The sequence below is a fragment of the Pezoporus wallicus genome, unplaced genomic scaffold (assembly GCF_028554395.1).
Source record: "Pezoporus wallicus isolate ANWC-B61680 ecotype Strahan unplaced genomic scaffold, APGP_CSIRO_Pwel_v1 contig_5767, whole genome shotgun sequence".
NCBI classification, from domain to species: domain Eukaryota; kingdom Metazoa; phylum Chordata; class Aves; order Psittaciformes; family Psittacidae; genus Pezoporus; species Pezoporus wallicus.
In genome coordinates this window covers 4,417,659-4,994,374 of record NW_026640599.1, presented here as the reverse complement: position 1 = coordinate 4,994,374, position 576,716 = coordinate 4,417,659, and the positions used below count along the sequence as shown (strand labels likewise).

At 40.1% G+C, this 576,716-nt stretch overlaps 4 protein-coding genes, 3 long non-coding RNA genes and 1 other non-coding gene across 21 annotated transcripts; 3 read left to right on the top strand and 5 right to left on the bottom strand.

Annotated features, from left to right (window-relative positions):
- Positions 1–117,658: 117,658 nt before the first annotated feature.
- TMSB4X (thymosin beta 4 X-linked) lies at positions 117,659–119,204 on the bottom strand. Its single transcript, XM_057419574.1, has 3 exons — positions 119,118–119,204; positions 118,431–118,544; positions 117,659–118,125 (listed from the first exon to the last, which is right to left on the bottom strand). The coding sequence occupies exons 2-3, from the start codon at positions 118,528–118,530 to the stop codon at positions 118,091–118,093; spliced, it is 135 nt and encodes a 44-aa protein (XP_057275557.1). The 5' UTR covers positions 118,531–118,544; positions 119,118–119,204; the 3' UTR covers positions 117,659–118,090.
- Positions 119,205–177,231: 58,027 nt separating this feature from the next.
- On the bottom strand, positions 177,232–184,963 carry LOC130604754 (toll-like receptor 7). Of its 4 annotated transcripts, none has more exons than XM_057419567.1 (3): positions 184,662–184,963; positions 181,392–181,438; positions 177,232–180,845 (listed from the first exon to the last, which is right to left on the bottom strand). In XM_057419567.1, exon 3 carries the CDS (start codon positions 180,828–180,830, stop codon positions 177,705–177,707), a length of 3,126 nt encoding a protein of 1,041 aa, XP_057275550.1. In that variant the 5' UTR covers positions 180,831–180,845; positions 181,392–181,438; positions 184,662–184,963; the 3' UTR covers positions 177,232–177,704. The 4 variants fall into 4 exon arrangements, with proteins under 4 accessions (XP_057275550.1, XP_057275551.1, XP_057275549.1 ...); XM_057419568.1 differs by lacking the exon at positions 184,662–184,963 and adding an exon at positions 182,388–182,441; XM_057419566.1 differs by lacking the exon at positions 181,392–181,438.
- A 5,978-nt stretch (positions 184,964–190,941) lies between these two features.
- On the bottom strand, positions 190,942–213,912 carry PRPS2 (phosphoribosyl pyrophosphate synthetase 2). Of its 4 annotated transcripts, none has more exons than XM_057419695.1 (8): positions 213,751–213,912; positions 203,831–204,014; positions 201,115–201,135; positions 197,366–197,464; positions 196,765–196,889; positions 193,903–194,076; positions 192,687–192,846; positions 190,942–191,643 (listed from the first exon to the last, which is right to left on the bottom strand). In XM_057419695.1, exons 1-8 carry the CDS (start codon positions 213,870–213,872, stop codon positions 191,551–191,553), a joined length of 978 nt encoding a protein of 325 aa, XP_057275678.1. In that variant the 5' UTR covers positions 213,873–213,912; the 3' UTR covers positions 190,942–191,550. The 4 variants fall into 4 exon arrangements, with proteins under 4 accessions (XP_057275678.1, XP_057275675.1, XP_057275679.1 ...); XM_057419692.1 differs by lacking the exon at positions 213,751–213,912 and adding an exon at positions 204,913–204,971; XM_057419696.1 differs by lacking the exon at positions 201,115–201,135.
- A 13,701-nt stretch (positions 213,913–227,613) lies between these two features.
- Positions 227,614–233,176, top strand: LOC130604800 (uncharacterized). The gene is made up of 3 exons (XR_008973529.1): positions 227,614–227,677; positions 231,365–231,446; positions 232,868–233,176. It is a non-coding gene; the product is annotated as an uncharacterized LOC130604800 (long non-coding RNA).
- Positions 233,177–235,172: 1,996 nt separating this feature from the next.
- Positions 235,173–240,681, top strand: LOC130604801 (uncharacterized). Of its 2 annotated transcripts, none has more exons than XR_008973530.1 (3): positions 235,173–235,286; positions 236,704–236,862; positions 240,384–240,681. It is a non-coding gene; the product is annotated as an uncharacterized LOC130604801 (long non-coding RNA). The 2 variants fall into 2 exon arrangements; XR_008973531.1 differs by lacking the exon at positions 240,384–240,681 and adding an exon at positions 239,977–240,136.
- Positions 240,682–246,832: 6,151 nt separating this feature from the next.
- LOC130604802 (uncharacterized) lies at positions 246,833–259,415 on the top strand. The gene is made up of 3 exons (XR_008973532.1): positions 246,833–246,971; positions 253,368–253,449; positions 259,306–259,415. It is a non-coding gene; the product is annotated as an uncharacterized LOC130604802 (long non-coding RNA).
- On the bottom strand, positions 247,721–554,241 carry FRMPD4 (FERM and PDZ domain containing 4). Of its 7 annotated transcripts, none has more exons than XM_057419685.1 (17): positions 553,971–554,240; positions 370,582–370,698; positions 326,139–326,299; positions 323,903–324,005; positions 285,593–285,638; positions 276,542–276,646; positions 275,212–275,319; positions 271,965–272,096; positions 262,804–262,923; positions 262,005–262,141; positions 260,695–260,821; positions 258,268–258,357; positions 257,479–257,661; positions 254,081–254,219; positions 252,452–253,513; positions 250,843–252,114; positions 247,721–249,633 (listed from the first exon to the last, which is right to left on the bottom strand). In XM_057419685.1, the coding sequence occupies exons 1-17, from the start codon at positions 554,009–554,011 to the stop codon at positions 248,282–248,284; spliced, it is 5,295 nt and encodes a 1,764-aa protein (XP_057275668.1). In that variant the 5' UTR covers positions 554,012–554,240; the 3' UTR covers positions 247,721–248,281. The 7 variants fall into 7 exon arrangements, with proteins under 7 accessions (XP_057275668.1, XP_057275669.1, XP_057275670.1 ...); XM_057419686.1 differs by having other exon boundaries at positions 257,479–257,658; XM_057419687.1 differs by lacking the exon at positions 553,971–554,240 and adding an exon at positions 521,178–521,310.
- On the bottom strand, positions 450,912–451,018 carry LOC130604814 (U6 spliceosomal RNA). The gene has a single exon (XR_008973538.1). It is a non-coding gene; the product is annotated as a U6 spliceosomal RNA (small nuclear RNA).
- Positions 554,242–576,716: the final 22,475 nt, after the last annotated feature.

The window sequence follows — 576,716 nt, the reverse complement described above, 5'->3', positions numbered from 1 at the left end:
GACATGGGCTCTGATGATTCTGTGGAAATAAACGATGAAAATGGGTGGGTTTTAATTTATTTTCCTGCTACACCTTTACAAACACTTTGGGTCTTGGGTATAACGCCTAGGAGTTTTCTGAGTCCTTTATTAAAATTTTCTCTCTTCAGCAAGGTGTAAAAGTGTTAATTTTTGCTTCCTGAAAAGCCATTAAAGTCTGCAGCTCTGTCCAGATACACAATAAACACTTCAAAGTTTCTACTTGTCAGAGCTAACTGATAAACTGAATATGCTGCTGCTCAGGTAGTGTACTATTCAAATTATATATTTCAAAGGAATTCAGACTGGGACATCATGCCTTTGAAGCTATGGAAAGACCCCAGCTTACGGTTACCATTTCAAAGAGATTTTTGCAACGACTTTTAGATGCATCAATGTCAGGTGGTGGCCAGTGAACTGATTTGCAAACTGGCTAGACTGAATAAGCAAGGACCGGCTTAGCTGAAACAGCACATTAGGTGTTATGCAAAAGGCACTGTAAGACACCCTTGGACAGGTGTTTTTAACTGGAAGGATGAGGCAGAATATCACTCAGTTCTCAGCTTGTGTATTTGCTCTGGTTATCTTGAAGCTGTTCTGAGACCAGCTCAGAAAGAAAGATGCATCAGGAAAACTTACAAAGACAAAAACCCAAGGAAAAGCAGAATTGGTTACTTCTGCCTGGGTGCCATTAGAACTCACAGTTAGGTGTATCTCTCCTCTTGAACCCTCTCAGTCACATTATGAACCTCAGCCTGATCACTGCAAAGCAGGACTGCTAAGCCTTCGGAATTCATGAATCAGATATCCAGAATATGAGGTAATTAAACTTAAAACCTCAAGACTTAAAAATATTACTGCATTTGGTTTTAGTCTTAATTTATTTACAAATTTGAACCTTTAAGGTTTACACTTTGAAACTTTTCTCATATAGGCTAGCATTTTTTTTAATTGTATTGTAGCACCAAAAATCATAGACTAGGGTTCTTTTTTCATTGGTGCTGTATTAATGCAAAGCAAAATTAAAGTCTCATTTCCAAAGGCTCTTAAAGCCTCAAATCATAAAAACATGTCATGGCTTGAGTGATTTTGACAACTGAGTCCCATTTTCATCATTTCTTGGGCATTTCATCTCCTGTATCCCACTGAAAGCTACTTAGTCTTGCAATGCTAAATGGAAAACAGTCTAATTAGCTTTAAAAATCTGAGCCTTGACATCTGAGGTCACCTGACATCAAGACTGTCATCTATAGGGGAAAAAAAAAAAAAAAAGTAAGTCAAGGGAGTTAAGTAAATTATAAAGAATAAAACCAAGAAACTATCTCTAAGGAGATCCCAACAGCTACTTTCACTACCTACCAACACTGTCCAAGTGAACTTAAACTTACAAGGAGAATTTAAAGCAGATAGGAGAAAACATTGAATCTAACTTGCATCCCAGGATCTATCCCTTTACTCCATAAGCCCTTCAACCCTATTTGCTCAGTTTAGTTGTTCCATACTTAGGGTGACAAAAATAAGCTTTTAAGGACACATTGTCCTACAGTGCTATTCTTAATCTTTTCTAATAGAAAACCGAAATGAACTTACCTTCCCTCTTGAGGCTACTGTTGAGTTTTGTTTGAATATGTCATGCCTGCATTTTAATATATTATCAAATAACTTCATACATGAGACTGATCTTTAGCCTGCTGAATTGAATTTTGTCATTTCCTTTAACCATTTTATGTAAGATAAGACTACATTATTACAGTTGCAGGCTTGGTCAGTTATTTGTCCAACTCCAGATATAGAGGGGCTGAACTGGTGTAGGTCAGGTATAGCTCCCATTAGTCAGGCCCTATTGAATGAAAGCCTCATGGGAGTGCCCTGGGTGCAAAAGGGATTTGGTTGTAATGTTATAAAATGCATGCTTACTCTCTTCATCAGATCGTGCGGATGCAGATCAAAGAAGGAAATGGATGTTTTTTTCTGGCTTGATGGTGTGGCATGCTTCAGTCTAAGATCAAAGGAGACTAATGAAAGGTAGAGGTTGCAGCAGGCACCCTCTTAGAAATGCTGGTAAAATTATACTGACATGTGGCTTCATCAGTCAGAATGAAAACCCAAGCATAGAGAAAAATGAAAGGTCAGCAGGTAACCTCCCTAGCATTAATTGGAACCCTCTGGGCAAAGACTGACAGGGGCACAGCCAGCATACTGCTTTCTGCATTTAATGGATGCAGGTTGTTTCCTACCCACTAAGCAGAGCTACTCATGATGAAGATCTCAGTTCAAATGTATTTCAGAGGAGGGAGACTGCCTTCCAAGAAAGGTGAACCAGCGTATAAGTGTATACTGAGAGGGTGACTTCTAAAGGTGTGAATGGCTACAAAACACCATGTCAGTCAACTCTTCTTTGACTTAATGTGGAGTATTGTGGCTTGGTTTTGTTTCTTTTTTTTCTTAATTTTAAGTAGCATGGTAGAAAATAATAGAAAATAAGGCATCCTTAGACCGGGGTCTAAGCCCTTTCTCATGGATTTGTACAAACAGAAAGCCATTACAAACAGAAAGACACTTTAAGAACAACACATCACCTACACAAGCTTTTAGGCCCAATTTTCACACAGTTATAAACTAGCATAAACGTGGTCCTGAGGGAATGTTGGGTTTTATGAGAGGACTTGGCTTGCAGTGATCCAACTCTGAACACAGCTGCACATGCAGTGACTGCTATGGCATACTGGAAGCAGCTTAGTGATGACCCCAGGACTTGGTACTTAGCCTACACATTTTCTCTGGTAGGCAGCAGCCCTTGGCCTTGTCGAGACTGATCACCAGTCCCAGCTGCTTCAGAGGCAGGAGAGCCCAGAGGGGTGGTAGCTATCTGTTCTGCCTGCTGCTAACATTGCAAGGCTAGCCTGGCTAAACAGGAGGCTCTACAAAACACAGATCTGCCAGTGCTGCAGATGGATAAATGCACTTCCATGGATGTTCTGAACCCCAAGGACACAATAATTTTTCATTGGAAACCAGAGCTTATGTGGTACTGGCCTGAAGTGTGCTGCTACAGACAGGCAATGTGGTATTTGTTGACTACTGGACTTAGAGGCTATGCAAAAAACCAAATCCAATCACATCAGTTTTAAGTTGCCTAACTTGCATAGATTAATGCAATTTTTTTTAATAAGCAAATGAAAAAAATGCAGTAATCTCTAAATGAATACCAGTATAAATTATAAATAATACCAGTATAACTAGATAACCCTATCCCCAGTATGGTGGTTGCACCATATAAAACCTCCTAATAAAATTAGAGCAGCACCCACTTTTACCTACTGTCAAAGTCCAAGAAGTCCTTTCAGTAGGCAAAAGGAGTTGGAGCTGGTTAGATTTTGGAATTCTTTTAAGCAGGAAATTTCAATCAGTGGTTATTTCACATAAAATGTTCACTGTGACTAATTGTTCTAATACTTGCTGTTTGTTATTCATGGAAGGGGAGTGTCAGGCTGTCTACTCCAGGGGCTTATTTTTCCCAGAGTTCATCTACATTGACTTCCCTGGAAGTTAAAGCCAATGTAACAGCAGGGGAAATCTGTTCTCAGATTGTATGACTAGAATTTCTATAAATAGGACTGACTTATGTAGAGCTATGAAAATAATTGATTTTTCAGTGTGGTGGCTGAACCAAAAAATTGAGGGGAAAAATAATTTAGTCCATCTTAGCTCAATTTGTTGGGCTTTTCTTTTTTTCTTTTTCTTTTTTTGGTGTGTGGGCTGAGTAAAACATTTCATTCAACTTTAGACAAAGCCATTCATTTCCCAACCAGGTTATTCCTGATGAAAAGCGGGCTGTTGGAACAGAGAGACCAGATTTAATCATCATCTACTGTGCAGATGAAGAAATGCAAAGATACTTCCTACAAAAGGGCCTGCAAGGCAGGGCACCCTTCTGGGAGACTAGGCTGCAGAGCCCTTCTCTGCCTACAGTGATTCATCTCTGCAGCAGCAGGTTCCTCATCCACCAAGTGCTGAAGAAGCAAGTGGTCCCCCACAGATACTGTCCTGGGTTTAGCAGTAGCAGTCATTTTTTTCTGCTTCTTAGTAGCTGGCACAGTGCTGCAGTTTTGACTTTCAGCCTGGGATGTTTTTAGTTACTGCTCAAATGTTTGGTCTGGCCAAGGACTTTCTGAGTCTCATGCTCTGCCAGGGAGGGGAGGAAGCCGGGAGGAAGCAGAGACAGGACACCTGACCCAAACTGACCAAAGAGGTCTTCCATACCACAACACATCATACCCAGGATGTAACTGAGAGTTACCCGGAAGCACGAGTGGACTGTGGGGTTGGACTAAGTATTGGTTGGTGCTCGTTTGGGCAGGGTAGGGTGAGTTATTGGTCAGCAGGTGGTGAGGTGTTGTATTCTCTTCCCTTGTTATTTCCTTTATCATTATTATTATTATCCTATATCATTAATATTATCATTATTATCATTGGTGGTAGCAGCAGTGGTTTATGTTATACCTTAGTTACTGGACTGTTCTTATCTCAACCCGTGGGAGTTACCTTCTTTTGATTCTCCTCTCCATCCTTCCAGGAGGAGGGGGAGGGCAAGAAGGAGGGTGGGGTGTGAGTGGGCAGTGAGAGAGAGAGACAACTGCGTGGCTGACTTGCCGACAGGGTTTAAACCATGACAGATACATAGGAGCGTAACAACCATCCTGACTCATTGTCAAACCCAGCTGCCTTGACTGGTAGGGAGTGCTTTTTCCAGGGTGGCTCCTTTTTCAGGGCCTTGCTCTGGAGTTACACTTTGGCTTCCCAGGAATATGCCTTGGCATACAATTTCAGCATAACTTATTCCATAAATTTGAGGAGAACATTGGGAAAGACAGAATGTAATTTTTCACCAAGAGACCACAAGCCACTTTTTACAGCAGCCCTTTGCTAGGACAGATACTTTTCCATGGATGATAATGTGAATGACCCTGTATACATTTCTGTAGATAAATCAATGATAAAGGACAAAGGCAGCATCAGACCACTGCATGTAAACAATTTCTCACAGCTTCTGAGTGTGGTTGGTTTGTTTCTTTTTTCTTTTTTTCTCCTGGCAAAATAGAGAACTGTCATGGTTATCTCTGTTTAATTAGATTGAGAACTGAGGCTGTCATGACTAATGTATCTGAGCCAGTTTAAGATCTGATTGCTGCTGAAGTGGGGGAAAGTCTCACTTCCCCTCCTTCACAGTCCCATCTTCTTTGACCACACAACCTAGCCATCTCTTGAGCTGACTGAGATAGGTGAGCTGACAGGTGAGCTCACATGAGCTGATTTAACATATTCACCTGCAGAAAAATGGCCACCTTTTCTGCTGGGATGATTTTGAACTGAGTTAAAGAATGAAACAGTTCCTGGAATGGCCCAGACAAGCACATCTACCCATGCCTGTTTGGCAGGGCAAGTGCTGGGGTTGCTCAATGCTGAGGATGCTATGTCAAGACTCCTGTTTGCTTTCCAGACTCAGTCACTGGTTGAATTTTGCTATGTTGCATTCGGTTTTAGCATCTTGGTAACTGATTCCAGCTCTTAAACCATTGCTCAAGTTGGTGAGGTTCTTTGCAGGCACTTTCATGGAGCTAGATAAGCTTCCTAAAGGTCGGTTTTCCATATTGCTCTGCCTGTGAGTCATGCTGTGCTTAATGTGCAGTCATGCTGGTTTTGACAAAACAAGAGGTAATTCACTGCTAGATAGGTCTTCAAAATGAATGTGAGTAGTCTTGTGATACTCTATATTATATATGATTATAGACATGGCTGTACTTGTTCAGGAAAGGAATTTATCTTGAAAGAGACAGATGCATAGGAAAATTTCTTTCTATTTTCCTGCCCTACATTTTGTTTAATAATAAGGGCTGAATAGAGTTTAATAGAAGGAATGGAAGCAGCTGTGTTGTAATTAGAAGGCATAATTAGTATTTGCCCAGAAGTTTGAGCATATGACTACTGGGTATAGGGATGGCTTAAATGATTAAAAATGGCTGGTTGTGTGGTTGGTGCTTCAGAAATCTGGGTCCTCCTGTGCAGTTAATGTTCAGCTAGTACAGTACACTGAAAATATAATCCCTTGCAAATCACTTTCTGGATCTGAAAGTAATCAATTATCTGTGACTGATTACTGTCTTAGGGCCAGAAATCTACCAGACACCTGCTATTTCCATTCAAGCCACTGAGAATAGTCAGTGCTCATCTTACTGTTAGATCATTCATGCTCTCAGCATATTCAAATTTGCTATTGTAGTGTTTTGTTAGTTAAAAAGAGGGCAAGCACTGACTTCCCAGCAACTACTGGCCCTAATGATGTCCTTATTCTAGGTTTGAGATAAGAGCGGTTCAAATACCCTTCTGTTTGACTGCCAGTTTTACACAGTTTCCTAATTTAGCATGAGACCAAGGGCAATGCAGTTTTATTTACTATTGTGCTTTAAAATTACATCTCAAAAATCTTCACTGATTTAATTAGCATTTTTGAGAGTGTGCAAAGAAAGAATGAGAAGATTAAAATGGTAACTGACTGACAGGCTGCAATGCAAAGAGGTTTTCAGATCAGATCTGAAAAGAGATGGAAAAATTTGAGAGGGCTGTTGGTGCAAGAAACCTCAGAGGAGTCAATAGGAGCAGGATTCTGGGACCGCTAACAATGCCGGGCTCTCACTCTTCACAGAAATGTGTTTGCTTCCTGCTGCTGATAAACTCATGTGACTTCTGTTACTAAGCCAGGAGAGTGTCAACACGCTAACTGTCAGCTGGAAAAATTAAGTAACCTTTTTTGTAATTTGGTTAGTAAGGAAACACTTTAAGGCTATGCTAATCAGATAGTAAGGGAAGATTATAAAATAAAAGCATCACAATTGCTTTCTGGATATATTAAATAATTGCCATAGCTATTAGCAGTGAAGTCACTGGAGAGTTTCAGAATAGGGAAAATTTGGTCCACAGATGTATTTTCTTCAAGCCTGAAAACAATGGCAGGATGGGATATGGGTGCAGACATGAATTAATTTCATTTAAGGAGAAGAGAACATGGTATGTCTGAACAGAAATCAAAACATGGGAAGGGCAGGCTGGTTAATAAATGGATGTAGAAAGGAATTGAAGAACTTTGATATTCAAGTGGTGTGAATGCTCTTTGCTGCAATACCTCAATGCATTTGCCTTAGGACAACAGCATGCAATGAAAGAGCTTCATGGCCTTAACTGAATTTATAGAATAAAATGGTAGAGCTTTCTTTCTGTAGTTTTGACACTGGTATGAAGGTGGGTGAACATATGTGGGAAGTCTCTATGGAAAGATTAAGTATGACAGAAACCTGTAGTGAAGGTAGGGTCTCTGCTGTAAATCTAGTCAATGCCAGTACAGAATCCCTCACTTGTCCACAACTCCTCCTAGACCTTCAACACTTCCCAAAACCCAGCAGAAAACATCTTCATAAAACTATTTTTTACCATTAAAAAAAAAAAAAAGAGAATGTAACCGTTTCATAGAATATCAGTAAGCACATTCATATGCAAGACCTTTCTTTTTAGGTGATTCTTTCATTTGTACTTGAGCTGGATGTTTCCTATCTAGGAAAATTGAGTGAAATGTCTTCTTTTGCCAAAACTTTAATAAGATTAGGGAAAACCATTTCCATCTCTTAGACTACTCAGATGAGACAGTCCTCAGAACAGTTCATCTGGAAAATCTTAATTATGTTTTGTTTCACATGTCTTCATGTCCTTGTCAACTTTTCCCATTGTCTTCAACCTCAGAGGGATGAGAACAGGTATTTCCTTCTTCCCTTTCAAAGCATATTTTGCTACAGCAGAATAATGACCAAAAGGCTCCATCATCACAAGGCAGATACCATAATTTCCTTGGAGATCCGTTCTGATGTTCATCCCCAAGTGGTCAGGTAAGAATTTTGAATCCTTTCTTTCCCTACAGCTGTCAAGAGCAGAATGCACTTTGTTCCCTTGTTATTATTGCATGGTTAGTAGATGTTAGCAGGCACCTGCCTTCTCTCTGTTATGAACTACTGTAAATGCACTGAAGTTTCTAACCAATTTGACTTAAGAAAATGATTAAGAGAGTGGGAACTGTTCCTTTAATTCTCTTTGCCCTCTGTACAGAATGGTTCTGGCAATGCCCTCAAGAACAGACTGCCCTGCGCATAAGTAGCAAATTTAAAGCCATATTGTATAGCCGTATGGCAAATTTAAACCCTTGTATGACCAGGACATACTGTCTGGGGCATGCTGCCTGGATCTTTATGCAGACTAGCACAGCCCGGGCAGACCTCCATAGGCTGTCCTCAAAGTGCTTCTTGCAACCATTCCTGGTCAATCAACAAGAGGCAGGACAATTTAATAGAATAAGTAAGTGTTGAATACTATTTCCTTTTCCTGTTGTCTTCATACATAACCTGCTTGTCAGATGTCCAGTCTACTCCACCCAGTCTCCTTACTTGTTGATGAACAAAACAGTGGGTATATAGAGTGAGAATAACACATGACACCCACTGTGGCCATTGTTCTGCAATGCACTTGCTGCTGACAGCATTTCTCAGTTGCAGCTGAGTTTATTGAGGCACAGAATTTTTCTCTCTCCCTTCAGAGTGATCAGACAAATGCATTCTAAACAAAAAAGAAAAAATCCAGTGATGAAAAGCTGAGCCATCACATAAGGAGACATTTTACTCCATCAGGAAACACGTGACAAGCTCTGCTAACATCTGCTTTCTTATAATATCCATAGAGGTGAAGAAATACAGATGTGGAAACTTACACAAGATATTCTAAATAAGCTGAAATAAAGCAGTATTTATGGAGACAGGACCACATCTTGCTATCTCTTTAATTCCTGAGAGGAGGAAAGCTGCCTAGGATGATCTTATTTACAAGCAACATTTATTCTCAATGGCTACTGATTACATCTTCTATTCTTGCAGAGCTCCTCAAAACACTAGGATTTCCATTAAATCACAGAACCAAATCTAGTTATATTGAACTGGCATTTTTCAGGAAAGAATAAAAAGCCAAACACATTGACTCTTTTGACTCTTTTAAACACCAGCAGGTAAAAATATCTTGCATCAGACTCATTTAGAGATTAAAGTTAGACAAATGTGTAGTGAAGTCAAGGGAGAAGTTTTGTCAGAAAGAAGAAGTACAAAACTGAAGAGTTAGAATAAAATTGTTGGTAGAATGCAAACAATAAAGCAAGATCAAAAGTGTCAAAATCTGACAAGCTGCATGCTGAGAAAAAGCTGTCAGGAAATATCAGATATTTTCCAACGCAGCTTATTGCTAGATGGCTTAAAGGTCTTGCCCTTTGAAGAGAAGTCCTTTCAGAGGTGCCTGAGGAGTGTGATCTCCTTGGCCACTGTGGCCACTCTTTCATAGTGGGCCATGATACTCTTGCAGCACTCCCATCCCTCAAGCCCTAGGGAGGCTTCACAGAGACAAGCAAGGACCAGCTAACAGAGAGGACAGGAGAGGGTGTCTGAAGCTGGGACACAGGACTGGTAAAGGAGCTGCTGTGGGAGGACGAATCAGGGATTTCTCCTGCCTGTGTTACACTCCCTTGCAGTATTAGCACAGCTCTTCCAGAGCAGGAGCTGCTATATTCCTGTGTGCAGTGCATATGGTGGAGCATAACTGATTTACCCTGATGGCATCTCTCAATTCTGCTCTGAATAAGAACAATCAGAAATGGTCCTGCAAAGAAGGAGCAATGGGCACTGGCCATGCTGGGCTTGGCAAAGTCTTGCGCAGTGCAATAACTGTATCAAATGATGCCCTGAGCAGAAGTTTTACAGCCTCATGGTCTGGAGTTTATTTCTCTCAACAGTCAAAGTTTCTCCATGTCAATTCCCCCACATCCTCTGTCCCAGCCTTTGCTATTACTTTTTTCTTCCTTTGTTCTTTCTGTTTTCTTTCTCTAAGTGAAGTAACTGACAAAGAGAAGCCTCTACCTGCAGTCACAATTGCTCCTGAGCCCTAGCTATTCCCTCTGTATCCCTTCCACACACAATTTTCCTTGGAAGCATTGTGTAGGGAGTGTCATTTGTCTTTCTCCATCTTCTCTGCTCTTGAGAAAAAGATTCCGTGCTGGGAGTAACATGGACTCATTACAGCTGTGATGGCCTAAGGGCACATGCAGTGAAAAGTATGTTAGGAATGGCAATATGTTTTCTTGAGCTAACCAATGCAGGTGGCAGAAATGAGAAGCCTTTAGGTTCAGAGGGCCTTTTCCTGGGAGACTCTATACAGGACAGTCAGCAGTTACAAAGGGGACATCTCTCCCTTGCTGCCCCTGCGCTGTGTTACCTGATACATTAGTAATCACCATGCTAGCTTTGGACTTTCTTGTCACCTTTTGGTTTTGGTTCTTAGGAACATTCAGGTGCCACCAGACCATCACAACAAGCCTGTCTAGGTAAGGATCAGACATTTCACCCTATCTATAAATGCAGCTTCTCTATAGGTGGACACAAAACCAGCAGTATGGAAACACCAGAGACTTGGTAACGTTCAGATTAGGCTGAGTAGACACAGAACACTGTGAGAGCATAAACAAAATACAAAAAGGTGACACCTCAACAGCGTTATGGTACGTAAGAGATATCTGAGGTCCTCTGTATCTGAGGCCTGGTTCCCTAGCAGGTGCTCATTTCAAAAGGCCTTAGATGTCTATAAAAAAGCTGAGCTAACCACCCTGGGTTCCCCCTGCAGCGGGGGAGAGAAGCACATCTCAAGGGTGTGATTAATCTCACCCATAATAGGTCAGTGTAATAGTAGGTCAGATGAATCCTTCCCTGGAAATATTTGTTCCTCTCTCCTACAAAGAGGAGTCAGAGTGACTAATGCAGATACCAGTGCCTGCTTTGTAAATGTCTACAGTTAGATAGAGGAATCCTGCCCTGCCTGCCCATCTTGGCCCATAGCTAAAACACACTTAAATTCCTGCCTAAACTTTAAAGTATATTTGAGGTTACTCTTGAATTTGTATTGAGGGTTACGTGTTTTCACTGATGCTGGGAGTCAGAAAGAAGGAAAGAAGAGTGCGTTTGTTTTTTTTCTCCTATTCACAGGCAGAATAAAGTCCTGAGAAACAGGGAGACAAAAAAACAAGCACCAGCATTGCCTGGACCAGGACTGATCATGTGGGCTTGGAAAAGTAAAACTGGGAGTACTTATAGCTAAGGGCTGGTAGAAGGAGGTCTGAAGAGATCTTTGTAAATAGGTGTGATTGCATCAGAGGACATCTGACTTGTCCAGAGATTCTTCTTCCTCACAGAAGCAACCATCCAGACCAGTCAGCATGAGCATCTGGCACACATCTCTCCACACTGCTCAACTTCACCTCACAGAACTTCCTGCTGTCATTCCCATCTACCCCTGACCAGTCCAGGACTCACCATTTTTAATTACACTGGTGGGTTTTGTTTCAGTGACTCTCCAGAGTAAAAATCTCTCCAAGCTGCAGTCTGCTTTCTCCTCCATGCCAAAATGAAAAAAGTCTGGATTTGCCATGCAGTAGCTGCCCCTGGCTATCCTGCTGTCAAAGCCCACCGGTGCCAGGAGCTGCAAGGTAATATGAATGCAAGGTAAGAGAGGCAAAAGGTCACAGGCTTATGGTTTTGGTTAACATGATGAACCTAGTGTGAGTAGTCCACAGGACCTCTGAACAGAAGAGCTAACTTGTACTTAGCTTCATTACACAAGCAAAACCACCTTAGCTATTGAGAAGAACTGATCTTGGTGTAATGCCATGCTGGGCTGCGGATGGATGATCCTGTCTGCATTTGCAAGCAGGCTAATTCCACTGGGTACTCAACGCCATGCTGCTGATAACTTAACAGCCCCTCAGGGCTGCCCTGAGGGAGTGCTCCTCTGGGGAGTTGTGAAGATCTAGTGACAGACAGGATCTGTCCCTTCGTCTAGCGGCCTCTGCTTTTGAGGTCCACAGGAAGGGCTGTTGGCATGATGAGTAGGTTGAGCAAGGTCTACAGGGAGGAAGGTGGCTCTGCCACCCTGGTGCCACATAGGAGTTTTTTCAGTGGTGGTGGACCACTTGGTTTAGCTATACACTGGACAGCTGTAATTCTCCTTTTACATGTGACTTGGAGAGAAAACCCCCCTCATTCTGTTTCTTCAGGTCTGCATCTGACTATGAGCCACTGCCACGCTCCCTTAGAGGATTAAGAAAGAGAACAGTGTGCACCCTTGGATCATGAGGTAAACTAGAAAAAGCCACCCATCCTTGCTAAACATGCTTGTTCTGCATCAAAACTGGGTGATTTGACAGATGGAAAAAAGTGAACAAACTGATCAAGTTGTGACAATTCTGCAGCCAACACCTTTTAAAGATCAACAGCAGATAAACCACTGCCCCTCCCATCATGCTGTCCCTTTGGTAGAGATTACATGAGCTGTACTCTCAGTTTGCCTTGTTTTGAGCAAATTTCCAGGTTGTGTTTCAGCCTTATCTGTTGGTAAGTGCAGTTTCATTCACAGGCCAGTCCCAGCCGCCTCAGAGGGACGGGTGTGTTTTGCCACCTGGGAATAGAGCGCTGTTCTTCAGGTTCAGTTTTTCACATGAACAAATCTGTCTTTCAAATACGACTTTTGTAGCAAGGAGAATAGGGGAAAGAAAGAAAATAAAAAAGCCCAAGGAAACACATAGATAACTGAGCACTGTGAGTTATTTGTATCATCTGGCTTGTCATATAAAGCCATTGCTAACTTTCTGTAATTTCCCCACAGGGTTAAAAGAATGCTATGCAACAGCATCTGTGTGAGGACAGGTGCCAGGACTGAGGCACGATGTGTATTAACACCACATAAATCTATACACTGTTTGAGTCTGAGTCACAGTACCGTGAAAGTGCTGATACGTGGCTTCACAAGAAAGATGTAAAGGTATTTGACTCTGCTCCACTCAGGAGGAAAGTCACAAAAGGCATCCTCCCTTTTATTTGAGGTGTTAGGAATGATTTGCTCAGTAAAAACACCCATCCACTTTGTTTATATGTGGAGTAAATGGAAAGGGAGAGAGATGTTATCTAACCAGAAACTGGAGCAGGAAAAGAGGTAGAAAAGAAAACAGCAGTCACCAAAGCCGAGCAGGCTGATAGTCTGCGTGACACCCAGATTTTTAGAATGAATGCTTGCAAATAGATAGTTTTAGGAAAACGACAAGGCATTATCTGCTTTCTTCCAGCATTGTCCTCCGGCACTGGGAGAGAAAGAGAAAGGTGCAGAATAATCTGTTGCCGCCTAGGAAAAAGTAGGAAGCTATTTTCACATGAGACCAGTGGAATCAGGCTAAATTGCATGATATCTGTATGGAAATAATTTTACATGTCAAATCATTGGTAGGCCAATATTCTTCTTTAAAGCAGGAGAAATGCATGTTTCTTCTGGGATCTATGCCTACTACATGCTACATTGAGTACTCTGGCAGCTTTATTGATGTAACATGTGAGGTACTGAAAAGGATAAATGCTTTAAGAAAAATGATCAGCCTGGGGACAGATAGCATTATTACTAATTGCACTTTGCTAATTCTGCCTACTCAAAGGAAAGGAGGTAATCTGGAACAAAGTATGTGGCTACTGCCGGATGAAGAAATTCTGCTTGAAATTGCAGCTTGCAGTGAGTGACTCACATCGCACAACAGTCGAGGTGTGGGTAGCACTAGCAGACTATTGCCTGTAATGACTACTGTGTGCAACCTAATGAATGAAGCACCGACTGAAGAGCTCTCTACAAGCTGCAGCTATGTGAATGACAAGCCTTTTATTTTAAGCTAGAGCCCAGTACCACAAATATTAGGTTTGATAAGCACATTTTTAAGATGCTTAAATCTACCTATAAATGGGGTAGAGAACTGAGACAGTGGATATTGCATCCGATTTCTAGAATTTCAGTCTGTCTGTAGCATTTGAGACTCAAAATGTACTTCTATAAAGGCAAACAGTAATTTCTGAAAAGTACGTTCCGTTTTGGGTTTAATGCCATGCATGGAAAGGATGCAGCTATTATTTTTATTCTAGTCCAAGCCTGTATCTTCAGGTATTCCCTGTATATATTCCTGTTTGTAAGCATTCTGCCATTACCCACCTGCAGTAGCACTGCACAGATCGCAAATGAAAAAGCTTGCACAGAAGAATTGGGAGTGGATGGTAGGTTCTGCTGGCCTTTAGCCATGACTGCTGTCATAGCTTGATTAAAATGGGATAGAATGGGGAAGAAAAGCAAGCCTATAGGACCTGTTGAAAAAAAAAATCTAAATTAGAAAGGTTAGGGGTCTAAAGGTACCAACTTAAGGGCTAAAGAAATAGATGATTTCACTTACTACTCTGTCCAATTTGAAACATCTTGGAGAACTTTACAGAGGTTTACTTGCATAGCTACTATAGACTTCATCCAAATTGATTCCTTCCATGAATTTGAAGTCAACTTTTTCCACACCAGGTCATTTGGCTCTCAAAAGACTGAAGGCACTTAAACTTCAAGCATCTAATAGAGTACAGGTCCAGATCTCCCCTGTATTTCAGATTCAAATTGCTTTTTCTTTTTTGCCTTAGCTTTGAATACAGTTTGCTTGACATAGGATCAGATTTGACCAGTTGCAGTACCAATGACAGAAGAATAAAACGAAAGAGAGGTAGAAAAGTACCAATGACAGAAGAATAAAATGAAAGAGAGGTAGAAAAGCATTTTTTGTGAAAAGCTAGCCCTACACTTCATTTTAAAATTTCATGACTCAAAGAACGTCAAATGGATTGAGCTCCCCATGGCTCCTCAGTGGCCCACACAGATGCTTCCTGCCTTGATTTCAGTGTGTTTGTAGCCTTTTGTAGGTTACTTGCATCCTGCACAGACGTCCCTTTACCAATATCCTGTGAACCCCTAGCTGTGTTTCCTTGTGAGTGCTTGGCTTCCCACAGCAGAAGGATGGGTTTGTGTGAGGCTGCTTTGCTGTAGCCAAGCACGCAGGGAGCTTGGCTCCCTGTACAATGATGCAAACTGTGGTAGATGAACCATCTCTGTTTGACCCAGGCAAATATATCTCCTGTAAATATGGTAACATTTCTCTTTGATTTTTAGTGTTAGACTTTGTGTTTCAGTATACAGAGAAGGCAAGTGGCTTAGGCATGTAGAGCAACAGCAAGACTGAGTGTCCACTGGCACCATTCACACATGGTTTATACAGACTTATTCTAGCCTCTATCCTGCAAGTGCATGACTTGTCCCTGATAACAGTATTAACAGTGATTCACTGCTTAAGCATGTGATCGGCCACCAGTCACCTGTCTTTGGAACAGCCCAATCCCAAACCAAATAAGCTTTCTAACTAGTAGTCATATGCCAGCACACCTGGTGCACTTCCTTGCAAATAGCTCCCTATATTTGTATGACATGAATCTTAACATAAACTTTATAGGAATTTTTCAGCCAAATGTAACTGATTCTGAATTCCCTTCCCTCCTTTCCTCTCCAAATATTCTTGAACTCCTCAGCTGGGAGCAATCCTTGGCCATTAAACCATAATGTTCAGCTATTGAGTTAGAAATAGGCTTGGCACAAGGGGTTACCTAAAGCTCACACAAACCAGTTTTTCTAGATTGTGTGTGAGGAGTGTGGCTTAAAAGAATGGAAAATTACCAGAAGCAGCACAAAGACAGGTGTTAGTGGATAATCAGAAGGAAGGTTCGCAGAAACAACAGGGAAGCCTAATCCAAGAGGATGGGAAAGACAAGCCTGCATTTAGAGGGGGGAGTTATAACAGGGTTCCTTTGTAAAGAGTGCAAAACATGAGTTACAAAGGCAAATCTGAGCTCCCTGTAAGCCGTTTTGTCCTGTCCAAGCGTAGTGAAGAAACTGAGGCAGAGAAATGTGCACAACATATATTATTTATATTTAAAAGCTATATATTTTTCATGCCACTACATAAGACTTTGGTCTTGGCTTTCTGTGTGGGGCATGTGCATGCAATGATATATGTGTAGTGTGGGTATGTGCATTGCATGTGCACGTGCATCACCTCATGTAAGTCCTCTGCCATTGAAGAGATACGTGGTGAAATGGAAGGCTTTGCTTTCTGTCCTAAGGGAGGCGTTCAAAGCATGGGAGAGCTAGAGGCTAGCACCAGTGTTGTGGGTAGGGAGGCAGATCATCATCTCTCAAGACAGCCCATTAGATAATGATCAGTACAGATAAAAATTCATGAAGAGTTTACCCACACTAACTGGGGTAACATATGGTCTCTTGGACTTCTGACTATGCCAAATAGGCTCTTTACCTTCTCCTAACCTTGTCCAGCAGGACTGCACCAGTGCTTCTGTGAGCAGGGCTGCTGGTGGTTGCAGGGGATGTTGCACAGAGGTAATCCCATGAGGATTTATTTCCAGTGTCTTGTGAGTTGTTAGGGGATGAGGTGAATCCCATTGTATAACTGTACCCCACTGATGGCATTAACTGGTTTTCTGCTGGCTGTGGCATAGCTCAGGCTTAGATGTCTACACTGCAGTTGGCCACGTTCAGCGAGGTGATTCCCTTCACCTGGGAAGTTTTTTATGACTTTACATAAATGAGGCTACAGAAGTGCAAGATGTCATTAGCTGTAGTGGTGTCTTTCTATATAAAAAATGATCTCTTGAGGAAGCTGCTGAGCTAGGAGACAGGACTCTATTCACAAGACTGAGGACATCCCAACTGGTTTAGAGATTACTTATACACAGGAGAATGTATCAGCAGTGGTGATGGCTCAACAGGGAGGCAGCCACCGTTTGCCATCACACCAGAGTTACCCTGTCTCCTGGGTGCTGCGGGGCAGAGGAAGGATGTCTGGCAGGGCACAGGCAGCCGCTCAGGAAGGGGAGGGCAGGCTGGGGAGAAGGGGAACAAAAGGAAATCCATTGATGGAAAGCAGAAGGGGCTATGGTCTTGTTTTTATTTTTAACACTGGGCAGCTGTGAATTTTTACGCAGGATTATTTTAGATCTTGGGCCAGGCTGTTTCATGCTTCACTGATGCCTGAGTTTTCCCTCCAGTTGTCTGAATCCAAGTGATATTATTTGCAATTACTTCAAGAAAGCAGAAGCTCAAGAGGGAGTGTCCCTGGTTAATGGCTGTAATTTCTGTGCTGTGACTGCCCAAAAGCTATTAAGGCTCTGCTATCTCTGGCTGCGGGCCAGTGGGAAAGATTCCTTCCAGAATTAATTGCATTTCCCACCTTATAAGTATTCCAGGGAGCAGGGAACAGGTTCACAACAGTTATATCACCTTGCAAGTAAATAGCAACGTCTTCTCATGTGTGTGGTAGAAGGGCAACACAAGCAAGAAGACAGACGTGCCACTGATTTTCAGGCCTCTGTCCATAACCAAAATTAGTAAAGACAGGTGAAAAAGAGAAAATAGCTCCAGTCTTAGTCTCATTCTTTTTTCCAGTATGGAAGAAGTGGGGGCTGCTTCTAAAAGCATTATTCATAGTGATGTGCAGAAACTGACAGCTCTTTGCTTTGCTGCACAAAAGGAAGATATGCAAGAAAACTGTAAACTCAGGGTCTTTGTCTTCATTTTATTTAAATGTTATTTTTATAGAGCTACCTTGACTGCTTCTATATTGTATGGTGAGTAGGTGCACAGATTTGAACTTGCCCCTTACCTACATGTTTGGGTGCAGCCTTTGAGCAAGGCTAGCTGAGCTCAGACTGTCTCCAGCACAGGTCCCTTGCTTGCAGGAGAACTATGTAATTCCCTGCCTGGTCCACTCCCATGTGTCACATGTGTTTCGTCACAGCAGCCACTGATGGGAGTGCCATCTGCGGCAGGATGCCAGGCCACACATCACAAGGGCAGATGGGAATTTTCAGGCAGTTGTAGCACATCCCACCAATGCAATACGAGGGGTGCACTGCACAGAGCTTGTGGCCACTTCTGGTGACCAGTGTGGCCCTGGAGCAAAGAGCACAACAAGCCCCAGCCCCTGGCCTGGCACCAAAAGGCACTATCTAGATTAGGCAGATTTGTGAGGTCTGTTCATGAAAAACAGCCTGTAAAGCTAAATGGCATGATGGCTGTCCCTTATCATGCTGTTGAGTCAAGGAGCTGTGCCAGCCACCCCCTGGCATAGGCTTTATCCATGTGGATGTCCCAGGTCCATGCAGAGCAGCTGCTCCTTCCCCCTTTGCAGGGAGGGAAGGAGGCATTGCCTGAGAAAGCTTCCTCCCTCCATTCCTCCCTCTCTGTATAATGCGCTTACAGGGTGGATTGCAATCTGGCCCTATAGGTTTCTGCTTGGTAAATTTGGTATTTTTATGAGCGGGCACATTAAGACATTATGCATTAATAACATTTTAATTAGATGCATTCAACAGACCTGAAATGGTGGCTAGATAGCAAGAACCAGGCAAAAGGGAAGAAAGTATAAAGAGGAAAGAAGAAAAAAGGCCCAAACCAACAAAATCCCTTTTCTTTTCCTCTTTCTTTTAACACCGAAGTGCCAAATAGCTCAATGCTGAGACCTTTTGTAAGCTGCCATGAAAATTTTCATGCTAAAAAAGATACCAATTTGTTAAAGCACTGGGCTCATTTTATCAGCTGTCTCTTGATCTCTTCCTTTACAAGGGAACAAATACAAATAGAAAATGAACTATTTGTGTTACATAAATGGCAGCAGGAAATTCTGCTACTGCATGGTTCTATGTAGCCAGCTACTGTCCTCTGGTTCAGATCTATTCAATTTTGCTCTATTGCACCAAGACAGATGTATAATATTATTGATAATATTTGTACATGACAGGTTGGGTAAATGAGCTTAATGATATTTGAGAAGGAGCCACATTCCTCTTTCTTCACCTGTCAATCAAAAAGTAATTCATTCAACACCCCTAATGAGCTTGGGTGACGACTCATGGTACAGGGCCCATGCTGAAAACATGCACTGGACTCAGCATCTGATCAGTGTTATGAGTCATGGGCCAGATCCCCAGAGAGATCCAGATGTCTGACTGATGTCTTACATCCCCACATTGCTGCTCGGTTGCATATAACCACAGAATAAAGTCAGTTCTTTCAGGGTCTGTGTTTCTGTCTCTGAAATCACTGAAGTACCTACTCTGCCATCTCTACACATGTGTATGCTCATCCTTGCCAACATCTTGTGCTTGATAACAAGAGGGAATCACAGACTTTGGCTGCTTCACCTCCATAACCCAGCACAGAAACTTATGGTGGGATAAAAGGAATGAGATGCCACCTTAAAGCCAGCAGCTGTGGGGAAGCCCACACATGCAGTGTGGACACTCTTCCCATACCTTCCCCACAGAGAAGCAGGGATGGGACTGTCCACCACAAGGGGCTCATTCAACTCATGAGGTGTAGAGCCCTGGTAGACAGGCACACTATTGCGATCTCTCCTAGCTAAACTGTTCTGCTTGGCATAAATAATTAAATGCTATTAGGTCACACAAGAAGAAAGTGAGATTAGCTTGGGAAGGCACTCACTTGGGAGACAGAATAGTTAGATTGAAATCCCTGTTTGGGTATTTAATTATTTATACTAAATGGGACATTTTTGACAGAAGAGATTAAGAGACACCCACCTAATCTAGTAGCCTGCTTATCACCAAATTTAGCAGCAGTCAGGCAGAACATTAACGTGCCTACTAGTATATATCTGCTGGTATACATGTACCTGGTTTTTTGTTTACCGTTCTCAAGTTGGTAAAAAAGGCACAATGTTTGCTTTGTCACAGCTCTAGCATCAGTAATGCAAACAGCGTTGTTATAACAGAACATTAGTAATTCTCTAGTAAGAAATCATCTGACTTCCAGTCATAGCCACTGAATTAGTAAGATTATGCAGATAGATACACAGAAATGATTGAGTGCTTTGCAGACAAATGAAATTTTAAATTAATATTTTCTCCTGTGGGATGCAGTGAAAGAGGCAGTTTACAACGTGAGAGAGGTCATCCATACCAAAAAAGAAATCACAGATTTGATGATTTTGTTAGAGAGGATTTAAATTTGAGCTACATAAACAAAAGGATCCCATTTGTGTGATAGAAAATGTTTATTTAAAATTCAGAGTTTGCTTCCTTTATGTAACTTTGACCATTGACCTTGGTGTTAAAATATTAGTGGAAAATATGATTTAGCTGGTGAGTGCTGCAAGTGGAAATAGCTATTGTTGGCTGTTTGCATGACAATGGAGAGCTGATGTGACAGCTGACTTGGTTGAACATGACATAGCTGTATTAACCCACAGTAGCAAAGTGTGGTGAAGTCCAGGCTGTGATCACTGGAAAAGCATTGTAAAGATGGAGAGCTGGGATCCCGTACATGGGCAGACAACTTGCACTGCTCACTAAAGCAAGAGTGAGCAGTGATTTTTTGAGAATACTTCTGGAGTGGTACAGCTTACTGAAACCAGGGTTTTTCAGTAGGCTTGGAGTATAACAGTAACACTTATTTATCACTGTGCACAATCCTGCTGAGGTTTCTGGGCAGCCAAGGGGCATGGATGGCCAAGGGAGCACTCCAAGACAAGAGGGTACAGCTGTGTCTTTCACATCTGCCCTGCTCTGATTCCCACAGTTGCATAGCTCTATCAAACCCCACAGCTGATCTCACATACCAGCTGTCTGAAGCCAGCACATTGCCACTGCTGTCACAGTTGCTGTCACAACCATGCAGGCTCCAGGCTCTCAAGACCTTCATTTTTCTCCAGGTCAAGAGCACTGCTTGTATTTTCAGGTGTGGCTAGAGCTTGAGAGGGACCACAGAGCAGAACTGCACATAGTGACTGCTCTTTTATGTTATGAACTGCACTTGAAATGTTGTTAAAATGGGAAGAAATAGCACTGTTGCTGTTAAGCAGAAGGTACACTGCCCATGTCAGGAAAGCCGTTTATCTCGATGTTTTCAAACTCCGAGATAATCTGGAAACTGCTTAAAACAGACACATATTCTGCTCATGTAATTTATTTTGCCTATAAGGCTCTCTGATTTCACTCCTTCAGTGCTATTAGCACTTCTCATGAACTATTTTCTTGTTAAAGCACCAGTGAGAGAGCTTTTATGTGCTTGCTATTGCTAAGAAGACTTCTTTGCATATCCATCACATATGATTTCCCTTATCTGTGTTTTTCAGACTATATCTTGGCAGTAATATACCACAGGTCAGTATTAGTGTTCCTAGTTCCTGATTAAGGCACTAGCCACATCAGTGTGCAAACCTTCAATAACACCTTGCCACATTTTATGCTTACATTAGACAAACAAGCTGTTTGAGGTTGCTTCCTAAAGGAGAAAATGACAAAGCTGGGGATGAGGGTCACTGTACAAGTTTGGAGCTCATTCACCACAAAAAAAGGGTCAGAAGTTTGTAAAAGGATCCTAATATTCTCTGATTTTAATAGTAGAAAGCAGAAACATGAGAATGTTCTGAGCACTACTCTTGTAGACAGGACTCAAAGTGAGCAAAAATGGCTCTACGTGACAAAAACTTCCAGGTGTCCCTTCGAATTCTGGTTTGCACAGCCTAAAGGTAGGGTGCAGGATCACATTTATTAGTATTTAGTTTCCTTACATCTGCTGCTGCTCTTTAGAGCTACTTATGCTTTCTTGCACCTGCAAACTGGGGCTGAAGAAAGGTGGAAACAAAGGTCAAAGCAGAAGGAAATCTTCCTTCTAGGAGCTTCTGTGCTTTGCTGTAATAGCCTCTTCTGCTCCCTCCTCAACACGAAGGTTATATAAAGTTCTCTCAGCTTCGTGGCAGTCTGAAAATGGGATGAGGACAATTGCAGTGTAAAATTGGCTTGCATGTGCACGGCAGACTGGATGGTGATGTGAAAGGAAGGTTGTGAGGGCTAATTTGATTAAAAGGCTGTGAAAGCAGCTCCTGAATGGGTATGTCTGGAATGAAAGGGCGTCTGGGGGGACCATTTTGCTGCAGGGTGGGGCTTTGGGCATTTGTCTTAGCATATGCTAGCTACAGAAATGCTAGGATTTAGGAGAACACATATGTCTTTACATCTGGGACAAGCCATATTTTCAGGGGTGTGCATGGGTACATCAGTAATTTCAAATTTTTTTTGTTTTATTTTGTGAAGGTAAGGGAAATTTTGGTTTTCCTTTTAGAGGCACAGTGATATTTTAGGAGTTCTGTACAAGACCTTTTCAGTATCAGTATATAGCATCTACCTACAACAGGCCTTCTTTATCATATTATCATTTAATAAAATATTTGCTATTATAATAAAGACAGCCCAGAACACAGAAAATTCATGAAGCTTACAGGATCATGCGAACACATTTCATATTCAGACATTATGATGGGCTCCAACCCGTGGGACTCTCAGATGTGGTCACAGTACAAACTGGTACGCTGACAGAAGCACTGTGCACTGGCAGCATGCTGCCAGCAGGTGCTTATGGTTAAAGACGTGACCCAGATTTGACATATTGCCACAGATATCTAAAGAAGGGAAACCGAAGCACATGTTGATTCATAAAATGCATAAAATTTTTCTTTTCTGCGTAATCTCTAATCAACTTGAAATTGTCTTTCTAAGGAGTTATTTGCTACCACAAACTCCAATGCTTTATTCATGAACATTGTTGAGTTGCCTGGGCAAAACCAGTCATAAGTCATTACTCACATAGCTGAAATTTTTGTCAACATCTTTCATTTCCAATTTGTATCAGGACAGGGCTTGCACTCAGAGTGACAGGTTGAAACCTGAGCAGGGCTTAAAGTGATTTCCGCGCACAAGAGAGCTCCTCTCCTTTGGTGGGAAGTACATGTGTGTGATACTCAGCAAATATTCACAATATTTATTGAGCATAAAGTTGCCTTCATTAGATGAATTTGTATCAGCAGAGTTATTATTCATATGCGAGAGACATAAATAATAGAGCCAGAAGAGCCCAGTGTGCTGCAGTATAAAAGCCACATGATATATAGGGATTTGTGTGGGGAGAATTAGTGCTATGCAGTGATTTGTTAATGAAAATGTGTAATTTAAGGAACAATCTTTTCTAAGAACGGATAAAAGGGCCTTTAAGTAGGAATCTTGTATCAAGTGGAAGTGGTACAGACTGACTTTAAGAGTCTAATTTATATTTAATGAGAAAGCAGGAGTGCAAAAACAAGCCTTTCAAAAGCGAGGAAAAGCAAGCCTGTCCCTCACCCAAACCTCAGGAAACAGGGTCAGGCTCCAGGGGAAAGAAAAGGAATTTATGTAAATAGACAAAATCCAGCCGGAGGTTTAGTTGAAATATTTGATCCTCTAAAATCTGAAACAAAAACCTTCCGCAGAGCTGACTGCCTAGGTTCTGGGGCTTGGTAGAGTAGTATGTTCCCTTGTGTTTTTATTCATGTCACCATAATGAAAGCAGACTTGCTTTTTTAATAATATATACTTCATATAATTTATCACATAGTAAGAGGAACTGAAATGAAATGAACATCATTTGCAGCAGGTTTATTTAAAGGGAGCCTCATACTAAAGAGAGTGTCCATTAGAGCTGTAAGGGTTTTTCAACACAAGGAATGGAAAAATTAGCAGAAAGTACATTTTCATTGTAAGCAAAATACCTTTAAAAAGCCCTGTAAACAGATGGAGGCCTTGCACTGGCAAAGTACATGCTAGCCTTGGGATGTCGCATTTCCAAAACCCAGGAGCTGGAAACCATGAGTCTTTTTATGACAAATCATATCTGTGAGCAAAACAGACTTTGCTTTGGCATTTCCCTGAGCAATGTCTGGGTGTAAAAGGAACAAGATTTGGGGTTTGCCTTGTCACACCATCCCTGCCATAGAGATATTGGAGGAGCTGTCAGCCCATTTGACACCTCTTTCAGCAGCTCATGCAAAGGACAGCCATTAGTTGCTGCTGGCAAGCAGAAGTCAATTTATCCCCATAACAAAAGGCTACAGACTGCAGTTGGATCTGGAGAATAAGTAAGTGGAAACAATTCAGGAGTAGAGGGAGTCAAACTGTAGAAATGTCCCTGATAAAATGTTACTTGTCATATAAACTTTTGGGATGGATTTTCTTCCATCATCTTGTTCTAAGACTGATTCAAATGATCACAGCAACCATTTGCTGCTGACTACTTTTACGTCTTGTACAACAAAACACCCAACAGAGTGTCAGACACCAGCTGATCAGGGCAGGAAGCATTTGCCCTGGATATTAAAGCAGATTGCTGCCCTGCACTTCTGTTAAAACATGAGAAAGTCACAAAATATTTAAATACATATCTTCCTCTCTTCTTGCTTGTCCTACTTAATATGGCCCCTTTGCAGTATGCACAGGACATGTCATTGCAGTAGAAAGCAAATAATTTAGGATTAGGCTGCCCTTCCACACATGCCTCTTCCACAGATTGCTTGGTTACAGACCTCTACTTAGCAAAGCTAAGTGACAAGGGACACCACAACAAGTAGCAGTGTATTTTTCATGCCTCAACTATTGTTAAGTCCTTCTGCTATGGGCTGCTTATGTTCCAGCTGTCCAAATGAATGTAAGCGCAGAATTCAGCTTCCTGATTTACAAGTGCAAGGAAGCCTTAATCATGTTTACCCCATTATTAACTTCGCATTGTTTGCATTGCCTTTCCATCCCTATCTGAGTGCAATGGAAGAGCACAGTCCTCCACTAACTTTTGTTTATGGTTCTTAATGTTATTTTGGTGAATGGAAAAAGAAAAGGAAAATGACAGAGTATATAACATCTAACAGCAAATATTATCAACATTTTTTTGTAGTAGAAATAGGTCCCTGACATAAGGAGGAGTTCTGTGAAGCTTGGAAATACAAAGGATGAAATCCATATACCTTCATGCCATCCTGGTGTCACAGCAGAAGCAAGCTTTTTTTTAGGCACCTACATTTCCCTTGATGGTGGGAAATGCAGCCTTAAAAAGCGGAGAGTTCTATGAAATGGATAAGGAAAGGTGGGCCGACTTTGACAGATTATTGTTATACTAGAAGAAAACTCATTCCAGAAGATGAATGCCAGCAGCCATATGAGCATGCAGCTGGACAAAACATCTGTGTTTCAAAAACACAGTGGGAAGTGACCATATGCACAAGGAATCCTAATTCCTTTGTTTAAAGCTAAACATGAAACTAACAGGAAGCCTTCCTAGGGATTAAAACCAGAGCTTCACTGCAATACCTGATAACCAAACAGGTACAAGCTGTTTAGACATGGTTAAAGTTTGCATAACAGAAGATCATGATACCTAAATTTTTTTTTCTGGAAGTCAAAAAGTTTTTATTTTTAGAAGTGTGCACAAGCCAGAAGGAAGCATTCCATTTGAGAGACAAACCAAGGACAGAGTTGTCCATTGCTCCAGAAGCAGGTGTAAGACTGGGACAGTAGACATCCTCATGGTTTTATGGGACTCTGTGAGATTAGGGACCCCTGTGACCAGCTGAGCTGCAATTTCAGCTGCAGATCTTTGTAGCCCAGAACATTTTTTTTTTTTTTTTTTAATTGAGAAACATGAACTGGGACCTAGTAGTAATTAGCTGGAGCTCTAACAGTCAAACTACACAGCAATGTTCAGACATGGACTTGATTCTGCTGGTAAAACACCCTCATGCCAATGCTTTCAAATAAAGCAGAGCACAAAGTATTTTCCTGGGTCTGTACAGTTCTCTGCCAAGAAGGATCTGACTTTCTTAAGAACTGTAAATTGTCACAGTACCTTCTAAGTTAATTAACTGTGCAATGGACCAGGTGTTACTCCATGATTAGTTTGTGCACAGGATCTTTAACTAGCACAGTGAAGAGAGACAAAGCCCTCCACTCCTACTTGTGTGCCTATAAGGAATCTGAGCAGGATTCAGACCTCAGCACTAACTGCAATAATACCTGTAGCTTTGAGGGAAGGATTCAGTTTACCTAATTCAAGTTGCTTGGCAGGTAGGTGCCCAGCCTAAGATAGTTGTGTGGGTTCTTTCTGTAGTTAGTGGAGAGGTGGTGGGGAAGGAATAGGAAAGAGAATGGGGAAACCATTTAATGTCATACAGTTTTTGCAGAAAGTATTAATGCTGAGAAACAAGTGCACTTTAAGGTAGTCTTCCCACCCCTTCTTCTGTCTGGTGACCTCTGTCTCCCTGCTGTGCCTCAAGATTGTTCCCCACAGTGATGTGACCTTGATAAAGTGAAGTGAGCAGCGCACACACTCTTACCACACAGAAGAAGCTAGGAGGAAACAAGGACTGTGGAAGAGTTGAAAAGTAAGCTCTGTGAGAAGGGATAGTTGCAAAACTGTACAGGGAGATAATACACAATTTGCTTGAAGTACTGAACACATCTCTTGTCTGACTGGTGCCCCAGTGTCTCAACAATAACTCAAGAAAAGCAATGTTCTCGCTTCAAAAAGCAAATAATTGCCATGAAGGAATTTCCTTTGTTAGTTTTTATCTTCATGTCTTAAATCTAATTAAGTTTCACTATGATTAGCAGTCGCAGACCTTAATTCAGGCACTTAACTGTTTAATCTACTCCTAAACTCAGATTTTAGAGGTAAGATAATAAAATCTCGACCTCTGATGAGAAAAAACACAAACACAAAAAGAAAAATCAAAACCCTTATGTTCCACCCACTCCCTGGGCAAAAGCAGCATTTTGACTGAGAGAATTCTGCCTCCTGATTTTCTGCTGCTAAACTTTGGCCACCATCAATCATATTAGTACCTCACTCCATTTCAGAGGAACTGTGGGCCAAGTGCAAGGTCCTACACCTGGGTTGGAGCAATCCCAGGCACAGCTACAGGTTGGGCAGAGAAGAGATTCAGAGCAGCCCTGCAGAGAAGGACTTGGGGGTGTTGGTTGATGAGAAAATGAACATGAGCTGGCTTCAGTGTGCGCTCGCAGCCCAGAAAGCCAACCGTATCCTGGGCTGCATCAAAAGGAGCGTGACCAGCAGGTCCAAGAAGGTGATCCTGCCCCTCTACTCTGCTCTTGTGAGACCTCACTTGGAGTATTGTGTGCAGTTCTGGTGTCCTCAACATAACAAGGACATGGAACTGTTGGAACAAGTCCAGAGGAGGGCCACGAGGATGATCAGGAGACTGGAGCACCTCCCGTATGAAGACAGGCTGAGGAAGTTGGGGCTGTTCAGCCTGGAGAAGAGAAGGCTGCATGGAGACCTCATAGCAGCCTTCCAGTATCTGAAGGGGGCCTATAGGGATGCTCGAGAGGGACTCTTCATTAGGGACTGTAGTGACAGGACAATGGGTAACGGGTTAAAACTTAAACAGGGGAAGTTTAGATTGGATATAAGGAGGAAATTCTTTCCTGTTAGGGTGGTGAGGCACTGGAATGGGTAGCCCAGGGAGGTTGTGAATGCTCCGTCCCTGGCGGTGTTCAAGACTGGGTTGGACGGGGCCTTGGGTGATATGATTTAGCATAAGGTGTCCCTGCCCATGGCAGGGAGGTTAGAACTAGATGATCTTAAGGTCCTTTCCAACCCTAACGATTCTATGATTCTATGATTCTATAAGATAAGCCTCAGCAAGGACAAGTGAGAAAGAACTTGAGCCTTCAGTGGCTGCATGTGGAGGGGGAAAGAAAGAAGTTACTCTTTTAGTAATTCAGCTTAGATTTTTCTCTCATCTATTTATTACCATTTGAGCCCCACAAAGGTTTTACTAACCCTAATCCACTTATTAAACAAGATCCTGCAGTCACGCATGTGCGTGAAACTCTACAGTAGTTCCACTAGAGCTCCCGCTGCTGCTTTATTCACTTGACCAGGCAATTTTTACTCACATGAACACATCTAGAACACGTTACTTGCATGAATAGCTCCAGATTTTTCTTCTAGGCTGGCAGCCTCAGTGCCAGGTTCAGACACCTGCATCCACTTGACTACAGTGTAGGCACTGTGAGCCTGGTGTACAAGCTCCTGCTGTAGGCAGTGGAGAGCTGGGTCTTGATTAATTGCTTTCATTATCTGACAGGGCCAAAGACATATTTGATTACTTCTGGAATGCCTAATGGCACAGAGCACTTAAATTCAAGCAACAGACTCACAGACCTGAGCCTTGATCAGTTCAGCCAAGGGGGCTTAAAGGGGGCTTCATGGCACAAGCAAGGTGCTCAGCTGAGGGTGAAGTCAAAGGGGACTCTAGACGCCTTGAACTGTGTACTGGCTGGACCTTCACTACCATGGGCCCGTAGCATGTCCGAGTCATTTTACTGAGTTGGGCTATTGCTGTGCAAGTGAATGCTGCTCCCAGAAACATGCAGTTCGAGTTGAATTTAATTTTACTTTTCTAGTGAATGCATCTTTGTCATTCCTGCCTCATCAGGCAGGGAAGCCCCTGCCCTGCTGCAGAGAGCAGGCCCTGATGGTTCTGTAGGTTGAGAAGCACTTAGCGCCTGGCAGAAAACTGGAATCACTGGCAACCAGTTGAGGAGTTTAGGATTTTTGGAGACATTCCCTTAATGAGGCATCAAGTGTCTTTCTTGGGCAGGGACTAGGTCTGGAATAGCTCAGAGCTACTTTGCCTTGATTGAAATTACTGCCCATACCTGGACAAAGAGGTCCCAAACAACCTTGAGCAAACCACATAGTGCACCTACCCGTTATTGCTTATATGGGCTAAGAAATGTGCTTGAAAACTGTGATCACAGGCCCTGAAGACTGTTTTGCAATCTAGTTCCATTTCCTAGAACACTAGGATACATTTTTATCAGCTTTCCATGTACAATTGTCTTCTCCATTCCATTATTTTATTGGTGGACTGCTATGGCATAGTTATATTAAGTTGCTCTTGCTGTATACATGTGTTGTTGCAGAAAGAGGTTCTGGCATACCTCTGTGCTCTCAGGGGGGCACAGGGCTGCTTTTCAGTACCTGGAGAGCTGGGATATCTTCAGAACAAGAGATGCAGAGAGATACAGGCCATTTTTGGAAGTGCCTATCAGCTGCCTGCAGGGCTGCAGTCGTCCCACAGAGAAAGGAGCATGTCGTACACCTGGGTTTGAAATAAAGCTGGGTCTGACTCATGGCCTCACATAGTTTTCTGTGCTGTGTGAGGCAGGACATGAAGTGAGGTAGCCAAGAGACAACTCTGGGCTAGAACCCATGCAGCTACGTTAGTGCACTTCTGTGTTTGAACTAATAGATCCTGCTTTACAGCATGCTCCTTTGCTAGTGTTTAAGTTCAAAAAGATTTTGGGGCTGGTGGATGTCTGGTACCTGAGGATCTTGAAGATGGATGAGCAAGCTTGTGTTTGCAGCCACTTGAATAGGTAGAAGGGTCTGTCCCTTACTTCATAGCTGTCTTAAAGTACTTTTCTGCTCCCAAGGAAATGGATCTATTTAACCCTGTGAAGACCTCAGTTATTGCAGCTGTAGGGAGTTGCATCAGAGGGGCAGGTGTACTGGGAAGATAAAAAGGATGCTGGAGCCCCTTCTCCATACCCCCAGGCACTATGGCAATTCATGGTCATGATGGGCCCGCACAGCTGCCATCCTGGAGCTCTGAGATGGATGCCTACACCAAGATAAAAAGACATATAATATATACAGAGCAGGTACAGAGGAACTACAGAGCAGTGACTTTCCATGTATAACAGGACACTCTAATGTTCCCAGTTTACACTGCTTTAAGCCTCAGAGCACTTTTGGTCAGAGCATATCTTCTCTAGTTTGAAGACCAGAGGGAGAATCCACCATTCTTTTTCATTTGTTCCACTGTCTGATCTACTTTGCTATTAAAAAATAGGACTTGCCTTAAAAAATAGAAAATTTATAAGTTGGAGACAGTTAAATCAGACCTAAGTAAAATTCAAGAGTGCGTGAACTGTGTCCATTCCAAGATCCTGTTATTGCCCACAACTTATCAAGTATTATTGCTTCTGGCAGTGTCTGTCCCTGAAATAAAAGGACCTCAATTTAAAGAATCACTTAGTTTCTCACATAAAAAAATGATGAAATATTAAAACATATATGAGAAATGAAGACTCCACCTGCCTTGTAAAAATAAGTCCTGGTAGGACTGTCTTCCTGATGGGAAATCCCTTGTTCGTCTGGGCAGGATCACTTCTCATCTCTAGAGATGGGAAAGAAAGTCTATCCTGACACCTCTCCCAGTCTGGCCCACTGGGTAGAACAGCTTCATAGTAATAGGGATCCCAGCAATCACAATTTATAGAATCATAGAATCATAGAATAGTTAGGGTTGGAAAGGACCTTAAGATCATCTAGTTCCAACCCCCCTGCCATGGGCAAGGACACCTCACACTAAACCATCTCACCCAAGGCCTCGTCCAACCTGGCCTTGAGCACTGCCAGGGATGGAGCATTCGCAACCTCCCTGGGCAACCTATTCCAGTGCCTCACCACCCTAACAGGAAAGAACTTCCTCCTTATAACCAGTCTACACTTCCCCTGTGTAAGATTTAACCCATTACCCCTTGTCCTATTACTACAGTCCGTGAATAAGAGTCCCTCTCGAGCATCCCTATAGGCCCCCTTCAGATACTGGAAGGCTGCTATGAGGTCTCCACGCAGCCTTCTCTTCTCCAGGCTGAACAGCCCCAACTTTCTCAGCCTGTCTTCATAACAGGAGGTGCTCCAGTCCCCTGATCATCCTCGTGGCCCTTCTCTGGACTTGTTCCAACAGCTCCATGTCCTTGTTATGTTGAGGACCCCAGAACTGCACACAATACTCCAGGGGAGGTCTCACAAGAGCAGAGTAGAGGGGCAGAATCACCTCCTTTGAATTGCTGGTCACACTCCTTTTGATGCAGCCCAGGATACGGTTGGCTTTCGGGGCTGCAAGTACACACTGAAGCCGGCTCATGTTCATTTTCTCATCAACCAGGACCCCCAAGTCCTTCTCCACAGGGCTGCTCTGAATCTCTTCTCTGCCCAACCTGTAGCTGTGCCTGGGATTGCTCCGACCCAGGTGTAGGACCTTGCACTTGGCATGGTTAAACTTCATGAGGTTGGCATCAGCTCATGTCACAAGTGTGCCAAGGTCCCTCTGGATGGCATTCCTTCCCTCCAGGGTATCAACCGAACCACACAGCTTGGTGTCATCGGCAAACTTGCTGAGGGCACACTCAATCCCACTGTCCATGTCACCAACAAAGACGTTGGACAGGACCGGTCCCAACACTGATCCCTGACGGACACCACTCGTTACTGGTCTCCAGCTGGACATTGAGCCATTGACCACAACTCTTTGCATGCAGCTATCCAGCCAGTTCTTTATCCACCGAGTGGTCCACCCATCAAATTGATATCGCTCCAATTTAGAGACAAGGATGTCATGTGAGACAGTGTCGAACGCTTTGCACAAGTCCAGGTAGATGACATCAACTGCTCTATCCCTGTCCATCAGTTCTGTAGCCCCATCATAGAAGGCCACCAAATTGGTCAGGCAGGATTTCCCCTTAGTGAAGCCATGCTGGCAGTCACCAAGCACCTTGTTGTTTTTCATGTGCCTTAGCAAGCCTTCCAGGAGAATCTGCTCCAAGATTTTGCCAGGCACAGAGGTGAGACTGACTGGTGTGTAATTCCCCAGGTCATCTGTTTTCCCCTTCTTGAAAATGGGGGTTATATTTCCCTTTTTCCAGTCATCGGGAACTTCACCTGACTGCTATGATTTCTCAAATATGATGGCCAGTGTCTTAGCAACTTCATTTGCCAGCTCCTTCAGGACCCATGGATGGATCTCATCAGGACCCATGGACTTGTGCATGTTCAGATTCTTAAGATGGTCTCGAACCAGTTCCTCTCCTACAGTGGGCCTAAGCTCTTCATTCTCACAGTCCCTGCGTCTGCCTTCCAAGAGTTGGGTGGTGCAGTCAGAGGCTTTGCTAGTGAAGACAGAGGCAAAGAAGTCATTCAGAACCTCAGCCTTCTCCAAATCCAGGGTAACCAGCTCTCCTGATAGCTTCCGGAGGGAGCCTACATTGTCCCTAGTCTCTTTTTTATTTGATACATACCTGTAGAATCCCTTCCTGTTATCCTTAACATGCCTAGCCAAGTTTAATTCTAACTGGGCCTTAGCTTTCCTAACCTGGTCCCTAGCTTCCCGGACAACATCCCTGTATTCTTCCCAGGCCACCTGTCCTTGCTTCCACCTTTTATAAGCCTCTTTTTTCATTTGAATTTTCCTCAGCAGCTCCTTATCCATCCAAGGAGGTCTCCTGGCCCTCCTGCTGCACTTCCTTCTAGTTGGAATGCAACACTCCTGAGCTTGTAGCAGGTGATCCCTGAATATCATGCAACAGTGTTGGGCCCACCTGCCCTCTAGGGCTGTATCCTATGGAACCTTCCAAAGCAGGTTCCTGAAGAAGCCAAAGTCTGCTCTCTTGACGCCCAGGGCAGTGAGCTTGCTGCGCGCTCTTCTCACTGTCCTGAGGATCTCGAATTTGACCATCTTGTGATCGCTGCAACCAAGGGTGCCCTGGAATGTCACATTTCTAACGAGCCCTTCCCTGTTGGTGAGCACGAGGTCAAGCATGGCACCTCTCCTTGTCTGCTCCCCTATTACTTGCAGAAGGAAGTTGTCTTCCACACAATCGAGGAACCTCCTGGATTGCTTGTGCCGGGCCGTACTGTCCTTCCAACAGATGTCAGGGTGGTTGAAGTCCCCCATGAGAACAAGGGCCTGCGAGCGTGAGGCTGTTTCTATCTGTCTATAGAGTGCTTCGTCTGCAGAGTCTGCTTGGTCAGGTGGTCTGTAACAGATTCCCACAGTAATGGCCTCCATAGCTGTTCTCCCTTTAACCCTGACCCACAAACTCTCTGTTAACTGCTCACCTGTCCCCAGACAGAGTTCCATACTCTCCAGCCTATCTCTAACATAAAGGGCAACTCCCCCTCCCTGCCTGCCAGGCCTGTTTTTCCTAAAGAGCCTGTAACCTTCCATTCCAACACTCCAGTCACAGGAGCCATCCCACCACGTTTCTGTGATACCTATTATATCACACCACCATAGACATGCCCACATCTCTAATTCCTCTTGTTTGTTCCCCATGCTACGCGTGTTTGTACAGAGGCATCTGAGCCGAGCTCCAAATGAAGCTGACTCATTGGCTGGAGTGGCTGGGATATCTCTACATTGCTCTGAGCATTTATTATAGGTTCTGGCAACTGACTGGGTGTGTTGGGATGGAATGATGCCCCCCTCCCCCAAGGTCTAGTTTAAAGCCTCCTTGACCAGTCTGGCAAGCCTCCTACCAAAACTGCTCTCGTAGAGCAGCTCCACCAGCCCCCACTAGACCTGGCCTACAAACTTGGGTCCCATGTTCAAGACACGCAAACCCCTGACTATGACACCACCCTTTTAACCAGTTATTAACCTGGCTAATCCTCCTAGCCTTTTTGGGGTTCTCCCCTGTATCCTGTAGAATTATTGAAAAGACAATCTGAGCTCCAGAGCCCCTAACCACCTCTCCCAGGGCTCTGTAGTCCTTCTTTATGTTCTCCAGGCTACTGTTACCTATATCCCTAGCACCCACATAGATCACTAGAAGTGGGTGATAGTCAGTGGGGCTTCCTGGAGCAGGCAGCCTCTCTGCAACATCCCTGATCTGTGCCCCTGGCAGGCAACACACCTCCCTTGAGATGGGGGACCCCATAACATTATTTTATTGTACTGCTGACCTTGTGGCAGAGCACAACACCATGCATAAGGCTACAATCCCCTCGGCTTTGAAGCACAGGTAATGCCATAGAAAAGGCTGGGCACTGAGATTTTCAGTGAGGAATCTGTGCTCCATCAGTAAACTGCCATTTTGCATGTGTGTTCTTCACTCCCCCTTCTCCTGTATAGCTGACATGCAATCTTTCTGGCACTATTCCCTTATGTGTTTTTTCAGCGCATAATGGAGCAAGGCCTGCTATACAAATAATTACATGCTGTTAAATATAGATGTTGGCTTCTGTGATGCCATCAACCACCAAGAAAGTGTACCTCACTGTTTTGAAACTACAATATGGTATTAGAGGGACTAAACAGTTAAATTCTGATAGAATCAGAATCAGAAATTTTGCTTCAACACTTCCCCTTCCCTTTGTTTCTAACCTTGGTTTCCTGTCATATGGTATCCTGTCCCCACCCCATGCTTCACTGCTGGCTGCTGACCTAGTAGTACTTATATGTGCGTGGAAGCATGGCAGCTAGCCTCCAGGAGCATCACTGCTCTCCACAGCAAGGCTTGGTGATGCTGAGGCATTTCGATGTCACTCGTGCTGTCTTCCTGGAAAGGAGGGTGGTTTTCAGGCTCAACATCCTTGTCCCAGAACCTGAAAATCGGTCCCTGAACTTCCCACTGCTGTGGCCTGGCAGATCTCCTCCACAATGGCAGGAAGGAGCTGGCTGCAGTCCTCCTGTTCTCATGTAGCCAGCACGTCTGCGGGCACTTGTTTCTAGCCCGTGTGCCTGCAGACAGCATGTTAGGAGAAACATCAGGAATACATCCAGCCAGCATTTATTGAACTGTAAATAACAGAGAGAACAAATTGCTAGTAGCAGGCAGGTTCTCTCCCTGGGCAGGTATAATGCCAGAGCAAAAGGGGAACAGAGAGCAGTGTGGGGCATGCAGGTATGATAGGAAACTTCGGCAGAGGCCACAGTGAGACCAGGGATCAAGCCGGTGGGATGCATATTTTGGAATTGTTTGGTGGGAGAGTATTAGTGCTGGTGTGGGGCTGCTGGACTTAATGCTGCCCGAAGTGTGGAGGGAGAGTGGGGACTTGAGCAGGAGGAATTATATGAATCATTTCAGGAAGAAAACAAGGACTGAAGCAGGTTCCCTGTTGGGGATGCCAAATAATAAAGCACTGAGGTAGTTTAAAAAATAAATGGCTGTTGCTCATTAGTTTCCTGTTTGTCATTTGCTGGATGAAATCAAATGGAGATTATGGGAAATGAAGGGGATTTTCTTTCAAATTCTGAGAACTGGGAGGACATGAAAAGGGGGACAGGGTCAGGGAAAGGGGAAAAGGGAAAGGTTCACAGCAATGGCTTCCCCAAAAATGTCAGATGCAGGCATGTGCCAGTGTCCTGGAAGGTAGGCTCCGTTGCAGAGGGGCAAAAGACTTGTGTGAGAACAGAGGAGTGGGGTGGAGGATCAGACCCCACCGTTCAGGTGCAGAACAACACCCATAACTGTATGGTGTGCTACAGCGGCATGCGGCTCAGGTCAAAATCAGGAAGTGGTCAAGGGAAAGAGCTGCCTAAATTTTCGTGACCCATATCATCAACTCCTCCTGGAATAAACAATGGTTTTCTTTTGTAGCAGATCTGTTTAGAAAGCTGCCCAGGAGAATTTAGTATCACAGAAAACATTTGAGCACAGTAACAGCCACTAACATAATGTGCTCAAGATCTTTTGTTGCTCTTGTGACCAGACTCAGGGCAAATTGCAAGTTTCAAGCTTGCCCTGAAATAGCAGGGGTGTATTTAATATAAAGTATCTATCCAGTTAAATCAGACTGGGCAAAAATATCTGCCCATATTTGGCAGCAGAATTAATTCATTCCTCAAGCGTAGTAGCAACCTGACTAATCAACTTGCCTGTTCTTAGCTACAGGCTCTCACTTGCTTTTAAAGACAGCCTTATCTCTGTAAACTGCCCGATTCTTTGAAGTTCTGTATCTAGGAAGAAGAAAATGAGCAAGAAAGGATTTATTCCTTTATTGGCTTTGCTTACTTACTACATATCAGACTCTAGATATCTTTTTCTTTCTTTATTTATTTCTTTCTGGTAGCGTCTTCTTTTCTTCAGAATGATTTTCATTAAAACATAGATGTATCTGTCTGTGTAAATATAGACAGATTGCTTGCAGGACAATAGCTTAACAATGCTGATAAACAGCAAAACCAGACCCATGGTTTTATGCTTTCTCCTTCAATTCTCTTCAACAATTTATATACAGGCATTTACTTGCCAGTTACCTTGCCCATTTTCATAGCTGGGACTTATTTTAATGTAAATAATACAATTTCTGTGGAACAGGATTGCATGCATTGCTTTTCGCATCTAGGATGAAAGATGTTTGTTTAGGAAGGTGAGGAATTAGGTGAAGGAATGACTCAGACAAAAAGCTGAAATTCCCAGCTGGCTCTCCCTTTCTCTTTTCAAGCATGGGAATCAGCAAAGATGATGCTATTTCCTTTAATGAAAAAAGGGACTTAACGTTCAAACAACAAGTATGCCTGTGATTAGTCTACGTGATTTAAGGTTTCTGGAATGAAGCAAGTTTGATGCCAAATATGGGGAGTTCCTTCCTAAATTGCATCATTGTTGCTCAGAGAGGTTACTTGCAGTTAGAATAAAAGGGTTAGGTGTTAACTTGAGAGCATCTTAAGCTATGAAGGCTGAGCTCTGTCAGTTTTAAGCCAGGAGGTTTGATCTCTTGGTCTCATTGAGCTGCAGTCTGGTAGCCCAAGAAGGAAGATGTGAAGCACTGCTTATGAACTGCCGATCCGTAGATTCCCTTTCTGATTCTGATGTATGGAGCAATGTGGGTGACAAATATGACACTTCACTCACTCTCTCTGACTATCTGGGTTTTATAATTTTTCTCTTGGTACCCAACTTTCTGGGAATTATAGGAATAAAAAAGTGCCATCTGAGGAAAACAGAAGGGTTCCATGGTAGTGGTGGGGAAGTACTGCCTGAAAACAGAATTCAGAGAAGATGAGTAAGTCTTGAGTGTGCTGGTGCAATATGAATGAATGTGTCAAAGATGTGTCAGTTGCCATCATGTTCTTGCATGCATTCAAAAGGAGGCCTTGGCAATATTTTCTCATTTAAGAGTACACCCCTCTACTTTCCTGCCACTGGAGATTTATTTTGGTTGAATTAGGTCTTGCAGAACTGGGAAAACAGTTTTCCAGGAGTGAGGGAGGAGGCACCTACCTAGCGAACTCTACGAGGCAGAGAACTGGTTTCTGCTTGGGAATAGAGTCAAGGCAGGGTTTCCTACCAAACAGAAAATTCTGTTTTAAACTGTTTTAGCAGTTACAGAATGTGAGGACACCGCTGGGGGAGAAGGGGCTGCTCAGGATTCTGTTATTTTGTTCCTACCTTCCCATAGCTTTCCTCAGAAGCCAGGCAACCTTCTGCAGCTGGAGGCTTTCATTACCTGTGCTTGTACAGCTTTACAGAGATGCGCAGAGCATTGTGTACCGGGGGAAGCTGTGCCAAACAAATAGGAGTTCTCCATCCTTGAGAGTAAAGATGAATGCAGAGACATACAAACCCAGAGAGCCTGATGGGCTCATGGTTTGAAAGCAAGAGCAGAAATCATTTGGCAACATTTTACAGGAGTAGTCTGACATCCATCTGTGCCCTCTCCGGTCTTCCCTGTGCTTGTGTAACTTCTACAGACATGAATGGGAGTTTTATTGGAGTGTTTGAAAGACACTGATGTCAGAAGGAATTCTTTCTATTGACTTTGATGAGCTTTAAATCAGGCACCATTATAGCCAGGATTTGCCAAAGTGATTAGTGACTTCGGATTACCCTTAGCATTTGGGAACTCTATTTCAGGGCTCATGTCAGACACAGTTAAGTTTGAAATATATCTAAATCAAACACATATGCACAAAGTGTGCTTATCAGTGTTAAGAAATCAATTTATATGCACTGAAGAGATGAATCCACTATTTGCAAAGGAAATTCTGGTGTGGTTCAAAATAAATTCCGACTACTAAAATGGCATTTGGTAAAAAAAGTAGCCTGGACTTTTCTGCAGAGAGCAGAATGGTGCAGCCAGGAAACACAGTGCATGGACAGTGTACTTTCTTCATTATCGCTGTATTTGGCTGGGTTTACCAGGGACATCCCAGGAAGCAAGCCACCTTATCCAAAATCTGCTGATAGAAGCTCTATTTTGCCTCAGATTTTCTTCTGGATGCAGTATTTTTTTGTCCTCTCTCTTAAGTTGCATCCCTTGGATTTAGGCCTTTGTCTTCTGCACCTCTGTGCAGCTCTGCAGGGGGACAGGGGCCCCAGCCCTGGCTGTACCTCCAGCTCTTGTGGAACCCACTGAAGGGTCTGGTTTCTACCCTGTAAGAAATGTGCCAGACACATACCTCCATGCCTGTTTAAAAAAAAACAAGCTGATTACTCTCCTCTGCAGAGCATCACATGCTGATTGGTTCATGGAAGTGTATATCAGCCACTCCATCTATCCAAAAACGAACTGTCTGCCTACTGAGAAACATCTCCTGCTGTAGTGACTTGAGAACCCTGGGACATTAGCCGAGATCTTGAAGTGAGCTCACATGAAAAGCTGAAGATCATGATAAGTGATCACTGAGCCAACAGCCCTGGAAATTTAAAATATGCCTGCCCTGATAGCAAAGATTACTTTCCCACAGCAGGGTTGGCAGTAGGACCCATGTACCTGAGCTTCATCTGCTGCATTCCATTATCTGGTCCCTTGAGGATGTGGGTTTGCGATATACCTCATCTAGTAGGACACCTTTCCAAATGGTTCTGCTGCTTGGCCTTTCCCTCTGCCTTGAACTAGACCTGGTAGCTGTCAGGCTAGAGGATGAGAGGATGTATCAACTGAGATAATGAAAATTATTCTTTTCTTTCCCCTGCCCCCTGTTTTGCATGGCTGATTTTGCCCTCACAAGGAGGAAAAAGAAATATCTGGGAAAAGCAGGCAGAAGTTAGCCCTGAACACAGGAGGGCATCACACGAAGTTATTACAAACAGAAGTTGTAGCTGCTGTGTAAGTGTTCTAAATGAATGAAGCATTTTATTTCTGTAAGGATCCTGCTGGTGTGCATTAGGCATGTCCAAGGCAAACCTGCCTGGCCTGGGTTTCTCAGAGGAGGAGAGAGGAGGAACACTTTGGGCTTGACTATAAGATGGGCTTAGGGACCAGGTAGATGTCCTGTTGCTCAACCTGATCATAACTAGTATACTTCTGGACATAGAAGGAGCTATGACTTGAGGAACTTGGAGAATTTCATAGTGATAAATCAAGGTACCTGTGAAAATTAACATCTTCTAACGTAGGGGGCAGCTGAGCAAGAGTTTCTGAATTTTGCTTTAAAGATGTAAACACTTAAAAGGCACAGTGATGTGCATGCGCGCTTTCATTATTCCATGAAGGATGCTGTAGGTGAAATCTAGTAGCAAAAGCCCAAAGGAAACTCTAGGTCCTACTTGAGGATTTTGTGCTATAGAGGCTAAAACAACAATCAGACTTTCTACATACCAATACTTCACAGTGGTATTTTAGTGAACGTGGTTGCCCTCCACCTGAGCAAAGGTGAAAATTTCAGCCTTCTATTAGTAATGCTGGCTTCATTTGGTAATGAGTCCAAGCAATACTTCTGCTTTTAGGTTCAGGGTCTCCAGGATTTGGACTAGAAAAAACAGACGAGTAAGTGCCGTTCTCCTGTTAGCTGACATAGGCAATGCGTCACACAAGGGCTCACTCTAACTTCCCTTATGCCAGCAGTTCAGGATATGTTCACTATCGCGCTCTGGAAACTGGTATGGTTTTTGCCTGGTGCAGTGCTGCCTTTCTGTCTCATGGTGGAAGATAGCAAAGAAGCTTGTGTCAACAAAAATTTTGAGTGATCCAGTCACAGCCTTGCTTGTTGCTTTCTGAGTGGGAAGGTGCTGCCTGTGGTGTAACCTCATCAAGTGACAGCCACCTGCTTCAGCTCCTCAGAACAATAGTGCCAGCTCTTGCCTACCTTTTCTGAAAGGTGCTTGATCTCTCAGCTGAAGAGAGATACTGAAATGGTAGATGCAAGCACAGGCTCCTTGCCCTATTTGAAGCACTGAGAAGCACAAACCTCAAACCCACAGTAACAACATCCCCAGTGGGACCTCATGCAAGGGGTGATGAGGTGATTCTTATCTCCATGTCAATTTACATCACCAAAACTTCCTTGACTTCAGCTCTGGGTATGAGCTTATGTAGATGAGCATCAGAGCTAGCTGTAGTGCAGGTCCCCATGCAGGTGAATATGTCTGTGCACGTCCCCATCTGTGCAGGCTGTTTGGGCTGTCCCCAGCCCACAATGTCCCTGCACTGCTATAGCTGCTCCCCCATGGTAGCGTGCTTAGTGTCTGCTCCCATACATCCATACATACGATATATCCGCACGCATAATACATCCATGCACAGGGCAGGCAGGGTGACCACTGCCACAATGACACAGACTGACTCATGCCTGCTTCTCCTTTGCATCCCTGAGATGCCTCTTGTTTCCAGGGGAGCAAGCTAAAGAGAAGCCACTAGCAGAGGATAGTGGAGGGGATGCAATCCACTGCAGTGGAGAGATTACTATGCTGTAACGTTATTCTTTTTTCCTACAGATCTTTTGTTTAAAAAAAAAAATAACCCATAACAAGACACACTGACTTGACAGTGTGAGCAAGTTTTTCCCCAGCTTCTGTCAGCTAGTTACCAGCCTTTGCTCCTATCTGAAGCATAGTCGTGTTCGTAACTTTCCTGAGGCTGCAAACCAACCTGTGTTGGTTTATGAGCCACACTAACAGATACCCATAACTTGGGCTTTTTTTTTTTAGGAGGCGGGATGATGCTTTGTATCAAAACATCCCACAGATGAGCACATTTCAGCTTCTGGCAGAATAGCCATTTGTGCCAAATGACTTTAATTACTTTGAGAAGTTATAAACTGCTTGAAATTGAGTTAATTCACCCTAGTCATGCTAGAAATCAACTTCTGTAAAGAGCTGAGCTCATGCTGCATGCAACCTTTATCTTGAACCATAAGAAACAGGAAACCTATGTGGGTTTTCTTGCAACAACCCGCCATTTATAGTTGATTTTAGAGCAGCAGCTACTGAAATTATGCAGCCATGCACCACAGCTCTCAAAGGGAAAATCTGTCAGAGAGGCTCCTGTCTGTCCAGCTTTGGTATGCATCTGAAAGAAAGCCACTTCAATTTGCAAATGGCTCTTTGTTTACCTGCTTTTCTTCCCAGTGGTTTGTCTGTTTTCATCTCCACTGGGGTGCTAGGCAAACCAGGATAAACCCTGCAGTCTAGAAACTGGAGTCAGCTCCAGCGAGCAGCAGGAAACCTCTTTAGGTGTGCCAGAGACCTGAGTTTTCCAGCCCACACATTCATGACTTGCCAGTTCTTTCCTCACAGTTACAATAGCATCCCAAAGAAACAAAATCCACCTTTCCTCCCATTCCCTATAGGCCAAAGAAAGGACTAAGGATTCTGAATATTCCTTCTTACCTCTTGCCCTCTGCTGCCAGCCAATAGTCCGTACCATAATTGCTGTAATCCCTCTAAACTGGGGAACTGCTGGCTGGGGATGAGCACTTTCAAAAGGGCCTTTCTTAATGCATTACATTCTAATTGTTATGCTTGGCTGCTTGCTGAGGCTTAAAAAATGAGTCTTGATAGTGGAGATTACAGTGGCCCTGAGGAGATGGTTTGGGGAGCCTATAGTTTTACTTTTTTATTTCTTTTTTTTCTTTTTTTTTTCTTTCTTTCTTTTGTTTTTTTAAAGATGTGGAACAATACTCATCAGGGAAAGAAAAGTAATGAAAAGATTGGAACAGCATGTAATATTTTTTACATGTTGCTATGTATGCTTTTTAGCACAGACATGTATTTAGTGCTCACACCAAATTTTTACTTGAAAAACCATTGGTGTTCTTGTTGAAAACCAATTTGCGTTTTGGGGTTTTCTGACAAACATAAAAATATATGAAAAGCTGGTGTTCCTCCTGGAAACCACCATTTTGAAGACGAAGTGATGTATTTTGTTGAAAAGGGACTTTCAAATGTTTTCCAAACTAGTATTTGAAACTCTTTCTCTGTTAGAGGTTTTTTTTTCTTACAGTGCCCAGTGCTATCACATATTTTCAAATAGGCTCTTCTTCCATCATCACACCAGAGCAAGTGTCTAGGAATATAATAAAGCTGAGGGCGCACGGGATTTGGCACTTTTGGAGATCTGGCTACAGTTGCTCCACTTGAAAGTGTAGAACCCCTGTAAATCCTTCTCAAAGGCTAGTGTCTTTTCAAAAGTAGTTTTACATCTTAACTTCAGCTCATTCAACTTCTGAATTGCATACTTAGGACCTAAACAGCCAATAAGATGAATGCATGGGCTCACATGTCTGCCACTTGGTTATATTTTCAGTAGAATCACTCATTGCATACCTCCCAACCAAACCTAGAGATTCATCTGCCTTCGCATGTTGCAAAGACATCTTTGTTTCCACCATGACAGATACAAGAACTGAAGCTGAAAAATAATGAACCCAAAACTGAAATAACAAAAGAGAATTATTTTTATCTTAATTGTGCTGCTTTTTATTTTGCCTTAGAAGTACTGAAGATAAAAAAAAAGGCTTGACACAAGAAGACCTCTAGGTCTGTAACTGATGCTAAGACACAAGATATCAGGTCCAGTTTTTCAGAAGGAACAGTTTGATTGTCTAAATGTTATATTGTTTGAGTGGTGTAAAAAGCTGTACAGACACAGAGGCCAGCAGGTGCCCTAAATATATTTATGTACTGAAGAAAGGCAAGTAGGAGCAGGGGCAATATACTGAGGGGTAGCTGACCCATCTCAGAGTCTGTACTAGCTGAGCTCCTGCTGCAGCCTGGGGCAGCAGCTAAGGGTGGGTAAGTGCCTCTCCAGTTTCAGATCTGCACAGGAAACACCCAATGCTCTTTTCTAATTTCCAAATGACTTGTGCAAGCTCTGTGCAAACAGCCTGTGGCATGCCACTGAGAGGGACCTACTGCCTGGTTGCAAGGACGATTTGGACACCAAAACTCCTTCTGTAGTCTTTGCTTTTTTCCCCCTGTTTTAGTTTTCACCACAGTAAAGCCAAGCCCCAGGGTCCACACAGTAGAGGCAGTAAAGCAGCTTTTTGTCAAATACTTAACAAAATTTCAAAAACATTCACAGGAGGTAAGCAGTAACCCTAAAAGCATGATTAATAACAACTTGAGGCAAAAAAAAAGAAAGGACAGAAAGAAGGGTAAACTTTTGGAAAAGCTGAGGAGCTAATAAATTGTCATCAGCATAAACAACCATTGGAATAGAAACCTGTAAGATGTTCACAGAATCACAGTATCATAAGGGTTGGAAGGGACCTCTGGAGACCACATAGTCTAATCCCCCTGCCAAGGCAGGGCCACCTAGAGCAGGTTACACAGGAACCGTGTCCAGGTGGGTTTTGAATATCTGTGAAGAGGGAGACTTCACAACCTCCCTGGGCAGCCTGTTTCAGTGCTCTGCCACCCTCAATGTAAAGAAGTTCTCCCTCATGTTGAGGTAAAACTTCTTGTGTTTTAGCTTATGGCAGTTGTTCCTTGTCCTGTTGATGGGCACCACTGAAAAGAGTCTGGCACCATCCTCCTGGCACCCACTTTTGAGATATTTATATGCATTAATGAGATTCCCTCTCAGTTTCTTCAGCTTTAGACTAAACAGGCCCAGCTCCCGCAATCTCTCCTCCAAAGAGAGGTATTCCAAACCATCTTTGTGGCCCTTCATTGGACCCTCTCCAGTTGCTCCTTGTCTTTCTTGTACTGAGGAGCCCAGCACTGGACACAGATATGGCCTCATTAGGGCCGAGTGAGGGGGAGGATCACCTCCCTCAGTCTGCTCACCACACTCTTGATGCATCCCAGGATACTATTACCATCCTGGACACAAGGACACACTGCCAGCTCATAGTTATCTTCAAAGCCAGGATGAGGTGTAGATCCAGAGCATTGGGTGACCATGCATAATGGCTAATGTCTTCCCTGCAAGGCTAGCTTCATGGAAACCTGCCCACTGGGATGCATAGCCTTCTCTCTTTTTTCTGCCAGTGTCCAGGGGAAGCGTGGACAGGAGGGAACAGCAGTGCTTTTCAGGAAACAAGATCCCAGTCTGGCTTCTTGGGGAGGTGGAACTGTGAGGCACAGCACTGAGCACAAGTTCAGACACAGCCTGGAGAACACCCACTTGCCCACAAGGGTATTGCCACCTTTTTCCCAGCCAGCTTCAGTCTGGGTCACATCAACCTTCCCTAACAGTGAAGATGTTTTCAGTGCACCTGCATTGTCACAGATAACTGTAACAAGGCTTTAAGTAGAGCACAACTGATGAATATCAGAGCAGCTAAGCTTTGAATGCATTGGTGCATCCAAAGAATAAATTGGCTCCTAATTCAGCCAAGCTGGAACATAAAACTGAAAGCACAATGCTATCAGACTTGCAGTATCAGGCTCTTCCCCAGGCTGCAGTTCGCAAGACCCTTCCAGCATGCTGCAGGCTTTTCATCCCTGGTTGGAGAGAAGAAAACAAAAGTGGCTTTTCAGACAGCAGTACCCTGTTGACCTGTGGGGGGCAACAGGACCCTTGAGTGCTGATGGCAATATTTTCCCATGTTTTCTCAGTCTTGTCCTTCGTGTTCTCCAAAATATGCGGAGACTGTTGAATTTTATGTGTAAATATTTGGAATGCCAAGTCGGTTTACATTATGAATAATAACTCATCAACTTTTCACCAGAGGAAAAAAAATACAATTAAAACAGACTGTAAAAATTATTTATATATTTTGCAATACCACAGGAATGGAGTGGCTTATTATGTCAGGTGTGTCAGGATAGGATTATTCCTGTACATGTCAAATCCCAGGTTCCTGCACAGCCATGGCAAATTAACTGCAAGAACAAAACCAAATGTGCCTGCTGCTTAAAACTGAGCTAATTTTACAGAAAAAGCTCAATCGACTGCCTCCCTGTGTGTACTTTGATTTTTTCCCTAGCCAGGCCTTCTTCCCTCTCAAGGATGATTTCAAAAGAAGTAAAAGCTCTAACAACCCCAAAAACAGAAATGAAAAATTATCTTGTGACCCATTTCTGTTCCCTGTGAGGTCTGAGAGCTTGATCAAAAATCCATCTACAGGAGGCACCAACCCCAGAAAGGGGGAAAGGGTATGCAAAGGGGGACCTGCAGCAGCCAGGACACAAAGGGTTTGCTCCCATCACTTCCACCAGTTCAGTATTTGGGTGCTTTAGAAAAGTATGATTGAGATTTCATGACCCACCCTGAGGCAATATGTGAGGCTCTTTTTTTATTGTTTGCTTTATATTTTTAAAGGAAAGAAAGACTTAGAGCCTAAACCTTTTTTAAAATGGGGGAGGTGCTTTTAAAATGACCACTTTGCCTTGGTTACCCCAAACTGAGCAAAAGTCAGAGTGACTGCGCTAACAGTATTATAGCAGATGACCGACATGTTCCTAAAGTTGAAGTTATTTGAGCTGCTAATACAGAGTTGAATCTCAATAAAGCTCTCCATTCCTCTCTTTCTAGAGTAGGAATAAGTAGTTTTGACTGTAAGAATTATGTGATGTACAAGTGGCGGAATAAGTAAAAAGAGCTACTGGTGGCTCAGTGTGGTTTCAGTTAAATTCATTGGGAAATTCCAGTAGAATTAATTGGAAATGTAATCACCAGATATGCTACACATTTTTGATCTGTTACAGCATCATAGAATCGTAGAATAGTTATGGTTGGAAAGGACCTGCCATGGGTAGGAAGGCCTCACACTAGACTATGTTGCCCAAGGCTCTGTCCGGCTTGGACAATTCTTTTTAAAATAAAGCTATCCAATCACAATTTTCTCATAATCAAATACACACATGTAGCATACCTGAAGTTTGCCAGTTTTTGTTGGGTTTTTGTTGTTTTGAAAAGCACTGAGGACAGAATACTTTTTATTTTTCTTAGTATTTTCTACCTGAAGAAATCACCAGACCTGTTAAATTCTAGGAATAGTTCCTATCTTCCCATAAACCGTAATTTTTATGAATAATAAATACATCTTTCACCAAAATACCTGAACGTCACCTGGTTTACAGAAAATGTTGAGTGCTCTTTTTCCTGCAAAGCTGTTACTTCTTGGTTTAATCAAAAAGCTACCAGAAAAATGGGAACTCTGGACATCATTCAAGACAAAGCTCTGTGGGCTCACTATGGTGCTGTGGTAGGTGCACAGTTCTGTAGTTTCTAAATACAGAATAATGGCGCTTTAGATAAAAATCTTTCAATGGGGGACAAAGTGAGAACATTGAATGGCGGATTTACGATTCAGAAAACATTCCATGGCACCAACCAAAAACAACAGAAAAAGGAAAATAGAAAGATATGGAACATCAAGCAAATACAGCACCAAGGTATGCAGCAACTGCTCAGTACTGAGCAGGAAAAAACAGCACAGTAAAATCACTTGGTAAGCTGACGTGCATTGGGCTTTGCTTCGCTTGGGTACATGGAGTCGATGCCCACCCAGCAGGAGCTTTGGTGGAGATCACATGTGGCCGATGGTGCATGGCGGTGCAGGTATCCTGCTGCGGTCTTGTCCATGCCCCTGCACGACAGTGCTGGAATGACTCCTGGAGAAGTCAGACAGCCGTGGCATTCAGGCCCTGCTCCAACCCAGAGCAGCACCCTCCAAACTAGTGAAAAAGGTCACTGCATCCCTGAGACACAAGGCCCTCAGGAGAGGAGTACACCAGGCTTTGCTTAGCGTGCAGCTGGAGTGCTCCCTCATCCAGACAGCTCAGGGAGAGCGGAAAGGGCAGAGGACAGTGCAGTGAGGAGGCAGGGGTCGTGGGCTTGCTCCATCCTCTGCCAGCCTCTGTGGGTGGTAAGGCTGCTGCTGTGCTCAGTACACAGGCCAGACACCTAGGGCTGGATTCATCTCTCCTTTGTTTGGCACTAAACTCCAGACCCCACTCTGCAAGAGCTATCCTCCTCCATCTCTACAGGAGGGCCCTGGTGATTCTTCTAATTGCAGCACTTGAGATAAAATTTTGCTGGGATAGCTCTGGACCCAAACATTAAATTAATAAGATCTGAAAACTCAGCATCTCTATTACATCTCCCATTTCTGTGCATAGTTCATTTCAGCTGCAAGCTCTTTATAGCAGCATCTGTCTTTGATTACATGATTGCATGGTATCTGGGACTGTGAAGCACTTAGGCATAAAAGCACAAATGAGAAATGTATTTAATTTAATTAACTTACATGTAACTTCATTGTGCTGAATGATGGTAGGGAAGTATGACCTCCAAATAAATAGTCTGCTATTTATTCATGCTGATTTTATTCATGTCTGGTGTACTGTGGCAGTTTCTTTTTGAAGCAAAAGCATATCTTTACCATATGAAAATCCCAATGACCTGAAAAGAGGAATTTGCCAATTGCTGTGTTCTTGTGCTGTGCAGTCTCTCCAAAAGCTTTGCAAGCACCTTTCCTATTGTCTGGGAGGGCATTTCATGTGTTGATGGGTGAATAGTTCCTAAAAGAAGGATGCATTCTCACTCTCAGGCTGTGGATCTGGCACACATTTTCTTTGAAAAACATCACGGCTACCTAAATAAAAGCTACTTCAAAGTTGCCTTTGCTAGTGTGTTCAGCTCTATCAATAAATGAACAATGGATTTTCACTAAAAGTGCCTTAAATTATATTTTATTTTGCCTACCACCTAGAGAGTAATTAAAAAGTCATTTAAATCGAAAATAAATTATATGGAAAACATAAATTGAATTTTTGTGCATCAAGATAGTTCAATACCATAATCATACATAAAGGTCATTGTAGAGAGCTCTCCTTTGCTTCTTCATGGGATTTGTGAGGTAAATTGCCCCCCAGACTCTAATGAACTGCATATACATATATTTTCCCATAAAAAACCTCTATTTAGTCATCTGTCAGGTATGGCTATTCTTGTGTTTGTATGCTCTGCTTATGTAAATGTCTTTCTGGTGCTGCTGCTGAAAAAACGAACACAGTTGCAGTCAAGATCAGCTCTGGAGGTAGCTATGTAAATGATGCTAGAGATTGCACCTCCTCTTTCAGGTAGGAGGCACGTTTCTCATCATTAGTTTTTCAGCCCTCTGCTCAGCTACATGGGAACAGTGGTGGTTATTCACAGCAGAGCCAGCAGGTCACTCCCACACACAGCAGGCTGAGGCAGGTAATAACTTCTGCAGAAAAGACAGAAAATATTATCATTAATAAGCCTGTTTGCCTCATTTAGTTGTTTGGTTAACAGAAAAAAAATGTGATATGAGCAGAACAAACAGAAATCAGGAGCACAGCATCCTTTGCAGAGGTTAGCATAGCACTGGACTGAAAGCAAATCCCTCAGTGTCAGCTACCTGGGAGATTTTGCAGAGAATCAGAAACTTGTGATTTGCTCTGTTCCTAGCATGCCTGCTGGGGAGGCAAGCAGCGCGGAGTGAATGGAGGACTTGCACTTGGACCAGCCAAGTCCCTTTGATTTTCCTCCATTTCCTTGTGTGGCAATGACAGAGCCATTGGGATCTGCTGGGTAAAGTCTCCATGAGGACTGAGTGAAGCTGGGCCACCAATACCAGTGGTGTTCTGCGTGAGTAGTTCATCCTTAGCCAGAGAGAGGGAAGAGATACTTATGAATGGCTGAAAGCAGGAGAGCTGAGCTGGCAAACCAGAGGGACTTTCTCAGTCACTGCCAGGAGACCCAATTGACACTGAGGGCTGCATCAGAACACTGAGACCTCAGGAAGACCTTGAGTTTCCTCCTGAGCAGGCAGTGAGAGTATGCCAAGCAGGGATGTTACCCTGTAAAGGATGGACGCTGCTCACCCTGCAGGCTAAAAGATTGCAACACTATGAGTGAAGGGACATAAAGCAGAAAGGTCTGAGGATCACCCAAGCCAGAGTCTACCAGGAAAAGCTGAATGTGCTGCAAGAGACATCAGCCAAGCCAGCACTTGGGGGAAGCTGCAGAAAGTGAATTTCCTGATGAAGTTTTGCAAGTATTTGCTGACACCCACAGAGTATGTGTATCATGGGGGCAAAGACAGCAGTGTCTTCCCTGCTAAGGGGTTCTGCCTGGGAACCATGGATTACATTGCAGCAAAAGATGCCTGGGTTATCAGTGTAAAACCAATTCCATTTCTTCATCCTTTTGAGCTGGATGTTGCTTCACGATAATGTCATTCCCGTGACAGTGACATTGAAAGAAAAGCCACAGATGGCTGGATATAAACAAGTAACTTTCAGGACAGTGTCGCTTTCTGTCCTCACTAAGGCGTTATGTGAGATCCGCATTACTGAAGCAGCAACAGTTGCTGTATTTGGAACCTCAGTGCTGATGGATTTTTTTTGTGAGTTTGCATTCATTTGATGGATGTGGGGTCAAAACAGAAGAGGAAGCATTTGAAGAGTTTGAGCTTAAGGACCACAGTGCAGCAATATATGCCCCTCACACAGGGGCTGAGAGAGAAGTTGTGCAGTCTCATCAACTTGCCATCTGCAGCAGAAGAGCCTGGGATGGCCACTCCAGAGAGAACAGCAGATCTTCTCACTAGATAGACCCCAAAGAATAAAGGAAGTCAAAAAAGCAAACACTTTGCACCAAACAAAGCAAGAGATATTTCAGCAAATGACTGGTGCTAAGTATATCCCTAAATATATCCTAGTGCTGGAGGCATCAGCAGGGCTCTGGCAGGAGCCTTTGGATAAACATTTCACAGCATTGTGGCTGTGTAGCTCTATCCCGGGAACCCTTTTGTTTCTTCACAGGAAAATAAGAGTTTAGATGGAGTTATGCTCTATAGCACAACATATCCCTGGGTCCCCAGCATCTTTGGAAACAGCAGTAGTGGCAGCTTGTGCATCGCTGCTTTAGCAAAGAGTAGGCATTGACCAGCAATGCCAGAGAGGGCAATTTCAGCCTTAGTCCCTTATGCAAAAAATGCTTTATCTTTGATTATGAAAAGGCATTGTTAAATGAACCTGGTCATAAATTGTTTCTTGCCTCTGGTGATCGGAAGTGATTTTCAGTCTGAAAGTATGAATTTCTAATCAAAAAGAAGGCTAGTTGGCAAGTGTTTCCAGCACACTCTCTGGAGGTTTTGATGAAAGTACTGTGGAGTAAAATGCAGAGTTGGAGATTGTTATGAAGTGCTGTGTCTTAAAAAAAACCTAGCAACATAAACAAGCAAAATCCTGTCAAAATCACAGAGGAAAAAAATATTTATTATCGGAATAGAAAAGGATGCTGTATAAGATAATTGAGACTGTTAACACAGGGTAGCTGACATTGCATGTTCCCCACCTCTTTTCACAAGTGAAGGGCATGTTCTTGGTGGTCTGCTAACAGGCACCCAGCTGGGTAATTTTCAGATATGCTGCGTAAGTATGCATGGTTTAGGAATGGAAATATTTAACAGAAGGAGAAGGGGTGTTTTCTATTAGATTCACAGGAACACTAATATTGAAGAAGTTCATCTGGCAAAATGCACGACTGGCAAGTAGAGGTACTGGGCATGGTATCATTGGGAATTTTTTTCAACCCTTTGTTTTTTTTTTTCCTTAGGGAAAAGTAGACTTAACTTGTTTAGGGGAAAGGGCATTAATAACCAAAATAGAACTGATAACTTTTATAGCAGTCAGGGTACATCTGAAATAGTAATGCCTGACTACACAGTATGGTTGGCAAGGATTTAATATGTGACATAATATTACTACCGATATATCAACACTCATCCCATCATTCCTGTGTTACTGTTAAGTAAGGAAGGTATCAAAATAATACATCTCATAAAAATAGCATGGAACTGAACAAAGCTTCACTAGTGAAGCACGGATTATCACCTACTGATACTTGGTTCACACAGATAAAGATACAGTTATGACACTTTTTTCTAAATGGAAGTTTTGCATAGTGTCCTCACTAGCAAAATGGTGCAGTATAATCTGTATTGCTAATATAGCATGTATGTCATTATACATGGTGTCTACATATGGTGAGTATTGAAAATACAGGGTACCACGGTATCTGAAGCTGCAGAGGTGCATTGGATTTGGTCCAAATGCTCCAAAGAGCCTGATTAAGCTCTGGGAGTCTGAAATGAGTGAATGAAATGAGCCAGCTATAAGTTAAACCAAAAAGAGGCAGTAATGGCTCTCCTCCAGGCAAGTGAGGGCAAGAGTGGCTCCAAATTGGAGCATGTTCACTGTGCGGTATTGGCAGGTTTTGGGAAACGTCGTGTCACAGAAGATTGTGGCTGGAGGGCGGACTTACCCTGCATGGAAGGAGGCCCCTGGAAGCACAAAGGAAGTAAAAGGAAGAGACACTGCATGTGAGTACAGGAGGGAAAGAGAGAGTTCAGGGTCTTGGTAGGCCCCCAAAAGAGAGTTTAATTATAATTAATATCGGGAACAAACAGGAGGAACTGCTCTGTGTTCGGTCTGAAAGTCATGACACCACAGGAAAAACTGAAACAGGGTGAGACAACTTACGTGACTGGAGGATCACAATGGATGGCTATAGGCTATTTTGTAAAGATGGGCAGGGAAGAAGAGGAGGAGTCATGCTCTGTATTAAGGAGAGCCTTGAATGTATAGAAGTCAACTATGGCAATTGTGGAAACCCTACTGAATGCTTCTGGGTCAAGATCCAAGGAGGATCTTTCAATAGGCATTTTCTACTAATCTCCAATCCAAAGATGATACAGTCAACAAAGTAAAATTAAGCAATCTTTGGGTCAACAGAATCTGGTTCTTACGGGTGACTTCAACTACCCAGATATTTGTGAGAACAACAGTACTACAGCTCTCATATCATCTATCAAGTTCCTGTAATGCATATAGGACTGCTTCCCTCAGACAAATGTTAGATGTGCCAACCAGGAATGAGGCACTGCTGGACTTGCTACTCATAAACCAAGAAACCTGCTTTGTAATATCTCAGTTAGTGATTGCCTTGGCTGCAGTGATCACAACATTCTGAGTTCGGGATCTGTCTGAGCATGATGAAGCTTAGTACTAAGACAAAGGCTTCAGATTTTCGAAGAGCAAACTTCAGCTTGCTCTGAGCTCAGTTGGGAAGGATTCCATGGGAAGCTTCCATGGAGAGTAAAGGAACTAGTGAGTGCTGGGCGATTTTCAAGAACACTCTCCTGGAAGCACAAAACCAGTTAATCTTTTTTCAAACTTCTGACATATCACAAGTGGGGTCCCCAGTGATCAACATCGGACCCGAAGCTGTTTAATGTTTTCATAAGTCATCTTGTCTAGACCATGCTTTTGCCAAGACACGTTGGACCAGATAACCCTTAAGGTCCCTTCCAACCTGGCATTTTATGATTCTATGAATATCATCTATGTATCCAGTCCTATTTTGCTTGTAGGCCTCTGTCAAGTTGAACGTATGAAACAATACTTATTTCCATCATAGCCATTGGGCTTGAGTTGTTTGATTTTCCATTAGAACAGCATCACGCTGCATGCCTTTTATTCAGATTTGACATAGAGGATTCAAATATTCACACAGTGAAAACAGGAAGGCTTGTAAAATGCACTTTGAGACAATTTCTTCTTTTGTCTGGTTTGCAAGGGAAATAACACTTGTGCAACCACATTGTCTGTATGTATCTGTCTGCCTCTCTGCCCGTCTGTTTAAGATCTGAGCCCATTCACAGGTGCCAACAAAATCTGGGATAGGTGCAGAGGCACCAAAAAACATGTTTCATGAAAACCAGTAGTTAGGAGAAGAAGGCTTTATGTCAGTGGAGGAGAAAGGTTTTAACCATGGTCTAGCACAGTGAAATGCTCCAGACTCAGTTTACGAAGCCAGGCGCTACCACAGCAGAGTGAATACACAGGACAGGACACTGTGAAAAGGTCACTGAAAGCCAATGTTCTAATCAGAGCTTGAACCTCACTAGATGTAAATCAGACAGAGGACAAAAGTCCATAGGAAACAGATTTTTATAAAACTACCTGAATAATACAAGGCTGACATATACTGGGTAACAAGGCATCAGCTGTGTCTTTGTTTTCATTTGGTTCAAAATTTTATTCAAGCTGTTTGTTCACAAAGAGATTAGGCATTAGCACAACCTATCACAAGCTTTCTTCATTTAGGTTATGTAGGAATGTGCATGAGATCTTGGTTACAGCAGCTGCTTGTGCCTTTTTTTCTTCTGTGTTTGTAGCAGGAGGAACCAACTCTCTGGGGACCTAGGCTGACCTCACAAAACTGGTTTTAGTTTTGGTTTTGAGCCAAAATTCTGGTTTCCAGCACTGGAGGAACTTGGTAGTATTCCCTGCTCAATTTTCTAATAAGGGGAGTAAAAATAACATTTCCATGTTGTCAGCAGGAAGCTGAAAGCACCTGAGGAGTTAGGGAAGAGCTGAAGGACCACTTCGCCACAGGAGCAGTCAGTTTTCTGTATACAAATCACGCAGGATGGGGAAGGACATGAGATAGGATTGAATTTTAGCATGTGTGTAGCTGATGAAAAAAATCTGTGAATGAAATGCAGTACTCAGGGCCAAGAATACAAGTAGATGTCTTTGCCCTGGACTCCTCTACAATTTTGTCCAGTTGAAAGTTTAAATTCATTGTCAGAGGGGAAGCTAGAAATTGCTACATACAGCTCCTGTTTCTGTTTCTATCTATCCCATCAAGCCAGAAGAGAACACTGAGGATAACGTCAATGTACAACTGTGAAGTTGCACAACTGAAATTGCACTTGTTGCTTTTCCTTAAGTAGGGTTTTCCTTTCAGATGTTTAAACATATCTGGACTTGGTCATGACTGAATAAGCTGGAGCTAAGTCAGGTAACTGTGTTGTATTTTACATCTCTTTTTCTAAGACACTTGCCCTTTTTTTTAGGTGTCATCTTGTGCTTTGTCTGCTCATTATATGATGCTTCAGATCATGTGCCTCTGGGCAGCTCTGGGTTGTAAGTTAAACATTTTCCTCTTCTTCACCCCACTCCCAAATATTTTGCCAGCAGCCACTACAAAGTTAAGCTTTTTGACAATACCCAGTTATGCCATGTGAATGAGAAAAATGTAGCTTGGGCTCTAAAGTTCTACCACCCACAGGCATTGTACCACCCACAGATGTGTTGCTATAACCTTCTCCTCCTCCCTTTATTTTCCTTCCCTCTTTCAGTATGCACTAAGACCATCAGCCCTCCATGAGAGGGGCTCCCCACTATCCTCTCTGTCCTGCAGTCCTCCCCGCTTGGTTGTCCCCACTGGATGACTGTGGGAAAGTGTTATGCCCCTGCCCAGCTACTTTCCATGGGAGGCAAGGCACACAGAGCATGACTGGGACCAAGATCATGTTTATCTGGGTCACAACCTAAAACTGAGTTGGGACCTGATAGATACATTCATCTGACCTGGCAACTGGGAAGTGCACCTGGGGCCTACTGCTTCAAGATAGCCCAAAATGCTGTCAAGAGGATATTTGAAGAAACTCTGAAATAAATTTAATGGTGTATGGAAGCATTTAACAGTTGCTCTCCTCTCACAATTCAAATAACAATTGGTATGGTACGTAACATACCTTTGCACACAGCTTTAAATGCTTCCCTAAGAAAAATATTCAGATAAAATGGAGGAAATTCTGAAAATAAGAAACCAAAACCCAAGAAGTGGAGTGAAGGGCATGTGTAGAAAACTTGAGAGCACAAAATATGTGCTAATATTACAGCTGGTGAAACAATGACCAAGGCAAATCCTGGTAATTGTCCACAGCAGTATGAGAGGGTAAACAGTCAAGGGAGAGAGAGACAGGGAAAAATTTATTTAGCCTGGCAGTCAACAATGATTTGGGGTTGTGGTACCACAAAAAAATAAAGCAGTGCCAAAACCCCAGCAGTGTGTACATGCTCAGTCACGCAGAAATTGCCTCTCTGGGTCAACTGCTCAGAGGAGAGATCTCCTGTTGTGCTGGGACAGCTGCTGCACCAGTACAAGTCTGATGCAGGAGCCACAACCACTAAAGCTCTCCACTGCTTTTTTGCCTCCCAGACAGGATTGGGAAAGTGGAGCCCATTGTTCCCGGGTCTTTAGACATTGCTTTCCTCTGACACTTCATTTCCATAACGTTCTCTGGCCTCCCAGTAGCCCAAATTGATTTGATGAATATAGTTTTGTGTGGCTTAGGATTCATTACACCCCATGTCCCACACTCTCAGTTTTGTATTAGGTAATCTTGGTCCCTGTGCAGAAAGATCATGCTGGAGCCTTAATTAAAAACTATGGGCACAAAATAAAAGTATTTTCCTTTACTCCTCTGTGTGCCATCCGCATACTGCTGTCTGTTCTTGTGTTCCATCTGAAAATGAACCAGAAGGAAGAAGACATCACAGCCTGTAGCTTTGGGATAGGCAATAGCATGACTTGGGAGGATGGGGGAGGAGACTCCTTTGTTTCTAGAAAAACTGGACTCATTAAAATAAGAAATTAGAGTGAAGAGGGTAAGAGAGAGTGAACAAGTTCTTCCTTCTCCATCCTCCCATCCCTAGACATGTCTATATTTCTCTGTATTATCACTGCATCTGGAATGCTTGATGCAGAAGGGTTACTAACCTCTTCAGAAGCTCCCTGGTGCACTTACTAAGTGGTTACCTAGATATTTTTCAAAGGCTGGACTCAGCCTTCATTTTGTAGGCTCTTGATAGTCAGGGAAGGGTGAGGAATCACAGAGAGGAGCCACAAGGAAAGGTATAGTATTTTCTGGGAACTTTAACTTTGTTGAAGCTGAGGTACTATATGCCTATATGAGGTAATTTTGATTTTAAAATGACATAGCAAAGATGTGGAATCAGAAAAGTGTTAGAGGATATTATAAAATAACAGGTGGTTTTCACCATCTTCCTGCCAGCAGCACAGGCCAGCTCAGCCAATAGTCCTTCTAGTTGTTTTATTTACCTCAAAGATGGGAATTCCTCTTCACCTGGTCACTCTTCATAGATTGTGCCCTTTAGAATATTTTTTTCTGTCATTAAAATTCTGTGGTTTTTTCTCTTCCTCACCATCCCTTATCCCAGAATTGTAATTCCTTTCCTCTGTTCAAGTCTGGCAGCACTATCATCATTCACCCATACCAATGTGGTGATCCAGAAGATATTTTGTCAACTTCAGTGATGCTCTTTGGTAGGTTCAACCTTTGCTCAGCAGTACGTCGTATTTAAGACCACATGGTCTCCCATTTAAATATTTGCAGGTGCTCCTTCAGGGTCAGCAAGAATGATATATTTGCTTCCTCCTAAGAAGTCACTTTCTATATCTCAGTAATCACTGTTATTACCCTTTCAATGCATTCGGTGAAAGTAGCAATATGATATTTGTGTACTTCTGGAAATAAGACAGCTCATTAATTGAAGCAGTGTCTAAAACCACTTTTATTTTGCTGTTCATTAACAAATCCACAAGTAGGATTTTGCACACAAGAATCTTTGCAGAATTCAGCTGAACTGTAAATATCTATATAAATAAGTAATAATTTTCAAAATAACATTATGAATGAGAGGTCATATTTGCACAAAAGATTTGTCTGACTGATGTGGTTTTTTTGTATCTATCTATTTAATCTATTCAATAAATATGTTAAAAAATCTTCTCTAGGGTTATTAGCCTTGCTGTTTCCACAGAAGCCATATGTATGAACTATTTTTTCAAGCAAGTAAAGTAAAATGTGTGTATCCAAATTCTTTTTGCAACAATTTCAAGTGATGCATAAATTCACAACAATCATAATTAAAAAATGCAAATGAGGTCACTAGTGCTTTAGATAGAAAGGTCACATTACTAATTTTATTAACTTGTTTTTCAGTTCTTCTGTGTAAAAGTTTATTTATTCCGGGTGACTTCTCCTCTATACAGATATAGAAGAAATTCTGTCCCTTCCCTACTCAGGAATGTTTTGTCTCAGTTGGTGGCCATAAATGTGCATTCATAATTGAGTACAGAAACCGCCTACTAAAATTTGTCCCTTCTGTTCGGTATTTGACACTAATGCTTCGCTGAATTATTCTTTCACACGTACAATGTGATCTTGACCCTTTTTTGTGTAAACCATCCTCAGGCAGACCATAAGCATCACCCATCACCTCATTTTAACTTTCCTCCCACGGGTTAGTTTCAGTCTTGATGAATCAGAGGTGGATTTATTAGAAAGGGTGACGAGATACTTGTAGGATCCTGCCCCTCTTCCCCTGTTAAAATGTCAACACATATTGTATTTTAGTGCAAACTACAATACTTGGGAACTGGGAAACAGCAGGTTGCGGGGAAAGAGAGCCTCCTATAATACTTGCTTGTGGTGAGTCCCAGCAACCCAAGTAGTTTCAGGTTTTCAACACTAGTCCTCACATCACACTCAACCTGAGACCTTACCAGTGCTTCACTCTGGCTTTTGGGGGAATGTTTCAGCTACCCATGTCCAAATAGCTCCATGCCAGTCCTGGCTGTACCAGAGACCCTAGCTGTTTAATGGGTCTCATGCTGAAAAATCTGGGCTACAGATGCTTTGTTTCGTTTCCCTTCATTCACCTTGAGTCTGCACCAGCTCCAGATGTATTGCAGAGGAACGTCACTGAAAAAAGGTAGTACTTTGACCTCATGATGGTAGGTTCAGATCTTTGTATGCTAACATAGCTTCTTTCATCCATCGGTGCTTCTTCAGTCACCATGCCATTGCTTTCTGGGAAATATTCTGTGGCATAAATATACTCCTCAGTGCGTGTTGGTATCACTGAATCAGCTCTGCTACACAGGTAAAACAACAACAGAAAGAAAGAGAAGAGAAATAAGATTATGGTTAATAAGTTTCAGCAAATGACAGGAAAGCTGCAACCTTAACTTAGGCTCGAAGATCTGAAAGGACTATTTCAGCAGTGGCAGCATCTTCTGTATTCTGTGTACAACACAGGATCATAGGATAATTTAGGTTAGAAAATAATTTAAGATCATAGAGTTCAGGCATTAAGCCAGCACTGCCAATTCCACCACTAAACCATGTCCCTAAGCACTACATCTACACATCTCTTAAATACCTCCAGGGATGGTGACTCAACTACTTCACTGGACACACTGTTCCTGTTCAGAGCTCTGCTTTGTTGCACCTATGTAGATGTACTTCTCTTCTGTACCACAGATTATATGGTACTTAAAAAGATTATGGGGAGGAGAAAAAAAACCAAAACACCAGCCTGCAACACAGAGTTGTTCTTTTCAGTTGATGTTAATGTGTGTACAGGAAAAGTGAATTCAGAGTTCTGACCTCAATGGACACATTTATGTAGTAAAGACATAATGCTAAAAACCAAACACATTTTTGAGACACAGTCTCTAACTCTCACTTCCTCCTTACCCCATAGAAACCAGGCATTCGCAGTGGTGATGAGGAAGTGAATTTCTGCGTAGGAAAGTATGTATGTAGGTTAAACTGATGCTCAGATGGTGGCTCTTCTGCTCTGAGTGCCCACTGCACCTCCTTTCTCCCTCTGTGCTGTAGCAGACAGGAGGCAACACTGTGCTACACACTTTGGAGGAGCAACTCACACAGCTCTGGTGACATTGACTAATCTTCGTTATGCTGCATCCATCAACCTCCATAGGAAGGAAAGCTGGCCATAGAGCCATATTCCCTGTCTCTTGGCCAGTTTTCCAACAATTTCTCTACACCTGTGAGCAGTGTGGTTTTTTGTGGAAACATCCCACAGCATCCCCTGTTCCCTCTAGAACATACTGTGGCACTGGATTGGTTTGCTTTAATTCATCTGAGTGTGCTAATGGCAGGTATTCATAGAATCATAGAATAGTTAGGGTTGGAAAGGACCTTAAGATCATGTAGTTCCAACCCCCCTGCCATGGGCAGGGATACCTCCCACTAAACCATCTCACCCAAGGCTCTGTCCAACCTGGCCTTGAACACACTGCCAGGGATGGAGCATTCACAACTTCCCTGGGCAACCCATTCCAGTGCCTCACCACCCTTACAGTATAAAGAACTTCTTCTTTATATCCAATCTAAACTTCCCTTGTTTAGGTTTGAACCTGTTAGCCCTTGTCCTGTCACTACAGTCCCTAACGAAGAGTCTCCACACAGCCTCTTCTTCTCCAGGCTGAACAGCCCCAACTTTCTCAGCCTGTCTTCATACGGGAGGTGCTCCAGTCCCCTGATCATCCTCGTGGCCCTCCTCTGGACTTGTTCCAACAGTTCCATGTCCTTTTTATGTTGAGGACACCAGAACTGCACACAATACTCCAGGTGAGGTCTCATGAGAGCAGAGTAGAGGGGCAGGATCACCTCCTTCGACCTGCTGGTCATGCTCCTTTTGATGCAGCCCAGGATACAGTTGGCTTTCTGGGCTGCGAGCCCACACTGAGGCTGGCTCATGTTCATTTTCTCATCAACCAGGACCCCCAAGTCCTTCTCCTCAGGGCTGCTCTGAATCTCTTCTTTGAGGCAGAATAGCATTAACATACATTTAGCAGTAGAGCCTACACTGGAAACAATAACTTTTATCTAGGAAAGGCAACATCTATGAAACTGGGCATGGAAAACCTGTTTCCTTGGTCTAAAATATTTTTTCTGATTGCATGTATGCTGAGTTGTCTCTTAAAAGTCAAGTGCAGATCATTTAAATCCCATGCTAACCTGCATTGGTATTCCATTCAAAACGTTTCTATACACCAGGTGATACTCCATGGTTGCTATAGATATCTTAAATGCTTCTTAGAGGGAGGAAATGTTCTTTCAGATACCACTGTAGTAATTATTAGGAAATGTTCACTGGCAAAAGGTAATTAGCAAGTAATTATTAGGAAAGAGGTAATCAGGCCCTGCAAAAATTCCTCCACTGGGAGAAGTGACTGGAAAAAGGAGATGCAGAAAATCACTTTTAGAGAAGCTTAAAAATATCAGAGTTGATTCACATAGAAAAATGATTCAGCACAGCAAACTGAGGCAGCAGATATCTTTGAGGGATGCTGCAGCCCCAGCAGCAACCTCCTTCAATCTTAAGGTGTCTAGGGAAGGTTATGATTAGCAGGTTTAGAAGAGCGATCAGTTGACAGGGAAGAAAGCAGGCAGGAGCATACATAAGTAACCACTGCTGCTTCCACACAATTATAAATACAAGGCACTGAGGGATATCAGGATTCTCATGTACTACTCACAAAAACTGGAGGGAGATGACAAGAATGCAATCACAAAATTAATAGCTCTTTCAGAAAGGCCATGGCAATTTAACTTTTCATGGCTGAAAGGCTGGACTTTCAATGTGGAGGATATCTTACTAAGTCAGTATATATTCATTCATCCTCAGGGCAGCATAAACAAGGAACTCCTGTTTCCGACACAGCCCTGTGTCACATGCAGAGCAGCTGATGGAACAAAGAACCACATTTGTACATGATCAGAGTAACACCCTTGAATACACATTGCTGCTGGAGCTTGGTGCTGCCGGAGAGGTACTGCTCTATGTCCACAGGAAAAATCACCCTCTCATCACACCCTGTGGTGCATCCAGCCTCAACATTAATATTTTGGTTTAGAAGAGTATACCAGATTGCAAGGATGCAAATGGAAAGTAAATATATTGCATGTGAAGTTAATGGATTGCTTCATACTTTACTCAACATTAAAAGGTTGATTGTTCTTTTTTCAGTCAAGTACAAGATCTCTTACGTTACCACTTACTATTCTACTTTCACCCATGCCAGGTACAGTTTCTGATGCCCAATCACCCCATTCCCTCTTGGGATACTTGGGGCTGGTTTACTTTTTATGAAACAGAGAAGTTAACTCTGTGTTGGGACAGCTGGGACATAGCTGTCAGTTCCTTTTCATTATCAGCAGCACCCAGCTGGATGCCTGGAATTCACAGACACTGGGGGAGAATCATGTTTGCTTGAATTCTAAAAGAAGGTTGCTTGCTGGGAATGAATACTCTGCAACAGTTGCTCAACTTTTTCTCTCTGAAAGCAAAAGTAATCCCAGAGGCTGCTAAAAGCAGAAGAGAAATCAAGCTGCTCCTTGCTCATCAATTCAGAATCTGGATGTGCTTGGAGTTTTGCTGCAAAATAATCTGCACATTAAATATTTTTAAAAATAATTAATATCCATAACAAAATGAAAGCTAAGGAGAAAGCCCAAATTCTCATTTCTTGAAAATCCGCACCCATGGCCACTAGTACCTTGTGAAGTAAATAATTATGCAGCTCTAGCAGCTTTAGGATTTACATTAACTTTGGATGAGAATCTAGTGCTGAGCACTTTAAAGTTAGATCATAAATGGTGTTCTGTTTGCCATATGTCAAATGAGCAACCCTTGCTTAATCCAAAATCCAAATATTGGGATTCATGAAGTGGCACTGCTGCCTGGAACAAGAAAATTTGCTGAATTTCTCTTAGTGGGGGCTTGCAGCTGGTGTCAATGACAAGAGTTAAGTATTTCCCTCCTTAATCCAAATTACCAAATGACTTGGAGAAGTCCTTTACTCACTGGACTCTTAACTCCCCTTTGCTAAACTAAGCTTCTGTGACAGATGAAGACATTACCCTTCTGGGACTTCAGGCTGCTCTTAACACAGGGCTCAACTTCATTTCAACCTCACTTTGAAATAAGCCCGTTTTCTGTATTGCCCATACAGGAACAGTGTGTCAGGCATCCTGGTGGAGACCTCCTCAGACATCTTACTTTTTTCTTTATTTTAGGTTGTATTTGTTTGCTTTGTTTAATTTTGCTTTATTCTTAGACCACAAAAAATAGCTTAGGCTTGCTAGGTGGTCATTTCACTCCCATTTCTTAGAAGTCTGAGCTGTTTTCCTCCTACCTAAAGTCATGACCATGCTTCAGTTGTTAAACCTGGGCTATGTCTTTCTCATAATGACTGAGAAATCTCTGCCTGTTCAATATTTCTTGTGCAGTGAGTTTTAATAATATGCTGAGCTAGCTATCACTCAAAAGGATAACCAAACTGTGAGCTTAAATAGGTAGTTCTAAATGCTTGAAAAAAAAAATGTTTTGTAAAAGAACATTTACATATAAACTAACTCACAAACCAAGAAAATTACTTTTATGCATAAAAGTAAATAAGAGTCTTGTGATAAAATATCTAAGAATATGAAAAAGGAGGACACAAACCAGAAATGCAGGCCTCCTGTAGTGGGTTGGTTTTGTAAAGTTTTAGCATGAAAATATGCAATCTTATATTTGGAACAGGTTCTAAATGTGCAGAAACTGTTCTGAGCTCTAGTCCTTCTGAGTTTGAAGACTGTCCTGGGTTCAGCAGTAGCAGTCATGTTTTTTTCCTTTGTGTTAACTGGTGCAGTGCTGTGTTTTGACTTCTAGTTTGAGAGCAGCGTTGGTGAAGCCGATGTTTTCGGTTGTTGCTAAGTGATGTTTACCCTGACCAAGGACTCTGTGAGGCTCATGCTCTGCCAGGGAGGAGGGGAAGCTGTGAGGAGGCAGAGACGGGGCGCCTGACCCGGGCTAGCCGGGGAGGTATTCCATACCACAGCACGTCATGCCCGGGGTGGGGGGTAACTGGGAGTTACCCGGAAGGACAGGAGCTTCCGGGTGGAACTCGTTTTCTTGGCCGGTGGTATCGTATTCTCTTCCCTTGTTATTTTCCCTTATCATTGTTTTAGCTGATAGTAGCGGTGGTGATTTGTTGCTGGACTGTTCTTGTCTCAACCCGTAGGAGTTGCACTCTCTCGATCCTCCTCCCCGTTCCTCCGGGAGCGGGGAAGGGGAGAGCCCCGGTGCAGGGGGGGGGGGGAGACGGACACGGACCTTGATTGTTGTCAGCTCGGCACCACTCACTGGGAGTGAGTGAACAAGTTACCTGACTGGGTTTAAACCACGACAGTTCTTTTTGGCGCCCAACGTGGGGCACGAGGGGTTGAGATAAGAACAGATCTGACTGGATTGATAGTCACTCGTCACAATGCTGATTTATTGGCTCTCAAGGTTTTTCCTCTTGATCTCACAGTTTCAGTATACCATATCTTACGTCCATCCGGTATTGGCTGTATTAGTGTTTTTCAAGTGTGGGGCTTGGGCTAAGGTTTTTATCCCATTGTACTTTATGGTAATGACTTGTAATACAATAGAATCATTGATCATGAAACTGATCTGGTTTATGTTCCCAGTGTGGTCACCACCTTTATACTTTGGGAGGTATATGATGGAGGTGCTTAGCAATTACACATCTTTTTTCTCCTTCTCAGGTGCTCAACCTGTGAAGGAGACATCCTTTTACCCTCCTAGTCGTCCCCCCAGACCATTTACATTTGAGAGTTTTGAATTTTTTAAATGGCCTTTTAATGCTGTTGAGACTTGTTTACTGATGGTGATGGGAATCACCATGCTAACACGCATACAGAGTGTGTTTTGCCCACTACTGATTTCAAGAGTTAAGCAGATTCAGGTTTGGGTCTTGTCTGGGGTCAAAAGACGATGTAGGAGGACCGAGAGATTTTCCCAGAGGCTGGACAGCCATGAGTGGCAGGGTGTGTGGGATAGTATGGGCAAGTATCTAGGTCAGTGGGCCCCTCCAGTATTTTGGAATTTCACTACCGAACAACTGCAAAATCCAGAAGAATTAGTAAAACACTTAAATGAGGTGTGTGGTCATTCTGGCCATACCAGAGATGGACAAATCACGGCAACGTGCTGGGGCTTGGCCTATGCTTACAGGGCCTTGTTCAACACTATCCAGCACCTTCAAAAGGAAAAGAATATCGGCGGATTTGAGGGCAAAGCGACAGTCGCTACTCAAACTTTGGCTGCAATGAACTGCGCAGCTACCCCAGTGGCAAGTACAGCAGCTGCTCAAACTTCAACTGCAACAGACAGCGCGGTTACCCCAGCTCCAAGCACGGTAGCTACACCACCCCCAGCAACAAGTACAGTCGCTACTCAAACCACAGTGATAATCACTGCAGCCAAACCAGAGGACCAATTCGTACCAATATCAGTTGCCCCTGTACGCAAGAGAACAAGCAAAAAGGAGGCAAAAAGGGTGAAGCGAGATGAAGAACCAATGAATTCACCACCCGGTCCAGAATCTGATCAGGAGTCATCATCACATGACGAAGAAGAAGAAGAAGAGGTAACTTCTCGACCTCGAACCTCAACCGAGCTGCGGAATATGCGAAAAGATTTTACCCGTCAACCAGGGGAGCACATCATCACCTGGTTACTCCGATGCTGGGACAATGGGGCCGATGGTCACGAACTAGAAGGTACAGAAGCCAAGCAGCTGGGATCACTTGCTAGAGAAGGGGGAATTGACAAAGCAATTGCAAGAGAGAAAAAGTCCCTCAGCCTTTGGAGGAGGCTCTTGGCAGCTGTGAAAGAAAGGTTTCCGTACAAGGACGATGTTACGAGTCGTTCGGCCAAGTGGACTACTATAGACAAAGGCATCCAGTCTCTGAGGGAATCGGCCATCGTAGAGATGATCTATCACATCAAGCCGAATAACGGGGATACACCTATAGATCCAGATGAAGTTGAATGTACACGACCCATGTGGCGAAAACTTACACGGAATGCACCGTCATCATATGCCCATTCATTGGCAACAGTGACCTGGAATGACATAGTACCACTAACAGTGGATGAAATGGTTCATAAACTCCGAGAGTTCGAAGACAATCTCACTCCTTCCATCATCTCAGCTGTGAAAAAACTGTCCCAGGACCTCGACAAATTGAGGGACGATGTATCTGATTTATCCAGCTCCTCACGTGTACCAACACACGTCTCAGCTATTAACAAAAGACGTCCTATTATTCAAGAGAGGAGATACAGAAGGTATACGCCACGGGGTACCCTATGGTTTTACCTGCTGGATCACGGAGAAGACATGACAAAGTGGGATGGAAAACCTACTTCAGCTTTGGAGGAACGGGTGAGTGAACTGAAGAGGGGAGCAAGGGCCAAGACTGATCGTCCCATGAGAGCTACGGCTTCAGTCTCTGGTGAGCAGTTTCCCAGATGGAGTGGAAGAGCTGATTTTACTCCAGCTCCTGTGATAACGAAGAATAATCCCTTTCAACACGACTTAAGTGTCCAATGCTGTGACGACCATTAGAGGGGCCCTGCCTCCAGCCAGGTGGAGGTAGGGGACAATCGGATTTACTGGACTGTGTGGATCAGATGGCCTGGCACATCAGTCCCACAGAAGTATAAGGCTCTAGTAGATACCGGTGCACAGTGTACCCTGATGCCATCAAGCTGTCAAGGGGTGGAACCCATCTATATTTCTGGAGTAACAGGAGGATCCCAAGAGTTGACTGTGCTGGAGGCTGAAATCAGCCTGACTGGGAGGGAGTGGCAAAAGCACCCTATTGTGACTGGTCCAGAGGCTCCATGCATCCTCGGCATAGACTACCTCAAGAGAGGGTACTTCAAAGACCCAAAAGGGTACCGGTGGGCTTTTGGTATTGCTGCTTTGGAGACTGAGGAAATTGAGCAGCTGTCCACCTTGCCTGGTCTCTCAGAAGATCCCTCTGCTGTGGGGTTGCTGAAAGTTGAAGAACAACAAGTGCCAATTGCGACCACAACAGTGCACCGGCGGCAATATCGCACCAACCGAGACTCCCTGATTCCCATCCATCAGCTGATCCGTAGACTGGAGAGTCAGGGGGTGATCAGCAGGACCCGCTCACCCTTCAATAGCCCCATATGGCCAGTGCGAAAGTCTAATGGAGAATGGAGACTAACAGTAGACTATCGTGGCCTGAATGAAGTCACACCACCATTGAGTGCTGCCGTACCGGACATGCTAGAACTTCAGTATGAACTAGAGTCAAAGGCAGCCAAGTGGTATGCCACGATTGATATTGCCAATGCATTTTTCTCCATTCCTTTGGCAGCAGAGTGCAGGCCACAGTTTGCTTTTACTTGGAGGGGTGTCCAGTTCACTTGGAACCGACTGCCCCAGGGGTGGAAACACAGCCCTACCATTTGCCATGGACTGATCCAGACTGCACTGGAACAGGGGCAAGCTCCAGAACACCTGCAATACATTGATGACATTATTGTGTGGGGCGATACAGCGGAAGAAGTCTTTGAGAAAGGGAGGAAAATAATCCAAATCCTGCTGAAAGCCGGTTTTGCCATAAAACGGAGTAAGGTCAAGGGACCTGCACAGGAGATTCAGTTTTTGGGAATAAAATGGCAAGATGGACGTAGACAGATCCCCACAGATGTGATCAACAAGATAACAGCAATGTCTCCACCAACTAATAAGAAAGAAACGCAAGCTTTCTTGGGTGCAGTGGGGTTCTGGAGAATGCACATCCCAAATTACAGTTCGATTGTAAGCCCTCTCTATCATGTGACCCGGAAGAAGAATGATTTTAAATGGGGCCCTGAGCAGCAACAAGCCTTTGAGCAAATTAAACGCGAGATAGTTCATGCAGTAGCCCTTGGACCAGTCCGGACCGGGCCAGATGTAAAAAATGTGCTGTACACTGCAGCTGGGGAGAACGGTCCTACCTGGAGCCTCTGGCAGAAAGCTCCAGGGGAGACTCGAGGTCGACCCCTCGGCTTTTGGAGTCGGGGATACAAAGGATCTGAGGCCAGCTATACCCCAACTGAGAAAGAGATACTGGCAGCGTATGAAGGGGTTCGAGCTGCTTCGGAAGTGATTGGCACTGAAGCACAGCTCCTCCTGGCACCCCGGCTGCCCGTGCTGGGCTGGATGTTCAAAGGCAGGGTCTCCTCTACACATCATGCAACTGATGCTACATGGAGTAAATGGGCTGCACTAATTACACAACGAACTCGAATAGGAAATCCCAGTCGTCCAGGCATTCTAGAAGTCATCATGGACTGGCCAGAGGGCAAAGATTTCGGAATGTCACCAGAGGAGGAGGTGGTGCGTGCTGAAGAGGCCCCACCATATAATAAACTGTCAGAAAGTGAAAAGCAGTATGCCTTGTTTACTGATGGCTCTTGCCGTATTGTGGGAAAGCATCGGAGATGGAAGGCAGCTGTATGGAGTCCTGGACGACAAGTTGCAGAAACTGCTGAAGGAGAGGGTGAATCGAGTCAATTTGCCGAGGTGAAAGCCATCCAGCTGGCCCTGGACATTGCTGAACGAGAAAAGTGGCCAGTACTTTATCTCTATACTGACTCATGGATGGTGGCAAATGCCCTGTGGGGGTGGTTGAAGCAATGGAAGCAGAACAACTGGCAACGCAGAGGTAAACCCATCTGGGCTGCTGCACTGTGGAAAGATATTGCTGCCCGGGTGCAGAACCTGGTGGTGAAGGTACGTCATGTAGATGCCCATGTACCCAAGAGTCGGGCCACTGAGGAACACCAGAACAACCAACAAGTGGATAAAGCGGCTAAGATTGAAGTGGCTCAGATGGACTTAGATTGGCAACATAAAGGTGAATTATTTCTGGCCCGGTGGGCCCATGACACTTCAGGCCATCAGGGCAGAGATGCAACATACAGATGGGCCCGTGACCGAGGGGTGGACTTAACAATGGACACTATTGCCCAGGTTATTCATGAGTGTGAAACATGTGCTGCAATTAAACAAGCCAAGCGGTTAAAGCCTCTTTGGTATGGAGGACGATGGTTGAAGTATAAATATGGGGAGGCCTGGCAGATTGACTATATCACACTGCCACCAACCCGCCAAGGCAAGCGCCATGTGCTTACCATGGTGGAAGCAACCACCGGGTGGCTGGAAACATACGCTGTGCCCCATGCCACTGCCCGGAACACTATCCTGGGCCTTGAGAAACAGATTTTGTGGCGACACGGCACCCCAGAGAGAATTGAATCAGACAATGGGACTCATTTCCGGAATAACCTTATAGATATTTGGGCCAAAGAGCATGGCATTGAGTGGGTATATCACATCCCCTACCATGCACCAGCCTCTGGGAAAATCGAACGGTACAATGGGCTGTTAAAAACTACACTGAGAGCGATGGGTGGGGGAACTTTCAAGCATTGGGATACACATTTACCAAAGGCCACCTGGTTGGTCAACACCAGAGGATCTGCCAACAGGGCTGGCCCAGCCCAGTCAGAACTTTTACATATTGTAGAGGGGGACAAAGTTCCCGTGGTGCATATGAAGAATTTGCTGGGGAAGACAGTCTGGGTTATTCCTGCTTCAGGTAAAGGCAAACCCACTCGTGGGATTGCTTTTGCTCAGGGACCTGGATATACTTGGTGGGTAATGCGGGAAGATGGGGAAGTCCGATGTATACCTCAAGGGGATTTGATTTTAGGGGAAAACAGCCAGTGAACTCAATTGTATACTGTTGCCTGCTGTGTAATGCTTTTATAGCCCATCAACTAGATGTCTCCAGGTCACCAGCGACTGGCCCTGACTTCCCTCCAGCCATCATCCCAACAGAGAATGAACTTGGAACATCATGGACCGAATGGACTCGGCAGCATTATAGGGATTGGTCCATGCACTAAGAAAATGATTTTTTTTCCTCTTGGTCTGTATGTATATGGATGTATATATGTGGGAGAGCGATGGTGTATTGAAAATGTGGGATCTGAGCACGACGTGAATGGTATGGAATAAGGGGTGGATAATGTCCTGGGTTCAGCAGTAGCAGTCATGTTTTTTCCTTTGTGTTAACTGGTGCAGTGCTGTGTTTTGACTTCTAGTTTGAGAGCAGCGTTGGTGAAGCCGATGTTTTCGGTTGTTGCTAAGTGATGTTTACCCTGACCAAGGACTCTGTGGGGCTCATGCTCTGCCAGGGAGGAGGGGAAGCTGTGAGGAGGCAGAGACGGCAAATTACCTACTTACTTGTACAACAAATACCCTGAAAAAAAAGATTCAAGGTGACTCTGAATTTATCTTCCTTTTCCAAGAACAGAGACGTGTAGGAGGAAGCTGATAAAGAACTGTTTGCGTCACATTATATAGCACAGTTGAAATCAAGAGGAAGGATCACTAAATCCTCTGTAACACCTGGCATATAAAATCTTACCTCCCTCAAAATCCACTCATGGAGCTTACCTGTAGAGCCTGATTAAACCAAGCAGGCTGACTCAGTGTTTTCTAGCTACACGAATTCTGTGCTACTGTGTTATTTTCCACAGCAGTGGTACAAAACAAAAGCAAAGCTTGCTTTGTCAAGGAGCTAATCCAAGGCATCCAAGCAGGATGCTTTTTGCATCCAGCATTTTGGAGTCCATATCAAAGTATTGCAATGCTTCTGCCACAATGTGCTTGTCCCAGGAAATGACACATCATTCAGTGGCAGCCCATCAGCTTGGTTATGGATCCATTTCTGTGGTGCCATGTCCCTGTGAGGTTGTGCACTCTCTTGCAACTGTGGGGGCACTTCATGGTATTGACGGTGCTTCACATGTTTGAGTCACCCTGAGCCCTGAGGATACAAGCCGGGAATGTTCTTCATATGGGAAAATACTACAGGAAGAAACACTTCTACAGCTTCTGATGAAGAACACGTCCCATGGTGAATGCCTCATTTTGAAATAGATGATTTTATTATAACTGTTCTTATAGATTATGAATAGTTACTCTGCTCCAACCAGAACCAGGTCACAGTGAATGAAAACCAACCTATTCCAAAGACAGGTGTCAACTCAGTTTCATGACTACCCTTCTATTTGAAACACATAGTACAGATTAATTCCCCAGGAGACACAAGCCTGGACTTTACAAGACAGCCTGTTGTGGAAAAGGCCCCATCTCTGGTGCTCCTGGGGCAATGAAGCAAACCAGATGTTTGCCACAAGGACAGCTTGTGGCCAGATGGAAAAGGAGCTGATGATACACCAGTATGCTGTTGCCCCTTCCAATCTTCAGTATGATGGTTTCTGGACTGGATAACTAGGAAAACACTCAGCCCATTGCATCCTCCTGCTTTGCTCATCCCAGCACAGCCAAGGTGATCCTTGGTGGCAAAAAGGTGATTCAGACCCTTCTATCCAACTGAGTTAAGACGATTCATACCAAACACAAAAGCACATAATGACATTGGTGAAAAGCGATCAGTGGGTACTTATTTCAGAACACAAAAAGCATGTCACGCCTTAGGCGAAGTGTCATTTGAGAAGAAATAAATCCGTGAGATTTCACTTTCTGTCGTAACATGAGTGGCAGCTATGTAATGTGCAGCCAGCTTTCCCATGTACTTAGAAATAACATCTTCTTATGGCAAGTAGTACCAAATGTAGGCAACTCTTATACTAAATTGTGCCTGCCTGAAAACGAGAGTTATTATGGTGCAGCACAAAAGATTTATTACATGGTGGCTTTTTTTCCTGAAATTAACAGCTGTCTTTTGTTGTAATCATTGTGTATATAAGGAAAATAAAGTCACAAGACACTGAGCACTTCTAACTCTTAAGGACACTTCGTGTTGCCAAGGAGAAAACCTAAACTTTGCACAACAGCTAAAAACAGAGCGGCCTTAATTTTGTAAGCATGTAGTAATTTCACTGAGGCTGAAAACAAAAGGAAGCCTCCCCTCAGTTCCAACAGAAATCATTTTTTTGTGTGACTTTTTGGCACATAAATGCAAGGAGAAATAGTAACGTACTTTTCAGCTAGCATGCCTCCACTTCCTTCTCTGAGGTAGCAATAATAATTGTTGAAATCCATCTTTAAAAACAGGAAGCTTTATCATTATGGCTTTCTAGCAACCTCGCCCTCTCTTGTGAACCCGACCCTGGCTAGAAATCATCTGCTTTGATTCAAGCACAACTATTATAAGACTGAAGCACGGGTATTTCCTATTTTGCTTTAAAGCACATACAGCCTGTGCTTTGAAACAGCCCTGCTCAGGGTGATTCATCCAGTCCCAAGCAGGAGCACTGCCCAATAGAGATTTACACAGGAGACATGTGTGTTTATATCATGCTTTTGTTTATGTTTTATTTATGGAACAGAGGGAATGAAGAGAGATCTCTTGTGCTCAGAAAGTATCTAAGAGGAAAGAGCAGGAAAATGCAGGGACCACAGCACAGAGGATAGTTTTTGATATAAGCAGCAAGTAAACACCTCTCCTGGCAGTACTTGGGCAAAGGCCTCTCTACATAGAAGCATAGCAGACTCATCACTGCAGTGATGCTTTCAGATTTCAATCCCTTTGCAAATGGATCCTTGACAGCCCATTCAGAGTTGGACACGTGCATGCTTGTTGGTGCCAGCCGTTTCCTCCCCAGGAGAGGAGCTGCTGGCCAAGACTGCTGCCCACCCAGCACCACTCTGCAGTGTGGCAGGCCTGAGCTCACTGGGGAGAGCCACCAAAACTGCCAGCCCTACTCTGTGTTTCTGCAGCAGAAACATCCTCTGCACTGCCCCAGGCACTGTGCCACCCTCATGAGAGAAAACCCCTGCAGCTCCCCACTCCCCAGGCACACTGGTGCCCAGCTGCTGAACCCCTGGGCCATGTCAGCCTGGGAGACCCCTGTCATCACCTTTGCCTCAGGCTTTTGGCTTTTGCTGGCTGTGAAGCAATCCTAGGGTGATGATGATAGAGAAAGGGACATTGGCTTCGATGCAAAACACGCTAAGGCTGCTTTATCCCCAGAAGAGCTTGCTGAATGCCTCTCTAAACCAACCCAGGGACAGGACATTTAAATGGCTAACAAAAAGATCCATGACAAAATATTTTAGAGAAGACAGTACACCAGGTCGTTATAGTTTTGCAGTCATCACTAGTTCCGGTACAGAACAGTATATCTGACACTACTTCTTGCAGGGGTTTTACTGCTTTCCTCAAGCAGGTGGGAGACAAGTAATGGAGCATGGTCTGAAAATTTAGTTTCCATGTTGCCTTGTACCACCTGGACAATCCTAAACCTCTGGTTTATCTTTCCCTTTTGTGTCTCCCACCCCTAGCATAGTGGTCATTCAGAGGAGCATTGTGCAGGGATACAAGGGTCCAAGTGCACCAGCTCCATGCAAGGTACATGCATTCACTGGGTTATATTGAGGACAATGTGCATAAAGATTAGGAGCCCCGGTTTCCCATTTCGTCACTGGTGGCACCCTCTTTATGTCACTGCCTGCTCTGTATCATTGTGTCTTTGTGGCATGTCCACCCTGCACAGACATCAGCTGAACTAGTTGCAGAGTCAGATGCCAGAGCTGTGCTGGAAGTAACTGGTCTACCATAGTAAAAATTGCTGTTGAAAATCACAGCCAGTTCCTGAAACAGCTGGTAAGACATCCTCCATGAAGCTCCACTCACTGGCATTGCTGCTGCTGTCTCCTGGGGCAGCTGTCTGCCTCTTCCCATTCCACTGCTGTAGCCCTTGTGCCCCTGCCCTTGGCTAGAGTGCCTGGAGAAGTCCCAGCAGCATCTCCAGTGAAGCACGTGTCCTAACTGTCCAGGCTTCCTGATCATCTCCACAGAGCCCTGCACGGGATGGCCTTGCTCATGTCCCTTGTGCCCCTCAGTGTATCCAGAAGTGTCTGGGGAGCTGCTAAGGAAGTGACAGGGCTGGCTGCAAATATAGTCTGTGTCCTGGCAGTGAACTTGATGGTCAGGAACTGCAAAAGACTTCTGTGGTCTAAAGCAGCATTTTCAGTACCTTTTATTCTCTGGGGTTTGTTTTGCTTTGGACAAACCAGAGATCACTGATAATAAATGAGAAAAGGGGTGAGGAGGATTTCTCACTTGCAAACAACACTGCTTCTGCCAGAGGAGATTTTGCAAATCCTCCACAAGCAGAAGCTCACCATGGAAAATGCATCAGGCTTTACACCCACAGTACCTGCGTGGTGATGCCCAGCCAGCTGACAGGAATGGGCTCTCTGGAAGTTTGTTTCTGCTTACTGTCACCAGGAGGTTTTGAACATGTTCATGTCACACCCCAGGAAGATGTGCAACTGTGTGACATGGGACAGAAAGTATTTTGGAAGGGAAAGGAAGAAAACAGCTCTACAGACTGTGAAAGAAACATCAGAAACAAGCAAGCTGGGCCAGGAGTCTAAACCCCAAATGCCTTCCCAGACTGTGACCTCTCATTGTTTGATTATCATTAGAGAACTATGAAGAGTGTACTCACTGATTCTTGAACAAATGTTAACCTGTAAGATAGGCCATATTTGTACACTTTACACAACTGTGAAGAGCCAGAACAGCCGAGACATTGCTTATTGCAACAGATCAGTCAAGACAGTGCAGGTTAAATGTTGCTTGTTACTGCTATTTTTTTTCAACATTCCTGCTATTTTTTTTCAATATTCCTGCTTATTATAGATTTAGTGGATGTAGTGCCCAGCAATCTCATCTGTAGTTTCTGCTAGGCATGGCTCTAACCAGAGAGCTTACTAAAGGCTTTTCCTGGTCATATTAAGAAGCAGCTATGCAGAAGATGAACATGGCTGATCACATAAGACAGCAAATGGGGCAACACTTACCAGCACAGCAAGCTGAAAGTATCACTTCCTTGTTGCAGTTCAGGGTTTTGTAGACAACATGGCAAAGGCCATGTTTTAAGGGCACATTTGAAGAGCTGCTTTAGCAGTAGCCTGTTTCTAGAAAGCAGTAGGCTCTGTGAATGCACCCCAACTCTGAAAGGGAGTTTGGCAGGCTGGTGGGCCTAGGATAGACCAGATGGGGCTCTGCTGTCAAAGATGTGCATCACTTGTTTATGTAGTCACACCAGGATGCAAGTAGTGGGATGTAAACAAAACAGTGGGTCAGGAAGAAATCATCCCATGGTAAAATCTGATAAGAGAGGAGGAAGAAGGGGCTGCAGGGGTTATGCCCCTAAAGCAGAAGGGTAGGGCAGCAGGTGACAGTTTGGGAGGGAGAAGCAACAAGGGATAAACAGCCTCTTTCCTCCCCAGCTCTTGCGGTATACAGTGATGATTAAGATCTGAAGTGATTTATATTGACTGCAGCTATTGCTGTCTCACTTATCCCAGCTCTTCACAATGTAACCCCCTACTCACACCCTAGCCATCACTCTGCTCTCATTGATCATGATTCTGCATAAGGAACAGGCTGACTTTCCTTCCCACCCACACATACTTGTCAGGCTTTTTGTGTACAATAGTGATTCTTATATACTTGGGCACTGAATTTCTTGCTCTGAAATCTTCCAAATCACTCTTGATGTTATTCTTTCTTCCTAGCCTGCAAAGCACTGAGGAAAGTCACATGTAAAGCTAGCTTTATTGTAGCTAGTGCAGAAATTTGAGCTTTTCATGTAGTATGAATCTTATGTCTCAGCCAAGTTTTCCATGTCCTCATGCATCAGGGATGGGCATGCACAAATCCTGGCTTTAGACATTAGATGTTACTCATGTGGCAGTCAGGTGCATGCAAAATTGCAATTCTGTCTGAGAAGCAGGATTCAAACAAGCAGTGCTGGTGGCAATTCCTTGCACTGCTGTTCTCACGTGTCCTTGGCCACCTGAGTCCCTGAGAACTGTCCTGCTCCTAATACCATATGTCTTTTATATAAGAAGAAAACACTCTTCCCTTTCTTTTCCTGAGGCCAAGACCCAGGCTGCATGGATTTCAATTCAGGAAACCCAAGAAGGATATGATTTTTTTAAGCAGAATTAACAACAAGTAGTGTGTATGCAATTAAATCATTACCACAGTGTTTAAGCCAGGTTAGTGGGTTGCATAAAGGCAGTAGGCAAGAAAGAGGTAAAAAAGATACTGTTCCTTTCATTTTTTGAACTAGCCTAGAACTGTATTGCAAGCTCTTTAGGCAAACTGAGTAGTTACTGACTGTATGAGGACACCTGAAACTAAATAATGCTTTCAAATTCTGCCTGTAACACAGCCTATGTGGACCCAAGAAGAGAAGTTGTTCATGATGAGAGTGCCATTTTTGATGTGGATAGAGTTTTGAACCCAGCTGACCTGGTCCACACATGCTACTGCTGAGAATAGCAGTCTCCCTGCACCCTCCAGGTGCCTTGCTTCCCCGTGGAACAAAACAAATAAAATATTCACCAAACCAAAGGAAGGGGCTAGTTTAGCAGTACTCTACAGTCAGAGTGCTCACACAAAGAAGGGAAGAAAATGAGGAAGACTGAATCCCCTTTTTCAGCATCGACAGGCTGTAACATGGATTTGCACCCTGCAGTCTTGCCCACGCCTGCTTCTTTGTTTCCTTCAGATTGTACAATCTATTTAAACCGATTAACTAATGGGATACAAATTCACAATGTACCCACGTAACAATCAAGCCTGTATTAAAGAAAAGCATTTTAAACTCCTCCTGTCAACAGCTTTGGCAAAGTGAGCTTGGCTCCAGCTGAACCAGGAGCTCTGGCCCCCTGTGCCAGGCATCCCTGCTGCTGGGAGGAGGACTCTGCACTCCCACCCAGCCCCACCAGCTCCCCCCTCCCCTGCGCACAGTCCCTGCGGGGATGCTACTGCAGTTGAGGGTTGATGCCACTTTTGTAACCCCAACCTCAGCTTGCCGTGCCATTGCTCTTGGAAGGCAAGCTTATACAAAGCCTGAGCTTCCTTCATGTTCTCTTTCCTACAGCCATCAAAAAGGAAAGGGGTTCCAAAGACGGGGGGAGAAAGAATGGAATACAAATAATGGATTTTCCCTGGAAGATCTCAGATATATTCTACATTCTTCTTTTGGGGAAGAACTGGTCTACCTTATATTCCCTCAGCACTCTGACTAGGCTTTTGGTTTTGATTAAAAATAACCACAACCTAGAAGAAATTGAGATAATGTCTAGATTTTTCTCTTTCCATTTGAGAAGCCAAAATAGACAAAATGAAGACAATGTCAGTAATTTTCCCAGATGAGTTTTATTTGATGTCCTGGTGCAGTCTATATTTATTAATGATATTTATTTAATATCATTAATTATATTAATGATATATTTATTAATAATATTTTAATGATCTTTATTTCCTGTTCTCAGTTTAGTGGCATTTTTTCTGTGGGTTTTTTGGGTTTTGTTGGTTTTTGTTTTTTTTTTTAGCTTATACAAGCATGATGTAGGGATGCTAGCGTTAGAGTTCCATTTCAGTCATCCCAGTTATCCTGGAAAAGTTTCTGGCAGGCTGGATAGGAAGGAAATAGAAGGTTTAATGACATCAAAGCATGACCTCTCAATTTATGTCAATAGGTGAAAGATGTGCTTCTTCTTTAGAAGGAGAAGCATTTCTTGTTCTGAATGGTGAGGGAGGATGCAAGTGCATGTTGTTTCTTTCAGAAAAGCCTTTACTCTCACATTATCAACAGGAGATATGGAACTTCAGCAGAATCACTTTTAAGCACTGAAGAAATAACCAAGTTTCAGAGTATTGGCATCTTGTTTTGAACTAAAAATTGTGTGATATTTTTATTCCTCCAAACGTTTTTTAGCATCCAAATTTGCTTTACATGGTTTCCCCAGGCAATCATGTAAAGAAAGAAACCCAGTACTACTCGTTTATCTTTATTTTGCTTCATGCTGTGGCTGATGACAGAGTGCTGCTCTTCATGCTTTCTCACAAAAAAAGAGAACACAGAATTCTTCACTGGACAGTGCAGTTCTGCAGTTGTGTTTGGTTTTGCACATTAAAATCCTAGTTTAGCACAGTGTTAGTTTTGGACCTAGCAGCTAGTGATAGCATGGTGTAGGTTTGGCTGCTACATTTCCTCAGGTAAAGCACAGCTGGCAAGCCTTAGATCTTCATACCCAAAACATCCTTTTCTATAGTATGACAACCAGAAAAAAGTTCAGGGATTAAGTTAATCCACCAGGTTTGTCGCAGTGGTTATGCTCATAACATTGCTCAGTGCTCAAGAACGGTGAAGATCCCTGAGTGCTGGTAGTGGAGGGTGGCAACAGCAATTTTTGAAGAAGAGCAGAGGGGAAGCACACAATGAATGTGAAGAAAAAACAAGTGGAAGAAAGACATGAGAGTGAGGAAAGGAAAGGAGAAGCAGACAGAGCAAGACAGAGAAATAACCAAAACACAGTGATGCGCTGGAGCAGTGAAAGCAGAAATGGAAGTGAAACAGGGGGTGTTTCAGAAGGATACCAGCACCAGCCCAGTCAAGGTGGGCCAGTGCATTACTCAGGCCCTGTGTGATTCTCTGCCACAAGCCTGGAGGAGCAGCCTCTCTCCTGACTGCTCCTTAGGGACAACACTGTGCCAACCAGCCACCAAAACACTCCTGGAGAGCTTTCTTCAGTGAGGCACAGCAGTACTAAATAAAGCCCTCTGGAAAGGCAGGTTACCACAAAATAAGGTGGGAAACACCTTCTGGCTCAGTGAAATAGCTGGAAGTCAAAACATGCAAAGTCTCAAAGCTTCCCTTCACTGCTCTTATTCAGATTACTCCTGACTGATTTTTATGCTTAGGTAGCTTCTTGTATGGCTGCCCCAGTTGACTGAAGCTAAAAAAAAACTGAAACAAAGGCTAGCACTTCCCCGCCGTCAGTAGCTTCCCAGTAAGCAGTCAGTTTATGGGGAGAGAGGACCCTTGTGAAGTCATGGTCATCTGTTATTTTCATTCTGCTGTATCAGCCTTTCTGGTGTCTGTGTTGAAGAGAAAAGTCATCTCCTGAAACACGCTCCAGCTGATCTGAAGTCTGAACTAGCCCTACCAAAGCCCTAACAACTCATTCCCATATCTTCCCTGTTTGTGGACTAGTCAAGAAAAGTTCCCTTTGTCAAATTTTCAGAATTTTCAGTCCTTGTGCTGAAAATTTGGAGGGACTTTTTTTGTGGATGCTTTCACTTGCTCTTTTTATTTTGTTCCTGTTTCATTCTCATGGTTGCATAGCATGGCTAGGTGGCATGAACAGGACTGTGCTCCCTTGGCCCATGCATATTTTCACGTTAGGCAGAGGTAACTTGGAAGGGCAAAACCCTCTTCTGGAGCCCAGGCAACATGTCCTACTATTCAGTTCTCTTACACCTGTAGAAGTTGTTAGGGGGGCCAGTGCTGCTTATTCTGAAGTATTTGTCAAGTTGTGTTGCACCAATTCAAAGGAACAGCTGGTCTTAATTTCCCTAGAAATGGTTCTCTCTGAGCAGATTCAACTCATTTCTTTAATTTCCGCTTTGGTTTTGGTCTGCCTGGTCTCCATGCCACCACACTGCTGGGACAGATGCACTTACAACAGCTCTAGTTTAAAAGATGTTAGTGATTCATAGGATCCTACCACGACTCTCTGCAGCCCTCCAAACAACTGCTTCACTTGCAGAACAAAACCCAAAACAGAAATAGGAAGTTCATTGCCCAGGTTGCTGGTGGTGTGGAACTGAAGTAATACATTAGCAAATTAATCATGCAGACGGCTTACACTCATTTTGTCCTCTCAAAAGGTTTGCAATGCTGCTCTTGTTAGGCTATTCAATTCTCTTACATGGCTTCAAAGGCTGGTAGCTTCACCTGTCAATGAAGGTATAGAGCAGGATGAGGCATCAATGGCAAACACTAAGCTTTTAGCTCAATAACTCATTTAATGGCAAGAGTTTGCCATAGTTTAAAAAAAACCTCTTTATGACAGAATCACAGTCTTGATTCTTACAGGCCCAGATTTTAACCAGGCTGCTGCTTTCTCCACTACCTATTCATTTGTGTTCATTGTAGGCTATATATTTATAACCTATGTCAGAGTAGTGTCTAAGCCTACCACAAAAATTCATCCCAACCCTTCTTTTTGCAGTGTCCTTTCCATGCAGATGCTCCGCAGAGAGGCTGGTCCCCAGTGAACCCGACAGGGATGAGACAGGAAATGAAATGCTGAGAATCTCAGGCTTGAGCTGGAAGGCAGCCAGGGCACACTCCAAAAGCAGGCAGCAAGGCTTCTGCCTTGAATGTAGGTCACTGCTCACTTATGGAAATTCACTGCTCATGTGAAGAGTGCCATGAAACAGTGCTTTAGGGAGAGGAGGCAAACGTGTAATGCTTTCCATGCAGTAATTACAGCGATGTGAGGGGGAAGGCTCCCGATTCCTTTGCCTTTCTCTACTCCATTTTTACAACCTCTGTAGAAGCAAGGCATATGAGTGTCTGACATCACTGGAGAGATTCCTCAAGGGCACATCTCACTTGAAAGTGTAGTTTTAATACAGAATTTTTTGACATAAATGAGGCATCTGTCTTTTGTCTCTTTAAACAGATTATGCTCAAGAAGTCGCTCCGGGCTGAGCTCTATTGTCAAAGTTAAGGAGCTGCCTGAGAGTTAATCTTCCCGTGGCCTGCAGATCCCTGCCCACAAGTCTGCCCACAGCAATTAATGGGCATCTTTCCTCAGTTGTGGAATACAAACAAATACACATGGGTACACATGGTGGAGATCTGACTTTTGATGGGCTCTACTGAAGCCAACTGCAGAGCATGCTTACAGTTTGCATGTAACCACACAATTAAATATGCTGGGTATTGTACTCTGAAAACAAGGAAGAAAGAACTAGTTTGGTTAAAATTAGAGCTGACAAAGCTTTCATTTTCATTTCACTGAGTCATCATACTCATCTGGAAAACATCTCTTTTGTGTCTCATTTAACCCCAGGGCAGTAACGTCCAGTTCTCTGCCACTTCTCCATCCCTTGTTTTGGTTCTCTAACACCAGGCACTTAATTCCCTGCTCTGCTGGCCACTGTCATCACACAGTGCTGCCTTCCTGCACCTTCAAAATGCCTTAATGTATCTGAGGCATGATGATGCCAACAAAAATGTAAGTATTAAAATAGAGGTCTCAAGAGAGATCATGCTTAAAGACTTGCATTGGTGCTTCAGTTTTGCAGACGAAGCAACCAAAGTCTTTCATACTGGTTATCTTCTCTGAAAAGACAGCATCTCCTACTACTAATGATCCTGTTCCAGCCATATTTGCACCATATATACTGTCTCTGTGCATTTATGTTGCATGTTTTTCTTAGTCCCTGCATACATTTCTCTCTCTTACACTAAACCTTATAATAAAAACGTCTTTTCTGTCCACCATGCCACTAACAGTTGCACTTTCCAGAAATTCACTCCTGACAAATAATGCAGTTTGTCTGTGTGATGCACACCAGCACTAAGATTACCTCTTCACTGTAGCTTTGGGCTTGAATCAGAACTTGTCCCATGTCTTTGACACTAGTTACTATGAAAAAAGAGCCTCCTTTCTGCCAGCAGAACTGGGGCTGTAAAAGGAAGGGATGCTGCTTGGCAGACTATACTAAGACGTCAGACCTCAATCTCACACTGTCTCAGTTCTGGCTTGGTGTGATGATTATTTCATCTTGCTGGGAAATACTACATCTAGAGAGATGGTGCATCTCAGTTCAGTTGTTCTGAGCTAGGAAGAGAAACTCACATAAGTGTGTTTCAGATCTCAAATCTGATACATATTTAATAAATTTTTTAACACAACCGTCAGGACAAAACACTTTACTGGCCAATTACCAGCTCTGAAGAAATGCATCTAAGATTAAGGGAGGATGTAGGCATCCACATCCAAAATTACACTGCCAAAAAAAGCACTGGCCCTGACTCTTACGTATTTTTTTTTCCTAATACTTTACTGTTTTAAATTTTTCCATCCCGCGAGGTGCACCTCTGAGCAAGCCTAGAAATGCCTTGCTGTTAACCTGGTTGAACAGGTTGCCATCTGAGCCTAATCGGGATTCACAGACTGGAATACAAATTCTCCATTCAATCTGTTAGCAACCAGCCAGACAAATTTTCCAGTTCCTCTTTAGTCTAATACAGCTTGTTATGGTGGTCCTGAAAATGGCCAGCTTCTCACTGCAGAAGCTAGACACAGCCACAGCTCTTTCTATAAGATAACAAATACTGAATGGCAATTCTGCTTCTGGAAGGCAGTGTCACTTGTGCTCCAAAAAACACCCCAGCTCTAGTCAAAGTCTGGGCTCCAGCACTCTGTTCTGCAGTGACTTAGTAAAGCACTTTAACCTCCCTATATGCCAGGTTGCTGAGCTGTAGGACAGGAATGCTACGAACTCATCAAATGTTGAGAAACTTCACTCAGAGTTCATGCAATAACGTATACAATGAACCATCAGTGGGACTTATCTACAAAGCCTCTAGCTCCAAAAAACAAGCCTCCACCTATTAAGTACAGGAATAGCTCCATTAGATGATAATATCAGGAAGTAATTGTACTTTATTCAGACAATTATAGGAGAAGAGTATGATAATATATGGCTATTGTGCAAAATTAATAAAATGCCCCAAGATCCTTAGTGGAAAGAACTGATAGAGCTCGAGTTCTCAGAGGGTAAATTATTTATGATCCTCTCATCTGAATTATTTATCCTCCGTTAATGTCTATGCCCTAGAGAGAGATTTCTGATATGCATATCTAGTCATCTAAAAGTTGGATATCTAGTCAAAGTTGATTGTCTATGGTCACTCAATAGTGGAAATGTAGGTAACTTGAGAGCAAGAGTCACCCCTCTTGCCTTAGACACCTCTCTTAGACTCTCCACATTGACCATAGAAGTTGAGATTCCTAGGTAAGACTAGCCAGCAGCATGCCCAGGTGGCCAAGAAGACCAAGAGCATCCTCGCTTGTGTTAGAACTAGTGTGGCCAGCAGCACTAGGGAAGTGATCATCCCCTGTACTTGGTGCTGGTGAGGCCAAACCTCAAATCCTGTGCTCGGTTTTGGGCTCTTCACTGCAAGAAAGACATTGAGGTGCTGGAGTCAGTCCAGAGAAGGGCAACAGAGCTGGTGAAGGGCCTGGAGCACAAATCTTATGAGGAAAGGCTGAGGAAGCTAGAGCTGTTTAGCCTGGAGAAAAGGAGCCTCAGGAGAGACCTTATTGGTCTCTACAACTACTTGATATGTAGTTATAGTGAGGTGGATGTTGGTCTCTTCTCCTCAGTCACAAGAGATAGGACAAGAGGAAATGGACTCAAGTGGACCAGGGGAGGTTTATATTTTATATATTAGGAAAAATTTCTTCACTAAAAGTGTTGTCAGGCATTGGAACAGGCTGCCCAGGGAAGCAGTTGAGTCACCATCCCTAGAGGTACTTAAAAGATGTGTAGAAGTGACACTTAGGGGCATGGTTTAGTGATGGACTTGGCAGTGTTTGGTTAACAGTTGAACTCAATGATCTTCAATGTCTTTTCCAACCTAAATGATTCTATGATGGGATGGGTGCATGACCAAACAGAACCCCCAAAGCAGGGCAGGCGCACTCCTCTCTTCTGCCTGGTGATGCCCTGCTTCATATCACTCTGCCCTACTCCAAGAGGCTTACTTAATGAATCACATTGACAGACAGGCATTGTAAATCACCTCCCATCACTCAGCTTTCACACTTTCATCCTTGTACATGCTCATTTGTTACCAGGGGTGGGCATGTCAGAAATACAGCTGCCAAAGCCAAGCTGCTGGAATGAGGAGAGGCATTGCTGCCCCACCAGGAGCCCAGAACACACCGCTCCCCATGCTCAGAGAACAGCCTTCATGAGGCACTTACGGGAAGGACAGGAAGATAACCAGCCCTTAGATTTCCTGAATATGCAGATTTATATTTGGAGGCTATTACAAATAAAAATTCTTTTAAAGGAATCACATTAATCAGGACCTTTTTATGCATTTGCTGCAATGAGACACAAATCAAAAGAGTCACAAGTGCATACTGAACATAAAGGTTAATCAAAGGCAGCTTCCTTTGGCAGCTACATCCTTCTGCTGGTCTTTGCCAGGAAACATTCACTTCATTCTTTGTGTCTCGTTTTCTTTTTCTTTTTTTTTTTTTTACTGTGTATGTCTAACCCCCACTCTCAGGTTTTCTAAAAATTAATAGAATTATATCACACCCATTTTAACTACCTGGAGAAGAAAATGGTGAACCTGTAACATTTCAAAGCTACTTTGACAAACTGTTTTTCAGCTTCAGTAGTTTTAACTAAGACTTTTCTATATGTATTATAAAGGGTGCTGACTGATCCTTTGTTGCAGGCACTGAAGGTAATCCTCCTAAGAAAATTACCTTAGCTAGCAGGATACCTCAGAGTAGTCTCAGCCCATCAAGAAGCTGTACAACAAGCCTGTTGATATATCTGTTCTGGGACATTGCTTTTTACATACAGCCCAGCTGGGAAGCATTTAGACATAGCTTATGGACTGATTCAGCATTAAATGGTGGGCTGACTGCAGACAGCAGTGTAAAATAGTAGCACCTAAGCCAGCTTTTAATAAGCCCATGCCAATTTAAGATGATGTTTACCTGGTAGCATTCACTTGGGGAAACACAGATGTTGCCTGCACACTCCTTATTCACCCAAGCAGATCACCTCACAGACCTTCAATCACAGCTAAGCTGTTACAGAGGCCCTGATGGCAGATGTTGCAAGAGAAGCATTAAATCAAAGCACCACAATTCGGTTGGACAATGTCCCCTTTTCTCAGAACACTCCTCCAGTTGGAGGTGGAATGGATCTGTCTGTGCAGGGCTTCCCAGTGGGGCAAGGTTTGTAGAGTTTCCCAGACCCTCCTGCTGCTGTAAGCCAGTGTTGGGACAAATCCAGGTGGTGATGCTTAGTCCTTTGGTAGAGTAGCAGTACTGAACTTGGCTCCATTCTCTGCCATAAGCAGCATATTTCCCATAAGTCATTAATTTTTAACTTTATTCAGTCTGTGCCAGGAACCGAATTGTTGTAAAATTTCATTCAAAAAAGAGGCTGAGATAAACCAAGAAATCACCATTTGTCTTTAAAAGGATTTTACTCTCCAAGACCTAGTAGGTATAGCAGGACTGTTTTCACATCGCAGTCTTGGTTCTTTCTTTCTAGATCCATTATTTTTCTCATCTCAGAAAGTCTCTAGTAATTTCATTTTTCATATTCTTATGCCACTTTCAAATTTAACTCTCTGAATTTTCAGAGTTTTGATTTCTCTTCCTCTACTTTTTCTGCTACTAGAAAGGTATACAGGCTAAATGAAGTGAATGAGACTAATTAGAAAATGTAGATGTACTTTCTCAGTGAGGCCCTGGTTCACAGCCTCAAAACTCTTCCATTCAATCTTCCCCTTCAGACTTACAGTAGAAGCAATTAACATGCTCAAAGTTCTCCTAGAAAAAGGCAGATTTCTGAATTTCTTTCTGGTGAGGTAAAAGCTCAGTTTTGGCTTTGCTGTCGAGATATATCAATTGATCATGCTGTCTGCTCCCAAATCTTCACCTGAAATGAAAGTGAGTTTTAATCTTGGTTTGTCATCCATGTTCAGACTATTTCTTTTAAAATTTCTAATTCATCTAATAAATTTACACAGAAGGTATGGATGAGATCAAAAGCCTACTTTTGGTGTTCTGCTTTATCCACGCAAAGCAGTAGATTTTATAAACTCATTGTGTTTCCTTCTTACGTACTGTGGCTTTAAAGCCAGTAGATACCATTGAAGTACGTTATCTACATCTTAGAGGCATATCTTACATATATAGGCATTACTCATGCTGCCCAAACACTCAAGGGAACAGAAATAAGATCTGTGTCATTAAGACGGCTGCAGCACAGCAGAAGGAGGTAAGGTCTTCTGCATCTAAGCGTAGTCATGAGGCCAATCTATCTGTTCTTGTTCCACAGGGCTCTGTCCTTCTGACTACCTGTGATCCATCCATAGTTGCCAGGAAGGGATAAAATACTACTTCTGACACAGGATGGAAAGATTTCCTACCGTGTCATGCCAAAACCCATAACCTAGAAGGGTCTGGCAATTTTGCTGGGAGTCTTGATAGTGGCAGCTTGTCCACCCAGGTCAGAAAAAGGTAGGTGGGTGAAGTAGCCCTGGAAAGCCTGTATAAGACATGTTTTTAATAACCCTCTCAGTGGATGGTTTTCATCTTTCAGGTAGTTCAATAATTACTTTTCACAGCACTTATGCTGGAGAAGATCAGGATTTCTTCTGATGAAATTATGTTAGTAGTCCAGAATAGCTTTGATCAGGAAAGTCCTGTTAGACGTAGAGGGGGAAATCTCATCATGACTTTGGTTTAGTGATGGAATGAAATTCACATTTCCTAGTACAAATAAATTCAAAAAAAAAAAAAAGAGAAGAAAGGGGAAACAGAAGCAAGAGAAAAAGGAGAGAAAGGAAGGGCAAGGATCTAATAAACGGAGACCATGGCCTATTCCATTTGAAATTACTGTGCTGTGAAAATCAAAGTTTGTTCTGCTCTGCTTAGGAATTTAGATTCATAAGACAAACGTCATTGCTCTATTCAAATACAACTTTTTAATGGAGAAAATAAGTTGGTAAACATCACAAGCAGTACCTTTTTTTTTTCTTATTCTGCCAAATTCTCATCGGTTTCCTTGGGCATCCCCTATCATGTCTCTAGCTAACAGCTTTGCTATGTAAACTGTTTGTTTCATTGGTGTTATAGGACAAAGGGCGTCCATCCAAGATGTATCTCCACCGACATGATGATTCAAAGCTACTGGTATGACCTGTGTGCTGCCTGTCCCCACATGATTTTGCTTCACGGCTGCATTTCCAGATTTTATCTTATTGCCACTTACCCCAGTATTTGTTGTGTGGGTGTATTGCTAGTGAACAAAGCTTAAATAGATTTACTTTACAAATGCTGTGAGCTTAAACTGCAGTAGCCATTCTGGAAGCTGTTATACCTTATCATTGTGTAAATACTGTGTTCCCCATGCCCCTTGTGCAGCTGCAGGTCTGCAGACTGGCTTTGGCAGTGCTCTAGGCTGTAGTCCACTTCTCTTGCTCAGCTAGCACAAAGGCCTGGGCAGAGAATTAGGCATCACTATACGTCTGAGAAGCTGAATCAACGTGTCCAAAAGGAATTTTGCCAATATTCTGAGTATGTGTATGCATACACAACCATGGTGTATACCAGCAAAGATCTATCTTTATATCTTTATCCAAAAAAAACCTTCTTTTTCTTCTCCATCCCTTCCCCACCTCTGCCAGCCACAGCTCAAGGGTACAGTAAAGGTCACCTATAGCACATTGGAGGAGCTGGAGACAGGGCTACAGCATATTGCAGTCCCTATGCTTTGCTCTGTCAGGAGGAGCTGGTACAAGATGACACCAGTCCTCGGGATGGTTCAGAGCTACCTTCCCATCGACAGCCTCCCATCCTGTGCTTGCTTTTCTGTTCTGCCAGTCAGCCCGGCTGTGCAGATGACTTTTAACAAAGCTCTTTCAAAATTAGCATGGCCATTTCCATTCAGGAACCACGTGAGCATTACTCATGACATACACTAAGGTACAGGAGACCGAGCTCTGGGAACACAAACATGGTTATTTTCTTCAGCTACTGGGGAATTTCGCTTTTTTTTGCTGTTCAGTTCCTATTGCAATTTCTGTCATCACCAGACAAAAGAGACCTTGAATTCTGGCAAATAGCACAGAGGAACTAGGAATCCTTGTTCCTCATTGCAGCGTTAGACTTAGCAGTCCCCAGGGTGTTATGAAACTCTGCAGAAGGGTCACAACAGGAAGTACAGCCACCAGCAGCAAGTAAAATAAAGGCGTTCCTTCCTATTGTAAGATTTCAGAACTTCCTTATCCTCCAGCTTGAAATCCTCTTACAGCCGTTTCTTTTATTTAAAGGAATCCTTTTTTGTTCTTATTTCTGCCTGAGCCACGATAAGGACCCTCCACCTGCTTGCTCCTACAGCATGCCTAATTTGAGTGAGAAACAGGCAGAAGGAAGCAAAACCATGAAGCTAATCAGTCCTCAGAGGAGACTTTGAAGCCTCTGGTCAAAGGTCTGCAGACTGCATTAGGTACTCACTTCCCTAGCTCCTGAAGCAGCTCGGTGTCTTGCTCCTCCAGCCTCATTCCTCTTTTTCTAATTAGACATGGTGCTGCCATACAGAATGGAAAGTAATCTCACAGACTATTTAATATGTACCTGTTGACTCCAGCACAATGATTTAATCAGAATTTTACAGGATTTGGAAGCAAATTGTCTGTTTAGAGGCTGAACAAATAAAAGTTGCTGGAGAAGCTGCTCTCAAAACCCAGAAGGGGGGTTATTTCCAACTACGTGCAAAGGCTGGGTCAGATCCTATTCATTTGGTTTGTATGAGAAGTCAAGTTATTAATGGAATGACATGACAGCACTAGGTAAGCAGGTTCCAACCTATTATTTTCAGCTCCCTGAATACCCCCAGTCCTCATTCATTGAGAGTCCCAAGGACCTTTTCACCACAATCAGACAACACAAGCACCAAGTTTAAGCACAGGATACTCTAAGCAGTTAAAGTCAGGCATATGCTTAAATGCTTGCTTGTTAAGGTTCAGAGCAGCTCTTGGGATTGGACTTCCCTGCTCCTATTTGTGAACATGGAGGAAAGCCTTTGTGGCTGCTTCTAGCTTTCACACAGATTAATACGGTACAGTCCACAACTCTTCTGTCAGATGGGGAGATTACTGTGTGTGGGAATTTCTCAGGCTACACAAACAGAACAAAAAGCAGTGACCCCCACAAGCTGTATTTCTTTTCTCTCCTTTATGACTGACTGTCTGCATGCGCAGAGATGCAAGACAGCTATTGCATAAATCCTATGATGTGGATGGATAGGAAACCAGGCTCCTGGGTATATAGTGACCAAGTACCACTTCTGTTGGCAGCAAAAGTGATGGCTGAAGCACCTGCCCAGGGCTGTAGGCAGGAGAAGGAGCCTGGCAGCCCAGCAGCCTCCATGCGTGGTGCCAGAGCAGCATGCCTACCTTCATTCACACATCATCGGGCTTGGCCTCCTGTCATAGCAGGCAGGTACAGCATTGTTTGATCATTTGAAGAAAAAAGATGGGGAAACCACAATGTCTGAGCCAGGCTGAAGCAGATGCCCTTCTTCCATTATCCTTGGCACTCTGAGGTAATTAGTACTTGAGCCCATTTCACAGACAGCTGGCAGGTTGCAAGCAACCTCCCTGTACCCACCATATACATCCATGGTACTCAGCTTTTGCTTCAGGGTCCCATAGCTGCTCCAGATGGAACAGCCCTCAGGGCCTCCCAGTCTGCAGCACCAGGATTATCTGGCACTGTCAGGGCTCAAGGATTGTTGTTTTTTTTTGCTTTACCAGACTTGTCAGGCAGGATGCAAAACAAAGCAAGGGGAAGGACAGTGGGATATAGGGTAAAGGTTACTGCTTTGGCTGCCTGTCCCTGCCCCAGAGTGAAGATCACTCCCTGTGCTCCATAACATACATAGTAAGAGGGTTCATGTAAGCTCCTCCTCATCCTCTTCAGAAAAAATACACTGGGTTAGTTCACCCTGCCCAGAAAGATGCTGATTTACAGGACAGTTTTTGCACATTATCACCACTTGTATCTAGTTATGAAGGTTAGGAAGACTTCCCTCTCCCAGCAGATTTGAAGAAACAATACCTGACATGTAGAGTCCAGTGACCAAATTTACACTGAAAAACATCAGGTCATTGAGATTCTCACAGTGTTCCATGTTAATACGCAGCTTCTTTGAATGCACCATGTAAAACAAGAGTAGCAAACTTCACACAGAGTAGTAGCACTACAAAATGCAGTTGGATTAAAAAATAATGGATCTTTCTTGAGATGGGAGTTTGCCTGCAAAATTTCAACCAAACGGTAAGCTTTGTGGATAAATTCATTTTTTAGCAGATATAAGCATCTGAATATAAAAACTTTAAATAATAACAGACACAATTTGCGCATCCAGAAGATGTATATACCTACCCACAGAAATTCAGACACTGCTTTTAGCAAGTCACTCCAAAATGCCCTTTTTCTGCATTTATCATTGTTTGTTTTTTTTTTTTATTCTTGGCACTCATGAATATCCTTTAATATTCCTATAAGCTTGTTTGCTTGCTATTCTGATGAAAAAAATAATTTTTTCAATCTAAGCTGAAATAGAATGAATTAAGCCCAAGCCACATTGACATTAGCATGTAAATGATGCCCGTGGAGTCAGTGCAATACTTAAACGGTTGCTGCAATACAGCATAATATTTTGCAGGTTCAGAAAAGGCTAAGTTTTTACTGCAAAATACCATTTTTGTTACATGGGTACTTACTGTCCAGTAGTGCTGAGTGCATTTATCAAAAATATCTATGAAGCATTATTTTTTCCGTTTTTTTCTAGCCAATATCACTTCCATACAAGGGTACATTTTAAAAGGAGTCTGCAATTATTCCTAATAATATCTTGCAGCCACCTAGCTATTCAGCTAGACATATGTACGATAGAACACACTTCAGAGAGGTATAAACTATGTTTCTAGATGTTTTTTTTTCTTTATGAAATCTCCTGTCTGGAGACACACTGAACTGGTTTTGAACTCCTGAAAGAAGAGAGTGAACAACATGGTTGTTGGTAATCAGGTGGTTAACAGCAATCCAGGGCAACAGTTCATGTGTCACCTCCTAAGGTATGTTGGTTTGCAGCTCATTTGTATAATCAATAGCTCTTCCAGCTGGAAATTACTCTCATCACCTCTTTGTGTTTACAGCAAATAAAAAAAGGTAGGTTTTTTTCCCAGTCTGTTAATGCTGATTATCAAACCTCTCTCTCCAGTCTGTGTCCGAAGTGTAGATGCCCCGAAAAGGGCTCACACCTTGAGTACTTCTCCTTGTGGGCTTCATTGCATGTAAATTGGCAACTAGCAGGTGTGAGCTCATCTTATCTCAGAAGCTACACAGGACCAGGCCAGTTCAGTTCTTGTATGATATCTTGGAAGAAAGCCTAAGAGCACTAGAAAGTATAAGTCATTGTTTGTTATGGGACTGCCCTCTATTTGAATGATTTAATTGCCTGCAGACAAGCAGGCAGACTGAATCACTACCGTAGCCTGGTACACCCTGCCCCAGCTCCCCCTGGGGCAATGTGCAGGCTTTTCAGCATTCCACAAAACCCAAGCACAAGGTATCCCAACTGTGGTAACTCTTCCAGAGCACCAGGCACTAGGACCTCAGGATAAATCCAGCACCGCCCATAGTCACAGGTAGTCACAGGTAAAGAGACGTGTAATCCAGCCCAATCCACAGGTCATTGGCTTCCCCACAAGCCACACAAACCTTTAGAAGCATCCTAATTCAAATGCAAGAGCCAGTCTTACAGATTACAGAGAAAATGAGAAATCATGTGTGAGTATTACATGCTACCTTTGTTAACAGTGAATTTATAAAATGCCAGTAGTGATTTCTCCTTTTTGCTTGCACAAAGTTTGTATTTTTCCTCTCACAGTGATGAGGAAAATCAGTTAATGGCCCTAATTTACATAATTAGTTTAACCCTGAGGAAATCAGCAAGACATGCCAATGTAGCCGCCAGCAGCCAGCAGCGCCCACCCAACTTCTTATCTCTAACTGTGGGCAGCCTCTCAAGCTAAAGGAAAAGGTAGAAATCCCTTCATACATCTTCCCAGAACTGGCTGTCACAAGCTCAGTTTTTAAATTCAGGTCTGCCTGAAATCCTTATCCTCTAATTTCAGTCATGTGTCTTCCTCTTTGGTAGGCACTCTTTTGAGTAATGCATTTAGGAAAAGTAATCCTACTCTTTCCTAACTTTCTTTTGCTAAGATAAATAAGCTAAAATGCAGTAATCTCATTTTATCAGTTAGTCTCAGTTCCCATATCACCTGATAGCTTTTCTTTGTGACCATTTCAGTTTAATTTCTTTTCCTTTTTTTTTTCTTAATGTAAAGCAACTCTAATATTCTCCAAGTATTCATACACATGCCCTGCACAGTTCTATTAAAGCTTCCTTTTTTCTACAGAACATGCTTGGAGCAATGCATCATAGAGATAGAGCAACATAGGATTGGAAAAGGACCACCTGGGACTACACCAGACATTCAGTTTTGCTCCTCACAGTGCTTAGAGATCGAATCCCAGGAGTATCACACTGATGGTTCCCAGATTTTAAGCCACTGATCCACATTCCCCCTGTCTTCCCTGCTGCCTCTGACAGAGGGACCCTCTTCTTATGAGTACGTCGATGGTTTTGCACTTTGTGCTTCTATAATTCAGCCTGTTTCTGTTGCTGTAGTTTACAGTGTCCTCCAGTCCTCCTGAATGATATTCCTGTCCTCTTCAGTATTAGTGACCTTGTGCCACTTCATTTTACTGAGAAATGCCTTAAGCTTAGACCAGGCTCTTGCACCAAGGTTGATAATGAAAGAATTGGATTGCACTGGTTTCCAAGCATGTCCCAGAAGAACGCCACTGGTAACCTCGTTCATCCTGGCTCCCCTTGACATGCTCAATTACTTCCCACTCTAATTCCTGCACAAAACCCACTCACCTCGTTGCATAAATGGTTGCAATTGCAATTTCATCAATGCTCAAGGCCCATGAACTTATTCACAGAAAGCATAGGAAACAAGTGTTCAGTAAAATAGATCTCCTCTTGCAATCTAGAGCAAGGCTGATGTAGAAAGTTTTATTATTTTAGTTCTTTGAAATTCAAAGTCAGAAGACCAAAATGAGAACTTATGAAGTATAAATAAAATTGAAAATTTGGTTTGTTTTCTGGTGCACTCTAAAATTACAAAACCCAAGCTATCTCTACTCAATGTAAATAATATTAAGAATAAGAAGAATATTGCAGTCTCAAATGCATTAATAAAAATAGTAAATAATACGCAAATTATGAGAAGAAAAAACTGGAGTAAAAATATTAAATTACGTAAAAAACTTTAAAAAGTTTAACTTTAGTAAAAGATTGTTCTGCTATTGTGTAGCTGCTGAATATGACTTAAAAGGAAAGTCAAGTACTTTAATAACACTTTGGAAATTGTCGTATAGCAGATATTTATTGCAATTCCTTCTATCCTCCTCTATTTCTCACTCTCTAAGACCTGGAAATAAATTGGTTTTGTAAACTGTGAGAATTCTGAAACTTCTAATCTTCACAGGATATTACAGTTGCAAATTACCTTTAAAAAAGTTGGGGCAGGAATCTGGTATAGGAATCAATGCATTATTTAGTTATGAGAAGTTACCTCCAGAAGCTGTTATTAATGGCATCAAAAAGCATTAGTCAATGAGTCCTTCTGATACTGTATTATTAATACTCAAACTGCAAATTGTTTGAGATGAATTTGCAGAAAAGAAAGATATCTGATTCGTGCCAGCCATGATATGAAAAGAAATAATATTTTGCATGTAGCACTATCATATATGTGGAAATTGCTGCCAAATTGCTACTGCAAGCATCAAGTCTTCCTTTTGTTCAGCTTTATATTTATTTACTAAACCAATTACGGAGGTCTACAATCAACAGTCTTTTCTTAAATTATCTAAAAATACCATTCAGTGAAATTCTCAGATCATTTCCTATTAAAACACAAAAAGGTCAGAAAGCCATAGATCTATAGTTGCATATGAAGTTTGCAGCTCTGAGCATGGAATAGAAATAGGGAGCTGACTTCTGTGGGTATTCCTTCTGTTTTCCCTAAAGATATCTTTCCCTATCTTTCAAAAACACTGCTTAGTGCTCTTTCCTGACAGTCAGGAGGCTCTGAGCAGAGCCCACCTGAAATTTAGGGCTTGAATCAGCAGACTGCATCCTTTCTCCTGTCAAGCGGTCACAGGTTTCCCCCATCAGTCTTTTTCTCTTTAAGTTCTTTATTATTTGTACATTGTGCTGGTTCAGAGAGTGCTTTGTCAAGCAAAACAAAGTCTACTGCCTCTAATATTTTCTATCCTCCCCTGCCTTTACAGCCCCCTTCTCTGTTATTGGCACAAGATCACGCCTTCAATGACTCGATGAAGGGAGGTCTTTATCTTAACATGCTTACGTCTGAAGAAACCTCTTGCCTCAGAGCTGAAGTTTTGCCTTCCCCACTTCAGTGGTAGTTGGCATCTATTTAAGTTAGTTGAGATTTTAATGTAGGCCAGTACTAGGAGCATGTCTCTCCAGTTGCCTTTGCAAGTTTAGTGCCACTTTCCTGGGTCCGTGAGTGTGCTTGCAGCTGTCCAAGAGCCAGACCTGTCCTATCTGCTGTGCTTGTGAATGGCTGTGGCTCCACAGCCCTCGCTCTGTTCAGGGCAGATTTCACCACAGTGAAAATAAGTGAATGCGAAGCTTTTCACACCGTGCAGTACAAATATACACCATTCAGTTATTTCACAGTGGGGAGGATATGGTTCACAGATTAACACCCTTGAAGTTAGTGATTCAGAGGGCCAAATTCAGAGACACAGGGCTCACTGAAGGGGTGTTGGACTAGATGACCTTTAAAGGTCCCTTCCAACCCAAACTATTCTATGATTCTATGAAGTGTGGCGAAGGCAGCTGTGGGTAGCACCCCACTGTCTGCACTGCTAGGGAATTGGCCAGCCAGCAGGAGTTGCAGGCAGGAGGAAGGAAAAAGCCACGTAAGCACATGAGCCACCCTTCTCCTCCCCATACTGCTCTCAGGTCTCTGTGTAGAACACCCCAGCACACACAGGAGTGGTAGGGTGCTGTGATTCAGTTCCCCTGGTGAAAGGCTGTTTTTGGGTAGATGGTGCAGCCTTAGTGTAAAGGGGTCAGAGCAGCTGCTGAGCCACAGGTGAGAAATGGGGATGGATGTGGCTCTATGCAAATTTTTGGTGCCATGTTTCTGTAATCAGGAGTGGAGGGAAAGCCTAGAATATAACTAGTGGGAGGTGTCCCTGCCCATGGCAGGGGTGTTGGAACTAGATGATCTTTAAGGTCCCTTCCAGCTTAAACCATTCTGTAATTCTATGACTCTAAGACAGCAAAGTGTTGCACCAGCCTCAGGCATTTTGGATCCCAAATCTGGCACAGCCCCTTCCCTTGCTCTGGGCTCCTCTGTATGGAAATCCTAAACTTGATTGCATTTTTATTTTCATATTTTGGGTAAATGAAGCCCAAGTCAGTGATTTGCCCATATCTTTGAACAAGTCACTTCTAATCACTTCCTCCTTTATTTGATACAAATACTGATACGCAGATTGCTGGCTTTTTCTGAACTTGAGCTAGTAGCAGTAAAGACGAGCAGAGCAGCCGTCTCTCACTTCCTCTGGCTGCTGAAAGGAGTTATTTGCAAGTGTGTGCTGTGGGGAACAGAGTCACTTCCTTACCATGTTTGGCAAGAGAGATTGCACTAAACCCGGAAGCGCTCATCATTATGCAGTTCAGGAAAATATTTTAAACATCCCTTTTGCTTTCCTGCCTTTTTTTTTTTTTAACTTTTTGGCAAAGGAAGATGCATGAACTTCTACGTTATATTGTTTGGAAACAAAAAGCTGAGCAGCCTCAGACTTGTCTACAGTTTTATTTGACAAAGTAGGACTCTGCGGTTGAGCTGAATCTGGCTAAAATGAAGTGCAAGCTCCAGCAAACACTCTCAGGGCACTCACTGAGCAAAGGGGTGGAAGGACCAAAGCACCTCACGTGTCCCCATTTAAGTGAGGTTATACTACAGTTGATTAAAAAAAACCTGAGGATATTAAAGGAATTAAGCATTAAGCATGAAAGTAGTAAACACTGAGTGAAAGTCTGCTTTAAAAAAACTGTAGTTTTAGCACTCTCTATATGAAATTGAAATTAAAATGCAGTCATTTTTCATTTTCAAGCGGGCTGTGCTGGATGTGTATTGCTAGCTGGAAATGAGTTTTCAATGCTATCAAAGCTGCTACTTATGGCGTTTTTTTCCTGTCTCATAAAAGGTCAGTGTCTTCAAGAATTCAAATTAGACTCACACCATGGGAGCAGAGTGCCTGTTGATGACTTTCTTGGTGTAAGAAGCACACACAGTTGCATACAAACACCTAGTGGTCTGAGGCCCATCACTGAGAGATGAGTGCTTGTTTGGCACGGAAAGCTGGTGTGAGCCTCTGCACCCCATCCATCTTTAGGCACCTCAGTGTGAAAGGGCTCAGCAACGGCTCAGTCAGTGCAATCAGAGCTGAAACCCTTGTGCTCTGGGTTTGGCTGGCACCATAAACGAGTGGTGTAAGCCACATTAGGCCTCAGACTAAACTGTAGGGATCTAAGTAAGGCTGAAGGGTGCCAAGTGGGGCTGTAGGGAATGTCCTGCAGGCTGCTCAGGGAGGCATGTCCCTCTTGTCCCAGCTTGGAATCTGCATGCCTCCTGCCACCCATGCATGCTTCCTGTCTCACAAGCAATGCTTCCAGCAAAGCATGATGCCAGCAAGACGGGATCTTCAGGAAATCAGTGGGTTTGCTTTCAATGCACTTTTTCCTAGCAGAAAAAAAAGAAAAGAACAACCTGATAGCAATGTGCAGCTACCAGGTGTGTGCCCGAGACACACAGCAGTTCTGTTCTGCTGCACTGGGCTGTGCAGTGCCTCCCTTTGCACAACCCTACAATTGCAGCAGGAAGGAAATCCATCCCTTTCCCAAGGACAGCCCCACATGTTTTTTCCTCCCACAGGACCAAGGCTTGGGAGGGTGTGCCTGCTGTGGTACTCATTCGAAAATACTGGACTAAATAAATCCTCCTCTATAGGTCTGGTTATGCTCTTGTCCTCCTCTGTAGGCTGGTGGTGATCCCCTGCTGGTGTGAGCAACCCTGGGGAGCAGGATACCTGGAAAGCAGTTATCCCTCCACTGCTGGTCACAGGCAGGGATTCCATGCTTTACACTACCCTGACATGACACAGCACTGGGGGTCATAAAATTCCCTCTCTCTGGGAAATAAGTTTATCCAGCTTCTAGCAAGGAAACATTTCAAATGCAATTATTGAGAAGAAAGAGTGATTCTTTATTAGTAGTAAGATTAGTAACAGCAACAACAGTAGCTGTTTGATAGTAAGTAGTAGTTAATACTAGTATTATTAGTAGTAGCTAGTAGTAGTAAGATTAGTAGCAGCAACAACAATGGATTGTATTCATCATTCTCTGCACTGAAAAGCTTTTAGCGTTGTCTGCCTGAGTTTTTACATGAACAGCTTCTGGAAAATTAGAGCTTATTTATATCCCTGGGATTCACCGCATTCCGTGGGATTCAGCATGGGCTTAGGAACATCATTGCTCCATGTCTGCACTTTATTCACAGAGCAAGTTTGGTGGTTCCCCATCTCTGCATATGCTCTGGTCCTCCTCAGAGGCCATATGCAAATGTGCAGAGCCTCAGAGTCCTGCTTGAGCTGTAGCTAGAAAGCAAACATGTGCCTCTGGAAGGGACAGGACAGCCCAACTACTGCCTGTATTTACTCTCTGCATCTCACTTGACATCACATGCCACCTCACCTCTTCCACCCCTATGCTGTCTGGTCTTTAGCCTCATCCACTGCAACCTCTGCCTCTTAAATTCACACCCAGTTTCCCCTCCAGTTCCTGGTTTTGCACATATTTTCTCCGCACTTCCTGTCATACTTCAGTGCTCCCCATGCTTGAGAGCAAAACCCCTGATAAACATCACTGGCATTTACTACCTTGAGCACAAGACAGCTGAGGTTAACCATCAACCTTTGTTTGCATTCCATATGCACCTAAAAGATGAGCAGTAGCATTTTCAGGGATGAAAGGTTAAAAGCAAAGACTTTGCAGAGCTGGAGGTGGCACCACCCAGTCCCACTATCACCTATGGGGTGGCTCAAAGACTGCTCCTTACCACCACACCCATGGAGGTTTTCTGGAGTTAGAGAGCAGGGAGATCCAGGAGCAGCAGGTACAGCCATGTGTTAATTGTGTTGGCTTTTGCCTTCAGTTTATCATATCAAATATTACTCAGCTTATTGCCTGGTGGATTGATGGTTGCTCTGCGTGGCAGGTGGTGACTCTATGGCAGTGCCCTGCACAGGGCAGTGCCATGGTGGCTCCCCCACCTAGAGGCCCATGGGTTTGGGGACTGAAGCAAACTGAGGGGACCATGAGAGGGAAAACCCTGCCTGGGGGAAGCTGAGACATCCACTGAGCACCTATCTGTGGCCTCTGAGTCATCTTTAAAGCTGCACCAGTGGACCCCACCATGCTCACAAGGCTGTTTGCCCAGCCAGACATCATCACCACAGAATAGCCACGGGCCAAAGACACCTTCCTAGCCCCAAGCAACAAACGGTGAAACAGAGGTGCTTCCAGAGAAGTGCAGCCAGACTAATGTCATTAAATATAGCCAGTGGGGTGTGTTTCTCCCTTGTCTGCTTGTTTCCTGTGCAGCAGAACTCTTAACCAGTTGGCTGAAGCAGGGGGGAGTGTTTAAGGTGTTGCTCACTGAGGTGCCTGGAGAAACTGGCAGAAACCACTCCAGGTCCCTTAAATTACCCGTGACTCATTTGTCTGTGAAGCTGTGCCCCTTTCATGTTTATCATTTTTATTGTTTTTCATACTGTCTGATATTGTATCAGTTCTTGTGTTTTATTAGACTTCCAGGTCAAGGGTTTTGAATTTGTTATTGTCCTGTTGTGAGATAAAATTATGTATGCCAGCTTGACAGCACACAATCATAGAAACATAAAGGATTTCAATATTCCCTGCACTACATGTAGTTACTTCTCCAGGTGTCTGAATGCTTATAGAGTCAGTAGTGATTTTCTGTGTTTATAAAGAACAGGCTATATGCGTTGTCCTCCTAGCATGTCCAAAGTTCCCTGTTCACAGCCTCTGACCTCATCATTTCATGACCTCCTCATGTGTGAATCCCTAAATCTAATCCTTGAACATTAGCCTGGCTAAACTGGTATCTTTGTTTTATATTTTACTCTGTGTAACTCTGGAAAATAGGAATGGAAGGAGCTTTGAGAGATTGTGAGGTAGAGTGAACACCAGCCAAATATCTCTTAAACTAAGATCAAATATTAAGTGACTCTACAAGCTCACAGCATCCTGGGACAAGCATATCTGAAGACAGAATAGAAGTCAAGGACATTTGCTGATACAGGTACAGGCAATTGGGTTTGAGGCCTCAGGCAGGAGAAGGTACTATTAGCTTCTCAGGTATGTGAGATCTGTGGTGGATCTCCTACACTCCAAACATCAGTCAAAAGAATGTCCCTGCCACTTGCAGCTAATTGATGGTCATTGTGGGACTGCACAGATAAAAAATGATACTAATGCGTCAGGTGAGAATATTGAAATGCAAGTAACACGTGTCCACCTTAACACTTTCACAGTCTCCTAAATGCTGAAAGTTGAAGAACTGCACAGTTGTCTTTGAGCCTGGTGTACCCATAGTCACCGCAGGAGGGTAAAGTCACACATAAAAAGATAGCAACAAAACTGAAGTTGCTGCCCAGTGTAAATAAAGTGAGTAGTCACCACGTTGCCAATACTCATCTCACTCTTTGGACAAAAGGAATGACTGCAACTGTAGCCAAGCATGTATTACAAGAAGCACTGCATCACTGATCAGGTAGGATAGCTCTAGTGTAGAAACACACCTGGTAAAAGAGCAGGGAAATAGTTAATGACATGCTGTTCGTATGGTAGAAGTTGCTTATGGCTTCTGCTGCTCAGTGCTCATGCTATCATGCTCATGCTGGTAAGCAGCATAACTAGCAGCCGCTAGTTTCCTGCCCTCATGCCATGTGCTAAATTATCATGGAATCACAGAACAGTTTCACTTGCAAAGAGCTATGCAGGTTATTTTCTCCAACAGCTTATTCAAAAGCAGGCCACGCTTGCACTTAAAACAGGATGCTTTGAAGATCTCCTTTAATGAAAGTTCCCCAACCTCTCCATTTCCAGTGTTTGGCTATCCTAATTGTCATAAGCTTTTTTCTAATATCTAACCAGTTGCAACTTTTAGGTGGAAAGACTGGCTCCATCTTCTCTACAGCATACTACTAAGGCTGGGTTAGCTCCAGGCTGGGGAAACCCAGCTGCTCTCACCATCTTTCCTCTTATATCATGTGTTCCAGTCCCTAACTGTTCTCCACTGGACTTGTTCCAGTATGTCAATGACCTTATTGTACTCAGGAGCCCCCCAAAACATTTTCCCAGCTGCAGTTTCCAACCCTCCATTGTTTTCAAATTTGTAAGAAGATTGAGAATGGTTCATCTATTTATTTAAAGGAAATAAAAGAAAAAGTCATATAAGGGGACAATCCCTGGGTTGTCTCTGCATTTAGCATTAGACAGATGGCTCAGATTCCACCTGTGTCTCTGGAGGCAGATGCAGCCCAGATCTAAATAAGGAGCTGCTCAGCTGCGGCCATGTCAAATGCTGACCATATGTCACGACTGCTGGTGTCAAGGGGAAGAGCGGAAAACAGAGCTTTTTAATCCTGACCAAGTGCCCTGGAAATCAAAACCAGAGCCTCTTGTAGCATCCTCTATTTTCTGTAGATCTCAAGAGCACATGGAAGTTTTCCATGGTCATCTGTCAGGTAAGTAATTTCCAGCAAAGGATAAAAGTTACCATAGAATCATAGAATCATCTAGGTTGGGAAAGACCTCTAAGATCATCATGTCTAACTGTTACCCGAGGACTGCAAAGTCCACCACTAAACCATGTCACTGTTGGCTTCATCTACATGGTTTTTGAATACTTCTGGGAATGGTGATTTTACCACATTCTTGGGCAGCCTGTTCCAATGCCTGACAACCCTTTAAGTGAAGACATTTTTCCTAATACCTAACCAAATCTCCCCTGGTGCAGCTTGAGGCTTGTCCTATTGCTTGTTACTTGGGAGAAGAGACCAGAGAATTCCTTGCTTCATCCTTCTTTCGGGTAGTTGTAGAGAGGGATAAGGTACCCCCTGAGCCCTCTCTTCTTCGGAGAAGAATACATAGCATCTCCTAATGGCTTGTTCTAGAGTAAAATCATCTCCATGAGAAACCACAGAGGCAGAGAAATGGCACCAGCCACTTGTGAGACAGAAAAGTTCACGGGGTGGTAAGGATGTAAGCAGTAGTCCACACAAAGGTGAGTACAGGAGGACTGGAGAGAGTGCAGCAGTTATATATATGCCTGGAATAATGGGAAAGCAGGCTGGTCTTTAGAGGGAAATATTTCTCACTGTTGGCTGAATGGAGAGTCTCAGAACTGTACTCACACGCCATTCTGCCTAAGAATTAGACAGCTGACCTCAGCTATTTTAAGTGCTGGAATCTCACCCTTAGCCCTTCCAATAGTGTCTCTCAAGATGCATAGAAGGGTCCCATTTCTAGTAATACTACACAGCCAACACATACTAACACAATCAGTACACAACAATAATGCACAATCATTACCACATGAATATTGATGAGCTTCATACCAGCTTACTCCTTGAATACCACCCTGAGAAAAGTGAATGTTTGCAAAGTATACAGTCATGGACAACAAAATCTATGAAATATGCCCAGGTGTCTGGACAGAAGTACTGAAAAAATGTGCTTTTGGAGTATCCCACTGACTTCTCAGATGGTTATTTTTGACAGAAAAGCTTTTTGGTGCTTATCTAGGTTCAGACTCCTTTAATGTACCTCGAGTTGGGCACTCAGCCATGTAGCATTGTCTTACTAGACAGTAAGAAAATTTTATGTTGAGCTGTGAAAACATCTATAAATAAGAAAGCAATGGGCTAAACACACTGCTACATACTGCTGCCACAAGTAGTTGCCAGCCGTTGTACCACAGACATAGTCATTATATCAGTGATGTCCTGGTGGTCTGAAAATAATTGTAGGCATGACTCAAGAAAAACAAGTTGCTTTTGTAGCTGGAGAAAGCCAAGGGGCACTGCATCCATCTGCTTGCCTTATGGCAGGCTCATCTTGCTATTTCTCATGAGTTGCATAGTTTTGACTTCTACCTTCTGTAACTCGCACCTCTCTTTTTGCCCCTTGGCAGGGAGCTGACTATTCTGAGTCCTGTGGTTCCCATTCAAGCATCCACAGATTACATGTCAGCAAGTCTTGCTGAGTACGTGGGAGTAGGAATCAAGGAGAATCCACTTCTCAAAGGGTGCAAATTACATGCTTAGCGGGCCAGAGAAGGTGCAAAGCACACCCGACTGTGATGTTGTGGATTCAGCTACACTCCTTCCCGAAGGCTGCTGCCTCTCCTTCCCTGTGGAATGGAGCCCTGCATCGTGGGAAGGGAGTGGCATGGCAAATCCAGGAAGGAACAGTCTAAAGCCAAGGGAACAAATAGCTGCTGAAACTGGCATTAGCATCTTGGTGGGAGGTTCGGAATAAATCTGTCATACTTAGCCTCTCTTTCAGCTATTTCAGAGAAGGATGTTAGATTTAACAATGAACCCAGCAGGTAGTATATAGGAACAACATGGGCCGAAGTGGCAGCAACTCTCTTTTCTGACACTGATTATAAGTACATTTACACAAGCGTAATTATTTATCAAAGATTAGAGTCCCCAGATTCTTCAGTGTTACAGTAATGACAGAGTGCTAGCTGACTGTTTAGCACTTTCAGAGAACAAAATAAGGAGGAAAGTGGAAACTCCCATTCGACAAATGTGGAAAGCTGCAGTAGCACTGCAGGTTCATTGCCTTCACTGGGCTTCTAGCCTTGGTTACTGCTGCAGGGTCCTAGTCCTCCTTCCTGGTACATGTCTTCATGGAACTGCCCAGAGAGCTGGAGCAGGGAAATGCTCTTGCCAGAAAAGAAAATGGTTTTGAGTGGCAGTTTTTCATCTCAGCTGGGGTCACTCTGTGCCCACACCAACAGCTCTGCCAGCTCAGTAGATGAAATAGCACTACAATGAATGTAATTCAGAAGGGCTTGGGAGTAAGAAGAAGGAGAAAGCAAGACTACTTAAACTTGTCACTAAATGTGAAAGCGTGTCACAGAATGGATGAAACCTGCTTGCCAAGCTGCTCCCAGGGACCAGAGCTGTAGCTGGTCTTCCTCTAGCATCACACCAGCTTCTGCTGGCATGCTCCAGTTCCAGTATTGGCATGCTTCTTACATGCTGCTGCTCCACCAGGGATACTTGCCGCAGAGGGAGACTTTTGAAAGAAGGCGGTGACTTCTGAATACTTTTCAATTTGCACAGCCCTGAACCTTTTCAGCAGAGCCACAAAGACCCACATAGCAGATTTGAGTGTTTGGTTTTCTAAAGCACCGTTTTAGCCAGGATTCCAGGTAGAAAACTGGCTCTGAGATGCCAACCACAAGAACAAATTCTTGTTAAGGAACTTTTGTCTGTCAGCTTGAAGCTCTTGGCTGCATTTCCTCTTTTGCTTCATTAAGTTTGTGCACAAATACTTCCCAGTATGCTAACTTGAGGCATTATGAAAGCCTGATGGCTAATGATTCATAAAAATGTGTGATAAGGCTGCCTTATCAACACAACTACCCAATCAAACAGAATGACTTTCTAACTACTTTGGAGATACCTATCCATAGGTTCAGCTAATGACAATAAAACTATTAGGGAAGTTTGAGGTAAAAACTCATCTAAAATGGGACTACAGGACTAGTTTTTGTCAGAAGTAACATAATAATGTCATAGATTAACTGGGAATTTTGTTAACTGTGAACAAGGAGACAGAGAAATGGATCCAAGAATGTCCTGTCATATACAAATGAGCTGAGTGTCTAATGAATTGACCCGGGTACACAATGAATAAAGCCTATACAGAGTTACCTACTGGACAAGCTGAGTTGACGCTCATTTCCCAAGCCATCATAATACCTACAGAGCCTGTAACACCTGGTAGACTCCATAGGGTCTCCTTTTTCAAATTTGTCCTGATCCCAACTTTTAAATGCCCAGTTCTGTAAGGAAGCTTTTGCAGAACAACTAGAACTCCTACTGAAAGCCAGGGTTTCAATGCATGCAGGTGTCCAAATGAGCTGGATACTTTTGTAGCTCTGTCCCTCTCTGTGCAAGTTAACCGATTTCTGAGAGCCTATGTAAACATAATGGAAAAGATAGTCCAGGCACTCAAGGCAGTTAGCAGTCTAAACGAGAGACGTGGCAATGTAATTAAAATTAAAATATAGTTGTTGATACTGTTAACAATCTGAACATACTTTTTAATTCTGACATATGTACTAGTCTCCCTTCCCTTAATCCACCTCTGTGGATGCTCTGGGATCCCTTGCTTTCACAGGAGCTCTAGGGACTGTGCTTACAGACCAATACAAAGAAGCAGAGCACGAAGCACTGTAAATCAGGAAACATATGGAAATAAACTCAAGAACTGAAAGACAAAGAAGGAGGAGAACCATATTCATAGTGGCAGTAGTGCTAGGCAAATGCTAAATGGGGTATTTAAGGGTATATGTTGCCCTATAAATGCTTCACATAACTATGAAGGTTTATACTTTGAAATTTTAAATGTAACAAACTATGAGGTTTACACACACGTACTCCTAAATGCAGCATTCACCCAACACACAGACCTATATGAAATACCTTCACTAAAAAATTGCACATGAACTAGAAAAAACAAGACCATCAGTTAGATCTTTCTTCAAGGGAGATCAGCCATGAACACATTTTAATGTTCTTTTAAGTTACTGGGAGAAAATCAGGACAGCAAGAAGTTAGTTACAGTAACGACCCTTGATATTTGGTTCATTTGATGGGGGATTTATGAGATACATGTTTTATAATGCCTTTACTAATACTGTTTCCCTAAGGTAGACTAAGTTTTTATGCTTTCACCCTGAAGCTGTAGGTTTTAAACAACCAAATAACATCCATACTTTTCAGTTTTCACAAGAGTAAACAACAAGGCATTGTTCTGTGCCAAATTTTATGTTCTAATGATGGAAATTCTAGCTAATAGTGGTACCTGCTGAAATAATATCAAGATTATAAATAAAAAAAAAAAAAATCCAAAACAAACAAAACTGTACTTTTGCATCATACAAGCTCTACTGCTGCTCTAAAATGACTGAATGCTTACCGTTTAGATAAACTAACCAGAGGACCAAGTAAAGGATAGGTGATAAAAGTGAAAGGTAAAATGAAATGGTAAAAAGGCAGTTATTCCTTTCCAGTCCTATTATTTTGCTGCTGAGATGTGACTTCCTCTGTGAAACAAAATCACTGGTCACAACAGAAAAAAGTATTATAAAGATGACAATAATAAAACTACTGCCTATTCAAAACTTAACCCTTTGTCTCTAAATTGGAGAGACATCAATTTGATGGATGGACCACTCGGTGGATAAAGAACTGGCTGGATGCCTGTACACAAAGAGTTGTGGTCAATGGCTCAATGTCCAGCTGGAGACCAGTAGCGAGTGGTGTCCCTTAGGGATCGGTGTTGGGACCGGTCTTGTTCAACATCTTTGTCGCTGACATGGACACTGGGATTGAGTGCGCCCTCAGCAAGTTTGCCGATGACACCAAGCTGTGTGGTTCAGTTGATACGCTGGAGGGAAGGAATGCCATCCAGAGGGACCTTGACACGCTTGTGAGGTGGGCTGATGCCAACCTCATGAAGTTTAACCATGCCAAGTACAAGGTCCTACACCTGGGTTGGAGCAATCCCAGGCACAGCTACAGGTTGGGCAGAGAAGAGATTCAGAGCAGCCCTGTGGAGAAGGACTTGGGGGTGCTGGTCAATGAGAAAATGAACATGAGCTGGCAGTGTGTGCTTGCAGCCCAGAAAGCCAACCGTACCCTGGGCTGCATCAAAAGGAGTGTGACCAGCAGGTCGAAGGAGGTGATCCTGCCCCTCTACTCTGCTCTTGTGAGACCTCACCTGGAGTATTGTGTGCAGTTCTGGTGTCCTCAACATAAAAAGGACATGGAGCTGTTGGAACAAGTCCAGAGGAGGGCCATGAGGATGATCAGGGGACTGGAGCAGCTCCCGTATGAAGAGAGGCTGGGAAAGTTGGGGCTGTTCAGCCTGGAGAAGAGCAGGCTGCGTGGAGACCTCATAGCAGCCTTCCAGTATCTGAAGGGTGCCTATAGGGATGCTGGGGAGGGACTCTTCATTAGGGACTGTAGTGATAGGACAAGGGGTAACAGGTTAAAACTTAAAGAGGGGAAGTTTACATTGGATATGAGGAGGAAGTTCTTTCCTGTTTGGGTGGTGAGGCGCTGGAATAGGTTGCCCAGGGAGGTTGTGAATGCTCCATTCCTGGCAGTGTTCAAGACCAGGTTGGACGATGCCTTGGGTGAGATGGTTTAGTGTGAGGTGTCCCTGTCCATGGCAGGGGGGGTGGAACTAGATGATCTTAAGGTTCTTTCCAACCCTAACTATTCTATGATTCTATGATATTCATGCCTGCTTTCTGAAGGTGGCAAAGTATGTATATTCTTGTAAATTAAACTAATGACTGAGTTGAAAGTGTTTTTTTTTTTTCAGAAGTCATCATTACCTTAAGGGATAATGCATATATAGTTGTTGATACTGTTTGAATGATTGAAAATCAAATACTGATTGAATGTTTGAAAATCAAAGAACAAGCACAGTAGGACCTAGAGGAAATAAAAGGTGGCACCTTATGTGTCTAAGTGTTGAGTTTGTAACTTTTGTCTAGCTCCAGACAAACCTTAAGCTAGAAATTAAACTTTTCTCTAAGCAATGAAAGTGCAGCCTCAGGCTGCCTTCTTATTCTGGGGAGTGTGCTGCCAGTTGCTGCCAGATGAGGAAAGGAAGGACTGCTCTTTAGCAGGGACCAGCCACCTCACCTGTGAGAGACAGGGACAGTGATGGGGGGGGGGGGGGGGGGCATCACGCCCATAGAAGGAACATTCCTTTCCCTATGCTTGTGAAAATACCTATCTGTGACAGCACTTTTCTTTTCCTAACCAAGCCTGGTAATATCAGGCAGTAAATGATGTGTCAAGACTCAGGGTGGATATAAATTTCCACAGTTCTTTCAAGCTCCATTCATGGAGCCATCCACCCCCTGCTAGTTTAGTCAAGTGCTTGAAACATAACCCACAAAAGAAAGGCTGCAATAACAGGTTCTTGTTATAAGGGTATGTGCACCATCTATTTTAGGCCGGCTTGGTGATCTAACTTCTGTGCAATTTGAAAGACCAAAATCAACAGACAAGTTCCCTTTTAAAGTCAATAGAGATGTCTGCAGTAGCTAGATGAACATTTCCTTGTCTGTTGAGATAAAACCACTGCGTAGTTTAACATCGAAAATATTTGTCAGCTTGGTCAAATATGTAGTAATTCTTAAAATATTACCAAGAATGATATATACAAATTAACAGCCAGTTTTTGTCTTCTGTGTATATCATTTGCCTTAAGCATCACAGTATACACTCTAATAAATCAGATAAGGCAAAATTACAATGGAGATATTTTTTCATCTATCAAGTAGTGTAATGTTTGAATGTTCATAAGGGCTTGAGTATGTTTCTCTACTTCACTGGAAATACTGTTTTGCGTATAAGGAAGGAAGGTCTGCCTGTGATATGTTCCTTCTATGTAAGCCATAAGCTCTGGAAAAATTGCACAGAATTTGCAATAATAGCCTCACTATTGTCAAAAACAAGAGTAGTGGCTGAAGGCATTGGACAGTCCATTACCAGACTGAAAAACTACACCCTGCCTCTATAGAAGCAGCAAACTGTAAGAACCCACTAACATGAAGACATAAAACAAAGGATAATTTCTCAGACTTCGTTAAATCTATTGAAAGAATTCAGTGTATACGGCTGAAACACAGCGTGGTGGTCTAAATAATTCACATTTGCAAAGACGAAAACACAGGACTTAATCACAGAATAATTTGAATTTTCTGAGCAGAGAAGAACTGGGGACTTAATCCTGTCAAATCTTTGTTTAGCAGTGTAGCATTTACTCATGTGATTAGTTCCTCCAGTTTCTGCCACCTTTACTCAGCCTGGAGCACTCCTGTACATAAATAGCCCTCCACACAGGAAGCTGTTAATGATTTCTTCATAATCATAAGCTTTTACTAGCTTGTTCTTTCTAGCGGGCCATTTTTTTTTACCACCAATAACATTTTAGAAGCATTCCATGCCTGAAGACACATGTGATTAAGATGCCCACAATACAGCATTGATGTAAGCTATATTACTTCTGCATAAAAATCAATAAAAGAGAATTTTGAAACAGACATTAAGTACACCATGGTTCTCCAGTTTCCTATCTGTCTTTTAATGCTGCATGCTCCTTTGGATATAGCTTTGTGCGAAGGATGATAGACGAGATGCTCCATCCCAGAAGAACCAGTGCTCCAGATAGTTCCCTCCTTACAGTCTCTGGGCCAGAGCAAATAACACAAGCCAGCAAGTAACACAGATGATCTGCTGCTCTAGATGACTTGCCAGAGGTGGGAATAAGCAAACGGCCCTTTTTCCCTGCCCTCCTTTGTGGGGCTGCACAGAAGTGAGTTGCCAAAGGCAAGACTGTAACTGGAGCTTGCTGCTTCCAAGAATGTATCCAGCTGAAGTCATGGTCACCCTTCCCATTACCTCTGGTTCCACTTTGTCACCTGTACTGGGGTGGACTCCCACAAAGTCTTGCAGAAACAACAGTGGTCTTGTCCACTGAGCAAGGCAGTGCTCAGGGCAGAAAACACGAGACCAGCCAGTGCAAGCCTTATTCCCTTGGCGTTTAAAAGCACACTCCATTTGGAAACTGCATCTTGTGTGTGTTATAAACTAAAGAATCTCACATTAATTCAGGCCACTTTTGCATCCAGTCAAATCCTGACCAACAAGAACGCTGTCTTCTGTCCCTGCTGACTCTAATAAGAAGTGGCAAGGACACTCAACACACTTGTGAGGTGAGCTGATGCCAACCTCAGGAAGTTTAACCATGCCAAGTGCAAGGTCCTACACCTGGGTTGGATCAATCCCAGGCACAGCTGCAGGTTGGACAGAGAAAAGATTCAGAGCAGCCCTGTGGAGAAGGACTTGGGGGTGTTGGTGATGAGAAAATGAACATGAGCCAGCTTCAGTGTACGCTCGCAGCCCAGAAAGCCAACTGTATCCTGGGCTGCATCAAAAGGAGCGTGACCAGCAGGTCAAAGGAGGTGATCCTGCCCCTCTACTCTGCTCTCGTGAGACCTCACTTGGAGTCTTGTGTGCAGTTCTGGTGTCCTCAACATAAAAAGGACATGGAGCTGTTGGAACAAGTCCAGAGAAGGGCCACGAGGATGATCAGGGGACTGGAGCACCTCCCATAGAAGACAGGCTGAGAAAGTTGGGGCTGTTCAGCCTGGAGAAGAGAAAGCTGCGTGGAGACCTCAGAGCAGCCTTCCAGTATCCGAAGGGGGCCTATAGGGATGCTGGAGAGGAGCATTTCATCAGGGACTGTAGTGACAGGACAAGAGATAATGAGTTAAAACCTAAACAGGGGAAGTTTAGATTGGATATAAGGAGGAAGTTCTTTACTGTAAGGGTGGTGAGGCACTGGAATGGGTTGCCCAGGGAAGTTGTGAATGCTCCATCCCTGGCAGTGTTCAAGGCCAGGTTGGACAGAGCCTTGGGTGAGATGGTTTAGTGTGAGGTGTCCCTGTCCATGGCAGGGGGGGTGGAACTAGATGATCTTAAGGTCCTTTCCAACCCTAACTATTCTATGATTCTATGATTCACTGGACTCTGCATGGAAATTTCATGTGTGTTTGCCTTAGCATATATGACAGTCCCACTACATACAGTCTGTTAGCTTATGGCACTGCTGACAAGAAAGATGCACAGCACCTCCACATCCCTGCTGTGCAAGATAAGCATACAGAACTGATATAAAATGTAATTGATTTTACTGGTAGAGCCTGACCTGCAGCTCACAGGAGGCATACTGAAATAATTTAAAGAGATCAATAATCTGCTGTTAGATTGGAACTATTTATGCATGATATTGCTTTTTCTAAACCCCAGTGAACGATTTGCAATGGCTTCCTTTCTTTCTCTGTAACTTCATCCTCCTCCTTTCTTTCTCCTTCCATATATATCCCTCATATATACTTGTCTGAGCACTTCTGGAGGATGACACGCATGAAAAAAAGATATACTGAGGCATAATTACACTGGTATAGCGAACAGAAAAGGCCTAGATGTTTCAAATGTCAGTAGATCTGAAGATGTGTGGGCAGGATTTACAACACTAGTATGTTGCCACTGGTAACTGACTGCATTTTTAACCTTCCCACTGCTGGCTAGCAGCATGAAAGAGGATGAGTCTAGGGAGTTAGCACTAGAAATAAACAAGCTCGCCAAAAAAAGCTAAAACTTATTGTTGTGAAGCTGAGACAAACAAGGGGAAGGACTGCATAAAGGTTAGATAAGAGTACTTTCTTCCTGATGGGCAGCTTACACAGCACCTAACCCTTCCAGTCTGCTGACATTCTGCTGCTGGGACAGGTTTTGGTCATTCCAGAAAGAGGCGAAAGGAAAGAGTGAAGCTTTTGCTGGTGGTATTTTAAAGGCACAGGCATCCCAGGCAGAAGATATTTGATGGAGTTCCACTGTCAAAAAGTTGGCAGCAGCCTCCTGCTGAGAGTGAGCAATTTGGAGACACCAAGCAATCTGACAGACTCTTAGACTGTAAAATGGAGTCAGACAATCTGAAGTAGGGAGTAGTTGCTGGCAGGGGTGGTACACCCACAATTTGGGTATAACAAGCAAGGACTGAGAACACCATAATTCCTGGGCACACAATAGTGGTATTATTGGGGTGCTAATCCAGAGGGAAGGGAACAAATTTAGGAAAGGAAGCAGGATTCAGTGAAAAATAAGCATACGTATGTGGAAGGACAGTGAGAAGAGAAAACCTTGAGATATGCAATTGCACTTCATATGTCCTGCAAAGAGGGGGGATACTCCCATTCCTTCTGAGAAGTGTTTATTGCAACAGAGTCCTAAGAGGCCCTGTGAAAGCTAATATAAACTGGGGGTATTTGCAAGGGACTAAAACTATGCTATTACCCTTAATTAAGCGCTCAAATGAAAAATTGCCTGACACACAAGTGACCTAAACATCTAGAAAACTCACTGAAACCACACCAGCTCAACACCTTGGAGTTTCATAGTGCCTTCACTTCAGCAAAGAGGGAAATTTCATGGGAAGCTGTGAGCATCCAGCTGCTCCGTTAGCATAATCCCTAAATATGCATTTAGGAGTCTTTCAGGCTACCAAAATGAAAACTCTGTCAAACCATTCCCAGTTTCAAAACATTATGTGCTGTTTTGTTTTTGGTTTTCAGAGAGCACAAGCTGTAGATAGATAGCCACAGCACAGCCTGTGCTGAAAACAAACTCTATGCCTATCAGTTCACAAGGTCCAGATGAAAAGGATATAGAAGAGAACGGTGCTCGTGCTCACTGCATGTGATTAAACAGCTCTGTTCCATTTAAAGACCTTTCAGAGAATGCCAGACTGTTCCTAGTTTTAACCTTTAAAATGCAGCAAGGACTTTGAGAGCTACTCTGGCATTTCTCAGTGTAACCCACACCTCCCACACGCAGCAGAGATGTCTTTAACAAGCAGAACACCAGGGAAGCAGCAGTACGTGGGTATGTACAGCCCATGGGCCCCTATAAAATGGTGCATCACTCCCCGAAAGGTTTTTCACCTGTATTCCTCTTGGCATTGCACTAACTCTTCGTGCTGAGAAGTGGTGTCACCTATTATAGCTCCACTCATTTTCAGAGCTTCCCCTTCCCCCCTCCACTTAGTGCTGGCAAGCCAAGTACCAAGAACAAAGCAGACAGCAGATTTCTGTGTGTCTCCCAGAGTGGCAATTAAAGTTGCTCAAAAAGAAAAAAAAAAAAAAAAGGAGATTAGAGAAACGTGAAGTTCTTCCTGGAAGTGATGCTCTCTGCATGATCCAAGCAAGCATCATCTGCTTTTGTAGTCACAAGCTATGGAGACAAGACTGTCTGGGATCCATCTATCCTCTCCTAACATGCCAGAGTGGTAGAGTATAGCTCAGCCGCTAGCAGATTTCTTATTCCTAATTCCTGCTGAAACAATATGGTGGGACCAAAATAATGGATGCCTTCATCAACACACTTCATTTCTTCTAATGCTTTGTTTGTTACTGCTAGGGAATGGGAATGTTTGCATAAAGCTCATAGTGCATTGCTTTCTCATGGAAGTAATTTTAATATGCTGTCTGTGATAACTCTTCACAAGACCTTCTAGCCTTTGACCTAATCTAAGGACAAGATTTTATGAAGGCCTAGGCATCACGCCCCCTAACAAGAAAAGCCTTCATATTTTGTGAAATGTCCTTAATCTAGTAACTTGGTTTTTTAAGTAATGAATTTACATATGAGCTGGTTTGCCCCATTCCTGGGATGCAAAGCAGCCCTAAAGCCATCACTGAGCCTGGACTGGTAAGGTTCTGGCTAGTCTCTATTCCTGCATAGTACTGGTAGGGTTTAATCATTTTACATTGCTTTCCTCTATGGCTGAAACTTCGTAACTGAGGTGGTGGGAAAGCTGAGTGGAAATGTTGAAATAAAAAAGGTTCAGCTGCCCTGACTGCCCTGGGGCTGCTCCTAGGAGCCCACCCAGTGACACTGCCAGTGGTGCACACCACGGGGTGACACAGTGGGTGACCTCCTCACAAGAACCCAAAATGGTGCAAATAAACCCACTGAAGGGTGCTCAGCATGCTGAAGATGGCTTCCACTTGGCAACACAGATGTTTCCACTTTGACAACTTAGATGTTCAGGGCCACATCCACTTTTCTGCCTGGGGATGTGACTGTGAAACGACCTCATTTTCCTCACCACTGGTTGTTCTCACACATTAAGAAAAAGACTGCAAAGAATGAACTTTTCTTGGGCAATTGTCTCTTGGTATTCCTCTCTGGTCTTTCTTTTCTTTAGTGGGGGCTCAGCTGCCTATGTCGAACCTAGAAACTAAACATAAGTTTTAGTAATAAATCAAACGGTGAGGATATGCTGAATCACAGGGGAAACGCATACATGCAAAGGCACAGCTGCATATAGGAAGTCTGGCAGCGTCAGTCATCTGGTGAGAAGGGGGACCAGAAGGTCACATTTTGAAGGCAGACCATAGTCTGTTGCAGCCTTGGGTCTACTTCAGGTACAACTCTGAAATGCTTGCTGTAGGCAGTCCCCATTCAGACTTCTGATTTTTCCAAATGTGTGCCCAGGAGTCAGCTCTGTTCCCGCAGGAACAGATTTTTTCACTACACACGTCTTCATATCCCTAGTTTTATGTCAGGCACCAAGATGCTACTGTAATACCTTAAAAAAAAATAATAGTGATAAATTCCAAGCAGGTATTCCTTTATAGAATCATAGAATATTTAGGGTTGGAAAGGACCTTAAGACCATCTAGTTCCAACCCCCCTGCCATGGGCAGGGACACCTCACACTAAACCATCACACCCAAGGCTCTGTCCAACCCAGCCTTGAACACCACCAGGGATGGAACATTCACAGCTTCTTTGGGCAGCCCATTCCAGTGCCTCACCACCCTTACAGTAAAGAGCTTCCTTATATCTAACCTTAACTTCCCCTGTATAAGTTTGAACCCGTTACCCCTTGTCCTATCACTACAGTCCCTAATGAAGAGTTCCTCCCCAGCATCCCTATAGGCCCCCTTCAGATACTGGAAGGCTGCTCTGAGGTCTCCACGCAACCTTCTCTTCTCCAGGCTGAACAGTCCCAATTTTTTCAGCCTACCTTCATACAGGAGGAGCTCCAGTTCCCTGATCATCTTTGTGGCCCTCCTCTGCACTTGTTCCAACAGTTCCATGCCCTTTTTATGTTGAGGACACCAGAACCTTTACTGGACACCAGGGTCTAAACTAGTGTCCTATTTTTATTTTCTGAATTTTATATGACCAGATCCTTTGTAAGTGATGAAGTAACACATCATCCTTGAAAAGACTTAGAGATGGTTTTTTTCTATTTTTCTACTTGGTTTACACCTTGATTTTGTTTATAAATATAGAGTCTCAGAGAGGACCGCAAAAGCCTCTAAGCTTGACCTAAAATAAGTTTTCATCTGTAGTGGTGTCCAACCAAATTAGGACCCTTCAGAGTGGTAAGCAAATCTTACGAGCCCTTTGCCAAAAGCTGAAATTTCCATCCTTCAGAAAATAACATACCACATCAGACCTTGTGACATATTAATACTGACTGCTATTCCCCCTGCACAGTGGGTCAGTGGTATTTCAAACGGTGCCCAGTCTAGAAGGAAGGATGAAGGATATCCCTCTGTTGGCTCAATTTTCTTACACAGGCCAGATGACATAGAGCAGGTGAGGTGAACCAAGATGCATGAAAAATTAACCCAGCCAGTGTTTTTTCAGATTATTATGTAGCTCCAAAATTATCTTACATTAGAATCTAGCTGTGCAGAGGGCTTTAAAGAAAATAGCTGCAAGTGATGGTTTGAAGAAATATTCTCCATTTCAAAACATTTTCAAATGCTACAGCTGAGTGAAATAAACCATATCACATATAGTTGTATGTGAGATGGAAAGGAAGAACCATTATAGGAAATAAAACATAAAGTTACTATAAATGAAAATTTGTAAAATACATTAGGTGATATCTGAACCATCTGAAAGCTTGAATTTCATCCTTTTTGTCTAGAAAGAAATAGATTTCAGCTAGTTCATCTGTCTTAATTTAGACACCTGAATGTTTCTGCTGCAGCTTCATACCACTAGAAGATCCTAGGGATAACTAAATTATTCATGGCAAATGTTAAAATGTTACAGAGCATGCAAATGCATTCTCTCTTTTTTTTTCTGTTGTTTTTTTTTTTTTGTGTTAGGTTGTTTGGGGTTTTTTTGCTTGTTTTTTTTTTTTGTTGTTTTTTTTTTTCCATTTTCAAACACATCTCTAGTCAGTTTGTAAGTGTACTCGATATTAATCCACATTATGCAAACAGAAGTCACTGCAAATGTCTCTTCATGGAATATGTGATGTCTGCAGAGTCATAGCAGATTGTTTCCAGGCCCAAATTTCAAGCCCTGGACCACAAGCTAAAGATAAAATTATTAGAATAACAATAGTGGAGAAAAGTTTCTTCATCACCAAGAAGCCTTTGGCTAGTGGAATGATGAACTTCTTTTTTTCAAGACAATGTTTTAATTGGACCTTTTGCAAACATTTGGGGACTATTCAAATGCCAGAAATATATATAAATTACAGCAAATCCCCTGGCTCATTTGCAAAATATTGGTGAAATAAAAATCTATGTTAGGTAAAATACAAATCCAGAGCCATAAAAAATCAGAGTACGTAGGAATTCTGAATAAAGAGAGACATTTACTCTTTACAGTCTCATTCTTCTATTCTTTGCATATCAGGGCCTGAAACTGATGCTGTAGATTGGACTCCGCTTTGCCGTCAGTATTCTCTTAGTGCTAGGGAGCAGCGGTTGGAGAATCCCCCAGTTGCCAATTTTCATTACATTGTATGAATCTCATCATGCCTGGCAGTTTTCATAAAGCCCAAGCTCCAGGAGACTGAAAAATCTCCTGAGAACTCCAGCTTTTGATTACAAGTTAAAAGAGAAAGTTGTAGTCCTCATGATTGCAGAAACAAGAGGAAAAAAATTACCTTTGCTGTGCTCCCAATATGCTGAAGGCTCATTAACCCAGAGGCAAAATCAAACATTTCTCAAAATCCACCATGTTTGAGGGTTGTTTTTTTTTTTTTTTCCAAAGCAGGGAGAAAGTCAGAGAGAGGTCCGACATTTTCAAAACCTGGTAAAAGCAATACTGGAATTCAGGTCGTTAACTTCAGCTGAAAACGGGGAAAAGGGCTCGTTCTTGTCACAGAATTTTGAAACAGGTGAATGGTAAAGAGCAAAGCTTTTTTAAAAAAAATCATCAATTCACAGGGACAATAGCAAATTAATCTGTCAGACAGTGTACAAATACCGGATAAATGTTGTCTGGAATTGCCTTTCTCCAAATGAACAAAATAGCCCATTTTATTTACAGTTTGGCTGCCTTGCCTGTTGAATTGAAAATGCTCAAAGCTGGCACATCAGATGATCTCAGGGAAGGCAGCTCTGCCAAGACTGCCATAGGTTGCTTTGCACAGTCATCCTACTGTATATCGACGAATAAGCATGAGCTGCATTCTTTATTTCTTCACACCCCTTTTAGTATCAGCCCCATGGAATTATTGCACTGAACACTGCATTATCTGCTCATTGTATTTTATATTATGCTTAGATTAGCCCACGGTTCCCTATTAATAAAACTGTGTTGTGCAGCAGCTGTACGTGGCAGCCATATATGATTACAATACACAATAGGAACTGCTCATTTCTACACTGTTTCTAGGGAAGTAAAGGGTTACTAGGGGAAGTGGTGTTTTATCACACATTCAGCATTGCACAAAAATAGCCTAGAAGACCAAAATGCTTGCATTAATGTCTCCACATCGCTGTAATTAATTTTAATACCACAAAGATCTATTTTGGATATTGTTTCACATATGCTTTCCGTCCAATGTATACATAGTTAACGATATCTGGGGAGGTGCATGAGAGAAAATCTTTTATTATATACTGAGAAAGGAAGAATTTTGTTCAGTACTAGAGGGCAGAACTACTCACCATGTAGCCCCAGTGGAGCTGCCTCTCTGCTGGGGGTGGGGAGGCAGCACACCAGACATCACCATAGAGCCTTCATCTCATAGGGCTGGGATAATGTGGCTGCACGGTGTGTGAGATCAAAACCCGTATGTGCCTGTTTCTGATGACCCTTTTTAAAGACCAGGTTTTGCACTGTGGTTTGGGTTGCTTTTTTTTTTTTTCCTTTTTTTCTAGTCAGTTTGCTCTGCTGAAAGTTTGACGGTGAAGAGACTGGTCTCGCCTATTAGCCGCAGCCAACAGCTAGCAGAGGCAGCCCCAAACATTACAATTGATCCATCTGCGCCTTCATGTTTAAAGCCATTAATTGCATTGCTGTAAAGTAGGTATCGGATATGACCACCTCAATATTGCCTATGCAAAACATGAAGATCTGCCACAGTTTTCTCTGACTATACACAACCAACCAACCAAGGAGCAAAGTAGGAGCTGACAGGCTCCAGCAATTCCCAAATTTAACTGGGAAGGTTTACTTTCCAGATGATTTAATATTTTATTCAGTCCTTAATGCCAGAAACAGAGCTCCTATCAGTAGCAGTAGTAGCTTATTGTTGTATCTCTTGATCTGAACCTCACCATCACCCACCATGTGCCTGAGACCACCAGGCACACCACAGATGGTGGTACCTGTTTGGCCAGCATGGTCTTCCAATCACTTCAGATTTGCCGTTCCAGTCAGAATCCTCATATTTTGTTACAGTTTTGATGAACCATGCTGGCTTACAGCATGCATATTCATTGACTTACACTGAGCTATGTGTATCTCATGCTTTGCCTCTCTCAGAAATACATTGTTTTGATTTTCTTCCCATAGATGAATCCACCGTAAACCAGCACTTGCTTCCACTCATTTGCGCACGTACAGTTCAGACTGTATGCTTCTGAATTTAGTCATGCTACATCCTGTGTTACCTGATTAAGATCAGTAGCTGGGAGTTGATTGTTTAATTGACTTTTCAGAAACTCAACTAAAATTTTCCTATGTCTTTCCCATTACTTACGGGGAATAAAATGAAAACTTGAAACATTTACAAGCGTAAGAAATAGTTCATTTCATTCTGGAACTCATCAGCTTAAATTACTGTGGAGGTCCTTATGCCATCAGGACTTCCCAAATTTTCCCATGGACTGCACCAGAACATCTCAGGCCTGAACCATAAGGTCTCATCAAACATGTATTCTGCAAGTTTTCCACTGCTGGGGGGCTGGTGACTGTGCCCACAAACATGTGGTACTCAGGGGCTCCCTCTTTCAGCAGTATGGACCTCCACCAAGCCTCCAAGCAGAGGAGCCCCACTGCCCTCACTAGTGTAAGCTCAAGGACAGAGCTTGTTGCAGCAGTCAGACGCTGCTACGGAAAGGCGGTAGGACAAAACCCCAAATCTACGTGACCCTGCCAAGTCAGCAGCCTCAGCAAAACCCAGGCTTCCCCAGAGGGACTAATTTTACTTTATAGCAACCGGCTGAAATGAACACAGGCTCAAACCCTAAAGATAAAAACTAAGGAACTGCAGAAACATATTCACCACCCTCCTATAGGCTGACAGCATTTTCTTCTAGAATGTTATTTACTTCAAAATGGAGTAATGGACAAAACCTACAAATACTAACATCAGCTCCCACTGATCTCCCTGGATCACAGGCTTTATACACAGTCATTGAGGAAAAATAACCAAAAAATGCCCCAGGCCTGAATATCCACTGTAAACCAGTGTAGTGTTACTATATGCGTATAGGATTTATTATCATCTTCATTTTGTAAATTACCATGACATTTTTGCCCCCACATGGCCAGTTTTCAATTAGTAAAGAAACCATAGCTTTTTACTCTCTGATGTCAATTCTTAGTATCAAGTAGCTGTTGAGATTATACAACTTTTCAAAACATGAGTAACATTTTAGTAAAATGATACTTATTTGCATGGGACATCAACCACTAAAATAGCTTTAGGATACTAAAAAGCTTATGTTCAATCTTGGACTTAAAAATCAAGTAACATCTTCCTTTAAATACTGTACCAGCAGAATGAGATTTAATTATTAATTAAACCAATTACAGATTTATACAACCGAGGTTGAATCTGCAGCAGCACAGAATGGTTATTACTACAGCACTATGCTATGGGCGGGGCAAAGCAACAAACGTAGCCCAATTTTTTGCGTTCATCCATCTCTATATGAAACATTACAGAATAAATATTTGAAGTGATATACTCACATGGTAACAAATTATAAGGCATGCACTGTTTAACGGAAATAGTCTAAAAGCTAGCTTCGAGGATCACAGATTTATCTACTGGTGAGAGCACGTACTGAAAAAATGAGACTGGTGATTGAGGTTTGAGTCATCTCCAAAGGTCTTATAGTATCCTGTGTCTCAGTATTGGCTCTTATGCTTCATATCCTTTGATACAGTTCTCCAAATAGAGCACATAAATACCATCCAGGTTTTAAAACATTTTATTTGCATATTAAAAAAATTGTGCATTCCAATAATTAAAATCATTTGAACAAAAAAAAAAAAAAAAAAATGGCACTCGATTAACTGCATTTTACAGCTCGCAGGACCTTGGTACAGCTTTGCATTTATTCGTGTGTTACTCTAGTTTACTGTAGTCCCACCCAAGTTCTTCTTTCATCAACATGCAAGCTCTTTCATGCCACCAGGACCAAAGCCAGACAGGCAGAGGGAAAGGCAGCGCCTTCATTCAGTGTCAGTAGTTCTCTCTATTCTTTTGATGTGAAAGGGGCAGTACAGTCATTTTAAACTTTATCCAACCTCTTTGCATCTTACAAAGTTAAACAGCTAAAAGAAGTAAAATAAGAAGGCAATGCTTGTGGAATGTACAGTGCATAATTTGGAAGGGCAGATCTCATTACGATTCCCCGGCTTGCTTCTCTTGTTCAATTGCTAAAAAAAGGAAAAAAAAAAAAAAAGAAAAAGGAAATGAAGATCCAGAACCTGAAATGCATTCACATGACAATTCCTATCATTTGTAAAAATACCTGTATGTATCTATGTATCAAATTAAGACAAAAATAATTGTAAATTAAGCGCTACTAGGGGGTGGGTTCAGGGTTTCGCTGTCTGGTACATTAACAGCCATGCATCTTCCCCCCACGTCCCACCCCGGCCCCCCGCCTGCCTCCCTTCTTTGTCTCCTCCCGCCTCCCAGCCTCCCATCCTGCCCTACCCCGCAGCCTGCCCGCACTCACTTTCTTTTGAAGGCAGCGGGTTTTTCTCTTGCGTCTCTGTCTTCTTCAATTTGGACTTGTCAAACTTCTCGATCTCGGCCATGTCTGGTTTGTCGGACATGTTGGCAGGTGACTCTGCGTACATGGGGGGGGAACAGCCCGTTACCCCCGGCGAGGACTCCCCGGTGCCCCCCCTCCCCGGTCCCCCCGGTGCCGCGCCCAAGGCGGAGAGCCGAGAGCTCAACGCACACCGAAAAGGTCACGCTCGTTCCCCGGCATATTCAGAAATAACAGTAGTAATTTTAAAGAGCAAGCATTTAATCCACCATCGGAGGCGGTGCAGCTGCCCGCCAGCCGCCGACGGCACCACCCCGTATTTGCGCGCTGCCGAGTACAATAGAGGGGCAGCGCCCGGCGCTGGCCGCGGGCTTAACTCCTTAAGGCACAATTAATTACAGAATAAAGCTCAGCGACGGCAAGAAAAAAAGCGGCTACCGACTACTCCTGCCGCCCCAGACAACAGCTTTTCTTCCCCCCCCCCCCCCCCCAATAGCCCCCACGCCCTGCCCTGCGCGCGGTCCCCCACTTCAGGGATACCAGGCAGGGCACCATCCTGGCCGCGCTGGAGGTTTGGGGGGGGTAACGGGGTGGAAGTGGGGGCTGGGAAGGGGGAAGGTGGGAAGGGGGGGGGGGAGCGGCAGGACCCACCGGTGTCTCCGTGCGGTGATGCTCAGCCCCACCACTCGCTGCTGCCGCCGCTCCGCACGCCGCTATAAACCTCGCTGGCGGGGCGGTTTTATGCCCGCGCCTATGCAAATGGTGGTGATGTCACCCGCTAACCATTTTGCCGCTTTCCGCCTTTTTCTCTCTCTCTCCAACCCCCTCCTCCCCGTCTTGCTTCCTTCCCCTCCCTCTACCCCCCAGTCCTCTTCCCCCCGGCTCACACGCACGCTTAGCTACAAGCACACACCGGCGCATACGCCCGTAAAGCCGACAATCGCCGCGGTGACGGATCAGGCTCCTGCTCTGGTCCCAGCCCCGGCCCGCGGGAGGCACCCCCGGGACAGTCCGGTGGCGGGGAGGGGGTGCCGAAAGGGACCTGGCGCTGCCACTCGCTTGCCGGTCCTCGCGGCTCCTGGGCCGGTGGGAGGGCAGGGGGACAGGGGCAGCCCCCTTCAGCTTCCGCAGCGGCGGCGGAGGGGTGTGCTCGGCGGGAGCAGTGCGGTAGTTTTTGCTTCAGCGTGCCTCTCCCGGTTGAGCGGTATCTGCTCTCTGATGCTGTTACTCAGATTTCCGCATCTAGACGGAAAAGACGAAACCTTCGTCCCCTCAGAGATCCGGGATCTGCTCGTCTGCCTCCCGTCCTCCCTCCCCTTTCCTCGCTGCTTTTGCAGCCGTGCTGCAGGGAAGGAAAAAATCCCATTGCCGTCCTTCCAGCCCCGCTGCAAGGAGAGGATAAAACCCCATTGCTATCCGTGCAACCCTCCTGCAGAGGAAAGTGGGACCTCCCCCCCCCACCACCATTGTACTCCCCCTAGCCCCGGGCCGGGCCGTGCCTTGGTGCCGGCCCAGCAGACAGAGAGACAGACAATGGCCCCTCCGTCCGCCTACCGCCCGGCCCCGCTCCCCAGCGGCGGGTCCACCCCGGCGAGTCACCTCCCGCCCTGCCCCGGCTGCTTGTGGCGGGAGAAAGGAGGGACGGGGCTGGGGCCGGGGGTTCCGGGCAGGGCCAGACCGGCCTCACCCCGCATCGCCGGGCTCCGGATGTCCCCAGCAGCCCTTTCGGAGAGCTCGAATGGGAGCACCGTGCAACAGTCGGTCCTAAAAGCAGTACATTTTGTGTAGATGGGCATTTGTTGTTGGGTAGGGAGGCCAGAAAAGGGGCTATGGCACGGGGGACTCCTGTGAGTGCGTTTATAGCATTGGGTAGTAAGCTGAATTATTCACGTGAGCGAAGTGAAAGACGGGGGGGGCTGTATCTGTGCGTGTGGCTGAATGAGAAGGAGTTTGGGAAATCTCTGCGCCTTTGTCTGGCAGCAGCTCTGGGGAGGAACGGAGGCATGCGTGCTTCCAAGGTGTGGGGTGGACAGGAGCCGGAGCATGAGAATCTCGGCTGCTTTCTGGGACATCTGTAAGGAAACCATGCAGTGTGCTGCCCCTTGTTTCCTGCCTTCCGGCGGGGTATCCGCTGCGAGGGTGATTGCTGATGAATTAAAAACCCGGAGTCAAACGGTATTAATACATGCAAGGAGAACTGTAAATACATTTCACTAAATCCCTGGGGATGCTGCTTCCTTTGCTTCATGGCTGTCCTCTCCCCGTTTGCTGGCCATTTTTCACAGCACTTCCAGAGATGTAATTTCAAAAGGATAAAATCTCTTCCCCATGGCAATCCCTATAATACACGTTGTAGTGAACCAGGATTTCCAGTCAACCCAGAGTCTTTCTAAAGCTGAGACCCTTCGTGTTCAGAGGTGTGGTGTGCAAAGTCTGGCTTTCTCCTCTAGTCCACAAGCACCTCCAAAATGGAGATGAACAGAGTATTAATCACTGAGACTGATGGTGTGCACTAAAAAGTATAACCGTGAACTGTGTGAGACTTGAAGGGCAAAGGAATCCTTGGGGAAGAAATGGCAAGGAATATGCAATATTGTTTCATAATGTTTACAAATTTACATCATAATGGCATTAGAAGCATTTGCAAGGGATTTTCTATGCTGCATACCAGCTAACTCTGTTAGCTTTTGAGGAATTCTGTAAAATGGGTTTATGGCCTTGTACGGATTTGATGCTCCTAAACATTGAACCTCATGACTAGTAATTGTGAAGTTTCTCTGATGATCGGTTCATCAGTGTCCCCAATTACATTAAAGCCTTGAAGTTTTCAGTTTTGACAAAGATTTTTTTGCCTTTTAAGTTAACGCAAATTTAATACAAATATTCTGTAGTATTGTTCTCTGTGGCTGCTGTAGTTGCTCACCTGTGTGTCTGAGCAGATCAGTATTCCCTTGACCTCAGTGCAGGAAATGCATTTCTGAAGTTAAAAAACAGTGAATGCTTGTGAGACTGGGGTCTGATTTTTCTGAAGGCGCTTATTCAGTAGCAGTACTGCCGCCTTTTGCTTCTGCTCATTCTGGGATAGAGCAACAGATCCCTTAAATCAGCATGGCACACAGCCTTAGATGGAGCTTTGCCACTATGCAAACCAGGCTCTTCTGCTGAGTTTAGATTCAGTTACAGTTTTGAGAGACAGAGACAAAGAAAAGATATACAGTTTGCTGCTTCTCTGCCTTTCTGTATCTCCTTTCTGGTGAATTAATATCAAGGTAGTCACAGTCTCTTAGAAATGTCATATGTACTTTGCTGCATATATGAAGACAGTGTTGTTCTGCTGAAGCAAAATGAAGGTGTTGCATTTTGGTGGCAGGACATAGGCTAATTTCTGTAAAAGTAAATCCACTTTATAGCATTTTGTATTAGTGGCATAGCTACAGAAATTGCTTATCTCCCTGTCCTTTTATGTTCATTTCTGTTTGTTGCTATTTGGAGAATGCAATAAAGGTACATGTTAGTACAAGACTGCCCCATGTCAAATAACCTCTGGGGCTAACTAGAGAGTTAGGGTTAGATTAGATACAGGGAAGAAGTTCTTTATTGTGAGGGTGGTGAGGCACTGGCACGCGTTGCCCAGAGAAACGGTGGCTGTCCCATCCCTGGCAGTGTTCGTGGATGGGCTGGACAGGGCTTTGAGCAACCTGTTCTTGTGGAAGGTGTCCCTGCCCATGGCAGAAGGGTTGGAACTGAATGATCTTTAAGGTCCCTTCCAACACAAACCATTCTGTGATGCTATGATTGTATAGCAAATTCCAAAGCACACTTGGATAGGGCAGAGCTGGCATCCTCAGTAAATGCCCTAGGTCACATGGTGTGTGTCAATAGCTAGCTTAGGAATTCTTATTTTGGATATTGATGAGGTGCTCCTTCTTTTTCTTTTTTCTTTTTTTTTTCGTTTTATTGCTTTAATGGGTTTTGTGTCAGCAGTTTCTTATTGTGATTAGTTTTAAAAAAAATCGGTCTACGAATATTTAGTGGTGTAGTACCGCTAGACATGCACTCTCTCAGCCATTTGCATGTTAAAGAACACTTTTCAGCACATTGCTGATCCCATTTGCAAGAAGGAAATTGGCCTCTCTTTGCAGCTAACACCTTTGAGAGTTTGAATTAGAGTAAGGCTTCAAGTTCTTTCTTGCCTTCTAGGAAATTCACATAGTAGGAAAGGTAGTAAATGGTAAACCATGGTTCTTGCATCTCATTTGTATGTCCATGTTTCAAGCCTTGTAAAAAACACAAACACTCCTTTTCCAGGTAAGTATGTACTGCTCCTGTTTGTGAAAATGTGGCAATAGAAGACTTGCTCAAGGCCATGCAACAAGGGCTTCATCAGGTATTAACAGATGTCAGGCAAAATGTCTGTATCTCAAATTGACTTCAGTGGGCTTTTCCTTGAACTCTGATGAATGTTTTGAAACATGATCAGGAGCAAAAATCTTGTAACCTTATGCTAATTCTGCCACAGAGTCTATGCATCAATTATAAAAAAAAAAAACAAACACAAAAAAACAACCAAACAATTAGGGGAACATTAAATGTCTGTGTGATAAAACACCCAGGATTAATTCCCATCTCAGCTTATTATTCATAATGGGATCCCAGGCACATCAGATGACTAGCAAGATAAAAATAAACTCTGTATGTAAATTTCTCCATCATATGGAAAATAAAGGGAGAGAAGCCAAGTGATTGTTTTCCAGGTCTCAGTTTCACATGTGAAATCTTTTTTTCACATGCTTGACTGTGAGAGAGAATGCTTTCTCTCACTCTGTGTACTGCTAGAGGAAACAAGAGCTGGCAGTGATCCTGAGGAGATAATCCCTTTGGGTAGCTCCTTGCTGTACTGCCTCCTTGCCAGCAGCAGAAGGGTGTGATGGTGACATCAGGGTTTGGGTGTTCTGTTATTGAAACTCCAGAGCACAATATTTGTGGTGTGTCACATTCCACTGAATGCTATCGACAATTAAAAAAAGAAAGGGCAGTTAATTAATGGAAGAACAGGTTTAAGAAGAGAGCCTTCCCGTTTCCCCTCTGCTTAATATCAGAAGAGGATTGCAAAATGCCTGTCTTAGCTGGACAAATACTGGCACTAATTGGCTTTACAAGTAACAGCACTTCCTTTTCAACTGTGCTTGACAAACGGAACTTTGCAGCAGGTCATGACTTAGAACGTAGTGCTTGTGGGAGAGTTGGGAGCCAGGTTGGGAAGCTCAGATTGCTGTACAGGAAGCTAAATACCCTCGAGTAGCAGATACTTCTTTCCCACAGCAGTCTGTCTGACTCTGCTTTCCCTGCCTTCCCCATACCTGTAAACAATAAAGAGTGCTGAGCCTTTTTTTTCAATGTATGCAGAAAGCTGTGGCAAAGCAACAGTCTGGAAGCCAGGCTATTTGGTACTCCCAAGTGGAAGGCTGCCTGCTTACAGTCAGTAACAAAGCAAACAAGATGAGAAGACCTTCAGCCGTAGTTTCCAGCTTTTGAGGAATGCTAAGAATTTATAGTCATTATGTTCTGAATTTTTTAATAAATGGAGAAGAAGCAAGATAAGTATGTTTCTAACTGTAAGAAAGATTTCTTTACCTTTTCAGGGAACCACCAAGCTTCTAGTTATTTGTCTTGTGTGTTTCATGCAGGGGATATTTCACAAAACGAACTGGAAAATGAACTGTAAATGCCTGAATTACCTGTTTTGGCTGGAGATCCTTGCTGCCAAATACATGTGCAAACACTATGTTTAAAAGTTAACTCTAGAAACGGTGGTTAATATGCAGAGTACCATGAGAGAGTCAAAAAGAATACCCTAGCACATGTCCTGCCTGAAGAAGGCATCTCTCTGCCAAATTTTACAATTGCTGTCATCACCTTCTGACTTTTGTTTATGTGATCAAAAACTAACTTTGAAAGTGTGTAAGTGACATCAACATAATGCATCACAAATGCATGATGAAACATTTTTCCTACTGCAACTCAGCAACCTCTTGATCCTCCGATATTAGACTTCTCCTAAGTAAAACTGATAATTATATGGCAGCAGAGGCTACAAACAGAAATCTCAAGCAAATGGAGCGGCTGGATTTTTATGTCACCATTGGATTTGAGTTTCTTTCAATGCAAAGACAAAGTGAGATATACATTCAAAACACTTTGGTCGCTATTCAACATACAAACAAGTTCATATGTACAAAAGACAAGGCAACTATTCTTATCAGAATTCCATTGAAAAAGGGATGATCAAAGTAAACATGCAGAATGAAACAAAGACTAATAGCATCAAACTGCCTAGGCTATTGTATGGGCTTTGGCAGTCCCTTTGGGGATTGCTAATCCACTTGATTATAAGTGAGATCACAGACAGAGTGAAATACCCATCAGAGTACACCCCATGATGCCCATACTGCACACTGTACTCATGGATGAGTTGCAAAGCAACAAAATGTACCTGGTGCCATTAACTAGGTACATTATGTCATTCCAACGGGGTGGATCCTTCCCTCCAAAGCTGACATGACATAACTTGACACAATGCAGAAGAGTAGCATAAGTCAGTATACATGAGTATACAGCAGGATTAATTTATTTAGCTTGGAAAATAGCACTACCCTTGGGACCACACCTCTGCTATGTGCTCTGTAAATTGCTGTCTTTGAGCTAGCTTTGAACTAGTGGCAACTGAGAACTCACCCCAGGTTTATTGCTTTGTGTTAATTTTCTTGGGTGGATTTTACCATTTGTGCTGCTAGCCCTATCTGAGGCATTCACCCTAAAACCGTCTTAGGCGTATTTAGCTATCAAGTTCCTTTGTATTTTCGGCTCCCAAAGCCCATACAAGTGCAACAGTCTTTTGTCTCTTGTAAGATTGTAGGCAGGCAAGATTTTTCAGTTTATGTGTGGGTTATCTGTCTATTCTAGCTATTCATTTTTTCCACTACTCTCTTCTAAATTCAATTTATTTTTAGGGGAAAAGAAAACTAACCAACCAACCAAAAAAAAAAAATAAAAAAAGGAAAATAAAAAGGAAACTAAGCCTGTCACCCAAGCAGATATGGAAAGGGCTAGGAGGTTTGCTCAAAATCTGACTCACTTCCTTCATATTCAAGCTTTCAGAAGGGTAAGGAGTGATGGAGTGGTGGGGGTAAAGAAAGCCAGTCATTTAAACTTTACTGACTCGATGCTTTCTTCCAGTTTGGGGTTTGTTGCCAGTTTGTAAAGAGCAAGGGAAAAGAGGTGTTTCTTGTGACTGCCACAGCCATGGATGTTAGCTGCCTCTGGTGTGTGGTGGCAGGGACTAGGAGTGTGTGTGTGTCAGAGAGGGGTTGCCTTCTTGAGGATGAAAGGCATAGTTGAAGTCTGGAGGCTTCATTGCCCTACAAGCATGTGTAACGGAAAAAGTTGCCCTGGCACCCAAACAGCTCCGGAAACTTCCAAGTCTTTTGCCCTCACATTTTTCTTTCAAGAAGAGGAGAATTACAATATCTGAATGCAAACAGAGGTGGGGACTGGGAGGGACATCTGCTGAAACAAGGTCACATGCACAGGACATGTGGGTTAAAGGGGACCCTGTGCTTCATAGGCATTTTCGATTTTCCCAGGCTTGTCTGTGTCTCACTTTTGCAAACAGTCTCACCTTGAGTAGTATTACAATTGGGGCAATTAAGGCATTAGGTGGGCAGGGGGCTCGGAAAAGCATCACTTTGCCCATTGAAGCGTTCAGGTTATTGCATGCAGAAGGGTGTGAACCAGTGCTGGAAGTGAAAGATTAATAAAGCTTGTGGGTTTTGTGTTTAGAGTATCAGGCTTAGAGAAACTCACCCACAGTGTTGCTGTCAGTAAAAAACAGCGGAGCAGAGTAAGTTTTCCCTCATAGGAAGAGAAGCCCTCAGAGTTACTCATCGTTTCTGGTGGTAGCAGGGTCTGTGGCATCTGCTCACTTAAGCATCACCTCTGTTATTCATTGTCACTAGGTACAAGTTTGTTTATGTCTAGCAGAAACAAAAGCATTCCCTGGCATGTTTTAAGATTGGTAGGAAGTTACTGCACACGTGCACAGGAAAAACAACAACAGTAACACTAATGCATGTTGACGTAGTGGGATTATTGCCAACCACTGCAGTCAGAGGTGTACAGCTACTTTGCACCTGAATGCAGACCGTCACACAGGAGAAAGAGCAAAACCATGTAAGCTCCAATTTTTGAGTCCATGTGTGTTTTGCTGCTGATACTAATACAGATGGGATTGAGTCCAACTTCCACTTATTGCAGTTATTTAGTGTGCCTTAAACAGAATGGATATGAAACTGGGGATGGTTTCAAACTTCCCAAAGGGAACACATTTGTACTTAAATGCATAGCCTCTTCTGCTGGTTAGTGTCCTACACTTGTAATTTTATTTCACACCTGCCATCTTGTTAAAATCAGAATTATGGGATGAGAAAGAGAAGCAGCCCTGTAGGTTGAACTAGATGAGAAAGTTAATTGTGTCTGCCCGTAAATCACGTAGGGGTGCAGACCCCATGCTGTTCAAGCAGACCTGTCCTCTAGTAACGAACTGCTGCCACCAGTGGGCGGCGGTTTGTATCGACACACACTTCTAGTGTTATACATCTGCAATGCTTGTAATAGCCGCCAAAATATTCCAAAACTCCCGGTCTAAAATGAAGGCACTCCTGCACAGGACAGTTGGAGGGAGCCATGTACTAGATAAAGTATTCATGTCTGTCTGCAATACACGCTGAGTGTAGATGCTACTCTTCATTTAGAAACACAAATTCAGTAAGGAGTGATTTTCTCCCAATAAACTTCACATCTGCTACTGTTAGTCTTTCCACACTGGTTTATTTGGCAGAAATATGAGTGTATATGTGTAAACTGTAGGAATCAAATTTTTACTGGTGATTGCCATGGTTTTGCACAGATCGGACATCAGTATTTAAGGAAACACAAGCTTCAGTAGAAAAGGTACGTACATGTTCTGAAACAGACACATAAGCCGCAGCATCTTTGAGCACCCAGGGTCTACTCTTGACTAAGTTGACCAAAGATCTAGAAATTAAATCACTCCAGAATCCCTTAGTGCCTGGTCAGACCTAGTTATCTAGTTAGATTAGAAGTTAGCCTAGTGTGGCTAACACACACCAGGAAGGCTGACTCCTCAAAAATGTGATTGTTTCCACCATTTATATAAAAACGTGGCCAGAGATTGTGGTGATAATAATCCTCACATAAATGTATATGTGCTTGCAACATACATGCATGTGAATACATAAATATATAAAATCTAAATATACAACATATAATACATGACATCTAACATAATACATAATATACTATACATTATATATTTTACATATTATATATTATATAGTATATATTATATTGTATTTACTACTATATATTATATATTATATAGGCATGTTACATGTTATATGTTATATATTGCATAGTTTATAATTTATAATGCATAAACTAGGATATACAATATATATGATATATATATCATATATCATATATCATACAATACGTTACATGTACACTACATATTATATACTACATATTGTACGTAAACATAGTGTGTAATCTGTAATGTATAATATATACATATTATGTAATATATATGGTATACAACATAAACATGCAGCATAAGGTTACATTTTATAATTAATATAATGTTATAACACTATAGTGTATATAATACTGTATTACCCTAGTTATATTGACCTCAGGGTTTTACTTATATTTCTTTGGCTGAAACTGATTCAGAATAACAACTTTTACCCTGCAATAAAATATCCTACCCAGGCAGTAATAGTTAATGTAGCATATCCAGTTTACACACCACTAAAAAGAAAACAAAGCAGCAGAGCAGTGGCAAATTGTTCCTGTTTGGACAGATTACTGACATGGGCAAAATTATTTAAGAGGAAAAATTCAGGCTCCTCAGCCAAAGTGGATTGCCTGACAAGATTCATCATCCTGCACTACATCCCTCCTGAGCACTGAGAGCTGTGGTATGTGCTTCCATTTGCATGATAGAGGTGAAGTCCCCGGTCTGCTCAGTTCTCCTGTCTGCATCCCAGGAGCATGCACCCTGCCACAGATTTGCACCCATGAAATGATGATACTGAACTGAAACATAGACCACACAGTGCATTCATGCATAAACTTAATGTTCACATACAGTTTAATACTATTGACATCTTTGCTACAAAGCTGAAAAATCTCAAATGTACTTCAAATTCTTCAAGACAGTAAGGGACTAGGACTCTGTAAATGTGGAGTGTTCTTCTTGTTGAATGAATAATACTTTACACTGGTGTAAAGAGACTTCTGCTGATGCTTGGGCAGAGTCCTGGCAAGAGATTCATTTATCACTTTCTGGTGAGCAAAACAGCTGCTCCAATTGCTCCAGTGAGTCTAAACCCATCACTTTGTTCTGTGTTTCCAACTCCAACACAATGCCATGAGGAAGCCTCTGAGCATTAAGGGAGTACTGCTAATAGCTGGGTAGTATGCTCCTTTTCTGAAATTCATGAATATGGAGAATCTGAAATTATATATCCTCTGCCAGAGTAATATGAAGTTATCAGAAACATAAGAGTGCAAGTCCGTTAATAGCAGCATGAGGATATTCTGGTGGCTGTCTGAATGAATCCATAGAACATTTCAACAAGAAATAAATGCTTTGGTTGGTGTTTGGTAAAATGTCTTTCTTCAGCCCATACTACTGGGCACAGTTGCTTCACAGTTGCTATACCATCTATACTGTATGTGCTCCTAAATAACTTTCTTTGGAGTTGCTTACTTTGCTGACAGCTGCTGTTCAGAGATACTTGGAAAATAAGATAACTTATTTTGAAGGTGAAACAACTATTTTGAAAGCTAGTTTTGTCCATTTTAAAAAATAAAACCCAACAAATCCAAAGACAAACCCCTCTTTTTTTTTTTCCCCTACCTATTGAGAGAGAGAGAGAGAGCAAGGATTGTGATATGAATCAGTCAAAGGGAAATGCTGAGGCTTTCCAGTTTCCTGTTCTTGGTGAGAATTAGGGACTCTACAGTGGAGAACCTGCAGTCAGAGGAAGGGCACTCGTTATCAATTTAATTTGCAATATTTCAAGTCAGCAAGCCATCCCAAAAGCTTTGAAGAAGCAGATCTGCTAGGAATCCACATAATCTCATTACAGTCGACTGCTGGGCCAGTACGTTGGTGGGTAGACAGCACTACATGCATTTTATTTAATTGAAGGTTTGTATGTGTTCATTAGCTGAATTATAACTGGAGTTTTAACATATGCTCAAAAAATATTCTATGATGTGTTAGTATTGCTTCTGAAAAATATTAAGATGTTTCTTTCTAACACTTTAGAATATGAGGGCTGGTAGAGGAGAGGATAAAAGAGAATCAGTAACTATTTAAAAAATAACTGTGGGAGACTCTGAACTCAAACAGTGAGGCAAAAATAGTGCCATAGATTAGAAACAGTAGAAAAAACAGGTAGGAGGTAAATATTTGGGTCTGAGTACAGTAAGTGATCAATGTGGGAGAATTGCAAGGATTCATACAAAGACTGCTGTATGAATGCTTCCACATCTATTATTGATGTGGGAACCCCAGTGTCCTTTGGAGTGAAGTATGAGGTTTCACATTCCTTCAGGAGAACAGAAGAACATAACTAGATTTGCTTCATAACCTTTTTTTTTGTGAATCTCACTAAGCTTTTCTCCTTGATACCTTGTGACAAAAACTCCTGAAGTGAATTTTTGTGTGTGTAAGAAATCTTTTTGCCAGCCGCAGATGGTGTTCCACTCTCATGGGAGATGCACTTTCATTGCATGAGGGCAAGTTATAAACAGATATCCCCAGTTACTCTTTTTCCCTTCTGTATCATTCATTTCCTTTATCACATCTTCACTAGGATGCTTTTTCTTATCCTCTTCTGAGAGCAACCGTGTGCATCCTAGTCAGTTTCCCTTCAGCCAAATATGTGTTGTGGCTTTCAAGACTGCCTCTCTTTCTGTATGGTTGTCGTATCTTCTAGTCAGAGAAGGAGGAGACCTTATCGTGGCCTTTCAGTACTTAAAATAGGCCTATAAGAAAGATTGGGAGAGCCTTTTTATCACAGCCTGTTGTGATAGGATGAGGTGTAATGGTTTTAAACTAAAAGAGGGCAGATTCAGGACATTCAAGGCAGGCTGGATGTGGTTCTGGGCAACCTGTTTTAGTTGAAGTTGTCCCTGGTGGTTGCAGGATGCTTGGACTAGATGACCTTTGAAGATCCCTTCCAACCCAAACCATTATAAGATTCTAAGGGAGTGAAGCATGGTGACCACTCTTCACTCACACCTGCATTGTCATCCAGGACTTCCTCGTGTAGTCAGAGTGATATTATTGCTATTGAATGCTTAGGCAGTTGTCCGAGATGAGAGTAAACCAGTCATTCATTTAATGGCATGATGAAGTTTTCAGATTTATTGCTTGCTATTGTATTGTTCATAGGCTCCCGTGTATTGTTTTCCTTTTCTGAGCAGAGCTCCTGAATGAGATGGGAAAAGGCAGCAAGTGGTCTTTTGTGGCTGCAGACTGTCAAAACCCCCATGTCTCCTTGCCTCACCTCACCTCACCTCTCCTATCTTCCACTACTGAAGTGGAGGAACAGTTGAAACCAGTCCTCCCTCATTGCATGCATTTGCTTTTTACCTACCCTAAAATCATGCTTTTAGTGGTAATGACTAGCAAACAAAATGCCATTAGGGTGAAAAGAAATACCATGAAATAGAGAGTGAGTAAGTGGGTATTTGCAGGGGTTACCATTTTGCTTTTTTTTTTGAGCTCAGCAGTTTGATTAGCCTTTTCCTTTTATATCTGGAACTAGACACAGACAAAGAAGTCACGTGTGACTGCTGATTTTATTTCAGGCACTGAATCTGTGAGTCTTCTTTCTGACATCCAAAGCTTCTTTTGAAAGATAACATGAAAAGTCAGCCAGCATAAGAGGTCATTTATTCTTATTAATGTGGGTAATTGCCCATCTACACCCAGCATCCATACTAGTTCACCTTGAATTTCATACTGTAAAAGTATCCATTATTTCTTTTGCATAAGTGAAGTTATACTATGGATAATATCTAAATTAGTATTCCATTAGCATTCACCTTTGTCCTGTATTTTGGTGCCCGAAAAGGTCAATTTTGTGGCTATGTTCCTATTACAGACTATAAGGAGGGCTGAGAGGGGTTTGATATCACTTGAAATGGGGGGATCAGACACTACTTTTGATACTTCTAGTCAAAACTGTCTTGGGGAAAGAAAGATACTGTATGTTTTCAACTAATGGACAAAAGAAAGAAGGTAAAGGAGGTGCTGGTAATGGAGAGAGAATGAAGTATAAAGAGAGACACATCAGCCTGCCTCAGAGAATGGATTAATTATTTTCTGACACAGATTTTTGGCCCAAGCCTTTTTTCGGGCAAGAATTCAAGAGACACCGTAAAATAACTTGGTATAAATGGGAATTTGGCATATTTTTTCTTTCAGTATTTTAACAATTTATATAAATCTGCCACTTTTCAAATTATGTATTAAAGTACTCTTGTGGTTGCTTAATATCAGTATTCCTCTGAGATTTTACAAATACACCAGCAGCATTAGATGGATGAAATCCAGCCTGCTGTAATTCAGATGCCCAACATAGGCAATGCTTCACTGAGCATTTGAGTCTGCAGCCCGGGGAGCAGGGTTAAAAAACAAGTTTGCTTTGATGTCACTGCCACACTTGTACTGTCACTGCCTGTGATGGGCAGCTCAGGAAGCCTGCAGGGGAAGATGCAATCTGCTTGTAATCGTTTTTCCTGGTTTTGACTATGGAGGGACCTGAGACATTTCCCATAGGTGGTACCTTCCCTACCCCTTCCACTGGTGCTCAGGGGGATGCTCAGCACCCCTGTCCCCAACTTGCTGTGTCCCCTGGCCCTTTACAGAGCAGAGATGCAGTATGTGGTCTTTGCACTGTGGTTTCCAAAGATGTAGCAACCTCTTTGGAATGGATGGTGGATGGACTTATTCAGCCCCTGTGGGGTTAAAACTTTACTGTAGACTCCCAGTAGCATCTTAAACCTGATGTACACCCCTCACCCACACCATGGTGGGATGGAAACATTGCGCAAATAAGCGTTAGGACAAGGGGCAAGAAGGGGCCCGGCTTGAAACCACAGGATCTCCCATTTCCCAGGTAATTGCTGTACCTCCCATGATATTTTCTCATGAGGTTGTTGGTCTTATTCCCTGCCACTCATTCACTTAGTTGGTGAGGCCTGTCTGCCTTGATATGGGGTGTGACAGAGCCACGTAATAAGTACCCACATTCATGAAACAAAAACTTCTGAGCAAATGTGAGTGGTGAAGACTTAAGCCCCTCTTAAGAAATTTTAAGTTAAATAAGAAAACACCTTATGCCTTTGGGTGCCAAAAGGTAAACTGCGCCAAAGATTTAATCGCATTAATTTAGACCGATGAAGATAGGAGTGGAGTTCAAGCTAAGGGAAGATTGTATTCAAGCTGAATCATTCATATGAAATTTGACTTAAAGTATTTATGGAGCAAATCAAAATAATAACTTAGGCATAGGGGTTTCTTCAAAGAAATGTGGAAAAGATGAGAGAGGTCCCTGAAAAGCAGTAAAGTTCAAAGACCATACCCCCTTTTAAATGGTGGAATACAAAAAAAATGCTGGATTGTAGACTTGACAGCCTCAAACCTCAGAAGAATTGAATACCCAAAAGATAATGTTATGATAAATAACTGCCAATACTGATTCAAGTCAAGCCAAGCCAATTTCTTCTTTTGGATAAGGGGGAAGCAAAAGATGTGAAGTATCCTGACTTCAGCAGGGGCCCTGAGATCACTCCTGTGGCATGTTCTCATAGGAAAACTGAGGAAATACAGCCAGGATGGGAAACCCATATGAAATATGTCCACTAAAAGAAAGAATCAGCGATTTCTCTACTGAGGTGAGAGGTGTTTTAAGAGGCGGACTTTCATTGGCAGCTTGGAGGACACAGTCTTTGTCAAAAAAAAAAAGGAGTGGCTTGGAAACCTTAGTCTTGCTTGCAGAAATAATGGACGGTCCTTGATTTCCCTAACTGCTGCAGGTGTGAGTCATCCCACCTAAAGTCTATCTGCAGCTGTAGGCCAGGCTTTTCTCAAGATCAGTGCAAAGATTTGGGTGATTCAACAGAGGTTGAGGATAAGGGAAGTGAATCACTTCCTCTCCTTGCCATCCCATTGATTGTAGAATAGTATAAAAAGACTACCTCACAGTAGCTGCTTACCTTTCAAATAGCTAATATTAGGTGGCATGAACCCCATCTTTAGTAGCCACTTAATTACCTAATTCTCAGAGATATTTTTGTACTTAATTCCCTTTAAAGTAGCCACTAAGCAGATCTGATAATTTGACCTGGGGTCTGTTGACTGGGTGAGGCAACTCCTACATAGAATACAGGGATTTTAACACTCTTGCCTGTTCCTGCATCTTGCAGGTAAACACTGGGCTCACTGAGGACTCTGGATATGGTAGGGAGGCAGGATCGTGTTATCATCTGATAGTTTTAGTTATTAGACTGTCGTAAAGAAGTATGAAACTTAGGGTGTTAATCTGGGTCACAGTCTGTGCAGTATTAGAGTGGAAAAAGAGTACATGTTGCACAAATAAATCAATGGAGCTGATGCTATTTCCTACCCCGAACATCCTCTTCCCATGTAGGCCACAATGGAAGCCTTGCTTGTGAAATGAAGAGCCTGAAGTTGTATCTTAATGGAAACAATACTTGAGTTGAGTAGAAATACTTCTTAATGCCTTAGACCTGGTCCTTTGCAGACATTCAGGAGGGATAGTGGCTATACTGATAATGCTGCCATTGAAGAATTATAAAGATACTTCTCCTTTTAGAATGAAAAGAAGAGGAAGTGCAGACCTTTCTGCATTAAGAGCCAGGAGAGACCTGTGCTACCCCACAGGATTTTTCTTGCAGCCTTTCAGTGCAAGCTCTCTTCCATTTTTTAAGTTTTTTTTTTTTTAAATAAAACAACAAAACAACAACTTTTCTGTCACATCTCATCTCTGAGGCCAATCTAGCCTAAACCTGCAGTACTCACAGAAGTGGAGCTGGATCTTGTGTTCATTTTCTATGGCTTTGAAATAAATATAGCTTTTGGCCCCTTGCTATGGGACAGACATTGAGGTGATAGAGCGTGTACAAAGAAGGGCGATAAAGCTGGTGAAGGGTCTAGATCACAAGTCCCATGAGGAACAGCTGAAGGATCTGGCATTGTCTAGTCTGGAGAAGAGAAGGTGCAGGGGGGACCTTATCGCTCTATACAACTACCTGAAATGAGGTCGTAGAGAGGTAGTTTTTCTCTTCTCCTGAGGAACAAGTTATAGGGCAAGAGGAAATGGCCTCAAGTTTCACCAGGGAGGTTTAAATTGGATATTAGGAAAAATTTCTTCACTGAAAAGGATGTCAAGCACTGGAACAGGTTGCCCAGGGAAGTGGTTGTGTCACCATCCCTGTGGTTATTTAAAAGACACCTAGATGTGATGCTTAGGGACATGGTTTAGTGGTGGGCTTTGCAGATTGGATTTGATGATTTTAAAGATCTTTTCCAGCCTAAATGATTCTATGATTCCATGATTCTATTACTCCTGATGGTTGGCAGCACAGCTTAGCCCAGTGCACAGCCGTACCCCCCACCTGCTCTTGACTCTTTGAGCCCTTGCACCACTGTGACCACAGCCATCAGTCACTCCTCAGTCCACTCACAGCAGCTTGCCATAGGAAGGGGCTTGTGCCCGACTGCAATGTCATCCTGAGACCAGCAGGTCTTTCAGCAAAAAACAAAGGACAGATCTTAGTACTGATAGCAATGACTGTGATTTTAGGCATAAGCAGCTCTCTGAGTTGGGTCAAAGGATTGCCTTCTCCTCTCTGTTTGGATGGAGACTAAAATCACAGTGTGTGTCAAGGATCACCAAGACCAGGAATTGCAACATCGATGTCCAAAGGTGGGACGAAATTTCTTCCCTCTTTTTGCAAGGGAAAACTCTCTGTGGTGTTTGTCATGGCTCTGCTCCTCAGCTGAGGCACCAAACCCCCCTGAGCGAGGCAGCACAGAGGTGTCTGCCATCACCATGCAGCAACCACAGGGCACTGAAAAACCACAGGAGCAGCTGCTGCTGAGAGACTGGCTCAAAATGCTCCAGCCTATAAACCTGTTTACTTTGTATTGTACTCATCATGTGTATAAGGCAACAATCAAAAATGTATACAGTCTGAATAAGCATCTTATTAACAATAGTTAAGGCAGACGAAGCAACAGATATTTGCTTACATCTTTTCTTTCTTAATCTATGTTTTAAAGCTTGCTCACAGCCTCTCAGAGGACAATAGACTGTCCCCTGTGTATTTGGCAGCATGGGGAATGAGGTGTTTGAAAGAAAGAGGAAACGAGTCTTTCCATTACAAAACACTTAACCCCCCTGTGCTGGTAGAATATGAAGGTAAATGCCTAAACATATTCCTGTATTTTTTCTATGCAGCTGTAGGGGGAAATCACTCTCTCAGGCAGACAGCCTGCTGCCGGTGAGATCCTTGAACAGCTCCACTTCCTGATGAAAGTTGCAGTTAAAATTAGCACACCTGCACCGCGGTGTAATCCAGGCAGTTCCTGCTGCAGGAAAAACCACTACAGATTAATATGTTGGAAAATGGTATTTAATTCCTACCAGGGAAAATGTCAGCTTGATTCCCAGGGCAGGGTATGGAGCACATCATCTTACCCCAGTCCACTCACTCCTGTTTGGATATTAGGTGATGCTTTGTAAGGCACTGTGAACTTCAGAACTTTTTTTTAAGCAGAATGCTGTGTTCATTCCTGTTTTGTACAATTATTTTAGGATCAACAGATATTTACTTCTCTTGAAAGGACCTTCTTTACATCTCATCCTTCCATGAGATAAAACTGAATCCTGCATTTACTTTAGAGGTCCCAATATATCTTTTCAAGGCCAAGAAAAGCCGAAAGTTTCAGTATAGCATACTACCACCATACCGTGCAGCTTTATCAGTGTATGTATGTGTGTTCATGTACGTATATATGTGTGTGTTTTGTGCAAAATAAAACAAAACAGAGTTTATCTTTTTCATGGATGCCACTCCTTGCCTGATCCCCGTTCTCCTCCAGGCCTTCTCACACATTCCTAACTGTCCCATTTTTCTGCATACCTGTCAGATTCTTTCTCTGCCCACAGAAAAATCTCTGGCATGTCTGTCACTCTGTTTATATAGTTGCCAGCGCAGCTGTTCTCACTTGCTTCTTAGTTTTATAACAATAATACCAGACTGGATTTGAAAGTAAAGCGATGCTTAAAAACAGTAACAAACTTAAAAATACCAAGGTATGAAATACCAAACACAAATACTTTCATTTTTTTCAATTTCTAAGCAAAAAGTGTTGCTTCCCTCTATTTCCTCTGCTTGCATGCCCCCTTCAGAATCGCAGTAGCCAGCAGCACTCCACTGAATTGTTAGTACATTCATTCACCACCTCTGCATGACCTTGTGACACTGAGCTTTGAGCAAGGCTGGGTGAGCTGCCATTTACCACTCCCCACATCCGTTTTGAGAAAGAAACTGAAAGGGAAATAGAGAGCATAGAACTCCCCCAGTTCCCATTTAAGAATGTCATACATACTGAGCCAGATAGTCCCTGAAATAAAAGCCGTTAAAGATAGGGTTGGGATTTATTTTCTTTAAGCCAGTTGTTTAAACAGTCATCTAAAGTTAGTCACTCCAGGGTCCCTCTATGCAGCCATAAAGGGAAATATGCACCTCCAAAGGCCAAAGACCTTAAGATTAAGGTAACTGTCTACAGCTGCTCAGATAAATCCTCTGTGGAAGTATCTTTCTCACTGGTTACTATAATTGGAACCCAATTTATTCATTGAAATTAAGGGAGGAGCATCCCTCACTTGATATACAAGGGAAAGGATTGCTTTTTCCGAGCTCAAGATCGGAGCATCCCGACATGTAGGAAGTCAAGGAAGAGGGCCAGGAGACCTGCGTGGCTAAATAGGGAATTGCTGGGTATGCTCAAGCGGAAGAGGAGAGTTTACAGGTCATGGAAGGAGGGGCTGGCCACTTGGGAGGAATATAAGGCTGCTGCTAGAGGATGTAGGAAGGCAGCTAGGAGGACTAAGGCATCCTTAGAATTAAACCTGGCGAGAAGGGTCAAGGACAGCAGAAAGAGCTTTTTCAAATACCTGGCAGATAAAACTAACACCAGAGGCAATGTAGGCCCACTGATGAACGGGATGGGTGCCCTGGTGACAGAAGATACAGAGATGGCAGAGTTACTGAATGCCTTCTTTGTCTCTGTCTACTCTGCTGCAGGCAGTCCTGAAGAGCCCTGTACCCCTGAGACCTTAGATGAAGTCAGGTCAACGAGCGGTTTGCCTTAGTCGATGAGGAATGGGTTAGAGATCAGCTGAGCAATCTGGACATCCATAAATCCATGGGTCCAGATGGGATGCACCCGCGGGTGCTGAGGGAACTGGCGGAAGTCATTGCTGGACCACTCTCCATCATCTTTACCAAGTCTTGGGAAACGGGAGAGGTGCCTGAGGACTGGAGGAAAGCAAATGTCACTCCAGTCTTCAAAAAGGGCAAGAAGGAGGACCCGGGTAACTATAGACCAGTCAGCCTCACCTCCATCCCTGGGAAAGTGATGAAACACCTTATCCTTGGTGCCATCTTAAGGCATATCAAGGAAAAGAGGGTTAGGAGGGGCAGTCAGCATGGCTTCACCAAGGGGAGATCATGCTTGACCAATCTCTTAGCCTTTTATGAGGAAATAACATGGTGGATGGATGATGGCAGAGCGGTGGATGTGGTCTACCTTGACTTCAGCAAAGCATTTGACACAGTCTCCCACAGCATCCTCACAGCTAAATTGAGGAAGTGTGGTCTGGATGATCAGGTAGTGAGGTGGACTGCGAACTGGCTGAAGGAGAGAAGCCAGAGAGTTGTAGTCTATGGGGTGGAGTCTAGTTGGAGGCCTGTAACTAGTGGAGTGCCTCAAGGGTCAGTACTGGGACCGGTATTATTTAATGTATTCATCAACGATTTAGATGAGGGAATTGAGTGTACTATCAGCAAGTTTGCTGATGACACTAAGCTGGGAGGAGTGGCTGACACGCCAGAAGGCTGTGCTGCCATCCAGCGAGACCTGGACAGGCTGGAGAGTTGGGCAGGGAATAACTTGATGAAATATAACAAGGGAAAGTGTAGAGTCCTGCATCTGGGCAGGAACAACCCCAGGTTCCAGTATAGGTTGGGGAACGACCTGTTAGAGAGCAGTGTAAGGGAGAGGGACCTGGGGGTCCTAGTGGATGACAGGATGACCATGAGCCAACACTGTACCCTTTGTGGCCAAGAAGGCCAATGGCATCCTGGGGTGTATTAGAAGGGGGGTGGTTAGTAGGTCGAGAGAGGTTCTCCTTCCCCTCTACTCTGCCCTGGTGAGACTGCATCTGGAATATTGTGTCCAGTTCTGGGCCCCTCAGTTCAAGAAGGACAGGGACCTGCTGGAGAGAGTCCAGCGCAGGGCAACTAAGATGATTAAGGGAGTGGAGCATCTCCCTTAGGAGGAAAGACTGAGGGAGCTGGGTCTCTATAATTTGGAGAAGAGGAGACTGAGGGGTGACCTTGTTAGTGTATATAAATATATAAAGGGGGAGTGTCACGTGGATGGAGCCAGGCTCTACTCAGTGGCAAACAATGATAGGACAAGGGGTAATGGGTACAAACTGGAACACAAGAGGTTCCACTTAAACTTGAGACGAAACTTCTCAGTGAGGGTGACGGAACACTGGAACAGGCTGCCCAGGGAGGTTGTGGAGTCTCCTTCCCTGGAGACATTCAAAACCCGCCTGGACACATTCCTGTGTAACATTATCTAGGTGTTCCTGCTCCGGCAGGGGGATTGGACTAGATGACCTTTCGAGGTCCCTTCCAATCTCTAGCATACTGTGACACTGTGATACTGTGAAAAATGTAGTCCCTCTCTAATGCAGACGAGGGGCTACCAGAAATAAAATGGTTGATCTTTTGGCCAGTGTGGCCAATGTTCTCTGTGCCTCAATTTCTTAAGCAGAGCCCTATATGTGCATTTGCTAGGTGCAAAAGTACAAATGTGGTCCAAGCGGAATTCTTACTAAATTACATCATGACAGGTTAAGTGGATGTGGAATCACTGCCAATGGTGTTTTGCTTCCCTTTGCTTGACTGTATTTACTCATTCAATTTGCCTGAAAGATTGGTCCCAGGGCTTTTAGGCTGCATATTTGAACTATATACTGTGTTTGTTGAACAGATGCCATAATAGTCAAAAGAAAATCTTTTGTTTTTTCTTCCCCTCCAACTGAAAAAAAAAAAAAAGAAAAAAAGGATTAATTTCAGCATTAGATTTCTGAGAAACCTATAGCAGCAGCAATCTCGAGGTTAACCAGTGAAATAAAACTTCTCCAGGGAAGCAGACACATATTTCAAAATTGTTAGGTTTTGGAATTTATTTTTTTTAAGAATATATTTATTTTATTTTTTTTTTTATTTTTTTTTTAGGAAATAATCCTGGCAGTAATTTGGATATTAAGTATGACAGTGATCTGTAAAATTTGCTTGACTTTCAGTACATGATTAGTCTGTCTATTCACATGCTAAATATAATAATTAAGCACTTTGTTAAACATAGATATGCTGCCAGAAAGTGTCACTGTAATTAGATTGTTACAGCAATGCATATATGAAACTTGGAGCATAATTTCCCTGATTAGCATGATCCATTATTAAGGGCATCTTCTTTCAGAGAGTACAATTGTTTTTTACAGGCTATCTTTAGTAAAAAAACAGCTTTTGCATAGAAAGAGAGAGTGCCTTTTACAGGGTTGATGATTACTTAGGCTACTATATTTTTAGGGAAACACTGCACTCTGCAGGTGAAAACTCTTCCCCAATCTCGTAACACCCTGCAAAGGTTTTAGGAAAGAAATAGATTCTGCGTGGTGAGCACTTAATGCTGTTTAACCAAGGAAGTGCATTATCTGCAGCATCCTTATAAACAGGAAAAAGTTCCTTTCCTTTCCCTTTCCTCCTCTCCCCTCCTTTCCCCTTTCCTTTCCCCTTTCCTTTCCCCTTTCCTCTCCTCCCCTCCCCTCCCCCTCCCCCTTTCCTTTCCTCCCCTCTCCCCACCCCTCCCCTCTCCCCTCCCTTCCTCCCCTCTCCTTCCATCTCCACTTCTTACTTTCCAGAGAATAACCAAAGGTACGTAGATGTTCTGCAACATTTCCTGCAGTAAAGACTATGAAACTATGCAATAAGCACAGGCTGGCTATTCACATAAGCTGCAGAACTAAACAGAAATTCCATGTCAAATCTAAACGCCCTTTGCTATTTCCGGGTGTTAATCCCACAGACTGACTTTCCGGTTAGAAACAGTCAGTATGGCTCAGCTCCAAGTCTTCACTTCTAAAGTGAGACCCTTGTCTTTCCACGCTCCCTCATCACTGCCTTGCAATCATGTCATCTCTCTCTAGTCTCCCTTTTCTGATTTCTGGCCATTAGATGGCAATCGTGACCATCATCTGCTTTCTGTGTTCATTTCCTCTCAAGGCCAACATGCTTGTGTGCCCGGGGTCCTAAGGGAAGCTTTTCTTCTCTGCCTTTCTCATTTATAGCAGCAGTAGTTATGCAGACGCTGGTTATTAATCCTTGCAGTGATTAACATGGGAGAAAGGAATCGTTTCTGCCAACCCAGCTGCTGAGCCCCAATGTACAGGTGGCAGCGGGAGGGCAGGATAACCCCTACTGGGGAATGTGTAACCCACCAGTCATGGGAATACCTGTCATTTAAAAGCAGAGCCTCTGGGGCCTGTCCTGTAGATGGCATTTGCAGGTGTTAAAATCTATCAGCGATCAGCTCACAGCCCTTTCCAGGAACACATCATCATGAAGAGGAGCACGCTTATACTTTTACAGCCATAGAATCATTTGGATTGGAAAAGGCCTGTAAGATCAAGTCCAGCTGTAAACTGGACACTGCCAAGTCCACCACAGCATCATCCATGCTCTGTCAGAAACACCAGTGGCTCCAGAGGGTTAAGTCTGGCTACACATTCTCCTTAGGGGGCCCCAAAGCAGGCTGAATAGCTTTTTGTCAGGTATGTATGTTCCTTGTGGCAACAAGCTGAAAAGCAGTTTTATAACCCCATCATAAATATCTATTACCTTTGCTTCTCAAGCTTCCTGTCCAGCTGAATCTTAAGTGTCCATTTTGGAGAATCCACCACTTCCCTGAGGAGATTCTTGCAATGGCTGATTGTTCTTGTGAAAAATCTCCCACTTGTGTCCAGTTAGATTCTCTACAGGAGTAAGTTGTGCCCATAAGTGTCTTGCTCTTGTGGCCCCAACATGGCATGACTAGTTGTCTATAATGCAGGGTCACTCATCTCAAAAAAAAAAGCTTTTTGCTCTGTTATTTTGCCTGAACTGAGAATTACTGATAGCGTTTCACCGTCTCCTAGCTTTGTTGCCTGGATTTCAATACTGGTGTGGTTCCAATATGTACCTTTCTCCTTCTCATGAAGGAAGGCTGGAGCCGCATGGTGTAACCTGCCCACTAAAGGGTTGAGCTACATGGTTTAGATGAGGCTGGGGTGGGAAAGTAATCTGTTCCTGGAAGGGGTGATGGTGTTTGGTGAAATGCGATGTTTGAGGCATGGAAGGGCGATGGTGTGTTGTGGCTTAGCAGCAATGTCACCAGGCACAAGGAGCAAAGCTGCAACCGCAAGGTCATTTCTAATTTTGGCATTTTCAAAATCTTGAAGGCTTAACCTCTACCTTCTAATTTTGTTTCTTTGTCATACTTTTAGGTGTGTATTTTTAGGCCCATACCATGAGGAGATGAGTCAGCTTTTATACTATTTCTAGAGGGAATTTCCCCTGACTGACTTTATGATTTCTTCCTATGGGAGTTTGTCACGTTAAAACATGAGTAAAATTAATGTTATTTGATCAGGTGTTAGTATATTTGAGGGAAATCACTATTATAAGATATTCATGTATTTTGCATACTTCTGGTTTTGCCATTGATAGAGGATATATGTTGCAATCTGAAAACTTGGCAGTCTTGCTGTTGTGGAGTACTTCTGGATTAGGGTGGTCCTTAATATGACAACCTTTTCTTCTACTGAGTGTCTGAGGGAGTGACCGTAACTCACAGAGCAGATAGATAGATAGTCAAAGAAGTCCTTCAAAGAGGGCAAAGCTCTAATTTTGGGGCAAGTAAAGCACAAGGCAGGCAAGTCAGAAGTAGTGATGTTTGCTAAACTGGCATTTTACTTTCTTTTCTTAGATGTGAAGCTGTTTCTTTTAAATTGCCTGGACCGAGAGTGATGTCCCTGTGAATCTCACTGTCTTTAAAAGCATGGGAAGACAGTAAATACAGCTTAGAAACAAGACATTTATTTACATGGCAATAGAAATATATTATCATTAAGGCACAGAAATCATGAATTTACAGTTTTGTGCATGAGAACTCCTGCAGGTTTCAAACTTACACTTTTTCCCAGGTTATTCATAAAAAGTATGTTAAAATACAAAATCAAAATTCCATTTGCCTTTTTAACAGAAATGCTTATAAGAAAACTGCAAGTTATGACACAGTACCAGTAGAGGGTACTGAAGAATATGCAGCAGACCTTGGGGTTTCTTAGGGCTAACATGACAGTACTGGTGTGTCCAGAAAATGGCTTTCTCTGCATAGAACTTTCCATTACCTCTTTCATTACCTGGTTGCTATCAGTGATGCTTATAGAAATAGATTTTACATTTTTTAGCGTCACAGGATGACATTAAGTAGCATGCATTATTGAACTGCCCTATAACTATAATTAAAAGGAAGACATGAAAGAATCCATCATAAGAAGAACTTTCTGCCAGTCACAGGAGTGTGGATTTTGTGACAGAAGCCTGTAGAAATATCTTGCTCCAGAAAGTCTCCCAGGGGGACAACATCTCCACTGAAAAGGGAATGAACTACTTTGAAGTAAACATATTACCAATGTGTAAGCTACTGTAGCTAATGGCATCACAGAGAAAATCCTGTTCAAGGATCCCCAATCCAATGGTCCATTCTGGCCAATAGTTAAGCAAAGTATTAACACAGTATGTTAATTTTAACTCATTTGGCTGCAAACATAAAAACACTGAAGAAAATAAAAATGGGATCTCTTTGCAGATTGCAAATGTAGTGATAACTGCTGGGGAATTTTCTCTTTCTACCAGGTACCACTAGTGAAACTTCACAGCAAACTTTAGTCAGAAAGTTTCTGATTTCTCAAGCTTTCATTAAGCATCACCAGAGCTAAAGATAGAGTATGTAAATAATTATATTACCGATTTTTACCACCTCTTTAATAGCAAGGAAATGAAAATGAAATTTTCATGAAATTACTTGTGCAGACTCCCTGAATCTGGAAGAGTTAATTGCATTGTTGAAACAGGATTTTTATTAAACGTTAATGGATGGTGAAAATAGGTAGTGACAATGCTGTAGTTTTGACAAATCCTTCTACCGAAAATGTTTACAAAAAAGTCTCGATGTTGTAGATGTGACACATGAAATTTTAAAAACTAAATTATCTCACATTCTTGCATCAAACTGAAATTTTATTTTAAAATCATTCCTCAATTTTGTTGCTAAAAGTTTTGTAAAGGTTGGATATCTAATTAAGCAGTTAAATAATAAATTATTTCATTAAAATTTGTGTTTTTCCCCCACGTATTCAATTTATAAAAAAAATTCAAGATTTGACAATTTTTCTGTATTTGTTCAGGAATAATTGCTTAATGAGTCAGGTTGGTTTTTTTGTTTGTTTGTTTTTTTTTGGGGGGGGTTTTTTTTGTTTTTTTTTTGTTTGTTTCCAAAGTAGAAGCCTGTTTCCACACTGCTCAAGCTACAAGGAGCAAAACTGCAGTGAAACCACTTTTTATTAACTCTTTTAACAAATTTTCAGGTATTGAATAAATGTAAGTCCCAGTTGCATGACTTTAATTATACATGGCTGAGAGAAGTGTGGATTTAGTGCCTTATTTCGTCACTCTTAAAATACTTTCAAAATTATTGTTTTTTTTCTAATCTCAATTTAATTTTCTTGGTGCAATCTGGTTCAGATTTTCCAGGAAGCTTTTCTTTTTTTGGGAGGTAGGAAACTTCAAAAATCTCTTTCCTTTTGAATAGTTTGGGAATGAACCACAGATGATGGAAATGGAATGAGAACACCCTATGTTATATAGGGATCTGAAGCAGGCAGCGTAGTAGCAGCAGGAATATTCACACTCACTGGTTTTAAGATCAAGGGTAGCTGACCAAATTCTCAGGCTCCCCTTTTAGTCAATAGAGACGGTCATGTTCCCAAACATCAGGGTCTAACCCTTGTCTCTTTCTGACTGCAACCTTTGCCAATGTAGCCAACGTTGCACTGTTTATGTTTTTAAGCATTTACAGTGCCATGTGAGAACATTTTCTGCTTGTGAAACAGATATTAATGAGCTAATTATTCTAATTAGCACAAAACTAAAGCACCCCTTGAAGTGTAATAGTTTAGCAGCAGTCTGTGTTATATGGATTATTTTCTTCCAGTAGTTTCTGAAAGCAGATACCCATAACTTTATCTCAGCTAATCTAGTTGTGCCGCTGCTTTGCACTAAGTTCAAAGAAGACAAGCACAAAGAAGGTGATTTTATATGGAAATTATTTTTTCTTTTCTTAAATTCAGCTTTGAAGTCCATAACGTTATTGTCAAGAAAGGAGAAAAAGAAAGATTATTTTAAGGAATATTAATTACTTCTTTGGGGAAGATAGAAATGTCTCCCTTATGAGAGAAATGTATTCCTCTAACACAATTAACATTCTAAGGAGCAAACCCATGTCTGTTGATGAAGCCCCTAAGTGCTTCCTTGTGTTTCTTGTCTATTATTAAATAGCTCTATTTCAATCACTTTAAATAAATGATACATAGCTGATAATATGAGGCATGAAAAGTCTAGACTTCAACCACTGCTCTTGTGCCTTCAGGGAATTAAATAGAAGAAAATACAAATCCAGTTTCCATTAGACAGGAAAACATACTGAAGGACAAGCAGGTGGTAGAGTACTTTGTTGGACAGGGAAATATTTGATATAAAATTATCACACTTCTCATAAAAATCAGGCCAAAGCTTTCTAGTTTCTGACTCTTCCAAGCTTCTGCAGTCTTTTCAATACAAAAACTACTTTCCAGTGAAATTGCAGCTACTTTCACTGATTCAGGTAATTTCTGCATGCTAATAAAGCAGTTTCTAAGGAGAAGGTTGATTTTCCTCTTCCATCACTAAATGAAGTCTGTATAAAATATGCTTCTATTTTCTGTGAGCCCTGCTGTTACTAGACTTTGCCAGAAAAGGTCCTTTGCCTCACCCACCTCCCAGGCCCTTTCCACCAGGCACAGCAGGGCACCTTTTCTTCCGGGCTAAAGTGAAGCTCAGTGCTTTCCATGTTGGTCACCTCTGGCTCTTGGTGTCCTATGCAGTGTGTATGATGTAGGGAGTGTTTTGTGTGGCCATGAATGCAGAACGAGAGTCTGTGCCAGGCAAGGGTATTATAAATGTTGAAATATGAAAAAAAACCGGAACATATTGTTGAAACCACAGCCAGGCATGCAAGTCTGCATTCGCTATGCTCTAACCTCGTTAATGGTGTGGTATTGCATAGATGAGATCAGTCATCAGTCATGGGACGCTTACATTAACATTTGCATACAGCCATTTTGAGAAATCAGCAATTGCACAGGCATATTCAGAAGCATTCCCTTTGAAGCTCAGTTGCACTAAATAATTTAAAATATTAGGCTGGAAGGTTGCATGCTTTATGTGATGAAGGTGGCTGTAGAAACAGAGATAAGTTTCATTGCTGGCCTCACTAAAAAGGCCTTCAGCAAGCTGGGATAACTTGTTACGTGAACAAAAGTATCTGAAAGGAGAGAATGCTGTTGGCAAATTACAATATATATATTAATAATATACATTCTTATTACTATAATTATATGACATTTATTATTTATTACACCTAAAATTTTGATTTTCAGCTTAGAAGCATTATTTGAGGGTTTAAGACTGTGCTCTCCACTCAAAAAGCACTGTAGTTTGTAAGTGGTTTGGATAAATGCTGTGGACCATCCAGGAATTTTTGGTGGGAATATTATGAAGTTTATTGTGGGATTTGCTAAGATACATTATATTACAAAGACTTTTTAAATCAATCTACTTAACTGTTAATCTTTTCACAAATAGATGAGATGGTTTCCATCAAACATTAGCTTTTCTAGAGAGTTATTGACTAAAATAGTCTCTGTGAGTATAAAATGCCAAGAAACTTGAAGAGTAGCTGGGGATGGATGGAACCACTGGGATCGTCTAGTCCAATCTCCTATACTCAGCATAGTATCAGCTATGGCAAGTTGCTCAGGATTATGTCCAGTTGGGCTTTGAATATCTCCGAAGACAGATATTCCACAACCTGTTTCACCTTCTTTTTTGTTTTGTTTTGTTTTTTTTTTTCTTCTGAAGACAAACGTTGTGGTCCTGCTTTTTGATTTGCTCCTTCCACTCAGGATCCTGATATCCACCATCTCATGGTCACTGCAGTCAAGGTTGCCTCTGACCTTCACTTCCTTGACCTGTTCTTCCTTGTTTGTATGGGGTCCAGAAAGTGCCTCCCCTTGTCAGCTGCTCAGTCACCTGTGTTAGGAAGTTGTCATCAGTGAACTCCACAAACAACCTGGATTGCTTGTGCCCCACAGCATATGTCATGGCCGTCAAAGTCCCCAGTGAGGACCAGGATGTGCAAATGTGAGACACCTTCCAGTTGTCTGAAGAAGCCTGCATCTAGTTCTGCTTTTTGATCAAATGGTCTGTAGGAGACACCCACAATGCTGTCACTCATGTTGCTCTGCCAGGTCTCAGCAGGCTGATCAAGTTTTCTTACACCGAATAACTCCACCACCTCGTCATCATCCTGGCCTGTCCTCCCCAAAAGCCTGCATTGCAGATCACAGCATTCTAGTTGTAGGACATGGAACTGTTGGAACAAGCCCAGAGAAGGGCCATGAGGATGATCAGGGGACTGGAGCACCTCCCGTATGAAGATAGGCTGAGAAAGTTGGGGCTGTTCAGCCTGGAGAAGAGAAGGCTGCATGGAGACCTCATAGCAGCCTTCCAGTACCTGAAGGGGGGCTATAGGGATGTTGGGGAGGGACACTTCATTAGGGACTGTAGTGATAGGACAAGGGGTAATGGGTTCAAACTTATACAGGGGAAGTTTAGATAGGATATTAGGAGGAAATTCTTTCCTGTTAGGGTGGTGAGGCACTGGAATGGGTTGCCCAGGGAGGTTGTGAATTCTCCATCCCTGGCAGTGTTCAGGACCAGGCTGGACAAGGCCTTGGGTGACATGGTTTAGCGTGAGGTGTCCCTTCCCATAGCAGGGGGGTTGGAACTTGATGATCTTAAGGTCCTTTCCAACCCTAACAATTCTATGATTCTATGACTTGAGAAATCTAAATGTTTCACATTAGGTGGAAAGATAAAATTGGTACCATCCGGAACCTGGCTAAGGGTATTAAAAGGCAAATTAAAACATAATATGCTCTAAACACCTTCAAATTTCTGTTTGTCAATGAAGAAAAGCAGTTTGAAGGTTTTATCAAAGATGTAACTTTGAGTTTTCAGCAAAGATATATCGTTGCTGTGTTTATCTTCTGGTAAGAGCATATTATTTACTCCAGGAACTGTATCTGTTTTTGTCTGATTTCCTACTAGCAGCACTGTTGTTGCTATCCCTTGCTAAAGGTGATATTCTGCTGCCAGACAAAGAAATTGTACTTACCTTAGTGAAACACCAATGTCAACATGCTTGATAAATAGGACTCCAAGACTGCAGGTAGAAAGATTTTTAAGATTTCTGAAGGGCTTTAGCTGTTCATTATAAAGTCCTTGAATATCAAAACTCTTGAATACAGTTACTGGAGGGAAGCTAGTTACAGGAGTAACTCGTGCTGTTTAAGACCAGGTTGGACAGGGCCTTGTGCCCAAGGCAGGAGGGCTGGAACTGGATGATCTTTAAGGTCCCTTCCAAACCAAACCATTCTGTGATTCTGTGATATACCTGGGACCACATATTTCTTCTGTGATGAATCAAAGAAGCTATCCATGAGACAGAGTAAAATCTCACCCCAGGCTGTGTCTTTTGTTGAGTAGCTGAATTCAAGACAAAAGCCAGCTGGGAGTGTAGTTGGACAGAGGCTACAATGCCACCTGTGTCCTGGGTGCTGGGGAGCACTTTGGAGAGCTCCCAGCATCACCCCACCACCATACCCCAGGCCCATGTTCTCCTGAAGAGCCTTGAAGGAGGCTCTTCACATAGAGGTATGGTTGCAAGGCATGGAAGAAGCAAGGTCTGTGAGGGAAGGGCTGGGATTTTAGAGGAGATTGTTTATTTTGGAGTGCTTTGAGGTTTGTTGTTTCTTTTTTTTGTTTCCTTCAGGGATTATTGTAAAGCTGATTCTCCTACAAATAGTTCTGCCACTGTGCAAGAGCTGAAAGAAATGTTGCTGATGGCAAATGTGCAATTATTTCTCAAATTCGGAGCAGCTGAAGAAAATGGAAACCCAGCTGGTATTTTACATAAATGGTTTTCATCAGCCAGCAATTCCCTAGGATTTGCTAAGTTAGCAAAAGATTCATCTTCACTTTCCACAATTTTCTTGCATAAATCATGAGGCATTTCAATTGCCTTTAGAGAGTGGTTCCTGTGTAGATTTATTTTCATCAGTTTGTTCAGGTTCTGGAAAGAGTATTTTTAACTTTCTTCTTGTGGTTATCTGAGAGTTTCAATTCAGGAACATCTCCATGCCCTCCTTTGAGGTGATGCATACCACAGCCAAGAATGATGGAGGAATTGTTCATTACAATGTTAAGTGGTGGCATTCTGGATACCTGGGCTCAGCCAGAATTTTTGAAATATCAAAGTACAGTTCATAACAGACTTGTGACTGAGGCAATCAAGTTTTCTTTAAAAAAAGAGAGAGAATTTGATTTTTCTGCTAACAGGTACTTAGTACTAGCTTCAGAAAAGTCATATCATAAATACACATATTCGTGGGCTGAGATTCTAAGACATTGTACACCTCAGTTTTGCTATTCCATGAAAACAATTTAAGCAGAGAGGCCAGCAATTGAATTTGAATTCATGGAGCATCTTTGCAGAACAAGGGTTGATCTGGCTTTTCACTGCTACTGTAGAGAAATTAGATACCTAAATAAATACCAACAGCATAAACAATAGAGACTACTTAACAGAATAGAATTTATTGCTCATGGAAGATGTAAATGCTAGAAATCTTTAATCTCTCTGACAGGCTGATCTGATTTTTGTTACTCCTATATGTTTGCATAAGGGAGTGTGTTTGCATTGATACTGTAATGCTTCAAATCCAGTTGAAGAAAGGAAAAAGGCTCTCATTGAATGTGCCAGATCAGGCTTGTAGCACCAGCATTTAAGCATCTTTATTTCCCTGGTCCGCTTTGTTCCCTTCCTTCTTTTGGATTGAAGATTAAGTATCATAGAAAGAGACATGTACCAGTCTCAAAACTACAGTAATATTTTTGAAGCACAATAGTATTTATGAGGACAAACAAAGCAAAAAAAAAAAAGTTAGGAAATATTTAAGAATATTATACAAAATATTACATGCATATGGTTAGAAAGAAGCTATTAAAATGTTGCAGAGAAGATTCAGATAGGGAAACATACAAAGAGGAATAAAAAAGGGCAAAAATGTGAGATCAAAGAGATTAAATAACTATCATCCAAGGATAGTCATTAAAATTGTGACTAAGTGGTAATATGATAGCTATTCTATTGGTCTGAGTTACAGAGAAGATTATGCTCTTTAACTTGAATGCAATAAAATACAATAAAAGTAGATTTTAAAATATCAAGAACAACCAAATATATAAAAACATTTAATCAATGAAAGCATTTGAATTTAAAATAGTCTGAAACAGAGATTAAAAATATCCATAAAGCAAGATAACTCTGCTTCAATGGCAGCACTTGGCATTTGATTAATATACACTGTTGTTGAAACAAACATACTTTTAGGAAATATTGGAAAGTTCTTATGTTTTTCACTATGATAGGATTACCTGGGAGACCTCATAAGGCAATCCCAGCTTGTGTAATATTAAAAAGCATACATTTTCATCAAATATTTTTTTCCAGAAGCATAATGATTTTTCAGTCAGGAACTGTGAGACTGATTCCAACAACACATACACAAAGCTACATGTGAATAAAAGTCAGTGTTAAGGAAGGCCAGACTCAGCCTCTGTTTTCTCAAATTCCTCGCAGCATTGCATGTGCTTCAAAAAATGTAAATACTCACCCTCCTCATCTCTCTGACATTAAAAAAGTCATCCCAATAAAAGTTAGCTAGGGATCTATGCATCATAATGGCAAAACTGAAACTGTCATCTACTGATTGTCTGACCCAGAGGGGCTAGCATGTAGACAGAACTGACCCGTGGTGTTTGTCCTGGAGTAACTTTAAGTCACACTGACTTTAATAGAGTAATTTCTATACCTTCCTGGTAAGAAAAGCAACTTCCAATGACAGAATATGGCCAAGTGAGACACAGTAGCACAATGAGCTGTTATGACAGGAAAGATCACAAAGCTGGTGACCCATTCAGGAGGTAAAGCACAAAGGAGAGGAAATGATCTGAGCACTGGGCCCACACAACTCCATGCTTCTCTGCTTCATGCATTGTATTTATGTAAATAAACATATATGGCCCAACAAACTCCAGCCCCAAGGTTTCCTTATGTAAGCGTAGTTTGAAGTCTGTTGCTCTCAAAGGTCTTAAAAACACAATGGGGACCTCTAGAAAATTGATTGTTTAAAATATTATTCCTCAGGGTAATGCTGACAATTTTCCAGTGAAGAGCTAGCAAATAAGACAAGTATGACTATGAAAGGCCCATACTAAATATTATAAATATAAGTATAAATAAATGTTATTTTATGTACAAAGCCTGTAGCTTTGTACATAATTACATCTGCCTAATTTATTTCCACCAGCCTCAGAGAGCTTTAACAGCTCCCTTTTTGTTTTCTTTCCCTTGAACAAGCTATCTAGAGAAAGAAAGTGCCCAGATGCTTAAATGGCTGAAATTTGTTCCAGTCTCAGTTTTGGTGGCATTTGGGAAATTATACTGCTTGTGATTATGTTTGATGCTATGAAGTTATTTTCATACAGCCATGAAAATGGCTGTATCATTAGTGGGTCTATCAGTGAGGATGCGGTTCAGTGAGATGTTTATAAAAGCCTTACAAAAGAGAGAGACATGCAAGCTAGAAGAATGGGAGCAGCAGGAAGGCTTTTAGAGCATGAGAAGCTGACTGCTTAGCTCTGAGGTGCCTGACGAGGCAATCCAGGGGCTTTCTGTCTACTTTCCTCAGCAATAACAAACTAACTGACACATAAGGGAGGAAGAACAAGAAAGAGAGACCTCACCTTCTCAAAGCTGGGTGATTTCTGGTGATGTATACTATTTTTCATTTTGCCTTTTAGTGAAAAGAGTGGGATGTTCCCATCATTGCTAGGATTGTGGCATATTTCTTGCAGAGCTGGTAAGGTCACAAGCTTCAGTGGGATTCAAGGAAGGGAAATGCTTAATCAACACTGGACCCAGGAGACCACTAAGAGGAAAGCAGACTCTAGCTTTCAGGAGGAAGATAGAAACAGAGAATCTGCATCATGTGAGTGTATTCAGCTCACTCTGGAAAACACAAGTCTTCAAATTCTGGCCAACCTGCAGAGGTTTAAACACCTCACATCCAAAGGGTGAATGCGATACAGCAGGGTGTGTGTAAATTTTTCTGTTACCAAAGGAAGGTGAATATTTTTTTCCTTCCCTTCCTGATAATACGACAATGATTTGCTTCTCTGTGAGGCAAGCTGTTCCTACTGCACCCAGATTTCAGCATGAATTTGAGTGAGACCTCAAAGTGTCTCTTCCACTCTGCCAGACACAACTGTTAAATTAAGGACTAATTCACAAGTCATAGGATTGGCAACAGACTCTAAGTAGGGAAAGAAGACTAAGAACTAAGGATGAAAATAAATATCAGAGTTAATCATTCTGAAGTGATTAACTGCAATTCACTAACCGTACATAATCCCACCCTCTAATCAGAGAAGGAGCAAAAAAAGAAATAATTCATTGTTTTTGCCACTGATGAGGACAGGGATCAATCCTGGCCCTCTTGTGTTCAGCTCAGCAGGCATAAACACACCAACATCTGCTCAGACTGGTGGTTAGATGCACAAATCGCAGGAGTGGACAGGACTGTAGCATGCCTCTCTCCCAAGTCACATCTACTGCTTGGCATAAGGATGCCTCCATAAAATGTGCTGCCTGTTTCGAACTCCACCTTAAAGTGCCTTTCTCTGTCCAATGCCTTGTAGGTGAAAACTGCCTGAAGACTGAATTAACTTCTGTAGTTGGCTGTTGCCTTGAAGATCATTTTCTTTCGGGGCTTATATGCCTAGGTACCTGTGAGGATTCCCCTCAGCTGGGCTGGAAGTAATTAATTTTATTGTGCCTGGTTATCTGATCAACTTCATGTAGGGAAGAGAGCCAGGCAAAGCCATAACTGACATGGCTGAATACCAAGGCCCACAGTGAGAGCAAAACTGTGAATATTATTGCTTGCAGCTGATGTGAGAAGGGCAGAATCACCTGATCAATAGCAATATATCATCAATAATTTTAGTAGCTTGAATATTGACTAGGAACAGATTTGGGAGATCCCAACAGATCTCACCCTGGCAAGATGAGGCTCCCTGTCTCTTTCATCTCGTTATCTCAAAGCACTTTTACAGATACAAAATGATTTGCAAAGCAATTCTCATTATCTACATTGCACAGATGATTAAAGGAAAGGGTAGAGAGGCTTAGAGAGTACTCCTGGGTCACTCAGAATGAGCAAACAAATGTCCTACACATAAGCATGAAACGCTCTTAAGAGCAGAAATTTCTTTGAACCTTAAGGTGATGCCTTTTCCTGCATATATTATAAGTAGTATCTGGGTGTGTTGTCCCAGACATGGGGGCAAGTATTCTTCCATCTCGACATACTGCACCCAGCTGCTGGCCAGCAGCATCCAGCTCACAGGACCTTCCCTGTGGGCACAGCAGGACCCGCTTCTCCCCATTTCCTCCAGGCCAGATCGAAGATAAGTGAAGCTTGCTGCCTTCTGGACAGTCACTGCTGCCTCTTGAATGTCCTACACAATATGCATGTTGACAGGAGTGTTTTGAGTGGCCATGGACATACAGCTATCTGCTTTGCTGAACAGGAGCGGTAGGTGTAGTGGGCATCCCAGTAGGATAGATATTTTGTGTTTACTGTCACAGTGATGCTAATAACAGCAAATAGGAAATCATATGAATCTCTGCAGACCAGCATACATAGTGTCTGTTGTCACCAGGAGCTGCTGGTTCCTGGTTCTTTTTAGATCCCAGAAAGAAAGGCAAAACGCTATCAGGAAAGTTAGCCATGTTATTAATGTGCTTCAAAAGATGATAATTTGTAATATCTTATGCCCTCTCTGATGCTGGGAACCCCAAAATAATACAACATAAGATAGACCTCTGGCTATGGCATGGTGTGCTGCACAGACTTCCCATCAGTGATGAGGTCCACTAGCACTGTCATCTTCAGAGTCTGTGGATTTGCTTGAAAGCAAAGCAACCATTCATCATTTTTACTGTGTGCAAAAGAATGTTTATAGTGAAACATTCTGCTTCTCTTCAAGATAAAGCTAGGGACATGCTCCTGGCATCACTGCTGGTGACAAGTAGATGCTGCCTATGGGGTCTTTGGTTACAAGAAGCCAGCTGCATTTCTTCTACATCAAGGGTTGTGGTGGCATGGCATAGTCCTTGAGGCCAAGTCACATGTGTAGCAGAGCATGGTACAGCAAAGCAGAGGCCTGAGATACTCAGGACAACACCAGTGTGGATCTCTATCTCTTCCATGTGCAATGGTCAGCCAGATAGCACCCCTGCAGGTTTAATGTTTACATGGTTGCACAATGGTCAGTTGTTGCTGCCTGTGGCATAAAGGTGTTTACAGGCTATGCTGATGAAGTCATTATTTTGTCTGTTTGCCTTTTCACTGTACGTACTATCAGCCTTGCAGGCTGACTGGCTCCCTTAGCATGCAGCAACTCAGATGAAAGTACTGAGGACAGACTTTTCAAGAACACATCCTGCAAAAATCTTTGAAATTCTGTTAAGCCTTATCAGCTGAGTGAGCCAGAAGTCTCCTGCATCAGTGGCCATGATAAGGCCAAAACTCTGCTCATTGGGCTTCACATGAGTAAATGCACTAAAGCATAAGTCAAAGATTTTCACTGTTGTTTTTCAGAGCTAGCATAGTAAGTACTCTTCAGTGGGGACTGTTATATTTTAATGCAGGATATACCAAGATGTGCTAGGTTATTGACATGCTTAAAAAATGTATATCTTTCCCATATCTATCTGTTGCCCTATAACACTTTCAAGTGGTTTCCTTTGAATGGTGATTCCTCAGGAGGATTACTACTTAGATGGCTGTCTCTACATGTAGAAAATGTGTTCCAACAAAAGCTAAAAACCTTCAGGCAAAGGGGATTTTCTGTAAATGCAAGCTGAGATGTGAGTCCTGCTTATTGTGGCTCAAGTCTAATACTTCTAGATTTCTAATTTCTTGTAATACAAAACTACAAGTAAAATCCAATATACTGTTTGATAGACAGATTTAAATATTTGAAAACACATAGATTAAATTCAGTGCAATTCAAAGCCTGACTAGTGCAATTTGTAGACAAATTCAATCAGGTAATTTCCCATAAGCTTATTGACTGATATAAATTTAAACTGATCTGACTTAATGAATGTGAGGCTTTTGAAACTCAGATCCAGTGCTTTGCAAGGTTAGGTATTCTGTGGTCTGAGCAGAGATAAAATAAATAGTCCATGGTTTTGTCCCAATGAGTGCATGAAAAGCTCAACCAGTCATCTTTTCACAAAGTTAAATGGATTTTTTCCTTAACAGAGTCTAACAGACTAAGCTTATCTTGTCCTAAAGGCGACATCTTGCAAATTCATTTCTGTGAGACTATTAACACCTTGGAAGGTAATGCAGTTGGGTTGTTTCATTATGTTGATCCTAGATAAAAAAAAAACTGACTTTTTTAGGGAAGCAGAATTTCTGAGTGATGTTCAGATGAATCTCAAAAAACATAATATGGAAGATTTCATCATTTTGAAGACACTAGAGAAGTAAGACTGTGTGAGGTTTAGATAATGTCAGTTACTTTTTTCCTCAAAATTTAAATATAACTTCATCCAGAAAGGTCAAACGCAGCAAGAATTTTTCAAAAGCTATTTCATCCCTAAAATAATTGTGTAAGGTGTAAAACAGTTTGCTAGGGCATGCTATGAAGCCAGATACAGCTTCATATAGGTACAACAGTTAGAGGAGGGCGGGTAAGAATTAAAGTGTTTAATTCCTTAAATGTTGTGCAAAGCCAGCAGGTATTTTGATGGAAGTGGACTCACATACAAAATTATCATTATAGCACCTCAGATAATGTCTGCTTATATCAAGAGTTTCAATATTAAACAGTAAATTTAAACCCCATCCACGAATGCTCTTTATTTAGTTAAGCAAGAGTAAAGTTGTGTTCCTGAGGAGAGCCATGGAGAGGTGCTCTGGTAAAACTGCTGAAGAAAGAAGAGTTGAATCACTGAGACCTGAAAAAGCCCCGTCTTCTGAATCAAACTTTTTTTCCATGGGGATTGCTGTAGTAGCAGTTCATGCTCATACAAAGCTCCTGTAAATAGAATTGCTAGAGCAAACTCTGGTAGTTCAAACAACACTGCTGACATTTAGTCCTAGTGCAGCAATGGGGGATGAAAAACCCTTAGCTGCTTTGTGCAGATTGCTACTGAGACGTAACTAACTTCTCTAATCCCATTAAGTTAAAAAAAAAAACAAAAAAAGAGGAATGTGATAGGAATGGTCTGACACTTTACAGTTAAGGTTATTCTTTAAGATCTGAACTTCTGAAAGATGTCATCAGAAACTGCTTTGATATTAATATAGGGAAGTATCAAAATGACAGCATTATCATTTATTTTCATTCATTATTAAAACCTTCAAGCTTCACTGAAAGACTGCGAAGGAACTGATGATTTCTCCTTCTATAATACTTGGTAGTTTTGGGGGGTAATAGAGGATTTCTGGTTCATAAGGATAATGAAGAGTGAGCAAAACAGATAGTATTGGATACAGCCATTTTATTTCAAGGGAAAACCAGCCTGAACATGTTTTCTCAAGAGAGAACAGATGGATGAATGGCCTATTAATAAAAATAGTAATATGAGAATTCTGTCCTATAGTTCTAATAATCACATTCTAGATCATTATTAGTTACACAAGCATGCATTTATAAAAAGGTTATAAGAAAAACTGTTAGCTATTTATTAGTATTGCAGATTCTAGTTGTTTATGGGTTTAATAGTTTTTCCCACCCAAGGTTAAAAAGATTACTTTAAAGGACTTAATATTATCTTGGGCTGTTTTTGTGGGCAGTATTTAACTGCCCACATTTAGCTTATATTGACTAATTGGTCACATCAGCACATAGTCTGGCACATCAGGAATAATTTGGAGAACAAAAGAGTTGTTGGTGGTGAGAACCCACCAATGCAATTATATGCATTTTAGGGACATTTATTTTGGAGAGATGCTGTAGTCTAGTCCTTATATTGAGTGCTGACTAGCTGTGCTTCTGCATAATGTCTTCCAGCTTTGTTTCAGTTGAGAGGAAACCAGAGGATGTGTTTCAAGACTGTTCCACTTGGTGAACCAAAGCAGAGCAAGGATAAACAAGTGGGAGAGCTGCTTCCAAATGCATTCACTCCATGTCTAAACAAATATGCTGCCATAGATACAGTCTGTGACAAGAAATGGGCATATTTGTGGCTTCCTGCCCAAAAAATGTTCAGATGCATGTATCCTGTCTAATCTGAGGAATGAAGTCAATCTGCTGGACATGAATTGCTGAAGCAGAGAAGTAATGTAGATATCTTCTCCAGAAGAGTATCTTCAGCTTGACTTTATCTTGTTTTCAAGGACATGGCACAGCAGTTAGCTGCGCTGGACACTAGCCAGATACAGCTTGTTAGGACTTTCTCCAAAGCCCATTTAAGAAAATGCAAAGTCCTCTGAAACTACATGCACCAAGGGACTTCCACATTGTGTTACCTGCTTCAGTGGAAACAGAGTGAAATTACTCTGTGGTATTTGTTCACACCGTAATTAGAAATCCCTGAAATACTGGGATCGTCCACACTGAAGTCAAAAGTTTGAAAAGTCTTAGTGATGGACTTAACTGAATATAGATAACCTCCCATCTTCAGCAAAAACATTAAAAATCAAATATTTTAATCTTCTTAAAGAGATAGAGACCTGAACTTTGTTTAGAGCTTTTTGGAACATAAACTGCATTTCTTTCTATGAACACATAGGTGAACTGAGTAGCAATTCAAAAAGTATTAGTCTTTGTAAGTACAGGATATGTTCATGAAAAAAAAAAAAAAATATACACTTACATGCTTTTAGAGTCATACTTTTCAGTTACCTGTAATTTAAAAAAAAAATAAAAAATTAAAGCAGCTTCCAAGGATCAAATTTTAAAGTAAAAATTATCAGAAGAGACACAGAAATTAATTCCTTTAGGTGATTTTAAAACTCATAGGAAAAAGGATGGGAGTACATGAACTCCTGGACTCTGGAAACTCTTCAAATGCTGACAGTAAAAGTTGGGAAATAAATTAATATTGATAAATGGAAGAAAGAGGAGAGAGAGAGAGAAGGGAAGCCAAAGAAATGGTAAGCAAAAGTGTTCTAGGTACATAGCAAGAATGAACTAGTGGAATAACATTATCTCCACTCAAAATCCTGTAAGATGTAGCAAAAAAGCTCATTTAATGGAGCAAAAGAGATGAATAGAAGTGTTCTGTTTACAAAATGGTCTATAGGATATGTGACATATATAAATCTTGGAAAAAGGAAGATCAGCATTCAATCTAAGTACAAAGTTGTCTAATCAACCCATTAAAAAACACATACAAAAAATTCTTACTCTTTTCACAATGACCAAATTATCTAGCTGGCTTCTTAACCTAGGCTTACTCAGGACTCAGCAGCAGAAGTTATTCTCAACTGTTTGCTCATTAAGAGGAAGGCTTTTCTAAATATATTCTCAGGGCTGCTGATGATGCCACTTACCCAGCAGTAAAATTCATGAATTCGCCATAGTTGTGTTCACTGTTGGGCTCAGCAATGTCTTGAATTCCTGGTGTCACTGAGCATGCTGTTAGAAAACAGATGTAGACCCTTTAATCCACTGCTGCTGGTGGTGTCCTTCCCTAGGCAGTGTTTTGAAAGGAGGGGCAGAGGCACAGGCAGCCTGCCCACAGGCAGCCCATGGGGATAAGAGAGGCAGCTGGCACAGCTAGAAGCATCTGCCCATGGTTTAGTGTCACCTGCATAGGGTGACACATCGACCATGCCTTTATTGACTTGTCACAAGAGGCAAGTAGGCTCTAAACTGGGGAAGGTCCTGGCAGAGATGAGTATTCTGGTAAACTACTCAGAAGATGCTTCATAAACCATTGCAAAGGACAATTTTATCACTCACAGCATGCTCCTACTCCTCAGTACATCTTCCACCACACTCGGTGCCCATAGCATAAAAAGGGTGTGTAAGCTTAGACAGTACAAGTCACTGTGCTTGTTATTCGATAGCCACATACATACGACTTTGTTGCATATGTGGATGGCTTTACCAGCTCACTCCTAAAGCAGAGGAATTTGAGGTGATTTAAAGGAGCACTCTTTGAGCTCACATCCTTAAAAGTATTGAGGTCCTTGAACTGACATTTCAGAGGGAACAGCATACTGAGTGAAATCCAAGATCTAGTTCTTGCGTGCTAGCTCTGATATAAGCACAAAATTCATCAGAGAGATCAAAAATAATCTCTTCCCACTCCCAAATGCACCTCTCACATCTCTGATTTTGAATGAAAGAAACCTTGAACACTGAGGCGCATCGCCTTGTCTGGACAGCCCATCTCTGTGCCAGACTCCTCTCTGAGGCTACTGGGGAGGCAGAAGTTTAGCAGTGTCACGTTTTGGTCTCTTTGCTTCTATTTGCTTGGTGCACTTCGACTGCATTTTAGGAGAGTAGTGAAGTGGTAGCCTTCTCTATTTCCAGCAGCAGCATCCTTCCTGTCTGACAGCTGCAGACCTAGCGTAAGGAGGAAGTGGTGCTGTGTGCAAATACTTCCTGGGGTGGTTTGTGCCACTTGGTGATTGAACCTCCGTGTTGATAGCAAAGAGTGAGGAGCACTGTTATTTGTGGCCTGGTATGCTCTTCTTAAAAGAAGAAAAATAGATGCCTTAAAAGTCTATTAACACAAACGAAGCTATTCAAATTTTCATGTAGAAGGGCAGGCTTAACTATTGGAGCAGTTGTTTTTTTGCCAAAAAGGCATTCCGGCTGATCCAGTTTTGCTACTTGGTTTAGGAAAGAGAGAAAAAGACTCACTTCCCCTTATTTCTGCCCCAGACTCAGTGTTTGAAGTCAGTAACAGAGCTGATAGGATAGTTGAGTTGTGGTGACTGGGATTCAGTTTCCTCCTCTGCACATGAATATGTCCACACACTAAGAAGAGAAGCATACGGGATATTCAGAATTGTTGCTGAATAGCTACTTCTGTTCCCCTTTGCACTAAGTAATCTGACATATATTTACTGGAACAGTAATAGCAGTTTGGGGGTTGTTTACTTTCCCATTCTGTACAGACATTTCTAGATGAAAATCTTGAAAAGTTAGGATATTTCATTTCAAAATTGTCACAACAAAACATTTTCATTCATTTCAGTTTTTATCCCAGTATCTTCCAGCTTACTCAATAAGGTTGCTAAACCTGATATGCAGACAGGTGTTCCGAATACATAACTGAATGTCCAGCTGCTGTAGTAAGCAGGCTCACTCCTGTACGTTTTCAGTTCAGACAACATTAAGGAAGTCACTGTTCTGATTATAAACTGAAGCAGACACTCAAAGCAGCTCCACTGAATTTGTATTCTGATGGGAGGACTGTTAGCACCTACTTACTGTGGACAGAGGATAGTATTTTCATACTATTAAAAGATACTCCATGTTGCTGATGTCATTGCACAGGACTGAACATGAGGTATGGTTTGATGAAAATGGGGTAAAAAGTTGCTTTTCAGTGTTTGCTCATGCTGTGAGGGAAAGGTTTATGGAAATAAGAATGTCTCAGCAGCAGAGCTTTAGCCAAGCAGAAAATAAAAATTAATGTAGGATACTTTTATCTTTTGCATGTGTGTTTTTTTGTTTGAGTGACTGATTATCTTTTTTTCTGGTTTGGTGCTAGTTTGCAAATCCTGCTACAATGTCAGATGTCATTAAATAATATTTCTGAGGTTGTCTTCTATTCCTATGCTGATAAGTACTCAGATTGGGAAAGATATGTGCAGTCTAAAGCAGTAAATGCCTGATTTCATGTGATCCACACATAAGAATTTATAGATGATCCTGGGTTTCAGGATAAAACTTCAAAAGATGGTCCAACCAGTGCAGCCATCATATGCTCTTAAATAGGGCAGGTTTTAAATCCAGAAATTGTGGAGCCCAGTTCAATTAGAGGCAGATTTCAAAAAGTATTTAAATTTATCTGGGCTTATGGAAGCACTTGACAGCTGCCAGTGCAATTCACTGTGGAACATCTTGAAGGTCTACTGCATGACAACAAAAATCATGAACCTCATCAAAGTTTTATGCCAAGGTTCTGCTTGAACAGTTAAGGTAAATGGGAACTTGTGCAAATGGGTTTATCAAACTTGCCTGTCAAGCATAGACTCATTCATTCAAAATACCTTTGTCAGACATTGGCTTTATTGAAAGAAAAAGAAGGTTGAAATGATGTGAAGCAGGCATGGCAAACCAGAAAAGCACTGCACCAGAATATTAAAATGATACTGCCAGCTCAAACCTTCTAAATTTTAAGTACAGACAAAAGTCCCTCCCCACAAAAAAACAGACAAAGATACCGATCAACCAGGGTAAAATGTTCTCCAGAAATGAACCTACTAAGAAACTGAGCTGCTCCCACTGTGTTTCAGTAAGAGGCAATGCCATGCAAGAGGTGAGTCAGCTCTAACTCAGAGGATGCCAACCAGGGGCAGCCACAATGAAGAAAAGAATGTCATCAAGTATCAAAGCTGTGCCTGGCCTTCAGCAGCTTAAACAAGTTTTCATCACCAATAATCTAAACCATATGTGTCTCAGGTTGTCCCTACCCACAGCCAGGGGCAGGTGTTCATCATAGTGTGTGTACTGATTTTGGCAGGGATGGAGTTATTTTTCTTCCTACTGGCTGGTGCAGTGTTGTGTTTTTGCTTTAGTCTGATAATGACACTGATAGCACACTGATGTTTTAGTTGTTGCTAAGTAATGCTTACACTGATCAAGGACTATTCAGTCTCATGCTATGCCAGCAAGGAGGGACACAAGAAGCTGGGAGGAAGCAGAGACAGGACACCTGACCTAAATTAGTCAAAGGAGTATTCCATGCCACAGCACATCATGCCCAGTACAGAAGCTGGGGGGTTGGCTGGCTGATCACTGCTTTTGGATGGTCTGGACATAGATCAGCAGGTAGTGAGAAATTGTATTATGCATCACTTGTTGTTTTTTCTGTTTGTTTCTTCTTTTTCTGTTCTTTCTTTCCCTTGTCCACAAATGCTTCAGAAAAGACGGGGAAATTAGACAGACTAACTGCATAAAAAACATCAAAACTCAAAAGTGATAGCAACAACTGATTTCCAAAGCTGTTCAGAAAAGAAAAAAGAAGGAAGGAAGGAAGGAAAACAAAGGAAGTGTTCTGTAATTGTATTGCAGATGAAGGCACAGCAGCTGCTAGAAAAGGAATTGACTGAAAAAAAAGGCCCTTTACTAGACACTGCATTGGTAAAAAGCATGCAATTTCTCTTAATCTGAACAACTACCCAGAAATTCAAGTTCTGTAGATTACTCCAGATAAGAGGAGAACTTAATGTTTGAGTCAGGCATTTTGTTATTCTGATTGTTCTGCAAGCTTTTATTCATAAGGATGCTACAAAGAGGGTCCCAGCCACTGCAGATATTTTCCTTATCTCAGCACAAATGTTCTGTCAGCCAGGAACTGCAAAGACTTGCTGCCTCCTCCTCCATCCCGCAATGCTGCCCTTGCTGCCTCTGCAGGCTTCTCCTATGAGCTGTCTCACACTGTTCATCTCCCCCTCTCCCCATCAGGCAATGGAGACACCAACCTGCTCAGGACTATATTAATCAAAGCATCTATTTTCCAGGTGGTTTGAAATTCCCGAGCTTTTGCTTTTCTTATAGAACTCATTGATGGGTGGTTGGAGACTACTATTTACCTTTCAGGGAAGAGTTTAATGACTTCTCATAATTGCCTTGAATTAAGAGGCGATGCTCAGCAGCTTCAACAAGGTATAACACAGACTGCAGTAGCAGATGCATCTGACCTTGTCTGAGATATAAGGATATCTGATAGTGCAGAAATCCACTACTACTCAGCTATACAAACATGCAGAGAGGCATCAAGTGGGATTTGCAAAAATGCTGGCACCTAAATTATTTTATAAAGCTGCCCCACAGGACCTGATTTTAAGCCCTTGTAGTCATGGAGAAATTAGCATTGACTTCATTAGGATTCAGTTTAGGTTAATACTGCACACTCCTTTGCTGCCCCCTTTGCTGTCTCTGTTCCTGGGACTTGAATTGTTCCCTCATGGCATTACAAAAAAAAATAAAAGGATGGAAATGTTAGCAGCAATGCACAGGACGTTGCATACAAGTCCTCTTGGTTTTGACAGTGTCTATTAAACACAAAACCAGAAATATTATATTTAAACCTTAATTGAATTGTTCTGTTCATATCTTTAAAAGATCACTGTCTTAAAAAAAAAATAATCTAAACCAAAATTGCAATATTCCGACTTGTTTGCAGAGGAATAAATGTGTATGGCACTTACTTGCAAAAAAAATGGAGTAGGCTGACTGAAAAATTATCCCATGTTCCTGCAGTAAACATGTCAATGGAAACCATGTGCAAGAATTTGATTTCTACATCGCTGTAGAATGTATAAAATCTGCCTTCAGTAAATCTTTGCCAATATATCAAAACGTCTGATGACAAGCAGTTAATGTCAAAATCTCCTTCTCTAGCTGTCCTAGGCACCAAACCAAATACATTAATTAGTTCGTGTTGTTTTTTTTTTTCTTTTAATGAGAGTATGTGATACTGGCTGAACTGGGAAGTGAAAGAAAGAATAAAGGGAAGATGGAATCAACAACTAAGAAACAGGAACCAGTTATTTTACAATTTTGTAGCATTGGTGAGAGGAGAAGGAAGAGACATTGAAAGCTAGTGTTGTGGTACATGATTGGTCTGCAAGAGAGAGACGTGAAGAGAGAATTCTGAATTTAAAAGAGCTTAAACCCATGATTGTTGAAGAGGAATACTGCATGCAGAACTGCTCTTTGCTCTCTTTTCTCCCAAGCTCATTGCTACAGGCTCTTACCCACAGAGTGACTAGCCTGACTGAAGAGCAATTTCCAGCATCATCTCTACTTGCAGACAGTGGAGAGGAACTGGCCACAGAAAGGCTGATCTCCGGAAGGACAACATGCTTGAGAGAATGTCCCAGCACAATGTGGGGAAGGCAGAGGCTAGGTGTAAGCAGTGAAGGGATCTCACTACTGGAAAGAAAGGGTTGTCAGTCAGATAGGCTTGTTCTTTTTGGTCTACCTCCTCAGTTTTAAATATATGGACACCAAAATTTTCTACAGCAGTGTTCTGGGTGTGCACTATCCCTAGCCAGTCAGTCTCGGATGCACATATGAAGTGATGCAGGGCAACCAGCCAAATCTATAGCATACATGTAGAGCATGCATGTCACAACTGCAACAGCTCCAGCGTCACTGGAAAACATCAGATTTCCAGCAAAAAACCTCAATAGCCAATCAGCCTGTGATCAGTAAGCCTGACCCACCCCAGTAGTATTAGGCAGAGGGTACACGTGCTTGTATGTTTGGGATCTTCATCACAAGGCTCTGCATAGTTCAGAGTCGTAGAATCATAGAATGGTTAGGATTGGAAGAGACCTTAAAGTTTATCCAGTTCCAAACCCCCTGCCACAGGAAGGGACACTTTCCAATAGACCAGGTTGCTCATAGCGCCTTGGCTTAGTTGAAGATTTACTTTAAAGATGTTCACCAGCTGTGGGCTGTGAACAAGCTTAGCAATTAGCCTTAGGTCTCCATGTAAGAGACAAAGTGTACTACTGATGTAGGACTGATAAAATACAGATGTCTACATTTGACCTTTCCACAAGTCCCTTTGCAACTGATGGAGATAAACCAGAACTTCCAGATGTCTTGTCCTTCTAAACTAAGTGCTGGAACAAGATAAGGTGATTACAGTGGCTATGCTGCATACAACAGACAGATACTTGTGCAAAAATGAAAACATAAAACTTAAACAAAATGGAAATTTATGGCATTTCTGGGGTTATTTTATTTTATTTTAAATCAATTTTTAAATAGCAGTCTATAGGATATAGAGTGGCCAACTAAAAATGTTTTAGTAACTCCCTCCTGGTCAGGAGTGCCTCCAGCAGCTGCCACAGGGCCATGGCCACTGCACCTTTCACATGTTTCCGGTGAGTGCAAACACTGCCTTTCCGCCACCCAGATATGCTGTGCCCAGCTGCTTGTCATGACCATACACAGCTCCCAGACTCTTCCGTCTGAGCAAAGGACACACTTCTCCCCCTTTACTCCAGGCCAGACCAAAGCTCAGTGGTCACTGCTGCCTCCTGAGTGTCCAACATGTGTGTGCTTCGTTGACTGAATTCATGCAAATGATGGAATTATAAGATAAGAATTTTGATTTTCTGGAATGAACAGGTGTAATAAAAACAGTTCCCTTTTGATTTAAGTGAACTGTATTATTTCCAACAGGAATATTGTCTTGTCTAAGGCTTGCAGTTCATTACAAATCAACTCTAGATATAGTGGACTGCAACTCTGTTAGTTAACACAATAGGAATATTGTCTTGTCTAAGGCTTGCAATTCGTTACAAATCAACTCTAGATATAGTGGACTGCAACTCTGTTAGTTAATAGAAATTTTAGCAATGTTGCTGTGTCTCTGAATCAGAGTGTGAAGCATCTGTGTGTAATTGCATAGTAGTTTTTAACTGTATAGCCATCTGTAATTGGTTCTGACTGAAATCAAACAGCTTCATGGGTTTAAAGCACCTCTTTTACCCAGATGAGAGTGTGTACTGACTTGTTGAGGTAGAGTTCACTTAAGCTTCTTGGCAGATTTTCAAATGCCATCAGAGGGATAGAAAAAAGTCCATTTTAAGAAAAGTTAAAATGTGTCAGATATTTGAGATGCTTAAACAATCCTACATAATACATGTCCCCATTTCCACATACCATAATGATGTTGCCTGACTTCTGAAGGGAAGAACTTCTTAGTTCAGATGCTACTGATGAATAAATCCCATTCAAGTGTAAGTTTAAAATCTTTATGACAGGGATATTTTCAATAAATACAAGGTTTTCTTCCAAACATGCCCCCCAAAAGCATTGCTTGTTATAGCTGAGGTCTAATACCTCAAGGTTATGTAATTCTTGAAATGCAAAATAACCAGTGAAATCCAATTTCATAAGGGGTATGTAAATACTTGTCGTGGTTTAAGCCCAGTCAGCAACTCAGCCATGCAGCTGTTCTCTTACTCCCCCCCCCACCTTCTTCCCCTCCAGCTCCCAGAGGGATGGGGAGGAGAATCGAAAGAATGTAACTCCCACAGGTTGAGATAAGATCAGTCCAGTAACTAAGGTATAACATAAACCACTGCTGCTACCACCAATAATAATAATGATAAGGGAAATAACAAGGGAAGAGAATACAACAGCTCACCACCTGCCGACTGATACCCAGCCTGACTGAGCAGTGATATACCCCTTCCAGGTAACTGCCCCCAGTTTATATACTGGGCATGACGTGAGGTGGCATGGAATATCTCTTTGGTTAGTTTGGATCAGGTGTCCTGTCTCTGCTTCCTCCCTGCTTCCTCTCCTCCCTGGCAGAGCATGAGAGTCAGAAAGTCCTTGGTCAGACTAAACATTACTGAGCAGCAACTAAAAACATCGGTGTTATCAGTGCTGTTCCCAGGCTGAAAATCAAAAACAGCACTGCACCAGCTAAGAAAGAGAAAAATGACTGCTACTGATGAACCCAGAGCAATACTACAGATTAAGTGAAAAGATAAATTTATTGTCATTGAAAGCCTTACCAAGGACATTTGAAGACAAATTTGAACAAACTGTACCCTTAAGGTCTTTAAACTGCTTTGCACAAATGAAGAAAATATATTTTAGACCCAAATTCAAGACTTTATGAGACGATTTACAATGCTGATTTTCTGAATAGTACATTTGCTCTTTTTCACTAGGCTAGTGATGCATGTTACTTGGTTTTTTACTTCCATCTCTGTCAAGGTAATCTGTCAAGTTGCCTTTTTTCTCATATATTCAAGAAAAATACAGTTTCCTTTATTTGTGGGAACATTTTATTTCCTTTCAAGGATATATCTGTGAGATTCTAAATTCCTTGAATGCATGTCAGCTTTTCAAATAAAGTCTGGACTAAGATCAAAGACATTTAGCTTTTTAAGGGTAAATAGAAGTTCATGTATGCTTTGTTTTGCTCTTTTGATAATAACCTTTAACATGTAATGACTTCAATGATATCTTTGCCTAACTGCAATGATTTTAGAGATGATGAGTGTTGAGAAAGGTTTTGATACATGAGTAGATTTGCTTCTGGTAATTGAAAGATAAATGCTGCTCCTCCAGAGCAGATGAATTCTGTACAAGCTCTTTAGAGTGTATCACCCACGTGAAGAAATCTGATTCAAAAGGGATGCACTTGCAGCTATGGAAGTTTCTGAAAGCAGACAGCAAGTATTTTTTTTGAGTCAGAATTGAAGTCGGCTTCATTAAGGAATAAGAAGGTTTCCAGAGAAAGGTTCAAATGCAAAAGTGTCATTGAGGCACTATGAGTCAGGTCAAGGCGCTGTAGAGGTATGGGCAGGCAGTAACCAGATCAGGTTACTCTGGGACAGTAAAAACACAGTCAAGTTGGTGAGAGTGGGACAGCCCTAAGTTCCATGAGAAGAGATTTTTCATAGGGGGTCACTAAAACACCAGGTCTAATCCCCACCAATTTCCTTCCAGATTGTGGCGCTGAGAATGTGTTGTAAAATGGAGAAGATGCTGGCAGACAGGAGCCTTAGCCAGGCAACAGTAAGTGGAAGGTCTCTGGGGACTGTCTTCAGTAATCATTAAGATGCAACTCCTTTACTTTTTTAAACTTCAGAAAATTACATTTAATCTATACAAAGTCTGGAGACCTTTCCTGGCTAGATTCTGTGGGCTTAACGCATCAATTCCAGTCCAGTATCAAAATATGATGGTTCCTAAAATTTCTAAAATCTTGAGAAATCTCTTCAATACTCTCAATATGTTGTGATTTTAGGATGTATTGTTTCTCTGATTCTCCCAGGCTTCACTTAAACTCACAGCTTGATGATGCCACTTTTCACATAGCAATGTAAGGTATTAATCCTGTAGTACAGATCAAGCAGCATGCTTATAGTCTGCATTAAAGTGAGCAAGGTGAAGGTAGATTGCACTCTGGTCATTGACATGAGGGCAAGCCAACACCTTCACATGAATAATACATGTAGGAAGAACTGGCATTAGCTATTGCTAACCTTCAAAGCGTCTCCAGTAAAGTAAGAATTAGCACGAAGGGAAAGCTTTAGCGAAGAAAAATGTTATGAAGTCCTCCACAGTGACAATTCAAAAATTGTTTACATTGACATCTGGATCACATGCAGCAACAAACCTGAAACCTAATGCAATTCCCTAGCATAGCTATTCCTACACAACACGGTCACACACAATCAATGACACAAATTAAAAATAACCCAAACCACTTCCATAATTAACAAAAAAAGATTAAATATGGATTTATACTGAAGGAGATAATCATTTACTTCTATAAATCACAAACAGATGCTGGCAACTAATGCACTGGTTTTACTGCAGAGTGATGAAAGAATGTGTCTGGATACACAATATAGGCATGTCTTCTGCATCTTTGTAAAATGACATGAAGCTATTCCCTGGATATGCTTTTATGTAATGCATATGCATATAGATGCATATAAAATATCTCAAACTGAATAGTTAGCATGAGCTATTTTGTCATCTAAAATGAGGACAAAACATGAGTGAAGAGAGTATAGACATTTGAGATTAATGTTGCATCAATTTGTTTGCTCTGCAGAAAAAGCCCCTGTACAACAGCAAGTGAAAGTGAGATAAGGGAGGATATCAATAATCTCTCACAGAGGAATGTGAGGACTCATTAAAAACTAACTGTCTCAAAAATATTCTTCCTAAAGAACAGAAATATATTAAACTCAGGTTCCAGTCATGCTCCAGTTGCATTGTTTCATTCTGCCAACATGCATTTTCCATTATACTATACTACAAGAAAACTTAACTCTGTCCATGATAAACAACTGCATCATATTACTAAGCACAACAGCTACTACGCTCTGCTGTAGGCTTGACAACATATTGAGAGAAAGAGAAAACAAGATAAATACAGAGTGAGAGGGAAAGAAGGAGAGAGAAGTTACCAGCAATTCTTTGAGTTATCAAGAATTTATGAGCAGGAATTAATATAATTTTAGACTATCTTATATTCCCCAGTACCTTATGCAGTATAAACCAAATCACAGTCAAGGACACATAAATGAAGACTTGGAAATGAGAGGGAAAGAACATAATAAATTACAAGGCAATGAGGTATTAAGTGGTCTTTGCATCATAGGTAATCTTTAAGTTAGGTGGTCTTTGGGTCTGCAGAACTTCCCTTGTCTTCAATCCCTGGCTCTGCTCATTCTTCTCAAACTTACGCTCAGTGAAATAGCAACCTTATGTCCAGCCAAAAAGGACTAACTAGGAGGATTCCTGAAGAGGCTTAGACTCCAAGTCTTCCTTTAAACTCCTTGCTAAACCCTCTGACCTGTGGCAACATCAGAATTCTGTGTAGGTAGGTATGAAAAAATGGTTGAGCCTGGTGTTCAAAACTGAGCTTTATTTTTCCAAATGGAACAACATTCGAAAGCACTTTGAGTCTGCAGCAGTTGTCTTATGAATGGATAGTCCAGACTGGAGTTTGAGGGAGGAAGGGAAGGGGTATTCACACTATCCCTTTTTAGCACCCAAGTGCGGGATCCTACAGGAAGAAGGTGTTTCCACCTGGCTCCTCCTGGAAGGTGCTGCTTGGGGAAGGACCTGGGTTTGGGCACCCTGAGCTGCTTGCTCCCTCGTAATTTTGACATGCAGGCCAGCTGCCCACAGAAGACACAAATGGAGCATCTGCTCTTTCCCCTTACTGCTCCTCCACACATGGTATCACCCACGCTAGTTTGAAGCGCCTCGCTGTGAGAGACTTCTTTTCAAAAAGAAGAACTTGCTTATCCAAGAGAAACAACTACTTTCTTAATATGCACTAGTAAGTTGCTCACTGCATGTGAAATTACTCATATAAGAAAATACCTGACAAAGATACCAGAACTCAGACTGTTGGTTAAATTTTTTGTTCCTGAGAACAGAATCTACTTTGAGAAACTATGTTTCTTTTGTGCTTCTAATTTCCTCTTTCTTTAGAGCTCATTATATATTTAGCTTGCCTTAAGAGTTCTGTTTCTTGAGGCTTTGGGTTTTTTTTTCCTTTCAATATGTAAAACACATTCTTTCTGTGAGATCCGTGAGATTTATTAACTGATTTTCGTATGATGTTGACAGAAGTAAATGAAACTGGGGTTGTTTGAAGAATCCTTGCTGTGGTACATGACATTAAAAATTACTCTTAAAAAAAACCCAAACAACAAAAGGCATTATCCTAGGTTAATACCAGAACTAAAAATAAGGTAAATCTTACTCATAGTCTAAGGTAATTAGGTAATTATCTTAAGAGACTTTATTATGATCAGAATGCAGCATTCAGCTGCAGTGTTAAAGAGCATAATAATCTTGTATGAACTTAGACTTGTGGATCTCAAATATTCTGGGTAAATGATGGAGAAGAATCAAGGAAACAAGAATATAACATAAAACCTCTCTTGTTTTATCTTTCAGGAATCAACCCTTTGTTCTTGTATACTGAGAGCAATTTGCCACTGAGGCATGTCGATTAAAAATCACATTTCAATTGATTTCTTCAGTTAGCAAAATAAAAGCGTAAAGAACAATAGGGCAAGAAAAGAAGATATAGTCACAAAGAAGATCTCATTGACACTTCCTGTCTATAATTGAAAAGTATTACATCTGTACAAAAATACAGTACTAGGCAAGTCTGTTTTCAAGCAACACATACTTCCAGGACCTCTCACTCTTGTGGAATCTTAATAAATTATTGATGAAATATATTATGCCAGAGTTGCAGTTGTTACTATGTGGAGTATGACATAGATAAACCCAACAGCTAAGACAATAAGACTGCAATTTAGCTTGTAAAAGGAAAGAAAAGATTCAGAAAAAGATTTAGAAACTGAAAGTGGAAACCTTCCATTTTACAAGCTTGCCAGCTTTTTCAAATCTATATAAATTCTGTTGTCAGTCCTTCAATAATGCCATCAGTAGAAAATGACTGAAAATGACTGAAACTTTATTTCCTCATATGTTTTTGAATTTGCACTGGCAAAGATGGTTTTGATTTTGTGGGTGTTTCTCTTTAAAAAAGCTCAGTTTACTGGGTCTGCTTTTCCTCAGAATTTTCCCATTAACAGTATGTCTCAATAACAGTAAAGGAAGGAAGACAAAATACAGAGAGATAAGGCCATGGATTTAGATCAGTGGCTATTCTGATATCACTCTTTTGGCTCAAGACTGTATATGTTGAACAGATACTCCCCCACCAAAAACAAATCAACCCAACACCCCAGTTTCACAAACTTAGTAGGGCTTACTCTTGCACTTTGCACACCCAAATGTACACAAGGTACACATTTGATTCCCAATTTTGGCTATTTTTCAAATTCAATAATACCATGTATAATAACCTCTAAGTGTTCATTAACTGCTGAATGGATGCAGGTTGCTTTTATGAGTTGGATGTGCAGATTCCCTATTCAGTTTCATTAGCAGCAGATGTAGAAAGAATTTGACTTTTTAGTGCTTTATTTTTCTCCACTTTTACTCTTGGAGATATTGGTGGATTAATGTTTATGTCATTTGCATTTAGACACACAATTTATACTCTCAAATTAGGAGGCTAACTTACATTCATACTCAATGAAGTTGAGCTCCTCCATAGGGAACTGAGGAGAGTTATAACCTAAATGACCTGAATATCTCATTCAGAGTAAACGGAGAGACTTGGCCTGTGGCTGACTTTTTCAGATGAACAGCCCATCACAGAGTTTATTTTTGTTGGCAGATACTTTCAGAACAAAACTGAGAAAACAAAAAGGCCCATTGCCCCAAGATCTGCTACAGACCAAGGGCTTGTGATCTTCACAGAGTTTTTTTGAAGACGCTGTCATGAAGTTCCTTTACAGGATGTCATGTTTGCTACATAGCACCCCGATTTTTTTGCAGAACATGAATCTAAGCAAGCTAAGGCTATGTTGAAATTAGACCTGCTCTGACCTCCAGAGGTCCCTTCTAACATAAATTATTTTCACAAGGAAACACCTGCAAGTTCCTTATATGTCAGTTCTTAAAAACAGAGGGATCAAAGAGACAAAAGAAGACTTTATATTCATATAAACCTGTGTTATAAGTAATAATGTTTCTTGCCAGTTTTAATTGATTATTCTTCTTGTGGTACAATAATGATAGCAATGTAAACAACGGGATTTCCTGTCGATTCCATGAGAACTGTCAAAACGTGATACATTCACCAATATTCCTTTTTTTTTCTGTTCTTCCTCCTTCTTTCACTCCATGTGTGGTCTTTCCAAGCCACATAGACTAAATAACAAATCTAGCCATTGTACATTTGGTACAATTTCTGTAAGGAAACAGCAACCAATGAAGAACAGCATTGGTCTTATGGTGCTTTGGTGTTGTAGCGCTTTAGTTATTTTGATGTAAACATGACAGTTATTCAAAACCAAGTTGCCCCTGACTGTCACCTCACCTAACTGAAAGTATTTGAGTGCAGACACCTACATCTGAGCTGGTCACCACGGGAATGAACTCTTAGCAGCAGATGGGAAGAAATCCCACTTTTGGGTTGCAATTACTCTGACCCATCTAAAAATCTCAAGTGCTAGGATACTGATATTCACAAAATGTCTCTATCATCTCACCTCTGAAGGGAGAATGATGCAGACCTATTAATACAGCTGTAGATGTCTACTTTTACGTAGATATCTGATCATAAGCTATACCATCATGAAACCCTGAGGTGTAGAAACCTCATGATTCTTCATTGTTTTGTAAATTCAGACACTGCCACACCAACCAGGCAAGCTACCTCCAAAGTTAAAATTGTCATACAGTTAAAGCAACAAATTATTAGTTTGAATCTATCAAATAACTTTTTGATGGTGTTAACTATAACAAAAGATTCCGTGACAAATGGAGGGCGTGCCCATTTAAGGCATTTCATGTCCATAAACCCAACTAATCTAAATTCAGATCATTTTTTCTCTTCAAGAAAGACTTAGATTGAGCTTGTGCCCAGCAACGAAGTGCTCTGTTTTATTATGTATGAACCTCGTCATTTCCCGAGCTGAGCAGCTCCAGAGAGGAGCCTTCAGCACCGGAGCGAGGGGAAACCCCGCGTCCAGGAGCCTCAGCTCCGAGCGGCGAGAGCCACCCAGGGAGCCTCGAGCCCTCGCCGGGCCTTGCCCAGGAGCCGGCAGCTCCGCTGAGACGGGCGGGGACTCGCAGGGGGCGGTGCCAGGAGGGACGGCCCCGCCCTGAGCGGGGAAAGCCCGCCCCAGGGGGCGTGGTAACAGCGCGTGGGGCGGCCGCCGGGGCAGACAGCGCTGGCGGGATGGGGAGCCCTCGCCTCAGGGCCAGGACCCATACTGGGAGCTCTGCTCTTGGCTGCCCCGGCGGTGGCAGCGTCGGCACCAGGCAGAGCCGATGAGAGGGGAGGCTGCAGCGCGGAGCTCGGGGTGCAGAAAGAGCCTGCACGGGTCTCGTGAGGCGAGGGTGCACAACGGGAAGGGCTGCGCTCGGTCCGCAGTGGTGGAGGTCCTCCTGCACTGGGGGCTGAGCTGCGGGGCGCTGTCAGTAGCTGAAAGGTGTCAGGGAAGCTGAGGGAGCTGGACTGCTTGCTCCGGGCCCAGACTGGGCAGGGGCCTCAAGCGTCCCTCATAGCGCACACAGTAAAGGAGGAGGGCAGTGATCCCGGGAGCTGGGAGCTAGTAACAAAAACAAAAAAGATACAGTCAAAAACAGGGGGCTTCCCTTAAAATCTGACATCCCCAACCCAGAACTGCTTCACAGTTCTGCAGGGGCTAACAAGGGAACGCACATGATGCCATGTCTTGGGTGACATGGTTTAGTGCAAGGTGTCCCTGCCCATGGCAGGGGGCTGGAACTAGATGATCTTAAGGTCCTTTCCAACCCTAACTATTCTATGAAACTATCAAAAAAAAAAAAAAAATAAAAAAGCTCCAGGTCCACTTGTTCTATGGGTATAAATATAATCTTTAATCTGCAAAACACACATGGTCCAGGATAGAATGCAACCGCCTTCTAGCATACCCTGAAGCATTTCAGAGAGAAGCATGTAGGCATGCCTCAGGTAGTTGGGTTGATACCTCCTCCCTCCAGCGTGGTAACTACTCGGGGGTGTCAACAGGACACAAACCAGGGTGAGCAGTAGGTGGGAATTGTCTTCTCTAGCTAAAAAAAAGAAAATTTGGTGTTTCAGTCTTCCTTCATCTCTCCTTATTCCTCTGTCCATGTTTTAGCAAGGCAAGGGTGCAGATATCAGGAAGGATTTTATCACATGAAAACAGCCATGGGCTCTTTTCCTGCTGACTCAGGTGCTTGCCAAGAGTGTTGGCCTTGGCAGTGGGCAGTGCCATGCCAGCAGATTGCTTGTTTCCCACTGCAGACCCCAGCATCATTTGGTGTCTGTCTTTGATGCAAAGTGTTGGTGCAGCACACCTGGCCTCTGCAGTCTTGTGCTGCAGCATGCATAAGGTGTTCTCCCTACTGTAAGCTCGGACTTTTGTATATGTATATATATGTGCATTGCTAGTCATGCTATACCCGTCCTTTGGAAGCTTCTCAATGGAAGAGGAGGAAGTACTTCTCTCTTCAAGCTTGGAAAGCCCAGGTGACATTGTCTCCCTGCCCTAATCAACTAAGCTGAGAAAGAGGATCTGATCTGGGTAGACATGGTGTGGGGAGGTAGGGGAAGATGGTGTAGGAGTAACTGAGGAGCAGAGGTTCTTGTTTCAAACATTACCTTATGAAGAGAATCATATTACAGCTCATGTTATCATACTTAGAGATACAGATTATTTAGGCTTACTAGCAGAACCATCAGAAAGATGCATTATAAAAACATATTATTTCCATAAACCTCACTTTTTTTCAAGCAGGCCCTCCAATGTTACCTACTTCTTATTTAATCAATAAAAATGCTGTGACAATTTTAGAGGAAAGAAGACTTGTTATCTGTAATAATATTATGTGAGGTTTGGTTTCTTTTTGTGTTCTTGTCTGTCAGGTTGCCTACCATTAAATAAAAAGGGGGATATTTAAAGAAAGGACCAGGCAGAACTGGTAGGTGAGGAGACACAGGAGGCAGCTGAAATAAGCAGGTTCAAAGCAGTTAAGAGTGTTGGTTCCCTAAGAGTTAGAACTGTCGCCAAGACTGGTTATGAGAAAAGAAAAAATGCTTTGAGAGAGGGGACAAGCTGCCTAGGCTGTGCTGTGGACAGGAGCACCCAGCAAGGTCAGAGCATGCTGCCCTTCTGAAACAGAGAGTAATCATCACAGCAAGCTGAGAGCCTGCCTGTGCCATGCACAGAGATTTAGGCTTCAGCTGAAGTATTACTGTCATATGTTTGATGAGGTTCTGCTGTGAACTGGGGTGGGGAACAGGCCCAAGTGTTTGTATTTCTGAGCAGTGTTTCTTCCCTTTTTCAGGATACATCTCTAAAGTCAGACCCATTCCCAGCTAAGGTTTTTAGTGGTGCCCCAGATACTGCTGAGGGAGAGGGGCCTGCCTAGGGAGCAAGGAGGTGAAGGAGGGCCCGAGGCTGCTCTGAAGGACATAGCACAAACAAACAGTGGGATGGGTGCTTTCCTTGTACATGTTTTGCACTTTGAGTGACTGTGTTTTGTTCTGGAGAAGGTCTGAACAGATGGAGGGGAGTCAGCCACTTTAGCATGGCTCCAGGCCCCAGCCCTGGCTGGACCTGCAAGCACCATCCCAGTTAATATACAAGGGGCTGTAACACAGGACCTGGGTGGAAACAGGGAAGCCGAGCTCCTAAAGCTAATAGCACAGCATGTGAGAGGAGACCTTAGTCCTCAGGGAGGAGCCAGCTCAGCCAGCAGCCAAGGAAGCAGGTGAAAGGCAGAATGAAGAGATTACTTGGCAATTAGTAGTAAATGCTTAATTTAACTGCTGTCATGCCCTAGTTTAGCTGTGTTTTCCTCCATTATTTCCACATCTTCTTTCTCTTTTCTCTCTTTACATTCGTCACTTACCACTTCCTGTTTTACTTGATTCTCTTCACCTGCCTTGTGCCTCTTCTTTAGCCTCTGCTGTCCTGCTCCCCCTTCTTGCTCCCACACAGCAGCTCCATGCACAAGGACTCTCTTTACCTTGTAACTCCTTCCAGCCTACAGCCTGCAAACCCTTTTGAACTTGTTTCTCACATAGCTTCCCATTTTAGCTCATACATGTTCTTCAGAGTTTCTTCAGGCTAGTGAGCTTTTGGACAACACAACAGAGGGAGAGCTCCCATACCACAACCCAAGCCCCTGACAGCAGTCCCACCTGAACTTCCTCTCCCCAGTGATTAGGGCTGTTGTCCCCTCAGAAGCGGTAGGCTTGGCAGCTGTAAGCCTGAGATGAAAAGATAATCATTCTTAGATTTTCCCAACTCCTAAAATTAAAATATGAGCTCTGCTTGAGGTATTTTCTGAGACAAATGTGTCAGCAGATACTTTTCTTGTTTTCCATAAATACACCAAATACAGAAACTATAATTTTCTGTTAAAACTACATTTACTCCAACAGAGATCTGAACAGCAGCAGCTTCAGGCACAGCCAAACTCCTCCTGGCAATCTGTGTACTAGGATAAGCTGAGCAAGTGTCTCACCCACACCTGACCCAACCACAGGTCGTGCTGGAGGCCTCCAGTGAACTGAAATTTGGAAGTGGTGATTCTGTTCTAAACCAGGGACTTCCAGTAGGTAGTGCATCTTCTCTTGTTGTGCAGCAGTCAGTGCCAAGCAGGGTGAATATCAGCTAAACATCCATGCTGGCAACAGTTCTGTTCTGTCTTGTCATAGCAAAACAAGTGAACTATCATTTGGGACTAATTGTGCGTTTCTTTTTGGGGTACAATATCACAATTAACATTTATCCTCTACACTTTGACAGCTTCTCCAAATGAAGTTTAGGATATTTTTCTCATCATGCATCATAATAATATTTACAGGGAAGGGCAGAGCTAAACAGTTTCCTGGAGAAGCTTGTTGTAAGCCAGGGTATTGTTCATAGCTATTGCATTTTTCAGGCACTGCCAGAAGTAGGGCTGAGATCTAGGGTTAGTTGGCCATTCCAGGACAGAACTTCTGCACAGCCTCTTCCTCAGCCGAACATACCTGGACTTCTGCAAAACCTTCTCAAGAAATATCAAGATAATGACATCTATTTTTTCATCTAGAAGCCGCTGGTGGGCCATGTAAAATGTTGTCTTGAAGTTGCCGCTTTTAATATACTTGTTGGTCAGTACAAATATGGTCTTTTTGCTCAGCTGAATGCTCTGGGAAAGGTTGTCAAAGACTGGCTGTCCTGGGAGCCAGTCCCTTCCTTCCAGGCATAAGTTGAACTGTCTGGCTCTTTCATCTTCCAGCCTTTCAACCAGTTCTTCCATCACCCATTCATTCACAGCTGGATCTTCATTGTCATAGGCAATAAAGGCATCATAGCAAGCATCTGGTGAAGGTAAATGGCGATAGCCCTTCCACTTGGCAGTGCAGTAATGATAACTATACCACACATCCCAGAAATAGAGATGGCTCATCACTGTGAACACCATAAAGCCTAGGACAGTTGAAGCTGACAGAGCATACAGGATCAAATATGAGGTGTCCAGCTCACAGGTATACAGATCCAAGAAAACCACGCTCTTTCCTTTATGTGCTCCTGGGCCAGCACAGGTCACATCTGTGGCCAGAAGAGGAATAGTCACATGAGTCTGATTGATCCACCAAACAAACCACACAGCATCACAGTTACACTTGAAAGGATTGCCATGCAACAGCAGCATCTTCAGGTTGTTAATGACATTTTCAGGGAAGCTAGATTTCTTAATTATTTGGATCTTGTTTGAGCTGAGGTCCAAGTATTTCAGTTTAAAGGCACCTCTGAGAAAATGTTTGCTCAGCCGTTGAATGTGATTGTTTCGGAGAATCAGGTTTTGGACTGTTGAAGAGCAATTGGACAGTTCTTGGGGAACAGTAGCCAGAAGGTTATTACTGAGGTCCAGAGTTTCTAGTTTTTTCAGATGGTGCAGGTTTTCCCATTTGAAACTCTTCATCTGGTTGTTAGTTAAGTTGAGGATTTTGAGTTCTGGAGGCATAGCTTCAAAAACACCATAAGGCAAAAAACTAAGAGAGTTGAAGGAAATATCCAGTTCTTCCAGGCCAGTCAGGTTCTTGAAGAATGACAAGTATCTAGCATTCCCATCCATCCATAAAACATCTAAACGATTTCCTCTGAATTCTAGGATTTGAAGAGACTGACTTTCCATTCCTGTGTTAGTAGAGGTAGAAATTTCATTCTCATTCATCATCAGCTTCTTCAGATGGGCCAAGTTTTTCATAAAACTAAGCATGTGAGTGACACCTTCTGCCAGAAAATAATGTTTGTTATTGCTTAGGTCTAGAATTTCTAGAAGTTTCAACTCCTTGAAAGCAGTTGAGTATAGCAAGTCAATCCTGTTGTTAGAAAAATCCAGGTATTTTAATCCAGGCAAGTAGGAGAATTCACTTCCATTTAAAGTCTGACTTATTGCATTACCTGACAAGTTGAGGCATCGGAGGTAACTAAGTCCCTGGAAGTCTAAGGGGTTAATAAAAAATACGTTGTTTCTGCTTAAATCCAGAGTTTCTCCATATTTCAGGCAGTCTTTTTTGACTGAAGATTCGTAGGAAGCAGCCTCTTTGTCTTTGGACCTGCAACTTCGCCCGTACTCATCATACTTGAAATAATGCATTTCCTCTAATACTTGCCTGTTGTATTGCTCTACTGAAATCCTAGGATTAGAGCAAAACCCATAAAAGTTGCTTTCACCTGAAGAAGGAGAAATTTTATTCACTGAGAGGTCTATGAGTTTAAGAGATGGGAATTTTTTGAACACACTCAGGTCAGCAACTTTAATAAAATTAGTCCCAAGATCCAAAACTGTTAGATTTCTAAGACTGAGCAATGGATCTAGATTTCCTTCTCTCAGTTCTTTGAAGACATAACCCCTGAGCCTCAGAGTTTCCAGGTTAGAGAGGGAAGAAAAATACTTAGACAAATTCAAGGTTGGAGAATACGTCTTCAGTTCAAAATTAAAGGACAGGTCAAGCTCTACAAGGCTGGGGATAAACTTCAGAAACTGAGCATCTCCAATCTCCTTTATGAGGAAATTTTGGGAGAGGTCAAGCTGTTTGAGATTCCTTAAGTTTTTAAACCAGCTACTGGGTATGCTCTGAATAGAGTTACTGTGAAGTCGCAAAGTTCTTAAATTTTTCAAGGAATAAAAGGCCTTTGAATGTATCTCAATTGTGCTCTTGGGGCAGGGAATACAAGGATATGGGGCATTATAGCAGCGTGGGCAGTTACCACTTAAATCAAGAATTTCTAGGTTGTGAAGGGTACTCAAGTCATGTTCTTGAATCACTTGAATCTTGTTATTGTAAATATATAATTCCTTTAATGTAGATGGCAAATTGGGAGGAATATGAGTTAAGTTGTTAGACTTCAGGGATAGTATTGTTAATTTTTTCAGCTCCAGAAAGGCTGTTTTTTCAATTTCAAATGAAACATTGCATGGATTACGGTAGTAACAGTTCTGTCCCAGATACAACACTTCTATGTTTCCTAGCTCTGACAAATTGGCTTTTTGGATAGAAAAGATATGGTTTGCTTCCAGGCTCAGCAGACTTAAAGTAGTAGGAAGACCCCAGGGTATTTCCCGCAGCTGGTTTGCATCCAAATACAATGACTTCAATCTGGTCAGGGCAGCAAAACTGCCATTCTCGATCTTCGGGTGTGTGGTGCACACATGGTCTTTGGGCCCCATTCTGACAGGCACACAGTTGCACCTGAAGTCAATCTCCACAAGGTTTACAAGATGGGCAAAGGATGCCGGATTGATATGGGGGATGTGGTTAATACTTAAGGTAAGGTTGGTAGCATTTGCAGGGATTCCTCTGGGGACTTCCAGGAGACGCCGATTGGTGCAGTCCACTGTCACAGTACCTTCGAAGGTATTAACATCACAGGGTAAACTTTTGGGAAACCAAGTTCCTGACAGCAGCATCGGAAATGGGAAGAGCAAGACAAACGGCAGCACGTTTGACATCTTTGCATGAGGTACCTTAAAATAAGGAAATAGGGAAGAATTAATTTAATGTGATGAGAGCATGTCATAGGACATTAGGTCAAGCAAGTGCTTGGTCAGACAAAATACACAGCTAGCCTGCGGTCCTGTCTCTCACACTGGCTAGAACTGGATGTATAGGGAGGATTATAAGTTTGGGGGAGGCATATGTTAGTATTTCCTCAAATGCTTTCTTTCTTATTACTGAGTATCAGAGTGTTAAGATAACTATCACTCTTTAAATAATGAATCGTAAAAAAAAAATTACTGAAAAAAATGACAAGGCAGGTGATTAAAGGCTATGTCTCTGTGAACTTTCTTCTTTAAAGGTGTTAAACATCCATCAGTTTTCCACTGTATAATAGCATAAACAAGCAAAATTAGGTTTTTGAAGCATGTGAAAATCATGTAAAACCATACTAACAGGTGTGTGCCTATTTCAAATTTCACATTATCATAGGGATTCTTCCTCTAATATGTAGTAGAATGGATAGATGGTCAACTTAAGCCAGTCAGTGGCTATACTTCTATATGGTTTAATACCCCTTTGCATTTTCACGGGCCAATAAGGACAGAGCTCCAAGAGGGCACTGTAGCAATGCAAATGTAAAAATGAAAGATTTTCATGGACTTAAGATTGATTATGTCCCATAAAAGAGTAATAAGCAGTAAACAAATAGAGGCAAAGTCCTACAGGCATTTAAAGAACCTTCCAAAATATGCCCTCTATCTGTCAAGTCTTTGTGGTCTTGCCTGTTTTATAGATTTCTGTCTTTAGGGGAAGAGCAATAAGCTTTTCACAACTTAATAGTTACTTCCTCAGTAACAGTCACTGTCAAAGCAACCCCATCCCTCTGGCCAGAGGCAGCCAGCCAGGCAAGCAGGCTTCCTGCCATGGCTTGTCTAGCACAGGCAAAGGGGCCATGACTATTTTTCTGTTGCACAGCCTTAACTGCCTGTGTCTGGTGCTGGTCAAGAGATTTAAAGACAAAAACCCCACAATAATGAACATCATGGTTTCTCCCTGGAAAACTCAGTGTAGAAGGCCTGGAAGATGCATGGTACACAGAGTGCTCTTAAACAACCAGTATTAGTTATGCTTGTAATAAGATTGACTAAATGTAAATACCCAGTTAAGCAGCTGAAAATCAGGTGATTAGGAAAAGCATTCAAGACACGTGTAAAAGTTTTTTTTTTCTATTTAGCTGGGACACAAAAATATATAAAGACCCTCTGAAACAGCATGTGAAAACCCTGGTGAGTTTTGTCTAAGACATGCCTTGCAAGTGACAGAGAGATTGAGGCTTCTGTTGCGTGCATTAGCTGAGGTTACTGTGCTAAATCTACCTATGTATCTGTGTATCTGGAGGTGTACTCTGGGGACTAGCAGGGCAGTAGATGGGTAGAGAACCCAGATCAAGTCTCACACAGCACCCCACTTCTGCTATCTGGATTTAACAGCCAAGGGGAGTCACCCTGGGGATTTGTTCAGTCAGCTTTTGAATTGCAGAAGGAAAAAAGTAAAAATCCACTGCAGACCTCAAATTCAGTGTAACCTACTACTGTGCTACACCACAGCCTTTCTTCTACCACAGTTTCCCATTGCCAGGAAGTGCTATGGTGGTTTCTTCTTTTCAGCTGATTTTCATGAAAAAAAAAAAGCAGTGTAGGTAAATGTCCCAGCTGGTAGCCATGACTATCATTCCAAGGAAAGCTGACCTGGAATAACCTGGCCATGACTGTAAATTCATATGTAATTGTTTTCAGCCCTCATGGACTCATTTGTTAAGAATGAAAATAACTCACCCAGACAGAGGTTACTGGGTAAGACAGTTCACCAGTGTCTTCAGTATGGTCTAATCAATCAAGTTTAGAGGATGATGAACTTTTCTGATTTCCTAGTATTGACAAGCACTTGGATGAATATGGTGAATAAGGATAATCAGAGTAAGTGGTGAGCCAATTTGGAGAAGGTAAAGCACATTCATTCCCTCCTGCCACCCTAGCTTTTTTTCTTGGAACTCTTTTTTTTTTTACCCGTATTATATGGGCAGGCATATGGGAGGGAGAAGGAAGGCCTCTACCATTGATATCAGTTAGAATGGAAAACTCATGGTCTTTCTTTGAACATTGCTGAAGAAAAATCTGAGTATGTTCTTGTAAATATTTTGCCTTTCTTCTTTTTCAAAGGACACACTATATAATGCATGTAAAAGACTTTATTAGATTGATGAAAACCAAAGAGTTCTTATCCTAACTGAATGGCCCTTGGTACCCCAGCTCTCGCTTACTTCCATCTCTTGCTTTACCAGACCAATGTACTCCAGGAGCCAAGGTCATTGGCCAAGGCAGGTGCCCATGGTGCACAGCAGAGAGGTGGCAAAGAAACCACGGAGATCTGCACTGCAGGGTATGTTGCTCTATCTCATGGATGCCATTTATTTTTATCCACCCATGCATGCCACAGCAGACCATGAAGTGCTGACCCTCACCAGCCACGAACACAGTACATGCAGCCATGAAAGAAGATACTGACAACTGCCACAGTTCAAACTCCAGCAGCCTATCTTCCTTTAAAAGAAGGAAGGAAAACATCTGCTGCTAACTGGGGGTCAAACTACAGATTTGCTGCTCTTGAGGAAAAGTTAATTAGCATTAACCTTTAAAGATCCTCTAAACCAAATTAAGACCCTCTGGCCAAGCACTAGAGTAGGAGCTGGACAACGTGAGATTGACACAAACTTTTTACATACTCATACTGGCCACTGCACTCAGGCATCTAATTTTAGGCACTTACCCAAGTTCCTCAATTCACTGACATCAAACTGGGCTGTACTGACATTCAAGAGAGAGCAGAAGAGATGCAAGGGAGGCCCTGCAGGCACTGCTCAGCTCTGAAGATGGAAGTCTACCCGACTGCACACCGAACAGAGACTAACACTGCAGGTTTAAGTGCCTAAAATTAACTGCAATGAATCTGGGCCTTAAATGTCTACATGAATATATTTGTGTGTTTCTTAAGAAGTCAAAAAAATGCCTTTTGAGATGTTCGGAATGCTCACATTTTCAGCTCTTACATATTGCAGTATTTTTAAGAACCTAAGTGTTGTTGCAGAGCCAGCCTATCTCCTACCATCTTTGTGCTTCATTTCTTTGTATAACTTTGTTTCCTGATACCTTTTTAATGCATTAGCTGTCTTAACTGTAAACTGCTAAATTCTGGTGCTGTGTCTATCTATCTGCATGTGTAACACTGTTACAGTACAAGAACAAATAAAAAAAGATTGTTTTAATTAGAAGAAACAAGAAACACTGACTTGTGCAATGTCTTTGCTAGTTTGAAAGCTCAGCTAGAGTATACACATGAACATTTGGCTTTGCAAGATGTAAACCAAGTACTAATTTGTTGATATTAACCAGCATATGCATGAACCCATACTGATTTAGGGTATTCAAATACAATACAGTTCGATGTTTCTGAAGTATTCTTTTTTTTTTTTCTGTAGGTGTTCCATATGTACTTTAAATGGTGACAGAGGAAAAAGCTAGAGAAAAAAGAGCACCTCAGAAGATACAGCAGTTAGAAAAGACATTATTATACTCATTCTGTAGCACAGCAGTACAATTAAATAGTAGCCATTTAGGCTCAAATAAATGCTTTCCTTTCCTCGCATTATGTATTGCAGCTTCTAGCTACAATAGTAAATTGGAATATTTAGAAAGCAGAAAAGCAGAATATGGTCTTGTTGGCTTTCCACAACAGTTCCAGTCAAAAAGGTTTAAAAGCAAATTTAAAATGAAAGTTTAACCTACCATTTTCTGTGTGCTTCAGATCTGGCAGATTTGTCACTGGAGGAGACTGTAAATCGAAGCAGGAAAAAAACAGCATAAAAGAGGTCCCCACTGGTTCAGCTCAGGTGCAGAGAAGAGTGTAAGGTGACATAACTCACTCAAGACAACAGCTCTAATCACTATCACTACTCTCCAGCTGGACTGCAACTTGAAAAAACAATTAAATGTGAAACAACTGCTGCAACCTACTTCCTCAAACATTTGTAGTTCAAATTAAAACAACAGTACTTCATTTACTCCTCCACGCCCCATAAAAATAACTGAGTACTTTTTTTTGTCATTTTCCTACAACTTCTCACATGACTCATGCATCCATGTGCGTTTTGGTCTCATGTTGCAATTTGCTCTCTTCTTTGCTACACTTGAACACGGTTTAAATTTCAAACTGTGTATTTTACCTAGCTACAGTGTTATACCATAAAGAACTATAATAAAATCTGCTCCAGAAAGATGAACATCCAAGCCACAGGAAGCCCCAAAGGAAGACAATTGCAAAATATTTGGGGACACAGCATGAGATCAGTCAGCTAGGACACTAGTATGCTACGTAAGGGTAACATTCACTTCAGACAACTAAGATTTGCAGAAGCTCAAGTTCCTTCTTTCCTGCCCCCCCTTTTTTTTTAATGTAAGCTGCACAGAGAGACAGAAATTATTAATTTCTACTAACAGTGTTTCAAATTTGAAAATTTGGTAATTTTCATAAATATAATTTGGTGTTTCTTTCTTTTGTAACTTCAAGAACTAGGACAGATCTCTTAAGCTGAATACTCTGCGGAATAAATGTCTATTAAGTGAAAGGGACTCTGGGGGAAGGGAACCAAAATAAACCAGGAAAAAAGGGTAGTGGTAAGGGCATAGGAAACAGTGTACAAAAGAAATTAAAACTTTGTGGGAGAGCATAGAAGGGACCAAGTTAATAATGACACTGCTAGGCTTCAGATGGTGACAGTCCAGCTTTTCATGGAACACAGTGTCTGAGAGCTTCTTTCTTAGAAGTTCTTATGCTTAGCAGGACAGAGTAGTTGAATGGTTATGATATTTATTAGATGGGGTGGTTGGAGATTTTTATATCTTCTTTCCCTATGTATTTTTCTTTATATTTTAAATAGCAGCTCATAATTTCTCTGACTGTGATGGAGCCAGACTGGATCGTTTTGGAAGACTGGAACCTGAAAAATGAACACAGAAAGAATTTGCAATCATACTTTAAAATTCCCTGGTTTTAGTGGCAGAGTCTTACAGACATAAAGAAAACCAAGAAAGTGTACAGCATTATTACCATTTTAATTAAGGCCTAGGAAAGGGCTCATTAATTAATTATAGGCTCAGGACTATATTGCTCACCTTTGTGCCTGATTACTAGAAGTACCCAAATAAAGTACAATTCCTCTGCTATTTATTGGTAACTGGAATTTACTTTTCACACAAGAGGCACTGAGGTTTTCATTGTGGGTTATCATAACTAAAGCAGACATCTCACTAAAATCCTTGCTGCCTTCTGCAAGGCCATTCAATGCATTTCTGGTAGGAGGAAAACCTTAATTGCAAACACCCTATGCTAGCTATTCTACTGCGAATGTCTCCTAGATTGTGTACCACCAGAAGAGAAATACAGCTTTCATTCAGTTATTCACCTTATTAAAAAGCAAATTTGCTTAATTCATTGTGAATAAGAGAATAACTTGGCCCACACTGGATTGTGAAAGTTGATTTCTTCAAGCACCTAACCACGTCTGTGATACATTATGCTTGAACATGAGATCCTTAATGCCTACTCACTTAGATTGTAAGTAGGTTTTCTAAAGCACAGTGGCCCATCACCCAACCCTGTAATTCTTGACAGGTGCTCGGTGCCTTTGGAGATCTTCCTTGCAGTCTATACCTACAAACTTTGGAAATTCTAATAGTTGTACTGACACTTTACCTTTTCTTTTGGGCTAAGGCTGGTTTGGTTTCTTTTAATTCATATTAGGAAGGCTTGCTGTCACACAGCCAAGAGCATACGAGTTTCAATTCCATGCAGAGTGAAACTGCAACTTCAGCTGAGCACTACTAGAAACATAGAGGGCTTTTTGCCTTTTTCTTTTTTTTGCCTTTTTCTTAAACCTAAGAAATGTGGGAAGCAAAATACAGCAATATTTCCCTTCAGAAGGCTGGGGTAAATTCAGAGGAGCTCAGCAGTCCAGAACTTCACAACTATAATTTGATTTTTAGAGGTACAGAGGGTCACTGATTTACTAATAAAAGTTCTGGTTTCCTTCAGATGTTGTGCAAAATCTCTTTTACCTCCTGTGAAACACAAAGTAACTGAAAGCAGAAAAGTACTTCCTACCACAACATGTGCTAGGGGAAGACCCACTGGTAACAATGCATGTATTTTGCCACCTGTGAGCAAAGAATATAATCTAAACTAGAGCAAGAGTCTCTATTTTATCTACTCTCCTTAATCTGTCATCTACAGGTTAGGGTTTCAGTTAGATGGAAATTGGGCTGGTAAACACTATATTTTTTTGTGTGTTTTTTTTTTTTCCTCTTCCTCTTCCAAATGAAAACTTACAGAAAATTTATTTATCAAAATCAGGATTCTGTTATGTTCATGTTATGTTCTGTTATGTTCAGCTGGGTAGTTTACCTAAAGTCTTAAAGTCTTGCAGCAATGTCTGTTCTCTAATACGCTAACCCTCATAACAATGATTATGATAGCACTCCGGATATTCATGGTTAATATGACATTTAGTGTAACACTGCACAATTTACGCAGGAAATTATCAGACGCGAGTTGCTCAGTTTTTGAAATACCTAATTTGACTCTGCAAACTGATGTAGACAGATGTACAAACAGAACCACAAAGAGAAATGGACAGCAAAATTGAGGAAATAATAAAATCACTTGCAGAAGCCTTAAGGGGTGTAAAAATGCAGGATCCCTGCTGACAGCAGTTGCAGAAATGTGTTTGCAGGCACTAAAAATAACTAAAACAATAAGCAGAATACAACACTAGGGATAATTGGCCTACAAGGGCAGAGAAAGCTCTCAGAGCTCTGATGAGGGAGGAGACCCTCAAAGATCTGCGCCAAGTTTAGCCAACCACCCACTGCACTGACATACGGCTGAAGGACCCACTAGCATCACAGAAAGATTTCCTATTTCTGAAAGCTGAGGCTACCCCAGTGCCAAGACTGACCATTTGGTGTTTACAACAGGTTAAAACTATTTGCTGAAAGCAAAGGCATCTGGCATTCAAAGGACAGAATAATGTTTCAGTTGGAAGGAACTCTTTCCAAGTCTCACCAATATCAAATGAAATTGTATCTCCAGCAGCTGACCAACTTATTTTGACTGTGATGGAATTATTTTTTTTCCTAGTACGTGGTGCAATGCTGTATTTCAGCTTTAGTCTGAGAACAATGCTGATAACGCACTGATGTTTGAGTTGTTACTAAGTAATGCTTATCCCAATCAAAGACATTTCAGTCTCTCATGCAGTGAGGAGGGGCAGAAGAAGCCGGGAGGGAGCAGAGACAGGATACGTGACCCAAAATATCCAAAGGGGTATTCCCTACCACAGCACATCATGCCCCATATATAAACTGGGGGGAATTGGCTGGAAGATACTCATCACAGCTTGGGAATGGGCTGGGTATCGGTCAGCAGATGGTGAGCAATTGTATTGTGCATTGACTTGTTTTTCTGGGGTTGTCTGTTTTTCATCTTAGTATTTCTACTACTATTATTATATTTTAATTTATTTCAATAATTAAACTGTTCTTAACCCAATGGTTATATTTTCTGATTCTTCTTCCCATCCTACTTGGGGGTGGAGAGGTATTAGCAAGTAGCTGTGTGGTACTTATTTGATAGCTAGGCTTAAACCACAACACCAACACTTCTATTCATCCCATTTTTTTCTCATACTGTGCGCATTGTTGTGCAAGCATTTCAGATACGCTTCTGAGCTTTCTGCACTCCCAGGAGTGGTATAAATAGTCCCACTGGGATTGCCACCCTGGGATGATACCATGCCAACTCTCGGCTTACCTACTGCAGTCCTGTTGGCATCTGCTTCCCCCATAAGTCCTAGTTCTTGATCAGACCTGCCAGTTTATTCCCAAAACCCCGTTTTCCCCATCAGTACAGGTGGATCCTGTCAGGCCCCAACATACCTTGTCTCTCAAAGGCTCATCCATGTCAAACCCCCAAAGTTTTGGTGGAGACACCAGTCCTCAAGCCAAGTATCCTAGGCTTACCTGTTTCTTCTGAAGTCTCTCTCCATTACTGAGAGGATTGAGGAAAACAGTACATGTGCTCCTGAATTTTTTAGCATTCTTCCCAGGGCTCTGAAGTCTCTTTTGATGGATTTCAGAGTTTTTATTTCAACATCATTTGTATCTATGCGAAAGAGCAGAAATGTATAGTAGTCTAAAGGTTGAAATGTGTTCTTCAAACTTGTGGTGGCATTCCTAATTTGGGTCCCTGAAAAGAGGGTCTGGCCCTCTTTTTCAAAAAGGGGTACTTCTGTTCCACAGAGGAAGGAATTCCCAACGACCAGAACTTTCTGGTTTTCCTTCTCATTGCTGGTTTTCCTTCTCATTGCTGGTTTTGTTACAAGTGGCTGATCTCTCACCTTGGCAGGACTGCTTGTGTGGGTTCTTCCTGCTGGTTTAGATTAGACATGAGGAAGTTCTTTACTGTGACTGAGCAAGACAGTGAAACAGGTTGCCCAGAGAAGTTGTGGCTGTCCCAGCCGTGGCAGTGTTCAAAGCCAGGTTGGATGGGGCTTTGATCAATCTGGTTGAGTGGAAGGTGCCCAGGGCAGAGACAGAGAGCCATCTGAATTTACCTCTAAGTGCACAAAATGCAGTGGACACAGTAAGCTTAGTTCTGTATATTCCTTCTGCTCTTTTCCCCACCTCAGCCTGTTAAATAGCTGAGTGGCTTGCTTACATCAATTTGCAAAGTAAGAGCTCTTCAGAAATAGTTAAATCAAACTTCCACTGAAATTTCAACATTGTGTCCCTTCTGTCATAACATGATGTGCACCAGTCTGGTGTGATTAACAGTTCATACTTATGTCCAAGACAGCTGGAGTATGATTTATAAGGAATGCTTGCACAAGAATCAATGCCTGCATCTTTTCCTATTTGACTTGTGCAGGGCATGTTCTCAAATAAAAAAAAAAAAAATAAAAGCAGAATGATAAAACCCCAAGCAAACTCTTGTCACAAGGAATTTGCAAGATTTATTTATACAACTTGTGTATAAGCAAACAATTCAGAGGGGTTTTTTTGGTAATAAAGTTGTAATCTGTAAAGCAACTGAATTGATACCATGCATTAAAAGTGTTGTATACCGTTTGCATAGTAGTAAGGTCTGAACTCTGGCATAATTATGTGGTCACAGACTGGGGGTTAACAACTTCACTGCAAAGTAATGTTTTCAGGAATATAGGTTAAATAATCTTACATTTAAAAATTGCTTTACCAAATAAAACAATGTAAGTTTGTTTTCTGCTGTATTATGACATATTTTTGAAAATTCAACTGTAAATGAGGAATTTCCACGAATTAGTGGCTGAACATAACTCTCATCACAATATCTTATATACCCTATTTCTGTACTCATCACAGAAAGTAGTACAGATGAAGTTTTGTCTTCCTCATTTTCACATTGGAAAAAAACCCATACAAGAAAAATTACTGGAAAATTATAAAGAAATATAGATTCATTCTCATAAAAAAAAAGTCTATTTGACTATGGTTGGAATGGAAAACCCCATTTTATAATACAATTTTACCATTGTAAGTATACCCCAGAATAAGCAAGGTAGGATGAAAGGCTGTTCTTTATGCAGCTCCACAGGAAAGAAGCCTTCGCACACATGGCAAATGCTTTTGTATGTAACAGCTATGATTTCAGGTAGGAAACTGAGTTTTCCCATGATCTAGGTGCAGGAACACAATCTTAATATGCACAAACTCTTCCTATGTAGGAAGAAGACTGTAAATTTGCTGTTTGGACTTTGCGTAGTGAAGCTTTACAATATTACTAGGAAAACTGCTATTTAATGATTTGTATGATCAATCAAGTAGTGTCAAAAATTAAAGGAAAAAAGCAAAATTTAAACCAAATTGTTGATGATTGAAGATTGGTTCTTATTATTGAAACACATGAAATGGATCATCCTGGGAATACCTTATCACATTAATCTTAAACTGAAGACAGTAACTTCACAGAATAGGTGTTAAGCAAACAATTTAATGTAAAGAGAGCTTTACAAAAGAAAACAGCAGCTACATACATCTTGTGGAAAACAAGAACTTGAAGCATATGAAACAGTTAATACTAGGGATGTGTCAACAGCTCCTTAAAATTAACATGAAGTTTACATTCTGTTAGGGCTTACAAAATGCTATTCATGGTAGTTAAATGTAGCAAAACCCAACAGCTGTTTGTTTGACAGATGAATAGATACAAGACACCCAAGCCTGCAGCATTTAGCTTAACACAGAACATGATCTTATATGCATACATCTCATCAAGTCTTACGAACAGTTTGTAGAGTTCTACCTAGAAAAATGGAAGCAGCAGCTCAGCAGAAAGCAAGGGTAGACACAAAAAACTTACATGCGACTTCCAGACTCTCAAGGGAATTCATGATGTTTCTGCGTGACTGAGATTTATTGCCCATTTACAAAGAACAAATGGTAATTACAAGACAAATAAAATAATTAAACCTAAAAGCTCTGGAATTGTACAAAGATACTAATTTCTTGTGGTTGAGATGCATTGTTAAAAACAGTGCCAGCTGAAGGGACCTTTGCAACAATGCAGTGTAACCTCCTACAGTTACAAGGGGACATGACTGAACAGATAAGACACAGATTCACCATTATGTGTTCTTCGAATTGCCTCAGCCAGGATCATGGAAATGTCAATAAACTGAAAGAAAAATGAAGATGATAACTTTTATAGCATGCCAAGAGCAATAAACTATACCATTTAGAAGCATATGAACAAACAATTGATCATTGCACTCTTTTCCCTCTTCTAGGAATTAAATAAACATTAAAGCATTAAATACGTAACAAGTACGTCAGAACTGCATTAACAGAAACTCAAAAATCGAGTAAGGAAGCATTGAATAAGACTGCTGCACAGGGATACTGCTGCAACTTCTGGGGCAGGGCATGCAGTCAAAAAAAATATTCCAGCCATCAGATGGCAGTGTCCACTGGACACAAATACAGTTTAAAGGAAGTATACCTTTTCTGGTTTCAATAAATACCAAATGAATCTTAACATTAAAAAAAAAAAACAAACACATTAATTCAGTGTTGCCTGAAAAAAAAACAAAAAAAACCCCACAAAACCACAACACAAACCACCCAAAAAACCACCTCCAAACAAAAACCAGAACCCACAAAACCCAATCTTTTATGTTTTCCTCCACTCTGTAGTACAGAAAAACTCCAAAGGGGACACATGACTTCCCAGAACAACCATGTGCAAAACCTACTAACTTAAGTGAACTTTGTACTTTCATTTGGTTTTTGAAAAGAAACACATTTTTGTTATCTTGGCATTTTCTTCAGTGTATTTAAAAAAAAAAAGTAATAAATTGAAGGTTTCTGTGGCATCCACAATAACGTGGTTAACTTGAGCTCCTACATACAAATATTGTATGATTAATATTGATTAAAAAAAAAAACAAAACAAAAAACCTGAACAAACTAAAACCCCAGTTTTACATTTGCCAGTCTTTCACAGATACACATACTCTATTAGCTACAAATACCAAATATTTTCAATATTCTATTGCACCACCTAAATCCCGTTAAAACAGTTCATAGGCATATTTTAGCACGATGTTCTGCAAACAATGTCTTTTAGAATATTATTTTGCTCTTGGGGTACAAATCCTAGCATCAGTGAACAGTAAAACACAAATCCAGAGTTTAAACAGATGACAAACACTAGGGTACCTGAATTTTTGGGCAGTGTTTCATTTTCTCTTCTTGGGGGATTGTGTTAGTTACCACAACAGCCTCAAATGATGCATTATTAATCCGAGAAATAGCAGGACCAGAAAAGATGCCATGTGTAAGAATGGCATAAACTTTAGTAGCTCCAGCAGATACCAACCTGTAGAACACAACGGGAAAATATGCTGTCACGTCTGTTTACATACATGACTACAGATGAAGCCAGATACAAATCTCCGCAAAATACATTTTACACACAAATTCCTCCTGGAAACTACAGCAATATACAAATATCTACAAATTAATTCAGAGAATTTAAAACTTTCCACTCATATAAGGCTCACAAACCCCCCCTGCTAATTAAACAGCTCTTTCCAGAGTAGTGATACTAATCTAAAATGCTGTACGTATTAACACAAGATACAACTGAATACTGGGACAAGTTTTCTATCTTAATCAGGCAAAAATAAAATAGGTTTTATGGCAGTATTCACAAGTCTGTTGTGCCTGCCTTATTGTCCACCTTTGTTTTCATTTGCAATTCAAATGCTTCTGCTTGGGAAGAGTTAGAGGAAGAAGAAATGTTAATAATTAAAAGCCTAGCTTACTGCAGGGTTGTGGGAAAACATGCTGTTCATCCAAACAGTGAAATGCAGCACAGGAGGAAAAAATAAGTCTAAATCCAAGAACCAGAACACCTTGTGGATGAATCAGTCTCAACGAGTGGTATTTTATAAGATCACAGCATAAGCACAGTAAGATAGGGGAAAAAAAAATACAGAACCCGAACAGAACCCATACAACCCAAAACACACAAAAAATATCCATGACAAAACCACAGAAACATAATTTCATTTTGAATGACTCAACAGAATCAAAGTTTTCTGCTTGTTCTCAGCAATAGGTTTAGTAGCTGCAACCTACAAGGAGGATGCACTGTGACAAGGTGTGTGCCAAGTTAAATGACTCGTTCTTTATTCTGTCCTCTTTCTAAACACAGATACTATATTTCTGTACATATATTCTCAATTCCACATTCTAAAGGGGGACACTACTTGACCACAGGACTACAACCTATAGACTCCAGGATCACAATTACTTCACGCTATAAACATCAGGTTGGGTTGTAAGCATTCAGGCCACAGCAACCTCATTCATCAGCTATCTGCAAGTTACAGTGTAGCAGGACAGTGGGCCAGTTCATAACGACACTTACTTGTCTGCTGCATGGCATATTGTGCCACAGGTGTCAGCCATATCATCAACAAGAATTGCTACTCGGTCTTTCACATCACCAACCAAGACCATTCTGTCCACTTCATTTGCCTTTTTTCTTTCCTTATGAATGAGAGCAAATTCCACATTCAGTCTGTCAGCAATTGAAGTAACCCTAAATTACAGAATGAAATACAGCATATTTAGAAGATTATTTTAAAAGAAAAAGCAGAGCCATAGCGTGCATTTGTCATAAGCCACAGTTTTTATGCTTTCTGGCTTAGAAATTACTGCAGCAAAAGCTAAGTGCCTGGATTTGAACACATTTCAGCTACACACAAGGTTTTATTAAACTGCTGCAATACCTAGTGACAGACACTTGAAGTAGAAGCAGCCTCAATTTTAAACCTACACCAGTATGCACTGCAGCATTTGCTAACTGAAAATACCATTGCAAAAAAATGTGAAAACAAACCAAAGGGGAAAAAAGCCAAAGAATTTAATAGTGATTAATATTCCTTTTAGCAGTACTTGATAGTAATCCACTACCTTACTTCATTAGTAATTCCTTCAGCAGACATCTGCTTGACAAAGATCTGTTAAAACTATTCAGGGTGACCTCTGGTGGCCAGACAAACTTCCAATAACAAACAATTTGTTGCAAACTTCTGACCGCTTTTTTCAGGTTTTTTAATATACCAGAGCTGGTGGGTACGAAGACACAGGGGTAAACAATACTGTGCATTTTCTGTGTTGGTGCAACCTTGTAGGCTGTCTTTTTAAAAGATGCTTAGAACGTTATCAACAAGGTTATTAACATACACAGCTAATAGAGAATAGTTTTACTTCCTTACTACTTAAATACAAAGGTGCTGTTACAGTATTTCAACAACTGAGTGATAAACAAAAGCCCCAAGTTTGGCATTTTTTCTGAATAATTGTGCAATTTCATAGCAAGACCTCAGTGAAATTAACAGAATTTGCATCCCTTATTTCAGTCACAAAATTTAATAAGCTAGAAAAACAAGCAAATGGTAAAAAAAAAAAACCAAAACTCAGATATTTTAAATTACCGAAAGAACATTTTTTAAAGTTTCTTTAATCTTTACAGATTTAAATTTTAAGACAAACTTTATTCACATTTTATTCACTTTTCATTAACCCAAATATTTTGAAGATCTGCATGTTTTACATGGAAAGGCCAAACCATTTTGCTTACATTGCATTAATGGAAGTGAAGAAGCAGTTGTGAATTTATTGAAAGCAACATCTTTTCCCACTTCAAAACTGCTTGGTTGCATTACAACAGAAAGGTACTAAAGACAGACTATGTTAAATACAGTGAAAGTGGTCCTCAAAAAATAGTGTCTTATTATCAAACCGGTAATATACAAATATTTGTTAGAGGAAACAAATGTTATCTTCCCATTTGAATTCTAAGCAAAGGCTGCATTTAGTTAAATAAACAAAACAAAACAAAAGCCAACAACAAAACCAACAAGACAACCCAACAAAATCCCAAACAAACAAAAAAAAAACCCCGAAAACTACAGTATCCAGATAGGAATGAACAAAGAAATTTAATTGGCTGAGCTATATGGATTTTAGAATGTTTTCTATGGTTTCTATTCTTCACATCCTTAACTTGATTAATCTAAACAGGAAGAGCTATGGAACTCTAAGCAGTCCTACTTCCTATGAATTATTGTAACATGAACTGGGGAGACACTTTTTAGCAGGGCCTGATACAATAGGATGAGGGGAAATGATTTTAAACTAAAAGAAGGGAGATTCAAGCTGGATGTGAGGAAGAAATTTTTTTCACAATGAGGGTGGTAAAAAGGTTGCCCAGAGAGGAGGTGGATGCATCATCCCTGGAGACATTCAAGGCCAGGCTCGATGTGTTTCTGGGCAACCTCATCTAGTTGAAGATGCCCCTGCTCATTGCAGGGGGGTTGGACTAGATGACACTTGAAGGCCCCTTCCAACCCAAAGTATTCTGTAATTCTATGAACACTCACAACAAACCAAAAGACTTGAACTAAAAATCAAATTATGGGAGTGTTCCACATTTTTCCCCATGCTACATCCAAACACCTAAACTACTATGGGGTTACAGGATTCTTACTTCATTTGTCTTTTGCTTGTAGAAGGAGTGTGACCACTAAAACTTGAGAATAACCATTTTGCCTTAGTGGCATGCTTCATCACCTCACCAGCCAGCCTGGTTCTCCATTAGTTTATACTCATTAGATTACCAAATAAAAGAGAGTCTGCTAAATGAGAAATGCATGCTGTGAATGGAAAAACACACCAACGAATTACCCTTTTTACTTTCACCTTTTGCCAGTCAAAACTTCACTTCCTTTTTCTAGTATTCATAGTGCACAACTTGAGGTCAATAGGTTTACGCAGCTGGAATGCAGTAATAAAGAAAAAAAAAAAAGGAACATGACTCAAGCAAGCTCTTACCTAAATGCCAGCAGGTACAGTGGGGATAGGCCATATGCTTTGACAGAGAAGAGAAGCTTAGGCAATTCCAGAGCGAAGCAGGAAGAGGTGCAGCAACTGGACTAAAGAAGCAAGCAGCAGGAAAAATCTCTTCCCTCCTGTGGAGGGATTCAGCTAATGAGGCCATAGCCAGGGAAAGAGAAAAAGATTTTCTTTAGAGTATAGAAAGCTCCTGGATGTTTTCAAGCATGAACACAACATTGGAAGAACTAGCTTTGTTACTTTTACAATGCAGTTTGGATTAATCAGTGATGTATCATCTATCTTGCATAGCTGATAGAAGAATGAAGACAAACTACTTCATTAACCACTAGCTATCTGGGAAACTAATATTTTTAGGCTTGTATAGTACCTTTTTGCACCACCTGCATCAGGTGAAACTATGATACAATTTCTCCACTCCAAAATGTTCTCTTTAATCCATTGCAGCACTGCAGGTTCTGCATACAGGTTATCTACTGGAATGTCAAAGAAACCCTAATCAAAAAAAGAGAGAGAATTTAATGAATATATGTTTATGTCTTATCTGGAATAAAGATACAGGGAAAGAATCAAGCCTTTGCCTTTCATTTATAGGAGAGCTTTAATTAGTATTTCATATTGGTCTAATTCTGCACTATATTACTATCAAATGCAGCAGAAGTTAGACAAATATTAAGGCCTCTAAAAATTTCAACCAACAGTAATGAAATAAAGAGCAGCTGTTCTCAAATGACATAAAAATCAAAAAAGATAACTGCCTGAAGGTAGCCAAGTTCAAGTTATGAAAAACTCTCAAAAAATTCAGTGAGTAATTAACTTCCATAAATTTAAACAGCTTGACAGGCACAGCAGTATTTCAATATGGGCAAGTCAGCATTACTTGAACAGCAAAAATGGAATCTCCTACATTAACCTTTCACACACTAATTCAGTAGAGCCCCTAGCCACAGTTATGAAGAACTGATAGGTACCTGGATCTGAGAAGCGTGCAAGTCCATGGTGATGATGTGATCAGCCCCTGCAACTGACAGCATGTTAGCAACAAGTTTTGCAGAGATTGGAGCACGACTCTGGGAAATAAAGCAAAAATGTTTAAATTTAAACTTATTTCAACTAGATGCAAGGAGCCAGAAATTTAGCTACTTTTACTGATTTTCTCCTTTAGAATATTTGGAATCTAGATATGGAGAGCTCCAGAACTTTAGCTGAACTAGTCTGTCAACAGCTAATTTTGCTACCAGGGTTTCAAAACTCACTAGAACATTTAAGAATATCTAAATCAGCTTGCACTGTCTGCCTAAAAATGCTTTTTAGTAATTAGACTGACAAGCAGATAAATTGGAGATATTAGCTTCCAATTTCTTCTATTTAAAACTTTCAGGTAGCTTTCCTATAGCAGAAAGTTGGATAATCTCCATTTCTCCAAGTTACTACCCTACATTAACACCTAATTCTTGAAAAACTATAACTGCTTAAAACCATTTCCAAACCCAAAGATTGAAGGCAGAGTGAACCCAACTTTTGAAAACAGTGCTTTAAAAGATAATCAAGCATTTCTTCAGGATATAGTAAAACTTGTAACAGACCCATGTTGGCAGGGGTCTTCTACCCCAGCCTATTTATTTATTCTTTTTTTTGCTAATTCAGGTTTAACTGTTGGATGCAATTATGAGTCTAGAATTCCCAAAAGGGACAGGGGGCAAGGGGATGAAAAAAAACCCATAAGAACCAAGTAAACCAAACCAAACAAAACCCAACAAACTAAACAAAACAGAAAAGCAGAACACCAACAAAAATATATTTAGCAATGTTAATGCCAATGGTAAGAGCTTTTTTAGAAGTGACAAGGATGCAGAACAAAGAGCAGCATTAAAAAAAAAAAAGAAAAAGAAAATGGAAAATCGTGACTGGAAGATATTTCACTTTTTTTTAGCAACTATAAAGCTTTCTCAGATTTGTTCTTTTAAGCTCTAAAACCAGCTGTGTGTCCCTATGTTTAACAGTTTTCTCTAACAGAAGTACTAAACAAAACCTCCTGTTCTCTTCTTGCTGATCTTTAAATAAGGCTAATAGCAGGCAATAACATTAGCATGAAAGCAGAACTGCAGTTCAGAGGTTCCATCATGTTGCCAGACTTAGTTTTCTGCTGCCATAGTATTCTCTCCTGCTACATCTCTTTATCAAATAGTCTCATTTAGCCTCCACTCCATACACACAATTACAGAGTATCTCTGCTGTCCTTCCACTGATGCTCGAGCGCATAACCTAAAATAAGCTGAACTACTGCCAATTTAACCTGCATGCTTTTCTCCCTGTGTCGTATCAGAGCCACTATTTTCCTCAAAACTTTTGTTATTTTAGGTGGAAACTCAGCATTTCCATTTCAACCTGCAGATTGCCAGCATACTTTCAGAAAATCAAGTGAGATGTTGTAGTCTTTCTTATGGCTGGATCAAGTTTATCACCATCAGGACAGAAATTCTTCACTTTGAAACCCATCCTTTTTAGGGTTTGTATTTCATAGAACATCACCATCATCTGGTCTGTTTAAGATGCACAGAAGATAAGCAACAACTAGCACTTCTCTAGATGTCTGCAATTCAGATGCATATAGCTTATGTAAGAGCTTGCTATCTTCAGCCTGGACTGTTTTCCAGTTACTAAAGACTATGCTGCCCCTCATTTAAATTCAGTTCTGTAAGGTCCAGGTTGGCCAAAGCTTTCTGGATATTTCTATTATTAGTAGTAAATATTTGGTTCACACCACTCATTCTTGATCACTTGAGCTCGTCTTAGCAGTACAAATGGACATTTTTAAGCTGGGCTTTAAAATCTTCTCAAATTATTGGCAACATCTAATAAAACAAAAATTTAGTTTCTGCTTTTTTGATTCTATCAGTGTTCTCTTACTAGCTTTTTGCAAAGATCTGTTTTGATGTCAGAGCTAAACTGGACCATCTGGTGATGCTGAAACTACAGGTTGGCTCCCCTGCTTTCCCCATACCTTCTTCCAAGGCTATATACTTCTACCACTACCACTGGGACTTCTCTGAACCCACAGCAGCCAGATGAGACAGCTCAAATGGAAAAGAGGATGGCAAACCAGAACCACCCTCTCCAGTAGAAACAAGCAACTAGGTCAGGCTTGCTGCTAAAGGCGGATTACCTTCTTCCCAGAATGTAGTTTGCCATTTCCTCTCCATTCAGCACACTGAATTTTGCTTCTATTTTTTTTTCTATTTCTTTTCAATGCGAATACCGCTTAGTTTGTCTCAAGCATCAATATCATGAGAATCATGAATGCAAAAAAAAAAAACCAACAAAAAACCCAAAACAAAATACTTTCCTCCATCAAATACTAATGAATACATTACCAGTTGGTACTTCTTTCAGTTGCTGGCCTTGCAGGCTGCCTTCCCAGAAGGAAGAACTTGAAGGTTTTACCACTAGGTAACTGGTTTTAGCAGATATGCACACGTCACAGATTGCCTACGTGTTGGTGGACAGAGGGTCTTGAAAGGAAAGATAGCCAGACACCAACACCTGTTTCTCAAGAATGGGCTAATAGGAGATTAAGACAAATGAAGTTTGCAGCTATCTGACAGTTTCTTTCACACAAAATTGTGCATTAAAAAAAAAACAAAACACACATGTTCAAAAGGATTTCAGATTTGATTGCTTGCTTAGAAAATAAATTTTGTCCTACAGTATGACCAAATTGTAGATTATTTTAAAATCAAAGGCACTATATTCATGGGAACCTCAGATAACCTAGCCTTGTTACTCAAACTTAGATGACAAAGGTATATAAGAACTCAAGATTTTGAGTTTGTAAAGTTTGCTTCTGATCAAAGAGGGAAGGACACAGAGATACACAGATTTCATTGTTCCATTCTTTGTCACAAGTTAAGATTAGTTTCAGAATAATTAGTGTGAAACACAACATTACATTATGTACGGAAGCTAAATTGTAAAAAATAAAATCAGTTTTTGGTTTCTAAGGAAATTCCCCACTTAAGTTTAACAAGTTATATAAATGATTTCTCCCTTAGTGATGCATTAGAAATTTATTTGTGATTCTTATAATTACCAGGGGCGGGGGAGAATTGACAAAGCTAATATGAAAAACCTCACAAGAGTAACCATGCAAAGGACATATAGCTGAAAGTAAAAATTGTTCATCAAGATTAAAGCTCTCTTGTCTTTAAACATCTTATTAAATTGTCTTGCTCAAAATGAATCACATCTATCCTGAAGGAAAAAAAAAAAAAAAAAAACCACAACAACCAGACCCCAAAAACCAACCAACCAAAAAATTTAAAAAAATAATAAAAAAAAATAATCCAGGAACCCCAAAGATTTATAACTGGAACTTTCACTTCCAGGAAAGCCAGTTGTGAAGTGTACGGATACTGAATGTTCACTAATGTACCGCCAAAATTTATTGTTTAAAAAATGAGATATACTTTGGTGCTTCAGAAGTTGACAGCCATTATCTTGAATGCCCAGATAATTTTTTAACTAGAAGCCAAGAGTCTTCCAATAGCAAATTATTCCACAGGATTACTGTCATGGCCTAGGTGAAACACAGCTGAAATCAGGAAGTGAAACCAAAAATGTTCCTAGTTATACATAATGTAAATAGTAAGTTTCACCGTTTTAAGGCCATATTAATGGAAATACATAGTGTTAGATTAAAAAAAAAAAAAAAGATACCTACCCAACGCTCCACGGACCCCTTCTACAAATCAAAAAAACAAAGTTACATGAGCTGTAGAACACCAAACTCGCCTGTCACTCTACTTCTAACTAAGTCAAAGGCATCTCTGCAGCATCCTACATAGGTGTGTCCTGCCCATGGCTTGGAAGGTTAGCATAATTAGAGGATGCATAAATGCAGCTATGGCCAAAGCACAGATACAGCTGAGCTATTGTTAAATTGGCTAGCTTGGGTCTCAGAAGTATTCCAGTTTACAGCTGTACTTGATTGCATCCACAGTAATTTACCAACTTTTCTATGATTTTCAGTAAGCTTTTTTTTTATTTTTTTTTTTGTTTTTAACCTCTGTTTCTCATTTAACGTTAGTTCAGGTTTAATGCTGAAATTTCCAGAGTAGATTACACAGGTTTTGTGCAGAACATGATTTTTTACTGCAAGGCCCTTTCCTTAGATAAACAAAGAGCTTTTTCATTGTTCTCAGCAATCATAGCTGCAACAGAGCGATGCATAATAAAGGGTTATTTCAAGCAGCAAGCACTCAGTCTATTTAGATCTTTGTGGATTAAACTCAACAACTTAAATTCAAAGCAGAAAACTGCAACCAGTTTAATGAAGATTATACTGCTTCATTTCATAGTCAAGCAGACTACAGCAATATCTTTCACCTGAGGGAAGAAAAACTGTGCACAACCATAGCAAGAAAATGGCTGGCACTTCACTGATATTTCAGGCAGCACACAACTTTTGCACTCAACATGGGTCAAAGACCAAATGATGTGATGCAATCCCAACAGCGAGCAGGAGGAAAGATCTCCCTGTCAATAAGCTGCCCAATGTTGACAGCTATATTATAGCTTATTTTGCAACATGGAGGTCAACTACCAAGGTTAATTTCCAAAGATGGTAAACATTTTTTCAATTGCAAAACAGAGGTTTAAAAAAAAAAAAGAAAAAGAAAAAGAAAAAAAAAAAAAGAAAGAAAAAAGAAATGCCATGCCTAGAATTGCAGGAGAACACAATGACACCCAGAGAAGCGTCTGGTACAATGTTCAAGTTCTGTTAATCAAAAAAATCACTTTCATCAGCTATCCATCTTCCGATGGCATTTCCAAAAGACAAAATGCTCCTGGGTGGCATGCTTGGCTATAACACTGTGGGTTTTAAGTGTCTCTTGGAAGTTTGCCACATGGATTTGGGGTAACGTTGATAAGGCATAACCTAGGTACATGGAAATCTTGGAACATAATCAGCTTTTTCCCACACCAAGAACTTATATAGGATAGGCCAGCAGAATCTTCTAATATTAATTTGGAAATCAAAGTATGGTGATGTGTTCTCCTTCCCTTTCAACAAAAGGTTTATTTCTTCCTTTTCAAGCTCTTCTGATAAAAAGCAGTATTTCAGCTCTCCTGATCAAGGGAGAGCATTATTAAATACAAAACACAGCAAAAATGAAGTTCTCAAAGATGTAAGCAAAGAACAGGGAGCTACTGTCTAACTCCTGAATTCTGCTTTTGGAAGTATAGAGAGGAAATCTTGATAATATTAGTATGGTATTAGAGAGCCTGCACTTAAAGAATGAGTATATCAGAAAGTAACTTTTCTCTTTAGTTTTGTTGTCAGACATCACCAGCTGAGCACTATATGTATTGTAATATCTGCAGTTATTTTTAACACCTGCATTACTTTTCAGTACTGTTATGTATTTATAGAAAACAGTATAAAGAACAAGAGAAAGCTTTCAGAATGCTTTGCTTGGTGTCCAAAGTGAAAAGGAGGGGGCTATTTACAGGAAGTATAGGAGAGATGTAATCTTCCAAAAAGAAAAACCACTGCAATCCTATCTTTAATGCCAAATTCACTTTTATTCTTTTAAGTATTTTCAAGCGAGATTAGGCAAAAGAACATTCACATAACATATTACAAGTTTTCTCTGTGTACATATATATATCTAGGTATATATAGATAGAGATAAAAATGTTTAGTTCCTTATTTTTTAAAAACCAAACTAGCTTGCCACAGAGTTTGTTACCGTGTTACCAACTTAGCTGAACTGGTCTAGTCATCAGTTCTGGCAGACCAAATTCAGGAAAAAGGCACTAAGATCAGATGGATATTTATGGCGTTTACATACAACTTCTGGTCTGCATCAATAAAAATTATTAAAATTTTTTTTTTATCTGCCTTGCAGCAAAAAGTTTTTATTAAGTACTATTATGCATTGCAGATTTAATCAGTTTGTTCCATTTGGCTTTCTGTTTAACCACATAGCATAAACCCCATCTAGATAATTATAATAGCACTTCAAATTAAGGATTTCATTCCATGCAATTAAAATGTTTAAAAGGGTGTGCTCTTTTCATATATAGAGGTTAAAAAAAGCCCCAAAACAAACTAGGAAAAGCAAGAAAAGCAATTATGTAAGGTGAGTTTTGCTAGCAAAGTACCCTGCAACATCCCACACATAGGATGTAACTACTTTTTCAAACTGAAGCCATATCAATTATCAAAACACAAGCAAAAAAAAAAATTAATTTGTCTCAGTTCATTCACCTATATATGAAATAATTTAACATTTTACCAAAAAAAGGATGAAAAAGCCAAGTAAATCTTTCAAATCACTTAAATATTTATGAAAATAGGTTTCATCTCAAAAAAAAATTTCAAGTGAACAAGCTGAAAAAAAGCATTCCAAAATGACACAGTTCTTGCCTACCTTATCTTTCTTATCTTGCCTGGCATATGGAAAACATGGAATTACAGCTGTCACTCTGGAGGATGATGCAATCTTGCAAGCATTGATCATGATAAGCAGTTCCATTAAGTTGTCATTTATTTCTCCACAGCCACTCTGGATGATATACACATCTTCTCCTCTCACACTTTCACCAATCTCTACACTGAAAGAGCAGGAGATGACCATTTAAACACTTGAAATACTGGAAAAACATTATTAAAGAACAGGAAAAAAAAAGTTTTATTTTAATAAACTTCTACAGGTTTATCCCCATTTAGCGTAACTTTTTTTTTCTCCGCAATTTGGATAACTCTCTCCTTGATATAATGTTTATTTCAATGTAAGCCAGTCTAAAATTTACTTCAGCCTAAATATGGCCTTCATAAGGTCTGCACCAACCGACATGTAATTTATGGCTATAGTACTGATGCAGCTCACATTTTTATTAAATTTGATATTGCCATTTGTTCCGTCTGTATGTTCTGTCTGCTTGCCATCTCCCAAGATGGCCATTTAAAGAATAACCTAGAAAGTACAGAAACAGGTCCAGCTTTGGAGTATTAAGTGCTACCTGCATCAAAACTTCTCCTTAAAAAGGGCAATTATTTTTCTATTATAATTGTTACTAAATTCAAGAAACTACTGCATTTTACAACAGAGAAGTATAACTACACCTCAAAACCAGAAGTCTAGTTAAAATGTATACCATGATGTCCAAGTAAATTACTTTTTAAAAAATAATAAAAAAAATAGAGAAAAACAAAGAGGTCTCCTTATCAACAGCTCACCATGCCTCAATTGTTACGTTGCATCAGTTGTTCTATTTGCTGTAACTGTGCTTGCATACTGCGGTTCCTTATGATAGTATCTAAGAGTTACTTTGTTCTACAGACTTCAAGGCAAATTCTGGCACAGTTCACTGCTTTCACCACAGAAATAAAAAAAAATAGACATTATAAATAAACAGGAAAATTAAAATAAATCTGTTGAATATGGATTCTTTTTAAATTCTAGACCCAAGCAAGATAAATCAACAGTTGAACCACACTGAATTTTCATACCTGTTACTCCAGAAGTTACACAAACCCAGCAGACTAATCTTCATTTTTCCCTGAATCCATGCACAATGTACAAGAAACATAGAGACTCCCCAGGTAATGAGACAATCAGACCTTTCAAACCCATGCTCTACTAAGACAGTCTTCATAATTAAACGCTAAAATACCTTGGGCCCTTATTTAAAAGGTTGCATCTTTACCCAAGACGCAAATAAGCAAAAGCTTCTAGCTGGAAACTATCCAAACAGCCCAGATGTGAATAGAGTAATTTCTCTGATTATTCACAGTCCTTCAGTGCTGAGGCCTGTTCTAGTCAAACACAATCTGAACAACTTTTGTTTACCAGCTTTCAGGGTGCTGTGTAAGACTCATTAACTTTCAAAAACACTAAGACAGAAAACAGAAAGGAATTTACTGCTTAAAAACATCTTAATGATATGCAAACATCTGATATATTACCTTCAAGATAGTTGAGTCCATGCTCCCATCCCCCTTATTTGACTCCTCTGCACTTCCAAAGAAGCCATAAAAAGATCCTATTTTTTGTCCTTAATTAAACCCATTTTTTGCCTAACAATGCTACTAGCAGGTTTTATTAAGGCCAAAATAAAGCAAACAATCTAGCAAATGCCAGGAAGGACAGAGATGGTAATCCAGGAAACCTTTTGGAGGTTTCCATCTTGGCAAAGACAATTTTTTTGGTTATAGAACTGTTACTTCTCTGTTCAATTTTTTGATCAACAGAATAGGGCTGTTCAGAGAAAACCATTTCAATCAAAATATATTCTTCATTTGTTTTCCTTAGTGAAGCTGAAAAAATTTTGGTCAATGTAACGTAAGTTCAGCAAGACATGAAGTATATTCCATGATTGGAATATACTGGTGAGGCTTAATTAGAAAGCCTACCAAAACCAGGTCTGGTATTGGAATATCAGAGGTCCACTTCTCAGAAGAATAGACAAAGCCAGATAAACAAATAAATAGAGAAACCTGACATTGTTTCTGATCACACAAATCCAGCTTCAAGTAAAGCATCTACCCACTAGCTTATGGAGACAGCCTCGATCATCATTACAGATTCAAGGTTATCACTATGAGGGCTCTGAAAAAATAATAATTGTCACTTGACTCAGACCAGCTTAATAACAAGTGTTGTCACATACCACGCCTTAGGAATAGGTACAAAGAAGACCACCACCAGATGCAAAAGCTCCATGACACCTCTCTCAACCCAAGACTGTGAAGTTACTCTCCAGTTCTGGAAATTAACTTAGAATCCATTACAAAGAAGAGAAAATAGAAAAAGACTAAGAAAAAAAACCCAAATTCATTTTCAGGGAAGACTATTACTGGAGTGAAAAAGAAGGGCAGAACAAGATCTTAGTATTTAGAGGAAAAGAAACCAACCTAACTATTATTTTCATAGACACATGTAACAGGAAAATTTTGCTGAATGACAAAAATACATGATCTTACTGATTGTTATACACACAAAGAACACTAAATTATAACACTCAGAGTTGTTTTGCTCCTTTAGAAACCCAGTCATTTCTAAGCATGCTGCTAAGAAATACCAGGTATTTAGAAGGTCAGGGAATATACTTTGAGATAAATATAGATCTGGTTAATACAATGCACCTGAAAGGATGCTTCCTCCATTGCCATTAACTACTATCTTTTCAATGACCTTGGGCTAGCAGTAACTTTTTCATTTTGTAAAGAACTTTGAAAATGGAAATGCTTTTACTTTCTCTCTTGATGCTTTGAAAAAAATTTGGTTATGCATTTCAGGCCAGAATGACATACTTATTTGGCACACAGAATTGTGAATGTGTATATATATATATATGTATATATAAATGCCTTTTCTAGCACACAGAAGTCATGTGCAGAATAAATTACTCTTAAATTAATACTTGCATAGCACTGAGGAATAACCCAGCTAAAAGGTGCCAGAGAATGGCGTAATGCAATTATTGCAAAAAGTTCTTCTCCCAGTCAACTGGAGACAGCTGTGCAACAGATCAGTATCTCTAATTGTCAGCCTTCTCAAAGATTGGTACTGAAAGGTATTATGTAGACTCAACCAATGACACAGAGCTGCTTATTTTACCTTCATCAAGCTACACAGTAAAAGATAACAAGTCATTGTGTTGCAAGTATTCCATCACATAGCCCATACTAAGCACATTGGGACTTTTCTGGATGTTTTGTTGTTGTTGTTGGGTTGCTGTTTGTTTTGTTTTGGGAAAGGGTAGTTTGGGTTTGGAGCTTTTTTGTCCCCCCTTTTTTGTCTGCATACATTCAGCTATAAACAGACAACCAGTGAAGGACTATAAACTACGCTTATCAGTTATCTGAAGTATTGTGCCTCAAATAACTATTAGAGCACACTAACCTAGCAGCAGTCCAACTGTTTGACAGTTATTAACATTACTACTAAATTCCATTTGGAACATCAATATCATGGCCAAATTAGCTGTTTGAGGGGGTTATTTAAACAATTTCACATAGTGAGGACGCAAAGGAAGGACAAGAAGAACAAGCTCGTGCTTCAAGATTACAAGCTCCGTTTGTTTTATGCAATTTAATCAAATTCAGCTATTTGGTAACACTGAGTTTAAATAAACTTCTCATTCAAGAAGAGTAAACAGAACCCGCACATTTAAAGCCCTGACACCACACAGCTGTGCTTTAAAGTAAAAATTACAGAAACCAATAGCCCAAAGAAGTAATTAATTTTATTTGGGCCAGTTGCTTGGAATCCACAAGTACAAGGCTCTAGCTAGGAAAGATACACACAAGACAGGACATGATGAAAACCAAGATTCAGTGTTGGTGTCTGCCTTCATCTTGCAAAGGCTAATTTGAGAGTTCAATTTAACAAGTAGAAACTTGGTTAGATTAACTGCCATGAAACTAAGGATAAGGCTCAAAGCCCACTCATGTTACAAACATATCTCAGGAGCTGAAGCATCCATTAAGAAAAATTCAAAATCAGAAGTAACAGCAGGCTGAGCTCCTTCTAAGCCAGATTTATAGTACACTCCCAACAGAGTGTACATTGCTTACAGCAATGGGAATTTTAAAAACAAAAAACCGGTTGTGGGGAAGCAGGGGAATAAGTGTGCAGAGCCAGACTAAAATGATGAATAATGTAATTCCATAAACACAATCCTGTTCAAATCATGCATTTAAAAAAGCTCTAGGTACCTCTTAAAGTAATTGCAACAGATTAAGCTTCTAGCCATGGTTTACAAAAAGTAAGATTTCACAAGCAATTTAGGTGCCAATAAAGTAGATGTGTACTTCAGGCACTTTTAATAATGAGAGAAGAGGCCAGAATTTAAAGTCAAGAGTCCTTATACAGTGTGCAAAAAGTATCAATATCTCAAAAGTGATAAAAAAACCCACATGCTGAATTTGCAATTAACTGAAACCCAGCCAATGGAAAGCACTAAGCAATGGTATGTGCTTGACCCCTTACCTTCGGGAATGCATTTTGCAGAGTAAAGTCTTTTACCACAAGACCTCCAACTTAGTGGGCAAATAAATATATATAATAAAGTGGGTACCAGGAAAGCCAAAAACCACAAACGAAAATGCCGGAACTGGTTTTAAGTCTACAGGAATCCCGAAACTCCCAGCACCCATCATCTCCTCACAGTTTCATTTTAATACTTCCAAGACCACCACCCATTTAGATCTCCATTGACAACTGCCCCATTCTAATGGTGGGCACTGGCATGGCAAGCACTGCAAGATGGGAAATGCTGCTTTACCCTCCACACTGGCACACAGCTTGCCACCACAATAGGAAAACACCTTCACTCAAACACCTCTGGGTTGAGCTACATGCAGTCTGAAAGGAACCCTCCAGAATTATGAAGCAAAGGTCTACCAAGTCTGAAGGCATACACAGTCTTCAAAGGCTGAGTACCAAACCGTGCAGCTAAGGATACATGGGACATGTCAGCATTACCCACATGGGTCATTTTTTGTTTTTACATTTCAAGCATTTAGCATTTACTTAAAGATAAAAAAGTGCACAGGTCAACAAAGTGAAGGTCTCAAACCAGCTTTGAAGTATTTTTGGGCCTTTTCTGATTGAGAGCTACAAACAATGTGATAAATGGTCATATTTGCTGCATCTTCAATTCCCTACATAAACAAAGTGCATGCAATCCAGAAGCAATTTTTATCTTACTCAAGCAAGCTGGTAACATCTGTTTCCCCAGCCTCCCGTTGCTCATGACAGTGTCAGCAAGCAGTGACTGAGGGAAACAGCTGCTTCTACTGCGACAGGGCAAGAGCACAACAACCCTGGCTGTGAGTCACTTAGTGGGTGGGTGGTATGGAGACACTTCACACCCAAAATGTCCCTAACTCCTACTGTCTTCAGCTGACTTAACACCAGTTTATGAACTGAGCTTTGCTTACTCCACAATTAGAGGTCTGCCAACACCATAACCATATACTCAAGTGAGGGTAATACAGCTTATGGCACTTACAGCAGCTGAACCCAAAGGAGCCAGGGTACAGGATACATAGTGAGGTCATGTCTCTTTCAAGGCAACTGCAGTAGAAATGTTGGAGTATGATGACAGGGAGATAGGAGAGAAATGTTACAGCCAGGTGCCAAACTGCGCATCACTGATATACAGCACTGATACCAATGTTTCCAGGTTTGTTGCCGTCCTCCCCCCCCCCCCCCCCCAAGTATTTATTCCATAGAAAAAACCGTTTTCATTACCCAACTTTGTGTGAAATATAGGCTCATGTCCATCCCTGTAAGATTTCATCAGACATTTTTTCCTATCTTCCAAGATTAAATTTCAGTCCAAGAAACCAGTTTTATTTATTTACAAACAAATGGCCCTCATACCAACAACACAGCAGTTCCCATACAGCAGACAGTGTCCCTTTGTAGTCAACCCATATTTTCCTCTAAAAGCTGAATGGGGTACACTTAAGTCAATGTTCCTGAAACAACTCATCCTCAGCAGCTGCTGGTAGGCAGCATCCAAATTCACACGTGCCAGGCAGGGCTTTAATTCCCTTCTTCATGGCTCTGTCAAGAAAATCTGCAAAGACTCACTTCAGCCAGTGACTGACAAGAAGCTCACAAGAATGGGTAGGAGTACCATGTGTGTAAGAGGATACCATCTATGACTCCAGTTTCTCCATTTTGAAAATAACAAGTGTTTCAAGAAGAGATAAAATAAATAGTCTTTAAAGAAGCAAGTATACCATATATTGCAAGAAAACTTTTCTTAATTAGACATCTACATTCAATGACATTTTTTTATATCAGCTGGCTTGTCAAAATGCCTGCACTGGGATTAATTGTGCATAAAATAAAATAAAATCTCAAATTATTTTGATATAATTCTGTGAAAAACTTCACAGCGTTTATATGCTTCTGTTACATGTCTGTCAAACAGAGCTCCATGACGCTGAGGCCACAACAGCCTTCTACATGCCTGTTTAAGGACTTCCATTCCTTTCCTCTTCCTCCAGCCGGCCAAACTGCCAATGACGGTTGCTTGTGGGTTTTGAAGAAGATAAACTGATTGAGCCCCCACTGCAGCAGCCCTGCCATTTTACCAGATAAGTGAAAAGGTGGTGCCACCCTACCATTACACTGGCTGGCACTTAATTGACACACAAGCTTTGAATACCAAACAGTTATCTTCCACAACCAGATATTATTGAGGGGCTCTCTCACTGCTTTAGTTAAGGTTGCTTGACTTTGACAGTCAGTTGAACGAAAGCATTTCAATACAGTCTAGATGGAAGAGGTAAAAAAAAAATAAAATGGGGCAGCAGTTGTGTCTCCCAGCAATTTTCCTCACTTTTTCTAGCATAGAGATTGCACTTCTCTGTTACAGACCTGTGAGAATACGGAATGCCTAAATCAGGAGAGAACCAGGATATTGCTGGATATGCTAGTCTCAGTATAAATTAAAAAGACAAGTCTTTCCCATTTTACATGTTCTGGAGTTGGGAATATATCTGTCCATTTAGCTACAGTGCTTGTCAGTGGTGGTGCTATCCCTGTCTAACCTCAGGGTACACAGCTTCAGTTCCTCAAACACATGTCTGCTAAGTATCAGGACTGAGTCCTTAAGCCCATTTGAGTTCAAATATAATGCAAAACACTTAACAACTCTTCCCCCACCTCTGTTCTGCAAGCCAGGCTACCTGCAGTTCTCAAGTGAATGGTTTCCAGACAGAACTCTGACAAGGATTTAGCCTGAGGCTGCACAGATTTATCCATTTGCACATAATTTACATTTAAGAGAATGAAGCAAACAGCAAAGCTGAATTTTTAACGAAAGGTGAATCTTCTTTGCAACTTGCTAACTGAACAGATCTGACAAGGCAAGAGTTTGTTGACCCTCAGGCCCAGGCTTATCTGTTTGCAAAGGGGTTTGACCGAGTGCCATTGGGAAGGTTTGAGGTTCTCTGAGAACTTTAACTATCAGGTTCTAGTATTCTGCAATACTGCAAATGTATTTCATAATGTCAGTACATTTGTTTATAAATTTAAACATGAAAAAAAAGGAGGGGAAAGAAATAAAAGACTGGATTATATAGCAAGAAATAGATTTTGGCTTACATACATGCACAACAAAACTTTGCCCTACAGACTGAAAAATCCAGATGCTTCAGCATAAACATCTTACCAACTGTAGCTGTAGTATAATTTCAAATACACTGTTGATGAATTCCCTTATTACTATTGCCTTTTTTTTCCCCCCAATTAAAAACATCAGTCCACAAAACTGGAAGGCCAACACTCTGAAATAATTGCTAAGGATATTGAAAAGATTACCCACTTGAAACATTATATATATATATAGTGGGTACAACTACACTTGCTGAATGGGAAACAAGAGCTTCATTTCAGAATGCAAAAGTGTGAAGTTGTAAAAAAAAAGAAAACAAACCCAAACACTTAATGATTTAAAGTGTTAAGGCATTTTATGTTAAGGAAAAAAAAAAATTAGAAAAAAAAGACAATGTCAGCATTGCAACAGAAGCAACCAGAAATAATGTTTAGATTAGATATGTTCCTCATATCTATACCATACTACATCCCTACTTGCCTGAAAAAAATAAATTGGCATTACTAGATTAGCCAAACCACTGACACCTTGCAGTCACCACTACCTATTTGTTTAATGGCAGAGGTCAGTATTGCACACCTAGAAAAATAGGTGCAATGACAGACTAGAGATTATTGTACCCTGAAGCATAGAATTTAATTAACTTGACTCATGAATATGTAAACTTTGGAGATAAATGTCTACCTTGGATAAAATCTAAATCAATTAAACTCTGCTTAAAACAGCAAACAGCAGAACTGAATGTCTCTGGAGAACAAATGCAGAAAAAAATTAGACATAAATTAGCAAGGAAGTCATGCAACCAAATACACAAGTTAAGTTTTACCATGCAGAAAAGAGATCAAAGAGCAATAAAGTGAGTATGGGGCTGGAAAGGCTTGAAAGAAGATTTAAACATTCAATCAGGAATGAATAGAAGAGTTAGAGTGTGCAAACATTAGGTTGCATAAACACCAATGGAAGAGGGTTTATAGTAATGCCAGTGAGCATAACCAGAACAAGAGCAATTAAACTGAGAATGCAAACACGTAGACAGAATGGAAGGACAAGCTTTCTGAGAGCAATTTTAGAATACACCATGTTAATCTTTCAAAGGGAACAATGAAAACATGTTTGTCTGGGAGATTCAGAACAAGAACAGATAAAGATCAACATATGATAACCTCAGAGACTAGCCAGCTACTTACAGTTGGGAACTTGTGTTTCAGAATCAACTGGCAGCTTAGTCTCAATCACCTTTACAGAAAAGCAGCTGCAGTGTCTTACCAGTTCATGGGATGAGCATACAGCTGTCACCTCACTTTAAAATTCTTCATTAAAAATGAGTAAATGAAATAGGTGGGTCAGAAAGCCATGATGACAAACTAATGAAGAATGGCAATACTGGTAGAAAAAGCACTGACAAACACATTCTCCGAGAGTCTGAGCAAGCTGTCCTTATGGCTTCACAGAGGGTTTTTAGTGTAGTAAGAGTCACTTCCTGCATCTGACTGGCCAGAAACCCAATACACCTGCACTTTCAGGGGTCTGCCAAAGCCATAGTAACAACTCCATTATCCTCATACAGGACCAACAGTCTTGGACTAAGGAGGTGAAACATACCAGAGCTGCAGCTGCTCCACCACGCTGATACAATGTAAAGACCAGTTGAACAAATCCTGAAGGGTGATTTGACCCAGGCTCTTTCTCAAGTGTCTAGTCATCACCATCCTGCTCTTATACCCACTTGCATACAAGCCTACTTAGGAAGTGGCATAACATACAGTAATTCATAAACTCAAGATGGTTTTATATTTATGGAGATAAAGCCGATCAGCGTTTAACTAGCTATCTGCAAACAGCAGGCTGAAGCTCACGCTGCAGACGGGCTGCCTGCAGCACATACCGTCCTCACCCCACAGGAGGATGCTCTTCACCTGGCATGGGCCGGGCTGCCTCTCCCCAGCCCAGCAGCTCCCAGAGGGAGCCCAGGCGAGCGGCAATAGCTCCGGTGCAGTAGCTGCGCTCCGCAGGTCCCTTCTGCCTACAGCGGGACGGAGAACGGGTCAGCCAGGACCGGACAGGCCTCACCTAACCACACCGGACCCCTGCGGCCGCACCTGGCGAGGGCCAACCCATAGGCTTGTGCACCGGGTCGGCCGCAGCAGCAGGTGACGGGGTGGCGGCTGGGGAAATGGGCCCGATCCCCGCCGCTCCCGTCCTCACGCACCTGGTCTCCTGGTTGCTGAACTTCTTGGTGACCACCTTGCCCAGCTCCAGCCCGAGCCGGTCCGCCACCCGCTGGGACAGGTCGTGGTGGGAGCTGCCGCTGAACAGCACGATGTTCGGCATGGTGGAAGGCGAGAGCGGGTGAGCCTGCGGTGGGGACGAGAAAGAGGACGAAGAGGTCCCGGTGCGGAGCCAAATAACCGGCGCCGCGGGCCCTCCCCTACCCCGCCACTGCAGCGGAGCGGGGCGGGGCGGGCGGATCCGGGAGGGCGGTGCCAGCCGGGGGCGCCGTGGGGCACAGGTAGCGGCGGCTGTTGGTCGGTGGCTGACCGCTGGCGTTAAGGGGGACGGGCCGGCGGTGCTCAGCTGGGCAAAGCCGGCCTCCTCTTCCTCCTCTTCTTTCTTCAAGGCCCCTTACCCAGGCACAGTCCGTGCTCCTTCCCGGGCAGCTAGCTGCTGTCCTGCCTCTTTAACAGGGTTAGGTCGCACACCTTAGGCAGAGGTGTCTGCCTTCGCTTCACTTTTGTATTTCGAGAAAGGGACGGACGGACGGACGGACGGACGGAAGGTGTTAGGAAGGCTTTGGCTACCTGTGCAGTGGCGTATGTATGGTTCAGATGACACTGTCACCTCAGAAAGCAATCGCCAATTACAGCTACAGCTAGGTGTATGTTTACTTAGGTAGGTATCTAACTAGTTTTTGCTGCCAGACCTGTCCTTAAATAACCTGCAGCCGATTCTATATATACACCGTAGGTTTTCCATTAGCACGTTTGTTTTTCTTGATTGTTGCTTAGAAATAGGCTCACGTGCAAGCTACTGTCAGAAAAACCGACCAAGACAAAAAGTCCGTAGCTCTCAGCTAGAGTTACTTTAGCTCGTAAGTATAACAATAGATAAATTGAATGGAGTAAGTGACTCCAGCACCACCTCAGTTTTCCTGCCTTAAGCAAACCTTTGCATCCAAGAGCAAGTTCTTGGACATATGTTTAATAACATTCTACCAGTGGGATAATTCATGACTAGTGTTGCATAGTTCACCCCTACAGGAAGTTTTAGAGCTGTTCAAAAAACCCTATCAAATTAATTTTTCAGCTGAATACTGGATTTTCAATGAAACGTAATTTCTGGAAAGAAATTCTTCCAGTAGAGGTTCATTCCTGTAAGGAACTTTCTCCTAGAAAAATATAATAAATCCAGAAAAAACGAGTGTATGTCCCAAACTGAATGTTTTAATCAACAGCTGAGTACTAAGTGGTTTGAGTTGGGAAGCTGGGGGTTAACAGTTTTGTTTGCTTGCATTCCCGTTCTGATATTTCTACAGATCACAGACTCTTCTTGCCAAGTACCGCATCCTTGCGGAGACAGTATAAAGAGGGGACACAGTTTATGCACAAGAATAGGAACAATAAGTATTGTGACTCACCATAGAATAATTTCAGAATCTATTCCAGTGTTTGATACAGTGTCAGTACCTCAGCACATGAGAACTGGTTTATGGCCCAATCACACTTTTTCCTTCTTTGTGTTTTCTCCTTAAGCAATGAAAAAGAAATGGGTTTAACTGTGAGCACTGTAGACTTGTAATAGCATCTGTAAGTCGAGCCTGTGTTTCTTGCAGTTCATAGATCTTCTTCAACCACTAATTTTGTAGGCTACATTTTGTTCAGTTGCTTACAACTCTGAGTTTTGCAACCTGTCCTGATTTTGTTGTAATTTTTAATATGGGTTAGTGTAAAATCTTTAGCTTCTGCGACAAGAGATCTCAGCTTCCATTAAGACTGCAGGGTTCAAATCTGTGGAAAAGAAAACTTGCTGATATGACCTCAGCTAAAAGCACTGCTAGACAGAAAGGGTAATTTAGCTTCAAAATAATGTAATAAAGGAAAACCATATTTCACTGTAGGCTCAAAACAATACCACAACTTTTAAAATGGTCTGCAGAAAACAATAAACCAATATGTGCTGCCAAGAGTTTCCTTTATATATGTTTGGCAGCAGTGAACCCTGCAGTGAATTAGGTCACTCACTTGGGGAATATCTCGACCCAGTCTTTTTTTTTTCTCAGTTAAAACTCTTGCCCTCCCATGCAGTGTAGTATATGTTCCTCTATTTGCTGGCTTAGCAGGATACCCAGACAGTTCTTTTCAGCTCACTAAAACTTTCATGCCCAATAGCAAATTAGTGTTTATCCTGTAGCTACTATATAGAAACTGCAGTCATTTAAAGCAGTTGTGGGGGCTGACGTACAAAAGAAATAGTGCTGACTGACATGCAGCGTACAATTGTCTTTCATTTGGTTGTGATAGACTAAGGTAGTGGACCAGAATTCAAGAGTTTGTGTCAGCACCACTTGAAGCTTCTCTCTTTTCTAGAGAAAAAAAAAAAAAATTTGCTGTTTCACCTCTTTCTCTTTTGATTAAATGTGAACGATAAGGGAACTGTCTGCCGAACAGCAGAAAGTAAAATTTCAAACAGGAAATTGCTCTCTTCCTTTTATCATCACATTGTGGGTAGAAATGGTCTTGCCTGATGTAGGATGTAATAATCAGCAAACAACAAGGAAATGCTGTTTCGTGGTAACTAGATGTCAGTAAGCATTGGTCAGTTTAGCCAGGACAAAGACCGCAATAATTACTAGTCAGCTGGACCTGGGAAAGCATCCGTAATTCTGCTCCTGCAACAGAAAGCCCTTCCAGCAAAGGTATGAGAGCAAAGGAAAAATAAGAGACTTTAAAATTTCAGAAGCAGAAATTGGACTATCAAGAGACTCTGATTTACATACACCTGAAACTTTTTTGCCCATTGCGATTTCATTGCAGTGAACAGTTTTGCAGACCTTACAATATAGCTCACTCCTTGATTCTCCTTACAGTTCCCGTACTAAAAATTGTTGCACCCTGAAAAAAAGTCACCCAACGTAACCCAGGGCTTTTGTAGTTTTTGTATCACAAAGACTTCTGACCACTCTTTTTTTTTTTTTTTTCCAAATTACAAAATACTGTCACGGGGAGCTAACTATCTGTTGGCGAGGGGAAAAAAAAATCATCCTTTTAAAAGAACGGACAAAATCCGTGTTGCGTCTCTGGAAATACAATCTAAAACATCAAGCAATTTCATTCCTTCCTTTAACAGACATAATTTGCAGATGAATCCATTGACCAATTTCTGTCCTCAGTCACAATATTTGTCAAATGTTAGCAAATCAGGGCTCTGTCCTCAAAAGAGTTTGTCATGAAAGATCTGAGATTTAAAATAAAAGAGTTGCAGGCTATTTTTATTTGTTGTATGTGTTTTCAACTGTTGGGTCGTGATTTCAATACTTTCTCAGAATCTTCCTTAAAAAAGGGAAAGTTAATGTTTGTCTCTAATCACTTGTCTCCAAGGGCTTTGGCTTGAAGAATAAACAGCAAATATTGGAGGCCTTGATATGTAGCAGCAGCTGACAGTATTACAGTCTTACAGTCACATCTGTCACATCTCTGCATTGTGAGACTTGTGATTCTGTTTTCTTCAAATGCTGATCCAGTTCTTCCAGAGCTTGCTCTATCCTGCAAGTATAAAGACATTAAAAGTTTTTAAATGAATAACGCTACTGAGAAAGGTTAAAGTTTTGTCATTAGACCCCTGCACTTCTTCCTACTACCCAATAACTTAGCATGTTCTTCATCATCTTGACCACCCATTGCTCCCAAATTGCCCTCAATGTTCCCAGCTTCCACATAGCTCCAGTCATCTCCCTCCCAGCTGTCTTCCCCCCATTTCTTTTCTGCTTTGCTCTATGGCTTCCAATTTCTGTGATTATTTCTAATCCTACCTCAGTGTTTTCTGAATACTGAATATTTCAGCTGCTGCTCCTCTTTCAGATCCACAGCTTTATGATACGCTATTCAGCTGCTATTGAAATCTCTTTGATCACTTAGCTCCACTTTTCTTTGTCAGCAGATACAATTCCTACTACCTCAACTACTTTATTCTGTAAAAAAGCTTATTGCCCTTCTTACATTTTATCTGAAGGAAGATGCTAAGCCAAAAAGCTTTTGTAAATTTCTCCTAATGCACATCATAACATGCCTTTCTCAGCAATAGTCATCATCTAACAAGTGGCACCTTACACAATGCATGATCAACAGAGAGAAAAGAAAGAATTTTCAAACTGCAAGTTATATAAACTAAACTGTTCACTGTATGCTTTGTATGAGGACATTTTCACATCAATGATCTAGACTGTTTTGAGCCCCCTACTTATCTCCATAGTGATGTTCTCTTCTTCTCTAACAGATTTTCTCTTAGACTACCTTTAATTGAGCAATAGAAAATGTCTTTTGGTGCTGAGAAACCTGGAAAACTTGTCACTTGTTTTCCAGTCTGATCTTTGATATCTATGTTTCAACTGCAGTAAACAATCATTTTGTTATTCTTGTAGTTATTGCAGGTTACCAAATTTCAGTGTATGTGTCACCTCCGAATGCTGCAGTTTTCTCAGACAGCTTACAAAATATATTTCAGGATTCTTGTATATAGAAAGGTACTATCTGGGGTATCTGGTTTGTCCTGAGCATAATTTACTGTGACATAAGACTAGCAGAAACGGTCATCTGAAAGTATTTTTGTAGGTAGTATAGGTATTGCTATGAAGTAAAGGGCCAAACTAGGTAATTTCTTAAGACCCTTTATAAATCTTATTTTCTGTAATGCTACTGTTATTCTAGATTTTGCCACTGCCAGAAGTTTCTTATGGGTTTCACAATAATATAATGCTTCATCATTTAGACTTTTTCCACATTAAGTCATCGTACAGTCATGACTTGGTGTTCATATGTCAGCACTTCTCCTTGACTATAAGTACTAGAATTTATGTCCATTATGGAAGTGTTTTGAAGACTAGGTAAGTGAAAACATCTTTTTTCATTTGCTTTTTTATCTTCTGTAGTAAATGATAAACTGACTTTGACTGACTGTTGAAGTGGTTTCTCATGGGAAACCAGCAGTGTCTTCTCACGGAGAAATAAAATTCTAAACTGTCAGGAACTATCATGTAGTAAAATCTTGTTCAATCAGCTTTGTTACACATATGATTCCTTCTCAAGATGAGGTCTCAGATCCTTAAGATTCTATTACAGTTTATCGCAGTTAGGAAGCTCCAAGCTGAAGGAAATAATTTACTGAAAAGGAAGCAATCTGATTCCCCTTGTTTTGTCCTAACAGTTTAGACTGGGATTCTTCAATTTGAGTTTTCCAGTGAATCATGAAATATTTTTATTTTTGCACAAAGATTTAGGTCTTACTACTAGAAATTTCTCAACTTCTAGGAAAACAATCATATGCTGTTGTAATTCCTTTCTTTTTTTCAAGTCTTTACAGAACTCCCAGTATTTGTAATACCTATTTCTTAATTCTTTTTCCTGTTTTTTCCTTTCTGCCATGATTTCGCCCACTTGAAGCCCAAAGGAACATTAGCTCATAATATTTGTCCTTGAAAACTGCACTTCACCTCTACTACCAGGGCTTTTACTTCTGGTTCCCTCAGTGAGTCAACTGCCAGTCTTCAATATCTGCAGTGCTGCTTGCATGAGAAAATAAAGGCAGGACAGCAGACTAATCTTGAAATCAAATATTTGTTGTAAGTCTGTATATAAACAGGATTGCTGTTGCTTCATGGAACACAAGCTTTAGAGACTGCAGCACTGGAGAAACAGAGCCAAGCTAAGGGGGAAGGAGAGACAATCATTATGTATCATCCATTCACGTATCAGAGGCAAAAGATTAAGTCTGTCCAGAAGGTTGTTTTCAACCCCTTTAAAAACAGCCTAGTTCAAGATAAGTATCAAAGGTTTTAGTTTCTTTTGCAAGACTAAAGCATGTGCATTTTGCTTCAGGCTAATTTAGAAAGTTTTAGATTGTCTTTTATGCACCTTGGTTCTAAGTCTGGACAGCCACAGGATTCAAACCTAGCCTGCAAGCCTGTCTGATTATTCTCCACTCTAATCTTCTACTAAATCAACATGTCACCATGCTGTGTCTCAATTCTGTCAAAGAAGAAAACTTTTCCAGAAGAAAACCATTCTGCATGGACATTTTTGACTGGCAAAAGGTAAGGAAATAGAAGCAAACAAGAGAAGAAAAGAGTTCATGATCTGAGACTGCACTCTTTCACATCATACTTTCCCAGCCACAGGCATTTGCTTTTGGCTGTAGAGTCAGAATATCAGACATCTCTGTCAGATTTGGTCTGATCTGGTATAGCCTTTATCATGTTGTTATGCTCCCATCTTCTGACAGTACAGAAATCCAGAGTGCTAAATCAAACTAAAGAAAAATCTCCCTGAAAGCAGATGGCCCCTAGTCTGTTTTGAAAGTTGTAGGGTATATTGCTATGATGTCTCTTATGCTCATTCTACTAATATTACCATACTACTTCTGCTTCAAACGCAAGATCATGTATTCAGATTGCATAGACTTCCCATCAGCTCTGGGCAAAACTTCCTAAGGGAAGCTTTAAGGAGCTACAGGTTGGGCAAAGAAGAGATTCAGAGCAGCCCTGCAGAGAAAGACTTGGGGGTGTTGGTTGATGAGAAAATGAACATGAGCTGGCAGTGTGCGCTTGCAGCCCAGAAAGCCAACCGTATCCTGGGCTGCATCAAAAGGAGCGTGACCAGCAGGTCGAAGGAGGTGATCCTGCCCCTTTACTCTGCTCTTGTGAGACCTCACTTGGAGTATTGTGTGCAGTTCTGGTGTCCTCAACATAAAAAGGACATGGAACTGTTGGAACAAGTCCAGAGAAGGGCCACAAAGATGATCAGGGGACTGGAGCACCTCCTGTATGAAGATAGGCTGAGAAAGTTGGGGCTGTTCAGCCTGGAGAAGAGAAGGCTGCATGGAGACCTCAGAGCAGCCTTCCAGTATCTGAAGGGGGCCTATAGGGATGCTGGGGAGGGACTCTTCATTAGGGACTGTACTGATAGGACAAGGGGTAACGGGTTAAAGCTTAAACAGGGGAAGTTTAGATTGGATATAAGGAGGAAATTCTTTCCTGTTAGGGTGGTGAGGCAGTGGAATGGGTTGCCCAGGGAAGTTGTGAATGCTCCATCCCTGGCAGTGTTCAAGACTGGGTTGGACAAGGCCTTGGGTGATATGGTTTAGGGTGAGGTGTCCCTGCCCATGGCAGGGGGGTTGGAACTAGATGATCTTAAGGTCCTTTCCAACCCTAGCTATTCTATGATTCTATGATTCTATCTTGTAGTTTCTCTGGCTGTGCTTATGCAGTAAGGCCCAAGAAGACTTGCTTTCACTTCTGAGTGAATATCCCACGTCAGGACAAATCTATAAGTGGACCATCAACCACCTTCTGATAAAAAAAAAATAAAAATAGACACACTGGAAAGAAGAGATCTGAAATACACTTTAAAAAAAAAACAGGACTGAAAAAGAGCCCAGCTACTACCGAGTCAAAACTTCCCTTCCTCTTCCTGTTCCCACAGTGTAACATCTATAAATGCTGCTAATTATTTAAGAAATTGGCATACAATCTTCATATGACATCTGACAAAAATATAAAAAAATTAACAAAGTAGAGCAGAAATAAAAATGAGAAAAATATTTTTTGCTAAACTGAAGTTTTTAAGTAGCCCTACAACACTGCAATAATCATACACACACACACAAATAATAGAGATACACCATCTTCAAATTAAGTGATTTTCATATTCAAAAACGTTCGCTATTGAAGATTCCTTATAGCTTTTTGTAATATTTTGGGAAAAAAAAAAAGCAGAAAATCCTTTCTACCTGCCTGTGTGTGCTTTCCAGTTGATAAGTATTTAGAATTATTATTTAAATTCTAACTAATGATTTGGCAAAGAGTGGAAAAATATTTTTTCCATAAGTATTTTGTAGCAGGCTGAATCAGCTCCACCATAATATTATTATTTGAGACAGGTCTACAGGTTGTGTGCTTTATTCAAAACTGGTGTGTAAAGTATTTTCTTCACTAGATAAAGACAGGCATGCAAATCAAGTTTCGCTAGCACCGGCATAACAAGCACAAAGAAATAAAATTACATGAAACATAGTCTATGGTAATCCTGATCCACCGTAAATCACTCCACCTTCAAGATGTTTCTTCATGTTGCCTGTCTTCATATGCAAAATAAAACCCAAACAAAAGCTACATCACTAATATCTAGTTCTTTTTGATTATTTCAGGCTGATTTCAATGATAACTTCATTAGTTATATTCAGGATAGATAGAGCACATGGGATTTTACTTTATTTTTACTCCAGGGACACAGTGGCTTGTGTTTATTAGCCTCATTCTCATTAAAAATAATTTTTTTCATCCCCCATGATCAGGTGCAGACTTATCATGAAGTGGAATGAAGGAGAAAGACAGATCAATACAGAAACACTGACTGCTGTGATGCTTGCATTTCCAAGTTATGGAAAATAGCAGCTGTCATGGGCTCACTGAGACTGCCACTTGGATGGCTAACCTCATCAGTGAAAGGACCATCAACTTGTAACGAGGAAACAAATATAGAGAACATTTCTATTTTAAAGTAGACCTACTTAAGTGTTGAATGTTATGTCATAATTGCTATGAGACATGGATTGTTTTAAAAAAATTAATACCTGATCAACAGAAGTTATTAAAACAGACTTAAAAATACAGTAGCTGTTCCCACATAGCTTGGCAACTGTACAACTGAGTACAATTGCTTCACGCTCTAAAGCTTTCCACCAAGACTAGAAGGAACTAGAAAATTTCAGGTTTATATAAATTTGTAATACGTAAGTTTGGTCATACAGTCCAAAAACCATTTCTACGTCAATGAGGTCTTGCAAAGAGTTTAGATACTTTAAAATGTTAAAAAAATCTGGAGCCTTTAGGAGAGAAAAAAGAGAGTTATAAGTGGGAAAAAAGCATATGAGGTAGATGTATACAAATATGATTCAAACCATCCACACATTAATGTTCTCTTCTATTACGAGGCTTAGCAGAAAAGAATAAATATTGAAGAAGTACAGTATCAGTGCATGTTTCTTTCTGAAATTATTTTAAAACATGATAAATTTTGCATCGCTTTGTTTCAATATAATGATATAATAATAACAGATCCTAAAAGTACTATACAGGTTTGTTTTCTGATCTTGTATCCTGACTTCAAATTACTCATGAAGTTCTGCTCTAATATTCTAGGAAGCATAGAAACAATTAAAATTACTCATTAATACAATACATAATAATGCAACAGTTGAGAAACTTTATGATTTGGATGAAGGTTAAAGCTATATATGTGTGTATATACTTGTTGCCTTGTGTTCAAGGTTCATTTTCATCAAGTCATACTCAAGACATAGATAGAACAGTACATGTATTATTTATATTAAAATAGGGTTTTTTTTCTTTAAACCTTCTTTAAAACCTGAAAATCTCAAAAGCTTCAAATTTTTCCCTCTGCAAGTTCTATAAGATTGTTTCCTGTTTCCTGCTCAACCTTATGGAATATCTTCAAATTAAAAGGAAAATAAGGTACATATATAGTTAAAAAGAAAAGAACGAAAAATCTCAGGCCATTTTTTGTCAAGACAAAGGTGACAGTAACAGAGAGATCTCCTGGGTTCTTCAAGAAGTAAAATAGTAAAATATTCACGCTCTGCTCATTTATCTGTCTTGTTCCTATATTCGTTTTGAGTAGCTATTTTGGAACCTTCACAGATCTTCATAAATTCTATCATTATATCCATGGACACAGTCTTAGCACAGCTCTGCCAGGGGGTATTCCAGTGCTAACAAAACAGCAAGGTTTCTCTCTCAGTAGAAGAGGTAAAATTAAAATGATTTCCACAAGCAAATATTCTGTATCAGTACCTTTGTTAATCTAGTAGCAATATACTATTATATAGTATAATATTTAGATACAATATTTAGCTTTGTTAGAAAAGCAAAAACAGCATTTGCTGGTTAAAACATACAATTGTATAGAACAGACAGCTGTTACCACAGCATATATAGCCTCAATCCTCACCTCCTGCTTGCACAGCCCTCTGTTTCCTCTGCTGTTCCAATGGTGCTGAAGAATCTTGTATAACAGGGGCCTAAGAAGGAAGAAAAAGGTCACAAGAGCAAGGGGACAACTAAAAGTAGGGTTAGGGGGAGAGTGTTTCTTCCCCCTGTTTCTCGATGGGTTTTTCTCAAGTCTCTCATTCTGACATCCCACTTATCTTCACGTAATCTTCCCCTCTGCCCATTCCTCAATGCATTAACATCCCAAAACTTCCTAAATTCCACAGTCTGACCAGCTTTCCCAGACTCCAGAGCATCACTGACATTTGCTAGCCTTCCCCTTATGCTTTCTTTTAGTACTCTAAAGTAACACTTTCTGCCAGCTCTCTCAGCACTACATTTCACTGACTTGCTGTGAAAGAAACCATGAGCCAGCTCTTGATCTGACTTGCTATACAGAGCAATAAGACCCATGTTCAGTACACTGAATACTGAATACACTCAGTATTATAAAATCCTTCTGTACTGAAGTTTGAAGAAGATTTTTATTTGGTGATAAAGTTCAGTTGCATCTGTTTAATCTGACATGTCTCTCTGTAGAACTCAGTTCACAGATTTATCGCGTCTGAAATACTGTGACATTTAAAAATACCATTTTCAGAAACTTCCCAGTGAAAAGTCAACCAGATCAATATTTAAAACTGCATAGAATGCTTAATTTCAAATACTGAAACCATTAAACAGTAATCAAGTGCTGTTCAACTTAGCTCTGAGGTGTTGTGTACTTTCAGTCCTTCTTTGAGACACCAGTATTATATTCATCAGATCTTCCATCATTGTGTCTTGGAACCTGTTCTGAAGCTAAGGCTTCTTAGCTGTGGGCAGGAAGAGATAAAATTCATTAAGCCTGGTCAAATCCTGGCCATGATTAGCCCTAGAAAGAGGTAAAGGCATAAGACAGGGATGTAACGGTTACAAGGTCCTTTTGCCTGGGAAAGGTATAGATGCGTCCTGTTGACTAAGGAGTGAAAATGTGAGACAGTGGAAATACTGTTAAGGTTTATGTCAAGAATGTATATGCTGTCTGTGAAGCTCAAGAAGAAATGAGATGCAGGTTTGTTTACCACAAAAATCTGCAAAGTATTCATCAGAAGGAGGAGAAGGGATTTTTCAAACTGTCAGCAGAAGCCTCAAAAGACAGCGCCTAATGATATATGGAGTCATCAAGCCTAGTGGAAAAGCAAATGTACAGGACACAGCAATCTTATATATCAGTAAATGAAGCACATCCAAGCATCTTCCTTTGTACCGTTGCAAAGTATCACATAAATAAGTAAAATATCTTTGCTTAAAAATCAGTATCATCTGCATACAAACTGCCTATTGGTAATGACCCCAGATGATGAACCCACCCTCCTCCCTCTAAAGTATTTGAGAAAGCGCTAGCTGGAGGGGCTAAGTTCACTCCAGAGCATAGTTTAACAGTTAGTGCAAAGGATCACACTCTAAAGGTCAGCAGTAGTCTGAATTCCAGTATCTGGAATGATAAAATCTCTAGTACAGGCACAGTTATTCCAGGAACTTCTTACAGAGATGAGATCTCACTTGTCCCATCCCTGCCCCAACTCCACAGCCCCCATCCCTCCTCCCAAGAAACAAACTAGAAGAAGCTACTGCTGGAGTGGCTATTTTAAATTTGTCCCACCTCTACAGAGATGAACCATAGAGAGACTAGGCATGAACTGTGAGATGTGGGTGAGGGACCTACCAAGAAGGTAATGCAACTTTTATTTCTACCCTGTGCAAAAGTATTCTAGTATTAATAAATGTACATTTGTAAGGCCTTCAAAAGCCTCTGAAATAGGCTTTTACAAAATATTACTGCTTTTTGCTATTTTTGCAGGCAGACCTAAGGCTTATACCTGAAAGTAGCTTCAAACTAAGATATAAAAATGTCAATCCAATTTTATTGCTGGGAGTAGCTTTATTTAGTTTGTTGGGAACACAGAGAAGCTCTTCAGTGTTTTTTTCCAAAGGCAGTTTCAGGCACTGTATTGTCTTACCTATTTTCATTTTATGCAAATATTTAAATTTTATTTTTTGCAGATATTATTATACCGCAGTCAGATTAGAATGGCCCTATTACTTTTTACCTCATCATCATTCTATGATGTTCTAGCACTGTAGTTTGTGATACTGTAAAAGAAGCAGTATTTAGGATTCAGGTGATAAAAACTGGATCATCTCCAAGAGGATCCTTTTAGGCCCGTTTCATACTTACTGGCTTGTTATTCTTCAAAGGTCATTTCAGATTCAAGTAGTACTCTGTTCACATCATGTTTAACAAAAGAAGAGCAATATTAAAGTAATTCTGTTACCCTTGAAGCACAGTACAGAAAGCGAGGAAGGAATGAAAAAGGAAAGGAAAAGGGAAACCAAAAATCGAAACACTGCTGAAACCTTCATTCCTAGCTTTAAAGAAAAAAAATATTATCTCAAATTCTCAACAATGACTTGCAGACAGCTTGCTTGGATTGCAATATAGCAGAAAGCACTACATGACTAAGTCATTTAAATGTGCATGTATTATTTATCTTTTCCAGTCGCAGAGATTCAGCAGGTCAAATGCTTGCTTCTGAGAGCCAAAAATTAGTAAGCAAGCTTATTTATTGTAACAAGATAAAAGTTAGCTACTTTGTGTCTCAAGTTGCTAGGTAAGCAGAAAAATAGAATGCAAATTTTACCTATAACCCATGATTTTTTAATGGACTCAGTGAGACACAAATGAAGAATGCCCAGAGCTTCTCTGTGGAACTCAGATCTCTCCTTGGAGGTAACAACCTGCTAATAAAAATCTGGCTTGATTGTCTCACAAGATTCCATAGTTTTATTAACTTCAGATCCAACAAATTGCAACTGAGCTCTGAAAACTAAATTAGGATTTTTTCCAGTCTTCTAATACTGCTTCAAAAGCCCTCATCTATGGCCTTGTCTACACCCAAAATGATTTCAGGTGACCCAGTCAACTTTACAAGTCACTGATTGAGAGAAGAACACAAGTATTCCAGAGTGCTATTCATCCAGGGTATTTTGTTCAAAGGGCATATCCTATGTTACAGGAGGGGGAAAATGACATGCAAACAGAATATATTTATTTTGTAAATGAAGTTATCACATGTGCATAGAGTTTGTATAATGCCTCATTCACTATGCTAGAGATTCCTGTTCAAGCATGCAGTGTAGAATAAAACTACTGTCACAGAAGCAAAGGTGGGACTCATACTGTGATTACATGCAAAAGGGGCTTAAAGCCATAAGAAACACAAGAAACAATCTGAATTTCACCTCATGATATCTCCAATGACTGGACTACAAAATGTAAAGACAGGTCTGCTTTCTTCCCAGTCAGTAGTGCTTGATGTTTCTAAACCTCAACACTTTCCTTAAAAGAATTATTTAGAGAATTTGACCCGTATTCACAAATTGTTTCAAGATGGTGCAGTGATTTTCCTACTTCTTGCAAATACTGAGTCTTATACATACTGATGCATACCTCTGCTTGCTTTTATTGTTAGAGCAAAAGAAAACATGTATACTTCTTTGAATTTCAAAATCAGAAAACAAACATTCACACCCTCCCATCTCCATAGAGAAATGTATCTCTTATTCATTCTATTCCTCCAAAGAAAAAGCTATGAGGAGGTGGGGGGAAAGATGTCTGTCTGTAATGTTCTTTCTGTGTCATGGCGTTTTGTTTTTGGTGGTTTTTTTTTTGTTTGTTTTGCTTGTTGTTTGTGGTGGTTTTTTTTGTTTTGTTTTTTTTCTTCCTTGTATTAATGTAATTCTGATCATAATTACACCAAAGAAAAAGAAAACAAAAAGCCCCAGAATCTCAGGAGGGAGAGGATGTGTGCTTTCAAAGGTCAGAATTAAACAATTTTCACAAAACAGTATTTTAAAGAATGAATGATATTTTAACAGCAGAAAAAATCAGCATAATGGAACTGTCAGTTCTAAAAGATGAAACAGTGAAGGAAATGGATTTGCCTCTAAAGCTCCTTTCTTGAGCAGGTGTGGGGCTACCGACTGAACTGTCTGCACTTCTCAGGCTTAGGGAGCAGTGCAGTCTCTCAGAGAATGAATGCTAAGATCATTTTATTGTATAAATTCCTGTCTGAGATGCCCTGCTGGTGTATTAAATGATCACCACAGCTTTTATACCTGTACAGATTTTACAGTAGATTGAGAACTTTAATGAAAAAACCATGAATCACGCGAACAATTTCAATCTAATTTCCCTCTGGGTGTTACAGGCAGTAATTCTTATTGATCTTTATGGGGTTTTTTTAATCATTAAATTAACAGCATTAATCAAATGTTAGTCATTAATATTTCTCATAATACTGCAGAGAATAGCAATTCACCAATGCTACAGGCTTCTGTGATTTCATTCAGTCTCACAGACTTAATGGATGTGATTAAATTATTTTATGCAGGGTAAACATTTGAAGTGTTTCTTTTCTTGCTCCTGTCCCAACCTAAGCAAATAAACTGACTGCCAGCATCAGTCTCATGCTTCTCATGTGAAACCTATTGTGAACTTTCAAAGCCCAGTACTGTAAGAGAGAACCTGGTGTACTTCTAAATAAATTCACAGATTAATTTGCTTAATAGGTTTGAACAATTGAGGTTATGGCCCCAGTCATTTTGTCTACAAAGTATTCTGTGGGAAATTAAATGCAAGTAGAACAAAATCTTTCTTTCGTTTTTCTTTCCCATTGCTTAAAATGTCTCTCCAGAATAAAGTATTTTTCCCACATCCATTTTCACTACACAAATGTTTTTTCTTTTTTGGAATTTGAAGGGAATTTCCAGGAAATAAATTGACATCACTTATAAGTTGTACTTTTGTAATAAAAGGTTGGCTTTCTAGAATGAGGAAATAATCCAGCACAACTGATTGTGGCTTGGTTGCAGAACTATTTATTTAGCATTGCTTTCTTTCACATGCATCTGGTGTTGCCAAATCCCTGATGAGACTTCCGTCTGGATGTGTATGCACTGTCTGAAAATCTCCTTCAAAGGATTATTAAAAGCCTTTACCTATCAATCCTTAAAATCCTTAACTCCTTAAAAGCCTTTTATTTTATGTCTAAATTAACTATTCAATACCATATTGTCAATGACAAATCCAGGCGTGGACACCAACAGTATTTCAGGGTTTGGCTTCCTATCCTAGTATCTCATACAACAAGCTCCTGACATGTGCATACTCACTCTCTTCACTTGTGTGCCACTGCACAGCTTTGAAATACAGAACATTTGATCTAGTTGGAGAAAGCTGAACAGCAGGTTGTTAAAGAACGTATTTCAGGACTACCTCTAGGTTATGAGGAATGCACTTTTAGACTTCGGTGTCTGCTCAGATCCAACTTCTCCCACAATATTTTGAAGAAATATTAAGTGCTTCCAAGTCAGTGGTAAAAGTAACACTTTCAAAGTTACACAATATGAGCACTTCCTCAGAGTTCTCAGGCAAAAATGTTTACACTTTGTAACTTGAAATTTGTCACTCAGTTATTGCCGCATAATGCACTGCAGAATAATAGATTTTTTCTAAATCGGTTATTCAACTGAAATTTTAATTTCAAACGAGTTTATGGAAACCACATACCAGGATTCTCAGCAGCTTTTTAAACTTCAGATGTGATACAGCACATCCATTGCTGAAGACATGCTTAAAAGCAGCTAAAGATTAAAGGTGAAGTTCTGCACATCTGTATCAATAATGGGAGTTTCCGAAGGGTGCTGTGCGTTACGCTTCTGTTGATGTTGTAAAATGCATGCCCTACTTTCAGTAACATGGATGAGATGGTGGTAACTTGCCTGCAGCTGTGGCAGAGGGATACACCACAGTGACAATTTTTCTTGTTGAGTGTTTCCAAAGGACAGTTGCTTTTTACTCCCAGATCAACCACCTGAAAGACCTCATGAAAGCAGTGAGAACCCAAGACATGGTGCTAATGAGCCCTGTCCCAGATCTCTTGTGCCTCACAATGACTTCCTGTACACGTTAACTTTTATGAGGGTATGAACAAATTTACTAAGGTAGGCCTGTCCTGCCTAACCAGGCTAGCAACCAGAGGATATGACAAGAGTAAAATTCTCCTTTTTGCAGAATTACTTGGTTGATTTTCTTGTTAATTCAGTTCCTAGGGATGAGAACATACTGTCACATTTATTCTTGATTAGGTTCCCTATTTTCACATCTGCCAGAGCATAGATTGGCTGAGGTCACACAAAGAATCAGCCCGTGAACAGAGCCCCCAGGATGGAGCGGACAGAAATAATTTTCCAGTGTTAGATACATCTAAAGAACTGAACTAATGAGAGCAGCAAGACTCCTCCACCTGAAAAGTCTGGATGTAGACAAATGCCCTCCACCTAACTAAACCAAAGAAGAGGAACATTCAGGGAAAACAGGTGTGGTGGAGCTGAGCATGGTGGAGGCAAACTTGTGTTATGAAGCTGCAGATGTTCACACTAAATCGTGTTTGGTGAGCAAGTTATTACCGGCACTGATAAGAAATGTTTCCATGAGCATGCTGGCAGTGAGTGAAGACGGACAATATTGGACTTTCTCTCACAGAAAGGGAAAGCTATTGATAAGTAGTGGCTGGAAAGCCAAGAGCGCTTTTTATTTTTGTCAAAACTTTCTCTAATAAAGACCTGTGAAGAGAGGGTTAGCACAGGTAATAGCAGATGCCACTTCTGACTAAAATGTTAAAGAATGGTACTTAGTGATTTTCTACTGAAATGGGCCTTATGAAGTTATGACAGGGCTCTTAAAACTAGGAGCAGAAATGCTGTGAGAAAAATGAGAACTGAAGGAGGTGAGGCACTGAAATCAGAGGATTACATTGAGTTCTTCAAGTCAGTAGAAGTATTCAAGGGTTTCATCTAACTACGTTTATGTCTGCATAACTTCAGGACTTAACCTCAAATATATAACGTAAGCTGAACACAGGATGCACATATATAATGGCCTGTAACAACACAGAAAACTTTACGCATGAATTCTGCTTTTTTGTTTTGTTTTGTTTGATTTTTTATGCTTCCTCTCCTTTTAAAGTGATACAGTAAAATTTCTTTGTTACATGTAATGTAAAATTTTTGCCTGTCTTCCTAGATCTGAAAATTCTCCAAAACCTGAGCTTGCAGTCAAAGATTTCAAGATGTGCCCATTCAAATAAAGCTGTGCAATAAAGCAAAGAAATTCCTGCAAATGAAGATCAAAATGCAATTAGTGATAGGGTTCATCTCATTAACATTTACGCATTTATAAACTAGACTTCTATAACTGCAGTAGCCTCCCTGACACCATAAACAGCTTCATTTACAATCAGTGGAGAAAAAAAAAAGCATTTCTTGGGTACAAATAATCTGGCTTCTTTTACATATATCATTAGGATGAGAGGAATTCTGTTGCAGAGTTGGCCCTTGTTTTACTGTTGCCTATAAAGTGAAGGTGGAATGATTAGTATTTGTCTGATAAATGCCATCCTAAGTTTTAATGCAAAAACATTGTTGTCTGCCTGAAAATAAGCAGATGCAACAACCAACTCTTTCTTCATTGTGCCAGAAGATGCATCCATGAATTTAGGCTTTTTTGGTTCAGAAGCGGCAGTAGAGTAACAAAATGAATAATCAGAGTCAGTTTATCCCACATTTTCAAAGGTAAATTCAGTTAAAATTATCTGTACCAAACTCTTGTATTTTATTGTGGGATCCAGAGGCTCATATTAAATATTTGTTTCCCACTTCACCTTCATCTAGGCTGATACGAAACAGATGCTAAAATCTGTTTCTGAACAGCTATGAGCTTTGAGAGAGTTCAGATCTGCCCTTCACTCTCATAATTTTCATGTACAGTATTATTTCTAGGATTTTGCTTAAGTGATTTCTGTGCTTTTTTTTCTTGATTGTCCCAGCTCTTGGAAGAAAGATAAATAAGCCCCATATGATTTGCTTTAAACTGATAAGCATGTACTAAGATTAATTTTCCTTTCATACATTCGCTAATAAGGAAACATTAGTAATCAGAAGATAGTTCCATTAAGCATTTGATTCATACTGGATTGAGATATAGCATTACATTTTTCTAGCAGCCTTGTTCAACAAATCTTAATGAAGGATTGATTTTGATGCTACCTTTAATGAATACATGAATGAAAATATTAAGTCTTACAGTAAAGCTTATCTGAGACTCGGAAAATAATTGAAAATCTTAAGGTGACAGACTGAGACAAAACTACTCAAAAATAATCAAGCTACTAAAAATACCAGGCTGTAAATACAGCTATCAAATATTGATTGAGTGTTTGCACAAAAGAAACAGAAGTGAATATTTGTTTCAAAATTAATAAGGACATATTCCAGAAAGATTGGTTGTTCTCCCTCACACCTTGTACATACTCAGGAGATCTCAATAAAGCCAAAAATACATCTAACAAGTACAGATGCTGCTGCTTACGTGATAACCTGTTCAACTTGGGCAGCATCTACTTTTCCTGAGTAGCTTTAGACAATGTGGAATGAGAAAAGACAATTGGAAGTGGCACCACAATTTAATTATCAAGATAGAAGTTTTTTACATAACTAAAGCAAAAATAATTAAAAATACTTTGTTTCTATGTGCTTTTGTTAGAAGACATACGGTGATTTAAGTATCAAACCTGAAAATGTCAGAGATAAGATGTATTTGCCAGCTTGAGTGAATTTTTTTCCTTCTGTAATAAAAAGTCTTGACAAATCATACTTGCAAATTTTTCATCTGTAACTATTTCATTGTCATGTACTATGACCTAAAAAGTTCTAGTGACCTGATGGGGTTTTATCTTTTGAGGTCAAACAATGATATTGCAGCAATCCATTAGGGTGAGCTGTGTAGAGAGAAAACTGTTAATAGAGCTGAAATGGTTTCCTTTGCTGTGAACCAGGTAGGTCTAATCTAGCATGGCAGCAGTGAAAGAAATATCTAAGTGAAGAATCGTGAAGAATCAACTTTTACTTCCCACTTTTTTTTAACTTTTTTCCTCCCTCCCCTCTTTAGCCTAATGGACCTAATGGACCTATACACTTACTGAGTCTGGAGAATAGCACAATAGACTCTGAAAACAGAGCCTTTGAAATCCTTATTTGTTACTATATGCCCATAGCACTTTGGAAATCCATGCAAACATCTATTAATTTTTACAGTAAACAGTATAGAATATTTCAAGCTGGATAAAAGACAATTTATTTCTTGCTATTTTTTCTGTTGATAATTTTATACTTTGTATTATCTTTCATTCTTTGCTCCCATGTCCATTTATTTCTTCTCTTGCTCTAAATAAAAGTGCCGAAAAGATGAAAATATCTCTACTCAGATATTTGATTCCACTCAGATTGTTGCTTTCAATTCTAGAAGACGAGGTCATATTGAAAACATTTTTCAACAATTGCACTGTTTCTCTCCCCCTGCCAAAGTTGAAATCTAAAGATAGTAGACTGACTGTAGTAAGAAGCTATGTAACTTTCATATTACCCAATCTAGCAGATAAAAAGAAACCTTTTTTTTTTTTCATTTAGTGCTTCAACACATGGCTCGCCTGAATGCATGACTGTAAGAAAGTTTTATTTTCTTGTGTAGAAATGTCACATTCAGTCTCTGCCCAGTTCCACTTCATCCGGTATTTAATGAGAAAGGGAAGTAAAGCTTAGAGTTTGGCCATGAAAATCAAATAAAATGCTCACATAACTTGTAAAATAACTTGACTTCTCCTGGTGAAATCAGAAAACTTTTAATGAGAAGAAAAAAAAAAAAGTACTGCATCTCTCCAAAGATACTTTTTTTTTTGAGAATCACCATCCAGCAGCCTATGCTTACTGCTGACACTGCTGTAACAGCAGAGACCTTGAAGGTCCCCAGAGCCTTCAATCTGAACACATTGGCTGTCCCTGCCTCTACCCACCCTTTAGCCTTAGTTCACACCTTTTCATGAAAATATAGTACGAGTTCTTATGTAGCACTGTAATCGTTTCTAGTCACTTTCTTTCCCATCCTGCTTGGAAGATGGGCATGGATGGGTTATACAATTCAATGCTGCAAAGAGGTTTTAATGGCACTGAGTCCTCATTCTCATATCTGAACCTGTCATCCTACTGTTTTTGTTTCTTCCCTCCTTCAAGCTCTCTGTTTCATTTACTTTAAAAAAGTAGTCGTTGTATTTAATACTTCTGTTTTGCCAGGACTGGCATGCTCACTGAGGCTCCTAGTATGTGCTATTTTTAAGCATGAAAGGTGACAATAGCTTTGTTAGTGCAATGACAGTCTTCTTTTTCCACTTCCTCTGGGAACTCTCTCGTTGGGATTTCAGGTATCTTCTAATCTATGTCACCATTCCCCACCCACCTCTGCTTGCTCAACTGAGCTTTCACACATTTCAGGCAAAGTCCAGTTCTTTGAGAACTTCCTAAACTCTCTACCTTTGTTTTCCTTTGATACGCTGAAATAGCTTGAAAGTTATTAATGTACGTCTGATGGGGTTTTAGTTTATGGGTTTCATTGTTCTGTTTCTCTGTCACTGGTAAAAGAGAGATGTCCCCAGCTTAAAAATACTATCCGTATTACTCTCATGACAAATTTAATCTATGGTTATGTGGGTTTCTTATTTGACCTAGCACAGCTGCCTGGCATGCTTGTTGTTAAAGGCACACAGAATTTAAGATAATTGCAAGGCGTCTGCTCTTTCTCCACACAGCTCCAGATGCCTGTTCCTTATAATAAAATCTTTTTGCAGTCTAATGAGACATTCTGGTAGTTCAGTCCAGTTTTAATTTAAGACCCAGTCTTAAATAAAATCATCCAAAAAAAACCTTCCAAGTCAAAACTGAAAAATTATACAAAAAAGTTAAGAAGAATGTAACTATGAACTGGCTACAAATACTAACCATCTGTTCACTGATACTGCTCACATACTCTGTGAACTGTTCTACAAGGATACATGAAAGACTTGGCCTTTTGGGTCAATAGTATCTCTGGATTAAGAGCATCGGATTCATTTGGTCTGTGTATTGGGATCTTGTGCAGGGGCAAAGCCCTGCATCTGGGAAGGAATAATCCCAGGTACTAGTACAGGCCAGGAACAACTGGATAGAAGACAGCTCTGTAGAAAAAGGGGTGCTGATAGGCAACAAGTTGAATGTGAACAGCACCCTGGGCTGCATTATTAGGAGTGTGGCCAGTAAGCCAAGGGAAGTGTTTCCCTCCCCATCTGCTCAGCCCTTCTGAAACCCTTTCCCGGTACCATGCAGAGCTTTGCACTCCTGAGGACAAGAAAGAAACTGACAAGCTTGAGTGCATCCAGCAGAGAGCCACCAGGATGGTGAGAGGAACAGCACACATGGTAGAAGGAGAGAGGCTGAGAGAACTGGGCTGGTTCAAACTGGAGAAGACTGAGAGGGACATCCCTCCTGTCTCCAACTACCTGGTAACTACTGGGAGATTACAGAGATGGTGGAGCCCTTTCAAAGGTGCACAATAATAGGATTGTATTAATAGGATTGAGAGGTAATGGATACAAGCTGGAAGGTTTTTCTCTCTTGTTTGTTTGTTTGGCTTTAGTCTGTGTTTTTTAGACAGGAATATTAGACTAAAATTTAGGAAGTCAGATGTGCTTAAGGATTAGAAATAACAGCAGTGAGATAAATGTGCATTGTCAAAAGATAATGGTTAAAACCTTAACTGCTGGCACTAATCAATGTCAGGATGATTAGGAGCTACTGATACACTGATAATGAAAAATGTAAATGAGATCATATTATGCACATATGAGGTACTGTCAGTAGAGATGGATGATTATCAATGGCTTTATTAAGTAGATTTGGAAGAATCTACATCAAAATGGTGAAGGAGATTGTTGAATTTAGATAAAGAAAACCAGAGGGAACCTGATTCTATGTGAAGTGGAAAGATGCTATCAGAAGTTGGAAGGAAACTGTTTAAAAGGCCCCATTTGCAACAAAGATGAGTATAATTTTAATCTGGAAATAACAGTGAAGTTTCTAGTTTTGGAAGGAGTGAGATTGCAGAACAGCTATCCAGGAGGAACACACAAAACCTGTGTGAATATCAATACAACATGTAAAGAGATTTATTGGGATTTGCTAACTCTAGAAATCACTTTAAAAATTAACTAAAACAATTCAGGGAAGGTCCTTAGTCAAGCTGTCAATGCTAGGACATTTCAAAATCAAACCTGCCTGCCTCTGCAAAATTTATATTGCCCTTTCCCATATGCGTAATTTCCCCAGCACTCTTGCTCAACACACAGGCACTGGGATGTCAAGCGGTGTATGAAGCTGGACATGTAGAAAGAAAAGCTACATGAGGAAGATAGTAACCAAGTAACCAGATATGGCCGTACAGAATGGGATCCTCTGTTGTCTATCAGAGGAGTTTGACATGTTGCTGTTTCTAGGATGGCGCACAGCACTCTCTATAGTTCTCCCTTTGAAGAACAGAAGAAAAAGCTTCTGCTTTCTACTGATGTAAAACAAATCTCTGTGCTGACACTAGAACACCTTTCACTAACTGAAATCTAAACAGGCAAGTGGTGGCCTTTGTTTTAAATTAAAGAAACAATTATTGACTCACAAAGCAACTGACCTTACTAAATTAAGGATGTTAAAATGATATCTGTTTCATGCAAGATTCTAACAAATTTGATAAGAATTATGAGGGGATTTAGGGGGATTTCAGGTGTCTATTTTACTTCCTGATCTTTATATATGAACCATCACTATCTTGTCTGTTTGCATGCAAGAGAGCTCATAAAACATCTTCAGTGAGAATTAATTAAAATTAATGTAATTTTAGGTCAGCTTCTTTCTTTTCTGTTTTTAAAGGTATATTTCAAAAGGACACCGTCAGCCTAACCTGCCAGCCACAACTGACTGTGCTATGTCAGGAATGTTTGCAGAAGCAAGTCTTACATTAATTCTTGTATCACAATGATCCAGATGGAGCAAGATTACTGGGGTCCAGTCCTAGAAATGTTGCCACAGGTTGGGAGATTTCGATAACTTTAAAATATCATTAACATTTCAAGATAAATTATTAATAAAGAAACAAACAAACTAATGTTTGCTCTTCAGGTTGCTTCTACAACATTTTGTGCCTTTATTCTGCAGTGCCAAAAGAAGGGACATAAGTTAATTAACAACTGTTTTACTAGAGTCCCACTGACATCACTGATGATGCACATTCAAAGTAAAGAGTGAATGTATCTGGATTGCTTCTGATGTAGTTCTTTTCTGAACTGCTGGCAGAATATTTAAAACCCATCAAAATGTACTTTGCTCTTTGTCAATAAACTCACATCTTTTAAAAGAGTCTAACCTCCAGGTAGACACCGTATTTGGCCATTTTGAACTGAGAAAGAAATTTAAAGAAAGCTGTGAATATGCAAAATGAATAGTTTCATAGAAATTGATTGGTATCCTGAACAATAATTGTAAACAAACAGCTGATATAATCCCATAAAATGGCCCATCTGAGATTGTGAGATTCATTTGTAAAAGAACTCAGCTTCTGAATCAGAATGTAAGAACTATGAAAGGGTTTTATGAACCTCTGCCAAATTATCAACATATGTTCTAAGAAAAAACATGGCATTTGCTTAAGAAAAGTGAAATAGTCTTTTGACTTCTCATTTAAAACTATTCCTGAAATAATGCTTCACATTCTCCATCTGCCTTTTTTCCTACTATTTATTACTGGTATTATTTACTAATACTGAATTGCAATTTACTTGATCCAGGATTTAGAAACATGAGAAGATGCAGTTAGGAATCCTGCCCACTCTAAATTTTGCAAAATACAATTTATGTAATTTCTATGCAAATACTAATGAGGATTCAGAAAGATCTATTGTTAAACTGTAAACAATTATGAAGTGCTGTTAATCTAATCGTTCCTACTTAAGTTTGATGCTGAACAGAATACTGAGATTTACAGAACCTAAACACTCCTTTTCTGGCTACCAAAGCTCAGTGCTTTACCTCCAACACTGATGGTACACAGTGCTTAGAGAGGCAGTGTGTTGTACACGTACAAGGAGCTCTGGCAGACAGTACTGGAGCTCACTCAGAACGACTGAAAAGGTTGGCACATCCTGATTCAAATCAGCACAGGCATGATGGTGCCAAAATAAAATCAACATCAAGTTGTGGAGTATCATCAAAGTAAACCTTTAATATTGCAAGTTCTTTATATTACAGTTAAGAAACTGTTCCTTACTGTTTGCTGCTAAATTAAGGTGTAGCTTCATTCCAAAGTACCTTTGGTGGAATTAATATTCTGTTTAATCTTAAATCAGCAGAAAGATCAAACAAAAGAAACTAAGTTCAGAATTATTTGGCATGAAATATACGAAAAGTGACCACAGAAATTTCTCCAGTAACAGCAACTTTGGCAAAATGTTCTCATAAATTCTCACAGTGTATTAAAACTTTGTAAGCAAAGCATTAAGAAATATGAGTATAAATAAGGCAAACAATTAGACAGGGAAAAAGTCCAAAAAGCTGAGATATGTGGTCTAACTTGCTAAAAAACATCCTCAAACAGATACTGGGAATAGCTGCACATGAAGAACACGTCTTCTGGAGTACCAGTGTACTTCATGCCTTTTAAAGCACTTTGTTAATTCAGAGATGGCAAGCATCATCATCAGATGTCACTAGCAAAAGTGTAGAATAGATGACCTTGACAAACACTAATCAATGTGAATTAAAATTCAAAACTGCACAGTGTGAAGATAGTTGGGGGGGGAGGGGGGGTGGGCAAAGAAGGAAATCTTCATCTCCCTGTATTCACCACTGAGACTGAGCTGGTTGTCTAGGCTCTCTATGTTATCAATAGAAAGAGAGTAAAAGGCACACCCAGGGGGTGATTTATCTCAGATATAACTGAATGTGCCTTTTGAAATGCCTCTTTCTCTTCCTGCATTGACTGTAGAGAGTGTTTAGGTGATTTATACCTGACACCCAGCATTTAGACAACTAAAGTCAAACAAGATGAATTCTACCCTGGGGACAGAAAAAAGGTCCACTGTAACTTAGGAGTTCATCAGTTTTAATTGACTGAGGAGAAAGACTGAGCATACTAGTAATTCACAGAATGACTCTAAGCCACCAGCGTGCTTCAGGCATGAAAGACAAATGGGATCTTATGATGTGTCATATAAGAAAGTTTCCACAGATAGAGAAGTAATAATACCACTATATAAAGATGGGTCAGATCTCATCTGGAATTTGATGTACAAGCATCAATGACAAAAAAGAACTATTTAAATATTACAACTAGCCTTTTATCCTAGGCTTTGGTTAGAAATTAAAGCCAGGTCCCAAAACCTTACATCAGTGATCTTCTGGAACAGCTGTCTACAAAAATAAACACTATCAAAACCGCAGGTGCTTTCAAGAGGAGTCTTGATTCTGCTTTTCTGCATTGAGAAGAAACAACTACACTCAGTGAGAAGAAGGCAGATTTCAATCCAGAGGTCCTGTGGACATCAGAGGTATAAGCAGTACAAAGTATTCTGCAAGGAAAAAGACTCCCAATGTGTTCGTGATTAACTTATGAAGTACAAATAAGAACATTCAGGAAGAATAATGTAATTTGAAATAAGATTCCTTTTCAACAAGCTTTGCAAATAAAAAGGCATTTTCATGAATTTCAAAAGCAGGGAAGGAAAAATAAAAAATTAGGAAATAAAAAAAACCCACCAAAACATAGACCAGAGTATCTTCAGATATTCTGAAGTAGGTAAGTCAGCTACACAAAATTAAGTTTCTTTCAACAATTTTTACTCATAATACTACAGTTGTTAAAGGAGCCCTCAAACCTACACTGACTGTACTGATGCATTGTTTTACATGCAAGACAAGCCTTTGTGTAGAATCAGGGTTGGTTTTTTTATCATGCAGTAGTTAATTTACTCATTTATGTGGTCTTTCATACAGCAAGAGAAAGGAGAGAAAATATCAAATTTTCTGTTTGTTTGAAATCAGTAAGGCTGCCAGGAGAAATTCATTCAGGAGGAAGAACAGCACCATTTGAAATGACTTTATAAAATGTGAAAAAGGATTTAATTTGTAATCTCACCTTTATGCCACAAGCAGATCCACATGGGCTGAGCAGGCTGCCTCCACAGAGACACTTCCCTTGTCCAAGGCTCCTCATGACATTCTTGAGTTTCAGTGGAAGTCCCTGGACCTTTCCACGAGATGCAACTTTCTCCTTCTGGAGGGAATGCTGGCAGGAATCTCCACAGAAGTGCCTCCAGAGGCAAAGGTCGGGTTTTTTTCAGACACTGTATTTTACCTGAAGTTCAATCAGTGTACAAGTGAAGCAGCTGAAAGGCACGTCCTTGTTTGTTCTGGTGAATACTTATCCTTCCTGACTCCTCAAGGCATACTTTGCTGCCTTACTCTCATAGTTCTTCCATATATTTAAAGAAGATTTTCTTTTTAGATTCTGACTCAGTGATTTAAAGAGAAGATGCTGCAGTAAACATTTTCTAAAGAAGGCAGGAACTGCTTTTAAAAGCAAACCCCGTGAAGCATCCTTTACGAGAAACATACCCAATGCATCTCTTTTTAAGGCATGGCTTTCAAGCATAAAAAAGTTAACAATTAAAAGGAGGAGGAATAAAATAGGAAATAGCAAAGTCTGGTGGGTGAAAAACTGTAAAACAAGAAGTATCGAATATAAATATCATCAATGTATGAAAGAAAATTGAAATCACAGTTATAAAAAGCAATAATTTAGTATGATAAATAGCTTGTAATTAAGTATCTAACCCAAGTAGTGTCCTCCATAGGTAGCTATGTTTGTAGACATTTGTTGAAACTGAAGTAAGTTATAAGGTACATCTGGCTGCCTCAGGCAGTGATGGTTCAGCATTATTAAGGAGAATATCAGCTGTACAATTGACTGTACAACATTTGTGCCTATAATTTATTTGCTTGTAGAAATGACCTGGAGCAGAAGACCTAAAATAAGTATTGAATAGGACTGGAAAGCTTTAAAGCTTTCTACTGAAACATGGTGATTTTGGGCTAGAACTCGGAGCACAAGCAGTTCTTCTGCTCTTGCTGCAGAAAGCAGTTGAAGATAAGATGGAGAAGTATGCATGTGTCTAGGTACTAAGAGAAGTTTGATGTTGGGTTGTTCTTTCGTTGGTTCTCTGGGCTGTCCATGAGGATTCAAGAGGTACCAGAAATCGCAGAAAGGATGACAAGATGATTGGTCTCAGCAAAACTTCAGACTGGGAAATTCTTCAGGCATCCATGACCTCTGCATTGTTGACTCAGGGGCAGAACAGATCCTCAGCTGCACCTGTGGCCACTTCACAGGCAATGAAAAAAACAAAGTACAACTATATCCTTTGGCATCTCTTTCAGAAAACCAGTCCTGGCCATCTGGAAAATGGGATTCCCATGAGGCAGTGCTAAGATCATGTCCTTCCATGCACACTGGGAGACCTCCTAATATAAGGAACTCAACAGTTCTACTGAAACCAAAGCCTGGAGTGCTAGCTGGCTTAAGTCTTCAGGTTGTCACTATTAATATCTCAATACACCACTTTCAAACCTGTCCTACAAACAAACTTACAGTTTAGCACAAGAAAGAAACCTATTTCAAGGGTAAAGCTATTGATGACATTTACTGTCACCCCATGTTATCATTTTAAAGGCATCGGCAATATGGAATAATCTTGCAATACACTGCCGAAAAGGTTTTAGAAGACATCTTTTGTCTCCAAAGAGCTACTTAAAAACCACTGTAAAACACATTTTGTAACATGTCAAGTGTCTCCTGTATATCAAATAATGATAAAAATATTTTTTATAATTATTGTTAGCAGTTCTCTGCAAATTCTGTATTAGAGGCAACTATCTTCTTTTGGCCCTTTGTTCAATTCCATCTTTGTTGATACAGACTGCTGTCCCATTATCCTTCAGTGGTAATTCACAGGTAAAACAGAGATTGGCCATTGAGAAAGAAACATAACTTACCAGTAATTAGTCTTCTTTAGAAAGCATGGTCTATAAATAAATCTGTCCTACGCCTTATCACTCCAGCATGCAGAGATTTTCCTTTTGAGGTTATCATGAAGGATGTATTCACACTGTTGTCATCACCTTTGGCACAAAGGCATAAAAAACACAGCATGCCATAAAACATTTTAATTATTTCTCATCCAGAGACACCATCTAAAACACTGAAGGAAACCCTGCTAATATAGCTCAGGATGTCTTTTTTCATTCTCAAATTAATATCCATATGTTTGTTTACATGGTGTGACTTTACCCAACTACGTGTCATAAGCTATCTAGCAGAGGTTCTTGATACCTCTCATGGAAACAGCACTTCTAGATGACTCTAGCAAGTGCTGTGGCAGCTCTTGAGGTAGCTCATCAGGGATGGCACAATGCTTGGGGAAAGAATAGTAGATATATAGCAGTTCAGTTGCTCAACAGTCTCACACAAGCTGTACATGCAGTTGGAAGTTATCAATTCCTAAGTTTTATAGCAAATACTGAAATACGAACCATCCATCTAGATAACCACTGGATCTGTCACAGATATACATAGTCTATATGTTCTGAGAAAGTCTAGACTACAAATGTAAAGGGAGCTGTTTTGCTATTAAAGATACAAAATAAGGCATGTTTCTTAGAAACACAAGGAATATGAAGAAAAACAAACAAATCAAAGCAACATTAAGATACCACCTTCCACAAAAATGATGGCTGCATCTTAAGAGCTGGTCTGTCTTTGAAGATTAAGGTCAAAGAAGGAATTACAGGGGTATGAATTTTTTTCATTTTTCTAACAGAGAAGATGACAACAAAGAGAGACACATCTTTTGAAGAAGAAGAATCCATCCATGAGAACATGGAACACCAAATTCAGATTCTCATAACTCATTTGCCTGGTCGAGCGAAAGATTTTGATAATATTAGACTCAAGGTTGAGTTGGCTGAGACAGATGTTAGACTTCAGTAAGGGTAAGGGACTTAGAATGAAGGACCAGATTGCTTCCTTTTGAGCAGGTAACTCAGAACAGTCTGAATAGACAGGATGGGGAAGAAGACCGACAAACACATCAACCCAAAAGCCTAACCTAGTTAATAACATACATTCACTGCCATTACTTATAAGGCTGTCTCTGACAAGAGAGAGAAAGGAGTGCTGAAAGAGTGAGCCTTCCTGCATCTGCAGCATGGAGAAAAGCATTTAAAGACACAGAGATCATCCACATTCTGGCCCACATTCTGCAATAAGTACAGCAGAAGCCTCTGAGAAAGGGAGGGGGCCTTGATACTAAAAGCATGCCCCACCACTGCAGATGCTTATCTTTCATCCTGTCTTGCCTTGGTTGAAAAAGGGGACACAGGGCCTGGAGAATAACCTTTACCCACACTTATCAGGGAATTGTCCAAGAGGCAGATTGCTGAACTTCTCTCATGAAAGCGTTGAAGACACATGAATGAGTGTTCAAGAAAGAATGAAATTAGTGCTGTGGGGGACAGACTGTTTCTCAGTTGATATATCAGTGTATTCCTGATAGACTGTCACGGTTTTAACCCCAGCCAGCAACTAAACACGAGGCAGTCACTTGCTCACACTCTTCCCCCATGGGGTGGGGAGGAGACTCAGAAGGAAATTAACCCTATCCCAGCTGAAACCAGGACACATCCACTGGCAGAAATCAGACAAACTTTTTGAGAAAATTGGGCAGGGCCTGGCAGGTGGACTACTAAGAAATGAGTGTAGGTCTCTGTGACCCTCTGTTAAAGGGCTAATCACATTCTGGAAGAGAGAAAGAAAAACCATTCAGGTTTTTGGTTTTTTTTTGTTTTCCAGGTCAACAAGTTTAAAAAAGGATAGTTGAGTGGTGAAGTCCTCACTTGCATGAACACCTTCAGATGTGATGGAAAGCCTTGCATGCAGTTCAGATGAAGTGGAACTCTGATACTGACGTGAAGCTCTCAGTCCTTTGCCCAGTCCCTCTTTGATCCTGTTGCCCAAACGGACGGCCAAACCCAGAGGGAACAAATCTAATGCTACTTCTTAGAAAGGTAGAGAAAATAAGATTTATTCCCCAGCAGAAAGTGCCTTGATGCTGCCACCACAAAAAAGTTCTCATACTTAAGGAACAGCAGTGCTGATTTAGGGACTTTGTCTACGCAGTAATCCTTTGATCACTTGGATTGAGAGGTCCTGCCTTCATCTTGTCATAATAGAAAGGGTAGGGAGAAGAACAGAAGTCTTAGGAAAACCATTTCTGGTTGCATCATAATTCCAACTTAGCCAATGTTAGCATTTTGTGGGTTTGGCCTCAACATATGAGAAGAGGCTTTCTTTGCTTCTTAAGCTACTATCCAAGCTCCTGATGCCCTCCCATTTCACTTTTAAAAGTATGGCAAAGGGATCACACAGGAGTATGCCTTATTCTGAAGCAGTAAAGGCATCTCTTATACATGTGACAAGATATATTTCAAATCTAAATACAATTAACTTTAATTGGATTTCAATGAAGTCATAGTTGTCTCTCAGATATAAACTATGTAAGTGACAGAGTTACTCAGGAGCCCATTTCTCAGCCTCAAATAATACGCTAGTGTGAGTATTACATATCTGTAGTGAGCAGTGAGGACATCACAGAGCATTCTGCATCTTCCAGTTATCATGAATTGTTGGAGTTGCAGTTAAATAGAAGGAAAATAAATACAGGTATGCAACTTTGTGTCTTAATTTCAAAATGGCAAACTTTGCCAAATGTTATTTTAGAAAATGGCCTGAACTCAGGGACTTAAAAGATGAAGATGCCTGTCATTCTATTGAGTTAAAAAATCACTAAACACACAGTGTATATACCAAAAATGTTTAAAAGTATAGTATATTCCACATGACAGTATCTTTTTTAGTGTTTCTTTACTGATGTAGTGCAAGAAGTAGGTACATAGTGATGACATTTCCTGAGGACACAAAGGTGAGACATACAAGTAATGCAGGAATAAATTAGGATTCCACATAGGAAGACAAGGACACCTTAATGCTGAAGATTAACAGAAATAGGTTACAATTCAGTAGCAAATGATGTGCAAGGTCATACACTTCAGAATTATGAACAGTTATCTCTATTATCATCTAGGGATCTCCTTAGCTGGTCAGGACATGCAGAATCATAGAATTATAGAATCATTTGGGTTGGAAGGTCATCTAATCCAACCTCCCTGCAATGAGCAGGGACATCTTCAATTAGATCAGGTTTCTCAGAGCCACATCCAGCCTGGCCTTGAATGTTTCCAGGGATGAAGCACCCACCACCTCTCTGGGCAACCTGTGCCAGTGTTTCAGTACCATCACTGTAAAAAATTTCTTCCTTGTACCTAGTCTTAATTTACCCTCTTTCAGTTTAAACCCATTACCTATCATGACAGGACCTGCTAAAAAGTCTGTCCTCAGCCTTCTTATAAGCTCCCTTCAGCTGCTGAAAGGCTGCAATAAGGGTCTCCTTGGAGCCCACAAGAAAGATGAAAATACTTCCTGACAAAGAATGATTGTGAGACCCCTACATAATATACCTGCGAATACATGTGATTCTGATTTCCACCAGCTGTGCAATTGTACAAAGTCCTCAGAAGGCAGCATGTAAAAGCCTGCATATAATTTTGTGTATAAAGATTACATAAGAAGACATTCACAGGGTACTGGATGGCTATATCTGAAATCCTGGAGGTAAAGAGAAGTTGCCTTCTAAGTGGTGACTTGGAGAGCTTGGCTAGATGATCCTATTAATCAAAACTGAGACAGGAACATGGAGATGGCTTATGAAGTCACACCGGTGAGTCCAGTGGAGGATCACCTTGCCGGGCCAGGGCTGGATCTCATGATATACAAGGAAAGTCTGAAGGAACTGGTTTTATTCAGCTTGGAGGAGAGAAGACTCAGAGGAGATGTTATTGCAGTACCTGGTATTCTACCTGGTGGAGGATACCAGGGAAAACAGAGTTCAACTCTTATAAAGAATGCAGAGTGATATGATGAAAGAAAATGGGTGTTGCTGGCAAATCAAATATTCTGGTTACAGACATAAAGAATTTTTATTTTTTAACCATAACTGTCAAATATGGTAACATATTTGTGCCAAGAGAGGTTGTGGGACCTCCATCCTTGGAAAGTGCTCAAGACTCAACTTGAAACAGCCCTGATCAGCCTGATCTGAATAGATCTGTTTTGAGCAAGGGTTAGACTAGATGAACTCCTTACAACCCAAATTATTCTATGATTCTATAAAAATGCATCAAAAAGCAGAGGAAAAATACCCCACTAGTTAAACCTAAAAAATACTGCTACAAAACCAGACCATAGTTAACTTTAGGAAGCAAAGTGAGTAGGTTTATAGTCAGGAAAGTTCTTAAACAGTACGGACAACAAAAATACACTTACCTTTGAAATAAAATTAGATCAATTTTTGAAATGGAGTGGAATGAAAAGGACCGGACTAGCACCCCTGAAAGTGTCACCTCCATATGATCTATGTTGATGTTTAGTTGTAACATTCCTTCTTCTGAAACTTGGTATTTATAAATCACTGCCAACATTTTAACATAAACTCACAAAACAGTCAAGGAATACATACCCGTACAACAGTTCAGCTTGTTTCTTCCCCAGTATGACGTACTTGAAAACCACAGCAAGAATTTCACTGTTACTTGCAGCAAAAGAGCAGCACACACAACCCCACTCTCTGGGCTGTTGGAGTGACAGCAACTGAGTGTGAGCACCACATGGTATGGGCTGTTGTCACCCACCACCAGAGTAATTCAGCCTGCAGCATAGCTTGGAGCTGCTCTCAAGAGTGGATCCACATGCTAACTGAATGGGAAACCAGATTTTTCTCCTACAAACAACAGATTAAGCTTCTGATACTGTTTCTGAAGATGTTTCTCTGAAGTTGGAGGAAAGAGCACAACTTGTTTTCATAGTGAAGTGCTTCACTCTACGCAAGAAAATATTTCCTGGCAAAAACTTAATTTTGTTTGGTTAGTCTTTCTAGCTCAGCACAGGAAGCGTCACACCTGCTTCAACTGAATGGGTAAGTTCTCAAAAGAGAGCAGTTATACTCTTTGCATGTGACATTATGAGAGACTGATAAAAATTACCTACATCAGTTTGCAGAAGGGTATTCTGCACTTTCCACAAGGGCTGCTGCTCCTTGGTGACTGAAAAGTTTAGATGCGCTTGTGAGAGCCTATCTGCTAGGTAAAACAGAGAGCTATTGCTTTGGCTCTCAAACACAAGACTACTAAATGTTTTCCAGAAAGGTTCAGATGAGAAAGATTATTCACAAATCGCCTTTGTCATCACTCAGAGAAGAACTGTCTCTAGCTGGAAATATTTCAGAGATATTTATTGTATTCTGAAAACTTCATTTTATTTCTAACTTATTTACAGTTAAACATTCAGAATCATAAAATATGAAGTATAAAATATTTAACAAAATAGATGCAGTTCATGTTGTTCAGATGCACCATAGGTATATGATGAAACAGTAAACAGCACAGTAATCTCCTGATGGTCCTCTCATTTAGCAGGGAAAGGAGTTTGTAGACCTGCCCTATATATTTCGGTCTGGCCAGTATGGCATCAATCAGTTCAGAAAGAACACCACCACCACTCTGGTTTCTGTGTCCTCATACTTCCACAGTTGCCCTCACTATCTAAAATGCCAGTACTAATGTTAAATACAGCAGATACCCTCTGAAGTTGGTATTTTTTATACTTTTTTTTTTTTTTTAAATACAGAATTTCCTAGAAAAGAAGAACCAGGTAATTCAGGCCATATGAACAAAAGAGTCATTTATTATATATATATTCTCTAGTAAGTTATAATAGTCTCTTGGATTTTAAGTGTCTTTTTGCTATTTTCAATGCTTAAAAATTATAATTTTAAAACATTAAATATTGTGTTATATACATTATGATTTAATTTCTCATTTCTAAACATGGAGCATTCTCCAAGTGAAAACTTGGATGAAACAGAAAACAACTTAATTGACATAACAGGCTTTAAAAGTTCACTTCATACAAGCATGAATTTGACTATATGAAAAATAGCCAAACATCAATCTGCTCCTATGTGGGATTTTTTCTGCTTGTTTTTCTGGTCTTGGGGAGAGGGTTTTTTGGCTTTTGTTTTTGTATAAACGGAAGGACAGATCTGGTCATTACTTTTGTCAGTGTTCAGTATTTTAACTTTCTTTTTAAATCTCATATCTATTTTATATAAAATAACAAAATATACAGAGAAAGCTGAGTTTGTTACATTAGTTCATACACATACAGTAAATAAAAGTTTTTTATGTATGGCTTTGCAAAGGTAGATTATGAAGTGACATTTGTATTTTATTTGTTTAAAAGCATCTTAAGAGAACGTGTTAGTGTGCTTACAATAGCGGCCATGGTAGTCGAATGTCGAGCCAAGAGTTTAATGCTAGGATCACTGGAGGTCTTGCCTGACACTGCTTCTGCAGCCTTTAGAAGACAAATGTAGTTTATTACAACCTCATCTATCTTAGCTATAATTTCCTGCTGCTGTGTTTCAGAGTTCATGACTTTAACTAAACGCATGCAGGCTTCTGTTAAGCAACAGAGTACTTGAAAGCTGGAAGTCATAGCTAAAAGCATTTCCTCAGGGCTTTTATCAGCCATGGCCATTTTCCTGCAGGCACTTCCCAACTGTCTCGATTCCATAGATAACAGTTGTTTGTACTTAGAAAGTTTAAGGTCATATGTTTCTGGATGTAAATCTTCCCTCTTGCCCATACTTTCTCGGACCAATGAGAGTAGCTCATTGGCATCCTTTTGTGCTGCAATAAATCCATCAGGCATTGCATACGTCTTGTCTTTCATCACATTTATTCGTGTGATTCGTGCATCGAAGGCCACATCACTGAGATTCACATCAGTTTGGCCACCTTGGATGTCAGCACTGCTCTCCTCATGTGCATTAACTGACACATCTTGTGGGGGCTCAGCAGCCTGCAGGGACTCCAAGGCTTTCTGATCATTTTCTCTAGAAAATGACTGACCAACTGGTTCTGTGAGCTCACACGGGATCTGCTGTTCAAAGAGACATGAGAGCTGATGGCTGTCTTGGTCATCTTCATCATCATTGTCATCGTTTCCTCTGCTTAGGAAACAATAGCTAAAGGGGCCACGACACCTCCAGGCACTGGTGTCCAGCTTCCGCAAGGGTAATGTTCGACACTGCTTAGAGTCCTTCTGACTGGTGCCTGTGCCTGAACACCTCTTACTGTCCTTCCTGTCAGTGCTGACATATACACAACTCTGGGAATAACTTTTTGACAGCTTTTTGCCCAGGGAGAGTTCCACACTTCTCCCTGATTTGGATTCGTCCCTTCGGGTGATGTCCAGGCATTTCAAGCTATCTGCGGCTGCCTTCTTTTCAAACAGCATCTCAACACTTGCAGATGCTCCAATGATGCTGCTGCTGCGTCTCAGCACTTTCCTGTTGTGCGGCATCCTGAGGCTTCCTCCTATCATGTCATATGGCCGTAAACTAACTGTTGCTCCACAAGACTGATTTACTTTGGGAATATCACAAGAGTCTTGATTTTGACTTGGCACCTTTGATTCTGATAGCATGGATGATAGCATGATGGAGTCAGCTAGAGGCTGTCTAGGAAAAGCTGTAGGCATGCCTCCTTGTCTTCCCTTCTCAGGCTCTGTGAAAGCTACACTAGGGGTAGTAGAAGAGCAGACAGAATAATTAAGCATCATCCTGACAATATTCAGAAACTGAGTTTTAAATATCTTTAATAGTCAAGACAAATGGATTCCTGGTTATTTCCCAATGGTCTCCATTCCTCAAAATATTTCACAAAAAACTCATTGCTAGTTCATGTCATTTGTAGTTCACTAAGATGCCTCTTAAAATCTATCAACAAATTATATCTTATGAATAATTAATTGTTCATTCCACTACAACAGACTTGTTTTAAAAAAGGAATAAAAAATAACTTAGAAAACAACCTGTGTCTTCACCAATATATTGATTGCATGATATCTATTAAGTAATTAGATAAATATTTTCAGATTAAAATACTTTCTTTAACTGTACCTGAGAGGGTATGGAAAGATGCATTCATGGTAATTTTGGTTTGGTTATGTGGGCTTTTTTGGCAGAGAATTAACACTTTTCATTCTAGCTCCTAGTCTGTTCTACTTTCGGATTTTTATGCATTCACACATTACTGCTACATGTAGGTTGCAGCCCAGGAAGAGAGAAATATTTAAAACCCAATTGAAAGAATTTCCAATGCTATCTCTGAAAAACTTTGTGTTTTTTTTTTTTTTTTTTTGTAAGTTCATAAAATCTCTTGAAATTGGAACTTAAAAATACAGTAATGATTCTATATGTAAATTATTCTTTAAGGAAACACCTACTGTCAGATGGTGAAGCAAATACACACTTAATAAGATAGTGACATTTTCTTATCCGTACATTTACAGCTTTTTTATTCATACTGGCATGTTTTTGACAATCTGCTAAAAAAGCACCTAAGAGATAATAAATGAATCACAGTCTTTTCTCTCCTACGTTAATATATGTTGCAAAGTCATTTTGTAATCTAAAAAGTATCCTGGAACTCAAATGACAATGGATTTTGAAGAGGCTTCCAAAGAGTGTAAGAGAGTGCCCCCCCCAAAAGTTTTAACTGTAATGAGAGGGTTTTTAAAAAATTGATCCTTGTAAGCAGCTCATAAGAATACCTCAATGTGTACAAGTAAAATGAATAGATACACCAAAGGTCTAATCCCACTGGCTGCTACAGCTTGATGACGTAGTTTCAGGTAAAGATAATACAAACATCTCAACTAGTCCTCAACATTACCATGTAGCTTTAAAAACAAAAGTAAGAAACACTTTATTACTGCTGTACCTGTGGTTTCCTTTATCTTGGGGATCCGATGACATCCTTCTCTCAAAGTGCCGAACAGTGGTTCAGCATTAATTGCTGAATGCACAACAGGCACTGTCATTCTGTGACACACGGCTTCGGGCTGCTGGTGCAGGTCCTTGTATGTCGTTCCATGTTTTGGAAGAATGGCAGCTCTTTCATCTGCTGGAATATAGGCAATGCCCTTCATTGATGGATCAGAGATAATGTGCTTAACATCAGAAGTACAAAGAGGAGATTCAACAGGGGTAGCACACGTGCTACTGCCTGTGCTGCATCCTGCATCCACTGAAGAGCACTGAGAGCTTTGCAGTGAGAAATGGCCTTCACTTTGCAGAGATGACATGCGCTTAGCCAAGTGATATTCGCAAAGTCTAGCCACGCTCTGCTCAGCTTCTGGAAGCTTTGAAGGATGGTCATCTGCAGACAAATCAGTATCTTCTGCATCATTTAGGTCTTTGGCTGAAGACACAGGAGTTATATCTGACAGAAAGTTTTCACCTTGGCTAAGCCCCGAGGTATCATCCTGATCCACCTCAGGATCCACTTCATCCTTGCAGTCAGTTTCTGTTTTACCAAGCACAGGAACTCTTGGAAATGTCTTCCCGTTCACTGTTTCTGAGCTTGGCTTATCTGCTGCCCCATCATCATCAGCGTACCATCTTTGGCGAAAGGCAGTTCTTTCCACGTTAAAAGTGCTTAGGCGTTGACTGTCTCTTGCTGAAAGAGTTCCAAATTTAGCTTTTAGATCTTCATCAGTCTCTGCTTTTTTAGTTCCTTGTGGCTTTTTCACAGTAGCATTGCCATCAGAGGATGCTTTTACTTCGCTGTCTGTCATCTTATTTTTCCTTTTACTAGTGCAAGAATATACCAAGGATCCCATGTGCAATTTACTAAAGTAATCAGTGACAGATTTTGTTTCCATGGTCTCTGGCTCCATTTCCATGTTATCTGAATGAAGAATCTGCTTTGAAGGCACAACTTTTGACTGTAGCTCTGCAGCCTGACGACCAGCCAAAGGCTGTGAGGGCTTCATGCCTGGCCCTCCAGCCTGATTTTTAGCCATGGTAAATTCAGTCTGCTCTTCCACAAGGGGTTGGTAGCCTTCACTTGTGGTCAAAAACATACGTGCAGTGTTTTCTGACTGTTTCTGTGCCGCGGCTAGTTCAGAGCTTTCAGTCATTTCAGAGGAATTTGTTTCATTGCCAGAATCGGAAGATGACTCAGGACTATATGCTCGCAGGATAGCTACACCTGCAAGCCACAAAAAATAAAGAGTCAATTAAATGACAGCAGCTGAAGCACCTGGATAAGTGACAAGCAAAGGGGGTGTGTTAGAGACAAAAATATGCTTTGTAAAAATACGCTGACTTTATTGCACAGTTCCCGAGACAGGTAGTTTAATAATGTAATGGTAGTTCCATTAAATATTATGGAATATGATGTACGGAAAATGATGTGAAAAAAAAAAAAAAAGAAGGAAAACCAAAGGAAAAAAACCAACCAACCCTCATGAAATGAAGTATTTCCAAAGCTAAATGGATGAGATGAAATGATTTTCAATGAATAAACGTAACTATGGTGAAAGAACCTGAATTGTCATTCGTCTGCTGTTCCTCTGAAGCAGCCAAAGCTTCTAGTGCTTGAAGTGTAGAGACTACAGCATCATCTAGCCCCTTCTCACACTTCCCCTCTGTATTAGTAGGGACAGCATCGATAAGCGACACTGGAATGTCATCACTGCCTAGATTATTGGCTTGCTCCTTGTTGTCTCTAGGCTGTGTTGCTTGATTATGAGAGTCTTCCTCATCTGAACTGTCCCTGAAGCCAGGTGGAGGAGCAGCAATGGCCATGTTTAAGGTATGCAATAGGAAATCATCTTCATTATCGTCACCTTCAGGAGGTGGAAGTGAAGTCAAATCAATAATGTCATCACTAGAACCAGAAAGGCTGAGAAGAGCAGGCCTATTGATTTCTCCTACCATAATGTCTTCTTCACAGCTTACTTCATCTTCATCTTCAGCATCATCTGTATTTTCTGCATAACAAATATCATGCAGCAAAGGCTCTTCTATCCCCTCCGCAGCTCCAAATATTTTACCATCATTTATAGTTGCGTAAACAGCATTTGTAGCGAACTGAATGCTTTCAGCATCTGGTGACAACTCCAGGCCTTTAATGTCATTGGCATTACTAATATAAATGGCTCTTTGTTTTTCTAATACTTCTGGACTTTCATCCAAAAGCCGTTCATAGCCAAGAGTCTGGGGACTGATACCATCCAAGTTGTGATCTCCAAATATAAAGGAAACTTTTGCTCCCCTGGGGGAATCCTGTGCTTTCTTGCTTGGTTCCAGACCTGAGAGTGACAGCAGTGAAGGCTGATTAAAATTTCTGCTTTCTTCTGCTTCAGTGGTGTCACTTTGCTTGGCCAGATGCTGATCAAATCCACCTGAATTATATGTATTTTCTATATACAGATGTCTGTGTTCTTTTTGACATAATAGACTTTCAGAAACATCTACAGTCTTCTGTTTTGGATCAGCAAAGGACATTTGAGTCTCCTGATCTCCTTCAGTCAGGAAAGTGGTAGTTTTTGGTATACAATTCCACTCAGAAGCAAGGAGATTATGCTTCCCTCTATTTTCATTTCCTACAGCATGGTGAAATAAAATCAGCATTATGAAACTGAAGAGCAAAGTCACATTATTTTTAAACGACTTGTTAATGCTGAGCAATAAATACTATGAATAGGACAGCTGAGCCATCAAACACTTCAAAAGCACTTTCAAACTCACTTCTAAGTTAAATACATGTTGATTTAATGACCTAAAGTTTAACTGGTACATTTGAACTTTAGCACAGAACTAAACCTCAGCTAGGTACAAATGCTATTCCAAAAAGAGTAACACAAATCCAAATCAATCAAATTCTGGTTTCTCCAACATTGTAGGTATCCCTACAAAAGATATATGCATATGAAATAATAACATTCATAGGGAGCATGCATCTGTTTCACCACAGTATGGAAGAAATTCGTCACCTGATTTATTTTGCCATGAATGTGCTATAATAGGCTGAATATTAGAACATTATAAAGCAGAAATTACATACTGTGGTGCTAGATCTGAGCCAGCAATCAGATCTCAGAGGTGCACCGACTTAAGCTGGCTTCAGGTTTATACACTGGACCATCATCAGCATAGTGTACAATGAATACCTGTTTCTCGGCTCCCTGTATTTTTCTTGTTGGCCATGTTGAATATTGAGCGCCTTGAGTCAACCAGCAGTCTGTAGTATCCAGCTGTTAGGCAAGCAAGATTCATTGCATCTGATGACTCCATCAATAGAGTAATAGGCTAAGAAGAATACAACCAAGTCTTGGTTAAGGCTGTTCCTCCTCAATCTGTTTATCTGCTGACAATAATACTATATGGAAGCAAAATGAATTACAGCACAAACACCACATGCAAAAATACACATGAGAACTTATTTTCCTCACTACCAATATCAAACAGCATCAAACATTTAGAAAAGACTGGAGTTGCAGTAAGATAGAAGTCCAACTGGATGTTCTAGCAGCTGATTTTGCTCTCTTTCTGAATGAAGCTAACCATTTTAAGATTCTTGCTCCATCTTGTCCTTGCATAGATACATTCTCACCAAAGCATAGTTTACTGTTACTTTGAAACTGCCAAGGGCTAAGAACCTGGTTCATTAAGCACCGGAGTCTTTCAGTGGTATGGGAATCTGCAACCTCCCAGAAAATGAGATGAGGTGCCCTAAGTACATGTAAAGAAGCAAGATACAGGAAGAAAAAAATCTAATTATTTAGATAATAACTAAATTAATATCTAAATAATTAGATAAAGCTATTATTACATAGCAGTGACAGTGAATATTTCAATGACAGCTTAAAAGATTTGTTTGTGGCCTGGCATTACTGAAAATATGTGATGAAAAAATATGCAGATAAACAGAGATAAAAAGAATGGCGAAAGATCCTCAGAAGGGAAATGAGCGAAGAAAACTAACTCAAAGCATTCAGAAAAAAATTCAGACCTAACAAAAATGAGAGACCTCAGAGCTTTGAAAAACTGTGGCTGCCAGACTAGCAAGCATCAAACCTGAGACATCCATATGAAACGTATTTCCTTTAATTCCCTTTTCTTTTGCCACAATATATAAAATTATTTGCCTAAAGCTTTTGTTCATGTCTCTGTAGCTTTTAACACCAAAAGCTGCTCCTCTCAAATTTATTTGAAGGTGGCTAGCCTCTACAGCTCCTAGAGAGGGAAGAAAAATGAAGCCCATACCAATATATATATACAGAAATTACACTGTAGACAACCCATCTTACCAGTCACAGTTTATAGTCATAGCTGTGTGGATATTTGTGACAATTTATAATAATTTAGCATGCAGAGCCCACTGTCACAAGACAGATGAAGGGACCTGCATAATTTCTTATGGCAGGAATGTTACATGCAACAAGGACAGCTATCCAAATTAATCAACCCCTTACTACTTAAAAGACAACTGATTCTGATGGAGGCTGTGGCCAAAACATAACTGATGATCATAGCTTACTACCAAACCCATGGTAGGTCTGACAATTTTTTTAAATGCCTGTGCTACAGTATCTTAGGCCAAAATATGCCAGGTGCCCTGAATATTGTGTGAACAGTTTTCAGCATCAGGGTAAAAATGATGCTTTTTTTTTCCTCTTTGAAGTTTTTTGTGCTACAGTTTGAGTTCTTTCAATACATGCTTCTTTTAAAGCACTCAATCATAGCGGTGAAAGTTAACTATAAATTATTAAACCTGAAATGGACTTACTAACCTCTGTTCTTCCAAGTGACTACTAAAAAATAACACTTGAAATGCTAATCTCAAATTTTCTGCAGTGATGGACAGAAATGTATGATTTTCACAGAAATCTCAGATTGCTGAAAACAGTGCTGTGAGCTATTGTTAATCTCTTATACAGTCCTATGACAGCTAAACTATTACTGCCTGCTTCTGCCAAGTGATACATGCTTGAGAATACATTAAAAAGAACCAAAAATAAAATAAAAATCCTAACTGTTTATTCATTTATTCATTATGAAAATATTGGCATATCCAGAATCTGCATATATCAACCTGCTTCCTTAGGGTAAGCAAAGAGATGAAAGCATCAGCTGAGAATACCTACCTGTATGTGTTTGCATCTCCGCAACAGGACACAGTAACAACTCTTACTTGTGCCCCACAGAGAGGCAAATTTTTGTTAAATTCCATCTAGAGCCTCCTAAATTTTGGAAGTGAAAAGCCAGTCTCCCTGGGTTTAAGATGACATGTGTTGAAATGCAGGGAGACGAGATATACGTGGTTTGTAATAAGACAGTAACAGTATTATAATATAAAATTACATAATACCATGATAATATGTAACGCCATGGCACACAGTTCTGCATTTTACATACAAGCAGATGGGAAGGATTTAGTTTCTATGCTACCTTCTCCATACATAAAAAGGTGATAACAGCTTTCTGATAAGAGGGCTATGAGTTTAGCACAGTAACACAGGTAAAGTAGCCTGAGAGATCCACAGGTGTTCTCTCTGCTAAGTAAGGTGAAAGAGATGCTGTGTGCACCAACCTCTACATTTCTCTTAAGTTATTGTCAAAGAGCATCTAGATTAATTTACAGCATTTTTTTTTCATTAATACAGGGAAACTCTTCCAGCTCAATAAACCTAAAGCAAAAGCTTAAAAAAATATTCCTTGTGCATTTTTGTGTATAGCTGGGTAAACAAAAAGAACTGTTAGGCTCTATTCATTTTAATAGAATACTTAAGTATCAAGTATAATCAGGACTCTCCCTTCAATCTCTGATTATCCTGATTAATTCTGTAGACAATCTATGAAGCCTTTTACTTCAAAACCAAATAGAAACCACACCAAGAGGAAACAGGAAAATAACACATACAAAACTCCAATCATTATGCCACTAAATGCACAGATGCGAAGTGTTAAGTGGGATTTAAGAAAAATTAAATTACTATAGGTAGATAAAGAGCATCTGTGAATATATGATGTAGCGCAAAGCACTGAACTGGAATTATATGGGCTAAGAAAAGAAATTAGCCTTTTTACAGCTTATTTCATTGGTAACTGCTATGTGGCTACTTGCAGTGAACTTTGCAGATGAAACACTGAATTACAGGGGACATTGATCTTTTGAAGCTGGTGATTCTCTAATGGCAATAATATAGTCTGTTATTCTAGAAGGAGCTTCTAGGGGCTCAATGAACTTCAAAGAAGGTCAACTTCATCATAACCTCTTCTCACCAAGGAAATCAAGGAAGACAACAACAAAGTGAGTTGCCTGGGGTCAGCCAAGAGAAAAATCAGAACAGAATATGAGTACTGCAAAGCACCAGTCTGGTACACCGTAGGCCTCTCAAATTCCCAAGTCATACTATACGTGCACTCTGAACACAAAAGAAGTAAAACACATCCTCCGAATATTATTGGCATGAAAATGTTCAGAACAGTATAGCTTGATCAAATACGCAAAGGCAAAAACATTATTTAAAGATGTTATAGCAACATAAATCAACCACAAACTTACTTTTACATCTAAGACGTGCAGCTCAACTCTAACATTGCTTTCGTCTTCTGTAAACATCTCAATCCTGTTCACATGGCTGAAGTCTGCCAGGAGAGCCACCAAGTTTGTTTTGGTGTTTATCACATGACTGATTCCATACCGTGGCCCTACTAACAGAGTCACTTCTGAACGCTTTTCTCCCTGCTTTTAGAAAAAAAAAGAAGAAAAATAAAAGTAAAAAACATGATAGGTACTGCATAGTGGCAGAAATTGCCACCACCTTCTTTCATTTTCATGGAGCTACATTTGCATGCATTTCTACAGTAAAGATTATTGAATTTTTCTAAGATATAATACACAAGAACATACTTGATTCATAATTAGAAACAAAAAGTAAAGGAATCTGCTGCTGGATATTGACTACACTCTAATTTTTAGATGGATAGTTGGATGGAGAAACAGACGGATGGATGGATCCTGCTTCTCGTAAAAGAAAATCTTTGTCATTAAGATTTTCCAGGCTAATACTTTTAGTATACTATAGTTAACTGGATGGTGCTATTTGCCAAAAAGATGCTACCTATCTTTAAATCCCCAGCAAAATTGAAATTATAGTAGGAATGTTATTTTCAGGATGAAAAAAAAAAAAAAGTGATTTGGCTTAATTAACAATTTTTTTTAAGTGTATTAATACAGCCCAAACTTCTAAAGAAACTGATATATTCCAGCTTCTGCAAAAAGCATCTGGATTAAAAAAAAAACAACACAAAACCCAAGAGAAGAGAGAGGCTATTTCAAGGGAGATATTACCACTAATATTGCCTTGAAAACACGGCCTCCATATAACCGTAGATCACTGAGGAACTTTAGATAATGCACCTTGGCTTGCAGAGCAGACAGCTGAGGAAGGAGAAACAAGGGTAAGAGGCAGTGGCAGAAATCAACACATTACCAAATCCAGAGAGAAAAATGTATTTGCGTAGTCTAAGGAGATTGGACTTCAGTAACAGCTCTTCAGAGCCTGAAACTAAATCATTAGATGCTTGAGTTTCAAATGAGGAGAGAGAGAATTTGCATTCTTAAAGATCTTGCTTGTTTAGTTAAAATGTACTGAGGACTTGGGTATGGGTGGATCAGAGCACTGCAAAAGCATTGTAACTGCTCCAACTATGGGAAAACGTTAAACTACTCAGATTAAACATCTGTTCATTCAGGCATTTCAAGGCTATACAGCAGTTTTCCATTCATAATCACCATTAGTTCTTAAACATTTATGTACCTATACAGAGAAAGAGAACAAAGAATTTGATAATTTGCTTTTGTCAGCTATGTGTATTACAACCCTAATTATTCTATGATTCTATGATTCTGCTAGGCACTTGTGGCTTATGGCATACTATTCCACCTCATTATTGCGTTTCTTATTTTTTAAAATAACTTTCACTGTATTTAGTAAGGAATAAATCTGAAAGCTAAACACAGTACATCAATACATACAATCATATCATGCAATACATGTCACAATTTATCTTTTTTCCTCCTCTGAGCTTAAACTACCTACCTAAAAAGAAACAATTTGGAAATATTTCATGAGACAATGGGAAAAAGAAACAGTTCACCCAATAGCCCTGGTGTAAATCCTTGTGTTGAGACTTTTAAAAGATAAGTTAAGACAAGCTCATCTCATTTGCTCTTCTCATTTCAGCCACTAGATTTCAAATTCAGAATCTTTTTTGACCTTGAACAGCATTTTAAGAGCCTCTATCCTAAAATTTTTCTAGATGCCAAGGAGGAAATGGATCCAAAGCAGAGTAACTAGTGGTAATGCTTTCCTTTTCCTTCCATCAGGTGTTGAGTTGGTGGAGAAATACACAGGGGTTGTGAAAAAAGGGAGAATCCCTTCATGTGGAGGAAGAGAAGACCCCAGAAAGAAATCAGTTCCTGCATTAGTACCTCCAAGTGAGACAGAAGATGATGGTGAGCTGAGACACTTTGTTTCTGAGACCTACTTGCTAAAATAGCAGGTGGGTGTACAACATGTTTCCAAGGCTCAAATCAAAAAGAATGAAGCAATACCAACAAAGTCTGCTTGCCTCAGGAAGGGACTGTTCCAACCTCTTTTCTAACCAAGAACTGATACTGTGTGCCACTGTCAACACCTGCAAGACCTGCAGCAGTGATGGCTTCAAAAATAACCCCAAATTTACCCTACCAAAATAAGCAATAAGCAATTGGCATTATGTAGCTTTAGCTTCAGCTGTACAGGAGACATGCAGTGCTTCAGTCAGAAAAGGTGGCCTTTCTTCTTGACCATTGCAGGTCAAACACATAAAATTACATTAAGAGTCATGATGTGATCCGAAACCTCCAAGCAGGATTTCTGCTGATCACAGTGAACCTTAGCTCAGCCACCAGGTTTTTGAGTTTTATCTGCTCAGAAACAAAGTGTCATGAAGCATTTTATGCCTCAATTAGTCACTCTCAGGTTCTTTTTGTAGTCCATGGAGAGAAATCGGCATTTCTAGGACACAAGCCATTTGACCTATTTTTGGTTCCTAATGTGGGATGGGATGAATGACTCCCTATAAGTGCCTGTTTCTCCCAATTGACTACATAGAGACTAAATTACTTGAATACAGAAATCTCATTATGGTGTCTAAAACCAGCCTCAGCTGTATGCATGTAAAAAAAGCATTTCTCAGAGACATTGTCTTCTCCACGTTTTTTCCAGCTGAAGTGAAAGCTTAATGCTAAGAAAAGCATTTTACAACAGCAAGGACGGTCAGTTACTGTAAGGACCATCATCTATCCAGTCAGATCTTGGCCAGCGAAAAGTCTGTATCTACAGCATTATGGAAAACAACCTTGAAAATCAGTATTTTTGTCAGGCCCATAGGTTAATGTGGTTCACATGAGAGCATCAGAGAGAGAGGAATAACTTTCCTAACGAGTCTGCCATTAATAGGAAACACTAAATAAATTAATATGTATCCTTTGCATACATGAAGTATTAATAACTGGTTTTCTGGCATTCTCAAGATAAGAAGATAGTTTAGTTAGGGTATAATTAATTATTTTTAATTGTTCTTGGACATGTTGTACTGAGAACAAAAAGTTAAACCTCTGAAAATATAATGGCTAGGTGTTTCTTCGAAGGATTCATTTTAAATGTTTCCCATACACGCCACCCTTTCTGTTCTTTAAAACATATTCTCCATTAAGATGCAAATTTAATACCTTTTTACCCGGAGGAACTAGGTTTTGATTTGCTTTGACAAGGTGTGAAAGTGCTTTCTTTATGTTCTTTTCTTTCATGCTTTGCAGCACAGCAGATGGAAGAAAAGTCTCTAATCCCCATTCTTTTCTGCAATAAAAGGCATATATTTAATTTCACATTCCTGTGATGATTATTTGTCTAAAGACTGGTGACTATGATGCCAAGTGAATGAACACACCTGAAAACAGAAGTAGAGTTAATCAAGTCCAGTTTAGTAAGAACACATTATTTTCTATATTCAAACTATGTATTACATATGAAAAATATTTAAAAATTATGTATAAACTCTTCTGTCCATTCCATTTCTTCCCTTGTGCCATTCAGAGAAGAAGCTTTTAAGTTTTTATGTTTAAATTCTATGCTGTTTTAAACACCACTTAATTACTCAAGTAAGTACCATCACTGAATTAGAATCACAGAAGTTTCAACAACATAATGTCAGTTTTAATTTTATTTTCTAGGCTTTTTTTTAAACATGCAAATAAGCCAAACATTGTCTTTGTCACTTAGTTTGTGAAGATTTTTCTCCTCAAAAACAACCAGTCCCTCCCATTTTACCAAATTTTCTTTTCTGCTTGAGGCACCCTTGCGATAGAAGACTCTTTACCTGTAAGTAATTATTTCTGCTGATTCATTCATAGTGTACAATATACCATGCTTTTCAGTAAGGTGGATAAACTTTACAAGATTGAGTGTGCAACATTTGCTCCGATTATGCAAGCAAACCAAGTAACAAAAATAAAAGTTTAGGGGGTTGGAGTTTGTTTCTTTCGTTGTTTTTTGATTTGTGGGGTTTTTTTTTAATTTTTAATCCAAGCAGATGTGCACACAGTTGTTTTTTGGAAATTTGCTTTACTTTGTAATGACATATACATTTTGTCTAACATGAAACAGGTGCCTACCTTCCATATACTTCCATATTTAAGAAATCTTATAAATGGAATCTAAGACCCTACAGTCACCTGAACCAAGAAATCATACAAATCTTACTATAAAATGGATTCAGACCACATAAACTTAGATTTGATCATTAAATCATTGAAAGCAAATGAGCTAATCTTATTTACATTTACAGGCTATAAACAGGTGACCAAAAGATAAATGGACCAAAAGATCCACACATCTCTTAACACACCTGAATCAATTACAGCAATTAAGATTGAACCTAAAATTGGTGAATGCATATAGACTTATTAAAGAAACAACCTTAAAGGATACGAGCTACTCCTAATATTTCACTGTCAAAGAACACACTGCATTCTCAACTTACTCTATATATTTGAGAGAGATTTTCTGAGTTTGCTTGGTGGTCACAGTTGCAATATACATTTGTAATGCAGCCAGCCTCAGGGCAATGTCGTATTTCAGTTCTGGTCCAAATCTTTCCTGAACCACGTCGTTACAGCTCTGCCAAAGAACCAGTAGAGGGAGCATCAACTTAAAAAATCTTTAACATTGCATGGAGAGTAGCCCCAAACTCAGAAGCAGGACCATCCTGAAGGTAACTGTTGCTCTCAGGATATGGGCACTTCTGAAGAACAGATACTCCTGCCAAGGAGCAGAAGGCATGAGCATTTTGGTTTAAGCTCTCTTCATCCTTCCTGGGGAGAACAGTAATCCTCTTTCAGAAAGAGGGCTGGGAGGGTATCAGTGTATCTGAGTTCAGGATTCTACCTGGTGAGATACCCAGGAGAACCACATTGCTTGTTCATCAGTTTTCTCATCCATTTTACTGGAAGTTCCTTTTCAGACATCATTTCTGTCTGATATTACAGTACCAGAAATAAGTATTAGCAATTAGTTCAGCCTCACTCTTTTCTAAGCCAAATATATTTTGGAAAGGTATCAAAGCATTACTATTTGGAAGGACTTATGAAGAAAAAGGACTTTGCAGATGATAAAGGTTTGCACATTCCCCAACTGCATTCACTGGCTTTATGCAGTGGAAATAAAACCCAGGATTTACTCCAGCCACACTTTTCTATGTGAAGATATAAATCTATATATACACTGATTGTAACTATCTTTTTATTCACCTTTAGACTAACAATGGCCATGCTTTCACTTACCTGTACATAGAGATATTCAAAAGCAACTGGATCTCTTCTTAAAAGATCAATGGGGTCCTTTGGGACAAAACTAATCCTGAAAAGACATCTCATCTTATGTGAGCTTGGCCTCTGGGTCACCTAGGACAGTGCAATAATCATTAGAGCTTGGCAACCCTGACTGAGCAACACAGTCAGTAGTCTCAGGTAATGTGACCCTGCTCCAGAGCTATGAGGTAGCAAGAAAAATAATTCTACCCAACAAAGAGCTTTGCCACAGGCTCCTTATTAACTTCTTTACATAAGGACATCATATATGTAATCTTACAGAAAAACTTTTAGAGTCACATAGGCATGACTGCCCAATACAACTCATCCTCAAAGCAACACAATTCACTCATTCAAAACCAGAGTGAAAGGCCAGAGAAAACAGACCTTAATGAAAATCAACCAAGTGAAACACAAACTGAGCTGTGCTTCAGCAGGACCAAAATACCCATAAATAAGAAGGGCTAGAAAATTTCTAGGGAGAGGTCACATTTTACTTCTCAGACTGACTGATAATACAGGTGAAGCACAGCTTGGCAGTTATTATTCTCACTTTCTCTCTCTTGTTTTAATCCACCAGGGAATTTGAGAGAAATCAGGTCTTCAGGTCTTTTTTCTGGGTTGTTCTGGATTAAGAGATCCTCCCCATGACTTCTGACCAAGACAAATCTCTCCCAATACATTAAAAGTTTAAAAAGACTGCTTTGCCTGATGGTCAGCAAAACTTTGTCAAGTATTTAAAACGGTAATCTGGGTATGTTAACAGGGGATCGCTACACAGCTAATGAATAGTCAGATGAAAGGGTAACAATCCAGTAGCACCATTGTAAGTCATGGTCAGCAGCAATATTATAATGGAAAATGAAAGTACCGATGATTTTAGAGGAACCTTGAAGAAGACACCCTCAGAATTAATGTAGTTTATTTAATTAGGCTAATGCCATTCAAGAGTTAGCGTACTTTATAATCAACATATTTAATTGATAGAATTTTACTTTTAAAAATCTCCAATGAAGTCTCTGTCTTACCTTAACAATTTTTAAAAGTACATTTATCTCACATTGTCTCTGACCTTATTTCTAAGTATCTAGGCATACTCTGTATGTATAAATAAAAGCTCCAGATGGGATTTCCAAAAGCTCACTGTGTTGGTTTATTCTGATCCTTCTGATTTCAATGAGAATTTTACCAATTACTTCAAAGAGAGACAGCTGGGCCAGGGGAGCTAGTACTGAGTACTCTGGATATTATCACTAGGTATATCCACAAGAAAAGAATGTTTGTTAATATGGCAAAGTCAAGTGCTTAAAAGTTAGAAAATGCTAGAAAGACTGACAGCTGGTAAACTAAGCTCCTTCATACTACTACACAGACTTATTATATGATCAAGGGAATCCTGTTGTTTATACTAAATTTTTTTTCCCCATCTAAGAATCCATTTCTCTCTTTTTTTTTTTTTCCAAATTTAGGTGAAATTTTAAAAATACTAATGTTCTACTGAAACATAGAAATATCATGGAAAAAATTAGGCTAAACAGTTTGGCAAAACGCAATGCAGCTAAAATCAGGGTCCTCTGCTGGGAACCTTGAAGCAACTTTACCTCTAGTCACCCTCCCTGATCTAAGGAAGAGGAAAGAAAGTCACACCAGCATTTTGTGGGTCAAAATTCATCATCACTGAAGTGACATATTGTATCACTGTATAAACAAGCCAAACTTGGCTCAATCAGGAGTATTACACCCTGATACACATCAAGATACATCCCTGATACACAGAAGTATTATCACCCAGTGTCCTGGGTTCAGCAGTAGCAATCATGTTTTTTCCTTTGTGTTAACTGGTGCAGTGCTGTGTTTTGACTTCTAGTTTTGAGAACAGCGTTGGTGAAGCCGATGTTGTCGGTTGTTGCTAAGTGATGTTTACCCTGACCAAGGACTCTGTGAGGCTCATGCTCTGCCAGGGAAGAGGGGAGGCTGTGAGGAAGCAGAGGCGGGGCGCCTGACCCGGGCTAGCCGGGGAGGTATTCCATACCACAGCACGTCATGCCCGGGGTGGGGGGTAACTGGGAGTTACCCGGAAGGACAGGGGCTTCCGGGTGGAACTCGTTTTCTTGGCCGGTGGTATCGTATTCTCTTCCCTTGTTATTTTCCCTTATCATTGTTTTAGCTGATAGTAGCGGTGGTGATTTGTTGCTGGACTGTTCTTGTCTCAACCCGTAGGAGTTGCACTCTCTCGATCCTCCTCCCCGTTCCTCTGGGAGCGGGGAAGGGGAGAGCCCCGGTGCAGGGAGGGGGGGGGGAGACGAACACGGACCTTGATTGTTGTCAGCTCGGCACCACTCACTGGGAGTGAGTGAACAAGTTACCTGACTGGGTTTAAACCACGACAGTTCTTTTTGGCGCCCAACGTGGGGCATCGAGGGGTTGAGATAAGAACAGATCTGACTGGATTGATAGTCACTCGTCACAATGCTGATTTATTGGCTCTCAAGGTTTTTCCTCTTGATCTCACAGTTTCAGTATACCATATCTTACGTCCATCCGGTATTGGCTGTATTAGTGTTTTTCAAGTGTGGGGCTTGGGCTAAGGTTTTTATCCCATTGTACTTTATGGTAATGACTTGTAATACAATAGAATCGTTGATCATGAAACTGATCTGGTTTATGTTCCCAGTGTGGTCACCACCTTTATACTTTGGGAGGTATATGATGGAGGTGCTTAGCAATTACACATCTTTTTTCTCCTTCTCAGGTGCTCAACCTGTGAAGGAGACATCCTTTTACCCTCCTAGTCGTCCCCCCAGACCATTTACATTTGAGAGTTTTGAATTTTTTAAATGGCCTTTTAATGCTCTTGAGACTTGTTTGCTGATGGTGATGGGAATCACCATGCTAACACGCATACAGAGTGTGTTTTGCCCACTATTGATTTCAAGAGTTAAGCAGATTCAGGTTTGGGTCTTGTCTGGGGTCAAACGACGATGTAGGAGGACCGAGAGATTTTCCCAGAGGCTGGACAGCCATGAGTGGCAGGGTGTGTGGGATAGTATGGGCAAGTATCTAGGTCAGTGGGCCCCTCCAGTATTTTGGAATTTCACTACCGAACAACTGCAAAATCCAGAAGAATTAGTAAAACACTTAAATGAGGTGTGTGGTCATTCTGGCCATACCAGAGATGGACAAATCACGGCAACGTGCTGGGGCTTGGCCTATGCTTACAGGGCCTTGTTCAACACTATCCAGCACCTTCAAAAGGAAAAGAATGTCGGCGGATTTGAGGGCAAAGTGACAGTCGCTACTCAAACTTTGGCTGCAATGAACTGCGCAGCTACCCCAGTGGCAAGTACAGCAGCTGCTCAAACTTCAACTGCAACAGACAGCGCGGTTACCCCAGCTCCAAGCACGGTAGCTACACCACCCCCAGCAACAAGTACAGTCGCCACTCAAACCACAGTGATAATCACTGCAGCCAAACCAGAGGACCAATTCGTACCAATATCAGTTGCCCCTGTACGCAAGAGAACAAGCAAAAAGGAGGCAAAAAGGGTGAAGCGAGATGAAGAACCAATGAATTCACCACCCGGTCCAGAATCTGATCAGGAGTCATCCTCACATGACGAAGAAGAAGAAGAAGAGGTAACTTCTCGACCTCGGACCTCAACCGAGCTGCGGAATATGCGAAAAGATTTTACCCGTCAACCAGGGGAGCACATCATCACCTGGTTACTCCGATGCTGGGACAATGGGGCCGATGGTCACGAACTAGAAGGTACAGAAGCCAAGCAGCTGGGATCACTTGCTAGAGAAGGGGGAATTGACAAAGCAATTGCAAGAGAGAAAAAGTCCCTCAGCCTTTGGAGGAGGCTCTTGGCAGCTGTGAAAGAAAGGTTTCCGTACAAGGACGATGTTACGAGTCGTTCGGCCAAGTGGACTACTATAGACAAAGGCATCCAGTCTCTGAGGGAATCGGCCATCGTAGAGATGATCTATCACATCAAGCCGAATAACGGGGATACACCTATAGATCCAGATGAAGTTGAATGTACACGACCCATGTGGCGAAAACTTACACGGAATGCACCGTCATCATATGCCCATTCATTGGCAACAGTGACCTGGAATGACATAGTACCACTAACAGTGGATGAAATGGTTCATAAACTCCGAGAGTTCGAAGACAATCTCACTCCTTCCATCATCTCAGCTGTGAAAAAACTGTCCCAGGACCTCGACAAATTGAGGGACGATGTATCTGATTTATCCAGCTCCTCACGTGTACCAACACACGTCTCAGCTATTAACAAAAGACGTCCTATTGTTCAAGAGAGGAGATACAGAAGGTATACGCCACGGGGTACCCTATGGTTTTACCTGCTGGATCACGGAGAAGACATGACAAAGTGGGATGGAAAACCTACTTCAGCTTTGGAGGAACGGGTGAGTGAACTGAAGAGGGGAGCAAGGGCCAAGACTGATCGTCCCATGAGAGCTACGGCTTCAGTCTCTGGTGAGCAGTTTCCCAGATGGAGTGGAAGAGCTGATTTTACTCCAGCTCCTGTGATAACGAAGAATAATCCCTTTCAACACGACTTAAGTGTCCAATGCTGTGACGACCATTAGAGGGGCCCTGCCTCCAGCCAGGTGGAGGTAGGGGACAATCGGATTTACTGGACTGTGTGGATCAGATGGCCTGGCACATCAGTCCCACAGAAGTATAAGGCTCTAGTAGATACCGGTGCACAGTGCACCCTGATGCCATCAAGCTGTCAAGGGGTGGAACCCATCTATATTTCTGGAGTAACAGGAGGATCCCAAGAGTTGACTGTGCTGGAGGCTGAAATCAGCCTGACTGGGAGGGAGTGGCAAAAGCACCCTATTGTGACTGGTCCAGAGGCTCCATGCATCCTCGGCATAGACTACCTCAAGAGAGGGTACTTCAAAGACCCAAAAGGGTACCGGTGGGCTTTTGGTATTGCTGCTTTGGAGACTGAGGAAATTGAGCAGCTGTCCACCTTGCCTGGTCTCTCAGAAGATCCCTCTGCTGTGGGGTTGCTGAAAGTTGAAGAACAACAAGTGCCAATTGCGACCACAACAGTGCACCGGCGGCAATATCGCACCAACCGAGACTCCCTGATTCCCATCCATCAGCTGATCCGTAGACTGGAGAGTCAGGGGGTGATCAGCAGGACCCGCTCACCCTTCAATAGCCCCATATGGCCAGTGCGAAAGTCTAATGGAGAATGGAGACTAACAGTAGACTATCGTGGCCTGAATGAAGTCACACCACCATTGAGTGCTGCCGTACCGGACATGCTAGAACTTCAGTATGAACTAGAGTCAAAAGCAGCCAAGTGGTATGCCACGATTGATATTGCCAATGCATTTTTCTCCATTCCTTTGGCAGCAGAGTGCAGGCCACAGTTTGCTTTTACTTGGAGGGGTGTCCAGTTCACTTGGAACCGACTGCCCCAGGGGTGGAAACACAGCCCTACCATTTGCCATGGACTGATCCAGACTGCACTGGAACAGGGGCAAGCTCCAGAACACCTGCAATACATTGATGACATTATTGTGTGGGGCGATACAGCGGAAGAAGTCTTTGAGAAAGGGAGGAAAATAATCCAAATCCTGCTGAAAGCCGGTTTTGCCATAAAACGGAGTAAGGTCAAGGGACCTGCACAGGAGATTCAATTTTTGGGAATAAAATGGCAAGATGGACGTAGACAGATCCCCACAGATGTGATCAACAAGATAACAGCAATGTCTCCACCAACTAATAAGAAAGAAACGCAAGCTTTCTTGGGTGCAGTGGGGTTCTGGAGAATGCACATCCCAAATTACAGTTCGATTGTAAGCCCTCTCTATCATGTGACCTGGAAGAAGAATGATTTTAAATGGGGCCCTGAGCAGCAACAAGCCTTTGAGCAAATTAAACGCGAGATAGTTCATGCAGTAGCCCTTGGACCTGTCCGGACCGGGCCAGATGTAAAAAATGTGCTGTACACTGCAGCTGGGGAGAACGGTCCTACCTGGAGCCTCTGGCAGAAAGCTCCAGGGGAGACTCGAGGTCGACCCCTCGGCTTTTGGAGTCGGGGATACAAAGGATCTGAGGCCAGCTATACCCCAACTGAGAAAGAGATACTGGCAGCCTATGAAGGGGTTCGAGCTGCTTCGGAAGTGATTGGCACTGAAGCACAGCTCCTCCTGGCACCCCGGCTGCCCGTGCTGGGCTGGATGTTCAAAGGCAGGGTCTCCTCTACACATCATGCAACTGATGCTACATGGAGTAAATGGGCTGCACTAATTACACAACGAACTCGAATAGGAAATCCCAGTCGTCCAGGCATTCTAGAAGTCATCATGGACTGGCCAGAGGGCAAAGATTTCGGAATGTCACCAGAGGAGGAGGTGGTGCGTGCTGAAGAGGCCCCACCATATAATAAACTGTCAGAAAGTGAAAAGCAGTATGCCTTGTTTACTGATGGCTCTTGCCGTATTGTGGGAAAGCATCGGAGATGGAAGGCAGCTGTATGGAGTCCTGGACGACAAGTTGCAGAAACTGCTGAAGGAGAGGGTGAATCGAGTCAATTTGCCGAGGTGAAAGCCATCCAGCTGGCCCTGGACATTGCTGAATGAGAAAAGTGGCCAGTACTTTATCTCTATACTGACTCATGGATGGTGGCAAATGCCCTGTGGGGGTGGTTGAAGCAATGGAAGCAGAGCAACTGGCAACGCAGAGGTAAACCCATCTGGGCTGCTGCACTGTGGAAAGATATTGCTGCCCGGGTGCAGAACCTGGTGGTGAAGGTACGTCATGTAGATGCCCATGTACCCAAGAGTCGGGCCACTGAGGAACACCAGAACAACCAACAAGTGGATAAAGCGGCTAAGATTGAAGTGGCTCAGATGGACTTAGATTGGCAACATAAAGGTGAATTATTTTTGGCCCGGTGGGCCCATGACACTTCAGGCCATCAGGGCAGAGATGCAACATATAGATGGGCCCGTGACCGAGGGGTGGACTTAACAATGGACACTATTGCCCAGGTTATTCATGAGTGTGAAACATGTGCTGCAATTAAACAAGCCAAGCGGTTAAAGCCTCTTTGGTATGGAGGACGATGGTTGAAGTATAAATATGGGGAGGCCTGGCAGATTGACTATATCACACTGCCACCAACCCGCCAAGGCAAGCGCCATGTGCTTACCATGGTGGAAGCAACCACCGGGTGGCTGGAAACATACGCTGTGCCCCATGCCACTGCCCGGAACACCATCCTGGGCCTTGAGAAACAGATTTTGTGGCGACACGGCACCCCAGAGAGAATTGAGTCAGACAATGGGACTCATTTCCGGAATAACCTTATAGATATTTGGGCCAAAGAGCATGGCATTGAGTGGGTATATCACATCCCCTACCATGCACCAGCCTCTGGGAAAATCGAACGGTACAATGGGCTGTTAAAAACTACACTGAGAGCGATGGGTGGGGGAACTTTCAAGCATTGGGATACACATTTACCAAAGGCCACCTGGTTGGTCAACACCAGAGGATCTGCCAACAGGGCTGGCCCAGCCCAGTCAGAACTTTTACATATTGTAGAGGGGGACAAAGTTCCCGTGGTGCATATGAAGAATTTGCTGGGGAAGACAGTCTGGGTTATTCCTGCTTCAGGTAAAGGCAAACCCACTCGTGGGATTGCTTTTGCTCAGGGACCTGGATATACTTGGTGGGTAATGCGGGAAGATGGGGAAGTCCGATGTATACCTCAAGGGGATTTGATTTTAGGGGAAAACAGCCAGTGAACTCAATTGTATGCTGTTGCCTGCTGTGTAATGCTTTTATAGCCCATCAACTAGATGTCTCCAGGTCACCAGCGACTGGCCCTGACTTCCCTCCAGCCATCATCCCAACAGAGAATGAACTTGGAACATCATGGACCGGATGGACTCGGCAGCATTATAGGGATTGGTCCATGCACTAAGAAAATGATTTTTTTTCCTCTTGGTCTGTATGTATATGGATGTATATATGTGGGAGAGCGATGGTGTATTGAAAATGTGGGATCTGAGCACGACGTGAATGGTATGGAATAAGGGGTGGATAATGTCCTGGGTTCAGCAGTAGCAATCATGTTTTTTCCTTTGTGTTAACTGGTGCAGTGCTGTGTTTTGACTTCTAGTTTTGAGAACAGCGTTGGTGAAGCCGATGTTGTCGGTTGTTGCTAAGTGATGTTTACCCTGACCAAGGACTCTGTGAGGCTCATGCTCTGCCAGGGAAGAGGGGAGGCTGTGAGGAAGCAGAGGCGGGGCGCCTGACCCGGGCTAGCCGGGGAGGTATTCCATACCACAGCACGTCATGCCCGGGTTGGGGGGTAACTGGGAGTTACCCTGAAGGACAGGGGCTTCCGGGTGGAACTCTTTTTCTTGGCCGGTGGTATCGTATTCTCTTCCCTTGTTATTTTCCCTTATCATTGTTTTAGCTGATAGTAGCGGTGGTGATTTGTTGCTGGACTGTTCTTGTCTCAACCCGTAGGAGTTGCACTCTCTCGATCCTCCTCCCCGTTCCTCTGGGAGCGGGGAAGGGGAGAGCCCCGGTGCAGGGAGGGGGGGGGGAGACGAACACGGACCTTGATTGTTGTCAGCTCGGCACCACTCACTGGGAGTGAGTGAACAAGTTACCTGACTGGGTTTAAACCACGACACCCAGATACACATCTACATAATTAGATAGGAAGCAAAGATGAAAATAAGTTTTTAAAGGAATTTGGGCAGACTGTGGTTCTCAAGAGTTGTTGTAATGGGTTTTCTAACTGTTGAGAATGTTTACTAGCTGGGCCACATACAATATGAATGAGAAAGGCTTGATAACTTTTTAATAGCTTTCACTCTGATCTTTTATAAACTTTTTAATGGCCAAATGAAGCAATGAAATATGATGCCTATATAATAGAAAAATAATTGTTTTCTGTGAGAACCTGATTCTTACAACTACATCTGAATACCATTCTTATTTGGTAGACTGCATCAAACCATAAATCTTCCAGTTAACTCACTTGAGTAATGAAAAAGATGGATAATATACTGATCAACCCATTTCATTAATATCTGCTTTCACATGTTATTACACAAACCTGAGTTAGAGTCTCCTGTTCATGTAGCAAAAGGAGTTTCGTCCCAGATCCTTCAATCCTCTGCTCCAGCATCAGGGAAAAATGTTCAATACATTTGATGGAAAGCTTTTCTTGGAGTGTTAAGATGACATCCTAATTAACAAAAGATTTATAAATGTGCTTAAATTCATGCAGTGCTTGTGACCCAGTTCTTTACCGCCATGCACACTGCATGTACCCAGCACAGAGTGGAAGCCCAGAAGTTAAAGGGGAAGACGGCTGCGTTTTGTATGCTCTGCACAAATACACAGGACATCACACACATTCACCCAGTGAAAAATCAGTGACTTTATCTTCAAACACCCCTGAGATGGTATAAGGTATGCACATGAGAAGTATATACATGGAGGTGCTGTGTATGGACAACTTCCTGTGCAGTTTAACATGCAAATTATACTTGTGTAGCTTTAAATCATATCCCTCTGTCTCCTTGGCAATAAAACCTTTCCATCAGCAAAGGAGAGACAGTCTTGCCGCTTATCTCTTCACCTTCAGTTGGGGCAGGGCTACCAAGCAGCACAAACAAAATGTGTATGTCCAACAAAAAATAAAAACAACTCAGAATGTCCTTTATTTGTTCTATGGCAAGGGTTTTTCTTGAAGTCCACTTCTTGCATTTTAAATGTTGACAGAAAAGTCAATGGCAATGATGACTGTGCAGAACAAAACCTCTAAATTCAGGGACCATGTTAATTTATAGTATAAACCCCATTTTCAGAGACTTTTAATTACTTTTTTTTCACATTGGATTATGTTTAATAATAACTGAAAATTTAAGAACAATTGTTTCTAAAATAACAGCTAAACAAACTGTCTCACAAAACCACCCAACCATTCCCCATGCTACTTTCATAGAAAGTTTTGTAAATTAAATATATGCAGAGACAATATAGTCTGGCAAAGTATCTTTTGGTTCAGTGAATGTAGCAGGAAAATGAAATATATAATAACCCATCGGTTAAAAATAGCTTCACATTATGCTGGTGAAAAGATTGAAGCATTTCTACCCATCCAAAAGATTTCTAGGTATACATAAGTACCCAGATGGATAGGACTTACTAAGAGATCATAACTAACAGTAATCCAAGAGTTTTAGCATAATTTAGGAAGATTGATTGATCAATTACAGTTTGCTTATGGAAAACCAATACCAGATTGGTGGAAGGATGAAAGATATATGGAGGAGGATGGGAACAACTCTGTACAACGTAAAGAACTTAAGACTAATGTATTTCAAGAAACCACTCTGAATAATGGAGGTTAATATTACAGTATTCTGACTAATGGTGAATGTAATGTTCATACATTAAATCTACTTTTATTTATGCTCTATGCTCAAAGACAAGAGGCATAACAGTAACATGAAGAGGCATAATATTACATGTAAGTTTTTAAGAGGGGCCAGTGATGGCACCGTTTTTGGTTAGCTGCCATGTTTTTTGCTAGCCTATACTCTTGTTCAATAACTCAGCCCTGGTGCTAGGTCTCAGCAATAAGGAAAGCAAGGACTGCAGGTAAGGCACTGGTTGCACCCTTGTTGTTAAGTGGTGAGTTGCGGGACTGGTAGGGATGGAAAAAAATCTGCATTTGCCTTGACTCAACTGCGGCACTTCTACTTCACCTCAGTTTAAGAAAACCACACCTTCCCACACCTGCCCATCCACAGTGAGGAATATACCCAGACAAACATGCAAGAATGTGTAATATACAGCTGGGCAGGCTACAGGATATTTAACTGCCTGAATTAGAAGCAAAAAAAGTTAATCCTACAAATAGTCAGAGTGAAGCAAAAAAAGTTAATCCTACAAATAGTCAGAGTGACTAAGGTCAAAGCAGGCTTACAACATCAGTACACCTAGGTTGCTAAGCCCACATGGGCATCTGTACAAATGACTTCAAAGATATATGGTCTTATAGTACCTAACAAACCCATGAGAGAACTACTGAAAACTAAGGTAATGTAATGGCCAATGACTGCCCTTTAGAGGCAAAGTGTCCTGGGATAGGTTGGTTGGTTTTATGCTCATTAAGGAAAATAGTGGAAAGTGAGCTTATTGGCCTCAGAAGGGTGTGGAGACCACACTACCCACATGAATAATGTCTCCTGTTTTTTCACCCAGCCAAATCATCAAATGGACTTCAGGAATTCAGTATCCCATGGCTGTAGAATGGAAGCCTGTATCCATTGCCTGCACTCTATTTATGCCTAAGCCATATATATGAATTATAAACAGATATTGCACCCCATTTTTAAATATAACTTCAATATCTGTTCTGCCTTGAGACTGAAATAAATTTCCTCTTGTTTAACGTACTAAATCACTCTGCTTGCTAGTCTAACCAATTGAGCATACTGCTGAACCACAGTGAGCACAAAATCAGCCTTTATTCAAATATTTATAGCTTTACAATCCCCTAAAAAGAGCAAAAGCTGGCAGTCCAGCTCAAAATTGCATCCTTAGCCTTCACTGATCATTCACACCCATGCATCTCTCTTGTCTCAGTGTCCCAAGCATGCATGCTACTGGGCAGTGAACTAGATTTGATAACCAATCTTTGTTAAAAATAGCTCACCCAAACAAAAATGCTTGAGAGACTAGCAGCATGCCCAACAGCACTACTTGTGCTGGTTAATGCTCCAAGGCACATACAGGCACCATAAAGTCTCTAGTTTAGGAAACTACAAGGAATAGCACCACAGACACTCCCTAGCAGCCTCAGTTGTGTGCCAGGCCTTAGCCTCTTTATATTTGTATGTGAAATGTGCTATGGAAAGCACAGAGGGCATTACACTGAGACTAGCAATTTATCACCAGCATAACCCTGTAATACCCCATCCCGAGTTCACTGGATGACAAGCCAGATGATATTCAATTAGCAACCAACATCTTAATCTTCTTAGTTCCTGAATTTTGCTGACAAATCATGCTAGTACTTGGCAGCATATCAAAACAATAGAACCACACAATTTTAACTGCATTCCAGGCACATTCAAATGATCACTTCTACTTCTTCTTTGACAATACAATGTGTTTTTAGAGCAGAGAAATGGACCAAACCCTCATTATTTCTGAACTATGAGTCCAGCCCCATGAACACACTAATAATGTTGTTCTTAAAGCATTCCAAGTAAATTATAATTACTGAAGGTCTTGAGAACAGTTAACTGGTATTCTTGTCATTGCACACCAAGGTATATGTAGCCTACCTTTATGGAAGTGCTGCAGTCAAAACGGAAAGATTTGGTTTGTCCATTTTCAAGGTATACCTTCAGAACATTTGGCATGAAAAGAAGTGAATTGTCCTTAACTGTTTCCTGCCAAGCAAATCAGTGAATCAGATTACAACACGTAACAAGGGAAATCTAAATGTTGTTCTATAAAAAATGACATAATTCAGGTAGATAGGTAACAATTGAAAAGGTGTTTGTTGGCTAAAAATGAAAACAGAGTTAGCACTGCCCTGCAAGTGTCTACCTATGCTCATTACAGCTGTACTCTATAGGTCTCTTTGCAGGAAAAAAATATAGCTATTCACATGCATCTTATGTCTGGTTTTGATTATTTTCTTTCCCTAAGTTCTAGCTCATTGACAATAAATGCTACCTCTAAAGCATTTAAAATAAAACAGAAAAACAGATTACTGCTTCTCTGAATATTGTGAGCAATTCAGTGTCATCAATCTAGAAAACAGGAACTGCAGATCCATTATTAAGAATTACAATCAAGATATTTTACATTCTCTTTACAGCTGGATATTAAATGCTAATTTCTGTCATCATTTAAGAAGAGTAATATATAACATTGTACTTAATTGTGACAATTCATAACAAGGATAGTAAAATAAATCAGTAAAGGGAAGGAAAATAAAGCTTTCTTGCTTGTTTTCTTTGTTGGTTTTTTTTGGGTTGGGTTTGTTTTGTTTTGTTTTGTTTTGAAAGCAGAAATTGCTTTATTGCTTTTAACAAAACGCAGTATCAATTTATGTTTTGAAGAGAGTTGGATAAAGACATTGGTGTGGAACGGTGTTCTGTCAAATTATGAAAATGAGCCAGGAGTTCAGTGCCTCTCAGAGGAAGGCTGAGCTTGCCTGAGGGCTGAAAACAGCAAGTTCAAATAGATAAAACCAAATTTTAAAGAGGTCTGTAAGGTAATGTTAGTCTGTTTTCCTGACATGCTACTTCTTTTGAGTTTATGGGTATTCCCACTACAAAATTACTCTCAAAAAAAACAAAAAAACCAAACCCAAACAAGTGTTACCAAGACTATAAAGACAGACATACATGTGCTATCACCACAAAATACATTCACTAGCATTTTAATTTTATATTAAGAAGGGACAATTTTTTTTTCACAATATTATGGGCTCAGTGGACTTTAAAAACACATCTTATGGAAACTTCTGAAACAGAGAACTCCTTCCCTTTGCAGGCCTACAGCCACTGGTCCTACCATGTAATTCCCTCGCTTTACAGTCTTGAGGTGTACCTTTGGATGAAATGCTCAGTCCTTCCTCAGTTTAAATACTGGAATACTCACCGACACCTGGCCATTGATAATTACTTCTTCTGAGAAGCGCACTTTGACAGGATTGGACTTCAATCTTGCCTTTTTTGCAGCACTAATAAAAGCTGATTTAGGAGACTGGAAGGAAAAATGATGACAAAACATATCACATACTTTCAAGTTCAAACCTTTCTTTCCTTTTTCAGTTATTCCCCTCTTTCTCACACACTGGCAGCTCCATGTACACAGCAGCACCGCATACTGAAGAATGGAAATACAGTCAAACCATAATGCTTCCTGAGACAATACATATGTATATACATATAAGGAATCACTGATGCATACTGCACATACTGAAAGTTACCCCACTGTCAGACTGGAGTGATGAGAAGGGCTCTCACTGTACATACAAAGTCCTTGCAGTGCTTCCCCAATGACTGCTGTTAACCAAACTATTTGCATGAACAGACAACGACCAGTGACCAGCCAGTGACCCTTCAAACACTGAATGGATAATTTTTGCATAATCCATGATCCACTGGATATAGACACACACACAGCTTTTGCCAAAGAAGTGTCTGAGAGTTCTCCAAATGCAGTGGCATTCTCACTATTTTAACTCGTTTCAAACCACAGGTTAGAAGCACCAAAAGGCATGTGCACCATGCCAGCAAGTTTCCGCTGAACATACCCCCTTCATACACCCTCTGCAAGGCTTGCCTTCAATAGATTAGACACGTTGTGGGACTTCATGAATTAGAAGTCTATAAATGTTCCTAGTTTTCTTCTGGGACCCAACTGACTTTTGCCTACTACATTATTCAATGGACTCACCTGTGATCAAGTGTTAAGCCCTTGGAAAAAAATTTCTCTCTCTATTTGAGGAGTTTGACTAACAACCTCTTTTTAGTAACAAATTCAATATTCATCATCAGTGGGATTTCCATTTTCATTAGCAGAAGCAAGGCAGTTTTATTTTCAAGTCAGTTACAAACACAGTGCTTCTGGCATTGCCTAACTCCATAACCAGGATAATGAGCAATGGAAGAAATTCTGGCTGTGGCTGAAAATCAGTGGGCTTCTTTGGGCCACGTTTTGGTCCATTGTTTTGGTATAATGCGACTTAAGATCTTCAGAATCATATTCTAGCTCCCGAGAAGTGGTTTACCAGTTTTGGATACTGAAAAGACTAATGCATGCTGGTTTGCCACTGAGAAATAAGTGTAGACATCAGTTATGATGATCCAGGAATAATTTCCTATTAGCAGTGCAGCATGACAGCTTGTAAACACAGAAACCCTTGTCACCATCACTCAAATTTTGACTCAACTAACAACCTGCAGGAGTGATGGAGTAGTCCAAAGCCACGTGCTCTTGTCATTACTGAAACTGCCTTAAAGGTTATTTCTTTTTTTTTTTTTTTGTGATGAAGAAGCCTTTTTCTAGTAACTAGCAGGAAGAAGTCTCTAGCTTATTTCTGTATGCCACTGATTTATTATTACATCAAAAACATGGTAACTGTTACCATAGGCTTGGTATCAACCAGTGAACAGGGAATGAAAGATGCCACATTCTCCCAGGAAATATCAGAGCCATCTAATAATTCCTGGAGCACAAAATAGAACCAAGAAATAAAAATAAATGCTTCTTCACTTTTACAGTACATTCTTTCCTACCTCTTCTCTAGGAGCTATGACCATACATCTTTTTAATCAGGAACAGTAAATGACAGAAAATTCAATACCAAGATCAAACGAAGCTCAGCTTCCAAAGCCAGTGCTGAAAAAAGCAGATTTGAAAGAAACACCGAAAAGAAAGAAAGAATGATAAAAAAAAAGAAGTAAAGTTGATGTCTCAGTATTGGGGACCCAAAATGCTTCTTCAGCAAGAAGGAACAACATGGAAACACTGAAGAAGCATGCTTACATATTGTACTCTAAAGATGAATGCCTAGAAAGGCACAGTATACCATACTAGTATGATTAATATGACAGTTCTACAAATGCCTTTTCTAATATCCCTCCCTACATAGTCCCTTTCTGCTGTGTGTAAGTAAGTGGGATAGTCTATATGTCATGCAAATAATGTGATCTTGCAATTTGTTGATTCCCACTGCCACAGGGCAGCACAGCTACAGCAGTAGGCTACTGCCTCTGCCTTGCAAGGAGAAAGGGGAAAAGGGTGCCTTTCATTTACTCTTCTTGTTGGAAGAGGCTTTTTACAGTTTGCTCCTGTTCCATGGTTGCCAATGAGTCACCAGTCTGGCCTTTCTTTGCAGGCAGACTGCTAAATTTTTTTCCAGGTTCTGACAAGGTTCTTCCCATACAGCAAATCTGGCAAACTGTTGCATGTCTCTGTTGTGCTCTAAAACCTCTCTATAACCTCTCTCTTTTCCTTTCTATGCCTCAAAAGTCACCTGTGGAGGGCATAAACATTTAAATTATGTTATCGCAAAAATGTGATAGCAGAGCCCAACACAATTGAATGATTTGAATATACATGAGTTCCCAAGAATCCCATAGGCACACGGGGTTTAATGTACATATTGCATAGCCAAGGAAGCACACCGCAGTCTGCCACAAAACATGGGGCTTCCCTCCCTTCCCATGCCTGCTGTGGCAACCTGGTTAGGACTCTGACCCTGGATGAGCCTGGAAGCAGACTGCATTCTAAAAAGCTTCAAACTATGAAGCAGGGGTGTAAGAAAACGTAGAACAGCTGTGCCAGGTATTTGGGGGAACATTCTCTACTGGTTAAATGTTTGAGTAGTGGCACAGCTTTTGCATTTAACTGCACAGTATAATTGCTCCTACCTCTGCATCATCTTGGCGCTTGACATTTTCTCATTAAGAAATGAAGTGTTTCAAAAGAGTGTGGAAAATACCTAGGAAAAACAGTTGTGTTTGAATGTTTAAACTTGCTTTTCTAACAAAGCATCAGCAAGATGATATGCTGCTCTATTCTGTTTTAATGTCTTCAGGTTTGTAGGCGAAAAATACTAGCAATTAACAATCCTCAGAGTGCCAATTTCATTTGTTTCTGGTATTCTGTCTTTTAGCCAAATGGAAGCCTCAGTTAATGACCTTAAGCAGGAGGTGTTTACACTGATGTAGAACATTTTTCACTGCAAGTAAAGTATTTGCATTGTCACAGATAAAAACAACTTAATTAGAGTAACTGTTGCAAAATGAGGAGACATATTTTAAAAAGGAGTAGAATTATTTCAAAACCCCACAAACTTCACACTGTGTGACCTAAGCACTGTTTCCTGTTAGAAGTTGAGATTTATCAGTTTCTGTACTAATATTTACTTGTTTACAGAGAATTCAGTAAAAATTCATTTGATAATTTCAACACTACCTGGGGAAACTGCTAACAGGAGAAATGAAGTATTGCATAGATGTTTGCTTGGAGGAAATGACAGAGTCTCAGAAGACTGAGACTGTCCTTTGAACCCTACCTACTAGGGACTGCAATCAATGGGCATCCCATCAGCAGGGTCAAAACATGAGAAATGCTGTATTTTTCTCATTTTCTGGACTTTTCAAAATTAGATCCCACTTTTGTCAGCAGCATTACAGCAGGTCCTTTTTTGATAGATCTTAGAAACAATATCCTACATTTTGACAGAAAGGGGTAAAAGCCCCTTTGAGTGCTCTTGCCAGCAGAGGTGCTGCGACAACAAAACCTTTACTCATGCTCAAGAAAAGGAAGGATTCAGCATTTAGAAGAGCATTAGTGTAGTACTGAGCTACTATGAAGAATTTAAATGAGACAGCCGTGTGGCACAATCATAAGGTGAAAAGAAAACCTACTCTGTGACAAGTGTAAAAATCAGACAGATATACCACAGTTTTAAATAGTCAGAGATTGTACGTATGCAATCAATTTTAAGCTGTTACTTAAAATCAGTCATCAGTTTAATATGAAATATTATGTTATGAAATAAGGGAAAAATAGCACGAATGCAAAAATGTGTTCGCTTTTTGGTCTACCCCTGAAGGCAATTACATGAGACAAAATTTAGCAAGCAAATAAAACATGAATCAGAGGAAGAATTAAATTTATTAAGTCCAACAGTACATAATGCCCAAAGGCAAACTAACTACTGCCATTCATAGGTGTGACAGAGGCTGAAACAACTACACTGGCTCACAAGAGCATTGTAGAAGAGCAAGTAGGGACACAGAAAAAATAATATGGAGAAGTTTTACTGTGCAGTAACTCGCAATAACCATAGGGCACTGACAGGTCATCATCAGGAGTACTTCTTTGTTAAATTCTTGGCATAAATTTCATTGCTGAAATAGCGGTCAGATTTGAGTTCTGTCTTAAAAGTTGATGACTTACCATAGACAATTATATTTTACTATTTGCATTATTTATATGTTACTATTTTTAGATGGTTACCACAGTCTGATGATTGGTTACCTATGTGCATAGCATATACCTGTAAGATGGGGAACAGCAAAACCTTACTTTAATGTAGGTACTGAGAAAATCCAATCCATTTCAACTATAGTCAATGACAGCCTGGTTTACTGTGCTTGCCTCAAAACCATAAGTGAAACCATAGGTCAGCTTCAGACACTATGTAACATGCAGCCGTTTCAGCTCATCTTGTGACTAGATGGGCCTGGGCTATCTGTTATTAAATGTGGAGGTGCTCCATAAAACCCCCTCCACTAGCCTTTTGGGATTCTGCTTCTCCAGAATCTCACAGATTACTCCTTTACATTCATGATTTACATTCATGATTACCGCTCTTAATCAAGTGCAGAAAAGTGCAAGAGATCAGACGTGCCATACTATTTCTAGCCCTACAGCTCTGCAAGGGTGAGGACCTTTGGGAATCTTCACCCCATACAAACCCAGGCTAGTAGTACCATGAAGCACTATATGAATGATAATGTACCTGAGAAGGGGTAAAGGGCTAATGAAGAAGGAAAAGAGACCTAATGGCCCCTGAGGAGGAGGGGAGGAAAGGGAGAACTACAAGGAGAAAATGGTGGACAGGGTGAAGAGCAGAGGGGCTCTTTTCCACTTTACTGAAACAATTAACATGGAAGTTCACGCTGAATTTTCTCACAGTCTTTCTGTCGAAAAACACATACAGCCCTCTTAGGCCTCCAGGAAGAAAGCTCAGGAACAGCAGTGCTCACTGGGGTTTGCACCACACACAAATTGAAGAAGAAAGGACGCACAGCACAGGTCTGACATGAGAAGAGCCTGCTTCAAACAGCAAAGATGAGTTGAATAGTGGCCATAGACAAGCCAGCACTTTCAGGAGGCAACCCAGTGATGGCAAGTTTGTCATTAATCACACCGTAATCATATCCTGTGTAGGATTAAAGCTATGTATAGAACTGACCATGCCAAAAAAAGCTGATGTGGAAGTTACACAGTGGAAAAGGTCCTCAGGATGACTGTAAAAAATATAAACATTCAAAGAAAAAAGCTGTAATTTCTACAGAAATTCAGATCTTCAAGCAATCAAAAATAACCTGGTTCAAAACGCTCGTGTCTGACTTCCAAATGATTTCTTAAACTACACGTTGGTAGTCTCTTTCACTTTAGATTTTGAAGTCTTTATGACAGCCCTCTTTCTTTTTTATATCCTTCTCTACAACCACAAGTCTAGATATGGTAGCTGCTGCTATTACATGACTCCAGAAGGAAAGCAGCATGAAAAATACTGTGAGACTCTCAATAAGATCATTGCCACAATCATTACAATCCATAAATAAGTGTTATTTATTGTAGTTTCTCTGCAAACATTTTGTCTCAGACATATAACTGTTCTAACAAGAAGCATCTCTTTCAAAGCAGAAAAAGATCTTATCCTTTTTCCACTGCAGAACTTATGCACAGCTAAATTGACATAGATCTCAGTTGGGTCTGAACTACACCCAAAAAGCTTAATAGATTAATTGTGAAAGCAACCTATGAAATGATCTCTACCCATAAAATCTGAACAGATATAAAACCAAGGAAGTTATTTGACTTGAGTAATGCTTAAAACTTAATAAGGTAATAATCAGAATAATAGTCCATTTACAGAACAAAATAGTCAGAAATGATAATCAAATGCTCTATTTCCAGAAATCAAAACCCTGAACTGCTTGAACTACTCTAGCTGTTCAGTGACCTCATTATGAGCAGTGGTGATATGAACCTAGCAGAGATTTGTAGATTGATAGAAAGAAAAGAATAGCCTAATGCTTTGGTTTGGTCCTAAGTAAAATTAAATTTTAATGAGTTTAAGCATTAAACAAAACTGAATGCACTTAAGCAAAACTGATCCACAAAGCTTTCAAGTAGTACTAAGTGAACTACAGAGTACTATAAATTTAGATTATGCCTACATTCACCTGCACTCATAAAGCATGGTTACTTGAAAGCTTGAAAACAAAGCACACTCTAAATAGCCCAAATAAAAAAAATTCAGAAGCAACATTCTTGTAATCCATCTTGGCAGATACTTCTCATGCAACGACAGAACGAAAAAGGTTCACCATCAAGAAAAGGGATCAATGAAATATTTGTAAAGATGTATTTCTGCCAAGAATGGGGAAGAAGTTCATTCGGTTTAAAAGCTCTTACTTTTCCATTGTCTGGTTTCTACTTCATCTTCCCAGTTTTATTGGCAAAATAGTAACAGGAAAAATGGAGGAGGCAAAATTAAAGAAAAGGAGGGACCGCATGTGCATCATAACCTTTGAAGAGATAAACATTGCTTCCAAAGCATAAGACAAAATGTATTTGCCAGAAGACCAGGACAGATACATAGTTGATGTGCAGCAACACCGAGGATGGCAGAGCTGAGTGGGATGTCACTTAACAGGCTCAGTTACTTACTGACAGTAACGTTGTGACAGTATGCAGGCCAGCGTGGTCCAGATGTTCAAGGCAACTCAGAAGAACCCAGGAAACTTCACAGCCCAGGGTTTGCATAAACTGAGAGACCCTACAATGCTTCAGGGCTCCAACTTGATCACACACCCTGGCAGGAGCCTAACTGCTCCGCATCCCTATATACGCCTTCACTTCCACTGCAGGAAAACTTGGGCGTGAAAGTGGTAAGGGAAGAATGCCATGAAACTGCAAGATCCTGGTCTGGACAGGTAGGGACAATAACAGTGCACAAACCAGAGGAGATCTACAGGGTGCAACAGTCTTGAAGTTGAGGCTCACCTAACTAAGCTCATCCCTGACTTCAGAATAAAACCGGCTAAATTAAAGCTAGCATTCATATGCATACATCAATCACATCTTTTGACTGCTCTGTAGACATTCCTGGGCAGACATTCTTCATGCCTACTGGGAGATAAAACGTCCATCACCCTCACGGTAGAGCAGGGGTCTCTGACCAGCATGCCAGAATGGGGCAACACAAGTACACGTATATAATAAACACATTAGCCCAAATGGCTGGCACGTCAGCAGTGTTTCATTGCCATTCCTAGCTCAGTGACATGTAGAGGTATGTCAGTTTTGGTCTAAGGTTTTGCTGCTACATAATGAGAGGAGCAGTTTGTGCCTTGTCAGCCAAGAAACAGGCCTTGGGCCCAAAGAGTTGAGAAGATACCAAGTTATGACTTTCCTTCTTCTCCAGGTCAAAAGCTAGGAGAGGACCACACCTGTGCTGTAAGGTCTCCCACTGAGCATGGAGAGTACAGTTCATCTGGGTTTCAGCTTCCTTTATGTTCAGTACATACAGGCTTGCTCTTATGCTAGCAGTACAGTGAACAACACAGACAGGTACACTCTTCTGTACACTTTTAAGGGCTATACGTACTTATACTAATGCATGTGCCCTTTCTTCACCTGACATTTAAAGAATGAAGCCTGTCAACAGCTGAAATAACGCAAGCAGCATAAAAAAGGCAAGTGTGTTAGAATTTCTTTTCCCCAATATTATGTATCTTCTCTGTGATCAAAACTACTGCCTGTAATCCGGCAAGCTTTAAAGACAGTTAGGTTTCTTTGCTTTGTCAGACAATGCCTGCACTTTCATTTAAGGTGGTTGACCAGATCCCAGCTCACCTTCTTGCCAGGGGTCTTAATTCAGCATGGCAGCTCCTGCCTGATTTTGCTGCAGAATGTGTGCTTTTCCCTCATGATTTAGTTGTTGTGCTTTTAGAAAAGGCACAGAACCAACACAACTACATGGTCACTTCTAAACTAGCAGAAAGGCTAAGCCACACAGCACTGGCCACATTGCTTTTGCAAGATGTGTATTTCGGCAGCTTCATCAGATAGACGTATTTTCACATCTTTGTGTCAAATCCAACTCACCTCTTGGGTGAAGAGGAAGCAATTATCCCTTGTTTACTAAAACTGTTGTGTGTCAGGCTAACCAACAGGTTACTGAATGGACTTGTTGAATCTGAAATCACTTCTGATGCATGGCTGAGGCCCCTCAGCAGCCTGCAGGGTATGCATGACTGTGAATGGAAACGTGTATGGGAAGAGGGAGAGGCGCTTTTGCCCCCAGCTTGACTTGCCTCCTTTTTCATGGAAGATGGGTTTGAGCTGACAGTTCAGGAACCCACTCATGTATACTGCTGAGTGAGGTGCAAAGGCATGTCACATCAGCCGTCTTTGAGATGAGCTGCAGTTCTCCCAGTCCCTTCATGACAGCCTCATGCAATTGCCTGTCTGTATCTTCTCTCTCCCCACCTCCACACACCCTGCACTACAGATGCAGATAGAGCTCTCCTTTGCCTAAGGCACAGCTGGTTTGATATGGCACATAGCTCTGTGGGACTGAGGCAGAATCAAGAAAAAGCCAGGAGCTGCACAACAGGACAGAAACCGAAGCAGAACTGAGAGTCCTGCTCTACCTATCTTCCAGGTATGAGCTTAAAGATAACGATTATTACTTAACTTGCTAATGCAGTTTTTGAGCACAGGACACCATAATGCAGTCCTAACCATCACCTTTAAGACACACAGCCCTTATCTCACTTATTTCTTTTTATTGCACAGATAATGTAGAGACACGGACAGAATATAGGCAAGAAAGAAAAAAAGCTGCTATGTTGCTAGGAAACTAATTCAGAAAACACGGACGATACTTACAGGGTAAGGTTGAACAACAGTAAGGAGAATTGATTCTTTGCAGCTTCTATAAAAAGAAGAAAAAAAAGTAAAATCAAGTAAAATTTCATACTTTTATTCACTACAGATAACCAGCTTTTCTTTTTCATGGAGAAAACTGCAGTAATACAGAAAAATGTTTATTACATTGACATAGCAGAGAATTGCAGAGATTAGTAATGTGCCAAAATAACAATGAACGTTAAAACCCAAGTTTTTCCCATTCTGAAACATTGAATTGACTTAACTTTATGGTTTATATTATGAAATATTTGCTTCATTAGTGAGAATGCTATGCTGAAATAATGGTTTTCTCCAGCAAGAATGGAATAACATTTGATTAATCCTATCAGTTCAGCATCTATACAGTACAAACTTGTTTCACCTCCTTTACAAATGCAAGTCAAATTTTATACCATTTAGCTTTTGTACACTTAATGCCAAATTTATATCAAGATAGCAGTGTTCTCAGAATGAAAATGATGACAAAATTTAGCCCCCCTTTCTTCTCTAGTACACCTTCATAAAAGTTTAATATTTGGTGAATACACCCATCAGAATTTTTGTTTTTACAAGACAGCTAATGAAAGTTGTTTTTTTTTTAAATTGAACAGCTCTTCTTCAGGATGAAACCAGCAAATGGAAAACCTATAAGCAGCTCTAAAAGTCCCCAGCTGATTTACAGGATAAGGAGAATAAACTATTAGGAATCTTGATATGATCAATTTGTCTAGACAAATAACAAATATATATTATTTTGACTACTGTTGGGCAGTTTGCGGTGGTGGATAACTGGGGAAAACTAAGGCTAAAGTAGCAGAAGGAAGAAAAGCCAGAGTCAATATCTCTTATTACATTGTTGGTCAGATGTTTGCTGAGGGCAATATTAGCTAAGAAAAGGCCAGTTGCCATTTTGTTGAGATGGTGTTGATTTTCTGTTGGTTTTACTACTTTCAAACCCAATTAATTGCTTATTGATGTGATTTATTGCCTGGCTAGGTGAAGTGCAACTGATTTGGCATGCCTGACCTGTTCAGCAGAGCTAACTAAATCACACTGTACTGGTCTCATACACTGTCACATTATATGCATATTCACACCACTGATAAAGCTATGAATCATGCAAGGGACAAGGTGTGACCAAATATCCCTTAACTAAAAAGAATTTGTTAAGCTTCAATTTTTTCTCCTCTTATTAAATACTTATATCATTACACTAAAAGAATATTCAAAAATATTCAAAATAAAAAATAAATTAAAAACAAAAGAGTTTTCAAAAGGAGGGATTGAAGGCTTTGGTTGCTTGTCTGTGCTTGGAACAGAAATAAAATTAAGTTCGAAAGTTAAAAAAAAAAAAGCGCTACATGTGGTGAAAATTAAATATTCTGCCACAAACCAGTATAATTTTATCCCCTCTTGATATCATTATAAGTACTTTAAGGAATTTCTTACTATTATTCTTCATTTCAATAAAACACGTTCCAAAGCTAAACTCCAGAAATTATTTATTCAATCATGTAACAGCCTTTATCCACATTGCTCATATTTCTGAAAATTTACAGTTCATTTTTAAGGTCTGTAAGATACAGTTTTGGAAATCTCTACAATTTTTCTTTATTTATTATTCTCCACTGTTATTCTTGAAGAGTTTATAACTTATAGTTTTGTAAAAATACAGTCTATTTTGGCTAACAACAGGATTCCCTCTACTGTTTTTCTATTCTACCTACCACATTTTTGGGAATCAGAAATGCATGATAAGAAACATAATTCACTTCAGGAGTCTCACAGTCCCATGCTATCCATATCTATCTAATTCGTCATCTGGATATTAATCTAGGCATACAAGTAGAGAGAAAAGTCCATGGTTGTTAGCTATGGGATTAACTGCAGCTCTGGGATAACTACTACATGCCCAACTGACCTCTTCAATTATTTTCAACCCACTAATTTAAGTTTCTTGTGAAACATGAGATTACCACCACCCTGCCCTCCTGTGCTCTGGCTGCCTTAAGAGATGCACCTTTAAAAGAGAAAATCAGCTTCTGAAAATGGTTTTCAGCTCTTCCTTATTCTTGGATTAAACCTGTCTCGGTGCTGATGTGGGCCAGATTCATTCTAGACTAACAAGAGCTTTTTTACACCAAAAAGTTTTATTTTGGGGACAGGACTTTCTTAGAAGATAATCACTTGCATCGGAAGGGTGCTAGACCCTGGACCATTCATTCAACACTTGAGACTATAAAAAGGCCATTTGGAGTATCTGGATCCAAGCATGTTACACGTACACAAAGCCAGTGTCAAGCACACATACAGTCCCCTTTATTATAAGTGAAAACATTTTCTGTAAAACACATGCTATATACAAAACACAGCACAGTTAAAGGAGAAATAAATGTTTAATCAGCAGCTTTTTGATCTGCAGTACTCAATCACAACTCTACCGCTTATTTTAAAACCTTCTCAACTCATGATGACAAAACTCTATACCACAGCACATTACTTTTTACTTCCAATATGGTTAGCAAATCTAATATATCTAAATGACAACCCTTGCACAGTACTGGAGACTGTCAATCATACCATTTATGATTACTTATATATATATTATCATCATAATTTTATATATCCTCATAATGGAAAAACAATGGAATCACCTGATCATGTACTGTGAACTCTAAGTTTTATAGCTTAAATATATGTATAAATATGTATGTCTATGTGTGCCAGTAGAACATGTAAGCAGTTTAATTAGTTACATAAACTAGGTACGTCAGAACACTTCAATGTGAGTTATTTCTTTTAAACCACTTCTAAATACCCAATTGCAGTCTTACTTTCTCGCTGGTATGTCTTTCTGCCTTTAAGAATGTGACAAAAATAAAAATAAAAGAACATATATTACAGATATTTTATTACCTTTCATACTCACTTAACTACAACCTAGTTATTTCTCTTTCAAATCTACGTATTTTTTAGAGTTACTCAAGACAGAACATACGGAACTCCAAGCTTGGACAACAGCTGCAGATCTTCTGAGTGCTCTGCCATCTGACCAGCTAACACCAACACCACAACAAAATATCGTAACGTTTCTTTCACTTCCTGACATTTGAAGCAAATGGTGAGAATAAGGCTTACATTTGAAAACTCCAGTGGGAGTTTCAGCAGTTTATCTCTCTGTCCTCCCCTGTGCCCCATGTCATGCTTGTATCTGTTCTCCCTAGTCCTTACAGCTACTTAAGCTGTAACAAGGAGAGAATATAGATAGTTTGAGAATCAAATTAAGGTGCATTATAAAGGTTAAAGTTGTATTACTAAGTATCACACATCAGGCTACATGAGGCATTATCATTCAGCTACAATGCCAGCTATTGACTTTATCTGTGAGCTTACAGTTGGAAATCTCTCTCTTCTAATTCTTTCTAACTGCATGTGAGGGCAGACAAGGGCCATAGGGGGAACTCCCAATATATAAACCATATAGAATAAGTGGCTCTGTTTTTAGTATGCATCCTACAGCAAATATAGCATATGAATAAAGAGAAAATATGTTACCTGTACTCAAGAACTGAGACTGGAAAATTATTGTATACCCTAATTTAATATCTTTTAGCAATTTTACATACTAGAGGAGTACTTTGTTTCTGTATCAGGGAAGATGAACAAATTAGAATTGACATATAACAAATACTACAATTTACAGGGAATATAATTAAGAAAAATCTTTCTCTTAACCACAACATCCCTGTTTCACTCATACTGAAAATCAGATTCTGAAACATGTTTTGAAATGCTTTGTTCATTGCTATTTCAGGATCCTGTTTCCCTCTGGGTCTTGCTATTGATAAGAAAGGTCTGCATTTCCAAATTATGGAGTGTGATACCATGATTTGCAGTATGCTTCACACTGCATTTTTGAAGCAAGGAAACAGAAATCAGTGGGTCAAAACCTAACTATAAAATGTAACAGGTTACTTCAAACGCTCTATTCAAAGGAAAGTGGAGTTGATCTTCAAATTCTAGCATCTAGGCTAGAGAAAAACAATTCAGCATTTGAATGTCTTTCAATATTATGACAATTAAGACAGTAATAATGAACAGTGTGCAAAGTCACTCTATTGTAGTACATTAAAAATTATTTCAAAAGGATCATTCTGATTTGAGCTGTATATATGTTTTTACAAAAGATCTGTTTTACAGAAGTTATCTTCACCTAGGGAAACTCTAAATTTCACTTTTCCAGACTTTTGCATGAACAACAGCTATAGAATCATAGAATAGTTAGGGTTGGAAAGGACCTTAATATCATCTAGTTCCAAACCCCTGCCATGGGCAGGGACACCTCGCACTAAACCATGTCACCCAAGGCTCTGTCTAACCCAGCCTTGAACACTGCCAGGGATGGAGCATTCACAACTTCCCTGGGCAACCTATTCCACTGCCTCACCACCCTAACAGGAAAGAATTTCTTCCTTATATCCAATCTAAACATCCCTTGTTTAAGTTTTAACCCATTGCCCCTTGCCCTATCACTACAGTCCCTAATGAAGGGTCCCTCTCCAGCATCTATAGCCCCCCCTTCAGATACTGGAAGGCTGTTATGAGGTCTCCATGCAGCCTTCTCTTCTCCAGGCTGAACAGCCTCAACTTTCTCAGCCTATCTTCATACGGGAGGTGCTCCAGTCCCCTGATCATCCTCGTGGCCCTTCTCTGGGCTTGTTCCAGCAGTTCCACGTCCTTTTTATGTTGAGGACACCAGAACTGCACACAATACTCCAGGTGAGGTCTCACAAGAGAAGAGTAGTGAAGCAGGATCACCTCCTTTGACCTGCTGGTCACGCACCTTTTGATGCAGCCCAGGATACGGTTGGCTTTCTGGGCTGCAAGCGCACACTGAAGCCGGCTCATGTTCATTTTCTCATCGACCAAAACCCCCAAGTCCTTCTCCTCAGGGCTGCTCTGAATCTCTTCTCCACCCAACCTGTAGCTGTGCCTGGGATTGCTCTGACCCAAGTGTAGGAGCTTGCATTTGGCATGGTTCCCGCGGAAAAGAACAGTTTGCCCCAGAGATCTGCCTAGACTTATTTCCAGTGTTGGAGACATCTTGGAAGGACCTTGGTGGGACAGAGTACATCCATCTTAACCCAGCATTACCACATCCTCTGTGGTTATCACATAGCCCCCTCCACCAGTGTGCCTCTGGGTCTTCCGGTGATGTAAACCTGTCTGAGTGAACTAGGGGAACTTTAATAAGCTAGCAGACAGACACCCATGAAACAACACAGAGGGATAGGGTGAGAGAGCTTTTAAGAAGACTGTGCCTTTCCACAAGGCTATTTTTGCACAGGAGAAGCAGTGCTGTGCAAGCACACATACACACACGCTAAAATTCCTCTAGCAAGAGCCATGGCATGTGGGGCTCTTCTCTTTCTGTTTCCAAAGGTAACACTGCAGCACACAAACTACAGGCAATGTTTCCATGACTCAGTAGTTTCTAACTGAGAATTACAATAGATTAAACCAGGCTGGAAGCCATGCTGCTGTAGGCAGATTACTTTGGCTTCTTGATTGCATCTCTCCATAGATGAATGTTGTCTTAGCAGCAGGTGAAGAATCTGACCTCTCCAAGCCTAGGAGGATATTTTCCAGTTGCAGAAAATTATACTTTCTCAAAAGACTGTCAATAAATGGTGCAAGAACTGCTTTGAAGGGTGGCAGTGCAATTTCAGTCTCTGCCTGTCCAGCTGGCTGCACTGACATCTGGAAGTCCCTCTGAAGATCCTGTACACAACTAGAGATGGTTGTTCCTGCCATCATGCTACGTAGACAAGGCAGGGTATGCCACATGTGGCATTACATCCCGAACTCCATCTCAAAAGACAGTTGCAGGAGTGCAACAGGCAAGAAATGTAGCAAGAGGCTCATGAAATAAGGTACACTACTACAAAGGTGAAGTGTGAGATCCCAGTTTGGGGAGGAAGGATAACATTGCATGGTACATAGATAGAGAAGACGGGACATGAGGCCAAGGCCTTGATTTTGGGGGCAGAAACAGGAGGAACAACCTAAGAGATAAATGGGAACGTCAGATTAGATGCTGTTTTTTCTGGGGATGACAGCATAGGACACAAAGCCCATGGCATTCAGGTCTTATTTTTGGAGACAAGGGAAGGTGTACTGAAATCCCTGGCATCAGGAGGCAGAGGGTTCACATTTGGAAATATGGTGGATGCTTCTTCTACTGCTATTAACAGTATTACCTGCCCTTGGCCTCGCTATCAATGCAGTGAAATACTCCTGACATCAAAGCAACTTCAACTTGTGAACTTCTGAACCCTACAGTTTAATTTGCATAGCCCTGCTGCTTCACGAGGTCCTTAAAATTTAAGTCTGCCATTAAATATGTGAGGACTTGCTGTGGCAGAAGCAATCTGCACAAGAATCTGAGAATTTTATAGCATTACTATTCAAACGTCTAAGCTCTAAAAACTCTGCAAGTAATGGATGCTTGAAATGACCATTGCCACATAAAATATAAAACATATAAGCACAAGATTATTACTGCACTGCAGGATCAAACAGTAGCTGAAACAGAGCTGAGAGAAAAGATACTCTGATTTGAACATAAATAACTTAAATAATAGCATACAGAAAATTACTGTCAAAGCAAATAGCGCTTTATATAAATGTTCTCTTTTTTAAAGGTCTGGCATGGTGTGAAAGTCAATGTTTAAAACTGTCACAGCCTGCAGCTGGTACTAATTGGAACCCTTGTTGGCAGGCTCCATAAGGGGCCCAGGAGCAAGCGTGTCTGCAGCCCGAATTATGCTTGCTTCCTCCGATAGAAGTGGTCCCTTCATATCATGTCTGTGGCACACTGGTGGACTTTCATGCAGGAGATGCCATTTCAGATGCCTCTGCAGTAAAGGCTTTGAGAATAAAAAAGCATCCCATTCTATAGGGATATCCATCTGTCAAGCTTTCATATATACAAAATTCCCTCTCTTTTCTCCTTTATCAGCACTGTGGCAAGGTGAGCCCTATAAAGAAGCTGTTCTTGATTTTCAGTGCTTTATGAAGACCTATATTTACCTTTAGCCAAAATAATCCTCCTCTGCACAAATACCCAAAGTTTTCCAGTTGCTTATATTCTCAACTTTAAGGCTATTACCTTTGTAACTGAGTCACCGAAATGGTAGTCAAACAGTAAATACCTGTGCATGCTGTAAAAGAGTGCATTTGTAAGGCTGCTTGAATATCAACAGCAGCATTACACATCTAACTGCTGAGCAATGCTACTTGCAGTCCTTTGCCAGACAGTATATTACCAGCTCCTTCTTACTACATTTGCCCTCAATTAATTCTGGAGTGCAACTGTTAATATCAGCAATATGCAGAAAACTCTTCATTGACTGGGCCACCTCCCTTAGGCAACCGTTTTCCTGCTTGATGGTGTCCCTCAGCACCTGAGAGGGGTTAAACCTCAAAACAGAGTAGAAGACGAACCAGGAGTTACTAACACAGAGTTGTCTACTCCAACAGAATCAGTATGTGCTCGCTTTGGCCAATGTGAAAATGGAGAGCCAGATGGGTATGCATGTATATCTGATAGACCGAGACTTTCACCAAGTCCAACTGTTAGCATGCTACTGCCACACGATCACAGCATAAATTACTTCATGCTGCATGAAGATGCCATACTGCCAAGGAGAAAAGTGTAGCGCTTACTCCCCTACTAATTAATTGTTCAGCTGTCCTCTTCTAATTAGTCTTTCTGCACATTAGTTTTAAAGGTTCAAAGACAGATAAAGTAGGATAATACTGGTCTCTCAGGTCACTCACCCAGGCCAATGTTTCAGTGCTAGTTTTCCTATCATTAACTGCCAAAGCCTCAGAAGCTCTGAGGAGAAGTTAATTCTCAAAGTCTACTGAACGAAGCATAATATAAGCCAGCCCCAAGATGTCTATTGATGAGATATCTTCAGGAATGGTGCTATGGATCAGCTATAGAATACTATCAAAGTAAATTATTTACAGAACAGGGTGGTCTTACCATGAAAAGGGGAGTTTTACTCTCTTGAAAATTTTCTTCTTTATTTGTCAGACTATATTGTTTCCATCAGACTGCAGTGACTTCTAAGCATTTTGAGTCAGCCCTTTTAGACAGGGTGAGCTAAGCGTAATGCTGTTTTCACATTCTGCACTGTCCACTTGCAGAACCTGGCAGGCATGCAATGGCTGGCAACTGCAACCATGAGTAAGGTAAGTTAAACCTATGCATTCAACTTGAGATCACTTATCTTTTGCACTAATGTACTTACTGAGGACTTCCAGGAACTTGGACTGTACTGAAACATCAAGGTTGCAGAACAAAATGGACAACATGGTAGATTCTAAGCTTTCCACAAAATCCAACCAAGTGCTGACATGAAAGATTATGCTTTGAAATAGTGGCATGAACCAATTCTCTGGTACATCTACCAAAGACCTAGCAATGATTATGACATCTACTTTGATTACTCCATCATTTCTTAACTTTAACCCTCAAAAACTGAGCCACCATGGCTCAGTTACAGTCGCATTCATTGTCACAGCAAAATCTAATTTGAGAAAGGCTTCTTATTTTCTAATTTTCTGTAAATACATCTGGATGTTCAAACTGGTTTCATTTACCTAGGAGAGGGAAAGAAAAGGACTACAACACCTTGAGTGCATTTCTGTATAGGTCCCACATGTTCCACTACATTATCTGAATTAGATTAAGAGAGGCTTTCTTGTGCATTACTGAATCTCCAGCAGTTGCTTAGGCATCTTGATGCAGTCACATAGCCACTTGAATTGAATAGTGGAAACAGACAAAATAATGAAGCTTAGATGACTGAAGAAAATAATGAGGTAGCTCTTCAAACCCTGAAAATTTGTGTTATTCCGTTCACTAATCTCAGTGCAAAAGAGAGATTGAAATTATGATCTAGCAATTGAGGTATGTTTCAGAGTGCAAATGTAACTCCAATATTCACATAATCAAGCCTTGCTGGTTTCTTTTTTATTTTTCTTCCAAAGAGACACCATATAAATTTTCACTTAAGAAAGAAATTCCTTCTTCTACTGGTTTATTTTTAATGCATTGTTTTGGTGGTAGTATCTTAAAAAGTGTCAGTCATCCTTTACTTCATTTTTTTTTTTTTTCCTCTAGTCTGGCTGCAGAACTCTCATATCCCATGGGAAGGGAAAGTTTTAATTTCATCTATACTGAGCTACTTCTCTTTGTTTTAAGTGCCAGAACACCATGCTCTTGGTGAGGACATTTGGACAATGGGGAGAAAAAAGAATAAAAGGCAAATAATAATTCTTTGAATAGTCACACATATGAGGGAAAAATTCAGTGGCAAAAGGCCAACAGCTACTGTGATGGTTTTACAATACACTAAATCAGGCTTCCAGGACACAGAGGCTTTCAGGGCCAGGCTAGATGTGGTTCTGAGCAATCTGATCTAGTTGAAGATGTCCTGGCTCATTGCAGAGGGTTTGGACTAGATGGTCTTTGAAGGTCCCTTCCAACCCAAGCTATTGTAGGTTCTATCAAATTGAAAAATCTAGAGACACGAACAGCACAGCTCTGGAGCAGTGTATGAACAGTGTCTACCAGTATCAGAGTGCTCAGAAACTTTAATAAAACAGATTTGATACATGATCACCTATTGTCTTTCTTCAGCAAACGCCATAAAGTTAGCACAATAATCTACAAAAGCTTAATGACACATATAACGGTGAATTTCACAGGAATTTAACTCCATGCCCAGGTTAAACTGCACTGGTGATCGAACAAGCAAGGTGCAGCTCTGCTACCACAAACCACAAAACAAAAGCTGGACTGACTAGTAACTGCTTAACAATGACATGAAAGAATGTGAAGAGAAATGCACTTGCTGTGATGGTTACAGCATCTTCTGGCAGCAGACAAGGCAACACTGCTGCCTTCCACAATGAAACCCTTCCGCCTTCCACAATGAAACCCTGCCTCTAGTGGAGCTCTTTGCCTATCGACTCATGACAAAAATCAGGCAGTAGATATACTGATATTAATACAATGTAAATATTGCTTTGTTAGTTCTTCTAATCTGTCAACAGTCTCCACCTACCCAATTTTGGACACAGATGGACATACATTGGAAAGAAAGTAGATTTACTGTATATGCTGGTGCAGTACCTTGCAGTGAAGTCTGATCAATCTCGATAGTATGGCAGTTAAGAGATCAATACAAACAACAAGCCAATAAAATGCATTATCTAATGCCAAACACTTTGAATAAATAATTATAGCAATGAATTAAAATAATCACTGGTATAAACTTGCCATTCCTCACCTTTAAAAATAAGGAACTGAAATAAAAGTTTAAGATATCAGAAATGTAGAGGAGCAATGCCTGTATCAGTAAGATTGCAAAAGAGATCTATGGGAGTTACATATTAAAGAGGAGGAAAGATCACTAAAGGTGAGAAAATATTAAACATATTTTTATTATGTGACAAATTAGCCATAATCTTTTATGATCAGAGCTTCATTTTCATTTGACTGAAGCATTAGAAATCATTACAGCTGCTATTCATAATCTATACAGCAGTGACATTTCCACTTTCAAGTTAGGGCATTGTGTATGTAGTAATGAAAAGTCAGGCATTCACATGCATCCCTCATTCCTGCAGCTATTCAATTTTTTCTTTTCCTTAGTGCTTTTCAAAAAGCAGAACATCAGATAAAACTTGCTGATTAAACGTTAAATGCTTTCGGATCATCTTGTTCTAGAGTTATCTGAGCTTTTATTAATAATGCATAACATTCACATAGGACTATTTTATGTCAGAAGTCAAACTCCTTCACAGAATTTACCTTAGCTCTAAGTAATACAGCCAATAAAGAAAAAGAAAGTAAGAAGGGGAAAATATATTCCTAAATGAGATAAAGCTCTTGAATTCTGAAGAATATCGTATTTTCAAGCACTATGTTATATATTGTTCTCAGTTCAGTATTACTGGTTTTATTATTGTTCCTTAAGAAAAACAGTCGTTCAAAAAGTATGTGGTACTTTTCTTTCAGATGCCTGAACACTATTATTATTGCTTTTAAATCTTACGTGCTTTTTTGGAGCTGGACTATCTGATCCAATATAAAAGCATCTCTAGTCTTTGTTATGGAACACATTGTTATTACTATGTTTTAAATAATTAAAGATTGACAGAAATAGTTTTAAGAATAAATGTTCCAACAAAAGATTAATTCAATTTCTCACTAAGAGAAGTTTCAGCAGTCAGTGTCTTGAGTTTTGTGGGTTTATTATTATTATTATTTCTATTATTAATTCTGCAAGGTTAGACAGTTCATGGATACTGAGTTGCAAAGACTAATGCAGAATGATTTTTGCTTACTGAGTCTGGAATAGAAAGCTGATTGGTTGGATGCCAAAGATATATCCATGTGTCACAGAAGCAGTATAAGTGACGGCAAATGTGATTTTATAATGATTTGGCTGGGCTGCCAAAAAGGCTACTCTTCTTAAGCTACCATGCATGCAGCACAATAATTCAGATAGCAGCAGTCCTGATGTTCAAAGTGTTTATCCATATCTGTATCCCAAAACATCATTTAATATATTTAAGATGCAGACTGATATGAAGAGAAATTGAGTCGGAATTGTTGCCAGGCAATTAAGCACTTGCTTCAGTTAAGTTGCATAAGTTATTAAAAAGTCCTGCCATGAATATGTACCATATATCCAGAACATTTAAAATCCAAAGGTTCACACCCTTTCTTTTTTTTTTTCTCTTTTTCTAAGGATTTTTATTTATTGTGCTAAAATCAATAAGGTATGTCTTTAAAAATCTATTCTATTTAAAGCTCTGTGCAACTTTTCAAAATCATATTTTTAATTTTCGTCTGATACATCTAGCTATTTATGCTGGTTAACTTAATGATGCGTTTACATGGTTATATTTTTTTTCCCTTTTTTCCCCTTTTTTATTAGTACAACTACATAATTTGTTTTAAGTTTTCTGTGAGACGAATCACTAATACACGTCTCACTGAAAAGTTAGAATGTAAATGTACACTGAACATAAATGTGGTCCTCAAGAAAAAGCTTAAATTACACTTATAAAAAATCCTTCCTTGATAAATACAAAATTATTGCAAAATATGAAGGGCAAAGGAATATTTGAAAAGGGGAGAAGAAAATTACCCTGTGGATGCAAACCAAGCATGAAATGATGAATGGCTGCATCCACATCCACACAGAAAATGAAGACATTAATTGCAGTGCAGTTGGGTGCACCAGTGTGAGCTTTAGTCTAGATAGGATGGGTAACAACAGTTGTAAAAATACAATGCTTCTCTCCTCATTATCAGTTATACCCCCGAAAAAGACCACCCACACTTGCGGAGCCAAGCCAATGCTTCGTTATCTGTACCAGCCAGATTAAAGTTCACTCGAGGGTATGATTTGCACATGTGCTGCACCAAGGCCAGCCCCAGCCCACTGCTTCTGCAGCGTTGCCACGCTCTGCGCTGCAGCAAAAAAGAGAAAAAAGGGATGAAAATTAACCAGTTTTATCACTGTCCTCTCCTGCTCCTTAGAAGCTGTGGGTAACAGTCAAGACTGAAGAGAAGGACAGCAAAATGTCTCTCTGCTCTTTACAAAAATGGTGAGGGGGAGGAGGGAAGCTGTTCGTGGAGGAGGCAAATACGTAAACTCAACATATAGCTGCAGCCAGAAGGTAGTAGGAGGGAAAATGGGTATTCGTATAGGGAAAAAGGATGAGAGGGTTGACTTCATGTGACTTGTTAAATTAATTTTATAGGTATATTCTAATTAATTTATCCAGTATACGTGTATATTTTTCAGCTGGTTTTACATCCCTTGTGGGTTGACAGGGTGCTTGTCTCCCTGGAGAGTGCTGAGCCCCACTGCAGACAATGGGATGTGCTGGAGCTATGTCACCTTGCACAAAGGGCCTTAAAGACAGACAGTGCTGGGCAAGGAGCACAGCATGCCCTGGGAAGGTAACAGCCTCTGCTCCTGGCACAGCTGCTCTAGAGTATCGAGCAACTCTTTTGACACAAAACACATAAGGAAGCAGAGCTGTGTCACTCGAGTGCTCTGTAAGCACAAGCTGTTACACCAAAGGGGTGAGGGCACACTGCTGTTGCTGTTTCTGCCTGCAGCTCCGCCTCAACTTGTCAATAACAATCTCCCCTGGGCAGAAGCCAGTGCTGCCAGTGCAGGCTGCCCTCACTGCCGCCAGGTCTGTGGGATGGAGCACAGAGACACTTGCCTGTGAATTGCAAATGGGCTGAGGTGAGAGACTGCAGCTGTGAGGCTTAGCCCAGCCAATCATCTCCGGCACCTATCCTAACAGGACTTTGGTGGTGAGATTCAGGTCGAGCTGCCTGATGGCAGCTTAAAGTACTTCTCTAGATGCTTCCTGTAACCAGAGGGACAGCTGCAAATAGAATCATAGAACAGTTCGGGTTGGAAGGGACTTTCAAAGGTCACCTAGTCCAGCTCCCCCGCAATGTGCCGGGACATCTTCCACTAGATCTGGTTGCTCCAGCCTGGCCTTGACTGTCCCCAAGGATGGTGCATCCACCACCTCTCTGGGAAAGCTGTTTCAGTATTTTAAATAGCTTCTCCCATCCTCATCCCAGTACAGCCACTGATGACTAGTTTGGGCTAAAGGCCCAACTTTTAGCAGCTGGAGCACTGAGAGGTGAATTTTTAATCAGCTATGAGAGCAGCTTTACTGTTCAAAGATGACCCTGGCTTGTCACATGCACAAACAGACTAGCAGGTTGCTCTGTGGGCTGCACACAGGGTTTTACACACCTCAGCTCCCCTACGTGGCTTTGGACACTGCAGGGCTGGCTCCTGTAGCTCCAAGTCAAGTATGCTGCATAAAGATGTCTCCCATATAAGCAAACATAAAGTATGCAAAATTAAGATTTCCCTCCTACAAAATAACTCCTATGAAGAACAATAGGGGTTTGCAGTTTTCTTCTCTTGGCTGAACATTCCATTCTTCTCTTAAACAGCTTATAATTCTGTTTTATCATTAGTATGTTAAGGACTTCCATTTAAAACTAGCTGATGAAGTTATTATCAATTGTGAGATAAGCATAAAAAAAAGCTTCAAAAGTCTTATCTTTTTTATTTGTACACGCTGACAATGATCTATCCATGCAAGAACAAATTCCTTGTTCCAAGGATGTGCATTAAAATTCAGTTCTCTAAGGGGACATAACAGAGGATTTAGCATGTAAAAGATACATGCTTTTTTAAGGGCTATATGTCAAACTGCAAGACTAAAAATAGACTTCTCAAAATTGAGTCTGACAGAAATCACTGTAGCACCTCCTATGTTCCAGTGGATGTAATATTCATTATGTAGTCACTTAGTAATTTTTCTGGGCTACCTGGAGACTTCTCTGGAGTCTAATGAGACTGCAAATGTAATTTTAAAGAAGCAAATTAAACCATTATTTTAAAATTACATTTAATGCTGATGCAAAGTGCTAGATTATGAGTATTAGCTGGCAGCTTCTTCACATCTAGAGGTCAGTGGTTTTTCGCATATGTGTACACAAGGATAACAGAATCCATCCTCAAGCATAGTTTTGGCTTTTAGGTTGAATCTGTCAGCAAAAAGTGGATGAGAGTGAGAACAAGATCTAAACAGATATTCACAGAACACTGATAATGCATTTTTATCACCTGCAACCCAAACTAGATACAAAACTGGCCAGGTGCATTTCACTGATTCCTCATGTCCTGTATGGCAAGACAAGAATAGAGAGTTCAAAATCATTAACCTGTGATTCTGTAGAAAATGATCCAACTATTAAAAGCATTAAAACCTTGCAATTTCCTCCCCCCCCCCTTTTTTTTCCCCCAAGATATTTTTCATGCCCTTATTTTATCCTATCCTGATTTTTTATGTTTCAGTGATGCTAAAAGATAATCTCAGGGCATGAGCTCTTATTCTACAAAAGATCAACAGCCACAAAATCATACAAAGAAAAGAGGCAGGGGTGAGAAGTGTCCTTACAGAACCAGATTCTCAAAGCTATTCATTAAAAAGAAAAGTGGAGGAAGGGAGATTAGAGAGCTTTGAGAGGATCTATTTTGTTTGCTTCCCTCTCTCTACCCTTTCCCCAGTTGCAGCTTCCCAAGAAACGTTCAAAGTTCACACCTTCCATGTGGCTCTTCTGAAGATGCAATCTCCAGAAGGGAAGTTTCCAGAAGGTCACCTATGAAGGGGATGTTTGCCCCTCAAAATCCAGAAGTTCAGCATTCAAACATCCTATAAGCATTTTAAAGGCAATTAGAAACAACCCATTCTCCCAGTTCTTTGATTCATCCTGTGAGACCAAATATCTAACTTTTGCTTTGCTGTTCTGCATGCTGCTGAACCTATTTCTGCACCCTGATTCATCTCAAAATTTTGCAAAATGTGCTGGTGACTTTGTACTTCACTCACAGTGCTGCTGTACACTGGGGCAGTGTCCTGATCAGAGCAGAGGCCTTTCTGGCCATGGGCAAAACGATCCAGGTGTCACAAAGGACATGTGATTTTTGGTGACATGCACAACAAATTAATTGGTTACACAAAGCGAAACACTGGAGATGCTTATGGATCCCTACAGCTATGTGATGTTGACTTTACATGTACCACTCCTTTTATCCCAAATGGATGGCTCTTGGGGAGGGAGATGAAAGGCTACCTCAGTTTTCCCCAGAGTTCTCCGTAAGTGCAAGGGCAGAAAAGATGCTGCCTCTCAAAACTGTGATCTTTTATTCCTATGCCTTTGGCTGGGAAATATTCCAACTCCTTCAGATGCCACCTACTGCCTCTTGGTCTACAAATTACTAAGAAGTAATTTGGAAAATTATATTACTCTGGAAACATGTGAGTCCTTTCACTTTACAGAATAAGGGTGAGATCTGCACACAGACACCTCCATGAGCTACAGCAGGCAAGGTGAAGGGAAAACAGAAGACAATCATAAGTCTATGGCTTTCACTTAAGAATCCATATATTCATAAAGGAGGTCTTTGATTACATGTGCAGCCAATGAAGGGAAGTTAACGTTGTAGGTTACACTGTGTTAGAGGGAAGGGAGAAGAACAGAAACCTCTAGGTTCCTGCTTTTTAAGGATGCATGGAGAAAGACCAAAAATTACCAAGAATATTCAGGACTGATAGGAGATGTGTAGAAAAATAAACGAAGGAAATAAAAATCTTATGTTTTTTTCCTGATTAAAAGGGTTGTAGAAATAAATATTCCCCAAAAGAGAATACTGTGTAAACAAGTCATCGTGTGGTCTCTCTGACCTTTATCTGAGAGAACTGGAACCAGCCCTATGAGATACAAAATGCTGGAATAAATGGCCTTTGGATCTGATTACGACTGGTGGTTCCTAATTTATTGTATTACCATTCTAGGTGATTAATTTGTCCCATAAAAGCTTGTGATAATGTTCACATTCAGAAGTGACCCAGTAAACACAGTACTGACATTTTTGGTTGACATTTGCTTCTCACCAAAGTTCTCCTGAACTTCAGCAATCACCAGCAAAGTGTCTGTTACATGCAATGTTACTGTAAGTCCAGAATCTAATGAACTTTCTCTGCACAAAATATTTAGCCAAGGAAGGCAGATGATTTCACTGAGAACTACATCACAATATATGTTGCAAAGGTGGGTGCTATCTATTAAGCACATACTTTGTTTTACTTGTTTAAGCTCTATATTAAAAGGTCAGTATTTGAAATAGGGAGACATTTCTGATTCAGCCTGCTTTGAGTTTTCATCCCTTAACACTGTACTGAGGACTCGAAAATTAAACTAACTTATTTAAGGGGAGTGAGAACAGAAATATGAAAAGCAATGAAATCTGATTTCAAAAACTTTCCCATTATTATTATTATTATTATTATTATTATTACTGAAAAGGTGGTAACGATGGTACACATAAAGGTACTTCTTCAATCCATCAGATAATGGTTAAACTACACCTGACACTTAAGAAGGAAGAGGATGAAGACAGAACTAGCAGAGGAGATGTGGTAAAGGCAGCTCTCTTGGGCATGGTCTCCCTTTCTTCCACCTTTAACTTCTTTTCATAGTAAAACCGCCTCAGGAAAAAGAAGATTAACTGATTTATATCAGAAACTTTATCTCACTGTTGTCAAACTCACGCATTAATGGTGTATCAAAGCCTATGAAGACTTAAAAGCCATAACACCAGCTACGACAAACCATTTTTTCTTTTTTTTTTTTTGCATTTTGGTCTTTCAGAGCTCATGACTTTATGCTCTTTCTGCAGTCAACAGTACTGGGCTCTTCTACTTACACAACACTTAGATTTTCACCTATTCACATGAGTGCCATGATTGATAACAAAATTACCTAATGGATTAATTCAGACTTATGAGAAAAATATTGGGAAAGAATTTCCAACTGCCTGCTCTGCCCAGTAACTACATAAAAAATATCCACTGTTTTCTTTTTCTCTTGTAGCTAGAAAGCAAAGCTGAAGGTTGCTATCGCAAGCTATGATAGCACTCCACTGTGTCCCATGTGCCTCTGCACTCTGTCCTAGAGATGCTGATTTGAAATTGCTGCAAACAGAGGGTGATGCACTGAAAAAAATGGTAGTAAAGTTAGTGTACATACCATCCTACTGCGGTACAAAACAGCCACAAAAATTTTAAACCTCTACATGCTTTCACTTATTTACAACTGTCATTTATTGTCATTTGTACAGACATAAAACCTAATGCACTGAAAACTCCTCCAGTGTCTTGATCCTCTATGGGTTTGATTTGCAACATATAACATTACCTTAAAAATGGGTTTGCCTACTTGAAAAACCTAATTTTCACCTTGTGTTTTCTGAAGCCCTTGGTAGGCACTCAGTTTCAGAGAAGGGACAGTGATGGCATTGTGAAGGGAGAGAATTAGGGAGAGTGATAGGAAAGGGGTCTGGAGTGGCTGGCATAAGTAGACACTGGGAATGGCATGTCACAAAACCACTCCTCTAATTACTGTACATCAAACAGGAAAATGTTTTCTTAAAACTTGTCATTTTACCATTTGACAGCCATATCTTAAATAAACTGGCAGGCTACAAGTAGAGCCACTACAAGTAATCCATGGGGTAATCTATAAACAACCCGATCCAAATCCCCCTGAAATCTACCAAACGATTTCCACCATTTCAGCAGGCTTTGCATCAGACCCATTTTGCTAGAGAATGAATGTTTCATTGTTCTCAGGAAAGCACAGGCGGCAAAGCAACACCTTTTCTGTTGCTTTTACAAGACTTTGCCAGATTTTCACCTTAACAAAGCCTTAAACAAGTAAGCACTTCTTCCTAGAAAGCAAAAGATAAGTATTTCTAGATACAGGCAGTACACATGTTAGCATTTATAGTTATATCTGCATTTACAGATTCACACACCAAATATTAATCATGTTCAGAGCTGTCCCTAAACAAAAAATAAACTGGGCAGTAATCTTTGTGCTGTGAAAACAAACCCACCATCTATTTCAGGGAAATAATAAAATTATTAATTTACAAAGCCATAGAGTTCCTTTATTTGCACTTGACTGTTTAACGAGCAGAAGTTTTAGTAGATCTGGCACTGGCAGAGTAAGGGGAAAGAGCACTAGCACTACTACTGTATCAAGTTTAATAATTGTAAAATGCTGCGTTTTGTCGCTCTATTTACAATAATAACAGTGTTGTTAGAAAGCTATTTTAACAAATGAATTGTTGACTGACGAGCCACTGATGTTTGTCTTTATAAATTAAGCTAGACATAAAAAGCCATGTTTATAATGATATTACCTTCTTTGAAATAAAAAAACAGTGCATTGGTGGTGCACCATGAGCAGCAATTGCTATCTTGCTGGGAAATTCATCTTATCCTACCTCATGCTTCGGATATCTAAATGAACAGCCTTGACAAGAGCTTTTTTATCCCTCACTGTTAATGACACATATGCAAAAGCACCGTAATTATTCTAAAGCAGTAGCTGAAGGAAAAACTCTCATGGATATATTGGTAATCTGTCACGAAGAGAGTAGAATCATAGAATAGTTCAGTTTGGAAAGGACCTTAAGATCATCTAGTTTTAACTACCCTGCCATAGGCAGGGACACCTCACACTAAACCATATCACCCAAGGCTCTGTCCAACCTGGCCTTGAACACCACCAGGGATGGAGGATTCACAACATCCCTGGGCAACCTATTCCAGTGCCTCACCACCCTAACAGGAAAGAATTTCCTCTTTATATCCAATCTAAAGGTCCCCTGCTTAAGTTTTAACCCATTGCCCCTTGTCCTGTCACTACAGTCCCCAATGAAGAGTCCCTCTCCAGCATCCCTATAGGCCCCCTTCAGATACTGGAAGGCTGCTATGAGGTCTCCATGCAGCCTTCTCTTCTCCAGGCTGAACAGCCCCAACTTTCTCAGTCTATCTTCATGCAGGAGGTGCTCCAGTCCCCTGATCATCCTCGTGGCCCTTCTCTGGACTTGTTCCAACAGTTCCATGTCCTTTTTATGTTGAGGACACCAGAACTGCACACAATACTCCAGGTGAGGTCTCACGAGAGCAGAGTAGAGGGGCAGGATCACCTCCTTCGACCTGCTGGTCACGTTCCTTTTGATGCAGCACAGGATACGTTTGGCTTTCTGGGCTGCAAGCACACGCTGAAGCCGGCTCATGTTCATTTTCTCATCAACCAACACCCCCAAGTCCTTCTCCTCAGGGCTGCTCTGAATCTCTTCTCTGCCCAACCTGTACCTGTGCCTGGGATTGCTTCGACCCAGGTGTAGGTCCTTGCACTTGGCATGGTTAAACTTCATAAGGTTGGCATCAGCCCACCTCACAAGCATGTCAAGGTCCCTCTGGATGGCATTCCTTCCCTCCAGGGTATCAACCGAACCACACAGCTTGGTGTCATCGGCAAACTTGCTGAGAGCGCACTCAATCCCACTGTCCATGTCAGCGACAAAGATGTTGAACAAGATCGGTCCCAACACCGATCCCTGAGGGACATCAGTCATTACTGATCTCCAATTGGACATTTAGGCCACAACTCTTTGCATTCAGCCATTCAGCCTGTTCTTTATCCACTGAGTGGTCCATCTATCAAATTGATGTCTCTCCAATTTAGAGACAAGGATGTTCTGCAGGAAATGAAGTACTATGAAGACAGCAGACAATTCAAAATCCCAATATTTTTCCTTGAGATTATTTAACTGTTCAGAATCATCTATCAAACACACAAGCACATCTTGCAATAGTTTTCTAAAGTTTATTATTTAATCGTGGTTTAAACCCTAGCCAGACAGCTTGTTCACTCACTCCCAGTGAGTGGTGCCAGGCTGACAGCAATCGAGCCCCCCCCCCCCCCCCCCCGCTCTCCCCTTCCTTGCTCCCAGAGGAACAGGGAGGAGGATCGAAAGACTGCAACTCCTACGGGTTGAGACAAGAACAGTCCAGCAACCAATGTACAACACAAATCACCACCGCTACCACCAATGACAACAATGATAAGAGAAAATAACAAGGGAAGAGAATACGATACCACCTGCCAAAAAACGAGTCCCACCTGGAAGCCCGTGTCCTTCCGGGTAACTCCCAGTTACCCCCCACCCCGGGCATGACGTGCTGTGGTATGGAATACCTCCTTGGCTAGCCTGGGTCAGGCGCCCCATCTCTGCTTCCTCATGGCTTCCCCTCCTCCCTGGCAGAGCATGAGCCTCACAAAGTCCTTGGTCAGGGTAAACATCACTTAGCAACAACTGAAAACATCGGCTTCACCAACACTGTTCCCAGGCTGGAAGTCAAACACAGCACTGCACCAGCTACCACGAAGGAGAAAAATGACTGCTACTGCTGAACCCAGGACAATAGACTATGATTTCTGTGAAATATATGATGTGTAACATATGAATATGTAAAAAAAATGCATTCATATAGCAGTAAAGTAACCATCCTTACTAACTAAAGTAGCTACTGCACATTGCTCTTTGGTAAAATATTGTCTTTTTTATGAAGGCATTAGAAGTAATTAATCCCTAATGCAAATAAACAGTTGCTCGAATAAAAACTATGTCTTAGATCAGTAAATATTATTAGATTAAGGCACTTATGCCATAATCTTCACCACAGTACAACCAAACCAAATTATTACTTCTTCCTACGGTATCTGACATTCAGAGCTGTAATTGCCAAAATAGAACTTCTCCAAGCATTCAATGCAGAAAAAAAAAGTACTAAAAGCTTAAGGAAGCACACTGTAAACTGTGTATCAGCACTGTGGACCAGAAATGTAACTGCTTATCATGCTGCATAGCTTAAATATCTGGTGAGGCCACAAGGCAGGAGAACACATCCAGCTGTGGGTAAGCCTTTGAAAGACACTGAGTGATGGTAAGTGCAGGCCCACAGAAAATGGGCATGGGTGAGAGTGAGCAAGAGCCCAAGAACAGAAAGTTACAGCCATAAGATACAGTTTTTCGCTTATTTGCCACCTTCCCTAAAAGTCACACCTTCTCAGTAAAGGTTGGTAATACCATAGGGACTGAGCATAGGTTTTTGAGCTGCTTATAGTTAGAATTCAGGTATGAGATAGGGCAGTTTCATTACTCCTATGCATTCAAAGATCCTAAGACCACAAGGCCTGTTGAGATAGGGCAAGGGGTAATGGTTTTAAACTGAAAGCAGGTAGATTCAGACTAGATGTAAGGAAGAATTTTTTTACGATGACAGTGGTAAGACACTGGAACAGATTGCCCAGAGAAGTGGTAGATGCTCCATTCCTGGAAACATTCTTAACTTCTGCTTGAGCTACAGCACATCTTTCCAAGCAGATAAACACATACAAGATTCTCATTTAAAGACTTGAAATGACAGAGAATGACAGAGCTCTTGCTCTCTCATTTCTCTAGGTGTCCAGCTGTAATTTGTTAAGGTGGGATTTCACTTTTCTATCAAGCTGAAGAGGTGCCCACTATACAAGTTCTTCCTTGTTCAGATGTCCACATTCAGATAAAGTCGTCTGCATCTCTCCTGCCATAACCTAACTAGGCTGAGCTTCTTATGCTTTTCATAAAAGGGACAACATCTGGCTCATTTTTGCTGTTCTTTCCAAACTACATCCAATTACTGGCACCCTTTCAGGAGCGGACAGCGCTGCAAACTTTCTATGGTTATCTATAAAGTTTATATTGCCTCTCTGCTCCCACTTTATATTCTTCCCCTTTTTATATCCTTTTTACATTCATTCTGTTATTTACAATGTACTGCTCTGAAAGGTCAGATTCAATGAATTACTTAATGCAATGGCAAGCTGAGGCACAAAATGTTGCTGCTTAACTGCCTCTGGTAGTTTCAGCATAGGCTGAGCTTCAGCTCTGTGATCCAAGGTGATCAAGACAGACATACGATAACAGCTTTAATTCACTTGCTTCAAGCAACAGGCACATCCACCCTGTGTTTCACCTTGGGGAAGTTTCTTCTGAAACAATGCTTTAACTACCAGAGGCCATATTCAACACACTGCACTGGGAAATATCTCCTGCCTTGCAACGGCAGTGCATGACTTTCAAAGCTCCTTTCCCTGAAATTCTGAACTTTTGGAATTTGGCCAGCTACTGACACATGACAGCAGTGCCACCAGGTGGTAAGATCCAGCATGAAGTTACTGCAATGCTATGCTGCACAGTTACCTAGAAGATGGCAGGCACCACAGGGTTTCCTTGAGGTTGCTCTTCCAAATGCTATGGATCATCAACAGCTTGCAAGGAAGTCATCCCACAAAGACTGGACTGTGAAGGACTGCCATCCCACAGCCAAAATGCACAATAGACAGCAGAACTGCCTTTGAGAGGCAGGCACCATGTACATGAACCTTCATGCCCTATATGTAACTTTCTCCCATGATCACTTAATCACCTCCCCTTTCTCACCGATGGTCTTTCTTCCTTGATCTTACAGTCTCATTCCCCAAGGGATCCTGTGCACTCTCCCCATGCAGCCTCTCAGCACAAGTGTTACAAAGTGTGATCTTGCAGGTCCTGGGCTTCACCACTATCTTGGCCAGGACATGTTTACATGTGCGCAGTGTCACGAACCAGAGTGAGACAAGGATCACTACATGGCCTGTAGCAGAGGGCAGATGCAATATTTGCTCCACAGCCCCAGTGAATGTACACCTGGGCTTCATAACCCACCAGCAGAAGTTTTCTGATGATACAGGCCCCAAAATTCTTCCCTTGTAAACTCCTGGAAGTACAGGAGTTCAATGTGTCCATGTGGACAGCACTGTAAGTACAGAATCTGAGAGGTTTTGCTTCAGGAAATTGAGGGCAGCTCAGAATCCCCAGCAGTACTTTCGCTCCGTCTAGAACAATGGAATAATGTGCCTTATGGCACATGGGGAACAGGGAGGTGACTCAAGACTGCCAGCATGGATTCACCAAGGGAAAGTCCTGCCTGACCATTCTAGTAGCCATAGCCTTCTATGATAGACTGACTACATCATAGAATCACAGAACAGTTAGGGTTGGAAAGGACCTTAAGATCATTACATTCCAACCCCCCTGCCATGGGCAGGGACACCTCACACTAAACCATATCACCCAATGCTTCGTCCAACCTGGTCTTGAACACTGCCAGGGATGGAGCATTCACAACCTCCCTGGGCAACCTATTCCAGTGCCTCACCACCCTAACAGGAAAGAATTTCCTCCTTATATCCAATCTAAACTTTCCCTGTTTAAGTTTTAACCCATGACCCCTTGTCCTGTCACTACAGTCCCCAATGAAGAGTCCCTCTCCAGCATCCCTGTAGGCCACCTTCAGATACTGGAAGGCTGCCATGAGGTCTCTGTGCAGCCTTCTCTTCTCCAGGCTGAACAGCCCCAACTTTCTCAGCCTGTCTTAGTACGGGAAGTGCTCCAGTCCCCTGATCATCCTTGCGGCCCTTCTCTGGACTTGTTCCAACAGTTCCACGTCCTTTTTATGTTGAGGACACCAGAACTGCACACAATACTCTAGGTGAGGTCTCACGAGAGCAGAGTAAAGGGGCAGGATCACCTCCTTCGACCTGCTGGTCATGCTCCTTTTGATGCAGCCCAGGATACGTTTGGCTTTCTGGGCTGCGAGTGCACACTGAAGCCTGCTCATGTTCATTTTCTCACCAACCAACACCCCCAAGTCCTTCTCCTCAGGGCTGCTCTGAATCTCTTCTTTGCCCAACCGGAGGCTGTGCCTGGGATTGCTCCAATCCAGGTGTAGGACCTTGCACTTGTTATGGTTAACCTTCATAAGGTTGGCATCAGCCCACCTCACAAGCATGTCAAGGTCCCTCTGGATGGCATTCCTCCCTTCCAGCGTATCAACCGAATCACACAGTGGACAATGGAAAAGCTATGGATGTTCTATGTCTGGACTTCTGTCCAGATGGAGATCAGTGACAAGTGGCGTCCCTCAGGGGTTCGTACTGGGACCAGTACTGTTTAATATCTTCACTAGTGACATAGGCAGTGGGGTAGAGAGCAACCTCAGCAAGTTTGTGGATGACAGCAGGCTCAGTGGTGTGGTTGACACACCTGAGGTTCAAGAAGGCCAACTGCAAGGTCCTGCACCTGTGTCGGGGCAACCCATAGTATCAATACAGGCTTGTGGGATGATGGGATTGAGAGCAGCCCTGCGGAGAAGGATTTAGGAATTGTGGTGGATGAAAAGCTGGATAAGAGCCAGGAGTGTGAGCTTGCAGCAGAGAAAGCCAACTCTATCCTGGGCTGCATCAAAAGGAGGACCAGCAGGTCAAAGGTGATCCTGCCCCTCCACTCATGAGAACCCCTCTGAAGTACTGTGTTCAGCTCTGGGGTCCTCTGCACAGAAATGACATGGACCTGTTGAAGTGGATCCAGAGGATGACCATAAAAATGTTATGACGGATGGAATGCCTCCCTTATGAGGAAAGGTTGAGACAACTGTGGCTGTTCAGCCTTGAGAAGTCTGCAGGAAGACCTTGTTGCAGCCTTCTAGTACCTTATGAGAGCTTATAAGAAAGATGGGGACAAACTTTTTAGCAGGGCCTATTATAATAGGCCAACAGTAATGGTTTTAAATTAGAAGAGGGGAGATTTAGACTACATATAAGGATGAAATTTTTTACAATGAAAGTGGTGTGACACTGGAACAAGTTGCCCAGAGTGGTGGTAGATGCCTCGTTCCTGGAAACGCTCAAAGTCAGGTTGGATGGGGCTCTGAGTAATCTGAGGTAGTTGAAGATGCCCCTGATCATTGCAGAGGGGTTGGACTAGATAACCTTCAAGTAACATTCCCAACCCAAATCATTCTATGATTCTATTACTACAAAAAAGCTTGGTTTGTCAGCCTGAAGTGCCAGCTTTGCCTTGGATCATGCTAACCTCCAGCTCTGTCCTCTTGAACTCTTCAGCATCTCACAGCTTTAGCTCCAGTTGTTGTTGCCTGACTTGCAAAAGCTTTATGCCACCCACAGCTTCTCCTTTGAGTGAGGCAATTCCAAGAGGGATTACATTAACTGTATTAGGTAGGTATCTTTAGAAAAATGTATGCAGCACATATACATATATCCATAGCTAACCTGTGTATGATATGAAAACTGGTATTCTAAACCTCCCCCCACTACAAAACTAGCAATACTCATAAAATAAGGGTTATTGAAAAGACCCTATACTGACATAATTTGTTATTTTAACATGTATTTTCCTAGTAAAACAGAAAAGAAACATGACTTTCTAATACTGGAGAGAATCACAATGACATATCAGAATTAGCACTTTTAATTTATCACTTTCAGGTAGGGATACAGGAACCATTTCAAGTAATATTTTAAAACTAACACATCTCTACTTGTAACAGATCAACTATACAAACCATATATAATGTAATGATAAGGTTTTGGTTTAAATGAGCTGCAGAACCTCAGGTTTTCATTTCTAAGTAATGCACACATCCCAATCCATGATGATAAAGCTTTATGAATCACATTCCTCTTTCTTTTTGCATATACATACAAACACATGCAAATGCATACATACAAATGCAGAAGACATACTGCATGCATGTGATATGTTATTTCTGCAAAGAAACAGCCCTAAGGCCTACATTAGCAAATTGTATCCTCATTCTATATACCTCAGAGCATGAATAATACAACCACCTCTTTCTCCAACAAAAAAAAAAATGGTTGCAAAAGACTGTGTTAAATTTGCTTTCACTCCCACATATCAATATGTGGTATAGTTCCTTCCTTAAACCCACAGCAGTTTTTATGAATTATTAACTAACTCAGCAAGCTTACTGGACACTGTAACATGACTATAATTGGTGTAGAACACTAAGAAATTGTTTCAATACTTTTAAAGGAGAAGAAAGTGCTATCTTTACTAAAGCACTTGTGCTAATATTTAATTAAAGGCTTTGAATACAAACAGAATTTCAGATAAAATGCAGAACAAAGGCTTATTTCTGGTCACAAAAGTATAATTTTCATGTAAAATTGAGCAGTAAGGAGAATGACACAAGATAAAGAATTAAAAAGAAACTGAACTGCAAACTCAATTAATGAATAGTTCTAATTTTTTGCTGTCTTCCAAAACTGAGAGTTGGAGCTTTATTCTTGACAACTCTTAGGCAGATGATATTTTCCTTTTAACTCTGAGGCACATTGCAATGATGCATAGAAAAGAATATTGAGCCGAAACACAGTGTATGGAACAAAGATTTCAGTGCAATGATTAAACCTCATGACTCCTGCAGATTTTATGAAATACAGATGACCTCAAGGATTTTAAACTGCTATAGCAACCAATTTTCTTCTGTAGAAGAAGAGCTGCCTTTTTGCGTATTTCTTTCTGAGTAACAGACCTGCTGAAAAGCTGAGGTAATCATCAGAAAATTGGTAAGTTCTATGATATGACAAGACCTTTGCCTCTCCTGGAGTCTTGTTTGATTCATAAGCTGAACAAATTTGGTTTTAACTAAGCCTCCAACCAAGCTGAATTTTACTTTGTTTAACAATATAGACAGTGGGCTGCAGGGATTTTGCTTTGTGCAGTAAGTAAAATACATTAAGTTTTAGTCTGCATGAAAAGGCGTAAGAGCTAACAGAACAATTAACATTTCAGCACACACTGTGAAAGAAATATGCCTTTAGGGTAGTGGAGGTTGATGGCAATCCGGGCTTATCTCTTTAAAATCTGTTTTGGTGTTTGCAGTCTCTATTTTGATATTTTTTACTTCTTGGTTTCCCAGAACCAGTTTCTCTTCGTTTCTCAGATGAAGGCAAAGTACGACTAAGACCAACATACTTTGGAAGTCACCTGCTGTGAAATACACGTGATCCATCTTTCCCTTATTGCTGTTGCTACTTCCAGGAGGTCTGTGAAGACTTGAATGTTTCAAGTCAAGCAAAAAGGCAAACTGAGAATGGTATCTTTGGGGAAAAGCCTAATAAAAAGCTGAAGTGGAAGCTAAAATGCTCAATTACACTATTTTTCATGTGATACTTGTAATAAACTACAGATGATTAACTGTCGCATAAAAAAAAAATCAAACCAGGAAGAGCTGACTAATAAATCCCACAAAAATCTACTGCATTAAGCTGCCTTTTCAAGCATTCAGTATTTTTTAAAGGTGAATTTCTTTTTAGCCACTCTTATTTTCTACTAGTTTTTGTCTCAGATCCTTTGTTTAATGAGAAACTGGTTTTGTTCTTTGACCTTCCCCTATAATTCAGAGTCATCCCAATCAGTGGTAATATTTTACTGAAGAATCTCACTTTGGGGATTGATGAGTCAGAATATGTAAAACTGTTCTGTTTCGCTTTTAACCTTCTGATTGGGCATATCAGATCAAGTTAGGTATAGATACTCAATCTCTTGGCAATTTTGGGAGTCCTTCTTGGGTGTACTATTGCTAAATTAAAAATATGATCTAATTTTGTTTTCTAGACCATCAACCAACACAGAAGTCCCTCCAACGTTTCTATTCCAATTACATTATACTATCAACTGCTAAGAGAGACTATGTGTCACACAATTATTCTTATTGAAGGGAAGCAGGAAAGAGAAAGGACTTAAGACTAATGATGGTCTTAAGACTTTTGATCTTATTTCTCAATATTTTTGAAAAAGCTTCAAAAAAAAAAAGAATTAGGCCTTGCCAACACGGAGAGACATGAAAATTTAAAGTCAACTGCACCAAGAGCCAAATCCAATTTTCTTACAACACAATTAAGTTTAAATATCTCTGAATCAAAAAGAAGTTTGGAATGAGAGAGTTTTATCAGATGAGTATTCAGCCAGCTACTTCTCATTTGTACTATTTGTGTGATTTCCCAGCTCCACAGACAAACTACAAGTTAGTGGTGTCACGTACTGTCACCCCCATATGTCTTTGGCTGACTGACAGGCAACACTGCTGTCAGAGCAATGAAGTACAGAAGTACAGAGATAGTCTTGGAAGTAAATGGGACTATGATACTGAAACCTAACTGAGAATCAGGAAGTCAGAAAGACACTGTATCAACATACCAAAGAGCCAGAGAAAGGTCTTCCCATCTTCAGGAACTCCTGAGTCGGCTTTCTATTATAAAATTCAATAAAATTATACCACTATAACAGTGGATCATAAGGTACCAAGACCTCTACATGGCACTTTGCTCTGAGTATGGTTTTACCCAGTCACTCTCATTATCTCCTTCTCACCCCAGCGAGTGCTGCTTTCATATTGATATAGAAAAAAAGTGCTCCCTTAACTACAAGGACAGGACTATACCACCACTTGACATGCCAGCTTGTCATGGTTTAAGTCCAGCCAGCAACCCAGAACCACGCAGCTGCTCTTCCCCCCCCCCCCCTTTCCTCTCCCTGCTCCCAGAGAGATGGGGAGGAGAATCAAAAGAATGTAACTCCCATGTGTTGAGATAAGAGCAGCCCAGTAACTAAGGTATAACATAAACCACTGCTGCTACCACCAATAATAATAATGACAAGGGAAATAACAAGGGAAGAGAATACAACCGCTCACCGCCTGCTGACCGATACCCAGCCCGACCTGAGCAGTATCTAGCCCTGCCAGGTAACTGCCCCCAGTTTATATACTGGGCATGATGTGCTGTGGTATGGAATACCTCTTTGGCTAGTTTGGGTCAGGTGTCCTGTCTCTGCTTCCTCCTGACTTCCCCTCCTCCCTGGCAGAGCATAAAACTCACAAAGTCCTTGGTCAGAGTAAACATTACTTAGCAACAACTAAAACCATCGGTGTTATCAGTGCTGTTCCTAGGCTGAAAGTCAAAAACACAGCACTGCACCAGCTACTAAGAAGGAGAAAAATGACTGCTGCTGCTGAACCCAGGACATAGCTGTACTCAGTATCGAAGAAGTCCAGTGAGAAGGACTGAAGACCTCAATTTATTCATATTTTCCAATTACATGGTTCCAGATTTTTTAAAAGCTATTAATTTTTGATTTTTTAAACCCTCCATTCTCACTGTGCTACAAAAAAAAAAAAAAAACCACAACAAAAAACACCAAAAAAACCTACAGCCAACACACAGTCACGCTAGCTTTATGTTCTCCAATCTGACATTTTTTTAAATGCAGAAACCCCTTCAAATACAGACACTGCCAGGAGCTTCTGCAGAACAAGCAGCTTAAAACTAAAGGTATTTCAAATTCATGAAACTATATAAGACATTGCAAATTGGACACAGGCTTTTCACCCTTCTCTCTCTACAGTTTAAGTTAGCTTTTACATTTCCTATGAGCACTGGTGCATATAAAACTGCCACCCTCAAAACATTATTCCTTAAAAACAGATTAAAAACTTTCTGCCTTTCCTTGATACAAGGTGCCTGTAGCAGATGTAATCCTCCAAGGGTAAACTTACAAAACCATAAAAACATCATGCTTGCCTTTCAGCTCTTGACATCAGCTTTGCTGTCTTTCTATCAAAATACAGCATTTAGTTATAATTCATAGTGACTACGAGCCATTTTCTTGATACTGCCATCTGCCTTTTAGTCTTTTAAAGAAGTATTTCTCTGTCATCCTGAAGCTATTTAAGCAGCAGATAAAAACCAGTTAATTTCTGTGATCCAAATGTCCATCACTGCCTCAAGATAAAAGGGAATGCTGATGTTACCACTGTCCATTCTGTTTATAACACAAATCTTCACAAAGTATCACAGACCTTACACCATGCAACTACCACATTGCAAAAATGGGTATGTTCTCCATTACAGTAGCTCCATGAGATGATGTGTACGTGCTGAATCAGTCAGCAACTGACTGTCAGGATGAGGAAGTTGTAAATTTCCCAGTGAGGGCAACCACACACTTCTGGAAGGACAGAGCTGCTTTGTGAGTTCTGTGCACACAGTGGTGAAGGAATCCCTGTCATTCTTCACAGTCTTTCCTTACTGGCAGCCCCAAATGCACAGCACAGTCCCCTCCTGTCAGCTCATACTGCTTCTCCAAGCCCAGAAACTATTCTGCACAGACTGGCGCTTTCCTAGCAAGCTCCTCAACCTGTCTCTCTCTTGCCTTCCTCCCTGTTTTCTGCTTTCTGCTGATCAATCTGTTCCATATCACAATGTCTTTCTTGTATAACTGTAGCTGTCCTGTAATAACGTCCTCAAGGCATCCACACAAGCCACAGGACATTCAAGTACCAACAGCACAATGTGGAGGGCTGGCTTGTCCAACATATCTTTTATGATTTGGAAATGTCATCCCGAAGAGACAGATAATGCTGTCAGGAGAGAGAAACCATGAGTTTTCTGAAGTTTGACACTCTAATGCTCCCCACCCCAAAAACAAAACATGAGATTTTTAAATACCTCCTGCTACATATTCCAACCGGAAGTTATCCTTTGATCCATGGGACTTTCAGCAACCACACAAAGGATAAACGTCTGTTGCTGATCGTGCAATATAGAAGAAATACATCACCTGGAAGGGTTAATTCATAATAAACTCAAAGCTGGGTGTTTATTTGTATGACTTTACACAGACACAATATTTTGAAATATTCACATCAGTGCATCTGGCTTCAAAATAAAGCCTCCATGCAGACAAGTCAATGCTTTTGTTTAGTTGTATGAGAAGCAGCAAGTCTGCTTGTCAGAACAAGCTAATGAGAGCAATCTTTGCTAGTTCACATCTGAAGAACTATACCTACTGAAGGTAGAGTTGCTTGTGTTTTGGGCACAGCTGTTGCACATGCCTGTCCATACTCTTGCATTCAGTTATCATAAAGCAACTTGTCACAGAAGCATTGACCTGAAATTCATCACAGCTGCCTCCTTTTTCTAGAGGGTAAGAGAGTAAGACGATGATGCAACATTTCAACCAGATGACACAGTAAGCTTTGGAATTTCAAAAAGCCCCTAGACTTGTTAAATCTAGGGGCACGCACCATGATGAACGTGAAAAGAAACTTACCAATTAAGTTCTTAGCATTCCAAATATTTGAATTATTGAGCTCAAACCTGTCTAAACCATATCAGCCAACTTTCTTCTAAGAACAGAGTGAGGATATGAGACTGCATGCTTTCACAGATATAACAGATTCAAAACTGAATAATTTCCATAGTTGGTATTCATTTTGCAACAACAAATAATGCCTCTATACAGCTTTCAACTCTGCTTAACTCTTAAAAGTCTTCAAAGAGGTGGGCAAGCTTTTGTGAAAACATATTACAGATTAATAGTTAAAATTAGCTCTCAATATATTAGCTCGAGTACCAGAAGCAGCTCAACACAGCAGCCAAGAAACAAAGGCAAAGAAGACAATATTTAAATCTGTGCTCTCAGTTTGCAGCAGCTGATTTAAAGTACTTAAGTTATCTCTGTATTATATTGCAGAAACATCTCAAAAGGCAGAAGATATACAACTAACAGCATCCCTCAAGTCAGACAGGAAGCTCTCATACCCTGATTCTCAACTCTGTGCTTGGGGCAGCTGATTAGAAGTAGCTAATAAAATGCCATGACAGAAAGCTTATCTCCATTAATGTCACTTCTAAAACTCCTACAGATAATTTGGTTCAACATTTTGTCCCTCTATTCAGTATTACATATCTAAAACCCCAAACATAGATCGAGGTTTGAAACAAGATGACTATAACCTCTGGATTTATATACTGAACTGGGAGTATAATGGAGTATCTTCAGATTAAAAGGTCTGCATAACTGCTTTTTCAGGAAAAGCACATTTCAAGATTCTTGGTTGCCAAGCAGTATCATAACTAATAGCTTAGTATGCTTGATTTTTTTCTCTATGATGTTGGTGAAGAAAGACTATCTTTAAGTCCACCAAAACTGCTTGATCCAATGTATGAACAGTCTAAGACCAGAGACAGAAATTACACTTAAAAAATGATATCTTAAGCTACTGTGAGAAGATGATAGGCACTGCTACTGAGCTCCCTTTTGCACTTGTTATTTTGCTATGATGATGCAGAGAAGGCAACCTGGTCCCTGAAACACATGGAGTCAAATGGCAGTGATAGAATCCTCATCCACTATAAGATGACGGAGAGAAGGGTCAGTATTGATTAAATGCATGTTAGTACTTAAAATGCAACATGCAGCCTGAAATCTTGGAGAGTTCCTTCTCTCCAATCTTATGGTAATACAAAATTTAAACAGAAATTCTACTGCAGAATTGAAAGAATCCTCCAGATCCTCTTGATGAAAACTTGCTGTGACACTAACTTGCCAAAGCAAGAGTTATTTCAGAAAGGTTTTTGAGTCATTTTTCTTAAATAGAAGATAGAGCTGAGCCAACAACAAAGAAAAGCCCTTAATGAATTTCACCTTTTTCATTTCTCGCTTTGCAGTTAAAGTCTTTTCGTGGAATTCCACAGGACATCAAATACTAATTTACTGCTGTTACAGTTTCAAGGAATGAACTAATCTAGCTTAATTTAGCAACCTAGAAGTCAGCTTTCTATTCTAAGAGAGCTTTACGTGCTCCTCCTTTTGTTAATGCATAAATAAGCTTTCTGCAACAGACTAGTTTATTCCAAAACAAGTATCTTGGATGGATCACCCTCCTCTTCACAGGCTGCCTGCATAACCTTTTACCTGAAGTATGAAAAAAATACCACTACTTTCCCCTGCTCAGAGTCTGCATTATGTGGCAAGCAGCACATCTTACCACATAAGTGGCAATTTCACTCAATTATCTTACTAAATAAAAAGACATTTCATTTATGTTGGGATGCTTGTAGACTAATGCATACTCAGTACAATCTAAGATAATCAAGTAAGCCATTCATGCTGTAGGAATTATCTAGAAATATGTTATAATGCAAATTATTTATTAGATATATTTCATCGTTTTAAAATATGGTTTGGTTCATTAAACTGATTCTTAAAAAGATACAAATTGATCATTAACTGATGATCATGAAATGCACCTCTAAACAACCAATTAATTGTTACAGTACATTAATACACCCTCTAATATATTAGTTTGGCATTGTTGCTCACCTTAAATATGCAAAAAATTGCTATACTGTGCAATGACTTCAATGTTATCTCAAAGTACTTATTGTTAAGTATATGTGAAAAGCTTCAAGTTATAGAATCTGTATCAGCAATAAAATAAAACTAACATAAGTAGCTCCTGCTATAATTTTGAACTGACTGCACTTCAAATACTTCTTCCTTCTTTAGCATTCTGTCCATTTGTTCTTTGCCCAGACTGTAACCATACATTTAGAAAACTGGGCTTGTTTCTTCCTCTTTTTCAAACTTCAATAACCTTATGTCTTGAATGGAACACATCTAGACTGGTGACCTCTCTTTGTATGGGAAACCATAAACATGACTTCTGGGTTTCTGCTTGAAAATAGCTCAGAAGAATATAATATGGTGTAAAAGCCATTGAACGTTACCTGGAAATAATGAGTCCTTGTGTATTTTGTCTGCAAACCATACCATATTCATATTTCTGCAACCTTGGCCTTCAAAGGACAACTTGAACACTAATTAAATGTTGCCAATAAAGCGAAGGCAAAAGAATTAGGTGAATGAGAATGGCCTGCAGGGGATATTTATAATGAATATCCCCAATAACCTCCAGACCTGAGACCTCCTAGGATGCAACAGTATCCCTCAATTCTCAAAAACAAACCAGAAGTTTTCACCAGGTTCCTGCTCATTACCCCCTGGAGTCAGTAGAGGTGGCTTTAATACAGTTTTCTACTTAAAGAAGCTTATTTTCAGTAATGAATATTTAGAAAGCACACACATAATTAAAATATTAAAATGCAACAGAGACAATGTGAAAATTTCTGTATTATGTGCTCTTTTTATCCTCTTGCTTTTTCCTCTAGTAAAACTGTTACACAAAAGGGACTCTCTTAAAATACTGGTCTATTTATTTCTAATCCTACAGGAATAGAAGGTACATAATGAGTTTGGAGTTGACAGTAAAAGGGCTGAAGAAAAAACAAGTGACCTGAAATAAATTGCATCAACTTAATTTGTGGAAAATTTAGAAATAAAACAGATTTATTGCTTAGGCATATGCTTTTTCCTAATGAAAAAAGATTTAATTGACATATTTCAGATACTCTTCTTGCTGGACATTCTGAATCTTTTTTTTTATTTTGGGGATTTAATATAGACTATTGCAGAAATTCTCTTTTCCATGTTTTTTTCCTTCAATAGCATAACTCTTTTCATAAATAAATGTCCTGACAATATTTTCTTGGAAAACAATCAAATATTTCATTACACTGAAAATGCTGTTTAACATTCAAGGTTGACCTAACATCTAACGTTTGTGTATACTTTTGCTTGGAAGTCTTGAGTCTTGCTAAGCTTGTTAAAGGATGATGCTCATCTGGTTATGAAATCTGATTTTTTTTTCCTCATGCAGTTTTTCTGTTCAGCATACTGTGATCTTTATGTCTTTATTTTGAAAGAGGATTAATTTTTTCCACACTCTGCAGTTACAGACAAATATTTCTTAACTTTAGAAAAAGCTTTGAGGGAAAGATGCATAAAAATAGTTATTGAATTTCACATCACTAATATAAAATGTACCTTGTAATTCCTAATCAGTATGAGACCATGCAGTCACAGGAAAAGAATGTAGTTTCGGAATATCAATTTTCATTAATGTGCTGCAGTGACCACAAGATGGTACAGTGTAAGATCCTGAGGGACAGGAGGAAGAGGAGTCCAAGCTAAAGAGCAGACTTCATCTTGTCCAGGGCACTGGCAGCCAGGTTCCTGTGGGATACTGCTCTGGAAGGCCAGAGCCCAGCAGTTGAGTGATCTTCATGGAGAGCCTCTTCCAAGTGCCAGAACAGCCTATTCCAATCCTCAATGAAGCAGTCAGGCACAGCAAACAGCAGCATGACTCCGTAGGGAAAATCCCACCAAGACCCAGTGCAAAACAGAAGCCAACCAGACATGGAAACAGAGAGAGTTTACCCAGGAAAAAAAGAGAATCCCTACATGGCCAGGCAGTGATGGGGTTTGCAAAGTTCACCTGGCACTGAAACTGGTACAGGATGTGAAGGGTAACAAGAAGGGCCTCTACAACTCTATCAGCAGTGAAAGCCAAGGGAAATACAAACTCACTGTTAAAAGGGGTGGGCAACCTAATGAAGGGCCTCTGTACCCCAGTGTGCTGCCTTCTTGGCTTTGGTCTTTAGTGGCAAGATCTGCCACTCCGGTTGCTGAGTTTAGTGGCAGAACCAGGGAACAAAGTAGTCCCAGTAGTAGGCAAAGACTGAATTAGTGATTGCTTAGGCAAGAGGCTTATGTCCATGGGCCCAGACGGTATGCATCTATGGCAGCCACGGGAGTTGGTTCATGTCTTGTAAAAGCTGTCCTCTCTCATCTTTGAAAGATGAGAACTGAAACATCTGCCCAGTGTTGTTGTGAAATCTCCATCTTTGGAGATACTGAAAACTTGATTTGACAAGTGCTGAGCAGCCTCATCTAATTTGACACTGGCTTGCTTTGAGCAAGAGGTTAGACTGAATGACCTCCAGAAATCCCAGCTCAATTCTATCATTTTGTCATTATGCCTATCGTCTAACTCCTGCATCTAAACATTCATTCCTGACTACAGATACACTGCTCCCAGCTGGAAAACAAGATTTCAAAATAGCTTCCATGCACACTGAAAACTGAAAGCAAGCATTTTCAAAGTTGCAGATGTATGCATATGAAAACATTCTATTATATAGAAGAGATTAATTATTTCATCGGTGTAAAGAACTTCCTCTGCTATGGTGTCAGGATTGTACAGTGACAGTGTCTAATCATTCCAGATGTCCCCACTGGCATGAAGAGAAAGCTCTTCATTTCAAATGCAGTAATATACAATCCCAATACGTTTCACTCTAGGTCCTATCATCAAAGAACGACTGTCAAAATCCCAATGGCAGATAGATTTTGAAAGCAGAGATAGAATTATAGTGTAAGAAAAGTGTCACCAAAATCTTCCCCTGGAATGCAACAACACTTAATTTAAGACACTACCTACAGAGTCAACATAATTGGGAAGTGTGACATTCTTACTCATTTTCTCATTTGAAGTCTGACAGAGAATCAGCCACACAATAAATTCAGTTAGTTTCAGGCCTAATCAGTCTATTTACCTTGTTGTTATTACTACATATTGCTGGCAGTAAAGAAATGAGAAAGGGATCCTAATTCTAATAACTTAAATATAAAACCAAACAAACAAAAAAACCCACAGACAACTGAAATATGATCACTTCATGAAGAATCAAAGACATCAAAAATGAATTTAAGGCCCATTTGTGAAGCTTGTGCTGATGGCCAATACAGATCGTAGGACAGAAACTTATTAGGAACAGGGCAGTTCATGCAGTTCATTTATTCATTGTCAGAAAATGAAGTGCTAAAGTCCCCTCTTAATAGTCTGTGTTTCCCTTAGTAGACTTACAGGTGAACGCTCTTTTCTTTTTTTTTTTTTTTCTTTAAATCTGAAAATGCATTTTGTTTTCTCCAAACCTGCCTAACCCAGATAAAGGCATCAGTGTTGCTGGCATCTTTATACCATTTCTGTTTCTCCTTTTGAATTTTGCTTAAATTTCCTTAATCCCCAGCAAATGAGCACACATCTGCTCAAATTGTGATCTGCAAGAGGAGTACAACTGTCATGGCACCTCCTGCCCAAATTTCTTGAAGCAAGTGTGACTTTCCATAATTACATGTGTAACACTGACAACAGTGACAACTACCAGTTCTGAGGAGAGGTGCCTGCACAGTTAAAACCTGAGTATATCCCAGGAGTCAATGAGACCCGCCAATTCAGAGATTACACCAACGAGAAGGAAAATACAGAAATAAAACTGGTGTGCAGCAACCAGGCTGTTGGAATTTAAAACAAATTTTTAACAGATTTTAAAACAGATTTTTACATTTAATTTTTTTATTACTAATCATTTTTCTAGTCAATGCAGTAACTTCTTTTTACTCCAAATGCAAAGCTTATTATATGAACCACACCACATCTTTTTCTACATCCTGAACATTTTCAGTCCCTGTTCTTTCTTTCCTTCTATATCCCATTAAAAATATTGACATTTCACCTTTACTCTCCATAGTCAGTTTTCTGTCTTGTTTTCTGCCTCCTGTCTACACATCCCTACCTACTCTTTTCACACAAACTAATCTACCTGAAATCCACTCCAAGCTCATTGAGCTTCCCTACGTATTCTCATTTACATGCACTCATCTGCTCTTGAAAAACCACCCCACCACATTTTCTTTCCTTTTTACATATGACAGACCTGCCTCAACTTTCTTCATGTAAAAAAGGCAATAGAGCAATAGTGACTTGAGCTGCCTTGCTACAGGAATTATCTTTTCAACAATCCATACAAAAAATAAATACCAGGAGAATACTATTCCTCTTTTGATACCCAAGTATTTTGGAACTGTTCCAGTATCTTATCATATTTTTTCAGCTACCCAGAGGACATATAAAAGGACACTTCCTTTAAATACTAAAATAGTTCACCATTCTTTATTATGACTAAACATCATTTTCTCTTTCCTCAGCCATGAGAAGGCAAGACTTGGTGTATCATCAAATGACTGCACAGACAATAAGGCACTGGGTTCATGGTTTAAGTGACAGGACATCAACTACCTGACAAGGTCAATGACTCTCTCCCTTGGAGCAGCGCTGACTGGCTCATCATTAATCATTATGATCTGATCCCCTGGTATAAGCTTTCCTTCAGAGGGGCCGCCTGGAGACAAATGAAAAAAAAAAGCACAGGTTAGCAGACCATTGTAAATGCACTCTGTTGTTCACATACTATGAATCTTTTTTTCTTCAAATAATGGCATGTTTAATACTAACACTATTTCTGGCATTACCAGTACCTCTTCACCAGGACAATCTTCAAAGCTAGTGAGCATTTTTATTGAAGTTCCTCAATTTAAGTTGCAAACCCGCATCTAGCCACCTAAAAATAACGGCTTTACTTTCTGAATGGCCAAAAGGACCCATAACAGGCGGCCTAATTCACCCTTTCAAGTGTGATCAGTCACACCTTTCTCAACATTTGTCTGATACAGGAGTAAGACCACCCTAAGGATGACTCCTTTTCCCATAAAGAAATGATTCTGTTTAACTGCTGCTAAGACCAGGAAGTATTTTTCTCTGGTGTCTACATCAGATCTTCCCTGCTGCAACATAGTTTCATGTCCCAGGCAAAGTAACACTGGAGAATATCTTACACCACTTTCCTATGAAACATCACTTACATATTTGAAAGTCATTTGTAGTCTCTCCTTTGACTTCTCTGCTCTGGGCAAAACAAACCTGCTTTCTTTAATCTGAAGACAGTAAGTTTCTATACCTCTAGCCTCTGAGTCTCTTCCTCTGGATTCCTACCACTTGGTGAACACATCCAAAAGCATTGCCACTTTCAGTTAGACACAGATATTTAGCATTAGTCTGAGTAGACAGACGTGTACATGTCTATGCGCTTTGGATTCTGACATTGCTGAAATGCATATTGAGTTTATGCTTTATTAAATGCACATAATACTTTACTTTTCAGCATGATTACATGCCCAGAAGAGGGTGTGACATTGCAACTACTAGTGAAAAGATGCATCCTCTCTAAACTCCACAATGATGATACACTAAAACCCCAGTAATATTACCAATATGAAAATGAAGTCCTAAAAGAAAGTGTTTCCATATCAAAACCAATTCATTTCATAACTGAGCTGATGCTGTTCCTTTCCTCTGTTTGGTTTGAAACCTTCACTTATATATATTCAGCATTAATGAATAAAAATCCATGTAGGAGAATGCTGTCCTGAGCCCATTTTCCTCCTATTCACTTGGAACAGGACACAATATACACCTTTCCCAAACTGAACTTTAACATTGAACTACATGAATAATGCTAACTTGGGAGAAAATAACTGTCTGGTTGTAATTCAAATATTAGTTACATTGCTTGGTTCATCTGAAAGCAATGAAAATATAATCAATGCACACATGGGCAAATGACATCAGAACTTCACAAAGTCAATTTTGCCTCTCCTCTGCTCTCTGTAGCTGCTCTGGAGGACATATCGAACAAGAGCAAAGTCAAATCCCTGTCCAGGGCTCCAAGGCAATTTTACGTAAGAACTGAACTTTTAACCATAGAGAGCAGTAGGCCGCTAGTCAGGAGACTGATTAGTCCCAGGTATGGTCCCCCACAAGTTCAAAAATACCACAAACCTCAATAATTTTCACTCCATGTAAGGCAGTTAGGGATCTATTTTGACCTGGCTTTTTGCCTCATAGTTATACAGAAGTATCCATAAAATAAAATAAAATAAAATAAAATAAAATAAAATAAGATAAAATAAAACCAAATACAAAAGTCAGCAATAGCATCCTTTTTTTCATAAAAGAATACTGCAATTAGAACCAAGTATTACAGTTGGAAACTTAGTTCTCCTTGTGAAGCTGATGATAAAAAGAATGCAAAATATGTAAGATTTAATCTTGCAACTCAACATACCTCTTGAAAACACTGATTCAATGGCAATGAAGATGACATCAAACCAATATAAATGTAGCAGGGGGAAGACTTTCTTTCCTTGAATGAAGTGGGTCAACTCCTTTCAGGCAAGCAACAGCAATGGCTCAGAGTAATAACCTAAAACTGGCTTTTTGTTAACATATTTACATAATGCTCAAAAACGAGTGCAAGGAGGGAAACTACTGGGTAATACAAGACTCAAAAAACTACCTAGTATTTGTAACTACTTTGTCTGCCTGAATATTTTAACAGTACTCAAATTTGCAACTATATTTCATCTCAGTAGATTAAGTCTGAGTTTGCTTCTGTGGTCAGGTGGGGAAAACATACCTGGTGTTACTGAGCGTACAACAACTGGCTTTTCACTACCAGCCACAAACCCAAATCCTAGCACAGGATCCCTCCTCATTTCCACTTTCCGAGGGGCTGGAGGGGTTATTTGGCAGCTCTCTATTCGAGGGTCTTCAAATGTGGCTGATTGTGTCATGTGACTGTGAAAAAAAAAAAAAAGATGGAAAAAGGAAAAAAATCATTAAAACATGATTTTGTGGTATCTACTTGAGCCAAGCAATTTCTGCAAAGATATGAGATGAATACCTGAAATGTTCTCACTATAGGAACTAAAACATCAACTTAGTAATTCTCTATTAGATTTTTTTATACGTGAAGTAATAATGCTCCTGGCAGGTCTCAAATACTGATCAATAGTACCAGCCTACAAAGAAGTCTCTCTTTGACAGCATATATTTAATCATAACCCATATATGAAAGAAAAATAAGCCAACAATAAAGCCTTTGTCATATGCACCTGGAGTTTTCATCCTTCATTTTTTGGAAGGGAAAAATAATAAAGTGATCTACTCATAATGTAAAACATAACAATTAGAGTCTGCCAGCCTTTTGTAAGAAGAGAGGACACACGTTTACACTTGGTTTTCTAAGATGTAAGACTGAGCTGAGTTATCTCAAACAGACTACCAAAGGCACGGGTAACAGCTCTGTATTTACTACTTGTGTAAATTCTTTGAAGTCACTGCAAACTGTTCCAGGGGAGAAAAAAAAATATTAAGAAAATATATTCACCAGCAATTACTAAAATACTTTCAGCTACAGTGCTATGATGATGCTTATTGTACCTAGAAGTAAAATTTCTCATGGCTGAAGGGAAAGATCTTGATTTTTCAAGCAGAAAATAAAAAAGGATGAAAACTATTCAGCATCACATATCCATGAAAGAGGTCATGGTTTAAAAACACAGAGACTTTTAAATTAACATTAATAAACATAGAAATGTGACTGATGCTGCATGCTGACTGGACTGGAACATTCTTTGTGTTTCCCACCTGATGACTGGAACTCCTCACTGAATCACAGCTACCGTTTCCCAATACTGATTATACAGAAAAACAGACCACTCCAGTGTCATACCATTCCAAATGCCATTAACTGAACTCATATCAGGTTGCCCAGAGGGGCTGTGGCTGCCCCATCCCTGACAGTGTTCAAGGCCAGGTTGGATGGGGCTTTGAGCAGGAAGGTGCTTTATAATCTTACATGTAACAAGAGTTAAGGGACATCCCATGAGACTAGAATTACTGCTCTCACACCCTGTTCCTCTTCCACCTTTAAATACAGTCCCCTGAAGAGCTCAAGACAGGCTGTCCATAAGAAAAAAGGCACCATTCGGAGATCTCTTTTCAGCATCAATGACATGCAAAAACTTCTCTGGTCTTTCCTCAACACATATGCCTTGGGCATGACATCAGTTTCCATTCTCTCCATGATTTGCTTCTATTACTGATACACAGAAAAGCAGTAAAATCTCAGCAAACTCTCAGTGGGAGCTTATTCCTGTGACGGGATTTTTCTTGAGCTTTTCTTCAAAGAAACTATCCCTACTGCTAGACTCTGTCTGCCTACGAGTAACATGCTGCCTTTTTATGCATATGATCAGAGATAGCGGAAGCTACTTCCTTACAAAAATATGGAAAAATTAAGATATTAAGATATTTTCTGTGCTCCTAGCATCTGTATTAGGTGAAGACAGCAAAGAAAATTTATTTTCTTTTACTAGGTAAAACTTCACATCTGATACTTCATTTTCCTCCTCCTCCTGTTCCTCCAGTTCTTGTCAGTTAATTTGGTAACTTTCTATTAGATTTATTCAAAAGAACTTTTAGAAAATCTAGAGAGTTCTATGCAGACTCTTTATGAAATCTATCTTCAAGACCTCCCAGACACCCTCTTCCCCATCAATTCCTATTCATGATTTGTCTTTCAAATGGGCTACTTTCTGAGGTGCCACTGGTATTCAAAAAACTGTGTATCTATTTCAACACATGAATTTCGCTTTGGTAGATAATATGAAAATCCACAGTTGTCACCTCTTTTAGGTGACAGCCTTACTGAAATTTCCACAAAGTTAAAATATTCTGTTCAATCATTTCTTCCTAATAGGTGTTTCCATTTTTGTAACTGGGGCACTACAAGCTGACACTGTCTCCAAAGAGGAAATCCGATATTTACAAGCAACTTGAAAATACAGCTTTCGCCTTTGAACACTATTTTCCTGCTCTCTTCAAGCACTTTGTGTAGTCTGGTTTGAAAACTAAATCATGCAGGAAAAGAAAACAACAAAACAACCCCTGAAAAACCTCACTAACAGGCTGTACTTCCAATAATAAAATCCAAGAGAAGACTCAGAGATTTGCCCAAAAGAGCAGCTCTGCTACTGGATGCCTCACTCCAGCCATTGCATCGGCTTGTACTGAGCATCAGCACAGCATCAGTTATTCAAAGCCTAAGCAAGAGGATCAGCGAGGAACCGTCCATCATGATTCTGAGAGGCACAGCAGGTTTTATTGATTTTCAAGGTTATCCACCCTCAAATACATCAACTAAAAAGACTCTGCATCTCACGCTTCCACAGCTTGCTACATCAGATATTCTTCTATCATTCAGTACGTTGGAAGTTTATTTCAAGAGAGCTGCAAGATATATGAATATGATCCCAGAAGAGATTACATGAATACTCAAAGCTTTGTGTGATGGTACATTGACAAACCTGCTTCCTCCTGTGGATAGTTCATTATTGAGATGCCTGTTGTAGTAGCATAGTTCAAGACAAATTTGAATTTTGCATTAATTGGGGGTATTTGATCTCCATCTCAGCTACAGAACTATTGATTCCTAAAGAATAGCTATGCTAAGAGTTCTAAAGCAGAATCTAATAAACTTGGACTGAAAACCTTACACAGACCATCACTTTAACAGTGAAACATTCTTAAAAGAATAACTGCAACACTGTAAATTTCCCATTTCCTTCAAACACAATAAAAATGTGTTTAGATGGCACTATGCTTAGATCATACTAAGCACAGTATCATCTAAAAAAAAGTCATATGGTACTAAAGATTTACTTTTCTGAAGGAAAAATGGAAGAAAAGGAAAAAGGCTGATTTTAAGCATCAACTGTTCTTTCCATATACACAAATGCAAGATGCCCTTAGATTGCCTTTTCACAGACAGATTCTCGTGTCTCACCATTTTCAATGACTGACATGAGTCCCTGCTTTACAAAATGCTGTCTTCTCTGATGTACTCTTATTGTGAGCAGTGGGCGACAGCTGCCATTATTAAAGAGAGTAATTCATAGAGAATTTCTTGAACAGAGATTTTATACACCAGCTTCTTCTAAGAGATAAACTACCAGCTACAGAAATTCATAGCAGAAGTGTAATTCCAAGTACTGATTCTCGAAAGCTCTCTGTGGCAACTATACTCAAAAGAGAAAGTAACAGGGGAAACGAAAGTAGGCATGCGAGTGTACGCGCACCGACAAACAGAGCAGAATGGATGCACTGCAGGGTGGCATAAAATTCATGTCATCCACTAAGGGGCCTATGGCAAGTGAAGGAGGAAGAAAATTAGGAAAGAAAGACACCTTGGGGAACATTGCTGAGCTGTGACAAGGCAGCCAGCACCTGCAAGCACAATTCAGCTACCCAGGACATTATGGGGAGCCTAATATAGCAACTGAATACCTGAATTCATGCTCAGGGAAGTCAGAGGTATGATTTAAGGCTGGCACTTTGAAAATTCACATCATTAGATTCAAAATGATTAACTTGGTAGTGCTTTCTAAGGAAACCTTCTTTGCGTTTTCCTCATTCAATAACTCATGTAACATCTAAATAAAGACTAATTAAAAGGAGAGTTTGATTTAATGATGCCTATTAGTAGCTGAAAGAAAAGTATCTCAGTACAATGCTTTTTCAGCCTTTGGATTTTGACATGTCATTCCCTGGCACTTAGGAATTAGTGGGTTAATTCTGACAGTTTCGTTTATGGCAAATAAGAAAAGCCTGTCCTCAGCAGGCTGAAATTTGCTATGCAGGAGTTTGCATTTCCACAGGAAAACGCTTAGAGGTCTAATTCTTCTAAGAAAGTGAAACCTACTGCATGAATCCAGTGACTCTGGTTACAGTAAATGCTATTTTGGAAATACTTAACAAAGGCACCCAGCAACTTCAGCTGCATTCTGCAAAGACATCAAAAAAATAAAAAAAAAAAGCAGAAAAGTTGATACCTCAAAGTTAGTTTAACACAGCTGCACACACACAAAAACTACATAATGGGTCCTGCATTGTATCATGACAGGTGTGAAGACTGGCTGCACTTCAGTGTTTCATTATGTATTTCCATACTATAGCTTGTTTCTATTACTTCAAAGGTTAATACCAATTCTCAATTTTGAGGGTTTTATTCCTTAGCTTTTAAATAGTTAACAATGCCTCTGCTCTACAGATTGATTTAAACACAAAATAAACTCTGTTTTGACTTGAGACACAGCAGGTGCAATCCTGGTCAATGATGGAAAATAGTCTGTGGAAATGTCAACCCACTCATGGGTTGATGAGTGGAAGAGGCCGAAGAGGATGGAGATAGGGACTTTTTATTACAGGTTTAGTTCAGAAATAATAAAACCACTTCAAATCACTGAGCACTGTCAAAATCCTGTCTCATTAATTCAGAGGAGGTGGAGGATCTGCTTTGTTGATTGCAACTGAGATTTTCAAAAAGACCTATGCAAGTTAAGGATGTCAAACAACACTTCATGCATAATTGTCCAGCTGAATCCCTGAGACCATGAGCCTCTGCCCATCCGCCCCGAAACTACATCTTTGTTCATACTCTATTCAGAGCCTCAGGTTGTGTGCTCAAAATTCCCTTTGCAACTGGGAGTCATAAAAGCTACTGCAGCAACTAAAGAAAGTAAATTTGATTCCTGCTCCATCACCTGTCTTCAGGAATTAGCATTAAGTAAAATGACTTGAGACTTGAGACAGTATTACAGAAACTGATAATAACATAAGGGACTTTTATAGTTTTCTCCTTGATAATCTGGAAGAACTATCAAAACAACGACAGGAAACTGTTATAGGTGAGAACAAATACACAAACTCTGCAGAACATGAAAAACTTATCTTCATTTATTTATCTTAGCTAGTAGCTAAACATGAAAAGTAATTCCTTCCCTTCCCTTTCTGGCACCTCTCAGTATACCTCAAGTTAATTTATTTTCTCCAAGAAATCCCGCAAGAATTATTAAGAACTAGGACACAAGTGTCAAAAGCATGCATCAACTGTATCTTTCTTCTACTTGGAAATGACATTTCAGGGAAGAAGTGCCCAAATAGTTATTACATTTCTAAGTAAAATTGCTGCTCCTACAGAGAATCTGGTGGCTTGACAAACTGTTTTTGCTCCATTTTGCAGCAAACTGGAGAGCTGCTTACAGCTTCAGAATACTTTTTTGGACATATTCAACAGACAAAAGTTTTATTTTCAGCTGTTCAAAGAGGATTCAACTTTTAACACTTCAATAAAACCTTCCCTGCATTTTCACTGTTTTCATGCAGGTAAGTATACTGAGAGTTCAGTATCATAAGCACAAAATACAGCTGGGAGGATGTATCACTTCCTCTCTCCCCCGAACCTCCCCCCTCCATTCTTTCTAGGACTATTTTTCTGCCCCAGTGTCAATTCTATTTTTTTCATTAGCTTCTTCAGCAGTTAAAACCTCTAAAGTCAGGTCATTTTATAGCACCCTAGAAAATGTTTGGCATATGCCATCTGGATGAACATATGGTAAAAATGTAATTAGAAGGAAAAAAGGTTTGCTGGTTTCAGAAGTTGGTGACAGCTTTTTTGATAAAATTGGATAGAGGGAAATCTGACACGTAAAAAAATTTCAAAATCGACTCTTCCTCCACTGGTAGGCATGATGTGCAATCTAAAGCAAGACAAAGTGAGGCAAAATCACAGTGAATAAAACTGACATGAATACAAATTTAGAGGGATAAAAAGATTTATGCTCGTCTTCAGGCAGACATTGGGAAAAATATGTCAAAAACGTATTTTACAATGACAATTAGCACCCTCATATTGACAATATTACATGTGTAGTATGTGAATGCTTCTGCATTCTGCATATCCTATATATGAATGCTATATATTTGGAAGAAAACAAACTTCTGTACTTGAATCCCACAAAGACATGGAAATAAGCCTCAAGGCCCAGCTGCAGACTAGCAGTTGTTTGTTCCAAGGTTCGTGTCTACAGATTGCCAGAGAAGCTCCCATTTATTTTCCTTCTCTCAGGATGGCCACAAGCATTTCTAGAGCTCTGTTCATGATGAACATTGAGTTTCTTGATGGCTATATTGGGATGAGACTTTTCAGGCATCAGTCAAATAGCAGAAATTGCACAGAAACATCTCCATGAAAATTGGCCACGGCAAAGAACGAGCCACAGAGGAAGGAAAGATATGGAGGAACCCTGCAGAGAAGATTTATTAATATCATAAGAACAAAATAAAGGACAAAAATGAAAACAAATACTGTCTTCAACACTTAAATATCTTGAGAAAAACTTGACACTGTAACACTTGACACTTTAACACTTGAGAAAAAAAATCTCAAAGGAGAACATCTCCCAAAAGAAGACAGTAAGAGCTCCCAGCAGCACTGGCCACCTGAATGCTGGGATTTCCTCCTCTGCAAGCAGGGCATGGTGCCAGCCTTAGCCTTCTTTACTGACTGAAATATACAGCCAACATTGAAGAGCCAATGATGAGTATGTCTAAATTGCACCCGTACACATATGGCATATAATGCATGCTGACAGCCCTCCCCCTTAATGTGTAATTATGCTGCTACACACCACACTGAATGGCATTTCTGCACCCAGTTTTTGTCCCAGCAATTTTTTCCCACCAGACTGACACTAGGTTTAGCAACTATGCTTCTGGTTTCAAAGCCTGAAGTGAGATTCAAAGTGGAATGAGATTCAGGAGCCCACTCTGTAGGCTTGAATATAGCCAAAGGAAGGTCACAAATTATTCATGCGTACAAGACTGGATGGAGAACAACCTGTGTCCCACAAGCAATTCCAGGGCAAGCCCTGTGGGAGAGAGCAAGGCAGCAGAAACTGCAGGGGCTCACATTAGCTGGTTATGCCAAGGGCCCCAAATGCACCACCAACTGGGCCTTGTCTTTTCCTGTAACAGAGATTTAGGACCCCACTGGCATTTCCTTCCTTGAAGAAGGTTTTCATCAAGTTGCTTCTCACATATGCAGCAAGGGCTGGTTGTGCAGCTCAGGGACGCAGGGTGTTTGGCCACCTGCCTGGCCCAGGTCTTTCAAGAAAAAAACTGCATGATATGCTTTTGTTAGAAACCAGAATTACTGGCTCTCCTCCAAGGCAGGAATGCCATACATTTACTGAAGTATACTTTGCTTTTTTCTCCACAAAAGGCATTTTCTTTATGTGATCTGAGCAACTGCATTTAGGATAGCAAACTGCAATGAGGTCTTTAAAGATGAGCTGAAATATAGCTTTTCATTATCTTTTATTCATGCATCAATAAACCCTGTTGCAAGTAAAGATACAACAAGGGAGGAAAAAAATCCAAACAACGAAGATTTACTGAACTCCAAATACACAATAAATTCATTTGGGCCGAAAGTGTACTCTGGAAAACAGAACAAATAATTCCTATCCATCCTGCTTTTGAGAAGTTTCATGCTAACCCCCATCAACAGCAATCTGTCAGCTCCTGCCTAGCTGAGCTCTGCAGCAAACCACAGAGGAGCTACACTGAGGGCTACCAGTGTTTCCCATCTAGCAATGAAAAGGAGCTGCCCTCTCCAGCTCAACATGAACTACTTGTGTAATTGAAACGTTAAATAAAGAAAGGGGGAGGAGAAGCATCATGGAAATAGCTTTTTAAGATGCTCATTAAATTAGGAAAGCTCCTGATGAAAAAAAAGCCGGTCTGGTGCAATGCTGGAGGCTTGCTCCAACATGCACTTGTCACTCTTTGTAAACACTAAGTGTGTAACATAGCGTTGTAAGAGGACAGAATCCAGATTTAATGTGCCCATTGTAACCCACGTGGTTACAATGGGCACATTACAAAGTACAGCTGGGCTTGGCACGAACAAGCAACTGGAATACCAAAGCCCCTGCTTCAGCATCTTTGTACCTGCCTACCTCTGGTAGCTCAGTACAGTTATGAGCATATGGAGATAAGCACTTTCAACAGAAGTAAAACCTATTAATTTCTTCTTTGAACATAATCTTCCTCATTCCTTCATCAAATGAATGGATGAGCAGGTCACAGAAAGGGCTTTGAGTTATCTTTTTCTTCCTTTTCACAGTTTACACTAGAGGGCTCCTGAACCAAAGTCAGGTTTTTCTGGTGGTACCCCATTCACTGCCTCTTCAGCAAAACATAGCCTTACTCAGGTGGAAACTAAACATCATCTGGAAGTAGCAATCAAGTGAAAGTAGCAACATACATGTTAGCAGATACAAAGTGGGCACTCAACACTGCAGTTTCTTAGTTCACGTACAATCACGTATTTAAAGCTTCAGGGATATAAACTACAATATCATTGTGGTGGCTACCGTTCTCTGCACTTGGAAGCTGGTTGGAGAGCTGATTTCAGCAAAGGGAAAATGGCAACCCCATTAGAAATGCAAGTTTCTCTGAGTTCAGGGGCACACAGAGAAACAATGTCTATGTCAGTATAATAAGCTCTCTCAGGTTTCCCATGCTCAGCATGGATTCTCTTCCCTGGAGACTCAAGCACAAGGAATCTTATAAAGTTGTTGTGCTTTTATAAGTGCAACTTCTGCACTGAAGCAATGAGTGCAAGGAAAGGCTTTTCATTCTCCAGCTACAAGACAGAAGTGAGTTTTTATAAAGTGAAAAGGATCTACAAGCAGCAAAGGTGTATGGAATGAATTTAAAATATTTTCATATTGACTCATAAAAGCCCCAAACTCAAGCCTTCACATTCTGTATCTAAGTCTTCACAGTCAGTCTTCAAAGTAAATCTAATTCTGTAACACCTTTGGAGAAGGCCTCCAGGACAGACAGGAAAAAGAGAAACCATCTCTTTCTTTCCCCTTTCTTCTAACAATGTACAAATAGAGAGGATTACTTTTCTTGACTGCTGATTTGGGAGTGTGCCATAATGACTCCTCAGCAAATGCAAAACAAGAGAGAGAACTTAATTGAAATAATCTAGAATGACAGATTGCACTGATGGGAAGTGAGGCTGCCAGATAGAGCTGTCATGGGAAAATTAAACTTGGCCTATAGGAAGGAGGAAAAAAAAAATCAGGCATGTTTGATAATTTTTTAAATTTATTTTTCCTGATAGATTATTTGCTATACTTCAGCACAAGATGGCTGAATGGTTTTTCTGGGCCTACTTTTTCATTTCAAAGGAAGCTGATAACCTTTCTAAGTGACAGCACTTCTAGTAACCACAGCATATTTTATACACCTTTAAAATAAAGCATTTTGCTGATCATGTTTCAGCTTCACTGTATCCAAGAAGCTTTTGCTAAAGCCTGTGAGGTAATTTCTATTTACCTATTGTGCTTGTTTGGGCTGGGATAGTGTTAATTTCCTTCATAGTAGTGAGCATGGGGTTACGTTTTGGATTTGGGCTGAAAACAGCATTGATAATTCAGGGATGTTTTTGGCTATTGCTGGGCAGTGCTTACACAGAGCCAAGGCCTTTTCTGCTCCTCACACCACCCCACCAGCAAGTAGGTAAGGAGTTGGGATGGGAAACAGCCAGGACAGCTGATCCCAACTGACCCAAGGGATAACCCACATCATACAATATCATACTCAGTATATAAAGCTGTGGGAAGAAGGAAAGGGGGATGTTCAGAGTGATGGTGTTTGGCTTCCCAAGTCACCATTATGCATAATGGAGCCCTGCTTTACTGGAGATGGCTGAACACCTGCCTGCCCATGGGAAACAGTGAATTAATTCCTTATTTTGCTTTGCCTGCATTCATTCAGGAAAAAAAAAAAAAAAAGGAATGAAATTATAATGGAAGTTGTAGCCAGGCTGATCAACACAAAAAATTTCCCCTGTTTATCTCAAGAAAGCCCAATTCACTGTAAACAGAGAATAGAAGCTCTTAATAAGGCAGGCAAACTAACTGTTCTAGAACACATACCATGGAATAAAAGTCATAGATTTTAGTGAAACACTGATTTTAAAGTGAAAGAAAATGCTATGTTAGCAACTCAAGAAGGAGAAGGGTATATATCCAGGTGAAGCTGGGATGATTTGTGTCAGGCAGTGGCTGAGTCAATACAACAGAATATTGAATACTGATCATAAAATCCTACATGCAAAACAGAGGAATTTATTGAGCCAGTTAATAATCAGCCAATGCCTACCACAACTTTAGTAATAATACTAATGAACCGAATATTTACAAGACTCTTGATACATTGTAATATAAATAGTAGAATTACAGAATCACAGGATGGTTTGGCTTGGAAGGGACCTTAAAGGTCACCTAGTTCCAATCCCCCTGCCACAGGCAGGGACACCTTCCACTAGACCAGGTTGCTCAAAGCCCTATCAAACTTGGCCTTGAACATTTCCAGTGATGGGGAAGCTTTTCTGGGCAACCAGTGCCAGTGACTCAACACCCTTACAGTGAAGAATTTTTTCCTAATGTCTAATCAAAATCTTCCCTCTGTCAGTTTAAAGCCATTTCCCCTTGCCCTGTCACTACATGTTCTTATAGAAAGTCCTTCTCCAGATTTCTTGTAGGACCCTTTAGGTACCAGAAGATTGCTCTAAGGCGTCCTCAGAGCCTTCTCTTCTCCAGGCTGAACAACCCCAACTCTCTCAGCCTGTCTTCATAGGAAGAGGTGCTCCAGCCCTCTGATCATCTTCCTGGTCTTCCTCTGGACCAACTCCAAGAGGTCCATAATATTTAGTATGTAAGCTGTCAACATAGCCAAAATTTTGTTCACTTTAGATGAATAATAGATGATAGGTTTAGGTGAAGTTCCTGTGAAATTTAAGACACTGGGACCGTGCTTTTTTCCCCACAGAGAAGAACAAACCTTTACGACTTCTAAAATAAAATGAGAAATGAATAGGCAGTGAGCTGTGTAACTCTCATCTACACAGCAACAGTTACAGACCAGTGCCTCATCAGCAGTGCAAAATGATAAAAGCAGAGAAAGAAGGTATTTGGAGACATTTTTTTCTTTTTATACTGCATGTTTCTCTTCTAGTATTCTTCACCTATCACAAATATCTATTTAGTTTTTAAGACAAATGTACGATTTTGAAAAAAATGTAACAAATGAGAGAATTAAGGAATTAAATGCTTTCTGCAATATATGCAGAACATGTTGCTTCATGATTTTATCTTTTTCCTATTGTAAATAATACAGAGTAGAGCTTTATAAGGTTCCTAAATAGGCATTTAATTTTGACGAGGCAGAAATATGAAGATTCTAGTACAGCATTTTTGCATTTTAAAAAGAGCACATAAGCCTCAAGTTTAATTATCATCACATAAAAATTGGCATAATCTTATGAAAAATGAAGTCTTTATGCATGTAATAAACTCCTAACAGAGAATGCGAGACAGTTAAGTGGCATAAACATGCTTAACGTCAGAACTTGCTAAAACTTAACTCTACTGACAGATGATAAAAGTTCCACAAGCTCCACCCCTGAACCTTGATCAACATCTTAGAAGCATTTATAAAAATAATGTGCTGCAAGGTTTTTAGAATTCATTTTTCCCTTTCATTTTCACCGAGGGCACCAAAACAGAGTTACACACAGAGCACAGCCACAGCCAGGGCTACTGACACCTGCAACAGCTCCAGTGGTCTAGAAGAGCTCCCCCTCCTGTATACCAGGGAGAATTCGTCATTAACTTCTATTATTTATCCTTAACTTCTATCAGACTTACCTCTTTCAGCTAATTCCAAACTAAATGATCCTCACTCTGGAGTTCAGACCAATTCCACAGATAATTTGCTTTTTGCCTAAGCTGCAAACATATCACTCTTTTCTGAAATCTACAAGCTGATAAGCTCTGCAAAGACCATTCTCATGAAAAAATACAATTAAGGGCTGTCAAAGTTTCAGAACTGAAAAAGTACCAAAATTATTTTGGAATATTGATTATATCTTTTTTATGATAAACAACACTGGTGCATTTCTAACATTAAATACAGTGCTGAAACAAAGACTTTAGAGACTCAGACTTTCCCCTGCCAGGGATGGGGCAGCCACAGCTTCTCTGGGCAACGTGTGCCAGAGCCTCAACACCTTTTTAGTGAAGAATTTTTTCCCAGCGTCTAATCTAAATCTTCCCTCTGTCAGTTTAAAGCCATTCCCCCTTGTCTTGTGATACATTCCCCTTGTAAAAATTGCATCTCCATGCCCTATCTGAGATCACAATGCTTTCAGACCACTCTGTGCCCTAAACCCTGGGGTATGTGTGCGGACTTACCAAGCCTCCTGCCCCCCAGCTCTGCCAGCAGTGACCACTGGCCAAACCTTTCCACCAAAGCACATGGACTTCATGGTGGTCACTGCCTCCTTCAGCTGTGGTATGTTTTACACCACAAAGCTGGCAACATACATATACACACGCATATATATCTTTACTGACATCTCCAGAAATTAGGCACTTGGTCATGTGATAGCCTACAAGGTGAAAGAACATTTAGGAGAGTGATTTTTAATAGAATAAGAGGTCAACATAAGTAGGAAGCTTCACTCCTTCACATCTTTAGTTACTCAGACAACCAACCTTTATATTTTCAGATCACATAATGTCTATAAATGAAATATAGCATCATTTATTCATATAGCATCTTTATTTAACAAAATATGCAAATCAAACTGTTATTATTCCAGAAATCATGAACTCGGAAAGATTAATTAGAGATGTTTTACTCAGTTCTGACAAGCTGTTCAACTTCAAAAACTATATAGAATCATAGAATCATAGAATCGTTAGGGTTGGAAAGGACCTTAAGATCATCTAGTTCCAACCCCCCTGCCATGGGCAGGGACACCTCACACTAAACCATCTCACCCAATGCCTCGTCCAGCCTGGCCTTGAACACTGCCAGGGATGGAGCATTCACAACCTCCCTGGGCAACCCATTCCAGTGCCTCACCACCCTAACAGGAAAGAATTTCCTTCTTATATCCAATCTAAACTTCCCCTGTTTAAGTTTTAACCCGTTACCCCTTGTCCTGTCACTACAATCTCTAATGAAGAGTCCCTCTCCAGCATCCCTATAGGCCTCCTTCAGATACTGGAAGGCTGCTATGAAGTCTCCACACAGCCTTCTCTTCTCCAGGCTGAACAGCCCCAACTTCCTCAGCCTGTCATATAATTCACATTTAGTGTCAGGAGAGAAAACGTCTATCATATCTGGAAATAAAATTACTCTTTAAGTTCTGTTTTGAAATAGAGTCATACATTCTTGCAGTTGGTTTAAAACAACTGGAACTAAAAAAGGCAAAGCTCAATGTACTGATTTCTAAAATTAATTAAAATATCTGACAGGAGAAAATAACAAGTCTTTTCCAGTGAGGAACAGGTAACCTGCTCATTGTTGTATCAAAATCTCCATACACGTAAGGAACTCAAGTTGAGAAAAATCTAACATTTTTAATCAGATTCATATCCTGTAGGAAAAATTTCTTCACTGAAAGGGTGGTCAGGCAGTGGAACAGGCTGCCCAGGGAAGTTACAGTCCCTGGAACAGTTCAAAAACTGTGTAGATGAGGAGGCCCTTTGTGACACGGTTTAGTGGTGAACTTGGCAGTCCTGGGGTAATGGTTGAACTTGATGATCTTAAAGGTCTTTTCCAACCTAGTTGTTTCTATGATCAGCAGTTCAGGGAATATTACGTCTGACCATTATAGTTTTGCTGTAGGTGAAATAGTAGGGAAAGAAGATAATTCTCTGCCTTAGAAGAAGTTTCATTTAAGCTTCTATACCCATTTTCTGCAGAGGTATATAGGTTATTTTATTGCCAGTTGTAGGAAGCGTGTATTTCTACATCCTGATCTGGTCCCAATTCAATTACATAAAGCATTAAAAAGCAAAATAAAAAACACAAAACAGAAAAAAATTGCAACTGCGGAAAAAAAAAAAAGAATGTGTCCTGCAATAAATCTTTCTGTTATTCTTCTTCAATAAAATTTCTCCTCTTCTGTTCTCTTAAGGGAATATGATACAAAAAAGTAAACCACTTTTTAAATAAACTGCCAGTTTTTCTCTTTAAAATACAGGTAGATGCCTGGCAACAATTTAGAGTACCCAGGTGTGAAAGAATCCCATCCTCATAAGATAATACACTAGTACCATCCTGGGGAAAACAAACAATGAAAACCCAACCAAAGCACAGGCCATATGTACAATCTTTGAAGAACGACAGGAGAGTTAAAAAAAAACCAAGAAAATAAGACAAGGAAAATGAGCACACCATATCCAGGGTGACTTTTTCACAGTCAAACCATGCAACAGAAGGAGGAATGGGAAGGAAAGGAGAGTTGGTGGAGATGAAATCAGAGAAGCAGCCACTCATCAACAAATTGATCATCTCAATTCCTTCTAATTGTGTCTGGCGTGGGAACAGTGTCACTACTGCCAAGAGGAAATTCATAGTCAAACTTCTGATCTACTGAGTACACTCTACCCATGACATTACTGACTCTCAGTACAGGAGAAATTGTAAGGAAAAAAATCTAGAAACGTCCATAACCTCCTTTCAGCCTCCTCCTGGAGACTGACAAAAACCCAACTTGTTCTTCTACCAGGATGCTTTCTTGCAGCTTAGTGCAAACATCAATCAACATTTAATTCCTTTCTGAGTCCACTGGCATCCTGATTTATAGTAACACATGTGTGAAACTCAGCCCAGGCAAGACAGAAGGTGGTGTTTTTGGGAAGCAGAAAAACATCAGGAGGCCTTGGCAACTGGTATTATCTCACTGTATATCAAACACTGCTGTACTTCCATTCCCTGTACTTCTGGTCACACTGAAGGGACTAAAACGTAGATGAGGCACTGTAAACCCACAGTAAGGAGACCAAAGTACCTTCTAAATTTACATGATTCTAATTACTCCTGCACACACAAGCCCAGATACAGCCCCTGTGTACAGACCCCAGTGTACAGCCACTGGCATCCCCTTTTCTCACAGTTATAATGGCTACACTGCTTGGGAAAGAGTACAGTCTAGATTCTTGGAGGAAAAGCCATCACTAATCCAACCCTAAAGCTGTGCACATGTTGCCAGATGAAATAAAATATTAATATAAAATAAACGCTTTTCGTAAGAACAAAATCTGTCTCTTAGATCTCTTCATAGCTGCAACGAAGGGCAATGAGAAGACTGGGTATTCATTCCCATTTTGCATAGCTCTTGTGAAATCGCAGTGTAGCTTCCATATTGAACAGCTGGGTATAAACCTGCATTTTGTACTGTTAAGGTCAGATCAATCCCTTACACCAAAACAATGTGCACATACAGAGCAAGCTGGGGCTTGCTCTTCTTTGACTTTGCATCTTCTTTTCTTTTTGGATCTTCAGACAAGACTACACTTCCAGTGTAATCCTTAAGAGAATTTTAGATCAGTCTTGCTGGAAGTATTTAATTTGTTCTCTAAATGACGAGTCAGATTCTCTTTTACTGAAAGGTGCAAGGGGGGAGAAAGGAAAGGAAGCATGGAAGAATTAGTCCCTTCTACTAATGACAGGCTGCTACACTGGTTTGACCAGGCTCTTGGAGTTACAAAATATGGAGCGTTTGAAATTCAGAGCAGACAACTCTCTGCAGCAAAATTAGCTATTCATCTCCATTCTTCTGTATATAAATGAACAAACAAGTTACAGCCAAAGTGTCTGCCTGCACGGTCTGCTTAGTAAATCTGAATGCAGGACTATCCAGTGCACAGATATGTGGAATTAATGTTGAAAATACCCTGGCAGTCAGTTATTACTACTGATAAATATTAAATTGGACAGCAGACTGTACTATAAAAACTGTGAAACTAAAGAAATAAAATGGCTGCCTTTTAAGCCAGAAAGACATGTCCTTTAAAAGACAAAACCAGAATTCTTCAGTAGGTACAGATATGCAAATAGCTAATGACTGATCAGAAGAAACTTCAAAGTAGAAGAGTCTAAAAAGCAAGGAAATCCATCATATAAATCTGAATTTGTTTATAAAGCTTATCTTATATAATTGTGGTATCATAAGGATGATGCTAGTGAGTCGAGCTCAAACCAACCTGGGCAGTATTTACTAAATAAAGTGCTTTCTTCCATTAAATATTATTCTATAGTGTAAAATAAAAAGTAATATTTGGGGGTTTTGCATACTAATAACTTTATGTAAGTACACTCTGTGCTTGGACAGAAAACCAGCAAGGTTTGATGCAGTACTTTGTCCTTCCTAACTCTGGATCAGGCTCTGAAAGCTCAACTTTGATACCACTAAGTGCTAAATGTTGCAATACACTTTTTCTGTGCCAAAAAAGAGTGAAGTCACAGACAAATGACCGAGGAAAGAAAATTACCTCCATCCCAAATTATTTATAGTCTTAAAAGAATACAAACAAGATTTATTTCATGGTATCCACAAAGGCCATAAACAGCAAGTGAAGATCCAACATGCTGCTCTCATCACCACCTGCTCCACACAAACTTCCACATTTCTCAATTATGCCATGATTAGATGGACTGTATTGCACTGGTCCTGAGGAGGAAGTGAACTCATGATGATGAGCTCAGAGCACCATGCCAGTGTTTAAATTCAGCTGTCCAGAGATGAAAAAGTAGACAGCTCTCCTGAGGCTTGCCTTCATCAGTTTCAAGGTCTAGGTACAGCACAGCATAGACTGCATGTAGAGAGTCTAGTTTGAACTCACAGTGCAAGCTGTCATCCAAGCCTAAACAGTAAGTCTGGTGTGGCAGGTATTTGATGTCTGTGGCTCTAGCAGCAAGTTTTCAGAGACTTTTCAAATCAGGGTTGAGATATTACTGACTGGGAGCTAGGTCCTCAAGTTGTAGGGAATTGCATCCACCAAGGAAAAACTGTGAGACAAGCAGCTTCTGACTTGCCTCTGTATTCTACTAGTGGAAACGTCTAAAATTACTTTTGTATCTACCTGAATATAGTCCAGCAAAACAGATTCCTTGTCTAGCCAGCTCCAGAAGCCAAGCTCAGCTGCCTGTCCCCTGAGAAAGCACATAGGAAACCAGACCTAAAGTCAAACAGTGACTGTCCAGTGCACTTCTGGTGAGTGTCCAGATCCTTATGAACAAACCTTTACATGGATGCTCTATAAAGAACGACATTGCCTGTACCAAGATCACCACCCTCTAATCAAGTTGTAGGTATACTGAAAAGCATGCTGCTTTACAGCAAGGCTGCACTGCCCCTATTTATTTAGGCAGGAATATTTCTTTTGTAAGAATGGCAGTAAATGAAAAGATAAGCTTATTGGCATTAAAAAATACTTTGAATACCAGTTTGCCTAATGACAACTCATTAGAACAGTTTATTTAGCTAGAAAGACAGGCAAGCTTTTAACCAGAAAATCTTGCTGCCCAAAAGCACTTTTTTTTTGCTTTTTTGTTATTTTGGATTTTTTCCCAATCTACCTCTGCTATGCCAGTATAAGATACTATCTCTGCTAACAAGCACTGCTTCACTTCTATTTCTAGACCCATCACAGTTGCAAAAACACTACCAGCACAAATTTATTCACTGCTTCTCAGGGAGGGCTTTTCTGACTCATTGTTTTTAATGTGCCGGATACTGAATAATATACTGGATATAAGCTTATCCTCCCTTATCTTAGATCAGATTAAGCCATAAATATTGGAACCTATCAGCTGGAAAGTATTGCTTTGCTGCTCTGTTCAGTAAGTCAGCTACAGATTCTTGATAAATCATACATGGAAAGAAGAGGGAGCTTTCGATACACCCCTCTGAAAGCTTTTAGGTGGATGAAGATTCTACACCTCTTTGCTCTGCACCCCACAGTACTACCCATGATTTGCTTATTTTCACATATCAAAAGTGAAAAATGCCACAACCTTGCTCAAAATAATCACAAGCAAACAGCCATATTTTGGATCTCCTCTTTAATACTACTGATAGGTAACCAGAAGGCATTTTCTGCCTCAGTGACAAGGGTTAACTGCCACAGAAAAGTCCTGCTGATCTGCTCATGTTCATCAGAAGCGTGGTATAACTAACTCATCACAAGACTAAATGCAGGGCCAGCACATGCCTGCATATCTTAGTGGAATTTCTAAGAGGCTTTTAGCAACTTCAAAGGAATAATTCATTATAACAATAAGGTGCCAAGCAGGATACGGTGGCACATAAATAAAGCTCGAGAACAAGCCTATTCACTCTCTCTTTCCTATTCAGAAGATAAATCTCTCCTTTAAGTATACCTTCCCCTGTGAGCACTGTTAATCTTACCTGCCGAAGCTTTCCATTGACAGGCATCACCTCTGTGGCTGACCACAGCAGCTGTGGGCTGCCATGCAATTTTTAATGAATGCAAAGCCTCAAGCAGCTTTGTAATAACACTACACATCATACATTTTGGAGAATTCAATGACAACATAGTGCACCTTTACAAGTTTACACAGTATGTGTTTAAAGTACCCTTTATCAAGCCTTGAAAGCAAATAATTTCTTTAAGATAGGTTCTCTAGGAAACAGAAACTCTCCTTTGGCAAAAAATAGCATCAGCCAGCTGGATTACTGACAAAAATGGATATTCATATATAGTGAAAACTGAAAATGGAGATACACTAAGACAGAAGTGTTCTCCATGCACTCCCTCATTTTTCATTCCTCAGGTATTTCTCAACAGATAACCAGTCTTCTGGAAATAGACTAAAAGATTTCCAGTATCCCCCACAACCCTGTTATGTATTTCCAAATAATATGCAAGCAATATTGGCCTAGAACATTTCTGTCACTATAGCAATACTAATACATTAATTATGCCAGAGGCTGTTTCCTGGCACCAAGAACAAGCGGCACAGAACAGCCTGTGCCAACATCATTATTGCACTGTAGTTCTCACTGTAGTTCTCTTAACCTCCATGACACAAGGTACCATGCCCAAAAGCCTTGTGGGGACAGACAACAGCATATGCCAAATCCCAACCTATAACCAGAATTTATTTGGGAAGTGTTAAGTGGCACATGCACAAGCATGTTGAGGAACATTCTACTAATTTAGCTGTATGGCCCTGTCAAGTTCTCATTCCTGGAAATGCCAAGTGACACTGCTTAATTTACAGAGGCTACCAACTCAGTAGTGACTGGACTTTATGTCACTGATCACAACCATCTGGATTCAGCCATTTTTCCATCCACTTCACTTGTCTAACCCTTACTTCATTTTCTTGTCTATGAAGATGTTATGGGAGACTGTCAAAAGGCTCACTAAGTTGATGTCAACAACATCCACTGCTCTCCCTTCACCCATCAAGCCAGTCTCACATAGTTTTAGAATGCTGACCTGTTGCATAGCACGATTTCCTTCTGTAAGCCCATGCAACTGATTCTGCATCACTGTCTTGTCTTTTGTGTGTACAAAAGTAATTTCCATGATTAGTTTCTCCACCACCTTCCAAGGGATCAAAGTAAGGCTGACCAGCCTGAAGTTTCCCAGATCCTCCTGCTTGTCCTGCTGGAAGACAGGAGCCATACTTGCTTTTTTCCCACATCCATAAAAGCATCTCCTCTTGATAGCTTGTTGATCACCTGTGGCATAAAACCTTTGCACACCAGCAAGTATCAGGGTGGTTCACATCCCCCACGAGGACCAGTGTGTGTGAATGTGAGGCTACTTAACAGTTGTCTCATCTGCTTCTTCCTGATCAGGTGGCCTGTAGTAGGCTCACTACAGGATCACCCATGTTGGTTTACCTGCCAGTCCTAACCTACAAGCTCTAAGCTGGCTCCCTGCCCTCCAATCCCTACAGCAGAGCTCCCTGCTTCCTAGCTGCTGCTCTACATAAAGGATGACCCCTCCTCCTTGTCTTCCCAGCCTGCCCTTCCCAAAGAGTTTATATTCCTCCACTGCAGCACTCCAGGTGTGTGAGCTATCCCAACATATCTCCATCACCCCAATGAGGTTATAGTCCTGTACTGCACACAGGATACACACATACATTCCTCCTGTTTGTTTCCCCTGCTGTTGGAATTAGTGTGGGCGTGTTTCAAAGAGGTACCCAAGTGTGCTGATTCCCCAGAAAGGCCATAAGAACTTTCCACATAAGGGTTGCCCTGCAGGCACTATTTTTTACACTCCTATGCACTTCAGGTGATTTACTTAAACTTCGTGTTGCTGATTGCCTTGGCCCTTCTGTAACCATCACCCTGGGCCCCTGATATGCCTGCCACGCCTGCCACATCCTTCAACTGTTGAGGAATCTCCCCTATCTTTTCTCCTTTAAAGTTTTCTTACCAAGCTGACCAGTCAAGTTTTCTTTGACTCTTTCCATAAGCATCTGCTTCTAGATACTGTCCAGTATCAGATGCAAGAGTATAGGCTGGACAGACTTACGATCTGAGCCAGCGATGTTGTACTTATGGTCTCACTTCAATGCACAGGTAAGCATAATAAAGAAATAATTCCTTTTCTAGACAAAACCTGAAGCTTATAGTGCATAAATCTCTCTCATACCAAATGAAAAAATGACTAATTTATAGCACTGATTCATCACTTTTTCCTATACGGCTTTATTATGTATATGCTAAATACAGGAGCAAGCAGATAAAGAATGCTCTCTGCTGTTCTATTAAATGCCTTTGGGCAATCTATAATGGAAATATAGAGATTTCATGCTTCTGCTCACAGGTGTTGGGTAATAAAAGCACTGAGGTTAAATAAAAAAACCTACTTGTTATTTCTAAATACAGCCTTGCTACAAACACAAAGCATTAGTATAGTATAACATTTTCATCTCTAACCTTAGACACACATTTCAAAAATAGCTTGTATTACTCTGAATATGCCAAATAACACAGCCTGAAGTACTTTTATAAAATAAACTGCTCATTTTATGCCAAGCAATGATTTGTAATAAGTTAGCTGTATAGTTAACTCCCTCAAAGAAAGGCCAGGCTTTCTCTGTGTGTGTGTATATATATATATATATATATATATATACACACATAAATATGTGTATGTATGACTATGAGTCAAACATGGGATATAAGACTTCATTTCCCAAACACTATATGCCTAAAGGAAAGACATGATGCTGACAACAAAAAGTAATGGTGTGTGTAAGCCATTAGCTATATACTTGGACCCAGAATAGAAAAAAATAATATCTATTATCACTATTATTTGTGTTTACCTCGATTAAGATATGCTCAACCACAGGTCAAGATTTTTCAAATGCCTAGGGCTGTGTGCTTCTTTTCTCAGGATAAACACTAAACACTTCACACTTTCACAAGCTCTGAACCACCTTGTTCAAGGCTTAACAGGACATGCAAAATTTGTGGTTAATTTAAAAAAAAAAACACACTGAATGTGAAAGATGATGACATAATAAAGTGTTTGGGGTAAAACTTATGCAACATTAATCTTGAAAAATGTTTTGGGGTATAAGTGAACTAAATAATTGAGCTAGGAGCAATTTTACATGAGAAATTAAAACCAAGATCTTTTCATGAAACTCAGCAGAAGGTTTATTAAAATAAACTATAGTGTGTTGCAAGGTAGTTAATTTTTATAATTTCATTTTAATTGTTTCAGACTCCTCTCTTTAGTCTAAAAGGTGAGGGTTTGTTACACTTCACTGAATGGAGAAATTATCATTTAATCTCCAAAAAGAGCTTTCAAATAAATATGAAGACTAAGTGCTTATTCTGTAGCACAGAAGTTTTCTCTAGAGGTCAGAACAGATCTTATTCCATTTTCACATTTGCCACATGTGCACAACACTGTTTTTTCCTGATTTATCAGTATCCATAAAGAGTGACACAGCTGCTTTCTACTTCCTCATATTCCCCATGGGAGAGTACAAAATAGAGCATAACCAAGATGCAATCCCTCAGTTCCTCCATAAAACCAAAGTCCTGGAAAGCAACGAGCCAGTCCCGCTTTAGCTGCTGTGGATTTTGGTACAGATATTGGTCTTGCTAAAGTGTTGCCCTGTGGATCAACAGGAGAGGAGCTAAAAACACAAGATCAGAGGAGAAAAGTATCTAGGACCCAGACTGGATGCACTCCTGCCCAGGAGTAGCAGTCTCGGGATTGGAAAAAAACAGATTTTTCTGAGCTTCTCAGGGTCTGAGCACCAAGCAACCTCCCACAGTAGTAGAGGAAGACTGACTGTTACCTGCTTAGCATAAGGCTGCATTGTAAAGTCCACCCTTAAGTCTCACCAAAACATTACCCACAGGCAAGCTTGAAGCAAGGCCAAATGACTCATCTGATGAGTGTCATGCTTGGTCCCACCTCTGCTTTAGCAAGCATTTCATTCCTGCTTACGCAACAGGAAGCTGTACCATCCTGACCTGGAATGCCAAGTGCTGGGTGACCTTGCACAGGGAACAGGAATCATGGGCTTACCTCATCAGGCAGAAAACAAAACTGGCCAACATGAAGGCATGAATCACCTTGAAAAGCAAACACAGTTTCCAATATTCAGGCAGTTTTGTGAATTTAGCTCTGAATGGGCTATTTTGTCTAGAAGAAAGTGAATTTTGGAGTATTTATTCCTGGCAGGAAACAACCAGGAAAAGAAGAAACAGTAACACACATTGTATTTTATTTAATCCAAAATAGCAACCAAGCTGAAAAACCAATTATTCACACAACATAGCTGCAAGTTCTCATAGAATCATAGGATTATTTAGGTTGGAGAAGACCTTTAAGATCATCCTGTACAACTGTTAACCTAACACTGCCAATACCACCACTAAACCACATCCCTAAGCATCATGTCTACATGTCTTCTAAATACCTCCATGGATGGTGACTCAACCACCTCCCTAGGTAGGCTGTTCCAATGCTTGACAACTCTTTCAGTGATGAAATGTTTCCTAATATCTAATCTAAACTGCCCCTGGCACAACTTGAGGCCTTTTCCTCTTGTCCTGTCACTTGTTACTTTGCAGAGACCAACATCCAGCTTGCTTCATCCTCCTTTCAGGAAGTTGTAGAGAGCAATAAGGTCCCCCTTCAGCCTCCTTTTCTCCAGGCTAAATGACCCCATTTCCCTCAGCCATTCCTCACCACACTTGTGCTCTAGAGCCTTCACCAGCTTCATTGCCCTTCTCTGAACCTGCTCCAGCATATCAGTATCTCTCTTACAGTGAGTGGCCCAGGAATGAACACAGGATTCGAGGTGTGGCCTCATTAGTGTGAGTACAGGGGGATGATCCCTTCCCTAGTCCTGCTGGCCACACTACTTCTGATACAGGCCAAGAGTAAAAGATGAAGGCTCTTAACTGTAACAAAATATATGAGATTCTACCATACAGAAAAGACTAGTACATTGCTAGAGAGTATTTCCACCAGAAGGAAGGTCAGGCAAAAAATCTGAGTCCATCATGAAGAACAACTATCTATAAAAGTAAGCACTTGGGTACTGAGCTGGGAGAAGCTTGAAACTGGGCTCCAGCCAGTAAGCCTGGGTGCCAGGGGGAGTCCACCTGCTGCATTGCAGGGCACAGCAGAGCACAAATTTAATCTGCCCAGCTGCACGTCAGCCTAAAGTTGGTGCTGCCGTAGCAAGATTTGTACTGGTACCTGAACTAGCTCATTTAAGCTGACTGGGATACACTGACCACAGGATTCACAGCAACTATAGCTGTAATGGCAGTGCAGGAAGATCCCTGTTTTTTGACTAGGTCTTTTTTCTTCCTGAGTCACAACTGTGACCTTGATCCAGCAAAATGACCCCATAACACACATATCTAAGAGAAATGCATCAAGATCCCCATAATGAATTCAGCAGGCCTAATTAAGCAAAGTAGGTGCTCAATTATTTGTAGTTTGGCTTCTACTATGGGGCTGACAGAACACCCATTCACATCCATAAACATTTAGATGTGGTTGATTGAAGAACAAAACCAGAAAGGGTTCAGGCAGCCAGTTTACCATTCACAAAAACCCAAATCACACTTTGACTATTACCTCTGATTAAAAAGTAAAAATCAAAATGCTTCCACAATAGCTATGGACAAACATCACAGCATCAAGCCCTTTTCTACACTTACTAAAACTAGGCAAGGATATTTTCAAGCTCAAGTGGCTAATGAAACAATGAAAGCACACAGAGGAAAAGAGTAAGTTAAAAAAAATCAGCTGTTCTAGGAGTCATGAAACGCTGCAATAATGCAACTCATGGGAGAGGCAATAAAGTAAAACAAGTGTTTTTGTGTCATCTCTGTTGGTGTAAACCAGCAGGACTTTACTGACATTAATGAACCTAAGCTGACTTATAGCAGAGAATCTGGCTCTTTATTTGCTATGATGACGACTAATGTCTAAATTCCACAACAAATTTTATGCAATTAAAGTTCTGTAATAACATACAACACAAATGTAGTCTCTGCAGCAGAGCTGTACTCGTATATTTATCCTGTGTCCTCATAGTGCCAGTGGCATTGGTATAGATAATTAAAATATTAATAACTTCTCTGTGAAAGGTAGCAACACAGCATGGAATGAATACTTTGGAGCTAGCTACCAGCACCCACCTTTCAGGACAACAAAACACTTTAATTTTATAAGACAAATTTTGATTCAGTTACCAAGATTTGCAAAATTTAACTCAGGATGCTCCTGAACTCTCCTAATGTTTTAATAATGTAGACTATATATCTGTTTATAGCGCATGGTATGTGTTTTGGATATTTGACAATGTAAAATATTAACGCCTATGTTGCAGACCTAATGCTCTTATCCATCTGACACGCATAAATACAGAAAACATACAAGCAAAGAATGTGTAATAAAACCAGACAGCATCCAGACCAAGATTTAAGGAAAGAAATTCTGCAGAACCATAGCAAGGATTACAGGTCATAAGCGAGCCATGAGTCAAAGCCACCATGCTACAAAAAAATTACAGATGTCATTTGTTACTTACTCTGTCCTCCACCTTTCCACATCCCGAGTCTTTGTCAGATCAATTCTTTTCCACCTAATCCTCCTGCTCTCTTGTTTTCTAGTGACTGTTTCGTACTCAGGTAACCCAAGTGTTGCCATTTACACTAGTTCCTCCTCAAATTGTTTTGTCCCTACTCTTTCCTAGCTTCCTTGGCAGTTCTCTGTTCTGATGCCTAGCAGTCATTATTGGTGCACTTTTTTGTAGCCATGCAATTTTTTGGGCTCACTGCATGAATGCTCTTTTGGAGATTTTAGTTTCTGCATTCTACTCAGCATGACAATTTCTAAAATTTTCAGAAGGCTCTTAACATTGGGGAACTTTGCTGCAACCTCAGAAATTACCTCCCTGGCTGAAAGGTGATGTGTGGGTCATCTTAAAACATCTGTCTCAAAGACTGGGAACCAAGCTTTGTAACGAACTTTGGCAAAACAGCCTCTATTTACCCAAGAAAGAGATGACGTTTTTCAAAATATCAATTAAGTCTCAGAAAAGCAAGGGGAACAAAAAATTTCAGCTCAAAGATAGCATGGTAAAATTACAAATAGCTAAAAAGGGTCTGTAGATGCGAGGTATTCAACAGCCCTTGTAAAGGGAATGAGACAAAGCAGAGCCTGGTAATTTCATTGCACTTTTTCTGAGATATTGTAACATGCATAAAGCAGTATATTTTTTCAGAAATCTGCATTTTCTAATCTGGCTTTGAAAGCCATCTTCATTTGCTGGCTTATATATAATAAACATAATAAAAATATAATATTTTTATTATAAATAAAATTATAAAAATATAAATAAAATTATAAAAAAATTTTTATTATAAATAAAAATATTAGAATTCTTGAAGTACTGTTAGAAAGAATTCAAATACAATAGTTATAATGCAAAATCAGAATTCAAACCTCACTGAAAAAAGGAGAACAAAACCTTTGTTCTAACTTATGAGACATTGTGACACCTTTTATTCCCAGAATTTGGAATTGACACCTCCTGGGGCTACATGATAAACACATTAACTTCAGTTTTCATAATGGATCATTTTTAGTTTCTTTTTTTTAATGGGCAAAGAGATTGTGGTTCAGCTAATTGACCATGAAAAACCACTGGGCATGTCAAGAGAAACAGCTGACTGTTTCTGACACAGCAGATTGAGAAGTGTCAGAAGTTACAGAGAGTATGGTAAGGGCTAGCTGGGTTTCATGGGCAGGTGCGGGGAGCCATGAGAAAGATAACCATGTTGGAGAGCCCTGCTAGCCTTGGGGAACTAAACTCACAAGTCCAACTGTGCCAAGGGAATTGTATAAGTCTTACATATAAGGCTAACACAGTATAGGTGATGGTGGCACCAACACCAATTTACCTGCAAATGTCATGGACATGAAATCACTGGGGAAAAGTAATCAGGGCTGCAACACTGGAGAAATTGGTGCCAAGAGTGTGATGTGGGGAAAACCATAGATGCAGATCAGGTACTAAAGGGAACCATTCAGAAAGCCAAACATATGCTGGTCTGCATCAAAAGAAGTGTGAACAGCAGCTTGAGGGAGGTGATCCTGCCCCTGTACTCTGCTGTCATGAGACCCTACCTGGAGTACTGTGTGCAGTTCTGGTGTCCTCAACATAAAAAGGACATGGAACTGTCGGAACAAGTCCAGAGAAAGGCCACAAGGATGATCAGGGGGCTGGAGCACCTCCCGTGTGAAGACAGGCTGAGAAAGTTGGAGCTGTTCAGCCTGGAGAAGAGAAGGCTGTGTGGAGACCTCATAGCAGCCTTCCAGTATCTGAAGGGGGCCTATAGGGATGCCAGGGATGGACTCTTCATTACAGACTGTAATGATAGGACAAGGGGTAAAGGGTTTAAACTTAAACAGGGGAGAATTAGGTCAGGTATTAGGAATGAATTCTTTACTGTGAGGGTGGTGAGACACTGGAACAGGTTGCCCAAAGAAGCTATGGCTGCTTCATCCCTGGAAGCATTCAAGGCCAGGTTTGATGGGACTTTGTGTAACCTGGTCTAGTGGAAGGTGTTCCTGCCATGGCAACAGGGGCTGGAACTGGATGATCTTAAGGTCCTTCCCAACCCTAACCATTGTATGATTTCCACACATATCTGGGAAGGTTGTGTGTGCATGCATATGCATGACCCTACAGTAAGCACCCTGATCTGCTGATGCATAAGAACATGATCAGGTTATTTGTACTGGTCTTGTTTATGTGTGTGCTGTTTGTGCTGATGTGGTACCACTAAAGGCACTGGTTGCCGGTATGCGTGACTGTCTCTTGTGGTTGTCTGTGTCTGTACAGAGCGTGTGTGTGTGCATGCGTGCACATGCATGGGGATTGCATGCTCAGCTTCATTGGGAGCTGGACCTCTGGATCAGGAGTTGCAGTGGCCTGGGACCAGCATGGGAGGCATCTCAGTTGAACTACATGGCTGCTGACTTATCCTATCTTAAAGCATCTTCTGCATTTGACTAGCATTATTTCAGTTGTGCTACTTTAATTGAAACAATAACATATAAAGTGTGTGGGATAGGAATGAAAATGCCTAAGAACTCATAAAGAGTATTAATATTCCATACATTAGGATAAGTCATTAAAGAAGACATTGGCCCAGTTGGTCTGGTGCAGCATGTAGAATATACACCAGAACATGCCGACCATACATAGCTTTTCTTGCTCCAATACCATCACTTGATTGACACTACTTTACATCTACACTTCCTTGAAATAAGTTCTTAGAGCAGCTCTTCCTTGGTAGTCGTGGTAGGTACTGTAGGGCCTCTGCTGCAACATCACAAGTTGCTGGTGAGCCTGGTCATGGAAACCATTGTCTATAACCGCCAAGAAAAGTATGCTATTGATATAGAACACTGAAAATAAAATTCAGTCTTTAAAACAAACAAACCAACCCACCAAACTGCAAGCCCAACAACCTGTGTGAAAGCAACATTGTAGCATTAGATGAAAGATCTTTATTATTATACAAGATGCCTGAACTACGGAGGCTTTGGCATCTTGTGCTGTATGCATGCCAAATGAATTCAAATTGTTGTGTTCTGAGTCTCTGAAGAGCTGTCAAACTAGCACATTTCCAAAGCACTATTATTGGCAGTAAGTCTACTCACTCAAAAATGTCACAGCCCTTACATCATTTAATATATTTACTATAGTTAACGCTGAAGTTCACTCAAGCAACTGCATTCCCTAAATGGTGCTTCAAAAAAAAAAAAAATGGTATCAGATAGTAGCAATTACTTTTTGATATAGGTGGGCAGAAAAGGACAGCCAATATATCCAGATGAAATTAATAACTCATCCTGGTTATTATCACACAACAGTACAAAACTCAAAACTGCCAGAAAGAAATACTCCTTTAACTTGTCCTTATATTTGCAGCCCACTTCAGTGTTTTTCATTTTAATAAGATTGACGATAATGTCTATTTTCTAGAAAAAGAAAAACATTTTGTTGATATCATGTATAAGCACTTAAGGAAAAAAATATTTCCTCTCCTATCTTTCAATGAAAGCATTTTTTTTAAATAGAGTTATAATCCATCATTCTGTGACAGCATTTAGAAAAGAATGTTTATAAAGTTATCTAAAAGCCTGGTCAAATCATATCATCTCCCTGAACATCATCTCATTTAAGTACTTTTATTATCCATATGCTTTCTAAAACCACTGATCTTTATTCATTTTTTATGTGGTAATCTAAATTGCCTTGAGTAATCTGTCTAAAAGTGATAATTAAATGTGTTTCATTAATATCTACAAAGGTTCCAAGGGTGTAGAGTGGATTAAAGTCTGGTTTGCAAACGTGTTGCTCAGATTTCATGATCTACATGCTAAAGAAACAAGTAAAGTGCCACTTGACTCAGAGGAAAATAAGAATAGAAAGGATCCAGTTTGCAATCATCTCCAAACCCTTGCTATTTTACACTGTATCATATAAACTGTATCATATAAATTCCTTTAAATATTTATCAATGACCAGTGTAAACCCATTTTGGATTATTCAACCCAGCTCTATTACTGAAAGCTTGGAAACAAGCTCCATTACTTTAAGGGTCTTCTCCCTTGCAATCTAATCATATACTCCCTTTAGTTGTTTTGTTGTTACTTTAATCTTTAAGGGTCTTCTCCCTTGCAACCTAATCGTATACTCCCTTTAGTTGTTTGCCACAAAATATATTTTGATTTAAATACTGCTCATTTCTTTCTAATGTTTATTCCCTCTTGATCTTCGTTTTGCTGGATTAGAAAAATTTACATCTTCTAGTCTCCCCTCTTATGGTGATTTTTTCCCTCCCATAATCAGCCTAACAGTATTTTCTACATTTGTTACAGTTTGAATTCACCCCTGCCCCGAAACATGTTTAGCCACAATTAATAATACTTCCCTATCTCCACAATGGCATTTGCCAGTGACATGCTCAAATAGCTACACATGGATGTCTCTCAGACATTCAGCTAATAAATCAAGATTCCTCTCCTCAGTGATTCTGAACACATACTTCTAGATCACTGGGAAGATTTTGTGAGTAATCTCCAATCGCATCTTTGAATTTTACTGTGTTGATATATGCTCTTTACACAGAGGTTCCCATTCTTCTTTTATATGGATAAAGAGCCACTTGTAAGGTGTGCTAACAATTTTCTTGTAAGAACTAACTCGGGCTGAATTTATGCAAATCTCACTTCAGCACTCTAGCTTCTGATTTTCAAAAAGCTTCCTACATTGGTCAGTCCTTTCACGTTTGTTGCTTTTTTGCAATGTCTTTACTGGCGCAGTTATTCAGCTAATTTTTGTCCGGTTTTAAGGTGCATGCAACATCACTGTAAGATTTGAGACTTTATAAACTAGAATATAAACCCAGATGAATAAACATACCTTCTTTAAAAATGTAACACACTTTTTACAATTCTTTTCTTATTATCAGCAAGAACCATTGTACAAATGAAGGAGATATATATCCATGTATATATGTACATAAATGTGTGCACATGCAACTCACACAACTCTATACTATCATGCTGAATCACGAAGCTGGTACTTTCATAAGGAATGAAATACACCTGGCTTTCTCTGCCTCCCTCTCCCCTCCCTCTGAGTTTCTCTGCTAAGAATCTCCCTTAGCTTCATATACCTCCACACTTAGCTCTCCAGTAAAAATGATTGTCAGATTTATTGGAAGTGGTATCATGCAGCCATTAGACCACCTGCACCCGCTGTCTTGAACAGATATACCAACGTCATTTTAAAGCAGCAAAATCAGGTGCCAGTAGCAGCCAGGGAGATCAGTTTGAGTTGTTAAACTTGCTTGAGAAGCCCAATAAATTTTCAGATAGTCCATGCTGAGCTTTATGATAGCCTGAGAATGGCAGGCAGTCCAAGTTACTTAGAAGCTTTGTAGGCAATATTACACCGGTTGGCCAGTGCAAGCATATATTAGGTTTCTCTTCCACACAGCAGAAGCATCCGTGCTGCATTCTATGTAAATCTAGCTGAAGACTACAGAAAATCCCTTTCTGACATCAATATTTACAGGAAAACATTATTATGACTTTCAAAGATAGCATAACACTAATCCTGGCAACATGTGGATTGGTTAGCTTTTTGATTTTTCACTGAACTGAAAAAAAAGCACATGCCATTCTTCTGTTTAGTCAAAGATTTGGGGACGAGAGGGTGCAGTAAATCCCTCCTTGAAAAATTCTCTTAATCTTACTACACTTCCTCATTTCAACTAAAAATGAGAATTAAGTCAATGGCCTTCTAGCCTCTGCTAATTGAAATATAATCACCAAGCACATGAGGACCCCAATTTTATGTGGCAGACTTCATGTGCTCCTGCAGCATAAACCCAAAGAAACAACGAAAAAAAAAACAGCCACCAAACCCAGGATTTTTTCAGCAAACTTGTCTAGAGGTTCATCTGGTCAATTCTTTAAAGTTGAGCATAGAATCAAATAACAGTAACAGTAAGGTAAGCGCTGCCTGGCTAACTTGTTTTAAGCTGCCAGTTCCTGAGTGTGTGGACTTGTGATATCCTTTGTTTCTAAGGATGTCAGGAAAACACCAGCTGATTCTGAGTATAGCTTGCAGGAGAAGCAGCTTATGGAAAAGAAACAAGCCAACCCAACTAAGCAGCTCTACAGAAAGCCTTGTCCTGTCACTCTACCTAATGGTGCCGAGGCTTTTGGTGCAGGGCTCAATTGCCTATGCAAGTCACAGAGCCATGGCTGAAAAAGCAGTTGTGCAGCAATTACACATTATGTTCAGGTGATAAGGTTCCTCCTTCAGGAACTGTATGCCTGAAGGCTCATGCCACAAAAACAGCTGGTCCTATGATCCGCCCATTAGCTTGCACTTGCTTTAATTAATTATAGTTGGGAAACTGGTTTTAGCAGAGTTTGAGGATACTGAAGCTTGGGTTCCTCTGACCAGGCATTGTCCAGTGCGTTTGGAAACTTCTGGCTACTCATTATGTGACGCTCTGGGGAGCCAAGTACTTTTCAAGACCTAGCCACAATTCTGGCTCATATCTAAAGGTACAGAAACCCTTATTTTTTATTTTTAACTAAAAAGATTCCCAACTGGAAAGTTGTGACTTGTCAGTGCAACACTGATGTTGAGCTAATCTTTTTATGGTTTCCTTTTCTAAAGTAGACCATTAGCTCATATTCCCTAGTACGCTGTAAAAATGGTGAACTGCATTTTAATGGGATGCTAGCAAAGGAATCATCCAACAAAATCTCTAAATGTCATTACTATGAGCTGCCAGAATCAGCCCCTTGTGGCCCAGAACAAAATGTATTTTATCAGTGTGACTTTTGGCCAAGCCTCTGCTGTCCAGCTCAAGGCACTAACTGGATTAAACAAAAACAATAAAACCAGCAGAAAACAAAAACGCTGTACAAAAGGGATTATAAATGCCGTACAAAAGGGGAAAGAAACACGATGTACCTCTTTAGACTACAGGTAAAATGCGGTTCCCACCTTATCAAGCCCAAGGACACCACTGTCTAATACAGCCTAAGAAAATGCCTCTTGCCTCTCACAAGCTGTTTTGTAAGAAACTTCTCCCATATATCCCTGACTTATGTTTCATCAATATTTCACTGCTTCTTCCTTCTACATTTGCTAGATGCGTACGCCAGGAGATAACTTCAACTTATCTTCTTAAATTCTGTATTTTTATATGATGAAAGAGTGCCACCATAAACAGATACTTTCTACACTCATTCCTACAAAATGTGCTCAGTACTCATCTCCTTCTTTAGGAACTTGCCAAATGCAATGATTTTTGGCTATAACTGCAGTATTTATCATGAATCTTTAACAAAGACTTTTCATTTTAAGATGTGAAAAAATGAATTGCAGCTCAATGTGCAAGGAAGACATTTTAACTTAAAGCTGACAAAACTGGATGTCAGAGAGCTAGTAAAATTGAAGCAACATATTTTTGTAAGAACAGACCTAAGAAACCTGTCTGTTTACACAGAGAGACCTAAGCTTATGCTTGAAATGAAGAAGGACTCAAAAGCATCAAAGACTGTATAGACTCCCATAATCAAAACCAGACACCAAAATGGACTCAGACAGATTTGGCAAGCTCTGATTCCCACAGAAAAGGTGCCGTTATGGACCCATATAACACTACATTTCTTAAAACATTTTCCAAGTAACAGATCTGCTCTACAAGTGTGGAAAGTCCATCCTGCCACAAAGAATGAGAACAGCATGATCCCAAGACCAACCAGTAAGCACTGGTGGGAAGAATGCACCTTGATATCAATATCTTATGAGCTTGAAATATTGATCAAATATTCGGAAAGAAAGGTGCTACAGAGACTATCTGCCTAATACAGGATGAACAGCTGCAAATTGCACATTGATGGCAGCTCATGTCCACTTCTTGCATGTTGACAGAAAAGAGTGACACAAGACATCCTCATAAATTTGATCCCATGGAGAAAAACAGCAGAGCCCAAAGCCATCATTAGGCATTTCTTGGACAGAAGAGCCCATTACTACAGCATCCCCCGATACAACAAAGGTAGGGAATAAAGCTCCCAATTTAGACCAGGTGTTTCACCTGTCTGCAACAGTAAGAGACCATACCACTACTGCAACAAAATCAAAAGCCACTCTGAAAAAGAAAAACAAGCCAACCCTAAAAAGCTGAAAACTCCACACACCAGCAGATTTTCATCTCAATATTTTTCATAAATATACAATAAAAAGCTAGGAATAGAGCCAGAGATAAGTAGAAATACACTAAGATTGATTAAAGCATCATCCTATGTCTTAAGTAAATATGAATTCATCTCTCAATACTGTAACTTTATATGTATATTACACACTAAGAAATGTTATTTTATAGCAAAGCTGCAAATAACCATCTTGCCTAAGTGAACCTAAGTTAACTTAAATTTTAAAAGCAAAATTGCATTATTGTTTTGTTCAATCTCTTAAACTATGGGAAAGTTTTTCTGTGCTATTTATAATCTAAATAATATGCCTCTCCAGGTTTTAATTACAAAACTCTAAATAAATCCCATGAGCATACACTTATTATTATCTGTCTGCTGAGTTCCTATTTGTAATTCCAGCTAATTACTTCCCCTGTCAGGAAAATATTCTCTAAAGTCACAGGATGCCATACAGGTACCTCAATCTCTTTCATTTTACATCTCCCAATGTTTGATACAGAAAATGTAAATTCATTTGGCTACTGCTGTAAAAGTAAGAAACTTGAAATAATCTCTGCATTGTCGGCACGTCTTTACCTTGTGTGCTTAATCCCCGTTACCATGGTGATATTTAATTGCACAGCCACAGAGTTTGATTGGTTTATTTTAAATTGAAGTTTTTCTGCGGAACAGCACAGGATCCTAGTGAACACTAGACAAATGGCTTTCAAAATATTGCAGTGAGTCATATTGTTGTCAGTGACTAGATTAATTTGAGTTCAGTTAAACTATTTCTTCTCTTTAAGCTTATACATATATGACAACATATATAATGCGAGGATTTTTAGCATTATGCTTGGGAGCTGGGCATTTTGAGTACAATTAAGCAGCACTTTATTGTAAGAAGGGCAATTAAAACCTAAATGAAAATTAAAATTCAGTCGGCTTTTGTTGGTAGTATCATCTTGTCTTTCTAAAACAAATTACCTTGGTGTTCCAAAAAAAACAAACCAGACAAGAACCTTTTACAATAGGTTTACACTTGATTTTCTTTATAGAAAACCATGAATATATGACAGAAATAAAGCCAAAAGGACAAATACAGCTTCTTCAGTGCTGGCTTTTGTGTACCTCAGCATGCAGTTCCTTAGTATATAAATGACTGCTGGAAAGGCATTATCAATATGGCATTTTCTGGCACAGCATTAACATATTAGATAACTTGTTTTAAATTCTGTACATAAACTATGGTGACCTGGTGTGCTTCAACTGTGTTATTTAAACAGCATCCATACACTGTGCTAATTCTCATCCCTTTTTGTTGCTCTACAGCCGAGCTCCAGCACATATTTTCTTAATGCCACAACTGAAGCTCTGGAGGAAGTTTTCACCTGGCCTTTGCTGTGAAAGGTCCCAGTTCCACCACCAAGTATCAGATACCTTCGTCTTACTCTTTTTTTCAAGCTTGTGGCCATTAGGGCCCCAGAATACAGCCTACAGGATTACTCTACCTTTTGGGTGTTTCAGGGGCTCTTTTTCCCTCTTTAATTTTAAGGAGCATCAACTAGCCTGGTTCTGTTTTATAAGCAGAGCCCCTCTGCACCATTTGGGATACCAGCATGTGAACAAAGAAAAGAGTCGGAGCTTCTTACAAACTACTACCACACTCCCAACCATCTGCATGGCTTTGCAGCACCTGACAGTTTTAATCCCAATTCTGCAGGGAACACACTGTTTTGCAAGAGAGATGTTTGAAAAAGTAGGCTCTGACTGGGGCTATCGTTCTCACGCAAACCGTTTATAAGAATTCATTTGTTCTACACTCCCAGGAGAAGCACCTTGCTGCACTGAAGCAATGTTTCTACAGATGCATTTACATGCTGTAATGCAAAGAAAAGATACTGGTATGCCATATGAAACATATACCCAGAAGCGTGTAAGAGTAATAATGATTTCATTTTCTCAGCTCTGTACATTGTGACCCTGGGTTAGGATACCTTGATTATTTTATTATATTTTATTTTATTTTTATGGGGTGTGCTTCAGAAGTTTTATTTTGCTTCCTAACCCACATGCAAACCTACAAGAATAACAGCTTTCAGGATGCAATACTTCTCTGAATTTTATGGAGTCCCCATTCACTTTGTGTTTGGAGAAAACACTGAGGACTAAATCAAAACACTGACCTTACTGTAGGAGAGGTCCTACATGGCCCAAACAGTACATAATTCCTTGTACTCCACCTAAGTACAATTAACTCCAGGCAACCCAAGCCTAATGACTGAGCAAAAGCTTCTCTTCTGAGTAGTCTTGCCCACATTCATACCTTCTTGTATAACTTCCCTCACCTTTCCAGTGTGAGGAATCAATCTTCCTGTTTTGGCAAGTGACGGTTGCACATTCGTGCAGAGAGGACTTGGAAAGGGCAAGACAGGAGATAGGGAAGGATGTGGCTAGCTCCTGAATTACTGCATACCAACCAGCTTAGGTACAGCTCCCTTACAATGCAATGAACCCTCAATTTTTTCCATGCTCTAGTTAAAATAAAATAGCCCCATAAATCAGTATCTCCTTGCTATTATTCCCTTCATTGTAACAATGATTTATCCCAGTCAATATTAACATAATTTTGTCTGTCATATTTATGTCTGCCATATTTATGGCTAGAGCAACAGTTCTCTGTGAAGGAAGAGCAATTGCTAAATCATTCTCTCTTTTGAGGAGGTTGAGCTGATTTAGCAAAACTTTTTTTCACCATATGCCTGAGTTGTCTCTAGGCAGACCACTGACATAAACAGGTTGCTACATAATTTTCCTTCTCTAATTATTCACGTTTGCTTTAAACAGTCAGTTGTATTCGTGTGTCCCTGCTGCTCCTCATCTCTTCTACCCCACTCTCCCTTCCACCAAATCATCCTGTCCTTGAGCAGGTCAAACCCTTAGCAACAGAAAGCAAATTTGTATGCAGTCTGAAATGAGCATAGTAGCACTCTAATAGCACACTATTCATATCAACAATCTGCATTAGTGACAAGGGAATTAAAAAAAAAAAATAGAAAAAACAAGAATTGCCATACCAATCAGACCTGTTGTCCGCCTGGTCCAGTATCCTTTCTCTGACAGCACTCAGTACCCGCTTCAGAGGAAGGTGCAAGAAAGCTTGTAATTATAGAATAACCTGATTAATACAGGAAGTTTCGTCCTAGCCCTAGGCAGTCAGCAGCTGACTCACCCGCTTGTCTGAAATGTAAGATTTTATATCTGCTCTAATTCTTTTTAATCCTATGTAATTTAATAGTGAAGACTCATTACAAACATACATTGCAAATGTACGTTTGGATTCTATGAAGCATTTTAGGCTTTCCTGTAACCTGTAGCTGAGAGTTATATTTGCTAATTATATAGGTTGTACTATTTTTGTCACGGTTCAACTGCCTGCTATTCAATCTCATTGGATGTCCCTTTTAGGGACGTGGGAATAAGTGGGCCAGAGAGCATGATTCCACTGCCTCTTCCCTTGGTGCCTCACCTGGGAGCAGAGATGCCTGAAGAGGCACAGTGCAGTCAGACTTTGGCTTAAGGCATTATCCTGGCATACAGACTGCCTTCATTCACATTCCTAACCTGAATCAGAAAGAGAAGGAAATGAACCTTCTTTTCAACACCCTGCATGAGCACAAGTGCTCTCATGGAGGACGGAGCAGCAGCAGCTGTGTTGCTTGGGTTTTTGCAAATGACACATAAATGCTCCAGTGACTCTAGTCAACACTGTTTCTGTACTTAGAGATGAAGGAATGTAATGCATTCAGTAAAGTGCTATATAACATCATACCTACAGGGCAGAAGAAGGCTCCTGTGGCTTCAAACTTTCATTACGGCCTTACGTACTAAGGTAGTCTTAAGGTATGAATAACAGCAGCTTTTTCAAAACCCAGGAAGACGAACAACACAGCAACAACAATCGAGGCTTCCACTATATTCTATATCCTTTGATTGTTTTCAGAACTTTCTGACAGAACAAATTCCTGAGAAACATTCCGACAAAGAACTAAACTACCAATAGGCATGTACAACCTACAGAACACATGGATAGGAAGGTTGAGGTAGGGCTAGACATACCAAGAGAAAATAAAAAATAAATTAAGAAAGCCTGAATGGTTCGATCCTATTCTGTGCTAATTTATTTTGAAGTAAACTGATTAGCAGGCTCTGAGCCTCAGTTTAACATCTGGTATAAATTAGTGTCCCTTAATAAACAGGATGCTTGATTGATAGGCCATTAATATCATCATTGACTTTGTTCCGTCATTCCACACTGCTGGCTAGCTGTGAGAACTGGGTGCACAAGGAGGACTGCGCAGACCAGACAGGATGCAACCACCATGCACAGAGGCACTCCACCTTTCGGAAAATGTGAATGAGTTTCTTCTTCTAAGCACAGCAAACACTTAAAGATGAAGACTACTAAAGAAAATGTAGGTAAGTATTTGAGTACAGAAGAATAACATGGCATTGGTGACATTGCTATATTATAAAGAAACATTGTATGTTGTATGCTTTGAGAATTTAGGATGTTGTGAGCTGTGCTAGGTACCAAAGAACACAAATGTTACCTGTTTTATGTATGGGTCAAAAGGTGACATTCAAGAATTCCACGTTTTACAAATAGCATAGCTACTAAGCCAAGCAAGGACAACCAAAATGCAATGATTTCACAAGCCAAAAATCACGGAGCTGGTACTATACACAGTATAATATAGCTGAGAGGGAAGAATACTTAAGTTTGCCAGATACGCCTGGAAGAAGTCTGGAAGAATTGTTACTGAACACAAAAGCACCAGTGAAAAACAACAGCAGGCTTTCAAGAGATCAAAATGTTTTGTGACATGTTTCCACTGGTGTACCAAACACGCCATACTAACATAACAAGATTCAGAAAGACTTCTGACGAGTAGGTCTCTCCCAGCTTTGCTGTGCGCTCTGGAGACTGACCTGTGGTTTCCAGCCAAGCAGTAATGCTGCAGGCTTTGACCTTTGGGTGTGCTTCTTTTTATTTCTTGTCTGGAATCCCAGCTGTTTGCTCAGTTTCTTCCAGACTGCAACATAGAAGCAAGCAAATATGCATGAAGTACATGCAGATGGTCAGAGTCCTTGGAGCGAAAGTGGAAGCCAACCAGACTGGTAACAAGGACCAACCCTGTCATCCTCTCCCAGGCAACAAATAGCAAGAGTTAAAAGTAAACACAATCAATAGCATGTCTTGAAAACAAGGATATAGCAATAAGCTGACCTAAGAGACCCCTCTAAAATAGTAATACTGCAATATCTACCTCACCTTACTGGGACCACTGTTACTTTGAGTCCATATGGGAAGGCCTACATTTGCTTTCAGTTAATCTGACTTCACATTCTTTGGTCTTTATTCAAATCATAGAATCATAGAATGGTTTGGGTTGGAAGGGACCTTAAAGAACGTCTAGTTCCAACTGCTCTGCACAGGCAGGGACACCTTCCATTAGACCAGGTTGCTCAAAGCTCCTTCCAGCCTGGCCTTGTACATTTCCAGTGATCGGACATCTACCACATCTCTGGGGAACTTGTTCCAGTGTCTTACCACCTTCATAGTAAAGAATTTCTTCCTAATATATAATCTAAATCTACTCTCTTCCAGTTTAAAGCCATTCCCTCTTGTCCTATCACTACATGCCCTTCTTGTAGGCTCCCTTTAGGTACTGGAAGCTGCCCTAAGGTCTCTTCTCCAGGTTGAACAACCCCAACTGTCTCAGCCTGTCTCCACAGGAGAGGCACTCCAGACCTTTGATCATCTTCTTGGCCTTCCTCTGGACTTGCTCTGACAGTTCCATGTCCTTCTTGTGTTGGGGGCCCCAGAGCTGGATGCAGTACTCCAGGTGGGGTCTCAGGAGAACAGAGGTGATGGGGAAAATCATCCCCCTCAACCTGCTTGTCACACTCCTTTTGATGCAGCCCAGGATATAGCTGGCTTTTTGGCCTGCAATTGCATGCTGCTGGGTCATGTCAAGCTTCTCATTAACCAACGCTCTCAAGTCTTTCTTCTCAGAGCTGCTCTCAATTCATTCTCTGGCCAGCCTGTATGACAGAAGCCAGATCTACAAAAATACCAAAGTACCCAATGCCTTAGGAATGAAATAAGAATGTGAATCAAAGGGGTATGACTTTTCATGGCAGCAATGTTACTTCAACTTGCATCTTTGAGTGCAGTTTTAGGGCAGCTTAAGCCAACACATGTCTGTTGCAACCCTGTCCCCACACTAGTCAGATATTTCAGTGTGTCAGCAATGCTGCTCATCACCTGGCATTAGCCGTGCTCCAAGAAGAAGGCTGGTTCAGCTGACGTATAGAGGTTTTTTCCATGCAAAACTGCTCTGCAACATTTTCAGACCTTGCACAGGAATGGCTCAAGGAGCTGAACTGACATAAAATTCATTGCTTTCTCTGTAGGACTGATTCTTCACTAGCTTTTGCCAGTTTATTTCCCTCTGTCAATTCCCCTCCAATTCTGACAAGCAGCAAGAGTGACACAAGAGAAAGGGCAAAAATGTACAGGTCCAAAAATCAGTAAGATCATAGCAGTAGCAACTTTGGAGCTGAAATTGCTATGAGGCTAAACCCTTTGTGGACAAAGTCAGCCAAAACCTTCCTGCTTTAACATGCTACCTCCCTGAAACCCTATATTCACACCAAATATATTTCTAGGAAGTGTTATGTTTGTATTAAAATTAGCATTACAGAAATTTCTCATAATCATATAATACACAGCGTATATAATAAATGTAAAGAAAATAAGCTTCTAAAATTATTATAGGTACACTGCAAACTATTTCATATTGAAGTCCAGCTTAATACAGCTTGTGCAGTACAGAAACACACTGGAAGAATACTAGATGACTGCTGTCCTCCCGTACTGAAATCTATTACTTATAAGGCTATTTCAACTAAAAGTGGCAAGTTAAAAGGGACTGGGTGAAGTTCTTAAACTTTAATTTACCATGGCCTAAACTTATGAAAATGTACTGTAGAGGTCTGCAAAGTGCCCCCAGTTGTGCCATCTGTATGGAAGAGATAATGAATTGATAGCACAATCTGAAAATATTTTGATAAAAGGCTCTGCTCTCACTTTTACAAAAGTGCTGCCTAGCAATGGAAGCTGCCCCTGATTAACTCAGGCCATAGGGCTTTGAGACATTTGAAAGAAACCAAATTTGCTTCAGCAGAAAGAATAAACATCTCTTCCCATTCAAGCCTTAAAGCATTTGCACCGGCACCATATAATTACTTGTCATTTCACTAAAAGATTCTCCTGGATTCTCTATTCCTCCCACAATTTCAAAATTACAATATGTCTGCTTGCAGTTGAATGGTTATGTACATATGGCACTAAGTAAATTATTTAACTAAAAAGCAGTTAATGTTGCTATGAATTCTGTTATTTGCTTGTACAGAATTCATATACACATTTCATTGTGATAATACCTGGTTTATACATCTTTAATCAAAACCAAGTGAAGGATTTGAATTGCTTTTTCTCCTTCAGTGTGATGCAATTTGTTAATCTGTATGGTTATAAAAAGCCTTGGAGACAATACGAAATGTTATCTTGCTGATCCCTCTCACATCTTTATTGAAATAACTGTCAACAATCTTCTCACTATTTCAGTCCTAAAATCCAGGATTGAATAATGAAGGAAAAATGAAGGAAAGAAAATTAAATTCTGTTTTAATTTGTGTAGTTTCATGCAGTATTTGCAAAAGCAGTGTTTTCAAAAGCCAAAGAGGGCTTCTCATTGGCCAAGGAAGAGGCACTGTAAGGACAGGTACTATATACCTCTATAGAGAGATCACTGAAAAAGTCACTAGGAGTATTTGGTCTTTGGTCATTTTTCTGAAACAAAGATACATCTCATATAAGTATCCATTCACACTGTAGTAGCTACTGGGGATAGTTCACTAGTAACGGTGGATTATTGGTGATTTGGTGCAGCAGTACATGGTTCCAAAAATGGTTGCCCAATTTTGCAGTTTCTGAAGGTACTGGCTTTCACTGCATCCCAGAACACTGTCATTTAATGCAAGATGCATTACTACTGTGGAGACATAGCTGCTGTATGTGTTACAGCCAATGCTGTTACCTTGAAACCTTTGATATTAGAATATGTACTTGTCCTGGGTTCAGCAGTAGCAGTCATTTTTTCTCTTTCTTAGTAGCTGGCGCAGAGCTGTGTTTTTGACTTTCAGCCTGGGAACAGCACTGATAATACCGATGTTTTTAGCTACTGCTCAAATGTTTACCCTGACCAAGGACTTTGTGAGTCTCATGCTCCCAGGGAGGAGGGGAAGCTGGGAGGAAGCAGAGACAGGACACCTGACCCAAACTACCTAAAGAGGTATTCCATACCACAGCACCTCATGCCCAGGATGTAACTGGGAGTTACCAGGAAGGGCACCCACTGCTTGGTCGGGCTCTTTTCGGCGGGTGGTATCGTATTCTCTTCCCTTGTTATTTCCTTTATCATTGTTATTATTGGTGGTAGCAGTAGTGATCTGTGTTATACCTTAGTTACTAAACTGTTTTTATCTCAACCCGTGGGAGCTGCATTCTTTTCGATTCTCCTCTCCGTCCCTCTGGGAGTTGGGGGGGAGGCGGGGGGGCGGGAAGGGAAGGGAAGGGAAGGGAAGGGAAGGGAAGGGAAGGGAAGAAAAGTTGGGGGGAGTGAGAGAGCAACTGTATGATTTACGGCTGAGCTTAAACCACAACAGTACTATAACTCACACAATGTGTATGTATGTAGCATTTTCAACTTACACTTAAGACTGCTCAGAATATCAGTGGGTAAGAAAGTCTGGCACAAAATATCAAAGGCTTCTGCAGATCAGCTTCCTCAGAGGTCTCATTCTCTTTACCCTTTAAGCAGCCTATCCCCCCCCCTACAATCCACATGCAGAGAGAAATGGAAGAAAGACCAGAGCCACAAACGTAATGGAAAGCAAGCACCTTATTAGAGCACAGGAAAAAAAAAGCAATCACAACAACAACAAGAAGCCTAACATTACTTCATGCGTAATTTGGCACTGCCTGGTATGGATTTATGTTCCTGAGAGACGCAGTTCTCTGCATTTAAGAGAGAGATATGGCACTTTAAGATACTAAAAGGCAATCCAAAAAATAAACAAAATAATCATTAGCTACTGAGAGTTAGAAAACACTCTCAAATTGCAAAATTAATGAGTACTAATTCACTGCATTTTGTAAGCCACAGCTGTTTATAGCTACACAACAAGTGCAGCATCCCATTATGTGACCAGTGAGAAAAGAGGAGAAATCAAATGTGGTGCTTGTCTTCAGAAGCAGGATATTAATTTTTTTAAATGAATCTCAGTCACACAGAGGAGAACACAGAATCATAGAATGGCTTGGGTTGGAAAGGACCTTAAGATCATCTAGTTCCAACCCCCTGCTATAGACAGGGATGCCTCACACTAGACCATGTCGTCCAAGGCTCTGTCCAACCTGGCCTTGAACACCAACAGGGATGGAGCATTTACCACTTCTTTTGGCATACCAACAGTCTGCAGAAAAAATGGACACCCAAGGTGCACAGGTCCTTTCACTAACTGGAGTAACAGAAGCAGCAGAGTCACATCTGCACAGTACTTTGGAGACTCATCTATACTTCTTGAAAAAATTAGTTCAGGCAGACAACTTATGCTCATACAGCTATATTGTGCCTTGGTATTCAGCTTTATGTTGTCCAGTGTTGCACCCACTGTCTTACAGACATGCAAAGCATGAAAAATACTTGTTCAAGGAAGAAAACAACATTTCAGTGTCAGCTTTTGAGCCCTCGTTAACTGAAACAACTTGTTCCAATTTGGGCAGGTCTGAAATCGTTCTAGATCTTGAAAGGCTGCAGAACACCAAGCTGCTACAAATGTTCCTTTGAGTCTAAAAGCAAATGTGTCCTAGAAAGCCAAGGTACACACCATGGGCAAAACGGGAAGGAAAATAAAGCAGAGTAACAGGGACCCTCCTTCTTATGTTGCACAATTCTGATTTTCCAGATTAAGAATCTTGACTGACTTAAAGGCTTTTGATGGTCAAGTTAAAATAAGTCTGATCCTTCCACTCTGTGCTGAAAGAAAGAATTGTAATTCTCATCCAGAACCTTTTTAAGCACCTGCAAATTTCTAACCAGACTGAAAAACATAAAAATGAAGAAAAAAAAACAACAAAACAACCTTTCACATGAGCAGAATCAAAATGTTAGCCTTAAAAATGGGATGTAAGCTAAAGCATCTAATGCTGCAAAATCAGCCAGTGGTTCTGCTGACTCACCACCATTACCCCTTTTTAGTGAAGACATTCCAAAGCAATGTAAGAGTATATCTGTTAACACAGCAAGCTGTATTTGATCCAAGCCACTTGAAGGCATTTTAAAGAATAGTTATGCACAGTTTTCACTGGGGAAAAAAAGGTAATTTTGTTTGCAATCACATCATCCACATTGACATTTATTTTGCAAACCTTTACATTCAGAGCTAAAGGACTATGGGAAATATAAGAATTGGAATATTTACTCTACAAGTTGCGTATATACACGTATATAATGAATATATTAGACAAACTAAAAGAGCTTTGGCAGAGAGGGAGGAGAATTGTTGGTCTCAGTCAGAACTGACCTTCTGCCTCGTTCTTTAAACATGGCATTTTTGGTTTTATTTTTTTATTGATGACATTTGTTGTAATTCCTTGATGAATTACAGGTCCTTATATTATCAGTGCTTTCTTGGAGAAATGAAATGACCAAGTAGCAAAACAAGGCACAGTAAAGTACAGTCAGAGCTCTCTATGGGTGATAAATCAAAATAGTTGAACTCTGTAAGGCTGAAGCATGAATTAGGATTCCACAGAGAAACACTGAGTCAAGAGCAAGGCTGCAGTGCTGTGCTGTAGGCGGCAAGCTCACACTGCCCACTTACTTGATGAAGTAGTCTCTTCCATCTCTGTTTGCCGTCATCTCCCATCCATAAGGTGTCCCCTGGTTCAAGCTCCAGGTCCCTGAAGACTGAGGCCACGCTGAAGACTTGTTCCTGTGGCTGTAGTTTTGGGGGGGGAAGAGAGAAAAAAAAAATAAATTAAGGGCCTGTGGTACTTATTCTTCCAATTTACTTGTTTTACATCATTCATTTGGCATCCAAATAGTTACACAGTTGTGAAGCATACAGCCAAAACCCAGGCAAGGGAAAACAGGTTAGCAGGTCTGCTTACATTTGTGATATTCGTCCAGTCAGTGGAAAGATAAACTGTCATTTCTACCAGTCTTGAGTTCAAGCCTTTGCCTGGTAAATCTGTCATACCCCATCAGTCCCATATCCAAAATACTAATTTTCAATAGTTTTTAGTACAAGAAACAGGGAGCATTTTCATTCATCACCACCCCCCTGCTCAAGTGCCAGCTGTCAGTACAATTTTTGCAAAAAATTCCAAGAAACTAAACCAAACCAAACCAAACAACACAGCACATGGCTGCAGATTACACACATGGTGTACTACATGAGAAGGAACATCAACACCCACTCTCAGTTCTGAGAGGTGCACTTCTGCATATGGATGCTAAATTGATTCCATATGCAGATGTTGTTGTACTTGATCAATATCCATTAAGCTCTTTCTCCAAATAACTTTTAATAAAGCTGCAGTGTCTTTGAACTCGCACACTGTTGCATACATACACCACTGCTTGAGCATGCTTCTGCTAGTATTCCCAACCCCCAAGCAAGAGCCAAGTCATACCATCTTGAGTAATGGAGTAGCATACACAGCTCATGGAACTATGAGAGGGAGAGCCAGCAGCACTACGAAGGGACACTATTTCTCCACTAGATCTGAAACACATTGTGAGGTGCCATCTACTGCCCCCTTACACAAAAACGATACAGTTAGCAGCAAGAATCCCTCATAGTTTCCCATAGGAAACGCCAACTTTTGCACTGATATTTTACCCCTCACTTGCAGGAATGAAGCTAGATATTACTGCACATTCCCACTTCCGGCTGTGGGACTTGGAGGTAGAGAAGGCAAAAGATAAGTCTTTCAGCAAAGTTAATCAAGTCATTTAGTCTATATACAATCTGAAAAAGACAGAGCAGCAAAAGGAGGCAGGGCAACCAAAGATGCTAAAGACCAGCTGAGAGTGCATCACAGACAAGCAAAAATGAATTAGTACACAACATTGAATACAATCTGAAACTCAGACATGCAAACCAAAACCACACAAAATAAGAGCACGTTTTGAACTAGTTGCCTTCTCCCTCTCTGCCTTTTCTCCGCCCATCAAACATTTCAAGCTTAGCTTTACTTGTTAGTTTTATTTAAGTTCAAATGCTAGCAAGAAACTTACTATCTTTTGCCTTAGATAGAGATGTAGGAACTTGTTCCTTTAGAGAAACAGAGAACAATGTAACCTGACAAACACTCTTCTGAAGAAATAGAATTGGTCTCCATGGACAACTCAACAATTCATTGCAAATTACTAAACTCAACAAAGTTGTACACAATAAATCTTTCCCAAAAGAGGGAATGCATCATTAAAAACAAACTAGTTGCTTTCCCCTCCCCTTTTATTTCAAGGATTAATCACTAATGAGACAAGATATGGTGCTTCAAAATACAATTTACATGTAAAGTAGAGCTTTACAATGGAGTGCTAGATATCATCTGATTTACCAATTACATTAAGTACTTGTATCTTCAAGGAATAGAAAAACATTTCTGTTAGCATATTCAAATACCAGTATTTGCCATAAGACAGGGCTTAAATCTAATATTTGAGCATGCTAGAAATCTTAATAAAATTAGTTACTCATGGCTAATGAAACAAATAAATGTCAGACTTGCTACATTACTCCAGATAAACACAGCAAACCCATTCCTGATCAAAGGAATGAGATAAAAAACAGGCATCTGAGCAAAGGAAACAAATACTTTCAACACTCTCTCATGCTGTTTCATGTAAAGTTGAGCTTAAGCATTCCTGTTTCTCCATATGCTTGACAGACGGAGAAAGGGTGGTACCTTCTTTTAGATGGGAGCCATCCTACAATCTAAGGACAGCTTAACCACATCTAAAGAATTCAAATTACATTTTAGAGTATTTGGGATGCTAAACACTACAGTTAACTAAATAAAGTAGAAAGTAATCTATTTTATCTGGACTATAAATGCATACCAGTGCATTTAACACTTTTCACTTTAAATGTGCTTCACAAGCTCTGTGCTATAGCTTCTCCGCCTATAAAATGGGTATAGTGACATTTAAATTCCCACATAGAATCATAGAATAGTTAGGGTTGGAAAGGACCTTGAGATTATCTAGTTCCAACCCCCCTGCCAGGGGCAGGGACACCTCACACTATACCATGTCACCCAAGGCTCTGTCCAACCTGGCCTTGAACACTGCCAGGGATGGAGCATTCACAGCTTCCCTGTGCAACCCATTCCAGTGCCTCACCACTCTCACAGTAAAAAACTTCCTCCTTATATCCAATCTAAACTTCCCCTGTTTAAGTTTTAACCCGTTACCCCTTGTCCTATCACTACAGTCCCTAATGAAGAGTCCCTCCCCAGCACCCCTATAGGCCCCCTTCAGATACTGGAAGGCTGCTATGATGTCTCCACGCAGCCTTCTCTTCTCCAGGCTGAACAGCCCCAACTTTCTCAGCCTGTCCTCATATGGGAGGTGCTCCAGTTCCCTGATCATCCTTGTGGCCCTCCTCTGGACTTGCTCCATGTCCTTTTTATGTTAAGGACATCAGAACTGTACATAATACTCCAGATGAGAGCAGAGTAAAGGGGCAGGATTACCTTCTTTGATAAAGCACATCAAACTTTTATTAGATAATTTCTAGGAGCACAGGTTAGTGATGATGATCAATACTATCCCTCTCTGCATTCAAACTAAGGGCTCATCTTTGTATGGATTATAACATTCGTGGATTTTAAGTTAAATTCAACTGCCCTGAAAGCTGTTTCTGAGCCCTTAAAACACTAATGGTGTCAGAATCATATTGTATATGAATGAGTAATAACTGTCCTGCTTAACTACAGGTATGTCTATATCTGATCAGGTCTTCCAGACTTTATGATCCGTGGGAGAGGAATTAGCAATTGAGACACTGTATACAGCTACATTAGTTGTGCGCAAATCCAGTGATGTGGCTCCATGGGAAAAAACAAATACAGAAAGTTTCCTATAGTTGTTGTACAATTCAAAAATAAACACTCATGTCATAACAACAAAACAAGGTTTATACACTTAAAGGTGATTAGTGCTGGTGATTTCCAGCTGCCTGCAAAGTCTGAAGAAAGGAGCAAATGAACTGCATTATTTCTTTTCACCTGCATCCATTTGTTAAATCCTATTCTGCTTGTCTGTAAGGATTTTGTTCAACAGCCACTTCACAAAGGGCAAAACACGGCAAAGATTAAATAAATGCCAGAAAGAATATAAAAGGCTGCAGAAGAAACCATAAGCAGGACAGGCATTTCACCTGGGGGAAAACACAAAGCCATCTTGGCAGGCTTTAAGTCAAGAGGATGCATTAGTGAGGAAGATCATCAGGCCATGGAAGATTCCAGTCCAAATCCTACCTCCCTGCAGATAATCTTGGATAAATCTCTCAGCTTGCTGATCACCATTTGACTTTTCCTTCCCTCACAGGCAAAGGAAGATGAGCACACAAAGACTGCCTAGGTTTCTGGAAGACTTCCACACTTCCAGAGACAGAAAGATGCAGAAAACAGGCTTTCAACCTCAGCAAGTCTGCTTGCGGAGGAAGCATTGGCAGTGCTTTAACTCACTGCTTGCTGTCCATCACCGCCCTGCTAGCTCACAGCAATCAGACCTGCTGCTGGACTGCCTGTCACTTCACAGCTCTGAGGTGGTAAAGGTCATCATGAAAGCCTAGACTAGCATCATGCCAGCAGATGTCCGAAAACATGGCAGCATTACCTACAATATTCCATCAACCTGCTTTTGATATTCTTGATGCAGAATTATAAAACCTGATCCTCAATTGCTTCACATTGAACAATCAGTTCATTAAATCACCAAAGTAGCATGAAAGGACACAGTGCGCCCTACCTTCTGACTGCAAATGCAACAGCTGCACAACAGTGAACATCATCGGGTCAGTCTTTTCTCTGCTCTGTGATTGAGGCATGACTGAAACAGGAGTTCACACATAAAGCCTCCTGTACTGTATCAGCAGTATGTCACTTACGTGATATGCAGAACATACTCAGCATAAACCATGGTACAAACAAGAAGTGAAAGTATGTAATAGTATCCACCTCTTTTTCAAAGATCAAAAGTAGAACAGCTTGAATTTTTAAAGCATACTGTTAGAGCCTAATGTCCAGAGCAGTTTAGATAGTGTTAAAGTTGAAAGCAGAAAACAGCACCATTCTTTCTTTAAAATACCAAAAAATCAAACATTTAAATTTTTTGGTAAATTCAGTTAAAAAAAAATAAAAGAAAAATATCGAGTCAGAAAATAAGCATGAAGCATTGTCCAAATCTTATCATTTTAACCAGAGACTAGAGAATCCTCTCAACAGGACTTTGCTACAGAAATCTTGATAGACTTACTAGTTGTACCTCCTCTATAGCCCAAGCCTGTAAATTTTATTATAAATGAACCAGTAGAAAAGAAGTTCTCAGGCTGTAATTTTAAACCAGTGTAAACTGGCACTGACATAAAAGCATCATTTCCGTCCTTCCAGTATCAGACAGTCCTACTTAAGCAACAACTTAGTTGCTCTTGTGCTAATGGAAGTAAACTGGTTCACTGTGGCAATGGAGGCACAGACTCCAGCTATGGTGCAACTGAAATCATTTATTGAATGAGCTTACAGGCCTTTTATAGACCCCTGCCTAGCGGTTAGTAATTGTTAGTATCAGTTAGTTTCTTTTCAGTATTTTTTGCAACATCATACGCTTTTCCCAGCCAATGACATTACTGATCACACACCTTTTCAACCAATCACGTTATTGGCCACGTGCCTTTGCTTGAACAACTTACTTGTACCCAGATGTATAGGCACATTTTTCTGTTACCACTTTCTGCTACATTATTACTTCCCATTTTCCTTGAAGACACATTTCTTTGTCCCCTCAGTCCACATTGGAGACTTTCATTAGCTCCTGGGAAAGTCTGGGCTACAACATTACATCTTTGTCTTCAGTAACATCTTTGTTTCAATATCTACAGTTCTCGGAGACATCTCGGCGTTCTAACTTTGATTCCTCTTGACTCCCATGGTTTGCAGCTGATGAGGGTCAGGATGTTCGTGCTCTCGTCCAGGTCTGCTGGCGCAGCTTCTTGTGAAACATTCCCCACAGCTCACCTTAAAACTAGCACCTGTTTTTATCATTCAGATTAATCTCTGCCTACTCCATGGCTTCACAGATGGCCACATGGCAGCAAAAATAAAGGGCAAGACAAAACCCGCTTGCTTCAGATAGTCCTCAGGCAAATGCAAGACAGAAAGCCCGAGACTAAATTGGAATTCCCCATCTGTATTTAGCATATTTAGTGTCTACTAGGGCATAACACTCAGTACACAGGATTAGTATGCTCACCCCAAAGGTGAACATCACGTTTACATTTATCCTTCTCCATAGACAAGGGACGCCAAAGTCCTCATTTCCTTAGAAATGATGTTGGACACAAACCTGGGAGATCTGCCATACCACTGTGGCAGTCTTTAACCCCTTGGCCAAGAACCCCAGCCTGCACTTTGCTGACAGATTTAAAACAGCAATAAAAAGTAGTAGCAAACTTGAAACCCTCCAATTCTTTTTTCCCAAATAATTTGAAAAAGAAGAAAGAAAAGGTTAGTCTTTGTCATAACCTTCATTCCTTCTTCCTGCAATGCTTTACTAGGCGGAAAGGGGAGGCACTTCATTTTTGTGTTTGGTTTTTGGTAGCTCTCATTCCATGGTTAACTCATTCCCTGATTAACACTGGCATAACAAAGGTATCCAACTGCATTCTCATGGCTGCTTGTCACTTTGTGTTTGATGCACTCTCACTCTCACACTGGTGAACAATTTTTCTTGTTTTACTTTCTCCGTATCACTTATAATTCAGTAGCTCTCTAACATACCTCACCATCAACCTCAACAGTCTCCATGGCAGACTAAGGAGTCCTGACCTATACAGCTCTTTCTTGTACACAGGATTTCACAGGCTTGATTGTTCTTCATGTCTTTCTCTGATACCAATCCAGTTCTGTGTCTCTGTCGAGACGGGAGTTTGGGCTTGCACTCAAGTTACCACTTATACCAATGGGCTGCCTCTTTTGTAGAAATCCAGAAGATATCACAACATGCAGTTGAAAACATTCTCTGACATGCAGGGTCTTGGTGAAGAACTAGAGATTCAGCTCTGTTCTTCAGTAGACATCTGAATCAGCAAGCTTTCTACTGATATTAACTACCAGTCCATCAAGTGAACTTTGGAGCTTTGACATCTCATTCCATGTAGACACCAAAATGCGAATTTCAAGCACATTAATCTGGAGATGACTCCTACATCACCTGAATAAGAACCCTTTGCAACAAATAGTGAGCCCTTATCTTTAAATTGCTGTATAATGTAATAAAATTAGCATTTTTTATCATCTTATTTATTCCCCATACAATAAACAATCCATCTCCAACAGATCGGAAAAGGAAGACGTTCTGAACAAAGGCCACGTTACGCTCCCAAAAGTTGATTACGAAGGGAACTGGGCTCCACAGCACCCCCTGGGAGAAGCGTAGACACAACAATCCCAAGGAGGTACCCAGAGGAACACCAGAGGCATAACATTTTGTAGTGTTAGTTTATAAAAGTAAGAACACCACACTTAAGTGTCTGCAGGGCATGTCTACCTGGGAGTAACAGACATGCTCATGACATAAGCGGAGTTCAGTAACAGTGTCTCTATGATATTTAATCTTCCACTGCCTCAGGAATAGAAACCTGCTTTCTCTATCCAGTGCTCACCCTCTCCTGTCCCAGAAGACTACCAAACTAAGCTTACCTCCATCCTAGCATTTTAGCTTGAAAAAATGAGAAAGTGAAAGTTTTAAAGACTGTGTAGCTATACTATCAAGATCAATCATCATACCCTGCTACTGAAACTCTCCTGAGAGGCACTGTACAACAGGACAGATATGATGGACAGTAATTTCAGGATCCAAGATCAAGGACACTGAAAGGCCTGTTGTCTCTGCACAGATGAGTCCTATAGACCCCTGCAGAAGTAGTTGTATCAGAAGCACAAAAGAAGAAAATGAATGGCCCAAGACACACTCCACCGTACTAAAAAAAAAATAAAAATTCACTGGGCCTCCTATACTGGGTCTCTTATTACTAAAGTACAGGATAGAAGCCTAATGACTTCAGATAACTGCAGAGTCAGACATCTGTCCATCACAATAATCTTGCAACACAGCCATGCTTGAGGCAAAGGTAGAATAATGTTGCACTACCTTTCAGGCTTGTCTTGAATTTTCTCCCTGGATCATGTATCATCAGGAAACACAAATTCTATTCAAAAAACCAAACAAGCCCCTTTCCAATACCTTCTATTAGCTTTTTCTATTTTCCTAGTAAGGCCTATGAATAAATCCAGGCTGCCTTGTGACAGTTGTTCAGAAACTGTCTCTAGCTGAGAGGTTCACTTTCTTAGGTAGTAACTACTCCCCAGACTATAGCTGGAGCAAATAGCTCCACACTTCCCCCCCCCCCCATCTTCCACCACAGATGCTCTCAATTATTCACAATTTCACAAAGTACCACTCCTCAAGTTGTGTCAGGGGAGGTTTAGATTGGATATTAGGAAAAAAATATTCACCAAAAGGGATGTCAAGCATTGGAACAGGCTACCAGGCTGAGTCACCATCCCTGGAGGAATTTAAAAGACCTGTAGATGTGGTGCTTAGGGACATGACTTAGTAGTGGATGTGGTAGTACTAGAACAACAGCTGGACTCGATGATCTTAAAAGTTGTTTCCAACCTAAATGGTTCTATGATTTATTCTTATTCCAAACCAACAATGATGCTAATGGCTCCACCCAACCTCTAAATCCTTCAGTGAAGCAGTAAAAAACCAACCAACCAACCAACCACCCAACCAACCAAAAAAAAAACCCCAAACCCCAAATACAACAAAAAAAACAAGTACAACTCAAAACTTCAGACTGAACTCCTCCAAGCCAGTTTACAATACAGTAGAGGAGATAGATTTCTATAAATCCTGTCAGCCTATTTTTATCACAGACCACATTAGCTTCCATTTCCTCAGTGCCTGAAACTGAGATTTCTAAATGGCAGCCTAAGCCTGGGTTGAGAATAGGAAACACTCCAATGAATTCCTCCTCCACCAGTCATTGCTGCTGCTGCCAATCAGGAGATAATGACAGCCCATGGCTATGTAACTGGTCTGAAAGGTAGGGGATTGCTTCTACCAGGAATCCCCTAGCTGCCATGAGGAGGACCCTGATAGTGCTCCCCTGACAGACAAGAAGGTGTATACAGCTGACAGCTGCCCATTGCTTCGCGCAGGAAAAAGGGGCAATTTCACATGACCAGAAAATTCCCCTCACTGGCTTCCAACACTTCAGCATCATTTCCACACTCCTATTCGTATCAGAGGCCAGAACAAAACCAGTGGCTGTTCAAAATGTACACTGTACCCACTACATGACTTGCTATATAAGTAATAGCTCCTTTTAATCTCAAATTACAACATAATATTACTTTCTCACAAGTTTTGTACTAATGGTATACACGTAGACCATCTTTGACCATGTATGTTCCACAATTGCTCTTTTGCTTTTTTCCCACTGTTCCGCTTCATGTGGCCAAAGATGGGAGTACCCAACAAGAACCTATGGCCCCTGGTTTTGTCTTCAGCTAGGTAAACAGCCCCTCAGCTTTGAGTGGTGGCTCATCAGGTTGCCACCATTGTCTACTACGGTCTCAGATCTAAAAATCTTACAGTACAAGGTAACAAAAGTACAGACAGCACACTGGAACAAGGGATGAAGAAATCATGTGGCAATGCTGGTTTGCTTCAAGTACTAACAACCTCTATGTGCCTTGGTAAAGGGACAAGGTGAAGGTCTTGTAATTTCCTGAGGCACCCTTCCTATCCCGAGATGCTCCCTTTCTGATCTCCTATTCCACAATCAGTTTTAAACTCGTCACTGCTGTCCAGTAAATGCACTTTCACATCCGTTGCTTGTTTTGTTGCAGCATTTTTCTGTTGTTGATGGTATTGGTTGGTTAGTTTTGTGGGTTTCTTTTTAATATCTGATACAGGTCACATCTTCCATTTCCCTCTCATCCTCTGCCTCTGTTACATATCCATTAGTATTAAAGACGTGCCCCCATTTCATAGAAAACAAAAGTCTCCATTATATTCCCCTTTAGACTGCCAGGACTTTTCATTTAAAGCACACTGACCCCATTAGAGATTCAAAGTCCTGAAGGAATTACTTTCCCGTTCAGAATCTTGTATTGCAAAAGCCAGAAAGTACCCAAACCAGCAAATAATGTTTGGGACTTGGATGACTGTAAAAGGCTTTTTTTCCTTGGATGATTGTAAAAGGCTGTCTGCTTTATATGATGCTTCAGCTTTATGCTGGCATGCACTGAAAGCGTCTCTAAAAACTGATGTGTGCAAGATGGTTTATTTCTGTTTTAATGGGGCTTTTGAACTTAGGCTTTCTCAGGTTTACTCAGTATTTCAGGATCAAAAAAAGCCCAAACTAAAACAAGTATATGAAGCATATTCATCTCTCTCGTTTATTAAACGGATTATTAGTGTTTCTTTCTGAATTATCTAGAAACCTTTTTGAAAAGGGTTTGTTTTCTCTCAGACTAGTACATGTTAGAAAAGCTTACCATATCATAGCTAGTATCCCCCTACAACAGGCCCCAAACTCATTTTTTATACAATGCAATGTTCAGCATCTATTTCTGACAAAAATCACAACTATTATCTGATGCTGAATTTTACCCTACCTAAGATTTTACTGTTTGGTTCGTTGGTTGGTTGGTTTTGCTTTAAAGTGTTGTTACCTCTATATTCTCTGAATATTTGTCATTTTACCAGTTTTCCAGTAAAGTGCAGCCGTAATTCATTGTTAAGTTCCAGTGAGTAGTACAGAAGTCTTGCCATTTCTGCCATACAGAAAAAGAGTCTCATAATACCTGCAGTAGATATGTTGTCTAGCTCATTGACTGCACTGTTACTAATAATAAGATTTTATGGCAGTATAGAGTACTGGAAACACACTGCTGTAAATCTTAATTATATTTTAGATAAAAGTAACAAATCATCGTATACTTTCTTGCTACCTATTAAACAGCTGTTCATTTTATGCCATAAAAAATTGAGGTGCATGTATTCATTAAAATCCAGCTGTGCATGCTGCATTTGGAAAAGCAAAAGGAAATCTCACTTTTGTACACAACAAATTTTGTATTTTTTCAGTACCCTGATATGAATACAACCTGCCTGCTGTGAGCTGACAAATCCTGTATAATCACACATGAAAAAGCAGCTCAGAAAATTTTCAAGCACTTCTTGAGATATGATTTCTATGGGAACTTCCTATTTCTATAAAGATATCACCCACATTTCAGGCCTGCAGTCACTCAAAAATTCTTCACAGCATGTATGGTGCCATTTTAGCCTGTAGGAGAGGGAAGCTGCATCAGAAGGTTGCAGTGAATGAGGACTAAATTGTCAAAAAGGAAACAACATTGTTTTTCTAAAGCTGAATTAAATCCTAAATTCCTACTGCTTGATTTTGGTATCAATTCTTACTAGGTCTCAAGATGAACTCCATCAACAATATAGTAGAACAAAAAAATCTGACCAAGTCTTAATTAAAAAAGGAGTACTGCTGAGAGAAAACACCGACATATATTTACCAGTTCTTCTGATTTCAACTACGAATTATTGTCCTTCTCTCCCTTTCAATTTCTTGGGAAATAGAAAGAAATGGTCAAAAAATTAAATAATGGCTGCCTATCTTAAACCTATTTTGTAACTGAAATAAAATTAATTCTACTCTCTTAATTTTGGAGAAAAAAAGGAAAAAAGAAAAAACTGTTTATTTTCCCTACTCAGAAGTTAGTCAATAATATGAAAGAACACTGCCCAGTGATTTCAAAAACTGCTCCAAAAGCTTGAGAGTCTTCTTCTTACAAGATACATTTGGTGACCTTGAAATGAGTTGAAACCAGTTATCACTCTAGGTTTGTTTTCCACAAACCTTTAAAATCAGTATTTAGAAAAATTATATAAATATTTTCAGAAGAAAACAATAAGATATTAATCAACCAATACAGGAATTAGCCTTTAAAAAGTCCATTCATCAGAAATCTCAATACCAAAATAAACAGTCTGCTAGATTTAAGTCTATTTTAAATACTATACATAAGCACATAATTGTAGTTCAGGGTACTTTGTTCTGCATTCTAGATGGAAATGTCTCAATAGTGTACTTGGCTTTAAGTCAAAATTCTCAAAACTGGGAAAATATGAACAAATATTCATCCCCCAATTAAAAGCTTAACCATACCATGTACTTTTCTACACTTCACTCCCAGTTACAAAAACTTCAGAAAAGGACCACATAAAACCTGTACTAGGTAATATCTATATTCTTCAAACATCTGCAGAAAAGCCTGTCTTTCTACTGTTATCATGCTAAAAGGTTGGGTTTGAAGTTTTTTTCTTCTTTTCTTTTGAGTTCCTTTGTAATTTTCCATTAAGGAAATTATGGTTTATATAGTAACCTACTAAAAAATAATGTAAGTAAAGGGCTTTTTGTGTAACAGTCAGAAGTTTTCACCAGTGGTGAAAAGCCTTCATCCAGATTTGAAGTTATTTAAAGCACTCTGAACATAAACTCACTTATGAAACCAAGGAAATTTGAAGCAGTTCCATTCTTAGGAAACCACCAACACTTTGCACGTTCTGTCACATCAAGGCACATGTAAAACCTTAACAAATGAGAAAGAACAATTTTTTTTTTTTTTCAACTTCTTTCTTAGCCTTAACAACTCCATGAATTGTGAGCCAACAAAACTGAACCAAAATGTTATGTTTCAGATGCACTTTAAGGACTTCCATACTTACTTAAGGGCCAAGTGCACTATTCAACTATGTGTACCAACAGAATTAAAAAAAAGGTGCCTCAAAAACTATGTTTTGTAACTTACTGAACATGTGAACGGAAGCTATGCAGATGCAGGTCAAAAATGGAGAAAAGTAATTTCAGAGCACTAGCCCCTTCAACACATCCCAGGCCATACCACAGAGGAGCTTAGAATGAGGTGGGTAAAACATCAATCCATAAGTGACAGACCCAGTTTCCCATGCCATTTGATCTACACAAAAGCTCAGGAATTCATATCAAAGTCTTTCTTTCCTGCATTCTCCACTGGGTAACACCAATGCCAATTGGTGCTGTAGTTTCCTGAAATTCCAACAAAATTACTGATTTCCATGGGAAAAGTTGCAAAGGAAAGACAGGAAGCAAAGGAAGAAATTTCTTGGTTACAACTGGTCTTCAAAAAAGAAAAAAAAAAAACAGGGAAAGCTTTAACGCTTGACAAGAACCCCATGTGCTCACCACAAGGTGCAGCAGTAACACTAACCTTCTCCATCATCTTAGAATCGCTTTTTCCCCCAGTTTTTATGGTTTACAATACAGTGAGGTCACACACTTTTCAATCATGCTTTTGAATGGCTGCTTAAACTAAAGAGAAACAAAAAAGGTGTATCTTTAAGTCAATTCACATGGCTGCACCATTCCCCTTTGTTTGCCTTTAACATTAGCAGCAAGGCTTAGAGTTTAACTTGAATGTCACTTCTAATATCAGCTGCCCAGAACCAATGGGCTCATTGCCCGTTTTCATCTTACACAACCAACAGCAAAAGCTCTTGCTGAGCACTAAGGCAGCAGTGCTCATGCTCCATCAGCAGGCTACCAACCTGCATGTGTCACAGGATCACAGGACAACTCCATTTGGAAGGGATCTCAGGAGGTTATCTGCTCCAATCTCCAGCACAAAGCATTTCAGCACACTTTACGTAAAACAATATGAAAAATAGGAATTATACTGCAAACTAAGTTTCCTAGAGTTAACTTTATATACTTGAACTGTATTACTCTATTAATTATTAAACAAAAGACAGAATGTTCTTATTCTATTCTTTGCCCTTCTTTGGCCTGTACCCTTGTTCTTTGCTTATCAGTATTTCATAATTCAGTGATTTTTAAAGATAAAATCTGTGAAACAAAACCCTGTAACGTTAAATGCATTTAACTTCTTTAATTTGATTTATTGCATGAAAAACATTCTGAAGTTAGATAGCACTTTTAGAACTAGAAAAGAAAACATAACTGTGAGGTCTTCTTGCATAAGAAGCTCTTGGGATACTAAGGTTCCAGCCATCTAAATCCCTAGTGATATTAAGCTACCTGCTTAATACCATAAGCTATTGGATAAATGGACTCATAAATTTTCTGCAATAATAGGCTCTTAAAAATTAAGCAACACAAAAATCTCATAACCTAAATCTTTCCTCCTTCAATTTACATCAATCCTTAGTTATATATGATGATAGGAGTATGGGTACATACCCTTGCATACTTCCCAGAAAGCTGCAACAGCATTGCCACTGTGACAGCTACTAGAAAGTCCCAAAAAGACTCAGCTATCATCAAGTGATAGCTAAAGAAAATGATACAGACACAAGTACAGCAGGTTCGGCTAACCTACTTACAGCTGCTGACAAGCAGCTTCCTAAAGATCTTGCAGCAGAAAAATGAAAGTTTCCCTGCAGTCAGAAAATCAGAGGGACTCTCAGACTTGACACAGGTTTAATACTGCTCTGTGACACGAGGTTGTAGGGTTTCTCAATGTTTTCCTACAGTAATAAAGATTAATCTGTTTGCAGATTTTAACTGCATGTTCCAACCTAGGAGTGCACCTACACACATATTTTGATGCAATTCAGCTCTTTGAAATGATGCATTATCTAAATTTGCAGTTCTTAGAGCTTGCCAATAACTGCATTGCTAACAGGAATGAGTCACCTAGCCAGCTCTACCCTTTACTGCATTTCCCTTTTGCTGTTAAAAGAGTGCCACACATGTAGGTTTAATCCATTTATAAGGTGATACATGCATTGTTCCTGTGATTATTGTATTGTCTCCCAATAACTTCACAACATAGTCTGCAAACTGCCCGGCTGGGGTATGCCAGGGACACGGTTCAGTTGAATTGGTCAAAACCTCAGCATCAGCTGCATCATTTCAGACTTTCTGACATGTTCTCAGCACAGAAGATATTCTGGAACTAGTCAGCTATAGGTTTAAAGATTATTCAGTGAGAAGATGTGATTTGTAAAATAAAACAATGCGTCATCATCTCGAGTTGCAAGAAGGAAAAAGAAGGGGAAAAAAAAAGATAAAACGGAGGAAAATGTACAAATTAAAAAAGATGATGAATACAAAACCCAGGAACCTTTGGGAAGAGGGCAAACAAAATTGCTCTTTTCCCGCTGTCCTGTGCAATAGAGAAAAGGGTTCACCCTGACAGAAGAAGGGCTAGAGAAGGGATGACCCATGCCAGGCTGGAGGAGGCTTGAGGTGCACAGGCTACAGGAGCCATGGAAGAAGAAAAAAATGAATGGACACTGATGGTCAGACCCAGGCTGGCTTGAACCAAGCCTTCCCATCATGTACATTATACATGGCAGCAGCAAATCTTGGGGAAGAAGGAACTATCATTTCAAACCAGTTTTTCCCCCAGCTGTGGTTATTAAATCAGTTGATGTCTTCTTTCACAGAAGCTATAGATAACAGATCATCCTTTTGTTTTTTTTCTTGCACAAACATATCTTACTTGAGACTCCAGAGAGAAGCAACTGAGAAAACCCTTACCAAGTTTGATTCGAGTCACACAGACACTAATTCTTACCCTTTTGCACTCCTGTCTCCGCTGATGCAAACCCATCTAGATTCCTTCCCTGTCAGAATAAAGTAAACCTCTCATGCTAGCCTAAAGTCTTGTCCGGCAGTAAGACCAATTTCAAGCAGCCTGGAAGAAGCTGAGTTCTGTGCTGCTTTGGCCATGCAGATGCACTACTGGATTCCTGCAGTAGCCATCCCCCTACTTTTCAGCCACCTGGCAAGCCACAGGAGTCCCATGTCCCATGGGGCAGTCCAGAAGCATGGCAGAGTCTGCTTGGGATGGGTACCAAGCACTACCATTTCATGCAAAGCAGCCTTTGCTGGTAAGCATTAGCTCAAGCACGAGGTCAGCAGGCTGATTTTATCACTCACAACTCTATTATACTTAGAATCATAAAATCACAGGATGGATAGGGTTAGAAAGAACCTGAAGATCATCTAGTTCCCAGCCCCCCTGCCATAGGCAGGGACACCTCACGCTAAACCATGTTGCCCAAGTCTCTATCCAACCTGGCCTTGAATACCACCAGGGATGGAGCATTTACCACTTCTTTGGACAAACTGTTCCAGTGCCTCACCACTCTCACAGGAAAGAACTTCCTCCTTATATCTAATCTAAACTTCCCCTGCTAAAATTTAAACCCATTCCCCCTTGCCCTGTCACTACAGTCCCTAATGAAGAGTCCCTCCCCAGCACCCCTATAGGCCCCCTTCAGATACTGGAAGGCTGCCATGAGGTCTCTGTGCAGCCTTCTCTTCTCCAGGCTGAACAGCCCCAACTTTCTCAGCCTATCTTCATACGGGAGGTGCTCCAGTCCCTTGAGCATCCTTGTGGCCCTCTGGACTTGTTCCAACAGTTCCATGTCCTTTTTATGTTGAGGACACCAGAACTGCACACAATACTCCAGCTGAGGTCTCACGAGAGCAGAGTAGAGGGGCAGGATCACCTCCTTTGACCTGCTGGTCATGCTCCTTTTGATGCAGCCCAGGATTCTCTTGGCTTTCTGGGCTGCGAGCACACACTGAAGCCACCTCATGTTCATTTTCTCATCGACCAACACCCCCAAGTCCTCCTCAGGGCTGCTCTGAATCTCTTCTCTGCCCAACATGTATCTGTGTCTGGGATTGCTCCGACCCAGGTGTAGGACCTTGCACTTGGCACGGTTGAACTTCACAAGGTTGGCATCAGCCCACCTCACAAGCGTGCCAAGGTCCCTCTGGATGGCATTCCTTCCCTCCAGCGTATCAACCGAACCACACAGCTTACTGTCATCGGCTTCACAGAGCTATTTTTATTTCTTCAATGTATTAATTCTCCCACCCATTTTCTGAAGCACAGAGCCAGAACTTGACAGCTTACTTAGTGTAAAGACATCAGAAATGTTACATGCATTCACAAGGGCCTAGTTATTTATAAAACAGGCAAAAAAAGAGCCTGGTAACACGAGTTATTCACTGTGGCTTTTTTATATTCTTATTGAAGCCCACCTAAACCATTAGATGCCTCAGTATCCTTAAAAACCTGTTTGCAATAACTTAGAAAGATAAATAAAAGTTTTAAACAAATTAGGTCCAGTTTTTATAAATATGTTGCTATGTTTTAGTAACTTGAGACCAGGTTTGATATTTTTAAAACAAGTTAGTATGTCAACAAATACTCTACAGTCAAATTATTTAATTCTATTTTAAAGGTCTTACCTTAACACATTCAAATCTTCAATTTAGCACCAACCCCAACATAAGAAGAAATTTAGATATGCCTAGCTTTTAAAAATTAAAGTTGCTATTCTAATTTATAGTTTAAATAAGAGGATTATATTCTGCTCTCAAGTGACAGGATTTTGTTTTAAAGTTCACATCATAGGGCAGTGCTCACAATGAGAACTACAGCTTCACAACACTATTACTGAAGATATAGGGAAATTCTAATCCCATACAAGGTGGTGGAAATCTTGCTGTTGACTTCAGTGGGGTCAGGTTTTCATCCGTGGAGTATGATCGATGACAAACACTACTACCTAACTCTGTGGAGCTACTGAACTCCTCTGCACAACTGGTCTTCTTGTCTTCCCCAGCAGGAAGGTTTCTGAAGCTCACGACAGGTATGTGCTGAGACAGCAGGCACTGGAGTGCAGCACATGCCCAGAAATATTTCTGTCTACATTAGTATCTCACTCAGTGTAAAATTATCTCCACAGAATTGACAGCACAAAGAAACAATACAGGGTGGTTTGAATGGTAAATATTTACAGACTGTCAAGTTGGATTGCAACAGCATTAAGTCTACTGCTGGGTTAAACATAGTTGATTCAGAGTCCTGAAGCCATGAAGTGGATTTGCTTCATGTATAAAAAGTATGTTCATTCTTAAGCAGTTAAAAAGACTTATCTGTAAGCTTATACTTTTTCTTTCTTGTTCCACCTCCCCAAAAGTAAATATTTAAGAGAGAGTTCAGAAAATAAACTTGTTTTCTTAAGCCATCCCAAGGCAATTTTTCCTTTCATCAGCTCTGTCAGGGCAGGCAGACACGTAAGGCAAAAAGGCAACAAGCAATGCTTTTCAAACTGGTCTTTGTGATCTACAGTGGCATTAATAGCAACATTCTGATGCCTACAAATTTACAGGGACACTGTATGAGATTGTGCTTACACTCCTGCCGAAATATGTAAACATCATTTATTTACCTCTATCTGTCAAATACTGTATTTGCAGAATCATTTTAAACTCTTTAATCATTTAATGACCAACTGATGAATATGCATATCCAGCTGTATGTAAAAAGCAGGAAAGGAAGACATGCAGATCTATATATACATGCATGAAGTATACATGCATGAAGTATTGCAAATACTCATCTTTCAAAGTAATTTGCTTTCCCACCACACTTCAATTCATCTATATGTATGTTTGTAGCTTTCCACTTCTGACATTCTTCTTCCCAATTTTACTATTTTAAAGCTAGAACTTACGATTTTATTACAATTTTGTCTTTTAATTAGGCTTCCTGGAATCTTCCTTTTTTATGATAGCTTCTATTCTGATGTAAAAAATTTTCTGGCCTCAAAGCAAAGGAAACTTTTTAACTATGAAATGCCATGGCAGAAGAGGACTTGCATAGTAACTTTTAAACCAGTGCTATTAATGACAGATCTGACAAACTTTTAATTTTCTTGCTATATTAATTTTTATCCACATTAAAAAAAAAACAAAACCAAAACTACATCTACTGCCCTGAATCAGAAACTTAAAAAAAAAATTAAAAACATTCCTTCCAAATTTCATTTACTAATAGTCAGAAAATGAAGCATGCTGTTCATTTTCCTAAAAGCTTCAAGTGATCTAGCAACAATTTTAGCTCTTCCTAATGCAGCCCATGATACCAGCAGCTTTCTTGGCCACAAGGACACCATGTTGACTCATGGATAAGTTGTCCACCAGGACCCCCTCTCCACAGAACTATTTCCAGCAGGTCAGCCCCCAGCCTGTGCTGGTCCCTGGGGTTATTCCTCCCCAGATGAAGGACCCTGCACTTGCCTTTGATGAATTTCAAAAGGTTCCTCTTTGTCCGTCCTTCCAGCCTGTCTAGATCCTTCTGAATGACAGCACACCACTGTGGGGGATCAGACACATCTCCCAGTTTTGTATGATCAGCAAACTTGCTGAGGAGGCACTCTGTTCCTTCATCCAAGTCACTGATGAGCACTGGGCCCAGTACTGACCCTTGGCAGACGCCACTAGTTACAAGTCTCCATCTGTGCCACTGATCACAGCCCTCTGAGACCTGCCATTCAGTCAGTCCTCAATCCTGTCTCTGCTTCCTTCCAGCTTCCCCTCCTCCCTGGCAGAGCATGAGACTCACAAAGTCCTTGGTCAGGGTAAACATTTGAGCATTAACTAAAAACATCAGTGTTATCAGTGCTGTTCCCAGGCTGAAAGTCAAAACCACAGCACTGCACCAGCTACAAAGAAGGAGAAAAATGACTGCTACTGGTGAACCCAGGACACCACCTCATCATCCACTTGTCTAGCCCATACTTCCCCTGCTTACCTATGAGGATGTCATGGGAGATGGTGTTGAAAGCCTTACTGAAATCCAGGTATACATCAGTTTTCTCTACCACGTGGGTGCAAAATACAAGCTACCTTGAAATACAAGCAAGATCCCTGCCCCTCTTAAGTAACAACTTTTCTGTATCTTACCCTTTAAAGTGTAACTTTTGAAAGAAAGTGCCTACTTCTTTTGTAAATCTCCATGGACTTTCCTTCATTTTCCTGTAGCAGACTTCTTACAGCTGCTCCCTTTGGTTCCTATTCAAAAAAAAACACCTTGATTTCTTTTCAGATGCCATAGCACAGACTTCTAAGTTTCTTCTTTAACCACACAAGACAGGATTCAAAAAGTAAATCTGATCAACTTGCAGTATGGGGCAGTGTCATGTTGAGGTGATCCTCCCTCAGACATAGCTTAAAAATCTAGATCTCAGAATTTGACTTCTGATTCATTTCTCTCAGAACTTTTGCCAGTCAATCTCACTGGTAATGCCTGTTTGTAATGAGTGTGCAACTAAACAGCTAATGTAAGGAACACGAGAGTACTTGATTAAGGATTTTATAAAGTCGGAACAACAACGTTTTGTAACTGGGTCCTGTTTAGCATCCCATTGCCATATCAAGAGGCAAAGGTGACTCAAAGAGCCCCAATGACAAAAAGCAACACCCTTCAGGAACAGGTAACCTTTGTGACCATGCCTTGAAGTAGTAACTCAATCCTCGAAACATGCTCACACTTTACACTTCTGGTTTTGCATGGCTGCAGAGCTCCACAGTTTCTCAGCTATCATTTCTCTGCACCCCAACCACCACTTGCCATGAAACATGGCAAAGCTGGCAATAGCCTTCCTTCAGTTCCATCCTTCTGATGTAGCCATGAGAAAGTCCAAATCCCAACAGCCTGTGTCCAGGGAGGGCAAACCATGATGGTCCTCCAAACCTTCTCCCTCCTTCTCCAACAGGCTGAGCAAAAGCTCCCCTGTCACAAGCCCTACAAGGTGACAACAGCTGTGGGAGGCATGGGCTGAGAGTGGAAAAGAAGTGGTGTGGGGCATGAGTGGGAAGCTTCAGCCTTGCTCTGAAAGTGCAAGAGCTTCACTTAAGTGACCTGAACTTTCCTCCATACAAAAGCCAAATGTGAGTTTGTGTTCAGCAGCACTGGGTATAAATGACACTAAAATACACCCTCCCTCCCTGGCCCAGCTCTGGTCCCTGGGTTGCCATGCTCTGTTAAGGATGTGTGGATTGAGCATTTGCCCTTAAGCACAGGGGCAGCCACTGAACTGAAATGTTGGTTGTCCTTACCATCTACCCCTGAGCCCCATTAGTAAGTTTTGAACTGCCTTTACTGCGGTAAAAGTTGTTCCTTTGCTGCCAGCCCCTGGGAGCTGCCTCCCTAGAGCAGACATAAGATGCCGCAGTTAGGCCTGGCACAGCCTGTTACAGCTTCCACATAGGGACTGCCCTAAATCAATCACAAAAATGTCATCAGCGAAGAGATCAAACCTCCATATTGCCTGCTACCACACACTCGCTTTTATCTCTTAAAAAGTGGATGATGCCAACTTCCCTTCAGTCTCATCTCCCAGTTCCACAGGATTTTATAAAACTCTTCTGGTTTTCTTTTGTTGTTGCTGCTGTTGCATTTTCCTCCACCTTCCCCCCACCAAAAACCTCTGGGAAGGCAGCCATCACACTCTTCCAAGGTTTGCTTTTTATAACTGCTCTACTTCCTTTCATATTTTGTTTTCTGTGTGCATCTTTGCGCGCGCCACCTGTATCTTCATTAATATTTACTCTCTGTTGAGGAGAAAAGCGCTTCTCAATTTACTGGCATATTTACTTCATGTGCTTTGCTGCACACAGAGTCATAAAACACTGTCTTTCTCATTCAAACAATGTAAACTTCATCTGACACCAAATTTCCCTTGCCAGCCCCCTACGTCTTCCGTTACTCGCTCGGTGCACAAAACAATCTGTAGTCGCACAGATCCATAACGCAATGATCCTTGAGTATATTTCTTGGCTCCCTCAACCACCTTCCTTTTCCCTTCTCCAACAAGTAGCCTGACTACCATGAACTCTGAAGAGCTGGGGAGCTCAGTGCTCCTTGCCCCCTTACTGCAGCCAGCCTGGAGAGCAGCAAAGCAGGGCAACCTCCACACCACCCTTCTCATTGTGGAGAAGCACAGTCCCTTCCCTCAAGAGGCAGCAGTAAAGGGAGATGAGCAGGGAAAAGGTACATTAGTTCCAAGCACAACTCTTCCCCTAACCACCCAAGGCACTGAAGCTAAACACTTCCACTAAATACAAGCACAGGCGTGCAGGCACAGTCTTGCTCTGTTTATGTGCTTTATGAAGCTCTTCTTTTCTACTGCAATTTTGACTTCTTTGATAATTGGTTTTATTTAAACTGATTTCTCCCCTCTTACCACATTAATCATATTTGACTCTTCATTTCCTCTTCCACTGACTCCCCACATAGCAGGAACCAAGCACACATTTGTTTCACCATGCTCTGCTTGCCTGGGGATAATTCCATGGACACTGTTCATCATCCTTCTCCACTCCCAATTCATCTGCACACTGCACCCCTCTCATGTCTTAGTTATATTCAGCTGGAAAATGCTACTGCTTATTTAGTCTAAGTACTCATCGAGGAAGCAAAAATAGGGCATCAGTTTAACTTGCAGTTGAGAAACAAATAGAATAGGGCAAAAAATAGTGCAAAGGAGCCAGTTAACAAGGCTAACAGTGCTCACTTTTTAATATGTTGAGTCCGGTAGGCTTTTTTTACCTTGTAGGAAAACACGTAAGATGTGTAAGCAAAGCAAATACCAGGAATGAAAATGCACTGCTTTGGGAACAGAACAACTAGCTTGAGTCCCCAAAATGTTAGTGGAGTGAAATCCCAATACTTATCCTACGTATACCATTGGTTGTAACACCAGGCCACACTTTATGCCATATATTCTTAAGAAAAAAATTAGTATTGTCAGCTCAGCTGTTAAGATATCTAAGTGCATACTGCACCTACCAAGGTCAGCCCAGTTAAAATGTTTTAAACTTATTTAGCTGGAAGCACTGGGCAGAGGAAAGAAACTAAACCCTGTATAAGCATATGAAAAAGCAGGAAAACAGCTTTTGCCAGAAAAATATTCAGTCTGTATCTTCAGTGAATTTGATGCATAAGAAATGTCTTTCTGCTTCTTCAGCATTAACTCCTATGTTTAAATTAGTTTCAAGTCACTGGACCAAAACGAATGCAAGAGAAAGAAAGAGGTGTGTGTGTGGATAGACAGGTGCATCCTTTCATTCCTCCATTTCTATAGGAATGAATGTAAAGCAAAATTCAACAAAACTAACACAAAATCTGGGAAACCCCCAACTCAGCCAGGGTCCCTGTTATGAAAAGGCATGTTTAAGAGTTTGTGTCCATTTTTCAAGGCATTATCTTGAGGGTTATAATTTCAATTCCAAACCCAACAGTCCAGCAAAATCTTGGGAGCAGGGGCTGACTGGCCAGGCCACGAGGTGGCAGGTGAACCAGTCCCCATGGCAAGGTGCCACTGGCTGTCCTTTGAGCATGAATGCCAGCAAGTCCCATGCTGCGGGATCAAGGATCACTGCTTGGGTTCAGAGGATCCTTAAGAAAAAGCCTGAAGCTGCTGATTTCAAAAGCATCAGGAAAGAATCTTTTAGTATTTATTTCAGCTGTTGCTAAGTGTCATTCTTTCAGGAGTCATTTTCTTCATAACCTGAAACTATGTGCTATAACAGAACAGATGAATTATCCATTTTTCAATCTTGCTTGGCAATAAGGAACAACAAATGCTACTTGGATCTCACAAGGACAAAGTTTTTATAGAGGCCACTCAGTGATATTTTTGTAACACCTAGTCATGTAGTTTTGAAAGCTCCCTGAAGCTGAAAAACGCACATTATTTACATTTAGTAAGAAGGGCTAGCACAGGCCCTGGTGATAGCAGATAGGCACTGCAGTGACCTCCCTTCATGGTGGAAACACACCCATGGCCTCTGGCAAGTCATGAGTGGTGTGGGGAACACAACAGTGGATGTGGCATGGCCTGGACATTTTCTCTGTATGGGCAAAAAGTAAATAACTAGGTACAAAAGTTTAAATTCTTCATTAAATTAACACACACACACACACAAATATACAACAAAACCACCCCAAACACATCCCATGGAGTACAGACCTTCCCTGAATGCCCACAGAGATGTTTTCCCAAATACAAGGGCACTGAAGTACAGTGTTGCATTTGGTATCTTCTCTCCAAGAGTCTGCCTTAAGATAAGGATAATTAACCTCATACTGGATGAAACATTTGTATTTCCAGATAAGTATTTTATCCCTCAATTTGCTGGGTAGAAGATTAGAAGTCTAGTTGTAATGGTACCAAGCTATATCAAATACAGCAACATCACTTGTATTACTTTCCAAAATGGTACATGCTTGAAGCCCTTGAATCAATTCTCTATTGATTACTTACAAAACATGGCTGCTTTATTATAAAAGCACTTTGGAGAGTCTTCGTTTTTCTTTAAATAGATATATACTTTCTTAATTGACATTTTTAAACCTTTTCTTCCAAATCTAATCTTTCATCTGAAAATGATACTGCAAATGATATCTAAAATGCATCAAACTCCACTCCCCCCGCCAGCCTGCAGCCCCATATTTAGCCGCTGTCCTGAGCTGCATGAAGTCATGCAGAGATGCTGCACAGAAAGCCAGCAGTGCAAATGTGAAATACCATCAGCCAAATTTTTATTTCTAACTTAAGGGAAATGGTTGAATGATGCACCAGAAAAGATATTAATCTTGGGCAATCTGTAATCTTCCTTTTCCTTGGAGAAGTAGTAAAGCAAGGAGACATTTTTCCTTGGAAAGAAATGAAAAACTGAAATATTCCTTCAGGCACCACATTCCTCATTTCTCTTTCTATCAGACAGCAGTATTTATTTGGTTTAGCTGGGACTAAAACTGTTATAGTGGCATCAATGACAGAAAGGAGAGGTACACAGTGAGAGATTGCAGAACCCCTCTGCATAATAAAATAATCTGACTTACAATGCACCCCTGACACCTGCCACAGGGTGTTTAGGATGGCAGGTGCCATGGCCTTCAGCAGGTAGATGCACCTCAGAGAAAATAAATAAATGATAACAAAATAATCACTTAAAAGTATTGCAGAAGTTCTAAAGCACCTTATTAGTTCACATCCTACCAGATATCTTCCTATGTTTAAAATGAAAACCAAAGGGAGAAAGATTTAAGCAGAGATAAAGCAGTAGCAGACACCTCAGTTTTTCCCTCCCAGCTTCTTTTTTAATTCAAGGTACAAACGCATTCCTGAAGAAATTTCTGATTGCAGATACCTACTCAGAAAACAGCCTGAGAGTCAGGGGCTGGAAATTATAGCTAGATGAATTAAAATGAAAAAGGCATCCCCTATTTTTATCATTATAAACCATGTAATTAGTCAGGGGAACCACGCGAAGACATAAAAATCAAACCTAGAGGTCAATAAAAAAGCATACGTAAAACAGAAAATACAGGCTCAATGAAGATATCGGTGAGTACAAATTTTTTAACTGCCCAAGAAGTCAAATCAAAAGAGCAAATTGATTCACAAACTTAATCTGGTGATCCGTGATGGCTTAAACAAAATGAAGATATGATCATTTAAGACATTCTTAAGGTAGGTCAGCATGAGTCTGTGGGAAACACGCCAGCCTATGCTTCAGATCTAATCTGAGTTAAAATTTAACAACTGCGTATCTGAAAAATTGTACAGCTCCCAGAATTAGTAGGTGGCTCCAGGGGAAGCATGGAGAAAAACAGTGAGGAGAAGGAAAGGAGGTTGTTTCCCAATTAGAATGTGGACTAGGCAAAAGAGAATAAAGCAGAGAAATGGAAGAAAAATTCAAGTTACCCTAAGCTGCTGAAAAGAAACAGGCTTGACTAGTCTTTGTTAAACAAACACTTCGAGAAGGAAGTCACAGAGAGGATATAATGGTGGATGGCTTTCCTATCTCAAAAATATTTATCATAAATCCTGATAAGCAACACTACAGACATTTCAGTTCAGATTCCTCTTCCTTCTAGGCACAGAGCTGTAGAATGGCTGCACATATAAACACCCTACTCAAAGACTAAATTTTTCTCTCCATACAATCTCTGACCTGATTTCAGAGGCTGCAGTGAAGAATCCCAATATTGCTTGTCCTCTCAATTGCTAAAGCTTATCCAAGGTTACCAATAGCCTGTTCTGTTCAAAGGACAGAATAGCCCTTGCCAATGCCCTTCTGAAGCCACCTGAAAATAATCATCCAGACATTCACATCAGACTTTTGCCAAACACTTCAGACCTGCCATGCAAACCCAACCATTTCCAAATGACTTTCTGCTTGGGAATCAGACAAGTCCATCGGATTAAACTCTATCAGCTGGAAGCTGAGTTACTTTGAATTTGGTTATATAACATAACTGAGCCCCTAATATGAATACATGAACATTACAGAGAAACACATATGAGCTTATGAATTTCCTGTCATTTCTTCTAAACTCATATTCTAAGCACAACAGTATTTTCAAAAAAGATGGTATTGACAGTGCTAGTACCTCCACATAACAAGTATAAATTTACTTATTTTGCAGAAACTGTGTTTGTCAACTCATTCGAAAGCCTTCATAGTGCTCCTGCATTAGCTATCCCTTAATGCTGTAAAGTTGCTGTTAAAATTCATATGATAATGTAACAGACCTTATGGTTCAGTCTGCACTTATTCTTTCCTTTTTTCACTAAATTTGAACAAATCAATATAATGTTGCATGAAAATAAACCAAGCATTTTGTTGAGACAGTGCAGCATTCTTTAGCTGAATGCCAAGCATTTTTAGATTTCTTCTTTTATCAAAAATACTCTTTATTCTGACATGCCCTAGTTACCTCTTTTACTCAAATGTACCATTATTGCATTTTTGCCATATCGAAGCTGCTCAAAAGGAAAAAAAAGTCAAAAAATGTTCCAAATAAAATACTATAATTTCATACTAAATATTTTCAATAAAATATTACAAATATGAATACAAAGCCCAAACAAAAGAGCAGTCGTATGCCTAGAGACTGTCTATCATACACTGTTGCTGCTACAAGGAGCCTGAGCCAAGGCAGACCAAGAGGAGCTGAGGCTGACAGAGAGCTACAGCTTCCACTATGATCAAGTGAATGAACCTTCCTGCTGGTTGAGAGCAGAGAAGACAAATCCATTTTGCTTCATTTCCATCTGAGACAGCAACAACAACAACAGAAAAAACACCCTATCAAACATTAAGGCACCTGTCATTTCAGAGTTTGAAAGCTGGCATATTAGTACTGAATGAAATACAGGTACTTATAGCTAGACATTAATCCACAGCATATCCGGCAATTATAGCAATGCAGAATACATTGCTCATTATCCAGCTCAAAGCAGGGAGAGATTTGAGATTAGGTATGTAGTGCACAATACACAACTTCGGCTGTTACCCTGACTGGAAGACTAAATTGTTACACAATAGATTTTGTGAAAAAAAAAGAAGAAATATAATACTTTCTTGGCTTTCATCCACCATCTTACAAAAACTGCATTAAAATTGATTTCTTATGAATGCTTATTTACAATATTATACCACCTCAACTCTCCTTTATCTATGGAAAAAAGTATTGAGAAAATGGTATTGCAATGGGACAAGGGAAAAATATCTGCCTGAAACAAACTCACTTGCACAGAACAAATTTGTATGTCTCTTCAATCATGGCATGATGCATTCATAATCCAACCTTACTAATGCAAATTAATAAACTTTTCCATGACATATACATTACCATTTTCATGATAAAATGCAACAGACATGCCACAAACTGTTTAGTAAGGACATTGATTACACTGAATATATTCTGTCAACTAACTTTTCATGGCAAGACTACTTCAAGAAGTTCAGGGCTTTCAAACACCAAAAAATTAAAAGAATATGAATGAGAATATTCTTCCCTGGGAACCCTTCACTCCATGTGCTTCTTTGATGCTACTCTCTTGTGTCAACAAGATCAAATTTATTTTGACAGTTGGCTTTTTTTTTTTTCCTGGTTCTAATACCAGTTCTAGCAAAGCCAACAACTTCTTATTTTCTAGAGTTATGAAACTTTCATTAATGTATGTCTTAGATGATCTCCAGGTGCGTCACCACTGAGTAATGCAATTATAACAAATTAATGCAATATGTCATTATATATTCTCTTTCCTTATTAGTGAAATGCTATATAAAACCACCTAGTAATATATAGAAACCTCAACTTCCTTTTTGCTTGAAATGCAGAACCTGGAATATATTGGCAATATTATGATTGAGAGCAAATAAAAGAAAAAAATATATAAATCATAACTCTGGGCTATAAGAGATAGCTTAAAAAAAAACCCAACAAACAAAAAGCAAACAAAACCCCAGTAATTTTTAAAATTGTATGATGAGAAAGCAACAGTCTCCACTGTTTAATACAGCTATATGGATAATTCAGTTCCTATTAAACGACCATATTGATTTTCTTTTTTAATTTCTTCTTGGGTTTTTTTCCAATTAAAGAGAAAAAAGGCCTCAGAAATTTTTGCAGCACAGATTTGCACATTCTTCTGTTAATATGCAAGTTTTGGATATAAATTCCTTATATTAACACTGGTTATTGCATTGCAAAGGTATTTTATAGAACTGAAAAACATTATTACTCTTTTTGCTTTTGATGAAATGTAGTCTACAGTGAGGTTTTTTTTCCTTTTTAATCTTAGTCGAGGCCTGTGTAAGAAATGATAGATTGGCTGTTCATGTATTGTATTTTTCTAAATTGCAGTAATAATGTTGTTTAATGCACAGAAATTTCTTTTGGAATATGTTGCATTTACAATACAACAATCAGCATGCAGGTACATATCCGTCATATCGATTTGGTGTCATGCTATTCAAAGTATTCTCTTAAATCTGTTTTAAGTATCCAAAAGAACTAGACTTAGTACAGTCATCTCATGAGATTTCGTCTACCCTCAATGGACAGAGACTGAAGCTTTTTCCAGTAGAAAGCCAGCAGAGGAAGGTGGAATATGTTATTTTCAAGAGGAGCTACCACTTTCTCTCCACCCATTATAGAAGGACTGTACGAACACCGTCTGGTTGGGGTTAAAATTCATCATGGGAATATGGCTGTTTGTTTTGTTTATAATTAGCAACTCTAGACCTCTGTAGTTCAAATATGAAAGTTAATGCTACCTTATACCAAAGCAAACAGGAATCATAAACCAGTGATAAGTGAGATTCTTCAAAGACAAAGGGCATTTAAACCTTCTTGCTTGGAGAACAGAATAAAGCAAAGTGTGTTCATAAAGAGATGCTCATTAGAGAGATGAACTGAGGATGCTCAGCACTTTTGCTTGCAGTCTGAAATCAAGAACAGCAGATCACGCAGGGCTCATCTAAAAATATATTTAGTTTTGACTGAATACAAGAATGTAGGAGGGAAGAATGCATCAACATCTGAAATTAGTTATACCTTCTCAGAATCAGCAAATAAGGTTTTTTTTTCTTTAGTCTAAACAAACATGTATTGTGACTCTCATAAGAGAAAATAATTTATATTACTTTCCATATAGCGGCAGAATAGCTTTACATTGAAGCTGAAGTAACAGAAAAAAACATCCTCCAGAAATATTTTTCTTGAGAAAAAGCAGTTACTCAAGACTAACACATTATCTAAGATCCTTCTCTGGTTAAGAGAAAAAAAAAAAAACAAACAGTTGAAATTCCAAGGCACCCTTGAGTCATTGGACAGTTTTGAAGGATCATATGCATTGAGCTTTTGGCTAAAGGAATTACTAGTGTTCTTCACGGATGATGTGAAACCTTTTTTTAAAAAAAATTGGTCTGCAAGCATTACCAACTGCCTGTCTGATGAGAGTTACCTGTGTACTTTTCAAAAATAATGTCATGCTGCAAAAGGGTGTCATCATGAGAATGAAAGCTTTAACATTTATACTCTGAACTGGCTTGTTTAGAAAAGGGAAAGGCACAGGAATCAAATGGGAAGAGAATCTTCTGATAGAGCTGTTTTCCAAACCTCTAGCAGATTTCAGACACTGACTCTGACCCACACTTGAATAATCTTTGTCATCATCCACTGCCACCTCAAGGAGTAAGCATTACTCACCAAATGAATACCGCTTTCTTACAGCTCCTTTTTTGAAAAATAGGAATAAATCTGCTCCCAAGCCACAAAAGACAGCATGCTCACAGACACTGGATGTTTCACATGCTTCAACTGAGCCACTCAGCTGATGCAATTCCATCTTCACTTGCAGTAGCTTTACAAGACTTGAGAAACATTTTTCATGAGGTTTAATTAGCTCTGGGCGTTAATTTATCACAGATATAAGCCCTATCCGTAGAGGTTAAGAGGCAAAACTAACACAAAAGTTCTAACTCTGTCTATGTGAAATATAAATACAGCATTATTATAGGAAAAGCTCTGCCTTAGGAAAAATAACCCTGAAAACTTCTTACAGCTTACTATCATCTGTAGGGGACAGCAGGAGAGGGCAGCGAGCAAATGTCCTGAAACACTATAAAACCGACTTCTTGAGCATTCCCTACTCAACCAATGTATGACAGAGATGACCAAATTAATTAAAAGAGAGCTGGCAGCAAAGTCAGAGGCTATAAAATCCAGACAGCTTTTTGTATAATCACATAATAATGGAGAAATAGCAAATACATTTGTCTAGCAGTAAGATATAATGAGCAAATATTAAGAGTAGTGGCTGTTTAAAGCTTATCTACAGTGAGAGATTAACAACTATTTTCTTGATGTGAGCACCAGTGAATTTCTTCTTGGAGCTATCCATTTAATTTTGATATTGGCCAATCATATAGCATTCAATACTACCCCCATGCAAAAAGTAATCAATAACCTTCAGTGACTCTCAGTATTTTCATTCGCTTTTGCAGATATAGCCATCTCCATAAAAAATTCTGTCAAGCAATAGCACAAAATGACATCTACAGTAATATCAGCAGACAGATATGTTGTGCCCAGCAGCCAGTTCTTGCAGACTCTACACACTTCTTCCCCCTGAATATTAAGCTGACATGCCGATATCAACACCTTGCTTCTCATTCTTGCACTAGTTGTCAGACAGAAAAGAATATATACTGTAGCCTTCATCTGATTGCTATTCTTACCAAATACTTGTACGAGAAGCTTGTATTTACTCAGACTGCAACTGAAAAAACCTCAAAGCATTAACAAAAGCCCAACAAAAGCTGCTATGTTCCTTGCACACAGCACACCCAGTTTTCCTCCAGCACATTGAAGAAGCAGGGGCACACTCTGTAGTTAAAAAGCTGATTGAAAAACAATGACCATGCACAATGCACCAGAAGATGGTTCCTTGAGTTCTGCTGCATAGCCTTTTTCTTCTCCAAACTGAAATAAAATTGCAGACTTAATCACTTGTCTCAAACAGGCTAATCTTATATACTGATAGGTCCAATTAAAAGCTTGGTAGGAAATTTTCCACTGCCAGGAACCCTACATTATTTTCCAGGAAAAGTCAGGTCCTTGACTTCCTCTAGAATTTTTTGCAATGGTATTTTTCTTTACACTGGAGTGTTTACTTACTGAATTTTCATTTTCTACCATAGGAAATTCCTGCGAAACATTCAACCAATATATACCTGCGTATCACTAAGGCAACATCTGATTAATAACTTGGAGCCTAAACCTCAAAGAATCCTCAAAAAGGCCAAACTTCTCACCACAGAAATATGCATGATTAGTAAATCTCTATTTTTATTCTGTTTCTAAAAGGAAAGGGTCTGAATATGAAAGAATAAACCCTGCACATAAACATTTTTACCCAATTTCATTTTGTGGTATTTTACACATTGATATTACATTTTCATCACATTCTGGGGCACTAGCTATTTTCCAGTAAAGAAATGTGAGCAGTGCAGAGGGATTCTTTGGCAAAAATCCTACCTTTGAAATTAATTTCACAATCCCTCATTTTTGCAAAGAAGTAATTACAAATTTAGTGACATTTTGCCATTACTTCACACTAATTCAGTTAATTCATCACAGCTTGGCTCAATAACCTCTTTAGCTTTCAGCCACCTCTTTTTTCCTAGGGATGCATCAGCTTTGAAGTTTATTTAGCTTAAAACTAAGTTGCCTTGGAAAATAAAGTGCTCAAATGATAATTATTTGTTTGTCCTTTATACTGTAATCTCACTTTGAGGACTCAAAACATTTTAGCAACCTTAAAAAATCCAACCTCGTAAAATCCTTGTTATGCAAGTTTGTCCACACCTGCTTGAGAGGTGGGAAAACTGCAGCATGAAGAAACTAAGTGGCAAGATGCCCTGGAAGCTTTCTGTTCCAGCCAGAAGCTGCATCCTGCAGCAGCTCCCCACCTCTCATATTTCCAAACGACAACACTGCGAACCACACCAAGGTGTCTCCAGCTGCATTTTCTTCTGAGGGCCTTGCTTAAGGTGATAAGCAAAACCCAAGTATTTCTACAACATCTTTTCATGGCTTAAGCCCATAAATCTGGCCAAGACGGGGAGAAAAAGGAAGAGGAGGAGAAAATTTACTTGGAAGTTTTCCAAGTCTGTGGGCTATGCTCTCAGTACCCCACGCAATGAGGGTCTATCAGGGGTTCGGTACCGTGTGGATAGAGCAGAGCTGCTCAAGGGCTGCCCCAAGCCTGCAGCCTGCTGTGGGTATTGCACAGCATCCATTGGCTACATCTGCACAGGTTGGGGGGGTAGCACTGGAAGGCTTCGAGTCTTGAGAGAGAAGACTGGGGACAGGAAGAGAATAATGCAATTCCAGAAATGGAGAAAGAAGGGAGAGACCTGCATGCCCTTTATTCAGCTTCCTCACCTCTCTTGCAGCCTCTGCACAGATGCTGAGCCCTTCCCACGCCCCATCACTGTGTCTCCCTAACCATTTAGCAAACCCTCTGCCACAGCAGCTAAACGGAGTTCAACAGTTGATATTCAGTAAATGCCTGTATCATTTATGTATAAAATAGCATAGCAATCTCATAATGCATCAAATATGGGGTGTACTGTGAATATCAAAAGAAACCTTTACTGATCTAGATGTACTCTAAATAGAATCATAGAATCATAGAATAGTTAGGGTTGGAAAGGACCTTAAGATCATCTAGTTCCAACCCCCGTGCCGTGGGCAAGGACACCTTGCGCTAAATCATATCACCCAAGGCCTTGTCCAACCTGGTCTTGAACACTGCCAGGGATGCAGCATTCACAGCCTCCCTGGGCAACCCATTCCAGTGCCTCACCACCCTAACAGGAAAGAATTTCTTCTTATATCCAACCTAAACTTCCCCTGTTTAAGTTTTAACCCGTTACCCCTTGTCCTGTCACTACAGTCCCTAATGAAGAGTCCCTCTCCAGCATCCCTATAGGCCCCCTTCAGATACTGGAAGGCTGCTAATACTCCACTATTTCTGAAGTACCCTAAAAGAACAAATTAGATTTCATTCACATGAAGAGATGATGGAATCTACATCCTTGCAGATACTCAAAACCTGACTGGACGCAGCCCTGGGCAACCAGCTCTAGGTGGCCCTGTCTGAGCAGGGGTTGGTCAAGATTACCTCCAGAGGTCTTTTCCAACCTCAACCATGCTGTGATTCTGAAGTATAACCCTATGAAATATAAGAAGGTTACAGATACATATTTGGTATATATTTAGAGTAGACATATTAAGTACAAAAGTATTATAAAACAAATCTGTGTGGATGTGCGTGCCTGAAACTACTCTTGCTACAGCTACAATTCAGGGACTCCCAGAAAGTGCACTGAAGACAGAAGCAGGAAAGGAATTACACCCGAGCAGAAGAGGGAAGTTGCATCTCCAGAGAGCCCCTCAGAAGAAGGAAGTCTTGATGAGAGAAAGCAAGGTTGTGAGCCTCTTATGTTATCTTCATAACTCAGTTTTAGGAGGTAGCACGCTACTGAGTTGCTCACTTTGTTCTAACAAGCAAAGAAAGCTTCAAAGAGGCTCCTCTCTACAAGGCAGCACTCTACAAGAAGCAAGTTGCTGAGGAAGCCACTCAGTTTAACCAACACTGGGAGATGTCTCAGATAACTTCTTAAGTGATAAGAAAGTCAGGAGACCAGTCAGGAACAGTATTGTTCTAAGTGTGCATAAGAGTTTCTAATTTTTTAAACAAGAGTACATATTTTGTTATATTAGAACCAAAGAAACCTGAAAAAGTGAAAGTGTTCTACAAGCAAACATGGTAAAACCAGAGCACATACTGTCCACAGAAATAATGCAACCAAATAAACTGCTGTTAACAAAAAGAGTTTCTAAATCAGGAGTTGATTTAGTTCCAATAAAGTGCAAGGATTAATTTGAGGGCTGGTATTACCTAGTGTCAATGGTACTTCAGCACATATCTAACGAGTCTTTCTCAGGAGGTACAGTGCAGAAAGACCTCACAACTTGTAAAAATTCATGCTGTGATTTGTAAAAACAAGCATCTTAAACAACAGTGAAGGACTAAGCACAGGAAAGGCCATTTATTGTAATGGATTTCTTAAACAAAGCTGTTCTTGTTTTATACTGCACCCTTTGCATTAGTCATACACTTCACATACCTCTGAACTGAATGACTTTAAACTGCCATCAGCAGTAGAAAATGGCACAAGGGCACAAACCATCTCCTAGGGCATCCTGGCTCTTTGCTATCTCTTTTATTTGCAGCCTTTGGCTCCTGGCCCTGTATGTGTCTGTATTTCACAGTCCAGGCCTCAGAATTGTCCAAGCCAGGCAGAGGAAGATCAGACACAGCTCTTACTGCGGCTTCCCTGGACCACCTGAACTGGTAGAGACCTAAGGTCATCTCCACAAAGGGGATGGGGGCAAAGACCTACTGCTAAAATAACTCCCAGCAGCGAACTACTGGTAAAGTAACTCCCCTGATATCAACTGAAAAATTCTCATTGACATTCATTTGGATGCAAAGATGAAATAAATAAAAAAATAACCTCCCCTATTTTTTTCTTAAGGTTTTTTAAGTATTTTATCTGACATAACATTGAATACCTAGGTTTTCCTGCAACTGTAGGTGATAATATGATGTTCTTGGGAAGTTAAAATATTTGCTATCTGTTTTCAAATGACAAGAACCTAGAGCATTTTCTTTAATTTAACTCTTCAGTTTTGGTCTGCTCACTCTTTTTCAGGTTTCAGTGATCCCTCTAGAAACATTTTCACAGTTGAAAGCATGCTGTGTCACCTGTTATTCCCCCTTTCAAAATCTTGAGACTCTAGTGCAGGAACACACATTAATCATTTATTACTGTACAAATACATGAAAAATTAATAGCCCAGCTAGAATTCCAAGGCATCCACTTTATGAGCTGGGACTCAAACGTAGAAGCATCATGTCATTACTATTACACATCTATAAAATACTGTTTGGAAAGCTTCATTATATGAGACCTATTACTACAAATTCAGCACGAGGCCTGTGAATAAGCATCCAAAAAAAGAAAAAGAAAAAAAAGTAGGCATTTGCTTTCTGCAAGAGGGGAAAAAGAACCTCTCTTCTTAATTATGATCAAGCTCAGAAGACTGAAAATCCAATCTTAGACTTAAAGGTAAAAATTCAAAAAGTAAATGCCATAAAGTATTTGGTAAAGTTGCTTTTAGTTAGTTTAAAAATAAAAACCAATAACTTTTAATGTGAGAATGCTTGGCAATTTTCAAAATATTTGGATATACTTTGTGAATGTCAATTAAAGCTGTGCTTACTGCTGCATGAAGCAGTTAATGTGACAAATCCCAACCCCACAAGCACAGGTAATTAAAAAATAATAAAAAGCAAGAGTCATATTATGCAATTATTTTCCTCCATCCATTGACCTGCTTCACAATCCGAAGTATCCATAACTACATTTACACAGAATAAATGCCTATTTCCAGGACAGCTGCAATCATGGAATATATTGTAGTTTGACCAGAAAGTCTGTGTCAATGCCAGCTTTATCTGTATAACATTGAAGCACCTACAGAAAAGTCTTAAAGCAGTTCCTTCTTAGAATTAGTAATTTTTCTTCTCATCAGTGGTAATTTTAAAAACTTTTTTTTCTTGATACTACACCACATCCCATCAAGAATAATGGAAAAGCTCAAAATTAATAATAAAAGCAGGTTCACTGGTTTCCTTTGGAAAGGGGAGGACAGAAAGGTGAGTAGAGGCTGGTGGAGGACACATCAAGCCACTAGCAGGACAACTGTCATAACACAAAACCCTCTGCAACAAAGCAAGATTTTCCTGAGAAGGAATTAACATATTTTTTTTTTTAAATGTAGGATGTAGAGCTGGAATATAGCAATAATCAGATGAAACAGGAATTCTCAGTCTTGCAAAGATTTAAAAATTAATTTCCATATTACTTTGGGAGTAATGAGACATTTGTATCTATGTTGGGCAAGAATACTTGATGATCAGGAACAAGCTCCTCCATGACCTGCAAGTGCGTTATAATTATGAGCTATGTTTCTGTATTTCCTTAAGCTAGAATGATAGCTCTAATTTATTCAAAGCTCATTTATATTTTCCTCAGAGCAATTCACATAGCTGTGGGGAAAAAAAAAAAAAATCTGAACAGGCAGCTGGTAATCTTTTAACTAGAAACCATGGAGTAAGCTTTTACATAGTTCAAAGGAAATATGTCCACCCATAGGCCAAAGAAACCCCTATGTACTTGTAAAATCGAAACAGTAGTATGAAGACAGCACCATAGTGCTCCTAACCAGATTGCAAAGACCTCATTCCCCATTTTGAAATGCTTCATGTTATGGGGAAGCTAAAACTTCTCAGATCTAGCATCAGTTTAAAACAGTGGTGTTTTGAGAGCACATGCAAATGCAAACCTATTTCACTATTAACTGCTTGCACATTTGGCCCCCTGTCAAATAAAGCGCTGCTGATCACCTGCAATGGCACAACTGAGGAAGCCCTCCTTTCAGATCCTGACCCCATTCAATGCAGGGGGTTATTCAAAAGTCAGCAGGGTGAAGACATTGACTGAAAAAAAAATCAGACTGAGGACACAGACTGGTTGCAGCACAAACAAGGAGACCATAATTCAGGCCAAGTGTCCTCACCTAAGCATGGTTAACACTGGGTCCTAATCATGCTATTTCTCCCAAAACATTCTTTTCCCACCATCCCTAACTCAATCTATAAACCTCCAGCTCTGCAAGACAGAAGTGTTTCAAGGATCCAAATTCGTAAAATGTCAAATTACAGGATTATTCCCTCAAATCAAGACAGAAGTACTATAATTAACTAAGCATGTGCATTAAGTGGGTAAGTTATGCTTTATCTTGAAGAGGTATGCAATTTTGGAATCAAATTAACGGGCACCACTGATGGAAAAGACTGTTTTCTTTAAGCATCCGAACCAAAGCAGGTATCATTAGCTGTAAAGAAGAAAGTGGCTCTTGCAACATGGAATGCATCATGAGAAGTTGATACAAAAAGAGCTGAGGAAGCCTGTCTTATACCAAAAAATCAGTAGAAGAATGTATTATTAATAATAATAACAGATCCATGATAACTTTACAATACATGTCCTAAGAATCACAAGTTTCACAGACAATGAGGGCATCTGAGGTCTGTTTTCTGTTGTCAGATTCTTTGTTCTGGATGACGACAAACTTACCCAAATTCCTTCTACCATCATAGCTCTAGACGCTGGGAAGAATAATAAAAAGGGAAAAATTAAGCAGAAAGACTGGCAGGAGCGATTGAGCTCAAAGCTGTACTTAAAATTAACAACAAAGGAAGCCTGAGAAAGAAGTGAAAAAGCAACTTGTGACATGGTTAATATGAAGAAAGAGATGCACTTAGTATAAAACCAATGGAAAAAAGCATAAAAAATAATTCTGAATTTACAGCAATTTATACCAGCTGAAAAGCAAATGAACTGCTGCAGCATTCAATATGGAATTATCTCTTATAATATTATCCCTTATAATAGTCTTGCTATATATTATACACTGAGGCTAACCATTATGTAACAATTTAAAGTCTATGAAAGTAAATCAGTGTCAATATTGAGCAGCCACAGGTCTCAGCATAATTCCCTTCCACAAATACACTCAGTTCAATTAAATCCTAACATACTTAGCTGTAAAGCTTGTTTGAAGTTGTTGGTGTTAAGTTACTGCTTGGACAGGGCAACATGGATGGTTGTGTCAGCTGCAGCGAGCTCCTGCCTCTGCTAGGTTTGGGTGATGAGCCCAAGGCACCCACCCTCTAGGACAAAACTTCTCAGTCTTCAGAAATGGAAAGATGCATGTGAGGAGGAAATGCACTGCACTGTGAACTAAAAAGCTTTCAGTGACAAAATGTGTGTTTTCTATATACTGCACAAGTTCTGGAGGAAAATAAAAACAAAATAAAACCACATTAACAATTAATTTAAGATACAAAAGGACAAAGCCTAACAGTCACAGTATGAGTGTTCTTTACACAGAAATATCTAGAAGGGCACTAAGATTTCAGTTACTGAAAAGAACATGATGACACAGAGCAGCCAAATACTTAAGTTGAGCCTCTCCAGTGCACTTTGAGAACACTGAAAGGTAAGTATGATTTTAAAAGCAAAGAGTTATTGGAAGTCATCACCTTTTCAAATAAAGCCAAATTATGCAGATTACCATTAAAAACAAACAAACAAATCCCCCCCCAAAAAACAAAAACCAAACAAAAAAAAAAAAACCAGAAAAAACCTGTCAAACTTATTTTATTAGGCATTTTATATAATTAACATAATCATTACTCTGTGATTTACATTAATATCATTAACTCCATGCTCTGACATACCTAGGCTTACATATATTCATCAAGTTGGCCTTTTGACTGGTGAAAATTAAATTTGACTAAGTTTGGGAAGTGACAAGGTTCTAGCTAAATTTTTCTCATTGATTTTCTGTAAATGTATATAGTAGAGGTTTGGTGCTGCTCATATATAAAAAGCCTACCCTTCTTTACTCAGTAGAACAATTAATTAGTGCGCTGTTGACATTTTCCACGGAGAGAAACACTGAAGTATTTAAAAGAAATACAGGAAACTAAAAATATACCACGTTGAACTAATAAAAAAAGAACAGGTTCATTTATTTTTAATGATATTGTTCCTATTAACGTAAGCCTGGAACGAGTTTCCATTTTCATAAGCTTACCAGACAAAATGTTGAGTTACTTTGGAAAATCCTCATTTATTTGATAGCATGTAGATTTTGTTTACAAAAAAAATCTAAAATTTTAAAACTCTGAAAATTCTGGCTAAAAATTACCATAGAAATCTGTACAAAACTCTAATAGTGCATGCATAAATGTGTGTATACAAGAGAATCATCTTTCTTCTTTATGCTTCTTTGCCAAAAGGTAATGACCCCAGGTTGGTTTCACTTAGGAGTTCACTAAGAAAATAAAGCCAAACTAATCACTGAACTACCATCTCACTCCTTTAGCACTGACTGGGTTCCATGGGAACAAAAAATAAAAGAACTGTTTCAATCCCTATTTTATATCATAATGTGTTTTAAGCACAGGTATCTCGCAGTTCTAAAGGTACAAATGTTCAATGAAAATTTTAGATGAGAAAGCAAAGGATGGAGTAGCAAAAATGAGAAGGAAAAGGAAGTCATACCAAGAAATCTCATTGCTTAGGGATTTTGGCCATTCAAACATAGCTTTTTAAACAGTTGACAGAACTCTCGGGTTATATACACAAGGCAGCACATCTGGGGATAGGGAATTAAAGTCTAACATATGGGACAGTTCTGGAAAAAAAGCCTCCTGTGGACACCAATGGCAACAGCACAGAAGCTGAACAGGAGCCTTCCCACAAAATGAGCCCGTGAGCACCAACTTCAAGGCCCAGGTACACAGACAGGGAAGAGAGCTGCAGGGAGATTGTGCAGGTCAGTGCTGAAACAGGGCTTAGTTTGCGTCTCCATATCCCAATGGACACAGCAGAGAGCCACAAACCAGAGGAAAGAGGTATGAAGCTGGTCTGTGAGATTTGGGCACCGTAACTGGATTCAACAACAAAAGGCAGTGGTATGTGACTCAAACGGTAATAGCAGGTATCGAAAGGACTCTTTAATCTCACAATGCAAGACAACAACAAGAGCCAAAAGTTGTCACTGAAGTAAAACAAATTCATATAGAGGAAGAAGAGAAAGTATTCACATTAATCTGAAAAATGAAAGCAGAGGAAGAACTGTGGCATCTCCCAAGGATGTGGAGGACAAATATACTTCTGCAACAGAGGGCTTGCAGTCATAAGTGTTAGGGGTTGCAATCAGGGAACAGCCTGTTTAAACAGCCTGCAGAAAGCAGGAGATCAAAACATAAGGTCTAAAGGTCCCTTCAGGCTTCATATTGCTTATGAAATGAGTGCTCAACCTGTTTCATACCTAGAAAGGGATAATTGTGTCTGCTGTGCAAAAGTACAGGTCTGATTGCAATCAGTGATGAGATGCCAAAGCCACCAGGTCCAACAGCCTGCCCTAGACAGCACAATGACAGCTAATCAAGTCCCATCAGGGACTTTTCATGTTTTGCAACACCAGTGATAACAAGCTGCCCTCAGCAAAGACTACCTAACAGCATATTTCTTGGGAAACCCAAGCTTTACCAACAGCTAAACTGTCTTTGCTGAATTGATGCAAGCTGGGGCAATTGCATAATATAGAATCATAAAATAGCCTGTGTTGGAAGGGACCTTCAAAGGTCATCTAGTCCAACCCTCCTACAATGAGCAGGGACATCTAGATCAGGCTGCTCAGAACCACATCCAGCCTGGCCTTGAATGTATCCAGGGATGGCGCATCTACCTCCTTTCTGGGCAACCTGTGCCAGTATTTTACCTGTAAAAATCACTGTAAAAAATTGCTTCCTTGCATTATACTAGAGAGCACTATATGCATACAGGTATGTTTAAAAAAAATACTAACCAATAGAGCATTCATACAATTCATTGTTCCCTCCTTTCAAATGAGTCATCATCTTCAAATATGACCAAGTTATATTTTGCTTGGAAACTAAACCACAGAGAAGCAGCAGTTTTCCAGCTCCCTCCACTCCATACTTGAAAAAAAAAACAAACCCAAACCCAAAACCAAACAAAAAACCCACAAACAAACAAACAAAAAAAAACCAAACCAAAATAAAACATGTGAGCAGCACACAATCTGCACATAAGAAATCCTGGTGCTAACAAGGCTGTGCAAAACAAATTGTCCTGATTTTCTCGCAGCTTTCACAGGACTCTATCTGCATACAGATTGAAGAGAAGTGGCATAATTTCTATAGCACACAGCATCCCATGGAACTTAATCACCATTACCCACTTAGATACTGCAACATGCAAGATTGATTGCTGCTCCACAACTGCTCTACAGCGCTCTCAAGCATGCTAGCCTTCAATGCACTCCTCTCCACTTTCTTACAAGGAAGTTAAACATTCAATTTTCATGGCCCCCGCAAAAGACAACTCAAATGTCAGAAGGCAAGACCACAACAGTGCTTAAGCCAACGGGTCATTTGGGGATACTTCAATATTTTTCTTGTAATTTTTTATTAACCTAAATATATAAAAATCCTGAATTCATTTGAAGAGAACTATTCATTTAGTCTATGGGGGGGTGGGGGGGTGTATTCTGTAGGGTTTCTATTTTTTTTTTTTTTTTTTTACTTCTTTTTAACAATATAAAAAGATGATTTTCCAAGGAGGCAGAAGAAGTTTGGGTCCAAATGGTCAACATAAGGTTGTAACATCAAAAACTTTTAAATGGCAACTTTTTAAAGTAGAAATCTTTCAAAGTATTCACAAGTACAGGCATATTTCTTGTTTTATACTCACATATATGTGAAAATCATTAAACAAAACCAGTAATCAAGCATGTCTAAGTGCATTAACATTTCCTTCCTACAGCATATGGCAGTCCCTTGAAGCGCTAAGTGCCAGAGTTCATGAGATACTTTGCATATCGTGCAGGGTCAGGCATTTCTTATTCAATTAGTCACTCTACAAGAATGACATGAAAAAATACTAATTGCACACAACATACTCCTAATTAACACAGTAATCTGGTTTTACTGTGCATGTAGCCTAGGTAATGGGTTTGGTTAACACTACTGTTTATAAGTAAAAATAAAAGTATCTTATTTCTTTAAAAATCTAAGTATTTACATTTGATGCATTTTTCATTATATAATAACACATGGGAATCTACAGCCCATGTCTTCACTACTATGGGTATACCATACACATCTGTTCACAGGCGACCTGCATTAGTACAGAAGTTACTGAGGAACTTCTCAGAGTATATGAAGTCCTGCTTGGCCCTCAGTTATGGGCTGGAGAGCTTTAATGTGAGAACAGAAGGTAAACCGCATGGAACGTAAAATCTTGCTCATCCTTCACCGTTTCCAGTTCCACAGGAATATGTTTGCTTTTTGTTTACTTTGGTTTTTTTTTCCTTTTTCATTCATGATGGATTCAGACTAGAATTAATTGGATCTTTGGTTTGTATCTGAACTTCTGCTGCTATATTTCCTCGCACCAGAGAATTTTAAAAGATCTCAGTGGATGTTTTGGAAGAGGTTTCTTGAGCCTGCAGTCAGAAATTCTGCTAAATACTTGGCCACAAATGACAGCAGGAACACTGTCATAAGAGACTCAGAAAGAGTATCAACCATAATCTTGAAGCCATTTACCCCCCTCTGTCCCTCTTCAAGAGGAAATATCTTCCTAAAATCTCTTCCAAAAAGCTGGAGCTAACTTTGAAGAGCAGGGGCACTCTTCAGCCACTTGCCAGCTATGGTTTTACATGCTGTTGCTGTGTGTGAAGTCCTCCCTTAAATAAAGGAAAACAAATCTCCTCAGATGGGTCTCCTATGGCAGAATATACACCCAACCAATCACTGAGAGTACTACTAAAACTGGACAGAAATGCATACTACTGAATTCTGAAATAAAACTAAGTCACCTGCAGCAGTAGGGAGTTAGCAAATTTCTAACACGAGTAATGTTGCAGATTAAATGTTGCATTAAAAAGAAATAAAGACCTAGCCTGAACTGAAATTTTAACCACACAATTTAAATCTTAGCCAAATGAGTTCATTCTTCATGAAACCATGGGAAAAGAATTAAATAAAAGCAGTTTTGAGAATACACAATTTAGGTGCAGGTAGTTTAACTGTGGTATACTGTTTCTTAAAAAATACTTGAAACCACAGAAGTTGCAGAACATAAATATGGCTAAAATAAAACAACAGATGCCAATCAATATTTTTGATAATTCCTCTACTCCATGCAGCTTTACTTTACAGTGACATACCCTGACTCCTTTGTACTTAATAAAAGGTATTAGCTTTAATTACTAATCCTTCGACAGAAGTAAATCTAAACATGAGAACAGACTAATAATTAACACAGACACTTGATTATTTAGATGCTGAGATTAATGACACTTACTGACAGCTAGTATGAAAACAAGTTTTTAAAATTATTATTATTAAAATTATTCTGCTATATTAATAAACTCATTGAAATACTTTTTGTATATGCTAAACAGAAGCATTTCAGTAGGTCACCCGTCGAACACACTGAAGGTAATGGTTTTCTTAATTTTTATAGTTCAGCAGTAAAACATACCCTTATGGTGTCATCAGTAACATCTATGCTGCATGCATATAGAAGTACTACTAACTCAGAAAAGTGAATCTATTTTACTGTTTTTTACAAAGGACATCACTGAAACAAACATAAAAGCCCCTTAGCAATACAAAACTTACAAACAAACTCAGAATTCAGTTATGGCATAAAATTGCAGTCTAAAAAGATCCTCTTGGAATCTTTTTTCTCATTCCCTCATCTGAAATTTTTAGTAACTTAGAAAAAAAAAAAAGTAGATCCTACACAAGCAGATTTCAGAAAAGCTTCTAGCTAACCACTGAAAAGAAGAAAGTTGCAATTTTTCCTTTGGTCATGTAAAGCAAAGAAAGGTTTCATCTTTCTTCTCCCCACCATTTTATTATTCTTTTTTTTTTTTTTCCTAGTTTTTGGGCAACAGATACTACTTCAATAGCTAGAAGCTTAGAATATTGTTAAATGGAAAAGAAAAAATGAAAAGGAAGTTAATTGTTATTTATTCCATTTTATTTTCCAGCATAGAGGTAAGATACACAAAAAAAAAAAAAAAAAAAACCACAAAAACCAAACAAAAAAAAAACAAACAATAAAAAAATGAAGTTTCAGAAAAACATGTTTCTTCAAGCAACATCTTGAAAAAATACTGAAAAGGGTCCATTTGAAATAGAAAAAGAATCAAATCACTTTGACCTGATTTTTAATACTGAACTTAAGAGCAATTTGACTTTTTTGGCAAAGTTAGGCAGGGAGAAGATGGGGTGCCTATGAAAATTAGCCAAACTTATTTTTTAACCTTGAAGTAAGCAAAAGCAGCTTGTGTTGGTGGTTTCTATTAACCACTAAACATGAAGCGCATGGGTTTTGTATTGTTGTTTTTGTTTTTTTTTTTACTTATTTAGCCAGTGAGGTCATGATGACAACAGAAAGATGAGATGGGCAAGAAAGAATCCTTTTTGAAATCTGTAGTTTGTAGTCAATGCAAAGACTTTTCTAAGCTACCAAATTTCCTGGAAGCTAAAAAATGTCTTTTAATTTTTAAGATTACCAGCATACATAAAAATAAAAGCACACTTAACTCTAGAGAAAGTAACATCATTATTAGTATAGTAGTAGACTTGATATGATTCTTTTCCCAGGAATCATTCTTCCAAAGTTCACTATTCCTCACAAATACATCCTAAGTTGTTAGAAGCTTTGTTTTCATTCTTTGGCTTTTCTTTTTGGTTCTTTTAATTAAAGATAATCTATGTGGAAAACTACAATAACCAAGTATTTAAAGGAACCATTTGCAAAGAAACCATCTCATCATTTAGGAAAAAAAGATTCAATGCTTTCAAGACTCCTTTGTTTTCCTTCTCATTCTACATCTTTTTCTTCACCCTCCACCCTTCCTCTATGAAAGTAACACTTAGCATAAAGCATAGAGAAAAGACTATTTTTTATCTTAGTATTTAAAGAGCACAGTAATACAGCCCATTTAACCAGTCCCTTGAGGATGTAGATCTTTTAAATTACCAAGTTTTTAATGCAAAAAATTTGGCATCTGAAGGGAATTATTCCATCACCCTTCCTGCTCACATCTCCCTGCCTGAAATGTTTGTGCTCCATTTCAGCAACTCTTCTCATGACACCTTCAGAAAACTGATGTTAGAGGGGTTCACAAATTCACTCATCAGAAGTCCTACAGTGTTCATGGCATTTTGGGAGCTCAGCCAGCACCTAGCATGAAAGCACTAAACCAGCTGCACTGACCATGGAGGAAACTGTTCCTGAACCCCCTGCATACGGATTAGCTCTTCTCAGCATCTTGTCGGAGCACACCCTTGGGCCATTTCAGGCAGAGAACAAAACACAGCTTTCTATGCCTGCTGTGTAAACTACAACATGCTTACGCAAAGTGAAGTGACATAAAAATAAATCAGAAGCAAAGGATCAGGAGGGTGTCATTCAAAAGCAGGGGGAAGGTTGCAATCACACTTGCTGTAGCTTCTCCCCCAACCGAGCTTGTACTCCATACTTGTAGGAGAGAAAGGCTTAGTTTTCCACTGTTCAAAATGTAATCCTGCAGCAGTCAGTCAACCATCCAGATAAGTACATATGTTTATTTTACAATTGTACTTGGAGAGATGTGGAGAGGGCAACATACTTGAGAGCTGTTAAAGCATGTGCCTCACTCCCACAGGTGAAAAGTGTGAGCTTCAGGTACTGGAATTGCCAAGGAAGTGACAAGATCAAGAGATCCTATCTATCTGGAAGTCAAATGCTGTATCTGAGTCTTTTCTTCTCACCAAAAAGCTTTGACCTGAACTGCTGCTTCCAGTCCTCTTCATTTAGGGTCTGAAGGGAGGCCAGGATTAATCCCTGACAGCCCCTGAAGCTCTGTCCGTCAGGATCTGCTTCACAGGCACCAAACTGCTTTGGAGGCTCCATCAACTAGCAAAAGAGACTCAAGGGACTGTCCTTAATGACTCCAGCCTTGTACTGCTGGCTGTGCAGAGACCAGCCAATGTTTGTACAGCTGTCCTAAATCCACTCCCCAGCCCTTGTTATAGTTAGGCCCTCCTTAAACCATCGATTACCCATCAGATGTCCTACAGAGTCCGCAACAGGGAAACAAAGAGGTAGCTGACTCTTGTGACTACACGAAAGAGACAGGGCATTATAGTCTGTGATTCTCTTGCTAAGTGGGCAATATGGATATCATCATCATTTGGTTATATTTATTTCCTTTGGGAAGCATTTGTTTAGTCAAAATTATATAGGTTTTAAATGTGTGTGCTCAATAAGAAAGAAGGGTGTTGTACCACACTTGCCAAAATGCAATTCCCTTTCTCTAATCTATTTGGAAAACATTTAACTTCGTTTCAACATGCAATTAGATTAGGTTCTTATTGGACTATTAAAATCTTCAGAATAATCATCCATCTAAAACTATTCTACAGCCTGAATTACTGGTATTTTCTATTTTTATATAATGTATTTGGTAAGAACCCAAAAAGCTTTTAATTTTTTTATGTGGCTGCCAAATCATAATACAGTAGGTCAGAGAATGCCTGAAGCAAAATATAATCCATGATATATAGGCTTTTTTTTTGTTCTCCTTTCCTCTTTCAGGCCTGGGTAATGGATGGGCACAAGCAGTTTCACATGCTGTTCTGCACCACAGGATTTAGTCAGAACTTGCTCACTGAAATAATTAGGTTTTTTTCCATACTCATTGATTAGTGAAGGAAGGAAAGGTAAAATATTAAAACTAGACTAGACAAAAGAAGGAAGACCTTCTGTACCTTGCAGGAGGGAAAAAAAACCCCACAACTAAACAAATCCAAAACTAAATCACTATTTTCTAAAGAGTTTAATATTACTACAGGCTTATAAGCTACATCAACCTGTATACACATGCAATCAATGTTATATCTCTTTAAAATGTAATAAGTGGCATTACTATAAGCTGCTAACTCAACACTGATGTGTGTAACCGAAGGAGACAGGAGAGTACAAATACGTGTTTTTGTATTGCTGGTTTGTAGAAGTTATCATGCAGCAACTCAATTCTTCATATGCGCTTAAAAACCTGCTCTTTTCAGCTCTGCGTTCTTATCCTTCAAGTATTGTTGAAGTAATTTTCAAAGACTGTTGCTTCTTACAGCTGTGCTTTTCATTCAGCAAAATATGAGAAAATCAGGGCACAAGACACCCAGTGGCTACCCCAGCATAAAGATCATCCTCTGCCCAGTAAAATGAGCCAGCATTCAAATACCAATATTTATACAATCAATTTTGGTTTGGTACTACAGGATATAATGTTTTAATTTTTGTTTACACATGAAATATGAGTAACTGAAAAATAAAATCAGGCTTTCAGAAAGGACTTGTACAAAACCAGACTGATGACCCTAATTTTCAGACTTGACAGTGCTCTCAGCTTGCTACACAAGAAAGCATAGCAATTAAAAAGCAACCACCCAAAATTGTTATCTGACAATTTTTAGCTTTGCAAAGTAAGTCGATTCATAAAATAAATTACACCAAAATTACACAAATCACCCCTGAAATGGGTAAAAGCTGTCAGTCGTCTTGGCCATAGGAGTGAAGTGATGAAGAATATTAGTAACACAACCTCTGAGCTGCAGTGTCAGCATTAGAAATTCTCCCATTAGGCATACAGCTCAAAAAATAAACAGAGACAATTTAAAACATCATGTTTTGCAGCTGTTTTGGGCTTCAGTGATCATGCATCAATAATACATCTGAACACATACATTTATAATTTCCCGTTAACTTTCAGGTCAGATCCTGAGTCTATTTTAGGAATATCAATCCTGCATTCAAAAGGATAATTATGCTTCATGCAGATACACTCAAGATAAAAACACTTCCCAGACAGGCACAGCTTTGGTCCCATGGTGCAAGGATGAGTGGTACAGTAAAACCACCTGCAAGCTGTATATGCCATATTTCAATTTCCCATCAGTGTTCTAGAAGCAAAAACCAAGAGAAGAAAACCTTTCCCAATGCCCCAGGTTAACCATGAAGAAATATAGTGTATCTGCTCCATGCACATGCATCACACCCTTTCAATCCAGGTGCATAAACTGCACATGAAGAGCTTATGCAACCACCACATCCCTGCACATTTAGGCTTCTTGATATATCACTCATATGCTCCTTTAGCCCCTATGGTAACTCCATACCTGTAACATTAACCACATAAATGGTAACAGCATATGATTTTGCAACAAACTGTACGAACAGAAGGCTCAGGGGACACCTTATGAGAGTCTTCCGATACCTAAGGAGGCCCACAAGAAACGTGGAGAGGGACTTTTAACAAGGGCATGTAGTGACAGGACAAGGAGGAATGTCTTTAAGCTGACAGAGGGGAGATTTAGGTTAGATATTAGGAAGAAGTTCTTTACTGTGAGCGTGGTGAAGCACTGGAGTAGGTTGCCCAGAGAAGCTGTGGCTGCCACATCCCTGGCAGCGTTCAAGGCCAGGCTGGATGGGGCTTTGAGCAACCTGGTCTAGTGGAAGGTGTCCCTACCCATGGCAGAGGGGTTGGACTGGGTGATCTTTAAGGTCCTTCCAACTCAAACCATGCTATGATTCTTTTATGGGCAACCAAGCTAAGTAATTCCATGACATTCAAAAAAGATACAACTACAGTTTAGGCATACCCTAAAATAAGTATTTCAGATACTCCTCAATCCTCAGCTATTAAAAATTGCTTCAGAAAATTCCAAGCAATGTAACTGCCTAGTTAATAAAAAGTAGATTATTATTGATGGGATTTAATATCAAATTTGCATAAACAGTAATGAAAGCTATAGCAGTAAATAGGCTCCATGCATCATGATGAGATTAAACAAGTCTGATGAACTGATAACAAGTTCTACAGTTTGTTTAATCTTTTAAAGAAATCCTGAAAATCTCTTTTTATTACACTCACATTGTACTGGTACATACACAATCATTTCATGTGCACAAAGAGGATTTTGTGAAGATATGAGCAGGACTTAGAGAGAAAAATAAGCAGGGTACTAAAAATGTGATTATAAGCATGCAAGCACACACACAGCGCACCCTGCACGGACAAAAAGAAAGTGATACATTTACTTTCAGACTATCTTCTTAGTCTCCCAGAAGTAAAGTATATAAAAATACTACTATTGACCATCATTCAATGGAACCAAAATGCTCTCTTCACAGCAAATTGTGAGTCTAAGCAGCAGCACAGCAAATTCAGTCAAGCGTGGAATTACATGTGTTTCCACCAGATTCCTTGAATCCTGGCAGTACTTATCAAATGGGACACTCTTTCAGTACTTTAGACCTTTATCTAATCTATGCTGACAGAAAAGATGAGCTCAGAACACATGGGCAACACTTGCAGCTTTTCAAACTAACTGTGCTAAAACTACCTATGTTTCCAACAGGGATTGTAAACTTTTCAAATTATAGCTCAGGTATAAAATTTTTATTTCAGTTAAAATGATAACAGTGACTAGAGATCCACATGCAAAGCTTAGTTTCCTAAGGCCAAAAATAGACTCCTGCAGGGGGTGCATATTGATACTGACAGAGTAAGCATCCATTTGTACATAATCTTAAGGCATTTTAAAAGATCCAGAGTGAAGAAGCTCTTTTTCCAGTCATCTGTGAAATCTGGGATGATGACACCATACAAAAAAAAAACCCAACAAGTGGTCCGTTAAATAATGCTGCTGAATGAAGACTGGTTTCCAACACCTTTTTGCATCGTACCTGAAACCAAACTGTCTCTAGATACCCTGTGTCTCTGAGACTTCACAGAATCAAATAAACGCTAGTTGGGACAAATTTCTGCCCTATCCGCTGCCCAAGTGGGAACTGCTCCTAACAGCAGATCAATTCAGCCGCATCTCTGTCCAAATGAGCCTCAAAATCCTCTGAGTATGGAGACTAAAACCACTCCTGTAGGCAACATCTTCCAGTGCTGCTCTGACCCTACAGATGGAAACCCCCAAAAGGGCTCAAAAAAAATGAACAGAGGCAGTCTCACAAACACTAGGCAGAGGGAATAAAAACTTTCCTTGAAGTGCTTCTTGCTTCTATTGTAACCCCGTTGCCTGATTTGCTGTATTTGCAATGAGAGCATATTTATAGCTCATGCTCAGTTCAATCTAACACATGGGGTTAATTCACACCAGGTACTGAACTTTGTATTTCTCTAAAGTCAACTCCAAGTGGCTTCCACTGCCCCAGTCCTCAGAGGTTTCTGAGCTTTCTCTGGGTTGAAGTTCTATCATCCAGCATGTCTATCAGTGCAATTTAGCGCCTCTGCAAATTTGCACAGACTGCATCTTGCTTCATGAGCAAGGCTGTTGATGAAAACCCTAACAGTGTCAGCCTCAGTATTATCCCCTAAAGCACCCTGCTTGTTAAGGGCCACCAGCTGGATGTGGAGCATCACTAACCTTTCAGCAGCTTATTTTCAACCCATCTAAAATTCCATTTGTCTAGCCCATACTTCTTCAGCTTCCAAATGAAACCTCTACAGGAAACAGTGAAAAAAACCCTACTGAATTCAAGGCATTTACTGCCCTCCCTCACCGCTATAGCAAGTAGTTTAATCCAAGGCAGTAATAACACAAGCCAAGTACAATTTGCCCTTGCTAAATCCAGGCTGACTGTTTCTGTCTTCTTGTTCTTTGCGCATTTGGAAATGAGAATATACTCCATGACCTTTCTAGGCCATGTGGGGAAGCTGAGTGGCCTATAGTTGCCCAGATGCTCCTTCTTGCCCTTCTTAGAGACGGTTAGAACATTAGGCTCTTCTCTGTCACCAGGGACCTCCCCCAACAGCACAGTTCTTCCCTAGTGATCTCACATCTGCCAACTTTTTCAGCACCCTCAGCAGCTCCCATCCAGTCCCACTAACCTGAATACATCCAACTTCTCCAATTGGCCCCTGACCTACCACTCTCCAGCTCTTGGCTGTGCCTTTCTCAAAAAAATGCTGGCATAAACAGAGGCAGGCAAACTGTCTTTTCCCTGAGGCAAATAAAGCATTCAGTGCTTCAGTTTCTCTGCACCGTCATATTCTAGCTTGACTCTCCTATTCATTGATGAGATTTAGAGCTTTCCTGAACTCCTCCTTGCTATCAATCTACTTTAAGAACCCCTTAAAGAATCTTGTTGTTTTAGCTAGTTTTCACTCTACCTAGTCTTTCTTTTTTTCTTCTTTCATGATTTAATTCCTATGTGACCAAGCTATGCTTTTGTATTCCTGATCCATTCTCTCTCCCTGGTTTTGTATGCTCCACGTTTTGCATGCTGCTTTTCTGAGCTGCAGTTCCCAAAGTAGTTCCTTGCTTAGTCAAGTAAGTCTTCTTTAAAACTCCCCAGTCTTCCTGCACAGTAGAATTAGCTTTTTCCCTCAGCTCTCAATAAGTTTTCATTAAAATCAAACCTTACGTGGGAGGACTGAGGAGTCTGCCACTCAGGCACCTGTCCTTCTCACCTCTACCCCCAGAGCCTTACAGTCGACTTCAATCTGCTGAAGGCTTTTCCTGGCTGTTTCACTGCTGTCTGCCTAGATTAGCTGCCAAGGAAGTAGTCAGAAAGCCAGATAAGCCATGGCAGCCTCTCTGCAACACCATGGATCCAGGCTGTAGGCAAGCAGCAGCCCTTCCCAGGTGACAGATCTGGCTGGCAAATGGGATGCTCTGTCCAGCAGAGGCTGAAGTCCCAAACCACTAATGCTTGTCATGGCATCCTCATAGGATAGGTCTGAATTTGGTGTCCAGCCTAGAGTCCCCCTGCCAGCAGCAGTCATCCATACTCCTCTGACGATGAAGCCCAGGCAAAAAGCCACAATCATAGACAGAGCCTTCTGTGTGTGCATCTGCCAACCTCCCCCTACCTAGCCCAAAACTTAAAAACTGGTGGGGGATGCCTATCAAGGTTAATTTGACCTGATAGCTGGGGGAGAGAGTGAGCATTGCATCCTGGGGCTAATCCAGCCACACATGGATACCAGCTGGCCAGCCACATGGCAGCTGCCTGGGGCCACAGGCAAGTGCCTCTGCCTCTCTGCTATCCCAGTGGGTCAAAGACAAATGGCGGCGAAGAGAGCACAGGTCCTCTCGGCTGAAGGCTGTGGTAGATTATTTTAGGACCACTGAGATCACCACCCATCTGGCCAGCTTGAAACACATTCGATAATGAGTTAAAATGTGTGACAGGCACAGGAACAAGCAGCAAAGTTATGTAAGCTTTTTTTTCCTTTGGAAACCAGGCTAAATCATCACCCCTACACATGCATACATCCTCCAGACCAGAAACCTAGTTTTGCTAAATCACAGTTCAACTGTTAGCATGTATTTATTTCACTCAGTGAACATGAATATCACAGAATTATAGAACAGCTAGGGTTTGAAAGGACCTTAAGATCATCCAGTTCCAACCCCCCTGCCATGCATAGGGACACCTTCCACTAGGCCAGGTTGCTCAAAGCCCCATTCAGCCTGGACTTGAACACTGCCAGGGATGGAGCATTCACAACTTCCTTGGGCAACCTGTTCCAGCACGTCATCACTCTCACAGCAAAAAAATTCTTCCTTGAATCTAACCTAAATCTCCCCTGTTGAAGTTTAAACCCATTACCCCTTAACCTATCGCTACAGTCCCTCATGAAGAGTCCCTCCCCAGCATCCCAATAGGCCCCCTTCAGATACTGGAAGGCTGCTTTGAGGTCTCCACGCAGCCTTCTCTTCTCCAGGCTAAACAGCCCCAATTTTCTCAGCCTGTCTTCATAAGGGAGGTGCTCCAGCCCCCTGATCATCCTCGTGGCCCATCCTGATTTTCTTTCTCCATTCCTTCCTGTTCTAAACCCTGCTTGGCACTATTGAGACCGTATAGTCAGAACATGCTCTTTTTATTTCCATACAATGTAGGAAAGATACATGATGTCTTCGTATTATTATTTTTTCTAATGCCCTTCTTCCAACATGTGGCTACAAAAAAATCAGAATTAAACATAGAAGATGGAACAAGTGCTAAAAATTCAAGCCTTCCTGATGGACAGTTTTATCTATTAGTCAGTTCCATCAAGAGACAATCTAAATGGCCGAACACCATTAAAATCTATTGCAGATTTGCTACCATAAAGTTGAAAACGAAGCCTTACAGAATGTAGCATATTTTACCACTTAAAAATATTACAAAAATTAATTTAATAATACCCATTACCGCGCCTAAATGGTTCAACAGCCCCATTATTTGGGAAATTAACATCTCCCACATTCCTCAATGTAGATTTAATCCAAATATAACTTACAGTAAAATGAAGAACAAAAATGAAATATAGAAAAGCTTGGGTCAAATCTACTGATTGGCATTTTAGTTGTAACGTAAAAGAAAACAAATCTAATGTAGACCTTCCTGGGATCTAGGCAACTGATGCAATACAAGCAAATTATATTGATTTTTTTCCACCTCAACAGCTATGATTTAGATAACGAAAAGAAGGTTCAGGGTCACAATTTCTGACACGTTGGGTATTGCTAGCCAATGACTGAGACTTAGTTTTAACAGATGCTACAAATCTAACTAGTTTCAATCAGGCACTCTTAAAAGCCACCACAAAAAGCCTTTGTGCTCCTGAAGCCAGAAAATAATCTTATGAGGAATGGAAGGTAATACTGCAACATTACTTAATGCACTATAGGGTGAGGGGGAGAGCATAAACCAACTGTGGTTGTCTAAGAAGCTGGACATAAAACATGTTTTCCCAGACAAGTGTAATTGTCAAATTGCAGCTCACCATTCAGTTTTGTAAGAGATTGCCTGCCCTAAGCAATGATGCACAGCTAGATGCAAAGGGAAACTCCAAGTCCAGTGTCAGTTTATCCAAAGCCATAATACTTGAGATGTAAGCATTAAACTTCATCACCTAGACTGCAGGAAGGCAGGCATTTTAAGAAGGAATGGGGAGAGTGATGTTATCCTCAAAAGAAACTATTTTAAAAATAATGAAATAAACTACTGCTGTCTTCTCTAAAAAGGGAATTGACTTCTATGAATTAATAGGCAGAAAATTACCAGTGTTTATCACTAAACTTTAGCCCATGCTCTAGAGAAGAAAGCCTTCAATAGAAACATTTTTTGCAGGTGAACAAGAGCAAATTAGGCTGTACTTTTTCCAACTCTGTTTTAGCACAGGCTCTTTGATACAAATTTGCATTTGTAGACCACAAGCCAACCTATGCAAACTCTACAACTAAACATGAGAAACGTCATCCCTTTATTCTGCAAGTACACAACCCTCTTTGGAAGTCAAGATGCCCATGACTGCTTGGTGTGAGAGGGGAGCTATGGAAATATTTCTTTGAACTACAACACAAACTAAGGAAAATTGTAGGCATTAAGCAGAAGCTCAGTCCTTCCTCACCAAGAAAAGAGTCCTTTTTTTATCTTTTTGGAAGTATTCCTGTAAAGGTGTAGTCTGGAGAAAAGCAGGCAGCATTAGCAGTCTCAATGATTGCATACTTGGGTCTGTAATGTCACAACACACTAACAGAAAACGCTGCAAATAAAAAAAAAAAAACATAAAAAAAATATATCTTTGCTCTTAAAAGATGTTTTAAAGTTATGTTGCTGGCACTACGAAACTCACACTGGCTGCCATCTAGATTATTTTAGCATCACACTAAGAATGGGTGATCCAAATTCTTCTGCTACTGCATCTGCCTCATTTCAATGTTCACCAGTAAAAGAAATGCTACCACAATCTGTTCCTATAGATGGTCTAAGGACTTCACTCCTTAGCATTTCAGATTTCTGCATAACAGGAAGTACTTCTGCCAGTATGAAAGAATATCCAAATACTTTCCACAGGTGAGTACTGTCTTGGTATGCATGTTGGAGATGGGCTTACAGGAAAAGCCCCCCCTCTCAAAGAAAGAGGTGGAGGTAATGTATTTTAAGCATCACCACTCTAATTCCACTAAGCATTGTATTCCTTCTGTTCTACTGAAATTCACGGTAGAATGAATCCTACAACCTGTAAATGGTAATTATGATTCTTAAAAGACCGCCTTTTGTCACAGGGTCTTCAGAAGCTTTTAAGAAGAGATGTCAAGCAGGCAGAAAGACTGGTTTTGCCAGACAATAGAAATGTTAGTTAAATCAATCTTGTAGGAAAAGGAAGTATCTGCCTCTTTACTATGTAAATACCACAGTGTTCAAATATGACTGTTCCCTGGAAGAAGAATAAAGGTTTTATAGAAGAAAGGTAAAAAAAGATTCTAAGGGTTGGATTTGTAAGACTTATGTATTTTTCCAAATCTCTTATTTTTATACTGTTACATTTATTTCCGATTTTGGAGATTGCTTTTATAACTTTAATTTCAATAGCATAAAATTTCTTTTATAATTAATTATTGTCTACTAATAAAGATGAAAAGTCTTCAGTAAAATCTCTGGGTTTATAGATTCCTCGTCAAGTGCAACACCATGGTCATGGTGGTCTCCAAGAGTTCAAGTGGCTTTTCTTCACTAGGCTGCAAAGCTTTAGACATGAAGGAGCTAGCCTGGTAAAATCTACCTGCATGCATTGGCCAGGACTTCTAGCAAACAGCAAAAGAGGGTGGAGACACAGAAACAGCTCTTCTGAACAGTAGAAGTCCAGTAAGGTACTACGGGATGAGGGCATCCAGCTTTAAATAATCAAACAACAAGGGACAAACAGCCTTTTAACACTTCTAGAACCATCTTCATTCTGCCCAGTACAGCAGTCTAGATTTTAACCTTCTGAAATAAGGAGGGTTTTAACTCCTCTGTGCTGTTTGCTAAAATACAGGTTAAAATGAGGAGAAAAAAAATCATGCTTATCTAGACTTCTTCATTTGTTATTCCTCCCAAATTTCTTCAAGCTCTGTAAATGCCTTCCCAGTTCCTAGACCTTCCCTCTTTACGATTCTTCTCCTCACACTTCATTGTGTGTCAACTTCTGGTGCCGCTCCAGCCCCCAGAGCCACAACAAAAACAGCAAACCCTGAGCTCCCTCCCTCGCACACACACAAACCCAGTCTTTCAAGCAGATCCTATTGCTTGTCCACCCCAGCTATTTTTCTCTTCTGTCAAGTGTCCAGCAATGTCTCCAACACCTAGTTTGCATGCTTGTCTCACCACAGGCAGCCAGGATGGCACAGAAAGATGCCATCTCACCAGAAGAAAGGAGCATGCAAAGCAACTCAAAGGCTGCACAGAGAAGCAACAAACTCCATCTCTCATTCCTCCTTGAGAGCCTCCCACTTGTACCCAAAACCAAATGCTCTGCTGACCCTCTTCCCCATCTGAGGAGGCTTCTTTTACAACCAAAACACAACAACACTGCCCACAAACGTGTGGAGAACAAACATCTTGTGGGCTTACATGCATCGCTAGTAAGCTCTTCCTAGGCTGATGAGAGCAATATATCAAAACTAACTTTGAGTCACACTTTCTGGGTCAGAATTCAAAACATTTTTTTGGCACAACAGGGCTACAATGTACTGCTTTGCAGTCCCTGCAAAAAAAAGGCACAGGTGTGCTCACTGCTGCTCCGTACTGCAACAGTTCTGCGGCAGAACCATAGTAGCCAAGGTGGTTGTTGATCTGAAGCCATGACAGGCCTGGTTTAGATTCAGCAAGAGGCCCTTCATGTTAAAAAAAGACAAAACCAAACAAACCAAAACAAAACAAAAAACCCCAAACCAAACCAAACCAAACCAAAACAACAAACCCCCTAAAAAATCACACCCAAAAAAACCCCAAACCCACAAAACTATTAAAGTTTCCAAAACAATGAAACATTAACAAGCTTCTCCTTAAAGAGAAAGCTCATTAGTAAACTGCTGCCTACAGCCAAAATGTAAGCCACAGGTCTTTGCAGTTTTTAAGAATAAGAAACATTTAATTAGCAGCAATTCTCACAGTCTGAAGCCAAAGAATTGTTATTGTGAAATGACTTTCTTGTCAGTGGTTTCCAACTAAACCAACGCAAAACTGCAACAGACTTCAGACTAAGTATATCTGACTGCAGTCTCAGTGTATGCACTCAGAAGGGTGGTGCAATCTAGACTTACACATCAACATCTCTGAGACACTCAAAGCATGACACGTACGAACTCATTCTTAATGCAGTGTGAAGCAAAGGTGCAAGCAGAAATGTAGCTGTGGACTTAAACATTAAGACATTCATTCATATGCAAAGATTAATTACGCCACATGATGTGTACAAGCCATACATCCATAGAACTGAAAGCTTATGAGGATTAAAATTTCATCAAATATTTGTTTTTGAACTGGATTTATGACATGAGATAAATGACCAAGTATGCAAATCACTTCAGCCACCTGGCAGGAAGGGAAATTTGCTGCAGGGAACAAACAAGTAATAAATAAATAGAGAATATGTTGCCAGGCTCTGAGAGGAAGGGCTACAAGAAAATGGGCTTTTTTCCCTCCAGCAGAGGTCACAGCAGTCAATAGGAATTATTAGCATCTTTCTTGTAATGTGAGAACAAGCCAAGCGGCCAAATAATAGCTACACGTCAACAGTATTTCAAACACTAGCTTTAGCAGTAATACAGAAGACAATTTCTTTTCTTTTGAAGAAAAGGACATCGATTTCAAGCAAGAAACTAAACTAGTCAATTCTTCTCTCATTACATTTTTTTTTCCTTTTGAACTTAGTGCACACTATCTCAAAAAATCTCTGGCAGTCCTGCAACCTGATGCGGCACTTTTCACTATAGTGAAAATCTGGCACCACATAATGTAAGTCACCAGTATTACACAATAGCCTCCTAGAAACTGTAACCCTCTTTTTTATTATTCTGGTCAAATGAAATTACCTATTCTGATAAACTCATTGATAGAAACTCAGAGAAATTAAACATGGAGTAAAGGAATGTTTGAGAGTTTAACATCCAAGAATTATTCTTCTCACTGATCAAATGCCCGAGCTCAAACAGGCACCACTTCCACCCACAACTGCCTCTGTTGCAAAACAATACAGCTGTTTGCATCAAAGACCATCTCCAGCTATTTTTTTTGTCCAAGAGACATTCAATAACATATCCATTCAAGTCGCACCCTGCACATTAGCCTCATCCTCAGAACACCTCCCGAGTCAGGCTACCAGCTGCAGAAAATTGTGAGCAGAGTGCGAATTAAAAGGACAAGCCAGATGTCAGAAGGAACAACTGCTTTGCGACAGCACCACCGTGGTAGGAAGACAGAAATCTGACAGAAACCTTGTCTTAAATTTCAACAACACATGGCCATGAGCCCCAGGCATGCCACATGATGCAGGGAATGAAAACTCTGGTTATGCTGAAAGAACAAGAGGTACAGGGCTCTCCATAGTGTGACACTACACTTACCTTTTCCTGTTAACAGGATTTGGGATTTATTTTATTTTTTTCTATTTTCCCTTTTCAGGTTTTATGCATTTTAGCAGTTCATGAAGAACATCCCAGCATACAGTATCTTCCCCACAGACCCCCAGCAGGAACCAGGCATCTCACCCCTTCCTACACAACCTGCTCTTCATGTCCTTGGGGACCAGGAGGCAACACTTCTCATCCCCCTTGCCTTTTACCTAACCTGCAAGTCCTCTTAATAGCAGCACCTGCCAAATCCCTGTCAAACCACTTTGAGGGGGTTGAAATCTTACTTTTGGCAGGGAGGTTCAGTGCCTGAGCAGCTGTTCCCATCTTTGGGCAAAAAAGCAGGTTACTGGATAAAAGCCATTTGTATCTCTGACTCTGATCTACCATGAGACAGACGATACTGGCTGGAATACAGCAATTTCAAGAATGTGCTAGATGCTCTGTAACTGAAGACAAAGACGTGCATTTAAAATAAAAACTAAATTAAATGAAAAAGATAACATAAGTGTGTCCAAAAAATGTTTCATAAGATCCAAGTTATCACGTAAGAACAGATTGCAGAGACGTTACATCCTTAAGAAATCCAACATGATTCTGAAGGGCTTCTTTACCACGGTTGCTTTGGTATCTCTTTGAAACTGAACACCAAATCAATTTGGACAAAAATATTACCTAATTATGCTTCCTGCCAATGACTCCAACTGCATGGGAAATATGAACACAGTTGAGCGTGAAATGACCCAATCTCAGAATGAAAACTAGAAAATTATTTGTCTGCAGTAAGAGGAGCGCAAAGATAAGATGTACTTCATTTACTGAAGAGGCAACCGACAATCACAGCTAATGTGAAGTAGCACTAAAAGTTTGTGTGGAAAGAGAGGAAACCAAAGTCATGCTGCAGCATTTATCCAGCCAAGTAAATGTAACTTCACCTCTCACAATACGATTTTTCTTAGCAAACATCCATCTATACCAGATACCACTCACCTCAGCCAAGATGCCTTTTCAGGAGCCTCAAACTCAGAGATGCCCTTTCTGCAATCCTACTTCCAACATAGCTCATAATCACCACTATTCCACTTTTCCTTCCCTCTGCTTGTGCATTTTAAAAAGACGAGGAATTTTAAACTCTTTAGAGCAGATTTTTCTTTTTTTAATAACCCAGGTTTTCAATGCTTTTGAACACGCTCTTTCAGACACATTTGTAGCATGGAGAAGGATGTTACAGACAAAACAGCCAGTCTCAGGAGAAGTAATGAATTTTTTATTCCATTTTTTTCCCACTTGATCTCATACCTGCACATCTTCCCTGCGCTATATCTTCCTTCTTCTGAAATCCAAGCAAACTCAGAGCAGACAGCTCTCAATGTCTCTTAGAAATCTTAAATGCTTCTTACATATTTCACTTGAACACTGCTCTAAGAGAGCCTGTGGGAGGTATTCAGAAAACCAATCTTTGGTTTAGTGATGCTTGTCCCCTTTAGCTTGATCTAACGCTGACAAAGAAAAAGAGGCTCTTCAAGGAGTGGGATGCAGCAGCTGTTATCTGGCTTGGGCAGTGAACTTTTTCAAAGAGCCATTTTCCCTCCTGTAACTATGGGATGTGGAGGGAGAAGGGTCTCTGGAGGCCTTTCTGTGCATTAGCATCACTGAAGACCCTTCCTACCTACTGCTGCAGCTGACTCCTCACTTAAATATCCAGGCACACTCTCCTACACCTCCCTACCTAAATCCACCACTCAGCTCCTGCTCTCTAAATCTATCATGTTAACAACTGTGAGAGGTGCCTCTAAATATATTTAGTTTACCTAAGTGATACTCATCAGTGCCACGTGAAAGTCTGCTATAAATGGATAGCTTGCTACTAACAGAAAGATAAGGCAGCTTTGGAGACATGTAAACATAAAATAAGAGAAGTTTGTGGCTGTCTGTCTGTGAGCATCTTAAATGGAGGCTCTATGCTGAAGCTTGGAAGCTCTTGCTAGTGAGATGCCCATACCCCAGTGTATTATAGTGTGCTTTTTAAGTTATGTAATGCACTTAACTAGCCAGTAAGAGGAGTATGTCTAAATCTACTATCAAAGTCTATTCTGTCTCTAAAGTCATTAACTCCCATACTGCAGAGTTTCACTAAAGAAATCTGGGTTCTCTGGACATGTCACCATGTCTTGTATCCAAGTCCTTTGACAAAGTGGTTGCATTTCCACTGTATTTGTACCTTGAAGGAATACACATTTTCAAGCTGGATCTGAGAGGCAGACCCAGACTCATGGGTTAGTGCCAGAAAGAAGCACATTAAAGGACTGCAAAGCCAAAAATAAAAGCCCTTTGGCTAAGACAGAGCTAATGAATTGCTGCAAGTGATACAAATGAGAAAGAACAGTTAGCTGCTGATCTACATGACAGCACCACAGGGACTGGTGGCAGTAAGAACAATAATACACAATTTACAAAAGAAGCTCTGTTGGACCTAATATTCTAAAGTTTATTCATTTAGTTGTATGATACATTTTGAAAAGGGTGACAAACCCCAATTATAAATGGGCAGAGCTGTATCATCCTACACTGTAACACTGTCTTCCTTGCACAGCAGTCTGAACAATTCTCCTCTACTACCCCTGGTGTAAAAGCGAGACTTCACTCCTGAAAACAGCAGACTGTGGAACTTTACTGAACTCTGCTCTTTGAGAGAGGAAATGAATAATTTATTTTAATCTTTTTTTCCTGAGATACCCTAAGAGATCTGGAGATCCTCCTTCTGTCATCCTCCTCCAGTGATAACCTTCCATGAGAACTTTTCGAGACTGAGTTAGCCATCTGAGTAAAACCAGTTTACACCATTTCTTTTACCAACAAATTTCACTTTCCAACTCATAGTAGCAACGTCTGTGCCTTTACTTTCCATAATACAAGAAATAACAAACGTCTAAGCAAAGAACTTCTTTAAAAAGTCCCAACCATTCTCAAAGGATCGAGTGTTCAAATGTGATGCCTATGCACGAGCCACACTTCCACCCAGTTTCCACATTTTCAATAGCACAATAAAAAGAAGGTTCATCCAGCGTGTTTTTTCTAGTAGAACCAATAAACAATTTATAGAAGTCTTAAACTCTCTCTGAAGAGAAGGAAGACAAAGAACATCAATATCTAGCTAGGAATGAGTTTTGAAAACCTTACATGGGCTACCAAAATATACCAATGGCAATGAATGCCACTGATAAAGAGTTTAAACCAGGAAGGATATAAAGGTAACTGCTGATCTTTAAGCAGCAAAGGGAATACTGCAGTCTGGTTGTTATTCTACTGCCAGCGTCAAGCACAATGCGGCCCCTCACTACTCCTACTATCCCTTCTCCCTTTAGATCATTACAATTCAAGCAAAGTAGTACGTGACAGCAGTGAACCGCCCGAGAAAAGACCCCCTGAACCCAGGATGTTGGCAAAGTAGATATTTAAACATGCTTTGTGCAAGACAACACCTTAGCTGCCTTTGTTTAACCAGCATAACACTTTATGTACTTAAGCCACATAACCTAGTAGATTAACTAAAATAATAAACTTTGTTCACAAAAAAAAATTAAGAGTAAATATTGCACTTCCCTCATATCCAGTCACAATCACATTCTGAATACCTTTAATGCCTTTTCACAGCTATATACTTCATGGCTAGAGTAAGGAGACAGTCAGATATCCCTTTGTTTCCAAACAGAAACTGCAAACATTGTAAGAGGCATTCATGCTATTGAACCATTACTGCACCAAGGACTTCAGAACTTGGATTTAACAAGGTTGTGATTTTGTTCTAATATGTTTCTATAAAGAAGAGGCTGCTGCCACTGAAGATCCTTGGCTTTATACCAGTAGCTATAGAAAAAGTTGCCAGATTCAGGAAGCCAGGCTAATAAAAACACGCATCTGGACCTGCTCTGCAATGGAAATCTGCTTGCCCACAACCAGGACGGTTTCTTCACTGCCAAGGGCTGCTCATACAAGGGGAAAAAGCACAATGTGTGACCTGATTTTGCTTTCTCTTTTCATTTGTAGGGACATAACACAAGCAGACCCAAGCCTAATGTCTGAAGAGCCCAGTTGCAGTTGTAAGTTAACACACCTTCCATACCAAGACATAATTTCACTTGTGCAAGGAGTAAGCTTAGGGTTTGCTACATCAAATAAAGCAGGGCAGCACCAGTCAATCACAGGAGTAATAAAAGCATAAATGCTGGGATTTCAGCCCTCACAAAGGCTGAAAATTCACATTTCCAGGGACAAAGTACACACACCTATAAGGGTACCAAACACCACAGACAGGCTTCCTACGCCACATGGTTCTGGTGCCTGAAGCCATCTGATGAGCTCTAAACTAGTTCTAATACAGAAGAAATGTCATTTGGGGAGTACACTGCTATTGCTGCTTGCAAGAAATAAAACAATATTCAAGACTGCTGTGTCTTCCAGTTAGGATTCTTCCAGGCACTTACTGAAATAACAGTACCAAATTTAAAACTAATAAAATAATAAAATAATAAATAGATAAATAAATAGACAAACAAATAGCGTGTCACTGTAACATAAATCTGAAATCATAAAATTCCCAGGAACAAACCATAGCTATTTATTTCACTACCCTAAACAGCTGCCAGCCTCGGCCCACCTTGCTTCCTGACATCAATGGCCCAAATCTTATCCTAATTACCCAAAGGGGTGTCAGCAAGCAAGGCAACGCATTGGAAGAAAGGTCTAAGTTTAGTTTCTATATCAAAAGAAAGTGTACATGCATGCATATATACATATGATGGTCTACAATTTCTACTTTGTATTTACAGGCAAGGACTGTAGAGCCTGGGCAATCAAATGTATCACAAAAGAAATATGGCTCCTAAAACAAAGCAAAAAAGATGAGGAAAGAATGTTTTTGTTTTCCAGCTTCTTATTTGGCTTTTGACAGAACTTCATTCACCAAAAAAATATGAATAAACAAATAAATAAAAGTTTCTCATCTACTTCTCGGAGGCAGGCGGTAGTTCCTCTTTTGATTGCAAGCTTAAAGCGTAAGAAAAGAAAAATCAGAACACTTTTCAGAAAACAAGAAAGCTCAGTACTGGAATGCAATGCTCAAGTTTTAATTTCCAATTTAATTTAAGAAACTGCATACTGTAGAAGACAACTGTTACTTCCAAACCAGAGATATGCTGCTCTACTGTACTCAAATTCTTGTCACATATTCTCATTCTCTGCACTTAGAAAATGTAACAGGCATGAGTCCAAAGTGAAACTGGTTCAAAGTTAAAAATTGATGCAGTCTCAGTTATGGGTAAGTTCAACGATACACTATTAAAATTATTATTATTCAAATTAAAGTTCTCCTGGAAATTGCTGTGGAACTTTTTCTTGGCTGCCCCATTCAGTAACATTTTAGAATATTTCCTCTTAAATAATAATTATAGCTAACAGCAATAATTCCATTAAAGATTAAAACCAAACCATAATAAACTGTGAAACCAACCTGGAAGGTTCTAGAATCAGCTTTAAGATCTTCATTTCCATTTTTTCAACATTTCAAACAAGCTGACTAGTCAAACTCTTGTTCAGCTATCTACATTTTCTGCAAGTTTTTCCCTTCAAATTTCATGTCTCAGTGCAAAATACCTTAGAATAGAAACAAAAAGTTTCCAGAAAGAAGTCACAACCAGTATAAATATCACTAGTGTCCTAAGTTTTCAACCAAAAATAATGAAGAAAAAACCCACAATGTAATGAAAAGGTGTGATCCCACTCACAGGTAAAGCTATGGATGAGATGCCTTCGCTCCCATATTTTCTCAATTATTTCTTGATGGCATTGCTGAAACAGGACCCCTGGAACACTCCAGCTGCTGACAGGGGTATTCTGTTCTTTTCTAAAGAGACATTCATGTGCGTGGATGGACAAGAACAAGCCATCTCAGACTCCGTACGCTGAAAAATAATCTAGATAAAAAAGCTGGAAGCCCATTTTTTCTGTGTTTCATGCTAGTTTTATTTTCATGTCACAGACACATCCTGCCCTTCTTCAGAAGATACAACAGCACACAGAAAAATATTTTCTTCTTTTCGTCACTCCCACCAAACCCTCCCCAACCAAAAACATCTTTTGCTCATGTTTCTCAATATGACTCACCATTATTAATGGCTCAGAGCTAACAAAAGATGCCTCAGCAAATACTGCTGTTTCCACTACCTAGAAAGTCTTCTTCCCTCACGCTCTGCAGAGTCTATCAAAAATTCACACTGCCACCAGCAAACGGTTGATAAAATACAACCAAATGCATATGTCACAGGAATTGACCTTCAGCCCTACACTGCTGCTGCTGCAAAGGAGTCTACGTCCTTACAATACCAGGCAGCTTCTTTTGCATGTCTCTCAGTGAAGCTTCTGGAGGCTAATTATCTTGCCTATATGTTTGTCAGCAAAGCTTTCAGAAGTCTACACAACGCATCAGGTTCACAGAAGGAAAACTGTAGTTGTCAGTGGTCATTGCCTACTACAAGAGGTGCCTGTTCAAACTTAATACGACAATGCACAACCTTTACCCCCCAGTAAAATTTATGCTTCTCAAGTGGGAGCTAGGATGCCACTCTGCCTAGCCTGAAAACATCACTCTGAAGTGGGATGGGAATTAAGGGGCTGGGCTGATAGATTTGGTATTTTTTTCCCCAGCACTTTGTTAAATAAACTATATTCCAGTTTGCAAAATTACTGTGCTCAATCTTGATAAAGAAATGTTCTGCCTCGTAGTTTTGTTATGGTTCAGCACTTTGGCTCAGAGCAGAAATGAAATACAAGCACAGAGATGTAAACAAATGCACTTTAGCTCTGCCAGACACTTATGAGGTACAGCCCATCAATATAAAAATCCCCAAACTTGGCTCTAGAAAAGACTCTCGTTCACAGATTAAGTATTTAAAACTTAAGAGGGCCAAAAATGATTCCAAGTCCCACCAACAAGACACGTGTGGGTGTATGTTTGTATATATGTACATATATATAAAGATATACATATAAATACATAAAAGTGATCCCTTGATACTAATTCCTTTCTAAAGAAGCTGATTTTTTTTTTCACCAAGTACGCTTATGGAAAGATAGAACATTTTTTTCTCCATCTGAAGTGGAAATACACCAGAAGACAGACAAAACACAACCCATGCACAATACACAAGTTTCAGCCACAAATGTTATTAACTTCACCTGGTTATACCACCAGCTTTTGGAGAGAAACTTTTCTTTCAATTCATTGCCTTGTTTCTTATTTTACATTTGTTATCTCTGTCATCTCTCAGCTCTAATACATTAAGAAGTCCCCCCACTCCTTTTCCTTGAATCCATTATCCTCATCATCTGCAATTTAATCCAACATAAAATCCTTGGAAAAGCAGAGCAGAACAAAATGGCTTGCTGTTGTTTTTACAGCAAAGCCATCATCATGGCTTGAGTCCATCCTTTAAAGAAGGCAATAAGCCACAATCTCACCATATATAGTGGGTGCCCAGATGAAAGAAAAGCTTATGACAAGGGCAATTCAGAAATCAGTTGGACAACCATAACTTTGGATGAATTACTAATAGTTGTGCAGACTTGTGCAAATAATTGGTTTAAAAAGATTTTTAGCAAAAAGAAAACATCTTGAAGCTTTCATGAACTGAACTTTGGAGAACAGTGGTTTCTTTGGTATAATAGCTACCTATTTATAAAAGCCAGTTTCTACTTCATCATCTTCACGTATTGCCAATTACTGTTTCCTCATAGGTTTGCAGTCCAGAATGTTGATATATGTGCTTCACAAGGCCCAAGAGAGTATCAATAATGGTAGACACACTGGTATGGTGCCACTTTAATTCAAAATAGATTTATGTTTAACATTTGTTTTCTAAGCTCAGCACTCACTCAGTATTAATTTCATAGTTACCAAGAAAGAAGAATAAAAGAACCCAGCACTATGTCCTTTTCTTACACCTTTTTTTTTTTCTTCTTCTTTCTCTAATCATTAAAACAGGAGCAAGATGAGATTTCTTAGACGAAAATTTCCACCCGCCACTAACAACCTATGAAACTGTGGAAAGAGACCACCTGGAAGCAGCGTATGAAAAAGCTCTGAAAAAAATGTGAAAAGGCAGATAACTAAGATACTTTAAATTTTTAATCCTTAACCTTGTATTATGCTTTTAAAATAAAGCTAATCTAGATCACATATGTAAAATACTTTTTGAAATAGAAAATATCCTCACCCCACAACAATACCTTGCAGCTTTGTTTTCCAAAGCCCTTTCACACTAGCTCAATGATCCCTCACTGTTACCTCTAATGGTAACAACTCACTGAATCCAAAGGGAAGCTCTAACTACCCATAACTAGAAGTATTACAGATCAGATCACTGTAGACCCAGGGGACTGAAGTAAGTGATATCAGATTATTTTATTGACCCTACACCATGGCTGGATCCTCCCTTTTTCCTGCCTCAGTGGAAGTGCCAGCTGCCCCCATGAACTATACTGATCTCCACATAGCCCCAGCCAGAAAGGGGTTCTCTGCTTCTGGCCAACTGCTGAGTCCTTGGGTTTTGAAGCAGATGGGCTACCCAACATTGCTGTTCCGCACTCATGTGGAGCCCAAGGTTGCACAGTGCTCTCACAGGACTCTCATATCATCACTTGTTCACCACTACTGAGGCAGCTGAACTGTAGCAAGTGTTTGAAGTTTTGATATTTAATTACCAGCAAATACATTCTAAAAACTTCTCTTGCAAATCTTTCTAAAACCACAGATGTGTATTAATTATTGTGCTCCTATTCTATTCACTCACATGATTGTATTATGCCAAAATGGAAATACTTCTGAAATTCACATTTAAGATTTTGAAGAAAATTATCTCTTTGTTAAAAATGTTTTTTTCATTAGCTCACTTCTGTAAACACAGCATATATATTTTTATAGCTTAAATATCATCGCTTGGCCGATTTCTGTATGCAAATCTTCATTCAAAAGCACAACAGTATTTATGACACCAGCTTATATTAAGTACAGTACAGGCTGCTACTATAAATCCTTGAGTTTTGATGGGTCTGAACAGCAACTGTTTGAATGCCGAGTCCCCACAGAACATTCTTCCATAGGGCTCTTGCACATTATTTCCAGCATTTCAGGCAGTTAAGCCAGGACTCCTGCAATCCTTTCCACTGCACAGACCTAACTGCATGGTTTAGCAGCATTTACACACATTAAACACAGGCAACACCAAACTTATCATGCTGCAAACTTTTCAAGCTTTTGATGCACTGTTCAAGTTACAATTCTTGGATTGTTCAATATCTTTCCCTTTCATCTGTTTGGGGGTTTTGCTTCATTTGTTTGAAACAGGAAAACTGTAGTGCCAGAGGATCAAAAATTGCAACAGGGGGAAAAAAAACAACCAAAACAAACAAACAAAAAATATTTTGTGCCACATTTCTGGGCTTGAACAAACTCCTCTTTTCATAGGGTGAGAATTTTATGTTAAAGAGCCTCACTGGAACTGAGAAATCAAGCTTGTTCCAAAATATGACACCATAAACAGCCACAAACTTTTCATTAAATGCTGTCTCTCTTGCAATAAACATTTCCTTTTCCTTTAAGTATTTGATAACAGGTGCTAAAATTATTAGAAATTTCTTCTCAGTTTAGCACTGAATATGGCATCTCTTTTTTTTTTTATTTTTTCAGAAATGCTCCAGCCAGCTCCTGAAATTGTGTTAATAGTTTTCTCAAGTAACTGAGAACTAGAGAATCCTAGAGGCTGCAGCTAAGATGGTGAACAAGCATAGTAAGTTTATCCAGATCCTTAGAAACTACAGATTTATTTCCTACAAACAGATTTTTAAAAGTATATTCACACACACAAGGAAAACACTAATTTATTTATGACCTTTCAATTAACTTTGTGCTTTCTTCTCTAAGCCCAAAGCTAATCCTTAATATGGAACTGACATTTACATTTGTCGCATCTTAAATGTTGAGTGGGAAAAAGCCTAACAAAAAAACTAATAAAAAAAATGACTTCAGAAGGATTTTCAAAGACCAAGAAATATTTGATTCAAGGACTTTGTTGTGCTATTGCTACTTTGCACAACACTTATAGCCTTATCTCTTTGATATTTCTAAAGCATGGATTCCAGCTTTGAACTGTTTTCACTGGAAAACAACTTTTCAATGTATTAGAAACTCCATGTAAAAAAGCTGAGTTATAATTACCCTTTAATTTCATTCACAGCATTTCCCAACAGCTGCAGCATCCTGTTCAATGAAATTTGGCCAATGCACACTGCATACATTCAACAAGTCGTTTAGTATCAACTCAAAGACCTTGTTCCTTCTCTACAGATTAGTAGTAACATTCTAAATCTAAAGGAAATTACAATCCAAAATTGGTTTTTAGGATCTGAAAGGAAGACTCTTCACCAAACACCAAGGCTCTTCCACAGAAGCAGCTGTCCCCAGACATGAAGCTACCTTGCTACTTCTCTTTCCCTAGTAAAACCTCAAGAGAGAACGTTCCCATGAGAACAGCTGGGCAAAAAGGCAGCTCATGGCCATCTCTGAGCTGACTTATCAGCCAGCAGTCAGGGCTGAGCTTGCTTCTCCTCAGAGGACAAGCCCAGTGCTGAGCATTTCCACTCAGCTGTGAGGTGGGTGGGAAAATGACCAAAACCTTCACAAATTACTACAGCTTGAACTGACAGAACAACTTCAAGTAGCACATTTATTACCTCAGTTCAGAATATTTTCCTTCTTGAATTAAATTCTAATTAGGAAAAAGAAGTGTACATTAAGAATATTGTGTAAATGACCACTTCCTATTATTTTTATAGACACACATGTATTAAAGCTTCTGAAAACCTCTGACTTGCTAGCTATCCTCAACATCCCAGCAAGAGAGATTATTTTGCCATGTAAAATGAGTAAGCAGCCAACTGAATTTAGTATAAAGGCAATCTCATCCTCAGACTCTGCCTCTGCATTCAGTGGACATCCATCAGAAGCAGTCATGGTACTTGCATTTACAATGTAAGCACACAAACACCAACGTATAAACTTGCTGTGAAAGCACAATACTATAAATGGACAATTTAGTGGGCATCAGCAACAAAGTTACACTTTCCAGAAGATAATGATGAATTCTCCCCAAAACAATGTTAACCCAGATTTTATTTCCATCTCTTCTAATGTACCAGTTTTGGTCTTCTCTGGAGCAGCTCAGACATATATCTTCTATAAATGCCTAACTCTTCTATTGCCATTAACAGATTGAGAGAGTTACGCTTGTTTAGCCTGTTGAAGAGAAGATTCAGGGAAGACGTTATAGCAGCCTTACAGTACCTAAAAAGGGCCTACAAGAAATCTGGAGATGGACTTTTTACAAGGACATGTAGTGACAGGACAAGGGGGAATGGCCTTAAGCTGAAAGAGGGGAGATTTAGATTAGATATTAGGAAAAGAATCTTCATTATGAGGGTTGTGAGACAGTGAAAGAGGTTGCCCAGAGAAGCTGTGGATGCCCCATCTCTGGCAGCGTTCAAGATCAGGTTGGAGAGAGCCTTGGGATATGTGGTCTAGTGGAAGATGTCCCTGCCCATGGCAGGGGGGTTGGAACTGGATGATTTTAAAGGTCCCTTCCAATACAAACCATTCTCTGATTCAGTGATTCATCCTGAAACTACACAGGATAACCACACAGCCCCTTTGACATTTCTTTACCAAGGAGTGAGAGGCTGTACTCACTCACAGGTGGCATGTACATTAGGATATACCTGGAGATATTCTCTATGTTCTTTGAGAAAGCTGAATACTGAAAATATTGCTTGATATAAGCTGGCTGACAGCTCTCCTAGAATACAGATGACTTTCAACAGTGAAAGATGGACATGCAAAGCTGCTAACTGGTTAGTTTTGTATTATTTCAGAATTAGAGATCTAGAGGCTTCTCAGAAGAATCAGCTAATTAATACTATTGAAAGCACCCCTGTTTACATGCAGGAAAATGGGCTGTCATCACCTTCATCTTTCTTTATAGGCAGTCAGAAGAAAGAAATAACCCTAACTTATCGAAACTCGGTGTTAATATTTGATTGCAAAATGCTGGTCTAAAGTTAACTTGAATTTTAAATTCCATTCTCTCTTTGGATTCCGAACAACAAGCTAAGGGAGTTCTGCAAACCAAAAATGAAACGTTTGCCTGTGCAAAGCCAAGAACACCATTTTAGAAAAGGAGAGGGACTTCAGCAGTGACATGATGAATAACGTATTGCTCAGAAGTAAACAAAAGCATTAATCATCAGATTTCAGAAGAGCAAGAAGCTGTCTTCTGGTACCGAAAGCTAATTAATGTTTAAGATAATACTGGGATTCTACCCCTATTTTTTAAAGAAGTGTAGAGAATGGCTTGACATAAAAAAAAAAAAAACCACACAATAAAACCCCAACAACACCAAAACACACACACAAAACCAAACCACCACACATCCCCCCAAAACTGACATGAATTTAACAGTATGAAACAGCTTTAAACTGAAAGAAGGTTGATTTAGATTAGATATTAGGAAAAAAAATATTCACTCTGAGGGTGCTGAGGCACTGGCACAGGTTGCCCAGAGAAGCTGGGGCTGCCCTATTGCTGGCAGTGATCAAAGCCAGTTTTTATGGGGCTTTGAAACCACCTCCCCTGGTCTTGTGGAAGGTGTCCCTGCAAGTGGCAGGAGGCTGGAATTGGATGATCTTTAAGGTCCCTTCCAACACAAACCTTTCTGTGATACTATGAAATTGAGTGGAATAAAAACTCACTGTGTGTATAGCATAGGAAAACGGCTGTCCAGCCGTAGGAAACGTAAGTGCCTTTCAGCCTTTCAACCAGTACTGAAAGTGCTGCAAAGTCTCACTTTGCTTTGCGTCCCCCCTGCTGTCCCAAACACTGGCACATTACATAGTTGCCTGACCTTCCCCACTGCACCAAGCAACAAATATATCCATCATATTTGAAAAATCATGGCAGTCGGGTGAAGTTCCTGATGACTGGAAAAAGGGAAATATAACCCCCATTTTCAAGAAGGGGAAAATGGATGACACAGGGAACTACAGACCAGTCAGTCTCACCTCTGTGTCTGGCAGAATCTTGGAGCAGATTCTCCTGGAAGGCATGCTAAGGCACATGAAAAACAGCAAGGTGCTTGGTGACAGCCAGCATGGCTTCACTAAGGGGAAATCCTGCCTGGCCAATTTGGTGGCCTTCTATGATGGGGCTACGGAACTGATAGACAGGGGTAGAGCAGTTGCTGTCATCTACCTGGACTTGTGCAAAGCATTCGACACTGTCCCACACGACATCCTTGTCTCTAAATTGGAGAGACATCAATTTGATGGATGGACCACTCGGTGGATAAAAACTGGCTGGATGGCCGCACACAAAGTGTTGTGGTCAATGGCTCAATGTCCAGCTGGAGACCAGTAATGAGTGGTGTCCCTCAGGGATCGGTGTTGGGACCAGTCCTGTTCAACATCTTCGTCGCTGACATGGACAGTGGGATTGAGTGCGCCCTCAGCAAGTTTGCCGATGACACCAAGCTGTGTGGTTTGGTTGATATGCTGGAGGGAAGGAATGCCATCCAGAGGGACCTTGACATGCTTGTGAGGTGGGCTGATGCCAACCTCATGAAGTTTAACCATGCCAAGTGCAAGATCCTACACCTGGGTCGGAGCAATCCCAGGCACAGCTACAGGTTGGGCAGAGAAGAGATTCAGAGCAGTCCTGTGGAGAAGGACTTGGGGGTGTTGGTTGATAAGAAAACAAACATGAGCCGGCTTCAGTGTGCGCTTGCAGCCCAGAAAGCCAACTGCATCCTGGGCTGCATCAAAAGGAGAGTGACCAGCAGGTCAAAGGAGGTGATCCTCCCTCTACTCTGCTCTCATGAGACCTCACCTGGAGTATTGTGTGCAGTTCTGGTGTCCTCAACATAAAAAGGACATGGGAGTGTTGAAGTAAGTCCAGAGGAGGGCCATGAGGATGATCAGGGGACTGGAGCACCTCTCATATGAAGACAGGCTGAGAAAGTTGGGGCTGGAGAAGAGAAGGATGTGTGGAGACCTTATAGCAGCCTATAGGGATACTGGGGATGGACTATTCATTAGGGACTGTAGTGACAGGGCAAGGGGGTATGGGTTTAAATTTTAACAGGGGAAGTTTGGATATAAGGAAGAAGTTCTTTACTGTGAGGGTGGTGAGGCACTGGAATGGGTTGTCCAGGGAGGTTGTGAATTCTCCATCCCTGGCGGTGTTCAAGACCAGGCTGGACGAGGCCTTGGGTGATATGGTTTAGTGTGAGGTGTCCTTGCCCATGGCAGGGGTTTGGAACTAGAAGATCTTAAGTTCCTTTCCAACTCTAACTATTCTATGATTCTATGATTCTAAATACAGTCAAATCCAGAGCACCTGACAATTATAGGGAAAACAAAACAATCCCTTGGAGCATAATAACTTGGTAGGGTTTGTGTCCTGCCTTTTCCAATGGAAGCCTCTTTCACTGGAAATGATGCTGCAACAGATGTGGTAGTGAAGAGTAGTTAAACAAGTGTTTGTGGGACTGAAGAAGCTATGTGATGTTCACATAATACTTTCATGCAAACATATAGTCTTTGAAACTTATCTGAGAGATACCTGAGAAACTCACAGAAAGCATTTATCTGGCTATGGAGCATATTTTACAGTCTTATGATTCCACACTTAACTGGAATTTCCAGTGTCACATACAGTACCAGTGCAAGCTGTTTTCCCTACTAATAAAAAAAAAATGAAAAATCCCAAACCAAAACTACATTCACTACTGAAAAGCTGTATAGGCTTTATAAGTTTATTTACGAATGTATAGTGTACTATCAGTACACTATAATATAAGTTTATTTACGAATGTATATTGTTTATTTACGAATATGTATATGTTTATTTACGAATGTATAGTGTACTATCAGTAATGACAGGACTACTTGGTTCCTGCCATTCATGTGACACCTCTAATGCAATCAAACTGCCCAAGGAAGCACATACAGAGCATGGCACTGCTTATAGTACCTCTACAGTAATTCATCCAAACAGACACAGTCAACCCTGGTATCAGCTGCATGTGAGTTCAGGTTATTCCTGTAGGAATCTCTGATACAGAAAGGTCATGGAAGAACATCTAAGCCACCTGAAGACAGCACCGCTTACACAACTACTATAGATATACATACATTGCATAGATAATTCAAAACTAGATCTAGAGACCCTGTGTGTAGCATATATTTGTATACATAAATGAAATACACATACATTTTTATGTAATTCACTCTTATTTTGAACACTTTCTTGGAGTGACAGCTCCCTTGAGCATACATTACAGACTACTTTCACTAAACAAGGAAGACTTCACATCTAGAAACGCTGCAGCAGTTGTCTTGCACTTTATCTTATCACTGGGAAAGACAGGGAAAAATAAATAACGAAGCAATAAGAATAATAAATCATTAAAGCCCTGGAAAGGTACCTTTAAAATAAAAAAAAAAATAAATAAATAAAAGCAGAGAGCAAGCATGCATGCAGAGAAAGAGAAGAAAAAGACTTCAGGAGCATCTGTAACACAAGATTTCCCTTTAAGAAACAGTTAAACAGGTGTCCTGCTGGAATAGTAAAGGCATTTATTTCTGATGTCCAACTATGCATACAGGTGGTGATCATGTTGTGTCTACTGCAGGGTGACAGAGTTAAACAGGCAAACTTAAAATAATGATAAAATTCCTTGGTTCTTATAAATCTCTTCACTGTGAGAGAAATGCAAGACTAAATCTAGTGTGCAGGTGTAGCTTTACCTTTTATTTTTTTTTTTTCCCTATAATTAACTACTGGTGCTTTTAAAATATGCCCAAGACACTTCAAGATGATGCTGTGCTTCACCCAGAAGAGTGACTGTGGCTCTCCTCCAAGCAGCCACTCCATGCGTTAAGGAGAAAATTAGAATGTTTGGGTTCAGTGAGCTCTATTTTTTTTTTTAAATACCAAAAAAAAAAAACCCAAAACCAAACAGAAACAAAACATTCATATTGAAGACCATCTTTAATTATTTTTAATAAATGCTCTGATTAGCAAATGCTGTAGCTAATGAAGTTTCTAATTTACTATAGCTCTAAGCAAAGTTAAAGCTGCAGCACTGTCTGAGAGATAAAGGCAAACGATACAGAGAAGGCACATTCTACCCTTTTATCTCATAGCAAAATACGATCTATCTTCAGATATAAAACCAACATACTAAGTCTTTTATGAAGATCTAAACTTTATTGTAACAACAGCCTGACCTGGGCTATGCAGTCATCCGAAATCTTGCCAATGATGCTTTCATCATCAACTTCAATACACACGGTCAGCAAATAAATATCCAATAAGCAGCGATTTAAACAGCAGGCAGCTTAACCTTTCTCCTGTCTTTAAAAAATGCCAGACGGTTCAGTGTTTGCTGAAGACTCTTCTTTTACCAACATTCAATTTGAATAAGCTGGTGCGAATGCGCTGTTCATCCTCTCATGAGAGGAGGATGCATTTATGTGAAACATGAGGAGAATGCCTTACGCTGAAACATACTCTCTGCATCCTCAATGAGATTTTATTACAGGGCTCTTTTTCTTCTCACTGGTGTGTGTCAGCATGCCTGCAACCATTCTACTTCTTTTATGGCCAGACACTACCCATACACTTGTATTTACATTTGGTATACACACAATCACTATATATCACACATGCACCATAACCCAGTCGAGGCTATTTAAAAAATCATCCACTCTGCTACTCGAAGCACTCATGTGTGATACAGACATAAAAAATATTCTGCTAATATTGCATACAGCTAACTTTCTCGCTATTAACAGATGGACTTAAAAACTATTTTAGCTTCCAAAAGCATTAAGGGTTTGGATTTTCAGGTATGTCCAAAGGTAAGTCCATTTTAAAAACTAGCATCCTCAGAGGAATACCTGGTAGTTTAATTAAGAATACAGATAAGTTCTTAATTAAGAACAGTTATTTTGTCTATTGTATCAGAGCTCCATATGACAAAAATATATAATTTCTTAACTTTTCAGCAAAAATTTATGTGTTAAAATCTCTTAAAAAAAACATAACCCACAAAAAAACAAGAAACAAAAAGCAAAGCACAAAACTATAACCAACTTCCTACAGCCTGCAACCCTTGAAAGATCATTACTAGTGAAACTAATTTTTGGTTAAAGAAGCATGACTTATAAAAAGAATGTCTTTTACTGAGATCTGTCAGGATCTTAAGCTGGGACAACTAGATTTCACCAGCTTTGATAAATAATAAAAGAGCCTGGCAAACACTCAGTTTTTCTAGTCCCCCACCTACTTGGTTCTACAGTTCCTATCGATACATTATTTATGTTTGAGGAGCATTCTCCACACAGTACTCACATTCTACACTGGCAGGAAAGAAGCCTCTGTTGCAAAGATCTTCCATTCCAAGACAGCAATGAAAGAAAAGGTTCCTCTTTTAAAAATATATATAAAATAATAAAAATATATTTTAAAAGTTAGGACAGAGACACTGCCATTCTAAATTAAAATCTCTTAGAAATACTGTGTTTGAGAAAAGTGCTATCTATGGCAATACCTTTCACTATCATCATTATTAATAAAAGTTCAGCAAGATAAAGACCTAAAAATATAGTTAATCTTTATGGCTTCTGTATCTTCCCTGCTTTTTCTTTATTTGTTTCTCTTTATTCTTTACACTGTATACCTAATATTCACTCCTCTCAACACTGTTTCTCCTATCACAATGCCTGTACTAAAACACCATCTCAGTATCACCACTTACACTGCAGGATTGACCCCAGGAATTTTCTGGTGTGTTTGACCAGTTGGGTCGAGGGGTGAGTATAGAGCACACACACCCACAGACAGTTCTGGATCAATCTCCCTGGTAACTCAGCACCCCAGAGAAAAGATGCCCCCTATGTAACCACATGAAGCACAGCAGGAATTTCAGAAAGGCCTCACACTGTTGGAAACAAGATTTTCTTATAGATACAACAGAACAGGGCATGTTGTGTTAAGGAGTATCATGAAGTAATCAGGGACTTAAAGGGCTGATATGCCAAACTGGCAGCATCCCCAGTGTGACAAAATTATTCTGCTTAAATTCTTGGTGATCCTTAAAGTTTATTAAGCAAGAAAGTTGGTAATTTAGAAGAGTCAGAACACACACAGCTCCAACCAACTTTGTTTTTGAAAATATTCAGCAGGGGACTAAGGTATTTTAAAGAAAATGATATGGAAATTTTTTCCAGAGTCTTTCTATTCTACCTGCTATTGATGATGCCATTCCATTATCTACTTATCTTTTCAGTGGAAAAAAGAAAACATCATATAATAATGGAAATCCACCTTTTCTGGAAAAACAGACAAGGAACCTCATTTCTTTCTGTTTAATCCTCAGTGGAATCCGCAATAACAGCATCTCCAAAGGAAGACAAAGAGACAGCAACTGTATTACAGCAAAACTGCAAATTTAAGGACATAATGTTGGAAACTATGATAAAGTAAAGCTCACCAGAGAACTATATTAACTATAACTTATAAGCATAAATATCTTCAAATTGAAAGGCAGAGTAATAAACTATCAGCTATTCCTTCATGAACCAAGATTTAATTTTTATACCTTCTCGACCTGAGGTATTTATGCAACACATGCTGATGTTACCAAAGGCTCATATGGTTAATTAGTTACACTTAAGACAGTCATGTGCGTATGTGTTTCTGAACCTTCTGAACCAGTCCTCAAAGAATTAAGATATCTTCTTCCTGTGCAGGCAGATGTGCTGATTCCATGTGCTCTGTACCTCCAGACTGTTTTAAGGAAATGCCAATCTGGAGGGGAAACAATGCATCAAGGCCTTTCTAGGTAGGAGACCAATTTTCAGATTTTTGCTCATTCAATGTTTAATCATCTGTTAGTGATTTTCAGTATCAGCCAGTTCCCTATTTGGTCCTATTCAAAACAGACTGCTGCAAGTTAATTACTTCCTCTTCAAATATGGCCAGGGGTTGTGGGTTTTTGATATGGATGTTAGATGAAAGCTTAAGGTATCCATTTCTCAAACACCCCTCCCCTCACAAATCAACAGGAGGAAAAATCATACAAAAAACAATAAACCAAGGAAAAAAAAAAAAGGAAACCAAAACAAAACCCCCAGGCAATCAAAACATTCCCTTCCTCCTATCTGAAGTAAAAGACAGGTAGATTGAAGAATATACATTCAATCTGATGGAAAGTAGAAATTAGACTACAGATTGCTAAACCACTTAATTGACATTAAGACATAGAACTGTTGGAACAAGTCCAGAGGAGGGCCACGAGGATGATCAGGGGACTGGAGCACCTCCCGTATGAAGACAGGCTGAGAAAGTTGGGGCTGTTCAACCTGGAGAAGAGAAGGCTGCATAGAGACCTCATAGCAGCCTTCCAGTATCTGAAGGGGGCCTATAGGGATTCTGGGGAGGGACTTTTCATTAGGGACTGTAGTGACAGGGCAAGGGGGAATGGGTTTAAATTTTAGCAGGGGAAGTTCAGGTTAGATATAAGGAGGAAGTTCTTTACTGTGAGAGTGGTGAGGCACGGAAAAGGCTGCCCAGAGAAGTGGTAAATGCTCCATCCCTGGCAGTGTTCAAGGACAGGTTGGACAGAGCCTTGGGTGACATGATCTAGCGCAAGGTGTCCCTGCCCATGGGAAGGGAGGTTGGAACTACATGATCTTAAGGTCCTTTCCAACCCTAAATATTCTATGATTCTATAGATAGAAGATGTGTAAAAGGGAAAAGTCTAAGAGCTGAAAGAATGTCAACTACCAAGTAGTTCAAATTTGATTTGTTCATTTTTATTCTGAGATACCCACTTCCTAGTATATCCCTCACTGAATAATTCCAGGAAAAGTCATAATTGTTTTGTATTCAGATCAAGACTTTTCTGCGTTGCCTACCAAGGAAACTTCTCTTTTCAACTGTTTTACCTTTAGTTATAATGAGCAGAGAGGTGCAATAGTGAAGCAGTATTCAGAGACCCACAACTTGAAGGACCACCCATGTGTGCAATCCAGCAGTTGTTCTATTATGCTAAGCTCCATTTACCCTTCTTGAACCAATTGAGTTAAAACCTGTAAGTCCTCTTTTCTGCTATTACCTCTCAAATGGAAGAAAAACAGGGAATAACCACTCCAGCACTTTCAATCTCTGTCATGCTGCCGTACATTTTCTCTGCAGATGCCCCCCCCAGCCATGGGCCAGTTTCATTCCAGGTTGCATACCATCTTCTGCACCAATAAATAAGCGCATAAGATTGAATTTTCCTATATGTGCCTACCAAGGATGGCACCCAACACAGCAGTAGCTGCATGCTGAAAAGATTATGTTGACTGCCTCTAGTCCCCATCCAGTTCACAAGAAAACAGACTAACCTTCAGGAATAAATATATTGATGGATCATAAGAAACCTCAACAAAATATATACCTAGTGGGAGGGGGAGAGGGAGGAACCAGTCAACCAATTCCCATGCTGCAGAGGAATACCCCAAACTATTAGTTGTACACACAGAAATTTGTTACTAGAAAATGACTAAACCACCGCTTAACTGAGTGACGATTCTACCAAATTTAAACAGAAAGAACTGACACAAAGACTTCTCCAAAGAGGTGACTTTGGAAAGCAATACAAATGCAATAGAAAGTATATAGCAGAGAAAAATAAACTCACCATTTTGCTAATCTGTGTTAATCTACATTAATTCAAATACAGCTGATAGACGTAATCTATCTAGGGATATTTAGGTCTGGTTCAATATAGGATGATTGTTCAAAAACATGAAAAGGAGGCTGGGTGACAGCACAAACCAAAGCAAAACAAAGAATTGCAAGTGGACATTTACAGCTTTGTCTGTGAGTCTAAGGGTCAGAAATTTCAAAAGCTAACTTAGTCACCAAAATCCACTGAATTTCAAACAGCACAAAGACATCTTACTCTCTGAAACACCACAGATTTTAACTTTCAAGTGCTTTACCTGGCAATGAAGAGGACTTGTCACTGAGAATTTTACTGTAGCACTGTATACCTGTCATATCAAACACTTCTTTGGAAGCATCATAATTCCTCAAGACAATAACACAATCACTCTATTTCTTTATTTTACTCGAGGTAAGAGTCCAACAGAGGTGAGAAGTTGGGTGTAAGTAGTTACACACCAACTGAAAAGTTGAAGATATAACACACTTTTCCTATGTCCTGATTCATAATGTTGCCAGCAGTGGAGCTACATCTCACACAAGTCAGGATTTTCCACTTTACCATGAGTACCCAGAAACATGGCTCTTCTCTATTCACATTTTTATTTTTTATTTCTTTTAATTGCATACATGGTTTAAATAACAAAATATAATTTTTATTTGTAACTCAGGTTTTTCTGGTCGTCACCTTTGTGGAGAAGAGCCTAACAGTGTCAGGCTTTGGAGTCTGAGAAATCAAAATAACAGCCATAATATCTACCGAATCAAAAATGCTTATGAAAGTCACACCTGGGAGGAGTAGGGGTGTGAAGCCACTCAAATTTACACACAGAGACGTATTTAGCATCCGTCTTGCATCTAATGTTAAAGGTTTGTTACCACTCTACACTACAAGCTTTCCTACATGTTAATAGTAATATAGAGTGGGAGAGAGGATTTCCAAGTCCATCATCCTCACCTTGTCAGACCACTGGCACCCCAGCTATCTTTAAAAAGGAAGGGCCAGTAAGTAAGATACACTAGGCCTATAGCTTACATAAAGCACTCCAAGTGAAGCATCTGCCAATATGCATTGTAGGAATTTTCTCAGTAGTGGGTTTTGCATGTTTGCACAGCTGTTATAGATGGATGCTTTTAATCACTGCTACTTTTTTTCTTTTTCTTAATAAAGTGTACCACTACGAAAACACTGCATCCTCCCCCTCTTAATTTGGTACTCTGATTTTCACTTACTTGCATTCCTCTTCACCTTTCATTTCCTTCTTTATTCAATATCTTTATCCACCATTTCTGTTAGTATTTCCAACCTCTACTTTTGCTATGTGATTCCTTCTTTTCCATTTTACTTTGCAGTTTCCTTATACCTCGCTCTGCCAATGTGACTTTTTTCTTGTTCCACTTTCCTGCTGTTCCTAAGAACCAGAATCATAAAATATCTCAAGTTGGAAGGGACCCATAAGGATCATTGACTCCAACGCCCTGCTCCTTGCAGGACTACCTAATACTAAACCGTATGACTTAAGAGTGTCATCCTTGAACTATGACAGGCTTGGTGCTGTGACCATTTCCCTAAAATAAGGAATACTTCACAGATTTGTGAGTCATCCTTGAACAGAGCCCATGCTAATTATCTCTGTATCATTCCAATTTTAGTATATGTGCTGCCAAACTGAGCACAACTGGATGCCTGTTGGATGTCTCCTGTCCCTTTCCAACAACCCCAAATTAGCAGACCAGCTCAGATGCTAGTGGCTCACCCTGTCAGCTTAACAACCATGCAGAAAGTGAACCCTCAGAGTTTGATCAATTTGCTGCCACAAAACCAGCGTTTGTAAAACCAGGATATCAAGGAATTAGGGTGCATAACTACGGCTAAAACATTCACTATAGGCTCACAGTGAAGCCTTTGAAAAAACAATGGATTTGTAGCTGAAACACAGTAGCATAGAATTTTTTCTTGTGGAAAACTGCATTTCCTCTTACTAAGGAAGAGCCCAAGGGTTTGTACCGTGACTGCCATGGCTCTGTGCACTATGTCAATTCTGAACACACCATCACCAACTTATTAGCAATCCTTCTTCCTATAAATGACACAGAAGCATCTCATCTTGCGAAATAAACCGCTCCATCCCTGTTCCCAGCAGGATTACAGCACAGCAGCTCCTCAAAAGGCTTCAGAGGCAGTGGGTTAATGAATGGTTACTGTCCACATTGAGGTTTCGAAGGCTGGTCTCCACCACCTTCAGCATGGTATTAATTCTATTATTCTTGGACCCAAAAATATAGGACTGAAAGCTGGTGTGGAACATCACTGACTTTTTTCAAGAACCCATTTCATTGATTAACTGTACTCACAGCTGTGAAGCTCTTTTCAATATTCAGCTTAATTACGTCTTTGCCGATGCTTAAAGACCATCCCTTCTTGAAATGCTTTTCATGGTCAGCCATCTAAATGTGTTTATTTTGCAGAACATGAATAAGTAATAAAACTAATCACAATGGAAGTGTTATGTAGCTTCACAACATTTTTGTTGTCTGGCATAATGAGCAAGCTCAGAATAGGCATTTGCCTGTTGTATCTGTCTCTCAGAGAATTTCTATTCATTTAGTTAACTCCAGACTGGCAGGTTTATCCATCATGAATGGCCAAAACATGTCTATCCACCAAACCCACAGACCTTTATTGAGACATATGCAGTTCAAAGTACACCCAAGCACTCCTGCCGAACAGATTTTGGTTTTCAAAATTAAAATCTGTAGACAAGCTAAACATCTGAAAATTAAAATCAGAAGTGAAGAATCATACAACTGGCCTGTCAACAGCAACAGAGAAATGAGTAAGGGGCTGATGGCAGACAAACACACAGCTAACTCCACAAAGCATGGAAAACTGCGCCTGCTGCTAAGAAACAGTTTTTCATTCAGATTTGAAAGTGCCAAAACCAAGCGTTAACTCTTTTTCTTTTCTGATGATAAAATTGTACTATCTTCTGGTCACAGAGGTACAGAAGACCACTGTCTCAAGTGAAGTACTTTCTAATGCTTGGACTGCTGGAGCACTAGGCAACCAGGTTTGCTCCCTTCTGAGCACAAAATCTAGCAAAGAATCTCCCCTGTACCTCCTTGAGAAGATAGCCTGCTCTCTGCTTTTTTGAGCCGAGATCAGCTTCCTCCACTTAGGATGAAACCCCACAACAACCAACCTTTAATTTATTACTTACCATTGAACAACCTAAGCAAAATGTATAGACAGCCTCTGCAAGAGGCTGAAGGAAAATCAACTTCTATTTTTGCCTCCTGGTGAGTCACAGCACTGTTAGGGAGGTAGAAAAATAAATATTTAATCTACATTTTCTCCATGCTTTCCTCCAGGGTACAGACCCTTCAGAAGCCCCTGAGCAGCATCAGTTCTTCTCCTGCCCTCACTGCACGCAGTAACATAGAATTTGCCTAGTCTTCCTTAAAATAGGTGAAACTGCCAGCTGACAGAAAATCAACAGCCTTTGGTACCTGTAATGAACTCAGGGAGTTCAAAGCGTTGCTGAAACATATGAAGTGTGGGGTAATACGCAAAAAGTAGGGAACAGGAGATAAATTACACTACTATGAAGGGCACGGAAGAAAACATGCAGTTAAGCAGGAAGTCCATTAACAGGAGAATAATTTGGAAGAGCACACATTCAAGTACAAAATGCAATTAATACAGACAGGAAATATGAATTTAAAAGTGATTATTATATTTTGCAAAGGCAGAATAAATGTAACTAAATCACACTGTTCAGGGCCTTGCGGCTTGGTTTTTTTTTTTGGTTTTGGTTTGTTGCATTTTTTTTATGTTCACTAATAGAACCTCATCCCACCCCACCCCCCCCTTGCCCTCTGAAATCAATCAAAAATAGCAATTAAAAAAAAATTCCACTTCAGCATTCCAATATGCCTGTGGGTAACACCACATATAACGTCATGGAAATAGTTAGCAGGAAAAAAGCCAGATATCAAATAATTGACTACTGCTCAAAGCACGGGTGTTCAGGACCCGAGTCCTGATTTCCTACAGGACAGAGACTTTCAGTAAAAGCTAGCGTGCCATAAACATTATCACACCAATTGATTTTGAAGGCCAGTTAAAAGCTATTGTCTATGACAGACCAGGTAAGCCAAACAAACTCTGTTCAGGGACTAAGCAAACTGTATTTGCACTTGAAATGTTTTGACCTTGGTCCTACAACTGCTCCCAGCAGAGGTCCAGCAATTAATACCAAACGCCTTTTTCTCCCATCTCTGTCCAGGACTATACATGAGCTCCTGCATGTGTTCCTCTCCTTCATGCTTAGAAAGCAAAAACACCTCCTCAGACCTCAGTAATAGCCTCCAAACTTAACTGTCTAATAGAGGATAGGAAATAAAAAGACACAACAAAACATCTTCCAACAGAAGTGGATTTGATAGTTTTCAAGAAGCAGGCAAGGTAGTAAGGACAGTGCTATTTTAAATCATGTGCACATGTCAGAAGACGACAAAGAGGAAAATAAACACAAAACAAATTCTTAAAATGGCAAGTACTTTCCTGCAAACCAGATTACTGCAGCGTATGGGGCAAGCCAGCAGCAGAAGCATATAACCGTGAAATGCAGCAGCAGTGGCCCATGAGCAAGAGCAGTAATGACCCTCACCAACTCCACATACGCCCCAGGATTACCTCTTCAGATCACTGCAACATTTCCAGAATAAGCCCCATCCCAATACAGCCCCTCATCCTGATATAGCCCCCCTACGGGGACTTGGAATTTCATTTTCACTGCAGCACAGGACATCAGGAATACTTCATAGCATTTGTTTTGTTTTTAAATCTGGTATAAAGATACTACACATGGAGAGCACCTTTTAAAGATAGCTGCTTCAGCAGTCAACAGTTCAATAATAAACAGCTGGACCCATGGACTCCTCTAGTACAAGCATTTATGAATCCTGGAAAGAAATTTATTACAGATTTCCTCACACTAGATGTGCATTGTAAGCCAATTTTCTTCCAGTAACACTTTTGAAGACAGTTCACGTTTCTTCAAAAAGCCCTATTGATCTTCTAAATGAGAATAATAACCTGAACCTGACCAGACATAAGGTGCAGTTCAACATATTTTTATTTCACTTTGAGGTCTGAGCAACCACACATTCCTTTCATGATCATTTACACAGTTAGGTTTACAGCAGAACACACATGCTAAGCCTCCACAGAAACTGAATTTAAAAACTAATTAACAATACGCATTCCCACCAAAACCTGTAATACAAAAATAGTTTGTAGCCAGATCAGAGAAGTTAACAAGCAATGTATTTATCTAGTCCAGAATAAAGCAAAGGAGTTAGCAACCTGAGTAGCAAAGTCGAAGCTGTAAGGCCCCAAAAATCAGAGTGATTTTGAAGAATGGACCATTTGGAGAAGGCTGGTGCTTCGTCAGTCACATTGTGAACAGAAAAAGACAAAATTCATTAAATAAATTATTCATTAGTGTTTAACAGCTCAGCACTGAATCCAATATTTCTCTTTTGGCTAAAGAACAGTGCTACAAATTCATCCACTTGTAACTGCGTTGCTGAAAAAGTTAATACCATTTATTGACAGGTTAATTTATAATAACACCTTAATTAAAAAAAGATTATCACTTTCTGACTGAAATGAAACTGCAGGTGATTGGGAACAATATAACTACAGGCTAATGAATGATTTGAAGCAATTCAGTGTCCAATTAACACCAGCATCTGGTTTGGGGATTTTTTTCCCTGCCAAAGCATTAGCCCTATATTAATTATACTTTTAGTTAGTAGTAACAGAAAGTTTCAATCTCAGTGTTATCATTCAAGCAAAAAAAGAGAAAATAAAAAAGTCAGGACTTGGAATTCACACAACCAGAAACAAACTCTCTATCACTTGCAGGCATGCAAAACAGAGTAGAAAACTTCTCCTAGCCTGATTTCAGCAGCTATCCCAACCCAACACTAACTGAAGACATAAGTGTTCCCTGTGACCAAGATACAGGAACAGTGATACATCTGACTGCATCTAGAGGACCCTCTCTGATGCAATGATCCTTCTTCATGACGTGCCAAACTTTGCTTGGTCAACATGCTTTTTAAACTAATCTTTGCCAATAAAAAGGCAATTGAATAATCCACTGATCTTCAAAACAGAGCTCAGCAAGAAGACTCAGGACAGGGGGACTTAGGCTTTGTGGAGGAAGTACCCTTTGACTCATTACAATCTCAGCATATGAGATGAGTGGACCAGCATTTGCCTCTTGCCTGCTTATTAACACTGGATTTAGATTAGTAAAGCATCATTTCTGAAATACAATCATTGGTTGCTTTTTTCATCAACTTTACTAACTCTCTAAGACCAAAACTATGCAACTAAGATAAAAAATGAGACCAAGTACTTAAGTCCAAATCTGGCTTGACATTTTAATATTGTGAGTACGGGTGGACTTAAAAGTATCTTATTCACATATCATATGCTAGGTCTTTTACTGTTCAGGAAAAGTATAGTGTCATTTCCTTAGGGCATTCTTGCAATTACACCAGGTAAGAGATGTTAACTCGGTGTGCTAAATGGTCACTTGAGAACAAAACAAGTACCCGTTCCTGAGACAGAGGGATTCAGAAGTGGGAGCAAGCTCCCTAGTTGCCAATATTTTGTTTGTCAATACCCATAGCACTCACTGAATAAATTATTGAAGCAACTGGGGGGGGAGGGAGGAAGGCAGCAAAATGAAAAAAAACAACCAAACAAACAAAAAAAACAAAACCCAAACAACAAAAAAAAAAAAAAACAAAAAAACCCAACCCCTCCCCCAAAAAACGAGTACCACCTTTGCTGCATAACTTGTGATATCTTTTCCCCTTTCTTTTAATTATAAGAGCCATTTTTGTACCTTCTGACAGAAAATTGTGAGAGCTGCAATCAGCACTAATTTGAATCCAAATAGCAGAAAGCTTCGCAAGAAGGCTTCAGTGACCATACGTATGCTGCTACCTGAAAACCTACAGGGAAAAAAACCCCAACAAAATCATACCTTTGCTTCTCATGAACATTCAATTTTAATTAAATGTCATCACTCCAATTAGATCACACCTCATCTTTCTTTTGGACGCATGGCAGAAAATCTATGCTTCTACCTCTTTTTAACAGAGCTTTAACCATACTTCTAGTTTCCCTTTGCCTTTTATTTACAACAAAGATTTCCTACCCTTCCCTCTAAAGTAAAGCAATTTTATCCCACCCATGTTGCAGCTCTACGCAACTGTTGCCAAGCCAATAAATTAACAGACTCGTGGACTGATCATGCAAGGTAATTCTCTTCTGGCTATTTTATCACCAACCTCCAGACAGGGCTCTCTCCCAGATCTGAAGCTCAGACTCAGCTCCTGGTCTCTGTTACTGTATTGTTGCCTACCAAACAGTTTTAATACAAAGAAACAATATATCAAGCTTCTTTCTAGCGCTTGGCTCCCCAAGATGATCAAAATTGCCTCTTTTCCTCAAGCCGTAAGAGGCCTGTACTGCAGATTTAAAGGATCAGGATTCACATTCTGCCAACAGTATACCTAGAAGAAACTCAAGAGTTAAGTGCTTTTCAGAAAGAAAAGAAAAGGGTGGGTTGTTATTAAAGTTACTTAGCATTGGAAAGCGAATCCAATTCTCTATCAAAAAAAAACCTTTAAGATACATGGGTAAAAGCCAAACCATATGCATCATGAGCAGATGCATGCTACCTCCTGCTTCTTCTTATCCCAGAAGAGGTCCTAATCCATCATACTTTCACTGTCTCGCACCTCTCCCTGCCATAATTATCTCCCTCTGCCCCATGGATCAAATCTGGATGCTCTTCCCCAAATTGTACAGCCTCCAGCCTTTCCTGCACAGTTTTTTTCCCAGTATCACTTTGTCCTGCACTGCCTGTGCATCTTTTAGCACAATGAAGAAATAACAAAGCAACGTAACATTTCCCTCCTTTTACTGTGACTAAAGAAAGGAAATCTTTACTGAAGGCATGTATGCTAATGTCCTATTAAGAATAGCTGCAAAAACTAAGTGCCGTCAGAAAGCTGGTGTTTGTCAAAGTAAAATATCAGCACAAACCAACTGCTATACTGACTCCATATACTGGAATGCTACACCACCTACTCTTAGCCTTTAACCCGTACCTCCTTTCACAGAGATGGAGATCACTTTTTCAATACCATAACATGCATTAGGTAAATCGAGCAGTTGCCTGAAGGCCACTAGAAGCCTCTCAGTCCTGAGGCAATAAAGAAAACAAAAACATAGCTTGAAAGTATTTATTAAAGCTGTCATAAAAATCTTTTGGAAAGTACTCTCCACACTTTCCAAACCAGTGATGACTACACAAAACTAGAGTTAAACCTCAGTTTCTAAATGAAGCACTGAAAAAGTGGAAATAAATGAAATTACTTCAATGGAGTTCCTCTGAAATATCTCAGGGAGAAAATCCCTCTGGGTTCATTCATATGTCTGATCTTGAAATTCAGTTTTCCGTTGAACTCACAACATGGCTTGAGGGTTAAAATGCCACTTTTGTTCAAAATGCCCATCTCCTATTTCTCTGATTTGGGAAAAAAGGGTATCCTTTATGAAGGCTTCCTAGGACGTACAAGTTTCACATGATCTTCCTTCTAAGTAACTATCCTGTTTTTCTTCTTTGAAAATTCCATTTAACGAGTTGAACGATACCCATTATTCAGATTTACCAACAGTATTTCTAGTAAATTTCATTTCCATGGTAATTAAAATACTGGGGCTCTGTTCCTCTCTGAAAGACTGACCAAAACCACCAATGTGCTCAGGGTTTTTTTTCACCCCCTTAATTTTAGTTTTCTGCAGTAAATGAAGACTCTTAATGAAAAGCTAAATCTTTGTTTCCAGATGAAACAGATTATTTTTTTTTTTTCTTTTTCAAATGGCAGGTGTTTTAAGCTTGGCTGCTTATACTCATTTCTTTGCCATGAGCAAGCTAACATCCAAACATCACCTGTCAAGCAGTTCCACCATTAGCATCATTAGAAGGCAGGGTAGGAAGCATCCCAGAGGGTATCTCAGGCTGGGTTGCCAAATACAGAAACTCAGGAACAGAAGGGTAGGAAGAGCATAAATGCAGCCTGTCATCCATCAATGAATCAGACTTGCTACGGTTTTTCTGAATGCCCTGAGTAGCTTTCCTAGGCATAGAGGGACAGTGATGATTACACCCACTTCACAAACCTTCTTGATAGACATCAGGCAAACTTCCACTTCCCATCTGAGATCCTGTCCAACCCCCGCGTGCCCTCCTTGCAATGAACTCGGACACAGCAGTGTGCTCCACCTGAGCCAGAGGCTGAGGGCACAAGCAACTCAGAAAACTGCCAAAAGGGACAGACCCTTTGGGCAGCCCTCTCTTTTGTGCAGCATTTTGCAATTGTGCAGCCATGCCATAAGTGAATGAAGGGGGCTCAGGGGGTCTCCATGTGGTGCAGGAGGGGAGGCCAGGGGAGATGGACTTTCTTTACATATGGTTCAAGTTATACATGTGAAAATATGATGCCATTTTCACAGGTGAAGAAAAAAACTCAACACACACACACACACAAACAAAAAAAAAAGCCCACTCCTCACCCCCCCCCAAAAAAAAACAACAGAAAAAAATCCCAAACAAAAAAAAACAAAACCAAACAAAAAAAACAACACCAGCAGAAACAAAAATGCATAAATCAATAGCGAGAAAAAAACAGGAATAATGTTTCACAGACAGCAGAAGATGGGAATTCTATTTAAAACAGGAACTCAGGAGTCAGAAGTACTTCACATTAAATAAAGGAATTGGAAAAAAAAACATTAGAAGCAATCCAGCCTTCATTGAAATGTATACACATCATCATTAACAATAATAATTTGGCTCTTCATGTGTAATCACTGCATGCTAGCCTCACTTTATATTCATAATGGCTATAAATGTCAAGAGGAATTGTGCACACAAGCACCACGCTGGCCCTGTGTTGCTCCTCTGCCTGCAGTCTGCTTCACAGAGAAAACCAATCTCCCCCTGCTACTTCTCACTAATCCAGCTCATGAATGGAAACAGCTGGGGCAGCTCAGCTGAGCCAAATGTAGCAAATACAACTGCTTTTTTATAATACAAGAATTTTGTACTATTAAGACAGCACCAGAAAGGTAAGTGGTAACCATCTGCTCACACAATACTGAATTCAACAGTGCATACTGGAGCACTGCAAGGACAGAATACATTGCAATCTGTGCTTAGGATTTTGACAATTTCCTTGCCTAAAAATGTCCACAAAGACTATGGATGCAGAAAATGCCAAAAAGAAACAAGCATTCAGGATGTCCCACCTTCCCCTTTACACAACATGTATAGGGACTGGGGAAGCATCATATTCTGCCTCCCCATCATTTGGCAATATCCTGCCAGGCTGAAATTTTCACAGAGGAAAACACAGTGTTTCCTTCATATAGGAGCAAAACCTCTATGAAGCTTCCAGGAACCTAATTCTAGAACACTGAAAGAATTCATTTTACAAAGTCTAAAATAAATAGAGAATAAATGTTCTGATTGGTCCAATGCTTTATTTTCTAGTACAACTTACAATCTACTTGTCTAAGCAGAACAGACCAAATCAGCCACAGTCAAGCCACAAAGGTACAATATCTTCATGTCAGAAGGACACAGGCATTCATATTTCTTCAGGTGGACTTATTTCTCCCATTCACTTCATCCTAAATCCATGCTAAATCCAAATCCATCAGTACAGCTACCAAATCCAAATTAAGGTTTCACATAAAAACCTATAGAACTGTGAATTTCAAACTGTTTGCCTTAAATAAAAGTTCAGCAGAAAATGCTTACATATCTAATCTTTAATTCTCAGGTTTATAAAAAAATAAATAAATCCTGCAATTATGTGATTCTTGCATAAATTTGTAATTCACTGCCAATCCCTTATGCACTTTTTACCTTCCTTTTACAGAACCCCAGTTCGTATCCACATCATCTTGAGACACTTATTTTTGTTTCCTATTCCACAATAATTTCTGATTTTGCTGTCTCCCCTGAAGTGATTTAAACAACATACTTAATACTCCTATAGATAAGGACATGGAACAGAGCAGTCCTCCAGAAAACTTGCTTGTCAGTGCCCACTATTTTATTATAATGATATTTCCAAGTAATATCCTATTACTTTATCAGTTATCTTATTACTATATCGAGTATTATGTGACATAAGGCTAAGTTCTGTATCTTTAAGGACTGTGGGTTAGTCTTCTATTACATTAGATCTTATTTTCATAGCGTATTTTAATTAGCAACTCATTACTTAGGTTGTGAGAATTCAGCAGGAAATCACCAGGCACTTTCATCTTGTTAAACAAAAGTTTTCCAGCTGATTTCACGAATCCCATTCCCTGCTAGAGAAAAACGGGAAGGACACAAACAGCTAGAGGGAACAAGTTTTCCATATGCATGAGAACAACTTCTTTTCACTGCAGGCAAAGCCCAGTTCGTGGTTTGACATCTGTTCCCCAGACCTTTGCAGAATTTCTGTATCACAGATCTATCTGTAGTTTTCACCTCATTTTACTGGAAAAACACTTAATACCTGCAAAAATGAAAGAATGTGGAGAGACACCACCACCACCCAGCAGGTAAGGAAAAAGAGACAAACCCCCCTGGAGCTGCAAGAAGGGCTGAGCATCATATTTATAAATGCACTGAGTTAACCTAAGATCTGGCACAGCGCTCTGGCCCTGGAAGTCTGGAATTTCAATACATTTATGAATATCTTTGTTATTAGAAGCTTCCAGCACCTGTCCCTTGAAAGGCTAATAAATTATACTCATAGAAGACTAACTGAATCATAATCAAGATACACTTGCATTTGGAAACATTCATATGTTAAAAGCCTTGGAATTTTAGCACACACCCCACCCCCCCCCCCCCCCCCCATAATATAGCTGGCACGCTAATGCAAGTAAGTAGTCAACTGTCAAAAACCCAACTTGATTACACATTTTTATTTATTTATAATCATGATAAGTTAATTCAGTGATCACATAAGAGCTATACTCCATTTATTTGAATAAATTCTAAAGCAAGTGATACCTCCTTTGTATGCAAAAATGTATACTACAATTCCAAGTTAAACACTATATTTTGGGTTTTAATTTGGTTTAAAAAAATTCCTTATCACCAAGGAAAATTATTTGGCATTATGGCAAAAAAAAACCCAAACACTCCTTTGTGGGGTAAAAATTATCTTTTCACCAGTTATTTCAGCAGACAAAATTATTCTCCACTTCCTGCAAAGAAGAGATAGCCTTTGCAATTTTTTAGTTGCTTCTTCACATCAACATGCAGGTTACTATGGAACACCAAACACCATCATCGGCAAATTGTACACCTTCACTCAGCACCAGCAAAATTGTCTCTGCTTTAGTGATAAATCATCTCTGAAACCATTTTTAAAATATAAGAAGGAAAAGCTCTGAAAACTCCTGCAGTTTTAATACAGCCTTCACAGAGACAGATCACCACTCATTCTTCACTAGCATACCTGTGACCTCAGAAAATACTCAACAAAAAAGTTTTTAAATATTGTTTTTAGGAACCTGATTTTTGAACTCTTTGTGATACATTCTTTAACACAGAACAAGGTACATTTATGGAAATAAGACTAAAAACAGTGTAACATTTGATGACTTAGCTCTTGTAAAAGACTACCACAAAGATATTTCATAAAAACACCATCTCTAAAAATGATTCATAAATTGTTATGAAACATATTGGTATTTATGACAATGTCTCTAATAAAAATATTATTTTATAGCAAAATATTATTCATAAAGACCATCTCTACGTTCTGAATTCAACAACCTCAGCTAGCCTTCCTATGGAAAAATAAAACTGATGGATACATTCTTACATACTGAAAACATTTTGCAGATTACAGCTTTCTCTGCTCAATATCCCATTAAGTGTTTGCTTTCTAATTGCTTCTTGGAACACTTATCTAAACATGCTGCCTATACAAAATAATGTGATAAACCCCCAGTCACACCTAGGAGCTAAGCATTGAAGAAAATAAAGCGTAAGATATGTTTCAACTGCTGTTCTTTAAAAAGGAAAAAAAGGATTAGATGAATTAAAAGGAATAGGAAAAACTCATTCTTCCACATCAGAGAAGAACTGCTGTCACAGGAGGTATGAGATTCATGAGCAAGGTTCAGGATTTTGAAAGCATTACAGAAGTTGGTTGTCTAGATACTGATCGCCTTCCATTTATTTGAAAGAATCATGTATTACACAGGAATTTACACAAAACTGAGCATTAACTACTTGAGGGTAGTTTTCTTTGACACTTTCACCAAACATTAAACAAACAAATATATCCAAATATCTAAAATAAAAGAAGGGCTTCCTGCCCCAGCCCCAATTTAGCCCTGGCACTGCCAGGCGACAGAACCTCTCCATAGGATCACCTCCCTGTGTGCTATGGCCAGCCCTTTGAAGCCACCTGGCCAATCCTGCTGCCTTCTAGCTTTGCTGTCAGGATGGCAGATTGCCTTCCACATAAAACTATGCATAAAAGAGTGAATGTATAAAGACTCAAATCAGAAAAAGCCTGTCCATCGTGTTTTCCTTTTAGCTCACTTATGTGGCTAAAAGCCATTTGTATTCAGAATTGCAAAGAAACTGCTTTGGTAGAAGAGACAAGGATCTGAACAGTAAGAAAATAACACATCTGAAACTTGGATCTTGTTACCATGGTCATAAAACAAAGCCCCAGTTCTTTTAAAGACTACTTAACGAGGAATAAAAGGTAGAAATACTGCTTAGGAGGGAGAAAAGGGGTTAGTAGTGAAATAAAGCTTCTGCCTGAAGCCAATGACAATGGATAACTTAAGAAATCAAGTTGCTGCACTGCCACTTTTACTTCATTTTTAAGGAAACAAGTTAGTACTGCGCTCATAGAAGGAACAGCAGAGTTTGGGCTCAAAATACAGATACCACAATCACATGGTGGCTCATGACTCAGCTAACAACCCCACTCAGTTCAACAATGATAACAGTAAAACCATTATAAAGCATGGTAATATGCAAATTTACAATGTGGATTAGGAGAAAAGTGGTAATATTTTATTATGCTCATCTATATTCAGATCTCTGAAAGAAAGTTAGTAAATTTAGAAAAATAACTACTTATGTAATCAGTAAGTATTTCTCTTGCAGGTTTACTGAGGACAAGTGGCTTTTTGAAACTGAATTTCAAAATTTGTCAAATGGATTCTCATTTTATTAAGTCCAAGTTTGAAGCAATCTTAGCAATTCATAGTTTTTAATTAAAGCAGCATAATATAGCTTACCTCTTTTCATAGCTTTAAGGGCACATGTTACATTAACTAATAATATAGCTGTGATCTATTAAACACAAACTAGCTCCTGAATGGTTTAACTGATCAAGGAACTTTTCTTTCATGCATTGTACAGATGGTACCAAAATGGAGCTCCTTTCCCAGGACAGAGATCATGTGCAAGTAAGAAGTTACTACTAAGCAGCACTCAAAAGAAACTGTAAAGTGATTAAACAATTGTCACCCTCAGATATACGACAGTACAATGAGAGAGGATCTTATTATTTCAGAAGATATATTACCTGGAAATGCAGCAGTTCATCCACACAGGCATGTGTAAATTGTAAAAGCAGAAAATTTAGTTTAACAACTAAAAGAAGTAGATACTGCGTTATGTTTCTTGCAGCAATAGTAAGAGATGGCAGATACCTTCATCTATGTCTCAGAAAACCAGTTATGTGTGATATAATCTATCATATCCAAATACAGCAACACTTTTTAAAGATACCTATTTTATTTTAGCATGAGATTGTAAAACGGGAAAAAATACACCAGATTTGCAAAGCAATGAATGTGTATGTATACCATGTGGTGTGTGTATATCTCAGAACAAACCAGATCAGATCCTAAGCGTCTGTGCAGAACCTCATCTAGTTATTTCTTTAAAATGTTAAGTTCCCCGCCACATAAACAACTCCTAGTAGTTCAGCCTCTGAAAACAAACCAGTGACCATGTTTTTCCCTGTCTGAAGAAACAGCCCCAGCCTTGGTGGCTTCTGCCTCCATGCAGAGATACAATTACTCTTGCAACAGAAGCCAGCAACGCTGAAGCAATGTTCAAGCAGTAATTCAGCACAGCACATAGTCAAGCCCACACAATAAAAATGAATAATAGGTTGTGATCACTTAAAAGGAGTGCTGAGAATTTCTTTCCCAGTACCAAGCCTGAAATGTCCTTTCCCAATCCAGGCTTCAACTCTAACATTTCCCATTCTCTCAGCTGGATTTGACGATTCAAACCCTTATGCTTCTGGGTGCAGCTGATGAGCACCGTCCTGCACAACAACAGAGACCTTGTCCTCCCAGACTATTCTTACAACATACAATTTTTTACGAATATTTAGTATACATGAGTTTGCTCAGGCATAAAGATCAGCAACTTAAACTTCAATCTAAATCTGAGCGCACAAAAAACAATCTTAACAGGAACTGTCATTGCACTGAGTGCCTTTATGGTTGCCATTAACATTCTTCCACAAATAATTGCATTTAATCACTTATTTTTCTTAAAATTGTTAGATTTTTGGAAAAGCTTTTACAAACAAGAAGGAAGAGAGTAATCTTGGCTTCTTCATTTGTCCAGACAAACAGTGTCACTCATCTCAATCCCTTGTAACATGCCATCCATGGAAACCCTATAACAGAAACCCCTAGAAGTACACCACTATGGACAGCCTGCTTCAGTGCAGCACTTGAAGACCTGCACCAGATTTTTCTGTAAGCAATCCTCACTTAGTTTTTCAACTACTAATACCTGTGACACATGTTTACACAGTTTCTGGACTAAAAACACACAAATAAAGTGAAATGAGTATAAGTAGAAAGCCATTTTTCAGCCATTTTCCCTCAGGGCATGTTTCCTTTACCCTAGCATGTTCCATTGCTCTCCAGAGAAAAAGAAACAGGAAACACAGGTATTGGAACATTTTTCTGTTACATGGTATTTGCACTGCTTTGCTCACCTCAGCAGCATTATGTGACAGCCCAGGCCAATTAGTTTGTCACCAAGAACAAGGTGAGGAACCAGCACTTAAGGGACAACAGGAAAGGCAGATGCAGTTTTCAATCGTTCAGATTATTATCTAATGATTGGCGGGGTCGGGGAGAGAAGGGGCGGGAAATACTACTGAATCATAGTCCTGCTTTCAGGTAGGCTTTCATAGTTTCATAGTTTTCTTTCAATACATTCCCACATCAGAAATAACAAATGGAAACATGTCTTCAGCAAATTTGACCATATCCACCTGTAAGATCCTCCTAACTGTAGAACATGAGTGCAGAAAGTACTTGGCTGCTCAACACTTGCAAGAGAATGAAGAAGCAGCCAGGGAACTATCAGTCTCCTGGCATCATCTCAAAACAAGATAAAACCATGGCTACCTGCCACTGCCTCTTTAACAGAAAAAAGCCACACTAACAACACAGTGGAGGAAAACACTGTTGCTGCTTCTCACTAGTTTCCTCCAACTCCCGTCACTTTCTGCGGGCAGGCTCCTCTCTTGCTTTGCCTATTTTTTGTATCTCACTCCTCTTGTCTCTGTTTAATATGTTCCTGCTACTGCAGCCTGCATTTTTCCCTATTTTCCATAATTTATTAATTTTATTTTTTCAGCTGGTTTTCAACAGCTTGTATGTTTTTAAGGGTATAATTTACCTAATAATGAGGACTGGCCTCAACTTCAGCTAAAAGCATCCAAGAACCAAATTCTGCTTTGGCTCTCAACAGCAAGCCAGAAAATCATAGGTTTAAGTTTAACAAGGTTCCAAGCTGAAATCTACTTCAAACATTACAATCTGATCAACCATACTCCGTTGACTGTAGAGATCCAGCTTTCACTCTCTAACCAGATTTCAGGCTTTTCTAAAATTTCGACCACAGCCTTTTTTCTTTACACTCAAGAGTGTCTTATCCATTCTTCCCTACATTATTCATTTCCTGCCTTCTTTCCTTAGCAAATTATCCTTCAGTTCTTCTAATCTAGATCTGTCTTCTTTCTTTTGGAAACTTTTGACATCTTTGAATTTCCCTTTGCCATTCTCCCACCACCTCTCCTTTCTCTCATCTACTGCCTCTTCTTCCTTCTGCTCCCCAAAGCCAAGAAGCAACACAGACATCATGTCAGGAGCATCCATGTGCCACTATATGGACAGGTACCACCAGAGCAGCCCTTGGAAGCCACTCTTAAACACAAGGAGCTGCCAGGACAGGAGATCAACTAATGCCTCTTCTGCTATTCAAGATGGGGACTTATAGAACCAGCTAGACTTGCCATCCTATGCATTATATATATTTTAGAGGATAATTGACTAAAAGCCATTTTTAGTTAAGTATGTCATAGAGCCACTTTTAGTTGAATGAGTGATTTTTACTGTGCATTTTATGTTCTTCTGTATTTTGCCATACTCAGCTGTAGTATTGTAGATAATGTGTCGGAGCACAGGGTGACAGAGAAAGAGGCACACTATCTCATCAGCTTTTGATTGAGAAATACAGTACAATGGACTCTCATTAATTTAATCCATGCAAGTAAGACCAACACTGAATTAACAAAATATTACCAACAAGTTCCAGAACAAATAGCATAAAAGGATTCTTATCTGCCAAGTGTACTTTGCTCATTTGTGTTGACAGCTATAACACAACTATAATTATTATACTCTCTAAATTACAACCTTTTTAAAAAAAAACAAACCTGCATCATAGTAGCAACCACTGCACTTCTGCTGAGCAATGCTGGAATCGGCTTTTTAATTGTTTTTTTTCTGAATTGTTAAGTGAGAAAATGAACAGATGTTCTGGCATATATAACAAAGACTGGCATAGTGAAAAAGGAATAATTTGTACTAATTTTTTCATAAGTAATTTTCCTCATAAAAATACAAGACTTATGCTTTTGCCATAAGATGGGATGGTTTAGAAGGAAAGAGGAGATATACTGGAATTCTAATAAGATTGTTATAAGCCTGAGAGCAAATAATTTATGCCTATTTATACCATGTGGCCTTCCAATGGAGTCTGCAAACTCAGACAGGAAGAGAGCGCAGAGCTGTACTTAGGAATAAGCAATGTGTCACTAGTATTTAAATGAATATGCAATTATTTTTTTTATTTCTTTCATTTGATGGCAATACTTCAATATTACTCAGAAGAAAGGTACAACGACTTAGATTGTTTCTGCACTTCCAGTACAATAATAAATAAAACACCAGTCCACTTCTGGCTTGGACCAGGATGGCACATTTACAAGAAGGGTTCCAAGCCAGTAGGAAGGCACCAGCCTTACCTAGTTAGAGCTGGAGAAAGGACATTTTTACCTTGTAATTCAGACCGATACGATCTGATGGTATCAGTAAAACTGGACCGTGCATCTTATGAAGAGTAACAGTTAGATGCTTGTATGCATTTTGGGAGAAATGGCTAATAAAGGAATGGCACATTGTTCACTAGGCCTGTTGTTAAGAACTGCCATTGTACTTCAGACAATTATGACCAACATATTTGTAGATACAAAGAAATACAAATCGTGCTTTAGGCATTTATAAAGTCAATGTCCATGAGTTTAGTGGGAGTTTTATGCAATAGAAGCCAGAATTGACTGTTGGAGGAAATAGACTCAGAGCTGAAACACCATATTTCTTTAAGAGATTTTAAAAAACAGATCTATGCAAGTCTTCTTCTGCTTTACTCTGTGTCCCCTATTCCAAGTTCCCCTGCTATATTTATTACATTATATCAAAAGTCATACTAGGACTTAAGAGAGGAAACATCTACTGAATCAAATTTTCTTCTGAGATACAGCAACACACTCGTTTTAATGTGTTTTATTCTTGATCAAACTGTTCTCTTCCAGGAGCCTTCAAACAGTGTAACTGTTTTCCTCTAGTATTTTTCTTGAAGGAAATCAAGCCAACCAGTCTACTGCTCCTTCAGCCTGCCCTCTCCCTTAAAGGGAGAAAAAAACAACAAACTAAAATAAGAAAACAGAAGAGAGAACATAGGCGAAGAGACATCAGAATGTTCTTTGTCCACTTTCCTTGGCCCTTGCCAACCTTCTTTGGTCCTCTTAAGGGACTTAGTGAAATGAGAAATTCCAAAAAGGTGTGTTATCCCCCAAAGCTAACCCTCCTCTTACAAGAGCTGTCACCACACATGAACCATCATGAGAACCTGTCTCAAACTGCCAGCCATTACATACAGTTTGGTATTTGCAGCTACCTATCTGCTAAGTATTGTCAGTATCCTCTGTGAGTATGGCTAACAGTGATTTGGAAAACATTTCTTACGTGATGCTCTCCGCAGATGTGCCAGCTGGCTTTCTGTAACCTTCTGTAAATGACATCCCTTCACTTGCTTTTATGACCTATGCGATCACCTACTCCTGTATCTTCCTTTGTCATACATCCTGAAATGATCCACACTGAAGCATTTCTTATGCAGCACATCTTTTATCACATCCATTTTACTTCCTCTAGTTCTGCATACAAAAGCAGTGCTTGTACCTTTTCTCAAAGGTTTTTAATCTTATGCATTTTAAGAAGCTTTAAAACAAAACCACAAGACTTCCCGAAGCAGTAGTGACTTCTTCACTTCCAGAGTATTCTGCCATACTTAACACTCACTGGAGTATTTTTTGCAAGAAGAGGGCCTAGACATCATTGTACTAATGTAAGGCATTTGTCATTGTGAAGGTCAGCAATTCTTTCTACATTATTGAAAAATACTGTAGACAGTATGCAATCATAAGCTTTGTTACACAGCATTTTCTAATAGTCATAATAATCTATTGTCTGCGACAAGATGAGCAAGAAAAGCCAACATCCCAGTTTCTTAAAGATACATCAAACACTAGCTTTCTAGTCTGCATATACAACAGCTCATCTTTGTGCTCTTAAGTCCACTGGAAGACTGTACAATTTGCAGTGCTTTTACTGCTTAAGGTTTGGAAAAGAAAGCTGAATTGTGGTTGAGTGTATTCCCAAAAACACCCAGAAACTGCACTATTCCTTGTTTTTACAATGAAAATACACCAGTTGTAGAATTTCCATTTGCATACTGACAAAAGTACTAAACTTTGAGCTTTAAATTCCTACTTTGTGAACTTTCTCTGGGCTTAGTGCAACAAAAACTTAGATTCATTTTGCCCAGTCTTTTCTTCTTTAATTTTCAGTAATCCCTCCTCCAGATTTTGGGCCATTCAAAACAGCAGTGTTTCTGAACAAAGGCCACATTTTTTCATTTCCGAGAGTTAGAAATTAATTCAAAGATGTTTAACAGATTAGTGAATATGGACTAGGTACAATTTAATGAGTAATAGCTTGCTAGAAGAAACCCTTCTGTTTCTGAAAAACATACAACAGTAAGTAGTCCTTCATTTCCACTGTTGAGGATGACAAAAGAGCTTTGGTACAAAAAACATCGGGGTTTGGAATCCGTACATATTCAGGAAATATCTACAATAAATATTTTAGAATTATCTAAAATAACAAAAAGATCCAACTACATTTAAGTATTTTCCACAGAAGTCAGTAGACAGGCACAAATTTGTTATAACAAACATCTGATGTTATATTCAATCATGTTATTCATGATGATTGAATATAACATCAGATGTTTCTTCTTTCCAGATTTTTGGGATCAAAGACCTCCCTGTGCATTGTCCACATATTAAGCAAATGTTCTTTCTCAAGAGTCTCCTCTGCCTGGTTTTCACTCTGAAGTCCATTGTTATAATTGTCTAGCTCCTGAGATTTAAATTTGTAAGAAAAATACCACTATAACCACAGAAACCTTGGAATCCCCAGAAGGGCATTCTCCTCAGCCAGTGTTGGAAACAGGAGCCAATTGCAATTATGTCGTGGTTTAAACCCATCCAGACAGCTTGTTCACTCACTCCCAGTGAGTGGTGCCAGGCTGGAAGCAGTCGAGGCCTGCGTCTCCCCACCCCAGGGGCTCTTCCCTTCCCCGCTCCCGGAGGGATGGGGAGGAGGATTGAAAGAGTGCAACTCCCACAGGTTGAGACAAGAACAGTCCAGCAGCAACCAATGTACAACACAAATCACCACCGCTACCACCAATGATAACAGTGATGAGAGAAAATAACAAGGGAAGAGAATAGAATACCACCCACTGAAAAATGAGTCCGACCCAGAAGACCCCGTGTTCTTCCAGGTAATTCCCAGTTACCCCCCGGGGCATGACATGCTGTGGTATGGAATACCTCTTTGGCTAGTTTGGGTCAGGTGTGCTGCCTCCACTTCCTCCTGGCTTCCCCTCCTCCCTGGCAGAGCATGAGACTCACAAAGTCCTGGGTCAGGGTAAACATTACTTAGCAACAACTGAAAACATCGGTATTATCAGCACTGTTCCCAGGCTGAAAGGTAAAACACAGCACTGCACCAGCTACCAAGAAGGAGAAAAATTGACTGCTACTGCTAAACCCAGGACAAATAAAAAGAAGAATGTAAAATTGAAGCAGTTTTCTGAAATATGAAATTTTCATCCAGTACCTTGAGAAAAAAATAAAAAAGCACCATCTCCAGGCAAAAATACCAGCAATAAATATAATCAGAGATTCTAATTTCACATATAAATAGAATATAAAAGAATTGGATAAAAAAAGAGTTTGACTAAAAAAGAAAGTGAATCTGAAAATGCCTTTTCTTTCTCCTTTTCAGAAAAATTTCAGCCTGCTTTCTAAATAAAATGTCAAGTCACCACATTGTAAAACAGAGCAGTATTAATTAGGAAGACTGGCAATGCTCACACATAAGATAATGAATAACCCATCCTAAGACAAGACAGAAACAGCAATTACCTGAATCTGGAATCTCATTAGACTCAAGAACCTGCAACCAAATATATGCAGCATTTGACTTCCCCCTGCCACTCTAAGAAGTTGTGAAGAGATTATAGTAATGTTGTATGTGATATCAGAAACAGGAGCAAAAAAATTAACTAGGGAACTATTCTGTGATTCTATGATTCTATGAAGTGATGCCATCATATGTAATTTCCAACACTTTCAAACTATGAAAAGTCAGCCTCATCATTAGTTCAGGTAAAATGAGGTATCTTCTACTATTAATTTTCATGCAGTCCATATATATTCAGTTTACTACGATGCTTTAAAACAGTGCTAATACATATTAAAGAGATAGTAATCTACTGTGTCCACCTGCAATTACAATTAAGCAGTAACTCAGTCTAAAGATATTCAAGAAAGAAATAGTTTTAGACTGAGAATTTTTATTTCTTGAAATAAGAACACTATATCTTCTTTCTGGAACTGCATTTGAAGATACTGAATTCTGTCATACAAGGGACTTCCCACTCAGGACCAACACTTTCCTAAGCTAACTTGTTTTCTGCATAGCCTGCAATCACTTGCAAAATCCTGTTTAAATCTGCATGGAGCCTGCAAGGATATTGTTTTCCAGTGTTAAGAATATAGAGTTTCCACGATGGATCCAGTGAGAGCAAGATTTGTGGTGTTTCTTAATCCTAACATTTACAATTAAAGAAGGTGCTTACTGGTGGGCTCACAACAAGAATCATAGAATCATAGAATCATATAAGTAATCATCATGAATTCCTTTTGAGTTTTGAAGAAGGACTACAGTTAGTGTTCTAGTTTCTAAACTAATGTTTCATGTGATTTAATAGTATTAAAGGATAGGTTCATCCCATATTGCCAGGTGGGCAATCTATTCAAGGACGTTACTCCTCCAAAGCTGTATTTTTATACAGATTTCAAATCAACAGTATACTAGAACCTTCACACTTCTCTCTCCTGAAAGAAATAATGAGCTGCAAAAAGACCCAGTGCTCTGGACTGCTCTGCAGTAGCAATATAATCAAGAAATGCCAAAGATTAAAACTCACCTGGATCATGATAAGAAACATACATGTTATTAAAGGATCTTGTTATTAACAAAGGCACAAATATCAGCTATTAAACAATAGTGAGTACTACTTATGAGAAGAACATCAGAAAGTCATCCCCAAATGGTAAAAATGTAGAGGAAAAAAAGGACTTTGCTACTCAGTCATTTCATGAATTTATTTTTTTTTTGTATCAGCTGATCTGCCAGCCAACACCAGCACACTGCATGTCAGGGCACAATGGAACAGATATAGAAAAGCTATCCAAGCTTCCACAAATTAAGAACATAGCAGTAAGATCAGAACTATCAAAACCATGGCCAAGTAGTGGAAAAACACACTATTTACACACCAAGGTTCTCCAATCTTTCTCCAAAATCCTCAAAACCCCCACCACCAGAGCTCTTCTTTAGGAAAAACAGCACATACTTCAAGGAAAAGAAAACCAAGAACCAGATGCAATGGTCTGACAAATGGTATACAATACATATTTTTGTGAGGATTTTTTTGTTCATTTGAAAAGTACTTTTTTCAACACACTAATAAGGGAGGCAAATTTTTCAGAAATCCTTATAAACATATATGAGCACTTTTATTTATAGTCAGATGATCAAAACACATCTTCTGTGTTAGACTGACTTTGTGTGTTGCACAATAGCCATATGAACTAGCCATAGTTCAGACAGCTCTCAGTCAAGCAGCGGCCTGGCACGCTCTGCTCCATGTAAATCAGCATACTTTACACATCTGTCAGACACTGTTCTAAGAGCTCATGCTGTCTGAAGGTCAGCCTCCTTCCCACTACAGTCAGTACATCCAGTCAGTGCAGCAATGCCAGCCATGAAAAGTTCCCATCTGGTACACCAAACATCCTATTATGCAGCCTCCTGAGAAATCTGAAGGCAGAAAGAATTACAATTTGCAGATGGACCTTATTAGTAATTTCAGCCTGTTGAGGTATATGTTAATACAAATGGGTTGCCCAAGTAAATTATAAATGCTCCATCCCTAGCAGTTTTCAAGGCCTGGTTGGACAGAGCCTTGGCTGACATGGTTTAGTGTGAGGTGCCCCTGCCCGTGGCAGGGGGGTTGGAACGTGATGATCTTAAGGTACTTTCCAACCCTAACTATTCTATGATTCTATGATTCTATGAAATAAAAGCTACACTAAGCTATACACTTTATTGAATTAGTGTTCCATACAAGATCTACAAAACTTGGGAAAACAATTAATTTCTAACATGCGCTACCTCTCATGCCTGAGCACAGAAAACACCATGTTAGAACGCTTATTTCTTTAACTAAATTCAAAGTAATTTTGTGGACCAGTGGCATGCTCTTGCGACTTTGTATTATTGCAGAAAAGCATGTCACAAGGAGCTATCTGCTGCTTTGGCACTGCAGAGCGCTGGATGAAGCTGTAGGGAGAAACAACAAAGAAGAATAACTACCAGATGGCAACCATAGACTCAGGACACAGCCAGCTATCCCCTCTAGCATGTTTTACGTGCTGACACCTACAGTCACTTATCGACACTGCCAATATGACCTGTCCACCTACCCTTACCTATAAAATGAGTTGAAGTCACATTTTTATTATTGTACATATTTCTCTTAAATCTCAAGTTAGTTATTTTTTGTGATGTGGCACTGTTTTGTTTTACCAGATGGTTTGACAAAATGAATGCAATGTACCTGATATGAAAATCTTTTTCAAGCAGAAAAAGAAATAATTAAAGAGGAAAATCCTAAATTAAGGATTAATATAGTAAAATACTCAACCCTGAAAGAAAGAAGTGCAGAGAAGTTACAACGCGGCTTGAGAATCATATTAACAATCAACACCAAATTCATGATGCAACCAAAGCTTATAAAAGCTGTATGCTCTTTCTGGGTAGATCAATTCTTTCTCACAAGGTGCATTAGATACACATCATAGAGGTGAAACATACATATCTTTTTTTAGCAAGAAGTCTTTTAAAATGATCTGTACTGAAAATTCCGAAATTCCTGTGAAGAACCTTTGGAAGCCTTTCAGCACCATTTAAGAACAGAAAGTAGGTCTGTTCTATTTCCTTAAAAGGGCAGGACTGCAGAGTTAGTATTTAAATGTGCAATTTGGCATTACAGGCAAAAGTATTTCAGATAACACTAGCTATCACAGATGAAGCTAGAAAGCTTTTGACATGAGAAAAATCCTTTCTCATGAAAGATTTAATTCATCCCTTCATGTTGAGAGTGGTAATGGAATAAGCAGACTTGTTAGATTTTCTGTAACTAAAAAAACCCCATACAGAGTATAGAGTAATTCAGGTTCTCAGTTAGTCTAATCTATTATCACTCCATTTACTTTATTCAAACTGTGATAACTTACGCAAATGAGGGATCTGTCATAGGACTTCTTGCCTTCAAAGCATCTGATCTGTTTCTGAATGGCTTTAAGACAAACCAATTACACATGGGGCTTTTGAGCAGAAGAAATGTTTGGCAGAAATAATTTAAAAATCTATGAACAAAAGCATATACATTCAATTTTTTTCCCCCTTCAATGAAGTATGCTAAAAACCAATGATTTATCAGTTTTTGCAGTGTGAAGAGTTATATGAAAAGCATTCACATTCACAGTTCCCTTATGTCACCCACTCTCACAGAGCAGAAGGTAAGGCTGAAGAAGTATACTCAGGTACAGCATCAAAGCCACCTGTAGGGTGCTAAGAAGCACTAATGATCTGTGAATGCACTCTTAAGTATTGGCATGCAAATAAGGCATCCTGAGCAATCTTCTCTTGCTTCCAAATTTGGCACATTCATTACAGCTTGGAAATATATATTAAAAAAAAAAACAAAAAACAACTTTAGAAAGTAGGCCAGGTTTTCACTCAGCTAAACTTGGCCACAAACATGCACACAATCTGTCAGGGATCAGCAGCAGCATCACAAAGAAACACAGTTTCTTTTGTGTAAAGCTGGGTAGTCATGAAGCCTGCAAAAAGAACAAGGTATTGGGCTTTAAAAATAGCCAAAACAGGAAGCTGCACAACAATGAAAGCTACTTGAGTGTAATAATTGCAACAAGCTGATGGCAAATTTGAAAGCATCGCTGACAGAAGGAAAACCTTTTTCTTCAGCCTACACTATAACACATAGCTGGAATAATATAAATGGAAGTATAGAAATGTGTGTGATGAAGTGATACAGGCTATGAACTATTATCTGCAAAACTAAATCATGCTCTGTTTTATATGAAAGATTTCTACAAGAAATTGGAGATCCAGTCTTTTCTTATTTTATCCTGTTTTTCACACAGGCATCACACTGGCCAACTTGCTTAATCTCTCAAATCTGAGTGCTTCAGGTGGAAAACAGAATTTGCTCTCGCCCCCAGGAAGATTTTGCACTGGACTATGTTTATAATACTTTCTAAGCATTTTATGTCAAAGTTATACAATTGAAAATCCTTATAATAGAGTATTTGTTCTACCATAAGTATATGTTGAAATCAATTCAGATGCAGAAGTGACATAAAAGACTCATGAGGGCATATGGAAGGCTGGATCACCTGACATCCTAAGATATTTGCAGATGGCAGGGAGGGAGATAAGAATCACTGTTCTAGATGCTACACAAAACTTTCCATCCCAAATGTCCAGGTGTTGTGGTTCACCTGCTAGCACCGTCACACAGCATTGGTAAACTCATCATCTCAAGAGCATCTCTGACAACAAATGGGCCAAAACTTCTCAAGCAATATTTCCAGTTATTTAAAGGAAAGAGACAGAAAAACATTTTGCTGCAATCAGTGTTTACACCATTTCCCCGGCATTGTCTAATCTTCTGAATTTTAGAACACTGCAAGCAGCATCATTTCTTTCTCCTGCCTTTGTCTTCAAAAGAGCCATCAGATAATGACTCATGAGTCAGCTCAAGACATCTGTAATCCATTTCTCCAGAACTGTTTGATGATGGCCCTTATGTTTCAAAACTGCGTTAGCAGGAAAATGTTTATTCCCACCCTCAGTTCAACTGACCTTTCAGGTGACCAGGTTTCTCTAGAAAATAAGCTTCATCATATCTGTTCTTCACTGCCAGTCACTCATCAGAATTCAAAGCTCTCATCCTTATAGAGAGGTCCCTTAGGAAGATCAAAAGCCAAATCTCTCCGTAGCACAGATTAACTCAGAACTAAAACCTCATTTCAACTCTGAAGACGTATTTTATTTACCAAACATTTTTCTTCTTCAGCTGGGAATACCAGAGACATGAACCAGCATCAGACTACCTAGTCTTTACCACTTCCTGAAAACAGTGCCCCTTGTCCAAGGTTTATTTAAGATGACTAAAGTTAGTTTGCTATTTTTATATGTATATATATATATAAAAATCAAAGCACACCAAAAATACCTGCTGGCAATTTAGAGGCAAAGTGTTTGCAATTGAAAATCTATCCTACAAACAAATTGCTTATAAGATCTTGATAAATTGCCTTTAACACTAAAAGAGTGGCATCGAAGTAGCAAATTCAGCTTTCAAAAATGTCCTGTTCGCTCAGGAGGGCGGCATCTGTCCTCTCTGCAACCCTCACCAACCCAGTGGCACTCTGTTACAGAAAAACTGAAAAACAAGCATATCAGTAGAATCCACACAAAATTACCAAAAAAACAAACAAAAAAAGGAAACAGACAAAAGTCTGTTTCATGCCTCAAATGCAACAAAACTACTGAGCATAACAAATACACAATACATAACAAAACTAATGACAATTTGTCTATTCACAAGCTTATAATTAAGCTTATTCTTAAGTGCTCCTTCAAATTAGTTACTTGATGAATATGCAATTAAAATTCCAGGAAAAATGTGTACCATCATCATATCTTATGTTGTTAGAAAAACATAAAGATTCATTTCTATTAGCAAGAGAGAGCTTCCAAACTTTTCTGGTTATATTCCAGCCCATTTTATTTAATCTGAAGTTAAAAAATGTCTTACTAGAAAAAAGAAACAACACTTTGGTTTCTGCCAAGTCTGTTCCAACAGTTTAATATTTCAGCTTTCCCTGAACTTTGTGCACTTTCTTAAGGTGACACCTTAAGAAAATATTTTAGGAGACATAAGTTTTAAGCAATGTTTATCTTGTTCTTTAATAAAATAAACCAGGTGAGTGCAGGTTAAAAGGGCAGAAACATGTACATAAAATTTAACACAGAACACAGGTTTTCAATCTGTAAAAATGTAAAAGCCAGCACACATACACCACATATTGTAGTTGATCAGAACCTCCAGAAAGTAAGAGGTCATATTAATTTATTTAGTACTACTAACACTAACTTAAAGGTTCATCATTTAGAGGATTCTTCTTCCTTGTCTAATATATGACAAATAACAGCACTTATTACCTTAAACATATACTCTAACAAAGTCCATTCAAAACCTGTGTAGTTTCAATCCATTCAGCTCATGCAAACCACTGCTCCTAAAGATAAAATCCAGATCAATTTATCTGAACTGCTTCAGCTGGTGAGATCAATTCGGTTCACATCACCTGCAGCATTCTGTCCTGCAGCTTTTGTAGATACATGAACTCAGCTGTACAAGAAAGCAAAACAAGATTTCAGCTATGCAATCGTTAGCAGCTCCAAAGAATTTAGGGCTCCAATTTGCCACATTCTGCTTCACCTGCTCTGATTTCAGTAAAAAGGATGCTCTGGACCATTATAGTGTGCCCTCAAAACCTTTCCATTTTGAAAGATAGCAATTCATAAACAACTTCAAGGTACCAAACACCCTTAAGTCCCCTGATGATTTATGGTGGTTGAAAAAAACATATATTCCCTCTCTCCTCCAAAAACATTATGACCTGCTTTTTCACAAGAGAAAAAATAAATCTCACAGAAACAATTACAGACAAACTGGCTGCACATAAAAGGACAGGATGGCTATATACAAAGTGCTGCAAAAGCAGAATATAAATGAATCAAGATAGAAGCATTATCTTCCTCCAATTTTGTACTATTATAGTCATTTTAAGTGTTGGGTATTGAAATTTGGAGGCAGATGCATACTAATCAACACTCTCCATTTAATTCTCTATTCTTAGGTTCATTGTTTTACTTCCTCCCTTTTTCTTAAAGTAAGGTTGAACTTTTACTATTACACCTTTTATTTGCAAGATATTTGTCCTTTATTAAGCAGCACTATTACTACTCGCACTATTACTACTCCTGTGCTTAGGCATAGCCCTGTATATGCCCATGGAAACACACAGCAAAAAGAAGAATGAAACTGCATTTAAAATAAAGTTACGTGCCACAGGTAAACTACAACATGCAACTTACAGTAAATGTTAGCATTCCACCTTTGTATTGGGATGAAATCATCATTATCAGATGACGGTAGTCAGTGCATTGGAGACGAAAAGCATAAAAGGAAGGTCAAAGAACATGCAAAGCGTTCAACACTGTCCCACACAACATCCTTGTCTCTAAATTGGAGACATCAATTTGATGGATGGACCACTTGGTGGATAAAGAACTGGCTGGATGGCTGCATGCAAAGAGTTGTGGTCAATGGCTCAATGTCTGGCTGGAGATCAGGAACAAGTGGTGTGCCTCAGGGGTCAGTGTTGGGACCAGTATTATTCAGTGTCAGTGGCATGGACAGTGGGATTGATGGCACCCTTAGCAAATTTGCCAATGACACCAAGCTGTGTGGCTCAGTTGATACACTTTATGGCAGGGATGCCAACTAGTGAGACCTTGACAAACTTGTGAGGTGGGCCAATGCCAACCTTATGAAGTTTAACCATGCCAAGTGCAAGGTTCTACACCTGGGTTGGAGCAATCCCAGGCACAGCTACAGGTTGGGCAGAGAAAAAGTTCAGAGCAGCCCTGAGGAGAAGGACTTGCGGGTGTTGACTGATGAGAAAATGAACATGAGCCAGCTTCAGTGTGCACTAGCAGCCCAGAAAGCCAACCATATCCTGGGCTGCATCAAAAGGAGCGTGACCAGCAAGTTGAAGGAGGTGATCCTGCCCCTTTACTCTGCTCTCATGGGTCCTCACTTGGAGTATTGTGTGCAGTTCTGGTGTCCTCAACATAAAAAGGACATGGAACTGTTGGTACAAGTCCAGAGAAGGGCCACGAGGATGATCAGGGGACTGGAGCACCTCCCGTATGAAGACAGGCTGAGAAAGTTGGGGCTGTTCATCCTGGAGAAGAGAAGGCTGCGTGGAGACCTCATAGCAGCCTTCCAGTATCTGAAGGGGGCCTATAGGGGTGCTGGAGAGGGACTCTTCATTAGGGACTGTAGTGATAGGAGAAGGGGTAACTGGTTTAAACTTAAACAGGGGAAGTTTAGATTGAATATAAGGAGGAAGTTCTTTACTGTGAGGGTGGTGAGGCACTGAAATGGGTTGCCCAAGGAAGTTGTGAATGCTCCACCCCTGGCAGTGTTCAAGCCCAGGCTGAACAGAGCCTTGGGCAATACGGTCTAGGGTGAGGCATCCCTGCCCATGGCACGTAGCTGTGAACTAGATTATTTTAACGTTCTTTCCAACCATTCTGTGATTCTGTGAGCTAAATGATTTTATGATTCTACGATTGTGAGCATCTCAACTAATTCCTAGTGATTTTAAGGGCAGTTTTTCAGGTTTACACATTTTGTATACTTCTGTATATTACACAGATAAAAATAAGACACAATGGGAATGTTAGTCAAAATATCTTCTGACTCAAAAGAAAATAAAATGGAATGATTTCATCGTTAAATAGCAACAAACCCCAGGTAAACAACAATGTCAGTGATCTAAAGTATTCATACGCAAACGCAGAGCTCCCACACTGACTTAGGTAAGAGAAGAAAGAGAAAAGAAATCATATAAAAGCTGGAATGGATCATATCTGGCCATAAAATAGTGCTCCAGACATTACAAAATAAAAAGAAAATAATAAAAATTTAAAAATACATTATTCTAAACAATTATACTATTAAATATGTATCTTAGAAATTCATTATTGAGGGGTTTTTTTTAAATCTCTATTGCCAGGTTGTCCAATAAATGACCATCACTCCCAATGAGAGCTTTACACTGAAACTTTTGGAAGTTTCAACAACATGGATTTTTTTTTTTTAAGGTTAAAAAAAAAAAAAAGTTAGTAATTCTGTTTTACCCTCATTTCCCAAAGATGTGATAAATGATTAATTGAAGGTCAGTTATCTATTATAACTCATAAGCAAGTTACACTGCCTGTCCTTTTCATTATTCTTTGTATCACCATACTCAGCTGAGCAGCAGAGTAACTGTCTAAAGAGCAATCCTTCCAGGAGAAAGAACAGTAGCATAATCACAACAGGAGGAGAAGACTAGCTACATGCAAGTAGCTCCTGCTTCCATTGAACTGAACGGGGAATGTTTCACACACCACCAGAAACTGAAGTACAAGACCTCGCTGACACTACCTTCACTTTGCCTGCTATCTCTACTAAGCAATTTATTGAAATCCCACAGGCTTTGCATCTGTCAGGGATACTTAGTGCTTATCATAGCAGCCCTCTCCAATTGCTTAGCTTTGGTAATATCACACAGCCAAGACTAGCATTTACTATTAAATACAGTCTTTCCTTCAATCAAAGTTTTCCAGAGACCTTGATCTAGAATAACTAATTTCCAGAAACCAAGGCTGAGGAAAGTATGGTATTTTTCTCATAAAATTACTGCCAGGTAGGTCTTTCAAAATGTTATGCCTTCTGACATGAGGACAGAACACTTCAACTTTTTGAGATTTTCACTAACCCTTTTCCTCATGATCTAAGAATATAGTCTTCATTAGTTATAAAACAATGTTAGAAGTTGCCAAGAAACTCCCCCTTCATTCATGAAGATTAAGAATACAAAGGTCTGTAATTACAATTCTCCTTTGCTTGTTGTTCTTTATTCTGCTCATAAAATATCCATTCCAGAAACATTTCTCTTTTGAGCATTTGTTGTTTGGGGAATGCCGGTATATTTTTCTCTTAAAGGGAGAAGACAGATGAATAGAGATACTAAACTACTTATGCCGGTTATAGACCTGATTTTTGTAGTCTTCCTTCCCCAAACCATTTTATGCATCTCAATCACTGCATGTTAGAAGAGGGCTCAGAGTAGTTTCGGGTAATCTGAGAGAATAACACAAAAGTAAAAATCAAAGTAAAGCGTATATATATTTTCATAGACCTGCCAACAAGAGGACTAATCACCTATTCCAATCCGATCAAATGTCTTTATGAGATTAAGTATGAACAATTTTGTGAGAGAATCTGTCAAAAGTTTCAGCGTATGTTTATGTACACTCTGGTACCAGCCCAATTTTACTTCTGCAGGAGCAAGCTGCATATCCACTCACACTCTCACCAGCATGCAGATAGTAGCTCCCCACTGTCAGGCCCCTAACATCCCAGTCTCATTGTCTAGGTAGCCTTGCTCCTTCCACCTGGTTCCTTCCATCAGAAGAGCTGTACTTGTCACCTCCTCTCTTACCTCCTCTTTTAAATAATTTCCAATTAGTCCATTAATACATCAGTACTTTATTTCCATTACTTCTGCCATACTCCAACTTCCTCTGTTTATCCAAATCAGGGTCTTGCATTAGTCCTTCATCCTGTTATGCCATGTCTTGTGCCACCTACTTTTCCACACCTGCTCCACTCCCACACACAAGCTATCCACCTCCCAATCTCTGTTCTGCCAAGTGGCTGCCTGTGGACTCACTCCAACAGGTCCATGCCCTTCTTATGTTGGGAGCCTCAAGAGCTGGACACAATACTCCAAGTGAGGTCTCACAAGAGCAGAGCAGAGGGGCAGGATCATTTTCTTTGAGCTGCTGGTCACGCTCCTTTTGATGCGGCCCAGGATACAGTTGACTTTCTGGGCTGCGAGCACACACTGGTGGGTCATGTTGAGCTTCTTGTCAATTAACATCCCCAAGCCCTTCTCTTCAGGGTTGCTCTCAATCCATTCTCTGCCCAGCCTATATTTGTACTCCAACTCAGTTGCAGGACCTTGCATTTGGTCTTGCTGGAGTTCATAAGGTTTCACTCGCTCACCTCTCCAGTCTGTTCAGGTCCCTCTGAATGGCATCCCTTCCCTCCAGTGTGTTAACTGCATCACACAGCTTGGTGTTGTCAGCAATGTTGTTGAGGGTGCACTCAATCCTACTGTCCATGTACAAAGACGTTAAACAGCACCAGTTCCAACACTGACCCCTGAGGAACACCCCTCATCACTAGTCTCCATGTGGACATTGAGCCACTGACAGCAATTATTTGAGTACAAACATCCAGCCAATTCCTTATCCACAGAGTGGTCCATCCATCAGATACACGCCTCTCCAGTTTAGAGAGAAGAAAGTCATGTGAGACAGTGTCAAATGCTTTGCATTTGTTCAGACAGATGACATCAGTTGCTCTTCCCTTATCCGCTGTAATCCTATTGTAGAATGCCACCAAGTTTGTCAGGTATGATCTGTCCTTAGTGAAGCCTTACTTGCCTGTCACCAAACAGACCCTTATTGTCCATATGCCTTAGTACAGTTTCCAGGAGGATGTGCTCCATGACTTTGCTGGGCACTGAAGTGAGAATGACCGGTCTGTAGTTCCCTGGGTTTTCCTTTTCTCCCCTTTATAAAAATGGGGCTTACGTTTCCCCTTTTCCAGTCATTGAGAATTTCACGGGACTGACTGCCACAACTTCTCAAATATGATGGACAGTGGCTTAAGCGACTTCATCTGTCAGTTCCAAGAGGACCTGCAGATGCATCTTATCAGATCCCATGGACTTGTGCACCTACTTAAGTCATTATTTAAATAAAACAAATTGAATTATAGCTCAGTATATTACCTGCAGTATCAATTACACCATTCAGTTCTTAAAAAAAGACTTCAAATTTAGCTGCAAGTCACCAACATCATTCCCTCACAGTCATGCTTGCCCCTGCTTTAAAGGATCTTCAGAAAGCAAGTCTGAATAATATATTTGTACAAGAATCATGAATAAATCTAACCAGACCTACAATAGCTTCAAGGTATGCCAAGATGGCTGCAGATAAAATGAAAGAGTAGGATTTTAAAAATCTATAAGCTTACCTGCCATTCCTCTGGTTATGTCAGTATCAGAATATCTATATTTTTAGGGCTTCATGTGCAAGGTTGCTTTCTACTGATTTTTGGTCTTGCTGGACTCCCACTCTTTGGCTAAAAATTCAGGTTTTTCTAAATACATCATAACTGTAGCAATTGAGACCTTAATGCTGAAAATCTTAACAATACAGGAAAGCACTTATTTACCTCTTGTCAAATTGCCTCTTTGCCACTTGCTATAGAATTGCTCTCCACAAAGTTAGTGAACATGGCTGAGCAGAGAACCTGTGGGCTGTTTTCCCTCTTGCCCAACAGCTTGCAATGTGACCTTCAGCAAACCACCTCCTGTTTGAGTCACGGTTGGAAAAGAGGTAACATGCTTGCTGCCATGTACTACATACAGCCAAGTTATGATGATGCACGCTGCTCAGAGGTGATACTCTCAATATAAAACTCACACTTACCTCAATAAGATAGAATTTTACCCTCCAAGGATTCAGAAAGTATTTATTCATTATTGAAACTCCAAAACCACCCACAAACCCCACATTCAATACCTGTTGATGAAGAGACTAAAAATAGACTTTTAATATGGAAAATTGACATACAAAGGGCAACTGAATTCAGGCATTCAGTACATTCAGTGAATTTTTTTCTGATCATCACTAACGCAAAATGAAATTAAGCCAAAAGGTCAGGAGATCAAAATTAAAACATTAACCAAAAGATCATTCAAAAGACATTTTCTATTCTACTCACTTTCTTGTAGCTAGATAACAAATACTACTCACATTGTCAATATTATTTTTCTACATGCCTAAAAGATGGAATTCCTCGTCTCCACAAAACACATCCATAAAGAAAACATTTTGGCACTTTGGGTGACCGATCCACAAGGAGGTAAGAGGCAGCAGATGCCCTCAAAACATGAAGAAATGCCTCACTGAGGACCCAGACCCCAACTCCAGCTAGAGAGTACACTTCTCAAACCAGAGCACCACCTCAAAGGCCTTCAGTTTCTGAAACTTAATCTAACCCTGGGACCTTATTTCTTTCTTGCAGCTAAAACCCAAGAAGCAGCAAAGTCTGTTCATCTCTCAGTGGCTGTCTTTCTGGATTCTAACTGCACAGCTCTATCATATGCCTCACAGCAATATCAAAACACTCCTGAATGGGAAGAAAACCCCAAAACCAAACCAACAACAAACAACCCAACACTCCAACTGTGCCAGTCTGAAATCCGCTTCACACTCTTTGAAATGCATTTCATATTGTAAGCCAAAGGAGGAAGGTAAAAAGCAGATGCTACAACGAAAAGCCTACCCAGCCATGAACTCTGTTATTCTCACCTAGAAGAGAAAATACCATTCAAGGCATTCACAGGATTCATGAAAGAATTATTTTATTACATAAAAGCTATGCTGAGGGGCTGCATGATGCATAAGTTGAATTGAAATTAGGTGGGGTTTTGTTCAAATTTTCTAAAGAAGATTCATGTTTGGAAAGTGACGTCAATCCCCAAAGCCTAATTATGAAGGCTCAGCCATGCCCAAGAGGTAGGGAACCTTGCCAAACTATCATTGTCTTTTCCCCAGTAACTAGCAACCCTGAAATGAGTTACCTGCACTGCTTACAAAGGAAGAGTATCTTGCATTTATTGCAAACAACAAAAACTACGTTAAATGACAGAGCAATTTAATAATTATTCTTCTTCAAAGTTACAGCACCTTTGGGTATTGAAAGTGGGAGGACTTAAGGACAGCAAATTGTATTCTAATACCGATGAGGCCATTTTTAAAGAGGAAACAAATGTTTAACGCCTCAAGCATAGCATTAAAAAAAAAAAAAAAGTAAGACAAAATGTTTTAAAAGGGATTTGTACTAGAATTCAACTTGGGAAAAAAAAAAAAAAAACAAAAAAAAAAAATAAAAAGAGGCAAGAGGTTTTCTTCATCCTTTAAAAACTACCAATTTTGCTAAACTTAAAATAACCATGTGCTCAGTCAAGCGTAACATCTATAAACAGATTCCTCATAAACATGCTCTTCTGTTATGTAAAATCATTTAAGTTCAAAAGCGTTCAAGAGGCTGAAAGAAAAACCTACTGCTAAAAACATAGGGACAATGGGAGTGGTTTTTACAAAACCCAGCACTTATATGCCAATTCACTAATAAGTGATGTAGCCACAATAACAACACAGAAAATACAAACCTAAAAGTAGCACTTTTCTACATTTAGGTGCCCTATTATTTTACACTTTGAAAACACAGTATTAATATATTTAAATTAGCAGCCAAAGCAACTATCACCACAGAGTTCTAAAAAAGCTATCCAAGAAGAGTATAGTTCATGCAGTATGGATATAGAGAACAAAAATTAATGTCAACCCAATTCCAAACATTTTTTTTTTACAAGATTAGTAATTTGATTCTGCAGTGGTGATTACCAACTTGCCACCTTTGATTGACTGTATTTCTAGCAGCGTCTATGATCTCCAGTGTTTTCACTAAATCATTAGGAAAAAAAAAAGAAACAAAAAAACAAACACATAACTTCAAAGTTATTTTACTTCAATAAACTGCTCAAGTAAAGAGACACAGATTTGCCCAAATAAATAAATAAATAAATAAAAAAGCTGCACTTCAAGACTGATGAAAATCAGTCTGAAAAACCTCTAAACAAGATTTAGGGATCGTAAGAGTTAACCAGCTAAGCAAACCTCCTATGAAAACCTTCAGGGAAATTAATGAAATTAATCTTGAATCTATACACTGGCACAATAAAGCAACCGTATGACCTCTGCTGTTGTGGCAGCTCTCCTAAGACCATATCAGAAAATAACATCCAATTTGGATGCCCACATATTGAAGAGGATTCAGAAAAGAGCCATGACAATGACGGAAGAGACTGAAAAGCATGTTTTACGAAGAGCACACCAAAACATATAAGCTCGTTAGCTCATCAGAGAAAAGGCTAAGAGGGAAGTTAATACAAGCTGAGAATAAAGAGCTCTCTAAATCAAGAGTTGTAGCCGTGTTGTCTCAGACTTGAAAAGGTCACCGTACAGGTAATAAGAAAAATAAAATAAAAAAAGAAGGGAAAAAAAGAAAAAGCTGTGAAACTCACTATGATTTGGACCTACTCAGAAGAGTAAAAACAAAGGCTAAAAGGCATCATTGCTTTTTCAAGAGAAATATTTAGAACATAAAATAACAAACAGAATGGGAAGAGCACTAACACAGACTTCTCTGCCTGCTCACTCTGTGCTACAACTGACCAGAAGAGCTAGCATGACAGCTTGATCAAACAGAAGAAAAGCTTCATTACACGAAGATGCCTTACTTAATCCACTGGAGTTATCAGAAGAAAAACCAGAGCTGTCAGCAATCACATAGTATAAATAAAGATGATATGCAATATACTGATGACAGCAACATTTCAAACAGTATTTACACAACCAGTTGCATACTAAGGCCTTTAAAAAAATAAAATAAAAAATAGTCAGCTAAAATAGGAATGTACAGAAACCAATGGCAATACACTTTTTTCCTGAAGGCATTAGGCTAGCTGTGATTCTCTACACAACCCTTTGAGATGCACATTTAAATGAATGCTTATATTTTTTCTTCTGAAGATTATTTAGAAAAAAAAACAAACCCAGCAGATGTTATCACTTTTCCAGATGTTGGTTTCTGTCCCAAATCAGCATCCAGCACTGAAGTTGCTCTGCCTCACTGTACTCCTCGCCAGGCAGTCAGCAGTGAACTACAGCCCATGAGCCCAGCCAAGTGGCAGCACTCACATCAGTCCATACAGACTTTTCTGCTAGGACACTGACACTTCACAGTGTTTATGGACATGAAGTCTGTATTCACAGAGGGAAGCTTTGCTCTTCAGAGCTGTACAGACATTGACCTTTATTTTGTGAGACTGCTCTATAACATGATCTCGGAGGGAATCTTACAATTTGCCACGTCACTTGCTTTCTAGTTCTCACAGTCAGAGTTACAAGAGTTGCATAAGCTCTTCTGCTATCACTATGGACTGCCTACTACTGCTTAACATCTGTGGGTACACCACAGCATTGTTCCTTCTAGCCACCCTAAAAAATAAATAAAAAAATCATTACATGGGTGGTTAAGAATTGGAATAGGCTGCCCAAAGACCTAAATTGGAGCAGAGCCCAGAGCATCTCAAATTCAGTACTGGCCTTCCTTTGAGAAACAGAGTCCTCCTGAGTTACCTCTCCACCCTGAATGACTCTATGACTGATCATTTCAGTCAACACCAACCTGGACTCTGCTGACTCTCCTTCCATAATAACAGTTCATAACATCTGATATATAAAATAACTGCAGTAGAAAGGCCAGGTACCTTGGCAAATTTCCTCAGATAACAACTTCTGCAGCTCCTGCTAAAAGCATACTGTCGCTTCCAGCAACACATGACATATTTATCTTCTTTTAGAACTTTTGCTGGAGAGCAGTTTCACAGAGCACATCACCAAAGTAGAAAGCATCAACAACACCCTTCTATTTCTGCACAGAACTGCCACCCAGCCTCATGCCCCACAGACTTCCAAGCAGCTGCTCTGACAGCTCCCATGGCTTTACGTAGCAGAAAGCCTGAACAGCAAGCAATTCTAATTGTTTTCTTGAGGGCCATGCTGTTTCACCAGGTTTCCTTTTATTTCTCCTCCCCTTCCACACTCCCCATGTTCCCCCCCCCCCTTTTTATAAAGATCTTTTTTTCTTTTCATCTTTTATTTCACTGGCTCAATAGAAAATCACACTCTAAAAATAATATTGTTCCTGTTTTCCCTTCATGAGTACCCAACACCCAAATCCAACTGTAGATAACTGCCATCTTTAGGATTATTAGAAGGTTTATTATAAACAAAGGATTTTAAAACAAGAAACAACAGCAAAAACTACAGCCCCAGCTACATAAGATTTCAGTCTTAAAAGAAAGACAAAAAACAGATTCAGGAACTGTTTGGTTAGTCCAAAAGCTAGCAAAGAATGAGCCCAGACAGAATTGGTGAACCCAATTAATTTAACTAAGTTTTGTGTCATCCCTCTTGGAGGCAGAAGTAATTTTCCTGCAAACCACTGAAAGGATCTTCTATGTGTGCCAAATTACAAATTCAGACTTCCCCTTGTCCTATACCCATTCTTATTTTATGACTGAACCTGCACCTGTATTTCTCTGACAACACTGAAAGTATGACTGACTGTTTCTGGAAGGTAGCACACATGCCTGAAATTGAACAGAATTATGAACAAAGGGGCTGGGATTCACTTTGTGTAACCTAAATCCTGCACTCCGTTTTAAAATAAAGGAAGAGGCAGAAATGGGCATCAGACATAGAAAAATCAACATATTGTCCTTTGATAAACCTCACTCAACTACACAAAACTAGCCAAACTAGCTCAGACTAGATGCTAATTTCATGCCAGTTCTCAGTTTCTAAAATGCTTGAGGTAAGGATGTGCTTCGGCATGAGGAGAGTCTGAATAGCTGGGCAAGGGTAAGAAAAGTCTTCTTGACTATCTACACTGCAAGTCCTTATGTCAGTAGATGGGAACAGAGACCAAGAGATATCGGAAGCATTTGGAAGAGTGCTAGAGTCCACTCAAAGCCAAGGAAATGCAGCAACCCTGATACAGTCATGAGGCTCCGTGCTTGCAGGGAAGTACTGGTATGACAGTCCTGGACAGGTGTGCTGCAATGTTATTAACAACTGACAACTCCACTAGTGTAGTCTATGCTTTAGAGTTTATTCATCTCATAATTAAGTTCTCATAAGTACCCTTGAGTTAATTTGGAAGAGCACATGCACACGATGAAAGAGAGAGAGAAAAAGAATTAGAGTAAATAAGGAGTACTATTAAAAAGACAAAGCACTTCACAATTCCAATAGTAGTAATCTTACAGCAACATCAGGTATTTTCTCAAAATGTAACCCAGCAGTGCAGGACTTCGGCATACACCAAAGTACTCTGCCGTAAGTTATAATCAATTATAATCCATGTGTTTTGTAGCATCTAACAGGAACCTGCCCCAACAGGGACCATGTAAAACAAAAACCACCTTTCATATTCAAGCAGGGGGAAATCCATCAAATGAAGCTCCATAAAACCAACAGTAAGACTGAATTAATAAAGACTGAATTAATAAAGAGTTCCTCATAATTTCAAAGAACAGAAACACATATTTTTTTTCTCTGCAGTATACAACAGGCTTTGGTTTCATACACCTCACCTTTTCAAGGAAGCAGCCAATAGAAGATCAAGATTTGTATGCTTGGTATCATTAACTGCCCAGAAATATATGCACTAAAATATTTGCATATTGGACCAAATTATTTGCAAAATGCTTGCAATAATATGGACCAAAGTGGGGAGGGGCGTTAAAATCTGATCCCATGTATCATTTTAGTTCAGATTATTTTACATCTTAGTTGAATTTGAAGGACCATTATTAATTTTTTCACAGGAAGAAGAGTCACTGAAGACCTTTTCAGAAGCTTGGAGGGAAATCAGGTGTCACTCACTTCAGGCTCTAGGAAACACACAATTTCTAGCACAATATTAGTCATAGAGCATAAAACATCACAATAACTGGAAATATATGCATATGGAAATAAACAGATGCAGAATATTTTTTTTAATGTTAAAAAAGAATTTTTTTTAAATAATGTTCAAGAGCACAGAAGTAATTTCCATGGGGATTAGACACTTAACTTTCTGTGGCCTGGGGATCATTCCCATCAATCCCAGGAAAAAAGGTAACTACAAAATCTTGTTGAAAATCACAGGAAAATTAGCCTAGCTCTTGCAGGCTTCCAGAGAAGCATTAGCAAGGACAGTATTGCTCCCTTCAAACAGACGCCTCCCAGAGTTCAAAGACTGAGAATATTCTGTCATTTTTATTTCTTCAGGGACAATTCTTCAGTGGATTTTTAAAACTGTGACATTTCAGGTAAAAAAAAAAAAAAAAGAAAAAAAAAGTCACTAGTGCAGGACTCAACCCATTGTCGGATTTCTTATCTCCCAGTCCCAGTTGCTTCACTTACTAGTCCAGTTTTTCACTAGAGAAAGTCTCTGGGAAGAGGTGAAGCAGAATACTAAGTATTTTGTCCATCTGATTACTGAAGGCTTATAAAGCAAAAAAAAATTTCTCTAGCTCACCTAGATGGAATAAACACAAGGCTGAGAAAAATTTTTAAAAGGACTTTCTGAACAGAGGAAACAAAATCCAAAATGTTATCAGTGCCACATTTTCAACTACACAATTTTATTTCTTCATACACAGAAAAATATACCAAAATCTCCAGTGGAACATAAACCCATGTGGAAAATGGGTGTGGAGCGAATTCCCTAACTCCCCCCTCAAAAAATCAGAATAGGGTCTCATGGCACCACATCAATTTTCAACGCAGCCAGCTGTAAAAACTTCTTCATAACTAGGTACCTAGGGTGCATGCACACGGTTCACTTTAGAAGTTAAGGAAAACTGCTCAACTTCTTGAGCTCATCTGATATTTGAAAATGGGATTTGCAATTTTCCTCTGCCTGCAAAATGAATTTCTATGCAAAAGACTTTCATTCAAAAGTTACCAATTTTTGACCAAGAATTATGTTGCAACCAAATGGAAAACAATGAGGTTTGTTTCATATGGAATCTAGTGAGTCTGCCAAGAAAATCAGCTTGCTGAAAAAAAAGAAAAAGAACCCCAATGACCCCCCCCCAAAAAAAATGAAAATAAAAAAAAAAAAAAAAAAAAAAAAAAAAAAAAAAAAAAAAAAAAAAAAAAAAAAAAAAAAAAAAAAAACAAAAAAAAAACCCAAACTATAGTTTGTGTTCATTTAGTCCCTCATCTACCCACTAAAAAGTACTCTTGCTAGCACCCTGGGACAGAATAAAGAACAAAACCAGAGATATAATGAGTAATAAACTTGAATATATCACTGCATTTATAGTAAAGTACAGTAACTGTTAAAAGGATTTCATTTCTGCAAGATAAAAACACATAAGAAGAAAAGGCAGAAAATCTTATATCCACTATGGACAGTTTGGTTCATGCTTTCATCTTTAAGTAGTTTCTCCTAGCCTTAAGAGATTTAAAAAAAAATCCTGCTATTTCTTATGTATGTGCTTCTCCTAAAAGTACTTGATTTGAATGCCAAGTTACCTTCTGTGCCAGACAACTGCTTTTTATAATAAAAATACTTTTTGGTTACAAGCTTAGTATTTTTCTAAAATATAGTAACTATATCTTTTGTTTACTGAACAGATGTCATATATGCTGCTTCTAACATCTAGGTATTTTTTCCTATGATATATTAAAACATAATTACTTCCTACTCAGCAGGTGCCACACAGCATTACTCCATGGTTAGCCAGTCTATTTGATGTATCAAGCACAGACTGGAAAGCTTCTTTTAGTCTTTAGAAAGGAGATTTCGGAAAGAAAAAAAGAACTGGAGGGAAGGTTAAAGAGCCTTACCGTCACTGAACCGTTTTAACTTTCGCAGTATGATTCCCAAGGTAACCTTTCTTAATCCCCTTAACCGTTAAAATTGTGCAACCTGAGGGCTTTCAGCTAGCTCGCAAAACAACCAGATGTAATGAACCAAATGAAGCAGGTGATTGGGAGAAGCCAGAACAAATTTCCCAAGGGCAGATCATGCCAAGGAACCTGATCATGATCTACAACAAAATAACCTCTTCTGTCAACACAGGGAGAACAGTAGATGTTGTTTACCTGGACTTTAGTAAAGCATTCAATGTTGTTTCCCATTGCCTTCTCCTGGACAACTGGCAAAATACAGACTGGGTGGGCAGTCTGCAAGATGGGTAGGAAATAGGATCACAAGTCAGAGAGTGGTGATCTGTGGTTTTTACTCAGACTGGCTGCCTGTCACAAGTTGTCCCCAAGGATCAATACTGAGTCCCATGCTGGTTCAACATCTTCATAAATGATCTTTATGATGGGATTGAAAGCACCTTCACCAAGTTTTCTGACAACACATCAGGAAAGAGAGCCATCTTACAGAAAGACGTGGAGAGGCCGGAAGAGCAGACTAGCCAGAACAGTGTGAAGTTTGACAGGTAAGTGTAAGGTCCTGTATGTGGGACAATATAACCAAATTACTCAGTACAGGCTAGGATGTATGTGGCCAGGGAGCAGCCTTGTTCAAAGGGACCTGAGGAGTCCTGGTGGACAACAAGCTGTACTTGAGTCAGCAGTATGCCACTGCAGCAACAAAAGGTAAATTGGATTATGGGCTGCATACACAGGGGCATTACTAGTGGAGATCGAGAGAGTGATGATCCCACCCAGCACTTCTCAGGCCACTGGGTACTATGTCCAGTTCTGGTCCCAACAGTTCAAGAAAGATGTGCACAGACTGAAGAGGGTCCAAAGGGTGGATGACCACAAGGATGACCAAAAGTCTAGAGAATCTGACATGAGGCAAGACTGAATTAGACCTTTTGTGCCTAGATGAGGCTCAGGGAGGACCTCATGACAGTATTACAGCACTTAAAGAGCGGCTACAAAGAGGACAGAGGTTTTCTCTTCCCAAGGAGCCACATGGAGAAGACACAGGCAATAGGTTCAAGTTGCAGCAGGGGAGGTTTCATCTCAAAATAAGATACAATTATCATTCACTGGAACAACCTCCTAAAGGATGTGGTAGAGTCCCATCACTGAAGGCTTTCAAGATGCAATTAGGCAAGGTGCTGGGCAATATAAATGAGATTAGCTTCCGTTCCCATGTAATTTTAGACCACATGATCTTTCAAGGTCCTTCCAACCTGGTCTGTTTTATGATTCTATGACTGTAATTTATGAAATCAAATAGAAAAAGTTTTATAGGTACTTTAGCTTTATTCTACCTATCCCTCCACACACACATCCTTCCCAAGAGTATAAACATCCTAAGAGCATGTTGATTTATGCAGGATTGATTTAGGCAGCTGTTCTAAACTTTCTTTGGCAAGCTTAAGGTTTAACCCATTGACCCATGGCACTCTTTCCACCTTCAGTTTAACTTCCTAGAAGAGTCAAAAACAACATTGCACATCAGAGGCCATTTTAATTCAACGACCCAGAAGTTTTCCTTTGGATGATACAGACATGGTAACTGAGTTTGCAAGGCTCTAAGTCTCATGGTAGCCTACCTTCAAAGATGCAATGATCTCATGTTTCTTAAATTTATCTGCCTGAAGGAACCTAGACTAAAAACAAATTTATGAAACAAACTGATGTGACTCAAATAGAGCAGAATGACACACTTTATCTAACCTATTTTTAGAGAAATGTATTAAACAACCCCGATTCATCTTAAAATCATTTTTCTTTAATATTTTTTCCCTTTTTCTTCAGTAATCTCAGGCTGTTGTTACCCTTCTTCTTCCAAAGTAATTCACATCCAAGTGAATTAAAGAGATGTTATTGCTCACAAACATCCTAGAAGAAAAACAAACAAGACGCAAAACTATTTCACTACAAAAGCAGTCCACATTGCTCCTAAATCATGTGTGAGCAGACAAAGTTTATGTAAATGTTCCATTTTCTGAATTACAAATGCATCTAGCATAGGAAACAATACACGACAGTCTTAATAAAAAGGTGTTAACAAAAGAAGTCTGTCAGTGTAAGATCCATATAATTGATTCCTGGAGCAGAAGGCAGCTGAGAACAACCAGCATGCCTCACCAGGTAACCAGCAGTGTCCCAGGTCTCACCTGCCTAACTTCACCAAGCATTCTGACTAATTTAAAACACCAAAAGGGGCTTTTCCTATCCAGCCCCACCACAGATACTGCCTGGTACTGGGAAGCCAGGCTGGACTCCTTTCACAGAGCTTATCAACAGTCCCCCAAAAGGGACCAAAACAGGCCAGTTCAGGGCTTGCTACACTCTCTGCCCTTGCACTGCTCCTCCTCCTCTGCAGCAGTACCCATGGGATGGCAGATCCCCCTAAGGGAAACGGAAAGCAAAATAGGACACTTCTATTGGAATTTAAATGGCCTTTATTTCTAGTTTTCAAAATAAAAAAGCACAGAAGTGAGAGATTTCCAAAACACAGTGAGCAACTGGAGGACAAAAAGAAAACCTCTGATCAAAACCTCTACAAAACACATTTACTAAGGTAACAGGAACAGCAGTCAATATTCTACAGCAATATTCAGGATAGATGGGGAAAAAAAGGTTTCTTAAAGCTTTCTTAAGCAATTGCAATCTCATCATGAGAAATGTTCAACTACAAATGAACAATCATTTAGGACATCTAAAGGAAACCTTCAAAAAAAGATTCATTAGAATACAACAGAGATCTTAGTGCTGACAACCGTGGAAATAAACGTCAACATCAACGAACCCTTGTCACTGTTAAGCCAAATTTCAGGTAATGACTATGTGCATTGTTAGAACTGAAGGGAGGAATTAAACCAGTTGGGCACACTTCCACTGATAAGAAAAAGTCCAACCTTCAGCATATAGGCAACCCTATTATTAAATACCACATTTTCTGACCTAATCCGCAAAGCTGGGCTGCATGTAGAACAGCAGTTACTGAAAACAGTGTGCAGAACCTACAGTATTGCTGACTGAATTTAAGAAATGAGATTTTCAGATCTCATCACAAGTATGATTTTTAGAAAGACTATAACTCTTCAATAGAATTTAAGGATACATGTTTTTAAACCACTCTGTGTTTAGAACCCTAAATTCCCAATTTAGAGAATCTCCTTTAGTGACCTGAAATAGTGACCAGTCACTGGACTTTCAGCCACCTGATTTTAGGGGGTAGGAAGCACATATCACACTGAAAGACAAGCTGGCCTCCATATTTATATGTTACTCAATTATTTACATTACAAGAATCATTATGCATGCCACACATGCAAAGGGTCTGCCTGCTGTACCTGCAACGCAAGTTGCAGTTTAGCAGACTTTAGTAGTGTGCAAATTTTTCTACTATGTTCAACTTCTTTGGTTCAGAACACACAGTACAGTAGAAAAATACCTGAGATACACAGATACACAGAGTTGTAAAAAAATAAAAAGAATATGGGAGTACCACCCCACGTAAGAAACATGCCTAAAAACAAGAAACAAAAAAATGCCAAAACCCTAAAAAAGTCATCCCTAAACGACAGGTATTTTCAGCCTAGCCTACATCAAGACTTTCTGCTATGCAAGGAGGTGCAAGTTCAAACTTGATCACAGCACATAGGTTGATAATAGTTTTAAAACGTGCCTCACATATGAATGCAGAAACCATTAACATGAGAAGAAAAACCAGGTAGTCCATGCCTCGCAATTCGCATGTATGAATACATCTGTTTTCGTTTCTGGGTACTTTTTTTTGTTTGGTTTGGGTTACGGGGCTTGCTTTTTTAAAAAAACATTTTTTGTTGTTGTTTTTTATCTTTTGTTTGCTTTTTTGTTTTAAATAGGCGATGCCAGTATTTTTTCAATTAATTTGAAAGGACAGTGAGTCTGCATGGAAAGTGTAACACAGCACTGACGTAATACAGCAAAACTTTCCAAATGACTGCATTCATTGTTTGAATTCAGAAGCAGAAGGGATACTGCCACCCACTCTTGCCAAAGGCTGAAAATTACATTCAGATTCCAGCAGCAGATTTGCAAGAGTTTAACAGAAATAATGATAGTCTGATCATCAAATGGTTGCCAGGTACAAAGGCTTTTTATACCTCTTACTCCTACTACCTGAATGATGCCTTTCAGAAAAAATAATTAAAAAAAAAATTAAATTAATTTTCTTTGTATGGACTGTACAGTTCCCAGGTTTTTATTCTTCCCACCTCTCCAGAAAAAGAGATTGCATAAAGGAAAAAGGAATCTCAGTTCTGGAATCACAGGCCAGATTTTCCTGTGTATTGGTAGGAATTTACCACAGTACTAATTGCCTTTCATCCATTCAGTATTACTTCAAACTTGATATATTTTAAGGTTTTCAGACTTTCATATGAAGTGACAGTAATGCTTCTGCAAGGACAACTGAACACAGGCTTCACTGAAAACTGATCAAAGTATCAGAGCAGTTATCTCAACATTTTTTTATTTTGTCCTTGCACTTTCCAACAGATCACTTTCAAAAGTTATAAAAAAAATAAGCATTAGGTAAGCCTTGACCTTGCTTACATAAGAAAAATAAAAAAAAGTAAGTAAGGATTTGGTTCTCTTCTAACTTACTACTTGAAAAATAATTATCCGAATAGCCTCACAAAATGTTTCCTGGAAACATTTCTTACATGTAAGCAAAAAAATGCAGTCTGTCTCTGAACATAATCTCTCTGGACTATTTACAACTCTAAAGGTTACTGTCTTTCATATTATATCAAATTCGGGTTAACAACCTAGACATCTCAACAAACTTCTTTCAATCACACTATGTCTTGGTGAAGCTGCTAAATGCCTTCAAAAATTACATGTTAGCAAAAGTATGAAGAGGAACAATAGATGCAAAGTCATAGGAAAAAAAAAACCACAGTAACAATAAACAACAGGTGACTGTATAGTAAAGTAGACAACACATGATTATCTCCACACAGCCTCTGCACTTATATTTCAAGAAAAACCATCATCTGCAATGCAGTGCTACTGAAAGTGATTTTCCTCTTGTATATCCAACTCCACTATTTTGCTCAGGTCAAATTCTGTTACATTAACGTGCTGTATAGTTAACAGCCAAGCCATACGAGTTTCCTGCAGAACCTAGAACTGCAAGACAGACCTTTTTTGACAGTCACATTTAATTTTATACTTTTTCCAGCTGTGAGCTATCTGTTACACAGATTCACTTTTTGAAATTCAACATACGGTGAATAATAAACATATAAATATATTCTTAGAAGTGGTCATCGGCTGTTGAAAGCTGCCTGAAACCTGCCATGCAGATACAACTGGGGACTCCCACTTCAGGAAGCAAGGAAGAACAGCTGCAAGTGATACAGCATTCCATGCCCCTGCAACCCAGCTCCTTCCCAGCCCACCAGCTAGGGGAGACTGTGTGACACACATAGCCTTTTACAAGAGTCCCAGTTCCTGAGCTTCTTCCTATGTGATGCACTTCATAGCTCCTATTGTATGAAGATTATTTTTTATCTGCAAAGGAAGACCGGTCATACTTGGATGCCTACATTCTCTGTTGATACTTCATCTTACTGGGAGAAGCAAAAATGATAGCACTGAAGTTTGAGGATGAAGTTTGTCACTGAGAAAAAAGGAACAACCACCAAAACGTCTACATTTGGGAAACAAAGGAGGTTTGAGGGGTACAGCTAATTCAGCTTTCCATGATATGAGATGTCATCTAGCCACAAATCTGCATTTATAAAGTTAAAAGCAGATTAGATCATCATTATCTTCACTGACTTCCTGATTTGTGAGACCAGTTTTGAGTAAGGGAAATGACATAAAGAATCTGGATAGTCTCTGATACCGTTGGCCAACACAGGTAAAGCACAATCTCTGCTAGGACAGAAAGCATTACTTTATTCTTTGATGTTTCTTATGCTTATACGCGCACTTTATCTTTAAAGACTAATTATTTTACAAGGACACAGCACAGTTTAGAGACTTAGACCTGCCAGAAAACACAGAAAACTGCAAAGACTTGAGGGAAACAAACTCAGTGATGGAGTCAAGCAAGGCAACAACATCCAATTACATCACCCTGTTTGGAGGCCACTCTGTGCTTTTGCAACAAAATAGGCTTAGAGAACAAAGGGTACAGCACCAGCTGCACCAGGCTTACCACAAGTTGGTTTAGCTTTGGCCTCAAAACCCTACAATCTTTTCATAAGATCTAAGTTTCACAACAGCATTCAGAGTTCAAAAAACATTCTGTCAATAGTAGTAAAGCTGGTGCCTCCTAGTTTCTTCAACCAAAAAAGTGAAATCAATAGTTAAATCCCTCATTCCTAGTAAGGGCCTCACATCACCTTGGTGTTACTCCTCTCTTTTGGATCTTCTTAGAAACTAGGAGAAAAAGCTTCTTAAGTACTGTTCCTTGCTCCTTCTCCCAGTATGGCTGCTAAGTGCACACCTCTATTACTACAAGCAAGCAAATACTGTGTACTTCTTCCTCTACAAAGATGAGATAATGACAACAAGGAGTTGACGCTTAAGTCTTTCCTACAAGCTACAAAAACATTCTATAGTCTATAATACATAAAATTAAATTTGGGTTAGGAAATGACTTAAGATAGTGGGACATAGCACAATGAATACAGTAATATTTTTCAGACTTCTGGTTTCTTTGAAGGGTGGCGGGAATTACATATTGCAGCTGTCCCACAACTAAAAAAAAATTAATAAATAAAAAAATCATTGCCAAGCAATCTGTAAGGCACCAGTGCTGCACAAAAGCAGGCAGAATTTAAAGAAAGGATCTGAAAACCTTTTCACCCTGAACTGACATATAAAACCTCCAAGGAACTCCAGATCAACTTCTAGGTGGATACAAGGTCTAGCAGTGGGTCTGACTTGCGGCAGAAAAAGAAGCACCACTGACTAGGTTTCAAACACTGCTTTAACTGTTCATTGGTGTCTTATGGACAACTTTGCTATATATGCATAAGTATAAACATTAAATATTTTTGTTCTTTTTTTAATATATGAAGAACTAATGTCTTTTAATAAAAACAAAAAAAGCATAAAACAAACATTCAGGATTTCCAGGAGGATGATGTAATTGTATTATCTAAATGCTGTTCCCATCACATGAACATGCTTGCTTTCTTTTGGAGGTCCTAATAATTTTACTTAACAAAGCAATTTAAGGCAAGAAAAAGGATTCTTCTTCACTGCTAAAATGTGGCTCTTTTTGCAGAAAGTGCACACAGAAAAGATTCCCCTCTTCCTCTAATAACTAGCTGGCACTTAGAAAACTGTAAGGTTTTCCATATTATGTTACCAATATGTTCAAAATGCTCCCATTAAAGCACACATTCTTTCTCTCCAGCATTTTTTTCATTTTACAATATTTTACCTGTCATCATATTATAAGACAATCAAATTTCAAACATCTTGGCTTATTTTTTCTTTTATAGAGAGAGAGAGTAAGCCCAAATGGTTGAGCATCTCAGCAATCACAACGGAAACTGGTACTTAAACAATGTTAACTTAGGTCTTTTGACATCTCACCCTATACTTTATAAAGTGTACACTCACCTTCTGGAAAACATAGCTAGAATAAAAATATTTTATAAATACATTTATAAAAATGTAAAAATACATTCTGATCACCTGAGGAAGTTATGCTACAGTCTTAAACTCAGTGCAAATACACTTCTATTATCCTATCCCAGTTTTAGCCTCCCCATATAAACAGCAGTAGCACAATGTAATACAGGCATTCTCACCTCATCAGGTCTTCTTCATTCCTGTTCCATCTTGTCATTAAACAGTATCAACCATGGTACATGTAGTTCATTAAACAAAACTGCAAATAAGCTTAGCCTGCTATTACAAAAATATATTCTTCATTCCATTTTCTTATTACCTTCCCTCCCATCTTTCCCCAAGTCCTGACGGTTCATATGAAGCTTGGCAGTTTCCAAACCTTTTCATTTGGAATATTTTAGACCAAAGACTGTTAGCACATATGATCAAGTATTTATGCAGAAATACTTCATTGCCAGTATTCAATAGCTTAATTTCTCATACATATTTGAGGAACAACATAGTATGCAAAAGACAGCTGCAAATCAGCTGCAAATCAGTAATATTCTTCTGCTAATACATTCACTTAGTTTTTTTGCTGTGGTTGAAGGCATAAATCAAACTACTCTCACAAACTCTATAAAACAGTCATTTTGTTACAACCCCCTGCTCCTAGGATGTTTGCTTTTTATTAAGCATAAAGAATATTCTAACTTTCCATTGTATTATGGAATCCTGCTTTGCCCCTTCCTCTACCAATGAAAACCTATGATGCATGAGATGCGGATGACACAAGTGACAACCAGAGGAAACAGAAGAGCCCAATCTACAGCACACGAGGCTAGGACAGGCAAGAGAAGCACATACATGACCTCACACAGGCTAGCCAGCATCATTAAAAATAAAAAGCCAAAGACAGAAGATTAATTCACTACCTGGGAAGCACTGCTGTTAACTGCATTATTGTACTTACTGAAAGACTGGGAGAGGAATGGATAGGGACTCAAGATGATCAACCTGTGCAAACAGCTAGGAAGGAAGACTGAAAAATAAAATTACCAAATACTTTTAGCAGTGAAGAACCCTTTTTCTTTCCTTGACATTCTTTGTTAAGCAAAGCTCTTCTGACCTCTAAAAGCAAGCAAGCATGTTCATATGATGGGAACATCACTGGGTAATGCCTTTGCATTCCAAAACACCAGCAGCTTTCTGCTCTGCCCTTGTACGAAAAGTGACTGGTGTCCCATCACTTGGGATTTGCTACCTGTTTCAGCAGACAGCAAAACTAGAACCTAACACTTCATATCTCACAAGACCCTACCTCACATAAATGGTAATAGCAAGTAATTTGGTACATATATAGTTTTATCACTTCAATTGCCTTGAGGTCACCTATTTAATGTAAAAAAAAGCAGATTTTTAATTAACTATGTTTCTTTAAATACCACTATCTGAACCTTAGTAATTTTGTAAATGCTTTTATACCCTTATTTTCCATGGTCCTGCACTATTTAAGATGTTTTTCTTGGCATCCCTCAACTTTTGCTTTATACTGCTTTCAGGACACTTACTTTTCGTGAAAATGTCTCATAATTCTCAGGCTTCATAATACAAACATGGGGTTTAAAACCATTATGCTGTGAAAATACTTTTCTGTATTTTAACCATTCTTGGTGCAATACACCAAAATACCACAAGACATGCAACCCTGCACACTAAGCCTGAAAAGGGAACAAGAAAACCTGACATGCTGTTTGCATGTGCACAGCTTATGAAAAAAAACACACAAGTTTGGTTTCTACATAATGACAGCACTTCTGCACCAGCATAAATTCTCTAGATATGAACGATAACCGTCATTCTAAAGAGGATGAGTATAATGTGAAATAAAATGTCTATACATAACTGTGATATATTAGAAGAGTCATCTAAACAGTAATGATTTCCAGAGGATATCGTGAAGGTATTATATTCATGTAACAGTAAACTGGATTAGGAACTCTCTCCATTATTATCAAAAGAAGAAACTAACAAATTTCTATTTCTAAGCTTCTACATAAAAGCATTCATTAACAGAATATTAAAAATGCATTCCTGAAGAGGACTCATTTCTATTCAATCAGCTTTCCTAAGGGAAGACTGTTCATCATAAAGAGTAACTCAGAGAAATAAAAGTACATTTTCTAGCATACCTGCTGGGGGGGGGGGGGGGAGAAGAGAAGGGAGGGGAGATAACTATAAACAAATGTCATACCTAAACAGAGATTATGAAAGAATTTTTTACACACTTAATGGCAGTCTGAGTCATACTAGGCACATGAGACTTTTCTTCAAACCTGTATTTAAGATTCTGTGTGCATGCAAACATTCTCCCTAAACAAAACAACACATTCCTCTGCACAGATGCCTTACAAGAGGGTATCCAGGAAAAAATGATTATTCAGTGAATTTATTGCTCTTATTTAACTGCACCACAAACTACTAAACTGAAGAAAATAAATAATCAGGATTACAGCAAACATTTTCATTTAATAGTGACTATCAGTGACTCAGACTTTGATTGGGACAGTTAGGATGAAATCTGCTGTACAGAAGCTATAGCTCATAACAATGGCAGAGAACTAAATTTGTCAGTTTTATTAAGAGTCTTTGATGAAGCCAATTGGCACTGCCTGGAGTCAATTACTTGATTTTCATGTAATTTACTCCTTACCAAAGAATAGCTCTTCAGCTGGTCAGTTCTGGGAAAAATACCTGCTGGCGGTCACTTGTATCTAGTGAGCATCCATCAAAGTAATATCAAGAAAATCACTGAGACAAAAATATTGATTAAGTAAATAGCCATAACAACAGGAAGCAATTATTTATTCCCCAGATATATCAGTATGCATTTATTCTCTGCATATTTTTCCTAAGCTCTGCATGACATCTGGCAAGTCTCAGACAAAGACTAAATCAGAAATGTAGCTTTTATTTTTTATACTGGAGAGAAAACCTGTGTTTTTAAATCTCAGCTTAGATATTTCTCCTATGATTCTGCAGTTGAGTGCATTTATAATGAACCAAATGAATACTATAGGGATGCAGCAAATGAAAAGAAGACAATAAAAGCCATTTTTTGTAATGAAGAAAAACCCAAGCAGCTTGGTGTAAAGAACAATAGAAATTATGAATCAAAAGTATTTTCAATTCAGAGTTATTGCAGCATTATTACAGATCTGATAATTTGAAAATTTCAGTTTCTTGAGAAGATTTAGGAATTGGAGATTAGGAAATTTTAAGAAATACTGCAGCATTTTCTTCCCCAACCTATACAGGCCTTACCCAAATCACTGCTTCTAGATTACAAGATCTGCTGTTCAGCTTATTACTAAATACTAGCATCACTGTTCTTCACCTTAGAATGTTACAGCTAGGATCAAGATCTTCCTTGTACTGCCAGTAACCAACTGTACTTTTTTATTTCTTCTTTTTTTTTCTCTAAAAAGGACAATTAGAAAAAGCCACACTCTTGATTCTTGATGCTGAAGGCTGAAACATGTAAGATCAAGTAACAGAAGAGATACCTGATGAAAAACAAGCACAAAATAGATAAACATGTAAAAATAGTAGACACTCTAATTACAGATATTACACATCCACTTCACAAAGGATCTCATTTACAGAAAATAAGAGTGAACTAAATGCAAAGCCATCCTCAAAGCAGAACATTTTTTGCTTGCAGGTCTACAAACCACCTTCTTAACAGCACTGGAAGAAAGCCAGCCCTGCACTGCACAAACAATGAAACTGGAACTCACTGACCTAAGAAATGAGAAATAACAAGGCTGATGATACAAGTCAATATGGGACAGTGGGACAATAAGAGGGCTTTCACAACAACTGTGACTTTATAAGCCAAAGATTATCCCTTTTTTTTCTTGAAGAAATTCTAAATACTCTCAACACAACTTACACTTCAAGAGTTACCAGCCTAGAAGCGACTATATCCCTAAAAGAAACATCCACAGTAAGTTTTGGGTAGAAGATAAAGCTCTATAGTAGAAATAGACTTAAGACACTGGTCTCACAAAACAAAAAAGTAAGTCAGCTTAAAGAGAAATCTTAGATACAAATTCCTACAGCAGTATTTAGGAAACTCAGGAGGAACACGGAAGTTCACCCTGTCTTATGTACCATCGTTAACCAGCATGAAAAAAGACGCAAAAGCTACAATGCATGCTTCTGTGTGCATACCCAGCAGGGTAAAGAAAAAATATCCTAAAGGACATGACCAATCTGAACACAAAGTACAGGGACAAGCTGACCTCACCGCAAGGTTCATTGCTCTGTCCCTGAGATCCCTTATCTTCATTTCATCACCATCTCATTCTCTTTAGACTGCTGTTGCTACACGTGTACCAAGGAAAGTTACGTATTCCCAGGTACATTTTGTTCACACGTTGTTAATGAAGCCTGTACATGTGCCCAAGCCTTCAGAAGGGAATCTTATAAACAAATTGATATAACATGTAAAACATAATTAGTCCTGTTGCCTCTTTCGTGCCTTCGAGAACAGCACGTTGCTGACAGCTTGGCACTCTGCAGCTGGGCCAGATACAGAGTTCAACGAAGGTAAAGGTTCAACAAGATTAAGGGAGGAAAACAAAAAACAAACCAACTCCTCCACGGTGTTCCCACTTATTCACAAGGCTGTTGTTCTCTCCAAAGAGCCTCAGCTGGCAGCGCTCCAGCGCCTGCTCCCTTGCCACAAGATGAATGTCTCAGCACAGGGCACAAGGCTGAGCCAGCCCTGCTCAGTACAGGGCTGGAAGCCAGCTCCAGCTTGGCCATTCAAGCCCTTCATCTTGTGAGGAGGTTGGTAGCTTTTCCTGTTTCTGAGATTAGCTTGTCCTCAATAGCACAACTGTTTCAGGTCTGGAAGGCACTTGTGGCTGCTTTGCAAAGGTACAGCCTTTTTTAAAGCCCCGCAAGCACTTTGTGGCTCAGAAGGATTTCTTTGATTAGGCAACGCTACAGCAATTTGCGGTAGTGCTCTAGGACTTTCTTTTGGGGCCAGCAATAAAAATCTCCTACAGGCTTTTAGATCTATAGTGGGTGGCTGTATTCAGTCATATTAGAAACCTAGTGCTAGAAAGCTATTATGAAAGGAGTACACTGCCGGTCACTTATGTCACATTAATGGCTTTTCCAATTTTTGTGTCAAGGCCTTCCCTCTACCCCCAACCTAAAAGCTCAGTCTTTCTCTAGAACATTAATGAGCAAGCTGACAAATGGCACATACTGTCAGTGCCAGATGCTTGGAAGGATTTTTGCCCTCTCTCCATGATGACATTCAAGTTTTTTTAATAATAATTAAAAAAAAAAATCCTTTTGCTTCTTGGATAATAAACAAACAAACAAAAAAAAAAAATCCCGGTTTTGCAGTTCCTGAATACTTCACAGCTAATCCAGCCATGCTATAATCCAAGAAGCTGCTCTCTATTTACAGTTACTTAGGAGCCAACACCTTCTCTGAAGAGAAGCCATGCAATTCTCTCAGCATCTCTAGGAATAGGGGTGAGAGGACAAGGACACTCGGAAAACTTGTTAGAATTCAGGCCAACTGCAGAGTAAATCTGTTTCTGCTACATCAGTATTCTTTCTCCTTCCTTTGCACCCTTCTTCCCAGCTGTAGGCAACAGTTTTTTACGTAAAAATTCCAATAACAGCACAAAAGAATAGTTCCTTCTTCCTGTCACTCATACAGCTGTCTGAAGACAGAAGGGACATGTTGAGGCTCTTGATGTTAAAACCTACCTTATACTAAAAAACATTAGCAACAGCCCAGAGGAGCATTTGATTAAAAACACAAGCACCCAACAGTTCTACTACTTCTGGATAAAGGCCATTTGCCCTGTGGATATCCTTGCAGAAATGTGTACACAAAAGCTCATACATTTAACCAATATCATGAATTCTTTACTTAGTTTATGGTTGGGTTTTTTTTTAATGGAAATCAAAATAAATGCTAAATCCACTGCTTGCCCTCTGACTGTTCAAAAACCATTCTCTGCCATCTGAACATCTCCTGTGGATTAAATGAAGATGATTTTGCTTTACTGAAGACAATGCTTCCTCCCAGGGACCATGTGCTCGTACCCACTTGCAGTCCTTACTCCACAGACCACAAGAGGCCAGTGGCTGCTGGGAGCCTTCAGCAAAAGAAACAGCATGTCAGAAGCCTTTCCTTCCACAGTAACACAGCTCCCCGGCTCACCATCAGTTATGACAAATGGTCTAATGATCTTTCAGAGCAGGTTATCACTTTCATAAGAGTCCTGTTACATTGCCGTAAGTGTCTAATCTTTAAAATTTCTGCTTCTTTCAGTTCAACAGCATAGACAAGTTGTGGAAGTAGTAGTGCTTTTATTACATATTACATAAATAATGACGTATGAACAAAAATATTAATGGAATGCCTCTGTAAGTAAAATGCACAAGTTTAAAAAAGACCGCTTGTATTTTAAATGCAGATACTTTGCCAAGTCATTTTGGCATTCTCAAGCTTATTCCCATAGAGTAAAGAGTTACCACCTATCTTGGGAACATAGTTATTTTTTATAGAATCCTAGAATGATTTGGGTTGGAAGGGACCTTAAAGATCATCTAGTTCAAATCCCTTTCCACAGCACGGACATCTTCCACTAGAACAGGTTGCTCAAAGCCCCATCCAACTTCACCTTGAACACTTCCAGAGATGGGGCAGCCATAGCCTTCCTGGGCAACCTGTTCAGTGTCTCACCACCCTCACAGTGAAGAAATATTTTTAATGATAGAAAGGGTGTTTTACCACTTGAAAAATGCATTGTAAGAAATATGCAGTTTCAGTTACTCTAAAAACTTCCATGAATCCAAATCAAGTTGTCTAAAGGCCTTCATCAATATTCCCCTCCTCTGATGCTCCTCCTCCTCCTCCCCTCCCCCCACCAAGGCATGATCCCAAAACCAAACAAAACAAACCAAAACCCAAACAAAAAGGGGAATGGGGGTGGAGTAACCCAAAAAAATAAACAGGTAACCCTTTATTGAATTTCTGCTTGAAACATATTGAGAACAAATGTGTATTTGAAGCTCTTAAACAAATGCCTTGGCCACTGCACTATACTGTGCCTGGAGGAAGGTTCTGTTGTTTCCACAGCATGAAATGCCTGAAATAGTCACAGTCTATAGTATTAAAATAAATAAACAAATAAATAAATAATCTGGCTTTAAATGGCATAAAAATCAGATTTTTCAGTTCACCTGCCAAACCAAAAGATTTCCTGCACAGCTCTTACTACGGGAAGAAAGCTCACTGCATTTACTGGTGTTAGGTAATCTAACATTTGGTTTCCTTCAGTTTTAGCTGCTGATAATACTTTCTAAAAAACAAGATCAAAAACACATTCAGTAATTTTCTATTATCTGTTTCACATAACATAACTGTACCTGAATCTGTTTGCAAATAGGTGTGCTACTTATGAGGTGCCAGCTACACATGTAGAGGTGATCCACGAAGACTTTGAAATTAAATAAACCACACAGACTACAAGAGAAGACAAAGAGAGGGAGCAAAAGACTAGACTGAATACTCACTACAGTGAGTCATAGGCAACTGACTCTTTCCTATGAATAAGCAAATAACCTGAATGTTCTTTAAATGTTTGGTATTGTAAAGAGCTGTAAGAGTTGTGGCTATAATAATCTCAGCAGGAGGATAAATAACTTAAAATCTGAGTTTGCAATGGAAGCCCCTTCTTAAAAGAGCTATCCACAGATCACATTAGTTTTTGTAAGCCTGAAGTCATCTTTCTACAGCCCTTAGTCAATGCATTAATGATTATGTCCAAGCACTGGCCTACTCAGAAAATCCAATCATATCTTTGTTTCATTCTCAAAAAAAACTTTCTCCTGCAATTGCTTTGTACAAATTTGCAGAGCTTTGTACATTAGTGACAAGCTCATCGAGCAGCTCTGTCCCCTCCACAGAGTAAAATTCCACTTTACTACAGACATCTGACAACCCTAAAGAGGCCGGACCATCATTAAGACTACAAAGAAAAGACAATTTATCCTTTTTACTCTAACAAAACTCTGAGTAATTATGTGCTTTTTAGTGAATTAACTAGATAGCCAAGAACAGTGACTTATAAATTAATGCAGGTCATCTTAAAATTGTATGTAAGGTCTTTTTAAAATGCATAACCCTTTTACATCATAAAAAAATATAAAACACCTGACATAATACCATCTCAATAAATCCTGCATAATTTGAACAGAAAAATATGCTAGCAAATTGTTACAATAGCGTGCAACTACGCAGCTGTATATAAGGTATGACAAGTAGAATGCAGCAAGATTTATTTTCAACCATTATTCATACACTGAATACCTCAAGCCAGTTTTATAGCAATCTCCTTCTGCAAAGATGTGCTGTAGGTCTGAGGCTCCAGTGGCTTTGCAAATGAATAACTGTTTGCAGCATCAAATATTCACTGTCAAGTACTTGCTCAGAGAAGGGGATGGGAGGAAGAAAAGACAAAAAAAAATCCCAAGCCACAAAACCAAAACCAAACCCCAATAAACACACTAAGATGAAAAACAAGGACTGGAAGGAACTAACCAAACACTGACAGGTAGCAAGAGCGGAAAAGCTCATCCAGGAGCCAGGTCTCAAACTTGGCGCTCAGTCCCAAACCAAAAGAATGAACGACTCCGTGCCTACCAGATGCAACTCAAGCCTCAGGGGAAAAAAAATATAATAGCCAGAAAGAAATACTATTTTGATCAAGCAAAAATACTATTTTGATCCTTGCAAAATGAATACAATGCACTGGGACATGTATACACATACAGAAAAACACAGACTAAAGCAACCACAAGCCAGGCACATCCTGCTCCTTTCCACGTTCATTTCACTCCCCCTTTACAAACACCCAGATAAAGAATAGCAAGATTTAATGGAAAAATAAGTACATTTCTAAAAGCAGCTATCACACAAAACAAGATATCAAAGAAAGCTTCACAGCATGTAAAGGTGCTCCAATGGAAAATTCTTTGAAAATCGCAAGAACTACATTTCTCAATGTAGTAGGCTTAAATATTGGGCACCAGTTCTACTCACCTCCTGATGGCAACAAGCCACTTCTTAAAAAGGAGTATTTAATTATTTATCCCTTTGATCATATTGACTGAACTCTTCAGGCAAGTTGAGAGGGTTAAAGTAGAAATCATGCGTGAAAGACTGAGTTTATGCGTAAAAGCTGTTTCACTAGAGATGATATTCATTTACCACATAGTTTTGCAACTTTAAATAGGTGGTAAAACATGCTGGGATTGTGCGCTGAGCACTCTATTTTTCTGAACTGAAATAAACACACAGTACGTGGAAGTCATGAGGCTTCATTCACTCCCACAAGGGGCTTAAGCAAAAATCTCTCAATCTCTCAGCTCTTGAGGCTTAGAGGGGGAGAACAGCTTTTTGCTCCATCTAACGTTGAAAGGGAATAAGCATTTCTATTAACTTACCTACCTAGCAAAGTCAACCCAGCACAACTCATGCACAGCTTGGGCTGTGCGTTGATAAGGCATGGCACAGATACATAGAGCTGCAGAGGAAGAAGAGGCAGTTGCAGGCACGTTCCTGGAGAAGGCAGGCAACAGGAAAGGCTGGTAACTGCCACTGACATCAGCTCCCAAAACACAAGCTGTGGTTTGTTCCCATGCCTGTCTCTGCTTTCTTCCCCAAGCTTCCAGAACCTGTGAGGGATGTTGGCTGCATGTATTGGACCTCTTGCCATAGGAAGCTGATGTGGTGAGGGTAGGAGAGCTGGGGCTGAGGCAGCAGGACAATTTCACACAACAGCTTTGGGCAGCGAAAGACTAACCACCTCCCAGTGATGAGTGAGGTGTGATTTGTCAACACGGCCCTCTCCGTAAACCAGCTCATCCCTACGCCCCGACACCTTCTTGAGTCTGCCACCAAAATACATGGATGGGGGAAGAGCACACTACACAGCTGGCCTTCACCCACTATTTAATGTTTTGCTAAGCAGATGTTATTATGCTGACCAAAGGTCCATGCTCTTTGTCCACTGAAAGGCTATCAACAATCTCTTACCCTCCAGGGCTTTAAAAAGCCCTCAAATGGCACAAGTCAGGAAAGTATCTGTTACATAAGGGCTAAGACTGTATGTTTCCAGATGACTTCTGAACTTTCTTTATGGTTTTTAAAAGAGTTCCTAAACACTGCCCCAGTCTGGCTCTTGAGATGCCTAATGACTCCAAGGCAAGAGGCTCACACAGCAACACAGCATTCTTTTGGGCTGAGGAAGCACCCACAGGTATAGGCAAACTGAATGATGTATGGCTTGTTCTCACACAATGGGTGCTATGCTGAGCATTGTTAGAGATGAAACAAGGTGGTTTTGCTCTTCACCAGGCAATCAGATCACAGAGCAAAGGGCACTGTCACCCATACACCTCCATGTCCACACTCCAAGCACAACTGAGTAAGGAGAACTGTTCACATTAAACGTAGCTGGGTGCTTACTTTATGATGACCTTGCTCACATTTCCTTCACAATTCACCCACTCCTGAACAGACAGTAAGAATACCTGGCTTGTCCTTTATAAGAAATTTGTTTATTTGGAAGCACTAAATCTTGGTATACAGATGTTTGGGGGTTTTTCTATATATGGATGGTGAAGGGAAAAGACTTGTGAAAAAGAAATAATTCCAAGTACTGAACTTAGATCATTTTATACAAGATCAATTTTCAGAAAATAAGGAGCAGCTGTTCCCTCTCAAAAATCAGATCTTAATGCAAGTTGGGCACTCAAAATTCTCTAGTCAGTTTAGAATCTTTATTTTAAAAGCAAGGGGAGATTTCAGTAGATGTGAAATGGTAGAGTAAAAATAAAATAAATTAAAAAAAAGGTAAACAACGGCAGAGAGCTCTTCTGATCTGAAACAAAACAAGGTGCAGAGTTTTACCCAACACACTTCCTTTGAAGCCCAGTAACACAGCACAAGTCAGTTCAACTATATCCTAAATATAACTGCATCTGTATGTCAAGATGGTCTGACTGCTTTGCAGGTACAGAAGCTTTATTTTGTTCTAATTCCCCATAACATCTGGCAACTTCAGGATTTGGTCATCTTCTGGCAATTAATATCTAAATTCTATCTATATTACAAAATGCTCAGTAACTGTAGTATTAAAAATACTTGAAACTTTATCTCAGCTCAGAAAATTTTATTTTGATTTTCTGTGAAATTGTACATAGATATTTTACATGTATCTATATATCAAAAGAAGTTTATGGCCCTATTTCTGATACACATTCCAAAAAGCAATTAAGGCAACATCTGTAAATATTAACTTGATACAAACAAAGCCAGTAACAACTTACCTGAAAGTTTTCTCCTGATATAGCTTATGCAAGTTTATAGGAGCAAAACAAAATCATACTTCACTTTTGTCTTTAGAAATATACATGAAGTAAACAAGACTAAAACTGTCACATGCGAGCCTTATGTAAATTTTAACAAAAGCATTAGTGATCTGCCATTTATATAGCTCACTTCTGGCAGTGAATGTACTCATCCCCTTATTCCTCCAACTTCAGGTGTAACAGTACTTAAAAGGGGCCTATAAGAAAGATGAGGAGAGACTTTATAGCAGGTCCTGTTGTGATGGGATGAGGGGTAATAGTTTTAAACTAAAAGAGGGGAGATTCAGTCCGGATGTGAGGAAAAACTTCTTTACAATGAGGGTAGTAAAATACTGGCACAGGTTGTCCAGAGAGATGGTGGATGCACCATCCCTGGAGACATTCAAGGCCAGGCTGGATGTGGTTCTGAGCAATCTGGTCTAGTTGAAGATGTCCCTGCTCATTGCAGAGGGGTTGAAGTAAATGACTTTTGAAGGTACCTTCCAACACAAACTGTTCTATGATTCTAATACCTAATTCTATGTAATACGTCACATAAGACAGAATGATTTATTTTCTATGTCATGCACACATGCCATAGAAGAGAATAATTTCTACCAAACTATCTACATTAGCTGCATGAACCAGGATTTTCCTTTTCCTATGGTTTTGCACCAGTACTTACTGGGGATTATAATACTTACTGTTGGCATTCCTTTACGAAATTAAGACATCTAATTTTTCATTTATACTCAGGGAAAACACAACAAAAGCTGATCGGTCACTGTTTTCTTGCAATAATCAGTGTTGATAAACTTCATATTGGCTTTTTATTTTTTTTTTTTACAGAAATGTAGAACAATTTTTTAATAAATTCTCTAAGTTCATTATTCATTTAGAAACTTGACAGCATAGGAGCACAACAAAAGACCCAATATATGAGACTTTTTTTAATTATGTTTCCAACACTACAGAAACAAAGCTACTCAGAAGTATAAGGTACATATAATTAGTACCTTGGCAGCAGTTTGAATAGCTAAAAAAACCCCAACAAAATAGATCCAAATATCGATTGTCAAACAGGAGTCAAGACAGAAAGCTACTTAGGCACAAGAAAAAATATCCTCCACTGCCACACCACAATGTAAGTACCAGGAAGAAAGTTCACATTCAGAGGCCAAATATTTCAGGATTTCTCTCTAGATAACCAGACTAAATTTCTTCTCATAGTAAATTAATCACTATGTCTTTTGACCAATACATTACAGGAACTGTAAAAAGAGCAATGCCGTATGTCTAGAGGTGCATCAATGAGAAAATTAAATCGGCTATTTATTACTAAACTTCTGATGTTATTCATATAAAAAAGAATCAATACAGCCAGAAGTGAGGTGATGCATTTCCTCGGAGAAACACGTGCCACACAGCCTTTTGTAATTTAATGAGCAGCCAGTTAGCAGGAGAGCATTACTGAGGTCAAAGAATTCACAGCTTCACACAGACGCATATACAAGAAACACCTAATACACCTCAATCAGGTAAGGCATTCAAACTTCTAAGCTTGTCAAAGGCAAGAACAAATTTGCTAGGACCAAGCTTTGAAAACTGTTGAATGTATTACTTACCATATAATGTTGCTGCACCAAGTAGAGCTAAAAAGTGCACAAAATTTAAGTTCTAGAATAAAAGGTGGTAAAAAGTGAAGAACATCTTACTTACAGTAAAATGCTCCAAGTACTGACATTGGCTGCAAGTGAAATCGGAAGGAAGGAAAAAAAACACTATCAGCTTTGCAAGAGCATTCTGAGGTAAAGATTTGGTTCCCCTCAGCCTAGAGACAAAGGTATCTTCTTCTTTACACAATCCTTGCATTGAGATGCATCTAGCTTGATTTGGACATTCTCTATCTCATCTTTAATTTACATTCTCAAGTTTTCCTTACTACTGCCTTCAGTGGTGGAGGCTTCCTCTAGCAAACAAGCTTTCTAGTGCTAACTTTTGTTGTTACACTCCCATCATCACGTATATCTGAATCAACATTAGTTTAGTAATTCATTTCTTTTAAATGGCCTCTCCTGTTTTGCCTTCCCTTGGGTGTATTAGTGCTCTTACACTCATAGACTTCCAGCACTTGAACTTTTTCTTTTTTTTTTAAAGAGTTAGACTTTTATTATTTGCTTCAAATATTTATTTTTCATTGTACAAAAAAAAAAATTATTCAATTTTCATTTATCTTCCTTCACACTTAATATACTCACTATATTCTCATCCACATTTCTGAAACACTCCCTTTTAACCTTTTATTAACATATTCTTAACATTTTAACTGCACTTAGAGATTGGTGTTAGGCAAGAAATTCAGTTAAACGGTATATTTCTTAATTCAAAGTTTCTCATTAAAAGCATTTTAGCTGATTGTTTCCCAAATTTCATTTTCATCTTTTTTTCTCCTGCTTGTTCCTTTAAAACATAAGACAAAAATGGTAAAAGAAATACGAGTATATGAGCCTCCACTCTTAACTGTGATGCATACACCTATAGTTTTTTGAGTTTCATGATCCTGGATAAGCAGAAGTGACAATACCTGATGGATTGTAACTCAGTAAAAGAAGGGGTAAAAGAAGCATTGATGGAGGAAGCATACCATGAAAATCACTGCATTACACAGCATCAAAAGAGATGTCTCATTTTATATATACTAGTGATAGCATATACAATATAAATCTTATTTAAATCTTGAGATAAACGACAACTGATTATTCAATTTATCAGTTAAAAGCAGTATGTCATATAAATCTGTCTTATCAGATGACATACTGTCTAAAAAGGTTAGTTCCTTATTCTGCTCTTGGAGAAGTGGCCAACCTTAAGACAATGTTTTAACATTTCACTCCAATGTTTATTTTGTAACACTGATTCTTTAAAAAAAAAAAAAACAAACAGGTTTCTATCTACTTCCCCTGCTTTTCCATTTCCGAAAGCACATTTCTTTCCATTGTGCTCACCATTCTCTGTTTTGCTTGTAAGGAAGACGGGGAAAGGACAAAGCAAAGAACTTACATAAAGAGAAAATTGCATAACTATGAAGTTCTGCACTTGGCTTCAGGGAGATTTAAATTACGGTTCAGTAATTTCAAACATTTATTCCAAACAGCATATTGTGATAGACTGTTTCCAGTCCCCACCGGCTGCCATTCAGAGGGAAAAACTGTGAACCACAGCTTGAGAGGGACCTGCTACCAGTTTCCTAGAGTTTGTGAGGTCTACAGATGAGCCCTCTGGTGACACTTGCCTTCTCCAAAATGCATCACTGCCCAGACTGAAGAGCCACCCTCTCACTGCCCTGTAGGGGCACACAAACTCCTGCTACACCAGGAGCCAGTTTACCATAGCACTTAGGTTGCTCACCTTTGATTTAAATGAACCCATCTTCAGCACTGTAGTGGATAAGCACGGTCACACTCCTATGTCTCCTTAGCTAATGGGTGATAATTTCTGTGAAAGGCGTTAACTGAAAGGAGCTTGAAATATCTACTGTCAATTTTTAACCATGCCTATAAAACTCAAAAAGCGAGACAAAGAATTCAAATGGTGTGTTTAAAAAACACAGAGTCATAGAATCATTAGGGCTGGAAAGGACCTTAAGATGTTCCAACCCCCCTGCCATGGGGGGTGAGTGCCCCTCACACTAAAGCATGTCACCCAAGGCTCTGTCCAACCCAGCCTTGAACACTGCCAGGGGTGGAGCATTCACAACGTCCCTGGGCAACCCATTCCAGTGCCTCACCACCCTCACAGGAAAGAATTTCCTCCTTATATCCAATCTAAACTTCCCCTCTTTCAGTTTTAACCCATGACCCCTTGTCCTGTCACTACAGTCCCTAATGAAGAGTCCATCCCCAGCATGCCTGTAGCCCCTCTTCAGATACTGGAAGGCTGCTATGAGGTCTCCATGCAGCCTTCTCTTCTCCAGGCTGAACAGCCCCAACTTTCTCAGCCTATCTTCATACAGGAGGTGCTCCAGGCCCCTGATCATCCTCGTGGCCCTTCTCTGGACTTGTTCCAACAGTTCCATGTCCTTTTTATGTTGAGGACACCAGAACTGCACACAATACTCCAGGTGAGGTCTCATGAGAGCAGAGTAGAGGGGCAGGATCACCTCCTTCAACCTGCTGGTCGCGCTTCTTTTGATGCAGCCCAGGATACGGTTGGCTTTCTGGGCTGCAAGCACTCACTGAAGCCGACTCATGTTCATTTTCTCATCGACCAACACCCCCAAATCCTTCTCCTCAGGGCTGCTCTGAATCTCTTCTCTGCCCAACCTGTAGCTGTGCCTGGGATTGCTCTGACAAATGCTTTCACTTACATTAATAAAATTAAATCATTGTCTAATTAGAATAGGATTGGTATCCTGCACCTCTGTCACACATCTACAAAGCTGTTTTTTAGCACTGAGACAACTGAAACCATAGGAGAGATAGAAAGACAATTGTCTTTCTGATAAATTATTTTTAGAACATTTAATGGTATTGCAGACTCTTCTGCCTCACTAACCCAAAGTTTATAAAGAGATTTGCTGCAAATAATATTTTCTTTCCTCTAAAAATCTCCTCCCACAAACACATAAGTTATCAAAAAGTCAGCCTGGCTCCCCTCCTTCCCCATCACAACTCAAACAGCATGCCAAAACACAGCCTCACCTATGACTGTACAGCCCTGCGAGCCTTTCTGCACTGTGGCAGCATAACCGATTTTGTCAGATGACTCAGGAAGTATTTGCAAATTGGGGGAAAACAAACAAACAAACAAGCAAAACCACATGCACAACCTTCCTGACACCCAGAAATAATATATGAAGTTTACAGAAGTCCAGCAGACCCTTGAGAGAAGTCACCATGCCCATGCCTGGATTGCCCACCTTGGCATATCACTTAAATTGCCCCAGAGTCACATTTCCTGCTTTATCTTTTGCTCTTATACACGAATTTTAAAACTCTGTATTCCCTAACTCTTCCTTACTGGATGCAATTTCTAGTATGATTCCAATTAAATTTCCCTCCAACATAATTGGAATATGTAAAATTACCAGGAAACAAGTTTGTCAGGTTGTAAAGAACTCCCAGAGCTGACCTATCAGCCCCAAATTAGCAACTTCTCCACATGGCTTTTACTAACAAACTTTGAATCATTATGCATTTCAGTATGTACCTACTCTCCTCCCAGAAACGTTCCTCACAAACTCAGCCCACAGGTCTAAGACAAAAATGTTCCTTCACCCCTCCACCACTGAAGTAATTTAAGACAGCCTTCACTACATGTATTTTGCACCCTTCTTCCCCCTCCGGACCTACAAAAACATAATAAATATTATGTTCTAATACTGTGTGCATATTATACAGAAAGCCTGAGCTTTAGAAGTATATCCAGTACCTAATCAGAATTTAAACACTGTTCCTTTAAACACAATTCTAAGACCAGAATTTATAAACAGTTGGCTAAAAGAATCTTCTGTGAACATTTATGAATTATATCTCGTTGCATATACTAGGACTTCTTGCTCCCAAATGGAAGGGTTGTTTTTCATCCACCAGTTATGATAGCACAAAAGTTTAAAATAAAACAACAGAACCACGAAGAAACCCACCCACACCCCAACCAAAAAAACCCCAGGGTGACAGAACTGTTCATACTTATCCTAGGGTGGGAGGAGGACCCGTAGGGTAAAATTCATTCTGAGACAATAGCAAAGCTTTCTCATTCCCTGGGGCTTTTCCAGTGTAGTTAAGAATGACCCAAATCCAGAGCCTACATCTCTGCAAGCTGCAGCTGAATCCTGAGGCAGCAGTCTTTCACATAAATCAAATGCTAAATTTGGTAACACATTTCAATATGCTTAATGGTGGGGCCAAGTGAAAAAAAAAGAATAAAGAAAATGAAAACTAGCAAGCCAAATGTTTCTTATGACTTTCATTTTACACTAACATTCACTCGTGCTTCCAGCTTCTTCATATTCATATGCTGCTGCATGTTGATAATGCATTACTTCCTTAACATTCCACATGTTAGGGAAGAGCACAAAATACACGAGTATGCAAGCTGAGAGGTGCAAATGAAACCGATGGCATCCTGAAGACAGGTATGGCCAAATTGGCTACACCAAGGGAAAAAAAATGAGGTTTGAGTTTAATTGAATGAAATGTGTTTTCCTGTTGTACCTCTTTCCTGTAGGCAGGGGCACTTAAGGGAGAGTGGCACAATTTAAACATCTACCTCCTGTACAATAAACCCATTGCAGTAGGCAGCATCGATCCAAATGAAAGTACCTAAGTGACTCCCACTACTAAAACAATTAGTAGTGAAGTATGAATGTGGAGTATAATTACAAGTAAACTGTAAAGCAAGTAAAAAAAATGTCAATGTGAGAAGCAAAAGGCATGTGAAACCTCTCCAGTCATTTTGTATCTATTGCTTTAAGTTTAGGAAGGTAACATTTTTTCAAACATAAGTAGGAAATTAATGGCAGTAACTTAAAAACTAGCAATTACAAAAAAGTGATGAATTGTACCAGTAACAAATCTATAGGAATTACTATAAACATTTCTAAATTCTTTTTTAAAAAAGCATAGGAAGAAACAGTATTCTGGATTTAGTATAATTCTGCATCCTAACAGTGATGATTGTCCACAGGGATGCTGAATGAAAAGAAGAAAATAATTCTAAAACCTAGATAGCATTTCTACTCACATGTGAGGCTAAAAAAAAAACAAAAACAAAAACAAAAAATAAAAGCAGGACCATGATAAAATGCTGTTAAAACAGGGAAATGCTTTTACAAGAAATTGTCAAATAGCAACTATTGCAATAAAGCAGAACTCCATAACACAATGAAAACCTTAAGTGACTTAATAGTCAAAGGAAAGAACAGAAGGCATCCTTCTTCCCTGTTTCCCTCTCTCCCTCTCCCTCCTCCATCTGCCCTTAAACAACAGCAGGGTCTCTCCCCTGCGAGAAGGACATGTGGGTTTGAATCCATTTGTGCTGGAGGAGAGCTAAAACCCTAATGTCTTAATTTGCTCACTGTCGTGCAGTTACAAAAAAACACCCTTCACACTTTTTTAAAAGACCAAACCACACAACCAATGTACTTACCTCCAAGAAAAGGTCTCCAATAACCAACTGCCCATCAAGGTGTTGGCCCCCCACCCTTTAGAGCTACATCAAGCATAGCTCCTCCTTCATCCACCTGCCATGAAGGGTGGGCAGCAAACACATCCCTGGCATCACCCATCTTCCTAACAGCTCCAGGCAGCTCCCCTGGGAACACCAGACTACCCTTCACAAGTACTGAACCCCAGTGGTCATACTGGCACGGCTTTGCCCTGAATCAACCTGCCAAGTCCCACTTCTTAGGGACTGTAACACCCAATTAGGCACTGAAAGTAAGCTACAGATCCCACTTAAGTGGGGTTAAACACTTGTGGGCTGTTAAACATCCCACTTTGCTCTTGTCTGCACTTACATGCGTTTGCTCTGCAACCACAAGAGGAGTGATAAGGTAACTTTCAGCACAGAAAGGAAAGGCAAATATTTTTCTCCAAGTCTCCCAATTTCAGATATACTCAAATACTTAAAAAAGCAAAATATTTCTTAAGACATTATTTTTTAATTGGCCAGCATGAAAAGCAGAGACCTATTGTTTTTCTACATTAATATTAAATTGTTAAATACACTAAATTATTAAGTATGGAATCAAAACTATATATATATGCTAGTTAAAGTCTGTGGATATGGAGGCTCCACACATACAGGCCCAGGTCTGTAAAATACATGCCCCAGAGAAGGCAATGGGAATTTTGCTCTGAGCATCACTAGAATAAGGATTTCCTCATTAATCTTAGTTTAGGGACAGCCATTTCAGATATTATTAAATTTTAAAATAATTATTTACATTAATAAATCCAAATATATGACTGGCAGCATTAAATGTATGTATGTAGACAGGAAATCCACAGCTAAAAAAGGTGAATTTAATACAAAATGTGAGATGAAAGTTGACACAATATATCTGGCATTTTCAAGGACAAATGACTTATCTTCTCATTATTTTGATTTAAAAAATATAGCATTTAAAAATATAAAAAGAAACCCCCAACTTTATTTAACATGAAATAGCAACTAAGAAGGACCCACTGAGGACACTTCTTGGCCCTTTGCCATTTAGCAGTGTAACAGCGACCCAGAAGACAAACAGTTGCTGCCGATACAAGCCACAGCTGGCAGAGGGACCAGGGAAATAATACAAAGTTTATAGATGGATGTAAAATATTCTAACCTATTCTGTAGAACTCTACTCATGTTCTGAAAAGGAACATCTCCAAAAAACTCCTAGTGAGCTAGCACGTGAATCTGAACTCCTAGGATAATGACACAGAAATGAAAAGGCATAAAGCAATCCTTTGCTCGACAGGAAAACAGCGAGAGTATTGATTTCAGTATGTTGCATTGCACTGGGGAGGTGGATGTTAACAGTGTATGTACAGTTCTTCTTTTAAACCTTTTTATAAAAATACCACCAAAACAATTCATATAGATACAGTAATAACAAAGGGCTAGAGAAAATGCCTTACAGGAAGAGTTAAAGAGCTGCCTGATTAGTTTTGAACAAGAGAATTGAAAGGTGACTTCATTAGAGAGTATAAACATCTCACTAAGAATAAAGCATTGGAGCTCTGAAGCAGAAACCAGAAGCAATGCCTGGAAACTGAAGCCAGACAAATTCATATTAGAAATAGAGCTTAATCACATTTTTCAGCAATGAGAGTCATTAACTACTGATGAAGTTAAGAGTGAAATGTGGCTTCTTTGTCCTTCCATGTCTGCAATGAAGACCAAACACTTCTAGAAGCTGCACTCTATGGCAAGTACCAGCTTAAGGTAGTAGGTAGCTTACAGAGGTAGTTTACAAAGGTAGCTGCATAAAGTCAGAAAAAATCCTATATTATGGGTTAGATAGTTTAGTTATTAGAGTTTAACCCATATGATGTAATGGTCCTGCAAGACCTTAAAATTGCCAGGGCATATGAATCAATGCCAAGATAAATAAATTAGCAGTAACAAATCACATTGGATCATACAACTCAATTATGAAGAGATATCCCATTTTTGGTAAGTCACCCAGCCTTTCTACACAGGACCAAGGAATCTCCGTCTTTTAACAACGTATTTCCCTGATATGGTCTCATTTTGTGTAACAAAAAAGACTTTTCTTTTCACGTGTATCTTAAAATGCATATTTAACCTTTTCCAGTACTTCTACTACTTCATAGCTGTGACAAATGTCATCTAGGCATTAATACAGCATTACCGAAAATTAATGCTATATTAAAACTAAAAAAATTCAAGGAATGATCATTATTACAAATACTTCAAAATGTTACTTCTGGCTGGCAAAGCTCATTAAAGGTTTGAAATAACTATCTTGATAAAAGAAGAAACATTGATTACATAATTTGCACTCATTTTGTCATTTCTGTCCTTTTTATTTTATCGTTTTCTGTTCTGCTGCATAGTAGTTTGACACTGCTGACTCACAGGCAGCAAGTATATTCCCAGTCTGAATGTAAATGCATCTTATGCCCCTAAATTGGCATTTCCCGGCCATTCATCTCCTCCTTAACATCACCTGTCCTCCAAGGGTGCATATGGAAAGAGATTAAGTGACGAAAGAGAACTGACCTCTGAAATAGAATTGTTTCATGACTCCTTTGTAGGAAACCAATCCATTAGGTAAAGAGCTGCTCCTCCAGCACACAGAAGTAGAAACAGCACAAAAATTATCCCAGTTTGGAGAGCATCAGCGCCAAAATACAAACAAGAATCAGGCAGCAGGACTTACTAGCCTGCAAAATTTTAATGCAAATAAAGAACTGGGAACTTCAGAGTACCATATATTCATATAAAATTTGGACTTACAGAAGGTATGGATCCTTCAGGGATGCAAGTACTAATCTGAAAAATACAAAAGATAAAAATAAAATAAAGGCACAAAGGAGGATGTGAAGAGGTGAGGTAGCTCAAGTCCTGTCCCAAGGCAATCCAGACAGAGACTTTTCCAATCTGTTCCTCAGCCTTCAGGCAATCTATTCCAGCACTTGCTATTACTGCCTCGTGAAAGTCCTCTGCCTTTATTTCCTGCTTATGTCGTGTCCCCCCCCCCCTTTGTTTAATATCTAACCCACATTCTTTTAGTTGCATTTTAAGCTTACTGTCCTGTGCACTATGAACAGAAAGCACATTATTGCCTCTCTCCTGTCATCTGCCTCCCATCAGTAAATAAGCACAATTTGTTCAGACTTCTCAAAAGATCACTTTTCTTAGATGTCTTATTATCTGTTTCTTTTCCCTAAACCAACAGGTCTACATCTTTCTTGAATCCCAGTGCTTTGTCCACAGCAGTATACGAGGCTGCAACACTGTCATATTTTCATGAACAGACTGCACTTATCTGGAGTACATCCTCACTCAACCTGCACAAAATCAGAGGCTGAGAAAGCAGTGTGAAACAGAAAAGGGAGCACATTACAGGAGATCAGCAACACCAAGATTTTAGGGAAAAAGTAATTTGGTTCTCAACTACATGAAGGATTTTATATCAATGTTTTAGTCTACAGAGTTATTTTTGCCTCATTATAAATATTAATTTATTTAGGCAGCATAATAAAAAGGGGGTTGTGATTCTACCTGAGGCTTACAGCATAAGAAATTATACCAATGAGGAAGATTTCATAAATCCATTATAAAAAGGAAGAAAGTGGAAATCATATACATATGCGTACATGCACAGCAAATATTTGGCTAATTTCAAGACTTCTTAAAACACATATTTTTTTTTATTTTAACAAAGAATAAAACATTTTGCCTCTTAGAAAAGTTTGAAGCAAAGTCTTAATGAATAACCAGATTGTACTTTGAAATACTTCAGTGTAATCTAATGTATCATTGCTCTACGTGATGTCTTCCACCTGGTCTGTTTTGGTATCATTCCTTCCTGATTTAGTCAGCCATATTCCAGCAATACTGGCTTCGAATTTGCCTAAGCAAATATTTTACAAACTCAGGATAAAATTGCCTATTTTTGTCACTAATGTTCTTACGAGGGAGACAGGAGAGTGTGCAACCTTAAGCAGCAAAGCAGTTTCAAAACTGCTTCTGATGTAATTGTGGAAAGGAGTCTGTCTCCCATTGAAATTTTAAATTGTGAACCTCTGGTTTTACATCAGTACTTAAAATCTGAAAGGGCAATTTGGGTGCATTCTTCTGTCATCAAAGCTTAGCACTGACTTCATTCACACAAGCTCTAGTGACGCTGAAGTAAATTTTTTTTAATCAATCTTCTGGTGCAGAATAAGATCGCATATCAGCAACAGTTATTCCAGTGTTTCAGAAGACTTTCTGTACTGTAAGCAGCTTCCTTGTTCTCAGTCCTTCAGACTTACTTACACACAAGAAAATTAAATAAATCAGATTTATTTAATCTCCATCATTTAATTTGTCAATGCTTTACGTAGTTGGATCTCAAAGCCTCAGTTCAACAAAAGAGGAAAGACACAGATGAAAAAGATGAAAAAGGCACCTCATTTAGCCCATCCTAACATGCTAAAACACATTTAAACACTCAGTTAAGTATATATTCTTATATGCAGCAGCTGAATGTTTATAAGGTTGCAACATATATTTAATGAATATAGCATAAAATATGATTCATAAGCAAATACTGATACAGACGGCTTATATTTTTTTTTCTACAAAACCTTTAATATATCAATCAGAACATGGATTGCACACAAAAAAAAAAGAAAGTTTGTTGCAGAAGAGGCAATTTGTCAGCTTCTCAGCAAATACAGATTAAAGGACACAAGCTCTAGTGCATACAAGAAACAAGATAAATAACCCCATAAGGTCACAGTACAAACTCTTGAGATCTGCGAGTACTTATGTAATAAAAGATAAAACCTGCTTCTGTGAATAAAACTGAATAATTATAGTACTTTATTTCAGCAAGATTTTTAAGCATGTGTAACACCACAATAATTAGTATGTGTGCTGCAATGTTTTTTCAATAACAGTTAAGTTCTTCTGCTTCAGTGAGAGGGGGTACAGTGATAGCCACAATTAAGTACTGTGACCAACTGAACTCAAAGCCGAACACCTTGACTAAGTTTTGCTTTAAAAAGGATGCTACCAATAGCTTTTGTATTGGATTTATAGCTCCATGTAATTCAGAATATTGTGCTATTAAATCATATTACTTTACACTACAAAAAATATTAGTGATAATAAATCACTATAGTCATACTGCTAATAATACAGTATTGAAGCTACAAATGCAGATTCTTTAAAAAGGAGGAATCATTTATTAACCTCAACAGAAATTTTCTTGCAAAGTTACTCATACATTGGGAAATGCTAATTCTACATTAGCTTTCTTCCTGAATCTGAGATATCCATGGAAACAGAAAACAAGATACAGATTGAAAGTGCAGCAGAATAATCTTAACTTCTGTCATTAGCCATATCACTACGGTTGAGCCAGTAGCTACTACCCCCCAGCAATATTAAAATATTTGTTCCTCAGAAAGGATCACACAAGAAAAAAAAAAAAAAAAATGCAAGCAGGGAGGGTCCACACAGCTTTTTTTTATGTGTAACACAGTCTGTATTTTATTGCACAATCTCATCATACATACATCAAAATATAACAGGCTTTCCCCCATCCTTATCATATTCCTTCTCCCAGGGTTGATTTTTGGAAGCAAGAAATATTTTTGTGCTTTTCCATATTCCTCCCCCTTCCCAGTAAGTACTTCAGCATTTCACTGCACACAGCTTATAGACTTAATTCTATGTAAGGTAAATACAGTTTTCCTAACTAGGCTAATCAGACTCCTTGCTCTGAAGCAGCATGGCTGCTATTGTCCTGAAAATGTAAGTAAGTTCGCAGCCTTTTTAAGATGGAAAAATAGGTGGCAGGAAAGAATCTTAGTGATGGGCATCCTTTTGGGGAGGCTTGCAGCACTCTTTTCTTCTGACTGCAAATGAAGAAAACTATCATATACTTCTTTACCTGCCATCCACACATCCTTTGAATAAGGCATGCACTAGTCCCAAGAGAGCTACTGAGGGTGTTCCACTTCTAAGCTGAAGCAGCTGAGCTGGATTTCACTTAATGGTTGCTCATCCTCTTGACCAGGAGCCATTGCAGCAAATGGCACAAAAACTGAGCACGCAGTGCTGCAACAGCGACTCACTGGCATGCAGAAATGAAACAAGGTGGCAGAGGCAGCAAACACAAATGCAGGTTAGAGAAAAGTAGTATGGAAGTGTCAAGGAAACAGGTATCTTCTGACACCAGGTACCTGTCAATACTCTGTATCTTGCTGTTACCTTACCTAAGAACTCTAGTAGTGGTAGAAGCTGGAAACAAAGCAGGGAGTAGCCTGGAGTCAAAAGATGCAATTGTGAGCAGTTGTGAAGTCTAAAAGGGTCCTACGTTTTCTATCTCCATTACAAACATAGAATGTAACAGTCAGCTACTCAAATTCTGGATCTTAAGATTCAATATATGACATATGAAAAGATTACTGCATGACATGTTTAATAAAAGGATAATAAATTATAATAATTATTATTATAATAATGTTATAAAGGTTAATAAATTATTAATAAAAAGATACAGTGGATGATGCATTTAATAAAAGGTCAGAAGGATGCACGGAAGGAAGGATGGGCAGAAAGTGGGTAAATCTGGATCCACAGAATAATCAGGACAAGTATACAGGATCTCCCATATCATTTGAGCCAAAGTGTCTACAAACTACAGCTGTGGGGCTTGTCCTTGGCAGATGCTGAAGGGAGGCTTTTTCTTGCAGAAGAGCTAAGCAGTTGCAACTCCTACAGAGGTAACAACACTGATCACATAAAGGAAAGATGGCCAAGCACTGGAACAAAGCCTTCTCTTGGCAGAAAGGATTGGATTCTGGCATTTGCCCAAGATAACGGAAAATACGTATTTTAAAAACATATTTTTGACGAGACTTGAAGGGGGGTATAGGGAATGACACAACAGCTACCAAGTTTGTCATTATTTGGAGAGGGCTACAAAAACATCAAGTGCAGTGAAAAATCAGATCTACGTGTTCCACACGAAGACCTGGAAGTTCAAGTGACTTAGCCTTAATCTTTCCATACCTCAATTCTCCTTCTGTAAACAGACAATAAAAAGCTGTCTAATCTTACAGCAGCAGTGTAGAATAGTTTTAAGTACGCAGATACAATGATAGGAGGACCCCAAAGCAGCTTTGTGGAAACAAGAAATTCTACACACACTGCAGAATATGGACGCAGGTAATCTGAAGCAGAGGTGGTGTGGGCAAAATGAAATATTGAGCAGCTAATCTTTGTCAGAGAAATATCCCACCAGCACAGACAGAAATACAAGAGTGCCACAAAAAAAAAATATAGGGACTGTGCACATAAAGACAAAGATGCTCTGTCAACATTTTGCTCTGTATTGTGATTCGCCAGTTTTGACATAACATAAGCAGAAATTGCTCAGAGTAATTTATTTTCACTGAGTAATGCAGAAAATGTTCTTAATAGAAAAAAAATGGACATTCTTATCATACAGCACAGGTTACCCCAACAAATCTTTTTATTTTTTTTTAATTGAAAATCAAATAATATTAAAAAAGTTTTTTTAAAAAAACAATGTACTATTTCAAACATGAGGAGTCTAAAAGTGAAGACATGAGGACATAATGAAATTAACTCATGAAAACAAGTGCTAAGTATTTTAAACTCCTTTGCCAATTGCTTCCTATCTTTGGATAAAAGAAGTGGTTAAGGCTTCATTAGGTACCAGTATTTTGCACCAGTTTCGGTTTCTTGTGCTAAATACAAACGTTGTTAACATTATAAGACAGTTCCTTTTGCCTTTGGGGATTTTTTTTTGCTGGGATGGATTTAAAGCAAAGGAATAGAACTCCAATTGATAAAAAGAAACATTGAAAAAAAAGACAAGAATATATTGTTAAGTCCCAATGAAAATGGAAGTTAAAAGGGAAGGCATACCAGCTATGAATAAAAATAAAAAATAACATTAAAAAATATTAAAAAGATAAAAATAATAATAAATAAATAAAAATTTTAAAAGGTAATACAGAAGCTTATAGAAATGTACTATGAGTTAATGGACTGATCTGTACCAAAGGGACACTCTTAGGATGCAAGCTTCAATACTGCAATAAATCCCAAATGAATAAGCATTTTCCATGTCTTTTCCTTTGAGAAAGAACTTTGAGATAAGAAAAAATTGTTCACAGGCTGGTCAGCACTGCTCAAAATAAGTTCACAGGCCATTAGAATTTTAAATGTTAACGTCAAGAAAACCCTTCCCTCTACAGTACTGTCACCTGTGCGGAGATGTGGCCATGCTTCACCTACCCCAGATCCCTGACATCCTGCCACTTCACGCCCTTTGGTACCCAGATCTGTTCTGAACTGAAGTTTCCTTGTAGGAAGCTAAGCACATGTAGAAGCTGAAACCACAATTTGCCTCTTTCTTTCAGCTTCCTGAAGAGTCAATACATGGCATGTGTGCAGCAGAGAAACTACCAGCTCACACAGCACTGCCCGGTTTATGGCATAACAGCCCCGAGGTGAAAGCTCTCAAGAAGCACTGAAGTGCTTCAGTTTACAGACATGTCTACATTCAAGATAAATTAGGAATAGTGACACCAGCAGGTCAAGGCAGCAGATGCTGCTGCAACACTTGGCCCTGGTGAGGCACACCTGGAGTGCTGGGTCAAGTGTCTTGACTCCCCAGCACAAGGGAGATATAGGGATACTGGAGCAAGTCCAGCAAAGGGTCACAAAGACGATTAAGCACATCTGAGAAACAAGGAAAGGCTAAGAGAGCTGGGACTGCTCAGCCTGGTGAGGAGAAGTCTTCAAGGGGTGTATCCATGTATATAAATACCTGATGGGGAGAGTAAAGATGACAGAGCCAGACTCTCCTCAGTGGTGCCCAGTGAGAGGACAAGGGGCAATGGACACAAATTTAAATACAGCAAATTTCACTTGAAGAAAATATTTTCTTGCCATGAGTTTGGTTGAACGCTTACGCAGGTTGCCCACAAAGGTGGTGGAGTCTACCCCTGGAGGCATTTTAAACCCAATCGGACATGGTCGTGAGGAACCAACTGTGTGCTCACCCTTCTCTGAGAAAGGGGTTGGACTTCATGAACTCCACAAGTACCCTTCCAACCTCAACCATTCTATGATTCTGTATACATTAAGATTAAATGATCATCCTGCTTGATGCCACATAAGAATAGAAATACAGCGTATATACAAACATCAGCAAAACACAAAGATGGTTAATTAAGTTTCCAACTTAAAGCTATACTGAATGAGTAGAACTAAAATAGCTAGAGCTTTTGCCTATAATTTGTTAGCCTTGACCCCCTGTCTTAAGGTCCTTTTGCTGTTTGATGATGTGACATTTTATAGAGCCAATTTCTGGATTCAAAAGAACAGTTTAATGAGTCAAGAGGGTGCCAGCTTGGCCTCAGTACTGAGAAACGGGTTGATTTTTATCTCATTCTCTTTAAACTCTCATTCTGTCCGTGCTATTTCTCTCCCCAACATGTATTTATTTCTCTCATTTCTTCTGCATGCTGTTTAATCTTTTGCATCCATCTGGAATAACCCTCCCCTGTCATCACTGTATCCTGAATCACCAGCAAGTGACATTCTTGAAGTAATAATTTAAGAGTCATTGCCACAATGCAGTCCCTGCTTCCTACTTAACAGTTCCCCACTAATTTCTATTTTTTACTCCAAAAACAAAAGGCAATGTCATCTACAATCGTAATAAGATCTCCACTACAAAGGTGTAATTAGTCTTCTTTCAGGGCTTGCCAACATTTCTTTTTAAAGTGGTAGTAAAAATGTGTACAAACAAGCACATCTCACCAGCACTCTGCCTAGGAAGGCTTCTGAGGCAAGATCCCTCAAGAAAGGTTTGTAAAAGCTGGAGCAATTTAGCATAACCCATTGTAGTTCAGGTGATTTATAGCAGTTACTTTTAAAAGGCTGCTACCAGTGAGTACAAGCAGGACAAGAACAGGTGTACACTAAGGATAACCGATTACATTTTTCTTCACACTGGTCATTTTCCTCTGTCTCCTCATCATCTCCACTTGCTTTGCCATTTCCTCCCCAGCTATCTTACTAATTCAGTCTTAAATTCCAATTACTACCTGCTTATAGCTGATGTTGCTACTATATATTCAGGATTTAAAAAAAAAAACAAAAAAAGACACTGCAAGCTGTGCCTTGAATACTAATCCATATAAACTCCAGGATTTTCTGTGTGCATAAAATCAATACCTTTCCTATTGTCTTCAGTACTCTTTCCCTATTGCTCTTTCATCGAGGACTCCAGCAGACTCCTGGCCTTTTTCAGAACATAAAGCTATTTTTCCAGGTATGGCCTGAAATGTCTTTAACTGAGTGGTATTAATTCTGAAAAAAAAAAAAAAAGATTGAGAAGCAAAGAATGGATGCTTAAGGCACACATTCTACTTCCAACTCGGAGCTGAAGAAAATGCAGAATTTAAATGGAGAGCACATAAGCTTGGCTATTCTTGTGTGAAGATGAGAATGGAAGTAAAGCAATGCTGGAAATCCTCAGGCAAACCATTTTATTAAAATAACAGTGCTGCTTTACTAGCCCACAGCAGGACTGCAGATAAAAATTCTTCTTCAGCTTCAAGTTGCACCAGATGAGGAGGACAACAACTTATTCCTTCCATGCAAGATCCTATCAGATCTGCCTCTGCAAAGGAGATCTACAGGAAATCTTACCACATCTTTCTGCATCCTCATTCCCTAGAAAATCCCTCCAAGTTTGCTGGTTCACTGTTGGGAATTAAGTAAAAGACTTATTTTGAAATGGTGTAAATTGACCTAGGTCATTTTGACCTACAGAGGGCAGGCTCGAGCACTTTGGGGCCATACAGGCATCAGCGACTTCTTCAGCGGCAACTGGAAGACGATGTTCAGCAGCCAATTAACAACTTTGTGTTAACTTGCTCCAGGAACACATCACCCTCTTTTATCGAATATACAGCATAATATAAAAGCAGATACAGCATAATATAAAAGCAGTAACTCTAGAAGAGCTGAACTTACCTACATGCTGATCTTTACAAAATTCAAAAACCTGCCATTTAAAAAAATGAGGTGATCAATAAAGTCCATCGAAACAAAAAGGTACAAGGTTGCCAGCAGACTAACAGAATAAATCAAGACAAGAAAGCATGAACACATTACCCAGATATTAAACTACACATCTTTTTTCCTGCTCAGGTAGTACGTTCCCTGTTTACGGTTTAGTCATCTTCCACACTGCTTCAAATCAACATATATTTCAGCAGAGACAACAGAGCTGTATTATTCACACAACCTACTACTCCTCAGAGAATCCTCACTCAGATGCTTCAAGAACAACATGACTGGTACCTCTCTTCTCTCAGAAAAAGTTGGGGAAAACAGGGGGAAAGAGTGTGGAAGATCTAATCCCTCTGCCATGCATCATTCTTATATTTGTCTTGAGAAACCCCAGGATTTTCTCCAAGATCTCTCAAGAAGCACTTAGAATTGCAATTGTGTTGTGACTTGATAGGAGCCAAACCTCACTCTAAAGCTGGCAGCCCATCAATTACCCTTTCTAATCCAATCAGCCTTGACAGCTATAGATTCCCATTAACCAAACATTTTATTAACTAACTACAGTTACTTGTAAGACAAAATTCAAGGAAACATCCAAGGTCAGGCTGGACAGGGTTCTAAGAAACCTGGTCTAGTTGAAGATGTCCCCACTCATTGCAGGGGGGTTGGACTAAATGACCTTCAAAGGTCCCTTCTAACCCAAACTATTCTATAATTCTATGATTCTAAAACACGATATATAACATGAGCACAGCCAGTGTAGCAATAATCTGGTTTATAACTTATTTCATTTACTTGTTAAAGACTGTGAAATTAACCTGTGTCACCGTTTGCTGTAACTAGCCCAACACTATCTTGATATATGGATGATCAAATCCTTCCTGACATATGACCTCAAAGTTTGTATGGGATGAGGGCCATGGGATACAGGAATACTGAGGGAAAATTTCATACCTCCTTGGGTCACTGATACATCACTTGGCAGCTCACCATAGATCTTTCATAGCCTCGGTCCTCAAGGGAAAAGGGGAAAACAAACAAGCAGAAATGTTTTCACACTTATGCTTCAACCACCTCCTCCTTAATCTCTAACAGAGCAACCCAAGTAGACAGGAATAGATTGTTACACTGTAAGAGCACAGCTTTTCTAGAGCACAGCACATGTAAATACTCCACAGTCGTGAAAGCTTCTGTGAGTGACAGTAAGCAAGATGTATGAAGAGACAAGAATTATTCTAGCACTCCTAATTTAATGATGCTTTTCTGTTATATTATGCAATGTCAGCATGGACTGCCGTTCTAAAGGATCATCTTTCCTCATTTAAGCACTAAAACATACTTTCACCAAATTTAGTATTACACAGTTTAAGAAAATTTTGTGTCAGGACATCCTTAAATCATTCCCAGTCTGCCTTCAGACTGGCACAGTTCCTAAATACAAATCATGTCCATTTGCGGTCTAACCTCCAGTGAACTTGAGAAAGGGAACCTTTCCATAACATCCCTTCCAGGGACCACTAACAGCATAACACATCAACATATCTCTAAAAATTAAAAGGGGAACAAAAATAGTCTTGGACCTTTCTAAACTGATTTCAAAGAGCCTTCAGCCAAGTAGCTTCAAAATGACAGCTCTGATTTAGTCCTGTGGATTAGCTTGTTAAGTCTACGAGCATAACACTGGAAATCGCACATCTAAGGTAATAAAGCAAATAGCTGCAGACATGAAATTTGGAGTTCTATCCCAATGATAAACAGCAAAACAAAACAAAAATCCCCCAAGAATGAAAAAGGCTAATAAGATTGCAGCTTTGCTTTTATAATTATTCTTTTCAAAATATTAATCAGCTGCATCAGACTCCTTGAATAAGCTAATGCAGCCAGAGTTAAAAGTTTCAGAAAACATTCAGGAGAACACTATACTCTTGAACAGTCTCCTAATTTGACTAGGAAGCAGTTTGTGCACCTGCCAGTGGGTCTTTGCTACCAAAATACCAACTGCCTACAAGAAGATCAATTTACAAAGTTTAATCAATAGCTCAGTGTCCTCACATATTTGTCATTAGCGATTAGTTTCAATACTACCTATGATCCCCACACAATATTTGCACCTTATTGTAAGAAAACAATAGTTTTTAAAAGTAGATAAATTAAAAAAAAAAAACTAGCAACTCTAAAAATCAGCATGCTTATAAAAAACAGAAAAAGTCCTTAGAAACATGCTATAAGACCTCCAATAAGACCCAACCACAATAATAAACCACATTTGAATAATCCCTAGCAAGTACAAAGGTCTTGCATGTCCAATGTATCTGGTCTGCACAATGACATAGAGATTTTCCTTAATTCATGTGAAACACTGCTGATCTTACAAACAAAATACACTAAATTTAACTTCAAATAACAGGCTTAGTAAACCATTTAAGACATAATAATTTGGTTTTACTTTAGAAGTCCTTATGCCGACCCGGTTTTCCTAGTTTTTTTGCTTCTTCCATCACACCCCTTTCCTCTCGACAGCAGGCTTGTTATTTCTTCATGCATATGTGTCTAAAGAGTAAGGCACCCCAACTTAACATGAGCAATCTCGGTATTTCCATGTCTCCAGATCAGGCTCATGAATCTAACACTTGCACCTTAGAAAAAAAATGTCTTCATTTCTGCTCCCTCTTCTGGCTTTATGAGCATATAGTACAACCACAGTAGGGTGACATAGAGACCACCGAAACTCAACTACCCAAGCACTGTTTGCAGTCTCCCCTTCCCAAAAAACTACACAGAGCTGTAAAGAAAGCACTTGCAACCTGAACACTATTGCTTGCTGTGGTGAAACACGCTATAGAAATAACCCAGATCAGTATTCATGAGAGTGATTTATCTTATTTCACTGCTCAACACAAAAGACCAAGTACTCAGTTTCCAAGGACGGCCCAAAAATAGCTTCCAGCTAATTTTTTAAGCCCATCCTAATGTTAATTTTAGCTCTGAAAAACCATCACGTGTAACAGAACAAATAGCCCAGCACCTTCAGGAAGGGAAAAAAGGAGTAACATTAAAGGTTTCATATTTGCATAAGTTGGGCATAAGAGGTCTTCATTTTCAAGCTTAGAATGCATTTTAATCATTTTTACACTTATTTTTATAATAAAAGCAAGAATTTAGGTTATTTATCTGTATTGACTTTGGTATCAAAGAATAAGAGGAAAAGGAAGGGGGGGAAAAGCCAACTGCACAGTAGCTTACTTTTCCAGTGTAATGTTGTACTGCAGAGAACGTCTATTTTGAGAAAGCTACAGTTGCCAGTAGCATAGCCTTCTTAAGTTATTTTGGTAGAAGATGTCAAAATATATGGGGTTTTTGGAGCCTTGCTGGATTTGGAACACTTTATTTGGCTTTATTTTACACAAAATGGGAATTTGTGACTATCTTCTATTAAAAGTATTTGGGAAAACGTTAAATCTTGGTTGGAAAAGAGCAAATAAATTCACCTGTTTTTCTTTGGAACAGGTGGAATATATGCTAAAAAAATGAGATTAGAAAGAGGTAGAAGCTGAGAAAGGGAGGGAGGAACGTAATTTAGGCACCTTTGTCCATAAGAATGACTTGGAAATTGTTAACAGAATGAGGCAATGTTAGAGAGAAGTTGCAGACGCTGATGGCTGTTGGGAGCCCTAAGCCTTGGCTCTGCCCTGCATGACTGTTAGAATGTCAGAGAATAAAAGCCATGGCTAAATGTAGGGAAAGGGGCTGGAAACCAAGGATTCCCTTTCATAGGCAGATGCCCCAGCTAATTATAACTACTCAACAGTCAGACATTATATTCTTCACAGCTCCAATTTCATTTTTGTATTTGCGACTAAATTCTTTTTCCCTGAAATACCCAAATGCCTGGTAGTCAGGAGCAACAGATGTTGGCTCAGACCTCCAGCCTTCAGAAGGGATGTGAAATACGCAAACTCCAGAGAAGGGCAGAAATTCTGCAACACCATTGTGCCTGATATTTTCTACTAGCTACTGCCAAATGGCTTCCGAGATCTGCTTATCAGGGACATCTGGTATTCTGCATTAGCCAACATGAACTGGTCTGGAACACTCAATAGCCTCAGGAAAAAGGTGTAAATTCTCATAATTAAAGATGGGGTTTTGTTTGGGTTTTTTTTGGAGTAACAAAGTTACTTGACTCTTCTGAAGCTTAAGAGGTCACTTAAATTTGACAAGATAGCCCATCTGCAATGACTTGTGATCTAGAGTTCACCTACACGCTTGCCTTACCAGCTATAAAATCTTCATTGGCATACAGCCGTTTTAGTTTATAGAAAGACTTGTGCAAAAGCAAATAATTCTTCATGGTCTGTTGACAACTCCAGAAGTGGTGCTTATAAACTTCCACAGAAAGCAAGTTAACATACATGGCACCAAGTAAGAGAAGCTCTCTTTCAACATACCAAATAGCAAATGTAGGAACACTCCAGAGTAGGTGGCTTAGCTCTTGCCCTCCATGTTTTTTTGTTTATTCTGCAATTCACGTAGATAAACAAACATTTAAACTACTGAAAAAATCCTGGAGAAATCTAAATGTAAGTCATCATATTACAATTTACCAAGAAATATTCATCAGCCAACCAACAGCATGTCTTCCAGATTCTCAGCACTTTATTTACTGTTTATCTGCTCTGAATGGAAAAATGGTGATAAAATTCAATTTTGTTTTTACCAACATATACAGACTGCTGCAGTCTGTATAGCCTTCTAAATTACAGTTTCTATCGACAATTGTTACGCACTGCAGTCTGTGGAAAATGGATGGGAAGATACTTTTCCCAATGAAGCATATGAAATCTGTAAGGCTTACATTTTCTTTCTGGTAATAATGTTACATTCCCAAACAGAACAGAATGCTTGAAAAAAATGCAAGCATTTTAAATATTTTCCTCATGTCACCTCATCCACACATGCATACTAAGGCCAAACATGGCTGAAACCTGTAGTAGATTAACCTCTCAACCTTTTTGCCCAATTTCATCAGGGGGAAGTTAAACTACATGCCACAAAATGGATATTCTAATACATTTTATGCTAGATCAGACTATCAAATTCCAGAAGGATTAGACTCCTGATTATATATCTAAAGCTTTAAGGGAGCACAATTACTGAACCAGGGTTCATTTACGATGGATACATTGTTCTATAAAACTTAGAATAGTTAGGGTTGGAAAGGACCTTAAGATCATCATGTTCCAACCCCCCTGCCATGGGCAGGGACACCTCACAGTAAAACATGTCACCCAAGGCCTTGAAAACTGCTAGGGATGGAGCATTCATAACTTCCTTGGGCAACCCATTCCAGTGCCTCACCACCCTCACAGGAAAGAACTTCCTCCTTATATCCAATCTAAACTTCCCCTCTTTAAGTTTTAACCCCTTACCCCTTGTCCTATCACTATAGTCCCTGATGAAGAGTCCCTCTCCAGCATCCCTATAGGCCCCCTTCAGATACTGGAAGGCTGCTATGAGGTCTCCACGCAGCCTTCTCTTCTCCAGGCTGAACAGCCCCAACTTTCTCAGCCTGTGTTCATACAGGAGGTGCTCCAGTCCCCTGAGCATCCTCGTGGCCCTTCTCTGGACTTGTTCCAACAGTTCCATGTCCTTTTTATGTTGAGGACACCAGAACTGCACACAATACTCCAAGTGAGGTCCCATGAGAGCAGAGTAAAGGGGGAGGATCACCTCCTTCAACCTGCTGGTCACGCTCCTTTTGATGCAGCCCAGGATACGGTTGGCTTTCTGGGCTGCTAGTGCACACTGAAGCTGGCTCATGTTCATTTTCTCATCAGTCAAAACCCGCAAGTCCTTCTCCTCAGGGCTGCTCTGAACCTTTTCTCTGCCCAACCTGTACCTGTTGGAATTACTCCTACCCAGGTGTAGGACCTTGCACTTGGCATGGTTAAACTTCATGAGGTTGGCATCAGCCCACCTCACAAGAGTGTCAAGGTCCCTCTGGATGGCATTCCTTCCCTCCAGCGTATCAACCAAACCACACAGCTTGGTGTCATCGGCAAACTTGCTGAGGGCGCACTCAATCCCACTGTCCATGTCAGCGACAAAGAAGTTGAACAAGACCGGTCCCAACACCAGTCCCTGAGGGACACCACTCGTTACTGGTCTCCAGCCGGACATTGAGACATTGACCACAACTCTCTGTGTGCAGTCATCCAGCCAGTTCTTTATCCACTGAGTGGTCCATCCATCAAATTGATGTCTCTCCAATTTAGAGACAAGGATGTCGTGTGGGACAGTGTTGAACGCTTTACACAAGTCCAGGTAGATGACAACATCTGCTCTACCCCTGTCCATCAGTTCTGTAGCCCCATCACAGAAGGCCACCAAATTGGTCAGGCAGGATTCCCCCTTAGTGAAGCCATGCCGGCTGTCACCAAGCTCCTTGTTGATTTGCATGTGCCTTAGCATGCCTTCCAGGAGAATCTGCTCCAAGATTCTGCCAGGCACAGAGGTGAGACTGACTGGTCTGTAATTCCCCGGGTCATCCATTTTCCCCTTCTTGAAAATGGGGGTTATATTTCCCTTTTTTCCAGCTGTTGGGAACTTCACCTGACTGCCATGATTTCTCAAATATGATGGCCAGTGGCTTAGCAACTTCATTCACCAGCTCCTTCAGGACCTGTGGATAAATTGCACATAAACCACAGACAACTTCTCCTTCTTAAGTCTGTTTTAGCTTTTGTTTATTTTTCAGTGCTCTGGAGGTTCAAAGATTTTGATAGAAAAAGGATAAAAATCAAATTCCACACTTTACCTCACCTAAAAGTTTAGGTTTGTATATCCTTAAGAAAACACCCTTCTTTTCATCAGTCCCCAAATACTATACTTCACTAGCATGTGGAAATTCTTCCTGTCCTCCAGTTTTGTTTTTTTTGAAACAACACCTGAAACTAAGCACAATGTTTCAGGTGAGAGTTGATTATCTCACTGGATCTTACAATATACTACCCACAACAACAGAAAAAAGCAGTTCTTTAAAAAATGCTGCCAAGTCCATTTCCTACCTAGTCGATGAACAGAACACTCTGTTTTTTAGATCTTGCCATTGAATGCTGACAGGTTTTTCCACAAGTAACAAAGGAAAATACAAGGGTTTATTTTGCAAATGGTTAAGAAGTTATAACCTAGCAAAATGCATAAAATGTTCCAAATTACTAACAGACAAGGTCACGCTAAACATTCTCAGTAAAAGCACTTCCCCAGATTTTCTGACCCATTTAAGATAAAAATGAAGGGGGGGGGGGGGGAAGTAAAGGTATCAGCAGTGCTTATGCAGTTCCCATTCAAGGGAGCAGACTCTTGGCTAAATCCAGAAGCAAGCTGAGCAGACTGCAAGTGATCCATTCTTCTGTCACCACCAAGTGCCACTGTAATCAGTCAGAATCACTACACTACAGGGACATGGGACAGAGGAAAGCAGAAGAAAGCAGACATACTTTATAGCTTTTGGTAAAAAAAAAAAAAAAAAAAGAATGTTTTAAAACAAATCCACATTGAAATAGGGTGTCCTTTAGAAAATTCTTAAATAAGGCCCAGTACCTAACTGATACAAGTAATGCCAAAGGCAGTCTTAAATTTAAAAAATAGCTGATGATTTGGCATCCTCATTTAGAAGTCAGCTTTCATTAGCTCATAGAGAATCAACAAGTAGTTCTTTCTAAGAGGAAAAACTATAGAAAAAATTTATTGTTTTGGGTTTTTTTTCCTCCCCATAATCAGGACATCAAAAGAAATACACAATTAGGTAATCAGAATCAGTGATTTTTTCTGGAATAACAGTTCTCTCCCATATCTTACCAGGTGGCAGATTAATTCTGTGATTTGACCTTTACATCAAGCCCAGGCATAGTCAGTGCCTAATGATTAGTTTTCCATCCAGTTGACCACCATCATTATCACTGTTTGAGTATTTGCATTTTCTGTATGTGTCAATAAATGTCAAAGAATACTAAACAAGTCACCATGCACTAAACTGTAAAAACACCTTCCTGCAGAGATACAGTATTTTTTTTCTTCTACTCTGAAACCACCATAACTTTCAATGCAATAGGTATGAGTTACGGAAGCCTAACTTAAGGGTGGAAAGTCATGGTCTTTGCCTCCCAAATGACTCTAACATTTATATAGCAAAGACTCTCAATACACATTTTATAGGAACTGTACTGTAACCTGAGTGGGCATGTGTGAGCACTGGTGCATTTACACACCCTTATATCCCCACACATGCAACTCTTTTGTCATTATTAATGCCAGTTATTCAGCAAATTATTCAAAGCAGTTGCTGGACTGAGCTTGACAGTTTGGAGAATAGATCATGTCACCCAGGAAATGTAATGCAAACTTTACATCCCAGCTGAAGAATCTACAAAGCCTGGGAACTGTCACATTTAGAAGCACTTCATCAGCATAGGGAAGCAGACCTTAAAAATGTATAGCAGGTTTCTTTCCCTCAACCAACCTGACAGCTGTAGCTACAGGTCCTTCATTAATTCCAGTCAGGGCATGTGGGTCCAGTTGTGGTTGACTAGCCAAAAAGAACCAGCATCTGGGACAATCAGGTCCTACCAGATGAAATCAGAGCAACAGTTAAGCTTACAAAGAAAGTTTTGGCTGCGATTCAAGTTTCACTGTTATTTACTTAGTAAAGAGACACTATACAAGGGTTATTTGGCCTATGCAGTTTGACTGGAAGGGGAAGAAAAAAAACAAACCACATTTTAGTTATTAGGGCTGTATCATTCCATTTGAAAAATAAAAAATGCACAAGTGAAAAGGGAAAAAAATGACTGTATGTATCTGAAAAACAAACCAGCCATGCTCTCCTTCCTTACCAAACTTTTGCAAAGATCACACAAATACTGAAATTTCCTTATCATTTAACATAACACTACGCAAACTTCAAGTATAAAGGAAAGCAGAAACTACCTATAACTTGTCACAACACCCTTCAGCCAGAATACTGAACTAAATAATACCAAAATATCTGATGCAAGAAGGTATCTTCTTGTGGTCAGAGTACCAACCCCCCCACCCCCCCCCGCCCATCCCTGCCAATGAATCATGACAAGTTGTGAGTCAGTATTAAGAACCCATTGTGAAAGCAGAGGTTCTAGCGTAACAAAGCTGCTCAAGTGGAAAACTGATTGGAGGGGAATGAGAGGAAGGGGGAAAATAAATAAAGCAGCATATCATATCACAGAAATTAAGAGACAAACTGGTTTCTGTTTACCACCACATTTAGAGATGCAAAAAAGAGTATTTTGAACAGTTGAGAGCATAAATGTCAGTTGTTATCATCATAGCTTGGCAAACACATGTTGATGCAATAATATTTTATGCAGCTAAAATAAATTTCAGCCATTTTGAGATAATGCCCAGTAGGACAGGTATCATGTCCTCTAATTAGAAAGCTGCTTTATTGCAGCACTGAACTAGGAACCATTTGTAAAAATAAAAATAAAAATAAAGAAAAACAGTCAACTAACACTGCTTTATCTTGTCCTATGAAAGAAACACATTTTGCCTGAAAACAGAATTTCTCTTTTTGAGAAGCAGCACCTAACATGAGAAAATGGGATAAGCTTTGACATTAATGGCTAATGTACACAAATGAAAGCAAAATACTTCCACAAGCATACACTTGTCTATTCATTTCAAGGCCACAGAACACAATAGGTGGAAATGAGCTTTAGAAAACACAACAAAAAGCAGATGAACATTCTACCATTATATAAATACAAAGTACTTCTGTTGAGATGAAGCAGAAAGCTTGCACTGACAACTGGAGTGAAGGTTTCTCCCTTACCCTTTACATAGCCATCTACTATTAAATGCATTAAACAATCACCATGACAGGTAGCACACCCAGGACCCATGGACATCTTGAATCCAACAGGGCAAGTGTGGTAACAATTTTCAGGGGCAAAGCATCTGCCAACTTCCCACACTGCCACTGCCACTTCCACTTCCTTTTTGGAATATCCCCTTCTCAACAAGGCCTGCACAAGATCTCAATGATACCTGTAGGTATTAAGGTGCTTAATACCTACTAAAGGTATCAAAAGAGAAGAATAATAATGAATGTTTAGCTTTGGAAAAAAAAAAAAAAAACAACCAAATCCACTTTGTTTTCAATAAACAAATATGCAATATATTCAGCATGGAAAATAAAGATACTGGAAATGTTTTATCCAAGCATGTCAACAAAGACAAAACAAGCTTCATTTTCCAAGAATACTACTTATAAAGTGGTTTTCTTTAAGACACACTAAATATTAGTCACCCAGATTCATTGTGTTAGCCATCCAGAAAATAAAGTAAAACCTACAGTATTTATAACTGTGCATCCTGACAGTACTTCCTTCAATATTCTGCATTGGTAAATAATAAAAAAAAACAAGCCAAAAGAAATTGAGTAGCTCTTAATTCAAATTTTCCAATGGAATAATTAGTTGGGGAGTTTTTAGAGTGATCCTTTAGATGTAGCCTTCAAGGTCACCATAACCACTACCTTACTTAGCCCACATTTTCAACGATATGATAGAGTTGATAGGCAAACACCTCAAAGCTTGAAAATGACAGACAAAGAAGGCGCTACTAAAGTGCCATATATACATAAGGAATGACAGAAGATATAGCAGGAACTGAAAAATCACTCTGTGAAAACTCCTTGAAGTTTACTCCTGTGTTAAGAAAAGAAAGCCGTATTGTTTGAATTGGGTTAATTAATGCATCTATAAAACTTCTATTTCCAGCTTAGAAATTAAGAGCATTTGAAAAGCAAGCCATTAATAGTCTCCAGTTGTTTTCTGTGGTTTCAGAAGCAGCAAAGAGATACACACTACACTAGCTTCTGTAAGATGTTCTTTCAAAATTCAGAAATAGAGCATTTGAAAAGAAACCTTTTATCTCTTCAGACAGCTTCCAGAACCTGGAAAACATGTACATGGAAAGGATAGAACTGAAAACTTACTGCTATGAAGAAACAAAATAAAGCAAAGCAAAACAAAACAAAAATCAAACAAAATTTAAACAACCTCTCCTTTGCCCTGGACAGCTCATCTGCAGCAATGTAGGAAAATCAATCCCTTGGATAACAGCTCTTTTATCCTGCCTAGTAAGGTAAAGATAGGAAAAGAAATCTGCTTTTTAAAATGATTCATGCTAATAGGAAGACAGTTTCTTTAGACTGTAAGGCACAAAAGCAGGGGTAGAATACCTTGATACACCAGCATGTGCATGATACATGAAAGCTGCATTTAGCATGCAGAACCAGCACTTTTCACAGGTGCCCAGGCAAAGCCAAGTCATTTGAAGTCAGCAGAACAGGATCCAGAGGAGCCAGGAAAGACTTGAGAAACTTCAGAGGGGCTGAAGCAGTTTATCCCCACTCCAGTGGACCTTTTCCAGGATACGCCCCTCTCCCCAGATTCGCTTGGCTGTGGGGTTCTAACATAGTCTCCCCACTTCTCTGTTCCCAGATTGGAAGTCTCTAACCACAGCTTCGCACCACCAAATGCGGTGCAATGTATCCAAGCTCTTCAGATGCCAGAAGCCCCATGTTTCTTCCTCCCCTTCCACCTTGCTGCCCAAGACAAAATGTTTCAATCGCTTTTGCCAGGCCAGTTTAGGTATCTAGGTCAGCAAAAAAGAAACATATAACCAGTTTTACAGTGATTTTAGTCCCTGAAGTAACTCACCATGGTGCAAGATGTACATAAAGACCTGCAGGGAACAAGATGAGGGGGAAAAAGAAGAAAGCAGAGATCAGACCCCACAGTCTCATGAGGCCTCCAGCCATCAGCAGTTACATGAGGCCGACCATAGTACAGCAGTGTCCCATTCAAGTGCTTCCGAGTGCCAGGGCCCACTCCTAATTCTTTCCCATGCCAATAGAAAAAAAAAAAAAAAGGAAAAAAAGAATCCCTTCTGGTTCGGGGGGTATTTTTATGACACCATAAAATATAAGCATGCTCCCAAATTACTATAGATTTTGAAGCTATTTGCATTTAAGGGGGGGGTGTGGAACAGGGCTCACCAATTATCAAGTGCAAGGGATGAGCTTCACTCTGAAAAAAAACACCATCCTGATCACAGTGTTTCTCAAGCAGCAGACAGGGAAACAAGGACCACCTTACTTCTTATGTTGAGCTTGGGCAAGCTCAGCCCAGAAACATCTTGAAGAAAGAAAGTTTCAATAAGAAACTCAAGGCCTTAAAAAAAAAGAAACAAAACAGCTTTTCTATTGCAATGCTGGAGTGATTTCTTCCTTTAAAAAAAAAAATATATATATATATATTTTTCAAATTGCAGCACATCTGACCAGTTAGTTCAACCAGCTTTATGGAGCAAATAAACTCCTACCCAGGCAACAATGCAAGTTCATCTTCACATAAAGATCAGCTAATCTTGAACAGTTACTTCAATTCACCCAAGGTAAACAAGCCCTCATTCAGTATAACATTAACTTTCTTTCTTCAGTTTCTTCTCTCTTCCTACCTCTGCTGCTCTTCCCCTGTTACATGCTGTAGCAAGCACTTATTCACGCTGCCCTCACACAGAATACTCAAGTACAGATCACTCCCCATGCCCAGTTCTTCTCTGTCCCTCTTCTGCATGCCCTGCAGAAGAGAATGCAGTCCTTGTAAAACATGACAGGCTAGCCTACACTACATAATGCAAAGTAAAAACCTAGGCAGGCAGCCGACTTCATGAGAAAGCTATATGCCTCTCTCCCTGGAAAAAAATAATTTTTCTTCAAACATAAAAATTAACATTTTGTTTAACAACATCTGAGGTTTCAAAAAGTAAAAAATAAAGAAAAGCAGATGCGTTGAAATTACAGTTTTTATATGATCCACAACATACTGGCAGGAAAAAAAAAAAAAAAAAAGATGAATTTTTATCATTTCTACCTGAACTCATAAACCACATTTTGACTTGACTAGTCACATCTTACAGTCAGAAAAAGTCACACTTGTCTTTTCTGTGCTGAAGTTGTGCAACTTGTTATGTATTGCAGAGTTTAATAAACAGCCTACTTTTTTCTAGAGTAGGCAAGGCCTTAAAGCTGATGTTAGAGTAACTTTCCATTCTCTGTGGGATAAAGGCCTAACGTCATAAGCAAAGATTAACTTTAGCATCATTGGAGTGGACTGTTCTGTGCAACCGCAATCTCCGCTCTCTTATGCTCCTTTTATTGATGCTTCAAGAAATCAGGCTTGTGATAGCTGCATTAAAAGCAAGCCAAAGTCAGTGACATTGTTGAGGGATTCAGGTTCTTGATATGAAGCATCCTGGTGCTACTAATCTTCTTAGATAGGGACTATTTCTCCAGTTCTCTACTGCTCTGTTTCAGTCAAATACTCCACACAAGTGGAATACATGCAGCTCAGACTTGATGCAACCCAACTCTGGTTGGGTTGCATTCCAACAAGAAGGAAGTGCAGCAGGAGGGTCAGGAGACCTCTTTGGATGGATAAGGAGCTCCTGAGGAAAATTCAATTGAAAAAAGAGGCTTATAATAAGTGGAAGCAAGGACAGGTGGCATGGGAAGAGTACAGGGATGTTGTCCAGGAAGCTAGGGACCAGGTTAGGAAAGCTAGAGGCCCAGCTAGAATTAAACTTGGATAGGGGCATTAAAGATAACAGGAAGGGATTCTACAGGTACATAGCAAATAAAAAACAGACTAGGGAGAACATAGGCCCCCTCAGGAAGCTCTCAGGAGAACTGGCTACACAGGATTTGGAGAAGGCTGAGGTTCTAAATGACTTCTTTGCCTCGGTCTTCACTGACAAAGGCTCTGACCAAACCACCCAAGTCTTGGAAGGCAGATGCAGGGACTGTGAGAATGAAGACCTTGGGCCCACTGTAGGAGAGGAACTGGCTCAAGACCATCTTAAAAATCTGAACGTGCACAAGTCCATGGGTCCTGATGAGATCCATCCACGGGTCCTGAAGGAGCTGGCAAATGAAGTTGCGAAGCCACTGGCCATCATATTTGAGAAATCATGGCAGTCAGGTGAAGTTCCTGATGACTGGAAAAAGGGAAATATAACCCCCATTTTCAAGAAGGGGAAAACGGACGACCCGGGGAATTACAGACCAGTCAGTCTCACCTCTGTGTCTGGCAGAATCTTGGAGCAGATTCTCCGGGAAGGCATGCTAAGGCACATGCAAATCAACAAGGTGCTTGGTGACAGCCAGCATGGCTTCACTAAGGGGGAATCCTGCCTGACCAATTTGGTGGCCTTCTGTGATGGGGCTACAGAACTGATGGACAGGGGTAGAGCAGATGTTGTCATCTACCTGGACTTGTGTAAAGCGTTCGACACTGTCCCACACAACATCCTTGTCTCTAAATTGGAGAGACATCAATTTGATGGATGGACCACTCAGTGGATAAAGAGCTGGCTGGATGGCTGCATGCAAAGAGTCGTGGTCAATGTCTCAATGTCCGGCTGGAGACCAGTAACGAGTGGTGCCCCTCAGGGATCGGTGTTGGGACCGGTCCTGTTCAACATCTCCATCACTGACATGGACCTTGGGATTGAGTGCGCCCTCAGCAAGTCTGCCAATGACACCAAGCTGTGTGGTTCGGTTGATATGCTGGAGGGAAGGAATGCCATCCAGAGGGACCTTGGCATGCTTGTGAGGTGGGCTGATGCCAGCTCATGAGTGCAAGGTCCTACACCTGGGTAGGAACAATCCCAGGCACAGCTACAGGTTGGGCAGAGAAGAGATTCAGAGCAGCCCTGAGGAGAAGGACTTGCGGGTTTTGACTAATGAGAAAATGAACATGAGCCAGCAGTGTGCACTTGCAGCCCAGAAAGCCAACTGTATCCTGGGCTGCACCAAAAGGAGCGTGACCAGCAGGTTGAAGGAGGTGATCCTGCCCCTCTACTCTGCTCTTGTGAGACCTCACCTGGAGTATTGTGTGCAGTTCTGGTGTCCTCAACATGAAAAGGACATGGAACTGTTGGAACAAGTCCAGAGAAGGGCCACAAGGATGACCAGGGGACTGGAGCACCTCCCACGTGAAGACAGGCTGAGGAAGTTGGGGCTGTTCAGCCTGGAGAAGAGAAGGCTGCACAAAGACCTCATAGCAGCCTTCCAGTACCTGAAGGGGGCCTATAGGGATGCAGGAGAAGGACTCTTCATTAGGGACTGTAGTGATAGGACAAGGGGTAACGGGTTAAAACTTAAACAGGGGAAGTTTAGATTGGATATAAGAAGGAAATTCTTTCCTGTGAGGGTGGTGAGGCACTGGAATGGGTTGCCCAGGGAGGTTGTGAATGCTCCAACCCTGGCAGTGTTCAAGGCCAGGTTGGACGAGGCCTTGGGTGATATGTTTTACTGTAAGGTGTCCCTGCCCATAGCAGGGGGGTTGGAACTAGATGATCTTAACGTCCTTTCCAGCCCTAATGATTCTATGACTTGTAACACGTCTAGCTTGTTCTACATGGCTGATGCAACTGTTAGTGCTTCTGGTAGCATTTACTGCTATAGAATAATGGGCATTTTGCTCTCAAAACATAAGAGTACTGCCAAATCAAGAGTAATAAAACCACAAATTCAAGATTAAAAACAAACAGAGAAACTGCAAAATCTATAGGCAAGGTAAGCAAAAACTTATAGACTGCATAATGCCAGAAGAGTATTTTATATAAATGTGTAAACACAAGAAAGGCTGATAGTTCAACTGAACGATAAACCTCTGGAAAATCTTCATCGTAAATAGGATACAATCAGTACTACAAAATTTTACAAATACTCATCTGACATTTTCTTCCTAAATGAGGTTATTTTCAAGAATTATGTCTTCTCTCCCCCACTCCCCCGAAACAAACAAAAAACACATACAGAAATAAATTCTGAAGAACAGAAGGGACGCGTTATTAGCCTTTTTGATTGTTAATGTAAATCACTAAAGTAATTTTCATCAATCCACACATACACACTTTCTGTATCTTTAAAAAAAAAAAAGTCATAATACATTCCAATATCCCAAGTCTCTTTCCCTTAAAGCTTCAAAAATCTCAAGCAGAATCCAAAAATACACTTTAACAAGAACCAGATCATAAAAGGATTCATTCCCAACACTTGAGTTTAGCATACAGATATTCCTTCTTTGTCTTCTCCACCTTCCTTATATTCTCCATGCAAATCTTCTTACCAATGGTTCTCAAAGTTCTGCAAGATATCCATCTGTTCTCCAGAACCTTATCTCCACAAATTCTCATTGTTAAAATTGATACCCAGCAATTCCCCTCACTAGCTTTATAATAATTAAAATGAAAAGGCTTGCATTCAATCCCCACTGACAATTTCAAGTGTTTCATCTAAAGCTATGTGCTGGGATTAAGTTCATTCTCATCATGGTAGCCAGTATGGGGCTGTGTTTTGGATTTGTGCTGGAAATGCTGTGTTGATGACACAGGGATGTTTTAGCTTTTGTTGAGGTTTTGTTTACACAGAGCCAAGGACTTTTCTGCTCCTTACCCCACCCCACCAGCAAGGAGGCTGGGAGTGCACAAGGAGCTGCGAGGGGGCACAGCCAGAACAGCTGACGCCAACTGACCAGAGGGATATTCCACGTCATATGGCATCATGGTCAGCATATAAAGCTGGGGGGAAGGTGGGCCTGGAGGCTGTTCCTCAGGAACTGGCTGAGCATCGGTCAGGCATGGTAAGCATCACTTGCCTTTCTTGGGCATTATTTCTCTCCCTGTTACTCTTTCCTTTTCATTACAAATTGTTACTATTATTGTTGCTATTATTCTTTTATTTAAATTATTAAACTGCTCTTAACACACAAGTTTCCTCACTTTTATGCTTCCAATTCTCTTTTCCCCATCCTGCTAGGGAGTGAGTGAACAAGAGGCTGTGTGGTGCTTAGCTGCTGGCTGGGGTTAAACCACAACAAGCTATTAACTCTTAAACCAGTTGTGAAAACACCCAAGTCAATAACTGTTTTCCTTAACATCAAAGGAAGTTATTTTTGCCCAAGCAATAAATCTCACAAAGGAGTTTATTTCAAATATACTAATCAGCTTTTTACCACATCCTTTTCCTATTTTAAGTCATCAGTGAAAATTATTTAATAGGGTGCAGCCTGGCATTACCCACTACCAAACTCATTCTACTTCTTCAGGGTGTTCTTAGCCATTCAAAACATCGTTAAGTTCTTCTTCATTGGTCATTAAAACCAACAAAAATAATTTCTATAAAACCAGAAATTTAAAATACTGAAAATAAATTCCTGGTTCTATAGTTTCTATAGAATCTGAACTACAGGAATACCAGTAGAGACTTCTACAACACCAGGTCCTGATTTAGGTCAGAAAGGAGTCCTGGAGTACTTCACATTTCTAGTTCCAATGTACTTTCACATCTTTAGATTTTAAGTAGTGTTGAATTTCTTAGTATTTTAACGTGCAATTAATTGCTGAAATTTATACGATTGGTATTGTTATTTGTTTCATCTCTAGCCAATAGAAAAATTATCAGAAACTGGGTCTCACAGATTCTTTTAAAAGTCTTCAAACATGCTGTCAATAAACATACAACCTTTTGAGTTCACAAGTTTCTTCAAGGTACCTCGGAAAACTTTAATCACAATAACTCATAAATATAAAAAGCAGCGTTAAGTGCAATTTCATATTATCAGAAGTCCATTCCTGTTCAAGGCATGTCCTTACAATATTTAAACAGATACCTTATCAGCACTAAAAGTTTCCATAACGTAGTAGACCTAAATAGGTTACGTGCAAACATTCTTGAAAATGAGTAATTCTTGTACCTGGATGGTCTCATCTGGTTTAATAGAGCTTTACTAGAGCTACTTGTACATGACACAGTATGTAGGAATGGAAACCAGAATTACTTTTTCCTTCCTCACATTTGATTTTTTGCATTACTTGTCTTCAGCTGTTACAGACCCTTCCCAGATAATGGTTCATTTTACAGGTGATGGTAGCTTTTAGATGACCTTACTCAGTTCATCACACCAGACAGATACGAAGTTTCCATAGTGACATAACTACTTGAAAGAGTGGTCCAGAGCAGTAAAATACCCCTTCTCTGTCACATCACCAGAAGAGCTAAGAGCACTATCTATTCATTGTTTCAGGTTACGGTTTGTATTTTCTACGAACAGCTTGGTCCACTTCCATAATGACCTAGAATGCTGTAAAATATGGAAACACGCCCTCATTTTGTATTACTGTTATGGCTAAGGAATTTTTTTCAATTTAACTGGAATTTCATACATGAATCGTCAGACTGAAAAGATAGGCAGGCTTCTTAAAAAACCATAACCAACCCACCAAGAAAATCACAAACAAGCCAAAAAAAAAAAAAAAAGAAAGAAAAACACCCTAAAGAAAAAACTATAAAACACCTCAGGCTCTTCCTGGTACCCGCAAAAAATATAGAAGAAAGAAAAAAAATCCCACCTTTTCTATCTGTTGTCTCAAACCATATGAGAATATTAACAGATTGACTTAAATGTGAACAGACAAGGACACTGATGCAAGCTATGATTAAAAAAGAAACTACACCAAGATTCTTGATACAACCATGTCACTAGGGATTTGACATCACAGACTGAAAACAAAAGCAAGTCAAAGACCAGACCTTCTAGAAATGAAACTATTATACTGAACCTGCATGTGTTATGATTGTTCTTAAATCAGAGCACCCATTCTTAAAGTCTGCAATCCATCTTTGGAATTAATACAAGAGGGAGAAAGAAAAGCATTAATTGTGGAATCCTTTTTCATACTTTCTCAAAAATTTCCAGAGACAAGGTTATTTCTGGTTACATCTTTGAAGCACTGTATCACTAGGCAGACAGCATTTAGAGAACATACATATTTAGCAGAATTGCATCATCATTCACTGGCCACTTGACAAGTTTAGAACAGTTCATAATATAAGGAATCATTTTAATAAATCTCTAAACTGCTGTGTTATGACATACAACATTACTAACATTACAGATGTTAAAGCATGTGTCTATTGTGCTACGTGCCAGCTAACAAAACAGACAAATAAGAAAAGGTAAAGCTCTTATATTAATGTGAATAGACAAATATTTCACTAAATGTAATGCAGTCCTCAAGAAAAAAAAAGAAAGGTGAATTTAATTCATGGTTATTTGAATTATCATCCAGTATAATAAAATCCTTTTCAGAATTCAATTACCTCCTTTAGGCATAAAAAAGGATAATCATAGGCTTTCTTACTGACACAGTCTTTTGTAAATACTGAAAATGTCTTACCAACTATGATATTGTCATTTCAAAGGGTACTCATAAAAATTGTTCTAAAAGTTATCTGTAAAATAGCATCAGTAACTTAAGCACATTTTTAATTGTCTCTGCATTAGGATGGCTTCTTAAACATCACAGTGAAATAAAAACATGACAAGGAAAATCACAGGGAAAGAAAGATGCTATGCTGATAAACTAAAGAGAGATAAGCATCCCAAAATCTTCTCAAAGTCCTAAAAAAAAATAAAAAATTAAAAAAAAATTAAACAGACTGACTGACTTACCTCAGAACCTTAAATCTGGAAATGTGCATCTGCTTGGCCACATAAAAATAACTAAACCATGGAGCCAAGCAACCTTATTCCCTGTAAAAAGCAGAACCAAATATTCAGAATCTACAAACACAGCTTATGGTTTGTTAGATTTGAAGACAGATCTAGGAGAGAACCTTTCACACCAGTTTGGCAGGACATGTAAAGAGTATCTGGAGAGAACAAGATGAGTACAGGGCTGCAAAGGCTGAAAAACACAAGAAGAAGACTTCAAAAATTGGAGTCTGTTTAGACATGCGTCACTTTAATAAGCAGTAAGAACCCAAAAGCCCAAATGTTTCGGCAGGTATCAAGTCAATCTACTCAATTAGAGATGCTCAGCTATGGAAAGATAAGAGGCAAAAATGGAAAATTTATCCAGTCCAATGATAAAGAACTTTGTAAGAGGTTCCTCCTCAGTGAGAAACTCGGGCTCAGGTTTAGCATCATCACAGGAAAAAAAAAAAAACCACCATATTTTAATGCTCTCTGAATAGAAGAGCTTGCAGGATTATGGGATTGTTCTGCTGTTGTTTTAAAGCTGATTCCAAAAGGTACAGATACGGCTATTCACATCCAGTTTTTAAAGGAATACATTTGAACAACAATAATGATGGCAATGCAAAATACAAGCAGAAAAGTAAAGATATGATCCAGGTATGATAAATTTACCTACCACTTTCCACAAGTTAGCATCATTGTTAAGGACAGGTCCGAGTCCTGCTGGTATCCTTCTGTTTGTTATACAGGGCTAACTCTCCATTAATTTTAATGAGGTAGTGCAGATTTCCACTTTCCAACCCCATACTGCAGCCCTGATTTTGGGTAGGATTCCTTTCTGGTGACAAATGGTTTGGATGAGCTCAGAACTTCTCCCGCAAAGTTAACTGTGTGACAGAGATGTCCAACCTACCCTTACCAGTATTGCCACAGCTTACAGACTGATGGCCACTCATGTGGACAGTCACGTTATTTTTTATCTAACGTTACTTGGCACTGTTACAGGAGCTGTACATCCCAACTCTGAAGGGTCACTACCCCACTCAGTCACATTCAGGTGGTATCTAGTTAAAGCATCTTTCCATATTAAAGTTTTATATCCTGCTATGAAAGCTTTGAAATAGGACTAACATCTACAGACATCATGAGAACAGCCATTCCCAATAAACAGATTTTCTAACTAAAAATATATTCTATGAATACAGGCTTAAACTGTTGCTAACCTCCATTCTTTATTCAGACCTACTGTTTCATAGTTCATCTGTCCAGTATAGCCTAGAAACTTGGCACTGTGCCCTTTACACAGATTTACCTTGATCTGAAAACACTCCATTTCATATTCAGCACTTTCTCCACTCTCGATACCTACACTCATATCACCACTTCATACCTGTGCTCATTCTACTTTTTCTCCAAGCAGCTGCTAAAAGCAGTTAAGAAAGAATATCAGGCAAGAGAGACTTCTGATCCAACCTAATCTGGCAGGTTTCATGTGCACCTTATCTATTGTACTGATCCTCCCTGCCAAATTACAGACACTACCACATGCCACACATGCTTATGCAGCTCACACTACAGAACTATTCACCTGCCTTTTACAGCTTCACATCAGAGTACTGATCAGTTAAGCATGGCTTGTCAATCATTCCTATACTTGGAAATTCACTACAAGAAAAGGGTTGTTTGCTGTTTTTTCCTTCTCCAGAGAATGAGGCCCCAATATTTATACCAAAACAATTATATCAGACCATTACTAGGTTGGTGAATTTCCAAAAAGGGGTTGGGAGAGAGGCTACACCGGTGAAAGTGCAACCGGTATTACTATACAATATTTTTGTTTTCAGTGTCAGATGGGTATCTCCAATCTTTAGAAATCAACAGAACCCTTACCATGAAGCATCTATATCTGATGCATAAGGATCTACAAAGGCTAAGAAAGAAAAAGATTACCATAGACCACATCTGTCATAAAACTAGTCTAGTGTTTTCTCTCATTTCTGCACACATCCCATTTCCAGATTATGCCCATATTCCCCGCTCACCCAGCAACTGTGGAAAACTGCTGAAGTTGCTGCATAAGTGAGTCTCTAAAAGACCCTACACACAGAGGTATCATATAAAAAAGCTGCACAGATAATTAAAACATAAGAATGTTTTACATACACTATGTAGAATTTTATATCCAGTAGCCACCTTCTAAAAGTTTATACCCCATCTTAAGTTTATCCTAGATAAGAGCTTTGTATAAGAGCTTTTGCTCTTATACATTAATTGATCAAGGCAAAATTTAAATTCTCACCATATCAGTTAAAATGATACAGTGACTTTAAGAAGTATCCTTTTAAGTAGCCATGCATAACAGAGTTTATCTGTGCCACTGCCTGCAGAATCAAGGCTGCAGACTACAAACGTAATAGCGACTTGCAACCTAAAATGAGATCTGAATGCACAACAAAGTAAAATTAGGAGAAAAAAAAAAAGGAAAACCATTAAAAAGTCATAAAAAGTTCAGCACCAGCCAAGTGCATTTCTGTAGATTATGTGCCTGTGAGATCGCACTCCCACTTACTGCTTACCACCTCACTCCTTTCTTTCAGGAAGGCCTTCTTTCTAACAGCAGAGAAGGAACCGTCATTTTCAGACAAACTGGTTTTCAACCCAAACACAGAGTGATTAAAAGTGGGATATACATTAGAACCTGCCTGCTCCATGAAGCTCTCATAAAATTGGAACAGATACCTGGCTGTTACCAAGGAAACAGCAAGTAAAGTCCTATGTAAACTATTAGGTCTTTTAACCAGAAAATTAGGAACAAAAAGAGGGCTCAGTACAGAAATGATTTACTGCCATCTACAAGACAAACTCAGTCCCTAAGTACTTCTCATCCTTTAATCAAGTGAAGCCAGATACAAGCTTTGAAACTTGGGATTTCTGAAAGAACTTCCAGGTTCTTCTGGAGAAATAGTATGATCCGCCTTTAGTTAAATAGAAATCTCATCATTGGCAACAGCAGCATCTTCAAGTATGTAGAAAGCTACAGAATTTATACACACTAACAAAGACCAAAACTTACAATATATACATGTGTGTAAAAACTGCCACGTACCTTACATAGTAACATCTCTAAGCAGCACATCCCTTTCTCTACCTTTGATTCTAGCTCAAACGAGACACAAAAATCTGGGACCTTTCCTAAAACACTGTTTCCAAACAAATAGGAGAAGCCAAGTAATTCAGTTACCTGGAAATAAATATTCTACATTACCTGCTCCTTATCTGTATGAGCGTTTTTTTCTTCTTGTCAAAGTTTCCCCTGTACTTACTGCTGCTGCAGCTCTAGCGGTATCGGCCGGTAAGACGACCCAAAGAAAACCAAGCAAGCTGCTAGTGTTGTAGCTGTCACATGGTGTAAAATTGCCGTGAGCAGGATGAGACAATGATGTGCTTGAATGATAGCAGCTGTTCTGTACTGGCATCGCCATGAGCAGAGCTGTAATCACAGCCAGGTGCAATGGTGGGAATTTGGGGGGATAAAGGCCACGCCTGCACCTGTGGCGCTGTGTAAGTTCTGTAACAAATGCTGTATTTGTTTTTTAAAGATCATCTGTCATTTTGACAGGCTCCCTACCTGAGCGCCACTGGAGCAAGCCAGCTTTTGTATTTCCTTGACAAGGCCTCTCTCCCTTTTGTACAGCACCCAATTCCAGACTCATATGTGCTTCATGAACAGAAAAGGATACGGTAACTATGGTGTAGGAACCACTGAATCATAAGAATTTGAAACACTTCTTGTTACTGTGATCAAAGCTAAATCCTTTAGGAAGATTACCTGCACCAGCACCCTGAAAAGAATCCTGAGACTTGAATACTTTTATACTACACACTTTCGAGATAAAGCACGATTTCCCTGTTACTGAGAGGGGCTTCCTCTGGTCACATTTAACTATGGTGAGCACACGTTCAACGAGGACTGCTGTGCCTCTTGATCCATCTATGCAGCTTCAGGCCTGGCCACCAGCTGCAAATGCAACAGTCTACGGATAGAGACCTCAACTCCGAGGCCATTAAAAGGCATATTCATTCGGAAAGCAAAAACAATCCTAACCAACCGCTCATTTACACAACGAGAAGTACATGCCTTACAAGCAGGACATAAGGGACGCCAAACCCACTCGTGCCCCAGAGCCCATCACCGCGTGGAACGGCAGAGGGGCACCGTTAAGATTACGGGTACGATTTCACCGTCCGAGGCAGCGCGTACCCCGGGAGGGAAGCGGAGGGGCCGGGCGAGCCCCTTCACCAGCGGCAAGGTGCTGTCAGCCGGTGCCCCGGTGCCCCAGAAGTTCGACCCCCCTCCTCGGCAAATGACAGCTATCCTCTCCGCACCCGCGGAGGCAACGCGGCCACCACACCTCAAACCACCACCATTCCCCCCTCATGCCGCCCTGGTTCCGGCTCTCGTTGCCTCTTTTGCATTCTCAGAACCGCTCCCGTCACCCCTTTACGCCCTTGTTCCCAAGGCGGGCACGGCTCTCACCCAACTGCGGCCGCACCGCGGCAAGAAGCGACCGCCGCGGGACCCGCACGTTTATCCGATAGGAAGGGAGAAGGCAAGCAACCACTCGGACCGGCCCCGGCAGCGCCGGGGCAGCGACAGCCCAGTACCCCACCCCGAGCCCCGTTGCCCAGGAAGTTGAGCGCGGTTCGGTCGCTCCCCACACCGGGCAACCCACCCCCTGTTCCGCCGGGCAGGGGCAGCGCCCGGAGCCGCGGGACGCCTGCCGGTCGCGAAACAGCAGCAGCAGTGGCGGCGGCAAACACCTACCCGGAAAGCTTCCCAATCTTCACAAAGCTAAACACATCCATCCATGCAGCCGGCTAGCTCTGCCCGTCACACTCGCTCACTCCAGCAGCGGCGACGATAGAAGCAGTTCCATGCCGGGAGAAGATTGCGTCCAGCGGCAGCAACAGCCCTTGCAACAGCAGGAGCCGGCGGAGACAGAGGCTGCTACCCCCCTCCGGCTGGGAGCTGGGCGTGCAGCATCTCGCAGGAGCAGCACTCATCAGCGCGCAGCCCTCCCCCTCTGCTCTCTGCTCTCCCCTCCCCGCCGCCCCGCTCGCTGCCGCCTTGCCCCCTCCCTGATGTAACTCAAGGAATCGGGAGGGCGAAGGAGGTTGCCGGTCAGGAGGGCTGCCCTCCGCCCGGGCCCCGCAGCGCTCCGGGAAGCTGCTGAGCGGGAGGCGGCAGCGATCCGCCGCCCGCTGCCTCGTTGCAGTATCCCCAGAGAAGGAAGGCGGTGGGGATGGGGGGGCTGAGGAAGGCGGAGGGTGCAGCAGGGAGTTTCTCCCGTCGCCGGCAACGTCTCCCCCTCCTGAGGGGTAGCGCAGGGCGCAGGCGGCGGCGGACCTGGCGAGCGCCGCCCGCTGGATCCACCCCGAGACCGCCGAAAGCGGGACGGGGGGCCGAAAGGGTCTGGCTGCCCTCACGCCGCTGCGGGACTCCCCGCAGGGCCACCGCAGCGGCGGCGGCGGGAACGGAGGGCAGGGGGTCGGGCATTGAGGGGGTGCCCTCCCCTGGCTTGCCCGTCAGGGAGAGGCACGGCTGGGAGAGGGGACGGGCAGCCCCGGTGTGGGAGACGCGGCTACTGCCCAGCCGGAGAGCAGCACCCTGAACATTGCAGGAAGACTGCAGCCCAGGGTCCTCCTCCGAAGCAAAACTGGAGAAAGCAAAGGCCTCTTCGCCCCGCTCCCGGCGATCTCCCCTCGGCGATCGCACTTGGCCGTGCTTCCCTCCCGGGTGGAAGGGGCCGTTGGCTTCAGGCCTCGCACAGGGTGCTCACCACCCACCAACGGTGGACAGCTGATGGGCAGAGCTCGAGTCCACCGCCTGGCGGTGGTACCACCCTGGGACCTCTCTACCTGTGCCGGAAAAAAGACTTGGAGGAACGGAGCCCTCGTTGTGATGGAAACATGGTAAGGCTAGTTTGTGGCAACTAATTAAAATCAAGCATTGTTCATATCACGTCTTGTAGAAAAATGACACGTCCGGATGTCTTGATGCAAGAACAGTAGAGACACGCTGCCTTATGCTTCTGCCCTGCATTAGGCTTCAAAAAAGACACTGGAGTTTAGCTCTCTGTAAGCTTCCTGTAAGTAAGAAAGGTAAGTAAAATTCAAATACGTCTTCCCACAAGCTCTACATTGCGGTACAATAATTCTCAGCATGGGAATGGCTTTTCTCCACTTCAGTGTTTATAATTTTTTTCCCTGAATAGACTAGTACACTCTTTATTTCCTGCCTTTACAGAGTTTTGGTCTCTTCTGCAAGCTTGCACCTGCACTCTCCTACCAACCAAGAACTTCAGAAGTTACAGTAGAGCCCAACATGCAGCTTCCAGCAGCCAGATGAAAACAGTGCACGTTTTTAATATTAAAACTTGTGTTGATAAGAGAACAAAAAGAGCAGACAGTATGAGCAGTCACTGTGAACTGGGTTTCAAACTATTCTTTAAAACAGTAACAACGGAAAATGATTGATCATCTATTTACACTGGAAGAACATTGAACTGCCAACTAAAAAACGCTTGCTGGTCTACAGTGGAAGTAACTGGTTTGGGCATATTCTGAAATGCCGTATGAAGTATTTTATGCTAATGCATCAAAATACTTGTGTGGTTCTCCCATGTAACTATATTTATTTATTGTTATACCAGATTTTCATAAAAGGCAGAACCTGCTCCTGTCATTCACGCTGCTGTATTGATTGGTAAAATTTACAAAGATAACACAGTTTCAGCTGGTTAGAAACTGATTTATTTATAAAACTGTCATTATTTATTTATAGACTGAGGAGATAGGCCAAGATACTACAAAGCTAACTGAAGCTGATGGAATGATATACCATCTATAAAATTAAGCACATATGCTCTGTATCAAAAGAAGTTCCTGTCTTGAGCACTTCATGCTCCAAGGCTTGTCACGTAAAGGTACCTTAAAGTGGGGAGAGGCAGAGAAGTGAAGAAGTTCTGAGGGGTCACTAGAATTTCTGTGGTTTCAGGGTCTTCAGGTGGAAATGCAAATGGGATCCTATGATACATTGACTGGAGCATTTCCAATAGAGACAGGTAGAAAGGCAGAAAGCATAAGATCTGATCAGAAGTGCCATACTCAGCTTGTTTTAAAAGTACATTTGAGAAAAAGGACAGCAGGTGCAGGAGAATGCTGAAAGAGTATTAAAGGTAATGAAGAGTTGATCTTATGCGTGGCTATTTGTTCTTGCTAGCAAAACAAAGACTAAGAGGTAAAAAAGATTATTTATAAATACATCAGTATGGTAAACACAGGGTGTATCCAAAATGTTAAGGCTTTATGGAAAGTCATTAAAATTTGAAATAAAGATTAAATTATCTTCTCTTTTTTTGACATTCCAAACAGATATATGTAGCATTGCTATATTTATAGCAATTTTATATCTTTGTTTTCCTAGGCAAAAGCTATTGCGACAGTACATGTTTTCCAGAAAGGCTGTGACGATACTGTTGGAATAGCTAACATCTTGGAGGTCCATTAACACTAGTATCACAGTAGTCATATTTCCAGATGTGCAGACATGAACAGAGAACCTGGACAAATGTGCTTCTTCCAGCTGTGCTGAGTCCTGATATCGTTTTGCAGCTCTGCTATGGTGAGGAGACTGGGGTATGAGACTGAGTGCTTCAGTTCATGGTTCTCTGGGTTTTGGTGTCATAGCAACTGAATATAAAACTACACCAGGGCCATAGGAGAAGATTAAAATTTGCCTACCCAAAGCAGCAAGTTGGTGGGCATTGCTCTATTTCAAGAGTAAATGTTGATATATATAGTTAGGACTGGCTTTGAATCTCTCACCTACACTCAGAAATCATATTTTGGTATTATATTTTCATTTGCAGGAACATCAACTATACAGTGTCATGACTGAGCTCTTGCACATACATTTATACCTTTTAGTTACTACAGTGAATTCTTCTCACTAATTACCAAAAGTTAGGGATCCAACCTCAGCTAGTCACACCCTAAGTCTGTGGTCAACAGACGCTTAGCACTCCAAAATATGCCCTCCTAGAAAAAGTGACATAACTTGCCTTCTGCAGGTGCTTTATTTTCTCTGTCCACCCCAGCTGAGACGAAGCCCAGATGCCTGCCTTTCACTAGAGAACTGTTTTCCAGATGTCTAAAGTTAGGTGAAATAAAGCCGGTTTGAAGGTGACAAAGGTGCATGTAAATGCTGAATAAGGACAGACAGGAAAACAGCATGTATTTAGTATCTCAGTAACAAACAATAATTGAACATGAAGTTCTTAATCTTAAGGCAGGAGTCTGACATCAATTCCTGGCTGAATTCTTTGCTGGTTGTTTTTTTAGAATGGCATGGTAAATATGGCTTTTTGAGGATGCTTTGTTACCATGTATTGTTACATTTTGTCCAAAGTAATCCAATTATGACACATAATACTAATGTTTCATGTAATCATAGATATCCTAGTGTAGACTGTGTGACAGTAAAAGCCTTAACTTCATATGGTATGGCAGTTTCATATGCATTTATGGAGAAGGGATTCTTTGTCTTGTTTTGTAACATTCCTTGTTCTAAAGGAAATGGCACATATGTAATGCACGTAGGAATGTTATGCCATCTTAACTTTAAAAACAATTAAGTCACTGTAAGGACTTCATTTTTTGAATACCCTAATTGTTTTGGTCCCAGGGAAACTGCTGTGAAGATGCAATTTAAATATCTTTATGAATGAAGAAACATTTATTTTTATTCCTGGGTTTTAGGGTCTTTCATTTTTCCTTCTAAGTCAGAAGGAAAGAAAATGCTTTGGGCTTCCCTGGATACCACATAGTACAAACTCTTACCTGGACCAGTATAATACCTGTTTTGTTACAAGATGAGTAGGATTTGATCCTAGATAGTTTAAATGAAGACAGGTCGAATCCTGAACCAAAAACATAACATGAAACCCCTGGAAATGGCCAAGGTCTAGTTTTCATTTTAATATGTTTGGAAGTCTCACAAGTTTTCCTCTCAACAGAAGTTTTAAACCCATCTCTATGCACTGCTTTTTTTTAAGGCTAGTCAATAGTTTTTAATGATTTAGGTTCTTAAAAAGATACTTAAAAGTGCTGTATCTCACTTTCAAAATGGTTTTGAATTCACCTCCCAAGAAAACAGCTGAAGATATCATGATTTTTCTGCAGTGTTTGATGATATTACTCATATCCAAATGGCAACAATGTTTAGAGGAACCTGATAATAGAATCCGTTGAGTAATGAGGTGTTAATGCATAGCTGGTGATGCGAAGTTTCAAAGGAATCTATTTTGTCATTGTGATCTGATATTTACTGAATGCTGTTTCTAAAGATAGTTATGCCTAAATCATGTGGTTAGTTCTGTAGTACTCTGGGCTACTTGTATTTTAAACTGTTGCATTCCTTTTTCAGCATTGAAGCTTCAAAACACACATTTTCTAGCAACCATTTCTTTGGTGCTTACTACCCATATACAAGTCCATATATAAATACTGTAAACATTACAAATTTACTCTATGTCCATATTTATAGCATTATCAAGAAATCCCTCTGCTTACCTTGAATCTATACACCAGCTTCTACACCTCATTTTGGGCACTTTCATCAAATTGCTTTGTCAGGCATAATTTTTTTGTTGACCCATGCAGACTATTAAACACTCAATGTTTTCATTTTTGCTATATAATTTAGTGGGATAGATATGATATGTCACATACAAATGCAAAATTAAATCATAGATGGTTGAAAATTTAAATAGCAGGTAACGTTTCTTGCCAGTTAAGAAACAAATAAATCTGGAGTCCTAAAGGCTTCTGAATTGCATGGAACAAAATAAACAAGGATATTAAAACTGACACAACAATTCTGCTGAAGCCAGACATACATGGTCAAACCTGTACAAGCAGGTTGGTTAAAGACAGTTAACAAAAACTACTGGTTGCTATAATGAACTGAAAAGTCTTGCAGCATATTAAACCTCCAACATTAAAAAGCATTAAAAAAAATGTTTTCATATGTTGCAGTACGCAGATGATGTCAAAGTAAGGAACGGGACCTTAGGCAGCATAAAAATAACATTATCTGCTTTGATGATAAGACAATACTAACACATTATTTATTTTAAAATAAACTGGTCTTTATAAAAAAGGATTCACTTTTCTATAATGGATATGTATAAAATATTCAAAGCAAAATATGGAAAGAGCGGAATTATCTACAGTGTCTCTTTTAATGGCAAAAGACCCAAGTCAATAAAATCTTTAAAACATGTTTATAAGAGCAGCCCTATTCATGGCACCACTTAGTCTAAAATGTAACAAGACAACTGCAAAGTTAAGCATGTGTTTAAGTGTTGCTTAAATAAATATGATTTCACAAATCATAAAAAAAGATATAAAGATGAATAAAAAAATGTGAAATGGTAGCATGCAGGTAAGTGTACTTGAAATTTATTTACAGTAAAGAAAAAAAGAAAAAATAAAACCTCATCCACTCTTTCTCAAGGCAAATCTGAATTCTGCTATCAAGTGTCTTTTTTTTACTTTAACTGAAATAGTCTGCAGATTGAAAATTTAGTTGCAAATTTAAAGGAAATTGCCAAGGTATGCATTTTAAAAATAATACAATACAAAACTCTCAGGACTAATGCTGAAGTCTTCCAAATATTAGCTACTGTGTTATTCAGCTGTGATTATAATGATCAGATTTGTGGTGAATTTTAAAAATCAGAAGCATAATCTAATTTTTATTAAAACACCATTGAAACAAACCTAGCACAAGATGGATATATGAGAAACATACTGGGGTGGGAAGCTTTTATTTTTGTTTGTAGTCGGAAGTTTAAAATCTTCATAAATATTTTTTTTAATTATTATTATTTGGCAGTACCAGAATATGATTTCAGCTATAGCTTGTAAATTTGCCAGCGTGTCTGGCTATGAACACAAAGTATTTCTTTTTTTTTTTTTCCCCTGTCAGCATAGGACATACCTGTGAAACTCAAGAAACATTGTAATCTTTTGTTCTGCATGAATTTTCCTGGGAAATATCTACAACCATCTGAGCTGATGGGGAAAAAAAACAACTTCATAAGAGCAAAATAGCTTGCACTCAGAGGAGAAAGAAAAAGGCAAATTTTCACAATGACTAGAAACTTCACAGACGCAGTGTTTTTATCTGGGTGCTAAAACCTAGTTTTCTCAGTCCATATTTAGGCATTTGCAGATAGGTGGCCTACTTCTCAGTAACACTAAACATTCACAAATGAAAAAGGAATTGCTAGTTACTTCTAAAAACCAAGCAGCTTAGACAAAGTTGCCTGAGTATCCTGAAAGACAAATTTCAGCATTTAGTTTGGAAATTTTCAGCCTGTGTTTTTAGAGATCACACCATACTTTATCCACTAAAATGTGTTCTTTTGATCTTAATTGCAAGCTTAATAAATCCAGACTCATGAATTTTATGTGAGGTTTCAAGCACTGGGTAATTACTGCTAGTTTAGGTGGGTTATAGCACTCTGAAGCACCTATTCTTGACCATAGCGCCAACAGAACTTCCTGTCTGTGTGGATCAGTGTTTGCTCCCAGTGTAACTGTGTATTCAGGGTGTGTACAGGCAAGTATATCGCGTGGCTTGCATTAAGAATGCTGTTTCATTCCAGATAGAAGAAAAGATGGCAAATCTGTCTAGAGTAAAATATAGTAAGGTAGTTACATGTTGAGCATACTGAGTAACATGATAAGAAGTCTTGCATGCTCAAGGCGCTTCTGTTTATTCAAATGACCACTGGTGAAAATCTTTGGGGGTTTTGATTTTGTTCAGGACATGCAGTGTTTCTAGAATAGAAATTAAGTCCATGATGTGGCATGACAATAAATACTGGAAAAGAATTACCATGGGAATCTGGTATATGGGAAGCTGAAAGGGACGGTAAGATGCCATAAATTTCACAGAATTTTCATAGGAAAGTGTGCGCATTTTTTAGAAACACACTGCAGTCAATAAGAGGTATTCTGTACATACAATGCAATTAGGAAACTATTTATGTCCACATGGTACAAGCCTAATGCTTTTGGTTAGGAGGAAACAGAAAACTAGTCTTTTAATACCCATGAAGGCAAGTGGCTTACTGCATGGCTGAGTAATCTGCATGTGAAGACACTTATGCCATGTTTTCTGTTAACAGGAATCAGTTTGTCTGGATCATTAAGAAACATTGACTAGCGTGTTTCACACCTGTACTCTCTTCCTCAGCTACCAGTTCCAATCTAAATGAAATTTAAGGGCCTGTATTGTCTTCATGCTTATTATCTCAGACCTGTCTTGCCCTTACCCCTTTGCAGCACACCACATCCTGAAGTTGGAAGCAAGGAGGTCAGCTGAAGAACATTCCCCTGAGAAGGACATTTCAGTCTACATCATGCACCTTAATCACACAAGTGGACATGCACACCTTCAAAAGGGAGTCAAAGAGCCAATGCACAGCATAAGAACCATCAGTCTGTGCAGATCAGTTTACAGGGTAGAAGCATGTTAGAGCACAACGCAAGATCTTTGTGCTCCCTAGTAGAAACAGTCTTTAGAATTCACTGACATTTAATCATCCGCCTCATATCACTGCTTTTCAGAGTAGCTATTTTGGTGCTGTGTGGGGGTTGTCACAGAAATGGTTGCCTAATTCTAATCTATATTTTGTGATGTGCACACAAATCTTCTACTGATAAGCATTTTACATCTGAATGCGGTAATAAAGGAATTAAAAGTTATTCTGTTTCATGAAATAGCAGTGGCATACTTACCAGATATTCCTTGCTCTTGCAAAAAGAAACCTAGCACAGGTTCCACAAAGCTATGGAAAAATGATAGTATATCAATACACGTTCCCCCTGCCTGCCTTATCTCCTTATTTTCAGTAGTTGACAGGTGAATGGGTTTTCAGTAGGGTCCAAGACATCAGGACTTGCTCCATGTAAATGGCAGGGACTGGTATTTTCAAATCACTGCTGGCCTCATAAAATGGCTGAGGTTCAGAACTGTTTTGAAGCTTAGCAGTCAGAAAAGTATCAGTGAAACTGCCAAGAAGCTTGCAGCAAGGAACACAGATCTAAATGAGATTTTTCCTTTTTCTTGCAGAGGAGCCGTAAGGAAGGAGGTGCGGAAAGAGGCTGCTCACTTTATTTTCCCTGAAATACATGTGGCTGTAGTTTTTAATCAATCCAATGAGTGTTTTAAGGTGACATAAATGTCCTGTTAAAGGCTTCTTGTGTTTCTCTGCTGAGATCATTGCAACTATATGTTTACAATACAATACAGTTTTTCTTTTTTTTTTATTTCCTGGATGAGTCTTTCAAAGAGCCTAAAAACTTTGGTTTTTAAAAGGGAGATAAAAGAAGACATAAAGAGAAATTAAATTTTCTACAGAGTTCTTCCAAGTCCAGTGTGCTTTGAAGGGCAGTCCACGATTGCAACTAACTTAACAGCTTGCTGAATAGCAGCAAATTCTGCTTTGTCTGCTCTAGTTCTCAGGAACTAGAAGGGGAGAATTCCCTTTACCTGCAAAGCATGCTGGGCTGCTCTCTCATCCTCACTGTAATCTTTCAAACCATGCATGAGCTCCAGCCCCCCTGCTATAGCTTTCTTTTTCATTCCATCCTGCTGTCTCACGAATCTTCTATTTTAGCCCTAAGGAAGAGAACATCTCCCCTTCCTCCAAGAGGTCCTTTTTCTTATAAAGAGCACAACACATGCTTGGGAGAAATAAATCAGATGCCTGTGAAATTCCAAGCTAAGTCTACCACAGGCTTTGAGTACCCAGTGTCATAGTTTAAGACTGCCTAAAGAAACACATCTATGAGAAAGATGTGCAACACCTGGCTTAACACTGTCTCATGATTAACTTGGTTTAGTATAGTTTGAAAACCTGTCAGAAGATTGGGGGGGGGGGGGGGGGGGTTAAAACATGCAAAATTTGAAAGATATATGTAGTTGTATTGAACCATCCACTTGAGTAATTATTCTGGTTATCCATCATGCCAACTCGGTATTGCTGGCCATCAGGACCCATTTCTCTTATGTCTCTGCCAGATGAATGGCCAAATTGTCAAAAAGCCATTGCAGTGTGAAAATGAATTAGAATCACACAGTAGGGTTCATAACCCACAATCAACTTCCTGCCTAAGATGTTCACCACCTATTTGTGCAAAACAAACTCTACTTACCTGAAAGTCACCTTGCAACTATAGTTCTCTCCAGGTCCCTACAAAGTCAGTGGAGACTGCAAGCATTTCCTGAAGGCAATTCTGTTCATCTGAGGCCTGACTGGCTGTTTGGGTTGAGGTTGTTTGCTTGGGTTGAGGTTGAATTCCCACTCAGCTGTTGGTGCATGCCATCTTGTGCAATTTTACCCTCATTCCTCAGTACATATTGATTCCAAATCTCTTGATACTTGCTCAGTATTGTACTTTGTTCTGGCTTCCTCTGTCAATGTTGTATCCATTTGGGTCCAGTTCTCTTTGGATTGATACATTTTCCTTCACTTCTTAGTTCTTTCTTTTTAGTATTAAAATATTTGCAACCCAGTTTGCAAAGGAGATAAAGTGCACAGTAGTAATAAGACTGCAGCCATTTGATGTCTAGATATAGAACGGTTGTCACTGAATTCCAGTCCAAGTGTCTTGCCTTATTTGAATGGAGATAAAGTTTTAAATTGAAAGCTAAATACAAATGAAAGAAAGAGCTCCTAAGGAGTTCTGTGAAGTTTATTAAGGTTATTACTTACATTGTAATTAATGGAGCATGGAAGGAGTATCTGGTCAAAAGACTGCAGAGATTGCCAAGATCTCTGACTTGAAGAATTTATGATCCAGTGGTCTGGCACAGGCAAAATATCCAGCAAAATCAAACAAGAAATGTGTGTGATTGAAAACTTGCAATAAAGGAAACCTAGGCACAAACCGAACTCACATTATTTTTGTCTGTACACTGCAGCATGCAGATCTTATCAGTTCAAACTTTCAGAAATGGTGAATCAGAGCCAAAAAAATCATAAGACTGACTTTAAAACAAAGGGTTTAAAAGTTGTACATTTTAATTTATTTCCCTTCTGGTCTCTAAGCTATTATAGAGCCCTCAGTTAACGCTTTCAGGGTTTTATCTGCAAGCCTGAAGGCTCTACACTTACATTTAGTAATACCAGGGCTTTTAGGCAATTACATTTATCAAGAAGTTAAAGTTGTAATGAAAAAAATCCCACAAAATATTATGAGATTAAAAATAAACAAGAAAGCTGGCAGCCTTGGATACAGTAATTTGGGAAACTGTATTTTAAACAACTTTATAAATGTAGGATAATTCTCAGAACACTTTCAGGTTAAAGAAGTATTGCCTTTATTCCCTTTACGTACTTAGGAAACAAAGTGGGTTAGTTTTCTAATATCTACCATCTAGTCTTCTAGATGAATACATATGTGAGGAAGTAAAAAACTTATTACCTAAATATCTATTACGAACTCAACTAAATCCACCTTATGCATCTAGTACAAATTTCTGTGCACTAATCTATCTCTTCTTGCTACAGTAAATTGGCTTCTTGGACAACTGTCCTTTCATTACTTTATTATGTTACTACTGCACGTTGGTTAAAGCACTGTCCATTCAATACTTCTATGCAACTAATATTTTGCCAGTGCTACGAGTGAGAAAGTTCCTCCATAGATATAGCAGCAGAAGCTTATCAGGCACTAATCTTAAACTGCTACTAGAAATTTCATCGCCACATTACATTGATCTTATCAGGAAACAGGGACTGGGGGAGAGAGGAGGGAGTGAAGACTCTTGTAGTAGCACTGCTATTACCTCTGCTTCAAAAGCAGAGAAACTGGGGGACCCTGGGCAATTAACAATTGGTGTGCTGGATTAGACTACAGAGCCAGTATCCTCTCTCTGGCTTTCTAATGTTACATTTCAAAGGAATCCCATAACAACAAAGGGGAGATAGTCTGTGCACACCAAAAAAAGACATTTATGAAAGTCTCATCCCTGTACCTGAACAACTTAAACCTTAAAGCACAAGGCTTAATATCCATTGCCAATTACGTATTGCATTTAATTATAATTCTGTATAATCTTGGTTCTCTTGTAATTAAAAGAATCAATGGCAGCAAGGTTTGTTCATTAAATATTTTTTTTAGTGTCAAAAATAACACTTTGAATTTAACTTAGGAACAGACTTTTTACAAAAGAGTGCACAGTGCAAAGGTGGATTCACACTCTACCAAAGTCCATCTACAGAAAGAAGAGGATAACCATGCTTCCCAAGTGGAGGTTTCTAGGTAGTAAATAAGAGTATTAGCTGTGAGATGTTTATATTGGTTTAATCTGATGAAGAGGTAATAAACCTGGGGTAACTTTAATGTCACTTTCATACCATGTTCATTTCATACATCCAAGTTCATGCTGTATACCCAGATCCACCCCACTCTGCACTTTCCACTTGAGACACCATCTACAAGCCTCTGCTATCCTCTGCTACTGATTGATTTTCTGCAATTTTTGTTTGACTGCTGGATAATGAAATTCATAAGGTAGAGAAACAAATTCTATTATTAGCAGCCTGCCAATATCTTTTCTCTATCTTTTGCAATAAATGTGGTGCACACATACCTAAATTCTCACTGCAACCCCAATTTTGGCCCACTCAGTAGGAAAACTGAAAAACTTTAATACCATTTATATAAGAATCATTAACCCTTAACCATTATTGACAGTGGTGCCAACACAGCTCAAAACACTCATGGCCTCTTAGGTGAAAAGGAGTAATGACCAAGCTGAGCTCTACAGTGTCCTACACGAAAGAATCACTGGGGCAGAACAACTGATCATATTTTTGGTGTGGATCTACTCCCACAAAGTGGAAAAATGAATTACTAGTATTTGCTAACAAGGACTTAAGGCAGAAGTAAGGTATGAAGTTCAACCACAGTACAGAAATATGTAGTCAATACAGACAATGTGATCCAAAGGCACAAATAACTGTGGTTTTTTGTTTATGCAGCATTTTAGAGAAATTCAGAGAACAATGTGGAGAAAGAAGTATATTATTTTCAGAGAATTTTAAAAAATGTATACTATAATGCTGCTCTCTATAGCGTGGTTGCCTAGTTACAGCACAGAGTCCTTGGCATGACAGGGAAAACAAAATAGTATTTGTACAAGTATAAAGACCTCCAAAATCAGGGTAATGCAGGCATGTAGTCTGATATCTTGCAATTTACTGGAACTAGACACAAACAATTTACACAAATTTACACCCTATTTGAGATACAGTACCTGTTTCTAATTCTAAATTATTCATATTGATTCATAAGCAATAACTATGCAGGGTTTGGGATCTGTCAGAAATTTTAGGCCACTGAGGTGGGCAGAAAATCAGCAATTCAAGGAAGCAGTAAGAAACAGATTTTCCATATTTGTTTTATTAGTTATGGTAGTCTTTGAGGTACTGAGAATGTTGTTGTATAAGACTTAACACAATGGGAAGGGTATAGGTAGTCCAGTACACTTTTTTAAAAAGGAGAAAAATTATGCGATTATTCTATAATTTATTTTGGTACTCCAGTAATTCAGTCTGCAGATTTTATGAGCTTATATACAGTATAAATTAATTGCATGTCTGATGCATACAAAGTTCATCAACAGGAACATATGCTGCCATTTTTCTATGCAGACGTCCTTGGCATCTATATATAAACCTTCCAGTTTGCAATTTAACTTCAAAATACACCTTCTTTGTGAGATAAGAAAAGTAAAAGTATTCAGGAAAATGAGAATTCACTCCTTCTATCACCCTGATTATTGAATTGTTCTGTAACTTGCAAGAATAAAAATAACACTTTTGAGCTGAAGGATCCAAATCAGTTTGCGGCCTGAAACACCCAGCCTGAATTTCAAACATCACAGGTAATCTTCTGGAGTTCATTTGTTCCAGAAGCAGTGAACTGGTAATTACATGCCAATTTAAGGAGAGAGGTAGCTATTATTAAAGCTATATGTCACCAGTACAGAGACAAAGAAATCCAGATTTCTATATCAGTTGATAAAGAGTTTCTCCATTCACTCCTGTGTCATAATTGATATTTTGATGCTAGCATAATTTACATGAAAGATTCTTCGTTTTGACATCGTAATAAGATCTCTGTAGATTGACTGTTTTTTTTTCATGGCTGCTATTTTTCAAACCATCCTATTGTAAATAAAATACACATTTACTGAACAATACACAGTTTCAGTAGTTGGCTTTGATAGTCAATTGTCTTAATAACACCACCAAAATTTCCAGAATCCCATTAAAACTATCTTTCTGTAAGGTTTCATTATTCGTTTTCAAGTATAGGATAGTCTGTTAGAAAAGCAATTGGAGCCATGGGGATTATTTTTATTTTTCTCTCTGTAGCTATAAGAGCATGATTAGGCAGATCTTTCATTGCAGATATGTTGTAGACCAATGTGATTTAAAAACATTGAAAATATGATACCCTTTAGAATTAAGTTTAGTATTGTAACACTGAGAGAATTTTAACTATATTATAGTAGTCCAAAAAGCTTTCTCTAAATTAGTTAAATAATATTTAAAATGAAATTCTAAACTCACCAAAGACAGCCGTCAAAGGAGAGTAATATTATGAGAAAATACTTTGTGAATTCTTTCTACCTGTTATCCCTCTTTATATTTACTGTCAAATAATTTAAGTAAATGCCACCTAAAGGAGCACTGTAATAAGGCTGCTGTAACAGGGATAAGAGTGCATTCACTATACAACTGTTCCATTTTATCCTAAGGTCGTGGTTTTGAGCTAGAGTTCGAATTAATTTTAGTGTGGAGACAACAAAGTAGCTACTCAGCAATTTCTGTTAGTTCCTTCATTGGTTTATCCTTTGGTAAATTCTGGCATTAATTTTGTATCAGATGTTAAACTCTATAGATTTAATAATCTAATAGTAGTGTGAAATTAATCACAGTGGATGAAAGGTGTGATGCATTATGTGAATTTGCTGCTGAAAAAAACTGACGAGAGCATTCGGTGTATTAGATGTATATTATGGAGATCAGTTTATTAGCTTAAGGAACTCTACATATATATGGCTGTGAGATTAATTTACCTACTAGTTCTGGCCACATTAAGTCATAAAGGAAGGAATACAATGGTTGTAATTGTGATTTATAGCATGATGAATGTTGTTGGTGATAACAGTTTTGAAAACTGGATACACTTAAGTTTCTTTTGGAGGATATGTTTCTCTGCTCCACTCACTTTTTCTGATTCTATTTGACCTTAAAAAACATACTGTGGATATAGAAAACAAAGCTAGCTTATTCATTTGCATACTCAAATATGGCTAAGACTGGTCCTTTCTGATAATATCCCAAGAGTCAGTTGAGGCCTTGAGAGTCCCAGAGCTCTTTCCTTCTGCAAAGCTTTGACTTTCATTACTATTATTTTTATTTCATGTTTTGATTAATTTGGCTAATATTGTAATTTCTGTTTCTTTTCAAGCAACTTAAAAAAAACCCAAAACATTAATGAAGACCTTTATGTCTTTGTGGTGCATAGATGATGGGTGCTTACTGTAATATCACCTAACCATAATATCACCTTCATACATCATGGGGGTGGGTGTGTGTGTGTATGTACATATGTGAAGAAATACATAAAATAGAAATATTTATCTCTCTACTAAACATATAATAATCTTCTTTTTAAAGTTTTATAGCCCAAGAAAGTCATCTACACTATCTTTTCATACTGAAGCGCATGAATTTTCCTTGAGGTCAAGGAAGTGCTAAAGTATATGTATTTTTTATTGAGTATATTTTCTATTTTCTACTCTATCTAGTCAGAAACTTTGCAAAATGGAGATATGGTTTTTATATTTTGAGTGCCAGATTCTCTCAATTGTTAGCTGGCCCCAGGCATCAGTTCAGTAGCAGATATTAAGTTCTTTATAAAAAAAAAGTTGGGGAAAAAAGAAGAGCACTTTGAGAATGCAGACATAGTAATGCAAATTTTTAAATCTTTTTTAGATGCTATTTACCATTTTTCTATCACCTCTGCACTCCCACCACTTTTGATTTGTGTTTGCACACAACCAACTTATTCACCACCTGGCTCATGGACTCCTACCAGTCACATTTCAGGCCAGAATTCATTCATTGGCTGCAGTGATGGATGGTCTACTCTTGCCCACTTAGATTCCTCTGTCTTTCTACAACGTTCAATATATTCACCACACTGAGTAGTTATTTTACCTTGAGGAAGTTAATGGTTAAGCACTGAGTTGGAAAACATTTACTGTACAAAATGCAATCAGAGGACTGATGGCCTGCTTTGTCTTATTTGCCAAAAGATATGAAGATCCTCCAGGTTTAACATCAATCACTCTTTATTTTCAATATCCATATAGAGGCCCTGGGGAAAATTATGAGACATCATCTAAAATGCCAACAACATGGATGACTTTCTGTCTCAATGGATGGCAAGACTCTTATTCTGTGAATGATACCCTCTGAAACCTCTTCAGATCTACGGGTAATGCCACATGAAGTGCATAGACTCTATTGGTTTTTTCTGCCCTCTTTAGTTTAAATTCCTTCCCCGGTCACCTACCAGGCTTTCTATAGGACTGTTGATATTTGGTTTAGTTTTAATTGTCATTGAAGTCTCTTTTAACCTCAGCTTGACCTGCACCTGTATCTTCCCAAAACTTGTCTGACTTGGATTTTGAGCTTTCCTCACTGTGCTCTACCCTTCTTTCTCCACGTAGCAAAAAGACTTAGTGTCTCACCAACTCAAAAGGGCAGTGAACAGCAGTTGACTGAAATGAAACCTAAATTTAAAGTGGTACAGTCACAGAATCTTGGAGATTGGAAGGCATCTCTGGAGAGCATCTAGTTCAACACTGCTGTTCAAAGCAAGATCCGCAAAAACAGTTTGCTCAGGGGTGTGTCCAGTTTGATTATGAATACCTCCAAGGATGAAGACTCCACTGTCTTTCTGGGCAGCCTTTTTCAGTGTTTGACCACCCGCATGGTAAAAAAGTGTTTTCCTATATTTAACCAGAGTTCCCTGTATTTCAGTTTGTGCCCAAAAGGGAAGAAGGCAGTGGCTGACTTGGCCATTTCCACCCTCTTTGTCACCATGTCCCTGCCACTTGTTCAGTAGTGGGACCACATTTTTGCTTATTTTCCTTTTCTTTCCAGTGTACTTGTAGAAGCCTTTCCTGTTGCTCTTTACATCGCTTACCAACACCACATGGGCTCTGGCTTTCCTAACTTCATCCCTACATCCCTGCATCCCTGCACGCTCTGGGTCACCTGATTCCACTTCCTCCTCCTGTACATTTCTTTTTTATGTCTGAGTTGAGTCAGGAACTCGTTTATCCATGCAGGCCTCCTACTACCTTTGCTTGATTTCTTGCTCATTAGTATAGACCACTCTTGAGGATGGAGAGAGTGATCCTTGAGAATTAACTCTCCTTGACCTCTCTTCTCTCCAGGGACATATTGCATGGCATTCCTCCAAGCAGATCTCTGGAAAAGGACAAAGCCTGCTCTGCTGAAGTCTGAGGGTGTATTCCTGGATTTTGCCTTGTTCCCTTCTCTCAAGCTCCTGAACTGTGGGTGTCATAGTTGCTGCAGCCAAGGTTGCTCCCAACCCTCACATTGCTAGCTGGGTCTTCTTTGTTTGTAAGTATGACATGACAAAAGCACCTCCCATTATCAGTTTCTCAATCAACTGTTGAGCTCCAGAAGGTATCATGGTTTGAGTCCTCTGTGAGGACCCAGCTCAGTAAATCTGACGCTTTTTCCAGTTGTCTGAAGAACGCCTCATCTACTTCTTCCTGATCAGGAAGTCTGTAGCAGACACCCATCAGGTTTTGCCCCCTGATCCTGACCCACAGGCTCTCAGCTCTCTTGTCACCCATCCAGCAGAGCTCCATGCATCTGTACTGCTCTCTCATATACAGCATAATTCACCCTTGTCACCATCCTTTCCAGAAAGGTTGTATCCATCCACTGCAACACTCCAGCTTCCCCCATAGTGCTGCAAGGGACATAACAAGGATTGGAAGAGAGGAATATTAAGAACGTCATATTACAGTTCTTTTTTGCTGCCAGGGACTCCACTTGCAATACTAAGTAAATAATGCTGTGACCCGGGATTTTTCCCTTATGCTTCACAAATTCTGCACACAAGCTGATAAAAATGCTCTTTTATCTCTGAGTAGCAGAAAGCCTACATTGCTACTCATGGATATAAACGCGGTTAAAGTGGTCTGAGACTTCATGATATTGTGTTGGTTCATCAGAAATCAGGTTTTCTGGGGATAAAGCACTAACTTGAGAAAGAGTTAACAATTAGTTAAAAATGCAGAAGCCATTTTGGGGACACAACTGGAAGCATCTGTTGTCCTGTTGAGTCCTGGATGATTCCCCTCATAATACCAGATTAATTCCAAAATAGTTTGTCTCATGTTATACTCTATATAGAGATCACTGGCATGAGCCACAGCATATTTCCTTAAAGGAGCAAGACCTCCCTCAGTGTTTCCATAGTGTACTTCAATTGTAAAGTGCAAGAGTTGAACTTTGAAAACTACATCCTAGGAGCACTATATTCTCTGCTTTCTAACCTGAAAGTAAGAATATTCCTTTAGTCAAATGGTCCAAAATTTACACCTGCTACTATTACTTAGAAGATATTTTCCTTCTCTTACCTCTAATACTGCATACATGTGTCAAAAGGCAACAAGGATGGAAATAAGGAAATGTTCCAGCAACATCATAGGCAGGCATAGGAAGTGTAGGCCACAAGCGGGATCCCAGTGTTAAAGTAATTTTGGTTTGGGAGGCATTTAGGTTGACAACACCTGCTCTAGGTCTACAGCAAGAGGAAGAGGGAGGAAGCCATCAAGAAAATCTGATGCAGTATATGCATATGGCAAATAAAAATCACGCAACTCACATCACATACTTCTCATCTGCACAAGTTTATGTTATTCTGCAAAAGTACAAATAAGCTTATGTTTAGAACATGATTATTAATTCAGAGTTTTAATTCCCAAATCTACCGATACTTTCTTGTTCAACATAGCTACATTAATGCTTCAGCAGGATGCTATATTTAGGTGAATTGATATTTATCACTAATTTTGATAGCTCTACATATATCATGTGAAACTTTGCTTTAGAATGCTTGCAGTTCAAAACTTTAGGAAAGTTGACATTTACACAAGAAAGGGTAAAATTTCTATACAGAAATAGATTTAAGAGTGAGATAAAACTACTTGTCCTTTTCTTCTTTTCTTCCTCCTCAGCAAGACATGAAGTGTGAGAAGTACTTAGCAACACCACATCACCATAATAAAAATATGTATTTCTTGAGTATATAAGCAGGGTATCGTTGAGTGAAGCACAATCAAAGCTACAACTAAATCATTGTTCCAATGTCTGAACAATTATCTTTCCAAAAGGACACAGAAATGGAAACAAAATTCTGAGATCACTGGAAACTCATTACTCAGTAATTTCATTTTAAAATGTGATAAATGACCTAGCACTCCTCATTTCACTTGAAGATGTTTTCAGATTATCTGAGAACAGCTGGGTGCTTTTTTTGAGACCAGAGGTTCTTAACAGTATTCAGACACTGCATAAATCTCATCTCCTACAACTTGAACCTGCCGAATATTAAATGTCAAGTTTAAGCCAGTTCATCAAGTTTTGCATTTACTCAATAAATGAGGTAGAACAAGTATCTTCTGCAGGTTCCTGCCTTAAGCACCCATCTGTCGTGGTTTAAACCCAGTCAGGTAATTCGTTCGCTCACTTCCCCCACTTTCTTGCCCTCCCCCTGCTCTCGGAGGGACGGAGAGGAGAATCAAAAGAATGCAACTCCCACGGGTTGAGATAAGAACAGTTTAGTAACTAAGGTATAACACAAATCACTACTGCTACCACCAATGATAATAATGATAAAGGAAATAACAAGGGAACAGAATACAACACCTCACCACCCGCTGACCGATAACTCGCCCCCCAAGCCTGACCAAGCTCCGACCGATACCTCCTCCAACCCTGCAGTCTCCCAGCCCTTCCGGCTAACTCCCAGTTACATCCTGGGCATGACGTGCTGTGGTATGGAATACCTCTTTGGTCAGTTTGGGTCAGGTGTCCTGTCTCTGCTTCCTCCTAGCTTCCCCTCCTCCCTGGCAGAGCATGAGGCTCACAAAGTCCTTGGCCAAACCAAAACATCCTTTTATCAGCTCTGTTCCCGAGCTGAAAGTCAAAACACTGCACTGCACCAGCTACCAAGAAGGAGAAAAAATGACTGCTACTGCTGAACCCAGGACACCATCTTAGCAAGACTTTTACACTACCCTCTGGCAATTCCCATTAATGTTGACTATAGAAAATGTAAATTATTAGTTTACAGAGACTTCATTTAGTAAAGACTTAGTTTATATAGGCCAAAAGTTAAGAGAAGTGAATTTGATTTGTAAATGACATTCATCTTATTCTCTTTTAAGGAGACAATACTGCAGTATTTGTCCTGGTTTATTACAGTGTAGCTTGAAGGAAAGAAATCAGAACTGCATGGAATAGTGGAAATATGAGTAAATCAACGTATTGTGCAGAGAGTAAAAAACGGCAAAAAAAATGGAAAAAAGTCTTCTCATAGAAGGTGTCAATTAGCTGGTTAATCATAAAAGAGAGCAGATGTAGGCTTTCATGGAAAAATGTAGTAATAACAGTTACGTGAAAGGAGGTGAACATACATTTGAGTAATGGTTGTCTAGAGAACCAATGGGCAGACCAAGAGAAAACTAAATATGGGTGTTTAAAGGAGACTAGCGAATAGTTGTGTAGTCTGATTTCTGGGTTTTTTTGAATGCATTGTTCAAACTACAGGGGTGGGAATCCAAACCCTTAATAAACCCAGCTGAGGACTGTTCCTCAAACAGTAATTGCATAGAGAGAAATGTTTAGCTATTTTAGCCTCCTCAGAAATGGTTAAACATGTTGTAAAAAAGGGAATTATTATGCTGGCAGTAGGTTTAGGATTAAAGTAATCTGTTTTATTTCTGGAAACAATGTGGCCCCTCTTCTTGCTGTGGCCATGTAAGAGAAGTAAGCTTTATGCAGACAAGTTACTGCGAGTCGCTGTCGTCTCTGGGGGAGACTTGGTACATCCTGGTGTTGAGCTTGGCTGGATAGAGATATAGAGAAAGCAGGCTTGAAAGGGAAGCATTATGTAGTTAATCTCATGCTGGCTTTAAAACTAATATCCCTGACAGAAAGGGTCACAACAAAGGAGTGGTACAGAGAAAAGGAAATGATTGAGGTATTGCTGTTCAGTGAACAATTTGAACTGACGCAAACAGCTGTTTGGGGTGGACAGTATCTGACTTTCTGCATTCTATGCAGTAGGTGCATGTTTTCAGCAAGGGGCAGAGAATAGGTCCTGGTATGAATAATGAGAAATGTGTCCCACATTGCTTGCTCATCTCCCAGATAGCTCATAGCTTTGCATCACTGTAAATTCTGTAAGTGCTGTTTTTACTACTATTAGTTGCAGTATTTCAACTCTAGTGGGATAATCAAGTTTTTCTTCATGGCATCATTATCATCAACGACAGATGAATCTCAAGAAGCTGAAATTTCATTTTACTTTCAATAACCATCCTAAAATTTAGATGATTCTTTGAATCATGCATGAACTGGAAATCTCTGAACCTTAGCTGAACATGTGACACGTACAGTGTTTTTCATGAGTTTTCAGAGACTTTTGCTTTGAGTCACACCTGGAAATACAGAAAAAGCAATGCCCCTGTAGTCTGGAACTTCCAGTGAGGAAAAAACAAAGGCTAAAAAGCTCAGCCTAGTTTGAATAAGAATAAAGTCCATATTTCTATATGCAAAATTCTATTATATTATTCTATTATAAAATTAGCAGGTGTGTAGTGTATTTTTCTAACAAACAAAAAAGAGATTTTATAATAGAGAAGAAAAAAGAGTGTATGTTGTCTGAAAGTAGCTTGATGAGTGAAGATAATCTTGTCTAATTACAGACTTCTGAAAGGTAGGTATCTAAGTCTACTCTCCCTTTATAGTTAACAGGATCTTCTTCAGAAGTCCATTTGCTGACCTGTCTTAGATGCCTATCCTGGGATGAGATGAATGGCTCTCTGGAGACCTCTGTTTCTGTCTATTGAAAGGAACTGAGAGCAACAGCATTTTCAAAACACTGAAGCTGTGAAATAGAATTTCAAGAAGCTTTTAATCAGACTGGATGAGAAGTAGAGAGATTCCTGGCATTTGCAGGGATAAAGGCCAGGAGCTCTGAAAAGCAGCACTCTACTTTATTTCACTTGTTTTTTGTATTGTTTATTTCTTTTATAAATTTGTTATTGGTAAGACTGAAGGGAATGAGGTCAGCAATTTGTTCCACATGAGCTTCAAAATAACTTAGAAAAAAAAACCTATTTGTATTCTAATCCAAACCTTCATTTCATTTTCTATTTTATCACATTATTCCTGGACCTCCTAGTCTGTGAATTCGGTGGTGATATCCTGATGATGAAGAACAGATAGATGGTGATAGATTCTTTTTTTTATACCCTTGACCATTTCAGAATTACTTTGCTGGCTGCTTGACCTCCACCATGTTTTTTTTGTAACATCTTAAATTGTTACATAGCTTGGAAGAGCTGCCCTTTTAAATCTTTTTTTCAACATTGCAGCCAGTCTGCCAAGCTTTCTTTCCTCTCTTCTCCCTAATCTATACTGACCTGGAGCTCTGAATGGGCCATATATATGTATCCCTAAACCAGTGACAGCTTTATTGTGTCATCCAAAAAGCAAGTAGGGCCACTGAACTGGAGGTTTATTGAATTGGGAACTGCCAAACTCCAATTTTTCAATTGGAAACACAGTGTTGGTTGTAATGCAGTTGGTGAGACCGTAACCATCTTACAGTTACTAAAAGACTGCTTTAGGTAATTTAGAGACCTCAGAACATTTACCATTCACAGCTTTTACTTTCCATGCTGAACTATAAAGCTGGAGTACTCTATTCAGTTTTCCAATTTGGCAGTCAGGAGATAAAAAGTACTTCATTTCTACAACTGTTAATGCCACGTAGTTATTTACAAGAATGCAAGCTATGTGTCATCTTCTGCCATTTGATTTGTACTGATATAAGTCCAGGAACTTTAGCATGCTCATAGGATAGCTAACCTCACATATTATTAAAAAAATCTCTGAAACATAACTAAGGGTTAACTGCAAGAGGTATTCAGTGCTGAAATGGCTGAGTGGAATAATAAACAGGTTTCATCTGCAAAAGTTTAGGATAATCCACAAAACTGCTGTGTGGCTCTGCTTCTCAAGTAATGAGCTTTTCTATTTTCCTTGTTCTCTAGCTGCATGCTCTCATTGTT

What these genes read in the sequence shown, in the direction of transcription:
- PRPS2 (XM_057419695.1), bottom strand. Translation starts at nt 213,872, where the DNA reads ATGCCGAACATCGTGCTGTTCAGCGGCAGCTCCCACCACGACCTGTCC. An exon ending in TTCAGCAACCAGGAGACCAG is followed by an intron (nt 204,015 to 213,750) that starts GTGCGTGAGGAC and finishes CTGCTCTTTCAG; the next exon opens with TGTAGAGATTGGTGAAAGTG. An exon ending in AACACTGCCCAAAAATTCAG is followed by an intron (nt 191,644 to 192,686) that starts GTACCCTAGTGT and finishes TTTTTCTTTCAG; the next exon opens with TTTATTGACATTTCCATGAT.
- TMSB4X (XM_057419574.1), bottom strand. Translation starts at nt 118,530, where the DNA reads ATGTCCGACAAACCAGACATGGCCGAGATCGAGAAGTTTGACAAGTCC. An exon ending in CCCGCTGCCTTCAAAAGAAA is followed by an intron (nt 118,126 to 118,430) that starts GTGAGTGCGGGC and finishes TCCTTTTTTTAG; the next exon opens with CAATTGAACAAGAGAAGCAA.
- FRMPD4 (XM_057419685.1), bottom strand. Translation starts at nt 554,011, where the DNA reads ATGGATGTGTTTAGCTTTGTGAAGATTGGGAAGCTTTCCGG. An exon ending in TTTTCAAGGCAATATTAGTG is followed by an intron (nt 257,662 to 258,267) that starts GTAATATCTCCC and finishes TTTTTCTAAAAG; the next exon opens with CAGGGAGAAAAGCGTTCAGA. An exon ending in GCAGACGAATGACAATTCAG is followed by an intron (nt 252,115 to 252,451) that starts GTTCTTTCACCA and finishes TGTGGCTTGCAG; the next exon opens with GTGTAGCTATCCTGCGAGCA.
- LOC130604754 (XM_057419569.1), bottom strand. Translation starts at nt 183,443, where the DNA reads ATGTTTTCCTTCCTTCTTTTAAAGGAAGATAGGCTGCTGGAGTTTGAA. An exon ending in GCATGGGTGGATAAAAATAA is followed by an intron (nt 180,842 to 183,286) that starts ATGGCATCCATG and finishes ATTTTAAGGTAC; the next exon opens with CTCATGCAAAGATGTCAAAC.